The sequence below is a fragment of the Lutra lutra genome, chromosome 4 (assembly GCF_902655055.1).
Source record: "Lutra lutra chromosome 4, mLutLut1.2, whole genome shotgun sequence".
Classification (NCBI taxonomy): Eukaryota; Metazoa; Chordata; class Mammalia; order Carnivora; family Mustelidae; genus Lutra; species Lutra lutra.
Genome location: NC_062281.1, coordinates 27,778,729 through 28,355,444, shown reverse-complemented (window position 1 = coordinate 28,355,444; position 576,716 = coordinate 27,778,729). Strand labels below are relative to the sequence as shown.

Here is a 576,716-nt window from a genome sequence, read left to right as displayed (position 1 = left end):
ACATATTCACAAGTTTCTAAGATTAGCATGTGGACATCCTTGAGGGGCATTATTCTGTCAACTGCAGTAACCTTTCTTCCAGGCAAAGTGGTCATTTCGATGTCACTGACAAAGTTCTTCCCACTGGAAAGATTTTATGTTACTCTTCTGTGTTTCAGTGCCACTGCAGAGAGCAGCTGAAATGCTCGTTTCCAAATGGTGCCAACACCGCTTATAAAAGAGGGTGAATTGTTTTCCCTCCTGTGATCAGCAGTCTTTGGGAACTCTTCATTAGGCATATGCATGTATAGAAGCTGAGGTGGTGACCCAAGAATAGGTTGTGTCACGAGAGTCTGAATCTGCTCACACAACTTATTTCTTTCCGAAGTATTCTAACCTGATTATCTATCTATCCATGCATCCATGCATGCATCCATCCATCCATCTATCTGTCATCTATCCATCTATTATTTTAAAGAGGATTCATGTCACACATGATTAGTGCTATGGCTCAGTACATCATGATGACAGCCCAGGTTTTAGGTTCACTTGATGTCCCATTATCAAGCATGCCATTTTAGAGGGCCGCAGTACCAAACAATGAGTTTATTCCCAAAAGAAAATATTAATCCATACAGAATATAAATTTGCCTCAAAATTCTAAGGCTTTCTGCTGTGATTCTATAAGGTGGGTTCTCCTATGTCTCTGTATAGCATCCTTATTTATCATGGACATATTGAGACATATTGAGTTGTTATGTCCTAAGGTCTGTGTGAACTGCTATATGGGCATCATTCAGAGACTCCTTTAGTTCAGAGCCCCTCTCATTTTTAGCAGCCTGACATGTTACTCAGAAAATAGGACAAGGGGAGATGGAGAGGAGAAGGGAGATGGAGAGGAGGGAAATTGGAAGGGGAGGTGAACCATGAGAGACTATGGACTCTGAAAAACAATCTGAGGGTTTTGAAGGGGTGGAGGGTGGGAGGTTGGGGGAACCAGGTGGTGGGTATTAGAGAGGGCACGGACTGCATGGAGCACTGGGTGTGGTGCAAAAACAATGAATACTGTTACACTGAAAAGAAATTAAAAAAAAAAAAAAAATGAGTCAGAGCTGCACACCCAGCCATGACATATGTTGGATTTCAAAGAGACCCAAAACATGCACAGAGAGTTACTTGGGTGATTTTAATAGTAAGATAGACTGTATTACAAAGGAAAATTGCTCTATGGAAATAGATTGTTTTCTTTCTCTCTAATTTAAATTTGTCTTTAAAAACAACATATAAGGGGCGCCTGGGTGGCTCAGTGGGTTAAGCCTCTGCCTTCGGCTCAGGTCATGATCTCAGGGTCCTGGGATCGAGTCCTGCATCAGGCTCTCTGCTTGGCAGGGAGCCTCCTTTCTCCTCTCTCTCTCTGCCTGCCTATCTACCTACTTGTGATCTCTCTCTGTCAAATAAATAAACAAAATCTTTAAAAAATATATATAAGAAAATTTTAATTATGTTTCATTGATGTATAGATAATATATATTCTAAACCAATAAGAGCAAGTAGTGCAACATTTTCAAAAAACATTCTGTTTATAGTGCTATTCTTAAGCTCAATCCCATAGCAACATGATTAAAAAGGGCAACACTGGGTGGTACAATTATTGGCTGAGCGGAAAAGTCACAGTGGGTGTTAGAACTCACTGTATAACAAGTGTTTGAGGGCTCACTGTTAGGCACTATAACATTCAGATGTCTGAGAAAGCTTAGTACAGTGGGTTATAATAAGGATTAAATAGAAAAGCACTTGTGCATCTAACTTTAGTATTCCACAAGTACAGGCAACCCTTAGATCTTTAGATAATCTTCTTGATAATATATTCTTTGGATACAAGGAGAATTGAACAAAGCATGACTGAACATATTGGGCACAATAAGTTTGCTTCAGTTCTGAGAAAGGGGAAAATTATGTATAGCTTCTCGTAGCCATAAAACATTGGCAAGCATAGTTATTAGGCATTAGTAGATGGTGGGTCATAGCTAGGCCTGCCACATGCCTAAGGATGCATTGGAATAGTAGGCTGAGAAACAAAGAAAGAATTAATAGGTGGTCTGTAATCCATCATTTATATCTTAAGGATGTGGAGGAGAGAGGAAGAAGAAAACATAAAAGATCTAGTCTCATCAAATTTCTTGATAACAATTATGACAAAAATATAGAGTCTTTACTGATCACATGCTTTTAGCAGGATGTACCTTGTCTGTATGTAATTGCTTATGATAAAGAAACCTAAAATTTATGGATTTATGGGAGAGGACCTGCTGCAAAATTTCAATGTCGATTATGTAATTATAAGAGGTGAGAACTGAAAGTTTTTTTAATAACTGAAATAGCTTACTTTGTGTTAAGTGATGGTGTTGACCTGCATCCCTTAGCGATGTCATGTTGAAGGGTACCTACTCTATCCTAATAAGATGAAATCAATGGGACAAGTTATTCTAGCTCCTTTCATGCAGGGTTCCTCACTCCATTTCAGCTGTATTTTATAAGTTAGGGAGGCATGGGCATCTAGCTTTACATATTTATTCATATCATCTTCTTATGTATCTAAAACATGTCCTTTTAGTATGCTGGTTTAGAAGTAAATTAAAGTGGAAAAAATTAATGTATCTAAGAGGCCATTTATCAATCTTTGTACCTAGTACAGATTCAACCTGGTACAGATCTGGCTTTCTCATTTGATTGAAAAGATAACATCTCAGAAATGGGAAGGATAAGAGAGATAAAAGTGAACACCATCCTATTCCCCATACACACATACATACTCCAAGTTTACACAAGGTCTGGTGGAAGTCCTGACCCTGTGAATTCTTGATCTGTGGGGCTCATTTGTACCTATTTTTGAATATTCTAGAGAGGTGCTTGTTAAACTTTAATGTGCATGTGAATCATATTGATATCTTATTAAATATAGATTCTGTCTTATTTAGTCTGGGGCAGGGCCAGATATTGACTAACAATGCTGATTCATGGCCACACTGTGAGTACCAAAGATCTAGGACATTCTTGGGGTGGACTCTTAGAATGGAAGGTCCAATATCACTATATGAGAGTCCTAATGGTAGTGACAGCATAAGTAAATTTTGATAAGGTTTTTTGAGGATATATGGGATGTTGAAGACAAGGACCAGACAGAATTGAGGTGCGAGATAGCAAAAAAGTGGTATTCACTTCCAGTGAATACACTCTTAGAACACACTCTAAGTTCTAGCATCTGTAATTAAACTCATTAAAAATGACATTTAAGGGGCGCCTGGGTGGCTCAGTGGGTTAAGCCGCTGCCTTCGGCTCAGGTCATGATCCCAGGTCCTGGGTTCAAGCCCCACATCGGGCTTTCTGCTCAGCAGGGAGCCTGCTTCTTCCTCTCTCTCTGCCTGCCTCTCTGCCTACTTGTGATTTCTCTCTGTCAAATAAATAAATAAAATCTTAAAAAAAAATAAAATAAAAAAAATGACATTTAAATTGTATAATTCAATTGTAATTTATACCTCAAAATACATTATAATTTTTTTTAAGGAGAGGGAGAGAGAGAAAGAGAGAGAAACAGAGTCCCTGCTGAGTGGGAGCCTGATATGACATGAGGCTCGATTCCAGGACCCTGAGGTGCTGACTTGAACGGAAATCAAGAGTCAGATGCTTAACAATTGAGCCACCCAGGCACCCCAAAATACGATATAATTTTTTAAAGAAATCTACATCTCATGTGATTAAAGAAAGTGAGAAGGTCCTAGTTTAACCATGGGATAGGCTAACTCCTTGCCAACCGTAGGGGCTCCAAGCAAGCAGGCAAGCAAAAATAGAGCCTATAGCAGACCCACTGCTGTCTCCTAGGACTGGGCCACTGAAAAGCTTGCTGTTGATAGGCAAAGTCCTGAGGGGACTCGCAATATATTTACTGGTGCTGAGCAAACTTATGCTATAGACCAAGAGAAATATTTGGGCCCCCACTGTTGTGCTTGTTACTGCCAGATGGGAAATGTGTGAATAACAGCAAAGTAATGGGCTGAATAGATCACAGCCCAATGCCCCACACTACAGGGACAATTCAAGTGTATTCAGTAGCTTAGGCCTTGAGCATACTTATGGGTCATCAAGTGACATCTCTACCACATCAAGTATTCTTGAAACCCTGAAAATCCTGGACTTGTTTCTCTTAGTCTGCTGAATAGCTTTTCTGACTTTCCCAAGCGTCACAAATCTCCAGACTAAATACAAAAGGAGAGCTAGTAGTAGATGTGACAAATCTGTGCGTATTCTGGATTATGTGGCCCAGAATAGACCTCTTGAAGGATTGCCTGCAGAAGTAAATGACAGAAGATTTATGCTTCTCCATTTCTTTTTGAGGAACTCTGAAAACCTAGATTTGAAAGCTTTAGTTCTGGAATATAAATTTGTTAGAGGCTGAGTTTCAAGAGAAAACTAGTGGCTTACTTTAAGCATACTAAATACAGACCCACAAAAGTTGTTGGAAAGTACTAAGAAAGGTAGCCATTGAAATAAGTTAGATGTGACTGACAATGGAAATTATCCATAATGTCTTGTCATATTCTGATTACTGTCACTATGAGTTTGGCATAGTTCTGGGATAAAGATAAATGGCACTGAAAGCCCAAGAGGCCCTGAAACTGGGTGACGGGGAATAATTAGTAGAGGACATGGGTATTGCCAGTTTGCCACACTGTCAGGCAGAGAGAGAGGTATTTGAGAAGGATCTGGGAAATGCATCAGTAGAGAGAAGAGGCAACCAATGTAATTTATATTCTTATAATGAATCGACTATAAGAAGATATAATTTCTTTGTAACCTTCAACAGATACTTCCAAAGAGGAAACTAGATTTTGTATGTTTGTAGATACTCCAACAGTAAGCCAAGTTACGAAACTGAAGTCAGACCATATCACTTCATCATCAGAATGCAGCTTCTGTGTTACCTTCCTTGGATACAATTTATAAGCCAGAGGTTTTATCTTCAATATGTCTGAGATAACGTTAAGAATACCTCGCTTTCTTAAGTTCACCAAGGCCACTGCAAGTAGCATGTCCAATTCATGAACTTTAGAATTACCCATAAACAACAAGAGAGATATGGACATATTGAACTGGTGAACACTGATAAAAAAAAATTTGTGGACTATAAAAGCCAGGTACTTTTCTTTAGTTCCCAAGGAGAACATGGAATTTGTGTAAAGAGGACATAAAAATCTACATCTATAATATTTTAATCTTTAAGGAATTGCCAGATATAAGCCCTATCTCAGGAACAAAAACACAGTAAGGCTAAAGGTAGGAGTGTAGTGTAAGAACAACAGTGCATAGTTGGAGACATGAAATTTTCTTTTTTTTTCTTTTCTTTTTTGAAAAATTAAGACATGCTATGAGAATAGGCAAATATGGCATATACTACTCTTCAGAATGATAGAAAAAAATTGCTTATAAAGAAACAAGTATGAGAATGGCTTTTTTCACACTTTACATATCAAAACCAAAGAAATAAAGGGAAATAGGCTTTACACTACTGACAGTGTAATGATTTTTTTTCTTTGAAAGTGCTACAGTGTGAAAGTAGATGTGGCAATCTGTAAAGTGGAACATGAAGAATACCTGATGGGGCGCCTGGGTGGCTCAGTGGGTTAAACCGCTGCCTTTGGCTCAGGTCATGATCTCAGGGTCCAGGGATCAAGCCCCGCGTCGGGTGCTCTGCTCAGCAGGGAGCCTGCTTCCTCCTCTCTCTCTGCCTGCCTCTCTGCCTACTTGTGATTTCTCTCTGTCAGATAAATAAATAAAATCTTTAAAAAAAAAAAAGAAGAAGAATACCTGATTACAACTTTCTGAGTACAAGGTGATGTAATGGTTGACACTTAAGATGATAATTTTAAGACTATTCAAATATTTGTTTCTTTATTTTACAAAATATTTAGATAGAGTTATGGAAGGGAATGTATACTTTGTGAAAATATGCCTATATTCTTAATTATGCCACCAAGAATGCAATATTAGACTGTTACTCGGTACTTATTTAACAAACAAATGTGGAAGAAATAGGTAGTAAATGATGTGCTAGCTTTAGCGAAATAGTTGGTAGCAGGTAGGAGGTTAGTAATAGTGCAAGACTCCGTACTCAGCACAAGCATGGAGTCTGCTTGAGATTTCTCCCCTTCCCTCCCTACCGCCCTGCTCCTTCCCTGACTTGCGCTCTCTGTCTCTAAAATAAATAAATCTTTAAAATGTGAATTTGATACCAAGAACCATAAGACACCTGGGAATAAACCTAACCAAAGAGGTAAAGATCTGTACTCGAGGAACTACAGAACACTCATGAAAGAAACTGAAGAAAACACAAAAAAGATGGAAGACCATTCCATGCTCATGAGTCAGAAGAATAAACACTGATAAAATGTCTATACTGCCTAGAGCAATCTACACTTTCAATGCCACTCTGATCAAAATTCCACCAGCATTTTTCAAAGAGCTGGAGCAAACAATCCTAAAATTTGTAAGGAACCAGAAAACACCCCAAATTGCTAAGGAAATGCAAAAAAAAAAAAAAAAAAAAAACACTGGGGTGGGGGGCATGATGTTACCTGATTTCAAGCTTTACTACAAAGCTGTGATCACCAAGACAGCATGGTACTGGCACAAAAACAGGCACATAGATCAGTGGAACAGAGTAGAGAGCTCAGATATGGACCCTCAACTTTATGGTCAAATAATCTTCAATAAAGCAAGAAAAATTATACAGTGGAAAAAAACTAATGATGTACTGTATGGTGACTAACATAACACAATAATTTAAAAAATGCTGTAATAGCAAAAAGAAAAGAAAAGACAATTCTCTTCACACAATAGAATACTGCTGAGTGAAATAAGTCAAGCAGAGAGAGTCAATTATCATATGGTTTCACTTATTTGAGGAGCATAAAGTATAACATGGAGGACATGGGGAGATGGAGAGGAGAAGGGAGTTGGGGAAAATCAGAGAGGGAGATGAGCCATGAGAGACTGGGCATTCAGAGAAACAAACTGAGGGTTTTGGAAGGTAGGGGAATGGGAAGTTGGGTGAGCCTGGTTGGGGATATTGTGGAGGGTACATATTGCATGGAGCACTGGGTGTGGTGCATAAACAATGAATTTTGGGACACTGAAAATAAATTTAAAAAAATATATAAAAATTTACCAAAAAAGAAAGAAAGAGGGCAAACAAGCGACTAAGCCACCTGGAATCACTGCACTCCAATTTCAAGCTAGATTACAAAGCTGTTGTCATCAAAACAGTATGGTACTGGCATAAAAACAAACACACATGGAACACAACAGAAAGCTTGGAAACTGATAATCCTAGTACTTTTGGCAAAGTTTATTCATTCACATATTAAAGGTATATTTAAACTTGGCTCTGATAGAATAATTAACTCTGAATGGGAATTTATAATATTGATACCCTGTTCCAACGTTTGTTAACAATAAATGCATTTTTTACACACACACACACACACACACACACAATGTGAATTTGAGAAAAACAATGATCAACAGTATAAGATAGCCATTGCCTTATTTACTAAATTGGTCATAAACGTCCTTTATAAAAACTTTTGAGAAGTCAAGGTATATGAAAATCTAAATCATGGCTTTTTTTTCATTTCAGTAAAATATTATTTTTGTGTAATGTGGTATTATTTCAAAAGTAGACTAATATATTACATGTTCCATTCTTTATATGTTCCACACTCATTACATTTCCTATTAAGAAGGGCACTAAAGTTTTTTCTTTAACCAGAAGTATAATACATGTATGAGTTGTATTGTTTTTATAACATATGCTTAATTTACTTCTTTTCACAATTTAAGAACAACCTATGACGGTTATTTGTAAGCATGTATATGAGGCAGAAAAACATGTTTTAAAGAAAAAAAAAAATTTAAATGCCCATCCCCACCTTCCTTCTCATTTACTTATTAGATCAACAGTCTGGCAACTATACTTCTTCATATTTCTCTCTGCTCACGCACACATATATTAGCTAACGTAAGTGCATACAGAATTTATTTTTACATAAAAGATATCATACTACTTACATTAATCTGTGAGTCATTATATAATACTATATATTTACATTTTTTTTAAAGATTTATTTATTCATTTGACAGAGAGAGATCACAAGCAGGCAGAGAGACAGGCAGACAGAGAGGAGGAAGCAGGCTCGCCGCCGAGCAGAGAGCCGGATGCGGGGCTCGATCCCAGGACCCTGAGACCATGACCTGAGCCAAAGGCAGCGGCTCAACCCACTGAGCCACCCAGGCGCCCCTATATTTACATTTCTAATAACATAAATATAACAGACATATTTTCAGTGAACACACAAGTGTACTTTTACAGACAGTGAGATTTTAAAAATACGGTGATGGCTTTAGAGCAATTATTTTATATGCGTATATATCTCCTATTTCAAGCAGCTCACTCCACCTCCACCCGATCACATCAGATAAAGCACATCATTTTAACCAGTGTATATCTTCCAGTATTTTTATACATGTTCTTATAACCATATACATATTATGTCATTCTTGGAAATTAATATACACTTTTAATAAAATCAATAGTTCAAAAAGGATATCTTTGGGTCAAGAGCCTAGTAAAACAAAACCAAATGGAAGTTTTATTTATATATACTTTTTCTTGGTGTTTGATAATTCCTCAGTGGCAAGATGTACATCTATTACTTGTAAAATTGAATATGAGCAAAATAATATGCGTTCTATTTTAACAATACAGATTTGATATAAAACTTATCATAAGAAGTGATGACAATAATGCTATGTTAGAAAAAGGTTTAGACTATTTTTTTTTTTGGTAAAAGTTAGTATGTGCTCATCCAATAATTACTGATGCCTAAACTGCCCTAAGAATTGTTTGATGGATCATCCAAAGTTTGTATTATTTTCTCTTTTTTACCCTGTCAACATTGTCTTCCTGGAATTTATTATTTTTGACATGTGGCAAATAAAGTAATTCTGTTTTAGGAGAAGGAGTTGGAATCTCTACCTGACATACTCTTATACCTCAGTGTGACTGCTGTTTGTCTATATGCTTCAATGCCAACTTTGTATCTTTTTTATTGAGTAAACTGGAAGTGGGAATATACTGCACTCTGAATCTTTAAATCAATTTCCAACTTCCATTCAGTTGATACTGAATCAGTTTCCTATAGCTTATACTACAGTACACTACATAATATGGTCCCTAACTCTCTCTAGCTGTCACTTTGTGATATGAGAATGTGTGAGTGTGTGAGTGTGTTTAGGTTTGTCAACTGCTAATTCTGCAGGAATTTACAATCCATAAGAAGAGGGGCTCTATCTGCTTTTATCCCTTGCTGTGTCTCCAGTACTTAGAACACTGCCTGATGCTGAATAGATGGCCCATATATTTCTATTGAATGGATAAACTGTGTTGTTTCAAGAATCCAAAATGTTTGAAAAGACTGTAAGAACCATGGCAAGGTTGGGCTACTTGGCATAATATGCTGAAGGCAAACTGTTAGCAAGAACAATTTTGTTTGTGACGAGATCTAGCTCAAAATTACTTAATATTTCTTTAGTCTAATCTTAAATATATTGCAATAATCCTAACTTTAGGATAGTAAATGATAGCACACCTTTAACAGAAAACTGTTTTTTATTATCTACTTTGGCTTTTACTTGAGCAAAGTTTATGGAATTTGTGGGCACAAAGTATATTCATCTTACTGTCTTCTTTCCTCAAAGTCTTTGAGCATGAGAGGATGGTGCCTACTACTCAAATCCTGGAAGGAAAGGAATGGGGAAAAATAGCCAATATGTCATTCCAAGTGACTCAACATTCTTTTCAACTCAAATCCAAGCTTTTTTTTCTATGCTTATAAATTACCTAAGCTACAATACATAAGGATTTCCCTTAGCCGGTTCTATTCAGACTTCAGGATTAACTAAAGATTAAAAAACCCAGTATTGCTGTTGTGGCTCTGTCTGCATTTATATGTAAGTTTAAAACAAATTATTCTATGCTAGAGAAACCATAAATTTACTATGAAATAAAGGTGTTCTTTTTTTTTTTTTTAAGATAATGATTCTATTGATTCTATCTTAACAGGAGCTCTTTAGGTAAGTTTACAATTGCTTTATTCACTTTCACTTTCACAAGTCTCATCAGAGCCAAGTGTAAGGAAACAAAACCACTTTCAACAAACTGGTTAGATTACAATATTTTCATTATTGCCCATAAAATAGTGTAAAAGTAAAATAAACAAATGAAAGGCATTATCTTGCTTATGAAAAATTTTGACTTTGGGATGTATGTGTTTTCCTGTTAGCTAAACAGCAGTAAATGGCTCGCCCTGCTCCTGAGCCCATCAAAATGCCCACAAATGAACCTGAGTATGTTAACAAGGGGCACAATTACAATGACACTGCTCACTGGGAAAACTAATCAGACTGTGAAACCTTACAGAACGATTTCTTCCTAACAGATGACATGTTTTTAAGAAATAATTTTTAACATATGATCTTTGAAAAAGATTAAGACATTAAAGAAAATAACAAGTGGTGGAAAGAATTTAGTCACTCTGATTACTTCTTCCTCAGAGAAAATATCTCTGGAAGTCTAATTTTTACTTACCTGATTACAGTACAGAAGATGTACAGGAAGGCTTGTATTACTCAATTAGTTTATTTAATCTAATAAATTGGTTTATAGACAATCACTTTATAAAGGTAACTATAGATGGAAACATAAATGGCAGAATTTACAGCATAAAGAAATTTTAGTTATCTATAGTCCCGCCATTTAAACAAAGCACTGTGGTAGGGCATGTTCAGGTGTAGATATTTTCTGTACATCTAATGATTCGATAAAAAAGAAAATGCTGAATTAGGTAGGGTTGATGCAGTCAAAATTTTCTTATATGGCAATGGGGTGAAACCCTGAATATGGAAATGTTTACCTGCATACCCAACATTACAAGTATTTACACTATAAATAATATTCATCAAACCAGAATCAAAAGTATTGAGAAGAAAAACAGTAGCATGGAGAGGTAACTGAATGAAAGGAGGTTTAGAATTAAAATTCTAATTAAGAAAATAAGAAATATTCAAGAATGCAACACATCCATGAATCAAGAAAGAACTTCCAAAGAAAAAGTAAACACTATTAAAGAAACTTATCTATGACTGTCAGAATAAAATCCAATAGGAATTTTTGTAGAAAAAGTTAAATCTACAGTATGTGTATTAAAAAAAAAATCAAACTCTCTCTCTTCACAGATGACATGATACTTTATATGGAAAACCCAAAAGACTCCACTCCCAAACTACTAGAACTCATACAGCAATTCAGTAATGTGGCAGGATACAAAGTCAATGTACAGAAATCAGTGGCTTTCTTATACACTAACAATGAAAATACAGAAAGGGAAATTAGAGAACCAATTCCATTTACTATAGCACCAAGAACCATAAGATACCTGGGAATAAACCTAACCAAAGAGGTAAAGGATCTGTACTCAAGGAACTACAGAACACTCATTAAAGAAATTGAAGAAGACACAAAAAGATGGAAGACCATTCCATGCTCTTGGATCAGAAGAATAAACATTGTTAAAATATCTATACTGCCTAGAGCAATCTATACTTTTAATGCCATTCCGATCAAAATTCCACCGGTATTTTTCAAAGAGCTGGAGCAAATAATCCTAAAATTTGTATGGAATCAGAAGAGACCCCGAATCACTAAAGAAATGTTGAAAAACAAAAATAAAACTGGGGGCATCACGTTACCTGATTTCAAGCTTTACTACAAAGCTGTGATCACTGAGACAGCATGGTACTGGCATAAAAACAGACACATAGACCAGTGGAACAGAGTAGAGAGCCCAGATATGGACCCTCAACTCTATGGGCAAATAATCTTCGACAAAGCAGGAAAAAATATACAGTGGAAAAAAGACAGTCTCTTCCATAAATGGTTCTGGGAAAATTGGACAGCTATATGTAGAAGAATGAAACTCGACCATTCTCTTACACCGTACACAAAGATAAACTCAAAATGGATAAAAGACCTCAACGTGAGACAGGAATCCATCAGAAACTTAGAGGAGAACATAAGCAGTAACCTCTTCGATATCAGCCACAGCAACTTCTTTCAAGATATGTCTCCAAAGGCAAAGGAAACAAAGGCGAAAATGAACTTCTGGGTCTTCATCAAGATCAAAAGCTTCTGCACAGCAAAGGAAACAGTCAACAAAACAAAGAGGCAACCCACGGAATGGGAGAAGATATTTGCAAATGACAGTACAGACAAAAGGTTGATATCCAGGATCTATAAAGAACTTCTCAATCTCAACACACACAAAACAGATAATCATATCAAAAATGGGCAGAAGATATGAACAGACACTTCTCCAATGAAGACATACAAATGGCTATCAGACACATGAAAAAATGTTCATCATCACTAGCCATCAGGGAGATTCAAATTAAAACCACATTGAGATACCACCTTACACCACTTAGAATGGCCAAAATTAGCAGGACAGGAAACAACGTGTGTTGGAGAAGATGTGGAGAAAAGGGAACCCTCTTATGCTGTTGGTGAGAATGCAAGTTGGTGTAGCCACTTTGGAGAACAGTGTGGAGATTCCTCAAGAAATTAAAAATAGAGCTTCCCTATGACCCTGCAATTGCACTACTGGGTATTTACCCCAAAGATACAGATGTAGTGAAAAGAAGGGCCATATGTACCCCAATGTTTATAGCAGCAATGGCCACAGTCACCAAACTGTCGAAAGAACCAAGATGCCCTTCAACAGACGAATGGATAAGGAAGATGTGGTCCATATACACTATGGGGTATTATGCCTCCATCAGAAAGGATGAATACCCAACTTTTGTAGCAACATGGACGGGACTGGAAGAGATTATGCTGAGTGAAATAAGTCAAGCAGAGAGAGTCAATTATCATATGGTTTCACTTATTTGCGGAGCATAACAAATAACATGGAGGACATGGGGAGATGGAGAGGAGAAGGGAGTTGAGGGAAATTGGAGGGGGAGATGAACCATGAGAGACTATGGACTCTGAAAAACAACCTGAAGGTTTTGAAGGGGCAGGGGGTGGGAGGTTGGGGGAGCCAGGTGCTGTGTATTATGGAGGGCAGGAATTGCATGGAGCACTGGGTGTGGTTCAAAAACAATGAATTCTGTTATGCTAAAAAGAAATTTTAAAAAATCAAAAGTCAAAGAATATGACTAAAATAAATTGGAGAAAAATTCAAATGGTCCAAGATTCTATTGGTATGATGAAGAAAACATATGGAATTCCTCCAGTTCTTTCTCAAGTACATCTTCCCCCTCCAACTTTTTCTTCTCTGCTTTTCCATATTTATTTTCTAAGTGGTGTGCTTACTTTAGGCTTCTGTCCCTATAACCTATTATAATCTATTATACACATAACATGGACTCATATCTTATTTTTATGTTATTTTTTGTTGCCCTGGTTGATTCATTTCAACATATCTTCATTACACATAGAACAGAATCTGTGGTTTTCCAACCTTAGTTTTTGTCATCAGTGTTCAGTTCGTTTACACTCAGTTACTTTCAGTTCTTCAAACATACAAAGTCCTCTTTTACCTTGGGGTTTTAACCCCAAGGTAGAAGATAAAATGCACATATGTTTGTGTCTCCTCATACGATTGGCTCTTCATCTTTCATATCTATGTTTGAATTTTACTTCCTCAGAGATGTCTTAATAAAAGATGTTTCCTTGCCATTGTCTTTCATTGTGCTCATCCATTCTTGATGGCTATATAAAATGGTATAGTCACATTGTAAAATTCCTTGGCAGTTTCTTGTAAAATTAAAATATACTTATCTGATGACTTAGTAATTTTTCTCCTGTTCTCCTCTAATATTTAGCATGTGCAATTTCCTCAGTTTGAACCTGCATGGTCATAAGATAGGTATATATTTAACTTAATAAAAATGTCAGGGTCTGTGTCCCCAAATTGTTGAATAATCCCATAGTACACACAGCAACATAGTAAGACTTCCAGTTTCTCCATATTCTTAACTATAGTTAGCAATCAGACCTTTTAATTTTCCTCATTCAAAAGGGTGTGAAGTGATAGTTTTCAGGTACATTTCCATGTTTACTAGTAATAGTGAAACCTTTTCATATGCATATTCGCCATTTATTTTCCTTAAAGGTTATTGTCTTTGTCATTGGAATGTTCTTATTATTGTTATAGAAATTCTTATCTGGATTAAACTCCTTGCTAATACATATCATTCTAAGTTTTTTAAAAGACGTGTTTATTTATGGTAGATAGAGAGCACACAAGTGGGAGGGGCAAAGGGAGAGGGAGACAGAGACTCTCAATCAGACTCAGCACTCAGTGTAGAGCTCAATACAGAGCTCAATCTCATGATCCTGGATCATGACCTGAGCTGAAATCAACAGTTGCACACAACCAACTGAGCCATCCAGGTACTACCTCTATTCTAAATTTGATCTCAGCCTTTTAATGGAGTTTTCCTACTCTTAAATGTGTCTTTCATGAACTACATGGCTTTAATTTTATTTTATTTTTATTTTTATTTTTAAAGATTTTATTTATTTGACAGAGATCACAAGTAAGCAGAGAGGCAGGCAGAGAGAGAGGAGGAAGCAGGCTCCCTGCTGAGCAGAGAGCCCGATGCGGGGCTAGATCACAGGACCCTGGGATCATGACCTGAGCCAAAAGCAGAGGCTTTAACCCACTGAGACACCCAGGCGCCCCATGGCTTTAATTTTAATGCAGAAAATTTTATTAATTTTTAAAATCACCATTCATGTTTTTCAGTTGTTACAGAAGTCACTAACACAATATTTTAAAAAAATTATCTTAAGTTTACTTCTAGAAGTTTTGTAGGTTTAATTTTTAGGTCTAGGACTATGATCCATCACAAAATAGCTTTGTTGTACAGTATGAAATATGGTTCTAAATTCACTATTTCCTTGTACTTAATCAGTTTTTCCATCACCATTTTTTGAAAATATTTTCACCTTCCCCTTGATTTACTTCAGTGGCATGTTAAAAAATTAAATAAAAATAAAACAACTTGGTAAGTGTATATATATTTAGACTTATTCTGGTGATTTAAAAAAAATGAGTAAGCCTATACTGTACTGTGTTGATAAGTGTAGCTTTGTTGTAAAACTTGAAAAATAATTAGTTTACATTTTCTACTTTGTTCTCATTTATCAAGATGGTTCCAGCACTCCTAAGACATTTTATTTCCATAAAATCTTAGAATCAACTTGTCAGTATATATTTTAAAAACTAGCAAGGATATTGATTCAAATACATCAAGGTGACATATGTGTATGTATCCTAATTGATTCACGATCTAATCAACATCCTTGAATGCTTTTCTAATGCATAGTATATATGTACACAAAATATATGTATATATGACAGACACATATGCATATATTGCATGTTAACATTTATATATTTAAAAATCACATATAGCATGCATATGTGTATTATATATGCATATATTTTATATACCCACATATATGAAAGAGAGAGAATAAGGAATGGACACTGTGTAAAGACATATACACCACATTTTAGAAAATTATTTATAATTATTTAACTGAAGAAAAATGTGGTATTGGCACATGAACTGGTGAAATGGATGAATAGAATAAAATAGAGATCCCAGAAAGTACCAACATCAATATGGAAACTTGCATGGTATATAGTACAGATGAGATTGATACTTTTTGGGAAGTTATCAACTACTTAAGAGTTGATTGTAGAATGATAGGTAATCCATATGAAACAAGATAAAATTGGATTCTTACTTAACACAGTTGATAAAGCATCTATACAAAGACAATGTATAAATTAATTTCATATGGATTAAACAATAATTTAAAGTATAAGAATATATAGGAGAATATCTTTATAGTTTCTATGTTATAATTTCTATATACTGTAAAAAAATAAGTTAATTGTCTATTGCAATGATTGCCTGGCTTTTATTAGTTTGGTCTTTTTCCATATGATTTGAGTTGGAATTTTTTTTAAAGATCCGGATTATAGGGGCGCCTGGATGGCTCAGTGGGTTAAAGCCTCTGCCTTCTGCTCAGGTCATGATTCCAGGACCCTGGGATCAAACCCTGCATCAGGATCTCTTCTCAGCAGGGAGCCTATTTCCTCCTATCTCTCTGTCTTCCTCTCTGCTTACTTGTGATCTCTGTCTGTCAAATAAATAAATAAATAAATCCTAAAAAAAAAAAAAAGATCTGGGTTATATCCTTTGTCAGAGAGAAAAAAGACAAGACAGAGAAAAGAGGAAGAGGAAGAGCACTTAATAATGTACCAAATTCAGGATAGACTAAATCAAAAGAGAGATGATAAGAATATGAGGGATTCATAAAAGTTTTATTTGCATTCTGATATTTTATTTTTTAAATCTTTTTTTTTCTCATGACTGTTTTGAATTATTCACTTCTTATTTAGAATTAATTACTTAAATAAAACTCAATGTCAATGTTGCATTTTTCATGCTATAGTTTTAAAATTAGGCATTTGTCCAGAAGTATAGCATGATGTACTTTTCTTGCTTTGAGAATGTTCACATCACTCTTTTTGTTGTTGTTTATAAAACAGACAGTAGCAATTATTCACAGATGAATGTAATAATATTACAAGTGTAATAATAAGGCATGGACAATAACTCCCTACTAGATATTAAACACCAAGTTATGAAAACTTTCTCTATTTCTCCATTATAAACTTTTAAAACCAAAATAAATAATTGGGTCCTTCTTATATTATATCGATTTCAGAGTTATAATGTTTATAAATTGTTTTGTTTTTATTTAGAAGTGCCAAAGAGAAAATGTACAACCTATACAGAAACTTTATGATTTAAAGATATTGTTTTATACAGTAAATTTAAATTTCTTAGTCTAGAGATATTTTTTAAAGTACTGAATTTTACAACAGTCACTATCTGATGCTTTGCAAAATGGTATTAAAGCAGTAAAATTTTTATTTATAATTAGGATGCTATTTCTAAGAAAAATACAAGATAACCAAAATCCCAAAAGTCTCAGCATATTAATGCAATAATTAATAAGGGCATTTCTATATAAATATTATCATTTAGTTAAAGGCAATATTACATAAGCCAATTCATAGGGAAATGCTACAGTGTTCACATACTGCAGGCATAACTTCCATCACCAGAGCAGTGACTGGGTACTGATAGAGAAGAGCACATAATATTTCTAAGGATTATGAATAAAAATATATCTGTTAATATATCAGGCTTGAAAACCAATAACTGAAGGCCTTATAGGATATAATACTGCTGTGTGATTGAGAACAGCCTTCTGAGCCTTGTTTTTATGGATTAAGTTGTTAGGAAAAAAAAAAAACCTCTATAATAAGGTAAAAAACAATGTACTATAGTATATTGATACTGTATTTATTTGGACTTATTCAATTCCAGTAATCACAAAGGAGAATATATCCCTTATTATTTAAAAATTACACTCACATAATTAATTGTTAGGATGATTGGACTAAAGAAATATCATATCAATATGTTAATATATAAAACTGTAATATTATGATAGATGATTACCTTTTTAGAAGCTAATTTTTTTAAAAAGGTATGGTTTGGGCATTCACATTTTGATTTTATTTACTATATAACTGAAATGATGTTATTTTTACTTAGCATTGAAGAAAAAACATGATAATAGTAACAATGGTACCTCTTTTTTTTTTTTAATTTTTTTATTTTTTCAGCATAACAGTATTCATTATTTTTGCACCACACCCAGTGCTCCATGCAATCTGTGCCCTCTACAATACCCACCACCTGGTGCCCCCAACCTCCCACCCCCCACCCCTTCAAAATTCTCAGATCGTTTTTCAGAGTCCATAGTCTCTGGTACCTCTTTTATAGAAGGATAATCTCCGTGTCCAAGAATTTTAGTTAAAGAGACACAAGTAAAATTCTGGATTTTCTTCCTAGTAAAAAAAAAAAAAAAAAAAAAAAAAAAAAGAAAAAAGAAAAGAAAATATACACAAATAGAACTTTCTTCCTTTAATTTTTAGTTTCTTTATGAAAACTATGATGCTACCATAGGCTTGCCACTCAATATATTATTTTATAGTAACCAAAATACATGCATTTGACATATAACCCAACAATCAGTGTAGTTTGTTTTTGTTTTTGTTCTTCTGGAATTGATCCAAACTTTGGAGGGAGATATGTGTATATACACGTACATATATCTCTATATCTATCAATATCAGTATGTATCACTAATCAGTTTTAACAATAGTTTAAGTATTGAGTTTAAGCCTGGGTGGCTCAGTGGGTTAGGCCACACTGCCTTCGGCTCGGGTCATGATCTCAGGGTCCTGGGATTGAGTCCCGCATCGGGCTCTCTGCTCGGCAGGGAGCCTGCTTCCCTCTCTCTCTCTCTCTGCCTGCCTCTCTGTCTACTTGTGATCTCTCTCTGTCAAATAAATAAAATAAAATAAAAATCTTTAAAAAAAAAAAAAAGAATAGTTTAAGTAAGCTTCAAACTTCCAGAATAAATATTTGCTGCTGCATGGAAAAAGCCTATTTAAGAATAAAAATAATAGTAATCAATAAAAGAAAAAGAGACAGATGGCTGGTGACATTTGAACATACGAATCCTGCTATGCATGAAACCAGCTTTTCTGATTGCACTTGACACTTACAAAAACCAACATCTCCTTTTTCTCTTCAGATATCTTGGATTGTGGCCTGATACTTATGACTAAAATATTAGTGGCCAACATGAAGATGAAAGTTTTCTATATTTTACAGATGAAGCAATTATAAGACTCAGAATGGTTACATAACTTAACCAAATCAGATACATTGTAGTGAAGGTGAAACTACTGTATTCAGATGGTACATTTCTTAACATTTCTCATCTTTTATAATGTTTTAAGCTTTCATGGTACTGCACACAAAGAAAATTTTACTTTTGAAATCTTTGGTAAAATATAGGAATCTTTATCTGACATATTTAACACTCATCTTCTTGTTAAAATGCCTCAGTTCTTATTATGCCACAGAATGCTAGAGCTATAAAAAAAATAAATATAAACATTGTTTTTTTTCTCTTTGGCTAGAGTAGGAAACTCTGTATTTTCCTTCCAGGTTTTATAATTTTCAGATGAACAACACATATTCAAGATAATCCCTTTTGATACCTTTACAAATCAGGGAAGTTATGGATTTGAAAAGATGTCTCTATTCCTAGGAAATTTCCTTCCTAGGAAAAAAAAATCACAAGGAGTTTCTAACATAGTAGACAGATTAACGGATATTACCTCTAATCAAATGCTATAGTTTTGTCTACTGAGTGTTTATCTTAATGACTTTACTCATGAGAACCACAAAATACAAATCTTTAATATTATGAGTATGTACTACTCTGAAAAATATTAAAAGTTATGACCTTTTATAATCATAAATACATATGCTAAATAACACAGACTTACATATGTCTGAAAAAGATCCACATTTATAGAAATGACATTTTTTTCCATAGGCCATTCATTTTATGAAAGTGAAATTCTCATAACATTTTATATCTTTTGTGCTTTTACAAAATATATGAATGGTTCATCAAAAGGGAAATGAACGTAGGCTTAGTTAACTTCTGGGAGACTTCTTGTATCTTAACTTAATATCAAGAAATATGTTAGAAGATGTACAGGGATATTTGTATACATGGTTTTTGGACATTTCCAAGTAAGCAACTGTCTCTTTCAACCATATTTATTTTCTAGTTCTAGCAAAAAAGTCATAACTTTGTTATGGGCATATAGGATGAAAAATAATTTACATTAAAACATTAAAAAATGATTTATAATTTATTAAGAAATATGTTTCCATACACTTATAGTATAACATGTTATCTTAAAATATTAATCATTCATGATGATATTTATATAATTAAAGCCTATTTGGCCCTTGAACATGCCTTAAAATGCTGGTATGAAATTAAAAAGCTGGTCAGCTGAAACATATATATGAAAATATATAATCTACAAATATATATATACAAATAATATACATAAGATAAATATATACATAAATATATAAACATAATAAAATATAGTATATCTTTAAATTTAATATAGATACATATAATTTCATGTGACATTTATAATTCAGTTAGTATTTATGCAGTACTCTCTATGTGTCTAACACTCTTCTGGCACTGGGGATATATCAGTGACCAAAACCAAAAATCTTTTTCCATACAGTGCTTACTTTTTATAGGAAAGACAAAATAAAAGCTAAATAAGTGATATATTTGATATGACTAGTACATTAAGGAAGAAAGGCAATAAAGTGATAAACGCTAATGGGTGTGTGTGTATGTGTGTGTGTGTGTGTGCGCACGCACACGTTTGTGTGCTGGCCCCACAGGAAAGATGACATGTAACTAATATCCCGAAGGATGAAGAAATTTAGGTGAGGAGTACACCTGTCATAAAGCAAAGTGAATAAAAGGCTCTGAAGTGAGACCATGTGTGAATCAGATTAGAAAGATGAGGAAGGGGCAGAAGTTATGATCTTGTAGATCTGCTATTGTAAGAACTTCCACTTTTATTCTGAATGAGATGAGAAGGCATTGCAAATTTTGGAGAAGATTGGCATGATATATTTTTCATTTAAAAGGATCACTGTAGGGGTCCCTGGGTAGCTTAGTTGGTTAAGTGTCCAGCTCTTGATTTCGGCTCAGGTCATGATCTCAAGGTTGTGAGACTGAGCCCAGAGTCAGGCACCTGTGCAGGGTGTGGAGCCTGCTTAAGATTCTCTTCTCCCGGGGCACCTGGGTGGCTCAGTGGGTTAAGCCTCTGCCGTTGGCTCAGGTCATGATCTCAGGGTTCCGGGATCAAGCCCCGCATCGGGCTCTCTGCTCATCAGGGAGCCTGCTTCCTCCTCTCTCTCTGCCTGCCTCTCTGCCTACTTGTGATCTCTGTCAAATAAGTAAATAAAATCTTTAAAAAAAAAAAATTCTCTCTCTCCCTCTGCCCTTCCCCACCTCCTCCCTCTCTAAAAAAACAGAAAAGAAAATAGAATTGCCAGATGATCTGCAATCCCAGTATATATTAGGAGATACATATATATATATATGTCTCCAAAAAATTGATATCAAAATCTCAAAGAGATATCTGCATTCCCATGTTCATTGCAACACTATTCACAATAGCCAAAAACTAAAATATCCATCAACAGATGAATACAATATACATACAACACAATATTACTCAGCCTTAAAAAAGGAGGAAATCCTGCTATTTGCAACAACAATGAACCTGGAGTACATTATGCTAAGTGAAATAAGCTAGTCACAGAACAACAACCACTGCATGATACTTGAAAGCACACATGAGGTCTCTCATGGATTGATAGATCATTTCTTTCTGGTTCTAAACATAGGTCCTTTGACTGTGAGCAGACTGTAGCATTATAAATCAGCATTTGTTCGAGTCTGAGAAGCTATGAACATAGCAATAGGAAAGGGAGAAGGTGGCATAATCTGTCCAACAGATCACTTATTTAGGTGACTCCTGTCCATTGAAAAGGGACCAGATGCCTTTGTCCAATCTAATGGAAAATTATGCAATTGAAGAGCCATGAGAAACAAAACAAAACAAAATAAAAACATACATTTGAAATTCCTTCTGATGTTTGATGCTTTCTGTTCACTAACCCTTTTCTGTTTTTACACTGGTTCAATATTCAGGATCTAGGGACTAGCTGTATCTTGGTCTGTTATACTTTGATCAGTAGAAGAGATTTCTCTGACTTATTCCCAAACTTTACATTTTCTCTAACTACTGTGTTTTACTTTTCTTTTTTTTTTTTTTTTTTTTGAATGTGTCAGCCCTTGTTTCCTGTCTCTGTTTCCTAAACAGACATGTATTCTTTAATTTATGTTCAGAGAGCTGCCTTCCCTCTGTCTGAGAGGAGCTACTCAGTTATAGTCACATGCACTCTTCTAGTTTTACATCTAAAAGCTTTATGTGGAAATTGTCAAACATCTCCTCTTAAATCACTATTTCACAGGGCTTACCCCCCCTCAAAAAAAAGTCTATATATTGGCTTGCCTTCTATCTAGGAAGCTGTTCCTTCTTTGATTCTCTTGCCATTATTTTCAGATGCTTTCCAAACTTCTAAATTTTGCACATTTTCTTATTTCTCTCATGAAAATTTTATATACCCTGAAAGCTTTCCTTGGCATCCATCTCCAAATCTAAATTAGCACCTCTCATGTATGGTTACAATACCTACCTTGACTTCTTAGCAATTACCACAATATATTTTAATCACCTGTTTGTGTATTTATATTTTTTATTTTGCAGCAACATTGCTGAGAGCAGATTAGTTCTCTATCTCAATAGTATATTGCAACACCTACCTCAGTGCTTGAGGAGAGTAGGTGATGAAATATTTCTGAATTAATTAATGGATGTCAATTCTATGCAGATGACATCTAATGGTGCATTTACCATTAGGATTGCTCTCCTGAGTTCTATTCTCATGCTTTAAAACTGGCTTCCAGATTATGAAACTATGTTTAAGACAATCCCACTTTTTTTTTTAATCCAAACCAATTTTGTTTTTGTTCTTCATATTTGCTAAGTCTCCCAGTTTCATAATCTGGAACTGAGTATTAGATTTCCTCTCTCTCCCTCTGCCCACATGTCTCAGGGCAAATTATTCATTTTCTAGAATTCATTCCCCCCTTCTCTATGCCTGTGGTTATACAATGAGTATGATCTTTATGCCTTTATTTTATGGTCTATTGGAATAGTCTGCATTTGGGCCATTTCACTGTCAAAATCTCTTTCACATGTGCAAATCTTTCATAGGTGTCACTGTCACTTCTAAGCCACTTTCAAGGTGCACATAAGCTTCAAAAAATCTCCCTCATCCTCTTTACAGACTCTTCTCAAGCCATTCTGAGTTATATATAATGTGCTTCAATGCGGTCTCTGGGTTTTTCTCCTCCAAATCCAAAAGCAAAAAGAATTTTATATAACAGAATGGGGACCCATTCTGGTAACAGAAATGTACTGTTTGGACTTTTGTTCTCCAACTACGTATCTTTGTAGTCTTTGACAAATCACTTGTTAATGGCTTACTTCCTTTCTACAAAAATAAGATGATATTTCTATTCTTGTGTGTGCATGTGTGTCTGTGTGTGTGTGTGTGTTCATGCACACGAACATATGCTGAAAACATGATTGTATACGTGAGGCACTTAGAAAAGGGCTTATTGCATACTGACTGCTCACTCAGTAGTAGTTGCTATCAGGATGTCCATCCATGATGTGACCAAGCTAAACCACCCCCAGCCCATATATTATATTATACTATATACTATATATATATATATATATTATATTATCATATTACAATATATACTATATTATACATTCTTGCAAACAGACACAGACCATGATTAAGTCTGAACTGATTTGTACAAGTATCTAAAAATAAACACAAATGTCTTCTTAATTCTCTCTACTTCCACTTTAAAGTATAGCCCTTCCAAAAAGTTGTCTAACCTCTCTACCTGTTTCCTATTCACCTCTTCCCACTCTCTCTGAATCTACTCCCATCTGGCCTTTGCTCCCAGCACTCCCCAAACTATTCTTCTTAGGTTCTCAATGATAAGAAATAGTTTACGTATGGTCCAGTATGACTCTGGACCCAAGTATTCTTAGTTTCATAGAGAAAGCAATAGAGATTCCAAAAAAAATTAAAAGTAACTGGGTATAGTAGGTCTCCAGATCTTGAAGTAGTTGGGTGAAATCAGTCAATCAGATTCTAAATTATTTGTGCACACTCTGTGTTTCATGAAACTTCTATATTTTTTTATCAAGACTGTTAAAAACTTTGAGTTACTTAATAGCTATTCAAAATTTTATGCCCTCTTACTTTCATATCAAACTTTAACAATGATAAAATATGAATAATTTTCATTGATCATATGGTGGCATAAAGTTTTCTTTTTATACATTGTGCTCTATCAGCATTAAAGTAGGTTGTGTTTACTCAGATTGAAGGAAAATGGAGCAGTTATGTATGGAACTTGATGATTGTTGATAGCCGGAAAGAATGATCCATGTTCCACATCTCAATGTCTCCAAACTGGCACAATTATTTGCAGTATTGGTACAAATACGTAAATTTATTCTTCTATATCAGTAATAGTCCAAAGCTTTCTGTTTGTGAGAAAAAGTACTTTCCGACAAAATCAAAGTTCCTTTTTTTTTTTTTTAATACAAGGACATATTTCATTAAGTTCATTTAATGCCAAATAACTAATTTTCTCTGTATCTTTTTCTCTGAAACTTGCTGTTTGGTGCCTGGGTCTTATTTTATAAATGTGACTGAGTGACGACCTGGAGAGGTTATTTCAGTGTTAATTACAGTTCCCTTAGAAACCAGGGGCACACTCACTTTGTAGGGTCTCAGGAGGAACACCAGGTTTTGGTCAGGAAACAGAAACAGAGTGGAGGGCACCTGGGTGGCTCAGTGGGTTAAGCCGCTGCCTTAGGCTCAGGTCATGATCTCAGGGTCCTGGGATTGAGTCCCGCATCGGGTTCTCTGCTTGGCGAGAAGCCTGCTTCCCTCTCTCTCTCTCTCTCTCTCTCTCTGCCTGCCTCTCCATCTACTTGTGATCTCTCTCTGTCAAATAAATAAATAAAATTTAATAAAAAAAAAAAAAAAGAAAGAAACAGAGTGGAGCAATAGGTTAAAGCCAGAGCCTTTATTAGGGTTTACACAGGAAAGGTAAGACAGGGCAGGGTAAACAATTTAGGATTGGCTTGTTTGAATAATTTCAGCAGGCTCTATGCTTTAGGGCCCTAGTTTATTAGTACATGGCCCTGGAGTGATTAAACAGAGGAATACTGTTTTCTGGAATACACAGGATAGAAAGAAGTATGGCTCTGTTTCAGTTAGTCTGCATATCAAAGACAGGATTTGTGAGTTTCTTGCTATCTCTAAGAATTGGCTAATCGGGGCAGTCTCTCCCTAAAGTGAAAGGTGTTTTGTTTTTGTTTTTACTTTTTTTATGTCAAAACATGATAATACACAGAATTAAAAAAAAAAAAAAAGATGAATACACATGCCCACAACCAACCACAGCTGTAACAACAACACGGTTCTGTTTTTACGTACCTCAAGAGACATGTTTGGCAGTGCATACAGCAGGGTGCCCTGTGCTCCTGGAGTAAGAGATTGCCTTATTGGATTCTGGAAAAAAGAGATAAATGAAGAGTTAATAAAGGTACTTCAAAACAAACAGATTCCATTTAGGTAAGAATTCTTAGAATGGAACATTGTCCTGAGTTGATTCAGCCCTGGGGTGTTGAATGCACATAGATACAGCGCCCTTACTATAGCCGTTCCATGTAGCTCTCAGTACAACAAAGTAACCATAAGGCATCTCTGCTGTTATTTGGTAGGCTAACTGCAAAGTTCAGTAACTTGTTGAATTAAATTTCTAGGTGGAAAAAACTATGAATCAATTAACCATTTCTGTCACAAAATAAAAGGCAAAGAAGGTTACTTTCATGTAGGACATTTCTTATCGAATAGTGTAATCTCTAGCATATCTACGCTATCTTGACATTACCTTCCTGAATTATTTTTCTTCATTCAATTAATTTTCTTAATTTATTCTCATGAGTAACTACATATTTCTATGATCCTCTATTTAATATGCCTTTATGACAAGGTTACAAAGTTCCTAGGGCCATAATGTCCTTTTTACTTTTCACTGTGTAGCTCAATGTTTGTTATATTTATCTAATCCATCTATCTACCTACCTACCTACCTATTATGATCTATAATAGACTTTCTGACCTTCTTTTGTTACACTTTAGTATGCCGTATTTGAATAACCTTGGAACACACTGACGAACACAGAACTGTCATAAGCTAAATACTGACGTTTTTTCTTCTCATTCTTCTTTATGACTGATAGTAAAAATAGAAATCTTCTTGATTGTTTTTAATGTTGCCTTTCAGTGCTGATTGAAACATATATTCTCAACATCTAGACATGGCATGCTCTAGGAAAGCAAGACTTGGGAAAAAATCCAAGCAATTTCATGTCATATATACCACATGCCAATAGATGCCACCATTGCACTGTGACAACCGCCTAGGCTGTGGTAACAAAGGACAGCCTTCACTCTTCTCCATTCTCCTATTAGAGAATGCTTAAGTATGAAATCCTTAAATATAGTTTGGGAGATCTATACCACATACACTTTTTTCCTACACCCTTAAAATATGGCTGGAAAGTTAAATTTCCAAGCAAGAACATTTCTTGTTAGTGTTGAATGTATTGTTGCTACTGTTACAGCTGAATGTTACTAGATTGATAATGTTACTTACAATTATTTTAACCCTTTTATGAGTCAAATTTTGTCCATTATTGAACAAAAACTAAAAGAAGTTAAAATTAAAAAGCCCACATCATATTTATGTGTCACGCTTGTTGTTTACATATTATCTTGTTTTCTTAAAGTATTTCAAAATCATCTATGTTTTAAAACTTACCATAGAAATTTAGGAATACTGCATAAAGTAACACAACAATGTTGTCTGAAATATTTGTAAGAAAAATCCCATCAGGTCATGGAACACAGAACTCAAACATTAAATACAAGAAAGAATACACAATCATTACAAATAATTTTCTCTTTTGTGTTAGTGAATGCATCCAATTTATGTGCCATTGTACCGAAAGGTAACGTTCCTCTTTCCCTCATTTCCTTTTCTTATAATTCCTGATTAAGATTAATTTGTGATTTATAGTTCTCTTCTTTCCAAACAATTCCACTGACTGGCTTCTCATTAGTGGTTTGTGCTAGCATTAGTAAAATCCATAACCATTTCTACTGTTTTTAACTGATTCTAAAATAAGAGATTTTTCAGAATAGAGCTTATGTATATTCTCCTTGAGTGCTATATCTCAGGTTAGTTTTCCTACTGCTGAAGCTTAACAGCAACATACTTATGAGAGATTTATTTCAATAGAGTGAAGAAAAATGTATTCTCTACTCTTTACTGCTTCACTTTTTTTAGAACCCAATTCTAAAGGGTTGCTCAAATTAGTGTGCTTATGTACTATTTTACAATTTCTGTCTATATAGAAACATGAACATAATTTCCTTTAAGTACAATTTTAGGAATGGCAAGAAAAATTGAAAAGACCATCATATATAGCAATGCTATCTTTATCAACTTTTACTACATATCATGGCTCAATAAAAATTTGATGACTTTTGGACAATGTAAGATATGTTTGGTTTATTAAAAACCTTACAGAATGATGATAGAGTTACAGAATAATTCTAGTAGAGTTGTCTCTGAGTTGTGGAAATCCTAGTGAACTTTTCATCTTTTTTCTGGTAAGGATTTTATTCTCATAATATAAAAAAGGTTATATATCATTATTCTAATACTAAGCCATCTAATTCTTGTATCACTAACTAGCTTACTTGCTACTCTGTTGACTTTTCAATCCCAGTCATCTGAAATTTATTTATTATCAGATGAAGACTTTCTGAAATTTTCTACATATGTACACGAAAGAAAGGAATATTTATTTCCTTCATGAAAACTAAGTATTTTAGATATCATTTTTATAACCTTATGAAAACATAACTCATTTTTGTCTGCTTCTCTAGGAGACATATGTATGTGCTTTAAAGCTACCACATTATTTGACGCCTTTATGAACAATTACTGGAAAGAAAACATTACATGCATTACTTTCACATATAATTTATTGATAGTTCCTGAATCTTGCAGATTTTGAGAGAGAATTTTGTTTCAAAGAAACCGCAAGTTTGGCCTACATAAACTCAATTCCCCAATGCAATATTCATATCACCAATCTTGTCCCATCAGTAAACTGCCTATGAAATTTCTGTCATTTGGGCTGTGAATGACAATAGCAAATGCGACAAAAGGATGCAAAATTAATGCTGGGGCCATGAAAAACAACGAGAGAAAAATTACTCAAATAGAGTTGAATATTGGGCTGTCAAATAGGCTAAATAAGGAATTTATTCCATTACCAGGGCAAACAGACTTTATAAACCTTTCCCTTTGTTAGATAGTGGCAACTGACTGATAGGAGTTTCATTATCCATGCACTGAAGAGATGAAATACAATATTCTTCTTTCAATTCCACATTATGTAATAGGTTTATGGTGGGGAGTGGAGAAGGGAGAACAACTTTTCTTTCAGTTAATATGATACCAGCCTGTATAGAACCCTGACAAGATATAATAGAAAGGACTTTGCATCAACGCAGAGTTCCTTCACTGTCAGCCTGATGCCATAAATGATAGCGCTGTTGATTTTCTTCCTTGAAAAGGAAATCCATATTCTTTTTGCAGGAAGAACAGTGCAATGGATACACTCAAATAGGGAGTGGCAGAGGTCACCGTAACAGTGTGATTATTACTCTGTTCTGTGTCCATTCTCCTCTTTCTCTCTCTAGAGGGATCATGGCTCCTCAGCTGAAGACAGAATTTTCTAATTTCCCTTACAGCTCATTTTACCCATGTGGCTTAAGACACAATATGTCAGTACTAGCAATGTGACAAACTTCTGGGTCATTTCCTTTATTCTAGACTTTTCCTCTTAAGATTGGTATATCCTTGGAACCCACACGTTAAGGATGGCAGAATTATCCCATCAGCTGGATGCTAATGTTTTACTATTATATGAGAGATAAATAAATGTCTGTCATTGCTAACCCACTTTCTTTTAGGGTATCCTTCTTCTAATATCATGGCCTCTATATTCCCAGTAAAACAGTTATAGTGCTATTATTTTAAATGTACTATTGCTTCCTAACACCCAGCAATCACACTACTGGGTATTTACCCTAAAGATACAAATGTAGTGATCCAAAGGGGCACATGTACCTGAATGTTTATAGCAGCAGTGTCCACAATAGTCAAACTATGGAAAGAACCTAGATGTCCATCAACAGATGAATGGATAAAGAAGCTGTGGTATATATACACAATGGAATACTATGCAACTATCAAAAGAAACGAAATCTCACCATTTTGCAATCACATGGATGGAACTAGATGGTATTATACTAAATGAAATAAGTCACTCAGAGAAAGAGAATTATCATATGATCTCTCTGATATAAGGAGTCTGAGAGGCAGGGCAGGGTTCGTGGGGGTAAGGGAGGGAAAAAAATGAAACAAGATGGGACCAGGGAGGGAGACAAACTATAAGAGACTCTTAATCTCAGCAAACAAATTGAGGGTTGCTGGGGCCCAGGGGGGTAGGGATAAGGTGGCTGATTATGGACACTGGGGAGGGTGTGTGCTATGGTGAGTGCTGTGGATTGTGTAAGACTGATGATTCACAGACACCCCCCCCCGAAGCAAATAATACATTATATGTTAATTTAAAAATAGCTAATATGTTACTTAGGACTTTAATAAACCTTTACAAGTAAAACTGGTCTATACTTTTCTCTCTTTTTTAAAATATTTATTTATTTTGGAGATAGAGGGGGTGGGGGAGAGGGCACACAAACAGGGTGAGGGGCAGAAGCAGTGGGACAAACAGATTCCACACTGAGTGTACCACCTGACAAGGGGATCCATCTCACAACCCTGAGATCATGACCTGAGCTGAAATCAACAGTCAGATGCTTAATCAACTAAGGCACCCAGGCACCCCAATGTATTTTTCTCTTTTTTAAAATCTTATTATTACTTCTTCTTCTCTGTTTTCAGAATCATCATTTGGTTAGCTTAATAATGTGAATGTATATATTTTACTTAAAAAGTGAAAGCAGGGCGCCTGGGTGGCTCAGTGGGTTAAAGCCTCTGCCTTCGGCTCAGGTCATGGTCCCAGTGTCCTGGGATCGAGCCCCACATCGGGCTCTCTGCTCAGCAGGGAATCTGCTTCCTCCTCTCTCTCTCTGCCTCCTCCTGCCTCTCTGCCTACTTGTGATCTCTGTCTGTCAAACAAATAAATAAAATCTTTTAAAAAAAAGTGAAAGCAAAGTTGGTCATTTTCTGTAAGAATAGAATACATATTTTCTAAATGAATTATGCATAAGTTTCACATTATTTTTATTTCATCTGAAAATGATGTACAGTGTTGGGAATCAGATATATTTTCAATTGACAAGTCTTGTAAATGTATATTACTAATGAACTCAACCCAAGAACAGCAGAATGTGCAGACTTTCTGGAATAATGTGAAGGCTTTGATACTAGCCAAGAATTTTATTTGAAATCCTAGGAACAGTTATTTTGCTCACTTTGTATATCTGGAGACACTATAATCAGATCATTTAAAATAAGTAATCAGACTTATATGCAAATATCCAGAAAATTCTAAGCTTGCCTATATAACTTTGCTTACATTGTTAATGCTCTTGGTCCTAATTCTTTAACAGCAATTTACTTGTCACTAATTACAAAGAACACAAGAAGGCAACTAACAGATCAAATAATGCCATGTTTATTTATTTATTTATTTATTTTTTAAAGATTTTATTTACTTATTTGACACAGAGAGAGAGAGAGATCACAAGTAGGCAGAGAGGCAGGCAGAGAGAGAGGGGGAAGCAGGCTCCCCGCTGAGCAGAGAGCCCAATGCGGGACTCAATCCCAGGACCCTGGGATCACGACCTGAGCCGAAGGCAGAGGCTTTAACCCACTGAGCCACCCAGGTGCCCCTGCCATGTTTATTTTAAGACATATTTAGAATTTAATGAATCCATGATTCCTGACAGCTGTGATTTCACTTTTTCACAGATGTTACTAGTTTGGGGAAAATGAAGAATAATAAATTGGCAAATACTCTCAATTATATTAAATACTGTTATTGTTTCCATTCCAGAGACATGATTTCTATCTGCAACATTTGATTATTCAAAGAGAAATTGGCAACTTCCTTGTTAGAACTGTATCTAAACTCTTCTAGGAAAGCACATTAAACCTAGTCACTATTTGTTGCAGGAAGTAAAATTTGTTCTTCATATTGCGGAATAAGAAGAATGTTGAAAAATATATTGTTGAATAATTCATATACAGTTTTATTCAGTATAAGCCAGCCCAGAAAAAACGTCTATCCTATATCAAATCACACTCAAATAAAAAACACTGGAAAAAAAACCTATATTTTGCTCTAGAGCATCTTATATATCCACAGTATTTATAATAATATATAATTTAGAAGTAAAAATAATTTATCTAAAAACATTATTTTCTTCTAAAACTAAGGTAATTTGTAGCTTAGATGTGCTACAAATGTTATTTTCCTTTAGAACTGCCCCTAAAAAGAAACACTTATATGTAAGCTTCATAATTATATACTTACATGTTAAATTTAAGTTACAAGAATATTCACTTAACTTCTGTTTACAAATTCCTACCCACATAGTCTCAGTTTTAAGACTTGAGTGACTTTGACAATTAGAAGTAGGATAACAGCACTCCCACACTTGCTCTCTCTCTGACAAATAAAATTTTAAAAAAATTCTGAGGGGCACCTGGGTGGCTCAGTGGGTTAAAGCCTCTGCCTTCGGCTCGAGTCATGGTCCCAGGGTCCTGCGATCGAGCCCCCGCATCAGGCTCTCTGCTCAGCAGGGAGCCTGCTTCCCTTCCTCTCTCTCTGGCTGCCTCTCTACCTACCTGTGATCTCTGTCTGTCAAATAAATAAATAAAATCTTTAAAAAAAATTCTGAATAACCAAATTCTGTAAAGTATTAATAATAATTTTGAACATGCAATTCATTTACTAAAGCTAAAAAGTGTGCGCACCACATGATTTCTATACTTTGAAATACATAAATCCATGTTCTAATAGATATCATAGAAGTTAGTGATTACCTGAATGCCTATCATGCTCTAGGTACCATGACCAACACTGGAGTTAAGAAAAAATATAAGATGCTTCCTGTCATCAGTAAGCTTACTCTTAAAAAACAGCCACTGCCACAAAGTTTGTTTGCATAAAGCTCCATCTATTTTTTAAAAATTATTTATTTGAGAGACAGAGAGAGAGCAAGTGTATGAACAGGGGAAGGAAAGTGGGGGGTGGGGAGGGCCAGAGAGAGAGAATCCCAAACAGACTCCCGCTGAGCATGGAGCCTGACTTGGGACTCCATCCCTCCAGAGATCATGACCTGAGCCAACAGGAAGCGTCCATAATTTAACCTACTGAGCCACCCAGGCGCCCCCAAAACTCTATACCTTAAAAAACAGTCTCATACTTACTCTGTTTGAGTCTAAAAAACAAGTCTCCCTCCGATTAATAATAATCATCGTCATATTCAAATAGAGTCACAAAGACTCAAAACAGCAACGATAAAAGTCTAAGTTTACAATGACATATAAGAATGTATATTAAGTTGGTTATATTCCCAAATCCAGTATTATTATTACTTTATCATATTTTAGAAAAGAGAAAGCCAGGGCTCATATCCATCAAAACACTTGCCAGTGTCATATACTATAACGCAAAGAAAGAACAGAGATTCTGTTCTTCAAACTACTAATTCAGGATTATGTTTATCCTCACAGTACATACTTGTTAGGTAAATGTTATTCGTGATAATATATCTCTAACTAAATCTGTCATAGAAATTAGTGTTTTATTTCTCATAACTAAAATTAAAATGAAATCAAGTTACCTATATTATTCTCCTTCACCCCTTTCTTCAGTGCAGTTATTTTATTCATTTGCAGTAGGTTTATTTTTTTCTATTTATTTTCTATGTTGTTTGCCATCTCTCCCTTGTGGATTTTAGTTATTTATTTTTTTTTAGTATGAGAAATATTAATCATTTATGAAAACGTGTTTTATAGCAAAGTGTATACATTTATTTTTCGCCATAGCAGTATTAGAAGCAATTTATCTAATTAAATTTAAAAATGTTTAAGGTGGTTACTTGTTGCTGCCAACTTTATTTATCATCATGAAATATGATTTACTCTTTGGATGACATTTGCATCCTGACTCAATTCTCACTAAAACAAATATTCTTTACATAGTTCTGCTTCTACTTCCATAATTCTTTACATAAAAAGAAACAACTGGGGCGCCTGGGTGGCTCAGTGGGTTAAGCCGCTGCCTTCGGCTCAGGTCATGATCTCAGGGTCCTGGGATCGAGTCCCACATCGGGCTCTCTGCTCAGCAAGAAGCCTGCTTCCCTCTCTGTCTCTCTCTCTCTCTCTCTGCCTTCCTCTCCGTCTACTTGTGATTTCTCTCTGTCAAATAAATAAATTAAAAAAATCTTAAAAAAAAAAAAGAAACAACTCTCATATTTTCTCTATTCAAGGTTCCTCATAAATTTTCTCTCAATTTTGAAAACTTTTCAACCTGACTTCTGAGTATTTATTTTCACTTCTGCGTAAAAAAACAGATACAATACAACTCAGCTTGTATTATTATTTTAGGCTTAATTTTTCTCTTAATGTTTTTTAAAGTTTATATTTTCTTCTTTAATGAAATATAATTAACATATAGTTATACAGGTTTCAGTGTACAATATAATGATTCTACAATTCTATAAATTTCTCAGTGTTCATCTGTGTAAGTGTACTCTTAATCCTTTTTATCTATTTCACCCATCTCCCTCTGTCTACCTCCCCTCAGGCAACTATTAGTTTGTTGTCTATATTTAAGGGTCTGTATTTTTGTTTGTCTTTTTTTCATTGTTTGTTCATTTGTTTTGTTTCTTAAATTCCACATGTGAATGTAATTATGTAGTATTTCTGTTTCTCTGACCAACTTACTTCACTTAGCGTAATACCCTCTAGGTCCAACCATGTTGCTGCAAATGTCAAGATTTCACTCATTTTTGTGGCTGAGTAAATCTTCACTGTAATATATATACCACATCTTCTTTACCCATTCATCTACTGATGAACACTTAGGTTGCTTCCGTATCTTGGCTGTTGTAAATAATCCTGCAATAAAAAGAAGCGCATATATCTTTTTGAGTTGGTATTTTCCTTTCCTTTGGCTAAATACCCAGTAGTGGAATTGGTAGATCATGAGGTTGTTCTATTTTTTAACTTTTTGAGAAATCTCTATACTGTTTTTCAGTGGCTATACCAGTTTGCATTCCCACCAACAGTGCATGATGGTTCCTTTCTTTCATATCCTAGGCAACACCTGTTATTTCTTATACTTTTAAAAAAAAAATTGGGCACCTGGGTGGCTCAGTGGGTTAAGCCGCTGCCTTCGGCTCAGGTCATGATCTCAGGGTCCTGGGATTGAGTCCCGCATCGGGCTCTCTGCTCAGCAGGGAGCCTGCTTCCCTTCCTCTCTCTCTGCCTGCCTCTCTATTTGTGATCTCTTTGTGTCAAATAAATAAATAAAATCTTAAAAAAAAAATTTTAGCCATTCCAACAGCTGTAAGGTGATATCTCATTGTGGTTTTAAATTGCATTTAGAGTCCATGCATCTTTGAAACAATTTTCAGATGAATTGAAAGTGTTGCAAAATCAGCTGGAAGAATTCCAGTATACTTTTCTACTATATTTTTCAAAAGTTACTTAATTACAAAACAACAGTACAAATATGGAACTACAAAATTAACAATGACAGAATAGTATTATCAAATCTGTAAGATGTATTCACATTTTAACAACTTCCCTACTAATGAACACTTCTGGTCCAGCATCAAATTTAGTTGTCATATTGTTTTGGTTTCCTTTATTCTGAAACAATTTTTTAGTCTGTCTTCGTGTTTCTTGATTTTGTTATTAGCCAGTTATTCTGCTGAATTTGGATTTGTGTGATATTTTCTTGTGATTAAATGCAGATTACACAAATTTGGCTACAACGGCACAATGGTTACTTTGTATTTCCAAGGCATCACATCAGAAGGTCCATGCTATCAGATGTACCCCCTGTTAATTATATTACTTTGTAATTTGGTTATAGTATCACCGGCTTGATTTCTCCCTGAAAACTTGATACTTTATTTTAATTAAAATATATTTTGCTAAGATTTTTTGAGATTGTTTCCTATTATACTTTTCTACTCTCTTTATCATACCTAAATGAATGAAATACCATGATAGCACTTATATAAGGAATTCAAAATAAACGTAAGTATGAAATGGACCTCCATCTTTTTTTTTCTTTTTAATTTTTTTAATTGGATCCCAATCTTAAAACCACTCACAAAATTAACTCAAGATGAATTAAGGACTTAAATTCATACCTGAAACCATAAAATTCCTACAAGAAAACATAGGGAAAAATCTCCTTGATACTACTTAAGAATACTTTTTTTCTGGATAGGACACCAAAAGCACAAACAACAAAAGCAAAGATGAACAAGTGGGACTTACATTAAACTAAAAAGTTTCTGCACGGTTAAATAAATACACAGCAAAATGAAAAGTCCACCAATAGAATAGGAGAAAGTATTTGCAAAAACGTGTATCTGATAGAGGGTTAAAACCCAAAATATGTAAGAAACTCAAATAACTCAATAGTAATAATAATTATAGTAATAATAAAATCTAACAATTAAAAACAGTATCTCAATTTAAAAATGGGCAAAGGACTTGAATAGACATATCTCCAAAGAAGAGATATCACCTCACACCTGTTATTATTGCTATTATACTGAAAACCAATAAGAAGCATTAGCCAGGTTATAGAGAAAGGGAATCCTTGAACATGCCGATGGGTATAGAAATTTATGTAGACACTATGGAAACAGTGTGCAAATTCCTCAAAAAACTAAAAATAGAGCTACCATATAATCCAGAAATCTAAATCCTGGGTATATATCCAAAGGGACTGAAATCAGGATTTTAAAGAGATATCCATACTCATGATTTTCATAGTTACTGAGACATAGAAGTAACTGAAATGTCCATTAACAAATGAATAAAGAAAATGTGATGTGTATATATGAGGGAACAGATTCAACCTTCAAAGAAAAAAAAAATCCTGGCATTTGTAGCAACATGGATGACTCTAGAGGACATTATGTTGAGTGAAATAAGCCAGACACAGAAGGACAAATACATGTTAGCACTTGTATGAGGAATCTAAAATAACTGAACTCATAAAACAGACAGTAGAATAGTGTTGCCAGGGTCTGAGAGAAAGGGAAACAAGGAGGTAGTAGCCAAAGCTATAAAGTTTCAGTTATGCAAGGTGAATATATCCTAGAAATATACTGTACATCAGCGTGCTTATAGTTAAGACTACTGTATATATATTTTAAAAACTTACTGAGATGGTAAGATGGTAAGATGTTGTGTTCCTTTCACAACAAAGAAATCTATGAGTCATATATATTTGTTTTTGTCTTACATTTTTCTAACTGTATTATAAACTTCTTGAGGACAGAATCCAGATATTTATTTCATGTAATTTCTCTATTCTTCAAGTGCTCTGAAAAGTGTTCTTATGGGTTTCAATAACCATGCATGTACAGTACTTATATTTTAATGATGAAAACCTGAGCAGAAATCTAAGCCTGTGTACTCTTTTTTTTTTTTTTTTTTCCACAATAATTTAATAAACAGAGCATAGGAAGTTCGGCCTTGGAACAAACTGCTTTAGGTTCAAATCTTAACTCCAAAATACAATAGCTTTGCAACCTGGATATAGTAAAATGACATCTCTGAAGTAAACTTTCCTATCTTTTATTTATTTATTTATTTATTTATTTTATTTTTTAAAATTTTTTATTTCTTTTCAGCATAACAGTATTCATTGTTTTTGCACCACACCCAGTGCTCCATGAAATCCGTGCCCTCTCTAATACCCACCACCTGGTTTCCCCAACCTCCCACCCCCTGCCCCTTCAAAACCCTCAGGATGTTTTTCAGAGTCCATAGTCTCTCGTGGTTCACCTGCCCCTCCAATTTCCCTCAACTTCCTTCTCCTCTTCATCTCCCCATGTCCTCTGTGTTATTTGTTATGCTCCACAAATAAGTGGAACCATATGATAATTGACTCTCTCTGCTTGACTTATTTCACTCAGCATAATCTCTTCCAGTCCCGTCCATGTTGCTACAAAAGTTGGGTATTCATCCTTTCTGATGGAGGCATAATACTCCATGGTGTATATGGACCACATCTTCCTTATCCATTCGTCCGTTGAAGGGCATCTTGGTTCTTTCCACAGTTTGGTGACCATGGCCATTGCTGCTATAAACATTGGGGTACAGATGGCCCTTCTTTTCACTACATCTGTATCTTTGGGGTAAATATCCAGGATATAAAGTCAATGTACAGAAATCAGTGGCTTTCTTATACCACTAACCATGAAAATACAGAAAGGGAAATTAGAGAACCAATTCCATTTACTATAGCACCAAGAACCATAAGATACCTGGGAATAAACCTAACCAAAGAGGTAAAGGAACTGTACTCAAGGAACTACAGAACACTCATGAAAGAAATTAAAGAAGACCCATCCCATGCTCTTGGATCGGAAGAATAAAATATCGGAAGTTAAAATATCTATACTGCCTAGAGCAATCTATACTTTTAATGCCATTCCAATCAAAATTCCACCGGTATTTTTCAAAGAGCTGGAGCAAATAATCCTAAAATGTGTATGGAATCAGAAGAGACCCCGAATCGCTAAGGAAATGTTGAAAAGCGAAAATAAAACTGGGGGCATCACGTTACCTGATTTCAAGCTTTACTACAAAGCTGTGATCACCAAGACAGCATGGTACTGGCATAAAAACAGACACATAGACCAGTGGAACAGAGTAGAGAGCCCAGATATGGACCCTCAACTCTATGGGCAAATAATCTTCGACAAAGCAGGAAAAAATATACAGTGGAAAAAAGACAGTCTCTTCAATAAATGGTGCTGGGAAAACTGGACAGCTATATGTAGAAGAATGAAACTCGACCATTCTCTTACACCGTACACAAAGATAAACTCAAAATGGATAAAAGACCTCAACGTGAGACAGGAATCCGTCAGAAACCTAGAGGAGAACATAGGCAGTAACCTCTTCGATATCAGCCACAGCAACTTCTTTCAAGATATGTCTCCCAAAGGCAAAGGAAACAAAAGTGAAAATGAACTTTTGGGACTTCATCAAGATCAAAAGCTTCTGCACAGCAAAGGAAACAGTCAACAAAACAAAGAGGCAACCCACGGAATGGGAGAAGATATTTGCAAATGACAGTACAGACAAAAGGTTGATATCCAGGATCTATAAAGAACTTCTCAAACTCAACACACACAAAACAGACCATCATATAAAAAAATGATATGAACAGACACTTCTCCAATGAAGACAAACAAATGGCTATCAGACACATGAAAAAATGTTCATCATCACTAGCCACCAGGGAGATTCAAATTAAAACCACATTGAGATACCACCTTACACCAGTTAGAATGGCCAAAATTAGCAAGACAGGAAACAATGTGTGTTGGAGAGGATGTGGAGAAAGGGGAATCCTCTTACGCTGTTGGTGGGAATGCAAGTTGGTGCAGCCACTTTGGAGAACAGTGTGGAGATTCCTCAAGAAATTAAAAATAGAGCTTCCCTATGACCCTTCCTAACTTTTCAACATAGATGATGTTAACTGTTGAGAATGGAATATGATAACATAAATGTTTTAGTCAGTTTGGACATCACTATACATTGGGTGGCTTTAAACAACAGAAATTTATTTCTTGTTACGTAGGCTGGGACTCCAAGATCAGGGTGCCAGCTGGTCCAAATCTGGTGAAAAATTTCTTTGGGGTTGCAGACTACCAAGTTATTGTGTCTTTCATAGCAGAGAGGAGAAGCAACATCTTTCTCTGGTAACTTTTGTAAGGGTACTAATCTCTTCATGAGGCTATACCCTCATTACCTCATCTAACCCTATTTATCTCTTAAAGGTCCTATTTCCTAACAGCATCACATCAGGAGAGATGGAGAGGTAGTGTTTAACATACAGATTTAGGGGAAAAGCTAATATTTGGTCTTTAACATTTTGCCCATGGCCCCCCAAATTCGTGTTCTTTTCATATGTAAATTAATTACTTTCCCCAATCCCCATTCCAGCATCAACTCTAGAGTCTAAAATCCAAAGTCTCACCTAAATAGCAACTAAATCATATATGACTCAAGTTTTGATTACTCCTAAGACAAAATTCCTCTCTAGTGAACCTGGAAAACCAAAAAGTTAAATGCATCTAAAATACAATAGCAGTATATGCAAGTGATGAATTACCGAACTTTACATCTGAAACTAATGATATGTTGGCTAACTGAATTTAAAGAAATAGGGGCGCCTGGGTGGCTTAGTTGGTTAAGCATCTGCCTTTGGCTCAGGTCATGATCCTAGGGTCCTTAGATAGAGCCCCGCATTGGGTTCCCTGCTCAGCAGAGGGCCTGCTCCTCCCTCTCCCTCAGCCTGCCTCTCTGCCTACTTATGCTCTCTATCTTTCTGTAAAAAATAAATAAATAAATAAATAAATAAATAAATAAATAAATAAATAAAATCTTTTTAAAAAAATTTTAAAAAAGATGAAAAAAATAAAATACAACAGTGGGATTGGCTTAGGATAGACATGTCAGGGACTGCTACATTTGTTAACTTATTAGATGTTGCATATGAAATAAACATGTATGTGGTACACTTAAGACCATATAAAAAAGACCAGTTTTTTGTTTGTTTGTTTGTTTGTTTGTTTGTGGAAGAGGGAGGCAGTGGAGGGAAAGGCCTCTTGGCCTGGGAGGCAGGGGACTTAGGAAATTTACCTAACCTCTCTGGCCCTTTTTTTTCATGTTCATTTCAGATATCCTAGGGTTAAAACGGCTTCACAGAGTACCATGGTTCTGTGGAGGTGTCTCAGAGAAGATGAAAGTCTGTGACTTCTGAACCCCTCCCCCACTTCAATCAGACCAGAGTAGATCCACTTTGTTTTACATGTTGGCATTCTGCTTGAGATTTCACCTGATAAAAAGAATCTTCTGCTTGAGAATATTGGCTTACTGGCTCTGTATCAAGTAGTTTTCCTCTGCATTTTACCCCCCCAACCCTAGGCTTGCTAGTAATTCCACTGAACCTAAGGCAGGGCCCCAACAGTGACGGCTGCCTCAGATTCAAGTTGGTTTGGCTTTGCCAGTTCCCATCACCAGGGAAGGAACAAGTACAGTCTCTTCCAATCTGAGGCTGCTAGAACATACCCCAGGCCATGTTCTAGCTAAGACCTGGGAACCTTGAACCTTATCTCCTGGTTCTTTTTAATGCCCCTACAAGACATCCTTGCCCTCTCTTCCATCTTGTTGCTCATAAACCACTAGTATTATGGTGGTGGTCAGGACAGTTGTATGTTTGTTTATCAAAGTTTGTTGAGAAAGAGTGGGTGACTTTTGTATTAAAGTAACAGTAATAAGAAGAAATCTTTTCAAAATGCTACCTAAAGGAAGCTGAGAGCTCTTCCAGGGGTGATCAAAGGATTTTCTATTGCAAGTGGCCACCTATTAATTTGAAGAGGAACTTGAATGATATTACAATATAATACTAGAGAAAAAGGCAGTAATTTAGAAATAAAAAGAATATAGTAACCAAATGAACACTTATTTTCCCCATAAAATTGACTCCTACACTATTAAAAGTCAAGTCTTTATTAGGCTCATAAATGAGCTTTCAAAACTAGCATTGAAGAGGATTTTTAACCCTTTATACATTGCTAAATTAAAGAACTTAATTTTTCATAAAAATAACAAGGTTTTTAACTGATATTATGAAGGTTAATGCTAACCTTCCTACAGTTAACATCAGACCAAATATCCACAGTATCATTCATTTACTTGTGAATTTGTCCAGGTCTTGTGGAACGCCCACTGTGTGGAGGCACTGACTTAATCCACTGAGTTACATTAAAGAAAGGCATAGTCCATGACCCATACTTCTGAGAAAGAATCAGTACATTCCTACTTAACAAATTATCTATACAGAATATCAACTCAAAGTTACATAAATGTAACAAAACCATAGCAGTATTTTTCTTTTCTTTTTATAAATACGAATAACTGATTCTTTGCATAAGCAATAGGAGAAAAACATGTAGAAAAGTGCAATAATTTACTCTGCAATTCTTTTTTTTTTTTTTTTAATTTTTTTATTTTTTTCAGCATAACAGTATTCCATTATTTTTGCACCACACCCAGTGCTCCATGCAATCTGTGCCCTCTACAATACCCACCACCTGGTGCCCCCAACCTCCCACCCCCCACCCCTTCAAAATTCTCAGATCGTTTTTCAGAGTCCATAGTCTCTCATGGTTCACCTCCCCTTCCAATTTCCCTCAACTCCCTTCTCCTCTCCATCTCCCCTTGTCCTCCATGCTATTTGTTATGCTCCACAAATAAGTGAAACCATTTGATAATTGACTCTCTCTGCTTGACTTATTTCACTCAGCATAATCTCTTCCAGTCCCGTCCATGTTGCTACAAACTTGGGGATTCATCCTTTCTTTCTTTTTTTTTTTTTTTTTTTTTTTACAGCTTTATAAACATATATTTTTATCCCCAGGGGTACAGGTCTGCAAATCGCCAGGTTTACACACTTCACAACACTCACCATAGCACATACCCTCCCCGATATCCATAACCCCACCCCCTCTCCCAACCCCCTCCCCCCATCAACCCTCAGTTTGTTTTGTGAGATTAAGAGTCACTTATGGTTTGTCTCCCTCCCAATCCCATCTTGTTTCATTTACTCTTCTCCTACCCCCTCGACCCCCCATGTTTTTGCACAGCAAAGGAAACAGTTAAAAAAACCAAAAGACAACTGACAGAATGGGAGAAGATATTTGCAAATGACATATCAGATAAAGGGCTAGTGTCCAAAATCTATAAAGAACTTAGCAAACTCAACACCCAAAGAACAAATAATCCAATCAAGAAATGGGCAGAGGACATGAACAGACATTTCTGCAAAGAAGACATCCAGATGGCCAACAGACACATGAAAAAGTGCTCCATATCACTCGGCATCAGGGAAATACAAATCAAAACCACCATGAGATATCACCTCACACCAGTCAGAATGGCTAAAATTAACAAGTCAGGAAATGACAGATGCTGGCGAGGATGCGGAGAAAGGGGAACCCTCCTACACTGTTGGTGGGAATGCAAGCTGGTGCAACCACTCTGGAAAACAGCATGGAGGTTCCTCAAAATGTTGAAAATAGAACTACCCTATGACCCTGCAATTGCACTGCTGGGTATTTACCCTAAAGATACAAACATAGTGATCCGAAGGGGCACATGCACCCGAATGTTTATAGCAGCAATGTCTACAATAGCCAAACTATGGAAAGAACCTAGATGTCCATCTACAGACGAATGGATAAAGAAGATGTGGTATATATACACAATGGAATACTATGCAGCCATCAAAAGAAATGAAATCTTGCCATTTGCGACGACGTGGATGGAACTAGAGGGTATCATGCTTAGCGAAATAAGTCAATCGGAGAAAGACAACTATCATATGATCTCCCTGATATGAGGGAGAGGAGATACTCTGCAATTCTGTAGAGTAATTAACTAAAGCTTGAAAATTGCTGACCAAATCACTTGGTGGAAAAGCTTATTAACTTGGAAAACCTTTTTTTTTTTTTAAATTTAAAGATTTTATTTATTTATTTGACAGAGAGAGAGAGATCACAAGTAGGCAGAGAGGCAGACAGAGAGAGAGAGAGAGGGATGCAGGCCCTCTGCTGAGCAGAAAGCCCGATGCGGGACTCGATCCCAGGACCCTGGGATCATGACCTGAGCAGAAGGCAGAGGCTTAACCCACTGAGCCACCCAGGCGCCCTAACTTGGAAAACCTTTAACGATATTCTTTTTATTCTTTTCTAACATATTTTAAATTTAATTTCTTATAAATGATAGTGGTTTATCTTTGTGACCTTTTTCCTCAGTTACAGACAGAAAAGAAGGAGAAAGAGGGAGAGAGGAAGAGGAGGAAGTGGAGGAGGAAAAGGGGAAGGGGAAGAGAATAAGAGGAGGATTTGGGGGAGGAAGAGGAAGAAAAGGAGGAAGAAGAGGAGGAGGAGAAGGCAGAGACTGAGAGGCAAAAAAGAAAGAGTGTAAAGGGTTTGTTAAGGTCTCCAGTACAAAATCTGCTTATTTTTAGGTCAAAAGCCTTTTTGGTAGTTACATACATATATTACCAAGAAGGCCTTAACATTCCCCTAAGCTCCTCTAAACTTTTGACAGGTTTCTTCCTGATTATAAGCCCTGACCCCCTTTTTCTTAGGGAAAACAAAACAAACAAACAAACAAAAAACTTACTTTGTAAAACTTAAAACTGTAAACTCTTTCTCTGTCCCTTTGGGATGTAAATTTTTTCCTAGTATCTTGCCAGTTTTACAACCCAGGAATGACTTTCTCAAAGACCTGGAGCCCTCTCTTTGAAATACAATCATCAGGAAATATAGAAATATAGTCTTTGTCTGTGTGGAAGGGTAGGGGCCTAACTTTGATATGCACCAATTAGCAGACACACTTTGCCTGATCACATCGACCAATCTTCACCTTAAAGTCCTCCCACCCTCACCCCCACCCCCTGCTTTTCTACTAGCTCACATCAACGCTTTAACTCTCTTTTACCTCTCATTTCAGTGGAGGTAAAGTTAATCTTTTTTCCCTATGGCAGTAGTCGTGAAGAAAGTCTTCTTCTCCTGTTTAACTTGTCTGGTATAATTTTATTTATCTTTTTTTTTTTTTTTTACAATATCAGAAACTGAAACAAAATAAAGGTCAGTAATAGGCACTAGAAATGCCAAAAATGTTATAAATAAAATTCTATGCAACACTACTAACCTGGCCATTTCAGAATTTGAAAAATTTACAATACAATTTTGCCCCTTAGAGAAAAAAGAAGCAACACTAAATATACTATTTTTAAAATGAAAATAATTTATAATTCTATTAAGTATAAAATAATCCTTTAGCTACTCTTCCCACTCTCTTGAAATTGTGATAACAGTATGTTGAATTGTTTCAACGTTTTATGTGCATATGTACATATAAATGAATATATTTTGTTACATTTATTACTTGTTTGGAATCAAATTCTGTTTTGTTCTCTTCTTCAGTTAATGCTATACTTTGAAGTTCTACATCAGAATACAAGAGTTTGGTGTTAGAATAATGATATACAACCTTTTATATTGTATCAGATAAGATGAGATACAGAGATGATCAGATCTCGTTGATTAGATAAAAGATGAAAAATATACTAGGATCTGTACTTAGCACTCTGTAATTCTTAATGAGCCACACATATTTCTTATGTTTTCCAAGATCATCAAAATTTTATTAAGCTATGATATGTACTAAAGGCAGAAGAAGACAGCATTGTTATATGGAACATCATTCTCCGTGTTTATTACCATTCCTAAAATTATATTCAGTGAAACAGCAAAAATAGCCACCATTCCCTAGTCTGTTTTGCAGACAACCACCAGGAGCTTTCACCACTGAAGAAATCAATGGTCATGACAGCTGCAACTGAACCCTGTGGATTTCACTGGGTTTTGCTCCACAGGTATCTGCATTCACTCCAACCACCTGAGTCCCTCCCTATTTCCCTTCTAATCCCCGCTGGAGCCCTGGACATGCACCAGCAGCCAGGCCAGGCCTTGGTGGCTACATTAGGGTAGAGTGCCACACTATACCCCCAAAGTTAACCCTTACTGTTGTGTGCATTCTAGAGGCCAGCCCTTCCAGCCATGTATTTGCACACTGCTGGCCTGACACCTGTTACTGGCCTCCAGTGTCACGTGAAGACCTGTGGCAAGGTCATACAGCCATACAACCCATCAAATTGTATAGCGTGAATGAATGGATTAAAACAGAAACAAAAGAACAACAACAAAAAGTAAGACCCAACTATATTCTTCCCCTCAAGAGATATACTTTAGTTTCAAGGATACAGACCGGCTCAAAGTGAAGGGATGTGGAAGGATGTTTCATGCAAATGGAAACCAAGAGAGCAGAAATAGCTATTTTATATCAGACAAAATAGATGTTAGTTAAAAAAAACATTAGCAGGAAACAAAGGTCATTATATTATGAAAAGGGATCAATTAATCAAGAGGATATACCAATTATTACATATATATGCACTCAACATCAGAGCTTCTAAATATGTTAAGCAAATACTAACAGATATGAAAGGAGTAATAACAATACAGTAACAGTGAGAGATTTCAGTATCTCACTTTCAACAATGAATAGATCATCCAGACAATAAATAAAAAAGGAAACAGTGAATTTGAAAAATACTTTAAACCAATTAAACCTAACAGACCATTCTATCAAATAGCAGCAAAATACATATTCCTCATGGAAATTCTTCCAGGATACTTTATGAATGTATTATAATTTATCATTTAATTATGAATTATGCATATTTTCCTTCTGATATTCTAGTTTGTACCATTTCTACTTATGTGATTAGTTTTAACATGGAGCTGTTAATTGCCTTTGCCATCAAATGAAATGTAGGGCAAAAAATGACATCTTAAAAGGTACTCTCAGGTGCCTGGGTGGCTCAGTGGGTTAAGCCTCTGCCTTCGGCTCAGGTCATGATCTCAGGGTTCTGGGATCGAGTCCCGCATCGGGCTCTCTGCTTGGAAGGGAGCCTGCTTCCTCCTCTCTCTGCCTACTTGTGATCTCTCTCTCTGTTAAATAAATAAACAAATTCTTAAAAAAAAAAAGTTACTCTCAATATTTTAAGTTTCTAGTCTGCTTAAAGCAATTTATTTTGTCTGGAAGAAATGATGCTATATATACATGAAATATCATTCACTGTTTTAATACAAGTGCGAATACAACAGAAGAGTAAATTTTGGAGAGAATGATCTCTTTTGAATAGACAACTCTCCTAGATTACTCTTGTAGAGTGTAACTGAATTTTATTTAAAAATAATTATTTAAGTCTATACTATCAGTGACTTATCTTTGTAAAGAACCAAAAATAAATAAAATTCAACACATTACATGTTTAAAGTCTTATATTGTCCTTTTTGTGGTAACGATGATCACTTTTTGTAAATCACTCTTTTGATCAATATGACTCATCATGTAAAGGGAAAAGAAGGTGTATGCAGTATGTATGTGTATGTGTATGGAATAGCTTAGGAATATGATAATTATCTTAAATATATTTTACATATAGTTAATGATTATGCCTCTGAAAACACTTCAGCTACATACACTCTAATGTGAGGATATCAGAAGAAAATAAATCATGGGATGATAGAAATTTTTGGTATTTTACCTCATAAACCTATGTAGGTACACCATGGCTAATGAAAATGCATTGCGTGTTGCATTCATGTTGATAGGAGTAAGAGAAGTGTCGTATTTATGGTGGTTAGAATGCTAGATAAAAAATTAGAAGTTTGACTTTTCCGATTTTCCTTTGGTCACTGATTTCTAGTTTCATACCAGTGTAGCAGGAAAAGGTACTTGATAGGGTTTTTACTGTCTTTAATTTAAGACTTTGTGGCCTAATATGATCTATCCTGGAAAGAGAAAAATGTGTATTCTCCTTCTATTGGATGGGACATTGTGTATATACCTCTTGGGTCCTTTTGGTCCATAGTATTGTTCAAATTCTGTTTTCTTATTGATTTTCTGTCTCGATTGCTATCTGTCTGATAAGGGTTAATATCTAAAATATTATGAGTCTCCTACAACTCAGCAGCAAAAAGAAACAAAAAACCTAATAAAAAATAGGCAAAGGACTTTCATATAGATACTTTTCCAAAGAAGACAGACAAGTGGCCACCAGTTATATGAAACTGTGCTCAACATCATTAATCATACAAAAATGCAGATCAAAACCACACTGAGATATCACCTAACACTTGTTGGGATGGCTATTATAAAAAATCCAAAAGATAACAAGTATTGGCGAGTATGTGGAGAAACTGGAATCATCATACACTGTTGGTAGGAATGTAGAATGGTGCAGCCACTATGAAAAACAATATGTAGTTTCTTTAAAAAATTAAAATAGGGGGTGCCTGGGTGGCTCAGTGGGTTAAGCCGCTGCCTTCGGCTCAGGTCATGATCTCAGGGTCCTGGGATCGAGTCCCGCATCAGGCTCTCTGCTCAGCAGGGAGACTGCTTCCCTCTCTCTCTCTCTGCCTGCCTCTCCATCTACTTGTGATCTCTCTCTGTCAAATAAATAAATAAAATCTTTAAAAAAAAAATTAAAATAGAACTATCATATGATCCAGCAATCCTACTTCTGGGTTTTTATCCAAAGGAATTGAAATTAGGATCTCGAAGAGATATTGCAGTCTCATGTTCATTGAGAACATGTTTCAGTATCAAAGATTTGGGAAAAGACAAACAAACAAGTGTCCATCAATAGATGAATGGGTAGAGATATACAGAATACTATTTGGCTTTAAAAAAAAAATTAAGAAATCTGCTCTGTGGCACCTGGGTGGCTCAGTTGGTTAAGCATCCAACTCTTGGTTTCGGCTCAGATCATGATCTCAGGAGTCCTGAGACTGAGCCCCACATCTGGCTTCCCACTGAACAGGGAGTCTGCTTCCCCTCTTTCTCTCTCTCTCTGCCCTTCCCCATGCTCATGCACTATTTCTCTCTCTAAAACAAACAAACAAATCTTTAAGGGGAAAAAAAAAGAAATCCACTATTTGTGACAACACAGATGAATCTAGAGGAAATTTTTCTGTGAAATTATTCAGTCACAGAAGGATAAGGATTGTGTGATTCCACTTAAATGAGGATTTTAATACAGTCAAAGCCATAAAAAGAGAATGGAATGGTGGTTGCCAGGGACTTGGGGGAAGGGCAAATTGGAAATGTTGCTCAGTGGATATAAAGTTTCAGTTATGAGATGAATAAGTTCTAGAGATCTTCTGCACTGCTATACAACATAGTACATATGGTTAACAATATTGTATTGTGGACTTTATATTGAAAAGAAAGTTCTCGGGTTTTCTTCACACACACATACATGTACACACATACATATATACGCACACACAAAAGAATAGAGGAAATTTTTGGATGTGTTGAGTATGTTTAATAACTTGGTTATGGTGATGGTTTCATATGACATGCACATGTCCCAAATTATCAAAAAGTGTACATTAAATATGTGAATTTGGGGTATATTAATTATACCTTAATAAAGCTTGGAAAAGAATCAGAAGTTTGAATTCAATTAATATTACCACGATTTATTAGGATGCTAAAATTTCTGAGTACCTGCATTATATGTTACCCATTACTGTAACTTCAGCACAAATGTAGTTGATACTCATATTTCACAAATAAATGAATGTATAACATAATTACATAATTATAATTCTATACTATTTATATGACTTAGACCAAGGTAATTATGGTCAATCGTCTCAATTTATAAAATGAAATTAAAGTCTATTTCATGAAGTCCACACAGTATATGGTAGCACTGTAGTAGCATGGTGGTCTTTTAGTAAATTTAGCTTTAATGCAATAGATCAAACTGAACACTTAATATGTGTCAGAAACTGGTCCCTGGGTTTAGAGAGTTCCAAAAGCAGTACATAACACTGTATTTTTGTGAGACTAGATAGGAAAAAAGAGTTAAGAGGGACTGTACATAAGCACAAACTTGATTATCTACAAATAGAATGACAACATAATTTATTAGCCCAAATGGGACACTTCTAAGAATTAAGAAAGATCTCAGTTAATCATTGTGCTGGGACAACAGACTAAACCAGAAATATTCCCCAACTGCCACATATTCAATGCTACTATCTGGTATATGTTTGCTTAGAGTTATCCATGTGTTAGTCATAAAGAAAGTTAGTGTATAACTTTCAAAAGAAAACAAAGGTTCTTTTTCATATTTCTTCTAAAATTCTATATAACACAGATTTTTTCCTCTAAGATAAGGCAAAATTATTGATGTTAACCATGAATCTAGTCTGGAATAAAATAAATAATTTAAATAAATTAAAATGTTAATTAAATAGCTCAGAAATATAGAAACTGTCTATATATCCTAATTCAATATACTAGAATCAGTATATTTTTTAAAAGTAATTTCAAGAATATTTTGGAGTGCGAATAATGACTCATACTAGTTCAATTAGATTGAGAGTTAAAATATTTTAAGTTGATCTAGTGTCACTTTTCCCAGACATACATATAATTTACTAAACCATTTTGACTTTTTTTTTTTTCTTTTAAGAAAGGGAGAGAGGAGGAGGAGGAGGCAGAAGAGGGGCACAGGAAGAGGGAGAGAGAGAGAATGTCAAGCAGACTTCACACCCAGTGCAGAGCCTGACTTGAGGCTCAATCTCACAACCCTGAGATCATGACCTGAGCTGAAATCAAGAGTCAGATGCTTAACTGACTGAGCCACCCAAGTGCTCCTAGACCATCTGAATTTCTCAAGTGAAACAAAGTAACATATATAAATTGCTAAAATGTCACAATTAAAACCATTGTTTATTTTTAACCTTCTACAATGGCAAATAGTAGCCAATCTGTTTCCTTCTGCAAGTATTTCCTCTATTATTTTGTTCTTCATTCACAAATAGATCAGAAATGTTAAAAAAAAAAGTGGTATCTAGAATGCATGTATCACTTCTGGGCTCACTGTTTTCCAGTTTCTAATTATCCTTTATAATTTGTTCCTGCTTATTTTTATAGATCTCTCAATCTTCCCTCTTACTGAATATAACTAAGTAATTACAAAGCAAAGTACGGTTTTATAACAAGATAATTTAACAAAATTAGAAACATTGAAAAGTTAAACACTAAACAGGTAAAGAAAATTGCTACATTAGCATGAACAGAACAATCTTCTGTGATGACAAATCATTCACTAAGAAAAATAATCAACAGAAAAAAACGAACTGTTAGGAATAAAAACAATAAAACCTTCGAACACTTATTTTAAAACAAATTGGAATCTTTATGGACATTTTATACGTTGGCTATTACAATTTTAATTAGACAAGGATGGGTAATAAACTAACCACAATAGCCAAGTTTGTGAAGAGTAAAATCTGTCTCTAAGTATTGAATCCTCCAAGAAAAAGAAGGTAGTCTCGATATTTGTCTTCAAGACAGACTTTTGTTTTGCAATCATGCCACATGCATAACACTCCTTCACTTCTCCAGATTAACAAATTGTATTCTAGAGGGGAAAACGATGTTTATGAAGAGAGAGCTACAATGTTAAAGAAATATCATGTGGTTTAATACACAAAAGAAAAATCAATTATAACATTTTAAAATACATGGAATAAATAGAGGTTAATAATAGAGAGGTTATCTAATCATAGTTTTACAGCTATAGGAAGTCAGATAAATAAAAATAAATAAAAGTACTTATGCATAGGGAATACAACCATGGCTACATAATTTGGTATTTCCAGCTTCTAATAGTATGCCTGCATACTAAAAAGTCTTAATTCGTGTATAAGTGAATCTGCAGTGGTTTTTTAAGTGGATTTCCTTCTACTTTTTGTTTTATGGATGTATGTATCTATGTGTATATATATGTATGCAATCTCTACATCCAACATGGGTCTCAAACTCAAATACCCCAAAATCAAGAATCTCATGCTCTACCAACTGAGCTAGTAGCCAGGCACCACAATTATACATAATTTTTCATTAATAAAAATAATTAATTTGGGGGCACTCGGGTGGCTCAGTTGGTTAAACAACTGCCTTTGGCTCAGGTCATGATCCTGGAGTTCCAGGATCGAGTCCCACATCAGCCTCCCAGCTCCACCAGGAGCCTGCTTTTCCCTCTGACCTTCTCCCCTCTCATGCTCTCTCACACTGCCTATCTCAAATAAATAAATAAATAAATAAATAAATAAATAAATAAATAAATAATTTTAAAAATAATTAATTTTAATTAATTAATTCAAGTCCCTCTAAATAATTTGTCATTAGCCTAGTTTCCCGGACAGCTGACTTTAAGACAGATATTTGCATGCAGGCATTTAAATACAATGTGTGCTAGATAATAACATTTTTAAAGGAATACGGGTCGCAGAATGGAGCTGACAAGTCATGTCAATCCCATAGGGAGTTTTGAAGTTGGAATGGCCCTTCCAACATCTCCAACTAAAAAAAGGAGCTTGGCCTTTTTAGCCCAGAGTCTTCCCTGGGGAAGGATGCAAATCTCAGCAAGAGAATGCCCTTTGAGCTAGTGGAATCCCTCCTCAGAGCTGTGAATCACTGGTAAAACATACTTCTGAAAGCTGAGGGAGTGAGTTCTTTGGTCTTAAAAACAGTATCTGTATGAAACAACACTGTGTCCACAATAGGTCCCTCCTTGTGTTGCATGGATTTACTTGCTTTATACAGTAAGTTCATTTTGTCTGAGACAGAATTTTTAGAATTCTGGTCTGTTTCTTTTGCTAGGAAAATATTCAGGGAGAAAAAAGATATGAACAATTGCCACTTCTGCTTGTATTTGGTTTGAAGACCAGAAGTGACACTAACAACTTCCATCTTGATCACCCACTCTGGATTCCCCTCTGCCTCAAATGGGTCTCTTGCCTGGTGGGGTGACCCGATCTGCTGAGAAGCCTGAACTGGTTAACACAAACCTATTAAGCTATAGTAGCTGTAGTTGGTCATTTAAAGTTAAAACGGAATAGTGACCAAAGCATGCCTCAAGTGGATTTTTCAAGTGCCAATCATTTGCCACCCTGATCAATTATAAAGCAAAATGACTACTTCCCTGTGATGACCAATTACCTCTGCCAGTATGGTAGCTAACTTCTATTCTACTCTATTCTATTCTAGTCTAACCTAACCTATTCTATTCTATTTTTTGCTTGATGGGCTTTTGGCAAAAGCAACCTAGAATGATCAGGCAGCAGCTAAAACTTAACAATGCTGTGATTCTATGTTGGCTTGTATCCCATGGTGGATTATTTCCCTATGTAAAAACAAACAAACAAAACCATTGAGACTACTGTTTCAGAGACTGTTAAGTATGTATTCCATAGCTGATAATCAGAATTAATGTCGAGTGGAGTTATTCCTAATTCTTCCCCTTGGCATCCATTCCCAGACACACAACATTCTATTTTGATCTTGATCTTTGATTTGATAGAGTGATCTTGATCACTCTATCTTGATCTTTGATTTAGAGTATGTATGTATAGCATCATGGGGTGTAGTGCCTTTTCACTCCAGGGTTTCATTTTCAAGATGGTTATGAAGGTGTGATAGCAAGGAGCTGCTTCATTTTTATCAGGTCAACAGCTTTGGGAAAGTTTGTTATATGATCCACAGCCAGTGGATCCCATGATCCTGTGTTCACTGCTCCACTTCTTTGGTTATAAAGTGAGTTATTTGGTTTGATGTAACATTATGCAGCATACTATGTTAATGATACAAACAATTCATAAGCTCTTGTAGTGCTCCTAAGTGATACTGCCTAAAGCCATGTGAACAGGCAATAAAAATCTGTACCTGGGGGTGCCTGGGTGGCTCAGTGGGTTAAAGCCTCTGCCTTCGGCTCAGGTCATGGTCCCAGGGCCCCGCATCCGGCTCTCTGCTCAGCAGGGAGGCTGCTTCCTCCTTTCTCTCTGCCTGCTTCTCTGCTTACTTGTGATCTCTCTGTCAAATAAATAAAAACTTTTTTTTTTATTTTTTTATTTTTTTTAAAAGATTTTATTTATTTATTTGACAGAGAGAAATCACAAGTAGGCAGAGAGGCAGGCAGAGAGAGAGGAGGAAGCAGGCTCCCTGCTGAGCAGAAAGTCCGATGTGGGGCTTGAACCCAGGACCTGGGATCATGACCTGAGCCGAAGGCAGCGGCTTAACCCACTGAGCCACCCAGGTGCCCCATAAATAAATAAAATCTTTAAAAAAAAAATCTGTACCTGAAAAAATGTGAAATTTCAGTCAAAATGAATTGTTTCCCCATCAGAAGTTGGAAAAAAATTAAATGTAGTCAACTTACCATCAGATAGCCATTTTTTTTTTTTCCTAAAGGGAATGGTGCCATATTTGGAGATCAGTATTCTTTTTGTTGTTAGCAGGATGTATACTGAGAAAGTAAATAGAAACTCAGGCAGTGGAGGCCTACACTGTGGGCTCAATGAATAGTCTACATCCATAATATCATAGGTATTCTGTCCACAAGTCCATTTAACCATAACTGATGATTCTGATGGTAGGCTCTGGCTGACATTAACTGGCCAAATCATTGTTTATTTGTTTAGTGTGCTTTAGTTGTAGATGTTGCCTGTTAGATATTAACATGGAATACAAAGATGTTTGTATTTCAATAGATCCATTAATATGCCTCTTCCCTGCTTGTTTCCATTCTTCCAATCTTTTTTTTTTTTTTAGATTTTATTTATTTATTTGACAGACAGAGATCACAAGTAGGCAAAGAGAGGAAGAGAAGCAGGCTCCCTGCTGAGCAGAGAGCCCGATGTGGGGCTCGATCCCAGGACCCTGGGATCATGACCTGGGCCGAAGGCAGAGGCTTTAACCCATTGAGCCACCCAGGTGCCCCTCTTCCAATCTTTTTATTCCAAGTTTACTAAGTATTGTTTCTTCCTTCACGGGAATTGCAAAATATTATAATTTTTTCTTTTGGACAAAAATGCCCCTGAATGCTCTAGACCACTGATATTAGAGATCCTTGAAATTTCATGGGGTTTAACTACCATCTTCTGGAATGTATGTATCTTACCAAAGTTCTTGCTGTGTCTTCTTATTCATATGTTTAGCTTGTTGTCAGCAATATGGTACATTTATATTATGTTCTAAAGGTATACAATTATCCCTTTTAAGTTAATGTAAACTTCTCTTCCACTTGCCATATATGAAAGGAAAAGACATATTTGCCTGATTCAATTCATGAGTACATTCAGTGTACTTGAGGCCATGTTAATTTGTTCCTACAATTGATGCTAGACAGGCACAGAACAAAAATTGGAGCTAGTGCTTGATTGATACTAAGGTGATGCAGTGTTCTGTGCAGGATCTGTCTTCATTGTTTCTCACAAGAAGTCTGCTGTTATCTTTGTTCTTTTGTATGTAATATGTCTTTTTCTCTGGCTTTTAAAGAGATTTTCTCTTTATTCCTGCCTTTTAGAAATTACTTTATGGTGTGTCTTATTGTGGTTCTATTTGTAATTGTTCTGCTTGCATAGATTTACATTTTGCATTTTTTGAATTTAGTGAATTTACATTTTGTATTTTTGAATTTAGTGTTTTATTGAATTTAAAACATTTATTCTATTTTTTTTTCCATAAAATACATTTTTGATTCCTTCATTTCACTCTTTGGGCCTTCAATTACATATATATTAAACTTTCCCAAATTGTCCCAGGTTGCTGAGGCTCTGTTATCTCTTCCTTAGGTTCCTATACACACACTATTTTTGCATTTGTTTAGATTGTTTCTATTGCTAAATCTTCAAGTACAGTGATTTTTTTCTTCCACAGTGTCTAAACTGTTTTTAATGTCATTCTATACAATTTTCATTTCAGTTACTGTATTTTTCATCCCTAGTTAGTCCATTCAGTTAAGTCTACTTTTATATTTTTCATTTTCTCTTCATTATATTCATGTTTTATATTAATCCTTGAGCATATTTATTAATAATTGCTATATAATAAGTTTGCATGTACAGTGAGTTGGATTTGATGTTGGATATTATCAATATTGTGGTTTTGAAAGTCCAGGGTTTTTTTTCTTCATTTTGAGTGTGATTTGTTGTTTTGTGACTGTCCATTAACTTATTTGTGAGCTGACTAGATATTTTTTTAAGTCAATTGATGTGTTTTAACTCATGTCATGACTAGCCTATTGAATTGTTCTAGTCCAGCCTCGCTATTAAGGTATTATAACTCTTAGTTCCCATTGAAAACCTGTGCATTCCGTATGATCTCTCTACCTTATCAGGCAGTAACATGAACATCTCTTAGCCCTTGGGGAGTTCTGCGAATTGCTCATCTTACTACTTTCCAGTAGTTGTTCCTTACTTGTGGTTTTCACCTCATGTAAAGGCAGCTTAGTACTCAGAAGCAGAATTAAAGGTGGACCTCCAGAGATTTTTTTTTTTTCCCAGTGTAACTCCATCTCCTCCAAATCCATGGCTCACAAATTCCAGCAACATAATTCTTCTAGAATGTAAATTTATGTTTCCAAAACTCAGTGAGGCCATTATGCAGGTTGGCTTCTTTATTACACCATAGTTAAGAAACAGCAGCCAGTGAATATCCAAGATGACTGCAGGGCATATTTTGTCTGTTTCCCATAGCTTAGAAATCTTCATCCTAAACTGTACATTTTCCAGTCTCTGAAAGTAACAAGTTCATATTTTTTACTTAGGTTTTAGTTATTTACAGAGGTAGGGCAAGTCCAGTAGAAAGTACTCTAACATGGCCAAAAACAGAATTCATCTACTTTTAATAATCTCTTGTACACCTTTAAGATCATATTCTCTGAAGAAATAAGATTAATATCTTGGTGTGTATCTTTCCATACATTTATCTACAGATAGACATCAATTTAAGATTGTGCTCATACTATTCATATTTATTTCCAAAAAGGCATTATTTTACTTAATTATTTAAATTTTGCAATAGAAATCTTGATAATTTTTTTCTGGATTAAGATGGTATAAATGAAAAATATTATGTTGCTTCATGTTACTTTTAATTCTGTCTAGAATCTCTTCAAAATTTCTCTTCATCTCTAAATTTTAGAAATTTCACCAGCATATTATTATAATACTATAACAAATTATAATATTATAATTTGTGTAAATTGTTTCAAAATGAAAAACAATTCTCCCTTTATTAACTCCTGTTGTTGTTATTTCTCCTCTATTAATATTTATGTTATAGTTTCTATTGAATATTGGCTTTCCTGGAAATCATCTTCATGACTGTAACTCTGTATCTGTTTTCCAGATTGAAAACACAGTTTCCAAATTTTACCTTTGATTTCCAGTTTGAAAATACAATTAATAATTTCTACTGTAGTGTGTCATATTTTCTCTATTTGGTATTCCAAAATATTAACTTAGTTTTCACCTCTTTCAGAAGAGATGATTTCTTTAAATCCAAATTTGTTCAATGACTTCCTATTTTACATACCTTTTTCCCTGCAATCATTTTTCTTTCATAGACTTTTCTATGAATGCTTCCATTAAGTTCTCCTTAATAGCAGCCTACTCTAGCATTGAGATTGATCTTCCTCCTTCTTTTTATTGTATAAATCATGATATTCCAGCCACTGCATATGGGGCCTCTCAACATTGGTTTTGGTCTTCACATTAGGTAGACAGTCAAAGATAATGTATGAATATTTTCTTCAGTGGCCTGTTGTTGACTAGAGAAACAAAAAAGACTTCTATCTTTTAGGGGAGCCCATCTGTTTATATCTCTTTTTTTTTAAGTACAGTTTGTAACAGGGAACCTTCAAATAAAACGTATTCTCTTCAAGTGTTAAAGCAATTGATGTGAACATCTTAACTCTCCTATAATTACACATAGCTAAGGATTTACCAATATGTCTGCTCAGAAAATCAAGGTATTGGCTGCACTTCACCCAAGGCTCCTTCCAAGTCTTAGTAGTTTTCCCAATGCCCAAATTACTAAATACATTAAATACTTCCACCTACTAAACACCTATTTACATATACACATGTCTCACCGAGAACTCAAATTCCCAAGTATAACAAGGATCTTCTTCAAACTACAAAACTTTGTGATTGTTAATTTGTTACTCAACTGTCCTACTGGAGAGTTTGAGTGGATAAGAACACAGATGTGTTTAAGTCACTTTATTTCCAAACATTATTCATAGTTATTTAATATGAATTAGGATCACTTAATAAAATGTGAATTTGAAGGTATAACAATCGCCATATTATAATAGATTAATGGTAAAAATATCGTGTTAAGTTTTAGATATCAATCTCAAAATGGCATTCATATTCCTGTACATTTCATTTTCAGCATATATTAATTTAATTTCTCTAAATCAGTTTGAATTGCTTTATGCAACTCACCAAGGATTTATATAAGTATAAATTATACAGATGTAAAAAGTTAGGTCCTTTAGTAAAAAGTATGACTTAACCAAACAAAATTCTTGAGTATCAGTTGGGCATATTGCATTTCCGTGGGAGCACTATGGATGCTTAGTGCTTGGTTGGTAGCCTTTACATAAATAAGAGTGAAATGTAAGACAATAACAGAAGGGAAAAAAAACATTCTAAACACTTGGTAACAGAGTTTCTCTAAGGGAGGGAACTCTTTGTTTCAAGTGCTTTAGAAGCAGCTTTGGATCTGGAACAGAAACATGTATTTTTGCATATGAAACTAATAGAAATTCTAGGAGGTAGGTTAGCGTGAAGCACACTGCGTATGAAAGACTCTGAAGCAAGTTGCTTAACACTCAAAAACTGGAGGCGGTCAAAGATCTGAGGACTCAGATCTGGAGATAACAAGTACTTCAAAATTAAGTTAGTTTTGGCATTGCAATACAAAACCTGTTAAGTAAACCCTTTTCCTTATAAACTCCTTCCACTTTTCTAAACTTTAAACAAAAAGCTTCCCACGCAGCTCTGAATATTTGGAGTTGATTTGTTGAAAATACCAGGGTAGTGTTAAATATGGAATCACCACATATGAAAAAATGGAGGATGCCCGTTTTCAATTATGATAATCTATAAACAGAAATAACTCACAGTAATTAGAAACTGGTAGCAGGGGGCGCCTGGGTGGCTCAGTGGGTTAAAGCCTCTGCCTTCAGCTTGGGTCATGATCCCATGGTCCTGGGATCCAGCCCCGCATGCATCAGGCTTTCTGCTCAGCAGGGAGCCTACTTCCTCCTCTCTCTCTGCCTGCCTTTCTGCCAATTTGTGATCTCTGTCAAATAAATAAATACAAATCTTAAAAAAAAGAAAGAAAGAAAGAAAGAAACCGGTAGCAGCACATTCCCAACTGTAAGGAGTTAGGGTAGTACTTGATCTGAAACTAAATGGAGGATTTTACAAATAGAAAAATGTAGCTAGTAATTTTATAAGGGAAGGTGAACACTGGTGAAGAGCTTGAAATGCAGAAATCTACACTTGGGGAAGAAAAGAATTGGGAGATGACAAGTAACTGGAGGTTCCATAAGGTGAAAAGTGCGTGCACAAAATGGTGCTGAAACATCAAGCTCAGTAAAAGGAATTTTTGGTAAAAATATTTATAATCTAAAGGCTGAGCTTAACCTCATTTTTCTTCTCTTTTTTATTTTTATTTTTTATTTATTTATTTTTAATTAATTAATTAATTAACTTATTTATTTTCTTGAGAGAGAGAGAGAACAAACAGGGAAGAGGGTCAGAGAGAGAGGGAGAAGCAGGGTCCCTGCTGAGCAGGAAGGCCAATGTGGAGCTCAATTCCAGGATCCTGAAATCAAGCCTAAGCTGAAGGCAGCCGCCCAACCGACGGAGCCACCCAGGAGCCCCTTAACCTCATTTTTCAAAACTAATATAGCTGTATTATAAATTTTTTAAAAGATTTTATTTATTTATTTGACATGGTTGGCGGGGGGGGGGGGGGAGAACATGTGTGGGAAGAGAGGGAGACAAAAAAGGAGAATGGATGGGCTCTGATCCCAGGACCCTGGGATCATGACCTGAGACAAAAGCAGACATGTAACTGAGCCACTCAGGTGCCCCTATATTAGAAATCTCAATCATAAACCCTCAATAATATTCCATAAAGCTACAAGTAAAGATATTTTATAAGCTTGTTCTGATAATGTAGGCTCGTATCTTCACATTGGCCTAATGGAATTTTAGAAAGGATTTAAACATTACCAGTAAAGGAAATCTGAGGTCACCAAAACTTTCTAACAAATCAAAGTAAGAATGACTAGAAACAAATGTAGAGCTAGGGTCAAAGAAAAATGGAATTATAACAGTTTCTTTGTGATTGAATCATGAAATAACGTTTGTGCTTGGTTAGTGCATTCAATGGCACACTGACACTGAATGTAAAGTTTCTGGAAACTTTCCTCTTTGAACATGTCATGCTCTTTCATTGAAAGACTCCTTGAAAATTGACTACAAACTCTCTGAATCTATCCACACTTCCAAATATTATATCCAATTTATTTTCACTATGCTTATTTTTTTTAATATTATGTTATGTTAGTCACCATACAGTACATCATTAGTTTTTGATGTAGTGTTCCATGATCTATTGTTTGCATACAACACCCAGTGCTCCATGAAATACATTCCCTCCTTAATAGCCATCACTGGGCTAGCCCACTCCCCACCCTCTCCCTTCTGAAACCCTCGGTTTGTTTCCTATAGTCCATAGTCTCATGGTTTGTCTCAGTTTTGATTACCCACCTTCATTTTTCCCTTCCTTCTCCTAATGTCCTCCATGCTATTCCTTATGTTCTACAAATAAATGAAACCATAAGATAATTGTTTTTTTATGTTTGGCTTATTTCACTTAACATAATCCCCTCCAGTTCCATCTACATCAATGCAAATGGTGGATATTCATCCTTTATGATGGCAGGGTAATGTTCCATTGTATGTATGGAACACATCTTTATCCATTCATCTGTTGAAGGGCATCTCAGCTCCTTCCACAGTTTGGCTTTTGTGGACATTGCTGCTATTATCACTGGGGTGCACGTGGCCCTTCCTTTCACTACATCTATATCTCTGGGGTAAATGCCCAAGAGTGCAATTGCTGGGTCACAGAGTAGCTCTATTTTTATCTTTTTGAGAAACCTTCATACTGTTTTCCAAAGTGGCTATACCAACTTGCATTCCCACCAAGAGTGTAGGAGAGTTTCCCTTCTCCCCTTCTTCACATCCTCGCCAACATTTGTTGTTTCCTGCCTTGTCAATTTTTGCCATTCTAACTGGTGTAAGATGGTATCAATGCGGTTTTGATTTATATTTCCCCAATGGTTAATGATGTTGAACATTTTTTCATGTGTCTGTTAGCCATTTGTATGTCTTTTTGGAGAAGTGTCTATTCATGTCTTATGCCCATTTTTTGACGTGATTACCTGTTTTGTGTGTGTTGAGTTTGAGAAGTTCTTTACAGATCTTGGATACCAGCCATTTATCTGTAGTGTCATTTGCAAATATCTTCTCCCATTCCATGGGTTGCCTCTTGGTTTGTTGACTGTTTCCTTTCCTTTGCAGAAGCCTTTTATCTTGATAAAATCCCAAAAGTTCATTTTTGCTTTTGTTTCCCTTGCCATGACAGAAGTTGCTGTGGCTGACGTTGAAGAGGTTACTGCCTGTGTTCTCTAGGATTTTGATGGATTCCTGTCTCACATTGAGGTCATTCATCCATTTAGAGTTTATCTTTGTGTATGGTGTAAGAGAATGACTGAGTTTCATTCTTCTGTATATAGCTGTCCAATTTTCCCAGCACCATTTATTGAAGAGATTGTCTTTTCCACTGGATATTTTTTCCTGCTTTGTTGAAGATTAGTTGACCATAGAGTATGCTTATTTTCTTACTCATCCATTTTTGTATATTAAAAACTTAAGTTATTCCAGATATAAATTCTTGCAATTTTCTCATTTTGCATATGAAGAAATTAAAGTTTAAAATCATACTGTGTCTGGCTCATAGTGACATGGATTGTTGGTACTCAAACTCTAAGCTTCCTAACTTCCAAATTATTCACTGGATTGTTCTTATGGGAGAAATTATGATTAAGGAAAATAAATTGATGTTTTTCTCTTCAGTTGAGGGGTAAAAGGGGATGCAGGGAGATGGTGATATAGTGTCCTGTGACAAAGAAAGTCAGTTGAGTATTTAGGAGTAGCTGAAGCTATAGAGCATGTACAGTTGAATATGTTGCTTACAATGCTGTCACTGGTAATGTCAAATTGTTCTCACTGGGATGGAGCATGCATTTTATATTTAAATCTCACGTTAACTGAACTCTTCCTTTTAGAAAGACCAAGTGCATTTATGTTCTTTAACTCCATCATATGTGTGTATGTGTGTGTATAATTAAATCATGTATTCATGATTAAATTCCAAATATTGTTTCCCAAAAATCATACACCTAACAACAGTCAGGTTGGTGAGATAAGTCTGTTATTTTACTGTATGTCTCATAACATTTCTAAGTTGTCATGTTGAGTGGTGAATTTGATGAACTTGTTTGCAATTAACCAATAAACCTATTGTCAGGGACTGGATAGGCTAATAATTATATTAGAAGAGAAGATGGAGGCTTAATAGTGTGATTTTACCTCTTAAATAACTGAGCCATCAATTGTACTATGTTTGTGGGATGCTACGTTCTTTACTCCTCCTTCACCCTATCTTGGAACATTGAACTTTAACTCTTTTTTTCTTTTTTAAGATTTTATTTATTTGACAGACAGAGATCACAAGTAGGCAGAGAGGCAGGCAGAGAGAGGTGGGGGGGGAAGCAGGCTCCCTGCTCAGCAGAAACCCGATGCAGGCCTCGATCCCAGGACCCTGAGATTATGAACTGAGCCAAAGGCAGAGGCTTAACCCACTGAGCCACCCAGGCACCCCTGAACTTTAACTCTTAACTGGAGTTAAGAGCCAAACTCTAGAGACAAAATGCTTGGATATTAACTACCTGTGTGACCTTGGTCAAGTCACTTAATTTCATGTAACTAGTTTCCTCATTTGGCAAATGACCATGATACTGGTACCTATGACATAGGATTCTTAGAAGTCTTAACTGAATGAAAATCCATGCTTAGAACAGTGCCTAACACATATTAAATGCTACATAAATGGTGTTTACATTTTCATGATCTCCCTCTTATTCAATTTCTCCCTCTCCAGGTCTGTCTCTATCTTTTTATTTCATATACACATACTACAAGTAATGTTCAGTGCTGATTTTTCTGGATCCATCATTCAAAAAAGTATTTCCATATAAAAAGTTAAATGAAGTTTGTTAAGAAAACATTAAGTAAAAACTGCCTCTGATTTCAGAGCTGCACCTCATGGAATGAATTGCTTAATTATAAAATGAAGAAATAAATGTTTATTTTTGGCATATTTGCACAAAACTTTAAAGCATACACCATATCAATAGTTTCATAGATAAGCATAGCACCAAAAACCTCAGGGAATATTAGAAATGTACATAAAACTGTATTAGTAGATAAAACTCAGTACTATTTACCAAGTACCCTACAATCAACTTTAGTTTGAAATCATCTGAGTATTATGAGGAAATTTAGCAAATCTCACAGCACACAGCTACTACTGTTTAAATCCACTCACCTTCAGAGAGAGAAGCAAAAATAGTGACACTGTTCTTGTGTGATGAGGAGGAGAATAGTTTCACAAGGAATAAAAATAAAATAGATTTCTTGTTCTTTCTACTTTAGGAGAAAATGTTGGAGCACATGGGCCCATGAAGAAGGGACAGTGTATTTATCCCCGGATAAATAGCTTAAGGAATGTAGGCCAGAATCCTGACAATTTGTCAGTACTAAGTCACCCACCTGCCACATGTGGAGAAATTGTTCTTTAGAAGTTGCCATAGACAAGGAAGTTTTATTCAGAACAAATCTATGTATAGCAAACAGTTTGTCAAATTTCTTTCAGAAGTGTGAGCTCTGAACATATGGGATAGTGTCAGACATAATAGAAAATTGAAATTGGCATGTTTCTACAAAAATGCTTTTCTGTAAGAAGGTGGTGGTTGCCTATATGGATTCCTTAAAAGAATCTTAAGTATCTACCAAGAATTGCAGGGTCAGTTTCCACTACATACATGGGTATCGACACTTAAAAGTGTTTTAATTCCATGCTTTTATCCAGTATTCCTTATGTTAAAGTAGCAGAATGTCATTAAGATAAAGTTGTTGCTACACTGCCACCTTCCCAAATGGCCTAGTTTTACATTCAAGATTAGAGAGCTAATCTTACATTTTATTTTTTTTATTTATTTTTTTTTAAAGATTTTATTTATTTATTTGACAGAGAGATCACAAGCAGGCAGAGAGGCAGGCAGAGAGAGAGGAGGAAGCAGGCTCCCCGCTGAGCAGAGAGCCCGATGCGGGGCTCGATCCCAGGACTCTGAGATCATGACCTGAGCCGAAGGCAGCGGCTTAACCCACTGAGCCACCCAGGCGCCCCCTAATCTTACATTTTAAAATGTGATTATAGCATTTACTCAATAATCCAAATAATCCGTGGGTAATACATCTGTTCAGTTTTGGACATTTATTTTATTTAGTAAAGCCAATGTGTCACTTCACATCATTTTTTTTTTATAGATGGAAAAAGTAAATACTTTATATTTCAATGTAAATTAAAGACTCAAATTAGATATCATTTTTCCTGAACCTGAACCTTTTATAATACAGCCTGAATAGAATCAGTTTACTTTGTGAAGTATATTTATAGTGTTTATGGTGATCATGTTTAATGGTTTTCATATAGTGATAGAAAGGTGGTGTATAAAACAACTGAGATTAAAAGTCATAATTTGCAAACACCCGGGTGGCTCAGTCAGTTAAGTGGCTGACTCTTGATTGCAGCTCAGGTTATGATCTTAGGGTTGTGGGATCAAGCCCTGAGTCAGGCTCATGCTCAGTACAGGGTCTGCCTGAGAGTCTCTCTTTCTCTCCTTCTGTTCCTCTCCCCACTCATGCTCCAGATAAATAAATAAATAAAACCTTAAAAAAAAAAGTCAAGTAATTTGCACTTCTGTATTCAAGCACTAATTTCAATACAAATACTAATGTTAATTTTTATTATTAAATATGTCTATCCCTATGAATCTCAATTTCCACATTTATGGAATATTATTAATTGTAGTTAAAATTTTGAATATGTATTTTGTGGTAAGTATAGAGCACATAAATATGCATCCATTAACAATTCCAGGTAAATAGTTTTGATATTTTCATTTATTAAAATGAGGGATCCAGGGCACCTGGGTGGCTCAGTTGGTTAAGCATCTACCTTCAGTTCAGGTCATGATCCTGGAGTCCTGGGATTGAGCCCCTCAAGAAGCCTGCTACTCCCACTCTGCCTGCCATTCTGTCTACTTGTGCTCATTCTCTTGCTCTCTCTGTCTAACAAATAAATAAAATATTTTTAAAAAACTAGATGGATAAAGTGAAATGGGATATGGGCCTAGATATGTTAATAATTTGTCCAAATCACAGAGCTCATGGTAGAGCCAGGATAATGCACCCAGGAATTCTATTTACAGACTTTAGAAACTTGACAAATGGCATGTCCTACCTGTGGTAGATTTGTGACAGTAATAGGTCCAGGTTTTCACTCCTTCTTACATTTACACCCTTTTGGTAAGTGAGATATAATTTTCTGTACCTCAATTTGGCCATGTGATCTGCTTCCACCAATGTACATGTGGGGAGAGCAAACATGACATGTAGAGGTTTAGAAAGTAATTATATATTGAGGATTATGCTTTGCCATCTTCTAGAGAAGGTCATGTCCCCAACTAACCTATTGTCTCAAGAGAAAGATGATAGATATGGGCACAGCTCAGTTGCCCAGGTGTCCCAGGCAACTGGATGAGCTAAATCCATCAAGGTCAGCTGAACATCACCCTCCCGATACATGAACTATAATTATAAAATATTACTGCTTTGCTATTACTCTGAGTTTGGAAATAGTTTGTTAAAAATCAATAGCTACATAATACATTACCTTTCTAATTATAAAATGAGAATAACAAATGAGAATAATGATACCTATTATCCTAGTTTTTTTAGAAGGTCCTAAAATTTGGAAATACTTAGATGTGGAAAGAGGTATATTCACAAATACTCACTATTTTTACTTACTTGTCTCACATAATTTTCTAAAATGAGTTCCCATGGTCATTTCAGAGGACAAAATACAATGTTGTTTGACCCTTCTCTCCCATTTCATGTGAACATGGTTCATCAGAGATTATTTAGGGGGTATCCCTAAAAACCCAAGGGACAGATAATCGACAATTTTCCTGAAATCTTCACCCACTATAAACATCTAATCAACCATTCTCTTTAATCATCTTCCATAAGTCTCTTCCTCTCTACCCCCATTTACACTGATATTGTAAACTGTCATCATCTTTTGCCAGGAATCATATACAGCTCCTGGACCTCCACAACAGACTACCAGGAAATTGGTTTCTCTATGCTAATCCCTCTCCCCATTCATCCTCAACACTTCCACCAGAGTGACCCTTATGGCACAAAGAAACAGATATCTGACACAGATATTTTCAGTGACTATGAACGTATAAGATAAAGTCTCAGTTTCTTTCCATCACATAAAAACACTTGCGTCTTGGGATGCCTGGGTGGCTCAGTGGGTTAAGCCGCTGCCTTCCGCTCAGGTCATGATCCCAGGGTCCTGAAATCGAGTCCCGCATCGGGCTCCTTGCTCAGCAGGGAGCCTGCCTCTCTCTCTGCCTCTGCCTGCCTCTTGGCCTGCTTGTGTGCTTTCTCTCTCTCTCTTTCTGACAAATAAATGAATAAAAATCTTAAAAAAAAAAAAAAGAAAGTAAAAACACTTGTGTCTTTCTTTTTTGACTCAATTCCCAATAATTCTCCACATCACACAACAGCCGTCCTATCTCAACAAAAGCAAACAAGCAAAAACTCACAAGTTTCTGGAAAAAAATTTCTTAATTATTATATATTTCAGCATATGCTGTACTGACTTTGTATATACCAGTACTCGAGTACCAACCTGAAATTATTTTGTCTTTCTTGGCCTTCAGGAAAACTACAATTCTTTTTCATTCTCTTGTCAAGTGATTAATTATTGAGGAATCTTTCCTGACTACCCTTCTTTAGTTCACGAAACTCAGCAAATACCCTTCCTTATTATAATTATTTTTACCTTCTCTAGAATATAAGTTTCTTCAGATAATGACCATATACTTTCTTTTTATCTCAGTATATACTACTTGCTCCTAACTGATGACTCAGCAAATACTGATTAATACCTTAAATGATGATTATCTGATTCACAGGCAATATTTTCATAATCTTTTATCAACATTTTTCTTTTTATGAATAAAAGAAATAGGCCCCCATTGCTATGAATTTGATAAATTTAAAATGATTTAAATTATGCTATTTATTAAAGATTTATTTATTTATTTATTTGAGAGAGAGAGAGAAAAAAAGACAGTGAGCAGGGGGAGTGGCAAAGGGACAGGGAGAATCTCAAGCAGGCTCCCCACTGGTTGCAGAGCCCAACATGGGGCTTGATTCTAGGACCTTGGGATCATGACTTGAACCAAAATCAAGAGTCAGATCCTTAACTGACTAAGCCACCCATGTGTCCCTAAATTATACTATTTATGGAGTTGTATTAAATACTGGCCTAAGTTAAATCTCTAAGATGATTTCAAAGACTCATAAAAATAATGTAAGAGAAAATTATAATTGATAATAACTATATTGGGGATGTATAGAAAGTAAAAATGTTAAATACAGTTTTGGGATGGATTTAATTGGCATGCTTGCAATGGAATTATATATTATAAAATAATAAGCTTCATGTTAATATTATTTTGGGGAAAACATTATTTTTTCATGTATCAGATTGTCTAACGTGGTTCATAAACAACTATTTTCTCAATGCCAATACTTGTTGAGATTTATGGGACTCTTCATGGCAAATAGATTTCTAATCCATGATATAATTTGATTTAGGTAGTATGTATGCTTCCCCTGATGAGTAAAAAAGTCAAAGGCAAGTACTAATAAATATGCAAGTATCAAGTCACTCTATTACTACTGTAGACTAATTCTATTTATATTTGATTCTAATTTTGATTCTAATTTTGTAAAATCATAACTTTAGTTTCAGCCAAAGTCACATTACTAAAAATTAAGTCAAAGTAGTCATTTTATTTAATAAGCTAATGTGTCTATTTCATAAATAGTTATTGAACACAACCTCTATCCTTGTAAAGATGAAGTGGAGTCATCAGAAGTAAAATAAAAAGAGAAGCCCTGTCATGGAAAAAAACAATGTGAGGAGGGCTGATACTCAAATAAAGCAAGGTTGTAAAGGAGTGGTAGAAAATCTAAACAATAATCTACAGTTTACTACTTAGTAAACTATGAAAAATCACTTTAACAGCCAGCACAGAGAACTTGCTTTTGGTTGAGGAAATAGTTGAGGACACAAGAGATAGAAGGTGAGGTGGCTACATATTCTTTCCCCATCCTATTCTGGATGAAAACAGACAAAAAAAGGAGTAGAGAAGAAAGGCCTGACACCTTTGACAATTTTCTAATTATATAAGAAGTTGCTAAACTTAGAAGAGGGAATTTGAAATCTTAGGAATAATGAAATTAGCCAGTCTCAACATTTCAAATAAGAACAAAGACTTTGTAGTAGGTGCTGATTTTTAAACCTCATTTCTAAATATAGAAAGAGAAGAGTTGAATTTAACAGTTATACTTATTTTCTATCCCACCAAAGCAGTTGAAGTTAAAAAAAAAATAAACTTGGGCTTTTTAGCACGGGGAATCTAACTCAACTTGAGGGGTTATTTTTATATCTAGAAGACACAGCATGATTTGAATAAACACAAGGTACATAACACATTGATAACTGATGTAATTAAGATTAACATATAGAATAATCTAGCACGATGCTCACCAAGGTGTTCTAGTAACTGCTAATTTTATATTCTAATGAATATTCATTTTGTTTAGCTTTTCAAACTAAATACAAAAATACTAAGATCAGTAAAATTAATATAGCAACCTTACAAAACACTTAAATAAATTGATATCTCAATATTTTACCATCTAGCAAAATACTGCTAAGTAAATGGGTTAATAGGTATTACTGAGTGATTTTAAATGAAGCATAGTCATGTCCAAATAATTTAACACTCTATTTTATATATTAGGAAATTGTGATTGAGAGAAGTTAAGAGACTTGCTTAAGTCACACAGATAATAAGTGACAGAATATGGACCACTCTGAATCACCATGAAACACAACATCATATAATTGGACAATAAAAAGTCAGTTTGCATACAAATAATCTTAAAATATAAAAAATTAAATGCCATAAACAAAATTGTTTAAAACCTCTAAAATGTTTATAATACATATAACAGAGAATTCATTTCTGAAGTATACATGTAGATAATACTGATAAAAAAGTCAACTAAAGAAAAAGTATAAAAGATACAGAATGAATATGCAAGCTTTTTAATTTAATTATTTTTGTGTTTGTGTGTGTGTTCCAAGATTCATTGTTTATGCACCTTACCCAGTGCTCCATGCAATACATGCCCTCCTTAATACCCACCACCAGGCTCACCCAACCACCTATCCCCTCCCCTCCCAAACCCTCAGTTTGTTTCTCAGAGTCCACACTCTCCCATGGTTTGTTTCCTCCTCTGATTTCCCCCAACTCACTTCTCCTCCCCATCTTCCAATGTCCTCCGTGTTATTCCTTATGCTCCACAAGTAAGTGAAACCATAGGATAATTGACTTTTTCTGCTTGACTTATTTCACTCAGCATAATCTCCTCCAGTCCCGTCCATGTTGATACAAAAGTTGGATATTCGTCTTTTCTGATGGAGGCATAATATCATTGTATATATGGACCATATCTTCTTTATCCATTCATCTGTTGAAGGACATCTTGGTTCTTTCCACAGTTTGGAGACTGTGGCCATTGTTGCTATGAACAAACATTGGGGTACAGATGGCCCTTCTTTTCACTACATCTGTATCTTTTATCCCCAAGCTCTTTCATATCAATGTATAAATTAAACGATTATGAAATTCTAGTTTAAAACCTGTAAACCTGAATTGGTCAATAATTTAAAGTAACCAAAAATATTCACTTCTGACTCAAGAGCTATATGACTTTAAGTATTTTACATTGGTTGTAGAAAAATAGAGTATTTCAATATCACTGGAAAAACAATTTCACATGATATCAAGGACCGAACACTTAAATTCAATATGAAATAGAAATTAGCCTTCTAGGGGCACCTGGGTGGCTCAGTTGGTTAAGCAGCTGCCTTCGGCTCAGGTCATGATTCCAGGGCCACATGGGGCTCCCTGCTCAGCGGAGAGCCTGCTTCTCTCTCCCTCCACCTGCTGCTCTGCTTGCTTGCGCTCTCTCTCTCTCTGTCAAATAAATAAATAAATAAATATCTTTAAAAAAGAAATTAGCCTTCTAGGAAGGGATCTAAGGAAATAATCAGAGTTTCAGGTAAAATTTTGCATACGAACATTCTCATCACAACGTGAATTATGTAATAGCAGAAACTGATGAAAATAATAATGATAACATGAGAAGTATTCAGTAAATTTTAACATATTCATATACTCCACTATTTTAAATTTAATAAAAGCATGTTTAAGTTTCATTTGACCTAACAATTAAACTAGTTGTTTTAACTACCCAATCCTCATAGTTGTTTTAACTATGCACCCAACCTAGCCTGGGTACCTAGACAACATCCTTGTTAATCGACAATATGAACTGATTTTATTTAGTTATATATTACTCTGTCAATACATTATTTACAGGCAGATGACTATATCTGCAGTTTACATGTAATTTGTGATTCACCTGCTTTTAGTGGAACCATGTCTCTTATGGACGACGATTTAAAGGCAAGCATGTGACCTAAGCAAAAGGAAGTCTTCAAGAACAAAATTTATCAGTGGAGTTAGCAGACTGGAAGGAAGAAAAAAAACTGAGTCCTCAGAAGCTATCTTAAACTGCTAAATTGCTAATCCTATCATGTCTCAAGTTGTCTTACTTTTAAATCTCCAGTACGTGAGAAAATAAATTCTCATTTATTTTAGTTTGCACTTGAATTTAATGTTTTGTAGACTGAGTGAATCTCTTAATTAAACACCATAATAATAAACAATCTGTGGGAGAGTAAGAATGCCATCCCCATAACTAGAGAACTGAGGAATGTTGTAGAAAGAGTACAGATGAGAGATGGTAGTGGTAAATGACTACCTACCTAGATGGTAGTACTAAAAGACTACCTACCAAATGCAGACAGAGAGACTGCTTGGGGGAATAAATAAAGACCCTCAAAGGAGTATCATTAACAAATTTTCTCTTGAAGTAGAATTGACTGATACTGAAGGACTATAGAGAAGCCTTGAGAAAAAAGGAATCAAAGTATATTCTGATGAGTCAGAGCTTTCATCCTGGGCACCATGATTGTTGGGAAGTCATGTTCCAGTGCCAACATTTAGTTTACAGAGAAATATTACTATCTTTGAGTTCACATTTATTTAAATTTGACTTTTAAAGATTCTTGGAGGTCTCAATTAAAGGTCTGATTTTTTTTTTTATCCTTCCCAATAAATTTTCTATTTGCTCATATCAGAAGTCTGGGGTCACTTTAAATCAATATTAATACAGTATACTAGTTTGATCACACACATTGTGTCAGTTTAGGTCCACAACAATTCCAAACTATCCAGTTGCCTCAAATTATCAGCAGAGACTGTTTTCTCGCATTAAACAACAATGTCATAAGACGTTTCTTTGACCTTTGTCTATGCAGGGCAGGATTTAATTTATAGGATACACCTTCTTTGAGCACACAGGCCTTACTGTTTCAGACATTTATGGAGGGATGTTTTTTCACATTGCATGGGTTCAAGGCCTCCTTACTCAGTGCCATATTGCACCCCTTGCCATCCTGTCTTAAATTCCAACACCCTCAGTCTGCTTGTATTGGTAATGATCAAAGGAGAGAGCCAGATACTTTCCAAAGCTTATGTTTTTCCCTCAAAGCAAAGAAGCTACTTTACTTATTCTCGAGTTCATCTTTTCATTTTAGAATATAGAGATTTTTAATAGTTTGAATATAGAGATTTGAATGGAGATTTTGAATATTTTGAGTATTGTTATATTTGGTAATCATGCACTTAATTTAAATGATAGGAGGATTTCAGTGAGTGTAATCTGCCATAGAGAGAGAAAATTTTGTAGGAAGAACTGTCCCAGCATAATAATTTTTTATGCAATGTTAGTAGAAAAAGAGTACACATGACTGTGTGTGCGTACATGTGTGTGTGTACAATTCCATTTAGGTAAAGTACATCATGTAATTATGTGTGTTATACATGTTTGCATATATATACATGAACAATATGTACTTACGTGCATATATGAGCATACATGTAAACACAATTGACATTATGTGTATATTTCCAATAAACATAAGTATGTATGCTTGCATATGTGTATTCATATATCATATGCAGACATTTATACTTCATTGGTCTATAAATTGTGTTTGGCCATTGTGATGTGATTTTCAATTATTTTATGTTATTTCTCTGTTTGACGTCTTGAGAGCATATAAATTTAGAGCTTATTACTTTTTTTTGGTGTTCATTTTTTTGTACTCAGAAAAAAAATAGGTATTTTATTTATTTATTTATTTATTTTTTTAAAGATTTTATTTATTTATTTGAGAGAGAGACAGCGAGAGAGAGCATGAGCAAGGAGAAGGTCAAAGGGAGAAGCAGACTCCCCATGGAGCTGGGAGCCCGATGCGGGACTCAATCCTGGGACTCCAGGATCATGACCTGAGCTGAAGGCAGTCGTCTAACCAACTGAGCCACCCAGGCGTCCCAAAAAATAGGTATTTTAGAACAAGGAAATCAACTTTTCGAGTCTAATCAAATTAGAATTCATCCTTCTGACCTAACAGTTTCATAATACTCCTGTTGTTTTATGTTTAAGTCTTAATCCACTCCTATGTAATAAACTGGTTAATAAAGTAAGTCACATTTTGTCCCTCTATCTATGATTTGTTAGAACTAATAAAATGTGGATATTTAATAATGTTAGACAACATCAGCCAGACAGACACTCTCATAGCCATTTCAAAAGCACTGATTCCATGCAGAAGCCAAAGTAAATTGCTCACAGAAGTTCATATAAGAAAATTTGGAAACTAGAGATTCTATGTTAATATTGACAGAAAATGTGTAAATGAGGATATGTTTTTTAATAGTAAAACTACTTCACAGTTAATTTTTCCATGTTAAAGTTGCAAGAATTATGATATCTTATCCCAATTCAGGAACAGGACTTCTAAACTGCTGATAAGAATACACAGTCTGGGGCGCCTGGGTGGCTTACTGGGTTAAAGCCTCTGCCTTCGGCTCAGGTCATGATTCCAGAGTCCTGGGATCCAGTCCCACATCGGGCTCTCTGCTCAGCAGGGAACCTGCTTCCCTCTCTCTCTCTGCCTGCCTCTCTGCCTACTTGTGATCTGTCCCTCTGTCAAATAAATAAGTAAAATCTTTAAAAAAAAAATTCACAGTATGGTTTTTTGGTTTTGTTTTGTTTGTTTTGTTTTAAATTTACATTAGTTCTTAAAAGCTATGATCTGGATCAAACACACCGTGTGTCTTTGGTTTAGATATGATCTCTAATGTCTGATTTCGTTGATTTCAGCTAGTTTCCAAATTTTGCTAGTAAGAACCTTACCTCTATTTAACTGTACTCATGTACAGAAGGATACTGTAAATTCCTTCAGTTAAAAAATGTTCCGTTAAGTTTCTAACTAATAAATTAACCATCACAAAGGATGGTTTCCTTTCTAAAAGGAAAATTTTAGAGCAAAGGAACATAAACCAAGAAATACTGAAAATGTAGTATCTCTTAACTTGAGTGCTAAGTGTTACTCAATTCAATTCTGCTTAATTTTTAAAGCTCCCAAAAATATGACATCTATGAATCACTTGAGTCTCTCATGATGGGACTTTTTTTCAGATGTTTTCCCACTGAGATATTTATTATGATTATCTTACTAAAAATAGCATTAACAAGCCCAGTTAAATGAATACTGAATGCCTTACATTCATTCAATCCATCAATGAGAGAACTTTCACTCTGAATTATCAATGAAGAAAGAATAGTCTTTTCAAAAAATGGTTCTGGAATAATTGGACACCCATATGAAAAAATATGGTACTACACAGACTTTACTACATCAAATTAACTCACAATGGAACACGGACACAGAAATGAAAAACTATAAAATGGCCAGAATAGGAAACTATCTATGTACTTTGGTTGTGGTAATAAATTTTAAGATATAACACCAAAAGATTCATGAAAGAAAACAACTGATATGTTAGATTTCATTAAAATTTAAGTTATCCTCTGTGAGAAACACTGTTAAGAGAATGAGAAAAAAAAGTTATAAGCTGAGAGAAAATATTTGTAAAACAGTTATTTGATAAAAGACATGTATCCAAAATATAAAAAGCTCCTAGAATTCAATTATAAGACAACAAACCAATTAAAAAACCCATTAACATGTGGCCAGACATCTCAACAGAAAACATTTACATACAGGAAACAAACATATAAAGTATGCTCAACACCATTTGTCACTACAGAAATACAGGTTAAAAATAAAATGAGATATCACTACAGAATTATTTCAACAACAAAAATCTAACAAACTAATAATACTAATTGCTGGTGAGGATGAAGAGCAACGGGAACTCTCATTCATGGTGTAACCACTTGGGAAGACAGTTTGGTGCTTTCTTCCATAGCTGAACATAAACCTTACCAAAAGCTCCAGTAAGTATGTCCTTAGACATTTAGCCAATTTTTGAAACGCTATGTTCACACAAATCTACACATAAATATTTATGGTAGTTTTATTCATAATCACTCTAAACTGGAAGCAAGCAAAATATCCTTCAATAAGTGAATGCATATATAAACACTGTTATGTCCACACAAAGGGGTACTATATAAGGAGAGAAAGGTATGTGCTGTCAACCCACATAAACACATGGATGAGTCCTAAATGCATATAGGTAGGTGAAAGAAGCCTCTCCGGAAAGTTTACACAGGAAAATTGTTGGAACTCTGGAAAATAAACTATAGAAATAGATATCAATGATTATCAGAGTTCCAAAGAAGAGGGAGATTAGATAAATAAAGAACAAGAAATGTTGCAGGGTCATGAAACTACTCTGTATGATGTTGTAGTAATTGATAATGACATTATGTATTTGTCAATACTAAGAAATTTATAATACCATAGTGAATTACAACAGAAATAGTGAAACCTGGTATATGCAAATTAAAATAAATAATTTTTTTAGGACTTTGGGAGATCCTAGGATGGAATCAAAATGACAGAAAATTATACTACTGCATGACAAATGTAGGGGACAACTTCACTCAAGTGTGCATGTCTGTGTGGGAGGAGGTAATAACCTAACTAACTTTGAAGATGAGTGGCATATGAAAGAATAAAGGCAAAGGGAAATAACATAAGCGCCATACTTTCATTGATAAAGTTGTCTCTTAGTGGGTTATGAATTGTTAGTTCTGGACTCTTACATATATACTTAGAGTGAGCAATTAAGGAAATGGATAGTGGATGATAGAAACAAGGTTTCTCACATTTGGAACATGAGGTTATAGATAAGAAAAGGGAGGGGGCTAGATTGATTCAACAGGTAATGGATCTTAGATTGAATTTATATTTAGCTTAATAAGGATATAATTTCCCTGTATTTTAATTTATAGATATTCAAATACAGGTTAGTATACAAACATATATTTGCTCTGTCAGCAAAGATGGCCAAAAACAAGAACACCCCAGAAGCAAAAGGCACACCTGGTGTTCAGATCTTGGTTCTAAGTACCACATTCCCCTAAAAGCTACCAGGACAACTTGGAGAAAAGGCTGACCTTAAGACAAAGACAGGAAACACAGAGGATGAGCCTGAAGCCTTTTGTAATGTCAGAAAGCAGGAAGTGTTCAAATGAAAACACAATGATGGATATCTGTCCAAGTGACACAGGAGCCAAGTAAAGAAGTTAATGATAGCTGGGAAAAACAAAAACAGAAACAAAACCTGAAAAACAAAAAAAGTCACATGAAAATGATACATATGAAAGCTAAAAGAGCTCATGAGGAAAATTTTTTAAAAAGTCATATTCAAATAAGGTTGAGAATTCTTCATAGTATACCTCCCCCCCAAAATTCAAGAACTACATAGGCCTCTTACATATTTAAAATATGCCATAATAAATTCATTTATGTTTATCATCTGAGTTTCCTAAAATATATTTGGCCACATAATATTTTTTACATGGAATCTATTAAATCCTCATATAAACACTGGTCCTCAAAACAAGAGACAGACTGGAAAATGATGTTATAGAGGATAAAGAGTCCAGTACAAAATAGATTAAGTTCACCAAGAGTTCGATTACCAGGAATATAGATGTCAGGTTCATGAAAAGCATCCAATGACCACAGAGAAAGGTGTAGGGTAAATACAATAAGGGAAAAAAAATCATACCAAGCATATAACGAAAGAACCAAAACCAAGTAACAAACAAAAGTCATCAAGCAAAGCCCCAAAAAAACAAATAAACCCTCAAACAAAACATAAAGTAGCTGCAAAGGAACCGAACCCATAATGTATCTAGAATTTTTCTGCATACCACCAAATGCTGGGAGACAACAGTTGACCCAATTATTTAAAACCAGTGATCCAGTGTTGTGTGGTGCTCATGTGTGGCTTTCATTTCTAAGGATGAACAAATGTTCAAATTCTCATATTCCAGGCATCAGAGGGCATATATAATTTCTTCCCATATCTTTCTGGTCAGGTCCATCTCTTCTCAAGCTTACATTCTCATCTTGTTAAAATGATGCATACTAAAGAATTTTGCAGAAAAATTCTTTGAGGGAAATATATATTTTCAATAAAGCTCTATTAGGTATATATCTATAGAAGTACAATTGATGTCTGGAAATGTAATTTGTTTATTGCCACATTTTCCACATCATTAAGTTTAGTGCCAGGTAGTACTCCAGTACATATTTTTATTGTTTTCCATTCAAAAAATAATATTATCATAAGTTGGTGTTGAAAGAACGATAATAGATGAAATGTCATGAATAATCTCTTGAAATGCTTTGTATACTGTGATTTTATGCTCAACAGGCTTAATCATAGTTAAGTTAAAACAGTAAGAATTGCTTAGCAAGATTAAAAAACCACAGTATCAATCATTCTGTCTCAATTTTAGTCTTATGGACCTTATGATCATTTTAATACAATGTCTATAGATCCACATTTTTTCAGACACTGTGCATTTAAAGTATATGAGACTGTCTCTTTCTTCAAAGATGCTCTCAGAGGTGATAAACATAATAATTAAAATGTAATATATGGAATAGCATGTTACAAACACGCTCAGATTTTTATAAAGGCAGAGGAAATCACTACAGTGAAACTTCACGATAAAATGCATTCAGATGTAACACAATAACTCCTGCTTTCTGTCCTTTGCAGCAAGCTCACTCAGGCATTTCTTCTGATGACATTATGGCAGAATCTTGTGCGGCAGTTTCTATCTTATCAAATCAGGAAGTTCTATCACTGAATGTCACACTTTGGCCTGTGTCTTACATGACAAATGGGATATAACAGGCGGAAACAAGTAGAAGAATACTTAAATATGAGCAATTCAAGAAAGGCAGAAAAGATAACTGTGTTTTCATCAAAGCACATGTAGTTTTCTCTGTGCAAAGTGTAGTTTTAGTTAGGGAAAGAATAAGACATGAAGCTGAATGTAGATACGGCCATACTGTAAATGGTTTGTTCAGTTGTAAGGGGGGTTTGCTTGCCGATAGGAAGCTACTGAAATGTTTTCAATCAAAAAAAGAAAAGAGAAAGGTATGATCAAGGAAAGAGGAGGCAGTATATAACATGGAAAGACTGCAAGTAGAAAAATTTCTTCTTATACTACTGTTTTAGTCATCTAGGTAAGATAATGGACTAAAGTATCAGTGGAAATGAGTAGGAGATTAGGGTACTAAGAAACATTTCAGAAATTCAATGAAATAAAATGAAAATGATTGGAGCTGGATTAAATGTTGAATAGTGTATAGGTAAAAGTGACTTATAATATAGTAGAGAACAAAAATGAAACAACATGGGATTGGGAGGGAGAAAAACCATAAGAGACTCTTAACCTCACAGAACAAACTGAGGGTTGCTGGGGGATGGGAGGGTAGGGATAGGGTGGCTGGGTTATGGACACAGGGGAGGGTATATGCTATGGTGTGTGCTGTGAAATGTGTAAGCCTGATGATTCACAGACCTGTACCCCTGGGGCAAATAATATATCATATGTTAATAAAAATAATTTTAAAAATATGGTAGAGAACAGGACAGAAATAATTTTCTGATACATGATAATAAAATAGGGCTTTGAGAGAAATTGAGTTGCTTGTACCAAGTGGTTAGGAATATGATTTGGAACTACAAATCTACCTGTTTGAATCTCCAAGTATAAAGTGGGTAGTACAAAAAAATTCAGGAAAAATATTGTTTTCCTATGTCATTTTCCCCCTAAAATAAGTTCCTATGTATATTTTAGTAAGGTGTATTCATAATAATGAAGATATATTCAACTACTAATAATTGCTCTGCTTCCTTCATTATGATTGTGACTGAGAAGCTTAGAGTTTGCCCATGCATCTGTTTGCCAAAAGGGCCATAATGAGGTATCATGATCTCTCTGCTACAACGCAAAGTATGTTTGCTCAAGAACAGTTGTAACAATTAAGAGTACATTCCCTGGTAAGTAAGAAAAATCCAACTTTTCCCCCCAGTTTCACTGAGGTATAACTGAGATGGAAAACCCAATAATTTTATTATGGATATAGGATTTTATTTTTCTAATGTAATAAGTACATAGTACATAGTAGATAGTACTGCTTGTGTTGGTTTCATGGTTCAACATCAAAGCTGATGTATTTAATTCTTTTAGTATTTCTCACATAATTGCCAAGATGGCTTTTGCAATTCCAGAAACCCCATTCACCTTCGAGAGAGGAACAAGGAAAACCTAGGAAGGGCTACTTCAGTAACTGTTATCTCTTTTCATAAGAACATTAAAACTTCTCTAAACTACTCCTAGCCAGCTTCCAGTCACTTCTCATGGAATGATTACCATGGGAAGCAAGGAAAACAGAAAGTTAGCTTTTTGCTTTCCAGTTTGTATTGAAGGAAGCTAGACAAAGGAACTGAGAAAAGTTTTGAATAGCAAACTGAAAGTATCTTCAACAGCATGATAAAACATGAAAGTATTCTATTAGGTTTAAAATTTGTTCTCTGTAAGTTTTGGAAATATATAAAGTAGATAAATAGGATAAATACATATAAATATTAAGCATTTTATCAATCACTAATGTCACTTTTATAGTATGTCATCTTTAGTTTATTAGAAATCAGAAACAATTTACATACTTTTAAACTGTCAACCTCATCCTCCATGCTAATTTTTACTTCTCATGCATAATTTAATCTTAAATGTTAACAACACACTGTTATTTCATCTGAATGATTCCATGCTCCAGTGAAAAAGCACACCAGGCAAAGAATCAGAAAACCCGTATGTGAATTCTAGAATTTTTACTCACTGGGTATATGAACTTTAGAAAGTCAATAAAGCTCTTTGCCAACATTTTCCTCATTTATAAAAACAGGATATTAGTTGGGATGCCTGGGTGGCTCAGTCGGTTAAGCTGCTCCCTTCAGCTCAGGTTATGAAATCCAGGGTCCTGGAATCCAGTCGCAAATTGGGCTCCTTACTCAGTGGGGACCATGCTTCTCCCTCTGCCTGCTCTGCCTACCCCTCCCCCTGTTTGTGCTCTATTTCTCTTTCTCTCTGACAAATAAATAAATAAAATCTTAAAAAAAAAATAGGATGCTAGTGTCTCTGCCTACTTTAAAGAGCTGCTCTGAGAATTAAAGGAGATAATGTATGTGAAACTATTATAAGATGCAAGGTGCTATTATTAATTCATTTTTGATTTTGCTATTTTTAGAGAGATGAGGTATTTAATATTTAATATTAATAAATAATTGATTAAATAATTACATAATAAATTAATTAATTACATTAATTTTCAGGGGACATAAGTATTCTTCATAGCACTTTGAATTAAAGTAATGCATCCATCTATATTTTTAGTCAGCATTCATATGTGGGTCCTAGAAATCATGGGCAGCTAAATAGATTCAGAATGAATGTGAAATTTGTTGGTGGGATGATGGAAATAAAATCCTGAACACAGTCTAGAAACTATATTCAGAGAAATTTTGTGGCATAATTCATGTGAAATCTTGGTTTCTAAGAAAGTCTAGATTACACTGAAAAGTTAATTAGTAAAGATTCAGCTTATGGGGCACCTGGGTGTCTAAGGGGTTAAGCCTCTGTTTTTGGCTCAGGTCATGATCCCAGGGTCCTGGGATTGAGCACTACATTGGGCTCTCTGCTCAGCAGGGAGCCTGCTTCCTCCTCTCTCTCTGCCTGCCTCTCTGCCTACTTGTGATCTCTCTCTGTCAAATAAATAAACGAAATCTTAAAAAAAAAGAGATTTAGCTTAATATACATTTTGCACAAGATTGTCATTATTTTGACTTTCTCACATCGGAATCAAAATAGGTCTTTAATAACTGAGAAAGTGGTGCTGTGATTTTTAATATAGTAATTTGTTAAACCTTTGACGTTATTAGATGGTAGTATGCAGTTTTAAGCATTTTAATATACATTTAATAGAGGGTTTACTGAGTCTTTATTATTGGGTTATATAATTAGTTTGTGAATTCAGTGAGTACTACAAAGTCTGTTTATATCAAGCTCATAATAAAATTAATATGTGCCTATGAAAGCTCACAAAGAAAATCTGTCTGCTGTTCAATTACTGTGTGAGAACATTCTTTTCTCAAACCATTTAACTGATTGCAAAGTGTCCTTATACTTATCAATATATTTTTTAACAATTAAAATAACTGTATTTAACAGCTTTTATATTGAAATGGAAAACTGATAATATTACCACAGTGACAAATTATTTGAGCTTGTAATAGATGTTCTGTTTAAAAAACAGTATTGTTACTCTCTTTCATAGCAAAAACCACCATTTAAAAAAACTTGGAAAGGCATCGAGTTGGAAATCCACATCTCTCTCAATATATCTAAAACAGCCACTTTTCCTACAACAGGAAAATGGATCAATATTTCTTTGTAATACACAAGACAGGCAGTTAGCTTGCATTAGAGTATATTTTGTTAAAACCTAAACACTGTTCCTTTAAATACTAGAACCATATCCAGGTGGAGGAAAGCTCACAAAGCAGAGACACCTGCTGCTGCTACTGTTGCTGCTGCTCAAGTGTATTTGCCTGAAAGGTAAGATTACTCTATTCTTGGCCTTTTTGCTTTGTATTTTAGCCATGGGATAAACCTCTAATCCCAATTGATCCCGTTGGCAAGAGAAGATTTATAGAACAAGGAATAGGAAATGCTTGAAAATTACCTAAGAGATATAACAATGCATATGCAACAATATTTCAAGAAGAAAAAAATTTGAAAATAAAAGCTTGTATATTACAGCTTTTTGTATAAAATGCATATAACGTTTGCAGCTTTTATTACTATGACCATGACCCTCCAACTCCTCAATGTTTTTTTCATGCTAATTCCACTATACACACACAAATATACACACAGCAACAAATACTTGTATACTACCTTACTTTTGCTTTATTCTGTCTTCAGAAAATTTACACTGTTCCCTACACTCAAGGGGAGGGGGTTACATATGGTTGTAAAAACAAAGGGGCACCTTAAAAGTTGCCTTCACAGGCATTACTAATTTTATAGTAATTACTTGTAATTTACTTGTTAAGAAATTGGATGTGATATAAAGGTCTAGATAATACACACATCATAGGTAATGGAGTTTCATCATAATACCTTTTTTTTTCTTCCAAAAAAGGAAAAATAACATGAACTACTAGATTCCAATACCTACTAGAGGCTTATCTAAAATTTGCTTCAGAAACTTTGATTTTAGGGGCGCCTGGGTGGCTCAGTCGGTTAAGTGTTTGCCTTTAGCTGAGGTCATGATTCCAGGACCCTGGAATGGAGCCCCATGTCAGGTTCCCTGCTCAGGGGGATGTTAGCTTCTCTCTCTGCCCCTCTCCCTGCTCTTGCTCTCTCACATGCACTCTCTCTCTCTCAAATAAATAAGTAAAATCTTTAAAAAAAAAAAAAAAAGAAGAAGAAACTTTGATTTTAGATGTATAATGAGGAGAGTGAACTTGTTCCTCTGGGGTCTGGGGCTGCAGCTCAAAGTAATATTGGTAAGTGTAAAATATATTTGAAGTTGCATATTTTATTTTAACATTGATATAATTACCTTAAATAATATATGTGGATTTTTAATATTAAAATAATGCATTTTTCCCAAACTTTCAGTAAAAGTCAACACTGCTGGAAAAGTGGGCATGGACTCATGTATTCTAGAGACATATATTTCTAAAATGCATAAATACAGAGGAACATAGATTTTTGAGAAGCCCAGACTTTGTAAGACCCACAGAGGGGACTAGAATAAGTGGAAAGTTCATTTGAAAACTTCTTAAAAATTATACTTTTTGCAATGTTTTAAAATGTCTTAAAATATAAAGAATAACAATATTATTTTTTGAAAGTTATATATTTTTAAACTGCATGACATATGTACTTTAATAAAGTGATATAGCTCTAATGGTTCCACTCATGATATTCATGGGGTGGAGTATAGGAACTGAGTAAAATGAGCATATAATAATAGTTAGTTGGTGTAATAGCCACGTTATATACAACACTATACAATGTTAGAATAGCTATATGTAATAAGAAGCTAGTATTAGGCTAGGTATTCGTTGAATTTCTATTATTGTTTCAAATTTAGACTTCTGAGATTATGAAATTTGGGAATTCACAATTTACAATTACAATTTATTTTTTAATTTTTATTTGTTTTAGATTTTATTTATTTGAGTGAGAGAGAGAGAGCATAATCAGGGCCTGAGAAGCAGGCTTCCCACTGAGCTGGAGCTAGATCCTAGGACCCTGGGATCATGACCTGAGTCGAAGGCAGATGTTTAACCAACTGAGCCACCCAGGCACTCCAATAGGTTTTCCTCAAGATTTTTGCATTTTTATATGGGGAAAAAAGATTTTTTTTTTTACTTTATTTAAATGATCTTTTTTTGTAAGAAATAGATAATAGTTGAGAGAAGAAACAGCATTAATAAATGCCAATGAGAGATAAATTAAGGGTGCAGATGATGTGCGAAGAGATGCCTTATCTGGAAAAGAAAACACTCGGTGTCTGTCTTAGTAGTAAGGGCATGTAAAGTGAAATACCTTGTTTGTTTTCTTTTTCACCTTAGAGAAATATTTCAATATGACTGGTCATTGAACTCCTGAAATCGTCACAACTAGGTAAGACCTCTTTTTGCAGAGTCTATTATAATCTCCTTGCAAACATGGGTCTTACTAGAACATGCATCAAAACTGTCACTTCTGGTTAACCAGTTCTGATTTGTATGCTATTACTGGTACAGTAAAATCATGTGATGCTCTGTGGAATAGCAACATGTTAAAGGTCCATAGAGATTACAGTATGATAGAGTTGGAAAGTTAGCATATCCTCAGGAAAGACAGTAACTGTGCATTGCTCTACTACCCGCCCATAAATAAATGATTTTTAATTTTTTTCTTATCATGGAGATAAGTATTATCACATTTGCTGTAATGTCTGTATTATTTTACCTTTCCACCAGTGACACAGGAAAGTTCCAGCTTCTAGTCATCCTAATACATGATTTTGTCATTATTTTTAATATTAGCCATTCTAGTAGACATGTAGGTATATCTGATTGTGCTTTTACTTTGCATTTTCCTAATAAGAAATGATATTGAGCATCTTTTCATGAACTTAAATCAAAAATATTTCTGGACTCTTAATCTTCCTTTGTTTTATATACCTTTCCTAATGCCAGCACCATAATGTCTTACATATCTTTATTGGAATATTTGAAGCCAGATAGTATAAGTTCCTTTTAAGACCATTCTTGATTAATTCTAGGTTCTTTGAATTTTAAAATCAGCTTGTCAGTGTCTACAAAAAAGGCTGGCAAGATTTTCATAGTATAATTGCTTAAATCTCTACATATATTTAGGAAGAACTGGCACCTTAAAATTATTGAGACCTCCAATCCATGCACATAGTATACTCCACAAGTATCTGCATCTTCTTTAACGTCTTTCAACATTGTTTTGTTTTTTTTTTTAAGATTTTATTTATTTATTTGACAGAGAGAGATCACAAGTAGACAGAGAGGCAGGCAGAGAGAGAGAGAGAGAGGGAAGCAGGCTCCCTGCTGAGCAGAGAGCCCGATGTGGGACTCGATCCCAGGACCCTGAGATCATGACCTGAGCCGAAGGCAGCGGCTTAACCCACTGAGCCACCCAGGCGCCCTCAACATTGTGTTTTTTTTTTTTTTTTTAAAGATTTTATTTATTTATTTGACAGACAGAGATCACAGGTAGACAGAGAGGCAGGCAGAGAGAGAGAGGGAAGCAGGCTCCCCACTGAGCAGAGAGCCCGATGTAGGACTCGATCCCAGGACCCTGAGATCATGACCCGAGCCGAAGGCAGCGGCTTAACCCACTGAGCCACCCAGGCGCCCCTCAACATTGTGTTTTAATTTAAAATGTTACGTCTTCATTTTTTCAATTTATTTCAAAGTATATTTTAATTCTTGATGTTATTTCAAACTGAATTGCTTTCTTCAGTAATGGATTGTTTCTTGTAAGAATACAAAAATGTGCATACTAACAGGATATATGTAACCCTAGTCACCTTGCTAATTAGCTCTAGGATTTTGTTTTGTGAAGAAAAGAGGTTTAGTAGATCCCTTAAGATTGAATACAACTTGGATGTGTCAGCTTAAATGAAAACCATTTTATCTACTGTTTTCTTGAATCTTTTTTTTTTTAAGATTTTATTTATTTATTTGACAGGGAGAGAGATCACAAGTAGGCAAAGAAGCAGTCAGAGAGAGAGGGGGAAGCAGGCTCCCCAATGAGCAGAGAACCCCATGCGGGGTTTGATACCAGAACCCTGAGATCATGACCCAAGCCAAAGGCAGAGGCTTAACCTACTGAGCCACCCAGGTGCCCTGTTTTTCCTTCATCTTTATATACTTAGTTTATTTTCTTATCTCATTCACTGGCTAAAATATTTTGATTATTTTCATAAGAAAGACCATTGTAGTAATTTCACTGAGAACTGATGGTGGCTTGGATTGAGGTGTCACAACAAACATGGTAAAAAGACAGGATAATTTTTTTTAACATATTTTGAATGAATGACAACAGAATTGAATATGGTTAAGGAACAAAGAACAGGAAAGGTCAAAGATGTATCTGAGGTTGTGGTTCTGAGCAACTAAAGGGAGGGAGTTAACATCTACTAATCAGATTTCAAATACTGAAGAGGAACCGGTTTGGGGAGCAAAATAAAATCATGAGAGCAGTTCCTTACATGCTACATCTGAGATGCCTTTAGATATACAAGGAGAAATAACTAAAAGATTGTTGAGTATACAGAACTAGAGTTCAGCAAGAGGTCCTACCTGGAGTTACAACTTTGGTTGTGCTCTACACATGCATAGGCTTAAAGACATGAGATACTGCAGAAAAGACACTCTAGGACAGAGGCTTAGGAAACTATAATGCAGAGTTTGTGAAGATGAAGAGGAAACAGCAAAGGCAATTAAGAAGGAGCTGTCAGCATATTAGGAAGAGAATGAAGACAGTTTAGTGCAACAGAAGTCCTTGAAGATGCCAGTTGTTGCTGTTTAGTTCATGATGAAGAGAAACAGGTATTGACTAGGGATTTAGCAATGTGGGGTTCACTGCTTACATACCGTCAAGAGCTTCTTTGGGCAGATGAAGTTTTATATTCCTCTTACTTCGCTGACTATATTCCAAACATCTCCTTAGTGAATTACATATTCTTTAAAACTTACTTAGGTAAAATTATTCTATTTTTTACTAAACTCAAGAAAACATCTTTCCTTGAATTGAGTTTGTCTTCCACAGTAACTAGTACTTTATCTTATACATAATAAATGTTTGTCAAATAAACAGATAAATTGCTATTTGTCAAGACAAATTAAATCAAAGGAAATTCATAAATTAAGAAATGCCATTAATTGGATTTAACAATAATGAAAAAACATGCCATGGTGATTATATTTTGTTTGATGATTATTTTTTAATTTTCTGGAAGAGAATGTTGATTTTATAGTTCTTATTCTCCTAAAGTTTCATACTTAACATATAATAAATTTACTCAATACTAAAATAAATATACTTATTAATATCTATATCTCACTGTTAATGCCAATAGTGAAAAAATATTTGGATGTTATGGGAAACTGGATAATTAAACAGAATATACTTTTAACTCTCTAATAATAATATACCTTAATGATCAAGTTTCTAAGAACCAGAACACTTGAAAAAAGATGGTACCATAAACAATAAGTATGGCATTAGGATTTTTCTTTCTTTTATTTTATCACCAAGATTATTGGGGCATGAATTATATGCATAAAATTATGAAAGTGCTGAAAGAAAATGAGAATAAATGATGGTAATAGAAGTGTCATGCCTGGGATCTTCTCAGGGTAATTTGAGATTATATATTAAAATGAATGACTATGTGATGTATAGGACAATAAAGTAATCATCTTACTTATTTAAAGTAAGATCATATGTAAGGTATGATAAAATAGAGATGATGAATTAATGATTTTGTTGGAGACAAAATGATTTTCTGGGGAAGGCTGAAATTAACTTGCCTATAATGAGATACTCTACTGGAAATGGAAATTGGGTTTTGAAATATTTTCATCCTACCCCTGGGAACTTTTTTTTTTTTTTAATTTTTATTGTAGTGTGGACACTTATCAAAAGATTACTGTCTTAACAGATTTTGGGTTTTTTTTTAAAGATTTTATTTATTTCACAGAGATCACAAGTAGGCAGAGAGAGAGGGAGGGGGAAGCAGGCTCCTTGTTGAGCAGAGACACGATGCTGGGCTCTATCCCAGGACCCTGAGATCATGACCTGAGCGGAAGGCAGAGGCTTTAACCCACTGAGCCACCCAGGCACCCCTTAACAGAGTTTGAAGTGTTCAATATAGTATTGTTATCTGTAAGCACAGTGTTGTATAGCATAACTCTAGAATTTATTCATCTTACATAATGAAAAAAATTTTTTAAGATTTTATTTATATATTTGACAGAGAGAGAGATCACAAGTAGGCAGAGAGGCAGGCAGAGAGAGAGGGGGGAAGCAGGCTCCCCACTGAGCAGAGAGCCTGATGTGGGGCTCGATCCCAGGACCCTGGGATTATGACCTGAGCCGAAGGCAGAGATTTTAACCCATTGAGCTACTCAGGCACCCCACATAATGAAAATTTTATACCTGCTGATTAGTGACTACCATTTTTCCCTCACCCCAACTCCTGGAAACCACCACCTTACTCTCTGTTTCTATAAATGTAACTATTTTAGGTATGTCATATAAATAGAATCATATTGTTTGTACTTCTGTGACTGGCTTATCTCACTTAGAATAATGTCTTCCAAGTTCACCCATGATTTCACATATGGTGAAATTTCCTTCCTTTTTAAGACTGAATATTATCCATATATATATACACACATATATATGTGTGTGTATATATATACATTTATGTATATACATATATATGTGTATACATGAATGTGTATACACACACACACACACACACATTCATCCGTTGATGGACATTTAGGTTATTTCTACATCTTAGCTTTTGTGAACAGTGCTGCAATGAGCATGGGTATGCTAATATCTCTTTGGGATTTCATTTTTAATTCTTTTAGATAAATACTCAGAAATATATGGAGTTTTACTTAATAGAGAAAACTTTTAAATATTCTACTCTTACTGGACACTTTAGTATGTTCTGTGTCTACCAATGCACAGATATATTTAACAATACCTTCAGAAGTAAATATTATTTAAAGCTATGTTATCAATATTCAAGTAGAAATAAGTAATGCTGATAATGTTTAGAAAGTATAAACTGTAATGTGATAGCAAACATCAGAATCTAAATATAATGACTTTAATGACTTTTCTAGTCACTGAATTCATAAAAGATTAAGAATACAAATTTGAAGTGTTTGTAAATAAAGCACTTTAAACCAGTTCTTAGGCTCAAAGAGGTGGAACCAATTTGTAATATAACCATTCTCTTTTCCTTTGTGGTTCTACAAAGATTACAATTCTGTATTACTATAATGTAATTTTACATGCTTCCCCTTGATGTGCCTACATAAGAAAGCCTTAGAAATTCATTCAATAGCTTCAGTCACTTAAGCAATGTCATTGTTTCTGGTAGAAGAGACTCTTTTAAGTATCATAAAAGCTCCAGCATTCCACTTGGCAGGAATAAAAAGGGAGGTAGGGTTCCTTTGTTTCTTTCTCAAAGGTCAGCTGAGTTAAATATTTCCTTAACATTCAGCTATGGCTAATTTGCAGTCTTTTCATATTGCCAGTATTGTGCTGAATATGAAATTTTCCCTCCCCATTTTGATAATGTTTACATAAATTATGATGGGGACCTAGAATGAGTTATATAACAATCACCAACCTTCTATTATAAAGTCAATAGGCCGAAGTTGCTCTAATCTGTGCCTCCTTTCAGGTGCTGAATTTTCTCTTCCCTTTCTCAGTCTGTTTTCTCAAAATAGTAGCTTATATTGTTTGAACTTTCTCACAGGATTCTTCCTGCATTCTTTCCTTAACTCTGGAGGACTGGGAGTGCTAAAAGCCAAGGTAACAGTTATTTCCTGTTCTTGCTTTCTCCGTCTCTGCAGCCTTGACTGTAGATACCCTTTCACTCTGTCCTCAAAGTCTGTCTTTCTGTGGCTTCCAGTTCTAAACTTTACAGGCCATCCCCCTCTTTTTTGGCCATACTATTTTCACATAGTTCCCTTCCCTTCCTAAGTGTTGTTTTCCTACAAAATGCTGGCCATAGCCCTCTACTTTTATTTTTCTCTTCTAAAAAGTTAATTTCTGGGGCGCCTGGGTGGCTCAGTGGGTTAAGCCTCTGCCTTCGGCTCAGGTCATGATCTCAGAGTCCTGGGATCAAGTTCTGCATCAGGCTCTCTGCTTGGCAGGGAGCTTGCGTCTTCCTCTCTCTCTCTCTCTGCGTGCCTCTCTGCCTACTTGGGATATCTCTCTGTCAAATAAATAAATAAAATCTTTAAAAGAAAAAGTTAATTTCTTCCATAAATTTAGAAACAGGTGGGGAAAGTTGGTGACCCCGCACCTTAGCTCTGTAGTCCTATTACCTCCTCCATATTTACACATGCTGCCAGAGCCTTTAACAGTCAAGTAAACAAAACTGAACAAAACCCCACATGCACACATACTCAAATGAACACTTTTTCATGAATTGCCTAACAGAACTCATGCCATGTTCCAAAATTTATCCATGTTCAAAAATGTGAGGGATATATGTATATGTATAACACTTACTCCTCAAGGTAATCTTATTTCTTGTAAGGTTATCAAACAAGCCCTCTCTACAACTCGAGAGCCACTGATCAAGGCTAGGCAGTCTTTCAATTATATCATTTTTACCTAAGGAGTTTTTTCTAGATAATTTCTTCCATAGCAGTCTGATGCTAACACATCTTGCGTGACTTGCTAGCTACCTGACTGGGACCTACTACTTAAGCTCTCATTGGTTCTCTCTAACTATCTGTAAACTGAAGATATCAATCAATAATATGTAACTCAAATGGTTACTTTAATGAATTAATGATAATATTATGTTATTACTTAGAGTGATATAAGGTAGTAAACTCTCAAATACTATAATAATAATGTAATATTATATATTATATTATTGGATAATAGTGCATTTAACTATTTTGTCTCATTATTTGATCAATTTCTATTACATGTATATTGATACTCTCTTGTAAGATGCATAAATGTTTAGGGTTTTCTCACCTTGCTGAAAAATTAAAATTTATCATTATGTAATGCTCTTTATCTCTAGTAAGCTTCCTAATTCTAAAGTCTTCTTTTTCTATAATGAATATAGCTATTTTGGTTTTTGTCTTTTTTTTTTTTGTAAGTAATCTCTACGTCTAATGTGGGGCTTAATCTCATGACCCCAAGATCAAGAGTTGCATCCTCTTCTAACTGACCTTATATGTAACCCTTTTTATTTTGTTTTGTTTTGTTTTTGTTTAAATTCAAGTTAGTTAACATAGAGTGTATTATTAATTTCAGGGCAGTATTTACTGATTTACCAGCTGCATATAATACCAGTGCTCATTATATCAAATGCCCTCCTTAATGCCCATCGCCCAATTTCCCTATCCTCCCACCCCTTACCCCTCTAGCAAACCTCACTTTGCTCTCTATAGTTAAGAAAAACCCTCAGGTAGCATCTGGCTCAATGTTGAAAAACTGAAAGTTTCTTAAACCTAGAGGGAAGACTTTCAGTTTTTCAATATTGAGCAGGATGCTAGTTAAGGGATTTTCTTAACTTTTATCAGGCTGAGGAAATCACTTTCTATTCCAGTTTATTAGGTGTGTTTATCATGACAGTGCTGGTTTTGTCAAAGCTTTTTCTGTATTGTTTGAGATGAACATGTGGCTTTTATTACTCATTCTATTAATGCAGTGTATTATATTGATTAAAATTTGAGTATTAAGTCTCCAAATTTGTTGTTTTCTCTGTGCTTTTGTGATTTAGCAGTAGATTCTTAAATATGACACTAAAAGAACAAGAAACAATGTCCTCAAACTTTTGAAGGCTGTGGAATACAAAATGTGAACTACCCACACATAAGGTCAAGTAGGCTTAGCAGCAATCTCTTTTATAATGAAGATATTACATCTCCTTTGTCCTGAGAAAGTTTAGAGGGCACAAATAAATTGCATTAATGTGTATACCAGAGTCCACAATTCATCTACCTCAGGGACCCCAACATTTCTCAGTCTACATCTACTTACTCATTTAAAATTCCTTATGTACAACAAGAAGAGGGAAAAAAAAAATCTTGAGTTGGCTCATAGATAGATTGGTTCCATATGTTCGTACTCACAAAAACAGACTACATTCACACTATAACTACACTTAAGGGTAACGTAGAAGGAGAGTGGTGAAAGGAAAACCTCCCCCAAGCCTTTAACTAACACTTTTAGTCACTTACTTTGTATGAAGAAAGAAGTTGCTTGAAGTATAGACATACACAGACTTGAAGGGAAGTGTCAAATGATGTGGCAGGTTTGTTGGAAGCTGAAAAGACAAAGATTAAATGATGAGCAACAAGCATGTTTGGAAAAGAGGTATGCAGATGGATCTATTTAATTGGCAGAAAGCATGCACATCTTACCTCAATGCTAACAGAGAATAATAAATTCAGAACCACCACTCAACTACAAGGTAGACAGAAAGACCTTCCCTGGAGACATTAACTAGACTCTATCCTTGGGTAATCCAATAATTAAATCAAAATTCTACAAACACAGAGAACAAAGAGGTAGGGATAGAAGCTACACAGATTTCACTGCATGTTGTCCTTTTCACTAATGCTGGTTTATCTTGCCACTCTTGATTGCCAAACTGCCAGCAGTTAAACCTTCAATGTGGTGCTATTCTTTAATAAACCCAACATTCAGTTCCACAAAATTATTTTGGAATACATCCATCCTGGAGATGACAGAGGTTTATCTTTCTGGGAATTATTTTCTCTTTCAGAAATTATTTTGCCCTCTCTGTCCAGAGTACCACTGCCACCACAAGTACTGCAACCCTAACTAAGGTCTGGTTTTCTGATAAGAGATTTTACATGAGAGCCTTTCAGAACTAAGAACCAAATTTGTAGCAATGGATAAAGAACCAGAGCAACAACTATTTCTAACATGCATACATAAATACATTCTAACATACATATATACACGTTTATATATATGCATTTATACATTCTAACATACATATCTTTATATACATATATACATTCTAACATACATGTATGTAGTTAATATATAGAGATGGATAAATAGATGATATAGCTATAGATGACACAGGTAGAACTAAGATGATACAGATACAGATATAACACATCACAAGGACTATGGATGCCAAGATTCATGACAAATATTCTTCAACTGACCTTTCATAAACTTTAATCACAAATGGAAGTGATAGAATGGGTAAACACTAACTCACGAAAGAGCATATTCTGGTTTGTTAGATGCACCTGATAACTCAGGTCCTCAGTTCTGCAGAGAAGAACGATAAATAAAGCAGCAACTGTAGTAGCTCCAAACACACACACACAAAACACATACGTATTTTACTACATAATGTATAATACATATAAGAATTATAAATTATATATATTACTCATATATATGTATATATTTATTATTTTAGATATAACAAGATATATGTAGAATATGAATATCAATAGATAAGTAGGTAGAGAGAGAGATCTGAAAAAGAGTGAGTGAGAGAGATAGATATCCTACATCAATAAGCTACCAATGTGATAAAATATTGGCGTAGTCTTTTGGTATGGTGCTAGCATAATGATGATAATATGAGAATTTAGTTACTCTTTTCAAACTTATGTTATATTTACTGAAATGATGATTAATATCTGGTTCAGAGTCCCCAAAATGTAGAAGCTATAGGTCCAGAAACCAAGAAGCAAGGATAGAATTAGCACTCTTTGTATTATTTCCAACGAACACTTAGGAATTTGTGCTCTCATTTCCACAACATTGGGCTGTGATGAATAAAAAAAAAAAAAACACCTGGTTTTGGGGGGTTAAGAATGCTTCTTGTTGGGTATCAGTAATTTTTCCACTTAATCTGAAGCTATAATACCTTTTGTGGTTTCTCATGATTGTGAACTAACAAGTAAAGTTAGATGTTACTATATTGGTGCTGTTAATCGACTTTTATTACCATCATGCTGCTATACTATGATGATGGAAAGAGTATTCTGGAAGCAGGATGCAAAAGGATATCTTTTAATAATTCATCTCCAATGATAACCATGAATGGGTAGTTACTTCAAAGACAGTGTGACAAAGGTAAAGTAATTCAGTAGTTTGTCTTTTTTTTTTTTTTTAAGATTTTATTTATTTATTTCAGAGAGAGAGATCACAAGTAGGCAGAGAGGCAGGCAGAGAGAGAGAGGAAGGGAAGCAGGCTCCCTGCTGAGCAGAGAGCCCGATGCGGGGCTCGATCCCAGGACCCTTGAGACTATGACCCAAGCGGAAGGCAGAGGCTCAACCCACTGAGCCACCCAGGCGCCCCAGCAGTTTGTCTTTTTTGAGATCAAGTTTTAGAGAGTCCCATCAGGGAAGAACCATAATGCTAATAAAGGTTGAAGATCTCTAGAATGAATGATACACTAAATATCAATGTCAATATGGATAGATAGCAGAGTAAACAGCACCAGTAAAATGTAGTTTCAACTATTAAATGTCCTGTATTATGCATATTTCATAGATTGCCACCAAATACCCACATTGTAGATTTTTAATAGGATGGATTTAATGTAGTAAGTGAATATATCTGAATGACAAAAAAAAAGCTAGATAATTAATAATCTATCTCACATTTTAGAGCCCCCATTTTGGGCCAACTTGTTGCCAGAGAGGGTAGTCTGACTGACCCTTGCTTCAGCTACACATTATATTCAGCTTTCTGTAAGTAATATACATGCCACTGCCACTGTGTGACTCACAAGTATATATTTCAAGGAGCCATTTTTATCAAATCTGGAAATGCAAGGGTATTAAAACCCTGGAAACAACCACTGACCAATGGGAGATGAGAGTCAGTAGCAAATATTCTCTTCCGTGTATCCGGCAGACATTTCTGAGATACGTGTAGCATGGTCCTCAGGTAGTCTTAAGGAGCATAAATTCCGATTGCTCCTTGTGTTCACTAGATTAACAGTACAACCTACGATTTGCTTTTGCTTCAGCCATTTCACTTCCCCCAGTTTCACTATCATTTTCATTGGGATTATTGCCTGAAATAAATTATTTTAATGGAAGCCCTTCCCTTAGCTTCTGTGATTAGAAATCCATAGGTAAGAAAATCTCTAAGACCACCCTTGATATATGAAAAGCTCAACTGAGAATTAGTGATAAAGTATGTTTTAGCTATAGGTCAAAGAGATGCTATACATCAAATCATTAAGTAGAAATAGAAATGGAAGTGGGAAATCTCAGAAATAGATAACTTTCTACAAGTACAACAAAATAAAACTGTCAAAATAATCAATCACACTTTGAGTGCATTCAAGATGCAATTGGAAGAGATTTGAGGGAAAATTTTTAGCTAAACATAGCAGAGCTCTAAGATACAGGCTTTCTTCATAAGGTGCCTGGGTAGGTGGTAAGCTCTACCAAGCAATAATTCAAAGCCAAAAGCAACAAAAAGAGGATGAAGAACCCTATGATGTTAAACAAACAAATGAACAAACAGAATGAGTAAGCAATGTGAAATCAAGAGCTTTTTGTATAAAATTTTATGCACTATAAATTAGAAATTATCAGATTTTCTAACAATAAACTAAATGGTATGTATTTCTCTAGAAAGAAATGATGATTATCTGATCAATATATTTATAATATTTTTCCTGGTATGACGAGTTTATCTTCAAACTATAATTATGGGTGAAAATATATTATTTTTATCCACTCACAAGTTTTCTTTCTTTCAGAATTGTATGTATGTATATATATAATTATATATGTATTATATATATATATACACACACACAGATGCACCCACACTTATGCCTATATATAAAAAATGCTTATATATATTTAATATGTACATATACAAACTTACATAGACATATTTACATATACACATGTACATATAATGTGTACATATTGCATATATATCATTATTAATGCTTACATCTTTTCTTATAATTTGTTAAAATACTTTCTTATCTTCTCTAAGACAAAGAGTATTAGATGAATGTGTTGGCATTTAAAAATAAAAATGCAATGTATGTAGGCCCAAATTTGTCCCATAGTTTAATATGTGGTTTTAGGAGACAACTCAAACATAGAATAGTGTGTCAAGGGGCACCTGGGTGGCTCACTGGGTTAAAGCCTCTGCCTTCGGCTCAGGTCATGATCCCAGGGTCCTGGGATCGAGCCCCGCATCGGGCTCTCTGCTTGGCCAGGAGCCTGCTTCTCTTCCTCTCTCTCTGCCTGTCTCTCTGCCTACTTGTGATTTCTGTCTGTCAAATAAATTAATAAAATTAAAAAAAAATAGTGTGTCAAGTTGTGTGCAATTCCAGTTCACTGGCTACAGTGACTGTGAAGGGATTTGTCACATTCTTTAATGATAACCATGACAATGTAAGACTTTCTCCTCTCAAAATATATCCCCTTTAAATTTCTGATTTTGCTATCCTCTTTCCCAATAATGACTAGTTGACTTTTGGTTTCTTCTTCAAATCTGTTCTTGCTTTTCACTCTGGGTCTATTTTTATGTGTTGTTTTTTTACTTTCACCAAGGTCCATCTTCGGGTCCAGTGGGACACTGTTCTGCTCTGTGACACTAATATTAAGACAACGAGTATAAGGCTCTAATTTGCCAGTAGCCACTCTTGTAGACATGTAATAGTTGGAACAAAATACCTAAAAGATACATACAAAATCAGATGGAAAGGGACAATTTGAAAATAAATACAAGGAGTAATATACAGTTAAAATACATATTAAAATTTCACATTTCACTGATGTGCTCCTCATTTGGATGACACTAACTCTTCAATAAGGAATTTCAGTATCCTAAAATATCTCTCAGAGAAAACAGAAAAAAAAAAAAAATACCATGGGAGTATCCTCATCTTCCTACAAACAAGTCCTCAAACTCACAATACCTTTGTTTATCCTAAGGATAGCCCTTTTAAGACCAAACATGTACCTCAATTAACACATTGCTCTCTCCCATTCCCACTCCTAAATCCATCCTGTTTACTCCACAACTCACAGCAATTTGAATTCCCATCCAATAATCTGCCAAAGCAGCTATCCTTCAGCTTGCTAATAACCTTCTTATGGTTAAACAGAGTGGCTAATTTGACACCTATTTGTCCTCTCAGCAGCTTCTGCAAATTCTGTTACTAAAAAATGCATTTTTTTTTTTTTACCCTGGATGTAAACATACCACAATATCAGGTTTCTCTTGATTCTGTGGCAGGTTTCCTTGAATCTCCAAAAACCTACTTTTGTATCTATATGCATGGCATTTCTTTTTCCTTCCTTTTACTTTCAAAATAACTGTAATTATATTTAGGTTTATATTTTCCTTAAGGAGGATTTAGAAAGAAATGTTTTTTACAGACTGCAAATATTATTCTTTAGTATATTTAATTCATTTTCATTAAATGTAAAATCTGATATATTGGTTTAAATATTTCCTCTTACAATTATTTTTCTTTGACTTTAAATTATCCCACACTTTAGTACTAGTTTCTTTTTTAAGGTGACTATTTTTCACTATTAATTGATTAATTTTATTGGTCTGTATTCCTTCTATTAGGATTTGTACATATATTCATTTATTATTCTTCAAATGATTACTATAAACTTAAATATGCAACCTTGATTTTAAGAATCTAATATATAAATATTACTTTTACAAACTGTCCAGATAATACAAGAACATTAGATTATTTTACATACATATAACTTGTCAGATCTCATATGCTACATGAGTTTTTAGTGTTTTTTCAAAACCCTCCAGACATCGTATTTTAAATCAATCTTCATTTTGTATCTACATATTTACTTTTTTTTAAAGATTATTTATTTATTTGTCAGAGAGAGCATAAACAGGGGGAGTGACAGGCAGAGGGAGAGGGAGAAGCAGGCTCCCTGCTGAGCAAGAAGCCCGAAGACAGACTCAGTCCCAGGACCCTAGAATCATGACCTAGGCTGAAAACAGACGCTTAAATGACTGAGCCACCCAGGTGTCCCTCTACATATTTACTCTTGATGAATTTCTGAGTTTCCATCTGGATCAGTCTCTGGATAATATAGTCCCTCAAATTCTGTTTGCCACAGCATGTCTGCATTATACTTACTTCTTGAAAGATATTTTTAGTAGGCCTAGAGTTTTTATTTTGCTGTAGCATATTTATATTACCATTTTGTTTTTCCTGGTGTCTACTTTCTCTATAAAGAAGACTGCTATCAGTATCATTTCTAGTCATGCGAAGATAATATATGTATTTTTGTCCTCTGTATGGTTTTTCAATTTTTTTTTTTCATTTTTGAGTATTTTAATTTGATATACCTAGGAAGAATTTTCTTTGATTTATTTTGCTTGGGTATTTTAATGTTTCTTGGAACTGTTACTTAATTCCTTTTTTTCAGTTTGGAAAAATTGTTAGCTACCATTTCTTTCAACATTTTTTCTGCCCTTTTGTTTCTTTCTTTAACTTCTACTTATATACTTTCTATAAATTCTATTTAAATTCTACCTATTACATACTTTTAATTCTTATACTTTTCATATTGTTATGAAATGAACTGTCTCCCCAAAATTCCTATGTTGAAGCCTTAATTCTTAATATGACTCTCTTTGGAGATAGGCCCTTTAAAGAAGAAATTATAGTTAAAGGAGGTCATAAATGTGGCCCTATCCAATATGACTGCTGGCCTTATACAAAGAGGAAGAGACACCAGAAGAGAGGCTATATGAGGACACAGGGAGAAGGTGGCAATCTGCCAGGCAAGGAGAGGCCTCAGGAAAAACCAAACCAGCCACCATCTTGATCTTCAAATTCCAGGCTCCAGAACTGTGAGAAATAAATTTCTGTTGTTTAAGAAACCCAGTGTGTGGACTTTTATTGTAGCAGCCCTAGCAAAACTAATACACATTATAGCTATTTACGTACTTTTTTTTTTTTTCCATCTTGTCCCTCTCTACTCCATTTTGTTCTGCTCAAGTTTTTCTCTAGTTGTGGTAAATCTACTATAAAAATTATCCATTTGAATGGTGCCTGAGTGGCTCATATGGTTAAGCATCATCCCTCAGCTCAGGTACTAATCTCCAGGTCTTGGGATAGAGTGCCATATAGGCTCTCTGCTCATGGTGAGACTGCCTCATCCACACCCTCCCCCACCCCCCAGCCCCCCGATTGTCTCTCAAATGAATAAGTAAAATCTTTTAACAAATCATCCATTTGATTTTTACATTTTCACTTGTTTTGCTTTGTTTGGAATTTTGTTTTAAAAAATTTTATTATTTTTTTTTAGAGCAGTTTTAGGTTTTCAACATATTGAGAGAGAGGCACAGAGATTTCCAATTTACCTCCTGCTCCCACATGTACATAGCTTCCCCTTATAAAAATCACCTCACCAAAGAAGATATACAAATGGCAAAGAAGCATATGAGAGGATGCTCTACATGATATGCCATGAGGAAAATGTAAATTAAAACTTCTTTTTCATTTTTCATAATTTTAATAGAATATTCTAACTATTCTACACAAATTGAAAACCCATATTGAGTTAAGAATGTACCATAAATAAGACTGAGCAAAGACCTGGTCACAGTGTGCACAAAGTGTCCCTAGCTGCTAGAGACCACAGACACATACTCAGAAACTACACACAGCAGACAAGAATAGGCCACTTGGAACTCAAGAGCTTTTAAGACATGATGAATGGTTGGGCCAAAAAAGGGAGAACTTCTGAGAAAGCAAGACTTAATATCCACCTCACCAAATGGAAAAGTTCCATTTCCTAGCCCAAGCCCCAAACTACAGGAGACTGATTTTCTGCCTGTTGAATCTGTCCTTCTCTGAGAAAGTGTTAAAGTCTCCAACTATGGTGAATTCATCTATTTTTCCTTGCAGTTCTATCAGTGCCTCATGTAGTTTGATGCTCCATTGATGGGCACTTATATCTTAAGAAAAGATATTATGTCCCGAAGCCCTGCTCTATCCCAGGACCTTGAGATCATGACCTGAGCCGAAGGCGAAGGCTTTAACCCACTGAGCCACCCAGGTGCCCCTAGTGTTCTTGTTTTATCCCTGATTAATTTGCTTACTTTGAAGTCTGCACTTTCTGAAATTCAAATATACCTACTCCTTTTTTCCTTCTGATTGGTGTTAGCATGGTATATTTTTCTCTATCCATTTACTGTTAATCTATGTGTGCCTAGAGTGGACTGAAGTTGGGTAATTCCCTTCCCCAGATCAGGTAGTTCTAATAACTCCCCAGGTTTAGGCTCTGGTTAGCTGGTTTTCCCTGAGGGCTGGCCTTATTAAGAACAGAGGTATTCTGATGTGTTTCAAAATGGTTTCTTTTCTCCTCCCTGGCTGGAAGCCCTAAGGGCTTTCCCCACAGTGTTCACTGTGGGATGCCTAGTAGAACTCCTAAAAGTAAAGCTCACAATACTGTGGGGACTTCCCCATCCAACTGGACACCCCTGCAGCTTTAATTCCCAATGTTGTCCAAACTGAGCATTGCCATTCAAGGCACTGGTTCCTGTGGTTGTTTCTGTTGATGAGATTCTGTTCAGTTAAACTGTGACTTCTTATATTCCCCTATCTGTCTCTCCAATCTTGGGGGCAGCAGTGTGGCCTATGTCCTCCCCTCTCATATGAATCTGAGAAGAATTTGTTGATTCTTTTGGCCCATTTAACTTTTTACATGTTAGAATGGAGTGGTGACTTCCAAGCTCCTTACATGTGAACTTATAACCCAAAAAGTCCTGTTCTTTTTTATAGTTTTGCGTTTTCTTAACATTTATCTGTTTTATCAGTTGGAACATGCTAAGCATTGTTAGAGTAATATTAGTTTCTCATACTTCAGTTATCAGAAGACTCTATTTCAATTTTAGTTGTTTCTTTTTTTTCTCATATCTTAGAAAAAAACAGCTATTTTTAGTTGAGGTATGAATATTGTATAAGGAAAGTATGATGACTCTCTCAGGTCTTAACTAATAGCTTCATATGGAATGTATTTATGTCTTCTGGAGACTAAGGACTATTAGCAGATCATCTTAAGTTATTATGGGGACTGAGATAATTGAAACTTGATTTTAGTTCCTTTAGAGCTGGGCTACTATTGTTTCGTTTTACAAAGCTATAATCATTTAAAAGGAGGTAAGGGAAGGCACTAGACTAAACATACTTGGTTGATTTTGAACTCCAAGGTTTATCTCTTTCACTTCAAAAGACTCAAAAGATATTCCATGATTATCAGCCATCACTTTTAGAATTGACAAATTTCTTTTAGAGAAAATTTCCTGAAATCATGGTTTTAATTCATTCCAAAGTAAATACTTATTTCTATCCTTCATCTTGTCGTTGCTGTTCTTCAAATATCTTTTAATGATGCTTTCAATATTTTTCTTAATATTGAATCAAAAGTCATCATTGTTATCTGACAAGTTAGTCTAAGTGACCTAGGCTTTCATTCTTGGAAATGAAAGTTAATTTTATAATAGATTCAAAGTGAAAAGAAAATATTCTTTCAAGTAATATACATATTAGAAACAGGTAAAAAAGAAGAAAAAGAAAAGAAAAGAAAAAGAATTTCAGCATAATTATAGGAACCCAAGATAAGAAGACCAGCAGCTCAGAGGTAGAGTATATTCTTTAAGATTTCATTATATTACATTGTCATAAAATAAAACAATAAAATAAAATATATTTTTAGAATTATAGTAACCTATAATATAGATATAGAAGCAAGATTTAACATAGGTCTATGTGTACCCTCATTCAAGGACTTTGAATATTGGGCAACACATACATATAATGACACTATTAAAAATTTTAGGATTCAGGGAATGACTAAGGAGAAGTATTTCCTCTGACAAGGTTGTTTAGGGTTATTTCTTTCTACTTTTTGTTTAATAACTTAACAGTTTGACTACAAGTACCTTCCTAGGCACATTTGCTTACATTCTAGGGCCATAAGTCCAGAGACATCCTCCACATGTCCCCTGGAGAAAACCTGTTGACATTTCAGGGAAACAAATAATCTTTCTTTCTAAAGATCTGCAGCCCAATGAGACTGCAGAGTCTCCTAATTTTGGCATTCTTTTCTTGTGGTGCAATGCACTACTTGTTAAATATACAGCCCTCCTTATGATGCTCTGTGTGCTTTGAGTGTTTGAGTGTTGAAAACCAACACAAGGTAGTGATCTTGCTCTTCCTTTACTCTGTGAATAACAAAGTATTTTGACCCAGGGTTCTTTTATTTTTCTGTTAGCATATGTATGTGGAACTACAGCAGGCTGACTTGTTAGCTTGCAAGTAAGGTAGTTTTGCAGATACTTCACAACTTCTAACTTAGGAGCAATACTGTATAATATCACCAAATAGTAAAAATACCTGAATATCCTTCTTTCAAATAGGATTGACAACAAAAATGAAATTTAAAACAAAAAAATCATGTTTAAAGAGTTCTATATATAAAATACACAAAAGCATTCGTCATAATTCCTCACTTTGATTCTAAGACTTCCACAAGTTGGCCACAGCTTCATATCCTAGCATTATTTTCTACTTTTATTCAATATAAACCATATACTCTAATAAGAAAAAACTACCCGATGTCTCCCATACTGACTTTACAATGTTTATTTTGCTTGGTCTTTTATCAGTGTGTTTTCTTGGAAAGCCTGAACTTCTTTGTTCTCCTTAATTTAAAACTCAATTTAAAAATGAAATGGTTTGTTTTACACTGTCCTGTCAGAAATGTTTTGTGATAACAAATCTGGGTAATTTGAGTCAAAGCCCATTCATGTCCAATGCTGCTTCTACTTTACTAAATATCCAGACCATCATTTATTCATCCCTGAAAATCATAATAATAATAATACAGTTAGTTCTTTAAGAGTTCCAGGGAAAGGAAATCAAATGAGCTAACCTATACAAAGTACTCATCATGGTCCACTGCTAATGGTAATAATCATATAACATACGTAACAATCATAAGATTATATATATGTATATATGTCATAATCATAAGAGCTAATTCTGTCAAAGCATGCATGTCCCAGAACTATCTGAAGTACTTTACATGTCTTAGTTCATTTAATTGTCAACTTACAAAAATTATCTATGTTTTGGGGCGCTTGGGTGGCTCAGTGAGTTGAGCCTCTGCCTTTGGTTCAGGTCATGATCCCAGGGTCCTGGGATCGAGCCCCACATCGGGCTTTCTGCTCGGTGGGGAGTCTGTTTCCCCCCTCTATCTCTGCCTGCCTCTCTGCCTACTTCTGATCTCTGTCTGTTAAATAAATAAATAAAATCTTTTAAAAAAATTATCTATGTTTTAATTTTCACAGCTGGATATCATAGTGCCTTCTAAACTTCTCTAACATTCATTTTCTGAAATGTAGATGCCTATATATGCATATCCTACTGGGGTTTCATTTTATATAGATTACATCAATAAAGGCAGACAAATTCCTTTTAAGGATAAGGGATCTAATTTATGATGCTTTTATACTTCACAGAACTTCTTACAATGATGTACATACAACCCAGCTCAATTCATATTTGGTTACTTTTTTATCTCATTAATTTCTCTTAAGTAAAACACAATGAATGATAATCATGATTGTATTAATAAGTTAGCCTTAGACTAACAGGCTAATTATGGCCAATGAGGCAGTTTAGTTATTCCTCAAAGAATGCTCTGTGGTTTACGGTGCCCTTCACAGTTTATCCTGTGAGTCACAATCCCTCACTGGTAAAGGGATTTATTTACATTGGACACAACAATCTCAGAGCCTGCCACACTAATAGTCTCTTGCATTGCAATCTTCTCTGACATGTAGAGAGCATATCTATGACTTCTTTTCTATGTGATCTCTATTCTGTATCCAGTTGATTTGTGCAGGAATAAACATCTTTCCAGGAAATACAGTCTATACCATGGCAAATGTGCTTTGAGGTAGGTTGGCAGAAAAAATAACAGACATGTCTCTCTTTTACTAGCCAAATGTAATCATTCACAAAACACAGTTGACTTAATCTTTCTTCCTTTCCAGTGCTACAATCCAAATCTAATATTCTTTTATATATTGAATAATTAAATTATTTCAGTACCCACTATGACCAGAAGTGATCTAATTTGTGAGAGTAAATAAGCCAAGTAAAGCCCTGACTATAACTAACCACATTCTCATAAGAGAAGGAACAGAATATATAAGTAAACAATTATTAAAAATATTGGGAAAAGTACTCCACATGAAATAAACAGATTGATACATTGGACTAGTTGTGGCAGGGAGCTATATTTGCTCAGAGACTTAAAGGATGAAAATGAATTATCCTAGGGGCACTTGGGTGGGTGGCTCAGTTAGTAAAGCCTCTGCCTTGGGCTGAGGTCATGTTCCCGGGGTCTGGGATTGAGCTCTGAATTGGGCTCTCTCCTTGGTGGGGAGCCTGCTTCTCCCCCTCCCTCTGTCTGCTGTTCTCCCTGCTTGTGCACAAACACAAGCATTGTCAAATAAATAAATAAAATCTTTTAAAAAAGGAGTTATACTTGAGAAGAGCTAAGGAAAACTGTTTCCATGCAGAGGTAAATCAGGTCTGAAGACCTGCAGGTGGGAAAACACCTGAAGATGACAAGGAACAGAAAGGAGTCAAGCACAGCTTAGAGTCAGAGTGAGAGGAAGAATGTTGTATAATTAATTGCAAGAATCTTATGACAGGACTTAAGTCTTATGTAGGAGTTTATTTAAATACCTCCTCATACAAATTAGGGAACTAAATGTATAAAGCTTCCAAAAGACAATAGGAAAATTTTTCTTGTAAGCTAAAGATTTCATACTCTGCCTAAATTAGGCATTTAAAGTCTATGAAAAACAACAAAAAATATGGGACTAGCTGAAAGATTCAAACACTACCTACCCCTCAAAAACCAAAACCAAAACCAAAACAACAACCCCAAACCAAAGTATCCTCATACCAAACTCAGCTCATGGGGCACCAGATCTGCAATCCCTTATGTAAGGTCTTGTTAATTATTGTAAAATAATTTGGGTTTATTCTAAATTATGCCATTTTCTCCTTCCTGGAAGAGAGAGAGAGAGAGAGAGAGAGAGAGTGTGTGTGTGTGTGTGTGTGGGGGGGGTGATCTATGCTTCCAAATCTTTTAAAATCACCCCTTACTTTCATAAAGAATTGGCAATTTCTCAATCACATTCTGCAAAAAATTGTAAACATTATTCCAAGCCTGGCCTCTAGCCAGATGTCTACCCATGCTAGTTAGTGATTCTGGGGAAAAAACCTACTTGTTAATTACTTCACTAGCATCTAATCAGAAGAGTATCATTATCATTTTCACTTTTTTCCAAGAATGTCTGAGTATTTTTTCGTTCCCAAATTCTGGAGTATCTAGCGCTAAGCAAAGTACAAATGTCCTTCATGAAATTTAAACATAAAAGATAACACACAATAGTCAAGCACATACATGTATATATAATTATTTCCAAATATAATAGAAATCGAGGGGTGCCTGGGTGGCTCAGTCATTAGGCATCTGCCTTCATCCCGGGTCGTGATCCCAGGGTCCTGGAATCGAGCCCCGTGTTGGGCTCCCTGCTCCACGGGAAGCCAGCTTCTCCCTCTCCCACTGCCTCTGCTTGTGTTCCCTCTCTCACTGTGTCTCTCTTTGTCAAATAAATAAAATCTTTAAAAAAAATAATAGAAATCAAAATTCCAATCAAGTATTTCAAAAAAGTGACAAAGGAGCACTTTACTATCCTGATTAGATTCCATGATTTCAGCATCTAATGCACTCTCGGATTACATAGTCCCAAATCCTCAAGCAGGTTTTAGACCCACTTCATCTACCCTTTTCTATTGTATAGCCCTCATATTTTACCACTACATAATCTCTTTATATGTTTTGGCTATAATAGATTTATTTTTGGGGGGAGGAGTGAATAAATGAATAATCTCTGATTGCATCCCACTCTCACAACCCCCAAACATGCACAAAGACCCACAGACATGTAAATAGACACATGTAGAGATGTTTGTAGCTGAAATCTATTGACCCCTCACATCTCTGCTTAAATGTTATTTTCCTTTTGTAGTATTTTCTTGGCTCCCCAGATTAGGTTAAATACTCCAGTTTAAATTCATTTGCAACTGTGCTCTCCTTTATAGCATTTCTAAGAATACTAAGTAATTGAACATTTATGTAATTATATTTTAAGGAATATCTGAAACTACACTGCATGCTTTGTGAGTAAATGAAGTGTAATTCTAGCATCTAACACGGGCCATGGCAATGGCTGGAATTTCTAATGAATAAAATATTTTATAATAATCCTGCCTAAGAAGGTTGCTGATGAATCACTGTGACCAGTAAGTTTTCTCTACTAGAAATTCACTAATGTGATATAGACATGGTCAAATAGTTAGTGCCAGGAATAGAAACTCAAAGAAAATTTTGAAATAGAGCTCATAAAGGAGTAAGTACCAAATGTGTTAGAAGGTAGACCAAGACAAATAGTTTGAGTAAGCATAATCCAAAATATATACAGAAGAGAAATAATCTGTTTCTTGATCTGGGTGCTGATTCCATAGTTGTGTTCTTTTTATGAGGTTACATAGAGCTACATCCTTGTAAAATGTGAATGTATATTTAATTAGAATGTAGGTATATTTGTGGATACAAGACATAGTCGTCACTGATTTTTTGACTGGGTCACTGGAGACATGAAGATTAAGAGAATGTTGTGATTTGTCATTATGGACAGGAACAACCAATTATTTACAGGGAAGGAGGTGGCTTGTAGACTATTGCTTTCTGGATCCTAAAACATCTCTTGATCCTAAGTTATGCCCTATTCTGGGAATCTAGTCCTATAGTTTACCCTGAACTTCTGAGAATCTTGATTTTATTATGGCTCATACATGATATTATGATATCCTAATAGCATAAATTTAAAAACCTTACATAAAAATAAATACCATAAACAAATAAAACCTTAAAAATAAATAGTAAAATAAATGATAAAAATAAATTATAAGCTTACAATAACTTGTACTTTCCTTATAATTTGGGGATATGGATGTCTTTTGTCCCAAAAAAGCTGCTCTTTTAAATACTGATAACGAGTCTATCATCATTCATTTTCCTAGTCATACAAAAGTCATGAGGAATACAAATGGAAACCTGAATACATAAAATCTCTTCTTTGCAATCCAAAAAATTATCTGCAGGAAATTTTAAATCATTTTGTTAAAAATGTTCAGGACAAAGAAGTTTTCAAGGTTCCCTTTGCTTGACGTCTATTACACTTTTATTTAGAATTTTGAACTTGCTACTGAAAATCTTTTTGTATTTTGATGAGAAATTAACGGAATTTAATGGGAAAGTGAAATATAAATCTTAAGTGAGGTTAATTTTAGAAATTGTGTTTATAATAAAGTTTGAAAATTCATTTTCTTTTTTTTTTTTTTAAAGATTTTATTTATTTATTTGAGAGAGAGACAGTGAGAGAGAGCATGAGCTAGGAGAAGGTCAGAGGGAGAAGCAGACTCCCCATGGAGCTGGGAGCCTGATGTGGGACTCGATCCCGGGATTCCGGGATCATGACCTGAGCCGAAGGCAGTCGTCCAACCAACTGAGCCACCCAGGCGTCCCGAAAATTCATTTTCTTAAAATAATAGCAAACATCTTTAGAACCCTCTACTAGAACAAAAAAAACTGCTTCAAATTTTCTTTGCACATAGAAATATTTAGATTTAGCAGTCTGCTTTACATACTATTACATTCTTTTAGTCGATATTTTTATATACTTCAAGATAGTAAATCAAAATTAAAAAATAAATATCTCCTAAATGTCTTTGGCTCAATTTATTGATTTCAAATTGTAAATTCTTTAGGAATAATGGGCTAAAGATTAAGCTTAAACTGGACATGGTGAGCAGCCTGTCTTTAAGTTCAATATCAATGAGATAATACAACTTGTATTTATAGGACTTATAAAATATATTTCAAATTATTGGCAAGCTGTTATTTGGAGGCTATTTCCTTAGATCACTTCCCGATGAAGCAGAAAAAAGACAAAAGTTGACTTTCAATCATGTCAGGGAAATTTATAATACAAATATCCAGATCAAAATCTCTCTCTTTTTTCATTAGCTTTTCAAAGGTGTCTTACATCTCATATATGCTTGGTTTAATATCTTATGCTACTGATTTACTTGTCATGATAGTTTCAAAGATTGATGATCATACAAAAATATAAATAATTTAACTGTTTTCCTGTGTTTCATTTGATTTTAGCAACATTTTTTCAAAGACAGGAATAAAAAGATATCTTAAGCAAATTAGGGCTGAAATAGACTGAAAAAGCATGGAGGGCTGGGTTTCTTCATAAATAATTCATGGATGGGGGCTTACTGCACACTTTGTGGGACTTGCATGAACTTGTTCTATCTACTAGAGAAAGTTACTTCCTCAGCACAGTAAAAATAGTGAGGTTAGACTAGAGGACATAAAGGAACTTCCCAAAATAATTCTCTCACTTTCAGAAAGCTGTTTATCCGATGGAAATTTCTTAAGTAATAATCTTTTTTTCCAAATCACAATCTCATTTGGCTAAAGTTAAAACATTCGAGAAGCAAAGCCGTCAAAGAATACGTTTTTGCTGAAATTAAATGAATTACATTATCTGTCACTTAAATGAAATTCTGGGTTTACAGAAGCTAGAGTCAGGCCAAAGACTGAAAGAACCAAGAGGAGGGCATACACAGTTGATGCTGGATTAGTACCCTGCAACCAGACACAGGTAACTAGCTGATTCCGAAAGACTAGTTAGAATTCATTACATTGTTTGGGGTATATTAAAATCATAATGTCAGTCATTCATAACACAGATTTAAGATATTTATTCCACCAGAATGTCTGCTAATCAGCATAAAAAACCTGTCGTCAGTTAATCAATATCGCTAAATCAGTCCAAGATAACCAGAAAGGAGTCCTGCAAGTAACTGTGCTCAATTAAACAGGGTTAGATGTATTTGGAAAAATAAAAGATACAAAAGAAAAGGTAGGTTTTGAAACACCAGATAAGTCTACTCTTTTTAGTTTTGCTAGATTTTGTGATTCAAAACTACAAAATAACTGGTGAGATAATATAAAGATACATTCCTTAGGTCAAATAAAAATATGTCTTACACCTGACAGGCAGCCAAGACATATCTGTTGAAGGAATAAATGATGATTAAAAATATTTTGTATTTAAAATGGTCACTAGATACCAGGGTAATCTCAAAATCATCTTCCAGAGAGGTCAGGATTCCTGGGATTCTAACTGTAAGATTACAGTGACAGGAGGCAAAATTCCCATTCCCATGACAAATCAGTTTAAGATGTTCCTTCATTTCTAGTCATTTTAAGGTTATTTTTAATTTTACTAAGTTTGAGTTTCCATAAAATTTAACAACAGCATTATATATTGCCTTGAGATACTCTTAACTGAACCCAGTTCCAGCATTTTGAATGATACCTAAATTCTGTGGGACTATACCTGTTGGGTTTTTGGAGTCCTTGTTTCTTTGCTGTATCATAAAGATAAAATCATGTCTTTTGCCTCTCTCACAAAATTACTATGAGAGTCATATGATATATATGTCTGCAAGTCTATGGTAAACTGAATTTTATTATATTGGGCATTATTAAAAACACCTATAATAAGAGTCACATATATGTGCATATATATATAATATATTTGTAAAATATACAGAAAATTATACAAATTATTAAGACATATGTACTTCTACTATCTAATGTTTCAAAATGCATATACTATATATCCCTATATTTTAAATTAAAATTTATAATTAGTCAAAAATTAATTAAAAATGAAATGTATATATCTTTTATTATAAACAAGTATAATTTAGAATATTTGCTTCAACTACAGACATACAGTGGTGATATGAATGGTGGAGTTTTAAATTTGTTCTCTTTAGAATTGTTTTCTTTTTTTATACCATTGATTTTTATGATGGTAATAATGATGATAAAACTGTTTTGTAAAAGTTAGAACTAAACATGTATTTGTTAGGCTGTTATTTGATGTTATGATATATGCTAGATGAATTCTGTGTCATTTGGACAAACCAGACTCCAGAGTGCCTTGAACCTGGGGGATTTCTTAATTCTCAGGGATGTTTATAGATGTAATTAGAAACATGGCATGGGTTTCTAATTCATATAACCATGTTACACCCAGGTCACCAATGAGAAGTAGATATATGCAGATTTATCTGCAGGACTGAAGTTAATTATGGATGTCATACCTTAAGGAATTAAAAAAAAATAAGATACCAAAATAAACTTATGTAAATGAGGGAGTATTCTAGCATTTATTTTATTTATTTATTTTTTTTATTCTAGCATTTAGACAAGTGATAACTTCACAGACTAGATATTGTAAGAACAGAGGCAGGTGAACAGTAGAATAACTTGAGTGAAAGATGCCAAGAGCAGTGGATATCACTGTGTAGCATCTCTGATCATGTGTGAACTAAGTGTCCCTCCACCAGAAATTACTAAAATTAATGAATTATGTGTAAGGTAGGTTGAAGTATAAATTATTCTAGTTACATGGCAATCTGACATTTTGTAATATTATATTAATATGACAAAAGTGAACTCAACAGAAAGTGACCAGAAGTACGCAAGAGTTCTGAAATTAAATGAATTACATTAAAAATACATATGTATTTTATTTAGTAGCTTAGAAAAATTATCTATAAGATATATTCAAAACACTTAATGATCAAATAAGTGAAAAGAAATTTATATTTTAAATATTATGTAGGAATATATTTTGCCAAAATTCTTTCTCTGGAGTGTTATATAAAATGATTTCTAAGACTATAACACTGATGTTATTTTTATTTCCTTATTTAAGTATGTTTACTAGGGTTTTTTTTTTTTTTAAGATTTTATTTATTTGACAGAGATCACAAGTAGGCAGAGAGAGAGAGAGAGAGAGAGAAGCAGGCTCCCTGCTGAGCAGAGAGTCCAATGTGGGGCTCTATCCCAGGACTCTGGGATCATGACCTGAGCTGAAGGCAGAGGCTTAACCCACTGAGCCACCCAGGCGCCCTGTTTACTAGGTTTTTATTGCTATGTAGCACATTACCACAAACTTAGCATCTTAAATCAAGTTAACATTTATTATCTTACAATTTCTGTGGATCAGGAGTCTGGATATAGCCTAGCTGGGTCCTGTGCAAAGTGACAATCAATGTGTTGGCCAGAAATGAGTTTTCTCGTAGAGACTCGACCAGGGATGGCTCCTTCTTTATGTGTATTCAGGCTGTTAGCAGAATTATAGTTGTACGATGAGGTTGCTACTTCCTGCTGGCTATTGTCCAGGGCTTGCTATGAGCATCTAAATGCTTCCTTCAATTCCTCACCATGTGGTCCCCTCCAGAGGTCCTTTCATACCATGGCGGCTAATTTCTTCAAAGCCAGGGAAGGAGAAAATTTTTAGCTTGAATTTGCTAATCAAATGGAATCTTCTTGAAAAATGACATCATCATAGGAGCAATCTTCCATAACGTTTGCCATATTCTATTGGCTACAAACAAGTTCATTCCTGCACTCAAGGACGGGATTTTACAAAAGCATTAGCACCAGGAAGCAGGATCACTTAGGTGTCATTTTAGGGTTTGTCCTTCACAGTTGTGAACTCTCAGGTGATATAATTTGACCATTTTCTTATTGCATTTAGATACTTTATCATGGTCCATCTGAACTGTTGATTAAATAAATTTGCATATTTCAGTTAAAGTACAAATCCCTACACCACTCATATAGGATATATTTTCAAAACACAAATGAAGCCAGTGTTGTTCTGAAAAATTTTTAGTACAAAATTTTGACTTAAGACAACTGTTTAATAAGATGATTACATTATTCTAAAAATGTTCATGCAGAAAGCAAATACTCTTTTTACTTTGTAGGATGCTTATGCATCTCGATTTCCATCTCCTGAAAAAAGAAAAACTTTAAGTTTCTTAGTTTCGTACTATAAAAAAATGATCTTATTTTAGGTCTAGGGTAAAAAAGAAACATAAGTCTTTAAAATGGTTATCTTTGCCTCTTATTTCTAAATTGGGCTCCAAATACCATCTACTTTGTGCAAGTTAATAAGAAAGAATAACTAATATTTATTTTATATTAGTCTTACTGTATTATTCCTTTAAAGAATTTAAAAGAAAATTATAATGTTTGAAATAAGCCTCATAGTTTTAAAAAGTTCCAGGAGTATCTTTATATACACATTTTGTTGAACTATATGAAATTGCTAATTTTTGCAGTACAAAAACCATTAATTTTGTGTGGGTTAAACTAATCATATATGATGTTCATATAGTATGTATATAAATATGTGCATATATAATGTGAATGTATGTTTCTTTAAATTAGGCCAAGTGCTAAATGCCTCCAGAAAGGATATAAAATAGAAGGATAAATAGATATATATTCCTTACTACTTTGTGAAAAAATAGTGTGTGTGTGTGTGTGTGTGCGCGCGCGCGCGCGTTCCCATGCTTGTATTTGCTTTCCTTCTGTTGTTTTTTTTTTTAAGAAAAAAAAAAAGTATCCAGAAAAAGATACTTCTAAATTTCTTTATTTTAATAACATAGTTAATCTACTCTCTTTTAATTTAAATTTATCATGGTAATTAGAAGTCTTTTCAGGCTCTGGATACCCTCATTAGTGGCAATCACAGATGTGATATATTTCTAGTAGCAAAAAGAAAAATTAAATTGACTGACAAATATCATCCTAGTCACAAACACCACCTCCAATCATGCCTAACCAGGAGCAAGAGAAAGGGCAGACAGAATTAAGAAAGTGACTCAGGCTTCATGGCAGCTGTGGTCTTCTTCAAGTGCTCATGCACAAAATACAAGCACAGAAAATACCAGTGGGAGGGGATAGAAAGACTTTCTCATGAGATTCTCTCTTCATTTTACTTAGAATCTCCTCATGATATGGAGGATAGGATGAGATAGCCTCCCTCTGTTCTAGGGTCTTTGAGACTTACCCAGCCGTTAAGAATCAAAAATATATCTTTCAAAATCAAGCATTATTCTGGAAAGTTAGAAAGAATTTTGCTCATGTCAAAAACATGCCATGGATTGATTATTTAAACTCCATGGGTTTTGACTTCCTAATCATGACAATTCTTGTGTGACAGAATGAAATATGTATGCAAAACACTAGGCATAATATAAACACCCCAAAACAGAACTATCAGTAATATTAGGACTGCATTTTCTTCTTAAATTTTCATATGAGCTTATTAAAGAGTAAACCTTTCTTCTTCTTCTTCTTCTTCTTTTTTTTTTTTAAGATTTTATTTATTTCTTCCGGCAAGAGAAAGTTGAGAGTGATTATAGAGGGAGAGGGAGAAGCAGATTTGCTGCTGACTGAGAGAACAGCTCTATTTGGGGCTTGATCCCAGGGCCCTGAGAGCATGACCTGAGAGGAAGGCAGCTGCTTAACTGACTGAACCATCCAGGTGCCCCAAGAGTAAACCTTTCTTCTATAGTTCCTATTGTTCCTACTGGGTCTGAATATTCTCAGAATCATAATTCCAAAATAGGAGTCAGCTGGCTTGCAACTTTAGAATTCTATGGAAATCTTTATTGTTTGTTGTTTTTATGCATGTTTCACAGCCTCACTTCCAGTGATTCCTATATTAAAAATGAAATGGGAATTATTGTTATTAAAAATATTTCCCAGGTTATTCCGATGTGCCTTTATATTTTGAATCTACTGCTCTGACACGTACTCTGTCTTTATACCTCACATACATACTGATAAGCATGTATTTCTTATCATATTCACCAGAATGATTTCCAGTTGCTCTGTTCACTGTACATATGGTAGCAAGTAGATGTGTCCTTCTCTTTATGAACAATCATCATCCATCACTGATGCCTTTCTAAACGCTTACCCCAAATCTACTAACATCTTACTTCAGCCATAAACTTAATTATCACACATTATATCAACTGTGTCATTGCATGCTTTGGTGAATGACATGAAAAACTGGCAGAATCCTGCATCGAAGAGAAACGAATATATGAATCTAAGTAAAACTATTCCAAGTGTAAGTGTAAGTTAAATATGCATGTGAAGACAAGAAAATGAAAAAAAAAATGGGAGAACAAATTTTATAGGATTAACCCTAAAAGATTTAGCATAATCAAAAGATATGACTCCTGGGTGGCTCAGTCAGTTAAGCACCCAGCTCTTGATTTCTGCTCATGTCATTATCTCAGGGTCATGAGATTGAGCCCACATTGCCTGCACTGGGCTCTGTGCTCAGTGGGGAGTCTGCCTGAGATTCTCTCTTTCTCTTCTTTTACCCCTCCCCCTGCTCTCTCTCTCTCTCAAATAAATCAATCTTAAAAAAAAAAAAAAGACAAGACTCCTGCTATTAGGAAAAAACCAATGTAAGTATGTTTATAATCAAAGATAATTCATATTCTTTTTTTTTTAATTTTTTATAAGACTTTATTTATTTGACAGAGATTACAAGTAGGAAGAGAGGCAGGCAGAGAGAGAGAGAGGGAAGCAGGCGCCCTGCTGAGCAGAAAGCCTGATGCGAGGCTTGATCCCAGGACCCTGGGATCATGACCTGAGTCGAAGGCAAAGGCTTAACCCACTGAGCCACCCAGGCGCCCATAAAGATAATTCATATTATTTTCAAAAATAATAATAATCATCACTCTTTCAGGGCATCTCTAGAGTCTCTCATTAGCCCAGAAAGAGAATAAGCAATAATTGATACACTATTTCATTTGTCTTCACCATGTTTCTCTAAAAATGAGCTATTGGTGTCACCTATAATCGGATGCTGCCAATTTGGCAATTTCCAAGCACCACAGACTATTTAAAAACTGATCAAAATTAAAACGTTATGGCTATTTCTGATAAATGCTTACATATTTACCTTTAATCTTTTCCCTTTTCTTTTAAATAAGTGGTATATTATGTTTATTTCTTTTTTTAGATGGGTATCTGAATCTTGAAATCAGGCAAATACATAAACATTCAAACCCTGTTTCTAATTATAACACTACAGTATTCATTATATTACTTCTTTATCTTCACATGTACTCATATGCCTTATGCAATATCCATATCAAGTAAGCATTGATCTTTGACCTGTTTTTTCTTTATAATTTGGGTAAAGTTTTTCCCTCTGAAATACTAAAATAAAGTGAGAAAAAAATTAAGCCATTTAATAAAAGAAAACAAATAATTCAGAAATGTAACACAAAATACATCTTGTTAAATGACTAACCTATGAAATAGGTGATAAAAATGTAAAAATGGACAAGAAATAGTGTCTTTCCTTGAGAAAATTAAAATTTAGTAAGAGCATGAACTATTCACAAATAACAAGAATACAAGATGGAATGCATTTTGCAGAGTAGATAGAGAATGTGATTCTGGAAGGAAAGACTGGAAAGAAGAATGAAAAGCAGACCTTTGTTGAAGGTGGCTCCAAAACTTAGCTTTGAGAGAAGGGTTAGATATTTTCCAGGGGAGAGAACTTCTGGAGATGAAATTGAGTCAGATGAGGTCAGATTGGAAGCAATTACATTGATTCTTCTTCTGTAATCAATGGGAGTTCTATAAGATGTCTGAGTAGAGAAAAAACATAATCAGAACTTTGTCTTTAATATATTTACAACTCATTGCACAGATGGAAGATTAGGGAGCAGAGAGAAATTTATTTTTAAATTTACTCTTCAACTTCAGATAAGAAATGATAAAGACTTGGATCTGCACGATGGAAGTAGAAAGCATCGAAAGAGAAAGAAATGTGAAAAAGTCGAGAAGACTGGTGTTCAAGATTAAAAGAATGTAATAAGACAAGGTATAAAGATGTTTTTAAGTTTTCTAGGTCCAAATACATGGGCTTGCTGAGTGGCTGGGTTCCTAAGACATTGATGGATAGACAGAAGGGCATAGCTTAAATTGCACTTCGAGGAAAAGAAGAGGATTTAAATTTTGGATGTGCTGGATCACTAAAGCATTTAGGACATATTTATGGGTATGTTCAATACACACTGAAATATAATGGTAGGAATATTGGAAAAGAATTGGGATTATTGAGTACAATCATGAATAATTTAAGTAGTGGTTATAATGGTAAATAATTAATTGATTCTGAAGTCCCGAACTGACCTGAATTAAAGATGGAATGACAATGAAATATTAACCCATTCTTAAAGTAAAAGCCTTTGATATTAACTTGGCCCAAACTTGAGCTTATCTATTCTATATATTTAAAAATAAATGGTTCCTGGAATGGCTGGGCAATGGCTTCTGATATTAAAGGAAGCAAGTTGGTCAAAGGAATATTTATTTCATTTCCTTACTCTGGTCCATGACTACATCTAAACATACACATTCTGCAGAGATGCAGGAAGTAAAAGAAGCAATTGCGGCATGAAAGTGAGTGAGAATCACTGAGAGAAACTAAATGTGAAGGCTTTTGGAAGAAATAAGATTAAGAGCAAAAGTGGGACACAAAGATTTTGTAAGGAACCATGGATATAATTTCTCAGGTACAATAACAACACCTCTGACCTCATCTTCCCATTTCTCTCTTGCTCACTATGGTCAAGCTAGCTGTCTTCACTCTGCTTCTTAAAAGAAGCAGGAACGTTCCGCCCCAGGGTTTTTCACTGGCCTTCTCTCTCTGCCTGAACATTTTCCCCTGCAGGGATCATTCCAAGTCTTTAGCAAATGCCATCTTCTAAAGAAAGTCAGTTAATTTAAAATTGCAAAGCCAACGCCCCTAGCAATTTCTTTGCTTTTACTCTCTTTACTCTTCTCTAACATACCATAAAATTGACTTTATTTTATTTTACTTCTTACTAATTTCTTTTTTCTCTTACTAGAACAGGGGATTTATTTCACTTGATACACTTCCAAAATTTAGGACAATATGTAATACATGGCAAGAGCTCAATAAATAATTCTGAATTTATAGAATTTTTCTAAATTTGGAAATTTGAAAATTATTTGGTATTCAATGAAATGCCATTTACTACTTTGAATTAACTGGCCTAATGAAAAGCCAAAAGAAGGTGCAGCCTTGTATTCTATGTGGACATATTGCTCAGATGCCACTTATTTTAATAGGGTAATCAAACATAAATAAGGTCGTTAGTCCAGTACATGACAAGCCACCTCTTGCATCTTCTCTGAAAACGGTCTATTGGTGGTGTGAGAGTGGCCACTTGAATATATGTTGAATTTACTTGGAGCCAGGGTTCATGTTAAGCTACAAGCAAGCAAAATTCTCCAAGAGAACAAGGAGTCAGTGAATAAAGTAAGAGAAATGAAAGGAGACTTTACGGATCCCAAGAGACAGCTGGAAAAGAAAAAGCATGCATACTCTGAGAAAGGAGAAACTGAACTCAGCCACTAAAACTGACTAGGTCCTTGTCCTCTGGGGAATGGATAAATCTTGATTTGAAATCTTGGGAGATTTTCTTTTATGTTCTTACATGTTCGTCTACTCCTTTACTTGAGGCTAACTAGATGACTCGGTGCCCTTAACAATCATATTGTTTAGAACAGTATGATTCTAGAAAGAACACACACATAGAATATTAACAGTACATTTATCTTAATATTTCCCTCCAATGAAAAATGTCTGGAGAAGTTTCTCTAAGCACCACTGTGAATCTAATTTTGTCTGCACTCGAAGGTCACTTTTTTATAAATGTCTCTTCTGATCATCCTTTCTATATATGCTTCCTTTTTACTTTCTCATAATTCATGTTTTATCCATTTATATTATACACAATAGCTATTTATAAATAATTTATAAATAAAAAGTATTATTTTGAATTTTTAAAGTAATTATGACTTTTTTTCATGTGTGAACCAGTTCTCATAAAGATTGTATTCTGGTCGGGAGCATTGCATTAAGTCAGAAAAAAAAAAAGTACACAAATAAATCTTCAATTTAATGTGAAGTAATAGTAGTAGGAAAGAAACTATGTACTATAAGAAGCCAAAACCTAGTAAGGGTTTTGCTTTAGATGGTCTGGTCTCTTAGAACAGGGATTCTGTTCTCTTTTTCTCAATTATATTGTAGGGTTTTATTTACTTACTTGCTTAGTGTCTGGAAATCTACTGACATTGTATGAGCACGCGTGCGCACGCACACACACACACACACACACACACACACAGATACCTGAGTTCTACTGATAGGTGATGCTACCCTGGCTTGTGGTACCATTTCTTCGGAACTCAGATTATATGTCATATCCTTTAGAAAATGCTGTCTTGTCTAAACTGGGTTAGAATCTAACCTTATATCCCAAAACAATTCCGCTTGACTGCTGTATTAGAATTTATCACATTCTGTCATAATTGACTGTTCTCTTGTCTGGCCCATTAAATGTAAGTTCTTTCTAAGCAGAGATGATAATTATATTAGTTACCTGTGTGTGTGTGTGTGTGTATATATATATATATATATACATATGTGTATATATATATATAGCATCTGCAACAATGTCAGTATGTTCAACAAATATTTCTGCACATTTGTGGTGAGCAGTTTAAAGGTTGAGTAATTGGGCATTTTAACAATGAGGAAATCACTGTACCTATTCAAAATTAACTATATTAAGGATATATACTAGGATATATTTAAAATCACTGACACACTATCTGAGCCATGTATACTGCTACATGACTAGAGTTCTATTTTATACACAGAGCCTTTCTAGAAGGAACAGTTCCTGTATTTTAAGAAAACAAAATATCTTAAATTCTATCACCATGGGAAGTTTTCATCCTTCACCTATTTATGTAACATTGTCACTGACTTGATACTTAAGAGATATTTGCATAACTGTACCTTCACTATTTTAAAGAAAGATGTGTAATAGACTACATGTTATTTCAAAAAATGAGAGGAAACATTTTCTTCGCAATAATAAATTCAGATGTTTGATTTTTTTTTACTTGTTTGATAATAAGTCTTTTTAAATACGCTACATATTTTTAAGCCATGTAATTGATATATTTAATTGTCAGGGTTTTTACTCTTGTTTATGTTGCTACAAAATGGAAAAGGTGGCCATTTTATTTTGCTTCTTTTACACGTCAGTTTCCCCGTTGGAACACCAATATTATCAAACCTGCAATATTCCCCATAGTTTTTCTCATAACCATAACATTTATTTATAGAGATGCGGTTTATAAAATTACAGATCTTGGGCCGACTCTACTGAAACACCTTTACTAGGTTTTATAATATCTTCTTCTTAATTATTGTTTTATATATACATACATATATAGCATATGTATGTGTATAATATTTATCAGAAAATGTTTAAATATCTACCAGAAAACTGTGCCAAAAAAGCATTTGGCTTTGAAACATTAATAACATTAAAAAGAAACATTTAATATGTTTTATGTCATCCAGGCTTATCTGGTCCTAGCCTATATATGTGATCAGTGTGTTCCCACAGTTTACCTAGGTGACTATACTGCTGTTATAGTAGTTTTCTCTCCATTTTAGAAACTGCTAAACTCCTCTCCTCTTAGAGCCCTTATGGTTATCATACAGGAAGACCTGCCCTTCATGTCTTCTTATGCCTGGCTCTTTTGTCATCTTCCACATTTCTCCATGTAAGGTATAATTAGAACCTTTCCCAGAGATGCTTTTTCCAAACACCCTTGGGGCCTTGCCCTTTGGTTTTCTTCATCAAAACCCTTTATTTATTTATTTCTTGGTATTGATGGCAATTTTTACTTATTTAAAGTATTGCTTTCTTTAAGTGAGTGTTTTCTCTTTCCCTTACTGGACTGTGCTCTCAAGAAGAGCAGCATCACATGTGTCCTGGTCTCTATCACAGTCTTATCAAATAGCACATGATGTGGTACATCAGTATGCCAGTATAATAAATACTGGCTAATTTAATAATTAATGAAATGAAAACAAAATCGAATATATTGAGATTAAGCCTCTGAACGTGGTGAACTTTTGCTTCTGTATCTACAATCTCAACCTGACTGAAGTTTTAAAGATTTTATTTATTTATTTGACAGAGAGATCACAAGTAGACAGAGAGAGAGAGGGAAGCAGGCTCCGCACCAAGCAGAGCCTGATGCGGGGCTTGATCCCAGGACCCTGAGATCATGACCTGAGCCAAGGCAGAGGCTTAACTCACTGAGCCACCCAGGTGCCCCAACCTGACTTAAGTTTTAAATGGTTTTAGAAGAGTTACTCTTCTAGGTCAATGGGGAAGGAAACTCATTAGATATATTAAAATAATTATTAGGTTCACAAAGAGCACTTATCTGAACATTCCAGTTATAACTCACCATTCAGCACACATTACTTGTGAAGTCACTAGACGGTAAATACCATATTTCTGTGCTTGACCCTAATAAATAAAAAAATGAACAAGGCTTCCAGAGAAACACTGCTTTCATTTATTCAAATTGAAGGCTATCCCAGACCTGAAATATCTTAAGTGCTCAAAAGTTATGGTAATCTTATTTTAATTAGATATTTTTTAAAATACCAACAAAAAATCAAGAAAGACAATTTCTAATGGATTTCTCCCAAGTACAGCCTATTTTTTATTCCGAATCTTTCTCCATGTACACACAACTTTTTCTTCACTTTATGGGATTTTGGGCAAAAATTCTGAATTTTTTTTGCATCTAAAGATGAATTTGGCTTGCCTTTAAACATGACTGAAATAACCAAAAGTAAACAACAACAACAACAAGACCTTACTACAAAGAAGTTTCTTCATTGCATTCAGTTGACTTCTTACAGAATGGACAATTATTTCCTTAAGATAACTCATTCATTAATTTATTATTTCATTTGTTCATTCCTTATATATAATATTTTCTTAATATATTCTTTGTATCATATGCCATGTTCCGATGTTAAACATATTTTCTTTAGCGATAAGGTAGGACTGTGATGAGGAATTTAATATATTCCTTCCTTATGGACAGAGAGAGAGAGGGAATGAACTAGGGACACCTGTAACAGTTATCTAAAACTGTACTATTTTGGAGTGCTTGAAAGGAAAATTTAATAATACTGATCCTGTCTTTATTAAACTTATTGCTATTTTGCTCACCATGGGTTTTATGCATTACTTCTGTTCTTTTCTTCAAATATTTCACTAAAACATCATTATCTTGATTACTGTTACTGTGTGACTGTGTATGTATGTGTGAGTATGTGTATTCCCTTAAATTTTGTTATGCAATTACCTCACTCACCTCATTTTAGTACCCTAATGGAAGAAAAGAAGGGAGGAAGGGAGAGAGAGAGGGAGGGAAGGAGGGAAGAGGAGGAATAGAAGGAGAGAGGAGGAAAGCAAATGTTCAGATGAAATGATATAAGGATAGTGGTTGTAGTGGGTTGAATTATGGCCCCAAGAGATATGTTCACATCCCAGATGTATGAATGTATGTGATCCTATTTAGAAAAAGTCTTTGCGTATGTAATTAGTTTAATAATCATGAAATGAGACCCTCATGGATTATCCACATAGGCCCTAAATCCAACAAGTTTCCTTACACCAGACACACAGATGGTAAGCATATAGAGAAAAGAAGAGAAGGCCATCTGGAAATGGAGGTAGAGATTGGAGTTATGCAATACATGGAACCACCAGAAATGGAAGCGGTAAGGAAGGGTTCTCTAGAGCGTTTGGAGGGATTGTGAAAGTCCAGAATTGTGGGAAAATAAATTTCTCTTATTTCTAAGACACCAAGTTTGTGATAATTTTTATAGTAGCTTTAGGAAACTAAAACAGTGGTGAAAAATGTATCAAGAATTTTAAGACCATAGAGTTGGAAGTCTTCAATTGCATCGAAGAGTCACAGATGACATAGCCAATTACTGGGGTGCCTGACTGACCCAGTTAGTAGAGCATGTGACCCTTGATCATCTTGGCATCTTGGGGTTGTAAGTTTGAGACCCATGTTGGGTATAGAGATTACTTAAAAATAAAATCTAAAAAAAAAAAAAAAAAAAAAAAAAAAGAAAAGGAAAGGAAAGAAAAGAAAAGAAATACATAGCAGTTATAAAAAGGAGCTACCAAAATGTAACTTCAGGATTATTATTACTTGAACAGTTGTATGTAAAAAAAGTGGAGAGCAATAGGGAAGTGGAGGAAAATAAAATACCAAGATTTAGGGAAAAAACAATTCTGTTTAGGTTATGGTTGTGTGTGTATGCTTGTTTGTTAAAAATTAGTTTGGAGGCAGTATATTAAGAAAAATATATAATAACATATACTTCATGTTATACCAGTTTATGACATTATTTGGAATTCATCAGTCTGCTTGAAAATTTTACACCTTATATAATAACTGATGCAAATATTATATAAATGAATTTCTTTTCAATAAGAGCAGTGACTAGATACTAAGCATTCACTTTTATTTCATTACATATTAATGATATAATTAAAAACTAATGAAATTCCCAAAAGGGACCAGTTATTATTAGCATTATTCAGAATATATTCAGATGCCAAATGTTTTCTCTAAGCATTAAAACATCATAAATTAAATTATTAAGTGGCCAGTGTGTGTATATATATATTGCTATTGAGGAATTTCTTTTTTTTTTTCTTTCTTTCTTTTCTCTTTTGCTATGGAGGCATTTCTAATATGTTGTTCTTTTTTTTTTTTTTGGTATAAGTTCTGCTCTTTGATATTTTTGATAGATTGAGGACTTTTGTTTTGTTGGTTTCTTTGATTAGGTAAAGTCATAGAAGATGAAAAATGGATTAAGCATGGTGCTTGCTGAAAGCAAAATGTTCTTTTAGCTGTTCTGAAGCAAAATGAGATCTATAAATACTAGGAATCTATTGAATTTAGACCACTAGAAAATGTTTGGGTTTTGTGTAGTTATTTCTTTATTAATGGTAAAGATAATACCAAGATGACAAATCCCTTTCATTTCGAAAAAATAATCCAATTAAAACTTGAAACTCTGTAGAATTGTTCTCAAGGTAGCACTTCATTTATTTCAGACATGAGTTTCCCAGAAGGATCGAATGTTCTAAGAAAACTCAAACCCAGTGAGCATATTCCAAGAATAAGTGTTACATCTCTAGAATAATCTGCTAATGCATTTTAACTTTTTTTTTTTTTAAGATTTTATTTATTTACTTGACAGAGAGATCACAAGTAGGCAGAGAGACAGGCAGAGAGAGAGAGAGGAGGAAGCAGGCTCCCTGCTGAGCAGAGAGCCTGATGCGGGGCTCCATCCCAGGACCCTGGGATCATGACCTGAGCTGAAGACAGAGGCTTTAACCCACTGAGCCACCCAGGCGCCCCTGCATTTTAACTTTTATCTTGAAATTAATATATATCTAAATTGGACTGATTTTAAATTAGTGTGCACAAAAATATAATATATACTTTCTATCCATTTTTCTCCAGTGATTCCTTTCCCATCATATATTTTATCTATCATATTTCTGCTTTTTGTTTTTTCTACCTAGGTTACACTGAATCATGTCAGAGTCAATTATCAAAAATGAAAACTACCTAGCAAGTCTTCCCTTTAGAATTAAAAACAAACAAAAAACAAAAAAATAGTGTCAGGAAACCAAGACTTCAGGTAGCAATATTTTCCATAATTACTGAGGTGGCTTAACAGTGAACCATGTGGTTAAAAAAAAAAAAAAAAATCAATGCTTTCTTTCATAGTGTAGATGCTAGGCACATGGTACCAAGAACAGATGCAATAGTAACCTAAAAAACTGTGTTTCAAATACTAAATTGATGGGCAACTGGGTGGCTCAGTGGGTTAAGACTCTGCCTTCGGCTCAGGTCATGATCTCAGGGTCCTGGGATGGAGTCCCACATTGGGCTCTCTGCTCAGCAGGGAGCCTGCTTCCCTCTCTCTCTCTGCCTGCCTCTCTGCACACTTGTGATCTCTCTCTGTCAAATAAATAAATAAAATCTTTAAAAAAAAATACTAAATTGATGTCTAAAGCTGAGACTCCTTTAACTGTAAGCTTATGAAAACAACCATAAACAAAATAATTAAGTCTGTTTATTCTGAGCTAAATGGACACATATGATAAAATACCTTTAAAAACAAAACAAAACAAAACAAAAAAACCCACTATGAGATTAGTTTTATTATTATCCCATTTTTTTAAATGAGAAAATTGACAGCGTGGCTTAGCAGCTGCTTATTTCATATACCCAGTATGTAATTTCCAGGTTTAGGTACCAGGCAATACAACTCCAGAAACCACTATGTTGTATTCACCAATTGTGAAGTAGGAAAATATTCATTCTTCCAATTTATAAATATTTAATAAATATCTACCATTTGCTATGCATAAGTCTAGGTGATATGATATGGTACTAACAAAACAGACAAAATCCTCTGTCTTCACAAAGCTTACATTCTACTTGGGTAGAGAGAGAGAGAGATTATTTCTATAGAATTTCCCTTTTTGACCACCGAGTTATGGTAAATTAGCCAGCATCAAGAAGAATAAAAGTTTGCTCACAGAATTTTCTAGTCATTTTTGTTATCTCATTCAAACAAGTAGAGAGAACAAGAGCAAATAATTTTCATCCTCCATTCAAACAAATGGCAAAGTGGCTTTCATTATAGATGAGAAAGCTGAGAGATTAGGTTTAGAAATGCAGGCAGATTTGAATTTCATTGCTTGAAATGCCTGAAGTAGATGAAACTCTTCCATAAGAAAGAATTTTTAGAATCCTTGGTACTCCCAAAACAAAGAAGGGAGCCTTACAGTTGTACTCAAACCCTAGTAGATTTCTGGAGTAAATTCTAAAAAGTAGTGACCAAATCAGAAGCACTAATATATAACCCGAGTGGCCACACCAGTTTGCATTCCCACCAACAGTGCAAGCAGGTTCCCCTTTCTCCACAGCCTCACCAACATCTACTGTTTCTTGTGTTGTTGATTTTAACAATACTGATAGGTGTGAGATGATATGTTATTGTAGTTTTGATTTGTATTTCCCAGATGATGAGTGGCTGAGCATCTTTTGATGTGTCTGCTTGCTATTTGGAAGTCTTTGGAAAAATGTCTGTTGTTCTTTATCTATTTTGGAGGTTCCTCAGAAAGTTAAAAGTAGAACTCCCTAAGATCCAGCAATTGCACTACTAGGTATTCACCCAAAGAATATGAAAAATACTAACTCAAAGGGATACAAGGGATGTACACAACCTGATATAGCAGCATTATGAACAACAGCAAAATTACGGAAACAACCAAGTGTCCCCTAACTAATGAGTGGATAAAGAAGATGTGAGGTACACAGACATAGACACACATATATGTGGGCACATGCACACACACACACACACACACACCCGCACACACACACACACACACACAGGGGTATTACTCAGCCGTAAAAAAAATGGAATCTTGCCACTTGCAACAGCATGGATAGAGCTAGAGAGTATTATGCTAAGCAAAATAAATCCGTCAGAGAAAGACGATTACTGTATGATTTCATTCATATGTGGAATTTAAGAAACAAAACAGATGAACATAGGGGAAACAATGAGAGAGAGGCAAACAGGGAACAGACTCTTAACTATAGAGAACAAACAGGGGATTACTCTAGGGGAGGTGGGTGGGGGAGATGGCTGAAACTAATATTACACTGTATGTTAACTAACTGGCATTTAAACAAAAACTTAAACAAAATGAAGATATGTGTTTGTAAACTTATATGTCCAAGTCTGTGGAAAAAGACTTATGCTAAACTCATTAAAACTATGTTGTGTATAAAATATTTATATAGATATATACCAGGATACAATGGAGATGTAAATAAATAAAATACAGTATACATTACATTTGATAAATGTCAAGACAAAAAAGTAAAGCTTTGGGATTGTTAGAGAAGATTGCAATTTTATATAGAATGATATACTAATATTTATTGTTCTAACAAATAAACTGTAACATATGTAGCCTAAATTATATGAAAGTTTAGTTCGTTTTTTCATATACATTCCAAATCACTTTTCCATTTCCGTGGTAATCTTCCTCTAAATGACAATTTAGGAACCTTGTCTTTTTATGTCTTGAGGCCTTGATAATTTGAACACCTGCATCAATCAGAAAGGGGAAAGGGCATACATAATGTTGCCTAGAAAGTTTTTATGCCAGAGAGACTATAGTATGTAGTCTATTTGTATATCTAGGAATATGAGGAAAACTGGATATTAGTTAGAAGTATCCATAAATATTCATTAGTGAGTCATTAGTTGGAAATGTCTGAAACAGTTTCTTACATAAAAATTACTGGAAGGTGAGAAACTGAGGAGATAAGGAATTGAGATTTTCAGATATTCAGGGCAAGAACATTCAAAGCAGAGAAAATGGCCAGTCCAAAGGTCCTGAGGTAGAAATTTAATTGGCCTATTTGAAAAAGAGTATGGTGTATAACAGCAGAAGTTCAAGGGAATAACAGAGGCCAGATTTTGTAGAACACATGGGCCATATTTTCAGGGTCTCTGTTTTTCTCTTGGGTGAAACAAGGGACCACTGAATGGATATTAATAAGTGATATGATTGATTTAATTTATAACACAATCACCTTGGTGCTTATTGAGTATAAATTGAGGAAGTAAAGGCTATAAACAGATAGATTAACTCAGAATCTACTGGAGTAATACATGTTAGCATTGATGATGGCTTGACCCAGAGTGAGCAGAAGTTTGAGTGTTGAAAAACGAACATATTCTGAATATATTCTGGGGATAGAACTGGAAGTATTAGATGGCAGATTAGATGTGGCATGTGAGGCAAACAATTAAACAAGTATAATTCTGACTACTTATGCTTAAAGACCTTAAAAAAAAGAAGAGTTGCATTTACTGAATAATAGAAAGTTGCATTAGAAGCGCAGTTTTGGACATGATAAATTTTAAAACTCTGACGCTTAAGTAATATTGAAATAGATAACTGTATATGAATCTAAAGATCAGGATAGAGACTTTGGGTGTCAAGATGACGTATTTATAGCCATGAAAGAGACTGAAGTCCCCAAGAGAGTATAACGTATCATTATGTTACATAATGTAAAAAAAAAAAAACAAAAAAAAAACCAGAATCATCTGTGGGAAAAGGTTAGATATGAACATGTAGATGTTAAAAAAAATGATGTTAACTCAAAAACACTAGAAAAACACAATTTTTTCCTTCACTGTTACAAATTACATTGATTTTTATATTGTAAATTTTGCTTTAAAATACTCAGATGATATAAAATTGCAGTTATTTGTTAATGTATTCATGTTAAAAATACATTATCTGATAAAAAAGAATTATTGCAAATGAGACTTAACACTGACATTCTCATCATTAATTATAGATTATATGATTTTACTGCAGCCTCCCTCTAAGACATGAAAATACTTAAATGAAACAAACTCGACTCATGAATTCTGATGCAGGTAATTCCCTCTGACATGTTATAAATTGCGCCATGTCATATTGTAGAAATCAATTCATTATTTTACAAAGCAGGACTCCTTAACATGTTTATTTTATTTCAGTCTGACAAATGAATAACATTTAAAATTTAATATTCATTCAGGATTTTTTAATGTAATATAATATATATGAAAATGTGTTTTTCTTTTGCAACTATAATTCTTTAGACAAGGTTTTCTTTAAGTTTAAATATACGGTAAGGGCATACTATTGTTATGTTTTCCATTTTTAGTTATATTTTCTATCTTTGTGATATTTTAATTATATCAAGAATTAATATTCAGCTCAAATTATGATATTAATATAAAATTTAACAACTACTATATTTAAGAAAATATTAGTGAACATAATGTTCTTACTATTATATCCACTCTTCAGAATTAAGATGGACTCCCACCTGAAAATTTGGTTTAAACGTCAATATTGATAATCACACACACACACACACACACACACACACACACACACACACACACATCCCCCAACAGAATCTGAAAAGATTTATTAGTGACATGATGAGCAGTTTAAACTTAGGGAGAACAGTTCAGACTTCCCAAACTGCCAAAAGAAAATGGTTTGTAGGAGAGAGAGTAAGAAAAGGAAACTGGCTTTAGGTTTTACGGAGTGTGAGAATGGGACCAATGTGTAAGTTTCTGTGTCACTAAGAGCTTAAATGGTGTGAAATTCTCATGGGTGGCAAAGGAGTTGGCACTTAGTCTTTTGCATTAGACTTCTCAGAGGCAGGGCAGAGGGAAGAAAAAAAAAAAACAGATAAAGCCTAAGGGATGCCACCAGACAGTCATTTAAAAAAAAAAAAAAAAAAAGTTGAACACATTCACACTAAAAAACTAAGAACATTAAAACTGATTTTCAAATCAGAATGGTTGTATTATTATCAAAATGACACAGAATTCTAAGACTAAAATCTGTACAATAATCTTGAGCATTTCTTTAGGAAGTATTACTAATGGTAGATGGTTCCTTCAGTGAAATCCCTTTAAAAAAAAAAGGAGGGGGGGTGCACCTGATGACTCAGTGGGTTAAGCCTCAGCCTTCACCCCAGGTCTTGATCTCAGAGTCCTGGCATCGAGCCCCACATGGGGCTCTCTGCTCTGAGGGGAGCCTGGTTCCCTCTCTCTCTCTACCTGTCTCTCCACCTACTTGTGATATCTCTCTCTTTGTCAAATAAATAAATAAAATCTTAAAAAAAAGGAGAGGGGGAAATACATAATGCTAAATAATAAGACATCATTCCACATCTATCTACACTGAGATCTGGATATTGATGCAGATAATACTACTCTTTTTACTTAACTTCATAAATTCTTATTTTTTAGTCTTGTTATTTTGAACATTTTGTATTCTTTCCTAATCTTAATTCTGTGTATCTACTCTTACACACACACACGGTATTCTAATATGAATGTAATCCAATGGTAATTTTACTTTAGAGGTTAAATGTTATTGTTTACTGAGTTCTGACATCTCAGAAACTTGCACGGAAGATTGTGTAACTAAAAATCAAAAGCATAAAAGTTGGTGGCATCACAATTCCGGACTTCAAGCTCTATTACAAAGCTGTCATCATCAAGACAGTATGGTACTGGCACAAAAACCAACACATAGATCAATGGAACAGAATAGAGAGCCCAGAAATAGACCCTCAACTCTATGGGCAACTCATCTTCGACAAAGCAGGAAAGAATGTCCAACAGAAAAAAGACAGTCTCTTTAACAAATGCTGTTGGGAAAATTGGATGGTCACATGCAGAAAAATGAAGCTGGACCATTTCCTTACACCACAAACAAAAATAGACTCCAAATGGATGAAGGACCACAATGTGAGAAAGGAATTCATCAAAATCCTTGAGGAGAACACAGGTAACAACCTCTTTGACCTCAGCCACAGCAACTTCTTCCTAGGAACATCGCCAAAGGCAAGGGAAGCAAGGGCAAAAATGAACTATTAGGGCTTCATCAAGATCAGAACCTTTTGCATAGCAAAGGAAACAGTCAACAAAACCAACTGACAACTGATAGAATGGGAGAAGATATTTGCAAATGACATATCAGATAAAGGGCTAGTATCCAAAATCTAAAAAGAACAGACATTTCTGCAAAGAAGACATCAGATAGCCAAAAGACACATGAAAAAGTGCACAACATCACTCGGCATCAGGGAAATACAAATCAAAACCACAATGTGATACCACTTCCCACCAGTCAGAATGGCTAAAATTAACAAGTCAGGAAGTGACAGATGCTGGCGAGGATGTGGAGAAAGTGGAACCCTCCTACACTGTTGGTGGAAATGCAAGCTGGTGCAAGCACTCTGGAAAACATCATGGAGAATTCTCAAAAAGTTTAAAATAGAGCTACCCTATGACCCAGCAATCGCACTATTGGGTATTTACCCTAAAGATACAAATGTAGTGATCCACAGGGGCACGTGCACCCGAATGTTTATAGCAGCAATGTCCACAAAAGCCAAACTATGGAAAGAACCTAGATGTCCATCAATTGATGAATGGATAAAGAAGATGTGGTATATATATACAGTGGAATACTATGTAGCCATCAAAAGAAATGAAATCTTGCCTTTTCCAAGGACATGGATGGAACTAGAGGTATTATGCTGAGCGAAATAAGTCAATCAGAGAAAGACAATTATCACATGATCTCCCTGACATGAGGAATTTGAGAGGCAAGGGGGGGCTTGGGGGGGGGTAGGGAAGGAAAAAATGAAACAAGATGGATCGGGAGGGAGACAAACCATAGGAGATTCTTAATCTCACAAAACAAACTAAGGGTTGCTCGGGGAGGGGGTTATGGAAAGGGTGGTTGGGTTACAGACATTGGGGAGGATATGTGCTATGGTGAGTGCTGTGAAGTGTGTAAACCTAGGGATTCACAGACCTGTACCCCTGGGGCTAATAATACATTATAAGTTAATAAAAAATAAAAAATAAATCAAAGGCATATTCAAACTTAGGAGGGATAGGAATTTAGTTCTTGCTTTCATGTAGCAGAGATGTTTGAGATCATCTGTCTCCAAATACTACGGAATTGCTTTGAGAATGATACTGTGTGCATATCTACATTTGGTATCTTTGGTTGGAATTTTCACACTGGAGAAAGACTGACAAAGATATTACATGTCTACAAAACCCAACTGGTAGGGCGCCTGGGTGGCTCAGTGGGTTAAGCCGCTGCCTTCGGCTCAGGTCATGATCTCAGGGTCCTGGGATCGAGCCCCGCATCGGGCTCTCTGCTCAGCAGGGAGCCTGCTTCCTCCTCTCTCTCTGCCTGCCTCTCTGCCTGCTTGTGATCTCTCTCTGTCAAATAAATAAAATCTTAAAAAAAAAAAAAAAAAACCCAACTGGTAACTGGGTTCACTACTCTTGTATTATTGAAGTTGTGTGTTTGAATAAAACCTTTTTTCTCTATATCTCAGCCTTTCTTTGATGATTTGTTGCCAAGAGAGTGACAGTAATGCCATCAATTTGTTGTTATGATTAAAGCCCAGAGAAGGCATTCAAATGCAATTTGATATGGGCATCTTTTAAAAAATGCCTTAGTACATTTATTATAAAATATAAATCCTATATCCATTAAAAGCGATGAGGTGGGCGCCTGGGTGGCTCAGTGGGTTAAGCCGCTGCCTTCGGCTCAGGTCATGATCTCAGGGTCCTGGGATCGAGTCCCACATCGGGCTCTCTGCTCAGCAAGAAGCCTGCTTCCCTCTCTCTCTCTGCCTGCCTCTTTGCCTACTTGTGATCTCTGTCTGTCAAATAAATAAATAAAATCTTTAAAAAAAAAAAAAGTGATGAGGTAACAAGGACATCATCTAGGTGCAATATTGTTAACCAAAATTTAAGTAAAGTAGTATTTCAAAACTTAATCAAGTTACCAATCACCTTTTTCAACACTTTACACTTAGAAGCTGATAATCAAGATGTAAAGCTAAGAAAAGATGTGAATTAATCCAACCCATTTACTAACAAGGATTTCATATAATTTACATTGCTTCTAAACCTTGTGAATTACTTGGAATATCTTTTGTTTTATTTTCTCACTATATAAAGGACTTCAGTTATGTATAATAATTAAGATGCTTACTTTATTTTCCAAAATCCTGGTTTTATTAAAAATTATGTATTTAGAGAGTAATATTACCAATGCCTTCTCTTCTCCAATAATAAAATGTTTAGAGCTTGTCAGAATTTCAGAGGATAAGATGTCCATTTGACTTCGGCAATTAAGCCCAAAGGAACTCCCTTATTATTTGCTCACAGTACAGAGCTCCACAGAACATTCGATTCTAAGAAAAGTATACCTTTCCCTGCTATGCTGCTTGGAAAATAGGAACAAGGTAGAGCAGACACTTATTTCCTTAGTGTGACTTAAAAGATTCTGAAAGTTTCCACTTATTGAAAATAGCCTCTCTCCTCTTTTGACTGAGCTATAGTTATAGAACAGAAAATTCTCAACTATAGAACTAAGGATTACTTCGTTATTATATGCTGGCATGTATATGTGAATCTAAGAGTATTAATTAGTGAAATAATAATTAAAGCATGTTAATATGCTTGTAATTTAATAGTCTTCCAACTTACATTTTATTATTCATTTATTTATTTAAAAATTTTTTTTAAAGATTTTACTTATTTGAGAGAGAGACAGCATGAGGAGAGGTCAGTGGGAGAAGCAGACTCCCTGCTGAGCAGGGAGCCCGATGTGGGACTCGATCCCAGCACTCCAGAATCATGACCTGAGCTGAAGGCAGTTGCCTAACCAACTGAGCCACCCAGGCGCCCCCAGCTTACATTTTAAATAACTGATCCTATATAAGAAATTGGCAGTCACCTCCTTAACTATTCATTTCTTACAGCAGACAATCATTCAGAAAGTCATGCTTTCATAGTAATCTACGTTTTGTACTTACCCAGTTGCTATCACTTATTCCTGAAATATATTTAAAAATAATAAAATGCCTGATCATCTTTATAGACTTCCACAATTTGCCAGAGTGCCTCAAAATAATTTTAAAAATCAAAATACTTAACTATATCTGATGTGCAGTAGTTAATACTTTCTAAAAATACAGGTAGATATATATATGCACACATGAAACAAATTATATCAGTATATGAAGAATTAAAGATTTGCAATGTAGAAGAAAATTCAAAGCCTCCTTTTAAAATAGCATTATTTAAATTACAGTTCTTTGCTTGAGCAGATATTATAAGTTACTTAAAAAAATAAAAAAAATAAAACAACTGATAATGGTACAGGGCATTGTCTAAAAAGGTAAAACATTTCTACTGCTGAGATGAGGAATGTGAAGGTCAAGAAAAACTACTTTGAAATTAGGGGTGGAAGAAATAGAATTAGTCCTTCTGACACTAATCCTTTTGAAATTTCTGGGTAGAGGATTTTGAGTTAAAGATCTATAGTTGTTTCAGAATGGCTGGGAGAAAGTTTGAAACTAGTGGAGTAAACACTGGCAAGGTACTGCAGGGTCTTTAACCAACAAAGATTTTGAAACACTGCATCATATGCAACTGACACAATGAATGCTTGGCAAAGCAAATATAGTTGACAGGCAGACGTGAAGTAGTAGAAGGCAGCGGAGGGTTTTAACAGGGGTAACATATTCGCTATATAAAAAGCTGACTTTGGAAAATGAAAAGACAAAGGCAAATAAATATTAAAGTTGAGAAGATTTTATCCTAATCTAAATGAGACTAGATAATGACCATTTAGAATCAATGTAGATAAGAATCTCACTGATGTAATTCATATTTATTTGTATGGTTTTACTTTACAGCCTTTAGCAATTTTTGACAGCATTTTCCAGTTTTCATGTCTTTTTTCTCTACTTTACTAAATCACAGGTTCTTCCTATGGCTGTGCTGCATTTACATGCTTTAAACATGTAGTCTGTCCCCCAAACTCTCCATTTCACTAAAGGATGAGCAGGATATACCCCCGATCAGCTGAATGCAAGTGGAACACTGGGCAGATTGCTGTATTCAAAAACATTACCACATAAACTGAACACTGTTGTAACACAACGGGACATCTAAAAGTCACACACAAGATTAACTGGGTGTCAAACTGCAGATAGGTTACAATAACAGAGCATCAACATGTAGGTGATCTTTGAAGCTCAAGGGAGATAGAACACAAAGTCTAGGAATGAAGGTGTAGAAGCAATAGTGTCTCCATTTTCCATTAGCTCCAGTAACCCACTGGGAAAATGTGCTTTCAATTCATCAACTCCATGCTCTATTATCAGAGGATCTAGTCCCCAAAGCAGGGGGCACTCTTTCCAGAAGATAGTAAGGTTCATGTGCACTGCCACTACAACTGCGATCTGGACATTTTGAATGCCTGGCTTCCAGAGACCAGCAAGGGAGAAACAAAATTATGCTATTTTGTTTTGTTTTGTTTTGTTTTTTTTAAACACAATGGGAACACACACACAAAAAAATACTGGCAAGATCCTACTTTGAAAGCACTTGTTGTTACCTTGCCAAATTGTGAATGTCAATGAGCATGTCCAACAATCCCTTTCCCTATGAGACATTCATCACCAAGTTGTCAGACATCATAATAACAAATATTTGGGTCATAGTCCCAAATTAACAAAACCATAGAGATGAAAATGAGAGATAGGAAAACTTAGACTGGATAGCGGAGGGAAAGGAAGTGAACAGCAGTTATGACCCTGAGACACACTGCAGTGGTGGGGGTATAATTTATCCAACTAACCTCCTTCTAAATTTCACATAGAGGCCATGAAAGAACTGCTGTGCAAATATAAACGGAGAAGTGAATCTGTTATGTGCAAGAGGTGAACTATGGAAGCCACGGATGTGTGTTACTCAGCGGTCTATTTAAAAGGGAATCTGCTGTGAGAAATGTGGTTAGCTGATAGCCATATGCTGCTGCACCATTGAAATCTGCCATTAATCCTCATGCCAAGGTCACACCATTTCCAGGATGCTCCCAGCCGATGACTGAATGAGGGTACTAGAAATGGTTATTCATTCACATCATGGGATTGCTCTAATGGAAGAGATGCTTTGGAGCTCTGCAAAGGCCTTGCTAAGATTCTTTCAGAGTTGCACTGCAGTTTAAAGCTTTCTCTGCCAAATCAGTTTCCCTTATCCCTTTGCTTTTACCAGTGTCAACGTTGTATCATGATCTGAAAAGGCGGTTCTCCACTGATTCCTGCTCCCTTTCCCCTTAAACCTGAACAAGTATTTCCCTAACAAATCTCTTGTATTTCCTATTCTGTCTCAGCATCTGCTCTTTGAAGGAGCCAAACTGCTATCCAGAGATACTAAGGGTCTTTTTTTTTTTTTTTAAAGATTTTATTTATTTATTTGACAGAGAGAGATCACAAGTAGACGGAGAGGAAGGCAGAGAGAGAGAGAGAGAGAGAGAGGGAAGCAGGCTTCTTGCTGAGCAGAGAGCCCGATGTGGGACTCGATCCCAGGACCCTGAGATCATGACCCGAGCCGAAGGCAGCGGCTTAACCCACTGAGCCACCCAGGCGCCCCGAGAGATACTAAGGGTCTTGATAACATCCCTAGAATGTGAAGAATTGGCTCAGGAACTTGGGAAAATCAAGAAAATTCATTAATATTAGGGGAAGATCACAGAGACAAAAAGAGACATAGGTTTCCTTGTATATTATATTATTTCTTGATGTACCTAGTAGGACTCAGCTAACCCAACTCCTCCGTAATTTGAGGTCACAAAGTGTTAATGTATCAATAGCTTATTTATTAAAAAATAAACAAAATATCACAGGGCACCTGGGTTGCTCAGGCAGTTAAGGGTCTGCCTTAGGCTCAGATCATGATCTTACTTACCATCCTGGGATAAGGGCCCACATCCGGCTCTCTACTCACTGGTGAGTATGCTTTTCTCTCTCACTCTCCCTCTGTGCTCTCTTCCTCTCTCTCTCAAATAAATAAATAAAATCTTTAAAAAAATAGATAAAGTTCAAACATTGCATAATTTCTCAGTTTTTTTAGGGTTTTTTTTTTTATTTTTTGGCCTAGAAAAATGGGGAAATAAAGTCATATTTAATAGGGTTATAGAAAGGTATTCTGGAATATTTTAGACCATAGAGGACATCTGCTTTATATAAACAGTTTTCAGTGAAATTTATCATTGTGAATTAAATCCAATATTATTTCATCATTTTAAGGATTATTTTAGACTTTTAGTTTAGGCTGAATAATTTAGTGAGCCATTGTCCACTTCTTTAAACAGCTTATTTATAGTTTATATTTTAAAGACCCTGAATTTGTCTCACTTTGAGTATTTGGCTAAGTACTGTTGTATTCCTTTGTTTAATTTTCTACTTTAGATTTCAAACACTGGAGGATAATTATTTTATTATAAAGAGTATAAATAATATTTCTTACTAAAAATAAATAATCCCCATCTTTATAAAATCCCCACTTAATCCCCACCTTTATAAAAAATGAGACAAACCATTAGAGACTGTGGACTCTGAGAAACAATCTGAGGGTTTTGGAGGTGGGTGGGGGCTGGGAGGGCCTGGTGGTGGCTATTACGGAGGGCTCCTATTGCAAGGAGCACTGGCTGTGCTGCATAAACAATGAATCTTGGAACACTGGAAAAAAATTAAATTAAAAAAAAGTGGAATACTTTTTTAATTATTCTGCTTAGTTTCTATTGCTCAAGCCCTTAAAATTTGTCATTATCACAATCATTTTTTTGTATTCATAAAATCCAGTAAGGTCTATCAGTGATTTTCAATTATTATTTAATTGTTAAAACCAATGAATTATGAATATAAGTGGTAATCCTAAATCTTTATTTCTGCATTCTGGGACTCAATACTTGCAGACAAGCTATTCTCCAACTAATACTAATTTTAAAAAGTAATTAATATATATTTAAGGTATACATGGAAATTTTCTGATTATAATTAGGGTTATTTATATCCCCTTTACAAATTAAAGCCATGCCAATATGAAAACCCTAATAAAATTTGGTAGAGCTGGAAAAGAATGAGTTAAGGATTTGTTGAAGCCTCCAACTACACTTGTATACTTCTATATTTCTCTTTCTAGCTCATCAGATTTTGCTTCAAAAATTCTGAGTCTGTTGCTTGGTGAATATACAATCAGTATCTTACATCTTCATGGTGAATTAATTAATCATTTTATCAGAGTGCATTACCCCTTTTTGTCTCTAATTCTGAGGTTTACTTCTTTGGACAGTAACACATGTACTCTTGGATTTATTTGCTTAATATTTGTATGGAGTCTCTTTTCCCATCCTTTTGCTTTAAATATATCTTTGTTATTGAAGTTTCTTTACATAGCATGCAATCTGTTCATATTTTTTCTCTATTCTGCCAATCTCTCTTTGATTTGATATTTGGACCTTTTCTATTTAGGACAATTATTGATAGGTTGGCTCTTAAATGTGTTACTTTACTGTTTTTTTAATTATCTCTTGTTTCTTCTCATCTTTTTTCCTTGCCTTCCTGAGTTGCTAAACAGTTTTGGTGTTTTTAAATATACTCCTTTTCATGCTGTCCTTACTAGTTGCCTTCAGTATTACAATATACATATTTGATTTATTACAATCTACTGGTAAGTATACAAGCTCCATTTAAGTTTCTCTGCTGTCCTCACTCTTAAATATCATAACTTCGTCATAATCATTAAATATGATGTATAAAACCTATGAGGAAAAGGCTACTAATTGTATGTATATGTGTTTCTGCTGTTTCTGTTCTTTTTTTCTTTTGGATGCTTCAAAATTCTTTCATCAATTCCTTTCTGCTTCAATAACTTCCTTCAGCCAATCTATAAAACAAGGTGTGCTAGTGACAAATCTTTACTTAGTTTTGATTGGTCTGAGAATGTTTTTACTTACTTTGTATTCCTGAAGGATAGTTTTGATGGTTATAGAATTAATAACTGACAGCTCTATTCTTCCAACACTTGAAAATTTTGTACAGAAAATTTCTTCTGACCCCTATGGCTTTCAATGAGAAAACAGTTGTCATTAGATTCAATATTTCCATTTAGGCAATACATCACTTCTCTCACTGCACTGATTTTTTTATTTGTCCTTTATTTTAAAAAAATAAAATTAGTATGTGTCTTGGAATTCTTTGGGTATTTACTGTTTGAAATATGGTCAGCTTTTGAATCTGTAGGTTTGTGTATTTCACCAAATTTGTGAAATATTCCACTATTCCTTCTGTGAATACTCCATTAGCCCCAATTTCTTTCTCCTATTCTTCTGGGTCTTCAATGACATAAATGCTAGATCTTTTCCCATAGGTACTTGAGTGTCTGTTCATTGCTTTTGTTTGTTTGTTTGTTTTTTTCCAATCTACATTTCTTTGTTATTCAGGTTGGATAAATCTATTGATCTGTCCCTCACGTCCCTCTGGCATCATAGTCTACTATTGAGCATATCTAAAACTTATTTTTTTCTCTCATTTAATGTTTAGTTCTTTAATTTTTACTTAGTTATTTTTATATCTTTCCTAATACTTATTTTTTGTTTCAAGGTAATTGATCATAAAAACACTTACACTAAAACTGCTTTAAATTTTTTGTCAGATAAACACCTGATTCCTTTTAATTTTTATTTCAGTTCACTGTCCTTTCTTAATCAAGTTGTGATTATTTTGATTCTTGGTATAATGAAAGATTTTTTAAAATTATATACTGGGCATTCATCCACCATGTTAGGAGACTCTTGGCCCTATTTAAATATTTATTATGGTAGACACCATCCTGTTTTGATTTAGCATGCATGTTCCAGCCACCTTTTGTTCACTGTGTTTTTAAGGACAAAGTTTAGGATTTCTGTGTGTTAGTTTTGGTCTCCTTGGTTTATCTAATGTCACTGCAGCTTTCACTAGTCAGTCCCTACTGGTATTACCTTAGGGAAAAGTAGGAGGTGATCTGGGCCAGGTATCTGGGTATCTAAGAATTGAGGAGGGGAGTCTCAGAACTACAAGGATGAAGAGACTTCCAGGACTAGACAACTGTGTTGGCCAGATCTACTCTAGCTCTGCTGGGAAGAAATGCTTGCTGGAATAGGTACATACTGTGGCAGTCCATCCGGCTAGTACTTCTCTAGAGTCTATTTCAATTTTTTGTTTAATTGCCTGGAATTCCAGTTAATATTACAAAATAATTATTTTTATAACATACTAATGCAATTACCTATGACTCTCTTCTCTGCCTAGATTTTTTTTAATATTTTATTTATTTTTTTGAGAGAGAGAGAAAGAAAGAGATAAACACAAGCAGTGGGAGAGAGAGGGACAAGCAGATTCTGGGCAATGAACACAGAGCCCAGTGCAGAGCTGGATATCAGGACCCCAAGATCATGACCCTGGCCTAATCCAAGAGTCCCAAGCCCAACTGACTGAGCCACCCAGGTGCCCCCCTCTGCCTAGATTTTTTTTTTTAATTCATCACAGATTTCAGAAGTTCCAACACTGTTACTTCAATTAATTTGCTTAAACTTAAAATATTTAGCTTCATCTCGAGAATAAAGTTTTTCAAATCTATTAAAAACCTAGAACTCATTAATAGCTTTGCAGTTATTAAAAATGAAGCTCTAACTTTTTTCCTATGAACCTTACTTGTGATTGGGCACAAATGAAAGCATAAGCTTCATATAGAAAGACAAGTTTGAGATGATAACATGGTTAGATCACATAGTCATTCATTTTCCAAGAATGGTAGATAATGCAATCTAGAGGGTAGGAATTCCTTAGAGTGAGGAAGATTAAATATTGACTCTTCCATCATCTGATTGCATAGATGTTACTGATCTACACAATCTCTCTAGACCTCTTTCTTGCTGAATAGTAAATAATAATATATACTTCTAATTAAGTATATCTTAAATGGTTAAATGTAGAACACTTCTTTCATCAATTCTTAATACTATTAAGAAAAAGTCTTAACCTTAACTCCATGCTATATTTGTTCAGGTTATAACTTGCTCCATTATCAAATGATATGTGACTACATCACAATTTGAGAATAATGAACTGAGACATTGCTATTTATTTTGCCTCCTATGAATGCAAAGACATCAAATTTACAAGAGTCCTCAACTATTTGTGACTGAAGATCTACAGCAAGTTTCATAGTTTCACAAGGAACTAATATTGCTGAGAAAAGTAGTAATAGTATCTCAGATGAATGTGAACAGAAGCAAGTATTAGAGTAGTCCCATTAAATCTAACTGCTCATCCTCATAACTCATCTTTTAAACTGTCTTTTGTAAACTAAGATTTATAGCTTTACAAGTCTTCCTCTATCTAAATATTGTTCACTTACAGGGAATTAATAATTTTTAATAATTAACCTCAAAATGACTATTATATTTAGTGAGGTATCTTTAACTGATTGAAAAGAAATTAAATTGAATTAATGGTTGAAAGTTTTTCCTACTAGTTTAATGACCTTCTGCTAGGGGTTCTGGAGTTTAGTCAAATCATGTGTTAAATCAGAATACATGATCAAGATCATCCGTTCTCCTCTCAATGCTGCTAAGATTTTGTTTTTAAGACTAAAATAAATGTGAAATTTTACTTCTAATCATGTTTTTCCAGCAAAAACTGAATTCATCAAAGAAAAATTCATTCTACTATTCCAGATACTTACTGTAGAAACTCTACCTCCATATTTCTTTTCTGATTCTTAGATGAAGTCTAATTTGGCAGACCACTGGGTAAATCATTAAATGAGCTGGAAAGACACTTTTCTTTCTAAAAGGCATCATTCAAGCATATGTTTATTCATTCAGTAAAATCTTGTGTATAGCTACTTTATACTAGAGGCCTTTTTATGTGCTTGGAATTCAGAAAAACATCAAATAAAATTCCTCTCTTCATGGTATTTACTCCCTAGTGGAAGATACAGACATCAAACAGTAAATATATCTGTAAAATAGATTATATTTTTAATAAATCATTTAGTATGACAATTGAAATCTTTGAAACTTGTTAAGATTATTAACTATGCCTCAGTAAGAAGGTAACATCTGAACAAAGATTTGAAAGAGATGAGATTGTAGCTAAATGGATACCTAGGAAAAGAATCTTCTAGGCAAAGAGATATAATTAAGCAAAATCTCCAATGTTATTTGTATTTTCAAAAAATATCAGTATGACAGAACTTGAAACATAGTAAACAAAATGGTACATTAATTGTCATGGGGTTAATGGAAGGGGACTATGATGGTTAACTTTGTGTGTCAACTTCAATGGATCATAGGGTTCCCAGATTTTTGGCTAAACATTATTTCTGAGTGTGTCTGTGAGGATGCTTCCAGATGAAGTTAGCTTTTGAACTGGTGGACTTGGTAAAGAGATTTGGCCTCCTCAGTTAGGTGGGCATCATCCAATCTACTGAGGACCTAACTAGACCAAAAAACAGAGGAAGGAAGAAATCTGCCCTTCTTGCCTGATTGCTCGAGTTCGGATATCAATCTTCTCCTACCCTCATTGCTTTTGGTTCTCAGGCCTTCACCATGGACTGGAAGCTACATCAGCTAGCCTGGTTCTCAGGCTTTAAGACTCCAACAAAATTACACCACCAGCATTCTTAGGTCTCCAAGAAACAGCAGATCATGGGACTTCTCATGTTCCAAAACCGCACAAGCCAATTCTTTATAATAAACATCTCTCTCTATATATCCTATTCATTCTATTTTTCTAGAGAACAATGACTATAGAGGCATATCATTCTTCAGTCTTAAAGATGATTATGAGGACTTTACACTTTCTGTTCTTCTAAGTGAAATGGAAGACACGGGGATTTTGAGCAGGGAATAATATGACTTAAATTAAAGATAATCAACTTAGGTTTTTTGGTTGTTTATTTTTAAAGAATGGATTGTAAGGAAACAAGAAAAAGAACTAAGACCTGGTAGGAAATTATTTCAGTAAACTGCAGTAATCCAAGAGGAAGATAACCGCATATGAGATCTGTATGTTAGCAGTGGAGTAGACAAGTATGATTTTGGATATATCCCAAAGGTGTAGCCATTTGCATTTTCTGATATGTTGTAGAGTAAGTATAAGAGAAAGAGATGAGTCATTATGATACCAGGATCTTGGTTTGAGAAACTGGAGGCACAGAATTAGTCCCTTACAGAAATGGGGAAGGAACATGGAACTAAAATATTAGGAATACAGTAGCCCATCCACATATATATAACCATGCTCCTTTTTTTTTTTTTTTTAAAGATTTTATTTATTTATTTGACAGAGAGAAATCACAAGTAGGCAGAGAGGCAGGCAGAGAGAGAGGAGGAAGCAGGCTCCCTGCTGAGCAGAAAGCCCGATGTGGGGCTTGAACCCAGGACCTGGGATCATGACCTGAGCCGAAGGCAGCGGCTTAACCCACTGAGCCACCCAGGCGCCCCAACCATGCTCCTTTTTAATAGCAAATTGCATGTATACTTTTTAGGAAGGAAAAAAGATTAATGCCTAAAAATTCCTTCCTTTGTGCTGTTTTAGAAAACTACCCTCACATCTGGCTGTAATATGTTTCCATGGCTAAGGAGAAAGAATGGTAAAAATTAATTTGATTGAACTTCCCACAATTTCAGACTGGAAGAAAGTAACTCAAAACTTCAAATCACCCCCCTACTTTTATAGACAGATAACCTTATAATTCTTATAAAGTACTAGCAATGGACATAACTTTTCCATCAGGGATCCTAATATTTTATGTTAGCAATACCAGGTAAGGGGAACATTCAGAAGACTATCATCTTTACACAGGTGCCTGGAAGCAATGGGCAAGCACTAAATATTATTTGCTATTACATTTGCTCAGGTAGTACTCTCCACATGTCACAATATTACATTTATATGAAATGGTATTATAGGTATTGCTCCCTGTAATAAATTACAGAGAATGGGGGGAATCTATATAGAACTTATAAGTAACACAATTCAATTCTATGCATACTATATAATTACAATAAATGTAAGGTGTTAGAGAGCTATTAAAATAAAATTTGTATAAATGTCCAAATAAAACTTTCTCAAATTTATAATGAACATGTTTGCTGCCATTAACATAATTTTATATCACTTATTAAGCTTGAACTAGATTTACACAATTGTTTTTTCTACACTTTTTGTTAACAGTCTCTTGAATACCTTGAGAATCAGCACTGATGAGAATTTTTTTGTTTTATAATAGGTTATAAAAGGTTTAAAGCCATTTTTACAGCCATTCTAATGTGTGCAATGCAATTTATATTTAAAGACTCTTAAGTCTATTCTTTTCTTTCACTAACAAATGTAATATTGGTATTTCTTGTTATAATTATAAGGGCTATAATATGAAACATTTGAAAACAATGGTGAAGCTTTAATTTTTAGAATGCATATGTATTGGCTAGTTCATGCTGCCATTTAGATGCTGCTAATAGTACATCAGTGGCAAATGAAGAGAAATAGCCACCATGAGTGAGACAGTATCTAAAATGATGCTTGCAATGCACCTGCCAGATGTCTAGCCCAACTCCAGTGCTTCCATATTCCATATCTTAGGTAATGTACTATGCTTCTTGGGCACTTGGAATAAGAGTCCCATTGTCTACTATGGGCAGCACCACACTCTCCAGCTGGTTACTAAGACAGATGTTCAACTGGCTACATTTTGCATTTAAAACCTAAGTGGGGAGCATCAGAAGCAGTTCATCATTTTTGTTGTCTGGCTGCCTGTGGGGATTGCAGGATACGCTGTTGTCATTCAGACAACCTGCTGAGTAGCTGCACAAAATGGTAGTAGAGGCGGGAAGCAAACTATCTAGGAGTTTCGCAAGCCCTAGGCTTGTTCAGATGCCACAAAGGAAAAAAATAAACATATATATATATATATATATATATATATATATATATATATATACACACACACATATATATATGTGTGTGTGTGTCAATCTCATGGAAATGATTGATTAATCAGCAGTGTGGCACAGCACAAAGGAGATTTGAATTAGAGATTAAAGGCTTGTGCAATTCTGAAATATTCTCTTTTGTCTCCATTATATGTGCAATCTTACTGTGATTTAAAAAAAAAAATCAAATATAGTACAGGTGCAGGCCAGCTAAGGTTATTTTAAAATCTGATGTAGGCTATAACAAATATCTGAAATTCAGGCTGAGAAAAAATATATACACATTGAAGAAATTTAGTAAGCACATATTTATATATGAAAAGTGAAAGAATACTGTTAATAGAAAAAAAGAGTGGTCATCATATTTTATTAATTATTATAATATTGAAATTACTCTTAATATGTACATTTTAATAAAATTTGATGTATATACCACTATAAAGCTATCACCATCAATTAACCAAAATAAATAAAAGGAGTAACGGCAAGGATGTGGAGCAACTGGTACTCTTATACACCACACTGAAGACTTCAAAATGGCACAATCACTTTGAAAAACAATTTGGTGATTCTTAAAATATTAAACATACCACATGACCTAGCCATTCCACTCCCAAGTATTTACCCAAGATAAATGAAAGCATATGTTCATTAAACAAAAATAAACATAAAAAACCTCACAATAAATAGAAGATTTATTTGTAATAACTCAACACCAAATTGGAAACAAACCAAATATAAGTCAACAGGTAAATGGATAAATAATGGTATATTCATAAAAGGGAAAACCAGTCTGCAATAAAAAGCAGTAAACTAGTGATACATATAGCCACATGGATATACCACAAAACAAGTACGCTGAGTAATAAGCTAGATTTAAGTAAGACTACATACTGAAGGATTAGAGTTTTATAGAATTCCGGAAAATATAAACTAACCTCTAGTGACTGAAATCAGAACAGTGGTTGTCTGAGATAGGAGAACAAGACAGAAGCTGAGGAGTGAGGATATTTAAAAAGAACACAGGGAAATTCTGAGGTGATTTTATGTTAATTAGCTTGATTACAGTGATAATTTTTCTGGGTATATGACACAACTCATTAAGAAGTAAAGTTTAAATATGTGAACTGCTTCGTGTCAAGATGCCTTAACAAAGATATGAAAACATGGCTTGGAAGTAAAAAAAAAAACTTTCGGTAATGCCAAGGGATAAATGGTAATGTGATCTCCCTCCAAAATCAAATACAAAAACCACCGGGAGGGGGAAAGTTAGACATTGGACAGTGTCCAGAAAATAACAGAAGCTGGATAATTGTTTAATTTTTAAAAACAAGTACAACTACATGAGGTATTTATTGCGAATTCATGATTTACTGGCTTGAGGGAACCATTTAATCTCCAAGGAAAACAAAACAGTAGTAGTAGGAAAAGCCACAACCTTACCTACTAAGGTATCCCAGGTCAGACTGAGGGTTTGGAAAGCAGTATGAAGGGTTGGTTATGCAGAACTCCTGTCTGTGAGAGAATCCCAGAAACAGTGAAAACCAAATTAGAGTACAATCTTCCTAAAATATCTGATTGAAAGCTAAATTATGCATGCATGAGGGGCATCTCTATCTCCTTGGTTTAAAAAAAAAAAAAAAAAAAAGGAAAAGAAAAGAAAAAAAAGACAGAGACCAAAGAGAGTTTTATTCTTGAAAGTGAGAATCAGTCTGTCAGATTGTTGATTACCGTTACTGACTATATCCTCAAAGGTTCACAGCTCAGGTGGCAGAAATGTGACGCTGAATGGCTTTGGAGTAGGGAGTGCAGATTCTGGAGGAAAGAGAGCATCTGAAAATAAGGGAGCAATCTCAGAAGCAAAGAAATCACAGAGTGGGTAAGTCCCATCTCTGTCTAGATCTTCAGCTGAGCAGCAATTATTTCAAGAATAAGGAAAACATCCAACGGACAGATTTTTAAAAAAGCTGTTAGCAATAGGAAGCCATAATATTAAAGCGGAGATAACAGCAGCTACATATCACGGGGGAGATAAAGTTTGCTGTTTGAAGCCATGCTAGAAATAAAACATACTAGAAATAAAAGATAGTAATTCACAGAACATGACAGAATATAGAGTTGCTACAACACATTGTCTATAATGTTCAATTTTCCACCAAATATTGCTAGACATGCAATGACACAGAAGAGTATGACCCAAACTCCAGAAAAGATCTGTCGGGAAAATTGACTCACAGTCGATTGTTGGGCTGGATGTTGGATTAAGCAGATGATGACTTTAAAGGAACTAACTTAAATTTACACAGTAAATGAAAATAATTCAGAGACTTAAATGATAATATACTACTAGTTGTGGGGAGAATCTCAACAGCAATTTAAACACGACTTTTTAAAAGGAAATCCTAGAGCCGGGAAATTTACTAACTGAAATAAAAATGCTGTTAAAGGATTCAGCATCAGATTAGAAATAGCAAAATAATCAGTGAACTTGTACATCATTAGAAATTACAAAATCTGAAGACTAGAAAGAAAAGGGTAATACTACATACAATAAATTGCATCATGTTTCTTTCCGTTCTACTTTCTGGCAAGTCTGGGTAGAATATATATGATTTCTTCTTTAAATGAAGATTTCATCAGTGAAGCCATCTGAGTCTAACAGTTTGTATGGGTGCATGTTTGTGAGTGTGCATCTGTAAGCCCATGTATTTACGTGAAGGTTTTTTTAATTAAAATTTTTAGTATCTTACTATGTATAAAGTTATTCAGCTACCTATTTTTTTCTTGAGTAACCTTCAGTAGCTGTGTCTTTCAAGGATTTTATTCATTTCATCTAAGATAGCATTTTTATTAGCATGAAGTCACATAACATTCTCTCATAGCCTTCTTGATATCTATAGAATCCATATAGATGTTCTGCCTTTATTCCTAATATTGATAATTTCTCCCTCTTTCTCCTCTTACCACTGCAGCTGAAGATATATTCTTTATTTCTTTATGTACTTTATTATGTTCTTTATTATTCTTTATTTTTTCTTCCTTCTGCTTGCTATGGGTTTAATTTGTTTTTTGTTTTTTGTTTGAGGGGATATTACAGTTTTGATTTGAGACCATTCTTCTCTTCTATTATAAGTATAAAGATGAAAAACATCCCCTGAAACAGTGATTTATTTAATTCTACAGATTTTCATGTATTTTTAAAAATTTTTATTCAACTAAAATATTTAAACCAAATTCAATATTTCAATACACAATACATTTTGAATGCACTGCAGGTAACTTTCTAAGATAAACAGAGCATTTTATATTTTGATTAGGATTACATTGTCAAATCTTACTGAGCAATATATAATAAATATTAAATATACATTAAACTCAGTATACACTGAGCTTTTTATTGTACATAAATATTATGTTGATTACAAAAATATAAATGTATGGAATTGGTAGGGAAAGTCATGGGAATGAAGAGTTTTATCCTGCAGGATAGAGTGAAAAAAAGTAGTATTTGTGCCAGAACCCAAAGAAAGACCAACCTTTAAGTGATGTGAAAAGCAGTAACAGCGATGAAAGACACATCATAGTATTATTATGCACAAAGATCTAAGAACCAGGAGTATGTCATGGGATTCAGAGAGTGGAGGTGCCGTAATAAATGTCTCACATTTTGCAATTTGGCAGTGATGTACAACAAGAAAAGCTGATAGCTTGCTGATTACACATAGCCATGTGGAGCTGTGGCTGCTATTAACGGGAATTACTCAAAAGAAAGATCAGAGATAAATACAAGAATTGGAAAGGAGCCAGGAGAGAATACAACATATGAAACAATCTTTAGAAACACAGGCTAGAAGCAGGAGATAAAGACTACACAATGTTGAAAAGTGATGTGGGATTAAAGAAAGTCGCAGGGTAGTATAGTTAGGAATGAGGTTACTTGAATACGTACATAGGTTAAAGATAGAAAGTGAGTGGAAAAAGCAGTCCAAGTACATAGCAAATAGACAAGGCAAATGCCTGAGGAGCAGAGCCCAGGAAACAGTAATTGGAAATGTAATCCAGGGGGTAAGTGAGTAACTGCTTCAACAGTAAGGTATCCCATCCCCTAAAACTGAAAGAAATGTAGATAAAAAGAGAGACTAATGTTCTCAGTGAAGCAGGAAGAAGAATTGGAAAGGTGCTGAGGCATTAATTAGTAGTATAGAGGTATACAGAAGAGACAACTACCTGTGAACAAAAAATGTGATTTATGGGTCATGCTAAGCACCAGAAATAAGGTATCTCTCCATGATATAATGGTATCTTTCCCATGGCATAATTTTGTTTCCTCAAAGAAGATCCTAATTACATTAATAATAATCACCTATAAACTGCCTACTGTTGGCATATGCTGTTTGAAGCTCATAGATTACTGAATTGAACTCTCACAAAATTCCCATAAGGTAGGTAGTACTATTTATACTAAGACTGTACATGAAAAAAACTAAACTGTGGGGAAAAAAAGGCAAAGTTATTTGCATCAAGTCTCACTGCTGTTAAGTGACAAGGTTGGGCTTTGAACCCAGGCATTTTGACATCAGAGTCTCCACACAATCACTGAATTATATTGCTACTCTCTGAACCAAAGCAAATTTCTTTCCCTAAAAAATTTACTAAACTGAAATGTGGTATACTTTTAAAGATTCAACCTAAGATCTTATAGTTCAGACTATTTCTAATATATAAGTTTTTTGATGGTTATTTGACTTAATATCTAAGACTATATTATATTTACCCATAAAGTTGATTTGTTCAGTAACAGCTTTGAGGAAATTGAGATTTATTTATAATTATTTTATCTTAATAGGAGTGTGGTCTAGAATGACCTTTGTATACTAACACCGTGTTCTCCTATGGACTTGGTATGATAATTCTTATTAGAAACGATAAAAAAGGTACAAATAATTTAGAAAGAAGTACTACCATTTAATTAATGGAGAGATGTCATCTAAAATGCAAAAATATCATATGCCTGTTAAGTACTAATTTTGATCAAGCTAAGTCTAAATTCTGGTAATCAATAGATGAATTTTTTTTGAGGCTGACCTCTATGTTTACAAATATATAAAATGAAGACATATATTGCTTTTTCTTGTGTACGTTTTATATCTATTTCTTACTTTTACTTAATGGTTCTTTTTTATGTTTCATACCATCAAAAATAGCAACCCTGGGGAGGAATTTGTGAAACTCTGAAGGACCTGTTGAACAAATCTGCCTTATAATAGATTACTTCCCACAGAGATTGAACTTCAGAAACACAAAATGATAAAAATTTTTAAAGTTGTCACAAAAGTGAACATCTAAATAAAAAAGCTCATCCCTATCCATCAAGCCAATTTTCTTACAAAAAATAAAATACTTTGACAAATAACATGATAAAATGCCAAAGTAACAAATTGTTATTTTATTTAAAGAATAGTAATAGACCACTACAGTTAGCTTCCTTGCCCAAGATAAGAGAAGGACAGAGGATGTGTTGGTTATAACTATTTTTACCCTCTAGTTTCATTCTCCATGTCCAAATGTGCATTACTATGCCTTGTATTACATAATTTACTGATCATCACAACCAAGTGTACTACCTATTTCTTCACTATAGCCCTTTCTTTTACATGTGAACTTCCTGAATGGTCAATCTATACCTTTTTTTCATTCCTGGATACATTTTTCACTCCCCCTCCCCCAAAGAGAGAGAAATGAGTTGATCATAAAATGCACTATTTCAGAGTCACTTTCTTCTTCTGTATATCTTGGCGTCTAGGAATTCCAAGTTACCTAGAAGAAAGAGAACTAAGAAAATTGTCAAGATCTATTGATACATATTCAACCTCAGCAAGATCTGCCTTTGCTAGTGAAGCAGAGTGAATCCTTCTCAGCTCCATCCTAGCTCATTGTCAGGAAGCCCACATGGAGGGGTAGAAGAAAATATTTCGTCCTCACTCTAAGCAAATGAGTGAAGGATCCTCAATAGACTTAAATTCCTTATTCTGAACCTCAGGAGTGTGAGTGTCACAGGAATAGGGACAAATTTTTTGCTTACTTTCCAAAAGTAATCTAGAAATAAGAAGATGGCTTTAGCTGGTAGAAAAACAAACAAATCAACCCTGAGAGCTACAGCTGAAAAAACTGCAGTCGTAACTAGTGTGGGCAGGATTAAATGTTTCCAGTAAATCATATGAAGGGCCTGCTAAATGGAGCTGGTCTGGAATTCTGAGTCTCTCTTCAAGTGAGCTAGTAGGAGGTAGATGTTCTAACGAACAGAAGAAAAAGTAGAAGCCTAGAGGCCAGGTGGAAGTCAAATCAAGCAGATTGAGAGGACCTCAGCTATTGTAGGTAAATGCAGATGCAGGAATCAGGAAGGAAATTTTTATGGCATACAAAATTACCCCATAAGGAAATTACCCCCAAAACTGAACATGCTCCACATCAAAGGTAATGAAATCCAGATTTTAACTGGGTTAAACTTAAACCAAGTAAGAACTTTCTTATCTTCCCCCCGCCCCCGCCCCAAGAGTCAGATGCTTAACTGACTGAGCCACCCAGATGCCCCTTTTCTTTTATCTCTATTCCATTTCCCTTGGGTCTAGTGAAGCTCAAAGCAGTATATGCAGTAAAAAAATGGACTATACAATATAGACTAGAAAGTAAGAAAAGCAGGCTCCCCTAAATCCCTCTGTTACTAAAGATTTTCAAACACAAAGATTCCCTGTACTGTTAGAATGGAGAATCTTTAATAGAAAACACTGAGATTCTGCTATATTGATTAAGTATTTTTCTATTACCTGAAGAATAAAAAATAAAGAGTAAGAGTACCTATTCAAGATTTCATACAAGAACCAGGAAAGAATTCATTAAGAGAACAATCTATGGGAGAAGTGAAAGAATACTGGTTTTCTGCTTGCACTCAGCAAGTCCAGCTTTTTCAATGAGATAGTTATAATTCCATTAAAAATCATCAGAGTTAAGTCACTTCAAATGTCCAAACAAAAACAAAAACTCACACTTGCTTCAAACTTAGGTTTTAAGATAATTCACTCTTGGTCTATTTTCCTGGGCATGACCTGGTCACAGATTCAACTCTTCATGGGGTGACTTTTACTTCTCTTAATCTCTGAGGTTATGGGCAGTAATGCTGTCCAAATATAGATTTTACTAATATTATTTTGGCATATATCCTGCATATTATTCTGATTGGTGGGTCTTCTCCAATTCCAGTAAGCATTTTACAAACTAGCAAGCTTGCAAAGACTGTCATACAATAAAGCACGATGTAAAACAGAAATTGCTTTCCTTTTATCCCTTTCTCTTGTTTAAATTTATATAATTAATCTCCAGGGAACAAGCCTGTGTTAATCATATGGTGTCCTGCTCTCTCCTATAAATTTTCCTGTCCTCCTTTTCTAAGATAAAGATTGTATAATGGTACAGAGTTACATTCAGTCTCAGAGTTTTGTTGAGCATTAAATGAAATAACAGTATCTAAAAAGTGTAGACCACTACTTGAAAAACAATAAGCTGTCAATAAATGTGAAATATTATTACCAGTACTATTTTTATTAGTACTATTATTGTTGCCAAATTGGACATGCTCATAGATTCTTAATATTTTATCTGAACTTCATGGAATTATATCTTTAAAATCCCTTTAATGGTAGCAAATCCAGGAAGCTAATATATCTAGGACTTCTTATTGAAAAGAGAAGCAAAACAGAAATCACAATAACCATACATTTGTATTACCTTGATTTTCTTTTTTTTTTTTCTTTTCTTTTTTTTTTTTTATTTCCCCTTCCCCCCGCCCCCTTCAGAAAGCACCACCTGCCCCTCAGCTTCCCCACATCACTTCCCCCCACCCCTACCTTGATTTTCTGATGTACACAATTCTGCTTTGATTTTCCCCATAGCTGTGACACAGGGTCTCTGAAAATTAGAGATAATATATGTTAAGTACATTGCCAGGCTCATACTCTGAACTCAATAAATGGTAACTTCTCTATATTTATCATTTCTTCTAGTTCTCCTAAATAATGTTAGTATTTGTACATTCTTTTCATAAGTACCAATTTATATTCCAAATTTATGTGTTCAACCTTCCTGAATCTAACTATGACTTCATATTTGGTTCTTTAATTTTCTCTAATTATTAAGAATAGTTAATTACATGTTGCTGTTTCTCTATATGTTAATTAATTGTTACTGGAATTCCTGACTCCAGCATCTTCTTTTTTATGTTTTTGTCCCATTTACATGGTCCAAGTTCTACGTGATTTAGATATGCAGCATCAAGCCTTGCTAAATCCTGAGACAATATGAAGCAAAAGGTCCACCTTTTTAACTGCCCAACTTATGTAACTGTATATAGCTTGCCTTAATGCAAAGCAACATTTCATACTGTGTTTCTATTGGTGTACAAATATTCACACAATCTCAATAGCAAGTGCTCAAAATGTGTTTACTATGGGATCTACAACATGATTTTATTGTGTGTTATTATTAACTATTAAGTTATTATTAAACAATTCACTTCCAAATTTGCTTCCACACTCAAAGACAATTTATAGACTTAAAAAATTCTTGCCCCCCCAACTTTTGAAGTAGTCTTCATTTACTTATTTATTTGCTACCTCAAAAAAAATCCAAATTTTCTACTTTTATACTTAGTCTAGACTTTAAGACTTCCCATCTGTTATTCCACCTACCTTCAGACAGATAAAATCAAAATCAGGGGTTGCTACACACTGAAGACTTCTAGATTTGTCTTCACCCAAAGAAAATATGTAATTTTATTCCTCTTAAGCACATGGATGCTTAAACGTAAACCAGAAAGACTATAGAGAATGGAGAAATAAAAAAACTTTAACATTAACAAAATGAAAGCATTCACTGTCAGAACCTCTGTGTTAACACAAAGAAATAGAGTGCACTGGAATGATTTAAATTGAGGTAAAACAATTTTTTTTCTTTAAATCTATATTTTTAATAGCTTTGAAAAAGTTAACTAAGGAGAAAACGGCAATTTATTTTATGCTCATAGTATATGTAAAGGTAAACTACATGACAAAAATAGCACAAGAATTGAAAATAGTGTTGCAAGAAACTTAATATATAGGAAGCAGTATAATATTATTTTCCAGATAGACTGAAAAGTTATAGATTAGACCACAGAAAAGGACCAGAATAAAGAAAAATTTTTAATTCCATCTTCTCAACCTAAAGTGAATTGAGAAGGATAATTTTATAGAAATAATTCTGAAAGGAGGGTGCCTGGGTGGCTCAGTGTGTTAAACCCTCTGCCTTTGGCTCAGGGTCATGATCTCAGGGTCCTGGGATCAAGTCCCGCATCTGGCGCCCTGCTCAGCGGGGAGCCTGCTTCTTCCTCTCTCTCTCCCTGCCTGCCTGCTTGTGATCTCTCTCTGTCAAATAAATACATTAAAAAAAAAAAGAAAGAACTATGAAAGGAAAGCAGAACTCAGTGTTAAAGTATAGAATATTTTAAGTTATTATAAATATCAAATACAGGAAATTCCCAACATGTACCAAAAAATACATATGATCTCTCAAGTCCTTACCCTACTGAAATTATGAATTAAGTCAAAATATCAATAATACTATGGACCTCAAGTTACTGGAATTTTTTTCTTTCCTGCTCTTGAAAGCCTTTTTATTCAAAGTATGGTCTATTACATGATGAGCACTGAGTAATGTTGACAACTGTTGAATCACTATATTGTACACCTGAAACTAATATAACATTCATTATATGTTATTTAGACCGGAATTTTTTTTTTAAAGATTTTATTTATTTATTTGACAGAGAGAGATCACAAGTAGACGGAGAGGCAGGCAGAAAGAGAGAGAGAGAGGGAAGCAGGCACCCCGCTGAGCAGAGAGCCCGATGAGGGACTCGATCCCAGGACCCTGAGATCATGACCCGAGCCGAAGGCAGCGGCTTAATCCACTGAGCCACCCAGGTGCCCCAAGACCGGAATTTTTTTAAAGAAAAAATTAAAAACCAAAATGGGTTCTCTAATCCAGCAGCATCTGTGCCTACTAGGTTCTTCCTAGAAATGCAAGATCTCAGGACCCACTCCAGACTTATAATTTAACTGACCTCTAGTTGGTCTGTATGCAATTATGTTTAAGAAGCAAAGGTATAAAACCATAAAAGACTCTTACTCTCACAAAACAAACTGAGGGCTGCTGCAGGGGGAGAGGGTAGGGATAGGGTGGTTGGATTATGGACACTGGGGAGGGTATGTGCTATGGTGAGTGCTCTGAAATGTGTAAGCCTGATGATTCACAGACCTGCACCCCTGGGGCAAATAACACATTATATGTTAATAAAAATAATTTAAAAAAAAGAAGCAATGGTCTAATGTGTTTCTGGATATCTTAGATAATAACTCTTATGCACTGATGAATTAGTCTGTTCAGTTAGCACCACAGTTGTTTATTATTTAGTCATACCACCAAATAAATACCTGCCTGCTAAATGCATCTGTGTTGAATGCAGGTATAAAGAAATGAATGATCTAGTTGGAAACTAATACCAACAACAACAGTAAATTTGCTCTATCTCCAAAACCAGTGTCATCTTCAACAATGGAAATAAATGAACTTTCATTTTAAATCTGATAAAACAAACTTGCTTTTCCTTTCCTTTGTAGAGAAAAAACTTCGGGCATCTAGGTATGGGGGCCATCTGTGCCCACACTGCATTTTTTTTTTTTTTTTTAAGTAAGCTTAAAAAAGTATCCAACATGGGATTGAACTCACAACCCCAAGACTGAGAGCGACATCTGTGAACTGAGCCAGCTAGGTACCCTGCATAGTGCATCTTTTATGAGTTGTTAAACTAGTGCTGAGTGGTGGCAAGTGTGAGAATTCAACATATACTTCTGAAACTGGCAACCAAAGAGTTAACAGGACCAATAAATACAACTGCTCATTCTCAGAATGTAGCTTTGTTACCATGTTTTTATAGAGAACATTCTTGCCTGGCACCATGACAACAAAATGCTGATTTAGTTATTTTACAGGGACTCAAGGCTTTACCTAGAAGCTGGCCAAAACCTGTCATGACCACAGACCTTCTCTTTAACCACAACATAATGACTCCAACCCTCCCCTATTTAGTAACTTCTTTTATCTGATTTTGAGTGACAGTAGCTTGTCTTTTCTATACCCAGACCCTTTTTAATTTGCCTTGAAAAAACCTTGACTCTCATACCCTTCTGCCCTTCAGGCACGCAGATTTGAGGCTTGTCCTCCCACCTCCTTGTTTGGCTGCCAATCAAATAAACTCTTTCTTTGCTGCATACCAAATCTGTCAGTAACTAGCTTTACTCTGAGTCCAGCAAACAAATGGGTTCAGTTAGACTCCAGTATAAGGTGCTTATTTTTTATCGTACTTGTATCTCTGCCTGGCTTTCTGCTTCACAGACATTTTGTCCCTAATATTGCTTAGTAAATTTCTCCTTCAATTATCTCCTTACAACATCTCCTTATACTACCTCTGAAGAATTCTGCTTTATACTATACACTTACAACTAGTGGAACTGAGTCATAAGAAAAAATAAGCCTTGTACTGGTTATCCTGTATGACTTAGTCTCAAGATAATGGAATGTCACTAATAGTAATGGATGAGACTCTGGAAGATGACAAGCCTTATTAGGACTGTCAGGTCTATGGATCAACTACATCAGGGCCTGTATCTGCATGATTCTCTTCCCTTTTCTGAGTTTTATTATTTGCGACCTCAATATGAATCCTATACCTCTACTATAATCTGCATTCCAACAGGAAGAAAGGAGAGGAGAAAAAGGTATGACTATATTATTAAAAGGTATGACTATATTATTAAAATTATAATACATCCCAGAAATTGTATAACAGAACTCCTATCAGCCCAAATCCTGGCACTTGACCATCTCTTGCAGGAAGACAAAACAAAACCAAAAACAAACAATGGTGTTGGATACATTCTCTTTCTATAAATTACATCTTCTAGAAATTTTATCTAGTTGAACAATAAAGCACAGATTCAAGACTCATTCTGACATATAATATACCTTGTTTAATCTCTATTGATCTCCATCATCTCCTCCTTTGTTAGTAAGTAGGTTTTTTTGCATACCAAATTTTAGAATAGATGTTAATACTTTTCTGTCCACTATGCAAATATCTTTACTATGCAACTATTATAGAGCTGTAATGCCTCCTAAAGTCCAACATTCTAATATTTGCTAGTAATAAAGTCTTTATTTTCTAATTTTTCCCTCATTTTTGCATTCTGACATACATGTACATTCGATGTGAATAATATTACATAGAGAATTCTGATATGAAATGTAAATGATGCTTTTTTTTCTTTTCAACTGCCTTACTAAGTCAAAAGTATCAAACTTAATTGAAATACACTGTGTAGACTGGAAGCGGTAAGACTCTCTGCTAACTGGGGCTGCTATGTACCTTTTGGCTTCTAAAAATGCATCAGCATCCATAGCATAGAAGTCTAATTTTCTCCTGTTGTAACTCACTCTCAGAGAGAATGAACAATTGATGAAGCATACTATTCCTTTATTTTTTTTCCAGGTCAGACATCAGTGATTTACTATCCATAACCCTGATGTCTCCCTCTTTCAAAGATTATTTGTTTAATTTTGTTTTTACTACACCAGTAATATATTTTCTGAAAATAAATTGATTTTCATATTTAGAATGTGTTTCCTATAACTCGTGGTTGAAAGAAAGCATCTGTCATATTATGTCAGCTTTTCCTCTCTGATCCCCTAGGGGGATGTTCTGAATCATTAGTTTATAATCAGTTTTTGTTTTTAATTAAATATCAGCCATATGACTGAGTAAGAAAGAAATAGGATTTTGCTCTTGGTCTCCCAAATAAATAGATTTATGGAAATAATGTTAAGCAGAAAATATAATAGGCCAATGGAATAAATTTTATAAGAAAAGCATCATTTGGAGATTTTCATATATAAATTACTTTTAGGAAATGAAACAAAAGTTTGAATTATGCAATATCAAAATGAAAACATTATTGATCAAGTAAATGCCATATAGTCAGACATCAGTAAGTGTAATACATAAATTGATTTTAGTTACCAATCACCAAATTATTGCTTTATTAATTTAGTAAATCAATTATTCAATAATTCCATTAATATATCTACAAGCCTGTGAGAATTTGTTAGTGTGTATTTGTGTCTGTGCATGGTGGGGGTGCAAGGGTGTATGTGGGTGTGCTCATTAGTAATTGTAATACATTTGTATACATTGCAAAACTGCAACTGGTATCTAAACTAGCACAAATTGCACTGCACAAGTGAATACAGCACCATTGACTAATAAAACTCCCCCAAGATAAACTTTACGTAGTTCAATTTAAACATGAACACAAAAACCTAACAAGTTTTGTGCTTAATGAAAAGTAAAACATAAAAATTTATAAGAAATATTTATTACCAAATAACCGAAAGTATATTTAAGAGCATTTATTTTTAAAATACTTTTAAATTGAGGCTACCAACATATTTATTGATCTTGAAATAGAATACTATTATTGGCATATATAATAAAGAAAAACACTAAGCAATTATGAAGTTACAAAACTCAACTCTATTCAGATTCAATAACTAAAATTACATTAAGCATATATATGAATGTATTAAGCATATTATATACATTAAGTATATATACATGAATTATATTAACTTTTATACATATATAAAGAGAGAGGGAAAGAGAAATAAAAGGGAAATTGATCTCCCAATGAAGACAGCAAGAATATCCATGAAACAAATCTAAAAAATGTCTGGAAAAAAATTAAAAGTCCTAATAAATATATCTAAATTAGGAAATAGAATTTTTCAAACATCTTTTTCTTTATAAAGATCAAACTGAAAAACATGATTTTTTTTTTAAAAGATTTTATTTATTTATTTGACAGAGAGAGATCACAAGTACACAAAGAGGCAGGCGGAGAGGGAGAGAGGGAAGCAGGCTCCGTGCTGAGCAAAGAGCCCAATGCGGGACTCGATCCCAGGACCCTGAGATCATGATCTGAGCCGAAGGCAGTGGCTTAACCCACTGAGCCACCCAGGTGCCCAAAACATGATTTTTTTAAGCTAAATAGAAAAATATAAGTAGTCAAGTATACACTGTTAGGAATGAAATTATGTCCTGTAATTCCCAACAAAGATGAAATTGAATATTTACTCAAATCTATGATAATTATATTCAAAACTCAAAGAACTCTATTTTTCTCAAAAAGGAAAATAAATAAAGCTAACTCAATATGAGGCATAAAATGAAAAGACCAAGACCCTTCAAGGAAATTAAAGTTTGTTTACTTGTCTTCCCCAACTGTGTTTTTATGGAATTTGGACCTTTTATATGTTTATGTTAACATGTTTCCAAAACATGTTTGTTTACAAAATATAGTTCAATATTATAAGACCAATATGGCAGCACAAGTGCTAAACCTTTCCCTTCTCTAATTCTCATTAACATAAGAAAATATTATATAAAACTTACATTTTTACAATTTAACATTAACTACATAAACCTTTCCCAAATCTTTATGTATTTTTGTTATGTTCTGGGAGAACTCCTATGCTCTACCTTCTGCTTCAATAGTAGCTTTTCATTTGTATCCATTATATCTAGGATCTATCCTAACAAACACAGTTTCCATTTCTGTACCAGCTAAGATACTTTCAGTTTAGAGAAATAGAAATTGGCTCATTTATGTCTCCTAGCTCCCCTTTGTCACATTGTTTTGCTTTTTTGTCTGTCTTTGGTGTCTGCATGCTTTTAAGCCTGATTTTCCTCATAGTTTTAAAATGGCAGACAGTCCACTTTGAGGCTAAATACTTTCATTTCAAGTTCAGAAAGAATGAGAGATAAAAACAAATTGGCAAAACAAAAGCGAAAGAAAAGTCACCCAAATAATCCTGGAGCATGAACTATAAAGCCCCCCACTAAATCTGATTGCAAAGTGAAGACACCTTGCTAAAATATAGAATGAAATAATTAGTATAGATGAATGCAAGGCTCATCCTAGAAAAAAGAATGGGTTTGTCTTCCCCACAGTCACATGGAGAAATAGCTGAACAAATGTGTTTCTCTGTGAGAAGATAAAACAGCAAAGCAAGTATGGGTGATGATTAGGCAAGCAACACTCACATTCTTAGCTTTTTTAAAAAGGTGACTCTTCTTGTTTCTAGAATAAGATATCCCCTTATTTCCTTGGTTTTATTAATTATACTCATTTTTAAATCTTAGCATCCTATTTATTTATTTTAGATTTTATTTATTTATTTGACAAACAGAGATCACAGGTAGGTAGAGAGGCAGGCAGAGAGAGAGGAGGAAGCAGGCTTCCTGCCGATCAGAGAGCCCGATGCGGGGCTCGATCCCAGGACTCTGGGATCATGACCTGAGCAGAAGGCAGTGGCTTTAACCAACTGAGCCACCCAGGTGCCCGTTAGCATCCTATTTATTGAGATTTTTATTGTTTGTGTTGCTTTTTTGTTTTATTTTTCCTCAGAATTCTGTTGATTTGTTTCATATTGGTCTCTGATTATATAATCAATTGGCAACTACTCATCACTGCCAGTGTTTTTAAGGAAAAAAGCCAAAGACCTATGCACAAGGGGTTGTTGGATTTCAGAAATTCCATATAATAGCAGAACACCAAAGAATTCATGAAATTTCTTCTATAATAGCTCCTCAGAAGAACCATACTTTTCTAACCAAAAAAGAGATGTGGCTAAATTTAAGGAAGCACCCATTCAAAGGAATAGTAATAGAAAGCAGAATTTAAAAAGCAAAGAAAGATGGAAGTAGGAAAGTAGGTACAGAGCCAAAACAGTTTACAATCATAGAAAAGGGGATTTCAAAGTAGAAGGGGAAAAAATCAATAATGCCAAATGCTCTGTAGATTGACTTTGGAAATCATGATGTTCATTTAAAGCAGCATTTCACATGACAAAGCAGCATTTTTTTTTTTTTACTACATAACTTATTTTTTATTGAAAGTATCTTGCATTCGTGATGGATGCTTTCTAGGTTTTTCCAGACACTTTAACGTTAAAGGTTAAATTATTTTTTTTACATGCAAGTAGTGTGAAATTTCCCCCACATGGGATCACTGATTATAAAAAGATGACACACCGCATGGGTTATTTGTCTTTTTTAATCGAAAAGTTGACAGACTGGCTAGTTACATTTCCCCCCGAACCACAAATTTAGTAGTAACTCGGTTTCTAGCCAACATATTCAAAGCTGAGAATTAAAAATGCAAAAACAAGTCCTTAGATCCAATTAAGGGAGCCCTGCTACATACAGGCTAATCAATACCAGTGGTACTCCTTGACTCCAGGAAGCTGGAAGACACCCTAATAATCCCACTCAAAACATTTACCTCAAGTAGCCTTTTTCCAGTTTCCAACTCATGAATAAAGATAACACGTTGTTAATTCTATTTCAGAAAACTTTTTTTCAACTTGTTTTATTTACAATGCCAACTTTTAAAAGGTCATTAAACTAAAGTTAACTAGACAATAAACTAGGCAGAAATCGCTTTACAAAGAGAGGGAAAGCCCAAAATGCCACCTTCTACAGAGAACTCACAGTTCAGGTTTATTTAGAGCAAAGAAAAAAAACTTTTGATTGTACTAGAAGAAACTCAGCCATAAGTTTGGAATCTGTACTCAAACTACACATGCGAGGAGGACAATATTCTGCTTAAACAACTGATTTGCTGCTGCCATTTGTCTACTGTTTGTCTAAAGAGATTCCATTTGTAAAGAAGGCCAAAAAAATTTGGCCAGAGATTCCATTTGTAAAGAAGTTAAAGACAAAGTAATTACAAAGAAGTAAAAAATAGCATTTACCATCAACAAACATGAAATACCTGGCAATAAGAGAGTCTGGATGGTAGCCTGATGGGGGTAAAAAAATACTGTACTTAGAACAAGACAAAAGTCTACTGAAATGTGGTAGTTGAGAAGGAAAGAATGGAGGAGACACATGTCTAAAATATGAGTTAAGAAAGAGTAGGGTTGAGTATTTAAAGCCTCAGGAAAAGCTTTGGACAGACATTTCCCATAAAGCATGTATGTAATACATAAGAATCACTACAGTTTTGGGGTGCCTGGGTAGCTCAATGGGTTAAGCTTCTGCCCTCAGCTCAGGTCATGGTCTCAGGGTCCTGGGATCCAGCCCCTCATCGGGCTCTCTCTGCTTGACAGGGAGCCTGCTTCCCCCTCCCGCTCTGTCTGCCTCTCTGCCAACTTGTGACTTCTCTATCAAATAAATAAATAAAATCTTTTTTTAAAAATCACTACAGTTTTGGGGCGCCTGGGTGGCTCAGTGGGTTAAGCCGCTGCCTTCGGCTCAGGTCATGATCCCAGGTCCTGGGTTCGAGCCCCGCATCGGGCTTTCTGCTCAGCAGGGAGCCTGCTTCCTCCTCTCTCTCTGCCTGCCTCTCTGCTTACTTGTGATTTCTCTCTGTCAAATAAATAAATAAAATCTTTAAAAAATAAAAAATAAAAAATAAATAAATAAAAATCACTACAGTTTTATTATATACCAGGGAAACTTTTCAGAATGCAACTGGGATTCTTTATTACAATAGACATGACCCCAGATTGTCCAGGCAACCCAGGTTATATGGTCCTCTACTAATACATCACAAAAGTTTCCAGCACAGGTAGATTTAATCTATCAGTGACAGCTAATTGGTAACCTAACTTCTCTTCTATTTCTCCTTAGTGCTCCTTTTCCAGGCCTCCTTTGGAATTCTGTTGGTTTGAGATCTAGCAATGATGGATTATGAGAAATGATATGACCCCTTCCAGAATTGGCCCATAAAAATCTCCTACATGCTCTCCTCCATATTCTTTCTCATTTGGTGGTTTGAGTTTCTTTGAAAGCCTAATGTTAATATGATGGATCCATTAGAATGAATTACAATGGACTATGAATAAATGATAAGAGGCAAAATTCATGTTTGGAGCTGTGGGTTAATTAGGAAAAATCTTCTACTTGTGGAGACATTACATATTTGGAAGTTTGTTGAGCAGCTATTTTTATTATACAAATACAGAGTTCTTCTCAATATAAAACTTCAGACAGTTACTACGAGTGTATTGAAGTAAATATAGAGCAAAATCCTATTAACTATTTAGGTGACAAGGAATAATATGGAAAACACAGATTAATCTTGAAAAACGAAATGAACACCTTGCTTTGAATATAGGAGAAGCAAAGGGCAGAAGAGTACAGAGAAAGGATAACACTGGCCAAGAGCAGGACACATAATTTAAGCCAAATGATTTTCATTTATTCATCCTGCTGAGGTAGATTGAGATTAAAGTTATTACTAAAATAATCACAATTTAAAAATTTATCCTACAGGTGTGGATATTTTTATTTGATTGCATCTTGTTTCGTAAATTACTAATATCTGAAACACCAGTTCCATCTCATACTGTTGATAATTTTGGTATAACCTGGTAGAAAAAATTAAACCTAAAGTTACATCAATACTTCTGTCAGCCTGGAGGGGAACCCTGTAACAATAACTTAAACACTGCAAACACATGGTGGTGGTGGTGGTGGAGGGGCTGATAGGAAACTATACCTCAACTATACGAGGTACATATTCACCAAGTAGAGTATTATATTTCATCTTATATGTAAAAAATACCTATCCAGCCAATCTCAAAAGTCTACATACCGTATGATTCCAACTATATGATATTCTGGAAAAGGTAAAGCTGTAAAGACAGTAAAAAAAATCATTGGGACACCTGGGTGGCTCAGTTGGTTAAGCAGCTGCCTTCGGCTCAGGTCATGATCCCAGCGTCCTGGGATCGAGTCCCACATCGGGCTCCTTGCTTGGCAGCGAGCCTGCTTCTCCCTCTGCCTCTGCCTGCCACTCTGTCTGCCTGTGCTCACTCTCGCTTCTCTATGACAAATAAATAAATAAAATCTTTAAAAAAAAAAAAAATCAGTGGTTTCCAGGGGGAGGAAGGGACACAGCACAAAGATTGTTACAGCAGTTAAATTATTCTGCATGTATAATGGTGGACACAGGCCATTATAAATTTGTCAAAACCCACGGAATGAACTACACCAGGAGTGAACCATATGTAAAGTATGGACTTTGTGTGATAATGATGTGTCCATGTAAGTTAGTCACTTGTAGCAAATGTACCAGTTTTTTGGGAGGCAGAGGAAGGGATGTATATAGAAAACTGTGGGAGAGGGGTGTGGCGGGTGTACGGGGAATAGGAATTTTCTGCTCAATTTTGTTGTGAACCTAAAATTGCTCTAAAAATAGTCTATTAAAATGTTTTTTAAATGCATGGCAAATGAAAACATGACTTAAAGCACTTCAAAAAGCTGCCAACCGGACAGAATTTTAATAGAGGCTTAAAATATTCAATAGTTTACAAAACCAGTAGGTGTCTCTCATGCTCTATATATTTTTAAAATATATAATAATCTCAAAAACAAATGCATGTGTAAAAGAAAAAACAGTATAATAATTAGGAAAGTAAAAATAATGACATTTTCTTCAGTTTATTTTTGGTTAAGAGGGTAGGTTTGCACAAACAGCATACTATATTTTCAATAGAGTGGCAGCTTAGACAATCCTTGACTTGTGGAACACATTTGGAGATCTCCCATTTCACATTTGTAAGCACATCACTTCTGTTAAAATTAATGGAGCGCCATACAAATTTAGCAGCAGTTTGGAAAACATTAGAAATGACCTATGACCCATGCATATATTCCTTAAGATGCCTGTCACATTTAATCAAGGTCATCATATTTCACTGATGCGTGCCATTGTTAATTTCTTTTTTTCTACATGTCTCATTTCAATAAATCATCTGTCAAACTAAACAGACACAATTACATCCATAAAATTCACAAGCATTTATGAGGTTATGAAAAAGGGTCTATTTTCAAGTGAAGAGACATTTCTGTTTACCCATTAAGTGCCTAAATACATGGACTTGATTCCAAATTCTATCACCAGCACTCATGACAACATGCACTTAGAGACGCAGAGTGAAGGAGTTAGAGTAGACACCAAATATTTAGATAAAAATTAAAATGGAATTAAATACATGTCATTAAAGAAGCAAAGAGTGAAACATGAATGTGCAATTTTTAATATAAGGACACAAAATTAGAAAGGAAATCATTCTTTTTCCTTACCAGAGCAGCATTTTTCAGCCTTTCATAGGGGCCCATTACAAAGTTTAAATAAAAGTGATTTTCTAAATTGTAGTTATAACTCAAATGATAAAAATATTTTATTAAATCTTGGTTTAAAGAATGACAGAAAGCTTCCTACTTAATAGGCCTTGTTTTGGCCTTGTTTTCCAAAATCTAAATTTTAAAACTATTATTTATTAGAACATGAAGATAATTACAAATTGTGGGCTCAAAATTCTACCTGGCTCGATTAAATTTTTGTTGTCACATGGCTAAGGAATAAACTGTTTTTTGAGAAAGAGCACAAGCAGTGGGAGCAGGAGAGGGAGAAGCAGGCTCTCCACTGAGCAAGGGGCCTGGTGTGGGATGTGGGACTGATCCCAGGACCCTGGGATCATGAACTGAGCCAAAGACAGATGCTTAACTGACTGAGTCACCCAGGCACACCTAAAGAATAAACTATTAACACTGGTATTTCATCTTAGAGTCTCATATAAAGTAGGCAAAAGAATAAGATGTTCTTGCCCAACTTAACATCACAAGAGACTCCACAGAAAATAGGGAGAAATCTTACGTTTCATTAAGTCTTAGACATTTGGTAGCTATGTGGTACTGGTAAAGTACACTGGCTGTTCTGAAGCTTACTTTCCTCACCAGTAAAATGTAAGTGGCAGCGGTGGCAGCAAGACTGCAGAATAAGAAGCTCTGCATCTCCTTCCCCTCATGGGCACACCCACTCAACAGTGCACAGACCAGTTAGGTGTGTGAGAGATCCAGGGACTAGTGGATAAGCTCCTGCATCCTGGGTGAAAGCAAAACCAGCTACACAGAATCCTATAGGAAATTCTGTGGAGGAAAAGTCACTCCACTACTAAAGTATTTTTAGTCCTAAAGTAACTAGAAAAGGAAGAACAAAGTAAGCACGAAATTAACAGAATGAAGAAAATGAGAAAGATAACTGTAGAAACAAAGGAAATAGAGAATAAAAAAATAGAAAAATCAACAAAACTATAATTTGTTTTTATAAGATTAATAAATTAGCTAGTCTAGAAAAAAAAAGACAACTCAAATAAAATCAGAAATGAAGAGGAGACATTAAAACTGATGCCACATAAATAGAAAGGATTGTAAATGACTGCTATGAAAATTTCATCTCAACAAGTTGGATAATCTCAAGAAATGGATAAATTTCTAGAAACACACAACCTACCAATACTGATTCATAAAAAAAAATAGACAAACAAAATGTGACCAGACCAACAACTGGTAAGGAGATCTTTATTTGAAAACTATAAGAAAGGATAAAATGGACATGTCCTTACAATTGCAGGTCAACTTCTTTCCAAGCTGTACTCTGTTAAATACAAAGTATGTTGCATTTATATTATTTCCATCATTTCCAGATGTATTTCCATCTGTTCCACAAATCTACCTCAGGATAAGTATCTTTCCTTCTGGCACTGATTCCACCTGGTTTACTACCTAAAGTGAAAGGAACAATCATAATTATTTTTCTACCATTTCTCTATGACAAGTGTAGGATGCTGAAAATACTGACTTGATCTTTCGTCCTCTTTTTCATGTCAGCACAATGACCTCTCTGGAGCTTATATTCCAGGCCCTTTGTAGGTTAATGTATGCCCTGACCAAGATGTGGAAAAGCTTGTTCTGATCCTCCCTACAGTGACACACAGAAGGTGCCACTTTAAGTAACTACTCTCTGAAATCACCACAATGACTCCCTCCTTCTATAAACACTGTGGGTTGAGGTCTGGACTGGGTGGAGAAAGCTGTGTAGCACCTGAATAGTCCATCCACCAGATCTCCCTGTCAGTAATTTATCCTAAATTGAACTCTGGGTAAATGGTATGGAATGGCTTGCTTCATTTTTCTGTCTCAAAGCGCCTTCTCAGTCTGGAAGATACTTTTACTGTCCCTCCTCCACCTTCTAACAGCAAATATCACAAATAAAAATGTGTATTAAGGTGTCTTGCACTACAAAATAACTTATATAAGCTGTGGGTTATTTGATGATCTTAATTATCTTTCGCATAATTACTTATTACAATACAATAAAAATTTATCAAGCATTATTAATCTTCACACATCAGTTGTTGCCACAAGTATGATGTTTTAGGAAAATTATACCAAGAGTACATTTCCGTTACTAATGATATCAATGTGTTTTGAGAATATAAAGATATAGCGGGTTTACTCTAGAAGCAGCACTTCAAAATGTATTAAACATGGGTCTCTTTTTAGGAGTAAGCATGAATTGCTTTAATTTTAAATATTTAAGATCAGATGATAGTCAGTGGCTAGCTCTACGTCTCTTTTCTAGAGTCTAAGAATAAGAGCTATTCTCTTGAAAACTTTCTTTTAGACTAAAAGATCTCTGATTATAAAGTAAGATAGTTGCAGAATATACAAATATGTACTGCTTTCTGTAAGGGATTATTTTGGATTTTTTTATCACCTCTATTTTATGGATTCCAACTATACATTATCTTCAGTTTTATATATAAAAATAAATACTGAAGTTGTCATATTTCAAATTCATTTAGATACTTCTTATTCATTTCATTGTTCCAACTTAAATATTTGCTATTACTTTATTTTCCAAATACATCATTTCAAACAGCTATATCTAGGTGAAATTACATACTCAAGTTGTAATCTTATGATAATCATTTTAGATTTACTGTTTATTTTTGACATCATAATTGAGTGCCTTCAATCAAATTTCTATCATTATTTCTTTGTGAGTAAAATTAACTTTATATTTTTTCTCTGAAGTAGTTTGAAATTCAAGTATAACACAAGAGTCTAAACTACAAAATTTTTACATATTAGAAAAATTTAGGAAAATTATAAGTACTATAAACCTTTTAATTATTACAATAACTTACTTTAAATGATAGGTATATCTAAAACCATGTATCTTTAATGCACTATGAACCTTGTATTTTTGTAATACAAATCACTGCAATTATGGAAATGATAACGGTGTTGGAGATAGGTCTATTATTATTCTATACTACATTCTGTGTGTCATTCATAGTGTTAATCATGTTTCACTACCTGATATAATACTTAAAATAACTGAGTTAAAATAACACTTTTTATGGTAAACACACACACACGCACATGCTCTACCCTTTTAATAAGTTTCTATACAGTATAGTATTGTCAAATATAACCACAATATTATAGAGTAGATCTCTAGAATTTCTTTATCTTGCATAATTGAAATTTTATGCTCATTGAAAAGCAACTTCCCATTTCCCTCCCCTACAGCTCCTGACAACCACCACTTTACCTTCTGCTTTTATGACTGACTAGATACCTCATGTGAGTGGAATCATGCAGTGTTGTCCTTGCGTGACTGGCTTATTTCATGTAGCATAATGACCTCCAGGTTCATCCATGTTATTGCAAATGACAGGACCTCCTTCTTTTTCTAAGGCTAAATAATATTCTATTGTAAGTATATAACACATTATCGTAATCCATTCAGCCCTTGGTGAATATTTAGGTTTCTTCCACAACTGGCTATTGTGAATAATGCTGCAATGAACATGGGAGAGCAAATATCTCTTTGAGATCCCGATTTCAATTCTTTTAGATAAATATCCAGAAGTAGGAATGCTGGATCACATGGCAGTTCTAGTTTTAATTTTTTGAGGAACTTACATACTTAAAGTCCACACCATTTTACAATCCCACCAATGGTGTACAAGAGTTTCAATTTCTCCATATCCTTGCCAATAATTTTTTTAGTTTTTATTTTCTGTTGGCCAATAACACCTCCTCAGATATGTAGTTTCCAATTATTTTGTCCCATTCTTCCAGTGCCCTTTTACTCTTGTCTAAATTCAGTTGCATATTCCTGTGTGAAAATCACTGTGTTGATTTTTCTAGGTCACAGTGTAATATTCTAATATATAGATTCAGCTTATCATTTTTCTTGAATTATAAGTTAACTATATTTCTCTATTATTTTAGTTATCTTCATATATAACCATAGTTACGTTGCATCTCCTTAGCGAGTGTTATGTTAATATGTTAATTATGTTATATGATAGCAAAGCAAGCCAAGAACAGCATGACTTTTCCAAGGAGGAAATTTACTTCAAAATGGAGAGACAAATGATTTTTTCTGGATAAATTATTACCTTAATACTACAAAAACTAAAGTATTATTTTGATGTAATCCAATTCAAATATGCCAAATGGATATTTATTATTTTTAAAAATTATGAAAATATTTCTAATATTAACCTGGAAAGGAGAAAATGTAATTAAAAACATACCATAATATAAACAATAAAGAGGAGCAACAAGAAACTAGTTAAATATAAATCAAAATAATAAGGTTATAATATATCAATTGTAGTATTAATCAACACATAACATTGGCCTTTAAAAAGATTGTTATAATCTTAATAAGAATAACCATTCACCGACAGTGGTATATGTAAAATCTAAGTATTATAAAAAGGAAGGGACTGTCCAGCCATTTTTATTTAAATTTTTTAGAATTTAAATTTTTAATATTTCTTTTCTATAATTACACTGATGTTAATTAACAAAATGATAAAATGATATTAACCTAATGTTATCATCTAATTAGTTTCAGAGAGAAAAGCAGCTCAATTTCAGTTATGCTAAAAAAGTAATTGTCTTTTAGATACCATCCAGTGTTTAGATTTACACATCTTTATTACATCCAAATAAAAATTAAAGATCAACACCATGTCAAAAATGTCCATTGACTATAAACTAGAAATTTACTTGTGAAATTCAGTTTGGGTAATGACTCTGAAGGAGAATGAAGTGAGGAGGTACTCCTAGGATCTTTATCTATAATATTCCATTATATAACTCATATCCTGAATGTTATGATACAATAATTTTATCTCTTCATTTTTGGTTGATACATAGAGTTTTTGTTATTATTTGCAATTTTTATTTAAAGTGTAAATTTTTTTTCAAAATTGTAGTAGGATGAATAATTGGCCCTGCAAATGTTTCCATGTCCTAAACCCTGGAACCTGTGAGTATCTTACCTTACATGGCAAAAGTAACTTCGCAGATATGATTAAAAGATGGGGCCATTGCCCTGAATTATCTAAGTAGACTCACATAATTAAAAGGGTACATATAAGAGAAAGTCAAGAAGGTCACAGAGAAGGCAGTGTGATAACAAAAGCAGAGGGAAAGAAGACATTTGATGGAAACAGAGCTCAAAGTGAGCTAAGAAATATAGGCAGCCTCTAAAAGCTAGAAAAAAAGCAAGGAAACAGACTGGATTCTTCCTTAGAACCTCCGGAAGAAAGGTTGCTTGCCGACCCATTTAGACTTCTAACTTCCACAACTATAAATTTGTGTTGATTTAATCCAAAATGTGTTGGAATTTGCTACAGAAGCAATATATAACCAATACAAAACTGTATCTGAATATTTATAAGCAAGCATAAACATGAACACACTATAAGTAACTGTTTGCATACACATTCACAAGTATATATGCACAAAAACAATAATCAGCCTGCTTGAATGACCATGCACTTTGTCTGAGTGTGTGTATGTTTACTTTATAATTAAGAAAATGGACTACAACTTCAGGGTTTCCTTCTATATGCCATCCTAACATCTCATCTCCTAGTACCTTCAAGAAGGAAGAGGAAGGGAAAGAGGAGGAGGAAATGTGGCAAGGAGGAATGTGAAGAGGAGGCAGAAGGGTAAACAAAGCAAAATCCTTTAATCCATTATTTAACATTTAAAGACCTGTTTAATTGAAGATGTTTCAATCAGTGTACAACAGTCATAATCTATAAATAACTACTTATCAGTGTCTTCCCCGATTTTCATAGATAAGTATAAAATGAGGAAAGCATAGGGCATTCTATTTGAAATTGAGGTTAGCAATCTCATAACAGGAAAGAAAGAAGAGATTGTACATGGACAATAAAGTTGATAGACTTCATAAATTTCCCTTGGGTTGACTGTGTTTGCTTCAATTGGCCCATAACAAATACATGCTCCTGATTAAAATATTTTTTTTCATGCAGCTGCAAAGCAGTCTGCTTCATCAGAATTATGAAGATTTCTTTTTAATTCAGCTGACTTACTATGAAAGGCCATTTTCTACAGAGAACACACTAATTGAAGCATCACGACATAGTTCCTATTTAAAACCTTTCTATGTATTGGATGTGTCTATTCATATGTGGCAGTTTCTCAATAAATCTCTTTTAATTTTTAAGTAAAAGACTAACCACATAACATTTTAAATGTTTGAAGAGTTCACTTTTATTATTTTCCCTTAATTTGTATATTGGTTTTACTCACTACTGTTCTCAATAGCTCATCAAAAGATAATAGTTGTCTCCCATGACTTTGACTGAAACATTTTATAAGAACAATAATATGTTTTTGAATTAGAGAATGAATAATTATGAAGTCTTTAGTTTATAAAGAAAGAATTAAACCCATCCAATATCTGCCAGATCAAGAGAGAATTATGGGATTTCAACAATTTACACAAGCTTGGGTAAATTTAGAGGCACAAGCAGGGAACTTAAGAAACTTGGAAATAGATCATACATGGATTACTGGAAGTTCCAGCCACATTTGAATATACAAAAGAAAATTCTGAAATAAGAGGCAGAATAACCAAAAAACATATTTGAAAATGGAAGAAAATTAAGTCTCTATAGTCAAAATTAATAGAAAATATAAATCAGCTTGACGTACAGTTTCAAACTTAGGGATCATGACTTGCAGAGATGTAGAGTAATTCAATCATATAGTGGCTGTCCCTTCCCAAAAATGTTATGTACTACACTGTATAAGAAGGTTTTCTGTGACATTTTGCCAACTATTAACAGAAAAAAACAAACAAAACAAACAAAAATTAAAAATAAGAGGCTTAATCATCTTTTGAAAGTAAAGGAAGACACCCCCTTCCCCTCCTTTTTCTAAGAGTATTTACATAAGAAACTTACATAAGAAAACTTAGAATTGTAAGTAATTTCTCTTTTCCTTGAAATGCATATAAATTATTTGAAAATAAAATGAGATTTTTGTAAGTTTTGTGACCAAGAATGTCTTTCTTAAAAACCCGGGAGCTATCACTTTGAAATGTAAACATGCAGGAATACAGGACCCCTATTTTTCAATTTGGGAGGCAATTAAGCAGCTGAACTTCAATAGGTGCCTTGCTCCAGGATGCAAAACTCATATAAAGATATGAGAAGTTCGTTTTTCCTTTGGATAGACTCAATAAGCTAACTCAGGTGGTCACCCTAATTACCATGTAAATTTATGTAAACTATGTGTGACAGTGCTATCAGGTCCTCTTACCTGAGAACTACCTATTCTTCAATCATGAAACCATTTATGTAATGGGTTGCATATGCCTCCCCACATAAGGGAGGGAGATTCCTTTCTGTCTTTTCAATCTCTGTGAATTGCCTGTGATATGCATCACACATTCTAGTTTAATGCTTATTCAATAATAAAAGTATTTTCTTTTGCTACTACCTTTATGGAAAGGAAAACATCACACTAAAATAAAACTACAGACCAATTCCTTTGATAAACATAGACGCAAAACAATACCAGAGGCACAATCCATGGAAGAAAGAATTGATAAACTGAACCTCATTAAACTTAATAATTTCTTCTCTATGAAAGACACTGTTGAGAAAATGAAGACACACCACAGACTGAGAGAAACTATTACTATTACTATTCACAAAAGACACATATGGTGAAGGAATGTTATCTAAAATATAGAACGAACTCTTAAAACTCAACAATAAGAGGTACCTGAGTGGCTCAGTCAGTTTAGTGTCTGCCTTTAGCTAAGGTCATGATCCCAGGGTCGATCAAGCTCCCCATTGGGCTCCCTGCTCAGAAAGCCTACTTCTCTCTCTCTCTGCACCTTCCCCTGCTTTAGCATGCTCTCTCTGTCAAATAAATAAATAAAATCTTAAAACACACACACACACACACAAACTCAACACTAAGAAAATAAACTGATTAATAAATGGGTCAAAGACCTTAACATCCCACCCACCAAAGAAGATATACAGATGATAAATAAGCACATGAGAAGATGTTGTATTTGTCATCAGGGAAATGCAAATTAAAACAATGAGATTCTATGACACACCTTAGAATGGCCAATATCTGAAATGCTGACAACACTGAATGCTGGCAAAGATGTGGAATAAGAGGCACCCTTACTCATTGTTGGTGGAAATACAAAACGATACAGCCACTTTGGAAGGCAGTTTGATAGTTTCTTAGAAAATGAAACATACTCTTACCATATGACCTAGCAACCACATTCACTAGTACTTACCCAAAAGAGCTGAAAACTTTTGTCCACACAAGGATACGCACACTGATGTTTGTAGGAGCCTTATTCAGCTTTGGAAAGAAAGAAGCTATCAAGCATGAAAAAATATGGAGGAACATTAAATGCATATTACTAAGTGAACGAAGCCTCTCTGAAAAACCTACATATTGTATGATTCCAACTATATGACATTCTGGAAAAGGCAAGACTATGGAGACAATAAAAAAGATCCAGGGGCGCCTGGGTGGCTCAGTGGGTTAAGCCGCTGCCTTCGGCTCAGGTCATGATCCCAGGTCCTGGGTTCAAGCCCCGCATGGGGCTTTCTGCTCAGCGGGGAGCCTGCTTCCTCCTCTCTCTCTGCCTGCCTCTCTGCCTACTTGTGATTTCTCTCTGTCAAATGAATAAATAAAAATCTTTAAAAAAAAAAGATCCATGATTTCCAGAAAGATAGGAGGGAGGGAGAGACAAACGCATACAGAGTATTTTAGGATAGTAAAGATACTCTGTATAATACTATAATGGTAGGTACATGTTATTTACCTTTGTCAAAACCCAAAGAATGAAAAAAAAAAAAGAATGTACAACAGCAAGAGTGGACTGTAATGCAAAATATGGACTTTTGTTGATTATGAGGTTTCAGTGTAGGTTCATCAATCATAACAAATGTATCACTCTAATAAAGGATGTTATTAATGGGGGAGGAGGGTATATGAGATATCTCTGAACCTTCCTCTCTATTATGCTGTGAAAATAAACTAAAACTGCTTTAAAAATATTTAAATACATATATAGCATAACCATAAATCAGGAAATAATACTGATAATCAGATTACCACCTAATCTATAAACTCCATTCAAATTTTACCTCCCATCCAATAAATAACTTTATAGTAAAAGGATCCACCCAGGATCATACCTAGTATTCACTGCCATGTGTCCTTAGCCACCTTCAATCGAGAACAATTCTTCAGTCTTTTCGTATTTTTCATATATTAATATTCTGAAGACTACAGTTGTCACTTTGTTGAGTTTTTTAGTTCAGGTTTTTCTGATGTCCCTCCTTACCCTCCCTTTGCTTAGATTCTCATTATGAATTTTTGATAGGAATATCAGAGAAGTATAATTCTTTTCATTATATCTTACCAGAACAGTATTTTTCATTATATTTTATCAGGTGATACAAGATTTTGATTTCTTCCATTACTGATGATGTTCATTTTGGCCACATGGTTAAGATGGCATCTGCCAGGTTTCTCCAGAGTAAATTACCAATTTCATTTCTATTATTAATGAATGTACTGTGAGGAGATACCCTGAAACTAGACAAAGTCCTATCTCATACTTTGATCCAACAATTTTAGCAACCATTGATGATTTTTCCCTTGTCAGCTGTAACTATTTTGGTTGCCACTTGGTGGTTCTCTAATTCCACTGGTTTTTAATATTTTACTAGCTGGCATTCTACAAGAAGAATTTTTTCTTTTCCCTCATTAATCTATTCATTTATTTATATGAGTATAGACTTACGAATCTTACTTTATTCTCTAGATTATAATCTGCCATTGTTATTGCATATGTTGATACTCAAATTCTGTATTTGGTAAGTATATCCCATGCAAAGTTGCTTCTCTATTGTCCTAACATGGTTATATCATTCCTCAAGCACTTTTTACTTTCTGGACACATACACACATACATCCATATATTATTGTTTATTTATATCTTTGCTGTCTTCTTTTATAAATTTTTTATAGCCAAAACATAAGTTCTTCACAACAAAGGATGCTGCTTCTTAATATTTTGTGTTTATCACAGATAACTTCACCTAGTGGTTTGCTTGTAGAGACATTTAGCACATGGTATCTGATTTAGTGGCTTTGCTGAAGTGTTTTTTGAGGCAGAGGAGAGCAAAGATCTAGATTTACATTCATCCTATTTTTGGCCTCACTTCTGATGCTGAATCCACTAGTAGTAGTGCAGAGACCAGTGAAAAGGGAAAGGTGCAGGTGGTGACATTTAAAAATATATACCACTGTTCACCTGATTGCTTCCTCTTCTTATCTCTTAAAAAAAGAAAGGGGGTGGGAGAGAGAAAGAAGGAAGGGGGGGGATATAAATGTAGAAGTACAAACTAGTAGTTAAATACATTCTAATTTTTTTTAAGTCTATTTGCCTAAAGTTGTGTAAAATACTGTATCTTTGAGTGAGATGGAGATATCAGGAACCAGAAAGAATATAGATTCATCAGGGATTCTGAGATTCAGAAATGAAAGCTGACATGTCAGTCACAAGGAGTAGACAAAGCCTCTGACAGTATCTGAGGATTTAAGGGCCAAGTACCCTCTGTGAGGTTCATATAAAGCTGTTCAAGATGAATCTTTAACAAAGGTCTTTCTCAAAGATTATAACCAATTTCCTCTTAGACAATTTTTAAACAAGTTTCTTATTATTCCTATGTGAGAAAATACACATGATTTATATTAATTTTCCAGAAAGGCTTAGTATCACGTACCATCAGATAAATAACTAATAAATACTTCATTTTTTCAAATGTTATTCTTTTATATAAACTCAACAGTGAGCATAGTTGAGAGGATTTTCTTTTAATAAAATGAAACCAACAGTTTCACAAGCTGTGAATAACTAGGTGATTTAAAACATTCATAATGTATGACTATTTTAAAAATATGCTCTATCCTTGACTTCAATACAACTGTCTTTTCAAATTCAGACACATGTCTTTAATATAAACTGGGTATTGACAATTACATCCAAACTTCCCTGTGAATGCATGTTTCTCCAATATTTCTTTTGTTTAGAGTATGTTTAAAAATGTTAGTGTGAATTTAAAAAAATAAAAAGACAACACACACAGAGTAAAAAATATGTTGGAGGTATTATGACTATTGTTTCATAAAAAATGCTGGTACATAAAAGGTAAGTGAAACCATTCCACAGACATCATACTGTCCTGGGAAGAAAATATCTATTAGAAAACTATTGATTTTCTCTTTAAATTAAAAAAAAAAAAAACATGTTTATTCTGCTCTGTCATAATTCCTTGATTTCATTCCCAGAAAGATAGCTCCGTTTGGTACACAGATCTCTCAAGTTATAGACTGGTACAGAGTTAGGTTTCGAGACTGCAGCCAACTGAATTGGGATTTGGAGTTTAACCTTTAACACAGCAGTATTACAGGCTTCAGTACATTTTCCTCCATTAGCATATGGCAATTCTGTGATGCTGTTTTCCTCCAAAATAGTTCTTTAAGAGTTTCACTTCAAATACTCAAAAATCAGTAGAAATGAATAAGCTAGTTAGTTAATATGGTAATAACATTATAAACAAAGCAACTGAATAAGCCTGGCATACCAAATCTGTATACATGCAGGGCGTATTTACTTCGTACATGTCTTGCTGCTTCATATCTTATTTTTTTTTAATTAAACTTTGTGGTCTGTATCTTAAACTTCGATGTTTTGTATACTCCATTTTAGTTTCCAAAGATGATCCTTCTTTTTCCTATCACCATAATGCAGTTATACTAAAACACACCTTCTAGTTTTAAAAAAGTATTCTTTATTGTCAGCATCCGTACACTTTCCAAGATGGCGTTGTCTTTTTTTTTTTTTTAAGATTTTATTTATATATTTGACAGACAGAGATCACAAGTAGGCAGAGAGGCAGGCAGAAAGAGAGGGAGAAGCAGACTCCCAGCCAAGCAGAGAGCCCAATGCAGGGCTTGATCCCAGGACCCTGGGATCATGACCTGAGCCAGAGGCAGAGGCCTTAATCCACTGAGCCACCCAGGTACCTTGATAGTGTTGTCTTTTTATCACACAGTGGAAAGTAAGAATTTTCTCAGAATAAAGGTCTTCATTATACATTCCTAAGTATTAGAATATCTTTCTCTAATTGGAATATCTCTTTTGGAATACCTCTAATTATTGGAATATCTTTCCTTTATTTTGAAGAATATTTAATAATTCAGTATGTGTTTAGTCTGACCATTGTTGGAAGTCAATGCTTAAAAGGGTCAACTTCTATTGTGTAATTTTTAATTTCATTAAGTACCCCTAGCCCAATATCTACCTCCACCCAATTAGTATTAGAATTTCTTAGCTAAGAAAATTACTTTAGCTAACCAATAGTTTTGGAAGAATTCTAGTAAAGTAATATACATTAAATGGAAATATTAAGAGCATACAATATCATCCTATTGTTTTCCCTCTCAGCAAACAGATAATAATGAACTTATTCAAATTAATATGTAGCTGGTAACCCGCAAAACAAATTAAGAGTGTAAAGAATATATTGAAGCTGTATCGAAATAATAATCCAGGAAACAAACAATGTAAATATGGATGGAAAAGCTAAAGGGAAAAAGATTTTTCATTTTGCTTGGCAGTTTTGCCTTAGAATAATCCTCAATTTTTTTTTTATTACATTTTAAGTGCTTGGTTTTCAGGCTAATGCAAAGGATATGGGATACACTATTTGTTCTATACATGCACTCTTGCATTTAATGCTGCAGTGGGGTTTCCCTGGCTCTTCCCAAGATAGAACTCTGGAGGAATCCCCTAGTCTTCTGAATGGTGTGACATGTAATACATCAGTGGATCTCATGATCATGGGTCCACTCCCATTGCCACGGTGTTTCTTCCTTCTTGTATTCTTTCTACTTTAGCCTTCATTTATGAAATTATATTTAACTTTTTTCACAAAAAGTTTTATCTGAGTTTTGCCAACTTCCTTTTTATAGTAACCTTTTGACATCTCATTTCTGAAATTTTCCTAATTTTTATTTACGCTTTTTATCAGAGCTTATTCTTTTTTTAACTTCGTTTTTCTGCTTTTGAGTATGTGTTTTGTGGACACATCTTTCTGATGTACTTTCATCTTATCACCCAGGGACATCTGGAAATATCTGCAGACATTTCTGGTTATAACTGTGGGACTGCCACTAGCAATTAGTGGGTAAGACCAAAGGAGATGGCTACAAAACCTACAATGCGGGGGTGCCTGGGTGGCTCAGTGGCTTGGACCTCTGTCTTAGGTTCGGGTTGTGATCTCAGGGTCCTGGGATTGAGCCCCACATCAGGCTCTCTGCTCGGCGGGAAGCCTGCTTCCCCCCCCTCTCTGCCTACTTGTGATCTCTCTCTGTCAAATAAATAAATAAAATCTTAAAAAAAAAAAAAAAAACCTACAATGCGTAGGACAGCCTCCCACAACAAAGAATTTTAACAAAAATGTTAATAGTGTGTAGGCTAAGAAACCCCAGACCCATACTCTGAAAAAGGAATAATCAGTATAAAGGAGAAGATAGCTTTCCTTAGCTTCATGGTTCTAATGTTCCTTCTTGCAAACACAAACAATTAAAAAATGTGTCTTTATAATTTCTAAAAAGTGCCTTTTTTCCCTTTTTTAATATATACTTTCTTTTTCTTTTTTTTTAAGATTTTATTTATTTATCTGACAGAGAGAGAGATCACAAGTAGGTAGAGAGGCAGGCAGAGAGAGAGGGAGAAGCAGGCTCCCCACAGAGCAGAGAGCCTGATGTGGGCCTTGATCCCAGGACCCTGAGATCATGACCTGAGCCGAAGGCAGAGGCTCAACCCACTGAGCACCCAGGTGCCCTATACTTCCTTTTTCAATTGTCCTTAATGTTTCTCTTCTTTTCTCTGAATTCTATTCCCAGTAATTTGTTCTTAGTATAAGTATTTGTGTTGGGAATTGTAGCCTGCAAAAGCCCCTCACATTTTGGGCTGCTCTTATCAGACTGGCCTGCTGAGATTTTCATAAGCATTTATGATCCTTCACTTTGGAGGTGAGTACCTATTAGAAATCTCTGTTTTCTAGTTATCATGCCCTTCAAAAATCTCTGTCTTCATACTATTTTTTTCCTCACAATCGTTTATACATCATCGCCTTGCTGTTTGGTGTTGCTTTGTTTGTTTTTAAGATTTATTTATTTTAGAGGTAAAGAGAGAGAGAAAGGGAGGGCAGGAGCAGGAGAGGGAGAAAGAATCACGCAAACTCTGGGCTGAGTACCAGACCCAGATGAGAGGCTGGATCTCACAATCCTGAGACCAGGACTTGAGCATCTGAGCCAAAACCAAGAGCTGGATGCTCAACCAACTGTGCCACCCAGGCTCCCCTTTGCTGTTCCGTGTTTGATCTCTACTTATTCTTACTTTAATATTCTCATGTACCCATTGTCACCTAGCTTTGCTTGAATGCTATCCATGACAATTTTTAACTAGTGATTCGATTTCTGTATGAGCATCAGTTTTTCAATTTTATAAAATTCTAAATTCTAAAAATATTTAATTTTTCAATTTCTTGATACGTTTGATAATAAGAATTAGACTACTACAATTTAAGTTTTTAAGTTTATAGGCAAAATTGTGTTTCTATTTTTCTTTCAATGTCCCTTAATCTGTCCTTCATTTGTACCTATGTCTCCTTAACACTAATACATTTTACTTTTCTATATATCAAATTCAGCAGAATAATTAACATTCAAAGAAGCAAAATTTGGCTACACAATGTTTATCTTCTCTTTCTTCTATTTTCTTTTATTTGCTGTGCCGGCCTTTTCTTGTAAATTATTAGGCTGGATCTTTGGGTCATTAACTTTTAGTCCTTTGATTCTCACATACATGAGCTATGTTTAAATTTTACTTTATATGGTGCTTCGGCTGAATCCTATTAGTATGGAAAGCTTTCACTACATTTTAAATGAATTTCCAAACTAATCATTTTATTATAGTTGTAAGGTTTTAGTTTTGTATCCTTTTAATTGGTGATCAGTTTTTAATTGTTTAATATGTGATGTCCTTGAAAGAAGTTTTTAAAGTTTATTGTGTAAGTATGTAGGCATATGTCTTCAGATCAAGCTCATTAACAATATATTTTAAGAGACTCTGATCCTTATTAAATGGCATATTTAATCAATCAGTTACTCCAGAGAAATTTTTAAATCTGCACATGCAAATTCATTTGTCCATTTTTCCACTCTTCTGCAAAATACTGTCTAACATAATTTGAGATAATTTTTATTCTTTATCAAAGTTTTAAACTGAAGCATTTTTAATAAACTTTTAAATGTGGTTTCTTACTGCATTAAACTCTTTATCATTAAGCAAATACTATGCATCCCTTGTAGGCCTTTGGCCACAATACCTATTTTTTCTCACACTAATATAGCTATATTAGCTTTCTCATTATTAGTGTTTGCCTTATATCTGTTTCGGTTATTTTTCTTGTATTCTAACATTTGTACGTGGAAATTCTAATATCTGAAGTACTTGCAGACTCCATTCTCTTTGTTCCTGTTTATATCAACTTGCTTCCCCATGTTTTAAAATGTTTTATTGTAAACTCACACTCAATGTCATTGTCAGGGATCATGAGGGCTTGACTGGATCTGTTTTTTTCCAGAGAGGATCTGCTCTTGCATTATTTAGGCATCTGTGTTTATTACCAACCGGAGGCCACTTTAATTTAGTTTCTAAGCCAGACCATTCAGGTAGTTTAATATTAAACTTTACACCAGTGTGAATGCAGCATAAAAATTACAGATTTGTAGAAGAACCTTTTATTTATTTATTTATTTTCCTGTATAGACCTGAGTTTAAGAAAATCATCTTCTTTTCCTAGGATGCCAAGATTTTCCTGCCTACGCTCTCACTGATGCTCTGTTCATTCAAGTTCATACTAATGAAGGAGTCTCTACCATTAGTACATTCACCTTGTCTTGTTGTTGTTTGTTTGTTTGTTTTAAATTTAAATCCCAGTTAGTTAACATGCAGGGTAATACTGGTTTCAGGTGTACAATCTAGTGATTCAACACTTATATACAATAGCTGGTGCTCATCACAAGTAGTGCACTCCTTAATTAACATCATCTATTTAACCTAACCCCCCATCCACCTCCCCTCTGATAACAATCAGTTTACACTCTATAGTTGAATCTGTCTTTTCTCCATGAATATTAAAACATAATGCTGAGGTACTAGGTTTTGGCAAAGGATCTAATAACCATTAGGGTCTCAAAATTATGTTTCCACTTTGGAATCCTGACTCCACTTTGGTTTTAGTTTGTGATTATTTTACCTATTTTAAGTTTAGATAAAAGGAAGTGTGTTTTACTTTGCCCAGCATTTTTGATGTTCTACTGTTGGATGCTATTTCAGTTAACTTAATTTGTCCAAATTACTATAAGTGGAATTTCTTACCAGACACTTTCAGTATTATTTAGATAATTTTTGGAAATGTCTGAACTACATTTTATCTTCCTCTGGGTAAATACTGTACTGTATCCTGAATAGAACCTCATGTACTAGAATTTTCTGTATCAGGCTTGGTTGAGATGTCTCATAGTGTGTTAGGTCATTGAGCCCCTATTAGGATTCCAAGAGCTCCAGACAGAATCAAGTTTTTTTTGCTATTTCCAAACTATGCACTATACAATCCTATAGGAAATATTTTTATATGTTTTTAGGTATTCTTTGGATATATACAACCCACTGGTTCATCGCCTATCTATTATCTCCCTCATTCTATCCAAACTCACCTCAGGACTCATCTTTCTACATTTCTCTTTGTACTGTTATTGAGTTAGTACATCATCATTTTATTTTTTCTTATTTATTTTTTTAAAGGTATTATTTATTTTGACAGAGAAAGAGAGCAGGGAGAGCACAAGAGAGAGGGAAAAGCAGACTCCCTCCTGAGCAGGGAACCCTACGCGGGGCTAGATCCCAGGATCCTAAGATCAAGACCTGAGGGGAAGGCAGATGCTTAACCAACTAATCTACCCAGGTGCCCCAATACATAATCATTCTGATAACACTCTCGACCAAAGGCTTTTTTCCTAACCATATGGATGAAATTCCATCTCAGAAAAACCTAAATATCCTTATGTGGTCAGTATATTGGAGCAGCAAGCACTTATGGAAAAGTCACACCATACACAGAAGCCTACTTATGCAACTGTCCTGCAAGAATACCTTGAAATGTATAATATATTATGTTATTTAACAATTACTTCACACATTTTCTATTGTTCCTGCTTTTTCTTAAACCTTTGCAACCCCCCCAGTATACTTGAACAAACAAAAGAGAATGTCAACCACCCCTTGTATCCTAAGCTGCAAACATACAAGCATCTGCCTATGTATTATTATATTACTATCTAATTTTAATAGAGAATTGTTTGACATCCTCTTTGAGAACAAAATAACATCCTGTCCTGAGGATTCCACTCTTCTTTTACAGGAACTACCCATTTCCCTTTCCTTTTATGTATACCAAGCCACTATCTCTCATTTTGATTCCTCAAGTTATCTGTTTTTTGTTCTGCTTTTGTTTTTTTGGTCACATTTGTCCCTCTTATTAAAAATAAGAAACAATATAATACACAACAAATTCATATAACACTCCAGTTAGACTTTCTAGCCTCCTCAAAAACTACTTTAGAGTTTGCCTTTCCAATCCTTATTTCTTAATCTCCCATTCAGTATTTTGATTTGATTGCCTCATTCATCTCCCATAGGTATAGTCTGCTGTGATCACAGCAATGGCATATATATTGCTAAATCCAATTGACATTCTGACTACCAATCTCACTTGATCTCTCAGCATCATTAGGAAATCCTTGCAACGTCCTCCTTTAAACAATATATCCCATTGTCTCCTCTAATCAACTTTCTGTATTTCTTTCTTAATTCTCTTTGCCATTCTTATCTCTGTCCTTTGTGAACTCATATTCTGTTATTCACCACTAACTAATCCTCAAGTTTTGACTCCAGGGTCGCTTTACTTGCACTGTCTCATCTTAATTTAGAATATCAAAATACTTATGATTTAAATAAACATCTGTAATCAGAATTTATACCTATATCTCCACATATTTATACCTCTATCTCCAGGCCAAAATACCTAGCTATATACTTAAAATATCTTCATACATAACATAAATAAATCTTTTTCGACATAAGCAAATGAAACCTGATCTTTTCCTCTTAAACTAATCCATTTCTAGTATTCCCTAAATGAGAAAATACCAACATTATTCTAAGTATTCTTTATCTTCTCATAGATAGCTATTTCAACTATCTCCAGGTAAAGCCCTGGGGATGTAGAAATTTCAATGAAATTGGTAAGAATTTCAACAAAATGGTCACTGACAGTTATTCTGTCTATGGCCCTCTCCCACTTTTACTAGGCAAACTATTTCAAGATCATGCAATTATTAACTCCAGAATTCTTGATCAGCTAGTGGTCCAATGAATCACCAAGACTGGCAATATAATCTTTGGAAGTAAGCCAATTTTAGGAATGTTTTGCATTATTTAATAACTTTCCAAATAAATTGGGAGTCAGTTACATAAATTGTCAAAGTCATGTAGGACTTTTTGACACCTCAGCTGCCTCAATATTATTTAATAGTTCTCTGAGAAGTGCCATCTAAAGAGAAAGCAAAAAAAAGAAAAAAGTAGAGAGGATTATGATTTGAGATGATTACAAACTGAGATTGGTGAAAATGAATTAATATTATTTAAAACTGTGGTTCAAGTAATGTTCTATGAATTGTATTCTCTTTGCCTAGCTTTTTAATAATATTCCATTAAATTATATATTCAAAAAATACTGATTTTTAAGATAATAAATGTAATTGTTATCTACAAATTAAGTTTTGAGAAATTACATGGAGATCTCATATCTTTACATTCCAAAACCTAAATAACTTCACAGCTTTAAAAAAAAAAAAAAAGCCATTTGCTTTCTTATTAGTTATTAATGTGAACTGACATATTTAAACTGTGGAGCAGAAATATATACTTAACAAGAAGTGGGAAGAGAGATAGTGAACTAATTTAAAGAAGGTAGATTTCACTCTGGGTGTATCCTAGGATGAATTCAAGGTGAAGTTTAGCATTTCGAATGGATTTTAGGTATGTAGGAATCCTGTGCTGCATTTAAGTCTAGTGCTTAACAATAGATATTTGTTATATAATAGGGACTCCAAACCCAACCAACTACAAATTTTATCTGGTGTTCAAAACAAACTGTAAGGGCCTATTTAGCCAGAGCAATTCCATCCCGTTAAACAATGACTTTGTTGTTTATACAGTAAAACTTAAACTGTCCCTGCCCCCCTTCCTCCAGGGGACTTACTTAAAAACAAGTCCCGGAAACCAGTCCCAGATAACAAAGCCCAAATACAAGGGTGGGTCAGGCCAGGTGGAGGTATCCAATCAGTGGGGGCACATACTGTCTCCCTAGCTACCAAGGAGTATGGGCCACACCCTTTGGGTGACTTTTGGGTGCCAATTCTGACCAAGGTGATAGGCTAGTTCAAATATCTACTAGAGGATAAACTGTAATTCAGTTGGTCACTTATGTGTGACCTAGCAGGACTGTGTAGCTTTCTCTGTGTGTTACAATCTCATTGGCCACCTGTGCGTGGCCAGGCCCAACCACATGGCCTTTGCCCTTAAAAGATAGTATGTAAGGCAGAGAGAGGTCACCTCTTTACAAGAGATGGCCTCGGTTTGATTCTCTATGCTTGGCGCAAAATAAAGCTTTGCTTGACCTTCACTTTGTATCAGTCTCGCTCCTTTGATTATGGACCCAACAAAACTAGTCATAACCATTCTTAATTTTGCTATTTCAAATCTATTGCATCGGTTATAACTTTAACAGCAAAGTCAAATTTAAATAAGGATAGCATTCAGTCTTATCTAGTACCTGATCTGAAAGACAAAGGATCCATTATTTTAAAAATAAATTCGATATGTGCAAAGTAGGTTTCGTTTAATAATAAAAATTGCTGATTGTTCCTTCAAGATTCTGTGAATACATATATACATTTTCACATGAGATGGTCTTTTTGTTTGTATGTCAATTTAGCTAGGCTACAGATTTCCATTTATTCAAACAAACACTAATCTAGGTATTTTGTAGATGTGATTAAAGTCCATAATCAACAGACTTTAAGGGAATTATCCTAGATAATCTTGCAGGTTAACCTGCTTCAATCTATTGAAAGAGCAGAGCTGAGGCTTCTCTGAAGAAGATGCTTATGGACAACAACTTCAGCTGATGTCCAAGGGTCCGTGATGTTCTGCACTAGAAATTTCACACTTACCTAGCTGGATCCACAATTGTAAAAGTTAATCTACTGCAATAAATATCTTAATATATTCCCTACTATTTCTGATTCTCTGGCTAAACCCTGACTGATAAATATTTTGGTACCTGAAATACTTCTAGAGGAATACAATCTCAAAGACAAGTTTCCTGAATTGGCTCTGGAACAAAATTTGGTCTCTAATCTGATTAGATTTAAAGGCACTAATGACTGTATTTCTAATAATCAAGAGGGCACTGATAAGTTCTTGGTATGATGTGACCAGAGAAATATGAAAATACAGTCATTGGCTATTCCTAATCATATACTTTCGACAAGCAAGGTTCTACATGATCATGTAATTACTACCTTAAAATATTTTATTCAGACTAAGGAGTATAATAGAATTGGCTGGTTGCTTCTGTGAGGAGAAAGTGGATAACAAAAGGTTCAGGGTTCTAAATACCCAGCTCTAACTGTGCATTAATGACCTAACATCTCTATAGGCCCTGAAAGAAATCCTTATCTCCTCTAACTTTGAAAAAATTATGAAATTTCTAAAAATCAAACCCAGAAATTGAATTAACAGCCCCACTGGATAGCTTCTGTTAATCTAAAGTTATGGATTAGGAAGGAACGGGATCCTGAAAATCAGAATAGGTAGTATGGGCAGATTTTGATGAAGCTGGTGACACAGAATCCTCCAATTCTGCTCAGTCTTCTTTGTCAGAAGAAGCAGATATTCCTCCCCTGCTTCTGTGGGTTAGCCCTCTTTTGCCTGAAGAAACTATAATTGCATCTCCTGGGGTAACCTAGAAGCCACTGCTAATTCTTCTCAAAACATAGCCCTATCATGAATCTTTGCTTTTAGATGATAACTAAACTTAAATCCCAGCAGGCTCCACAGGATGTGATGCAAAGTTTGACCCATGAGAAAAGGCACTTCCCTCCCAAATAACTGGATTTTTAAACAATCTATGCAAAATAAAATCTGAGGGTATGTATGGAACCAGATCATAAAGATAATGAATCATGATAGAAAGACTATAAAGTTGGGTCAGGCTGAATCGACTGATACTGATCACTAAGGAGAGATGCTGGATTTGAGGTTTAAGTTTGAGGAAATGTTCTGAAAGGGAAAACATAGCCTATTTTAAACGAAGTTAAAATGGTAAAACTGTCTCGGTATAATGTAGATGCAGGTATCTAGGCAGTAGGGATACTGTAATGTCAGAGTGTACTTATACATATCTGCTCAACTTCCCCTGGAGGCTTCAAAGGACACATTTTCCACCTTGACTATGAGAAATGTATCTGAGAGGGAAGCCCCAGCATTCTTGAAAAGCTCTGTGATGTCTCTTGTTTGTAGGCTAGAGATTAGGGTAGAAATTACTACAATGAAACTGAAACCCCTAAAATGTAATGGTAATAACAGGAGCCTGGATAACAGTGCTCTAGTGACTGTACTTAATTGTCAAAGATAAGGTAGGTGTGGTTATGCTAATGAACTACAGAACCAAGGCCCTCATCAGAACACGGACTTGCAAAGACCTATAATGTTGGCTAGTTCAAAATGGTATACCTAGAAAATATATAAATGGACAGCTTATTAAATTCTTACTTGATCTGCATACGTGGAAGAGCTCTAGGTCTAGTAAACAGAAGTCAAACTTGAATTACCAAAAAAAGATGGTCAGAGCCCCTAAATCAATTCCAAAACTTGAGCCAACTTTCAAACTCAGAATTCCATAAATGAAGGGAGGAGTTAAGGTCACCTTAAAGAAGGACCCTGATACACTGACAGAAGTTAGCAATGTTTATGTTTCTATCAGCCTTCTCTCAATGTGTGGGGGAATCAGTGGTCATTTATCAAGGTGACTGTAAAATGGAGAAAGGGATTACTGGACACAGTGACACAATTCCCACATTGGCTGCAGGGCCTGCAGAGTGAGAGCTGCTGTGGTAGGAAAGATCAAGTGCAAGCCACTAGAATTCCCTCTATCTACAAATATGATATACTGAAAGCAATAATGCATTCATGGAGGGATATCTGCCACCATCATGCCACCATCAGAGATTAATGCCACCATCATGGACCTGAAAGATTCAAGGGGTATGATTTCCACATACTCTGATTCAAGTAATTTATGTGGTGTATTCAGGAAAAAAAAAAAACAATTTGGGGGAATGACAGTGGATTACTGTAACTATAATCAAGTGATGTCTCAAACTGCAGTTGCTGTTGCAGATGTGGTTTCATTACTTGAGCTCCAAGTACCCTATGCAGCTGTGGACCTGGAAAATCCTTCTTGCTGCAGTTCTTGGCAAAGACCACCAGAACATTTTGCTTTCGGCTGGCAAAGAGAGCGAAATATCTCAAAGATGTATTAGCTCTGCAGACTTGTGAATTTAGTTCACAGACATTTTGATCCCCTTTCCCCTCCACAAGACATCACACTGGTCCTTTATATTAATGATATTACGCTGAGGGAAGCTAGTAGTCAGGAAATGCAACAAACTAGCTTAGCCATATTGATAAGACATTTATATGCCAGTAATATGGGAAATAAATCCAACAGTTTAGGGGCTTTTCACCTCACTGAAATTTCTAGAGGTCCAGTGGTGTGGGCGTGTCAAACTCGACTTTCTAAGGTAAGGGATAAATTGTTTTATCCTGCCTCTCCCACCACCCCCGCCCCTCCAACACACACAGAGGTAAAATGGCCCTTTGGATTGTAGAGGCAACATCCTACTCATCTGGGTGTGCTACTCATTGACTGGACTGGAAGAGCAGCTAGTTTTGAGTGGAACCTGAAACAAAAGAAAGCTCTGCAACAGGTACAAGCTCACCGTTGACAGAGGTTTCCTTAAATGCCTGAAACAAAAGCAAGTGAGGTGCAGGAGGGTGGGGGGGTTGGAAGAGGAGGACTAAGAAAAAGTAAGAAAACACATACCCTCCCTGTCCTTGCAGATTGGATCTGTTAGGTTATTCTTCCGACACTTGTGCAGGCTGCTTACTTCTCCACGGTGATCAAGCACTCAGGTCCCACGAGTTGAGCACGAAGGACAGCCTGGGGTGAACGTTCTGGACTTCCGGGTCTTTCCTGAGCATGCGCCAGTTGGTGGGCATGCGCAGAGCTTTCAAATCAAGTGGTGGCGCTTTTTTCGTTGTAAGCGGGAATTTTTCCCTACCTCACTCCTCAACCAAAGACTCTCTTCTCAGCTTTTCTCTCCCCCAGACTCCCTCTTGTTTACTGTTTGCCTCAATTAGAATAGTTTGCTCCAGAGAGGGATTTTTCCCCCTCCTGGTCTTTCAACGTTTTCGAGGAACGCCCTCAGCATATCTCTGTTTCTCTGCGTGAGAGCTGAGAGATAACGAAGCCAAGTACCCTGCGTCAGTTCTTCAGGCAACCTCTAGACCTGTTCAAACAAATAGAATTTTTGGAAATCTGTTCTGTTCGGTCTGGAGCCAGTTCGCGTGCTGGGATCTGGGCTGCGGTCTTCAAGCCTCCTGGTGAGTCAGGGAGCTCGGTGGTGCAGGATAAGTAAAAATGCTGCAAAGCTCTCTTACCATTTTAAAGGTGCCTTTCCTTGATTTATCATTTGCTGGGTTTTTCTAAATCTCTCCCTGTTTTCCAGAGTTTCAACAAGTTGATCTGACCCTTTCTGCTCATTTTTTTCGCTGTTTTTGTGGTGGGATGAGCCATTTAAGCTACCTATCCTGTCGTTGCTCAAGTCATTCCTTTTTAAAAGAATTTTTGAAGTCAGGGTTCCTCGGTGACTCAGTTCCCTGAGGAGCGGACGCTTGATCTCAGTTCAGGTCCTGATCTCAAGGCAGAGAGTTTAAGCCTGGCTTTGGGTTCCACCTGTGGAGCCTACTAAAACAAAACAATACAAAACAACAACAACAAAGAAGTCAGGCAGTGTAAGTTCTGTGTCTCTCTAAGAGTGATTTGCTGTGCCTTTTCCTTTTCTGTATATATTTTAGAACAGCTTGTAACTTTTGAAAAAATAGTGCTTAGGGGCGCCTGGGTGGCTCAGTGGGTTAAGCCACTGCCTTTGGCTCAGGTCATGATCTTAGGGTCCTGGATGGAGTCCCACATCGGGCTCTCTTCTTAGCGGGGAGACTGCTTCCCTTCTTCTCTCTCTGCCTGCCTCTCTGCCTACTTGTGATCTCTCTCTGTCAAATAAATAAATAAAATATTAAAAAAAGAAAAGAAAAGAAAAAATAGTGCTTAGACTTTAATAGAAACTGCTCTAAATCTATATAGATCAGGAATTCCCAGCTTACTAATAATGAAGTTTTGAATTCATGCACTTAATACCCTTCATTAACTAGATCTTTTTAAAACTTGACTCAGGAAAGTTTTGTAGTTTGTATGTACCTTTTTGGACTTATTTTGTTCAATATGTTTCTAAGTATCTTATTCTTTTTGATGCTATGGATATAGAGTTGCTTTCTTATTTTGGATTATTTATTGCTAGAAATACATTTAATTTGTGTATATTTATCCTTCTTAGCCCTTACTGAGCTCATTAGTTTTCACAGATTTGCATGTGTGTGTGTGTAAAATTCTTAAGATTGCCTTTATACATGTTCATGTTGTGTATGAATAAAACAGTTTTAAAACCAGATATTTTTGTCTCTTTATTTTGCCCAGTTGGCTAATTGCACTGCCTGGAAGCAGTGTACCATCCTGGATAGGGAGAGAGGACATTTTTCTATATGACTGATATTAGAGAAAAAAACATTTCTTCTTTCACCATTAAATTTGATACCACTTGTAGTTTTTTATACATACCCTTTTTCGGTTGAAGAAGTTCACTTCTATTAGTTCTATGAGAGTTTGTTGAAATGTTTTCTCAGTAAAATGACATATTTTTAAAGATTTATTTATTAGAGAGAGAGAGAGTGCAGGAGCAAGAGGGAGAGAATCTTCAAGCAGACTTCCTGCTGAGCCCAGAGTCAAATCAGGGCTAGATCCAGGACCTGTGAAATCATGGCCTGAGTGAAAACCAAGAGGCAGAAGCTCATCAAACTGAAACCACCAGGTGCCCTAAAATGATGTTTTTTTAAGCCATTTCTCATATTTTCATGTGTCTGAGGATTATTTAAAAAACAAAAAAGCATTCTTTTGTTCTATCATTAGCCAAAGTTATTAACATATTTGCATTTAAGAAATGTGGATTTAAAGTTTTACTTATTTATCTACAACTTGTGCAATAGAAGTATCATTTTGACGGCCAAGAAATATCAGTAATTGTTCCTTAATTCCAAACATCATAATGAATTTTTTAAATTATTGGATTTTACTTAGTAACAATAATAATTTAAATATTAATAAGTAATTTAATAATATACCATCTACTGTGAATCTTTCACCAAGCCTTTTTTAGATCCACTAAATATTATTTTTTCAGAATGATATATTGATCTTGGCCTCTATAGAGTCTAATATGCAAATGAAAATCTTAAAAAAATAAGATACAATGTTAGATGATGTTACCTCTGGATGGGTAGACCTTTAGTATATATCAAAAAGATAGTAGAGAATACACTGAAAAGTTAACAGTAGTTATGTAATTACTGTTGGATCCAACTAATTTTGATGTGGTTAACTGTTTAGTATCATTTTACATACATTTTTCAATTCTATTTAAATATTTTAATATATTAAATAATTTATTTTTATTTCAGTGAAGACCACCACTAAACTCTTGCCCCAAAGCTGTTATTTCCTAATGAATAAAATTTTCACAAATTTTACCCGTTTTTTAAAAACTATCCCTTTCCTTTTATACATCTACATTGCTTAGATGAATATTGAGTATGAGATTTTAAAAAGGTAGAAATACTAAGTTTATCATAAGAGAGATATAAGGCATTTTACAAGTGGCGTCTAGAAGAATTTTTGGAGGTACATAAACAAGGGAAGCTTAAGAAAAGCGAAATGTGGGGCACCTGGGTGGCTCAGTCTTTAAGCATCTGCCCTGGACTCAGGTCAGGATCCCAGGATCCCAGGATGGGGAGCCCAGCATCATCCGACTCTCTGCTAAGCAGGAAGCTTGCTTCTCCCTCACTCCGCCTGTTTGTGTTTCCTCTCTCACTGTGTCTCTCTCTGTCAAATAGATAAAATCTTAAAAAAAAAAAAAAGAGGGGCACCTGGGTGGCTCAGTGGGTTAAGCCGCTGCCTTCGGCTCAGGTCATGATCCCAGGTCCTGGGTTCGAGCCCCACATCGGGCTTTCTGCTCAGCAGGGAGCCTGCTTCCTCCTCTCTCTCTGCCTGCCTCTCTGCTTACTTGTGATTTCTCTCTGTCAAATAAATAAATAAAATCTTTAAAAAAAAAAAAAAAAAAAAAAAAGTCAAACGTTTAGTTCTACCTTACCTGCCATTTTAATTGTAGTTTTAACAAGTTTCCCTAGCTCTTGAGTATCTTTTGCCATCTACATACACCTATTTTTTTTTAATCCACTTAAAAGAGAGAGTAGGGAAAAATTGTTAGTTCCTTATTTGATTTAGTGTTGGGCAGGGAAACAGACATGGCAACAATGAGTAAGAGAGAGAATTTAGTAGTAATACGATTGGAACCAGAGGGAAATATGAAATCATAAGCCATGGGTATTTGTCAGCATATTGAAAAATAGACTGACCTTCTACAAGATTGAGAAGGTATTTAAATCACCCGTGCTTTTAGCAATATAGGCAACCATCTGGAATAAAGTCGGTTTCTTCAGGTAGAAAGTTGTTTGGGCTCTGGTGTAAGAGCCCATACTGGCCGCCCACCTCTTCATATCGTGCTTGTGATTTACTCCTACTATTTTCAAAGTTTGGAATATTTTGAGTCTCTCTCTGAATTATTCACCATCTGCTAGTCTCTTTTGAGTGCAAAAGTCACCATTTGCTCTATTGTTGCTCAGAAGCCAATTTGCTGGGTATGATATTCCAAGGTTTACTATGGGGCTGCACTATTGCACATTGGAGCAGAAAAATATGTCTCTGAAGTTCAATTTATATATTTAACTAAATGCAGTTATTTTGAAAAGTACAGAATTATTACTGTTCTAAAATGGATCTACCCCAATCTAAAGAGATTTAATATATTCAGTGATGAATTCCATGCAGGGAGTATAAATTTCACATAGACTAACACTAACAGATTGCAGTGATTCTAATGAGTGAGTTTCTCTGTCTTTTAGGACCTATACAAATATGCAGCCATGATAAAGGAGAAGAATTGAAAAAAAAAAAATATGCACACTCTTCACAAGGTAATTACCCAAGGGGAGATTATATTAAAATAGATTATGTTGCTCAATTTCTAAAGTAAATTCACACATTTTTACCTTAAAAGTGACAACATATGTGGAATAATGACTAAGTATGAAATCATTATATTGGTGTTTTCAGTACAGTGAGGGGATGTTGAAGAGAAAATATCCACCTCAATAATTCAGCAAGTTTCAAAAGTATTATAGTAACCTGGAATTGGCAGTTATCATGCATAATTTTCATACACTGTTGCATAAAACTTTCTAATTCTGGGCATTAACTCAAATTCTGAGAACTTAAAATTTACTTTCTATTGAAGCCAGCCCTTCAGTTATTATATGTGTATATGTATAATATGATAATGTTATCTGAGTAACATTTGTTTGTGGTATATTGAGATGTCTAAAACATATTAAAAGGGAAACTGAACTTCTTTTCCCTAAAAGTCATAGAAAAAAATACACTCTTTTAAAGGTTGTCTGCTCTTTTCTAAACTTTTGAAACTTTTCAAAAGTACTTCAAAAAATAATGCAAACCCTCAAAAAGAAAGAAATGTTATTTTTAGTATCAGAGATATGAGGTGTCTGAACATTAAATTTTGCTGCTTGAATTTTTCTGTAAGTTGAACAGATAATTAAATTATGATTTGTTTAAAAGGATAACTGTAATTTTTAACTCTAGAGCCATATTGCCCAAATGATACAGTGTTAGAAGTTTAGTTGTCTTGGAAATATTCAATGTCTAATTTGTATAACTATGTAGATAAGAGGCTATGCATATTAAAACATTGCTAATTCTGGGACACTAAATCTTGCAGAAATGTCAGCTCTACTGTTTATGTTATCTGTTACATTGAGTGCCCTTGCTTGTTTTCCAGCTTTTTGGGTTTTATCTTTTTAGGACAAGTGTATTATATCATTTATCCAGCCCACATGTCTACAGGGATAAATATATTACAAATCCTATTACAAACTTCAGTGTTGTTGTAAATTTTTAAATGGCAATTAAAATGTTCCATTTAGACTAATAAGAGTGATGTCCTAAAATGATACAAATTGAAAAAAGGTTATACATGGCCTTACCTTATTTCTAATAACTATTTCATTTGCGGAGGGTGAATAAGGGGGAGAGATGGGTAATTTGCGGAGGGTGAATAAGGGGGAGAGATGGGTAAACCAGCATCCGTTTTATTCTTCAAAATGGAAAGAAAAACAAAATAAATTGTAAGTCTCTTTTTCAACAATTTAATTTACTTTTAAGTTAAAGAATCAAGGGCACCTGGGTGGTTCAGTTTGTTGGGCATCCAACTCTTGGTTTTGGCTCAGGTTGTGATCTCAGGGTTGTAGGATCAGGCCCTGTGTTGGGTTCCACTTAGTGTGGAGTCTACTTGAGATTCTCTTTCTCCCTTTGCCTCTGCCCCTCTGCCTGCTTGCTTGTTCTCTCTCTCTCAAAATAAATAAGTAAATAAAATCTTAAAAAAGTAAAGAAGCACACTCATACAAATACACATACACACCTTATATGCATTGGCTAATTTCCAAAGATAGCGTAAAACCTATCCATCATTCACTCCATGTGAATTCAGCACCTATCATCAAGAGTAGAAATGCTCCTCCCTTTGAGTCTGAGCTAGTGCTGGGACTGCTTTGTCAATAGAATGAGCAAAGTGAGGGTTGGGTGCTTCTGAGCTCAGACTCACTTGGAGAGATCTTGAAAGTTTAGATACAACATGGAGAGGCCACATAGAGTACAGGATCACCAGACACACAGACCTAGAGAAGTCCGGCCATTATCTGACTGTATGTATGTAAGAGACCTCAAGCTAGATCTGTAAAACAACCTACCAGCTTTGTTCTGGCCTACCAGAATCATAAGATGGTATGGGTGTTGTATCAGCTACTATTCAGCTACTACATTTTCAAGTTATTTGTTATTGGACATTACTGAAGTGGAACAGACTTTATTATGTAAAAGTGTGTTGCTTGCTGTTCCAAAAACAAAACAGAGGCTTAGAATGTGTATTCATTTTGGAACAGCATGGTGGGTAGAAGCTGGAAGTGCCTTGAGAAGACTGTTAGGCTTAAAGGAAAGGGAGGAAATTATTCTTTAAGCTGCAAAGAAAGGGACCTAAGTTATATAAAAGCAAAATAAATAACAAAATAATCAACCAAAAGGCATCACAGAAGGTTGAGAGGGGTCCTGAATAATGTGTTGATCTGGCTGGTAAGGTATCTAGGCAGAACGGTGAGTGTGTTCACTGTTTTTCTGTTTTTGTTTAGTAATAATAATAATAATAATAATAATGAAGATTATTATGAAGATGAAGTATAGGAGGATTATTATGAAGATGAAGTATAGAAGAAGCCAGATGAATACTCAATTTGGCAGGAAAACTCAGAGGAAACATAAAGAAGTAAGAATAGAAAATAGAAGTAAGCAGGAAATAGCCCCAGAATAAAGGTCAGATCTAGGCCACTGCCAGTAACTGTGACCTCAGGATAAATTTTAGATGAAGGGTTAGGGTAGACCCCTTCCTTAAACTTCAGAAAACTCTTAATTTGTTACCTCTAGACATTTTGACCTAGACAAAAAAGGCTCTAGGTTAAAAAAAGGATTTCTGGGGTACCTGGGTGGCTCAGTAGGTTAAAGCCTCTGCCTTCGGCTCAGGTCATGATCTCAGGGTCCTGGAATCGAGTCGCACGTCGTCGGGCTCCCTGCTCAGCGGGGAGCCTGCTTCCCCCTCTCTCTCTCTGCCTGCCTCTCTGCCTACTTGTGATCTCTGTCTGTCAAATAAATAAATAAAAATCTTTAAAAAAAAAAAGGATTTCTAAGAACCTAAGGACACTTAAAGTCAGCAGCCTCCAAGATAGCAAAGATTTCACTTTTGAAAGAAATGAATGATATTTTTTATCTAAAGGATTTTATTATAATCTGATAAATTAAAATTTATAAACTTTATTAAAGGAATTATGTTATATTGGACTAAAAATAACAGATACAATCTATAGTGAAGAGTCCCCTGAGCCCTCAAATCTATAAGCAGGATGCAGGCTGAAAAAGTTACTGAGCTGCAAACATGAGTCATTTTTTTATATAAAAGTGAAGTTAACAGCAAATTAAAATGTGGGAGGATGGAGCCAACATCTATAGGAAAACACTTCAGTGGAGCTGTAAGCTCTAATCAAGGAACCAGACATATACATACGTATATACGGATTTAAAATTTCTATGAGTTGCTTACTCCTCTCTTCCCACCACTTTCCCATTATCTGAATGAAAGCCAACTATAGATTCTCTGTTCCTGCTCACTACTGTATGTTGGGTAAATGGAGTGCAGAAAACTTGATCTGTCTCTCAAAGGTCCTCAGCTCAAAAATGACAACATATAAAGATCTGAGAAATCATACTGGAAGAGCCTCATCCACACCTGAACTGATTTAAGCTAGAGGATTCTAGAATTCAAGCTGATACTGTAGAAGGATGATACTTTGGGGGGTCTGGTAAGGGAATGGCTATATTTGGCACATGGAAAGAAATAAATTGTTATGGCCAGAGGGTGGATTGTCTCCAAAACTGCCCCTCACAGTATGCAAATGATACTCCATCTAGCGGTAGAACTTAGGTCTTTCCGCTTGAATTCAGTCTAGAATTGTGACTAATTAGACAAATAGAATGAAGAGGAAGTACATTCTGGAAGATCTGAGTTCTGAGTTAAGAAAAGCATTAAGGTAGCTTCCTCTTCTTTACTCTTGGAGCTGTAGACCTCATCCCGGAAATACAGGCTATCAGATAAATAGAAGTCCATGAGGAGACATCCTGGATGATAAGATGCCAACTGGAGAGAATAGCCATGTGGAGAAGTACAGGATTAGAAACAACCAGCTTCAACTTTAAGTCTAGCTATCATCTGATTGGAACCACATGAGACCTGAAGAAAAAACAGTAAAGAAACCAGCCAGCCAAGCTCCATCTAAATTGTGATTATATAATAAAATGGTCGTTGTTTTAAGCCAGATGTTGTCAGTAATTTTTGACAAAAGCTTCCAGAATATATATTTTAGGATTTGTGATCCACATAGGGTCGCTGTTCTTACAACCTTTTAAAAGTTCGAAAAGTGTACTTAGCTTACAGGTCATACAAAACCAGGCCATAGGATGTGGGCAGTACTTTAACAACACCTATTTTAAGCTATTAAGTCTTAGGCTGGTTTGTTCTGGAGCAGCATGTAACCAAAACAATTTATTATCATATTTGAATCATAAGAGGGGAATTTAACAGCATATTTAGGAATGTACAGACATATTAGAGAGAATGATAAAATTTCATTGTGTTCTTAAAACAATATAAACTTGTATTTGGAAAGTAATGTTCTTAGACCTAATTTCTCAAGCAATAATATACAAGATAAAAGTAAGTTATAAAGTAAATCAAGTAATTCACTAATTCTGGGACTATAAAGTAACATTTCAAGTTTCAGTTTAAATATATTGTAGCTGATAAGGGACACCTGGGGACTCAGGATCCTGGGATCCATCCCCCACTCAAATGGGGCTCCGTGCTCAGCAGAGAGTCTGCTTCTCCCTTGCCTCTGCCCCTTCCCCCTCCACTCCTGTATTCTCTCTATTTGAAGTAAATAAAAGAAAAAAAAAATCTTAAAAAAATTAAACAATAAATATATTGTACCTGATTAAATAGACTACAGGTCTCTGAGTTCCAGCTTGGTACCTATAAATTATAAAACAATTAATTGTTCAATATGCATGTGCTTGATTTCACCTTGCTGAAATCCATCTTGTTAGCTTACAAGAACCTTCAAACCCACACACCTACTGTTTGTATACAAAACTCGATGACTCCTCATTTGCTTTGTTATAAAACTACTTATTAAGTACCTACTGTGGATTATAGCAGTTGCTTTGTAGTTATGTGGGGGAAAATGATATGATATTTATAGTATGTATACATACACCAGAGTATGCTGTAACAAGATTTCTGTTGTTGTTGTTGCTATTGAAATATAATTGACATACAATATCCTATTAGTTTCAGGTGTCTATCACAATAATTCAATGTTTTTATATATTACAAAATAATCTACACAATAATCTAGTTTCCATCTGTCATCATACAAAGTAATTACAATATTACTGACAATTTTTTAAATTTAAAATTCAACGCTTCTTCAGAGTAGACTTTTTGCTTTCTCTTCTGCACAGGATGTCTAATTATTTTTTCATAAGTCTTTATTTTTTCTGCTTGTTCTTCCTTCCTTTCAGGAACATCCTATTTTATCTTTTGTAGAATTACTCAGTTATATTGTATAGAAAAAAGTATAGCAACATTTCTGAAAAAAAAAAAAAGATCCACTGAAAAACCTAACATTGTTCTCCCTAGTTACATATTTTATGGTGATAAAACACAAACATTTTCAAAAAGTGTTTTTAAAATTATCGTTTAAGTGATTTTAAACAATTATTCATTCTTGAAGTACAAGTGCCTTAAGAAAGATTTCATCCTGATCATTTCATATCTTTTATGTTGCTTAGCAAAAAATTTGAACATAAATAGTGCTTAATATATAGTTGTTGAAGAGTTAATTAGTGAAATCATGTTTATATATCTTAACATACATACTTTGTTCACACTTATGTATATAAAAATGAGCTTGCAATACCTAAATTATTTTCTTTGCCTATTCTAGCATTGTTTTAGCTCTTTGAATTTGAAAACCATTGTTATTATGTGAAAAAATAAGTACTTTTTAAAAATAAAACATGAATAACCAAACTTGTTTCTCCTCTTGTCAGGGGATGTTGTATATGAAATGTAGAGCAAGAATCAAAATTATAATAATTATTGTTATCATAAATCATATATATTTAAAAACTACAAGTAACACTTGTAATTTGTTTTCTCTCAAACAAAACAACTATTTTTAACCAACATGAAACAAGTTAGTATATTTAATATATTTCTAGCTTGCAAAATAAAAAGAAAAAAAAAGAAAAATGCAAACAAAATGCTTAAAGGACATCAACAAAAAATTGAAAACATAAAATATACATGGATAGTAAAATGTGAACACACAGAAAATAAAATATGAATAAGGAGTAAAAAAGCATTGAATATAGGAGAGTGTTTTCATCCATCAAATTGACATTTTTTTAATGATAATATTCAATGCTTTTGAAGGTAAGGCAATAGTCAAGACAAATTCAGTGCTGTCAGGACTTACAAAGTTAGACAAGCATTTATGAAAGTATTCATATAGCCTATGTACGTTAGTATGCCCATAGTAAGTACTCACTGAAAATCGAATTTATGAGAGAAAAATTTTTAAATATTAACCAAAATTGTATACACAAGCCAAAGCATTTATACACATGCCAAATGTTTAGAAACAACTTAAATTTCAAACCACAGTAAATTGATTAATAAATTATACCACCTGTACTACCAACAAAACCAGTTGTACCTCTCCCAAATGCTTGTTAGAATAGACAGCTACAAATTCATGTTGTCCACGTTTTAAGTAAAGCCTCATGGGGTTGTTTTTGAACTGGCAGCATTTAGGAAACATGCATGCACACCAGAAACACAGGAGTCTGGAAATGTTTATTGCCTAGTTTTTACTTTAGGAAACCCAGGCTTAGAGTGTAGAAAATGATTACATTAGAGAAATGTCCTACCATGTTGGACACAAATAATACATGTTGAATGGAAAGTGTTTATTTTCTATGTTACTTATATAAGCATAGATATTTTTTAATAAGCATGAAAAAGACAATTCTTCTATGTCTATATATATATACACACACACACATACAATTTAGAACAGTGCCTGGCAGAGAGTAGGTACCACATAAATGTTAGCTAAGTGACTGTTACAAAAATACATGATTGTTTGCAACTTTTTTTCAGGGGCAGAATTTTCATTCAAACAGACATACATGGAGCTATCATTTTGATAGCTTTATTGTCCGCTGTGTATCTTATCCAATTACCTACCCATATACACAGTTTCTTCAGTACTATTTTGTAGATGTGGAAATTACTTCCTTCCTCTGTCAACTATTTCTTTCTATGCCCTCTTCTGCTCTTCTGAAAGAGTACAGCACATGTACTCTTTGAAGGAAAAGTCATAATATTCCTGGTTTTATAATGTTTCAAAGATAAATAAGCATGAAACTTTATTTCAATCATAAATATTTAAACCATAATATAAACTGGTTTTCTGTAAGATGTACAGGTTAAGAACACTAAATAGGGAGGACTTATTTTAGCTATTTTACCGGAGGATATTGGAAAGGGACACTCAAAGGAAAAAGAAAGAAATCAGCGTAGTTATCCCATTGTTGTTATAGGCTTTGTGCATTCTGCCCATCCCCATCATTGAGAACTGATTATTATTAAAGTCTCAAGAGGGTAAAATATAAAGATTCATCCCTTCCATATTTTTGCGTCCTTTTAGATTTGATGGTCTGCTGCCCATCCTGATGTTCTAAAATCCTGCCTTGATGGAATGCCCTGACATTATATAAATTGACATTTTGTGATTCCTAGGAAAAGCTTGTTTATGTATTGATAGTTTTAGGAGTACCTAATCCCAGGGAAATTATGCTAAATCCTGCTTAGGTCTGTCTGTGGAAGATAATCTCCCTCAATATCATAAGCACTTCTGTTGAAATGTTTTGAAATGTAAAATGTTCCAGTCATATGGCCTTCTACAGACTTTGCAATTACAGACTTTGCAATATCATTTCTTGTTGATCTCTTTACATAGCCCAAATTTCAAGCTTAGTGTTTAAAACTCACTATAGTTACTGTTTATCCGTTAACTCATACCTATTACCTTCACTATTCCATTCATAGCACCTCACATTGACATAGTTAATATTTTATCTTCAACTACAAATGCTATTAGGAACCTATAACAATTAGTTTCATCACTAACATAATACTAACTTCATTGTGTTCATATGAAAACAACATATAAATTACCCAAATCTGATTCTATTTAATATTGTTATCAGTGACCTGTATAATAGAGTTAAGAGGACAGCTAGTAGTTGTATGGTTAAATACTCAGCATTTCCTTTAATAAAATTAGTTGCTTCTTCAAAAGTAGCTATTAGGCTCATGTCATTATCTTGCTTAATAAATTCTTTAAATTTTTCTGATAAGATTCTTGTTATAGCTCTTTTCTTGATGGCTTGAAATTGAGGTTATTTTAAAAACATTAATCAGTTTACTGTGTGGAAAACACTGGCAAAACATATAATCTTATTTGAACAAATTATTTTATTAGTTTCAGTATTTATGTTTGGATTTGTCAAAGTCCAGTCAGGAGATAGAAATCACACAATGATTATTTTTAATAGAGAACATTTGTTATAAAGTTTAGCTCTTTAAGAACTAAAAAGGCTTAATTGGTTATATACTACTATGTAACCAACTACTCCTTTTACTTAGCGGCTTAAGACAATCACACTTTATTTTTTCTCATGATTCTCTGGGTTGACTTGGATCATCTGGGCAGTCATTCTATTCCAAGTGGTCCAACTGGGCTATCTTATGTAGCTCCACAGAGCTAGGAGTCCAGCCGGGGCTGGAAAATCTTAATGGCTCATCTGCGAGTCTGGCATCTCAGATAGGGTAGCTGACATGTCCAAGTGTAGCTATTCTTCTCTTAAAGCAATATAGCTAGACTTCTCACCCGGTGGCACAAAACTCCAAGAATGCAAATATAAAGCAGCCAGGCCTAACTTGTGTCCCATCAATTGGTCAAAGCAAGTTGCCATGCCAATTCCAATTCAAGAGGAAGGGAAGTAAATTCCACGTAATGGAAGGAGTTGCAAAAATGTACATAGATGGGAGAATAGTTGACAAATGTTACTGAAGACAGGGCATAAAAAAAGAATACTAGGTTCATGGAAGCAGCCACTGCAAAAGGCAGCTACCCAGTTAGGGGTGGTGGAGCAGAGAAAAGACTGAATAACTAACACTTGAAAGGTTGGAGGAGAAACCAACCACAAGAGGCTAGAATTCAGACTCCAAATAAAGGCACTACTCAGCTGGTTCTCTTTTCTCAAAGCTCAGCAGAGGGACACTGTGGGAGGGCACCAGACATTTTTTATATTAGTATAGTCACTATTTAATCTCATTCAGTCTTTCATGAATGCTGGCATCTCTGGATATGTATGATGGTTGATTGTTTTAAACATATTGGGAAAAAAATGAAGGAATCATATTCTTTCTGAAACAAAATGTTCATGTTTGTCACTGAAGTGAATCTTCCATTACTGTGTCACTATAGTGAATGAAATTGGATGAGAAAGAAAAATCAACAGGAAGCAGTAAGGAGCAGGTCTCTTCTCCATCTATCTTTTTCTCTCTCTCTAACACCCCTGTTGTTGAGCCTAACAAACAGCCAGGCAGCTGAGCAAAAGTGTGGTTTGTAGACACTCTACCCTGCATGATAAAGCCCAATGTAGCCTCAGGTTCAAATCTGAGTATAATATCTACTAGTGGATATGAAAAATAAAGAATAAAAATGAACACCCCTGTACTTTAGTGGATAATTGAAGGGGAAATCTGTCATAAGTTAATTTGCGCTATGAAATTTTAAAGGTAATTTACGACAGCTTCCTCTGTTGCCTTCATAAATATCTCTAATGTTTAGTGACCCTTAACTAAAGATCATATCATAAAAGTTATATTTTCCTTTAACTAAAACATCATATTATGAAAAAAATTTTTTTTTGTATGAAAAAATAAATCATGGGATCCTCTAAGCCTTCCAAATAGTTTCTCAGGAAATTTTAAAATTAAATTCAGTGGTTATATTATTTTAATAAAACCATAGACTCCGGGGATGGCTACTTATGAAGGATGTATTTGGGTAATTTAGGGCTAATATGGATTTTGTTTTTTAATCAGTGTCACTACTTGCATTTATAACAAATATAGATAGTGTGCCAATGTAAAGATTTTAATTCTGCCATAGAATTCTAAGAAATATTTTACATATATGTACTTTAGGGCATACTTAGAAATTAGATATGTTCAGATATTTAAAACATAAGCATACATGTATGGAATTTTTGCAGTCAGTAATTTTTGATTGTGAATAGCAGTCCCAACTTCCTATTGGTCTTTAGATGACAACTGAAGCCTCACATTCATTTTGAGACAGCTCTCATGGTCAATCTTCTGTTCTCCTTTTTACTCTTCAGCTTCCTCTAAATAGTAACAAAAGGAGAGCTCCACAAACAGGTGAATCGCTTATAGAGTGTGGCCTTTGTATAGAAATCTATAGGTAGATATTTAAGATTTCAATGTTTTTAAGAAATTAAATTTATAAGAATTTGGTGTGAGTGACTTTTAAAGATAATTTTTTTACTTGAAAGTGAGAATAGGAAAATAAAAGTGCAGACTGCAAACCTAAGTCTCCCATTACGTATTATTCTTTATGTAGGCTGAACTACTTGTAGAACAGGTATGTTTTTTCTAATGGCATTCTGACTACATGGACTGCTGACCAGCATGGCTGTAATTACATAATGTCAGTATTCTATGCACTAGGCAGAGATTTTCATTTCATACATCGTTCACAAAGGGCAGCAGGATTTCCACAGTCAGGAGTTCATGTTTCAGTTGTTTTAAACTCTTAGAAGTTATTTTGAAGTTTCAAAAACCAAAGGTAGGGAATGCTGGTGTGGGTCAGTTGGTTAAGCAACTACCTTCAGCTCAGGTCATGATCCTGCATCACAGAATCAAATCCCACATCGGGCTCTGGACCCCATTAGGGAGTCTGCTTCTCCTTCTGTCCTTCTCCTTTCTCATACTCTCTCTCTCTCTCTCAAATAAATAAATAAATAAAATCTTAAAAAGAAAAAACCCAAACCCGAAGATAATATGCCCAGTTATTATGATCTGCATCTCTACAGTTTTAGACCCGAGGTAGTGCCGCCCGCTTAGGGCAAGGCACTGTGAGTTTTCTTATAAGAACCAAGTTTAGAGGTAAGAAACTACTATCCCAGTGCTTCAGTCTTTCTTGAGGAGAGGTTTCTTGTTTCATTGTTCTGTGTGAAATACTGCTCAGTAAATAATGCTTTTTACAAATGCTGTCTCTGATCTGCTGAATACATAATAGGGAAAGAGGTAAAACTTAACTTGCCTCCAAAATGCTTTCACATTGACACATTTAAAAAGGAAATCACAGTATAGACCCAGAAAAGAATTGTTCTGGTACCTTACACCAAGCATTGGGAATGCTATACTCATTTATTCAGAGAAGCCCTCTTTCTATTAGTTTTCTTTAATTTTGTGGAGCATATGGAGAACTTGTGAAATAGGCTAAATTCATATTCTCTATTCAGAAGTACTCATTGCTCTTAGGCTGCCCCTCCCTACATAATGACATTTAATTTACAAGATTATTTTCTGGTTTTGGTTATTTGTTCTCACCATCTAAAAATCCTAAAGATGGAGGTAAGGGAGTATTGCCTAGAAGTTAGCTCTCTTTTTTTATCACTCATAAAATTCAGTGTGCTTTTTTTTTTTTTTTTGAAGATTTTATTTATTTGACAGACAGAGATCACAAGTAGGCAGAAAGGCAGGCAGAGAGAGAGGAGAGGAAGGGAAGCAGGCTCCCCGCCGAGCAGAGAGCCTGATGCGGGGTGCAATCCCAGGACCCTGGGATCATGACCTGAGCTGAAGGCAGAGGCTTTAACCCACTGAGCCACCCAGGAGCCCCAATTCAGTGTGCTTTTGTGCAACATTAATAATGCATGGCTATCCACTTATGTTTGAATTATCCAAGAGACAGAAATAATTTTTATATTTAGCAGGATAGTAAGACAGTGAACAAATTTATGCTGTTTCAAAAATTCTAAATCTTAGTATGTGAACCCTATAAGATTTTTCAGAAAAAGAAAAACACCTCTCAGTGTTACTTATTATCATCTTTGTTTGTGAAAGAAAGGATAGAAAGTACAAGGCACAAAAAAGTTGGAATGGAATAAGATTAAAGATATCATACTCTAGGCTAGAATGCTAGAATGTTTGAATCCTGGCTCCCTTGCTTGTAAGCACTGTGCCCTAAGGGATATAAACTCCTTGTCTTTCTCATCTGAATGGGAGAGGCAATGATAATATCCCATAGACTTTTATAAAGCTTGATAGATTAGTATATTTAAAGTATACTGGGATATTTACAGTAATTTTGAGTAACTGGTATATATTAAGTACTCCATATTAACCTCCCAAAGACAGGAATTTGGTCAGTTTTGTTATTGCTGACTTTCTTTCTTTTTTTTTTTTTTTAAAGATTTTATTTATTTATTTGACAGAGAACGCAAGTAGGCAGAGAGGCAGGCAGAGAGAGAGAGAGAGAGAGAGAGAGAGAGAAGCAGGCTCTGCACTGAGCAGAGAGCCCGATCCGGGGCTCGATCCCAGGACCCTGGGATCATGGCCTGAGCCGAAGGCAGAGGCTTTAACCCACTGAGCCACCCAGGTGCCCCATATTGCTGATTTTCTATTACCTAAAAGAGTGTCTGGTGCATAGTTGACACTTATTTCAGTTTTTATTATTCAGATTCCAATTAATTCCTTGCTGTTCTAAAAAGTATATTATCTAGTTTCTTTTGCCTCATGGCTACTTGGTAGCTTCAACCGCAGGGAGGCATTGCTGGAAAATGAGTGAAGGGGAAAAGCCAGGCTATTCCCTTTCTGTCTCCCTCTCAAGTTGAGTTTTCTGCAGTGGGCGCATTTGCTTTGTACTACTAATTCCTTGTCTGGCTCCTTCCAGGGTGTTTATAGACAACACTAGTTTCTGAATTATAGTAACAATGCTTCATCCCTGTGTCTGTCTATCATGGATGATACCTGTCCTCCCAATTGTTGTTCTTTTATATCACTTTACTATCTCCTATTTGTCTTCTCAGCTCTTGTGTTATTATACAGTTTTCTATATAAACTTACCTCTGAATTAAATACCTAGGATGTTTCTTGTTTCCTTGTAAGACACTTACTGATATACTTGTCTATAAATAAATGTTGTTCAAATGATTTAATAAAGAAAACAGCAGTTACATATTACCACATGATACATTCTGATTCCTGAGGTTCTGGTGTGTTCACCCAGTGAGAAGGAAGTTGTACTTCCATGTGGCAATCTTTAAAAGAAAGATGTCTCAGAAACGAGGCTTTCTTCATAATCTTATAATTTTGGGAGTAAAGAAGCAGAAAGAAACGAACCTTTAGAAACTGGGAAAAAAAAAAGATATGAAGATTGATCCTTATTTCAGACTGGAGTTGTTATAGTACAAATCCCACATGTTTGTATGATACTTCCAGGCTTGTCCAGATCCATCATCTATTATGAAAAAGAAGAAGAGTGTTTTAAGAAGAGTGACCACTGTCATACCTATCACCAGCACATAGATCCAAGTAGAGGATGAATAGAGCCTGATGCTACCACAGGACATTAGGACTGTATTAAAGTTTCTTTATATTTTACTTTTGTCCAGTGTCCTAGTACTAATAGATATCCTACTGAGCAGAGTATGTCTTTTTAAAGGAAGCCTTGGTGTGAGTTAGAGAGTTTGGTTATAAGCTATTGCATATTATCCCCAAACACTTCTAAAGTCACATAAATTAAGAAACTTCCTACACATTTATAAAGAAGGCCTGAGTTTTTTTTGTTGTTGCCATGTTGTTGACTTTCAACCTTCTGTTATGCAACCTTCTTAAATGCATGAACATTATTGTCACTATCCTAGTAGCATCTTATTTCACAAAATAAACTATTAGTATTGAGTTAATGCTCAATATTTGATTGATTCATGTTATCACCTCTTCTTGAGCTGCATGACTTAGAGATAAGGTTCAGTGCACTTCTTTTAACTGAACAATAGGATAGAATTTGCTGTCGGCCAAACTCCTACTACCTTTAAGAACTCAAGGATTGTCCCTAGGCTGATTCTATTTCAGGATACTGGTATACACAAACAAATCATTTAATGGTTTTTTTTTCCAGAGCTCATTGAAATTATCTTAAATGTGGCAATAGCAGTAAAGAGTGAAAGGCAATTCGGTACAGATAAAGGGTAGTGAAACGGAAATCAGAAGAACAGAGTTTTATCTCATTATTGCCAGATACTTTGCTGTGGGGATTAACACATGCCATTTGAGAGGACTGGGCTGGATTAATACTAAAGTTCCCTTTAATTCAATGACCAGCCATCTAATGGAGCTTTTCTACTAATTTAGGCAGACCTACCTTGTCTTTTGGTTATAAATTAGACCTGGGTAAGAGAATAATCTATTCTACTAACAGAAGTAAAAAGGAAAATGGATTCTGTTGATTTTTGAACTTATATAAAAATCAATAGAAAAATCTGTGGGCTTTGAAAGACTATTAAGCAACTGAACATTTCTGCTCAAATGCAGTTTACCATTCATATAAAATTATGCTTATCTGTTATTTATACTTAAATTATAAATGGCAACACTGTTTCTCCAAAAAGATCCCTCCATCTCCTAGAAGTGAAATTAATCAGTATAGCTATTCTGGGATCCACATGTAGAAATAAAGATATAATCTTGAATTTTATCAAATACTTGCATTGACTTACAAACATAATTGTTGCAAAATAAATTAGGCCATGACTTGTTTTAGTAAATTTTTTTTAAAAATACAGTATATTTTCTGGTAATTGTCATTGTATGTTTAGTAATTTCATATATTATTATATATTTAGTAATTGTTTTTTTGCATTAAATTGTATCTAAAACTTGAACTTACAGTGTGTTCTAAATTCACTAGCTCATGAGCTTTTAGCAGGAGATACTCTGTTACTCTATTCAAATACAAGTAACATTCTTGCCCTGTTCTTCTACTTAATCCTTCATCCCCTGTCTCACTTTAGTTACTCTACTCAAGAGAAGGTAGGATCATTTACCTTTTGTAAAAAAAAAAAAAAAAAAAAAATCAGAATATACTGGACATCTTTTGTTCAGCTCATGTCTATTGGAAGATAGCTTCCCCGTCTTCCAAACACTCCTACACCATATGGAGATCGCTACCACCCCAGGATTTCTTCTGTGTGTGTCTAGTTGGATAAGCCCTTCCTAATATGGAGTTCAGTTTTCCGTCCTATTTTGATCTTCTGCAAAGCAACATTGACAATAAAACTATTATTGGCAACAAGAGCAATATCCGAATCACCATATTTTATTCCTTTACTTCCTTTATTTCCAAACTGTTAGAGAATAGAGAGCTGTTTTGAGGGTTGCTACTGCTGCAGAGGAAGAATTTTCACTATTCTCTAAGGTCCTTATAGCTGGACTAAGAATCAAATTGACGTGAGATGGATTAACAAGAGAAGATCAAATTTAATAGTTTTATGTAAGGGGAATCCTCACAGATATGGGAATTCCAAAGACAGTCACTCAGGCAACATGATGTTTATATGAGCTAAGAAGATGGGTAGGATACAAAGGGGCCAAAGACTATTAGCAGGAAGGTGAAAGGAGATATTTGGAAAACAAAGATTTTGCTATTATGTAGATATTTCCTAAGTAGAGTGAAATCTCTGTTAAGAGCTCACTTCCTGGTATGTGGAGGCAGGGGAGAAGAAGGTAGAATTTTTTTTTTTTTTCTGAATTTGCTAAGTTTGGATTGCTTTTAACTCAAAATAATGTTCATGCCAAAGTGGCCCATCTTGAGCAGTCTGCCCATGGCCCGTATAATATAAAGTCCCCAACAATTGGACACTGGTCAGAAATGGAGAAAAATAAAGCAGGGAATAGAAGTTCAAAGCCAAATAACATGTCAAAATCTTGCAGTGAGGCAGAGTACAGAGACCTTGGTCAATATGTGGACAAGATATTTTGAACTTGTAGTTTTAAAGATTTCTATGTGGCTAGACAGGTTGTTGTGATAATTAAATGACTTTAAACTGCTCTGACCTAAAGAAGAAGCCACATGTTATTTTTGACTATAGCTTATAATGGGACTATCCACTGATGAGTCACCTAAAATACAAATAGTACAGTTTAGGCCTTTGCAGAAGAAAGGTTGCATGGCCGGTCTTGACAAATGCGTAGGTAATTTCAGATTACTACAGTATCCTACAAACATATACTATTCACACAAACTTTTTTTTAAAGATTTTTCATTTATTTGATAGTGAGAAGTCATAAGTAGGCAGAAAGACAAATGACGGGGGGGGGGGGCAGGCTCCCTGCCAAGTAGAGAGCCTGATGTGGGGGCGTGGGGGAGGTGGGGGGGTGGCTCAATCTCAGGACCCTGAGACCAGGGCCTGAGCCAAAGGTAGAGGCTTTAACCCATTGAACCACCCAGGCATACCTACTAGTCACACAAACTTTAACAAATAAGCAGAGACACACAGTTTCAGAATGCAGGACTACTATTTCTACACAGGCACACATTTTTCTACTAGACATGGTTTTATTTTTAGAATAATATGGTCTTTCTAGACCTACTGAACTGCTGAGTTTTGCTTGAGAGAGTTTTGCTAGAGAGCATTACTGAGAACTTACTAGTATGACATTAGTTAGGTAACTTTAGATGTACTCCTTTAAATTTGAACAAGCATAAAAATACAAGGAAATCTTTAGAAGTACTAACCTCAGCTATGTGATCTATGCAATCAAGAGAGGGGAAAATGATTATTTATTTTCTAGGTGCTAACATTTGTACATGGACATGCAAGTTTGCCTACAAAAATATGAAATCTAAAGAGAAGAAAGGCAGTACCTGACGGAGAACAAGACAGAAGTACTGGTTCTCTGTAGATCTAATGGACTTGAGATTCAGATTTAAAATATTAGTTTTACTGAGGATTCTTCTGAATACTGTGTATTAGCTAAAGATGTATGAATACTAGCTAAAAGCCTTCCTTAGGTGGCAGGTTTCTCAGACCTGAGAGATTTAAGCATATTTTTAGCCAAGGATATAGAAAACACATAAAGCTAAACAAAGGATTATCTAGAATATTATTCATACTCTCACGTTAATTCTGAACAGAAATTATTAACTAATTGATATGCAGGTACAGTTGAAAACAAAAATCTTTTTTTTTTTAAGATTTTATTTATTTCAGAGAGAAAGAGAGTGAGAGCATGAGCAGGGGGAGGAACAGACTCCTTACTGAGCAGAGAGCCTGAAGCTGAGCTGGGAGCCCTGATGCAGGGCTTGATCCAGATCCTGGAACGTTGGGATCATGACCTGAGTCAAAGGCAGATGCTTATTGAGCCACTCATGTGCCTGGAAAACAAAAATCTTTATAGACACTTCCTCCCTTAAATATCACTGAATCTTTGCTATGGTCTTGGCCATCACTAAGAAACTGATTCTTTTTTTTTTTTTTAATTATGTCTTGTCTTGTTTTTATTTTTTATTTTTTTATATATTTTTTAACTTTTTATAAACATATAATGTATTATTAGCCCCAGGGGTACAGGTCTGTGAATCGCCAGGTTTACACACTTCACAGCACTCACCATAGCACATACCCTCCCCATTGTCCATAACTCCCTCTCCACCCTCAGTTTGTTTTGTGAGATTAAGAGTCACTTACGGTTTGTCTCCCTCCCGATCCCATCTTGTTTCATCTATTCTTTTCTGACCCTCCAAACCCCCCACATTGCATCTCCACTTATCAGGGAGATCATATGATAAGAAACTGATTCTAAAAACAGTTTTGCCTAAACTATTCCTCTAGGAGTGGGATGAACTTGTCTTTAACTTTGATGGTTTTGGGTTTGATATTTTTGCCCTTTTAAATAACAGTATGAGCTGCCTCAAGACTTGGCCTTAAGTTAATTAAACTTTTGGGTCTCTAAAAGAACCGCAATGGTTCCAGTGAAAGAAATCTCATATTCCAGCAGCTGACAGAACTTTAAAACCACTTGAGATTGAAGGACCCGTTTGGCTAAGACAAAGCACAATAAGATATGGGGACAAATTTTAATTCCTTTAATTTTTAACATATTAAGGCAGAATATTTTTATTTCAGACCTGAATTCCTATGAAATTTAACTAGTAAGAGGATTTAATCTTTGAACTTTAATATCTCCTTGGAAAGTTCATACTGCTAAGGGGCTTATATTCAAATTTATGGCATGTGTGTGATGTTGGCATTCTATTATTGAAAGCCTTTATGAATTTTATTATTAGATTTCTTAATGAAGTCATTTAGACTCATTGGATAATTTCTGATAGGCTATGTTGTAATCTAACTAAACCTAATTTGGTGTGAGGAATGGAGTAGAGAATAGATTTTCAGCCTTGGAGCAGAGTAGGTTTAGCATGAAATTTAATTAGTGTATTATTCAGATCTATTTCACAGCCCAAGATGGCAAAGCATTAGCCATTCTCCAGTGGTCTCAAAGGGGAAGGTTTGGTTTGGTAGGGGCAGTATAGGAAGGTGGGAGCAGGCTTATGCTGACAGATTGTTAGTCACCTATAACAAGATGAATAACCTCACCTTTGGTAGATCATGCTCTTAATCATTAAGCCCATTGGGTTAAGGAAAAATAGCTGGGGGAAGATCATGGGGACATTATTTATTTTCTCTTCCTGATAATTTTTTCCAAGCAGTAAAAACTCTCTTCTCATAATACTTCTTACTCCCTTTAAGGCTCCCTTTAACTAATTTCACCAAGGGAAACTTGGAAATGATTAAAAGACAATGCTTAATTAGCATTGCTATGCTCTTCTTTCACTTGGACATGAGTTTCCCCTCCCACCGACCCCCAGGCAGATACCCTCATTGAGTTATAGTGTGATTGAGTGGGTAATCTGCTTGATTCAGAGATTCAACTAGAAGTCAGATTGATTGTAACCTTAATATTAGATGTAATCATAAATAAAGTTTATGTATTTCTCTCTTTGCTTTTTCATATTTTTCCTGGTAAGCAGATAGGAATATTTACTGAATGCTACTTTAGGATATATAATACATATTTTGACATAAATTTTTTAAAAGTTTACTAATCATGGACACAACAAAAAAATTTACAATATTCTTTCACCCTGTAACAATATAAATTTAATCTGCTATGCTTTGTTATTTTGGAGCAAATATACACAAGCCACACATCTATACCTATATAGATACATATACAAATAACTTGTATATATTGAAACTCAAAAAAGAAGATGCTAAAGAAAAGATCTGTTCTTTACAGAATTGTTAGGTGTGTTTCGAATAAATTAGCCCTTATTGTTGGATTTTTTCCTTACTCAATTGTTATATCTACTGACTAAAGAAAATATGAAAGAGCAATAACATGAAAAAAAATTCAGGTCCATATTGTAAAGTGAAATAGTTTCTAATAGTAACTAAGAAAAAGTGCCCTGCAAATTGACTGCCTGAGTTTAAATCTATTTTCTGCCCTTTTTAACAACATGAACTTGGGCAATTCATTTAATGACATTTGTCTCTGTTTCTATATCTGTAAAGCAATAACAATAATATTAGTATTTACTGCATTGGATCATTTGAGACTTAAATTAGTAATTATATAAAATATGCAGAAGAGTTCTTGGCATATGGAAAATACTATAAAATTGTTGGTTATTATCACTTGCAGTGTAATGATATGTTGAGAATGTTCTCAGACAGATATTGTAGTGAAATAGAGATGGTAACCTTCAGAACTTCCAGAGATAGTTATAAAGTCAGCATAGAGGAAGTCCAAGCAAACTTTAATGTAAGAAGACAGACAAATTTAGTTGCATAAGACAAAATAAGATGCAATTCAACCTTGGATTTGTGAAATTAATGAAAATTTTAATTTTCATTCAATTAAATTCATTTAATTTGTGAGATTAATGAAAATTTTAAACATAACAACTCATTTATTATATGATTTGGAGCACTGGTTCTCTAAGTCAGGTTCCTGGCCCCAAAAAATTCACATCACCTAGAAACATTTCAAAATATAATATTTAGGCTTTACCCAGACCTGCTGAAGTAGAAACTCAGGAAATGGGGCAGAAATCTGTTTTGAACAATTCCTCACAATAATTTAGATACCTAATGAACCGCTCAGAGTTTTGAGATTTTTGTATGTAATATGAGACACTTAACAATATAGAATATACTTGAGAAGGCGCCTGGGTGGCTCAGTGGGTTAAAACCTCTGCCTTCAGCTCAAGTCATGATCCCAGGGTCCTGGGATCGCGAGCCCTGCATCGGGCTCTCTGCTCAGCAGGGAGCCTGCTTCCCTCTCTCTCTGTCTCTGCCTGCCTCTCTGCCTACTTATGACCTCTGTCTGTCAAATAAATAAATAAAAAATCTTTAAAAAAAAAAAAGAATATACTTGAGAAAGCTAATTATACAAAGTATAAATGAGTTTAATATTTCAAAAATATGAATTAAAAACATACATGGTGTTTAGACTGAACACTGATGATGTTTACCTTTTATGGAATATTGTCTCCATATGTCAAACAGTATACCTATTTCATTAATGAGAGCAATCTTGTGAGTAGGTATTAATTTTGTCTTTTTACCAAGGAGTAAACAGGTTCTTACAAGTTAAAATCATATAGCTAGAATATGGTAGAGCAAAAATTTGATTTCATAGTCTGTGAATCCAGTCTATACACTTAATGACAGTTATGATACTTTGATAAGAATGGGACTGAGTAATGATGAATGAATAATGAATAATGAATAAAGATGAAGCCGTGTTATTTCTGCATTTCCCTCTGACCATTTCCCTTTATCACTCAGGAATAATACTATCCCCACAAAATGACATTTTTTTTTAGTATTTCCAAAATTATGCCTACTGATGGCTGATCACATTGTTATTTGAGAAAGGATCATTATATTAAACAAATTTAAACTTATAATTAACAAATACACCATAAGAGTTTATTAAACAGCTATATGTAGGAATATTGATACAGACTTGCAAAAGATAATGCATACTCCAACATGTTAACAGTCTTAATGAGATAAACATGAAAATAATTTTTAAACTGCTTTATCGAGGTATGAACAACATATAAAAAGTTCTCTATTATTTAAAAAATAAAAATAGTTATTTAAATAGGTGGATATCCAAAGACAAAGTAACCAGGTGATTATTTTTGTCATTGCTTCTGTAGAGATTTATCATATCTTTTGTATATTCAATTTGACTTCAAATAATTTGTATCCAGGGGCCACTGCTGAACTGGTTAGTTAGTTAATGATCATTCTAAGTTATTTTTATTGATTTTTTTAAGTCAATAAGTTCTTGATTTTATTCTATATTTTAAAAAGACTATAGTTATATGTTGTGAAACAATCAAATAAGAAAGTGAAGGTTAACTACGCTTAAGACCTTGTTGTCTTTCCTATCCTTCCATCTTATTGCTCTGTCATTTCTGTTTCTTTGCTCTCCATTTCATTTCATGCATTTATAATGCTGTTTATATTCAGAAACTTTTTCAATCTCGATTTTATTGCTTTCAAATTGATTTATGGCATATTATAAATAATGTACTAGTTAAATTATTTCCAATAAGTAATCCTATGGAGGATGATATCAAATCTTTTCAAATTAAAAAATTGCTATAGTATAAATGTAGAATTCTATTATATCAAATGAACATTTACAGAATAATAGTTTTCCCTTTGGACATACAAGCTGATAGTCATTTACTAGGTGAAAGATTTTATGTGCCTTAAATTTTAAAATATCATGTTTGAACATGATCTAAAACACAATACTAAAGACCCGCTTCTGGAATGAAGGTGTGAAAACTCCATACACCTTCTCTCAAGAAGAACAATCATAACTGGTAAAATATTTTTTAAAGAAACACATTAACACACATTTAAAATATCTGGAGTTTGTCCTAAGGGCACACAACAACATCAAAAACAAACAAACAAAAAAAACCATTTAGTTGGGAAAACCTATTAAATTTTTAAAAACCTGCAATTTTGTGGCACTTGAGCCACAATCCACTGCCCTCCTTTTCTTCTCCCAGCACAGTACAATGGAAGATCCACTCCGGGTAGGTGTGCACCAGAAATTGGGATTTCCCCACCCCAGCTCTAATTTCTTTAGTTCTGTATTGCAGAGACTACATTCCTGGTGGGATTTTGCATGCTATATTCCTCTGCCAGATTTCCTTTTTACACCCAGTCCCCACCCTTAGCATAGAAGCTATACTCTAGGCACAACAGGGCATCCCATCGAAATCCCAGATGACTTCTTTGCTGAAATTAAAAACAAACAAACAAACAAAAAAACAAACCTGACCCCAAAATTTACATGAAAACCCAGGGACAAGCCAAGAGAGGCAAGGTGATGGAAGAGTAGCAGACTGAAATGATGTCAGGTCACCAGGAGTTTAGGTAGATATCAAACCATTCCGAACACCTACAAATGCAGCAGAAGATCAAAGAGAAGAAGAGCAGCAATTCTAGGAACAGAAAATTGACCACTTCCTGAAAGGTAGGACATGTGGAGAAGTGAATCTGAAGCGACAGGAAGATAGACCACAGGGGAAGGGGCCAGGCTCCTGGCAAGTGGTGGAGCAGCAAAGCACAAAATCAGAAGTTTCAGAAATCTGCTCTACTCAGGGATATCTCTCCAGAGGCTAAGCAGGTCAGGGGTGGATCCCTTTCAGGGACAGTGTGGTATCAGGACCCATAGGGCCAATGAAAGATTGGGGGTGTCTGAGTGTGGCAGAGCTCCCAGATATTGGAGCAGGGAAGCTGACTACAGAGACAGAGCTGAGGAGTGAGCTCTCAGCTAGGGGTTACCTTAAACCATGTTCCATGGCACAGTCAAACCACTGCTCTTTGAGCAGGGAAGCCACAAGTGGCAGATCCAAGGAGATTCACCTTCCTCCTCTGGAGGCAGGAATCTGCTGATTTTGGAGACTCCAAACACGGCTGCACGCCAGAGACAGAAATGCTTGGTCACAGGCAAGGTGAGCCCAGAGCACAGCCAGAGACCAGGGAAATGAGAGTAATTGACCCCTTTTCTCTGAGGGCGCACTGAAGAGTCAGGCCCGAGCTCTTGGCCGCTCTGTGCTGGAGATTGGGAGGCTGCCCTTTTTATTCCTGTCCTCCAGAGCTCTATGGAAAGCATTCAGGGAACAAAAACTCCCTAGAAGAAACTCGAATAGATTTCTTAGCCTGGCCCCTGGCAAGGGCGGTGCAATTCTGCCTCGGGCAAAGACATTTAAGAATCACTACAACAGGCCCCTCCCCCAGAAGATCAGCAAGAACATCCAGCCAAGACCAGGCTTACCGATCAAGGACAACAGTGCAACTCCAGAGCTGGGGGAAAACAATGCATGGAACTCATGGCTTTCTCCCCATGATCCTTTAGGCTTGCTAAGTTAAATTAAATTTTTTATTTTTCTTATGCTAATTTTTTTAACTTTTCCTCTTTCCTCTTTTAATGTTTTTAAACTAGTTTATCTTAACAGTACCTTCTGAAAAAAAAAAACCTTTTTAAACCTTAATTATTATAGTCATATTTTATCCTTCATTGTACTTAACCTTATTTTTTGTATACATAGGGGATTTTTTTTTCCTAAAAAATATTGGGACACAATTTCTTCTAATAGATCAAAATATACCCTAAATCTAGCACAGGGCTTTGTTCTAGTCTCCACCCTGAGCACATTCTCTCTCCCCTTTTATTTTTCTTCTTCTTTCTGTTTCCAACCAACTTATCAATTCCATTTTTAGAATTTTTTTAACTTTTCATCTTTACAGTCATATTCCATCCCTTCATCATGTTTACCCTTATTTTTGTATATATATGTTTTTCTTTCTTTAAAATTTTGGGAGGTAGTTTCTTCTAAGAGACCAAAATACACCCAAAAGCAAGTGGGTGGCTCTGTGCTATTGTGCTATTCACCAGTCTAATATGTATGTATGTATGCATGTGTGCCTGTGTGTGTGTATATATATGTGTGTGTGTGTGTGTACATATATATACATATGTATATATACATACATATTAGACTGGTGCTATTCACCAGTATACATACACCAGCATACATACACCATATGTATGTATGCATGTGTGTCTGTATGTGTGTGTGTGTGTGTGTATGTATATAAGAAAAGGGGTAATATATATATATTACCCTTTTTCTTCAACATATATATAATATATATTATATGTATATATATATATATATATATATATATATATTTTTTTTTTTTTTTTTTTTTTCCCCCTTTTCTTCTCACCCCCAGTTTGGGGTCTCTTCTGATTTGGTTAGTGTACATTTTTGGAGTCTTTGCCACCCTTTTAGTGAGATGGTAGAAAATGAATACTGTCATTTGTTTAAGTATAAATTAGTTGGTTAATGTAGAGAACCAAGGTATATATTTCAAGGGAAAAAAGCAACCATGCTTAAGACCCCAAACTGTATGAACAGATCACTTGAGTTAGGATATGTGCCTGACACTTTGAGGCTATGAGACTGATTGTCAGGATTCTGGGATACTACCCAAAAAATTATAGATTGGAGTTATCAAAATGCAACATTTTTTAAAAGATTTTATTCATTTAAGATTTATAAGAGAGAGTACAAGCAGGGAGAGAGGCAGAGGGACAAGCGGACTCCCTGCTGAAAGAGGAGGCCAACATGGGACTTGACCCCAGGACCCTGAGATCATGACGTGAGCTGAAGTCAGACACTTACCTGAGACACCCAGGCACTCCCAAAATGCAACATTTCTTTTAATTATCTTATTTTCTATATAACAGTTTTTCCATAGGTGTGTAAACATTTCCAGAGAGCAAAAAGTAATCCCTCCCTATTCTGCCCATCCCCCAGTCTTCTTTCTTGGTTCAGGGGGGTCAGTCACATGCTATGTGACATGCAGAAGGGGATCTAGATAGTTAATGGTTCTCATAAACCTTTCCACCAGTTTTCGTGTTATGTTATGTATGTTGTTATGTTGTGTTATTATTTTCAGTCTTCGTTTTAAGCCCCACTTATATCCCTGGCTTCTGAAGTAAATGGTGTCTCCATGTCCCAAGAACTTTTGAATTCTTGCTAAGCAAACCACTTTGCTTACTGGCTTTTACTTTCTCTTCCCTGATTATTTGAGAGATTAAGTTTCTTTTTGGAGGGGGGGGGTTTCTCAATCAGTTTTTAGTTGTCTGTCATCTTTGGTTTCCAAGTTATTTGTCCACCTATTTTTTCACTGATTTCACAATATTTTTATATTGTTCAATGTGCTATTAATTACCATTTTTAAAAGAAGTTAAAGATTGAAATATATAAATAGATGATAGTTGATAAGAAAGAGATGGACCCTCAGAAATTCCTGCTGTCATTGAGCTTATATTAAAAACAATCAACAAAGTGGTTATGTGGTAATAAGTGATACTGGCAATTTTTTAAATAAAAGGAATGAATGATAATAGGAATTGCTCAGGTTTGGAGGACAAAGAAGTCAAATATATTTTCTATGTCTCATGTTTATATTTTATAATATTAACAATGCTTAAGAACTGAATAACTTTCATTTTTGAGCTCGGTTACTTCTGTTACATTGTCTATGACAGTAAGCCATTTTTTCTAATCATTTTTAGTTGATCCATATACTTGGATATCCTAAGGGTATTCAGAAGAACAAACTTCCAGTTACATTTGTTTTCAGAGTATATGCTTACTAATTTTCTTATACCTTTTGTTTACTGTTTTTAATTTCTTTACTGGCAACTGCCCTAGTACAGGTCAACAGCTAACTGCCCGTTTAAAATAAAATACATATATAATCATGTCATTCACTGCTTAAAAAAATCACCATCTAATTCCTGAAAATTTATATAATACAGTGCATTGTTTCACCGAATATTCACTGAATATTAGTTTATTTTATTTCAAGAGTCACTAATCCCGATACACCTCTTCTGATTCATTTCTTATTATTTTGATAAGTACTATGTTACTCTTGTTAAAGAAATAGTCTTGTTCCCAAAATATGCAAGACTCTTTCTTAAACTGTACTTTGGCATATAATTCTCTCCTTATGCTCCAGAAGTGCTTTGTATTCCCCTCCCAGATGACAAAATTCTAATTATAAAAAGAATAATAACAATAATGATTCCTCTCCACTCTTTGCAAAATTCCTCTCCTCTCTGCAAAACCTTCTTTATCATCTCCAACGATAGGTTAACTCTTACTCCCTTTGTTACCATATAACGATATTAATTTACCTGCATTTTTATGACAATATTTTGGTAGTTATTTGTATAGAAGTCTGCTCACTTAATAGTTAGCTGTTGAAGACAAGCCTAGCAATAATCTTTTTTTTTCCTTTAGTGCTTAGTTAAAGAATTAACATAGTACACATAAATCTTTCATAAATTATTTTTGAATATCAGTTATAATTTTATTTATTTATTTATTTTTAAGATTTTATTTATTTGACAGAGAGAGAGAGATCACAAGTAGGCAGAGAGGCAGGCAGAGAGAGAGAGGGGAGGAAGCAGGCTCCCTGCTGAGTAGAGAGCCCGATGCGGGGCTCGATCCCAGGACCTGGGATCATGACCTGAGCTGAAGGCAGAGGCCTTAACCCACTGAGCCACCCAGGTGCCCCTCAGTTATAATTTTAAACTGAAAATACTAATATTGTGTTTTTTTTTTTATTTTGTTACTGAAATATGATGGGATAAACAGTATAGTATATTTTTTTGTCAAACACATGTTGATGGGTATGGATTAAAAAGCCTTGAATGTGGGCGTCTGGGTGACTCAGGGTTAAGCCACTGCCTTTGGCTCAGGTCATGATCCCAGAGTCCCCAGATCAAGTCCCATATTGGGCTTTCCCTGGGGTACAAGGAGCCTGCTTCTAGCTCTCCCTCTGCCTGCCACTCCCTGCTTGTGCTCGCTCTCTCTCTCTCTCTGTCAAATAAATAAATAAAATCTTAGGGAAAAAAAAAGCCTTGAATGTGTTTCACCTCAAAATTACTTTAAAAAAGTGTCTCTTTCCCCTGTTGTATTGATTACATTTAAAATGGGTTAATATCATTTTGCCATTTGCAAAGACATGGATGAGCTAAAGAGTATAATGCTAAGTGAAATAACTCAGTCAGAGAAAGACAAATACCATATGATTTCACTTATGTGGAACTTAAGAAACAAAACAATTGGGGTATTTACCCTAATAAATAAATAAATATTTTATTTATAATAAATAAATAAATAAACAAATATTTTTTTAAAAAAGGAAATAAAACAATTTATGAGCAAGGGAAAAAAAAAAGAGAGAGAAAGCAAGATAGACAAACCAAGGAACAGATTCTTGACTATAGAGAATGAACTGATGATTTTCAGAGGAGAGGTGGGTGGAGGGATGGATGAAATAGGTGATAGGGGTTAAAGAGTACAATTGTGATGAACGCCCAGTGTTGTATGGAACTGTTCAATCACTACACTATACATCTAAAACTAACATAACACTGTATGTTAACTATACTGGAATTAACATTAAAAATTTAATACAATTGTAAAGATTTTTATTTATTCATTTGACAGAGATCACAAGTAAGCAGAGAGGCAGGCAGAAAGAAAGGGGGAAGCAGGTTCCCCGCTGAGCAGAGAGCCCTGGGATCATGACCTGAGCCGAAGGCAGAGGCTTTAGCCCACTGAGCCACCCAGGTGCCCCAAAAATTTAATACAATTTTTAAAATAGGAGCTTGAAAAAAATGGTTTAATATACAAAGAAGGGCAATAATTATGAAAGAAAATAGAAATGTGTATAAAATCATAAATGGAGTTAATTCTGAATATGGTACCTGTGTAGGCTCTGCATTTTAATTCATTTCTGTGCATGCATGCACACACACATATACATACAGTGAGTCAGTCCTGATTTTGAACAGCAGTAAAATGATGAATAAAAAAAAATCTTCTATTTAATCAGTGACTACAAAATCAGCAATTAGAAATTCACTCCATAAAACATTGACAATGTAAATGATCAAATTTCCATAGGCTGAGGCAAACTATTTAATGTATGCTTGCTTATTTTGAATGTATTGACCTTCACTAAATGTGTCATGCCTGCTGAGAGGATACACTTCACATATCTCTCATTAGATAAGCAGTGTATCAAACTTTATCCGTTTTCTCTTTCATGCTTTTACCAAAATAAGTTACTTTTCACTTCAAGCCATATGAAGATTGAATCCACAGAATTTAGGGAATTAGGATGGCATCCTCTTAGAGTAAAAAGGCAAGTATGTTGCCTTGTAAGTATTTACTCCTAAGAAAATCAGGTGTAAAATGTTTGGAGTATCTTTTGAGACTATCAAATTTTAGTTTCTTTTGAAGTTTATGCAAAAAAATAATACTATATTGTAATAAAATGCAGTGACTTTGATAATCAAGAAATACATTTACTCTTTTTTGTTGTTTTTGAAATAGCATGTTGCTATAACTATCAAAGAACACCTAAGTCTGTGTTCCCCTTATCAAGCTTCTTCTTTCTCACCACACATTCAGAGTAAAAATATCCTGGCTATTGCGGAATTCTCAGATTAATGAAAATCCGCCTTTGCAACTAAACTGGTTATTCTAGTGCTACCAAGAACTGATGTGGCCTGAATATAGCAGCCAATACTAGTCATTTCTGAACATGTGATGTAAAATCAAGTAACAGACACATTTTTTTATTCTAATTTTATTCAATTATTCCTAACTCACAAAAGCTAGGCAGGGTCAGTTTTTTCACTTTGCCATATTTCTTAAAAGAAAATACTGGCCTATGCATTTCTCCTGTCCCATGTGATTTTCTTTTCTTTTTCTTTTTTATATATTCCTTGGTCTTGTTTTATTTTTTTAATATTTATTTATTTATTTATTTTCCTTTTTAGATTTAAATTCAATTAATTAACACATAATGTATTTTTGGTCTCAGGATTAGAGGTCAGTAATTCATCAGTCTTATATAATACCCACTACTCATTACAACATGTGCTCTCCCTAATGTCCATCACCCAAGTTATCCCATCATCCAACTCCTTCCCCTCCAGCAACCCTCAGTTTGTTTTCTATGATTATGAGTCTCTTATGGTTTCTTTCCCTCTCTGATTTCCTCTTTTTATTTTTTCCTCTCTTTTCCTATGTTTTGTTTCTTAAGCCCCACATATGGGTGAGATCATCTGATAATTGTCTTTCTCTGATTGACTTGTTTCACTTAGCTTCATACCCTCTAGTTCCATCCATGTCATTGCAAATTGCAAGATTTCTTTCTTTTTTTTTTCTTTCTTTCTCTCTCTCTCTCTCTTTTGATGGCTGAGTGGTATTCCATTGTGTATATATACTACAACTTCTTTATCCATTCATCTGTCGATGGACACCTGTGCTTTTTCCATAGTTTGGCTATTGGGGACTTTGCTGCTTTTGGATCACTGCATTTGTATCTTTAGGGTAAATACCCAGTAGTGCAATTGCTGGGTCATAGGGTAGCTCTATTTTCTGCCTTTTGAGGAACCTCCATACTCTTTTCCAGAGTGGTTGCACTGGTTTGCATTCCCACCAAGAATGTAAGAGGGTTACCCTTTCTCTGTATCCTTCCAACATCTGTTGCTTCCTGTGTTGTTAAATTTAGCAATTCTGACAGGTGTGAAATGGTATCTCATTGTAATTTTGATTTTTATTTCCATGAATGAGTGATGTTGAGCATCTTTTAGTGTGTCTGTTAGCCATCTGTATGTTTCTTTGGAAAAATGTCTATTCGTGTCTTCTACCTATTTCTTAACTGGATTATTTGTTTTTTGGGTGTTGAGCTTAAGTTAGTTCTTTATAAAATTTTGATACAAACCTTTTATCAGGGTTCACTTACAAATATCTCCCCCCATTCTGGAGACTGCTTTTTAGTTTTGTTGATTATTTCCTTTGCTGTACAGAAGTTTTTATCTTGATGAAGTCCCAATAGTTCATGTTTGCTTTTGTTTCCCTTGCCTTCAGGGATGTGTCTAGTAAGAAGTTGAAATGGCCAAAGTCAGAAAGGTTGCTGCAGGTGTTCTCCTCTAAGATTTTGATGGTTTCCTGTCTCACATTTAGGTCTTTCATCCATTTTGAATTTATTTTTTGTGTATGGTGTAAGAAAGTAGTCCAGTTTCATTCCTCTGCATGTTACTCTCTAGTTTTCCCACTAACATTTGTTGATGAGACATTCTTTTCCCCATTGGATATTCTTTCCTGCTTTTCAAAGATTAATTATCTATATAGTTGTGGGTTCATTTCTGGGTTTTCTGTTCTGCCGCATTCATCTATGTGTCTGTTTTGATGCCAGTATCATACTGTCTTAATGACTACAGTTTTATGGTATAGCTTGAAGTCTGGAATTGTGGTGTCTCCTGCTTTGCTTTTCTTTTTCAAGATTGCTTTGGCTATTTGGGGTCTTCGGTGGTTCTGTACAAATTTTAGGATTGTTTTCCTAGCTCTGTGAAAAATACTGGTGGTATTTATATAGGGATTACATTAAATGTGTAGATTGCTTTGGGTAGTACATTTTAACAATATTTGTTCTTCTAATCCATGATCATGGAATGTTTTTCCATTTCTTTGTGTCATCTTCAGTTCCTTTTGTAAGTGTTCTATAGTTCTCAGAGTACAGATCTTTTACCTCTTTGGTTAGGTTTATTCCTAGGTATCTTACAGTTTTAGGTGTAATTGTAAATGGGATCAATTCCTTGATTTTTCTTTCTGCTGCTTCATTATTGGTATATAGAAATGCAGCAGATTTCTGCACATTGATTTGTATGCTGTGGCTTTAAGGTTTAATTTATTTAAAACTCTGGGAAAGAGTTGAATAACTAGTTTCTTTAACCCATAATTTTTCAGAGATATTAGATAGTTGAAAACATTTTTTTCAAGGCACACTGACTATAATCTTAGTATTCCAAACTTAACATTTAAGAAAACATTGTTCTTTATGTCTATATGTCTACATATCTACAAACTCTTTCAATAGGGGCCATGTAATAAATGTTTTTGGCTTTCCAAGAAAGAAAGTCTCTATTATCTTTATCACCACTGCTCAGCTCTACCACTGTAGTGTGAAAGCAGCCTTAGACAATCAGAAACAGATGGGTATAAATAAAACTTTATTTACAAGAACCCAAGGAAAGCTGGATTTGCCTATTTGCTGTCTGATTCCTGATCTACATCACCTTTTCTTAAACTGTGATTTATAAGGCCTACAACAAAGAAGAGAGGTGTTTTGTTGTTAAGAATATGGGAGAATAAGTAAGCCAAGATTGTCTCAATTTTAATTTATAGCTGTTCAGTCTAATAGCTATGACTTTTCACAAGCCATTAGTTAAACTAAATCTACTCTAATAATTAACCTTAATATCTGCTCTTTTCTCTATAAAGTATAATGAGAATTATATCTAAGAAGCTGTTACTAAGTATATATAAAATGAAATTTATAAATTACCTAGTATCATATATAGTGCTCAGCCAACTGAGGCAGTGCTCAGTTACTGCCTTTTTAGTGTTTTACAAATACATGTAACACTTACACAGAATTAGTCTGCTTGTAAAACATAATTTAAAATTATATATTACGAATTTTTAATTTTATGTTCAGTTCTTTAAGAAGCTTTTTAAAAATTATTTTAGAAAAAGAATATCCACTTAATATTTGTCTGTTTGGAGATGATTTTTTCTTGTTCTTTATGAAGAAACTTTTTCAATAAAATCCCTCAGGTCTTACCTAGTGTTTTTTATTACTATGTCTATATGATTATTTTATTTATGTCTAATAAGAAGTGTGATTTTGAAACTGCTCAAATTCCCACTTTCATATTTGTTGCCAAAATGTAGAATTGAGTGTGTGCCCTACATAAAGCAATTACTATGATTTTCAAGTAGGCATATAAACTCAAGATAGATTTGTTTACTTCTGACCTTCCTTTATTCTTTCAATGTAGCATCCAGTTTGGCAACTTTAATCTTATTAATTTATGTGTATCTATCATTTTAAATGCTTTTTGGAATAACCCTGATTATACATTAAACACACATACAGACATACACACAAGCAACTAATATCATACACTTTAAGACAATGGTTCAAGGCACTCCTCAGTTTTGATCATGCTCTTGTGTTATTGTATAGAAAAGAAGTGTAAAAAGTAAAGACTAGGTTTTAATTAAAATAAGCTAGTAAATCACTTTAGTGTTAATGAATCTTGTATGAAAAGAATAACCCACAAAATTCCTTTTTAGTTTATATATATTGTCTCTGGTATATATACCTTGATATGTGTGGACTTGAGTTTCACTGAGACCTGTGACCATGTACCGGAGACAATATGACACTTACAGAAAATGGTGGATATAATTTAAATACTGGCTCTGGCATTTGAAAACTTCAGTTCTTTTTCCATCTACAAAATAGAGGCTGTAATGTCCTAAGTGCATGATTATGTCCAGAATTACATGAGGTAAAGCATTCTTTTTTTTTTTAGATTTTACTTATTTATTTGACAGAGAGAAATCACAAGCAGGCAGAGAGGCAGGTAGAGAGAGAGGAGGAAGCAGGCTCCCCGCTGAGCAGAAAGCCTGATGCGGGGCTTGAACCCAGGACCTGGGATCATGACCTGAGCCAAAGGCAGCGGCTTAACCCACTGAGCCACCCAGGCGCCCCGAGGTAAAGCATTCTTAAGGAGCCTAGATAATAAGTTTTCAAAGTTAGTGTTACATTGAATTAACCTGAGGAAATATAAAACCCTAATACCCAGTGAAACCTGAATCACAGTAACTGGATGGATCCAGGCATCAGCAGTTTTAATATCCTTCTAGGTGATTCTGACGTATAGACAACTTCATGAATTATAGACCTGCCAAAAGGGTTCTTGAACTTCTACTGGAAATTGATCAGCTGAGGTTCTAGCTATAATATAGACCCTGAGTAGTTCTGGGGAGGTTCCCAGATTCTGCACTTAAAAAAAAAAAAAATTAAGTAAGTAAGTAATTTTTTTTAGGGAGAGAGGAGAGGAGGAGAAGAGGGAGAGGGAGAGAGATAATTTTAAGCAGGTTCTATGCCCAGAGCAGAGCCCAACACAGGGCTCAACTCAGGACCCTGAGATCATGACCTGAGCCGAGTCAGTTGCTTAACCAACTGAGCCTCCCAGATGCCCCCAGATTCTTCATTTCTAAAAGAACTCACAGATGATCCTGTTATTTCTAGTTCATGGACAACATTTGGAGTAGCAAGGGCTCGACAGATACTGTTTTCTCCCATTGTTCACACAGAAATGTTTTGAGGCACAAGCAGAAAATTGGGAACAGATTTATTATTATTATTTTTTTTAATTCGCGGAAATGATGCAATTCCCACAGTCAGGAAATTATTTTGCAGATTAAGGTACAACTTTTATTATTATTGTTGTTGTTATGAATTAAATCATTTGAGTATTTTATCTCTGAAAAACTAATGATCACTCCTTTCTGAGGTAACACTGAAAACTAAAAAGCAAGCATTCATTTTGCTTTATTTTTTTTTATTTTTGTGGAAAACTATTAAAACTGGGAGAGTGAATAAAATTGCACTTTTACTTATAAATGGAAAGAACATAAAATTGTATAAATTCTGACTAACATTTGAACTTTTAAAATTAAATATGTCCTCATATTCTTCCATGCTACATTTTCAAATAGTATTCTATCCTACACACTCACTATAATGTGCTTAAAAACAGAATTGTATTAACATAAATATTAGGGTTTTTCCACATGGTTGCTTCTGAAGAATTGTAGCCATTACATTTTAGAACCCTTTTGTCTTCTTTCCAAATAAGCTAGTGATATTAATGAGATTTTTTTATTTTTGCCTGAAGAGTTTCTTAAAAATGTTGTTGGGCTTCAGAGAGTATCTCAAGCTATACCTATAATTTATTTCTTATACTATTGGTCTTTCAAAAGGATATGTTTTTCAGTGATTGAAAACTTATTATTGGAAAAATATAAGGAAGAAGTAAATAAAACTCCTCAAAAAATCAGATTTTTCTTTCTCTTTTTGAATGCATTCTATTTATTGTTTAAAAAGGATTTTGTTTTAGTTATTTGAGAGAGAGAGAGAGAACAGAGAGGGAAAGGGAGAAGCAGACTACCCACTGAGCAGAGACCCTGAGGTCATCACCTGGGCCAAAGGCCGACACCTAACCAACTGACCTGCCCAAGCTACCCTTGAATGCATTTTATTTTTTTTATTTTTTTTTATTTTTTTTAAAGATTTTATTTATTTATTTGACAGAGAGAAATCACAAGTAGGCAGAGAGGCAGGCAGAGAGAGAGGAGGAAGCAGGCTCCCTGCTGAGCAGAAAGCCCGATGTGGGGCTTGAACCCAGGACCTGGGATCATGACCTGAGCCGAAGGCAGCGGCTTAACCCACTGAGCCACCCAGGCGCCCCCCTTGAATGCATTTTAAAATAATTACTTAAAAAAAGATTATATTTGTCCAATACTTAATTATTTAATCATGATTTATTGTAGGGGGACAGGGACACATGGATTATTAATAACAGATAGTATAATTATAAGATATGGTTTTGTGGAGGGAGTTATAGAGCAGCGCTCACAGACAGAGGGAGCAGAGCACACAAGAGCAGGCTCCTATCATCTCACAGTGAGTTATGTCCAGTGGGCAGTCCTGGAATGAGTTCATAGCAGCTGCTCTTTCAGTAAAGGGTGTCTCTACCTAAGATCTATGTAGTGAATCAGGGAATTCCTAAAGGAAGTTTTAAGAATGATATTTGCTCCTGGTTCAGGAAAAGGCTAAGATACAAAGTAGAAACCTTTCAAGTTTAGCAGCTCATTTGAACCTCTTCCTTTGGTTGACTCATCCCGGGAGATCCAGTTCTCTGATGAATATGCTTATACTCATTCTAATGAGACATTAGCTGATTTTGTTAAAGAACCATCTAAGGAAAAGTTTTGTATGTAAAATAGTTTTAAATATATTAAAATACAAACCTAAAGCACATAATTAATTAAAAACTATATACCCTTTCTTATAGTTTACATGGAAATCTTCATACTAAACATTTACAGTATACATTTACATGCAATACTTCCAAATATATCTCAAGTTAAAAGAGAATGATTGAAATTTTGTTTGTTAAATACAAATGTTTTAGAACCATTTTCCAGTAATGACTCATGATCATTATAATTCCAGTGCTGAAACAAAATTTAAAATAAGTAATACCAGTAACCTGTGTTCTACACAAGACCATCTCTGAAATGAATTGAAAACATGCACTATTAACTTTTATTACTGATTGACTGTTAATAAATACATAAATATATATTATCAATAATAAGATAGCATTTTACAAATTAAATTACATAAAATTATAAGCACAAAAATAATTCATGTAGATATAATGAGTAAAAACAGAAATGTAAATTATTTAGTGGTAATACAAAGGAAAGAAGAAGCAATAGAAGCAACAATATAAATATGAAAACTACCTGACTAGAAATGCTTTTCTTAATTTGCTATTTATATAATTTTGTTAAATCACTTAATGACATTTGGATTCATTTCTTCATTTCTAAAACAAGAATGAAATTTCTCACACACACACACACACACACACACACACACACACACACACACATATTTGCACACAGAAAGACCTAAATTACTACTTTATGGCTGAGCCAAAATGTATAGACATCATTGCTGAAATTTTTTTATTTCATCATGAAACTTGGGAAGAAATCATGCATACACACACACTCACATACACACTTAAATATAGAGCATACCTAAACACTTCCACAGGTTATCTATTTGTGCAAGTAGTGGAAATATATATTCTCATCTTTTTGAATATGTATTTAGAGTATGATTGTACCTCCCAATTTTAAGTTAGGTCGATAATTAGAAACAATAAATTTGTACTCTAATTGTGGGAGACAAAAATCATTATTCATGATAGTTTATTCATCATAGATATATAGAAGTGTTATATACCAGTTAAACTCAAGAAAATGTTCAGGAATCCCTGGGTAAACCAAAGCTAAATGCCCTAAACAAGTGCATTTTTTCTGTAGTCAGAAATGTCCCAAAATGAATGTGAAAGTGTATTGCGTGCCAACACAAGAGACATAGGAAAAAAATGAAAACATCCCATTGAATGATTTAAATATGATTTCTTAAAAGTTGATGTTTGGAATGATCCATGAATGATGGATAGGGTATTTATAGGTGCAGTTTATGGGAAAAGAACTGTTTTTATATAGCTTTACTATGCACATTTTGTATTACTCTGTATGATTCTGCTTGAAATCAGTGAATCTTCTATAAAAAGATACTAACAAAGGATACTGCCTTAACTCTTTTCACAATCTATTCATTTTCTATGAAATAGTATCTTCTATCTAGTAGTACTTTGCTCTTGAATTTGTAAAGTTTCTCCCATTTTTGTGATTCTGATAATATTAATATTTGAAGAATTACTGCCTGGGATATGTTGATTTTTTTTTTTAATGTTCCTGTTGTTTTTGGCAACTTAGGGTCAGAATAATTTCAAAAGAAAATTGCCTTTATGGAGTATGTTCAATCTATATTTTCATTTTTTTAAAAAGATTTTATTTATTTATTGAGAGTGAGAGAGAGAGAGAGAGAGAGCATGAGTGGAGGGTGGGTGCAGGGTGGAGGGAGAGGGAGAAGCAAGCCACTGTGCAGGGAGCCTGATGTGGGGCTCAATCACAGGACCCTGGGATCATGACCTGAGCCAAAGGCAGTTGCTTAACTAACTGAGCCGCCCAAGCACCCCTCCCTATATGTTCATTTTAAAACAAAAATACAAGTTTATAATGAATTGAAATATATATTAACAATGAAAATATTCAGATAAAATATAGTCTGATAAATGATACCTTTTCTACCGCCACATAGCATATCATAGAACAAGTCTAAGAGTACTGTGTTTGTAAGCATTGGAAAAGACATCTTAATCAAATAAAATCACATATAAAACATGTTCCTAATCACAGCTCAGGGCAATAACAGTATTAACTAGCTCCTTTTCCAAGATTTAAGGAGTGTTACGCCTAATTGATTTTACATTAGCAGTGGCCTGAATCACTTTTTAAGACAGAGTTATTCCTAATTATTGGAACTATGACTTGATTTTGAATTAAAATTTAAAAGACCAAATCAAGATACATTAAAAACAGCATGCATTCTTTCAAAGATCTAAAGAAATATCTATAGCAATGTCCATAATTCTTTTTAGTATGGTTTAGCATGCCTCATGAAGTCAATATTGTTGTTGAAAAGAAAAAGGCATTTACCTCTAAATAGCTTCAGTATTTTAACCATTTAATCACTCTATTCCTAAAACTACTCTTATTACATAATTGTGAGCTGGACTAGTGTCATGTTGGTATGAATCAGTTGGTATGAATAAGTCACTTCACTAAGTGAATTACTCCTTCAGTCGCTGTGGTGCTTCTGTGTACTTTGCTGCCAACCTTTTTCTAAGTCTGGAGATGGAAAGACTACACTCAAGACACACCAAAGTAAGACATAAAACCTGGTCCCACTCTCTGCAATCCAGCATGACTATGAAAAACTATTTATAATGGTTATGTTATATCTTGGTAAGAATAGGAGCAAAATAGAATTCTCAGTAGCTAATGTTAGAAGGAAAATTAGTGCAAACAGTTGGAAAGTTTAACAGAGTTGAATATCCACATACAATATAACTCAACTATTCTTCTCTTAAGCTATATAACAAACAGAAATGCCTATATCCTTGCTCCAAATCCATGTACAAGAACACTCATACAGGCAGTATTCAGAACACTGAAAAGACTCAAGTATCTATTTGAAGATTTTTTTTTTAAAGATTTTATTTATTTATTTGACAGACAGAGATCTCAAGTAGGCAGAGAGGCAGCCAGAGAGAGAGGAGGAAGCAGGCTCCCAGCTGAGCAGAAAGTCCGATGCCGGGCTCAATTCGAGCACCTGGGATCATCGCATGAGCTGAAGGCAGAGGCTTTAACCCACTGAGCCACCCAGGCATCCTAAGACTCAAGTATTTAATAGAATAATATTAGATAGAATAGAATAGATATCAAGTATCTATTCATACAATGATACTATATGAATATGAACAAGTTATTTATGAACAAGCTACATAAAAGGATAAATTTCACAAGCATAATGCATATAAATATGATTCCATAAATATAAAAACAAAGTTGGATAAAATTAATTTATGCCCTTAAAATCATGCTTGAACTTAACTTTGGGTAGAGGGAGGAACTCTTGATTCATAGTTTGCAAATCAGGTTCTTCTAGATTTATAGTGATTTTTTGAATTGGGTAGTTGTAGATTTGTTCATTTTGTGATAATTTATTGAAATGGACACTCAGGATCTGTGTATTTATATCCAGGTGTTTCACTGCACTTGAAGAACTGACTAAAAAGATTTTTAAAAAGCTTTAAAGGGCACTTTTTTATTTGTTTAAAATGTAAAATTAATTTTTGTTCTAGGTTAGAAACGAATTTGAAGGTGGAATATATTCAAATCAGTCATGAATTAATAACCAGGAGATCAAGATTCATATTCTTGTAGTTCTATTAAGTATTTGTGTGACTTTGAGAGAGTGATTTGAATTTTATGGTTTTACTTTATCCTGTATATAACTGAAAATCTGAAAGTTTTGAGTTTAATGCTTCTACAACTGTTCAGTTTATAAATGTGCCTTTTTGTATTTGGGCTTTCTGGTAGAGATTACAACACCTGTTAACTTTTTTCTTAGAAATACAAACTACCTGGGGCACTTGGGTGGCTCAGTCAGTTAGGGGGCAGATTCTTGATTTCAGCTCAGGTGATGACCTCAGTGTCCTGAGATCAAGCACCACATCAGGCTTTGAGTCTAGCAGGGAATCTGCTAGAGATTCTCTTTCTCCCCATGCCTCTGCCCCTCCTTTGCCATGTTCTCTCTCTCTCTTTCTCAAAATAAATAAATACCAATTTTTTAATGATCTGGGCACAGTATTCCCTCGGAGGAATAAAAAGGAATGTATATTCATGTTTCAGTTGGAACAAAATTTTTGCCACATTATTTAATTCTGACTAATGAATTACAACTTGGGTGAGATCACCATTGCGATTTCAACAGAATTGATTTTATAAGGAAAGGCCTTACCCTTCTGTTCCTTCTTATGCTGTCCTCTGTTGTCATGCTTAGAGTTCAAGAAGTTGAAGGGAAACATTATTTGACATGAGGGTAGGAACTACATGTAAAGATGGTGGAATACCACAGAGATGCCTAACTCTGGGTTGCTTATTTCCAGACTTTTATGTGAGAGAAATATAAATGCAGTTTTGATTGATTCAGTGTATTAAGTGTTTTGGCTAATATACAAGTAATTTAATCTTCAATAGTGTGGACTGATGCATATAATTATAATAAACCATTTTTGGTAAAATATTATTAATTTGTAACGTTAATTATTATGGGTAAATATAATGTTAAGTGGTAAAAATCAGACATAAAACTGCATATTAATTGCTCTTTGATTTATAACTTCAAAAACTAATTCCTGTACACCTTTGTTCCTACCCTGGAAATCTATCTAAATTGTTGATAAAATGTGCTCCCGATCTCTAATCTCTGAATACAGATTTGTTTAACCTGCAAAGTTTTTTAGTTGTTATAGTACATCACTGGACTTATTTTTCAGAAGGTATATGAAGTACTTACATTATTACTTGTACCTCATTGCCAGTAGTATTTCTATTATGAACTTCTGACTGCCATTTCAAACATTAATTAGCTGTGAGATATGTTTGTTTATAACTAAAGTAATGGCTCTTATTTTATTATGTAATATCTCAGATTCTTTTTACAAGTTCACTTAATCTGTAAAAGCAGTAAGCTTCATATATCTTCACTAACTGAATTAGAAAACTGAAATTGTTAACTTTTTAAAAATAATGGCAATGGTGATAATTTCATATGAGCCTTTTCAAAACAAATGGGATACATTTTTAACTATCACAATTAGTGGTTGTTTTTATAAACATCCTCAATGTATTTAAGTCACCAAGTAAAATTCATTCTTAAAACAGTAAGATGGTGTTTCCTACATGGATATTCTCTTAAGAGTATTCTGAAATTGTTCTTTAGGTGTATATTGATTTAATGATATTTCCAGTTTTAATTTTGCTTATCTTTATATGGACAAGTTTTAGTGAAATTAAGTATAGTTTTGTATTTGGGAACACCTGGTCCAAATCTTGGTTTGCCATTAACTATAGAGATGAGTTTGGAAATGTAATTTAAAAAAATTTTTTTTCATATCTAGGGCATATTTGTTTAAAAATACAAATGTATAAGAGAACACTTTTTATGAACAAAAAATACTTCATTAAAACACAACCATAAATATGAAGAAATAATATATGCAAAGTAGTAAATTAGTTCCCTTACCTCTTGTAATGGGAAGTGATGTGAAACATATCAATAATGTATAAAATTGACCTCTAACCCCTAAGAGCTTTTGTTATAATTGTCTGAACAAAATATGACTATCGTATTAGGATCATTACTATTTTCAGCAAACAAAATATGTTTCAAAATTCATAAATTTTACCTTTAACACAACCCCTTTCATCTTGAGTTTGAATCTTGACCTCTTTCCCTAATCATTAAACATTATATGTGGCTGTATTTTCTAGGAATAGAGTAGGTCAATATGCTAGAGTTGTTCTATGATGGTCTTGAGATACACACACACACACACACATAGACACACTACATATATAAGTATCATACATAATTTATGTATATAATATATAAATTATGTCATATATACAATAAGATAAATTAATTGTAATGATTCTTAATGTCGGGTAGTAATGACTGAGTGTCATTTCGCAGTAATGAATGACTAGTATAAGAACAATGACTCCATTTTCTATCCTCTTATTAGATGTTTAAAGATAAAAATTAAAATTAGACCTGTTTCCATAATTTGGCTATGTAGATAATGCTGCTATAAACATTGGGGTACATGTATCCCTTTGAATTAATATTTTTGTATTCTTTGGGTAAATACCTAGTAGTGCAATTGCTGGGTTGTAAGGTAGTTCTATTTTTAGTTTTGAGGACCTCCATACTGTTTTCCAGAGCAGGCTGTTCCTGTTTGCTTTCCCACCAACCGTGCAAAATGGTTTCCCTTTCTCTACATCCTTGCTAGCACATGTTGTTTCTTGTGTTGTTGATTTTAGCCATTCTGACAGTTTTGATTTGTATTTCCCTGTTGTTGAGTGATATTGAGCATTTTTTCATGTGTCTGTTGGCCATCTCTATGTCTTCTTTGCAAAAAAATGTCTATGTCTTCTGCCAATTTTTTTTAAGATTTTATTTATTTATTTGACAGACAGAGATCACAAGTAGGCAGAGAGGCTGGCAGAGAGGTGGAAGCAGGCTCCCTGCAGGGCTCTATTCCAGGACCCTGGGATCATGACCTGAGCTGAAGGCAGAGGCTTAACCCACTGAGCCACCCAGGCATCCCTATGTTTGACTTTTAAATTTGTCTCTTTTTAACCTTCTACAGTTTTTAAAATATTATCATCACTTTAATGCATCTTGGGTTCTCATTTGTTTGATCTTAATTTCTAATGATGTTTTTATTTCATTTTAATTCTTTCTTTGGTTCTTACACTTCATTTCAGATTATTTCTGATTTTCACATATTGTATTTTCATGTTTTATGTAAATGTCTTAGTGTCTTTTAATCATATTTAAAAGTATGTTAAGCTTTGATATATTTAGCAAATTTTTGGTGTGAACCTACTGTCTTTAGTATTATTTATAATTCTCTTGCTTATCAAGATAATTTGAAGGTGGGTTTATACCTTTATTATTATTTTTTTAATTTTATTTATTTATTTGACAGAGAGAGAGAGATCACAGTAGGCAGAGAGGCAGGCAGGGAGAGAGGAAGGGAAGCAGGCTCCCCGCCGAGCAGAGAGCCCAATATGAGGCTTGATCCCAGGACTTTGAGATCATGACCCGAGCTGAAGGCAGAGGCTTAACCCACTGAACCACCCAGGTGCCCCAAGGCCTTTATTATTTTCTACTGATTTTGTGTGCATATGTGTGTGAGTGTGTATGTGTGTGTAATTAGTTTTTCTAATTTTTAGGCAGAGACTTGTTTCAGTCAGTAGCTTTTTATAAATTAACCAAATTCCCTATAGTGTTAAAAATTTAACTTTTTCTACTATAGCTAAGGTAGAGGAGCCTCCTTTTTAAACAGTGGAAAAACTGGGTATATATATATATATATATTGCAACTGTTTTTGGCATTGAATAGTAAATAGCACAGTGAGAAGAGTTGGAACCATAAGACCTCCACATTCACCTTAAATTTCATCCTTTGAATATACTCTTAATCAAGAAAATGGATCCCAAGCTGAACTGAGATGTAGAAATGAAGGGTCAATAGTTCTCAGAATGCTGGAATTTGTGGGGCAGACTATTTGAAAAGATAAGGCTATCTAGAGAAGGAATGACTGAGATACATAAAGGGGTTCGCCTCAAGTCATTGGCCATGCTCTTGGTTGTACTTTCATGGAGGCCTCTGTGAAACCTAGCAAAAAGTGGTTGTGATGGTATAAACAAAATATCACAGAGTATGCATTTCTGGAAAATGTTGGAGCTAAAGCCCAGTCCTTGTGGGGAGATCTCACTGATCACTTAGATTATTTAGGTTACCCTGCAAAGTCCTATTTGGGAATAAGGACAATTCTCCATTAAGATACATGAACTAGAACTAAAAGGAAGATTAAAATAGATCTATCCTTAAAAAGCACATCTGCCTGATGAATGGATAAAGATGATGTGGTATATACAGTGGAATACCATGCAGCCATCAAAAGAAATGAAATCTTGCCATTTGCAACGATGTAGATGGAACTAGAGGGTATTATGCTTAGCAAAATAAGTCAATCGGAGAAAGACAACTATCATATGATCTCCCTGATATGAGGAAATGGAGATGCAATGTGGGGGGCTTGGGGAGTAGGAAAAGAATAGATGCAACAAGATGGGATCGTGAGGGAGACAAACCATAAGAGACTCTTACTGTCACAAAACAAACTGAGGGTTGCCAGCGGTGGGGTAGGGAGAAGGTGGTGTGGTAATGGACATTGGGGAGGGTATGTGCTATGGTGAGTGCTATGAAGTGTGTAAACTTGGCAATTCACAGACCTGTACCCTGGGGCTAATAATACATTATATGTTTATAAAAAGCACATCTGCCTGACAGGTACAAGAGTATCTAACAGTAATTTGATTGCCTACCAGAAGGACAACAATTATATTTATATTTATATATTGTAACATGTTTATATTGTATGTACACATATTTATATGTTGTATTTTATATACACATTTCACTATTTATACATGTTTGTTTCTTTGCAAATCTGATTTTTAATTTTTAATTATTTTTAATTTTTTATTGCATTCTGGACTTTGTAAATGACATATTATAGAGTCAGTAATTTTATTTTCCTGTGAAATGGTTTGATTTTTGTTCAAATCCTTGATTTTTGTTCAGCAGATAGATATGTAAATGTAGATGTATATATGCATATGTGTATCTATTGCCATATACACATCTATCTTCATATACACATGTCTCCATATATTTATCTTTATATACATGTTTTTCTATATATGTGTACATATACATATATATGTATCTATCTCTATACATATATCTCTCTAGATAGAGAGATGTACATATATAGAAACAAATACAGATATAGATATATCCCAAAAAGGATAAACTGCACTTAAATAGAAACACACCAAGGGTTGACCCAAATGTTGGAATTAGTTGACAAGAACTATGTTGCTGCTATTTTAATTAAGAACATAAAGACATCATTTTATTGATTGTAGTATGAAACTGCAGGAAACAAACTGTTAAATAATAGAAATTCAATAAATAAAAATCATAATACTGTAACAAATAGTTACATATTAAGGATGAAATATACCACATTAAGAAACTAGAAATCTGTGCTAAAATTATAGAAACAGAAAGTGGAAGGAAGAAAATAGCTAAAAATGAAAGTAGAAATCAACAAAGTAGAAAATAATAAATTTAACAAGCCTACTGCTGAAAATTTTGGTAAGACATGAATCTCCAACATGACTGATCATAGTCAAACACAAAGGGGCTATAAACTACTAATGTTAGAAGTGAAGGAGGAGACACCATCAGGCATCATATAGACCTTAAATGAATAGTAAGTCAGTATGAAGAAAAATCCTTATTTTCAAAATTTAACAATTCAAATAAAATTAACAAAAATCTGAAAACAAAATTTGTCAAAGTTGACACATAAAGAATTAAAAGCTATGAAGGGCTTTATATGTATTTTTTTTCTTTTTCAAGTTTTTATTTAAACTCCAGTTAACATATAGTGTAGTATTAGTTTCAGGTGTAGAATTTAGTGATTCATCACTTATGTATAACACCCAGTGCTCATCACAGGTGCCTTATCACCCATTTAACCCATCCGCCCACCCAACATCCATCTAGGAACTCTCAGTTTCTTCTCTAGAGTTAAGAGTATGTTTTGGTTTGCTTCTCTTTTTTTTTCCCCTCTATGTTCATCTGTTTTGTTTCTTAAATTCCACAAATGAATGAAATCATATGGTATGCATCTTTCTCTGACTTATTTTGCTTGCATAATATCTCTCTAGCTCCATCTCTACATCTATTTTTTTGTTGCAATTTAATTTTTTTTCTTCCAAGAGGTCTCAAGACCCAGATGGTTTAATTGGTAAATGTTATCAAACATATAATAATGAAATCATAACAATTTTACACAAATTCTTTTAAAAAATAGAGGGTAATAGAATGCTTCCAAATTCATTTTATTTATTTAATGTAAGTAATTCATGTACATAAAAACTGAATTTTCGGGGCGCCTGGGTGACTCAGTGGGTTAAGCCGCTGCCTTCGGTTCAGGTCATGATCTCAGGGTCCTGGGATCGAGTCCCGCATCGGGCTCGCTGCTCAGCAGGAAGCCTGCTTCCCTTCCTCTCTCTCTGCCTGCCTCTCTGCCTACTTGTGATCTCTCTCTGTCAAATAAATAAATAAAATCTTTAAAACAAAAACAAACAAAAAAAACTGAATTTTCGAAGAAAATATTAGCAAATCAAATTATGAAACACAAAAAATATTTAACAAACTTTGGCATGATTTGATCCCAATTATAGAAGGTTGTTTTAATATCCCAAATCAAGCAAAGTAATATTCTATATTATCAGGAAAAAGAAGAAGAAAATCACTCCTCTCAAAATTTGCAGAGAAAGTATTAACAAAATTCAAAACCAATCTGTAATTTCAAATATCTCTCATAAAATAAGAAAAGTTAACTTTATCAAGTTATAAAGATTATTATAAACATCTATAGCTGATGTTCTTGATGATGAAATACTGAATGTTATCTCCTAATTTGGGGGCTAGGACAAGAGTATGTCATCTTAAAAAAATGTGTCATCTTAACATTTTTATTCATTATTGCACTAGAGGGCATAAATTGTGGAATAATCTAAGAAAATGAAATTAAAAGTATAATGATAAAGAAGGATAAATAAAACTATTTAACATGCAGATAATATGTCTTTTTAAAAAATTCTAAGAAACCTAGTAAGTGAATTTACCAAAGTCTAAGAATAAAATATCAATTTTGTTTCTATAAACAGCAAATCAGCAACAAAAATTGAAAAAGTGTATTTTATTATAAATGCTATTTTCAAGATAATTTTTAAAACAATTATTTTGGAATACCTTTTACTGAAGGCAGACCACTATATTGGAAACATACTTTATTGAGAAAAAAATTAAAAGGCTTTAAAAATGTAAAGACATATCATACTCATGGTTTAGGAGATTTTGTATTGTTACAATGCCAATTCTCTCTAAAATGATTGGTAGTTGCAAATTTATCCTGATCAAAATCCCAGCAGGCTTGTAGAAGTTAATAACCTGATTTCAAACTTTATATATAGATACAAAGGACTTCAAACAACCAAATCATGTTGAAAAAGATCTAAAGTTTAAAAAAAAATTACCTTTGTAACTTTTGGTAAGAAGTATTTCTTAGGGTGGTCAAAAGAGCAACCATACAGCAACAAACGTGATGCGTTTCATCAAATTTTGAAAGTTCTGCTCATCCAAAGATACCATTTAAAAAAAAAAAAAGATACCATTAAGAACATCAAAAAGCAACTTCAAACAGTAATAGACATGCTGTTTGAGGATTTCTTTAAGTTAAGCCCTTAAATGGTAGATTCCTAAATTATATTATTAGTTATCAAAATAAAATTATTCCAGCTTTAAAGGGGAAAATGCTTTGATTGGTATTCAACTGATACTATGAAAACAGTTATTTCCAAATAAGATTAATATGGATGTAATAAAGGGTTGCCTATACAAAATGTCCTTTGAATAACTTTGAGAATGGAAACCCCTGGAAGCTGAAGTCCATCTATTTTTACAATAAACTGTTGGGAATAAAGAGATACAGTTTCTTATAACATTACAGTTCATTTCAGGTTAGCCTGATTCTTTTTTCTCAATGTATGTTATTGGCAACTAAATTATGAAGCAATACGCTTCAGTCACTTTTTTTCTCTAATCAAAGAGCACTTAAAAATAATGGCAATTTATATATTCTCAGACTAGTTTTAGATTACACTAGATGTACTTTCACTATTTTCACATTATTTCTTAAAAATGTTTTAGGGGGCATCTGGGTGGCTCAGTGGGTTAAAGCCTCTGCTTTTGGCTCAGGTCATGCTCCCGGGGTCCTGGGATCGAGCCCCACATTGGGCTCTCTGCTTAGCAGGGACCCTGCTTCCACCTCTCTCTCTCTCTCTCTGCCTGCCTCTTTGCCTACTTGTGATTTCTGCCTGTCAAATAAATTAAAAAAAAAAAATGTTTTAGAGTGATCAGAGGGAATTGCTTTAACAATCTCTAAGATGAAGGAAACATATACCATCTCAAAAATCAGTTATTATTAAAGGATTTTTAATAAAAGCTGATGAAATCTTGTTTCCAACAGCAATTTTTATTATTATAATAGTTTTTAATTTATACCAGAAAATGGGTCAAATAAATGAGCTTTTTAAGACTACTGGATTAAGCATCATTGAAGTTATCATTTGCAAATTGATAGATCTTTACATTAATCAAAATAAAATGATTAGGGGCACCTGGGTGGCTCAGTGGGTTAAAGCCTCTGCTTTCGGCTCGGGTCCTGATCTCAGGGTCCTGGGATCGAGCCCTGCATTGGGCTCTATGCTCAGCAGGAAGCCTGCTTCCCCCCTCTCTCTCTCCGCCTGCCTCTCTGCCTACTTGTGATCTCTCTCTGTCTAATAAATAAATAAAATCTTTAAAAAAATTATCTCTTTTTCTTTAAAACATTGACTTAAATAGCATTAATCTAGGTCACAAACTAAACAAGCTATGACAAGAAAAATAGTCTCCATAATTCACATTTAAAGAAGAGTCTACTACTTAATGGCCATAGTTTTTTGTTTTGTTTTGTTTTGTTTTTGATAGCTTCTTTGTTACTGAGAATCTTCTTTTCAGAGATATATATAATAATAAGGCAATAAAACACATTTGGGGAACATGATTTTTCACTTTCTAAATCTTTCAGTTAATAGTTTCAATTCTCTAGGTAGCCTCTCAGCAAGAAATCAGGATTGTAAGTTAGGCACCATGAATAAATCATTGTGTAAGATTTCTCAAGCTTTGGAACCTGCAATGTGTATTGTTTATACTTTTCTCCGCTTTTCTATATTCTTGCTTGTTTTTTAGGATAAATGCGTCAACAGCAAGAGGGGGTAGGAGGTACACTACATCAGATTTTTGGTAAAATTTGGTTAAAAAAAGAAAACATATTAAATATGGACCAATTTGACCTGGCTTAAGCTAGAGATTAGTTACAAATATTTATAAAGTGACATAAAACTACAGTTTATTTATTTTTTTTTAAAGATTTTATTTATTTATTTGACAGAGAGAAATCACAAGTAGGCAGAGAGGCAGGCAGAGAGAGAGGAGGAAGCAGGCTCCCTGCTGAGCAGAAAGCCCGACGTGGGGCTCGAACCCAGGACCTGGGATCATGACCTGAGCCGAAGGCAGCGGCTTAACCCACTGAGCCACCCAGGCACCCCTAAAACTACAGTTTAAAGCAATATGGTAACATATGACATTCAGAAGTATTAGCTAAAATGTCATTTTTTTTTAAAGATTTTATTTATTTATTTGACAGAGAGAGATCACGAGTAGACAGAGAGGCAGGCAGAGAGAGAGAGGGAAGCAGGCTCCCTGCTGAGCAGAGAGCCCGATGCGGGACTCGATCCCAGGACCCTGAGATCATGACCTGAGCCGAAGGCAGCGGCTTAACCCACTGAGCCACCCAGGCGCCCCTAAAATGTCATTTCTTTAACACACTTAGCTTTGTCACAGTAAACTCTTAAAGTTGAAATCAATAAAAATGTAGCCATCTTTCTATCATTTCTACCATCACAGAAAATGCATGTGCTTCCCAGAAAAATCCTTCCATCTTATTGCCATAATCTGATTTGGTTTCTAGCATGTGACAAGAGGGACCAGGTTTAAGGGTTCCCAACGTCTACAAACATACGTCAACCTATTTTATGGAAATAACGTTCCCAAGTAAGTTTCAGGTAAAGGAGTTTCCAATTTATCCACCACTCTTCTTCCTACCCAGCCCTCTCCCTCTATGGCACATAGTATAGCCACATACTTTGAACCCAAAGAAGACTACACTAAGACACATTATAATCAAATTGTTAAAAGTAAAGGGGCGCCTGGGTGGCTCAGTGGGTTAAAGCCTCTGCCTTCGGCTCAGGTCATGATCCCAGGGTCCTGGGATCAAGCCCAGCATCAGGCTCTCTGTTCTGTGGGGAGCCTGCTTCCTCCTCTCTCTCTGCCTGCCTCTCTGCCTACTTGTGATCTCTGTCTGTCAAATTAAAAAAAAAAAAAAAAAGTAAAGGACAGTTGGTTATCATATAAGACTGATGAATCACAGACCTGTGCCCCTGAAACAAATAATACATTTTATGCTAATTAATTTAATTTAAATTAAAAATAAATAAATAATAAAATTGAAAGGGAAAAAAAGTCGACAGAGGATTTTGAAAATACCAAGATAGAAATGACTTGTGATATATAAGAATGGCTCATAAAGTTATTATTCTCAGAAGAAACCTTGCAGGTCAAGAAAGAATGGGGTGATATATTCAAAGTAATAGAACAACAACCAGATAAGAAATTTATACCAACAAAATTATCCTTTAAAAATGAAGGAAAGTGGAGCACCTGGGTGGCTTAGTCAGTTGAACATCTGCCTTCAGCTCAGGTCATAATGTCAGAGTCCTGGGATCTAGCCCTGTGTCCACTCTTCAGCGGGAGTCTGTTTCTCCCACTTCCTCTCCTCCAACTCCCTGCTTACACTTCACACTCACAAGTGTGCTCTCTCTCAAAAAAAAAAAAAAAATAGGAAAGAGAAAATCATTCTTAAACAAAACTGAGGGAGTTTATCATAAGACCTTCCTTGTAAGATATATTTGTTCTTCAAACTGAAATGAAAACATGTTAACACAAAAACGTATAACACCATTAATATAAGGATAAATATATAGACATAAACAAATTAATGTAGTGCTATCAAGGTGATGTATAAGTCACTTTATGCCCTAATATGAAGTTAATAGATAAAATTTTCTTAGCGGATGCACAATATAAAAAGAAGGAGAAAGCAGGAGAGGAGGAGAAGGACAAAAGAATTGCAAGACAAACAGAACCAATTAATAAAATGCCAATAGTCCTCATTTATAGAAATTTACTTTAATGTAAATGAATTAAACACACCAAACAAAAGGCACAGAGTGTCTGAATGGATACAAAAACAAGATATACTTTCACCAGTTCCATATGTAAGGGCTTAAAAGTCTGTACTAAGTCCTGACAACAAGTGAAACAATGGAGACAGTAAAAAGATAAGTGGTTGCTAGTGGTTGCTAGTGGTTGGTGACGCTGGGGCTAAACAGATGGGACATAGAGGACTTTAAGGCAGTAAAAGTACTCTGTTTGATACCATAATGAGGTATTTGTCTAAACACCAAGAATGTACAGCCCCAGGAATGAACTAAGATGTAAACTCTGAGTTTCTGTTACAATGATGTGTCAATGTAGGTTCATCAGTTGTGATAAATCCATCACTCTGGTGGGGAATATTGACACTGGGGAGGTTGTACATGTATGAGAACCAAAGATATATGGGAATTCTCTATATTTTCTGCTTGATTTTGCTGTGGACCTAAAACTCTAAAAATAAAAAACAAAACTAAGATCCAGCCATATTCCATCTATGACTCACTTTAGAATTAAAGACACAAATAGGCTGAGAGAGAAGGGATGTTAAGATATTTCAAAAAAGAAACCAGGAGTGCTTATGCTTATTTTTAGACAAATGGACTTTAAATCCAAATGTGGAGGCAAAAAATGCCATTATGTGGTCATAGAAGGGGTCAATTAAACTAGAAGATATAATAATGAAAAATACACACACATCAAACTTCAGAGTACATAAATTTATAAACCAAATATTGACAGAACTCAAGACAGAAATTGACAACAATACAATAATACTATGGGATTTCTATAACTCACTTAAAATAATGGATAGGGCCATCCAGAGAGAAAATCAATAGAGAAACAGCTGACTGGAATAACACCTATAGACCAAATGGCCTAATACATACAAAATTTTCTACTCAACAGCAGATATTCACAATCTTATGGCACTCATAGAATTTAAACTTAATATGGGTTAAAGACTTAAGTTTAAGATTTGGAACAGAAATAAAACAGAAAATATAGGGGGAAATCTTGACATTGGTCTTGGCAGTGATTTTTTGGGTATGACACCAAATGTACAAGCAATAAAAGCAAACAAATAATGGGGACTGCATCAAATTAAAACCTTTGTACAGCAAAAGAAACAATAAAATGAAAAGGCAACTTACTGAATGGGAGAAAATATTTGCCAACCATACATGTGATAAGGGGTTAATATTCCAAAATGTATAAGAACACATATTACTCAATAGTGTGCATAAATAATCTGATTTTTTAATGACAAAACATCTGAATAGACATTTTTCCCAAAGAATATTTGCCAACCACTCATCTGACAAAGGGTTAATATTCAAAATATGTAAGGAACTCCTAAAACTCAATAGCAAAAAAATTTAAAAGTTAAAAAAATAAAAAATAACCCAATTAAAAAATGGGCAAAGAACCAGCATGACATTTCTCAAATGAAAGAAATTGCCAACAGGCTTATGAATACTCAGCTGGTACTTTTATTTAAAAAAACAAACAAATTCAGGTGCCTGGGTGGCTTAGTCAATTAAGCTTCTGACTCTTGGATTTGACTCAGGTCATGATCTCAGGGTTGTTTGATCAGGAGCCCTGCGTTGGGCTCCCTGCTTAGTAGAGAATCTGCTTCCCCACACTTACTCCCTCTGCATCTCCCACTAAATCAATCAGTCATCTAGCTATCTACCTATCTATCTATCTGTCATCTTTAAAAAACAAACAAATCAAGAGATTGAACAAACATGCAAAATCAAGGTAGAGATTGCCTCTGGGTTACCATTAAGGTTGTCATTAGAAAGGAGTTTGTGGCACTTCCAAGAGTGCTGGCTAGGTTTTATTTCTTGACCTGGGTGGCTATTACATGACGGCTCACTTCTGCAAAATTTGTTAAAATGTGCTACTGCTACTTCATTCTCTTTATGTGTGATAATTTACAATTGAAAAGTGAATGGTTTAACTGTGGATCACTTCTTTAGGAGAAGGAGGTTCATGGGAAAGAAGAAAGAAACAAACTGGTTGCTTGCTTTTAGCAGTATGTACCCATTTGTCCAGACTTGCTAATGGTAAAAAGCCTGGAATATATGAATTTATGAAGCATGGCTTCCAGGAAAATGTCATGTAAGCCATTTAGCTCTCCAAGTATAAAATGGAGAGATATTTCATTACCTGGCTTCTGAGCCAGTATGGTCAGTGCCCACTTAACTTAGAAATTTATCTTTTAATCTGGGTCAGTGAATATCAAATGAAGAAAGAAAAGACTTAAGGAGATATGTTGATAGTCCTGGCCCCTTCTGTTTTCACCTTGTACTTATTTGAAAAGCTTGATACTGACTATAGTCTCTGATTGATGAGAGTCTGATTGGGAAATCCAGTATCAGTGCTGTTTTAATGATACAATATAAAAACAAAATATGTTTATAAAAATAATCAAAAACCACAAGTACATTTATATAATTCACAACTATAATAACATAATGTTAAAACTACTTGATAACCATGGTACTAAAATGTAAGACATTAATATATTCTTGAAACTATTTAACTAAAATATTAAAATTATTCACATTATTAACATAGTTCATAAAGTATGTCATACAAATATTTGATAAAGCAATATTTCATAAAGTTAAAGACTCATTTGAAATAAAAGTACTTCATAAAAAATTAAAAGACAATCTTTAACCCAATAAATGTTACTTATCACAACCCTACAGCAAATTTAAAGGACCAGAATGTACACATAGACACCATGTCTTCAGTATTGTTTTTCAATTCTTAGCCAACAAAATAAACAAAATAATAACCAAATAAATAAGAGAAATATATAAGAAAAGTGTAAGTATAAAAAAAGAAAATAAATATACTTTCCATATCAAACAATTCTCACTAAGAAAAAGTATCTACAGTAATAAGTCAAACGTTTGCTTTTTACAAGAACCGTTAATATAATTTCATTTCCAATATAGGTAAACAAAATTAAAACATAACAACAAATAAAACATATGAATAAAGTTAATCTAATAGAAAAAAAATTATTGTGATCAAAGTATAAAATTTATTTAAAAATGCAGAAAAACAAGTCAAAACATAGAAAAACAGACATAAAATGATGTACTCTATTCAAGAAAATAATAACTCAAAGTTAATGTAATGTGAGATTCCAATATGGCATGTTAGGGAATTTGACAAAATGTCATTGTGATTCAAATGTGATTCAGAATGTCATTGAAAGAAATAAAGAACCATTAAAATATAAGACTGTCCTATAGAAAACCAAGAAGGGTCTGCCAGATACAGACATATTACAAAAAATAAAATTAATGATGTCTTATTGGCATGGAAATGGATAAACAGATCATTGGCATAATCATAGGGAAAGCCCAGAGAAAGGCTCATTCCAATAATGACAAAGACCCAGGTTGTCAGTTTCTAAGTGGTTTTTTTTTTTTTTTAAGATTTTATTATTTATTTGACAGACAGAGATCGCAAGTAGGCAGAGAGGCAGGCAGAGAGAGAAGGAGAGGAGAAAGCAGGCCTCCCGCTCAGCAGAGAGCCCGATGTAGGGCTCGATCCCAGGACCCTGGGATCATGACCTGAGCCGAAGGCAGAGGCTTTAACCCACTGAGCCACCCAAGCGTCCCTAAGTCATCACCTCAGAATCATTTTTTTCAAAATTTCTAGTTAACCTCAAATTAATGTAATATATATGGCTTTATTTGGGGGTTTGTTTACAACTCTGTAGCCCATCCAATTTTTTTCAGTTGTTATATTTTGCTAGAATAAGATTAGTCAATTTAATTTAATCTGTGTAAAATACATAAAGATTACAGTTTAGCCTATTTTGCCAAGGACAGTAGTCCCAGACCATTATACAAATATTGTTAACTTCTAGTCAGCAACCTCATCCTTCAGTCAACATAGAATAGCTTGAATTAAGGTCCCCATAGAGTTTTTGGCTATGATTCTCAGTGAGGCATAGTGAGTATCTTAGTGTTGAATGAAACAGATATATATAATCTCTGAATTAATGCTAAGACTGTCCATTTTTTGTTCTCACTTTCTGATGAGATTCAGTAGATCAGAGGCAGATATTTTACTAGGACACTACTAATGGAATTCCTACTCTCTATTTGCTCATTCAGTAAAACATGTCCTCAGTGGAAAAAGATGTAAGCATTTATCATTCAGACAAATATGTCAATTAAACATTCAATTTGGAGGCTTTTGAGTGCCTCAGTTGGTTAATCATCTGCCTTCAGCTCAGATCATGGTCCTGGAGTCCTGGGATGGAGCCCCATGTCGGGCTCCCTGCTCAGTGGGGAGTCTCCTTCTTCCTCTCCCTCTGCCCCTCCACATGCTTGTACTCTGTCTCTGTATATATATTAAATAAATAAATAAAATCTTTTAAAAAAATACAATTTGTTTGAAAAACAAAAAGAGACCAAAGATTATAGTGGGACTCTGTATAATACACACTCTGCTTGAGAGACAAAAATAATTATATCAGGCAGTGCTTTATTTATCATAATTTGAGTTATAATGCTCAGAGGGTACAACATTATACTTCAGATCAAAAATATCTGAAGATGTATGGCTATTAATTGATCTAAAGACACAAGCATCAAAAGTATAAATAAGAAATGAAAATATGGGCGCCTGGGTGGCTCAGTGAGTTGGGCCGCTGCCTTCGGCTCAGGTCATGATCTCAGGGTCCTGGGATCGAGGCCCGCATCGGGCTCTCTGCTCAGTGGGGAGCCTGCTTCCCTCTCTCTCTCTCTCTCTCTGCCTGCCTCTCTGTCTACTTGTGATCTCTCTCTGTCAAATAAATAAATAAAATCTTAAAAAAAAAAAAAAAGAAATGAAAATATAAGGAAGTTAGGTGCATTTTCTTTCTAACAGAATCATAAAAAATGTTTTGGTTTTCTTTAGCTTGAAACAACACTTGAATGTACAACAGTAATTGATATATTTGCAAAGATTAATCTAATAGGAAGTACAATATTTTGTCATTATTCTCATTTCATATTTTTATTTAAATATTTCATATTTTGTTTGCCATTTAAAACTATTGAAAATAATGTTACATATCTTTTGATTTAAATGATTATATGGTCTTATATTTCCCATGCTCACATTCATAAACATTTTAATGCCTTTGGGCATTTCTTCTTCCATTCTTAGGTTCAGAGTTATTATATCCACATATAGTCTTCTTCTTGGTCAAAGGGGGTTTTAACTTTAACTTTAACATTCTTGGTATACTGTTATTTATCAGCCATCAGATGTTTTTGAAAATTGTATAAAAATCCATACAGATATTTAGTTTTAATGTCATATATGTAATTACAATTAACATCATGACTTTAATATGTGATTTACATAGGCAGCTGTGGTGAACACTGTAGTATATTGCTTCCATATCATCTCCTCTACCTCTTTCAAGAACAAAATACTCCTCCCCAAACTCAAGTCTGCCCAGAAAATTCAGAAGGCTAAATGAATATTATGTATAATACCTCCAACCCAGTCTTTTTTTTTTACTAGCTAAATTCCATGGTTTTTATTTTTTAATTTAATTTAATTTGATTTTTTAAAATTTTATTTTATTTCTTCAGTGTTCCAAGATTCATTATTTATGCACCACAACGAGTGCTCCATGCAATACATGCCTTCCTTAGTACCCACGACCAGGCTTTCCTAACCCCCCCCACCCTCTTTCCCCTCCAAAACCCTCAGTTTTTTTCTCAGAGTCCACAGTCTCTTATGGTTCATCTCCCCCTCCAATTTCCCTCCATTCACTTTCCCTTTCCTTCTCCTAATGTCTTCCATGTTATTCCTTATTCTCCACAAGTAAGTGAAACCATATGATAATTGACTCTGCTTGACTTATTTCACTCAGCATAATCTTCCCCAGCCCTGTCCATGTTGATACAAAAGTTGGGTATTCATTCTTTTTGATGGAGGCATAATACTCCATTGTACATATGGACCATAACTTCTTTATCAATTCAAAGGGCATCTTTGCTCTTTCCACAGTTTGGCAATTCTGGCCATTGCTGCTATGAACATTGGGGCACAGATGGCCCTTCTTTCACTACATCTGTATCTTTGGGGGTAAATACCCAGTAGTGCAATTGCAGGGTCATAGGGTAACTCTATTTTTGATTTCTTAAGGAATCTCCACAGTTTTCCAAAGTGGCTGCACCAACTTGCATTCCCACCAGCAGTGTAAAAGAGTCCCCCTTTCTCCATGTCCTCTCCAGCACATGTTGTTTACTGTCTTGTTAATTTTGGCCATTCTAACTAGTGTAAGGTGGTATGTCAATGTGGTTTTGATTTGAATCTCCCTGATGGCTAATGATGATGAACATTTTTTCATGTGTCTGTTAGCCATTTGTATGTCTTCTTTGGAGAAGTGTCTGTTCATGTCTTTTGCCCATTTTTTTATAAACATTTTTTTATTTATTTTCAGCGTAACAGTATTCGTTGTTTTTTGTACCACACCCAGTGCTCCATGCAGTTCGTGCCCTCTCTAATACCCACCACCTGGTTCCCCCAACCTCCCACCCCCCCACCTCTTCAAACCCTTCAGATTGTTTTTCAGAGTCCATAGTCTCTCATTGTTCACCTCAGTTCCCTTGTTCACATCCAATTCCCCCCAACTCCCTTCTCCTAATTGATGTGATTATCCATTTTGTGTTTGTTCAGTTTGAGGAGTTCTTTATAGATCTTGGATATCAGCCCTTTGTCTGTAGTGTCATTTGCGAATATCTTCTCCCATTACGTGGGTAGCCTCTTTGTTTTGTTGATTGTTTCCTTTGCTGTGCAGAAGCTTTCGATCTTGATGAAGTCCCAAAAGTTCATTTTTGCTTTTGTTTCCTTTGCCTTTGGAGACATATCTTGAAAGAAGTTGCTGTGGCCAATGTCAAAGAGGTTACTGCCTCTGTTCTCCTCTAGGATTTTGATAGATTCCTGCCTCACGTTGAGGTCTTTTATCCATTTTGCATTTATTTTTGTGTATGGTGTAAGAGAATGGTTGAGTTTCATTCTTCTACACATCGCTGTCCAATTTTCCCAGCACCATTTATTGAAGAGACTATCTTTTTTCCACTATATATTTTTTCCTGCTTTGTCAAAGATTATTTGACCATAGAGTTGAGGGTCCATATCTGGGCTCTCTACTCTGTTCCACGGGTCTATGTGTCTGTTTTTGTGTCAGTACCATGCTATCTTGGTAATCACAGCTTTGTAGTAAAGCTTGAAATCAGGCAACGTGATGCCCCCAGTTTCGTTTTTCTTTTTCAAAATTTCATTAGCAATTCGGGGTCTTTAATGTTAACATACCAATTTTAGGATTGTTTGTTCCAGCACTTTGAAAAATGCCAGTGGAATTTTTATCAGGATCTGCCATACCAGGCTTAATTAGTGGTGGGGGAAAAAAAATCTGTTTGTTCCAATTGGTCATTTAAGTTTAATAGTATAAGATCAATTAATGATAACAATACTTAGCAAAACCTTCGGAAGGAAAGGAGAGTGTTTTAGAAACCATTTGTTTGTGTGTCTATGTGTCTTTGTTTGCATGTATGTGTGGCAGCTTTGTTAGTTTTTATAGTCAGTACTTTTTAAATGAAAACAATTTGACCAAATAATCTGTCACAGAATTTTTGAAACCCATTAAAAACAAAGTTAATGAGGAAAAAAAAAAAATCCCCTGCCCCAAACAGACCAACCCCACTCCTACCCTAGTTTGCAGGGGTTTTTTTGTTGTTGTTTTTGTTGTTGTTGTTGTTTTTTAATTTATTTGACAGAGAGAGAGTAGGCAGAGAGTCAGGCAGAGAGAGAGAGGAGGAAAGCAGGCTTCCTGCTGAGCAGAGAGCCTGATGAGGAGCTCAATCCCAGGAGACTGGAATCATGACCTGAGCCGAAGGCAGAGGCTTTAACCTACTGAGCCACCCAGGCATCCCCCTAGTTTGCAGTTTTTTTTGTTTTTTTTTTATATTTATTTATTTGACAGAGAGATCACAAGTAGGCAGAGAGGCAGGCAGAGAGAGAGAGAGGAGGGGGAAGCAGGCTCCCTGCTGAGCAGAGAGGCTGATGCGGGGCTCGATCCCAGGACCCTGAGATCATGACCTGAGCTGAAGGCAGAGGCTTAACCCACTGAGCCACCCAGGTGCCCCCTAGTTTGCAGTTTTAATGATTCCTGTCTCCTCCCTTCTCTGGCTCACGGAGGAAGATCTCTACCACTTTCTAACTGATCTCCCTACTTTCTAACTGATCATAGCCATTTACTTATGCAGACTTAAGTGGGGCAAAGGGTATTTAGAGAAACTAGATGTCTTCCAGGGGATGTGTTGCTAAGTGTGATAGTGATGATTACTTGCCTCACTACTAGTTTCCAATCAATTAAAAAAGAAATTTAAAACTCTGTCCTACAAAGAGATCACAATTGCTTAAAATTGCTTAAAGAATTGCTTAAAATCTCTGTTTTTCCATCATTTTGTCAGTCTCTGGACTGTTTTAGGTGCTAGCTGAAACTCAAGTTTACTTGAGTCAGAAATCATATGTTCTAATCTTTTTGCTTTCTAAACTATATTCACTCTTTTTAAAAGAACTTAAAACTTTGGCTGATATAGGATATGGTGGCAGTGGTAGAGACTTAAGAAAGGGATTTTGTTTTTGTTTTTCTTCCAGTAGATGCTGTTGAGTTCAATTGATGCCTTGGAAAGGCTGAGGATGATTAATCCTCAATTAAAACCTAAGTGTGAAAGGCAGATGGCCTCATTGGCAGCATGTACAGGGACTCTTATTTCCTGCAGCTGGAACACAGAAAATACATAGGATCAGGACTAAGACTTAATTATGAAAAAAACAGAGCTCCTGAGAAGGTTGTATTCTCATTCTCAGTAATATATTACACTAAGGTCAGGGATCTTAAAGGAAGGATTGGGAATCTGAGACTTCCTATGGAGTTTTCTTTGTAAATGCACACTCAGATATCTTCAAATATCAATTCTCCTGACAGCTTTGCACTTAGAAAAGTGTCCCTTTAGGTCTTTGTGCCAAAGCATAGAGCTCACCTCTTGACTGAAGAAAACAGAGGGGTCTCTTGTAGGAAACATCCCCTCATCATCTAACTGTGAATTTCCTCCTGGCCACAAATGTAATAATTAGCTTTGCAATAGTTTCCTGTGTCTGCTGTAACAAATCACCTTAGTGCTTCAGACAACAAAAATTTATTCTTTCAAAGTCCAAAAACAGTATTACAAGCTCACCCTCATAGTGTCATCATGGATGTGTTCATTCAAGGGGATCCAGGGAAGAATCATTCCTTGCCTCTTTCAGCTTCTGGTACTATCTGCATTCCCTGGTTTGTGGTCACAATGTTGCAGGGTAGCAGGCTCCTTGTCTCAGGAGTCAAAGAGTTAACTGTTTGCAGTTACAAAAGAGTGAAGTGAAGTTAAAGTTTATTAAGTGAAGGTAAGAACAGGAAAGAAAAGGAGCTCTGCAGTGAGAGGGGTCCTGAATGGGTTGCCACTGAGGGCTTTTATGGTGGAGCTTTTATGAGAAACTGACCAGAGTGGTGTCTGGTGTCTTAAAAAAAAAAAAAAAAAAAGAAAGAAAGAAAGGAAGGGGGGCGCCTGGGTGGCTCAGTGGGTTAAGCCGCTGCCTTCGGCTCAGGTCATGATCCCAGGTCCTGGGTTCGAGCCCCACATCGGGCTTTCTGCTCGGCAGGGAGCCTGCTTCCTCCTCTCTCTCTGCCTGCCTCTCTGCTTACTTGTGATTTCTCTCTGTCAAATAAATAAATAAAAAATCTTTAAAAAAAAAAAAAGAAAGAAAGAAAGGAAGGAAGGAAGAAAGGAAGAAAAAGAAAGAAAGAAAGAAAGAAAGAAAGAAAGAAAGAAAGAAAGAAAGAAAGAAAGAAAAGCTGACCAGGGAACTTAGTAAGTTTCTTGTCAATATCATGGTAGATTTGTAATATCGTGTCTATATTTAGAACGAACATGTTGGACTTGTAACTATCATGAGCACAAACAAGGCCTTCTTCTAAATATCATGAGAACAAAGTGTTCCCTTTACTCTGGTTAATATCTCACCCATAACATTGCACCGCATCTGGGATTTCTGTGAGCCTGGTTTCATATCCCCCTCCCCCAACATGAGCCTGGTCATGTAGTCCCCTACATATCTCTCTCCTAGATCACCTGCCTTTACTCAATAACATTCCAGTTTCTGTCTCCATCTTCACCTTGCTTTTTCCTCTTTTGTGTATGTCAAGTCTACTATCTCTTTTATATGAGGGTGCCTGTGACAGTATATAGTTCCCACCCTGATAATCCAGAATAATCTTCCCATTTAAAGATCCTTACCTTAATCTCATCTCAAAGACCCTTTATTCAGGGTGCCTGGGTGGCTCAGTGGGTTAATCCTCTTCCTTCAGCTCAGGTCATGGTCTCAGGGTCCTGGGATCACACCCTGCATTGGGTTTTCTTCTCAGCGGGGAGCCTGCTTCCCCCTCTCTTTCTGCCTGCTTCTCTGCCTGCTTATGATTGCTCTCTCTCTCTGTGTCAAATAAATAAATAAATAAAATCTTTTTTAAAAAAGACCCTTTTTTCTTATAAGGTAACATTAGTTTTTAAGAATTAAGACTTGATATTTTTCGGTGGCCATTCCTTGAGTAAGTTAGCTTACTATAGGAATTAATTCATAGCACTATCTAATGTGGAAAGAACTAGAGTAAAAAAGGAACATACTCTACTGTGAATGAACTGCAGAATTTTGTCAACAAGTATGTACTAGCAGAAGATGGGGTTGTGTGTATATGGTTGGATCCTGAAGATACTGAATCAAGAAAGGTGGAATGTAAGGTTGGATTAAGGAGAATTATCTTCTACATAAAAGCCCTCTCCCATGACATAGCAAGATCCCATTGAATTACAAGTTTGACTGCTTCCTGAATACTTCAGATATTTTGTGTCCAAGCACCAGAAGCTAAGAAAAGAAGTCACTAGTGTGACAAGGGTGATTATTTCTCATCAGCTGTAAGAGGTTGGGGATGATTTTACATAATGAGGGTGTGAAGGAAAGGTCCACTCCAGCATCCTTTAGTAGTTTTCTTGCCTAATTGTAACTGTGAATGTGTATGTGCAGCATTCCTAGCCTGAGAACACTGTTGTTAACAAGAGCTTTTATCACTCAGGAATGAGGACTTAAGTACTATCATCATGTAAGTCACCAAAACCTGTAGAAATGATAATGGAAAACGAGGATTTAGAATAAATAGGAGAGGAAGATGGTGGGAACTAGCTATGGCCCTGAAAATGACTGCTGAACTGGGCCTGCATGTCACTAACCTTCTTCCAAATTTCAACTGAGGAAGTAAGGCCCGCAAGAGCCATAGAGAAGCTGCTTCCCATATATGTGGTGAAGTGATTTGTGCAGCACATGGTGCTATGAAATTGTAGAGAAGATATTTTCATGCTTCTGAATGTTCAGGGCTTTTCGAGCAAAAAATACAGGAAATCTAGATTAAAGAATTGTTGAATAGTAACCCTAAGAGTAAAATACCTCTGAGAGATTTATTGGTTTATCTCTTCTGAGCTATGTGTTCACAGTCCAACAAAGGATAAAAGCCCAAGCCATTAGTTTATATTCCAAAAGACTGTAAAATCCTGGAGACCTCTCCCAGAGAAGCTTGGAGGGTTTTCTCCCTGTCTTGGGAGAGGAAGGTGGCAGCTGTCCAGCTGTTCCTCTATAAATTCCCAAATTTATTACACCAGTGTTCCTCATCAGTGATACAATCCCCTGAATGTGCAGCAGACAACTGCCCTCATTGTATTGCCCCAGGGAAATTGGGGTAAGGAGAAATGATGATGCTGTTGCTTAATTCTGATGTTTCATCCAGAAACAGCATGCTTTATTTTAATTTATTTACTTTTAAATATTTTGTTTATTTATTTTGCGAGAGTGTGTTCACATGCGCACGAGGCAGTGGAGGGGCAGAGGAAGAAGGGGAGAAAGAGAAGTGGACTTCCTACTGAGCTGAGTGTGGGCTTGATCTCATGATCCTAAAATCATGACTTGAGCCGAAATCAGGAGTTAGACTCTTAATTGACTAAGCCACCTAGGCTTCCCCCAGATACCTACATAAAACTTAACTGGGGTAGAGTTGGCAGCCATATAGTTGTGCTGCTAAGATGTACTTGCTTTATTTAAGAAAAAAAAAAAAAAAGCTTTATTGAGGTATAGTTGATATGCTAAGAACCATGCATTTAATATTTACTACTGCATGAGTTTGGACATAGGCAAACACTGGTGATATGATTATCACAATCAAGGGAATAGATGTATCCAGTATCTCCCAAGTTTCCTTATGTCCCTCTGGGCATTGGTTTGTTTGTTTTGTAGTTTGTTTTTACTTTGAAGAGAATGTATTGTGAGTGGGGTCATTGGTAGACACTCTCTAGCTGCCACACAACTGGATACCCAGCTGTGGTCATGACAAAGCTGTATTCTTTCTGGCCTGCTTGAAGACAAGCAGTGAAGAGACTGGGGTCTACTGGGTCATTCCAGCCCAGTGTGGTGCTCCACTAATGGCATTCTCCCATCTGGGGCTTTCCACCTAATTGGTCAAGAATTTTTCAGAAAACTTCACTGAAATCTGAGAATCTTCTTTCCAATCCTCCTTTCTTCCTCTTTTCTTCTCACAGTTATAAAACCTGAATCCTGGCTTGAAGGCTCTGCTTACCTTTTCCTGCACCACACATCTCTTCATTGTCTAATTAGATTTTAGTCTTTGTTCCTCAGTAGAACTGAACTAGCATAGAAACAGTTTGCATATAGGTGGGATCCTAAACAGTACACAGTCTCCTCCATTCTGCCATAATATATTCTGTAGAATTAGGCCATTTCACATACACTGAACTACTGTATAAACAACATTCTTTTAATTCTTCCAATAAACAAGAAGTGGCCAGTAGGTTAAAAGTGTTGGGAAGGGGCGCCTGGGTGGCTCAGTGGGTTGAGGCCTCTGCCTTCGGCTCGGGTCATGGTCCCACGGTCCTGGAATTGGGTTGCAATCCAACAAATTGTGTTGCAAATCCATGCTACTTCTTGTCATATAATCCAGCAGACCCTACAGTATTAAAAGTATTAGTGCTAATGGAAGATGACCTGTGGAGTTTAGAGCAAGCCCCAATAGGAAAATCCCATGTGACAAAAACCATGCTATCTATAGAGGAAAATTATACATCTTTTGCAAAATAACTCCTTGTATGATAGTAAGTCCAGGTAGAGATGAAGTGCCTAGGCAATGAACATCAAATAAGCTGTGTTTCATCCTTTAATTAATAAGATTGGGTGGGCCACTCAACATTCCATAGCAAGGTAAATGTGGCAAATACAGTCCAAAAGCAATATTGGAGGAGGCAAATAAATTATGTGAGCAGTAGCCAGATCCTATATCTTCTACCAAATTGTACCGGTGCATCTCCCATTAGGAATATAAAACTCACCAGGCATAGCAGTGGGAACGTTAATTCATCCTACTAAATGTCAACTTGTAAGTACTCCAGGAAAAGCAGCTGACCAGAATTATGAAGAATATACTTTCCTAACATATTATATGAATAAGTGGATCCAAGGAACACAAGGGATAAGTCTATATTGGATTCTCTAGGGATTTCCTAGAATTCCCCTGCTAGTAGAATAAATTATTCATTCCCTTAGTTCTGAGAGTGTTGGGAACTGCCAATAGTCAGCTGAGTACCTCTTTAGGAATTGTTCTTCTCTGAAGAAAGCTTTCTTGTCCAAAGTCATTCCTCTTATCCAAAAAGCCATCATCCAGTGACTGGTCAGTGCAAGAGAGGTAGGCTAAGTTCCTTTACTTCAATATGGGTCAAGTCTGCAGGGCCATCCCCATCCCACATATCTGAGTTTGATGAACTGATGAACTGTTCTAACTAAATCTTTCAAATTCTTGTTCTACCACTTCTTTTTTTCATTTCTCTATAATGTACATCAAAAGAGTACTTCCCAATTAATCTCCTGGACAAAAACCCCTGTCTCAGATTCTGTTTCTCAGAAAACCTAACTTCCAACTCCACTTGTTTATACTCTGATTTTTAAGATTATAAAATTGTTGATAGTTTTATATAATCTTATATAAAAACAAAACAACAACAAAAATCAGGAAATATGAATTTTTTGCTTTTCCAAAGTAATGTGAAAGTATTGTGGGTACTCAACATGTACTTGTTTAACATTAATGAATCTCGCAGATCATTGGCTTCTTATCAAAGAAGATGAAATGTTGAGAGATTTTTCAAAATAAATGTGATACCAGATGTCCTGCTGTTCATAGATGGTGTATCCTCATTTAGTTTTTTAAAACCCAGAGGTTATTTCCAAGTGTTATTTAGACAAGTAAATCATAAATACTAGATTAGATTATTCCTGGTTCTTCCAAATTCTGTAAATTGTAATTTTACTCACTAATTCTGGTACTCAATATATGTATTTTCTTCTTTTATAATTTTGATGAGGATTAGAGTCTTTGTGATGTCCCATTTAGAATGCCCCTTATCAGTAGCCTATATGGTCTTTGTGTAACAGCTGCATAAATTTCCTATATATCTTTTTTAATTTTCTTTTTTAAGTAATCTCTATTACCCAACATGAGGCTCAAACTCATAACTCCATGATCAAGGGTCACAAACTCTATTGACTGAGCCTGCGAGGTACCCCTACATAAATTAATAATAAAATACATCCAGGGAAACATGAAAACACTCCCTCAACTTAGCAACTCAGTTACCTCAACTTAGCAACTCAGATTTATGTCACTTATTTTCTCTAACAGTCTTTCTCTTTTAATATAATCTCACCATTAAAAACAAAACTAAGACTCTTAATCTCAGGAAACAAACTGAGGCTTGCTAGGACATGTGGGAGGGGTCAGGGGAGGGATAGGGTGGCTGGGTTATGGACATTGGGGAGGCTATGTGCTATGGTGAGTGCTGTGAATTGTGTAAGACTGATGATTCACAGACCTACACCCCTGAAGCAAATAATACATTATAAGTTTATTTAAAAAAAAATAAATAAATCAGTCAGCCTAAGGAGAGAGAGAAAGAGAAAACAAAACAAAAACAAAACAACAACAACAAAAACCTTTATCTCATTCAGAATACCTGAACATTGGCATACAGCTTAGGTCCCTCTGGACAGTTTTGATATTTTAATGAACCTGGAAAAAAAGATTAAGGTTTGGGGCCCCTGGATGGCTCAGTCAGTTAAACGTCTGCCTTTGGCTCAGGTCATGATCCCAGGGTCCTGGGATCCAGCCCCACATCTGGCTCCCTGCTCAGCAGGAAGCCTGCTTCTCCCTCTCCCACTCCCCCTGCTTGTGTTCCCTCTCTCGCTGTGTCTCTCTCTGTCAAATAAATAAATAAAATCTTAAAAAAAAAGATTAAGGCTTGTTACCCTTACCTTTGGTAGCTCCCTACCATCTGCCTCAGAGTTTATAAGGCAAATATTTTTAAATTTGAAAGGAGAAGTATAAGTAAGATGGTCCTTTTGATGCAGAGAGAACTTCATTTTTAAGATATACAGCTCTTTATCTTGGCGCTATCTCTCTTGTATCCTTTCCCAGAACTTTTTACTATCGAGGTTGATAGTCTGTCAAGGCTTTTGACCTGGATATAGTGATTGCCCAGAGTTTAACTCTTTCTGCTTTTGAATCAATCTCTTTAAATTTTATTAATTCTCTACTAGAGTTTTTATGGATTTGAGGAACAGGTTTTCAAGGAAAAAAAAAAAATATGATCAGGCAATTTGTCTCTGCCCAGACTATGTAATGCATCATAAACAGAGCAAGAAATTAGCTACTCAGAATCTTTCTCATTAGTCATTTCCCAAGGAATTTCTCCCACATTAATTTTGTCTCTGCTAAAAATTATTTTAATGGATAACATGAATATCACAAAGCATATTTAAGATACCAGTTTCAAAAAGAAAATTTTTCAAGCAGTTTAGAATTTCAGCCTCTGGGCGATCTGGATGGTAGATTAGGTTTAGTATTCTCCTTTCAACATGTATTTATTTATTTATTTATTTATTTGAAAGAGAGAGAGAGACAGTGCACACATGAGCAGGAGGAGAGGCAGAAGGAGTGGGAGAGAAAGAATCCCAAGCAGACTCTGTTGAGCTAAGAGCCCAGTGGATACCCTCCAGACTCTGAGATCAAGACCTGAGCTGAAATCAAGAGTTGGATGCTTAATGGACTAAGCCACCTGGGCACCCCTCCTTTGAACATTTTTAACTTCATACTTTATCTTTTTCCATGGATACTCTATACCCCCAAATTGTGGCTATCATCATCTCCATTATCTTGGTCAGAGAGAAAAAAAGAGAGGGAGAGAGAAAGGGAGAGGAAGGGAGAGAGGGATGGAGGAGGGAAGAAAGGAAGGAAGGAGAACGAAGATACTCCAACCATATGTGAACATATTATTTTAAGCTATTGTTAGCAGGATGTTGTCACTGAGGTCCCTAATAGCTCCAGCTACAACAAGCAAATGAATACATGAAAAAATAAATAAACCACTATGTACATATATATTCAAAGTAATTCATTTAAAACATGTACAGTATGAATATTCACTCACTTAATATTATACTTGATCTTAGCCAAAAGGCCAAGAAGTGATGAGTCACTTAATATTAAAGAGAAAATAAAACACTTATAGTTATTTGGGGAAATAGAGCTGATTTACAGTTGGACTTGAGAAACTCTGTCTTTAAGTCTGGGTCAAAATAAGGACAGTGGCTGGGTGACACAGACAGTTAAACATCTGCCTTCAGCTCAAGTCATAATCCTGGTGTCCTGGGATTGAGCCCCACATAGCGCTCCTTGAACAATGAGCAGCCAGCTTCTCTCTCTTCCTCTGCAGCTTTCCCTGCTTGTGGTTGCTTTCTCTCTCTGTCAAATAAATAAAATAAAAATCTAAAACAAAAAGAAAAATAGAAAAATGAGGACAATAGATTTATCATATTCTCTTTAAGTCTAAAACTCCTTGGAGGACCCTCAGTGTCAGCATATTTAACAATGGCTTTTAATTGGTCTAACCAGCTTAATAAGCCTACCTTGTTTACATGATCTTGTACAGATCTTAATGATTGAAACCAGAAACACAGTACAATACATGAGTTCAAATAAAAGCCCATGAGGAGGGTGCACATAGTGTGTGTCATGGACCTACAGTGCTCACCTTCACTCTCTTCTGCAGCCCTAAATAATAACTATAATGAGTATGCTCTGTAAAGTCTGGTGAGTCCGTTCAAATATCTGACCTGGGGAATTCTTTGCACCATATGATTTCTCTTACTTACTCAGCTCAATAAGTTCAATATCCCTTCTATAAATTTGTACTGTTGAAAAAAATCTTTCTTTTTTCCCCTTCCCCCCTCCTTTCTTTCTTCCTTCCTCCCTTCCTCCCTCCCTTCCTTCCTTCCATTCTCCTTCCTTCCTCCCTCCCTCCCTCCCTTTCTCTCTCTCTCTCATTGGAATACAGTTTTTTACACCTATACAACTCTTCATCTGGTATACTTCTTTTGTTTTTTTGTTTTGTTTTGTTTCATTTTGTATGGCTGACATGTGTGCTGATCCTTCTGGGGACAGGCATGGTCTCAATTCAAATACCTACTCGTACTCAGAAAAGCCTGGATGGGATCAAAGCAGAAAGCTGCCTTTTCTAGAGGTCATTTTTTCCCCTCTGGTTTGTAGGCAGTTTGTCTTCACACTCTGGTCTCTGAACCCTTTCTAATTAAATGAACTGAATAAATGCTGGTTAGAGTATGGGTACATCCTCTTGGGAATGTTAATTCCCTACAATTTACCAACTATGTTTACAGACTTAAGAAAAAGGAAAGGAGTCATTGAAAGAACCTTTAGACTTCTATTATCGCTTCACCTGGTATCCTACATCAAAATTTCATTCAAATGAGAGGAAGGTTTAATTGTGACTCCCGGATTTTGGCCTTGGGTAATTGGGTGAGCACTGGTGACATTTACAGGTAGGGTAAGTATTGGTTATTTAGTTAAGTGCAGTGTTGAATGATAGAATGAAGTGTTTTAGCTGTACCATACTGTGTTTGAGTTTCCTATAAGACATTCAAATGAAAATGACAAGAGGGCAGGTGAATGTTTGATATTCCTGAGAACAGATGTTACTCAACTGGAGTTTACTAAGATACCTGTATTTATTTTGAGTTTATCAGTATTCTAAAGTTATAATGAGTTGTCAGTTTTTTTTTCAAAAGGAAAAATTTGAATGTAACCTGAAAATAAAATTATTTTGCACATCATCATTATTATTATTTTAGTTTTGCCTCAACTATCCGTCGTGTGCATAAACCCCAAGTAAAGAGCTATTCATCAAGATAAAATCAATGGTTGTCCTCCTATTTCAATCCATCATCAGTGAGGACTAGAAAGGACAATAATAATGGATATAACACAATTTGACTTGGAAGATTTTCTTGAAGAGAACAAATAAAAGCTGTTCAACATAGAGCACTGCCTACATAATTTGTCTTTGAGCTTGTTTGGTTATTTCATCAGAAAATATTCCCAGCCTTCCAATCACTTTGCATTATACTGATGATGGTTTTTCTAGCCCAGAGCTGACCAATTATTATGGGGAGGATTTACAAAATCCACAATAAAATATCAGAAGTAATATCCTGAGTGACAATTTATAATTAGGATGAATGCGGTAGTGAGGAGAGTAAGAGTAAACATAATGTCTCTTGGTTGAGACTCTTCACTGTCTTTTCATAAGATGTTTGATAAACTGGGTCACCTGGGTGGCTCAGTCACTTAAGTATCTGACTCTTGATCTCAGCCCAGGTCTTCAAACTGTGTATGCAACTCTTGGGCAAGGGTTATGGGAACACTACTCAGCCACAGAGCAAGCATATTCTCCAATGCCCTCTACAGATTTAGCCAAGTAAGAATGGAGAAGGGAAAAAAAAAAAAATCTTAGAAGACAGAGTCAAAGGTCATGGGAAAATATCATATGGGGAACCATTACCCACTGAGGAGGAGTACCTGTGGAGCAGGGGCCTTGATTATAACTACCCAGCAGGATATCAGCTTTGCTATAAACCAGTGATTTCTGTGTCTTCCACTCTTCCTCTTTCTTTTCAAATGGGAGTGTTGATTGTGGTGTATTGGGTGTTTAGAAGGTAGATAATTTGTCTCCTCATTTTATAAATATCTGGATCAAGTCTGCCCAATACAGAGGTTACATGCGGGGATCCTGGACCTGAGCTACCTCTCAGTGAAAAAGTCAGTTTTTGTTTGTTTGGGGTTCTAAACTGAACCAAATGGTTTGGGATGATAGGGTATTCATTGCTTCCATTTTAGAATAGTTCTGCTTCTCTAAGACTCTGATGACCTTGCACTTTCCGGTTCCCTTTCAGTGTGTGTTGAGGGGATAGTTATATCCAATGAATTACAAGTGCCACTTCTGAATAGCAGCATATGAGCGTGCACATGGGATCCTCTAGCGATCCCTCTTACTCTGCCAAAGAGAATGCCAGTATTTATTCGGGAGACTCCTCTTTCAGCCAGAATCCTACAGTAGCATGTGAGAGAGTTTCATGGTGATGGACATGCAGTGTGAACAATAAGAAAACCTTTGTTATCTTATGTCATTTTAATTTTAGAATTGTTACTATAGATTAGTCATTACAGCTTGAATAAAACAGAAATAAATTATTAGAGCATTTTCACATTAATTATTTCATTTGAATCTTTACAACATTATTGGTAAGTTTTTGGATTCTCTAATTGTCAATGGAAAAATAAAGAAAGCTTTAAAAATACATATTCCTTAATTTTTAACCATGTGTCTAGTTGCTTACCTTTTATTAAATGTTGTGATCAATCACCATATTTGATAGTATATTTGTATGAGTTTCGGAATGGGGAATGGGGAAGAGATGTTAGTATATTACCCAGGAGGCTAACTTAAGGATCCTTTAGAGTTGAGTGAAGATCATAGGGTATCACTTTCACAAAGAGACCTTTTTAGATTGTTACATTGTTTTGGGTCCAATCAGAAGAGGAAACTACATGGTTGTTTGAACAAAGAAAGTTTAATATAAAATGTCATTAATTACAACAAGTGATTAGAGTAAAGAGGGATTGGCAGCTAAAAAGTAAGGTGAAATCATGATGTAGATAACAGATTTAAGGAGCAGTCACTAACCTTGTGGGTTGAGAGAAACTACTCAAGGAAAAAACAGCAGAATTTGCTGGAAATATGCCTTCTGGAACTTGCCAGAAACTCACTTTGGTACTTGCTACTGGCTAAAATTGTTCACTGTGGGATTCTTCTGCCTACCGTGCACAGTAGCAGCCAGGTACTACGAAAGAACCCATAGCTGAGGGGCTGGGGGAATCTGTTGTCTACTGAATGGTGCTGGCTGACATGGACTGCATGAGCTGGACCCCAGGAGTCATTGTTCTACGATGCTGTCATGAGATATGAGGTGTCAGAGGAAGCTGCTGGTTGCCAGATTCTGCTTCTTGCTATGTGCTGGGAGATAGGCACTAGAGAAGTTGGGAGCAGGGCAGGAAACTGCAAATAAAGCCAGCACAACAGAAATAGGAAGCAAAACTCTTTCTCTGACAGTGCAAAACTCTTTCTCTGACATTTCTACTGACAAAACTTTATGCCAACGGACAGAGCAAATATTTAAAAGGACCCAGATCCATTTTCACAGAGCTATCTAAAAAGGCGAATTTGTAACTAAGGCAATAAATTTATAAGCAGCACACTCAAGAAATACCAACACTTTTTACATTTGGTATAATATCTCATATTTTTCTGGGCACTACACCCTACAAATCCATACATTTCAAGTGTGTTTGCCCTGAGTAATCTAGACAGCTCAGGTATATCCTTCTAAATGCTTTCAATAGAGGAAAATGTCTATTAATAAATGTTATCAAGAAATCCAGTTAGCACATTTGGAATAACATATGATTAGACACTTTCCCCCCAGGTGACTTCAGGGTAGGAAACCTGAATCACATACCAGCTGGTAATCCTTTAATTCTCTTTTGGTCATTGGGTAATAGTGTTGGCCATAGCATTTGAATAATGAAGAGAAAGAGCTTAGGTTTGGAATATAATCAAGGCTGTTACTACCAGAATGTAGAAACTTATGAGAAACAACTGAGAAAAGTACCTATAGGAGAGAAGCAGAATAAGTATTATTTCAGAAGATACAGAAATGATGATAGGGATGCCTGGGTGGCTCAGTTGGTTGGACGACTGCCTTCGGCTCAGGTCATGATCCTGGAGTCCCGGGATCGAGTCCCCTATCGGGCTCCCGGCTCCGCGGGAGTCTGCTTCTCTCTCTGACCTTCTCCTCGCTCATGCTCTCTCTCACTGTCTCTCTCAAATAAATAAATAAAATCTTAAAAAAAAAAAAAGAAATGTTGATGATAAAGTGTTTTAAAAAATTCTTTGAATATATTCCAGGTTTTCCAGAATCAATATTTTACACATTTATTTATATCATTACTTTAAAATGCTGTTTTCTTCTCATTTACCAAACTATAACTTGTCATTTTAACTGTATTTATAAGTTGACCAAAATGCTTACTGAAATTCAATTATTTTCCATCTTACAAATTCATATATTATATTGTGAACATGATATTTTACGCTGTCACCACTCACTATATTTTCATAACAAATAATTACAGGCAATCAATCAAAATGTCCATTGTTTGTATTACAGCATTTAAAAACCTATGAACATTAATTTCAACAATCAGAAATATTGAATGATCAGTCTCAGTACCATAAAGACACAAGACATCATGAAATAAAGTTAGCTTCATAGATTTTTGCCAATTTCTGTCACTTCTTTGCTTTTGGATATCTTCTCTGAGTAAATAATTTGAAAGGAAGGAAATTTAAAAATCTATATTGTAATGAAAAGCAGGGCATATGTGAAGTTATTTTTGTTTGTTTTTCTTTTACAAGGAATAATACTAAAGACATCATCATTTTCTTAGGGAAACTCAAGTGCAGTATAGATTTCTCTAAATAAGGAAAAGTATCTAAGTCTCACCTGTTTTCTTTGTGGGTTTTTTGTTTTGTTTTGTTTTGTTTTCCTGCTCAATGTGGTCATGGTAGAAAAGAACACTGAAAATTATTATTTCTTAGTGGTGATGCATAAGGGAAAAGACTAGGTGAGGATAAATTTCTGATTTCAGATGTTATACTATTATGTGAAATTTTTAAATGTGACTTGCATGCAAGGCTTTTTTGAAGAAATATGTGTTGGCACTCTTAAAGTCTTCATCTATTAATTTTTATGGGCATAATTTTGCATACTTCTTTGGATGTATCATTAGAAGCCACCCAGTGGAGTCTGTAACCAGCACCCAGAGGCCAACAGTCCACAGTCTTGGTCACAATTGTATGATAGTAGGGATAACAATCCAAATAAGTGTGTTTTCCTTAAATATTTGTAATAGTATTTCTTGAGTGAGGCCCATTTTAGAGTGGAAGTTTCAGAGACCATGAAAACTGTAATAATTTTGAATTGCAGAGCTGATATGTCTCATTTAGGTCAACTTCTGCCACCTAGTAAATTGCAACTTTAGTATGTTAAATGGTGCTTAGTAGCCTGACAAAGTTAATTAACTTCTAAAATATTAAACTTATTTTTACTGAGTGACTTACAGGAGGAACCTTGCTGATTATGGAGTATAGCATGAATATATTACTATTATTAATAAGACTAATTATGTGATAATTACTTCATAATTTGATATAGCTTGTGTATTCTAAAGACATAACTCACTAAATTAATTCTTCCTGAGCAGCAAGCTGCCACTTAGTACCCAGAAAGTAGTAAATTACTAATACCCGATGTCTTCAGAATTCCATATCTTGTGAGTATAAACTCTGTATCCCTAGAATATTTTTCTCATCATAGTTTTTCATTGAATTATTCCTAGCATTATAAAAGTGAAGCATATAGTTATAGCTATATATTATTATTTTCATTATAATAATATAGTATTATTTTCATTATTTCTTTTACTTTTTTTTATATCCCATGTGAAAAATTCACCTCTCTTACATTGTTCTGTATTTCATGTTGTTTTGGATAGTTGGATTTTAACCTAAGTTATTAAACACATTTAATTCTCTATCTCTGTTGGTACCAAGTATAGGAAAGATGAACAACATCTGAAGACTTGCCAGTCTTGTTTTTGTCTTCCTGTTACTTTTTTATATAATACTTTCATATAATACTTTTATATATACTTTGTTATATTTTTTACATAAATAAAATATAAAAATCAAGCACTCAAAAAATTGAACTATCCTATTGTATCTTTGCTTCCTGCTACTGTATGATTTCCTTACCTTTAAACATGTTTGTGACTCTAATAATATGTCTTAAATAGTTTAGAAATCACAATTTAACTGTCAGTAGTTCAATATCTCAGTATTGAGTAGGTCTGAACATATTCTTTATATAAGATGTTTCCAATAAGTATGTTACTCTTTGCCTTTTTTTGTGTAAAGTTCTTCTGTTTGGGACCTTAAGACCTTTGGATAGATTGTTTTCTCTCTTTTCATATTACATTTTTTTTTCATAGTGATGAATCCTGAATGGTAATAAATCTGTTTTTGGTTAGTTCATTTTATATTAAATAATAAATTTTTACAGAGTGCACACCGTACTAGGCATTTTAACAAATACAAAGAATGTCGATATAAAGTATCCCTTCTTTCAAGAAACTCACTGTCAAGCAGCAGTAGCAAATACATAAATAACTTTAGTATGATATGATGAGTAATATGACATGGACAAGGTACAAAATAGTAGAAAAAGATGTGATCAGTCTGGTGGGATATAAATTATTAAAATTGTACATGACTTTCTGAGCTTAAGGATCTTTGTCAGTGGAAGACTCTGAACTGTATTTGATAAATAGTGTACAACTTAGAATGATTTCTGACTTAGAATTACTAATGAGCCTGAATCACAATAGTATTATTACTCTATCCTTCTTTTAACAAAATACTCACCTAAACATTTTTACAAATCACTGTTGAATACAAACCTTCTTGAGCAGGATCCCTGAACTTGCTCTTATATTTAACAGTTAGTTTTAATTGTATTTCCCGTATCTAACTTATCATACTAATATTAAAGGTTATGTTCTAAAATTTGTCTATTACATCCTCAACTCTGGAATAATGACATAAATTTCAGAATATAGTGAACCATATATTTTTTCTGTTTTTGTTTGTTCATATGCAGTCCCTTCCTTTATTCTTAGAATAGTCCTTTCTACTAAATCCTACTCCTATCTTTACTCTATGTGGTTTAGAAAAACCTTTCATATTTTACTATAGTCACATCAGCTGAAGATTCTTGGTCCAAAACAGATTGTCTGGCATAAGATAAAACAAAAAGAGCACATTTTTGCAATTTTTCAAACCTAATTCATTAAAAATCTTAAGTCACAGAAATATTAAAACATATATCTTAAAATTTTGGCAACATGGTATTAAAGACAATATTCAGTGAGAAAAAAAATGAAATAGTCATTCAGAGAATTAAAGGAAAAGGTATAGAAATATCTAGAAACATTTAAGCCAATGATTATAAATATTACTGAGTACAATTGCATTCCTAAACTTTCAACTTTTTGATTTGACAGATTTCTAAGAATTTTTCTAAGTCAATTTAACTAACAAAAAAATTCACCTGCAATTCAAAAAGTGTTGAATAATGTGTAGCTATAAAACACTAAAGACATAGATTTCAAAGGGCCATGTTTTGGAGAATAGTACTGGAATCTAGTACATACCCATCCACACACAACACATCATTTTTTTTTCTCATCTTCTGAGGTAGTATTTTTTTTCCTAATAATATTTGATCATTTCAAACAAGTTATACTGAATTAAATATGATAGACTTATGACACTGAGGTTAATATAAGCACAAAATAGGGGTGCCTGGGTAGCTCAGTCAGATAAGTGTTTGCCTTCAGCTCAGGTCATGATCCCAGGGTCCTGGGATTAAGTCCCGCATCAGGCTCCCTGTTCAGTGGGGAGTCTGCTTCTTCCTCTCCCTCTGCTGCTCTTTCCTACTTGTGTTCTCTCTGTCAAATAAATAAATATAATCTTAAAAAAAAGAAAAAATATAAGCACATGTTATTTAATTCAATTCTTTAAATGATGAGAGCCAATGACATGCACATTGGCTGCAAGTTGAGATCAATGTACTAAAAGCAATTACAGAAATACAATCAAGAAACAAAGACATGTTTTTTTAATCATTATTTATATATATATTTTTTAAGATTTTATTTATTTATTTATTTATTTGATAGATCACAAGTAGGCAGAGAGGCAGGCAGAGAGAGAGGAGGAAGCAGGCCCCCTGCTGAGCAGAGAGCCCTACCTGGAGCTCAGTCCCAGGGCCCCGAGATCATGATCTGAGCTGAAGGCAGAGGCTTAACCCACTGAGCCACCCAGGTGCCCCGATATATCTATTTCTAACAAAATATCAGTTTACATTAGGGCAGAAAAAAGTTACAAAACAGTATTCCCTATTTGTTGATAAATTTAAGTACTCCCTATCCCCCATGACTAGCACTAAATAGAATAGGATGGAAATCATGACAGTAAATGTGATGTGTTTAGAGTAAGACTTTCATTTGTGTGATTTAAGTTCTTGGAGAAGTAGATGCTAAGACAGGATTAGACATGCAGGAAACTTATTGGGAGAAATACCTGTGAGGGATAGTGGATGTGGGCAGGATAGCTAGAAAAGATTTCAGACTGCAAAGCAGGCTTGACCATTGTAGGAGAAAAAAGGCAGGATAGTTAACTAGGAAGTCTCTGACTGCAGTGTGTTACAAGAAAGTTTCAGTCAGGCCAGTGGAGTCCATGACCCAAAGCCAGGCCCATCAGAAGATTCGCATGTCTTGTAGAAATGGACCTGCATTTGCATCCTTGCTACATTCAGTCACAATGGGAACAGCCCTGGGGATACCTGGCCTAGTGCAAATGCATTGCTAGATTCAGAGAGAAGCAGCTGGGACCAATAGTCAATTATATTGCATGAGCAGTATATCTGAATAGTGTGTTTTATGCCTGCTATTAACTCTAGATTTCTTATTGTCCCTCAGCAGGGTACTGGTGCAATTTAACAGAAACAAGCTAACTCCACTGTCTGTGTTGATATCGTTGCCCATTTATCTTTTGAATGATTGAATCATTCCACTTCAGTGGTCCTCTCCTCTAACAGGACTTTTTGGCATCACTTGGATTAGTTGGGGTTTTCTGAGAAGCAGACACTCAAGCTGAACTAGACTGACAAAAGATTTATTGAAGAAAATTTCTTTGACGGAAAAAAAGAGAGGTAGCCAGAGATAGTGAAGAGAACCTTCAGAGCATAGTGCATGTGTTACCTCTGTAGCAGAGTGGGAGAGAAGAAGGGCTGGGTAGAAAGGCATTCAGACTGTAGCACAGATCTTAAAAAGATTCATCCAGGCTAATGAGTCCTGGAGCCAAAGTCTCGCATCAGAGTAATCTTACATCATTTTGTATGTATGGATCTGCATTAGTCTTTCTGGCTACTCTCAGTTATTAGCTTCAGGTAGCTTTTTTGGGTGTGGCATAAGTGCTAACATGATGGTAGATTCAAAGTACAATAACAGGGACCTTTTGTTAATGTCCTTTCCCACAGCAGGAGATCTGAGTGGGTGATAATCATTGCCATCATATCATTTCTGTAGCATAACTGAATGCATGCTCCCCAAATATGAGAATAAATGAGCAGATGGTAATTATTTGAAGTATTTCAAGTTCTTGTTTGAACATTGAATTTTCTTCTTGCCCTGTCTTCCTTATGTTGAAATGATAGATAACATTAGGGCAGGAAACAATTTGATTTCTGGAGAAGGGAAAATCTAGTAGCTCTCCAGGCGAGTATAAATTTGAATTCATAGTGAATCTACCTAGCAGGTTCTGCCTCAAGACATGATCAACACAAAGGAAACCTGAGCTGCCTCACCCTGTGGTACTTGTGCGGTGTTACCAGGTGCCTAACACCACTGACCACCCTATAGTTCCTAAGACATAGTGCATTTGGAGTTAGATGTGCCCAAATACACATCAAATTTTTGTCATTTATGTCTACAGAACCTGGGGTGAAATTTATTTCACCAAATCCCAATGTAATATAAAATACTTAACATAGGGATTTTTGCGGGGGAGAGAGGGATTTTAAGGGATGAAGAACCTATGGTGTTCAGTTCATATTACTTTATTGACTGGTAGACTAGCAATGTTTTGCTGCAAACTTAGGCATTATATTGAAGCTGAGTACACTTTCACTGGCTCTTGTATTATAAGAAAAGGTGTTTTAACACAACATTATGTCTTGCATTTGACTTTATAATAGTTATGTTCCAGTAAGAGTATATTATAATGTTTTCATGCATTATATACATTACATTAATAATATAATTTATTAATTTATCATTGTATTTCAAACTTACCTATATACCATAATCATTGAGGACTATTTTTTAAATGTCCAGATTCTTGTATGCAGGCAGTCCGTGGCTTACAATGGTTCAATTTAGGATTTTTTTACTTTATGATGGTGTGAAAGCGATATGCATTCAGTAGAAACTGTACTTCAAATTTTGAATTTTGATCTTTTCTCAGGCTGGTAATATGAAATATGGTATTTTCTATTGATTCTAGACAGTGGCAGCAAGCTACAGGTCCAGTCAGTCACATGACTAGGAGGATAAACCGCCTATACCCCTATAACCATTCTGTTATACTCCATACAAACATTCTGTTTTTTATGTTCAGACAATATTCAATAAATCACATGATATATTCAATACTTTATTGTAAAATAGGTTTTGTTAGATGATGTTGTCCCACTGTAGGCTAATGCAAGTGTCCAGAGCAAGTTTAAGATCGGCCAGTCTAAGTTATGATGTTTAGCATGTTAGGTATATTAAATGCATTTTTGACTTACAGTATTTTCAATTTGTGATGGATTTATTGGCTATAACTCCATCATACATTAAAGATCTGTACTTGTTCAGATGAACTTAATCAGAACCTCATAAGACTGAGTTTTTAAGTGATACTTAGTTATCTATTTAGAGCATAGCTTTATACTATAATTTGATAATCATTCTATCATATTTAGATAAATGAACAAAAGTACAATTTTCTGATAATATTCAAAATAATAAGTAAAGTCACAACTTTAAATATCATCAAGCCTTTCATTTTCTGATCATTAGGCCCTTAAAAACAAGGAGTTACCCCTGGGTGAAAATGAGAAAGTTACGTATATTAGTTAACTAATGCTATGGAACAAATTGTCCCAAGACTTAGAGGTTTAATATAGTGTACATTTGTTATCTCACATTTTCTGAGGGTCAAGAATTTGAATGTCATTGACTCAGGGTTACTAACAAGGCTTCAGTCAAGATGTTGGTCCTGTCTACATTCATATCAAAGCTCAATTTGGGGAGGATGTGCTCCCAAGCTCATTCACTGTAGGTTGGTCTCAGATCTTCACCAGTTGTTGGCTAGAGACATCAGAACCTTGCCAGATGGGCCTCTCGATAATTCAGCACACATGTCAATTGACTTTCTGTAGAGTAAGCAAGTAAGGGAATTACAGAGGGGCCCGAGTCAGAAGCTAGAGTATATCTGTAATCTAATCTCAGAAGTGTTAATTAATTTACAACTTCATTTTATTAGAAATGAGTTGATCTGCCCAGTTTACATTCAAGAAGAGATGATTACCCAAGGTTGTGAATACCAAGAAGCAGGTATCATTGGGGACCATTTTTGAGGCTACCTACCACGGCACTAACCACTGAATTCAGTATCACTGACTTTCTCATCACTTCTATTTATGTTAATGTTATAATTCATTTACTCATTTATTCATTGATTTTATTGATTTATTGAAGTCTCTCTTTAAGACACAAGCCCATTATGAGTTTGTGCACGTCTTAGTCTGTTTAGGCTCCTATAAGATACCACACGCTGGGTAGCTTATAAACAACAAAAACGTCTTTTGTCACAGTTCTGCAGGCTGGGAAATCCAAGGTCAAGGTGTCGTCAGCAAGGTCATGTTCTGGTGAGGACTCTTCCTTGTTCATTACTGGTGCCTTCTTACTCTTTCTGCACATGGTGGAGAAGGCTAAGGTTCTGTCTGGAGCCTCTTTTTTAAGAATGCTAATCTAATTCAAGAAGACTCCACCCTCATATTCTAAATATTTCTTAAAGACTCCATCTCCTAGTATAATCAAATGGGGCATTAGGATTTCACTATATGAATTTTAGAAGGACATAAGCATTCAAGCCATAGCAATGCTCTTTAGAAAATAAGCCTATATATTTCCTATTCCTTCTGTTATTCTAGAATAACAATGGATTTATGTATCTTGAAAAATATTACATGACTATTCGGTTGATTTCTCCACAAAGTTGTCAGCCTGGTTTTATTTATCACATTGCCTGAATACATGCCTAAGTCCTGACTTTTTAGATCTGTTTTCAAGAAGCCCATGCAATTGGATGAACTACTGATGCACTTTCTAGTGCTCTCCTCTATAATCCACCTGGCAAAATTTTCAGTTTTAATATTTGCTCTAATTACCCTAAAATTCAGATGCAATTTATCATTAAATAGACATTCTGAAAATAGACATTCTGAATAATGTAATTTTCTCTAGTTTGTTTTCATTTGGCCAGATACTTTGTAACTAACTTATTTATGACTGTCCTCAAAAGTAGAAATTCAAGATATATTTATTTGCATTTATTCTACTGAATAGTCCTCTCATAATTCACAAAAACATGCAGCATGCAGTCTGAACCTTCATCCTTTGTCCTTTTCTCACTGTTCACCTTTTGGAACCCAGGTCCTATCTCAGTGCAAACTAATATGGAAAACTTCCCCAAAGCCACTATTTTACTTAACTAAATATTAAAGATTTTCTCTATATTATCCCATATACCAGCCAATATGGACCCTTTTTTTTTTTAAGATTTTATTTATTTATTTGACAGAGAGAGAGAGAGATCACAAGTAGGCAGAGAGGCAGGCAGAGAGAGAGGAGGAAGCAGGCTCCTTGCCGAGCAGAGAGCCCGATGTGGGGTTCCATCCCAGGTCCTTGGGATCATGACCTGAGCCGAAGGCAGAGGCTTTAACCCACTGAGCCACTCAGGCGCCCCAATATGGACCCTTTTCAATTGTCACATATAACTTTGAAGTAATAATTCATTCCTGACCTGAGTTGAAGTAAATTAAGTATATCAAATCAGGTACTATAGTTGCCGTAACAAAAAAAAAAACAAAACACAATTATTGAAATGTACAGTGGTTGAAACAGACATGGGAAATATTTATGTCATTTATACAAAGTCCACCATGGCCATTCACGTTTAATGGGCAGCTTATCTCCAGTGGTAATTCAGGAACACAGGATTCTTCAAATACGCAATTTTACCATTTTCCAGATTTGAATTTTAAGGTCAAATAATCATGTACAACAAACTAAGAGAAGGAGAAAGAACATGGAAGATTGTGCCTGGCAGGTGTTCATGAGCCAAGATTAAAAATGGCTCACATAACTTCTACTTACATGTTATTGACTAGATTTCTTGAAGGGAGAAATATCAAAGAATGTGCATATATTTTGAAATCACTATTATTACCTGCTGTAAGTTATATCAGATTTGTTTAAGGAAAAAATTTATGTCTAGGGCAAGATCATAATTCAATAAGAGAAAATTTAAAATGCATAGGCAATTAAGCAAATCCACATGACATGCTGAAGTTATTATTTAAAATTATGGATATATAAAATAATAAGTATTAATGTTTTCCATATGGGACAGAGGAAGGATTTTTTTTTAATGTAGCCATATGTTGCTAAACATTGAAGAATAAAATCAATCTCCATAGGTAGATTAGATGAAGGATATTTGATCACTATTGGTGATCACCAATGTAATAATTGTTTCAGGCAAAAGTCATTGATGAGGGGCGCCTGGGTGGCTCAGTGGGTTAAAGCCGCTGCCTTCGGCTCAGGTCATGATCCCAGGGTCCTGGGATCGAGCCCCGCATCGGGCTCTCTGCTCAGCAGGGAACCTGCTTCCCTTCCTCTCTCTCTGCCTGCCTCTCTGCCTACTTGTGATCTCTGTCTGTCAAATAAATAAATAAAATCTTTAAAAAAAAAAAAGTCATTGATGAATGATAAGTCCAGTTGGTGAGAGCTAAAATGACAGTATGTGGTTCTCATATTTACTCCATACAAAATACTCACTAACTTTAAAGAGAAAAACTTTATATTATAAAACCTGGCAGACTCCATTTAACCTGAGTAATCAAATTAATGTCACTAATAATTAGAAGGATAGACTTATGTGCTTCCTGATATAATATATTGAGAAGGAAAAATGACCATTATGCAAATTCCTGACCAAAATGCATTATCTGTTTCTGTTTATAAGGAAGTTGTCTCACATGTACCCACGGAATTTTAATTTATAGTGGTAGCTGAATGACAAATCAGAGAAGCCAATGCCATTGAAAGAAAACTTTTATTACTTATACTTCTGAAGGAAGGGAATGCCACACCATACAGGGCCACAAGGAGAGTCTACCGGTTAGGAGACAGAAGCAGGAGTGAGAGGACAGCCCAGGCCAAAATTATTAATAGAGTTTTCACAGGAAAAGAAAGGCAAAGCAGGGTAACAATTTTGGATTGGCTATTTTGAATAATTACAGCAAACTCTGGGAGATAAGAATGGTCTCTAGTTGCCACCACCTGGTCCTGGATGATTTAGGGAAAGGGAAATATTGGCTTTGTTTAAGAGTTTGATAAGAAAATGGCTGGTGGTGAGGCTCTGGACTGGTTAGCTTGCATGTGAAAGGCATTATCCTAGGTAGGACTTTGCCTAAGCATGTGATTATTCTAGAAGAGAGGCATGGATATGGTAGGGAGTGGGTCTTGGGTAATGTACTCTTTCATGAGAAATGAAATAAAGTATGTGTGGTTTTGTTTTTGAAATGTGTTCCAGGCTAAGGGCTTGCTGTTCCAGCTAAAGCAGATGGACTGTGAGGAAAGGATAATGATTTTTTATGTCCACTTGTCTAATGCACTAGCATGAAAGAGGAGGAAGGCCTTTCATGGTAGAGAGTTTACCAAAGATGACTTGGTCTGTTAGCTACCTCTTTGGGAGGCATTGTTTGTAAAGCTCAGAGCTCTTAAAAGAGCTAGAATTGATTATTATCAGTGGGAAAACTTGGTATGTCTTACCTGCTATGACATGAGTGCTGCAGCTGCAATGAACTCTTGCTATAATTCAAGGTGGGACAATGGAAAGTGTGGCAAGATTGGGAATGTAGAGAAAGTCACATGTGATTTATCTGTCAGGATTAACTTTAGTCATGTTCTGTAGATAACTATATGTTAATGATAAAGCCACTCTCATCATCAGGTTATCTTTTCATTTCTTTGCATATTGTATCTTATATTATCTAAAAAGGTTGTCATGCTTATTTCACAAATGAAGTAAGACAAATTTCACAGAGAGAATTCATTTTGTTTTTTTGGAAGTTTCATATGACATTAAGGGAAAATTTTTGGTTAAAATGTTATAAGGAAAAAAATGTTCTAAAAGGAACATTATAAGGAAAAAATGTTATAAGAAAAAAAGTTATAAGGAAAAAAATCTTCTAAGAAAGATCAATCTAGATCTAAATAACCCAGAAAAATTGAAAGAATGTTTAAAAATACAGTAATTGCTCATTAAGAAAATTAAGAAGCCAAGATAATCATTGTTTAATAAAAATTAAATTAAAAATGATAAAGTAGCAATAGATAATTTTGTATCAATTATAGGTAAAATCTGATAAATATTCCTGATATTTCTATACAAATATAAGATTTTAGCATGAAAACAATATTTTTATCTAAAAAGACATGGAAAAATATGCATTAAGTAAAACTTAAAATACTTTTATCAATGTAAATGATAAAATCATATCAACCTAATAAATTAGGTTCATATGAATTGAAAGATAATGTATTTGAATATATGTTTCATATAAGCATGTGATGGGAATCTTGCATATATAAAGTACACATTTATTGCTAGTTATTATAGTGAATTTTCAAAACTGGACGTATGTTGATCCACAAAGAAAACCTTGGTAAGTCAAAACGCAGAATTTGTTCAGCTAAGTTTCTCTATGAAAATGATACAAGTAAAAATTAGCAGTGAAGGGGCGCCTGGGTGGCTCAGCAGGTTAAGCCTCTGCCTTCAGCTTAGGTCATGATCCCAGGGTCCTGGAATCAGGCCCCACATCGGGCTCTCTGCTCAGTGGGGAGCCTGCTTCCCCGTCTCTGTCTGCCTGCCTCTCTGCCTGCTTGTGATCTCTGTCTATCAAATAAAGAAATAAAATCTTAAAAAAAAAAAAGAAATAAAATCTTAAAAAAAAAATTAACAGTGAAATCCAAGTTAACAAAAATAAATAAATAAATAAACACTTTCCCTTAAATATTTGGGCAAAAAAGAAATATCAATATTACATTTTAAAACTTTGATTAATTATTAAATAAAAATAACTCATTTAAATATATATGTGTGTATATATATATGTATATGTATGTACACACATGCACATATACATACACATAATAGTGATAAAACTCTACTCAGAGTAACATACATGAATTTAAATGTGATTCACAGAAACCTATAGTGATTTTTTTTTAATGTTCATAGGTTGATAGCACCTCATATACCTATTTTTAAAAATGATTCTTCTTCGGAAGACTATACAATCCTCAAAGGCTATCCACACATCCCAGGAACCCAATCCCACAATTAAAAATCAATGCCAAAAATATTCGAGGATGCAAGTTTTAACTTGCATTTCCTTGGAGTTTTAACCAAAACATTGTATTCTGTAAACACACAGGTGTTAAATAAATACTAAGTACCAATCACAGAGTACAGTGTGAGGAGAGGGGTGGGTGGAACAACAAACAAAACAAAACTAACGAAAAAAACCCCAGTGCACTTTAACATAGTGGAATAAAGAAAGGAAAACATAGTCCAGTCCGAAAAATAAGAGCCATGGGATGCGTGGGTGGCACAGTCAGTTAAGCATCTGACTCTTGATTTTAGCTCTCAGGTCACAATCTCAGGATCATTGAGATTAAGCCCAGAGTCTGGCTCCATGCTTAGGGGTGAATCTGCTTGAGATTCTCTCTCTCCCTTTTCCTCTGACTCTTCCCCCTCTTGCACGCTCTTTCTAAATAAATAAGTAAATAAATATCTTTAAAAAAATATGAGCTAACTGTGAAAGGTGTGACACATTTCATCACTTAATGTGTTATTAGTAGTACTACTACTAGTAGTAAGTAGTTAATGGAAGTAGTAGCTGTGGTAGTGATGGTAGTGGTAAAACTAGAATATTTTAAAAATGTTTTATGATATATCTGGACTTGTTGAAATTGATAGTTCTGGAACTTTACAACATGCTATCTAAGAACAAAATATGCTTAAAACTTTAAAGCAACTGCCGTGTAATTATCCGCATAAAACAACATGGCCTGTGAATTATAGGACGTGTCCAAAACCAGTTTGTATTTAACATGTACAGGTCAATGATGAACCAATATTTTCATAGTAAAGAATCATATATCTGGCATGAATTTGTGGCATAACTTGGAAAACCTCCCGGTTTATATTAGAATTGATCTATGTTAACAAATACTGTCAGTTACGTTATCTGAATGTTAAATTATCTATGTTAAATAGGTTAAAATGTTTACCTATTTTCCCTTCACATAAATTTGATACCTTTTTTCCAATTATATAGGCATCTGAGATAGACAATCATTTTTTATAAGTCTGAAATTAAAGTCAGTAATTAAAAAAAAATTTTTTTTAAGATTTTATTCATTTATTTGAGAGAGAGAGAGAGAGAGACAGAATGAGAGAGAGAGAGAGAACATGAGAGGAAAGAGATCAGAGGGAGAAGCAGACTCCCTGGCGAGCAGAGAGCCTGATGTGGGACTCGATCCCAGGACTCCAAGATCATGACCTGAGCTGAAGGCAGTCGCTCAACCAATTGAGCCACCCAGGCGTCCCACAAAGTCAGTAATTATTGAATGACATTTAGAGATGCATGACGAATGATGTTAGAGATGCATGATAAAAATTCTACATAAAGTTCTATATGACATTCAGTGAAAATTTGTTTTATAAACTTAAATACATTAGGGTGAAATCCAAGGATACAGTATATAATTTGTGCAATTTAAAAAAAAAAATCTCAACAGGAATTTTTCCCCTTTGTCCGTTAACTCGTCATAGAATCAGAAGATAACCCTTCAGTTCCCACTCTTTGTTTCATTGTCATTTGCTATCTATCCACCTTCCTGGTTTTTCCTGCAGTCTCAGGATTGTCAGAGACTGATAAATTGGTGCTTTCACTTAGAGCATCTCCCTTGCCCTCTAAATCCCCATTCCATCTACTACTATCTGTGATTCCTGACTACAAGGCTTTGTGGGATATTCTGTCAGCACTATGCAGCTAAACTGAGTGAGGAGACAGGTTTACTACTGCAATATTTGTGAACATGTAAAAAATCCATATTTTTTAGCATTTTTTCTACTTTTTTGGGGAGGTGGTACTATTCAGTTTCTTTAGCCATATTTGATTATATGGTTTTTAAATTTTAATTGATATTTTCACTGTATGATTTACTGATAGATTTTCTTTTCTCAGTAATAAAGGTCAGGAGTATATCTTAATGATTTTATATGAGTAATGACATTTTACAAGGGGTTAATTGCTAAACATGAACATATAAAAGAATTTTAATTAGCTGATTTGTTTATTTAATTGAAGAACATATGCAATGATTATTGTCCTATTAAAAATGATAAAAAGATATTTCATGAATATGACTGTTTAGAAAACTAAATAAAAATTCCAATGTATAAATATTAATTTCTCACTTTTCATGATATTGTAATAAAAGTTTGATGGATGTTGACATTTATGAACTAAATAATTTAACATAGTTGAACAAAACTGAAGTTTAATAAGAAAACCATTCTAATATATTGTTTTTAAATGTTTATTTTGTTTAATACACAATATTGTCTTATACTATAATATAAAACATCATAACTGTAACACATGGTTTGTGGCCGAGAAAGGACTAGATAATGAGTAGCCATAACTCATTCTGAGTTAAAATATCCTGACTGAAATCCCAGCTGTCTCTAAAAGATAAAGGCTTCAGTGCTTTCTTGATGAAAATTATAAAAAAAGGTACTGACTATAAAATTGTCTTTTCTTTAGGCATGTGATGTCTCTGATTATATTGTTTGCATCCTAAAACTGTTGTTCTCCTGCATTTATTTCCTATCATAGGATTTTGGATATTTGGATATTTATGCTCACTTTATGTGATTAATCTCTGTTTGTTGACTGTTCCTTTATTATTGTCTGTTATATAAACACATAGTCTTTTGCAGCCAGTCTCCAAAGAAATTTTAAAATGTTAGTTTACAGTGACTAACTAATCAATGAATGAGTATTGTTTAGTTAGTTTAAGAAGGAATTATGTTTCAGTCAACAGTCTTCTAAAAATGTGGCTGTATTCTTTATTTTCTATAAAAAGATGTTTGGTAAACTTACCTATGATTATCTTTATGATTGTTGCTTCCCTATTTTTAGTCAAAAAGAGCTTCCATGAATTTGTTAAATATCTGAGTCATCCAGTCTATTTATTTGAATGGTCATTCCAATATGTGAACTTTTTTTTTTTTTAACTACACTGAAAATACCTGAATGGATATACCATATCATTTAGTCAACAGGCAGTCCTAGCTCAGTAAAAGCTCCAGAATTATTTTCAATGAAATGCAGTTGCTATTCAGGATCTGATCTATATTACTTAGCTAGAAAATATGCTCTTTGAGAACAAGAAAACCTAATTCACATGAGCTGAAAAATTTAGGACAGTTTTAATGTAATTGAAGTTTTCTGAAATGTCTAAGATATGTATGTTTAAGATATTCATCACCCTCATATTATACATATATAGTTTTTGTAAAATATTCAGGTTCATACACAAGTATAAAATAAAGGATTGTTTTTTAAAGAGTAATTTTAACGTATTTCAGAACTGTTCAAAGTTTTTTGGAAGAAAACAGAATCAGAGTACTCTACTTTTGGAAATTGACTTATATTTTTAAAACACCACTAATTGGATTCAAATTTAATTTATGTTATGAAAATCTTGAATAGAATCTTTTCTTTAAAATTTAAAATACTTTTTAAAAACAGCAATCCTGATGAAATTTGCTTACTAGTGATTTTTTTTTCCTAACAAATATATTTGTGATTAGCTTTTCAAATAAGTGATTTTTTTTTCTTAACTGGTATAAGAAACATAATTCAAAGCAAACGACTACCATGGGCCTACTATCTAGAGAGTCTTCTGAATCATTGTTGGTCCTCAGAGCATCATTTTTGTTTTTTCATGTCTCCACTGAGTATTTTGCCATTATCAATTATAGCCTACACACCAGGATTCTTCTAACATTTCAAACCTCTGTGGTAACACAGTGAGATCACTGCCATTTGTTGCCCCCAAAACACTCAGTAATTTCTGTTATTTTATTATGCTATAAACTTCAACTGGTGTAGTTGCCCTTGTGAAAATATAATTTGTGATTCCTTCACCCTGGGTCTAAAAAAGCAATAAATTTCTAATCTGCTTTCTATGTATAAATGAGCTTTGAAGGCACAACTGAGAATTGAATTAGTTTTCTTTCTTTACTTTAAGCCACTAATATGTATTTTGAAGGGACTTTCAAACTCGGTCAAGTCGCATGTTATATCTCACAGTTTATAAGTATAGATACAAATACGCATCTAAAACCACCTACATAATAAAGTACTGAATTCTTATGAGCCTGTGTGCATCTACACACACAGGTTTCTTACCAAAAACCATTAATGTTTAAACTTTTTTGCCTATTCCCACATTGCTACTTTCAGGGTTAAAAAAAAAAAAAAAAAAGGTGGGTGGAGGACTTTTTTTTTTTTAAAGGACATATATATTAGGGAAAGTTGGATCAGTTATAGAAATCTAAGTCACATTTGCAATCCTTGTATTACAAAGATACTTTAAGACATTCCTCTTAGAAATATGTAAGTGATATTTCCAATCAACCTATATTTTTGGTGTTAAATTTATCAAATAATTATTTTCCTTTAACAAATATTTAGTTAGTTCTGTATCAAAAACAGTTAACTTTGCTGAGAGATCAATTTAAATAGCATAATTGTGTATAGTCTAACAAGAATAGCAAACCCTTGAATTAGCTCCTATTATTTTCCCAATTTGAGCTTCAGAGACATCAAATGACCAGCCTACCCTTGCACAGAGTCCATAAATGACCCACATGTTCTGTAGCACAGGCATTATCCAGAGCATGGTGGTAATCTCTGAGCTCTTCAGCTTTTGTAGGAGTTGGAACAAATTGGGTTCTATAATATCTCACTTAGGTTAGCTTTCATCTTCAGAAGTTTGGCTATGGGCTTCATATCCCTCAGATATCATTCCTGAAATTTCATGTGAGGGAGTTAGCATTCACTTGAATAATGGAATAAATGCATGCTTGTGAGGTTGCTTAGACAATCATGAAACCCTGGAACCATAAGAAGAAAGTCCAAAGGATCACTCGGTTGACCTTGCTTGTCCTTTGTAGCATTGATTAAACAGACTCGATCTGCAGCATGTTCAGTCATCCTTTTAGAGGTAAAAGAGATTACAGGAAATACTGGATCTTGAGGCTTTTATCAGGAGCAGAATTTCTCTTCAGTTATTATTCCATTGGTCAAAACAAATCATGCAGCTGAGCATGGAAGAATAATCACTCAAGAGATGAGACATGAATACTAGAATACATTTATAAAATCTGATACTACGTCTCACCTTCTGTCTTCTTTCTTTAACTTCTTAAACCAAATGCCTTCCTCATCCAGCCAAAGTTTCCACTGCAGTTTGTTAATACACGCTGACTATCCATATTTTCTCTGTTATAGCACAGACTTTCTTGCAGTTGGGTTAGATTGAAGTGATACGTGTCCAACTGAGGCAACTAAAAGCCATTTCATCTCTTCTTCCCTCTCCACTAGTTGAGTTCCACAAGTTGAGATGATAGCATCATATGAAGTGTAGATACAGTGTAGCAATCTATCACTGTATTTAAGAGCCACTCCTCTGACCTATAGTAGATTTTCTGTAAATAATAAATAAACATTTCTTGTTTTACAACAATGTAATTTCAGAATTTATTAGTTACTCTGGCTTAACCTAATTCAGTTGCCCTTCTCCATGAACTTTTATCATTTACGTTTATCTCAAAAGCCAACAAGAGGTATATATTTTACTTTGGTACTAATTGCTCTGTGTTAGGAGGATATGGATTTCTATTTCTCATTTTGATTTATTCAAGTCAAGTCCTGTGTCCTTAGAAAAATTAAAACATCATAAATATATCCTCTTTAATTTTTCATCATAAAAAATTAAAAATAAAATATGTAACTGAGTATGCATATAGTTTGTTCTAATTTGTTTAAAGTAAGTAGCATCTTGTATTTTGCATTTTACAAATGCAATTTGCAAAAATGTGTTTTGCAAAATGCAGTGCATTTTGCATTTCTCTTCTTTTGCATATTTTGCCCACATTTTTCTACAAATGCATATATACATACACACACACAATAAAAACAGTGTTTGCACATCTTTTCTTTCAGAATGTATATCTCAGTCTCTTTATATTCTTACTACCGAAGACAAAAAATCTTAGTGGTTAGTGGTTTGCAATCAACTAATGTTAGTGAACTGTTAGTGGTTTACTTAGCACATAAATTCCTTGGTTCCTTCTTCCAAACAGAATCCCTGTGTAGGCTTGAGGTAGGCTAACCATACTCCCAGATCCAGTTATGAATTCTTACTAATCCAAGTGAGTCCTGGTGCTCACCAGACCTGTACTGGTGAATGGTTTGCCAATGTGATTGCAATCTAAGTTTGCTAATGAGACATGAGGCAATATTACCTGTTAAAAAGAGTAAAATCTCTTCACTCCATTAAATAACATGGACATTTTCCCCATTGTGCATATCGTATTTGATATCTCTCACATCTGCAATCATCTTGATGCCAAATGAATGATAAAGCCAACATTTGGAAAGGGAGAAATTAGCACACTCAGAGAAAAACAGAAAAAAAGCAAGGATGATTTTAGCCAAAGATTTCTCATGTGAATTTATAAATGCTTTAATTTTTTAATTGCCTTCAGTCAGGACTATATAATGTTTGTACTGTGTGTGTTCTTAATGACACACTAGAAGTGGACATCTTTAAAATGAATAATATAAAGCAAGAGTAAATGTATTATTTTGTGAAAGAAAAGAACACTGAACTTGTATTGGGCAAGCGTGCTTTGAGAGTTGCATCATTTGACAGTGTTGGGTTAGGTGCTTCAACTCAACTAATTTTCAGCTTCTTCATTTTAAGTGAGGACAGTTATGTAGACTAAATTATAAGATTTCTTTACCAATTTAACTTTGTATAATATGAGAGAATCAGCATGCTATCATGTTTGGCACATATTTGGAACAAAATAAATTATTTAAGGTGAAAAGTTCTCTATTATTTTATTGTAATGATAATGAAATAAGTCAAACATTTATATTAAGGTCTTATTGTATGATACTAAAATAAGTCTAAATTATGTCAAATGTTTTCTTTTGGAAAAAAATGCACCACTTGTTTTAAGGTAACATTAAACATCACTAAAAAATTGGAAAAACAAATGATTTGTTAATTTTTTAAATTGCGTCACTTTACTTATTAGGAAATAATGAGTAAGTGAAAAAAGGTAAAAATTTATTAGCTTGAACAAATATATAACAAGAAATATTCTAATAATTTTGAATTGCAGGAAAGAAAATACTGTTAACAGAGGTCTAGCACTAACTATATTATTGCAATAGTATTTCCATTATTTTTGTAAGATGCAATTGTATATGTTAAACTCATAGCAAAGATCTATATTTGAATATAGCCTATCAGATATTCTAAAATAAAAGCAATTTTCAGAAGGAATGTTCAGTATATTAGCTACCCTTTTCTTCATGAACTTTTAATGAGATTTCCTTGGGAGCAAGACAGACATGTTTTCTGTTTGTGAAGATTGCCTGAGTAGGTGAATATGCACTTACCGTCACTGTGGAGGAAACTAAGATCATAGCAACTAATACCTCCTAGAATTAAGAAAAAACATATTGGGATTCTGAAACCACTTTAATCTAGATAGCCCAGTTGGGCTCTAATATCATATTCATGCCTCAGTTTATTTCTTTATAAATTAGCTAAATATTTGCCTTATAGAACGGCCAAGATTCAAAACTTTTATAAGAATTGAGTTACTGGAATAATTTAACTGTTCATCAAATATCTACTTTGCATTCTTTTCTACCTTGTTTTTGTTGTGTGTTTGTCTTCCTCACACCTTCAGTGGCATGGTAGGAAACAAATTGCATTTTCTGAAGATGAAGCTTGCCATACTCATTCTCCATAAAAATATGCTTGACTTCATATCATCATGCTCTCCTTTTGCCCATACTAGAGGCATCTTGTAAAGTTCACATCAATGACTCTCTCACAGTTGGTGCACATAAGGAATCACATGAGCAGCTTGTTAAATATTCTGATACCAAGGGAATACACTCAAGTGTTCTGATTTAATAGCTATGGATTTGTATTTTAATAAATACTCTAATAACACCAGAAAAGGAAACACTACAGCTTGTCATTAGATACAAGTCCTGAAACCTTTTCACTATAACCAAGCCATAGTTTATTGGAATAAGGAAAACATTAGAAACATAACTTGATAATATTAGAGAAGTCAAAGAGTATCTTCCTCCATGCAGGTTATGAGGATAATCATTCCATAGTAGAGGTAGCAGGTCAAGCTTGGAAATCATGGGAATCTTAGATTAGAGTTCTGTGTTGTGCAGGAAAACTGTGTCATCACTTGATTTAGGGTCCTGCACAACTAAGTATAATTCTCCGATACATATTTTATGAGAGTAATTCTACTGGTTGGCCCTGAAGATCCTGTTCTATTATGATCATGAAATATCATTTTTTTACCTTTCCCATGCTATTTAGGACTACCCCTTCATCCAAGAATGGTGTTTTCTTCTCTGTCCTGGAATTTTACTTATCCTTTAATATCCAGATAAAACATCATATCTTCTGTGACTTGCAAAGTCTTCCCAAGTAGTTTTAGTTGCTACCATATTTATATTTCTCTAACATCTCCAGAACTCTTACAAATTCTGTACTTTTTTAAATTGTATTATACACCTTGGTTCTTGACTTTGGTCTATGGGTTTTTTATTATGTAAGTACCAGCTAAAGATTAAGTGCAATAAGAGTATTAAATGCATCTTAACATATGTGTCACTCATTCTGTCATATTTACATATGACAGAATGTCATCAGCACTATAGAAAGTTAATTGTCTGTGGAAATGACCTTTCATGAGTACAAGCATATAGTTGACTCTTGAACAACTTGGAGATAGGGGCACCAACCCCTCATGCAGTTAAAAATTTGCCTATAATTTTTTTTTTTAAAGATTTTATTTATTTGACAGAGAGAGAATAGACAGAGAGGAAGGCAGAGAGAGAAGAGGAAGCAGGCTCCCTGCTGAGCAGAGAGCCTGATGTGAGGCTCGATCCCAAGACCCGAGATCATGACCTGAACCGAAGGCAGAGGCTTCTTAACCCACTGAGCCACCCAGGCGCCCCGCCTATAATTTTTGACTCCCCCAAAACTTAACTACTAATAGCTTAGTATTGATCAGAAGCCTTACCAATGACATAAACAGTTAATGCAGTTTTATTTGTTATATATATTATATACTGTATTCTTACAATAAAATAAGCTAGAGAAAAAAATGTAATTAAGGAAATCATATGGAAGAGGAAATAGATTTACAATACTCTGCAGTATTTATGGGAAAAAATCCACATATAAGTAGACCTGCACAGTTTGAACTACTGTTGTTCAGGACCAACCTGTATTAATAACAGCTTAACATCTAAAAAAACTTAATAATAATGGTTTACTAATGAATTTCTTTAGACTTGAAATGCCCCAGTTATAATTTATAAATAACAAATGTTTAGTATTTTAATTACTCTATTTAACTATATTTACATCATGATATACCCCTAGAACACACCCTTTTCCTCTAGAAAATTTTACTAATTATTTATAAAATCATGTTAATATAAAGTCTTCAAAAGTTTACAATATATAAATCTTCTTTGTTAAATTATAATTAGTTAAATAGCTAAAAGTAATTGCAATTTAAACAAAATGTGTTATTCAAAGCAAAGTATATGGGCATGATCTGTATTCATTTTAATGGTATGTTTTCTCCTCCAAGGAAATGAAGTACATTACATTAACTCAGCTTGAAATCAAATCATGGAATTAATGAGCTTAATCTTTCCTGAAATTTACTTTAAAATATAAAACAAATACAAATTATAAACTTTCATCTATAATATTTATAAAGCTATAAATAAAAGGTCTCATATATGTGATATTATTAAAGTTCCAGATTGAATTTAAAAAGCATTTGAATTTTATTTTATGGTCATTGTATACATTCTAACATCTTTTAGAAATATTCCCAGAGTAAATAATATCACTTTATTGTTTGATTTATAATTTTTTTTTAAGTAGGTTCCTTACCTAGTGTGGAGCCCAGTGTGGAGCTTGAACTCACAACTCTGAGATCAAAACCTGAGCTGAGACCAAGAATCAGACACTTAACCAACTGAGCCACCCAGGCGCCCTTTGTTTTCTAATTTGAATTAGAAATTCATTACATTAGCCAAACATAATTTGGAATTCTAATCATTTATAATTTGCAAGAACAAAAGTAGGCATTCTGAAATCTACATGTAACTTACTAGAAATAAGAACCCATTATTTAATTATTTAACTTTAAAAATTAATGATTATGTGATCCAACATATATTTATAGTCAGTAATGCAAAGTTAAGATATAAATAATAGAGCCAGTACAAAATAATGAAAAGTTTAAGGTTATTAGAAAATTATTCTCTTTAAAAGAAAACAAGTAAGGGGCACCTGGGTGGCTCAATGGGTTAAAGCCTCTGCCTTCAGCTTAGGTCATGATCCCGGGGTTCTGAGATCGAGCCCCACATCGGGCTCTCTGCTTAGCAGGGAGCCTGCTTTGGCCAATCTCTCTCTCTGCCTGCCTCTCTGCCTACTTGTGATCTCTGTGAAATAAATAAATAAAATATTAAAAACAAACAGAAAAAGAAAATGAGTAAATATTCATTTCAAAGTTTTGTATCATTTGATTATAGGTTTCCATTTAGGAAGTAGATTGCATAAAAGACTAAAAAATAGTTGGTGAATGAAAGTATTGATTCTGGTTTCCTAACAAATTAATATTTGCTCTATTTTAAGTTTGGGCTCTGCTTTGAAACTTAACATTTCAGATTTTTTTCAAAGATTTATTTATTTATTTTAGAGACAGGGAGAGTACAAGTGAGAGGAGCCAAAGGGAGAGAGAGAGAGAATCCTCAAGCAGACTTGCAGTGAGCACTGAGCCCAACATGGGGCTTGATCCTACTGACCCTAAGATCATGATCTTAGATTTCAGTTCATATGAAAGCTTGAACAGATATGTTATTTCATGTAGACATGGGGTACTTACATTAATGCTAATCAAAAAACAACTAGAATAAAATTTTCTCTGAGGATGAACACTTCAAAACCATCTTTATGGCAAGTTTTGCCCATACACTCTGACTCTGTAGGTTACTCTATGTACCTCTGTGCTTTTATAGACCACATGTCGGTGAGCATTAGAGTTCTAAAGGCTGCTGACCTGTTGATTCCTCTTGATTTTTAGTGATGTTACTTCGTGAAACATCACCACGTACAAGAGATATTGATTTCAGCTTCAGCCCATCCCCAATTTGAATAGCAACACTTTCTAGCAAAGAAAGCAAATGTAATCTAGGTCAGAGCCACAGTCTAGATTAAAATACTGATCTTTGTGGCAAACACAAATGTGAAATTCTAGGGACCATTACAGAAGAAATTAAAAGTCCAAAACAGATTTCAGAATTAATACTGAAAGAAGGCTACTGACATGCCAAACAAGGATTTTATATAAATCCACTGATAAAGCAAATGTACTCTTGTAGATTGAGGATTATCTGTAAAAAGTAATATGCATCCAGTTGAGTAGCAAACACTTGGAAGTTAAACTACTGAAAGAGAAAATACAAAAAGAAGAGTATGGTAAAGAATCAAACCAGAGGGCTTTTTTGCTAGAAATCTGGATTTTCAAAACTCCTCAGGGAAAGAACTTAAAAAAGGACAATTAGAATGTAAGTATTATTATACAACTGTTTTCCCAGCTCTTAGTTTTACCATATTTTTTTTATTTTATTTTTTAAAAATATGGACTTTTGTCTGTTTTTTTTTTTAAAGGTTTGTTTACTTATTTTAGAGAGAGAGAGAGTGTACATGTGAACAAGGGGGAGGGGCAGAAGGAGAGCGAGAGAATCACAAGCAGACTCCACACTGAACGTGTGGGACTCCATGAGTGGGAGCCCTGAGATCATGACCTGAGTTAAAATCAAGAGTTAAATGCTTAACCAAATACCCAGGCACCCGAAGATTTATAATCTTTTAATGCCCCAGATTGAAGTACTCCTTACAAATCTATTTTATTTATGTTATTACATATGTTAAAAATATTAAGCTAAAAATGGATACCTGGCTAACTCAGTTGGTATAGCATGTGACTCTTGATCTCAAGGTGGTGAGTTCAAGCCCCACACTGGTTATAGAGATTACTTAAAAATAAAACATATTTAAAAATATTAAACTAAAAAATAAAATGGTGTAATACAAGCAGATGAAGCAAAAGAGAGCATAAAGAAAACAAAGTTTAGCAAGAAACTCTGCTAATATAATACATAAATACAATTTGAAGGAAGCATCATAAATCAATGGGAAGGGGTGAAGAATATAAAAATTGGTATAAAAATAGTTTTTAAAGAAAATCTCCTATCAAATAATGTTCAAATCTGTTAAATATTTTGATATAAAACAAATCAATAAATAAAAATCAGTAGGAAATCGAAGTGAGTGTTTGGTTTTTGATATAGAATGGATTTTTAAAAATGAGCTCCTTGGTGCCATATATATATTTTTTTTATTCTATTTTTTAAAAGATTATTTATTTATTTATTTATTTGACAGGCAGAGATCACAAGTAGGCAGAGAGGCAGGCAGAGAGAGAGAGAGAGAGAGAGAGGTGGAAGCAGGCTCCCCGCTGAGCAGAGCCTGATGTGGGGCTCGATCCCAGGACCCTGGGATCATGACCTGAGCCGAAGGCAGAGGCTTTAACCCACTGAGCCACCCAGGCGCCCCTTATTCTATTATTTTATTTTTTATTGCCTTATGTCCCAGAACCAGATGAATCAAACATGTTATAGATGTTCAATGGGGATTTACTAGAGAAATAATACTAAGCAATTTGTTACTAAATTATAACTTAGTTAACTTAATTAAACTTAATATCCTACTTTGTTTTATTTTTTCTTTTGGTTTTCATTTGCTCCAGATTTACATGACTCATGGAAACAAATTAAATCCATCTTTTAAAAGATTTTATTTATTTATTAGAGAGAGAGTGTGAGAGAGAAAGAGATATCAAACGGTGGGGAGGGAGAGAGAAGTCTGCTTGAATATTCTCTTCCTTCCTCTCCTTCTGCCCCTCCCCCTGCTCACACATACACTCTCTAAAATAAATAAAGCAACCTTAAAAAAAGAGAGAGAGAGAGAAAGAAAAAGATTCATAGCAGGTTCCTAGGTGGCTCAGTTGGTTAAGCATCCGACTCTTGGTTTCAGCTCAGTTCATTACCTCAAGAGTTGGGAGATCAAGTTCCATGTAGGGCTCTGCTCTCTTCACAGAATCAGCTTAGGATTCATTCTCTTCCTCTGCCGTTCCCCCCAACCCCTTAAATATATATATATATATATATATATATATATATATATATATATATATATATATTTTTTTTTTTTTTTTTAAAGAAAACATTCATGGTATAACAGTTCTTTTAAATTTGTCTGGACTTGTTTTGTGACCTAACATGTGATCTATTCTGGATAATGTTCCATGTGCATTTGAAACAGTATTCTACTGTTTCAGGATGGAATGTTCTGAGTATTTTGTGAAATCCATGTGGTCAAGTGTATTATTCAAAGCTACTGTTTCCTTGTTCAGTTGTTTCCTTTATGTTTGTTATTAACTGTTTTATGTATCTGGGTATTCCCAAAATGGGTACATTAATATATATGATTGTATATCCACTTGCTGCACTGTCCCCTTTATTATTTTACAGTGTCCTTCTTTGTCTTCTGTTACAGCCTCAGTTTTAAAGTCTATTTTACCCAATATAAATATTAATACCTCCACTACTTTTCACTTTAATTTGCATGATAACTTGTTCTCCATCCTCTCTTTCAATCTATAGGTGTCTTTCATTCTGAAATGAGTCTCTTGTAGGCAGTATACAGATTTTTTTTTTCCCCATCCAATCTGTTACCCATGTCTTTTGGAGTGTTTAGTCCATTTAGAAAGTAACTAATGATAGATGTGTATATTACCATTCTGTCACTTCTTTAGTGGTTGTTTCTATAGATTTCTCTGATTCTTTATTCTCTTGCTCTCTTTCATGATTTGTTGTTTCTTTAGTGATATACTTGGATTCCTTTATCTTTATTCTTTGATATCTATTACCAATTTTTGATATGTGGTTATTGTTGGGTTTGTATATAACATCTTCTGCATATAGCAGTCTATATTAAGTAGATGGCTACTTAAGTTTAAATCCATGCTTGGGGCTCCTTGGTGGCTCAGTCAGTTCAGTGTCTTGATCCCAGTGTCGTGGGATCAAGCCATGAATCAGTCTCTGTACTCAGCAGGGAGTCCGCTTCTTCCTCTCGTCAGCCTCTTCCCCTGGCTTGTGCTCTCTCACACTCATTCTCTTTCTCAAATGATTAAATAAAATCTTTATAAAATATTCTTTACTCTTCTCACCCCCACATTTTAGGTATATGGTGTCATATTTTACATCTTTTTATTTTGTTATTTACTTGACTGATTTTTAAATTTTGTTAAATTTTTTAAAATTTATTTTTGAGAGATAAGAGAGAGAGCGCACCCATGGGAGTGAGCATGACTAGGGGGAGAGGCAGAGGGAGAAGCTGATTCCCCACTGAGCAAGACTCTGGGATCATGACCTGAGCCAACAGCAGCCACTTAGCCATCTGAGCCACTCAGGTGCCCTCTTGACTGATTTTTACATAAATATTTATTTTTACTGCTATTGTGTGTTTTACTTTTCTTACTCTCACTTAAGGTCTTTCCTTTCCAGTGAAAGAGTCCCCTTTAATGTTTCTTGTAGGGCTGGTTTAGTGGTCATAAACTACTCTAGTTTTTGTTTGTCTGAGAAACTATCTCTTTCTATTCTGAAGGATAGCCTTGCTGAGTAGAGTATTCTTGGCTGCAGATATTTGCCTTTCAGCATTTTGAATATATCATGCCTCTCCTTTCTGGCATGTAGAGTTTCTGCTGAAAAATCCACTGACAGCTTTAAGGGGTTTCAGTTGTAGGTAACTGTCTTCTTTTCTCTTACTGTTTTATTTTTTTTTTTAATTGCTATTTTTTGCCATTTTAATTTCTGCTTGTCTTGGTATGGACCTGCTTGGGTTAAATTTTGGGGGGGGATCTCTGTGCCTCCTGGATCTAGATATCGGTTTCCTTCCCCAGATTAGGAAAGTTTTCAGCTATTATTTCTTCAAATAAATTTTCTGTCCCCTTTTACCTCTCTTCTTCTTCTGAAATCCCTATAATGTGGATGTTATTATGCTTGATGGAGTCACTGAATTTCCTAAGACTATTCTTAATTTGCTTAATTTTCTTTCCTCTCCTTTGCTCAGCTTGGTTACCTTACATTACTCTGTATTCCAAGTCATTAATTCATTCTTCTGCTTCATCTAGCCTGCTATTTATTCCATCAAGTATATTTTTAAATTTTTCATTATTGTGTTCTTAACCTCTGTGTTAAGGGGCTCACCGATGTCCTCCAGTTTTTTCTCAGTTCTGGTGAGTACCTTTATAACCATTATTTAAATTCTGGATCATGCATATTACTTACATCTGTTTCACTTTGGTATCTCGCTGTGGTTTCTCAGCACTACAGTGGTTCCCCAAGGTGGCTTTTATTTATGGAAGGGGATGAAAGAGGGAAATGGCACAACCAAATCATTCTCTGTACCCTCTCCCCTGGTGTTTTTCCAAACTGCTGGTTCTACACTGTATCTCCTGTGGTTGTTTGTCCTGCTGGCTCTTTAAGGGTGGGGACTCTGCTATCTAATGCTCTCTGGCTCTCCCAGAGAGAGCCAAGACTGCTGATTTTTTTAAAATTCCAGGCTTTAAGCCTTGCTGGTTGTAAGAACTCACAAAATTTAGCCTCTCTCACTTTCAAAGCAAATGATTTGGAGATTTTTTTCTCCATTTGTGGGCTCTGCTTTGTGAAAGTCTATTTTTCACCCACCTCCATGCCACTGGTTCTCTCCCCATCACAGACAGGTCATAGTCCATTTCATTCTTCGACCATGTATTCACCCTTTCGCCTTCCTCATTGTGGCTTCTTCTCTACCTTTAGTTGTGGAGTTTGTTCTGCCAGTCTTCAGGTCACTTTCTGCATTATTTATGCTGATGATGTGAGTGTTATTCATTTGTATCCATGGGACAAGGTGAGCTTAGGGTCCCCTACTTAGTCATTTTCCCAGTCAAGCACCAGCACTTGTTGTTTCTTACATTTTTTATTTTTGTCATTCTGATATATAAAAAATGATATCTCAGATTTCAAGTATATCTTGAAATACTACAAAGCTATAGTAAAACAAAACAGCATGGTACTACTGTAAAAGTAGATATATAGATCAATGGAACAGAACAGAGAGCCCAGAAATAAGACCAAATTTATATGGTCAATTAATCCATGACAAAGGAGCAGGAATACACAATGAGGAATAGACATTCTTCAATAAAAGGTGCCGGGAAAATTGAACAACTACATGCAAAAGAATGAAACTGGACCACTTTCTCACACCATATCTAAAAATAAACTCAAAATGTATTAAAGGCCTAAATGTGAGAGATGAAACCATAAATCTCTAAAATAAAATTTAAGGGAATAATTTCCTTGACATTGTCTTTACCAACATTTTTCTAGATATGTCTACTCAGGCAAGTGAAACAAAAGCAAAAATAAAATATTGGGACTACACCAAAATAAAAAGTTTATGCACAGTGAATGAAACCATCAACAAAACAAGAAGACAATGTATAGAATGGGAGCAGATATTTGCAAATGACATATCTAATAAGGGGTTACTATAAAAAATATATAAAGAACATATAACTGAGTACCAAAAATAATCTAATTAAAAATAGGCAGAGTACCTGAATATTCATTTTTCTGAAGAAGACATGCATATAGCATACACATGAAAAGGTGCCCTCATGACTGTTTGTCAGGGAAATGTAAATCATAACCACAATGAGATATTACTTTACTAAAGTAATTTAACTCATAGGGATATTTTATGGTAATGATGGCTGTTTATTTTATGTCATTAAAAATTAAGTTACTTTAAGATAATATTGTCACCAGCTTGATATGGTAGCCAGTTGCTCCACATCCTACCCAAAACTTAACATGAACAACCATTTTTAATTTTAACTTTTCTTCTGATGTCTTATCGAGGGTTTGCTTTATATTTATTTAATGACTAATTATGATAAGCATGATTGTGTCCTGTGTCCCCCCTATTTTACATATAAAATCATCTTTGTCATGTGACTATTTTCTTGGTGAGGTATCTGTACACATTTTTTTTCCATTTTTAATTGGATTCTTTGTCTAATTGGAATGTTGTAGAAGGTCTAAAGTTCTTTCCCAGAATCACATTTATGAATATAGTCTACCTCTTTGTGGCTTCTCTTTTTTTTCTCTTCATAATGATTTTATTTTTTATTTTTAAAGATTTTATATTTATTTCTTTATTTATTTAGAAAGCACGAGTAATATGGACATTGGGGAGGGTATGTGCTATGGTGAGTGCTGTGAAATGTGTAAACCTGGCGATTCACAGACATGTACCCCTGGGGATAAAAATATATTATATGTTTAAAAAAATAATAATAAAATTTAAATTAAAAAAAAAAGAAAGCACGAGTAAGGGGAGGGGCAAAGGGAGAGGGAGAGTGGGAGTCTCAAGCAGCCTTATCGCTGAGCACAGAGCCTGATGTGAGGCTCAATCCCATGATCCTGAGATCATGACTTGAGCTGAAACCGAGTCAGATGCTTAACTGACTAAGCCACCAAGTATCCCTTCAGAATGGCTTTAAAAGAGAAAAAGCTTTTAACTTTCATGACATCTTATTTATCAACATTTTTATTTATATTTCATATATATTTTTACCCATTCAGAAGATCTATAATTCTAAGATCTCTAAAAATTTATTCTATTTTCTTTTAAAATTTTATTAATTATATCTCTTTCCTATAAGAGTATAATCATTTTCAAATTATTTTTATGTAGTATGAAGTAAATATCAAATGTTGTAGTTTTTCATATGACTATCCCATTTTTCTAGTTCTATTTGTCGAAACAATTACCTTTTGACACTGAATTGCCTTGACAAGTTTGTTGAAAAATTGACTATAAATGTATGTATAGGTCCATTTGTGGACTCTATTTTGTCCCATGAAGCAGTAGGTCTTTATAAATACCCAATCTACATGATCTCGGTAACTGTAACTTTAAAATAGATCTTGGATTCAGGTAGTATAAGTTCCCTAGTTTTGTCTTTCTTTTCATAATTGTTTTGACTGTTTTAGATTCATTTAAGTTCCATGTATATCTAAAAGCAGTTTGTCAATTTCAACAACAAAAAAAGCCTGCTGGGAATTTCTCTGGGACCAATTGGATTTATCAATCAATTTGGGTAGAATTGGCATCTTAATACTTCTCCCAATACATGAGTATAGTACATCTGTCCAAGTATTTAGACCCCTTCTCATTAATAGTTTGTTTTATCAGCGCACAATGTTGAAAATATTTTCAAATTTATCCTCAAATTATTTATTTGTTTTCAAAATTCCTTCACTTCTTTATTTTTACTGGAATTAACTTTTTGGTGTATACATTTCTGTGTATTTTATATTTTGATAAATGTGTATAGTAACCACTAACAGAACCAATACACAGAACACTTTTACTGACCTTCAAATTTCTCTTAAGCTAGCCTGCTTGCTTGCTTTCTTTACCTTCCTTCCTTCTTCCTTCCTTCCTTCCTTCCTTTCTATCTTTATCTTTCTTTTCTTTTTTCTTTTTTTTTTTTAAGTAAGCTCCACACACAGTGTAGAGCCCAGTGCAGGGCTTGAACTCACGGTCCTGAAATCAAGACCTGAACAGACATCAAGAGTAGGACATTTAACCAACTGAGTCACCCAGGCCCCCCTAAGCTGTCTTTTTGACATCAGCTACCTCACACAAATATACACATAATAATATAATATAATAAAATAATAGGATTTATTTCCTGTCTCTATTATTTTGTCTCCTCCAGAATCTCATGTAATTGAGTTATACAGTATGCAAGATTTTTAGTCTAGCTTCTTACATTTAGCATAATGTTTTTATATTAATTCATGTTGTTGCATATTTGTTATCCATTCATTTTTACTGTTGGATAGTATTACATCATTGCTATGTCTCATATTGGCTATCAGTTCACCATTTGGTGGTCATCTGGATGAGTTTTAATTTGAGGTAATTGTTAATAAAGGTGTGAGTGACATTTGTTTACAAGCTTTTATATATTTTTCTGACATGTTATCATTATCTAATATTTCATTAATATTTTTTTTCATTAATATTTTTCCTTACTCTTTTTCCTTGTAACTTTGTATAAATTTGATCATTATTACTTTATTTTGAATTGTGGGTGAAATTTTTTAACATGATTAAAAGGAATTTTAGTACATCAAAGTACTTTATAAAATATGCTTTCATATACATCTCCTGGAATACTTCACCATTTTGATTTTGATCTTCTCTTTCCTTTCTCCCTATTGTACGTGCCCTGTTCATTTCAGTTTCTACTCTCAGTTGTTTTTTTTTTTTTTTTTTCCTTACCTTAGTCATCCTTAGTTACTATGTTTTTTCTTTGATTTCTTTGGTTGCTAATACAATGGGAGTCTTGTATCAGTGGCCTTTCCCACATGCCCCCTTTTAGTTTTGTTTAGGTATCTTGTCACCAAGTTTTTTTTTTTTTTTTAAGTTTTTTTTGTCCTAGAGATTTTTGACTTGACTACCCTTATTGCTCTCTCTAATATTATGGTATCTTAAATAAACTATATTTTACTACTACTACTAACTTCTTCCAAGTATACATAACACTTTAAAATACATTATAGCAATTGGTTATAGTTCCAGCTATATTAAGATGGTAAAATTTATTATGCCTCAAAAAAAATTAAGTAGATATGAAGATAAAATGATTAATTCTGACAAGCTGGGTATAGTAATAATGAAGAAGAAAATTTAAAGATGCATGTGAAAAGCTTGAGTTGCATGTGAAAAGCCAGTGTTGGCTTTGTGAAATGAACATATATAAAACAATAGTGTTGTTTATTGTGTTAGTTTGTGTAAGATATATTTAAATGTATGCTTTCTAGTAAATCTATGAATTATGCATTATTGTAAGAGATTTTCTATTTCCTTTATACTTATTAAAGCTAAGATATTCAAGAATTTCAAAGAAAGATATAAACAACCAAAAAAAATAGAGATTTTTCTCTTTGGAACAGGACCATATTTCTTTATATTGAAGATGGCTTAATATACAATAAGCCAATTTTAATTAAATATTGGATTTTTTATCAGGTACTATATTATTTAAATAAGTATATTTTAATTTTTTTATTAATTCCAGCTAGAAGAAAACAAGAGTGCTAACAGATGATAAATGGTGACACCCTCAGCCTCAGATTCAGGGAAATAACAGGAAATAATAGGGAATACTAGAATGGAAGCAATGCCTTCCCCAAAAGGAACAGATAATTCTCAGCTTTGTCTGATTGTTCCTGTGCAACCGTATAGGTTTTGTGACACCAGATTCTATTTTTTCACCAGTGAAGCTATAAAATCAGAGTTTTAAATAAAAATTAAATATTGTAATTTATTATTTGAAATTTGTCAAAGGAAATGACGAAGGTTGATAGTGCGCACCTCCAAAAACATCTTTTAGCCTCGATTTGACAAATTTGAAGCATCTGTACAAACATTTTTGATCTTCTCACACTCAGAACTTTATCACTATTTACTATGTTAAAGATCACATATAAATCTTTTTCTGAATTTTTGAATTTTGTATTAAATCTTAATGATGTGGATAATGTCCATAGGCAAAAAGAGGAATTAAAAAAAAATCCACCACAATAAAACTGAGAAAATGAAGTACTACTGAGTGTAGGTTACATGTGTGTTATCTTATCAGGGCTGTTTAAGATTTTGTCAGAAAGCCTGGCCAAAATATACCTCATATTTATACCATGGATAAAAATAAACATGTATACACAATTTTAAATATAACTTTGCTATGTAATACAATATACTGTAAATGCAATGTAATGTAAATTATTTTGTTTGATGCCACCAAAGTTTTTTGAAAAATACAAGTATAAGACATTTGTATTTTGGATTATACAATCATAGATATTAAAGTATATATATGCCACAGTATTTAAAACATGTATCATTGTGTTGATAACCTTAATCTAACATAAAAACATTATACTGATGAATGAGGAATGTACAGTATTGTTAAATCATTATTTTGTACACCTGAAACTAATATAACACTGTGTATTAATTATACTTCAGTAAAAAATATTGATTAAAATAATTTAAATTGTAATAGTTCAAAGAACAACTTATTTATAAAAGGGTAAGTATATACATAAGTAATGTCAAGTTTTTTAGTCTTCTAAAGAAATAATGAGAGTAATATATTATTACATTTTGGTCTTTAACATGCAAATATTAGATTTTTCCAATTACAAAAGGGTAAAATCTCTTATAGAAACAAATTCTTATCAAAACTTTGCAGAAGAGAATATTTTTTCCCCTCTACTCACTAAAGTTTGTCATACTTTTATATTACAAAGTCTGATGAAATTTTATTGCAATGACAAATATTCATTTATTAAATAGAGGTCAAAGTTGTATAAACTCATTTTTCCAAATTACTGTTATAAGTTTGGATATTTCTTTGAATACACAGTGGAAGTGTAATGAGAATGACAACAAAAAGAATGTTAAAAATAACCATCAAAGAACCACCTAGTCATTCAATATATTTGAGAGTTGTACTCACATTGATGCTGAGTTTTGAAAAGAAATTCCCCACTCTGATTACATGAATAAAAAATAAAAATAAAATACTGAAATTAAATTTATTATGAGTCAATTAGAATATAGAACATTAAGTACTAAAATTTGAAGGTAACATAATCTCTACCTTATTTTTAAATAACTGAAGCAAAGTATATTTGTATTATATATAACATATATACATGTGTTTATGTGTGTATATGTATTATATATGTGTGTGTATTATACTGTGTGTATATATATGATATATATTACATAGGTGTGTATATATATGTGTGTGTGTATATAAATGTATATATACACAGTTTTCATTTACAGATTGGAATTCCTCATATGTATCACCAAATCATGGTTGCTATACATGGCAATGTATAGTAACTAACATAACATCCCATCTTTTCCCAACTTTATTGTTGTCAGACAGAGAAAGACAAATAGCATATGATGTCACTTATAAGTGGAATCTAAAAACATCAAATTCCTGGAAACAGAGTAGAATGGTAGTTCTAAGGGCTGAGAGATGTAGGAAATGGGAGATGTTGGTCAAAGGATACAAAATTTCAGTTATAAGAGAAATAAGTTCTGGGAATCTCATGTACACATAGATAAATATAACTATAGTATCTATATAGTATAGTACCTATATAGCATAAATACTATAGTTATAGTTATCTCTCTGTAAATATAGTTAACAATAATCCACTGTATACTTGAAAGTTGCTGAGAGTAAAGTTTTAATATTTTCACCATAATAGCAACAACAACAAAATGGTAATTATGTGAGGTGAGCCTGTAGAGCGTGCTAATATTGGTAAGCATGTAGAGCAATGGGAACTCACTTTGTTTATTACAGGGAATGAAAAATGATACAGCTACTTTGGAAGACATTTTGGTAGTTTCTTAAATATAAAATTAAATTAATTAAATATAGTTTTACCATGCAGTCTAGCAGTTTTGATTTTTGATGAGTGAAAACTTATGTCCATACAAAAACCTGCATGTGAATATTTGTGGCAGCTTTCTTCATAATTGCTAAAACTTAGAAGCCACCATGAGGTCCTTCAATGGTGAATTCATCAATAAATTGTGATACATCCAGACAATGAAATAGTATTCAGTGCAGGGGGGAAAATAAAAGTGAGATATCAAGAAATGAAAAAAAACATGAAGGAAACTTAAATGCCTATTACTAAATAATGGAAGCCAGTGTGGAAAGGGTATAATACTATATGATTCCAGCTATATCACATTCTAGAAAGGATAAACTATAGGGAGAGTTAAAATATCACTAGATATCAAGGCTTGAAAAGAAGAATGAATAGTCAAAGAATAAATAAGAATGTATAGAGCCCAGTGAATTTTTAGGGCAATAGAACTTCTCTGTATGATTGTTCCTTTAATAATAGAAAATATAGAAAAATATATATGATATATATTACATAGGTGTGTATATATGTGTGTGTGTGCGTGTATAAATGTATATATACACAGTTTTCATTTACGGATTGGAATTCTGAAAAATATCGATTACATTTATCAAAACCCATGGAATGTAAACACTAAGAAGAGTGAGCCCTTCTGTAAATACGTGTCAATGTAGGATTCATGGATTGTAACGGATGTACCACCCTGGTGAAGCTTGTTGATATTAGGGAGGATATGCATGTGTAGGTACAGAAGGTATATGGGAATTCTGTACTTTTCAATTTTGCTATGAACATAAAATCAGTCTAAAAAATAATGTCTATTTTTAAAAAATAAATGTATGTACAAGGCAGTGTTTGGTGTGACCATATTACTATATTCTTATTTCTTCTATTCCATGCTTTTTAAAAATTCCACTTCATATTTTTATCTGGATACCCTTGTATATTTGAAAATAACATGAATTCCTTGTACAGATTAGAATTTATTCAACTTTGTTGATATTTTTATTGGATTTTACTTTATGCCCTGATGTTTTCATGGAAGAATACCCCAAATATTTAGGGGAATATTGTTATTTGCAGCTTTATAAATTAAAGAAATTCCTCACTGTTTAGCACTGTCTTCAATGCCATTTCATGAAAGCTTTATAAGTTACAGAAATTCCTCACTCTTTAGCACTGTCTTCAATGCCAGTTCATGAAAGTTTTCACAGTGAATACTTGTATCTATGATATCAATTTGTTATGAAAAAGTTTTTCAAATAATCGGGATAGAGCAAGGTCAAGGAACTTTTCATTTTCTTTTACCTTACTTTCCCAAACTACCCCCACCCCATGGAAACCACAAGCAAAGAACTTTATTTTAGTCCCAAATTTAAGAGTAAGTGCAAAATACGAAGGCATTTGAGGAGGATATTTAAATTGGATCACATTTTTTTTTTTAAGATTCTATTTATTTGACAGAGATCACAAGTAGGCAGAGAGGCAGGCAGAGAGAGAGAGAGGAGGAAGCAGGCTCCCTGCTTTAGCAGAGAGCCCGATGTGGGGCTCGATCCCAGGACCCCGGGATCATGACCGCAGCCGAAGGCAGAGGCTTTAACCCACTGAGCCACCCAGGTGCCCCTGGATCACATTTTTAAATAGATGAAGTCATCTATATAATAAGGCATATTGCTGTAGGGTAAAATGCATAATGTCAAATTTCAGATTGTTCAGTATCATGGGATTTTTTTTTTAAGATTTTATTTATTTATTTGACAGAGAGAGATCACAAGTAGACGGAGAGGAAGGCAGAGAGAGAGAGAGGGAAGCAGGCTTCTTGCTGAGCAGAGAGCCCGATGTGGGACTCGATCCCAGGACCCTGAGATCATGACCTGAGCCGAAGGCAGCGGCTTAACCCACTGAGCCACCCAGGCACCCCAGTATCATGGGATTTTGATATATAGGCTTAAAATGTACAACTATTGTCAGATGGTCCTAAGCTCATAGGAAAAAAAAACAAAACAAAACAAAAACAGACATTTGATGGATGTTTTTTCAGGCCTTTTCATTTCCAAGGTAGATAATTATATGAAATTGTGATACCCGCTATGGCGCTTTAGGGATGAGATGCTTAAGCACAGCTCTAATAGTTTGAGCAGCATGTCACTATCATCCAGGAATTTGGCACAGCTTTCAGATTAAAAGTCTTCTCATTAAAATATTAACATTATGAAAGCAGACCAGCAAAGGTTGGACTTTAAACAAAGTAAATTTATTTTATTTGATGTTCTTATATGTGTTATATATATAGTTAAGTATATAATTAAGAATGTGAGCTTTGGGGGCACCTGGGTGGCTCAGTGGTTGAGTGACTAACTCTTGATTTTGGCTCAGGTCGTTATCTTAGGGTCCTGAGATCAAGCCCCACATTGGGCTCCCATGCTCAGCACAGAATCTGCTTGGGGTTCTCTCCCTCTTCCCCTCCTGCACTCTTACCCTGTAAAATACTTAAATAAAATCTTTAAAAAAAAAAAAAAGGAAAGAAAGAAAGAAAAAAAAAGAAAAAAGAATGTGAGCTTTGATGGAAAAAAAAAAGACAGTCTCTTCAACAAATAGTATTGGGAAAACTGGAGAGTCACACGCAGAAGATTGAAACTGGACCACTTTCTTACACCATGTACAAACATAAATTCGAAATGGATGAAAGACCTAAATGTTACTCCATCAAAATCATAGAGGGGAACACAGTCAGCAACCTCTTTGACGATGGCTGTAGCAACTTTTTGCTAGAGCCAAAGGCAAGGGAAATAAAAGCAAAAAAGAGTTATTGAGTCTTCATTGGGATAAAAAATCTTTTGCACAGCAAATGAAATAATCAATAAAACTTAAAGGCAACCTCTGGAAGAGGAGAAGATGTTTTCAAATGACATATCAGATAAAGGTTTAGTATCCAAAATCAATAAAGAACATACCAAACTCAACACCCAAAAAATAAACAATCCATTCAAGAAATGGACAGAAGACATGAACAGACATTTTTCCAAAGAAGGAGTACAAATGGCTAACAGACACATGAAAAAATGCTCAACATTCATTCATCGTCAGAAAAATACAAATGAAAACCACAATGAGATACCACCTACACCAGTCAGAATGGCTAAAATGAAACAACAGATGTTGGTGGGGATGCAGAGAAAGGGGAACCCTCTTACATTGTTGGTGGGAAGGCAAACTGGTGCAGCCACTCGGAAAACAGTATGGAGGATCCTCAAAAAGTTAAAAATACAACTACCCTACAACCCAGCAATTCTTCTACTAAGTATTTATCCAAAGGATACAAACACACCGATTTGAAGGGGTACCTGCACCCCAATGTTTATATCAGCGATGTCCACAATAGCTAAAATATGGAAAGAGCCCAGATGTCTATCAACAGATAAATGGATAAAGTAATATGTCCATTAACAGATAAATGGATAAAGTAATATGTATATGTAGACACACTACATTGTGTGTATGGAATATTACTTAGCCAACAAAAAGAATGAAATCTTGCCATTTGCAATGACATGGATGGAACTAGAGTGTATTATGTTAAATGAAGTAAGTCAGTCAGAGAAAGATACCACATGGTTTCACGCATATGTGGAATATAAGAAACAAAATACATGAACATGGGGGAAGGGAAGGAAAATAAAATAGGATAAAAACAGAGAGAGAGACAAATAAATGGTAAGAGATGCTCAACTTTAGGGAATAAACTGAGGAATAAACTCCTGGAGGGGAGGTGAATGGGGGAAGGGGTAAATGGGTGATGGGCATTAAGGAGGGTACTTGATGGTAATGAGCACTGGATGCTAAATGCAACTTATCAAACACTAAGCTCTCTGCTGAAACTAATATTACACTATATTGTAATTTAGACATTGAATTATAATTTATATATTGAATTTTAATTAAAAAAAAGGCAATAATGACCTTTTGTCCTGTTTGCCTATGTTCAAACCTTGGCTTTCCAACTTTCTAGCTTAGAATCCTATACTAGGGGTGCCTGGGTGGCTCAGTGGGTTAAGCCTCTGCCTTCGGCTCAGGTCATGATCTCAGGGTCCTGCGATCGAGCCCCATATCAGGCTCTCTGCTCGGCAGGGAGTGTGTCTCCCTCTCTCTCTCTGCCTGACTCTCTGCCTACTTGTGATCTCTCTCTCTGTCAAATAAACAAATAAAATCTTAAAAAAAAAGAAAAAGAATCCTATACTAGTTACTTCCATGCAACACAGCTTCCTCACCCATACCTTAGAGTTGTAAATAGTGTATTTTTCAAAGAAAGGCTTTAAAATTAAATTAGTTAAGTCCTATAAAGTTCATTGGAACAGTGTTTAGCATAATTAGTACTCAAAAATTAACTACTATTAGTAGTACTACTTCATTACTTATTGTTGAATAATTACAGTAATGTTATAATTTACCACTTACTTTGAGTTACATGTATGTATTCTCAAAAAATAAAAGATAACAAGTTTAATAGCTCTCATTTCTTTCTAAACACCTGACCATTCACAGCATTGTTATCTCCAACAAAAGCAGAAAAGAAGTTATTTTAATTATAAAATAAATACTTGAGAACTTTTTTGTATATAGATTTTATCTTTGTTATTTCATACTTATTCAATAACATTAAAAATATATTACTTAGTAACGCTTAGCAAGTTTACTAAATTGTTGATATTTTCATTACTAATGATTTTATACTACAAAATATACTTCAATATTTATAGAAGTATTTTATTAATTATTAATTCTTCCAAAATGTTAGAATTTCCTCAAATATTGGCTAAGAACAGCTTAGAAAATTTTGCTGATCAAAAGCACAATAGAAATGCTAAATGCACATTTACGTGCTTTAAATGTTTTTTTTTAACGAGGTTAGGCAAGTAAAAATGAAGAAATTATGTCATTTGACAACTTTTGAACGTATCCTATGGTGAAATATATATCATTCTTGCCCAAATGACATATTTAAGTCATATTTATCTCCCATGACTTAAAGGAGATATTCCAAATTATTGTGCTCCTCTGTAGTTGTGTTTTGCTGATGAGCTAAAAAAAAAATGATCTCAGCTCATACACCTCATGCCTACAGGGAAGCTGAGATTTATAGTTATGAATTCTAGAAAATTTTGTTTAATGGAAATGTGGATATTCAAAATAAAAGAAAATACAAGGAATTATGACTATGTAGGTAAATATAAAACATTGTTCTGTATCTTTTCAAGAATGTTAAAAGAGTGACATCTTAGATTAAAAATACACACAGTGTATTTTGTGGCTTACAACAAAATGTGGTATGAAACGTACAATAAAACAGCACATAAAGAAAAATAAATAAATAAAAGTAAAATGAAATAAAAATAAAAACACAGAATCAAGAAGAAAGGAAATGGCCATTTATAGTTGTATAAATCTTTTTAAAAATTAGGTGGAAATGTTTGAATGTAAATTGTAGTACGTTGATAATGTATAATATGCATTTTATTTAGCTTGTTAACAGCTTTATTGAAATATAATTTGCACACGATAGACCGCATGTATTTAACATGTACAAACTAATGGGTTTGGAAGCTACAATCAAGATACTGAATGTATCTACAATCTCATAGAATTCCACAGACCCTTTTGGAATTTCTCCCTACTACCCCTCATGACCCTGTCCTCAGTAAACCATAGATCTATTGTCACTACACGTTAGTTTGCATGTTTTGTAATTTTACATAAATTGAGTCATACATTATGTACTCTTTTATGTTACTGCTGTTGGTGGTTAATAGTCTGGCTCCTTATGCTTAGCAAAATTGTTTTTCAAGGTTTGTAATTCTATTGTGGATACAAATGGTCCTTTTTGTTTATTGCTGGATAATATTCCATTGCACAGATACACCAATATTTATTTATCTATTTTTCAATTGATAAACTTTTGGTTAGTTTCCAGGTTTTAGATACTACAATAAACCAGTTATAAACATTCGTGAAAAGTTTTTTTAAATGCATATGCCATCATTTCCCTTGAACAATTACTTAGCAAGAAAGTGGGTCATATGGAAGGTATGTGTTTAAGTTTTTGTGGGTTTTTTAAAGATTTTATTTATTTATTTGACAGAGAGAGATACAGTGAGAGAGGGAACACAAGCAAGGGTAGTGGGAGAGGGAGAAGCAGGCTTCCCACTTAGCAGATAGCCAATGTGAGGCTCATCCCAGGGCCCTGGGATCATGACCTGAGCCAAAGGCAGATGCTTAACAACTGAGACATGCAGGTGCCCCAACTTTTTAAGATACTGTCAGATTTCCTGAGTGTTTGTGCCATTTTTATATCCCTAATAACAGTGAATGAGAAAAGCACTCCACACCCCTGCTTAGACTTGGTGTAGTCATGGAGATTTCTGACAATGAACAAAGTATATGTCTTCATTTATTTATGTATTATTTATTCATGAGTTTACCTCAATATTTGTAGTTCCAGTTATATATTCTACTTCTTTTGTTATATTTATCTCTAAATATTGCACATTTTCTGATGCTCTGGTAAGTGATGACTTAAAATTTTAATTTCCATTTGTCCACTGCTCTTACATATAAAAGCAATTGATGTGTGTATATTGGTATTGTAGCATACGAATCTGCCTAAACTCACCTAATAGCTTTAACTAGCTTATTTGTAGATCTCATTATATCTTCTGCTAGAACAGAGTCCCCCAACAGCAGCTCTATTGGCATTTTGGACTGTATAATTATTTGTTGTGTGAGGCTGTTCTGTGCATTGCAGCATCTTTAACAGCATCCTTGGCTGCTATACACTAGATGTCAGTAGTACCCCACTAGTTTTTATAATTAAAAATCTCTCCAGGTATTGCCAAATACCTCCTGGTGCAATATCACCCCTAGTGTAAAACCACTGATATAGTTATTCATGTCAACTGTGAACAAAGACAGTTTTCTGATTCCTTCCATTGTAGATGCCTTTTTTTCTTTATTTATTTGCCATATAGCATAGCAAGAACTCCTAGTACAATATTGAATAGAAGCAGTGAAGAAGAATATAATTGTTTTGTTCTTGATCTTATGGTGGATATATTATTCTTTTGACATTTGGAATGATGTTAGCTAAAGGTTTTTGCCCTTCTTGAAGTTAAGAAATTTACCTTCTACACCTAGAGTGTTGAGTTTTCATCAGTAATGGATGTTTGGAATTGATCAAATGTTATTTGTTATTTTCTCATCATTTAAGATTATCATACTTCTTTTTCTTTTAAATCCTATTACTGTAGATTACATTGATTTTTTTCATGTAAAGCAAAGTTACATTAGTGAGATAAACTTCACTTGGTTATAATGCATTGCCCATCATATTTATAACTGAATTTGATTTGTAAAAATTTTATTTAAAATGTTTACATTTGTATCCATGGAGGATAATATTCTGTAGTTTTCTTATAATGTCTTTGATTTTGGTTAAATGTACTACTGACTTCACAGAATAGATTGGAATGTATTCCCTCCTTTTCAATTTTGGGAACACTTTCTGCTAGATTGTTTGATGTTTGGTAGGATTCCACAGTGAAGCTTGTGAACCCATACTTTGCAGAAAGACTTATAAATAAATACAAATTTAATTTGATTAATAGATATGAGGCTACACATATTATACATTTCTTCTTGAATGACTCATAATTTTGTCTCTTGGGCAATTGTCTATTCCATATTTTGTAGAATTACTGACATGTAATTCATTATTCCTTATTCTCCTATAAGCTGAATATCTGTGTCCACTCAACATTCATATACAAAAATCTAATTCCCAGTGTGATGATTTTTGGAGGTGGGTCCTTTGAGTCTTTTGGTCATGAGGACTTCTCCCTCATAAAAGATTAACACCCTTATTAAAACATATTCTGAGGGTTTCCTTGCCACTTCTACCATGTTGGGACACAGAAGGGGGAAACAAAAGGCCACCTTAAACCAAGAAGCAGCTATTACCAGACACTGAATCTGGTGTCTATAAGAACTATAAGAAATAAATTTCTGTTGTTTATAAGTAATCCAGTCCATCATATTTTGTTATAGCAGCCTGAACTAAGACATTATGCTTTTAACAACTATAGAACCATATTTTATTATAATTGGTTTTCTTTACTGTCTTTATATTTTCTATTTTAGTGATTTTTTTTTTTTAGCTTATCTTTATCACTGACTTTCCTCTACTTATTTTAGGTTACATTTACTCAACCTTTTTTTGTTTATTATGTTGTAAGTTTAAGTCATTGGTATGAAACTATTTTTCTTCTCTAGTCTTGGCATATATTACTATAAATTTATCACTACCTCATCCTAAATAGCAGTCTATAATTTTTTTTTTGTATTGGTACTTTTTATTTTCACTGAGTACAAAATTCTTTGCATTTTTAATGCCATCTTCACTTCCATTCAATAAAAACATACTCTGACTTCCTTTTTAATGCCTTCTTCAATCTATGCATTATTTAAAAATTGTTAATTTGCTTTATATTACTTGAGATTTTTCTAGAGATCTTTCTGTCATTGACTCCTAATAAAACTCTATTGTTATCAGAGAACATACTTTGTATGATTTAATTCCTTTAAATTTATTCATAGATATTTTATGGCCCAGAATATGGGCTATTTTGGTAAATCTTTGTACAGTTGAAAAAATGTATATCCTTTTGTTATGGGGTAGAGTGCTCTGTATATGTCAGTTAGGTTAGGGTGATTTATAATATTCATCTATACTTCTTATTTGTTTGTTTCTTTTTGGTATTACCAATCTATCAATTGTTAAGAAAGGAATATTAAAATTTTAACTCTACTGTGTGACTTCAGTCTTTACTTTTAACATATTTATGACTTTATATTTAATTTAGGTTCTTTTTGGTCTTGTTATTTCATCAAATCTTATAATACCTATCTTTTAAGTTAAGTTAGACCATTAACATTTATTGTGACTAGTCGTATTGGATAAATATATCTCTTGTTTTTTCTTTTCTATTCACCCCAAATGGAGATAAGGGAAAGTAGTAAACAATAGAGCAGTGACTCAAATTCATGGTGAGTGTATTCTAATACTTATGTTTTAATTTTTCTTAACATAAATGTTCAGGACTATGAAGGAGACAAATATTATTCAATCATTTATTCATTAATTCTATGGACATTTATTGCTTTTCACACATTGTCCTTTAAGGTAGCTACATGTAACAGGTAGTCGTGACACAGAATTGAAAAGTAACAAATTCCATAATAGTAGTTTCCACCCTTGATCAATTACATAAAACCATTATTGCTAGGGCTTTAACCTACCACACCACCAATGACACACTCTTTTGTCAAAGCCCCTTGCCCTCCATATCAAAGGATTTACAATTAGGATAGTTTGAATGGTACTCAACAAGGTTTTGGGTGAAGGAGAGTGCTTCACTTAATGACAAGCTGTGTGCACATAACTGTGTCTTTAAGACCCACACCCAAAATTCAAGAGAGAATGTTTATGGATCCCCATTTTCTTCAATACAAACTTCCTGAGGACTTTTGGTGGTTTCTCTCTCTCTCATTTTCTCTGTCTTAGTCTCATTTGTTAGATTTCTAACTTCTAGTAGCATTTCCCTCAGACATTCCTTTTTAATTTCCAAATACCTTTGCTATGTGTCAAAAAACTGAACAATAACTAACTTTTGTTTCTTGAATTCCCATGTTAAATCTCTCTTTCTTCCCACCAGTGTGGATGCCTCTGACTATCAGGGGAGAAGTTACTTATAAGGAAAGGAAAAAAGCACTAAAATTAACATTCAAACTACAAGAAATAGTTTTGGGATCCAGTAAATGAATGTGTAGTTGGTGATACATTTGGTTTGGATTTAGCAGGGCTTGTAGATGTAGATGTAGATGTAGATGTAAATGCATACCAGTCTCTTTAATATATACTTAAGTTATTCTTAACCATTCTTGAGTGCAGATGTCGTCTAGGAATATCCCTCATTCATTTTGTGGATACACTTCCAACCTTGAGAAAAAAAATGTGGGCTTTGGCAATGCATACTGGAAGGATGAGGTACAGTAGAGGAAAAACAAAATTTGATATGAAGACAGGCAGGAGGCAGTTGGCAGAAAAAAAATACCAATCATATTATGGAAGATTTAGTTCCCTTTGAGACCTTAGTTGAAATGGAAGTTCTCACCCATCAGGAACTGATAACTGTAGTAGGGAGAGGCCACTTTTCGGCAACAGGATTGAGCATTGAAAATTTGAACAAGGCAAAGGGGCCTGTAGTGACCACCCAGCTGAATGCAAAAAGACTCATTAAGTGACCCACCTCAAAATAGCCATAGGCCCTAATGACCAATTAAAACCAGTCATAGTTCCCAAGATTACCAAAAGGGAAAATTCCATATATCTTCATACTCACTCCACCCTCTATCTGTGGCCCCTCACCACCATCTAGTAGCAGTCTCTCCTTTGCTGTCCTGCCCATCACTCCCTTGTGGTGTATTTAATAAACTTCTATGTCTTCTGGTCTGCCTTGGGTGAGTTCTTTCACCATGTGCACCCCTGGCCCCCACCCAATTAGGATGCTTCACACTTGGTGGCCCCCCATCTGATTGGAATGCCCCACATTGTATATAAAATTATGAACACAGAATTTATTTTTCTTTTTTGATTGAAATAACCTGGAATTAAAATGATCAGAATCTGTGCATTTGTTAGGCACATAAACCAGAACTATTTTTAAATGCTCATAGCTTATGCATTGAACAATATGTAACAATAAATAAATAAATAATAAATAAATAAACAATATGTAATAATAAATAATTAATAAATAATAAAATAAATATTATAAATAAATAATAAATACTAATAAATAATAAATAAATAATTCATATAAGACTGAATTATCTTTCTACTCTTTCTTTAGAAAATTATATTACAAAATTATTGTGATATGAAAACACAATTAGAGTATCCAACAATGAAACACAGAGAAAATTTTATAGAGTAGTTCAAGCAGGTAATTAATAATAATATGTTGTTTTCTTGTATTTTCTGATGTTACAGACTTTGTAAGTCTTCAAAAATATGTAATTTGGGGGCGCCTGGGTGGCTCCGAAGGTTGGGCCTCTGCCTTCGGCTCAGGTCATGGTCTCAGGGTCCTGGGATCGAGCCCCGCATCGGGCTCTCTGCTCAGCAGGGAGCCTGCTTCCCCCTCTCTCTCTGCCTGCCTCTCTCCATACTTGTGATCTCTCTCTCTCTCTCTCTCTGTCAAATAAATAAATAAAATCTTTTAAAAAAATGTAATTTGTTGTGATTTCTCTGCACATTCTAAATTAGTATTCATTATCATATATAACATGTTTTCAGTATTTTTATATTTATATTCTTTAAAGAGTCTCACAGTACTGAATCCTGGATGATTATGCAGCTAAAGCTGACCCAGAAAAGGAAGAGTGTTAGAAAATGATAGGTGAAAGCTAGTGCACAGATTCAGTTGAACTCTTGGGCTACAGAAATGAATTTAAGTCATATTCTTAAAGTACTGAGCTTATATTGGGTGGGGAAGGAAGAAGTCATTCTGGTTCTGGTGTGAAGAATAGACGAGAGAAAGACAGCGAGCACAGAATTGGATAACGACTGAAAATGTATGTTATTATCCAGGCTTTAGATGATGGTGACCTGGTTCAGGATTTCATGATGAGATTGAGAAGGTGTAGAAAGCTTAGATAAAGGGATGAAATAAAGTGCTATAAATGAACAAGAAGGCTTTTGTTTTGTTTTTAAAGTAAATTTTCAGGACTACATAGAGCAAGTTATATAGATTCATGAGTATTTGTCTTGAGCCTCTGGGTAAATTGTTTGTCCATTTACAAATATAAGAAAGAATAAAACTTAAAAAGACATCCATGGCTTGTGTAAAGCATGTATCAGGAGAATTCATGAAAGGAAAAGAGAGGAAATGTCTGAGTGGTTCAGAGCCAGGGAAATACAGAGGTTCACAAGAAGTTGGGTGTGTTCAATAAAACCAAATTCTGCTGATATTGATGCAGGCAGAGATGTGTTCAGTGGATCTAAAAATAGTCACTTTAGCAAGAACACATTTAATAATTTGGAAAGATTAGAGATTTTTTTGCAGGATTGGAGTGGGTTGAAGAGTCAATAAGGTGTTAGGAGGTTATACTCTATAATTAATGCTATCAAAAAGTATATATTAATGGTGTTTCCCATAGGCCCTCACCTATGGCTCCAGTGAGCCCTGAAGGGTTCATACCCTGGACCAATCCATAGAAGGCTCCCTGCAGGTTGTGATGAGGAGCCAGCTCATGTGTCCTGTTTCTCACTGTACCTCCCGTTCTCCTATTTCTGACACCTCTAGGTTGGTGTGAATCAGGGGCCAAGCCAGCTCATTTGTCCTTCTCTCTATAGCCTGGGATTGTTCCCACAGGGCTTAGGATGCAAAGAAAGGCAGAAGTTTGAGTAATACACCTTGTGGTCCTGTGCCCAGGAAGAGTAAGGGCTCCTGGGTGATATAAATTTTTATCAAGTGTTTATTGATGCTGAGTAGAGAAATGAGAAAATCTGGAGGGGAATATGATGTTTCTTTTGGAGGGGAGGGGAATATGATGTTTAAAAAGAAATGGACTAGGAAGCCTGGGTGGCTCAGTCAGTTAAGTGTCTGCCTTCAGCTCAGGTCATGATCCCAGGGTCCTGGGATGGAGCCCCGTATCAGGCTCCCTGCTTTTCCCTCTCCCTCTGCCTGCCCCTCCCACTGCTTGGTTCTCCCTATCTCTTTCTATCTCTCTCTCTCTCTCTCTCTCATGTCAAATAAAAAAAAAAATTAAAAAGTGGATAAGGGAGCTATTCTGGGTTATTTAAAGAATAGAGAAATTAACATAATAAAAAAGAGAAATTCATTTATCTTGAAAATAAACAAATGGAAGTTGAAAATTTGTTGATGCAAAGGAAAGACTACCAAAAGGCTAATTGATGAATGTTTTAAGCCACCCTGAGGTAAGAATTCAAGAAGTAATTTTTTAGAAGGTACAGAAACAATAGTAGGGCAGTAAGAAATTGAAATTAGAACAGATAGAGGCCAATAAAGTTGTGTTATCAAACCAGCTAGCACAATGAGAAATAGTGTAGGACACACATTTGTTATTCCATACAAGAGACAGGAACTTGGTACAAACTTATTTGAGAGCTTCTCCCAGTCCTGAACTCCGTCTCTGACAGCATGCAGTAGCCTTCCCCAGAGAAAGCCCTCAGGCAGAGGTAGAGATAGTGGCAGCTGGAATTTGTCCTGGACACCAGAATTGTTAAGGCCTAAGGGCTGTAGATGGAGCACCTATAGCATTACCCAAGTCAAAAACTAGAGACAAGCTATAAAACTGAATATTATAAATCCAAAGTTAAAGTACACATTTCTGCTTGAGAAGGTAAATGTTACAGTTTTTATCCATCAAGTTACCACATTTGAACAATTTTTAAATAGTGCAGTGATTAAAACAAATGATGTGTCATATTTAAGTTATTCCCTTCAATTGAATATTTGGGTGGAATAGATTGCAGGGTAAAAGCAATGGTTATTCATATAAATTGAGAAATAATTTTTCATTAATTTTAGATTTAATTATGGGATGGCCTGTGCAACTTACCAAATAAGTTTTGTCATTTTCTAATACAACTACCTAGTGTTGAGCCTGCAGATGACAAAACTGGAAGAGACAGGAAACCTTCCTTTGTTACCATTTAAATTAACTTTTAAAACTTTTAGATAGAATAACTCTAATTGTTCTTGAGTCACAAATACTTAAACTGGAGAAATAATAAAAAGAAAGTATTTTATAAAGTCAAGCACTTGGGAAAGGAATACAATGATTAAATTCATAGTAAGCCTATGAATGGTTTTGCCCAGAGTAAAACGATCAACTAACTCAATTCAGGGAAATATAAAAGAGGGTGAAAAACCACCATTTTCAATATTAATCCCTTCCCCTGGAAAGGTAACAGTGCTTCTTTAAACTCTTATATCACAGTCCCAGTTGGTGGTTGATGATTCTGACAAGCTGTGATGCTATCTACTTAACAAAGCCCAGAGCTTTCAAGCTGTTATACAACAGTGATTTTCTGATATGCTTGATATGAGTATAAGGTTGTATTCTAATAATGCTATCTTGAAACTCTGACACCCCTGTAGTCTTTCTTAGAAAAGAATGTGACAGCCCCTGGGCCCACGGAGAATCACATTATTTAAAATGCTAAATATCAATGACTGCTGGAGAAAAGGAGACTATTCAGATGAGTATAGATTTCTAGGCCTCACTTCCATTCATTTTACTAAAGAGAAAAAAAAAACACTAAAAAAATACATGTGTGTGTGTGTGTGTATGACTGCTTTCCATTGGAAGCATATTTACATAAATCTTATAGTACTATTCTGATTTCCTTATGACAGGTGAACAACTTTAACATTTGATACTACAACTGTAAATATTCTACAAACATCTGAAATTTTGCAAATTCATTTTTACTGGTAGGCCATCTTTTGGATTATTTAAAATTGTCTTCATGATGCAAATATGAAGGGATGGCTGAAAGCTGTGAGCGAATGTGATACCGTTGATGATTCTGGAGCTGATCAAATAAAAAGTTACCATGAGAAGGCAGAATTGCACAGTAAGCTTTATTGGGTGACCACTTAGGAAGGATTGCCTGAGGGATTCATTCACTTCAAGAGACCTTCCAGAGGCAGCAGTGTAGGGCCATGGTCTAGAAATGGAAATGGCCAAGGGAACTCCCATGGGATAAGGAATTCGGAGAAGAGATTTATTATGTCAGGATGATGTTGCTTAGCAGCAAGGTGGGGAATATGAATCAGCAAGCTCCTAAGAGCAGCAGCAGTTTGTGGTCTTCTATAGTTACAAGTTTCGTTTTTTCATGGTTATAGTATGTTGAGTGAATTTTCATATGTTATAGAAAGCAGGTAGGATCTATATGGCTAAAACTTTGCTGATTTGAGCTGTATTTCCAGTAATTGGATGTTTAAGAATTTGAGTTCTGTGCCAGCAGTTTAAGCTAATGATCTGAGCTTGCTATGAAGTGATCAACAAAGGGGCCAATAAACACCATCTTTGGCCCATTTATATAGTAACTAAACTCCATGTTTTTTATATACAGCTTTGTGTAGGTAATCCCTTGGACATGGCTATCTGGTGTTTCCTTTATCTGTTGTGTGGTGCCCCATACATATGCTGTTCTTACTACCTCAAAAACCATGGATCCTTGGGTGGATAATACCAGGAGGGCTACTAGGAAAGCTGCTTTATGGCATTGGAGGGTTGCAGCTAGTATGGTTTTTAGGATCAAGTACTTGAGGCTTTTACTGCTCAATAAAAATATATTGGAATTTTGAGCCAAACCCAAGTACAGGAAATACTGTCCAAAGTTGGATGAAGGAAGCTTATGATAAAAGTGACTTACAGGTTCATCAGACTCCCTCTGTTGCCTGTATTCTGTGTTTTATGAAAGTAAGTTTGTATAGTTTAGTGCAGTTCTAAGTGGTGCTAATTGGAGCTCATAATATTGTCTAATAAGCTTGGGTTTTATCTCCCTTGCATTCAGACTTGGGTCAAATAAATTGGTTATGGATTCATCCTACCATTGCACTTTTATTTTTGTGAAATTAGCCTATGGATATTGTTGGATGTCAGTGGTTAATGGCATAATCTCGTTTTGGTAAATGAAGTTTATGTGGGAAATTGGCCAGGAGAATTGTACTATACCAAATGTACTAAAATTAGTTTGGCAATATCCTATATCTGTGCTTTGCAGTATAGTAGCCATTGACCACAAGTGGCTATTTAGTAATTGAAATGAGACTAGTGCCACTGAGAAACTGGATTTTTTATTCAGTATTTAACAAAAGGTTGGTGTGTAGTGACATCTCATTGTGGTTTTATTTTGCATTTCCCTAATGACTAATTATGCTGAACATCTTTTTGTGTTTATATGCTCTCTGTATATCCTCTCCATTGAGATGTGTATTAATGGCTCTTTTCATCTTCATTGAAATGTATTGGTATACAAAAATTCCAAATGTAATAATGCACATAATTTGGTGAGTTTAAACAAATGTATACACTCCTATTGCCATCACCACAATGCAGGAAAGAAATATACCTGTCACTTCCAAAAGTTTCCTTTGTGCCCCTTTGTTGATGTGATCTTTTTTCTATTTTTTTCCTTCCTTCTTTCCTTCCCTCTTTTCTTCCTTTCTTTCTCCTCCTTTCTCTTCCATTCTTTTCTATTTCTTTTGTAGTAAGAAAACTTAACATGAGATCTACCTTCTTAATATATTTTTAAATATGCAGTAATTTATTGTTAACTATAGGTACTTTGTACAGCAGATCTCTGTAACTTCCTTGTCTTATATAACTGTAACAGTATGCCCACTGAGCAACAACTGTCATATTCCCCTTTCCATATCCTCCATTAATCTTAACCACCATTTATTATATACTTCTGTACCTTTGACTAGTTAAGATGCCTATATAGTAGTGTTTGTCCTATGACTGACTTATCTTACTTAACATAATGTCATCCAGGTTCATCCATATTATCATAAACAGCAGGATTACTCTCTTTTTAAGGGCTAAATAATATTCAGTTGTATGTATATACCACATTTTCTTTATCTGTTCATCTCTTGGATATTTATTTGGTTTCCACATCTTGGATATTGTGACATTTGGTGCATTGAACATGGAAATGCAGATATCTCTTTGAAATCCTGATTTTAGTTCTTGGGATGCATAATAGTATATAGTAGTTCCAGTTTTAATTTTTTGGGGAACCTAAATATTGTTGTCCAAAAGAGCTATATCATTTTACATTCCTAGTAAAAGTATAGTATAGAAGGATTTCCATTTACCCACAAACTTGTCAAGACTTTTTTTTAATAATACCTAACCTAATAAGTATGAGATGATGTCTCATTGCAATTTAATTTGCATTTTCCTGATGATTGGCTATAATAAGAATCTTTCACATATGTGTTGGCCATTTGTATGTCTTCTTTGGAGAAATTAAAAATCTTTTGTTCACTTTGACCAGTTTGTTTTCTTATTATTGAGTTGTATGCATTCCGTATATATTTTGGAAATTAATGGCTTGTCAATTATGTGGCTTACAAATATTTTCTTCCATTCAGTTGGGAGATTGGTTGTCTTTTCACTCTGTTGTTTCTTCTGCTGTGCAGAAGTCTTTTAGTTTGATGCAGTCCAACTTGTCCAATTTTGCTTTTGTCGATTATTTTTTATGTCCTATCGAAAAAAATTGTTGCCAAAACCTGTGTCATAAAGCTTTTTTCCTATGTTTTCTTCTAGTAGATTTATGGATTCAGGTCTTATTTTTAAGTCTTTAATTCTTTGAGTTGATTTTTGTGTATGGTGTGAGACAAGGGTGCAATTTCATTCTCTGCATGTGGATATCTCTTTTTTCTCAGCACCATTTGTGGAAGAGATTATCCTTTCCCATTGCATATTATTGGTACCCTTGTTGAAGAATAGTTGACTATAAATGTGTGAATTTATTTGGAGGGGGGACTTAAAGCTTTTCCTCTAAGATCTGGTAACCACTCTCGCTTCTGCTATTTAATATAGTATTGGAAATCTTAACCAGGGCAATTAGATGAGAAGTAGAAATGAAAGACATTCAAATTAGTAAAAAAGAAGTAAAATTTTCTGTTTGCAAATGACATGATAATATATGTAAAAAACCCTGAAGACTCAACCAAAACAAAAACAAAAATAAAGCAAAACAAAGCAAGACACCATTTTAGAACAAATTCATTAAAATGAACAATGTTGGATAAAACCAAATATCCTTCTTAAAAAAAAATCCTTCTTTTTTTCTATACCATAGAGAGATCTTAGGGAGAAAACATTAAATTTTTAACCACTTAGCAATAGGTTCACTGCACATGCCATACCTATATGAAGTTAGTAAGATTTCCCTCTATTTAGTTCTTTGAGAATTTTGTTAGTTGGATTTTGTTAAATTTGTTAAATATCAATTTTAGTCAATTGATATAATCATAATTTTTCTTCTTTAGCCTTTTGTGGTTGGTTACATTGATTTTCTTTATCTTTTTATTTTAAGGTTGAGGTTGGGGGAGGGGCAGAGGGAGAGGGAGACAGCGAATCTTAAGCAGGCTCCAGGCCCATCATGAAGCCCAATGCTCCATGCCAAGCATGAAGCTCCAAGCCCAGAATGAAGTCCATCTCACAGCCTTGAGATCACCACCTGAGCTGAAATCAAGAGTTGGACACTTAACCAGCTGAGCCACCCAGGCACCCCACATTGATAAATTTTCTAATGTTGAACCAGCTTGCAATCCTGGACTAAATTCCAATTGTCATCACATATAAATTATATTTATACATTGTTGGATTTGATTTACTATTTTTAAATGAATTTTCCTATAAGTTCATTAGTAATATTCATCTGGAGTTTTCTTTTTTTGTATTGGCTTCTCTCCTTTTGGTAATAGGGTAATAACAGCCTTAGAAAATGCAGTGAGGGGGGGGCGCCTGGGTGGCTCAGTGGGTTAAGCCGCTGCCTTTGGCTCGGGTCATGATCTCAGGGTCCTGGGATTGAGGTCATGATCTCAGGGTCCTGGGATCAAGCCCTGCATCGGGCTCTCTGCCCAGCAGGGAGCCTGCTTCCTCCTCTCTCTGTCTGCCTCTCTGCCTGCTTGTGATCTCTCTCTGTCAGATAAATAAATAAAATCTTTAAAAAAAAAAAAAAAGAAAAAAGAAAATGCAGTGGGCAGTATTTCTTTTTCTTTGTTGGGATGGGGGAAATATTGCATAAATCTTATGTTAATCCTCCTTTAAATGTTTGGTAGAATTCTGCAACTAAAACTTCTGGCCTAGAAGTTTCTTTTTTGGGGATCTTCATTTCTGAGGGATAATTTTAATGGGTTATATATATATATTTTTTTTTCTTTAATGATTTTGTGTGTGTGTGAAATTGAGCTCCATGCTAGGCGTAGAACCTACTTAAGATTCTCTCTCTCTCTCTCCCCCCCAAAATAATAACAATAACAATAATAATAATAAATATGTTCATATATTTTAAGATCTCCTACCTGAAGAATACAAGGAAACTATTTTAAAAATCACTACAAATAATAAATTAATTTTGTTTAGGATGAATATCATAATCACATATGCATATATTAATGGTGTCCATGTAACCAAGTAATATGATTCCATAAGCAACAGTAGGAAGAAAAAGATAAATTACTAGAATAAAAACAATATACCTACATAGAAAAACCTAAAACACTTAGAACTGAAAAAATAATCTGGAAACAAATGGAGGAACATACTACTTTCCAGCATGTAAAATTCATTTTCTATATACTTTTTATAATGGAAGAGCATCCTCTAAAAATAATCTATGAAATTATAATTTGAATAAATTTTTTAGTAATATATTTCAAAACTTTATAAAATATTTTATAAACTTTATTTGAATGAACAAGTACAACTGAAGAGTCAAAATATTAAAAAAATGAAAAGAAACACACCCTGTCATTAAAATATATCAACAATTACATGCAGAATAGTGTTTAATTTATGCCACAACAGACAAATAAATATGAATAGTAAAATGCCAAAAACTTCAAGTGTTTATATGAATTTAGCACATGATAAAGATTCACCTAAAAATAGCTGGTTTCACATGCTGAAACATCAATTTTGGATACACTTTTTTATCCTATCTTAAAAACATAGACTTTGTCATAAAGTGTTACTACTTTTCTTTTACCCAGAGGTAACCACTTCTTAGATCTTTGTTTTATCATAGTTTTCCTTTGTTTTAGTATCCACCGTATATACAAACATTGTCCAAATGAGAATATGATGTACATTTTAAGAATTATCAATGATACAATGGAGATAAAGAATGAGGTTAGGGATGATAGTCAAGGAAGAGTGAGACCACTTAAAAGAGAATCACATCTCTTGATGTTTGAATCAAGAAAAATTTAAAGTAGCTCTAATCTCATACATACCTAAGGTTTTGTTGCTGAACTCTTTTTTTTTTTGGATTTTAAATAGTAAAACTTAACCAGGAAAATGATGAATGACAAAATATAATTGGTATTAAGAATAACGTAAAACATTATTATAAGTATTATCAATTGACAGAAAAGTGGAAACATAGTACAAACCTGTGCAATTGTATCTAGGAGATTTGAAGTTGTACAATAAAAAATATTGTGTTTTTCTAATAAACTCTTCAAGTACTTTGCAGAACTAAAAGATTATACATTCTGAATAAATGAATTCATTGTTTGGAAGAGAAGTATTTAAATGTGAAAGTCAGGGCTTTAGATCTAGCTTTCTTTTGCCTCATCTACAAGTTTGCCTTTTCTAGGCAAAGCAGTTGGTACTCTATGTCAACATAGGTATGTCTGAAATATTTACAGAGTATGAAACTGAAATATTTACAGAGTTCTGTGTTTAAGTTATAAAAAGGTGTCTGTGTAAATTCAAATTTGGCTACTAGAATGAAAAAGGAATTATACAAAGCTATTCAATAATGATGAAACAGCATAATTTCCTGTCAGGAAAACAAATTAGGTTCTATCCTAGCTGGCATTAGTAGTATACTTTACTGATGTTTTCTTATTTAAATCATTTTCTTCTTGACTATTTTGAGTCACTTAACGAGTTCCAGAATTTCATTAGTTACTAAAGCTGAACTAACAGAAAAAATTGTCATTAGTAAATATTGTTTTCAAACATCTTTAACATATTTCCTAACCTCCTAAGAATTAAAAAAAAAAAAGAAAAAAAACTATGGTTTACTTTAAAAATGAAGCTCTTTTTTTTTTTTTAAAGATTTTATTTATTTATTTGACAGAGAGAGATCACAAGCAGGCAGAGAGGCAGGCAGAGAGACAGGAGGAAGCAGGCTCCCTGCTGAGCAGAGAGCCCGATGCAGGACTCGATCCCAGGACTCCGAGATCATGACCCGAGCCGAAGGCAGCGGCCCAACCCACTGAGCCACCCAGGCGCCCCATATGTTTCTCGTTAAAGAGGATGTAATAGCTTTCATCACTAAAAAAGTACAATTCGCATTCAGGAAGAAAGAAATTGCTTCTAGCTGAGGGATTGAGTAGAACAATGGAGGATGTAACATTTGAGTTAGCACTTAGAAGTGTATGATTTTTACAGGTGGAGATATTCTAGGACACATTACTCTGAATAGGGAAAAGGGGCCAGGTGAAAATGTGATGTTAGGAATATTTATTCATTCTCTTAACTGATATTTATTGCCAGTCTACTAAATACTAGGCACTATGCAGGATGATAGGAATTAAAATGTAAGTGAGTATAATAGCAACCAAGATATTAAGTCTAAGACAGGTATTTAAGCTGAGATCTGAAAGATGAGTGTTAGTTAATAGAGGGAAAAAACATGGAAATGGGTGTCACAGTAGAAACATAAGAAGAGGATTACCATTGTGATTAGAAGAACTAAAGGAAGCCAGGATATCATGGGTCTGGAAATCAAGAAGGATGTGTTGATGGGTGACTAAAAATCTGGAAGTAGTCAAACTACACAGCATCTTGAAAGCAAGCAATGCCAGGGGCCTGATCTTTATGACAAGGGTAGTATAAAATCATTGAGGATGTCCAAAGAGCCAGGGCTTCATATGATTGCATCTCTGTCTGAAAATTTCGCTGTGAATACAATGGAAAATGAACTGGAAAAAAGAATACTCAGGACAGGCAACCAGTTAGTGACCATTATAATATTCTAGTTGTGAACAACTAGTGGAAGGCATACTTTAAAAATATAAATTTATTTTTATCGAAAAATAGTTGACATACAATGTGATATTAACTTCAGGTATACAATGTAATTGTTCAACAGTTCTATATATTATGCTATGCTCACCATAAGTAGAGTCACCATCTTGACTTCATCAAACATTATTATATCATTGACTATATTCCATATGTTGTACTTTTCATCCCCATGATTTATTTATTTTATTTTATAACTGGAAGTTTGTACCTTTTAATCCCTCTCACCTATTTCATCAATTCCTGCCCCTCTGGGAACTACTAGTTTGTTCTCTATATTTAAGAGTCTGTTTTGTTTTGTTCTGGTTGTTTGTTCATTTTTGTTTTTGTTTTTTTAAGATTCTACATACAAATGAAATTATATGGTATTTGTCTTTTCCTGTCTAAATTCTTTCACATAGCAAAATGCTCTTTAGGTACATCCATGTTGCTGGAAATGGCAAGATTTCATTCCTTTTTTATAGCTGAATAATATTCTGTTATATATATCACACATCTTCTTTATCCATTTATCTGTTGATGAACATTTCTGTTGCTCCCATAATGTGGCTATTATAAATAATGCTGTATTAAACATAGAGGTGTGTATATCTTTTCAAACTATTGTTTACATTTTTTTTGTATAAATATCCAGTCATGAAACTACTACTACTGGATTTTATAATATTTCTGTTTTTAATTCTTGGAAGAACCTCCATACTGTTTTCCACAATGGCTGCACCAATTTACATTTCTGCCAACAGTGCACAAGGGTTCTCTTCCCCTCACATCCTCAGTAACACTTATTTCTTGTCTTTTTGATTCTAGCCATTCTGACAGGTTGTATCTTATTGTGGTTTTGATGAAGTCAGTTTTAATGAAACAAATTTTATCTTGAATAAAATATAATACTCAGTTGATAATACAAACTTAAAGCCAAAATATTGTGGGAACAATAAAAACTAAAATTTTAAATATAATATGATGGTGAGAAAGCCAAAAGATACTGAACAAAGTGTAATATAAAAAAGATTCTGAGAAAAATATTTCTCTAATCTAGCTTCTTTACAAAAAAGGGATTTGCAAAGAGACCAACTAGAAAAGGAATGATAATTGCAGTGGTACAGAATCAAATAGAGCACTAGAATATAGATATAAGTTGATTGGGAGTAAAAGAAAATATAAATTAAAACAATTTAAAATTCAAAGTAGATGAAAATAGAAAAATTATTCCATAGGATAATATATACCACCTTTAAAATATTTTTAAAATTAAGACAACTTTTGCCCCATTTTATTTTATTTATTTTCAGTGTTCCAAAATTCATTGTTTATGCACCACACCCAGTGCTCCATGCAATATGTGCCCTCCATAATACCCCCCACCAAGCTCACCCAAACCCCAACACCCTTCCCCTCCATAATTCTCAGTTTATTTCTCAGAGTCCACAATCTCTCATGGTTTGTTTCCCCCTCCCAATTTCCCCCATCTCACTTCTCCTCTCCATCTCCCAAAGTCCTCCGTGTTACTTCTTGTGCTCCACAAGTAAGTGAGACCATATAATAATTGACTCTCTCTGCTTGACTTATTTCACTCAGCATAATCTCTTCCAGTCCCGTCCATGTTGATATAAAAGTTGGGTATTCATCCTTTTAAGATAACTTTCTAAAGCAGTTCACAGCAGAATTGAGAAGATACAGAGATTTCTCATGCATTCTCTGCCCCCACACATACATAGTATCTCCTGTTACACAGTATCCCTCCACCACAGCATTCATTTATTATAAGCAATGACCTTACATTGACAGATCATAATGAACTGAAGTCCATACCTTATATTACAGTTCACTCTAGTTGTTGTACAGTCTATGGGTTTGGGCAAATGGATAATGACATTTATCAATCACTATGGTATTGTGCAGATTATTTTTACAGACCTAAAAATTGTCCGTGCTCCTCCTTTTACTCTCACCCTGCCCAACCAACCCCTGTATACCATTTCTCTTTTTACTGTCCCCATAGTTTTGTTTTTTCCAAACTGACATATAATTGGAATCAACACAATATGGCCTTTTCACTTAGGGATATGCATTTAAGTTCCCTTTATTTATTTTCATGCCTTAATACTAATTTCTTTTTAGCACAGAATAATATTCCAGTGTCTGGATGTACCACAGTTTTATTTATTCATCCACCTACTGAAGGACATCTTGGTTGCCTCCAAGTTTTAACATTTATAAATAAAACTGCTCTAACATCCATGTACAGGTTTTTTTGTGTGGAAATAAGTTTTTAACTTTTTGGTAAATAACGGGGACTGTGATTTCTGGATCATATGGTAAGAGTATGTTTAATTTTGTAAGAAACTGCCAAACTCTTTTCCAAAGTGACTGTACCATTTTCATTTCCATCAGCTATGAATGAATGAGTTCTATTGCTCCACATCCTCACCACCATTTGATGTTGCCTATGTTCTGGATTTGTGCCATTTTAATAGGTGTGTAATGTTATCTTAGTCTTGTTTTATTTACATTTTCCTGATAATAAATGACACAGAGCATCTTTTCATATGCTTGTTTGCTGTCTGTGTATTTTCCTTGGTGAGGTATCTGTTAAGGTCTTCTGCCCAGTTTTAAATTGGGTTATTTGTTTTCTTATTGTTGAGTTGTAAGAATTCTTTGTATATTTTGGATAACAGATGCAAAATAGTCAACACAGTACTGAAGAAAAAGATTCAAGTGGGAAGATTGATACTAACCAATATCAAGACTTAATGATAACCTGTAGTAATCAAAACAGTGTGGTATCAGTGAAACAATAGACAAAAAGATTTGCAGATAGAAATAGATCTACATAAATAGTCAATTAATATTTAAAAAAAAGCAAAGGCAATACAGTGGAGCAAAGATGGTCTTTCAACAAATGGTGCTGGGACAACTGGACATCTACATGCAAAAAATAAAGTGGATCTAGAAGATGCCTCATACCTTTCACAAAAATCAACTTAAAATGTACCATGGACCTAAATGTAAATTGCAAAACTATAAAATTCCTAGAAGATAATATAGAAGTAAGCCTAAGTGACTCTGTGTATGGCAATGACTTTAGGTGCAACACCAAAGAAACAGGGGGAGAAATAGTTGATAAGTTGGCTTTCAGTAAAATTAAAAACCTCTGCTCTTGAGAAGGCAATATCAAGAGAATGAGGAAAAAAGCCACAAACTGGGAGAAAAAATTTACAGAACACATCTGATGAATGATTGTTATTCTCTAATATATTTTGAATGATGTCAAAGTGTCTTGCTATTCATATGATGACCTTTATTCTTCACAAAATCTTAATTTGAACTGTTTTCTAGTTTGGACAGTGTTTCATTTTTTAGCATGGGGATAGGGAGACCTTTAAACACCTATCCACACACACATACATATACTCATCAATTCTACATTTGCTATAATTACTTTTAATGTACTTGGCCAAAATATTTGAGAGTTAGTGTCTTTAAAACCTCAGTTTTTGTTAATGACAATTAATCAATTTCCATATCTAAAGTAATGAGAAAATAAAATCAGTGACAGGAAATTAAAAGCAAAATATTTTAGGGTTCTTAAATCACAAATGTATAGAATGCAAGTACTATGCCTTATATCCTCCCTCAATTTTCATATGACATAAATGCAAATAGTTTTATAAACATTTTTAGCAATGAATCACACTTAAATTATGACACAAAGGATTTATCTTAAAGCAAAGTTTATAGGATAAATTGTTAAAAATAAAAGAACTGATATAGAGTCATGAGAGTAAACAAAAACTATAGTAGAGACAATGTGGAGTGAGATTAAAACAAAAAAGACATATTGAATTGAAAGTATTTTAGGGGTTGCAAAACTCATTTATGTAGAGATTTTGTAGTGCTGTGTTCCATGTTTCATGTATGTCTGGGTAGCAATGAAGAAGACATTATGAGTTCCATATATGTACATTATGGTATGTTAGGATACTACAATGTGAGGATAGTACAGTATGGTATTTGCTGAATTTAAGATATAGTTTCCTCTGGTGTGTTTTTCATCAAGGTTGGGTTGGCCAACCTTGGAGAACATTTTTAAAGAAAATCACCAGATTGTATATGGAAATAGTGCCTACTCTCATATGAACTTTGGGATGATAGGTCCTGGTGTTGTTAGTTTAGGTGTTAAAGCAAAGTCATTTTGACTTGAATTCTTATTCTGTATCCTGGATGGCATGATGTTATTTTCCAGAAGTGAGAAAGGTGTTCAAGTTCAGTTCACTTTCAGAATGAAACAAATAATTTAGAATTTTGATGCCCCTCTCTTTTCTGTTTCCTCTTCCTTCTCAGTCCATGGTCCTGGCTTTCCTCTACACCCACCACTTTTGAGGAGCTGGTAAATGTATCAGAGAATGAATATATATTATAAATTTACTTCTTTTATCTAAGTTGAATTAATTCTCATGACAAATTTGAAGTATTTTTTTTTTTTTTTAATGCTAAGATACGGGAGGAATTGAGAAGGATAGAGGGGAAGGAGAAAGGAAATCCAACCTTATCTCAATGGGAATGTGGGGGAATGAAAAGTGATGAAAGTGACAGGGAACCCTGTTTTACCATGAGTATGTATGCTCTGGTAATATGCAAATTTGATAGTATAAAGTGAAAGAATCAAATACAGATATAAGATGTTCAATAACAGAGGCTCAGGTTAATACCAGATAATAACCAGAGGTCATATGTATTGAGGCTATTCAACAAAGGTAACAAGCTTGTCTTGATACCTAAGGAGTTCTGACCTCTTAAGTTTTATCCCTTGCATATCAGCACGAAAACATTTTGAGCCTCCCAATAAAGTACTATACTTTGTAATCTATCCAATTAAAGTCATCTGATGCAAATGCTGTTTTTGATAATCTCTTAAATTTCATCCTACTCTAAGAAAATATCATGTCTTTATTTACAAAGCAGTCAATAAAATTGGCAGAATATTTGCACATTGAAATATAGCATCTGCCTACATCCTACCAATTAAAACTTCAATGTTATACTCCCACTTTTCTTGAATTTAACATAATCATCATGCATTCTATTCTGTTTTTTTGAAACTGCATTCTTCTGGAAAATTCAACAAAGCATTATTTTATAACATCTCCCTTTTTTTCCTTTATCTAAACCACTTTATTTCACATTACAGCTCCTTAGGAGGATGATCAAGAATTAATATATGTGGGGCGCCTGGGTGGCTCAGTGGGTTAAGCCGCTGCCTTCGGCTCAGGTCATGGTCCCAGGTCCTGGGTTCGAGCCCCGAGTCGGGCTTTCTGCTCAGCAGGGAGCCTGCTTCCTCCTCTCTCTTTGCCTACCTCTCTGCCTGCTTGTGATTTCTCTCTGTCAAATAAATAAATAAAATATAAAAAAAAAGAATTAATATATGTGTGAATATTTACATATGCTTATTTACATTATACATATATTTACATTTTATATATAAATAGATAGTTAGAAATCAGGTGCAATAGTTAGAAATCAATTAATTGATTACGTGATTTGAGATTTGAGGGAATTACCTGATTTAAGAATCAGAAAGAAATCAATTAATTAATTACGTGATTTGAGATTTGAGGGAATTACCTGATTTAAGAATGACTTCTGGGCATTAGTCATTTTGGCTATTGTAAGAATATTTTATATTCTTGACAAAATTTACTGACATGAATTCTTATTCTTTCCTCAAAATTGGAATTGAATTTTTTTAAGAATTGATATCACTGCAAATTTTGAATTATGACTTTTCAAAACTATATATATATTTATAATAAAATAGTAGTTAAAATATAAAGTCATCAATGAAAAAACTTGTTATAGGAATTTTTTAATTGCTTTCTGGTTTTCAGATTTAATTTAGAGTCAGATGTTTTACAAGTGAAAGAGGTTTTAATTTACAGTTTTTGTTAGGAATTCTTTCTAGTCAGCTTCTGATTAGCATGTTTTTCTCCCTATGATTGGGTTGTATTATTTAAGAAAGGCAAGAAAGGCAGTGGGATATAATAGAATGAATATGAGATTTGTATTAAGATGCAGATTTTACTAGCTGTGACACATATGGGGTTTATAATCATAAGCAAAGCACATTTTTTTCTGAGATTTATTTAAAAGTAAATAAAAATACTGAAATATGGATTTTTAAGAAAACTGCATTAGTTAAATATACATTTGTGTATTTCCATGCATGTGCCATATGTCAGACATGTTGCTAAAGAAAAAGACAGTTGCAGAAAGAAGTAAGCATGCAGGAAGTTTATTTGGGTGTGCTTTTGGAATCATCACCTTTGAAAGGGAAAGAAAGGAAACAGGTTTGGGTAAAGGGAATAGTTAGGCCATGATGAGGTCCAGCAAAATATACATCTGTCACCACAGGAAACTTTGAAGGCAGAATGGCCCTTCATTGTTGTCTCAAATTTGGGCGGAAGGTCAGGTCTTTGTTCGCCTGCATTAACCAGTCATTAGATGCAAGGGTAGTTAGAGAAATCTTTTCAGCTGAGTTCCTAGAGTTCCTAGAGAGGTGTGACAGTGGAGGGTTATTGCCAGCAGCACTTCCAATTATTCTGAGGCAGAATAATTCCCTCAGTCTTGAAGGAGGATCTGGTTGACATATCACAAGGTAATACACTGCATATCATTCTTAAAAAAACAAATGTAGAGGAAAGTTAATATCCTCTCCCACAGCCATTCTCCACCTTTTTTTTTCCCAATAGAACCTCAATTTAGTGGAAATTACTCTAGCCGTTATTTATGTCAGGGAAGACGTTTGTATCCCCAGATCCCAGACTCAGAGAAAAAATTATGGTTAATACAAACAACTCTTTTCCACTGGGTTTCTGGGAAGGAATTAAATCCTAATGCCCTGAGACATTCATTTTGTGTAATAAAGTAACTTCTCTCCCATGCATCTGAAATGGTGCTGACCATGTACTGTCCTTGGAAAGATTGAGAATATAGTGTTTTATAGAGCTTTATGCTATCTGTAAACCTTAACCATCCATGTGGTCTCATTAGCCTTTGTATGGTGGGCCTTCTGAAATAGTTCTGTGAAAAGTGAGGGGGCATGATTCTTAGGGGACTTCTTGGAAGGCTTTTCTTGTGGTTAAAGGGCAAGTCAGGGGGCGCCTGGGTGGCTCAGTGGGTTAAAGCCTCTGCTTTTGGCTCAGGTCATGATTCCAGGGTCCTGGGATCCAGCCCTGCATCGGGCTCTCTACTCAGCAGGGAGCCTGCTTCCTCCTCTCTCTCTGCCTGCCTCTCTGACTACTTGTGATCTCTGTCAAATAAATAAATAAAATCTTAAAAAAAAAAAAAGGGCAAGTCAAGACAGGGATATTTTCATACTTATATCTTTACACTAGGATATGAAGATAAATTACCTAAATATTGTATCTCCGTGAATAAAACTGAGAAAATGCTAAGAATGACAGAGAAAAGATGTAGAATACAGGTCCTTGAGGACTGCACTTTGGAATTAAGCAAACCTGGATCCTCCCTATCAATACCCATCAGCATATGTTAAGTTATGGAGGAAAAAAGTATATTATTTAAACACATTTTAAAACCCACCCAGAGGTTAAAAACATCTTAATTGTCACAATAAGTAAGAACTTACATATTTATGACTAATCCTGAATCCTATACACTTTCCATTATATGTGTTGTCTCCTAAATGCATCTGATGCCAACATATATCTGATAGTGTTTTACAAAACAAAATATATTTTTATGAAGCAAACAGATGTGTTATTTTTGTAACAGTCTCTACTTTCATGTATCTACGGAAGCCAGATATGGTTTTTGAGGCCCTTAAACATATTCCTCCTCTATCCATGGGTCTGGGTACATTACTCAGCCATCAGAGGCCTCAGCTTAAAATACTTTTCCTGTTACTCCTAGGACTCTATTCTTTGCTACTTGGGTCCCAGCACCTATCCTACACCACACACACACTTCTTTTTTTATTTTTATTTATTTTTTTATTTTTAGCAGCAAATATCATGTGTGCTGTTCTTTTTGATGGGAATATCAACTATAGAAAGCAAGGATTTAGAAAGAGTGGATGATAGAGAAATGGGTTATTGCTGGTTGTATTTCAGATTTAACCATGTGTTAAATTGAGAACTCTGTTCACATACTACTATTATTTCAAATATAAATTAAGAAAACAAACTAGTTTTAGGCTGGAGATAAAGTGTGATAAAATTTAATGAATATTGAAGTGTTAATTCATCATTTTTGCTGAGCTCTTATGTGTCTTTGAGGCACAATGTCCTAATTCACCAAATGAAAGCTGTGGATTTCATGATTTCTAATGCTTTTCTAAATCCAAATTCTGTCAATTCTCTTTCTATTGCATGAAAATACTAATGACACAACAGTCAACTTTTTCTTATATGTGAAACCTCTTTAAAATGCTATATTTTTAATATTTGAATAGAAAAAGAAACAACAGGTTGATTTGTGAACCTTTTACACAGTATGAGCAAGAAGAACATTCTGAAATACTTTTAAGAATCACTGTAGTCAAGAAAAAAAATCCCTAGAAACTGCATCTTAAAGTGTTTTTATATTTTAATAGAGACACTTTTATAGTTGGAACCATATAGTCATGATTTTAGGAAAAAAATAAATTCAGCTCCCATATATTAGTAGCTTCATTTAAATTACATTATAAAATAAAACAAAGAATGAAAAATCTTTAATTGGAATACCAACTAAAAATTTATTTCATTTCTTGAGAAGTGAGTAGTTAAAATGTGAATGAATTCAGGGAGAAATCTAAGAGCTATTATAAATGTAGGGTCATGGGTTATATTTGATAAACTTTGCTGTTTCTTATCATTCTAGGATTAATATTATTGAGCATTGCATTGAGCCAAGAGATCCTCTGTCATATTTTCTATTACTGTTCTAACGCTATATTAATACTATATAACTCATGATTATTTTCCTTTCTTCTTGGAAATCATAAAATAGACAAATAGAGGCTGTCAAATAAAACTCTCTAAGAATTTTTCTAAGATTTCTGAGCCCAAATTTTAAAGGTAGATTTGTATATAAATTGTATATAAAGTTAGATTGTATATAACCTCAAAACAAAAAAACAAACATTTCCTTTTTTTTTTTTTTTAAAGATTTTATTTATTTGACAGAGAGAGATCACAAGTAGGCAGAGAGGCAAGCACAGAGAGAGAGAGAGAGGAGGAAGCAGGCTCCCTGCCCAGCAAAGAGCCCGATGCGGGACTCGATCCCAGGACCCCGAGATCATGACCTGAGCTGAAGGGAGAGGTTTAACCCACTGAGCCACCCAGGCAGCCCCAAAAAACAAACATTTCTAGCCAAGTTTTTATGTACTGTTTCTACTTATAGAACAGAAAGTTGGCACTTCAACCCATGTTAAACATGATAAATGTATGATTGCTTATAACTAGTGCCAATAGACCATCCACTAAGAACTGAGTCAAAATAGATTATTTAAACAAAAGGCATTTCTGCTTCTTTGAAACAAATGCATTTATGGCTGATACCTTAGGTATCTACCCCCAAAAGAAGGAACAGTTGTCATTAAAACCGTCTCATGCACATAGTTTTTAGATATCCCTCACTCCAGGGAAAATAAGAATGGACTTTGGGCCTGGAATACTTTTCTTAAAGAGGCCACATAGCCTGTGCCGGGTTTATCACCTTGTATGAGAACATCTTTCCCTGGTTTGTGATCAATGATGGTTCCTTTAGTCTGCTTAAGCATTTGTGTCAATGGCTCTCAGGCAAATCCCCAACTTTTAGCACTTCAGACTCTAACGGAGAGGAAGGTGTCCTGCTCCTTCAACAGGAAATTCGTGTACATAGGATTATTTCACTATGTTGCTGCCAGGGTCACCCACTAGTCATAAGATAACAACACAAACTGTTGGAGCTGACCTTCTCTGTATGAGTAAAAGTGTTGTCAATCCGGTGCTTGGCTGTGCTGTGTTTTCCTTGGCAACTCTTATACCAAGATGCAGTAGGCAGATGTCTTTGGGCTTCTGTTCCTAGTGGCTGGCATGATGACCTTTGCTATCTTCCATGTAACTGGAAGTCTTTCCCTGTCATTGGTGACCATCCATGGTGTTCTGCTCAGCAGCAGTCATGCTCAGACACAGCCAAAAGAAAAGAAGTAAAAATAAATATAATAATATGAAGGCAGAAAACAATGTGATAATGGGTAGTGCCATCTGTTAAGCACTGAACTTGGTTTTGGCTCAAGTCATTATCTTTGGATCATGAGATTGAACCCCATGATGGGCTCAGTGCTCAGTGTGGAGCGTCCTTAAGACTTTCTCTCCCTCTCTCTCTGCCCTTCCCCCTGACTCTCTCTCCAAAATAAATTAATTAATTAAAAAAAGAAAAGAAAAGAAAACAATGTGGTAAATATAAAAGTTGTACGATATTGTTTTTAGTGCAGACTCAGTAGTGGGGCTAAATTAGCCCTAGCCAAAAGATTATTTGCTGAAATAATATTAAAAGCAAGCCTCAAAATAATAAAATATGTCCAAGTAACTTAACCGCATACTGAATAGAGCACTTTAATATTTAAGATTTTGTACAAGAAAACCCAATCCACAAATGTAAAATTCACATGTGACATTTATTAAAAAATTGTAATGTATTTTAAAAAGCAAGAAAATATAATCTATTACCAAGAAGATTTCAGTCAATAGAAATATAGTAAAAGAATACACAAGCATTTCTGTGTTTTTCATTTCTAGCATTTCTTTTTGGTACTTTCTTAGAATTTCCATCTCTTTTCATACATTGCCATCTATTCTTACATGTGATTCACTTTCCTTTACAGCCCTTAGCATGTCAATTATAATTGTTTTAAATTGTTGGTCTGATCTTTCCAGCATCCTTACCATATTTGCATCTGGCTTTGATATTTGTTCTCTCTCCTTAAACTGTGTTTTTACCTCTTAAGTAAGTCTTGTAATTTTTTCTTTCCTTGATAGGCAGACATTAGGTAAAACCCCTGTAAAAAAGACTTTTGTGGGGCGCCTGGGTGGCTCAGTGGCTTGAGCCTCTGCCTTCGGCTCAGGTCATGGTCCCAGGGTTCTGGGATGAGCCCTGCATTGGTCTCTCTGCTCAGCGGGGAGCCTGCTTCGTCCTCTCTCTCTGCCTGCCTCTCTGCCTCCTTGTGATCTCTGTCTGTCAAATAAATAGATAAAATCTTAAAAAAAAAAAAAAAAGACTTTTGTGATGTGGTGGTAAGGTATTAGGGAAGAGCAATTTTTCTGTAGTTCTATGATTAGATTTTAGTCTTTTGAGCCTATGCCTCTGGACTATGAACTTTACTTGTGCTTCTCAGGCTCCCTTTCCTGAAGTCAGAGACAGGACTAAAGTGGGCTGGAGTTGGATTTTTCCCTTTCCCCATGTGGAAGGCTAGAGCCAGCTGAAGTTGGGTATTTCCCTTCCTCCAAATCTCTTAGGTTCTGATAAAACCCAGACAAATTCAGCTCTGCTTAGTTTCTCCTGAGGGCAGACCTTGTTAAAAAGCACAGAGATGGGGCGCCTGGGTGGCTCAGTGGGTTAAGCCTCTGCCTTTGGCTCAGGTCATGGTCTCAGGGTCCTGGGATCGAGCCCCGCATCGGGCTCTCTGCTCAGCAGGGAGCCTGCTTCCCCCCCCTCTCTGCTTGTCTCTCTGCCTACTTGTGATCTCTAGCTGTTAAATAAATAAATATTAAAAAAAAAAAGAACAGAGATGTTCTATTTAAAAAGCGGTTCCTTTTCCCTCCCCCCTGCTACAAGCATGAGGGGATTTTCCCCAGATATTTACTGCCAGGGCCTGGTAGATCTAGAGGTAAAATTGATAAAAGTGTGAAGGTCACCATATGACTGATTCCCTCTGAAGTTGTTAACTCTCAGATTTGTCCACACTGAGTCCAGCAATGTATCAACTACATTTTAGGTTTCCCTATCCCAACACTGATGTCTATAGAGGTTTCAGCTCATGGTAAATTTCAGTTATCTGTATTTGCCTGTTTGTCTCTCCATTTGGTGGGGGCAGTGGTTTACCGTGTAACCTTACCTTTCATGGATTTAAGAGTTGTTGACTTTTCAGTTTATTTCATTTTTTGTTTTGTTTCATTTTTTTAGTTGTTGTTAGGACAGAGTGGTAACTTCCAAGCTTCTTACATGCCAGATAAGAAACTACAAAATTTTATTTTGTTTAAGGAATAAATATATCCAGTAAGCCCTTACCTTGTTTTAGAAAAGCCTATAATGGAAAACTATCAGAAATCTAATACTCCTCACATTCAGTCTTCCCAACAGAGTAATTATCTTTTAATTATTTGATGTTGTGTAAATTGATTTAATTAAGATGTTTAAACATTAATTTCCTAACTTACAGATGATGGAAAAAACTACTGGCAGCCAATCTGGAAAGTTGAGACTATGGGTTCTTTGCATGACTCTCTAATGTATCCCTCCTTGCATAGACAGATATGTCTCATTAAGGCTTATTATAGTAAATGACCATTGATCTTCCTCAGTTCTATTACATTTTTATTCATTACCATCCTTCATTCTAATAGAAATGCATTAAACATGATAAATATCAGAATTTTGGGAAATTCTGTGAAAGTTGGCAAATATAGGTTTAAACTAAATAGCTGGTACCTAAATGGCAGATAAGTGAATTTCACTGGCATTGGTTATTGCAAATGGGTGAATTTCACTGGGAAGCTACAATGGCAGATGGATATTACACTATATTTTAATATAAAGTAGATAAAACATATGTAAAGTCCATGAAGGAGATACAGGGAAAGAATATTCCTGGCCTAGGAAGTTATTGAGTAGGGAAGAGTGAATTAAGAGGACACTGAATTTGGGATAAAAACACATTTACTTGAGACATCCACCCAGAATTTTCAAAGCATTGTAGAAAGTGAGAGAAAGAATCTTTCTTAATATGTAATTGAGTAGAGTTTACTGTAAGTATATTGTTAAGCAAACAACCTCCTCTGAGTGAGAAACATTTCCAAGCTCTGACAACTAACTGACAAGTGAAACAAAGTAAACAGGTCTCCAAGTGACCGACAGCAGGAAACAGATATTTGACAATATATGCAGTCAAATTACTCAATTTAACTGAGGATATGGCAGTGCCTACTCTGTTGTTTTTCTGAGATATCTAATGATAAAACATGATTGGTCACATTTCAGTCTTTCCTACATGTATTAGAAGGGAAATGTTTCTGAATAAGTACATCTTCACAGAATTCCTTAGACCTCCATAAATTCAAATGTAAAACCAAGTTTGAGAATTACTAGAAAGAGCTGAGACCTTTATTTCATGATCTAATACCTTATCATCATGATTCTGGTTTGTGGGTTGTTTTTTTGTTTGTTTGTTCTTTTCCACTTGGATTTTTTTTATTTTTGGTAAGATGAAACCTAATATTGCTTCTTGCCTGGGGTATGAACTCCTGGGGAAATATTGTGATGAGTTCATTAAAAACGGAAATTTTAGAGTTATCAATTTCTGGATTTAATCCATACTTTTTGTTTTGTTTTGTTTTCTGGTTTTGTTGTTTTGTAAGTAACCCTTCTGAAACAATGGTGCATGTGGAGATTAAAAGATGCATATGAAGGTGGAAAATAGCAGACTCCTTGAGTTATTTTAGTTACTTACTATATATAGTAGTTATTAAGATTTAGTTTGTTATGTTGGTAGCAACAGTTGAAGTTATAGGGATTGTGAGAGGGTGGGGATATAGGACTTTGATGATATTTGTGACGGGGTGTTTTGGTAGCTGTAGGCATTAGCAAGTTGAACTTTAAGTGGGGTTCAATGGACAGGAAACATAATGTGAAACATTAAACTTAAAGTTGTATTCCTTGGCCCCTATAGGTCCCTGAGATGTATTCAGGGGTCTGTAAGGCCCAAACTATTTTATAACTGTTTTTAGATAATAATACTAAGGCATTCTTTTCCTTTTTTTTTTTTTCTTCATGTGTTAATTTTTGCATGCATACAAAAGCAGTGGTCGGTAAAATTATCAACTAGTCAGTACAAATAAAAACACCTCTGCCATTGTGTAATTGTCATTATATTTTAAACTGTCACCTACTCATGGGAAACCAAAAGTTTCTCCAATAATGTTTTGATGAAGCAGTAGAATAATTAGCTTTCTAATATTTTGAACTTAATATCTTTTTAAAAATATTCTCTGTAACACATTGAGAATATAGAAAAATCTCTTCGGTGCACTGTAATAAAATGATTGTCTTGGGGAAAAAACACTTGTGTGATTGATTTGTCAGCTGACCTAGCTACTTAGTTTATGGAATGCCACTTTCACTTAAAAGAACAACTGACAGACTAATGATGGTATTCAGATTTGGGCACTGACAGAGATATTCTGAAAAACAAACAAACAAACAAATAAAACTTGAAATAAGTCTGTCACTGCAAGGGGGAAAATCTGTACTTTTGGCATCAATGACAAAATTTGAACTTTTAAGGAAAATAAGAATTTTGAATAGCACATCCAGGACCAAGAGCTGAATAGATTTTCAATACTTAAAAAACCTTTCTAGTGAGATGGGTGGTGATATTAATAAATGCAATTGTTTTAGATATTGTACCGTATGATTTGGCAATATGTGAAAGAGCTTCAATATCAGTGATTCAGTGTTTTCTAAATGACCAATTTATAATGTTACAAAATGAGCATGGGTGTGATATCCACACAAAGTACAAGATAGAGCAATGGATTTTAAAGTAACTGAATATGAAGAAATTTTAATGTGATTTCAGGATTCAACTTGCAGCTATCCTTGAAGAAACTACCTTTTTTTTTGTCTTTGAGTTTTGGTGTACTATCAAAGTAGGATAATTATAATCATTTCAAGGGAAGAATAAAATAGTCCTTATTTTTCAAACTTCCTTATCTGTGAGAAGTCATATTTTCTTACTATTCTTCCCTCAAAACAAAAATATGATGGAATATGGATGTATGTTCTGAGAATTATACTGAATTTTTTAAAAAGCCAATAACAAAAAATTTTACAGATAGTATGATTCTATTTACATAAAATTCTTAAAATGACAGTTTTAGGTTTGGGTGGCAAACCAGCTTACTGGTGCCCAGTAGCTAAGGAAGTAGTAGGATGGGGGGGAAGAAGGTGTGGTTATTAAAAAGATAGTGGGAGAGATCTCTTTGGTGATGAAAATATTGTATTTTGCATTTTGCAAATACAGATTCTGCAGTATTGTAGTTTGGCAATATCCTTCCTGGTGGTGGTATTTTATTATAGTTCTGCAATATGCTAAATTGGTGGAAATTGAGCAAAGAGTGCCTGAAAGCTCTATGTGTGTGTTTTTTTTTAAGAACTGCATGTTAATTTACACTTATCTCAAACTAAAAACTCAATAGAAGTTATGGAAAATATTCACTGCTTATATATAAAATATAGGTGGTGTTTACAACAGAAATTAGAAACAAAATCTCTAACACTTGGGAAGTAGAATAAATCATACTTATAAATTGCTCTTATTAATAGTATTTTACCTATAGGTATTTTTTAATTTAATTTTTTATTAAGTTTTTAATTTTAATTCCAATAATTAACATACAGTGTTATGTTAGTTTCAGGTGTACCATATAGTAATTCAACAATTCTACACATCATTACTCAGTGCTCATCATAAGAGTACTCAATTTCCTTTGCTCATTTCACCCAATCCCCACCCACTTTCCCTCTGATATGCTTTATGTTAGCAAGTACTCTCAATGAAGTATTGTTGTTGTTTTTCAATGAGAACATTTTTTACTTAAGTCATACTTCAAAATACATGGTTCTAAAAAATATATATATAAAACATTCTATCCAAGAAAAATAGAATACACATTTTCTTCAAGTACACACAGAAAAATCCCTGGTTAAAATCACATAAAAAAGACATAACAGGGACGCCTGGGTGGCTCAGTTGGTTAAGCAGCTGCCTTCGGCTCAGGTCATGATCCCAGTGTCCTGGGATCGAGTCCCACATCGGGCTCCTTGCTCGGCAGGGAGCCTGCTTCTCCCTCTGCCTCTGCCTGCCATTCTGTCTGCCTGCGCTCGCTCTCTCTCCCTCTCTCTCTGACAAATTAAAAAAAAAAAAAAAAAAAAAGACATAACAAATATTTCAAATTTAAGAAGACTGAAATCATACCAAGTATATTTTTCAACCAGAATGATTAAAAACTAAATATCAACAATAAAACTGCTGAAAAAATCTACAATGTAAATGTTAAATACTTAATATGTAAATAGTAAATGGTGCATTACTATACAAGCAATGGACCAAATAAGAAATGGATCAAAATGTGCCTGAAGGGGCTCCTGGGTGGCTCAGTTGATTAAGCATCCAATCCTTGGTTTCAGCTGAGGTCATGGTCTCAGGGTCTCGAGTTTCAGCTCCCATGTTGGGCTCTGTCCTCAGTGGGAAGTCTGATTGAGATTCGCTATCTCCCTCCCACTCTGCCCCTCCCTTTTCTCTAAAATAATTAAACAGAAAATCTTTAAAAAAATATATCTCGAAAGAAAAAAGGCAATATTCTAAAACCTACAGGATGCAGCAAAAGCAGATAGAGTAAAATTTATGCTATAAATTCCTGTATTAAGAAAAAAAGTTTAAATAAACAGCGTTATACCACAAGGAACTAGAAAAAGAAGAAACTTTGCTGAAATTTAGTAGATGAAGGAAATAACAAAGAAAGATCAGAAATAAATAAAATAGAGAACAAAATAAACAAAAACATAATGTTGAAGTTAATGACCAGTTTTTCCAAAATAAATAAATAAATGAATGAATGAACAAACAAAATTAGCAATGCTTTAACTACAATAACTAAGAAAAAAAAAGAGAAGCCTCAAAAATCAAAATGAGAAATGGAAAAAAAAACAATACAACAGATTACCACAGAAATACATAGTGTGATAACAGATTACTATAAACAATTATATACTAACAAATCAGATAAATTAGAAAAAAAGAAGAGATAATTCCTAAAAACACACAAGTTGTCATGATTGAATCATGAATCTTGAATCCAAGAAATAGGAAATGTTCTTGTACCAATAACAAGAATGAAAGTTGAGTCAGTAATCAAAAATCTCCCACCACAGAAAAGTCAAAGACTACATGGTTTCATTGGTAAATTCAACCAAATATTTAAAAAATAATTAATAACAATCTTTATCAAAATCTTACAAATAACTGAATAGAGAGAACACATTCAAAATCATTCTATGAGGCCAGTGTTACCTGATACCAAAACAATACAAGACAAAAAAGCAATACAAAATAAAAGCAATACAAGAACAAAAAAGTCTGGTTTGTCATCTATGTATTGCCTCTCTCACTTTCAATCTTCAGGTGTCTTTAGGTCTAAAATGAGGCAGCACATAGGTAGGTCTTTCTGACACTGTGTCTTTTGATTGGTGCATTTAGTCCATTTACTTTCCAAGTAATTACTGATATGTATTTTTTACTTGTTTTTTCATTGTTTGTGAAGATTTTCTCTGATCCTTTCTTGTCTTTGTCACTTTTGATCTCTCCTTTGCACTCAAAGGGTTTTTCCTTTAATGCTTCTTGCAGGGCTGGTTTAGTGGTCATGAACTCATTCAATTTTTGTTGGGAAACTCTTTATCTCTCCTATTCTGAATGATACTCTTGCTGGATACACTATTTTTTCTTTTTAAAGAGTTTATTTATTTATTTGACAGACAGAGATCACAAGTAGGCAGAGGCAGGCAGAGAAGGGGTGGGGAGGTGGGGAGGAAGCAGGCTGCCTGCCAAAGCAGAGAGCCCGATGTAGGACTGGATCCCAGAAACCTGGGATCATGTCCTGAGCTGCAAGCAGAGGCTTTAACCCACTGAGCCACCCAGGTGCCCCTGGATAGACTATTATTGACTGCAGATTTTTCCCATTCAGCACTTTGAAAAGATCATGCCACTCTCTCCTGGATTCCCAAGTTTCTGTTGAGAAATCTCCAGCTAGCCTTATGGGTTTTCCCTTGTAATTTAAGGACTTCCTTTATCTTGTTGCTTTTAAGATTTTTGTCTTTATCATTATGTTCTGTAAATTTCATTACAATATATCCTGGTGCTGACCTGCTTTTGTTGATTTTGATGGGAGTTTGCTGTGCCTCCTGGATCTGGATGTCTGTTACTTTCCACAGTGTAGGGAAGTTTTCTGCTATTATTTCCCCAAATACATTTTCTACCTCTTTTTCTCTTTCTTCTTTTTCTCGGAATTCTATAACACAAATGTTATTACATTTGATGGAGTCACTGAGCTCCCTAAGTCTATACTCATGTTAGATAATTCTTTCCTGCTTTTGTTCAGTTTCTTTATTTTGATTATTTTGTGTTGTAGGTCACTAATTTGTTCCTCTGCTTCTTCAAGCCTGCTGTTCATTACATCAAACTTATTTCCAGTCTCCTTTATTGCATTTCTCATCTCTGATCCTTTTAAATTCTTTTATCTCCATGGTAAGGGCCTTCCTGATGTCTTCCATTCTTTTCTCATGTCCAGTGAGTATCTTTATGATTTTTGCTTTAAATTCTCCATTATGCATGTAAATTATATCTGCTTTGCTTTGATCTCTGTGGCCTTATATTGTTTTCTCATCTGGGATAAATTTCTCTGTCTTGGCATTTTATCCAGTTTACAGTCCTCCACTATACCAGCTATCCTATCAAAGGGTGCCTTTTTTTTTTAATTCTAATGAAGTCATCATGATTATATAAGATGGTAACATATGGGAAAGCTGGGTAAAGGGAATATAGAATTTTTTTTTCATTACAGTTCTACATATTTAAAATTATTTCAAAGTGAAAATTTAAAGTCAACTAAATAAAACTAAATAATCAAAAAGTAAAAATTATAAAAAAGATGAAAATTGAATTTGGTAAAATAACAATGTTTGAAAAATAGATTAATTTAGCTGTACATAGGAGGGAGGAAAGGAAGTGTTAAGACAAAATCTAGCAATGAGAAAGTAATATATGTAAAAAAAGAAATTCTGAAAATTAAAATCACTGTGAGGTACTTTCACTCCAAAAAATAGAAATTTAAAATAAAACCACAAACTGACATACTTTATGAACATTTGTGAATTCTCCACCAACTAAAGTTACCCAGATACATGTAAAATGTTGCTTTTTTTTCTTCTAATGATGAAAAAATCTCAATATGATATATTGGATAATTTTCCAATTATGGTAATATGTAAAAGCCATAAGACCATATTGATTAAGTATTACATTTTAACTTTGATCTTGATTTTCAGAAATTACATTAAAAAGTATAACAAGATAAAGGCAAAACAAAAAAAAACCACAAAAATTATTCTAACTCATTCTAACATAACAGCTAATACATGAAATTTGGGGAAATTTATATTTAAATCAAGAATAATTCAGAGAACTTTTGATAAAGTCAAAAGCATTATTATTAATATTCAAGGAATTTTATAAATATATTTATATAATTATATAAACATGAGTAGAAAGCAATGCAATTGTAGGTTTCCATATCGAAAATAAAGAAGAATCAGCCACATTTTAAAAACATACTATATACTTGTGTTTATGGCCAGATTTATCGAAACACATCTTTAGTAATCAGAGCGCTCTTTTCCTATTTAGCTAGAAAGTCATTCAAGCATATATTGGTTGTTAGTGTTCCTTTCTTTCTCCAGTAACCACAAATTTAGGAATATGATTCATATCTATAATTCAGAATATTTTTGGAATGCCTGGGTGGCTCAGTCAATTAAGCATCTGATTCTTGGTTTGGGCTTAGGTCATGATCTCCTGGTCATGGGATAGAGCCCTGTGTCCAGCTCCCCACACAGAGTAGGGTCGGTTTCAGAGTCTCTCTCCCTTTCTTTACCCCTCTTCTTTTCCCCCCGCCCATCTATATGTGTGTGCACTCTCTCTCTCTAAGATAAATAAATACAATATTTTTAAAAAATATTTTTCCACTGTTAGTTATGATCATTCAGGAATAGGCACATAGATCAAGGTAAAATAAACAGAAAATTTCCTGGACTTCATTTGCCAGATATTTTGCCCTTTGGAATTCTCTTAGTGTAAATAAATCCAGTCCAAAGATATCTTTGAAAGGAAAAAAAAAATAAAAAGAAGAAAGGAGAGAATGGAAGAGAAGAGTTTTCAAATATAAATTGTCATCATAATAAATAGCAAAAAAAGATTTCAAATAGACAATCCTTCATTGACAGATTTACTGTTTTCTCTATAGACCTAGGTCTCTATAGACCTAGAATTGCCCTACTGGCATGTGACTTCAGATACACAGATTAATTTCTAGTACCTCTATGAAGGTAACTGAGCCAAACACTTGTTTGAAAGAGAGCTTATTGACCCCATTATATTTTTTTCCATTTTATTTTATTTTATTTCTTTTCAGTGTTCTAGCACTCATTGTTTATGCACCACACCCAGTGCTCCATGCAATACATGTCCTACATAATACCCACCACCAGGCTTACCCAAAATCCTACTCTCCTCCCCTCCTAAACTCTGAGTTTATTTCTCTTTTGGGACTTCATCAAGATCAAAAGCTTCTGCACAGCAAAGGAAACAGTCAACAAAACAGAAGCAACCCTCAGAATGGGAGAAGATATTTGCAAATGACAGTACAGACAAAGGGCTGATATCCAAGATCTATAAAGAACTCCTCAAGCTCAACACACACAAAACAGATAGTCACATCAAAAAATGGGCAGAAGACATGAACAGACACTTCTCTGAAGAAGACATAAAAATGGCTAGCAGACACATGATGAAAAAATGTTCCTCATCATTGGCCATCAGAGAGATTCAAATCAAAACCACATTGTGATATCACCTTATGCCAGTTAGAATGACCAAAATTAACAAGACAGGAAACAACAAGTCTTGGAGAGGATGTGGAGAAAGGGGTACCCTCTTACACTGTTTGTGGGAATGCAAGTTGGTGTAGCTGCTTTGGAAAACAGTGTGGAGATTCCTTAATAAGTAAAAAATAGAGCTTCCCTATGACCCTGCAATTGCACTACTGGGTATTTACCCCAAAGATACAGATGTAGTGAAAAGAAGGGCCATCTGTACCCCAGTGTTCATAGCAGCAATGGCCACAGTCGCCAAACTGTGGAAAGAACCAAGATGCCCTTCAACAGATGAATGGATAAAGAAATATGGTCCATATATACAATGGAGTATTATGCCTCCATCAGAAAAGATGAATACCCAACTTTTGTATCAACATGGATGGGACTGAAGGAGATTATGCTGAGTGAAATAAGTCAAGCAGAGAGAGTCAGGTATCATATGGTTTCACTTACTTGTGGAGCATAAGGACTAACAAGAAGCACATTGGGAGATGGAGTGGAGAGGTGAGTTGGGGAAAATTGGAGGGGGAGACATGCCCCAATATATTTTTTAAAATACTAATATCAGACACAATTTATATTTTTCTTTAGTGAATTTAAATAATTTTGAATTTAAACACATTTCAATATTCTGGTAAAACATTTTAATGAATAAGGAAATATATTCATTTGAAAAAATATGAAAATTTAACTATCAAACATCTTTTATTTAGTCTCCTAGAAATTCTTTCTAATATGGTAGTTCTTTAATGAAATTATTGAAGAATATAAAAATGTATTTCTAAGATTGAAAATGCAACCTAATATGGAAAAAGTGACTTTTAAAATAAAATCTTCTCCAAATGCCCTTCATAGGGCTGGACTGCATTTCTATTTGGCTTTTATGTCAATCTTCTCAACTTAAAGCTGTCACTATCACAGCTGCATATGTATTTTAGTGGATTTAGTAGAAAACAGCATGCAGAAAGCAGCATAAATTTAAGGGACAGGAATACTACAACTAAATGTTGAATTATGTTTAAGCCATTTCCTATATGACAGTTATGTAGCACTTTCTCCACTGTCAAAGAACTTGATGATTATTGTAAATATTTAGTTCCTTTCCATGAGGCCAAAATATTGAGTGCTCTTCATTTTAAACAGCTCTCACGGAAACTTTAATATAGAATAGATAAAAGGATGCCACAAGGTCCTCTCATGAATGTAGGAGTAGAGGAGTGTTTAATAAGATTAAACGAACATATACTGACAGAAAAATTAAACGACTTTGGTTATAGAGTTCAACAAGGAATATACATCCTTTACTATGTAAAATAATTTTAGTTGCAATAGATAAGTGAATCATTTGTGTGTATATGTATATTTTTTTCCTTGTGCATAACTATGTAAGCAGTTCTAAGCAAAAAGTGTCTTTATTGAAAAATAAATGCCTTTCACTGAGGATTCCTTTGGTAATTTGGAAAAGCATCATTTGAACTGACTTAAGGTCCATCTCAACTGGCAATTTTAAAGCATATCTTTTTCTCCCGTTACAGAATATAACTATTAAATATTTGGGGCACCTGGGTGGCTCAGTGGGTTATGATCCCAGGGTCCTGGGATTGAGCCCCGCATTGGGCTCTCTGCTCGGCAGGGAGCCTGCTTCCCTTCCTCTCTCTCTCTGCGTGCCTCTCTGCCTACTTGTGATCTCTGTCTATTAAAAAACAAACAAACAAACAAAAAAAACTTTAAATATTTGATGAATACTCCGGTCCACATTCCAGGACATGTACGCCTTAAGTCCAGTTATTTCCCAAAACTGGCCATGTCATATCACCTCTACCACTGTGATTTATGACTAAATAATATGGTATCTCTTTGAAAAACACCCCCTTTAATTTTATTAAAGAATGAAATCCCAATCTTTGTTTTATGTACAGTGGCAAATTGAGTTTAAAAACAAAATCTTTGGGTACAAATTGACCCATTAGCAAAAGAGCTAACCCAGACAGAAATACATATGCTACCCTGGATTTCCTTCTCTAGGATTCCAGTGTCCTCACAGATATGTGGGAGTCTCTTCAGATATGTGGGAGTCTGGAGAGTGTGCCCTGAAGCAGAGCCCTCACAAACAATACATCTTTGACCTCCAAATCTCATATGCACATTTGTCATAATCCCCACACCCTCAACCATCACTACTATAGTAAAATCAAAGTATCAAGCCATGCTACTTTTTTATTATTTAATACCATTATAATTAACATACAATGTTGTATTAGTTTGAGGTGTGCAACATAGTGATTCAACAATGCCATGCATTACTCATTACCACAATAAGGGTAGTTACCATTTGTCACCACACACGTTATTACAATACTATTTTTATTACAGTATTACAATATTATTAACTATATTTGTTATGTTGTACTTTTCTTCTCCATGACTTACTTATTTTATAACCAGAAGTTTGGACTTCATTTATTTTTTAAATTTTGTGTTGCGAGAAGATTACAGATGTATAAAAACCTGCATTGCCATGTATTGGGAGTCCCCTTCACTCAGCCTCCCCTAATGTTAATATCTTGCATGCCTCTAGCAGAATATAAAAATTGGCTTGGAACAACCCAAATAGCTTACTAGATTTTACAAGTTATATGTGCATTATTTGTGTGTGTGTGTGTGTGTGTGTGTGTGTGTGTGTGTGTTTGCCTGTGTCTGTGTGTTTGTGCATAGCTCTATGCAATATTATTACATGTATAACTTCATGTTAGCACTATACTCATCACAATACATTTACCACCAGATGCTACAGTTTTTAAGTAGCTAAAATATCTGAAGCACTCTGTTAAGCCTTTTTTGTGCATTACTTAATCTACAAATCACAAGAAATAAATCATATTTTTCTATTACTGATGGGGAAACATGTCTCAAGATGTTTACTTATTCAAAATCATAAAACTAGTAATAAAAGTTGAAGAAGTCAGAGCTTTTTATTAACTCCCAAACTTGTACAAAGCATTTCATAGTTCACATCCAAGCAGCAGGCACTTCTATTTCTCCAAACAGCGAATATTTTGGCAGCTGGGGGAGCAGGGAGTGAGGACAACTATAATGGAGAATGATTTTGATCCCCTTGACTCCTAATGTAAAAAACTAAATTTTCTCCTTTGCTTTTCAAACCTCTCTCATTTGAATCACCTGCAGAACCGGAGGGTGAAAAAGAGAGAAGAGGGATATGTGGTAAATGTATTATATATGTAACATATTATACATATTATGTGTGTATATATATGAATATATGCATATACAAATATGTGAATGTACCCACATACATATTCATATGCATACATGTATATGTTATGGACACTGAATGCATTCATATTATTGGTAATATTTTAAAAAATGTTTTCTCTTTAAAGTAAGAACAAGACTGAAAAGTCATCAGTCATATTTATATATTTAAGAAGAACAGAACAAACATTGACATATAGTTGGGTAAGTTAGATAACTTTTCTTGTTCTTTTTTTTTCCAGTTTATTTAAATTTTTTAAAAAATTACCTATTTCTCTGACCCCTAGCCCCACCTCTGGAAACCATCAACCATGCTGTCTGCATGTTTGAGCTTGCATATTTCATGGACTTTCTATTCTATCCCTTTGTTCTGTGTGTCTGCACTGAACATGAATATCATACTGCTTTAATTACTATCACTTTGTAATGTAGTTTGAAATCAGGCAGACTGATGCCTTCAGCTTTGTTCTTTCTCAAGATTGCATTGGTTATTTGAGGTCTTTTAAGATTTTACACAAATTTTAGAACTGACGGTTTGTTCTATTTGCCATAAAAAATGTTAGTGGAGTTTTAATAAGGATTGCATTGAAATCTGTAGACTGCTTTGCATAGTATGAACATTTCAATAATATTAACTCTTCCAACCCATGAACATAGAATATATTTCCATTTATCTGTGTCTTCTTCCATTTTTTCCCATTAATATCTTCTAGTTTTCATTATATGCAGGTGTGTCACCTCCTTGGTTAAATTTATTCCTAAGTATTTTATTGTTTTAGATGCAATTGCAGATGGGATTGTTTTCTTAATTTCTCTGACTGATAGTTTATTACTTGGGTATAGAAATGCAACAGATTTTCATGTATCAATTTTATGTCCAGCAAATTCACTGAATTCCTCTATTAGATTTTAATTATCTGAAGGAGTATTTAGGGTTTTCTATATATAATTTCATGCCATCTACAAACAGTGACAGTTTTACATACCCCCTTTCAGTTTGGTGTCTTTACTTTGTTCTAGCTTAATTACTGACTGACTGACTGACTGACATACAGAGCCCAGCCCCTTTCCTTCAAAGTGAGATAATTTTGCAATATAACGTACATTTCTTTATATTCTCTCAAATCAGGTCAAGGCTAGAAGGCACCTAAAAAGCATACTTGTGCAAAGTTTCCCTGGTTCTCTATTCTGTTTTCCCATAGACAACACTCTTAATCAATTATATGTGTTTAAATTCCTGTCTCAGATTTTGTTTCTAGTTAATTAAACTTGTGTCCCAAGGCATAAACTGTGTTCCATCCATCTTATTTATGCTCCTTCTTTTGATTTACTTTGTATTTTTCTCACTTTTTGAATTTAGAATTTCAAAACCGCAATGAGATATCACCTAATACCTGTCAGAATGGCTAGAATCTTAAAACATAACAAAAAGCGTTCGTGAGGATATAGGGGAAAAAAAAAAAAAAAACAGAATCCTCCTGCACTGTTGGGGGGAATTTAACTTGGTATAGCCACTATAAAAAACCAATTTGGACTTTCCTCAAAAAATTAAAAATCAAAATACCAGATGATCTAGGGATGCTGCTATTGAGTATTTACCCAAAGAAAACTAAAACATTAACTTGAAAAGATATATTCACCCAGATGTTTATTGTGGCATTATTTACCATAGCCAAGATGTGGAGGCAGCCCAAGTGTCCCTTGATAAATGAATGGATAAAAAAAGGAATATTACTCAGCCATGAAAAGGATGAAGTCTTGCCATTTCCAGCCACATGGGCATTATGCTAAATTAAATACATCAGGGAAAGACAAATACCATGTGCTTTCACTTTTATGTGGGATTTAAAAAACAAAATAAATTAACAAAAAGCAGAAATAGATCTGTAAATACACAGAGCAAACTGAATATGGCCAGAGAAGAGGATGGTAGGAGTATGGGCAAAATGAGTGAAGGGGAGTGGGAGATACAGTGTTCCCATTTTGGAATGAATAAGTCATGAGAATGAAAGGTACAGCATAAGAAATATAGTCAATTTTATTACAATAGCATTGCATGGTGACACATGCTAGTTACACTTGTAATCCTAGCATAACATGCAGAGTTATGAGTCACTATGTTGTATACCTGAAACTAAAGTAACATCCTGTATCAACTATACTAAAACAAAGAGGAATTTACTTTGTATTATATTGTTTCTGTTACATCCTGTACATTTTTCTCTAATTGGATATAGAATAGTTCCATGATTTTTTCCTAAATTCTGCTTTTGCTTTTTACCTCTTCAATCAAAATTATTAACTATTTTTAAATTTCCCTATGAGTTTTTATTATTAGTGTTATTATTATTATTAGTTTAATTAGTGTTATTATTATTAGTTTTATTATTTTGTGCTTATTCGTTCTTGTTATATGAGACTTATTCACTCTTTGGTTCACCACTTTGTGTGAATGTTTAATGTACACTTGAGAAAAGATGTATTTGTTAATATTGGAATGTTAACAAGTATCCATAAAATCCACTTTACAGATTATGTAATTTACATATTATATATACTTTTTATCTTATTATTAGATGTGTCATGAAATTGTATGGGTGTGTTAAATATCATCTATCATTAGTGTGTAACTGAATTTTTTTCCCTGAATCTACTTCAGTTTTTGCTCTGTAAAAGTTGTTACAGTTATATCTGGTGAATATTTAAAATTGTGTCATTAACTCTGCAAATTGTCACAATTCTGAATGCTTTATGATTTAAAACTGTGTCTTGTCTATTAGCACAAAAGCATTTCTTCTTATTTTTCCCCATTTGATTCACATATCAAGATTTATCTGATAATAGCATATTTAAAAAGGCGAAAGATTTATACGATCTGAAGAGAAACCAGAGTATGATAATAGCATATTTAAGTTACTTCATATTTATTGGTCACAACACTACAACAGTCTCATTGTTTTGTAGTATTTATTATGTGTTATACTGTATTTAATCTATTTTTCTGTCTAAATGTTCCCTTCCTTTTTTATTGTATAAATGTTACGCCTAGTGAAATTTGTATTTTTGTTGCAATAATTATCTTTTAACTAATATTATTTAGAATTTTTTTCCTTATATATATTTTTATTCTTATTTGTTTTAAATTATGTTTTTTGGTCCCACAGAGTATATACACAACAATCATTGATTAAATTTATCCTACTTTTCCATTTTTCTTTTCCCTAGCCATTACTTAGTTGCATTATTTACACGTAGTACAAAATATAGAATTTACACGTTATTTTTATACCCTTGTTCCTACCTGAATTTTTTGTCTAATTCAAATATATATGCTCACTAGTACTCATTTTTTAACCAATATTTCTAATCATCTCTTTCTTGGATGAATTTCATCCCCTAGTAGATTCCAGAGGAAAGATTTGTAAGTACCATAATTTATAGACACTTTATTTCTTACCCTAACATTGACACACAAAGAGCAGCTTGACTGGATATTAAATCTTAGGCAGATACTTTTTTTCTCCTCAAGTTTGTTGAAAAGATTCTTTTGCTTTGCTATTTATGTAGTCTCCAGAATTCCAAAGCCATCTGCTTCTCTTAGCATTGCAAGTTACCTGTTATTTTTTTCTAAAAGCCCTGGGCATTATTTATACATAGTTAAAACTTTTTTTTTTAAGATTTTATTTATTTATTTGACAGAGAGAGAGATCACGAATAGGCAGAAAGGCAGGCAGAGAGAGAGGAGGAAGCAGGCTCCCTGCTGAGCGAGAGCCAGATGCAGGGCTCAATTCCAGGAACCAGGGATCATGGACCTGAGCTGAAGGCAGAGCCTTTAACCCACTGAGCCACCCAGGTGCCCCTATTTATACATCTTTAAAGTCTAATAATTTCACTAGTATATAATTTGGAGTGACTATTCTGGTCTGGTCATTCTTTGGTCAAAATATCTGCCTTTTAAGTTTTTTTTTTTAAACAGCTTTATTGAGATATTATTGACATGTAACATATGTAAGTTGAAAGTGTAAACCATGATGATTTGATGCATGTATATATTGTGAAGTGATTGCCACTATAAAGTTGGTTAATATCTCCCTTCTTTCACATAATTATCGTGTGTGTGTGTGTGTGTGTGTGTGTGTGTGTGTGTGTGTGTGTATGGGTGTGGGTGTGTAGTGATAAGATTTATTCTCTCGGGGTACCTGGGTGGCTCAGTCAGTTAGCATCTGCCTTCAGCTCAGGTAGTGATCCCGGGTAATGGAATCAAGCCCTGTGTCAGGTTTCCTTCTCAGTGGAAAGCCTGCTACTCTCCCTCTGCCTGCCTCTCTGCCTACTTATGCTCTCTCTCTGTCAAAACAAATAAAATCTTAAAAAACAAAAAAACAAAACTATTCTCTCAACAACTTCCAAGTATATAATATAGTACTATTAATTATCACCACAATGTAAATTAAATCTCCAGAAATTATTTATCTTATAGCTCGAAGTGTGTATCCTTTGATCAATGTCACCCCATTTCCACCACTTTCTAGCCCCTGGTAACCACCCTTTTCCCTCTATTTTTATGAATTCAGCTTTTTTTAGATTGCACATAGAAGTGAGAACATATAGTATGTGTCTTTCTTCCTGAAATATTTCACTTAGCATAAAGATCTCAAGATCCATAAATGTTGGGGCACCTGGGTGTCTCAGTGGGTTAAAGCCTCTGCCTTTGGCTCACATCATGGTCCCAGGGTCGTGGGATCGAGCCCTGCATCGGGCTCTCCGCTCAGCGGGGAGCCTACTTCCTCCTCTCTCTCTGCCTGACTCTCTGCCTACTTGTGATCTCTGTCAAATAAATAAATAAATCTTTAAAAAAAAAAAAAGATCCATAAATGTTGTCACAAAAGAAAGGATTTCCCTTTTAATGTCTGAATGATATTCCAGTATATATGTACACCACCTTTTCTTTATCCATTAATCTTTATCCATACCAGGGGGTACTTGAGTTGTTTCCATCTTGGCTATTAAGAGTAATGCTGCAGTTAACATGAGGGTTCAGATATCTCTTTGAGGTAGTGATACCATTATTTATATATATATATATATCCATCCAGAAATGGAATTGCTGAGACTATATTGGCAGAGGACAGAAGCAGTAGGAGAAGGAGGGTGCATAGGCCAAAGCCTTTATTGGTGTTTCCTGGAAAAGGCACTGTAGAACAGTGTAAACACTTAATGATTGGGTAGTTTGAATACTTTCAGCAGGTTTTGGGTGATAAGGTTGATCTCTAGTTGCCTGGTACCTAGCCCTGGGAAGATTAAAGCTGAAAAATATTGCCTCCTGGGATACGCTGGTCAGGTAGAGAAGGTATGACCTTGAATTTGTTGGTTTACATATCAAAAATATATTCCATGCAGGGCCATTTGCTATCTCTAAGCTAGCCTAGGAAAAAGCAAACTCTCCTGAGCTAAGAATTATTTTTTAAGATGTCAAAACATAAATACAGAAAATTTTATACACACATATACACACAGAGAATACAGACATTACAAGAATTCTGGATGTTATTTTCAACAAGATGTGAAGCCATTTTGAATTTTTTGGGAGAGAAATTACATAATCCTCATAGTTTTTAAAGAATCAGTCAGCTGGCTGAGAATAGGATGCTAAGTGTGGAAGCAGAGACTTTTGAAAAAATTATTGCCATGATCAATGAAATGTAATAAAAGCTTAGTCAGGGGTGTTGGTAAAGGCAATAATGGTGAGAACTGGCATAATTTTTTCATGCCTTGAATGTGGTATGTGAAAGAAAAAGAGACCTAAGTGGTATCTTTAAAATTTGGCCCAAATACTTGGCAGCGTAAATTTGCCTTTTACTAAAATAGGAAAGAAAAACAAAAACTGAAAAAATAAATAGTTGAGGATGGTATGTCAAGATTTCAATAATCGGTGAGCAAGTAAGGAAGCATTTGTAATATGAGCTCAGCTTTCATCAAGAGATCATGAATGAGGATATGTGTTTGAAAAATATATGTGATAGGCATTCCAAAACAGGAGCTTGGATGAGATCACCAAAAAGCATTTTATTGAGAGGGGTGCCAGGATGGCTCAGTTAGTTAAGGATTGGACTCCTGATTTCAGCCGGGTTATAATCTCAGGGTCTTGACATCAAGCTTTGCACTCTGCACTGGGTGTGGAGCCTGCTTAAGATTCCCCCTCTTTGCCCCTTCCCATCCCGCTCCTATATGTGTGCGCATGGTCCCTTTCTCTCTAGTGGGGGGGGGGAAGACATGCACTGAGAGACATGGGTGAAAGTTTCAGGACTGATTCTTGAGCCACTCTAAAATTCCATTTTCATAAGAGGGAAGGTAGAAAAGAAAGCTAAGAAAGAACAGTCAGTAAGAGTTAAGACAAAGAAAGAAAACATTTCAAATAAAGGAAAAGATGCGTGAGAAACTATGTCGAATAGGTCAAGTGAGATAAGCCCTGGGAATAACCATTGGGTTTCCAAAATAAAGGTCATTGGTGTTTTATACAAGAGTGGTTTTCATGGACTATTACAAATAAAACTTTCCTGGAATGGGATACTAGCAAAATGGAGGAGAGGAATTAGATTGAAGTAAAATACCTAAAACATTTTAGGTATTTCTTTTGAGAAAATTTGATTTTTCAAGGATAATAAATAAATGGAGCATTAGCTAAAGGGAAATGTGGAATCAAGAGGGTTTTTGTTGTTGTTGCTGCTGCTGTTTTATTTTAGTTATGTGTTGTTTAAGAAGAATGGAACTTCATCATGTTTGTTTAATGGTGAAAATAAAGGAGAGGGAAAAATTATTCAGGAGACAGAGAATAGAAAAATGCTGGAGTGCAAATGTGGAAGGGTTGGCCTAATATAGAGAACATAATAGGAGAAAGCAGAGTGTATGAGCAGATGTGCACATAGCTGCCTTGCTGTTGGATTATGGTTTATGGAAATTATATTCTAATACTTTCTATTTTCTCAGTATATAGGAGACCAAATTATTAACAAAAATGAGGATGTTAGAGGCATTATTGTAGCTTTGAGTGGTGAAGCTATAATAATCAATAATTGTGTAAGACAGTAAGAAGTCTTATGAGATAGAAAAACCCAATAGCCATTTAAGTGTGCTGGTCCTGAATTTAAAATATGATCAATCAGCAATGGCTATTTGGTTTTCTTATAGTCACATACAACCCCTCTGGAATAAGCTCCTTATGAGGAAAAGAACAGAAAAATGAGGGTCAGAAAATAGTAGTGAGTATTAATAGATTGTAGTACCCATGGAAACTAAAATTTATTTGTGCCAATATTAGTAAGATGAAGCAGAAATTGAGTAGCTATAACTGATAGTAGAAATTATAGTTTTGATAATTTTAAAGTCAATGTGTGTGAATAAGGGAGGAATGGAGGATGATAGAATCACAGAAAAGAAGAGGCCATGTCTTGGTGAGGCCAGAATATTTTAAGTATAATGTACATACATTTTGCAGTTTCTAGATGTTTGAAAATGAGTAGCATTAGGAAAAGTGATGGCAAGACAAGAACCAAAATCTTTATGTGATTAGGAGGATAATGGGAGAAAATTTTATAACTGACTTGTAATAAGAAAGGCTAGTGGTTCAAATAGCCTAATTAATTAAGATTTTTTCCCTAAAATCTGTTGTAAATAGCAAGGGAGAATGGTCTAAAAAGAGGAGAGAAGACTTCATTAACCTGCTATCAATGACATTTGTGGTAGGATAGAGAAGAAATTTTCAAAGGAAGATTCTTAAGGACACACTGCCCTAAGAAGTAATCCACATTTCAGTAAAAGTGAGAAAATTATGACTGACTTAAATTCTTAGGGTATATTAAAAGCTATTATTAGATGGGTAGTTGGGAAGAGATAAAAATTGGTGTTGGTCTTATACTCATGTTGTCATTGTGACTTCTCAACTGTGTGTATATGTAAGAGTAGAGTCAATGTGTGTTTATGTGTATGTAGCTGTTTATGTGATTATGGACAATTAAATATTTATTGACTGAAAAGTTATAATGAAAATACTTTTAAATAAAACTTTGGGAATAGGTTATATATATATGTATGAAAAATTAGAAAAGATATCCATTTACTTTATACTTGTAGTAGAGTTAAAATTTGCAGTTACTAAAGTGTGAAAATAACATAGCTTATTTATATCCCAGAATTGACCTCTTCATTCTCTAGCATTCCCATTAACAATAATGCTGGAAGATAGTTAATTTTACCTCTTAAATATGTGTATCAATGTTCCAGTCCCAGGTGGTTTGGAATAGCTGGCTTTGGACAATTGTTCTTCCGGAGGACAATCTAAGAATTAATGTACTTGAATTTAGAGGAAGCTTCCAAAGTATGGAAAATGCAGGGCTATATTCCAGAGAGAGAAGAGAAAGAGGTGATGTTTGTAGTCACTTTTTCCCAGGGGGGCAGTTGGTCATCTAGGAGTCAAGTAGGTAGCTGAAAATGTGGATCTTACACCTGTGACAGGCTCCTGCTAGAGGAAAATTATATTGGAAAAACTTCACAGCCCTTAAGGATAAAATTAATTTTGCCTCAGTACATTTGGTGAATTCAGACTCTGCATAGATGACTAAACACCAACAGTGAGTGATGTAACTTGAATAATACTAATCATTCTAAACAAAATTAAAACCTGGAAAAATGTGAAAACATTTTTCATAGGCATGGGAGGTCAATTAAAGAAGAATGATGTGAAGGCTATGGTTCCTGAGAGAAGGAATATATATTACGGAAAATTCCACCTTCAAACCAGGTTTTTCTCTAAGGCCATTTAACAATTCACAGTCTAGACTCCAAACAAGAAGTAGACTGTACCTGGGACTAGAGTCCTAGCAGAAGGCAGGTGGAATTTACACTTCCAATTTCACGGGAACTTGAGGGACAAAATCTTACAAAGGAGAAACCACAAAAGGCCTGCCCTGCATGAAATGCTTGAAAATATGTGTTGTGGCCCTTGACATATTTAGTAGTTCCTAAGCTATAAGGGACACCAAGAAAAGAGAAAATAGTATTGGGATATCAAGGGATTTAGTAGAGAATTCAGCAACTGCATAGTATTAGGATAATAGAGTTTGGAAATCAAGGTCTGCCAAGAAGGTAGGGCCCAGTAAACACCCTAGGCTTTCAGTTGCATACAATAAAGCCCTAAAGTAGGCTAAAAGAAAATACATCACCAGAAACAGAATTTAAGATTGTTAACAAGTTTCGTCTATAATTTCACATAAAAAACCTTTAATATGACATTATTTTCTGAAGCTTTAAAAAATTTTAACAAATGTAATATATTTCATCAGTCAATCAATAATATGACAAAGGCAACAAAATGGCAGAGTAGGTAGCTCCTAACTCCTGTTCCTCCACACAAACATGAAAAAACAAGTGAAAATTATCAAAAACAACTTCGTTAGAACTCTAGAAAAAGTCAAAGCTTTGTAGCACTAAGTAAACACTGAATTTTTAAAAAGGCAATTAAAAATGCTCCTGCATGGAGCTCCTGGATGACTCGGTCTCTTTAGCCTCTGACTTGATCTCAGGTAGTGGGATTGAATCCCACCCACATCAGGCTCCATACTTAGCAGGGAGTCTTTTTGAGATTCTTTCTATTCCTTTCCTTCTGGTCCTCTCCCCCTGCTTTCTCTCAAATAAATAAATCAATCTAAAACAAACAAACTCACATGGGGAAAATAAGAAACAGGGCAAAGGACCATAGGAGAAGGGTGATAAAACAGAATGGGAAGTCCACAGAGCGGAGAAAAACCATGTAAGACTCTTAACTATAGGAAACAAACGGAGGGTTGCTGGAGGGGAAATGGATGGGGGATGGGTGATGGAGTGATGGGCATTAAGGAGGGAACATGATGTGATGGGCATTGGGTATTATATGCAAGTGATAATTTATTGAACATTCCATCTGAAACTAATGATGTACTATAAATTGGCTAATTGAATTTAAATTAAAAAAAAAAAAAACAAATAAAAATGCTCCTGCCGGGGCGCCTGGGTGGCTCAGTGGGTTAAGCCGCTGCCTTCGGCTCGGGTCATGATCTCAGGGTCCTGGGATCGAGTCCCGAGTTGGGCTCTCTGCTCAGCAGGGAGCCTGCTTCCCCCTCTCTCTCTCTCTCTGCCTGCCTCTCCATCTACTTGTGATCTCTCTCTGTCAAATAAATAAATAAAATATTTAAAAAGAAAAAAAATGCTCCTGCCATTCAAGAAAATCTCTGTTAAAATTCTATTTGAATAAATGCTAAAGGAGTAGGGACTTCAATGACCACACATAATGTAGAATACATTTTTGAAAAAGTAGTTTGGAAAAAGTAAATAAACAAATAGATGATAGCAGCCTTCAAGAACCAAGAACTAGGGTCGCCTGTGTGGCTCAGTGGGTAAGCCGCTGCCTTGGGCTCAGGTCATGATCTCAGGGTCCTGGGATTGAGTCCTGCATCGGGCTCTCTGCTCAGCGGGGAGCCTGCTTCCCTCTCTCTCTCTGCCTGCCTCTCTGTCTACTTGTGATCTCTCTCTGTCAAATAAATAAATAAAATCTTTAAAAAAAAAAAAAAAAGAACCAAGAACTACAAACCTTGGGGAAGAGGAAGAAACGCATTTCTGTAGTTACTACATTACAATATGCAAGTATTTGCTTTTCAACATAATATCACAAAGAATTTAAAGATATAAGAATGTATGCCCCATTTATAGGAAAAATATAAATGAATAAAAACTACCCACTAAGAAAAACAGGAATTATATTTACTAGACAAAGATTTAAGTTAGTTACCTTAATTATGCTCAAAGAGCTAAAGGAAACCATGGAAATCAAGGATATACTGCAAGAAAAAAAGTTAAAATATGAGAAAAGAGAACCAATTTATAAAAAGGAACCAAATAAAATGTCTAGAGTTAAAACAAATGGAAAACAAAATTCATTAGAAGCGTTCACTGATTTTCACCTCTGCTAAAGAATGGAAGAAAACACTTTCTAACACATTCTATGAGGCCAACATTGTCCTGATACCAAAGCCAGAAAAAGATATCACGTGAGAAAAATTATAAACCAATAATTATTTAGAGACCCCAAATTGCTAAAGAAATGTTGAAAAAGACAAACAAAACTGGGGGCATCACGTTGCCTGATTTCAAGCTTTACTACAAGGCTGTGATCACCAAGATAGCATGGTACTGACACAAAAACAGACACATAGGCCAGTGGAACATAGTAGAGACCCAGATATGGACCCTCAACTCTGTCGTCAAATAATCTTTGACAAAGCAGGAAAAAATATACAGTGGAAAAAAGAGAGTCTCTTCAATAAATGGTGCTGGGAAAATTGGACAGCTATGTGTAGAAGAATGACTCTCAACCATTCTCTTACACCATACATAAAAATAAATGCAAAATAGATAAAAGACTTCAACAGGAGGCAGGATCTATCAAAATCCTAGAGGAGAACATAGGCAGTAATCTCTTTGACATTGGCCACACAACTTCTTTCAAGATCTGTCTCCAAAGGCAAAGGAAACAAAAGTGAAAATGAACTTTTGGGACTTCATCAAGATGAAAAGCTTCTGCACAGAAAAGGAAACAATCAACAAAACAAAGAGGCAACCCACAGAATGGGAGAAGATATTCTCAAATGACAGTACAGACAAAGGGCTGATATCCAAGATCTATAAAGAACTCCTCAAACTCAACACACACAAAACAGATAATCATATCAAAAAATGGGTAGAAGACATGAACAGACACTTCTCTGAAGAAGACATAAAAATGGCTAACAGACACATGAAGGAAAAATATTCATCATCTTTAGCCATCAGGTAGATTCAAATCAAAAGCACATTGAGACACCCCCTTACACCAGTTAGAATGGCCAAAATCAACAAGACAGTAAACAACAAGTGTTAGAGAGGATGTCTCTTACACTGTTTGTGGGAATGCAAGTTGGTGCAGCCACTTTAGAAAACAGTGTGGAGATTCCTTAAGAAATAAAAAATAGAGCTACCCTATGACCCTGCAATTGCACTACTGGGTATTTACCCCAAAGATACAGATGTAGTGAAAAGAAGGGCCATCTGTACCACGATATTCATAGCAGCAATGGCCACAGTCACTGGACTGTTCTTTCTGTGGAAAGAACCAAGATGCGCTTCAACAGATGAGTGGTTAAAGAAATATGGTCCATATATACAATGGAGTATTATGCCTCCATCAGAAAAGATGAATACCCAACTTTTGTATCAACATGGATGGGACTAGAGGAGATTATGCTGAGTGAAATAAGTCAAATAGAGAGAGTCAGTTATCATATAGTTTCACTTACTTGTGGAGCACAAGGAATAACATGGGGACATTGGGAGATGGGAGAGGAGAAGTGAGTTGGGGGAAATTGGAAGGGGAGACAAAGCATGAGAGACTGTGGATTCTGAGAAACAAACTGAGGGTTTTGGAGGGAAGTGAGGTGTGGGGTTCGGTAAGCCTGGTGGTGGGTATTATGGAGGGTATGTATTGCATGGAGCACTGGGTGTGGTGCATAAACAATGAATTTTGGAACACTGAAAAAAATTAAATTAAATTAAAAAAAAACCGAAATACTAGCAATTAAATCCAGCAACACAGTAAAAGTGTTATATACTATAGTGAAGTGAGATTTGTCCTAGGAATGTAAAGTTGTTTAACATAAAAAATAGCTCAAAAAAACCCATAAAAATAACTCTATGTAATATATCACATTAATAGAATGAGTGGATGGGAGAGGGTGGTTGGGTTATGGACCTTGGGGAAGGAATGTGCTATAGTGAGTGCTGTGAGTTGTGTAAACCTGGCGATTCACAGACCTGTACCCCTGGGGCTAATAATACATTATGTGTTAATAAAAATAAAAAAAAATAGAATGAGTGGACAAAAAGACATGCTCATCTTAACTGACACATAAGAGGTGTTTGACAAAATGTAATACCCTTCATGATAAAAAAATCTTTGAGAATACTAAGACTAAAGGAATGTTTTTCAACATGATGAGGGACATTTATGAAAAACCAACAGCTAGCATCATAAGCAATGATGAAACAAACTCTACTCCAAGAGTAAGAAAAATGTCAGGATGTTTTTTTTCACCACTGCTATTAAGATTGAATGGCAAGTTTTACCCAGCCAATTAGACAAGAAAAAAATATACTAAATTAATGGTAAAGTGGTAAATCTATCTCTATTCCTATATAACAACATTATATATGTATATGATGTACTCTCCATGATAATCCACAAAAAGCTATTAAAGCTAATAAATGAACTAATAAAGATAAACACACAAAAGTAAGATGTTCCTGTATATCAGTAAATAACTCATAAAACTATAAACCTAAAATCTATGCTTTTTTGTATATAAACTATACCTCAATAAAATTTATTTTTTAAAAGATTTATTTGAGAGAGTATGTGGATGAGCTTGGGGGTGAGGGAAGAAGAGACAAAAGGAGAGGGAGAAAAGCTGACTCCCCTCTGAACAAGGATCTCCAGGTATGGGGCCTGGATCCCACAACCCTATGATGACATGAGCCAAAGTCAAGAGTTATATGCTCAACCAACTAAGCCAGCCAGGCTCCCCACAAGAAAATTTATTTTTAAAAATAGTTGAGAGCAGAAAACATATTTAGTCATTGGTGATGGATAAGGAGAAAATAGAAAGAATTACAAAGAGAAAAAAAGATGAAATACATGAAAACCAAGTTTATGTGACAAGTTAGAAATAGTGAAAGGATCTTAATATAGGTAATAGAGTGATGGGAGATGAAGGAATGGAATAGTAGCAAAACAATATTTCAGTAATGTCAGTCAAGGATTTTCCAGAACTGATAGGAAATATAAAATCACATATTCAAAAAGTTCTAAAAGTTGAAAGGAGGCAACATACTAGCATTGCCCCCAACATTAGAAATTATATGTATGTTTGTTGTATTTCATTATACCTTACATTAACATATTTACCTCTTCCTGAATAATGTGGAGATTTATATAAATTTATTTAAATTGTCACAACTTTTGAAATATTGTCACATATTTACAACAACAAAACATTACTATACTACTGTCATTTAATTATATGTGACATTATAGTCATTGCTTTAAAAATTAACATATTCATATGTCAACCTGAAGTTTCATTTTTCCAGTGATATTCCTTCTTCCTGGCATTTCTGTGATTCCTTCAATGACCACTGATGATCCACTAATTTTATTGTATCTCTTACTGTGAATCTGCTCAAGAAAATTTCTTCTAACTTTTGTCTACTAGGACATATTGATCATAAAGGTAATAAATGAAAAAAAAATATATGGTTTAGCCAAAAGACGTTACTATCTGAGAAAAAGGAATAAGGGAAAAATTCTATAAATAGAAAAACATAGTTAGAGATTCATCTTCCACTTAGATGTATTGATAATACATTAATATTCATGAGCCAAGTACTGTAATTTAAAATAAACAAAAGATTGTCAAATTAGAATATGTATATATGTATATATACATATATAAAATCATATAAACTATAACATAATTGCATACTAGGGTATATACATTCTGTTCATAAAAAATAAACTTTAGGGGCACCTGGGTGGCTCAGTGGGTTGAAGCCTCTGCCTTCAGCTCAGGTCATGATCCCAGGTTCTGGGATCGAGCTCCGCATCGGGCTCTCTGCTCAGCGGGGAGCTTGCTTCCTCCTCTCTCTCTCTGTCTGCCTCTCTGCCCGCTTGTGATCTCTGTATGTCAAATAAATAAGTAAAATCTTAAAAAAAAAAAAAAAAACTTTAAAAAGAGACAAAGACATTTTAGGAAAACCACTATATGCAGAAACACATCTGATTAAAAAAAAACACTGTTCATTTCATGTTATAAAAACTGAACAAATTATGAATAAATGGAAACATTCTAAATCTATTAAAGTTGTCTAAAAATATATAAAGTAATATACATTAATACAAATTCAAGCCACTGACATGGGGAAAATATTTGCATAACATTACACTGACAAAGAACTCAAAGTGCTAAAGAATTGATCAAATATATTTTACAAGGAAACCACCAAAATGATCAATAAGTATTTTTAATGCCTCAATTTCATTATCTATTAGGGAAACGCAAATCTAGAACAAAATGAAATACCACTACACTCCTACTGGAATGGATATAATTAAAACGAATGAAAGGACCAAGAAAGAATGTGCGTGAACTCAAATACACATTGTTGTTAAGATTTTTAATTAGGGTAACCTCTTTAGAAAACTTTTGCAGTATCTACTAATATTTTATTGTGTCTTCTATATACGTATATATAATCTGATTTAGCAATTTCACATCTCAGTGCATTTCTAACAGAAAGGAATTCTAATGTCCTTCCAAAAATGAATACAACAATGTTCATATCAGTTTTATTCTTAATATCCAAGACTTTAAACAAAGATTTCTAATAAGAACAGAATAGGTACATAAATTAAGAAATTATTAATCTACACAGTGGAATACTGCACTATAATGAAAATGTATAAAACACAACAAGGGGGATGAATCTCACAGATATGATACTGAGCAAAGGAAGTCATAAACAATAAAGTTTGTTTATGCTCTATTATTCTGTTGATATGGAGATCAAAATCAGGAAGAATTATTCTATGGTGATAATAGGTTAGACTAGCAGTTAATATTTTGGGATTACAGACTGGGAACTGATGCTTCAGGATTGTTGATAATGCTATATACCATAATCTGAGTAGAGACTTCATGGGAAAATACATACCTAAAAATATATTAATCAGCACACACTGTATGTGGTTGTTGTGTTGCATTTATTTCCAAAATTCTTTCTAGAGATCATAAATCAATTCTTACATATCCGTATTAGAAAGCACATGGGTCTTTGGAAAAGAAAATAAATTCTAAACAAAACAACATAGCAGAAATATTTTATATCTATTATTCATTTGAGATATAACAGCTCTATTGCTTTTTCCTCACAATAAAAATCTTCAACAGCCCCATTGTTTATCTGCACATCTGTTTCAAAATAAAAATAAGTGTATAAATAATCCACAGATGTGTAAGTGCCTTCTGGGATTTAAAACAAACAAAGGTGTTAGGGTAATAGCAGGTGTTATAGCTTCATACTGAGACATGGAAATAAATGAGTATAAACTGGAGGATTATTCTTCCCAGACACTTTTTTTGTTTGCTTTATGACAAATAAGTCCCATCTGGCCCTTAAACCTGGGACTTCAGATCTTAGAAAAGCAATAACTTTATATCAAGAACTAACAGATAATACAGTTTACTCACTAATTGTGGAAACAATTCTGATAGTATTTTGGCCAAGGATAATGAATGTAACTACCTCAGGATCCCAGGGGTTATTTGAATAGGGTCTCTGAATATTGTTGTGAATATATTGGAGGACAGTAACCCAAACCTGTTGCTAGGTTTATGTTAAAAATGATACAATGAGAAATTTTGTATCCAATTTCTTGACCCTGATTGTTGAAGTTTTCCTTCAACAATTTCCTTCAACAATCTACCAAAAGTTAGATTTTATTTTTATTTTACAGTTTTTATTTAAATAACCACAATTTCTTCTGTGTACATCATCACAAGGAAATCTGTTCACAAGCCACAATTTTAAAAACAACACTGTCAAGGACTTCTTTTTTTCTTCTTTTTTGTATTTATATCCTTGCTCATCTTTCCTTTTATAGCACAGGTATATTAGCTGGTTAGCTCATTAACTCATCTATTCATGGAGCACATACTTATGAAAACTCTTCTATGAGCCAGCTATCACATACCCCTTACTACATGTTCATGAATAAGGTTTATTAAATGAAATCAATGAAACAGTAAAAGGGAGACAAAGGATTTATGTTCTAATGGATGCCTGTACCTTAAAGAAAGGCCTCTATTCATGCCCTTTTCTCACCTTGAAAGAAGACTTCTCAATTTTTCATGTATCTCCAAAACTTCTAAAAGATTTAGGTAGAAATGTGTGTTTCTACCTAAAGAAGATATTGTATCTTCTACCTACCTACATACCTTCTATTATATCAAGAAAAGACACTTTTATTACATACTAAAATTTTAAGCCATATATAAATTTCCTATTAGTCCTCTAATTTTTCATCCCCTAAATCTCTCTCTTGCTAACACATCTCTCTCCATTTCTCATCTTCCATATCTTCATCTATTAGTTGAAGGCATTTTTCTCACCTTGTAAATGGCATTTACAAAAAAAGTCTGCGGTGGCACAACAAGGATTATCCCAGTATTGCCCCTAGTATGTTATTTTGTATATTCTTTGTAAGTAACAGAATGGAGAGTTGGGAAAGTTTTCCTTTTTCAAGAAAACAGTCTTTTGTATATACTTATGACAACTCAACAGAACTGATTTACCTTATCACATACAAGATCTTCTTGTTATCTCATTCCTCATTACTTATCTGAATGTCCAAGTATATCTATAGATGATAGATAATAACCTGATATTTTGGTTCCACTCCACAGAAAACTAGGTAAAACATACATATGCATGTACTTAATATACATATTAATGTGTGTGTATAGAGAGAAAGTATGTTTGTATATGTTTATTCATTTTCTACAGATTATAACCAAACTTCTAGCTAATAATATGTTGAAGTACTATCCATCATTCTAAATAACTGCACACACACACACACACACACACACACACAGTCACATATACACAAGTTTTTAAAAAATAATTTTTTGTTAGTATATTTCATATATTGATGTACACATAATTGCATAATATATGATAGGTCATTGTATCAGTATATTGATAGATCAAGGAAAGTAAAAGAATCAGTTTTCTTCTTCTCACCTTTATCTCTGATTCACTTCATTTCATGCAACTCCTGTTAAAGGAATATTTCTAGAACCAACATTTATATTTAGTTTCCATCTGACTGCATCATTTATCCTCTGGTAGAAAATCTCAATGTAATAAGTATTTTTTTTTTCTCTAGATATGTTGAAAAGGAATTGTTCCTATAAAAATACTAGGTAGCCAAACTTTTTCAATGTTGATTAGCTGTCGTCAAATTTTATGTGGACAGTAAATATGCAACATGTAAACAGATTGCATGAAAAGTTCTGAAAACAGAAGACTAATGTCCAGAGATCTTACCCTACCAGATAGTAGACTATATTACAAAATGCTTAAATTATATTAAAATATATTAAACTAAAGGCTGTTAATTCCAACTGGGTAACCATCTGGCAAAAACAAGAAATCTACATCTTTATGCAATGTTTTGAACACAATTCTTATCTTTTTAGTACTTTTAGTGTTTAAATATACATATGTATAACTTTATACATTTTTATATATTTATATAGTTTTATTTACATATAATATTTATTACCTTAACATTATTTCATAAATCCTAAATTAAAGATTAAACCAAAGTAGTAAATTTGACATACACACAAAGAAAAACTATATGTAAATAAAGCCAAAAGTACATGCTATATTGGGAAAAATATGGACAATGCATATAGCAAACACTTTATCTCTTTAATATAATAAACATTCTTACTACACAATAAGAATTACAAAAATACATTGGGAAAAATGAAATAAACAAAATACACAAGCTTACAGTTTACAGATATTTCTAAAATGTGTCAAAAGTGATTAAAATATCCCCAAACTTTCTTCTGATAAAGGAAATTTAAATTAGAAGAACAATTCTCTATACAGAAATTATTTACAGGATTGACAAGGCTCTATAATTTTGACACAAATGTGTTTGATGGTGTACAGAATCTGATACTGGCACATACTGTTGATGGTTGTATATTTTGATGATACACAATCCAGAAGAATTACTTACTTACTAATATTTTAAACAGAAACAAATTTTTGATCCACTGATTCTCTAGTTCTAGGAAATTAACCTACAATAAGCTAGAATGCTGAGACCTGTTACATAAACATAGTCAAGCATTTTTTTAAGACCTGAAATTTGAGGGTGTCTGGGTATCTCAGTCTGTTAAGTGTCTGCTCTCAGCTCAGGTCATGATCCCAGGGTTCTGGGATGGAGTCAACATTAGACTCCCTGCCCAGTGGGCAGTTGCTTCTCCTTCTTCCTCTGCCCCTCCCCTTCTCATTCTCTCTCTCTTTACTTCTCTCAAGTAAATAAAGTCTTTAAAAATAAGACCTGAAATTTAAAATAAAATATAATTAGTAGGGTATAGAGTAAATATGTACACATATAATGAAAACTCCACAGCTATGACAAAGAAGTGAAGATCTATGGGTGACAATATGGAAAACTTACACCTGATAATTTTTTTTTATTATTTTCAGTTAGCCAACATATAGTATATCATTAGTTTTTGATGTAGTGGTCAACGATTCATTAGTTGCATATAACAGCCAGTGCTCCATGCAATACGTGCCCTCCTTAATACCCATCACTGGGCTAACCCATCCCCCGGCCCCCTCCTTTCTGAAACCCTCAGTTTACACCTTATTTTTAATTAAATATAGTCACCTCTGAAACTTTTTATAAGTAGTCCAAGTTGATGTATAAATGTATAAATGTTATTAATGCTACTTTCATCAGGCCCTAAGATTTCAAAAAAAAAATATGAAATTTCGAAGCCAGATCACTGCAGAATGGAAAATGTCTGAGAACCCACTTCCTGAACTCACAGTTCCATTCATCACTTCAAGAATAAAAAGCCTGTAGTGAAGGGAAGGGGAAGAAATACATTGGAGACTGTTATTTCCTCATCATGTTTGCTAGGAGTCTCACATAGGGTGAAGAGTAAGTGTGCTAATTCTTCACCTCTGCTCTGATAAGAAAACTTCCAGAATCCTTTGAAATATATTCCTGTGATTGAGACACAGAGAGGATTGGTGCTGCATTAAACCTAAAAAAGTTCATCCTTGGAAACAAGATAGAAAGAAGTGCTATGGGCTTTCTTGCACTCACAGAGTTTTTCAAAGAAGGAATAATTTTAAAAAATATATATATATTTTTATTTCCCCAATTCCTTTGCTTTGGTCCATGGGCAAGATGTATACTACAAAGGAGAAAGAACTGAGATAGAGAAATATTGAATCCTGTCAAATAGTCCATCTAAGTAAAAGTAGCAGTGCTGGCAGCAAAAAAGTTGAGAGAGAATGTTGGATACTAGGATTAGTCATAAGCAACAACCAGCAATAGAGTTAAATGGGGTAAAAGTAATCTCAGTTGGAGATTCATGCCATCAGGAATCTCTAGTGGTTCCATTTAAAAACTCAATGGTAAACATCTGCCATGCCCAGGGAGTACAGTTCAGCCCACAAAGAAAGGAACATCTGCAATTAAAATCTTAGCATTCCTCTAAACCTCATATCTTAGACCTGAAAGTATAAAACGACAACAAAAACAAAAAACAAAAACTCTCAAAAGTAGGTGTCATGTGGGAATAGAGAAGAAATTGCAGGTTCTTTCCCCATACGGACTTCCAGGCTGCAGCAGGCTTACACTGGAGAAGATGATGCAGTATTGAGTCAACTTCAGACATTGATGGATATCTTGGACTGGATATTTTAATTAATTATTGAGTTTCTCTTTGCCACTCAACTTTTGTAACAGAAAGTGAAAACAGATCTGTTTCTTTAAAGCGCACATAAAATACATGAGAGTTACTTGTGTTTTCTACTAGGATTATGTAGTTATGCCAACTTAATAATGAACAATGTAAATGGCTTATTCAATGTACAGACACATAACGTATGCCTGTGTGCACTTGTATACATATTCATAATAGAATGGTAATATATGATTAAATATATTTATCTGTGAAAACTGAAGTTTAAAATAGTTGCGAAGAGGCTTATTGGCATTTTAATATTGTTTTGAGTTTAAAAATCCTATTTCTATCAACTATTCTTTCCACAAATTTCAGGAAAGAATTATTCTAAATAAAACAGAACATATTAGTGCAATAAAACTTAATAAATTAAAATAACATCCTTTATTGACAACTCCATATATTAGTATTTTAGCTATTATGCATCTCACTTGGATAATCACATTTATTTTATTTTTTATGGGATTCAAATTTCAGTGTCTATTTCTTAAATTTAATTTATTTTTTTAGTGTTCCAAGATTCATTGTTCATGTATCACACCTAATGCTCTATGCAATATATGCCCTCCTTAATACCCACCACCAGGTTCACCCATCCCCCTGCCTCCCTCCCCTCTAAAACCCTCAGTTTGTTTCTCAGAGTCCACAGTCCCTCCTGGTTCATCTCCCCCTCCAATTTCCCCCAATTTATTTTCCTTTCCTTCTTCTGATGTCCTCCATGTTATTCCTTATGTTCCACAAGTAAGTGAAACCATATGATAATTGACTTTTTCTGCTTGACATATTTCACTCAGCATAATCTCCTCCAGTCCGTTCCATGTTGACACAAAAATTGGGTATTCATCCTTTCTGATGGCTGAGTAATACTCCATTGTATAAATGGATCACATCTTCTTTATCCATTTGTGTTTGTTGACAGGCATCTTGGCTCTGTCCACAGTTTGGCAATAGTGGACATTGCTGCCATATAAGTCAAGGAGATCTTTTAACAACAACAGCAAAACACCACCCTAAAATAAATACATAACTGGGGGCATCCAGCTGCCTCGGTCGATAGTGCATGCAACTCTTAATCGTGGGGTCATGAATTCAAGTCCCAATTTGGGTATAGAGCTTACTTAATAATAATAACATAATAATAAATATATCACTATCAAGTACAAAATTAAAAAATCAAGCACAAAATCAAGTACAAAATTAAAAAAATACAAATATATTTTAAGTTTAATCCAAAGCCCATACACTTTTTATTAACACCTACTTACTTTCTAGAAAATAACATGATATTTGAAAGAATAATCTTGTACTTCTCTACAATAAGCAATTATTTAAATAAGAATTATTTCCCGGTAAATTGAACATGTCTTGTAGGAGTTAACTATAATTTATATGGATAAAATAATGGGAGACCACTGTAACTATACAAATCCACTTAAATTTTAAAATTTAGAAATGAAAGACAACATACTTACAACATTACAGCAAGAAGTTACTATCTAGTCTATTAATTTTCTTCTTCTTTAACTACTTATTTTTTCAATTTATGTTATAATCTTATAATTTTTCTGAATCTATAATTTTCTTTAAGAACTTAGATAATTGAATTATGTCCATGTATCTATCTAGTTTTTCATATTGCTATCATTAGGAAGACAAGAACTTAGTAGATTTATTCATTATGCATGTATTTAGGAGATGAAAGGAAAGAGTAAAAATCTTTACTGCTTTTAGTTACTCAATACTGTTTGAAAAGCTAAAACATTTTTTCTAAGAAAGTACATGTGTAAATCTTCAGTCCTTTGTAACAATCAACAAGATTTAAGAATATGCCTTGAAATTATCTCAAGTATATTGTTTTGTTATGATGTATCCCCAAGCATGTGCGAAGATTGATAACTGATTCTAGCACATCTTACTTTAAAACTATAATGGCTTACAAAATATTGTTTCAAAAAGATGATTGAATAACCTCTAAACATTTGAACTTAAGATTAATTATATTTTATTGCATGGTTACATTCAGTTAAAAAAAAACAATCATTAGGTATATTTTGAGTCAAATCTGCATCCAGATATAACCATAATGAGTTCAAATGTATATTCACTAAAAAGTCATAAATGAAAGATTTTTCCTAGTATGTCTTTTTAAGGTAACATTTAAAATGTTTAAAATAGGTTTGAAGTTTGAATAATATAATACTAGAAAAACAAGTAAAAAGTGGTAAGAATCTAATTGTCCATAAGCATGAAAATTTTACCTACTTCAATGGACATTATCAAATTGAGACAAGTTATATTCAGTTTAATGAATTGCTTGACGAACTATTAAATGAATTCTCCATATTTTTTAAAATTAACATTCATAGAGCCACTGGGCATTTTCTCAGTAGTAGTGTTCAATTTCAACTAAAAAGGATATTATGCTTTTTAATTTTTAGTATTCCAAGAAAAAATTCTTAAGGAAATGTTTAAAATTAAGATATAATACATTGCTAAAATTATTACATTTGAATATATAGAACCTAACATAATGATTTTTAATTTTTTAATACAGTAAGAGCAATTTAATATCTACTCTCTACAAATTTTAAGTTAAAATATTTTACAAAATTCAATGTTATTAATGATATGCAATATATTTTTCAGCAGATCACTAGAACTTATTTATCTTGCATAACTAAAACTGCATCCTTTTTTTTTTTTTTTAAAGATTTTATTTATTTATTTGACAGAGAGAAATCACAAGTAAGCAGAGAGGCAGGCAGAGAGAGAGAGGAGGAAGCAGGCTCCCTGCTGAGCAGAAAGCCCGATGTGGGGCTCGAACCCAGGACCTGGGATCATGACCTGAGCCGAAGGCAGTGGCTTAACCCACTGAGCCACCCAGGCGCCCCTAAAACTGCATCCTTGCAACAACTTTGTGTTTCACCCTCTCCCAACTCCCTGGAAACCACTACTCTACTCTGTTTCTGTAAGTTTGACTATTTTAGATACCTCGTATAAATGGTTATGATCAATTAATCTTCAACGAGTGTACTTAGAATATATAATAAGAAAAGGATATTCTCTTCAATAAATGCTATTGAGAAAACTGGATATCCACATGCAAAAGAATGAAAGTGGACCCTTATTTTACACAATAAAACAAAAATCAACTCAAAATGGGTTAAAGATTTAAATGTAAGACTTGAGACTGTATAGCCCCCTGAAGAAAATGTAAGGCAAAAGCTTCATGACATTAGACTCAGCATGCTTTCTTGGACTGACATCAAAAGCACAAGCAAGAACACCAAATTAGGCAAGTGTGATTACGTTTAACGAAGCAACTTCTGTACAGCAAAGGAAACAACCAACAGAGTGAAAAGGCAACCTACAAAATGGGAAAGAAAAATTTTTAAACCATATATCTGATAGGTAATTACTATCTAAAGCATATAAGCAACTCCTACAACTCAATAACAAAACCAAATCAAAACAAAAAGTAAAAAAAGAAAAAAAATAATAAACTTAGCAAAAATGGACAAAGATCTTGAATATGCATTTCTCCAACGAAGACATGCAAATGGTCAACATGTAAAGATAGCACATGAAAAGATGTTCATCATCACCAATCATCAGGGGAATGTAAATCAAAACTATGATGAAATATCAGTTCACATCTGTTAGGATACCCATTATGAAAAAACTAATAACAGTAGTTGTCAAGGATGTCTAAAAATTAGAACATTTAGTGACTTGTCGCTGAGTCAGTTAAGCTCAATGATTTCAACTCAGATCTTGATCCTTGGGGTCATGAGTACAAACCCTGCACTGGGCTCCATGCCCAGCCATGGAGCCTATTTAGAAGAAAAAAAAGGAAAAAAGATTAGAACCTTTAGACATTGTTAGTGGGAATCCAAAATTGTGCCACTACTATGGAAAACAATATGGAGGTTCTTAAAAATTAAAAATACACCTATCATATGATAAAACAATCACATTTCTGAATATATACCCAAAAGAAATGAAGCCAGAGATATCTGTACTCCCATATACATTGCATCCCAGGTACAATAGCCAAAAGGTGGAAACAACATAAATGTCTATCAACAGATGACTGGATAAAGAAAATGTGGCATACGCATTCAGTGGAATTCACTGTTTCAGAAGGAAATCCTGCCATATGCAGCCACATGAATGAAACTGTAGGATATTAAGCTAAATGTAATAAGTCAGTCAATAGAACCAAAATTATTTTAAATAATTACTCTTGGTAGAGATAAAGATGATATTTGATGCTTAAACTTAGAAAATAAAATCATTCAATGGTATATTAAATATTGGTAAAATACTTTATCAGAATTATATTCATTTGTATTTATTCTCTCTCTAGAGCCCCTACATTCACAAAGATAGTATGTATTAGGAACACACAAGGAGAAAATATTTACGGCTAATTTCCATAGGAATATACAGTAAAAAACTGTATTGCAAAGAATGGGAGAGGAATAAACTAAAGTCTCTTAAGAACATTTAATATCATAAAATAAACTGGTGTTTTTATTTGTCTTAATGGCAAATCAGTAAGAATATTTTTTAAAAAGCAGGATGATAACATGGTTAAAAAGTTGTTCCAAAATTCTATGGTTAAGATACTCACAAGAAAATAGTGAGACAGCTGAAGCTGTCAAATCTTTTTGTAGACATCTTTATGATACACTTCCTGATGAATAATCTAAATGCTTTTTGCTGGGAGGATAATCTCTTTGTGTAGAATGCTTTCAACAGAATAGACTTAGATGTCTGGATTTATTTAATGTAAAAAACATGGACTCTAAGAACTTATGAGGAGAATATATTTGGAAAATACTATGGAACTTGTATAAATATCTGAGTTTAAAATGGTGATTTTTCCATGATTTAATGGCTCCTGTGTAAATAAGGTGACTACGCATCTCACTTATGGATCCCATCTGTTAACCTACACCAGAGTATACTGATGGCAAAAGGACAAAAGCTGTGGTGCTGTATTGGATGTCCTGGACTTGCCTGTTTCATTTGCAATACATAAGCTTTGTTTCCTTAAAAATTTTAGTAAAGCTTGATACTGGTTAATATCATTGATGTATAGGAGGAGTCTGATGTCAATATCTGATATATTATGTAATCTCAAAGTGCTGCTGTGAGATTTTATGCCCATGAGTCATAATTGTTAACACACTTTTTAGCAAGATAGGGAACGATAAAACCCTTAGAAGGACTTCATGTCAGATGTCTGTTTAGAATGGCTAGTATTTAACTATAAAGACATAGAAACTTCCAGAAATATTAAGAGGATGAGGCATGGAGAGGGAGGGGTAAAGTTTAACATTGTTATTTGGGGGAAATAGACTTAATTTGGAGAAAGTGGCTAAATGGATAGATAAAAGGTATAAAGCTGAAAGGGATATAAGTGAATATTTTTTAAGTGAATATTTTTATTTGTATTTGTATTTCTTTACTCTTGCTAACAACTGGGTTAAAAAAGAAAGGTCAGGACCAGAGTCCATATAAAATTCAATTCTGTCAGGCTTCATCAGATCCCATAAGGTAACAACTTATAAAATATTTGTTGATTGAGTAATATGCAAGTTTATAAAGATCACATTTCAGACACAAATACTCAAAATGTACCTGTTCTGATCCTTTGAGACTTATAAGCAAGAATGTGAGGTCCACTTCAAGTTGGATGTTTAACTCATCTCTGATACTTTAAAGCTGTCACAGTAATCACTGAATGTTGCTTTGATCATGTTTAGGTTTGGGAGAGGGACAAGCCCATTGTTCTAGACAGGTTAGGTAGCTGAAACAAGAACCCCTTCCATTGACATGTATGTTGAAAATTAACATTAGTGTTTTTTCTCTGAGGTTTAATATGAAATAATTTGGTCACACTGTTTCTTGAGGAGTACCTGGGTGGCTCAGTTGGTTAAGCATCTGCCTTTGGCTCAGGTCATGAACCCAGGTCCTTGGGTCAAGCCCCATGTTGGGCTCCCTGCTATTTCTCCCTCTCCCTCTGCACTTCCCCCTGGCTTGTGCTCACTTGCTCTTTCTCTTGTTCTCTCTCTCTCTTTCTCTCTCTCTCTCACAAGTAAATAAAGAAATGCCTAAAAAAAAGAAAAAAAAAAGTTTCTCAAGGTTATAATGAAAAATTCACCAAAGAGTTTATTTCACTACCTCAGATTTTTTAATATTCTATTTTTAGAGTTTCTTTTGATATTGGAGTTAATGGAGCAAATATGACTTCCTGAGATAACCAGAAAGATATTACTACTGAACCATGATTAATAAGGCCACAACAAAAAAACCAGGTATGCTATCTTTGTGTCATAGTAGAAGAAAGATAAAATTTTAAGTAAACATTTTAAAAATATTTTAAAAAACAATAATATTTGGCACTAAAAAATTAAATGTGAATTTAATGATGAATTAAATGTTTGAAAACAGATTTCAGTTGACAGTTCTTTTTGTTAATATGTTAACTGAAACAATGTAAGATAAGTATTTGACTTGAGTAACTGCAAATAATTACATGATAAAATTACTTAAATTAAATTAGGATTTCGTTCTTTCTTTTTTAAACATATTATAGCTTTAAAAAAATTTTTTTTTACTTTATTTATTTGACAGATGGGGATCAAAAGTAGGCAGAGAGGCAGGCAGAGAGAGAGAGAAGAGGAAGCAGGCTCCCCGCTGAGCAGAGAGCCCGCTGCGGGGCTTGATCCCAAGACCCTGAGATCATGACCTGAGCTGAAGGCAGAGGCTTAACCCACTGAGCCACCCAGGCGCCCCTCTTTCTTTCTTTCTTTCTAGTTTTACGTTAAGGGAAACTCTGAAAAAGAATAATGCACAATTTTCATATGATCACAATAACATCAAAGCAATAAGAGCATATTTTATTTTATTTTATTTTTTTGACCACATGACATTTTAAAGTGGATATACATTTTGTATAATTTTTAAGCAATGTATTCTGAAAATGTTGAGGCTATATACATATCTGAGTTTAAAATGATGATGTTCCATGATTTTTTAAAAAGATTTTATTTCTAAATAATCTCAACACCCAACATGGTGCTTGAATTTACAACCCTGAGATCAAGAGTACCTTGAGATCGAGTCACATGCCCTACCATCTAAGCCAGCCAGGCATCCTGATGTTCTGTAATCTACATGGTTCTGTAAATAAGATGATAACACATCTTACTTAGATGCAATCAGTTTCCTAATTATTTGGCAGTAATGTATCTTTTGTGTAAACCAAAACATTTAAATGGCTTAAAGCCCATTTATTAAAGTCCCGCTACTGATTATCTAAACTTGATAACCAACATAAAAATGGTAAAGCAGGTAGGACCCTGAGTTTATTTGCTGAATTTTATTAGCAATAAATTATTTATTTGATGAAAATTATTATACTCTGATTCTGGTTATAAGTGAATCCCCCTGCCTTAACCACCAACCTTCCAAGCCCAAATTGGTGAAACCTGTGGATATGTTACTTTTCTTGCCCAAAGTGTCTTTAGGATGTAATTAGGGTTATAGACCTTAACATAGGAAGAGTATCCTAGATTATCTAGCTAAATCCAGTCTAATCTGGCCTGACCAATTCCAAGATTCCCATTTTTTTTTTCTTTTTCTTTTTCTTTTTAGGATTTTATTAATTTGAGAGTGCAGATGGGGGAGGGGCAGAGGGAGAAGGAAAAGCAGACTCCCCCTCATAGTTGAAGCATATAGCATGTAGCCTTTTCAGCTTGGCTTCTTTCACTTGGTCATATGTGTTCGAGGTTCCTCCACATCTTTTCATGGATTGATAGCTCATTTCTTTTCAACACTGAATATTATTATAGTCTGGATGTACCAGTTTATTTATCCATTCACTCACTGAAGGACATCTTGGTTGCCTCCAAGTTTTGACAGTTCTGAATAAAGCTAATATATCCATCCAAGTGAAAATTTTTTGTATATATATGTTCTCAACTCCTTTGTATATATATATTCTCAACTCCTTTGAAAATTTTTTGTATATATATATTCTCAACTCCAAAGAGTAGGTGTAGCCAATTCTTGCAAAACTACACCTACTCTTCCCACAGAAGATTCCCATTTCTTTCTTCATACAGAGATCACAAGTAGGCAGAGAGGCAGGTAAAGAGAGAGGGAAGGAAGCAGGCTCCCCACTGAGCAGGGAGCCTTATGCGGGGCTTGATCCCAGGACCTTGAGATCCTGACCTGAGCCGAAGGCAGAGGCTTAACCCACTGAGCCACCCAGGCGCCCCAAGATTCCCATTTCTATGCAAGATCATGCACTGATGCTTGTAACCACTATACAAATTCCATAAAACTTACATGATATGGATGCTATAGTAGTATGATAATCCAAGAGAACAACACCTTGTTGCATACTTACTTAAACATACCATATAAAGAACCAATCAACATTTGATTTATCATAAGCTCTTTGACTTCTCTGTCCAGGAAAGAACATGCTAATGGGAGAATTTGAAAGAAAGGAGACCAACATGATTTACTAAAATTGATGAGGACATAGGAATATCTGATGAAGGGAAGTACTAAAATTTGAATAAGCAACAACTAAGGCAAACAGTGAAGAGTGGATTTGAGAGACAGTTGAGGGAGTGTGAGGGATGAAAAGAAGCAAGATTTGGGAGAGTTCTTGTGTTGAAGCCATTAAATATTTAGTGATATATAATTCAACTGATCTAAAGACTTCCTTTAGCTTAGAAATATAATCTTTTTTTGACATTTTTAATGAAAACATTTAACTTTTAATTTTGCTTGGATGTATGGATCCATATTCTGTATTTGATCAGTGCTGAGATAATACATGAAACAGCTTAATTTTATCCCAGCTTCATATCAATATAAAATAGACGATATAGCCTACATCTTTCTAGGAATCAGATTCTTAAAAACACAAAAGAAAAGCTTATTCTGTCTGATTGGGCTATATTAATGTCCATATGTATCAAATGTCTTATTTTTATTTTTCTCCTCCTGAAGAATAAATTATGTAGCAGTGGTCAAAGAAATTCAATTTGAAAAGGATTAGGCAAGAGAAATATTCAAGGGGAAAGGCATTCAAGAAATCCCATTTTTATAGTTGAAAATTAATATTTAATTTTTTAAAATTCTCCATTTTTCTTAAAAAAGAATTAAATATAATTTGCCTAGAATAGTCTAAGGTTCTGGTAACATATCTATAATGGACAATTTCTAAAGTAAAATGAATGCAAAACCATCTCTAATTCGTGTTTCTGTGAACACCACCATCCAATCACTTCTAATCTCTTCTAATGTCTTTCATATAATCACTGAAAAAAATTGTTTCTATTGAATGTAACTGAATTGATATAAAGACATTCACCTTGATGTAGGAAAATGGGAAGTTGCCTTATCTGAAACACTTGGTTTATTACATAAAATGCTTCACATGCTTCTCAGCCTTTAACCAAGAATTATGAGCAGGTTGGGGAACAGATACATTGCTCTATAAATCTGGCTAGCATAGGAAAATGCCATGATCATACACTATTGGGGAATAAACAGAGGAGGACTTTTCTTAACCTCCTTGCTTGTTGCACAATTAGGGGATTCAGCACACGGACTGTGAAAAAGATATGGGTTGATCCTCCTATTTGCCCTATGCCTGCTATAGAGCTAGCCCAGTAGTCACTGTCACTGCTGTTGATGCTGTCATTATATTTTTTTCATATTTTTCTTTTAAGGATTTTATTTCATTATTTGATAGACAGAGATCACAAGTAGGCAGAGAGGCAGGCAGAGAGAGAGAGAGGGAAACAGGCTCCCTGCCAAGCAGAGAGCCCAATGCGTGGCTCAATTCCAGGATTCTGGGATCATGACCTGAGCCGAAGGCAGAGGCTTTAACCCACTGAGCCACCAGGTGCCCCGATGCTGTCATTATTAATTACTATGTGTACTACATGTTTGTTTGTGTTTTTTTCAAAAATACCACATCTAGAATATTCCTATCCCAAAGCAATCATCTCTTTAGATTAGATGATTATGTGAACTAAATATTTGTCCTTACTGTACAAAAAATGAGGCTTTCTTATTAAATATGCTGAATGTCCTTATTTAGACTTAATTAGCTCTGATGTTTCTCTAAAGGGGTATATCAATTTCAAACAATCATAAAAAACATATCTCATGTAAATTAGTCCAGATGTAAGTCATGAAGCTGGATAGAGAAAAAAGAAAGATAAGGGATAAATGATTATGTTGTTCCTAAAAGGATGGGGTAAATATTTAAACTGGTTGTATAGGACAGCAAATGATACAATGGAAATTTATGTAAGGACCATCAATATATATGCCAAGTACTTTCACATAAAATATCATTTAATTTTTATAGCAATACTATGTAGTTTTTTTTTTTCATTTCTATGTACAAGATTACTGAGTTTAAGTATATTAGGCAGCATGTCCTTGTATCTTAGTTCAGGCTGCTAAAACAAAGTGTCATAGATTGAATGGCTTATGAACAACAGAAATTTATTTATTTTAGTTCTGGAGACAGGGAGTCTGAGATAAAGGTGTCTGGATAGTTGAATTTGGGTGAGGGACCTCTTCCAGATTGCAGACTGCCAACATCTTCAATCCTGACCTGGTGGAAGGAGTGAGGGAGATTTTCAGGGTCTCATTTAAGGGGACTAATCTCTTTCACCAAAGTGTAGCCCTCATGACCTAATCACCTACCAAACCCCAAACTCCTTATACCATCACATTGGGGTTTTAAGATCTCAGCAGATGAATTTGGGGTGACATAAACATTCCAGGCTTTAGCACCAAGGTTTTAGCTAGTACATAACAACATAATAAGTTTAATTCAGTCTGTGTCTGATCTTAAATCTCATGTCCTATGTATTAATAGCATAATTTCTTATTTTTGAAAATAATCCCTGGAGAGAATAAAGCTTACAGATGGTTAGTAATGGGGATATAAAGGAAAGTACAGATTTACAGTTCATATATCAAAGTAGAGTTACATTAGTGACCAAAGAGAAATAATGGCTAAGAGGAAGGAATTGTCACTCCTAAGATTTTGATTTATTTTTATTTTTATTTTTTTAAGAGAGGGGGAGGGTGGGTGGGAACAGGCAGAGAGAGAGGGTGAAAGAGAATCCTAAGCAGTCTCCATGCCTAGCTGGGCACTCCATCTCACAAACCTGAGATCAGGACCTGAGCTGAAATCAAGAGTCTGATTCCCAACTGACTGAGCCATCCAGGTACCCTGTGATTTTGAACCTCAGTGTTTGGGAGGTTGTTGATCTAGTTAAGTAACTCTTAGAGGACTTGATATCTGAGCACACTGCTTTGAAGGAATTCAACTTCAATTGTTCTGCATAGGAGTATGTTATATTTGTTACAATTAATTAACCCATACTGATAGATGATATAAATGTTGATAGATTATCAACCAGAATCTATATTTCATTTCAGATTTCCTTAGGTTTTATCTATTTTTATTTTCTGTCCTAGGGTCTCAACTAGGAAGCCATTTTTTTTTTTTTTTTTTTTTCAGTTATCATGCTTCCATAGGTTCTTTTTGGCCATGACAGTTTCTCAGACTTACTTTGTTTTTGATGACTTAGGACCTGGTGAAAAGTTTCTTAAACATGACAATAAAGACATAATACATAAAAGAAAAAAATAAGAAATTGGATTTTATCAAAACTGAAGTTTTATGCTGTGAATTATTTTGTTAAGAGGGTGGAAGATGAGCTACAAACTTGGAGAAAATACTACCAAACCACATATCTGATAAAGGACTTACATATAGAATATATTCTCAAACTCAATAATAGAAAAAAAATTAACAACAAAATTATAGAGATAAGTGACATTTCACTGAAGAAGATACATGGATTGCAAATAAACACATGGAAAGACGTTTAATATCACTATTAGGCAATTTCAAATTAAAACCATAACAAATCAGTACACACTCATTAGAGCAGTTTTTAAAATAGTGATATAAATGTTGATGAGGATGAGAAGACACCTCTCATACATTCTGGTCAAAATGTAGAATGGTGCTACCACTTTGAAAAATAGTTTGGCAGTTTTGTGAAAAACCAAACATAGAATTGCCATACCATCCACCAAAAACATTCCTTGATATTTATCCTGAGGAAACAAAAATTCATGTCCACACATAAACCTAATTGGATTATTTAGCAGCTTTATTTGTAATAGCCAATATTTGTAAACAACCAAAATGTCCTCAACAGGTGAATAGTTAAATGTGGTATATTTGTGCAATAAAAAAGAATTGACTACTGATACACACAAAATCTCTGATAGGTGTCATTAGGAATGCTGGTGTTGGGGAGGTGGGGAGTATAAATATAAAGGGGTAGTATGAAGACAATATTGGTGATGATGTACAGTTCTATATCCTGAGTGTAGTATAGCTTTCATAGCTTTCATAAATTTACACATATGATGAAATAATATAGGATTATATAAAATGTACCCATATCAACTTCCAGGTTTTGATGTCATACTATAATTTTATAAGATTTATCTTTTGGGGGAAACTGTTTGCAGGTGAGATTTATTGATGAACCATGGCACACAAACAATTATTCAAGCCAAGATTATTGCAGCCAAACTAATATTAATTAATTAATTAATCCTGATTAAAAAATTATGAGAAAGAGCAAACAATCTTTCATTTTCCACTTAAGTGTTTTTGTTGTAGTTTTCAAAAAGCCTGGTAACTTAGGTTTTCCTCTATTTTCAGTTACTCTGGACTCAGTTACATGTTTTTATTTTTACGTTTTTTGCTTCATTTCCACTGCCATTAATACATTAATATATCAGATGAATTTCAAAATCACACTGATATTGTAAATTAAATGAAGAAAATATTAAGCAAGAAATCTGAAGACATAAAGGACTTCCACATTGTTTAATATTAAACATAATGAGGAAGAGGATTTGATTAGAGCAGCTTTGATTCCATCTCCCTACAAATTAGGCAGAGATATAAAAAGAGCAACCTCATGCCCTGTTGAGATCGAGTCTATATTCAAACATTGTTTTAAAATAAAGAGAAAAATAATATCATAAGGTGAATACTTCTACTTGATGTCAAAAGATGATCTGCAGAATTAATCCCCATTAATGTAGATTTTAAAAAAAGAATCATTTATTTTTATTTCTTTGTACTTTTCTGAACTCTGTTGTTCAAAAATTCCATCCTGGTGGAACAGTGGATATAATTGTTTTATAAAAAGATTTCAATAATAGTAGCATTGTCTAGTACTCACCAGCATGTCATTTACTATGATGATACTAAGCACTTAGAATAATGGCTCCTTTCATTTGGATAATTATTAGATCAGAATTTATAGGGTTTTACAAATATCTTCTTTTGCCATTCTATTTTAATTCCCAAATTTTGCTCCTTTTAAAGTAAATATATCATAAATTTTTTAACTTCTGCTGGGTCACTATATTGTATCTATATTTTGGAGAAACTTCTATAGCCCAACTATATTATACATTCTTTCAGAACTGAATTAAATGTTATCATGGGGGAAGACACTCATTCGTCACCAATTAAAGGATTTTAATTTTGGGGCGCCTGGGTGGCTCAGTGGGTTAAGCCTCTGCCTTTGGCTCAGGTCATGATCTCTGGGTCCTGGGATCAAGCTCCACATCGGGCTCTCTGCTCAGAAGGGAGCCTGCTTCCCCCACTCTCTCTCTCTGCCTGTCTCTCTGTCTACTTGTGATCTCTCTCTCTGTCAAATAAATAAATAAATCTTAAAAAAAAAGGATTTTAATTTTAATTTAATATCCATGTTTTTATGGTATAGGCTACCAGACAGTACTCTCTGATAGGCATTTTAACCTTGCTGTCTAACTACATATGTCCACTGAAAAATAAAAGCCAGATTAATTGGAATTTTGAAGTGGAAATGTGAACAGATGCATTGAAATAGAGAGTATAAAAATCCTTACATATGTTTGTTTATTGTTTGTTGTTTATTCTGCTTCCTTATCTTTGCCCCTCAAATCTTTATAGTGTTCTAATTAAGAGTAACCTTTCATGCTGTTACCATGAGTGACTAAATGAAAAAAAAAAAAAATTATTCCCTGATACTGGTGTTTAGAGCACAGAGATTTGCTGGCTGTTGGCTGTTACTGTTTTCCTAGCAAATAAATTCAACTTTGATGTATGTCATAGGTCCACATATTTAAAACCTCATAATTACAATCCGAGTTGTATTATAGCTCCAGCTATCTACTCTTCCCCAATTGGAATGACAAAGTAGTCTCTCAAGGCTCTTTTACTATCTACTACACGTGATAAATATTTCACTTTACTTACGGATGGCATAAAGGGCTCCCTAGGGTACTTGTTCTTTTGAAAAAGAGTTCAATATCTACTATGAAACTATACAAAATATTAGCTTATTAAAATATATCAAAGAATGCAGGGCTTCCATTTGAGTCTATAAAGAAAAAAATGTCTGTGCTGCAAGCTGACAAGATAACCCAAGTCATACTTATTCAGATAGCATTATAATATATTTTAGACTCCTTTTTTAGTAATTTTTCTTCTGATCCCCTTTCAATATTAAAGCAAATGCTATATGTATGTAACAAATAAGGTATATAATAATATAGAAAATATGGAATGTCATTCATTTTTCAGTTTTCTCACAACTATCTCATCTCCTCAAGCAAAAATTGGATTCAATTCAAAGTATATCCCATTTTTACATATTTAGTAGAATACAGATGATAGCTAAGACACTTTCTTAAACAGGAATATTTATCATTAGTTCAGCATATAACCTAGTACCATTGAAAAATGGAAAAGTAAGAAAGTAAAGACATAGACAACTTTAGCCTTGCATCTGTTGTGGGGCAGGGGGGCGGATCTTGAATAGGCAAGACTGTCCTGTTCCTCCCTCAGAATAGCAGACCTCCACTTTACTTCAGTTCAGTACTCTGACAGTGAGTAGGTTTCCCATACTTCCCACAGGGACCTAAAGCTTTTGCATCTACTCCTCGCTAAAAGGTGGTTGTTATGAATTGAACTGTGTCCCCCTAAAATTCAAATGTTGAAACTCTAACACCAAAGTGATGGTATTTGGAGATGGGACTTTTGGGAGGTAATTAATTTTTAATGAGATTGTGAGGGTGGAGTCCTCATAATGGAACCAATGCCTTTATAAAAAGGGGCACCAGAGAGCACTTCTGTCTCCTTCTGTACCCTCCACTGCCCTCTAACCCCATCTCTGTCTCTTTCTGTCTCTTTCTCATCTCTTCTCTCTCTTCTCTCCCTTCTCTTTTCTCTTCCTCATTTCCATACATATATTCCTAGGAAAGGCCATATGAGCACACCATAAGAAGGCAACTATCAGCATGCCCGAAAGAGCAGCCTCACCAGAACTCAGCCATGTTAGCAACCTCATATTAGACTTCTAGTCTCCACAACTTGAAAAACGAAATTTCTGTGGTTTGAGCTACCCAATTTATGATATGTAGTTATGGCCCAAATAGATATAGACAGCAGGGCATTTTTGTGTTGGACCTAAGTGATTCTGATCAAGGGCATGTATGCGTGGGACCTAAGTGATTCTGATCAAAAGCACACAACTGGAGGAAAAACAAAAACAAAAACAAAAACAAAACAGTAGTCTAGGTGCCGTGATCACAATAAACATTTATAACAATACATTCTTAATGTAGAATGTGGGGCATAGGACATAGGATCAAAAGAAAGAATTTACATGTATAGCAGGACACAAGGTATAAAGAACTGTAAATTTTATCTCACACCACAGGAGATCCTAATATCTGTCAGAGCCCTTAACATTATTAGGGAATGGACATCATCTAACAAAGGCATAGCAGGTTACTAGAGAATGGTTGAATGAATAGCCCACTTCATTAGGGACATAAACATGCCTTAAACTAGTTTATACTCATTCTGTCCTAGCAATGTTGTCACCCTTACTCTAAGTTTCCATACACATAAATATGCAACATTGCCATTTGTTCAGTTTCTAAGTTATGTCTGCAGGAATATATATATACATCTTTTAAAATTTTTCATGACCTGTGGGTGCCTGGGTGGCTCAGTTGGTTAAGCATCTGCCTTGGCTCAGGTCATGATCTCAGGGTCCTGGATTGAAGTTCTGCATCAGGCTTCCTGCTCAGCGGGAAGTCTGCTTCTTCTCTGCCTCTCCCTCTGATTGTGTTCTCTTTCTCTCTGTCAGATAAATAAATAAAATCTAAAAACAAAAACAAAACCTCATGATCCAATATTGTACTATCATATTTATAATGGGACATGCAATCCCTATTTCCCTTTTATGTTTAGGCCAAATAACAACCGTAGTTACACATAATCTCTCCTAACTCATTTCACAGGGATGTATTTCCCCTCTCAAATTGTGCAGTATTTATAATTATAGATTGTTTTACTTATTTGATATATTAATTTATAAAAATGCTTCTTTGTTATCTTTTAAAATGTGTTACTGGGGCTTCTGGGTGGCTTAGTCACTTAAGCGTCTGACTCTTGGTTCCTGCTCAGGTCATGATCTCAGGGTCCTGGACCTGAGATCTGCTTTCAGCTCCCAGCTTAGCAGGGGATCTCTTTGTCTCACTCTCTCTCTCTGCCCTCCTCCCACTTGCACTCTTTTTCTCTCTCTCTCAAATAAATAAATAAATAAATCTTTAAATAAAGTAAAATTTATAAACGTGTTGCTTATATAAAATATCTTTGTGCTGAAGTAGATTATATCTTGGAGAACAGAGATTATTGCTTAGGTGTCTTTGATTATCTCCAAGTTATCTTGCAAAATTTCTTAAACAGAAATATTCAATAATTACTTTTTATGAGGTTATTTATTTTTTGTTATTATTGCTGAGTTATAGTTCTCTATTCTAGCTATTAGGGAACCACAGATCTTTTTAAAGTTTTAATTCTAGTATAATTATCTTATAGTCATATTAGTATCAGGTATATAACTTAGTGATTAAATAATTCTATACATTGCTCTTTGCTCATCATGATAAGTGTACTCTTAGTACCCTTCAACTATCTCCCTGATCCTCCCCCACCAACCTCCCTTCTGGTAACCATCAGTTTGTTCCCTACAGTGAAAAGTTTGATCTTTGGTTTGTCTTATTTTTCTTTGTTTTGTCTCCTAAATTATGTACTGGAGTGAAATCATATGCTATTTTTCTTTTTCTGACTGACTTATTTCATTACACCCTCTAGATATACATATGTGCTGCAAATGGTAAGATTTCATTCTTTTTATGGCTGAATAATATTCCATTCTATAGAGATATTTAGATAGATAGAGATAATTTATATAGATAGAGATATAGAGATGTAGATAGATATAATATTCTATATATAGATATAGATATAATATTACACTCTAGATATATATAGATATGTGATATGTAGATATATATCACATCTTCTTTATCCATTCATTTATTCATAAAAATGTGGGCTGTTTCCATAATTGGGCTATAATAAATAATGCTGCCAAAAATATAGGGTGCATATATCTTTTTAAATTACTGTTTTCATGTTCTTTGCATAAAAACCCAGTAGTAGAATTATTAGATCATTGGGTAGTTCTATTTTTAATTTTTTGTGGAACCTCCACACTGTTTTCTGCAGTGACTACCCCAATTTGCATTCGCACCATCAGTGCACAAGCATTCCTTTTTCCAAACATCCTCATCAACACTTGTTTCTTCCGTTTTTTATTTTAGCCATTCTGACAGATGTGAGGTGATATCTCATTGTGGTTTCAAATTGCTTTCCCTGATGATTTGTGATGTTGAGCATATTTTGATGTGTCTGTTGACCATCTATCTGTATGTCTTCTTTGGGGAATTATCTTTTCATGACTTCTGTCTTCATGTCTTCTGCCCCCTTTTAATTGTATTATTTGGGTTTTTTGTGTTGATTCATATAAGTTCTTTATATATTTTGGTTACTAACCCTTTATCAGATATGTCATTTGTAAATATCTTCTCCCATTCTTTTAGTTTTGTTGATTGTTTCCTTTGCTTTGCATAAGATTTTCATTTTGATGTGGTCCCAATAGTTTATTTTGCTTTTGTTTCCCTTGTTTCAGGAGACATATCTAGAAAAATATTATTATGGCCAATGTTAGAGAAATTACTGCCTGTGCTTCCTTTTAGGACTTTCTGTTTTCAGGTCTTATATTTAGGTCTTCAATCCATTTTGAATTTATTTTTGTGTATGGGATATGAAAGTGATCTAGTTTTATTCTTTTGCATCTATTTTTTGGAATAGTTTGTGAAAATATGTATAAACTCTTATTTAAATGTTTGAGATTTAATGTTTGTTAGAATTCACCTGTGAAGCTGTCTCAAACTGGATTTTTGTTTCTTGGAAGTTTTTTGATTACTGATTCAATTCATTGCTGGTAATCTGTGTGTTCAAATTTTCTATTTCTTCCTGATTTCATTTGGAAGGTTATATGTTTCTACAGATTTATCCATTTCTTCTAGATTGTTCAAGTTGTTGGCATATGATTTTATAATCCTTTGTATTTCTACTGTGTCAGCTATTATTTCTTCTCCTTCCTTTCTGAATTTGTTTGAGTCCTCTATTTTTTGTTTTTTTTAGTGAGTCTGGCTAACGTTTCATCAATTTTGTTGACCTTTTCAAAGAACCAGCTCCTGGTTTCATTGCGCTGTTCTACTTTTGTTTGTTTAGTTTTTATATCATTAATTTATGCCCTAATCTTTATTAGTTCATTTATCCTACTGGTTTCCTATTTCCTTTGTTCTTATTCTAGCCCCTTTGGTATAAAGTTAGGTTGTTTTTTTGGGATTTTACTTAATTTTTATTTTTACTTATTTATTTATTTTTGCTTCTTGAAGTAGGCCTGTATTGCTGTATAATTTCCACTTAGAACTGCTCTGGCTATATCCCAAACAATTTGGATTGTTGTGTTTTCATTTTCATGTGTTTCCATGTATTTTTTAATTTCCTCTTTGATTTCTTAATTGACCAAGTCATTGTTTAGTATCATGTAATTTAACTTCCATGCATTTGTGTTCTTTCTAGATTTTTTCAGTGGTTGATTTTTAGTTTCATAGCATTGTAGTAAGAAAAAAGATGCATGGTATGACTTCTATCTTTTTGAATTTTTTGATATTTGTTTTGTGACCTCAGATGTTTATTCTGAAGAATGTTCCATGTGCTCTTGAAAAGAATAAGTAATTTGCTGTTTTTGGATGGAATGTTCCAAATATATATGCTAGATCCATCTGGTTCAGTGTGTCATTCAAAGCTATTGTCTCCTTGTTGGTTTTCTGTTTGGATAATCTATCCATTTATGTAAGTGGGGTGTTAAAGTCCTCTACTATTGTATTACTATTGATTACTTCCTTATATTTCTTATTAGCTATTTTATATATTTGGGTACTCTTATGTTGGGTGCATAAATATTTACAATTATTATATATTTTCATTGGACCATTCCCTTTATGATGATATAGTGTCCTTCTCTCTTGTTACAGTCTTTGTTTTAAAATCTCTCTTGTCTGATGTATGTATTTCTACCTTAGCTCTCTTTTTACTTTCATTTGCATAATAAATATTTCTTCATCCCTTCACTATCAATCTGAATGTCTTTTTAGGTCTGAAACGAGACTCCCATAGGCAGCATGTAGATGGGCCTTGCTTTTTTTTTTTTTTTTTAATCCATTCCATCTTTTGATTGGAGCATTTAGTATGTTTATTTTCAAACTAATTATTGGTAAATATGTATTTATTGCCATTTTGTTACTTGTTTTATTTTATGGTTGTTTTTGTAGTTCTTCTCTTTTCCTTTCTTCTCTTGCTCTCTCACAGTTTCCTGGCTTACTTTAGTGATATACTTGGATTCCTTGCTCTTTATTTTCTGCATAGCTATTGCTGGTTTTTGATTGGTGGTTACCATTAAGTTTGTACATACAATCTTATGCATATAGTTGTCTGTATTATTTGGTGGTCACTTAAATTTGAACTCATTCTTACTCCTCTCCTCACCATGTTTTAGGTAGATGGCCTCCTACTTTACATCCCTTGATTTTGTGAATCTCTTGACTGATTTTTATAGATGAACTTAATTTACTGCTTTTATGTTTCCTACTATTCTTACTTCTGCTTATGGTCTTTGCCGAAAGAGTCTTCCTTAACTTTTCTTGTAAGGCTGTAATAGTGGTGATAAATTCCTTTAACTTTTGTTTGAGAACTCTTTATCTCTGAATGATAGTCCTGCTGGATAGAGTATTCTTGGTTGCAGATTTGTTTGTTGTTGTTGTTTTTCTTTCAGCACTTTCTATATATCATCCACTTTCTTCTGGCCTGCAAAGTTTCTGCTGACAAATCAACTGATAGCTTTTGGGACTTTCTCTTGTATATAACTGTTTTCTTTTCTCTTGCTGCTTTTAAAATTCTCTTTATCACTATACTTTGCCATTTTATTTACTATGTGTCCTGGGGTGTGGACTACTTGGGTTGATTTTGTTGGTGGTCTCTGTGGTTCCTTCCCCAGATTCAGGAAGTTTTCAGCTATATTTCTTCAAATAAATTTTCTGCCCTAATTTTCTCTCCTCTTTCTAGGATCCCTATAATGCAAATGTTGTTACACTTGATGGTGTTACTGAGTTCCCTCAGTCTATTTTAATTTATTATTCCTTTTTCTCTCTCCTATTGAGCTTGATTGCTTCTATTATCTGTCCTCCAGATCCCTAATTCATTCTGCTGCTACTTCTAGTCTACCATTTATTCCGTCTAGTGAATTTCTAATTTCAGTTATTGAGTTATTCATCTCTGATTGGTTCGTGTGTGTGTGTGTGTTTTCTATCTCTTTGTTAAAGTTCTCACTGAAAATTTCACTCTTCTCAAGTCCGTTGAGTATCTTTACGATCATAACTTAAAGTATCCATTATGCATATTACTTATCTCCATTTTGTTTCACTCTCTTTCTGTGATTTTGTCCTATTCTTTCATTTGGGACATATTCTTCTGTCTCCTCATTTTGTCTGATACTCTATGTCTATTTCTGTGTGTTAGGTAAGTCAGCTATATCTTCTGCTCTTGAAAGCAGTGACCTTATGAAGAAGAGTTCCTACAGTGCCTTGCATCATAATGTCTTCTGTTCACCAGACCCTGGACATTCAGGAGTATCTCCAATGTGTGTTGTATGTGCCTACTCTTATGGCTGAGCCTCTTTGCTTTCAATCTGATCATCTGTAATGGCTCTTTTTTTGCCTCTTTTGGGCAGGGTTTTGTCCCTTTGTTGTTAGTGGGCCAGTGCCCCTCCACTGTTTTTTTAATTGCATATTTTCTGATGAGAAAACTGAAGTCATTCTTTTTAACTTTCTTTGTAAGCACTGTGACTTTTTTTATACTGATCCTTAAAAGATGTTTCTTTGGGGACGCCTGGGTGGCTCAGTTGGTTAAGCAGCTGCCTTCGGCTCAGGTCATGATTCCAGCGTCCTGGGATCGAGTCCCGCATCAGGCTCCTTGCTCAGCAGGAGCCTGCTTCTCCCTCTGCCTCTGCCTGCCATTCTGTCTGCCTGTGCTTGCTCTCTCTCCCTCTCTCTCTGACAAATAAATAAAATCTTTAAAAAAAAAAAAAAGATGTTTCTTTGTTACTATTTTTTCTTTAATTATGATGTGACTTTGTGATTTGTTTATTTTACTTAGAGTTTGTTGAGCAACCTGTTTCTGTACATTTTCTCTTCAAACTTGAAATTGCATCTATTTTTTCTTTATATATACTTATATCCCCCTGTCTTCTGGAGCTATAATAACAGATAATGTCTGCAGGCTCAATAAGGATGTGTTTAAATTATTCTTTCTTTTTTTTTCTCTTTGATTTAGTTTATCTGGGTTGTTTTGCTGTCTTCAAGTTTAATGATTTTTCCTCTCGCAACATTTAAGATATTAATTTTATTGAATATAATTTTCTTTAAAATACTTGATTTTCCATTTCTAGAAGTTCTACCTGTTTCTTCTCTCTTTATAATCATGCATTCTTTAAATTATTGAATATATTTCTAATAGTGCCTGCTAGCCACATCTTCAGTCATTTTTAAATATGTTTTGATTAACCCTTAAAGTTCTCCTGATGAGCAATCAGATTTGCCCCTTCTTTAAGAATATAGTAACATATGATTAGATGCCAGACATTGTGATTATTAAATTATTGAGGTTTGGATTTTTTTTCTTCCTTTAAAATAAGTGTCAAGTTACTTGCAAATCATATTGGTCTTTTGGAAGCTTTCTACAGGTAGTATGGACTTAACTTGGATTAATTTAGACTTATTACTAAAAATTAATCTTTCTACTTCTCCACTGGTGCATCAACTTATCAGCAAAGCCTCTTGATTGTGACTGTATGAGCTCAAATTTCTCCCATCCTATATGTGCCCTAGGAATCATTCATTACGGGCAGCTATTTTTTTTTTTTGTTTGTTTGTTTGTTTTCTGGACTAGTAGAATTTAATTTATGTGTCATTAGAATGTTATTACGTCAAAGAATCCAGAAAATATTCTGCATATTCATGCAGAATAGAATACAAATACCTCTTATTCTATGTATCTGTTGCACATCAGGGACTATGCCAACAATTTCCAGCAACTTCTGGCTTTTCAAATCTAATCTCTATATCTTTAATTGTGAGACAGCATTCTCTATATGGTCTTCTCCTTTCTGAGCACTGGATTTGGAAATGTCACCAAGCAAAAAGCTGAGGTGATACTAATATATACCTTCCTTCTTCTCCTTGTTTCAGAGATCACAAGCATTTGCTACATGTTGTCCAATAACTAAGAGCAGCTGTTAAATATATTCTGTTCAGTTTTCTAGTTTTTTATGGTACACAAGTAAGTATGGTTTTACTTATTTCATCATGACCTAAAGTAAACATCCTAATAAGTTTTTGATTTAACAACTATCTAAGGTTTTTAAAGCATGAATATTTTTAATTGAACACTTTTCTTTATTGGATTTGGCTGTCATATTGGTCCATTGTAAACTGCTTTATCATTCCTGAAGTGAAGTCACAAAACCTTTTCTTAGTAAAGTTCTCCAGGTTTTGGTTTCCCTATCTACATTCAACTTATATATAAGGTTATGATATTTAAACATAAATAACTTTAAGAATCTTGGGGGGAAATCAGGAATCATAGATTTCATGAATGTGTTAGACAAAGTATAATACTATAAAAACAATGAATTTTTATTAACACTATAGTAGTGTAATGGCTTGAATAGACAAAATTCATGTTTACCTACAACCTCAAATGTGATCTTGTTTGGAAATAAGATCTTTGCAGACTGTGATTGAATTAAGATGAGTTTATACTAAAGTGGGCTCTAAATGCAGTGACTTATGTCCTTAAAAAAAAGAGGAGGTACAAAAAGACAAAGAAAACAAAGCCATGTGCAGATGAAGATAGAGATTTTATTCCAAAGATTGCTGGGACATACCATGAGGTAGGAAGAAGCAGGAAAAGTTCTTCCCTGAATGCTTCAGAGAAAGCATAACCCTGCCAAAACCTTGGTTTTTAGACTTACAAATAAATAGAAAATATACATTTAGACTATAGGAATTAGTATTATACTAACCTTGTAGTTAAGGAAACTGAGAAAAAGAAAGTTTAAGTAATTTTTCCAAGAGTGATTATTCAGAAGATTTTACAAAGATAGATTGAAAATGCTATCCTTTCTAAAATTACCTTGATGCACAATGTTCAAGAATTAAAACTACCATTATCATCTATTATCAGAGTGAATAATTTTATACACTAAACTATAAAATTATTTCTTACATAGTCTTTCATCACTAACATGGCCTTTTTTTCTTTTAGCATGGCCAAATTTTATTTAATCTTTATTTGAAAGTCAGAGGTAGAATTATAAGTCTACATTAATAGTCATAAATAGGAAAGAGGAAAGACAGAGGGAGAAGGATTGATTTTGATTTTGATTGGTAATAAATGCTCAGTATGCTTTTGAAAATTATATGGTATGCTTTGTTCTTTAGTACTTTCTTTTTCCTTGAATGTTTGTCTTGAAAAATGTGTTCATTTTTGGTACTGCTTTTGTTATTCAGTCAAACAAGTAGAATTGCTATCCAAGATAATGATAATAGTTAACGCACCTTGAATTTGATGAAATAGTAAGGCTTCAAATTTATTATGATGGTGTTTTTTAAAAATTTATTCCAATGATTGCTCATATTTGAAATTCCAAAGCATAATGTCTACCTAGTTGAGTATAGGAATATTATATAATAGTTTAGTTGGCTAACTCATTCTTCAGTTTCTCCTCCAAAATTATAAATAATAGTCTCTCATTTATTTCTCATAGTCTGATTTAGACAAGTCCTCAGATCAATTTTTTTTTTCAATTTTACACATACAAGTTTGATATTGAACATTTAAACTTACCACTTATTCTTCTTCAGGGAAGACAAAAGTAATTAAACCTTAACAGGGAGACCACTATTGAAATAAAATATGAAATACACCTTTTATCTGAATTTTATACATGTTATAGCTTTTTTTTTTTGGTAGCTGGCTATTTATCTATCTTTAAAATAATCTCATGTAAAAATTTGTTGATTAATTTGGATGCTCAAGTTAGAAAGTTATTTATATTCCAGTAGACTCAGATGATTTTAGAGATGTACTAGCTGATTCCCTATTAAAGTGAGCTTTGCATAATTCCCACTGACTTTTCCAAAGAACAACTTTCTTTTTTCATCTTTCTGCTGCCTGTAAAAACTCTAACTGGGGTGTCAGCTTGAAGAATTTGTTCTACTGAAGGTACATAATGGGTTCATGGAGGAGAAAGTTAGAGAACTACTAAAACCAACATTTTTTCCTAATAAAATGATTTTTTATTATTCTGTTATAACTGGCAGTTTGGTGGTGTTAGGTCCGTTATCAAAGGAATGAGACTGAGACAAGGTGAAAGTTATTTAAAGTTTTATTGTATGTCAAGTATTAGAAGTCAGACTGATTGGACAGGGGAACGAGACTGAAACAAAAAGTTTTGCAAAGCTTTATTCTATGCCAAGCATTAGAAGTTAGACTGACCGAGTCAGGCACCCAGGGCCGCCTCCGAATAGAGTGACTACCCCCAGCTTACAGGCTCAAGAATCGACTGACTGACCATTCAGGGCCGCCTCTAAAGAGAGCGGCCCCTCCCCATCTTACAGGCTCAAGAATTGATTGACTGACCAGTCAGGGCTGCCTCTGAAAAGAGTGACCCCTCCCAATTTTACAGGCTACCTTTTATAGAGCAAAAGCCTGGCCATACATAGGTGGCCAATGAGATTGTAACATTGCATAGTCATGTTAGGCCACATGCAGGTGGCCAGTTGAATTACAATTTACCCTATAGTAGCTGTTTGAACTAACCTATTACTCTGGTCAGAATTGGTGCTCAAGTTTGGCGCCCAAAAGGCAAGGTTTACGTTCTTTGGTGGTTAGGGAGACAGTATGTGTGCTTTTTACTGATTGGATGTCTCCACCTGGCCTGGCTCGTCCTTGAATTCTGGGCTCTGTTATTAGGAACTGGCCGACCATATTTTACTGGTTTTCCAGACCTTCTTCTAAGTAAGTTTCTCTGGGGTGAGCAGGGTCAGTTTAAGTTTTACTGTACAAACAACAAAATGGCTTTTAACCAAGATGGAGTCACCCTGGCTAAATAGGTCCTTACAGGTGGCACTAATGATTTACTTTAGGATATATTATATTTCACCCTGATCCTGAAACCAGAAAAAGATACCACTAAAAAAGAGAACCACAGGCCAATGTCCCTAATGAACATAGACTCAAAAATCCTCAGCAAAATACAAAGAAATCCAACACAGTACAAAACATTACAATCCACACTGCACTAAAAAAATCATTTACCACATCAAAATCATCAAGTGGAATTTATTCCTGGGTTGCAAGGGTGGTTTAATATTTGCAAATCAATGAATATAGTATATAAAATTAATAAGAGAAAGGTTAAAAAACCAAGTGATCATTTTTATAGATGTAGAAAAGCCATTTGACAAAGTAAAACATCCATTCATAATAAAAACCCTCAACAAAGTGGGGTTACATAAGAAAGCCATCTCTGAAAGTCCCACAGCTAACATCATCTTTAATGGGGAAAACAGAACTTTTTCCCCCAAGGTCAGGAACAAAAACAAGGATGTCCACTCTCACCACTTTTATTCAATATAGTACTCAAAGTCTTAGCCACAACAGTCAGACAACAAAAAGTAAAAAAAGGCATCCAAACTAATAAGGAAGAAGTAAAACTTTCACTACTTGCAGATGACATGATACTATATGTAGAAAACCTGAAGGACTCCACCAAAAAACTACTAGAACTAATGAATAAATTCAATAAAGTCACAGGAAACAAAATCAATGTACAGATATCTGTTGCAATTCTATACAGTAATACTGAGATAGGTTAAAGAGAAATTAAGAAAACAATCCCGTTTATAATTGCACAAAAATTAGTAAGATATCTAGGAATAAGCCTACCCAAAGAGGTGAAAGCTCTGCACTCTGAAACCTGTAAATGTTGATTAAAGAAATTGAAGATAACACAAAGAAATGGAAAGATATTCCATGCTCATGGATTGGAAGAACAAATATTGTTAAAATATCTATTCCAAAGCAATCTACACATTTAATGCAATCTCTATCAAAATACCAACAACATTTTCACAGAACTAGAACAAACAAATCTAAAATCTGTATGGAATCACAAAAGACTCCAAATACCCAAAGCAATCTTGAAAAAGAAAAGCAAAGCTGGAAGCATTGCAATTCCAGACTTCAAGTTATATTACAAAGCTGTGGTAATCTAAACAGTATGGTACTGGTAGAAAAATAAGTACATAGGTCAGTGGAACAGACTAGAAAACCTCCAAGTATATGGTCAATTAATCTTCAACAAAGCCAGAGAGAATATCCAAAGGGAAAAAGACAGTCTCTTCAACAAATGGTGTTGAGAAAACTGGACAACAACATGCAGAAGAATGAAACTGGACCACTTTCTTACACCGTACATGAAAATAAATTCAAGATGGATGAAAGACCTAAATGTGCTGAAACCATCAAAATCCTAGAAGGGAGCATAGGCAGTAATTTCTCTAACATTGACCATAAAAACATTTTTTAAGATGTCTCATGAGCCAAGGGAAACAAAAGCAAAAATAAACTATTGGAACTACATTAATAAAAAAAAAAAAAAAAGCTTCTGCACAGCAAATGAAACAATCCACTAAACTAAAAGACAACCTATGGAATGGGAGAAGATATTTGCAAATAATGTGTCCAATAAAGGGTTAGTATCCAAAACATATAAAGAAGTTATACTTAAAACCCAAAACCAAATACTCCAATTAAAAAAGGGGTGCCTCAGTGGGTTAAGCCTCTGCCATTGGCTCAGGTCATAATCTCAGGGTCCTGGGATCGAGCCCCACATCAGGCTTTCTGCTCAGCAGAGAGCCTGCTTCCCCCCCGCCCCTGCCTGCCTCTCTGCATACTTGTGATCTCTCTCTCTGTCTAATGAATAAATAAAATCTTTTTAAAAAAGGGCAGATGATATGAACATTTTTCCCCAGAAAACATACAGATGGCCAATAGACACATGCTAAGATGTTCATCATCACTTACCATCAGATAATGCAAATCAGAGCTACAATGAGATATCACCTCACAGCTGTCAGAATGGATAAAATCAACAACACAAGAAAGAACAAGTATTGACGGTGATGTAGAGAAAAAGGAATGCTTATGACCTGTTGATGGGAATACAAACTGGTGCAGCCACTCTGGAAAACAGTAGAGAGTTTCCTAAAAAATTTAAAAATAGAACTACCTATGATCCAGCAATTGCACTACTGGGTATTTACCCAAGAATACACAAACACTAATTCAAAGGGATGCATGCACCCCTATGTTTATAGCTGCATTACTTACAATAGCCATCCTATGGCTGCAGCCCAAGTGTCCAACTGATGAATAGATAAAAAGATGTCTCTCTCTCTCTCTCTCTCTCTCTCACACACACACACACACACAGAGGAATATTATTCAGCCATAAAAAAGAATGAAATCTTGTCATTTGCAACAACATGGTTGGATCTAGAGAGTATAATGTTGAACAAAATAAATCAATCAGAGAAAGACAAATACTATATGATTTCACTCATATGTGGAATTTAAGAAACAAACTAAAGGGGGAAAAATAGAGGATATATTCTTTTTTTTTTTTGCATTTTGAGTAGGACAAAAAAGGTATTTTTAACAAAATGCATTTATAATTTTTCCAACTGGAAAATAAAAAGCTATCTATATCTTAAGATTACATGAAAATATCTTAAAACTAGTAATCATATGGTTTAGGTCTAAACAAAGGTGTTAGTGTATTGTAACCCTATATCATGTATATGTGAGTTATATTAGTTTTATAGTTAAGTATCAACATACTTTTAGAAAGTTAATTTTCACATGGTAGTACCATCTTTTCATCTCCATTAAAATTCATTTTTTACTAAAATGTGGTATAATGAATAACTTCACTATATGTTTCTATATATATTTAAGCTTATTGCATATACTATAATTAAGATAGAGTGTTCAGACATGAAAATATATCATCTTAGTCATGTATTGTCTCATTAGAAAGTCTTTTCTCAGTTGTTATATTTTTTCAATGTTATTATTATTTGCTTTTCTAATAGGCTCTAATCAAGAAGCCTAAAAAAAATATGGCTAAAAAAACCTCATAGAGGTTTCTTTCTCAAATTATAACTTTTGAAATGAGTGGTCAAAATGTAATGACTCTGCTGAACATGGTTATTCAAGGATCTTTGTTTCTTTTCTATGCTATTATTTCACCTTTTGCTGGAGCTTTGTCCATACTTACTTTTTCAATGATGGTTTCTGGAATATCCAGGATCATATCTCAAGAAAAGGAGAGACAAAATCCAAGGAGAGATTTTCTTTTAATCAAAGGAGATGAAATCGTTACACAACTCTTAGTTTAACCTCTATTTGTGTGAACTTACGCATATGGTCTGAAGTAACACTTAAAAAAAAAAAAAAGAAAGGAAAATATAGTCTATATCTATGTGGCCACAGGTATAGATTAACTCTCTTACTAGGGAAGAAAGGAAGAACAATTTTTAATCAACATTTCCACAACTAAATATGACATTTTTCAGAATTTAATCTATGCATATATAATTTTACACTGGAGAGCAAAAATTATTTTGATACACATTACATTAAATATAATTAATTTCAATTAAGTTATTGATAAACATTTTATTTTGATATTAAATCAGATAGTGCACCTTTAGAAGTTCTCTGACTATGAAGACATATGCAAGAAATTATATTTTATTTGTATATCTTTGAGCATAGAATTGAAAGGTGAAACAGGTAGATTTTTAAATTTGGGTTATATTAAGTTTAAATATATCTGGCTTATATTTGTGGGGAGGTATTTTCTGACACTTCCCCAACTGTATTGGAGTTTAATTTTTTTTTTTTTTATCACCATAAGATCCTGGGCATAAGATGATTTCCTTGTATTCCCATATCAGTAAACAGTTCTTGTTTCTGTCCCTCTCTCCCTCAGCAGGGACACTCAAGGAATAACAGTTATATCTTCTGAATAAAGTAATTTATCAGTTCCAGTTTTTATACCTTTCTTTTAAATACTAATAGTCCCCAAAGGCCCCTGTAACATAGTATAAACTCTTCCATGTCATAATTCTACCTCATAAAAGACAAGCATAGTGATCTCCTTGGTAGTGGAATTAAAATATATTATTGCTACCTTATAACTTATTATGGCTTCAAATTTCAGAAATGCGAAGAAAGAAAAGAAAGGTAATTGTTTTAAGGATGTTTGATTACTTATTTTACAGTGTCAGTACTAACAATAAAATATTGTATTTAAACACTATAATTACTTTTGTTTTCTAATTAATTTAATCTATTGCCTATCTATCACTATTAAATAATATCTATAGCCATTAAGTAATAATTTTCAGATTTTCAGAAGCAGTAATGCTTGTATTTTTATTTATCAGAAAGCTTGAGAATGCTTCAGGTTGGCAGAAATGTTTTTGTTTTTTTGGAATTTTTTTTCCCTTGCCCAATGTGGAAAGCTAAGTCCCTCAGTTGCCTTAGGTCATATATGACATCTCTGTATTAGAATGTGCATGTTGTCAATGATATCTATTTCTGAATTTCTGCACCTTTATGTATTCCAATGTCATAAAAATTGGGCAAACAACTGTAAACAATGTATGTTTCATTACAAAGTAAAATATGCACCTGGAATATAAAATTCTTGTTAACAGTATACATGTTTTTAAAAAAATCTCCTTAACCTCAAAGAGAAACAGATTTCACTGATTGTCTTTTTTGCTCTTCTAGCAGTTATTTCTATAACACTAAATTATGGGTTCATATATCTATTATGACCTAGGAATTCTAAAATTATTGAAAATATTTCCTTTTTTTAATTTAAATTCAACTAATCAACACATAGTACATCATTAGTTTCAGATGTAGTGTTCGATGATTCATTGGTTGCATGTAACACTCAGTACTCATCACTGTTTCTACACATTTATTTGATAAAGAATTTGTATGTAGATTATATAAAATATTCTTATAATTTTATAATACAGTAACAACAGAAAGATTAGGCAAATTATTTCAACAAACATTTTACAAAAGAAGATATACAAATGTCCAACAAACTAAAAAGAACATTTCTAAATTCTTAGTTATTGGGCAATACAAATTTTAGCCACAATGAGTTATTAGTACACACCCTTCAGAAAAACAAAATTTTAAAATATGATGATCTCCAGGTGCTGGTGAGGATATGGAGCAACTAGAATTTTCATATACCTCTACTAGAATAAAAATGATAATTTGAGAAAGTGTTATATTATGAATATAAGCTTTGTTACAATCCAACAATTCCATACCTAGGTATTTATACGTGAGAAATAAGGACAAACATCCAAATGAAATATTGTACAGGTATACAGAATTTGTATTCATAAAAACAAAAACTGGAAAATGTATATGTTTATTAACATAAGAGTGGGTAAAAAGTTATGACATATTTACTCATTCGAATACTATTCAGAAATAAAAAGGACCAAAGTACAAAAACCAAATAATATGGATCATTCTGAAAAATAATATTGATTAACAAAGCCAGAAACAAAAGTATACACTGTTTAATTTCTTTTATATAAAAATCTATAAAGGTATATTTATTGAAACAGGATAGAGATCATGCTTTCCTGGGCCAAGGGAATAGAGGATTCAATTGGGATAGAGAATAAAGAAAGTTTTGTGGGATTAAATCCTACAGTATTTTGTTGTGGTTTCACAGGTGTCTGAATTTGTCAAAACTCATTATTTATTGACACAACTTTAATTAGTTGCTTACATTGGCCCTTATGTCCCAAGTAGTGAACACTGATAGATTTTAAGGCAGATCATCAGTCCTTTGTGAAACAACTACTTAAATGGATATCATTACAGGTTATTCAGTCAAGAGCAGAATCATTTTTAAGAATGTGGTGGAAGAGCTGCTTTTCTAGGCAAAGGTCCTAAGCATTGTCAGAATCTGTCCATGTTCCTATTCCAATCTTCATGATCATACTCCTTTATAAACTTAGCCCTAACTTTAAAGTAATTCTAAAAAGATGTTGCAGGTTTGATAGTTCAATTTACATTGTAATTCAGCCACCCACAGGATTAGACTTTAAAACTTCAAGGCTACATGAGATAAAGATTTATTTTAGAGTAGTCCTAGAAGCTTTTAGATTTCTTATACAGACCTTGAACTAAATATGTCAAACTCTGAGCTCATCATTTACTTTCCCCAAATTCTGTAGAATGTATTATAAATAGGAGCAACCAATCAACAACTTTTACTCCTTGTTTCTAGTGTTTTAAAGCAGTGCAAACTTAGTCACCCAAAGTCTTCTTTCTATCTTTACTGGATGATAGATAATAGAAGTAACTACTTTATCAGTGCATACAATGGACTAACTGCTCCTTAGCTATTGGTTTGGAACGAGGATAATAAATAACTTAACCAGATTAGAGAAACAGTTTCTCTTAACAGACCAATTTAGGAAAATCATTCTTAGGATTCTATTCCTCTGCAAACATTTCTGGTGTCACAATTTCTGCACCAGCCAAGGGGGATGAACAGATAACATATGTATGTCCTAACAAAGAGCATGTTCTTCAGTATTATATAAAACTTTATAGATAAATCACTATGCATAATCTACTTAATATTCCAAGTTTCAGGTTTCTCATATAAACTGATATATACATGACAAATTATCTTGTAACTTTGTCCAGAGATTAAGGTTAGACTCCATAATGAATATTCACCTTGCTACCAAGATTTTTAGTCAATTTATTGATGTCAACATATTAATAGAATATCTTTCTAAGTAATATACATAATATCCTGAAATTAGTGACTTCTTTTTCATTTTGCATGATGTATAGTCTGATTTTTATAATAAAATACACCTTGAGAAAAAAGGAGTCAAAGTTTTATATTAAAAGGATGGTTAACGGGCGCCTGGGTGGCTCAGTGGGTTAAAGCCTCTGCTTTCAGCTCAGGTCATGATCCCAGGGTCCTGGGATCGAGCCCCGCATTGGGCTCTCTGCTCAGCGGGGAGCCTGCTTCTTCCTCTCTCTCTGCCTGCCTCTCTACCTACTTGTGATCTCTGTCTGTCAAATAAATAAATAAAATCTTAAAAAAATAAATAAATAAATAAAAGGATGGTTAAACTATGCATTGGATGCATAGTCTCCCTAAAATATACCTCCTGTTCTCCAGCTGAAATTCTACTATTTGTGTTAGTGTTGGAATACACATCTGAATGTAAACCATGCTCCTTTCTCTTGGGGGCATTGATATTATTATCCTTCTTGGTATTTAGTATCTCATGGATAAGCTCAGTTTGTCCTCTTTATTAGACAGAAAGTTCATGATTTTTCTTCCCTACTAGAACTTACCAGTAGAAATAACACAGAAATTATCCATCAATATATGATAAGATACATTGCAGTAATGATAGCTACAGCAACAACAACAGAAAATCCTCTGAATTTCAAAGGTATTTATTGCTCATATAAAGTTTACTGCAGCTTCTGGTTACTCTTCAGAATAGTTAGTTATCCTTCAAGTGATGGCTCCATGTACACCTCCACAATCATTGGTGCAGGGCACCTAGAGACTTGTACAAGAAATGACACATTTTCATAGAGAGGTGACAAGCATCACTTACACTCCCATTTCTTCGGCCAAAGGTGGTCAAAATGTGCACAGTTCTTAGGGCAAAATAATGCAACCTGTGGTTGTGCTGAAAGTAGAGACATGAAATTATTGGTGAACAGTACTAATGTCCACCATACTAGGAAGCACACTTTTTTGGCGAGTGTGGGGGTGCGAAATGAAGGAGCTAATGATTCAAAAAGAAAACTTCAGTAAAAACTTGGCATGTCCAGGTGATTTATGTGTTCTAAAAAGAAGAGAGTGGTTTCTTAAATAAGGCAGCTAAACTTATCTTATTCTATGAATCATTTCCACAATTTAAACAGGGAGCCCATAGTTCTTTTTGCCTAGACGAATGTGCAGGCTCTACTAACACATTCCCTGAAATGAAATCTAACATGGTGAGGGAGAGTGGAAGTGGGATAAAATATATAGTTATAATTTTGATTATGATGCATAGTGAATTTCACAAGTTTTATTTCCAGAATGATTCTATGAAGTTAAATGACCTTGGAGTAGTCTATTAAGGACAAGTACACATCTCTTATAACATTCTGCAGTTATTTAAGCCACCCTGAATTTCCCTCATGATAGGAAAATGTTATCCTCTTCCCGTTGATACCTCTTTGTTATAAGAGTTTGGGCTATTTGTCCCAAATCTCCCAGCTAACTCTGTGATAGAGATACTATCCGTGTTCAGAACATTCAAATCCAGTCGAGTCAAGTGTACCCTGATATTATCACAGTCTGTGGAAAGGCCACCTATTTAAAAATTATTCCTTAAAGCTATGCCTATATGGAGTTTCTGAATATACTTTGCAGTAGAAATAGCTATGTGAAGTACTTGAATATAAAATAAAATATCACCAAAGGTATTTTGCAGTAGAGATAGCTATGTGAAATACTTTGAATATAAAATAAAATATCACCAAATGTTATTACAAATATAACATGTTAAATCTAAATAATTATATATATATATATGTATGCACACACACACATATTCATTTGTTTACAAAATTAAATATGTGTTTATTAATTAGAAAATATTCTACCAGCGTTTGGGGATATATTGTAGAAATAGACAAAACCATGATATCACAAGTGTTTACTGGGAGCATGTTATAGCAATCTAAATACATAATAATGTATCAGGAATATAGTATTGTGATTTTTATGAATTTTAGGTGAATTCATAAAGCTACTAATAGTTGCAGAACAGTATTTATTAGGTACTAACAGAATACCTTCAAAACATAACTAAATCTTTAGCAAGTGATAAAATATAAGACATATACACCCCCGTATATGTACCTGTATACACACACACATACAAACACTGGAATATTATTCAGTATTAAAAAAATGAAATCTTAACATTTGCAGCAACACAGATGAATCTAGAGAATATAATGCTAAATGAAATAAGCCAGTCAGAGAAAGACAAATCATGCCATATGTGGAATTTAAAAAACAAAACAAATGAACAAAAGAAAATAGACAAACCAAAAAACAGATGTTTTACTATAGAGAACAAATGGATTATAGAGGGAAGGTGGGTTGGGGGATGGGTGAAATATGTGAAAGGGATTGAGAGTACACTTATCACTATGAGCACTGAGTAATCTATAGCTTTGTTGAATCACTATATTTTTACACCTGAAATTAATGTAACATTGCATGTTTACTCCACTGGAATAAAAATAAAAATAAACTATAAAAGATTGATTTAAATATCTATTTCACTGTAAGCTATAACCATTTGAGAACCTGAATGAATTCACAGTTAGAAATTAATCACCTGTTCTGCAAGAATATAGTAATATTCTTTCTCTAATTCATTTTCATCTGAGTATCATTATTTTTATTTACACCTTATCTCTTGATAGTTTCCCACTCAAAAAGAAAGGTCACTGATATACTCTTTCTGTTCTTGAGAAACCATATTTCCTTCCATTAAAATAAAAGAATTTACTTGAGAATAATAGATTTTACCACCTTTGACAAATCACTAAAATTAAAAAAAAAGAAGCTACATTTAAAATCACTCTTCCGAAAAAGAGAGTTTGAACTTGCCATGTCTAAGGCAGGCAATTAAAATTAATATTTAACATTCAGAAAGTTAAACAATCCATTCTACTTCATTTTTTCTCAGATCTAGGGTCATTGGTTTAATACAAATGGATGAGGGAATAGAAATTGTAATTCAATTATATTGTTTCTTTCTTTATAAAATAGAAAAAAATCTTGGTATATCATTAAATGATAAAATATAATAAAGTGTTTATTAATCAATGGAATGATGGATTATAAAATGGTATGTCAGCTTTTAATGAGCTTTAATTGAAAGCAGCAGCTGGACCTGCTGGTTGATCTTGATGTAGAGGAGCAGCTGGGTCTGCAGTTCCTTCAGTGACCATCAACCCACCTCTCAGAATCTGTTCTCTGGGTCGCCTGACCTCTGAAAATAAACCTTAACAAACACATATGTTTATAACTCACATTCTGCTGTAGGTGTGGTTTATTTCCTTCATGATAAAGATACCCAGTGACCCTTTTCTTCAGTCAATAAGCCACCCTCACATGACGATTTTCACAATTATTTCTATGATTTGATTTCCAGTTCTAGAATTTCATATACATGGAAAGTTATAGAATGTACTGTTCTGCATTCACTCAACATGTATGTGAGATCCATCCATGCTGTTGATGGTGTCAGTTCCATGTGTGTGCAGTTCTCACATGTAATGCTAAACTATATTACATTGTATGAATATAACGTGTATATTTTTTAATCCTTTCACCTGTTAATAGACTTGTTTATTGCTTCCAGTTTGGGGATTTTATGAATAAGCTGCTACAAAAATCCCTGTAGAATTTATTTCTATATGCTTTTATTTCTTTTGGTAAAAATGTAAAGTGAAGTTACTGAAGCAAATCCCAGGTCTTTTCCATATTGTACAAGAGATTGTTTGTCTTCCTTATATGACAGAATTCTTTGTTGACAGGATTGTTTTGTTGTGTGTGTGTGTGTGTGTGTGTGTGTGTGTGTGTGTGTTTTATACTTTATAGATGTTGTCCCATTGGCTTTCTCCCTTTTTAAGGAAAACCATTTTTTTTTTCTGTATAGTTGTTCTCTGGTATTTAATAACAATCTTTTATTTCTGACAGCTATCTAAGTTTTCATTGTCTTGATTTTTCAGCAGTTTGAGTATAATTTATCTGGATGTGATTTTCTTTGTTTTACCTTGATTGAAGTTCACTGAGCTTGGATCAGTAAGTGTGCAGTTCTCACATATTTTGGAAAATTTGAAATCATTAATTTTTTTTAACCTGCCTCATTGTCTCTCATCTTTCCCTAAACTCCAGTTGTACATATGCTGACTATTTCAAATTGCAGTACAGGAAACTGAGAGTCTATTTGTTTATTTATTTGTTTATTTATTTTTAAAGATTTTATTTATTTATTTGACAGAGAGAGATCACAAGTAGACGGAGAGGAAGGCAGAGAGAGAGAGAGAGGGAAGCAGGCTTCTTGCTGAGCAGAGAGCCTGATGTGGGACTCGATCCCAGGACCCTGAGATCATGACCTGAGCCGAAGGCAGTGGCTTAACCCACTGAGCCACCCAGGCGCCCCGAGAGTCTATTTATTTTTAAAGCTTTTTTTTTTTTCCTCTATCTTTCCTGGTTTTAAAATTTCTAGTGGTCTGTCTTGGGTTACAAGGTAACAAGACTATTACATTGGATAACAGTCATGTTTTTGTGCAATCTACAGTAGGATGTCAAGCCCATCCATTTTGATATTTTACTTCTCAGTTCTAGAATTTCCACTTCCTTCTTTTGCATTACATTCACTTCACAATTGTGATTAAATCAAACATTTATTCAGAGTATTTTCCATTGAATTTTTCAGCCTCCTTAAAATAAGTGCTTCAAATTCTCTATTTGTAAATTCCAATGTCTCACTCATGGGTTTGTTTGTTTGTTTGTTTGTTTTTAATTCACTTACTTTTCTCCTGAATATTGGTTACATTTTCCCGTTTCTTCACAAGTACAGCAAAGTCTGATTGTATACTGGATGTTGTAGATGCTTCATTTTTGAAACTGGGTTTTGCTAAGTTCTTTCAGCTTTTTAGTTATTATTCACTGGCACTGATTTCTCTGAAATATTCCACACTTTAGTACAAATCAGGATCATTTAAAGATGTGAAGGGAGTTTACACGCAGATTTTGGAGACTTTCTCTTTATCTCTTTTTTCAGAGTGTTTATCCCCTCTATTCCACCTTGTGTTAACTTTGTCCTCCAACTCTTCAAGCTGGTACACTGCAGATTCCTATTGGACTTCCAGACATCTTGCATGACTTCTCAGGGTGGCCTTCAAAGAAAAATCTGCATACATGATCATTCCCCCTATTACAACTCCACTCTTTAAGGATCATTTCTTTCCCAATTTATACCTTTTTTTTTTAATCTCAGAGTGCCTTCAGATATATAGATATACCTATATCTATATCTATATAATATATATTTTTAAATTCATATAGGATAACTGTTACCTGTAGGAAGATTAGTTAAATACTAGTTCAGTCATCATTACCAGATACTGAAATGCTCCTTCTTTATAATTAAAATATTTATAGACAAAAATAGTACTAAACAACCTAGAAAATTAGGATTTTTTAAATTAACATATAATGTATTATTAGCCCCAGGGGTACAGGTCTGTGAATCATCAGGCTTACATACTTCACAGCACTCATCATAGCACATACCCTCCCCAGTGTCCATAACCCAACCACCCTCTCCCTACTCCCCTCCCTCCAGCAACCTTCAGTTTGTTTTGTGAGATTAAGAGTCTCTTATGATTTTTCTCCCTTCTGATCCCATCTTGTTTCATTTTTTCCTTCCCTACCCACCAAACCTCCCATGTTGCCTCTTAAATTCCTCATATCAGGGAGATCATGTGGTAATTGTCTTTCTCTGATTGATTTATTTTGCTCAGCATAATACCCTCTAGTTCTATCCATGTTGTTGCAAATGGCAAGATTTCATTTCTTTTGATGGCTGCATAGTATTCCATTGTATATATACACCACATCTTCTTTATCCATTCATCTGTTGATGGACATCTAGGTTCTTTCCATAGTTTGGCTATTGTGGATATTGCTGCTTATAAACATTTGGGTGCATGTGCCCCTTTAGGGTAAACACACAGTAGTGTGATTGCTGAGTCATAGTGTAGCTCTATTTTCAACTTTTTGAGGAACCCCTGTGCTGTTTTCCAGAGTGGCTGCACTAGCTTGCATTCCCACCAACAGTGTAGGAGGGTTCCCCTTTCTCCACATCCTCGCCAGCATCTGTCATTTCCTGACTTGTTAATTTTAGCCATTCTGACTGGTGGGAAGTGGTATCTCATTGTGGTTTTGATTTGTATTTCCCTGATGCCGAGTGATGTGGAGCACTTTTTCATGTGTCTGTTGGCCATCTGGATTTCTTCTTTGCAGAAATGTCTGTTCATGTCCTCTGCCCATTTCTTTAAAATTGGGATTTTATAGAAGAATTTAATGGAAAGACATGGGGAAAAAAGCATACCCTATAGGTAATGAAAGCTTCTCATATCCCCAACTTTTAATTATTTGTTACTGTAACCAGTTGTTTATTTACTTATTAAGAAAAAGACATAGATGGAGGAAGAGAAGGGAATGTTACAAAAAGATTCTTCAGGAATACCCCTATGTTATTTAGACATGTTAGTCTATTTAATGATTTTTAATTGTGTCAGTTCCTGGAAACACAAGAAACAAGACAGAATAACTGTCTATAGGAAAAGCATTGTCTCATAGAGGAAAAAGGAATAAAATGTTGTTAGGTGCTACACACATTGATTTGCCCATATAGCATACAGTGTGGAAAACTAATGTGAATGATTCAGTCTTGTAAAGATGAATGGTTGTCACTAAGTCATCATAGATGAGTTGGTGCAGGATTTATATTACATGGTTTTATTAGGTATTTCCCTGAGATAATGTGATGGGGAAATTATAGTTTGAAAAATAAGCATGCACAAAGCTTAGAACACCCTGAAAATATACATAATATTCAGCAAACAGTAAGTAATTTCTCATTCTTAAAATATCAAGAAAGCTAGGTTGAGGAGAAGCTATAGTTATTTCTGGGAACCTGATCAGAGAGATGTCTTTGTGCCAAGCTGAACTGTTTGAACTTTATCTATTAAACAATAGTGGTCTATTTTAGAATTTCAAACAGGTAAATATTATGATCATATCTTTCCTTTAGAATGATCCATTCGGCATGGTTTAGAGGATGAACTGAAAGGTTGTGAATTTAGAGACAGAAAAGTCCGTAAGGGTGCATTTCTAACAAGCCCAACAAGAGATGGTGATGGCTTGAATGCAGGCAGTGTCAATGTGAGTGTGGAGAAGAAAGTTATTCCTGGAGTTAAGAAGACAGTAAAGAGAAGTAAAAAGATAGAATTGAGACATTAGCAATTAGATGGCCCAGGCAAGATAAAAGGGAAAATCAAAGCAAATGCCCATACAGTAGGGATTGAACAGAACATCAAAAATCCAGATATTTCTTCTCTTTCCCTTTCTCCTTCTCCTTCTCTCTCTCCTTTAAGCTACCTGAGAGAGATCTGCTAATCAATTCCATTTCTGAAGATTTCTTCCATATGGGTGTCTTATCTTTTAGATATCTTAAAATTCAAAATATCTTTAGAAGTTTTCTAAACTTAAGAGTAGAAAAAAAAACCCAAATCATATTTTCATGTAACTGTACATAAATAGGTTTGTAATGTCATCAGTAAGGAGATAACAGATACAATATTCCCCCTAATGAACAGACTAAAATTATTTAAATTTATCCATATGTCCCTCTAAATATTTCAGAAAATAGTATTTATTTTATTTCAAAAATCAAAAATTTTCAATGGGTAAGAACCTATTTTTTAAAGTCTTTATTTAAAAAAATTTGATATAAAAAGCACTTAGAACCACCTCTGGTACATCAGATGCACCAAATAGGCATTTGATAAATGATTGTTGTAATTAATGAAAATAGTTATATTTTGAAAATGTAGGTTTTTAAAGATGTAGCAAATACTCAGTAAAATACAAAATGAAACCAGTGTTTTTCCATTTACTTTTACCATTTTGAAAAAAAAAATCCTTTATAAAAATCTTTTTCAGCAAAGGTGTATTTATCAAATTCAAAGCTGTGTTCTTTTGGATTATCCGATTTTTTTCAATATCTAAGAGAAGTTTTAAAAATGCCAAAAATTGGTATAATTTTTCAATAAAAAACATATATATGTATATATCAGTATTTTTATAATGTACCCTAAATAGTTTTCTCTCAAATCTAGTAGTAATATTCAATAATTGATTTGACTCCCACATTTTATAGATGATTTTTCTTCTTAGACTTCCATAGAGATACTGACACTGAAAACAGCAATTATTTCAGAGTAGAGTTTATATTTATTCAGTAGTCATAGATATAGATTGATTTGTTCAGCTATTTGAACATCTCCATTCTGAAAAATAAATGTAATTTGCCAAGACCGTTGATTAACTAATAAGGTTCAAGGTTACATACTGCTAGCTCCCTGGAGCTCCTGATTAGAGAGCGGTGACATGGGCGGGCAAGTACATATTCCATTCACTACTCTAGAGCAGTCTAGGATAGTGATGCATGTAACATTGGTGTCAATATATTTCATTTGGACTAAGACAGCCACTTTGCAAACTCTGATTCTTAGCTTCATCTGAATAAAATGAAGCTCCCAATGCTTAGTGTATTGATAATGTTAACTTAATTGAAATTTGAAAATATGTTGTATCTTTTATCAAATCATGGCTCAAACGGGGGTATTCTTAAGCTCATAACTTAGCAATTTCTAAAATTCAGCAAATGTTTTAGAAATTTCAATAATATTTTGACCAGTGATCCATCCTACAGCTTGGATTATTTGCTAAGATATTTTATCACATATAAGATAAAAATAATAGAATTTTACTCTGTATTTTATTAATAAATTGCTTAATCTATTAATTTATATTTTTATACTAGTTGGCAAATGTTTTAATTATAAGTTTTGATGCACAAAAATTGATGCTAAATCTGCCCTTTAAAAGTAAATTTTGTTGATAACTTACTGTGATGTATTTTCAAAAAAATATTTTTCCCTACTTGCTTATCTAATCTCATAATTTGTCACAATTCACAATTCAAGAAAAGACAGATATTTTCCTTACTATCACACATAGCTCAGGCTCTGCTGCCTTTATTTCACAGCAAAAAAGAATTTCTCTCAGTATAGGTACAAACAAATTATACTATTTATATTATTAGGAAAGATATACTAAGATACAGTATAAAGATATACTATTAGGAAAGGGCACAGATAAATATTGTTAGGAATAAGAATTCAAAATAATGTTAGATATACTAGTCTGGTAATTTATGGAAATTCATCTTAACAATTACTTCATTATTTCCAATGTTTCATACAATGAAATCATGGTATAGCATGATTTCCTCAACATGATAGTGGTAGAGCCCAAGGGTAGTTATGTGATTATCATATGAATTATGATTTAATGAGAAAACTAGTGATTATTTTGGTATCCTTACAAATTAATATATCAGAAAATCATTTGTAATACTTTATAATCATTTTACACCCATTGGAAAATGTTATAACTCATAGAATTTCATGAAATGCATTATTTATCATATAAATAATTCTTAGTGTAAATTAAACATTTTAGGTACTTTCTTAGTAAAAGCCTCTCAAATTCAATTTAATATATCATTCTTTTTAAAGATAGTATGTACCAAATCATCCTTTGAATTTAGAAACATTATTCCTGGAAGAGAGTAGAATAATCTATTAGAAGGGGCACGATACTTGATAATGTTATAAACTATTGAGCTTAAGGGAAAAACAAGAATTTGCCAGCAAAGAAAGCATCAAATTTTTTAAAGTTTTCATTCATTCAAGATTAGACACTCAAACCCTATATTCCCTAGTGATATGATATGGTTCAGCATTCAAAAACTGACACAAAAGAATGTGAGGTATCTTTCTGTTATGAGTTTATCTACACTTAAATTTAACTGATTTTTTTTTAAAGTTCATTAAGTTTTATCTTACTTATTCCCTTCAATACCTCGAATGGCCTCACAGGTTAACCATGCCTTTATCTTATACAAGAGGGAATTGATTATCAAAAGGGTTGAGTATATGATTGAAGGTTACATATTGAGGGAAGCTTTAAATCCATTAGCTCTAAATTCAAGTTCAATAATATTTGTTTTAATATATACAACATTGTTTTCTCAGTGTCCCAGGAGATTTGCTCAGCTTGACAATGCTATCATTCCACAGGATGGTGTCTAACCTAGATTTGTCCTTCAATTAGTAATAAATTCATAGGCTCTATCTTATTCTACTTTCTGCAGTTCAGAGCCTGTTCATATCATGTCTTATTCACATGTATTCTCATTTCTTTTTATTTTTTTTTAAAGATCTATTTATTTATTTGTGAGAGAGAGAGAATGTGCATGGCAGAGGAGGGGCAGAGGGAAAGGGAGAGAAAGAGAACCTTCAGCAGATTCCCTGCTGAGTGCAGAGTTCATTGCAAGGCTCCATCTCATGGCCCTGAGATCATAACCTGAGCTGAAATCAAGAGTTAGACACTTAACCAACTAAGCCATCCAGGCACTCTTGCAATCTCATTTCTTTGTATTGTAAAGAGATTTAATAGACTAACTTATTACAAAATACTAAAGAGTAATAACTAAATATCACAAGTAAATACACATTTCCAGCCATACTTGTATGTCAGAGTGGTTGAAATGAATGTCTACATAATTCTAACATAATAAGCATGTTACTTCCAAATTGAGTTTTTATTTCCTTTAATAAATATGAGGGTCTCTATGTCTTATTGTGGTTTCTTTGATATTTCCTACTTCTTTGAAACTGTAACCATCACCATAAGCAGAAAATTACCCACAAATCTTGCGAATGCGTAAATCCAATACTTTGCCTATATTCCAGTGGTTTATATATTGCCTATGAGACTTTAAGACCAATTCCTAATGTCTATAGTTTCTAGAACTGTATAAGCTAATTTACACAACTTCTGCTACATGACCTCTTCTCTGTGGCCTGCCAACCAAAAAATACCCATCTGGAACCCAAATTTCTGGATCTGAGAACCAGAAGTATAAAATAAATAACAAACATTAAAATTCATCCCATACATTCCACTGTCCTGGTATTTACTAATGGAGAATTTAAAGTTTATGAAAGAAAAATGTTATAGCGTCTTGGATACTTCCGAAATATTAAGTAGACTCTTTTCTTTCAAATAATAATATATACTATTTCTTTTTAAATACTGCATGCCAACTTAAGTGACAGGCACTGTGATAAGTAATTTACATATTCAAAGATCCTTTGTGAGTCTGATCTATATAGATAAAGAAACAATAGCTTCTCCAGGTTTGATGATGGGTCCAAGGTCACACATCTTATGAGTAGCAGAAATCTGAGCCAGTCTATTTTCAAAGCCAAGAGTTTAATCACTATATATGCTGCCTCAAGGACAGTTCTGTTCTTACCACAGTCAAGACAGATCTCAAAGCCTATTTTTTTTAATATTTTATTTATTTATCAGAGAGAGAGAGAGAGGGAGAGAGAGCGAGCACAGGCAGACAGAATGGCAGGCAGAGGCAGAGGGAGAAGCAGGCTCCCTGCCAAGCAAGGAGCCCGATGTGGGACTCAATCCCAGGATGCTGGGATCATGACCTGAGCCGAAGGCAGCTGCTTAACCAACTGAGCCACCCAGGCATCCCTCTTTGTGGCAAGCAGCCCTTTCTGATTTTCCTCAAGCAATACCCCTTTGCCTAGAATCTTAATTGTTTTGTGGTGGGGTTTGCAGAGCACCAGAGAGAGTACTCATCTGAAAACATGTTCAAAGTTCTCTAAATAAAAACTCTCATTTTAGTGTAATTGTATCTTATACATCAAAACAATAGCTTTATAATAATTATCCCCCAAACAACAACCACAGTAATAATATTGCTACTAATATGTAACTTACACTATTCCATAGGTAATTTTACATGCAACACCTTGTTTAAATTATACAATTATCCCATAAGGCAAATATTGTTATTATCTCTCTAGTATAGATAAAAGATATTTTCAAAAGTTGCTATTTCAGTCAATGAAGTTCAATGACAAAAATTTCATAGTGCTTTCTGCCAAAGCAGAGAAAACTTTCCTCTTCTACAGCAACTAAGTGAACTGAGATTTCCTTAATATTCTTCATTCCCTAATTTGCATTTATCTATATTGTCAGCTGAAATGATATTGAAATTTCATAATCTCAGAGATAATATTTTTTATGTTTTTGTTTTCAAAGAATGAATGTCTTCAGTCTTCATAAATTGAGTTTCTTCTTCATTTTTTTTCTTCTTAAAATCATTGTGCAATGTAAGACATTTATTATTTGTCCAGAAGACACTCTTCCTTGTTTATTATTTTTTCTTTCTGCTCTTAGGAGTTTGGATACATACTTCTGTTCAGCAAAACAATAACTTAAGGCATTTGTGTTTATGTATATGTGTTTGTGTTTTTGTGTTTTATAATAAACCCTAAGGATTTTTAAACACTGGTGCATAAAACAATAACATGCATTTTTATTTTAAATGATTTCTATGAGAAATAATCAAGCATAAAGCCAAAGTGAATGATAACATCCAAAACACAATTGGTTTTTTCCTAAAGCTCTATGGGGGAAACATTTTGATAAAACTGTGAGAAAATGCTCACCTTGGTTATTTGTGAATTCATTTTGAAAAATCTTGAAATACACAAATATATAGAGCTTTTGTCATATAGGAAGGATGAAAACCAATATTCTCCTAATAATCAGGAAAAATATATCTTCATCCAAATCTGTGTACTATAGCCCTTTACAAATAACATGATGAAGTATTTCCAGGATATCAATATATGTGTTTTACACAATCATATATACTGGGTTCTATACTATAGAATCTTCTTAAGAATACAATAAATTATGGAGTAATTAGTCAAATAAGGACCCTACTCTTGATTTTAGCTCAAGTCCTGATTTCAGGGTCTGGGCATTGAGCTCCCCCTGTTGGGCTTTGCACTCAGCAGGTACTCTGCTTGAGATTGTCTCCCTCTCCCTCTGCCCTTTCCTCCAATCATGCTCTCTCTTTCTCTCTCTAAAATGAATAAATATTTTTTTAAAAGAATACAACAAATTATGTGATAGAATTAACCATTTTTCAGTTGTTGGTTACCTCAATAATTAATTGTCTATTACAAACCCACTTGAAGATAATTACATACATTATTGGAAGTTTAATGATTATAAGATAACAGCTTATTGGGAATATGAGATCCAGGAAATAACAATTATTTTATTCTAAATTGCTTTAAGAATGAAAGAAGAGCAAAATCTCACAAATTTTGATAATCAATTAATTGTCATGTCATAACAGAATAAAATAATGAATTGTCAAGGAAATCCAACTAAATATATGATAATGTTGGATGACAAAGACTCACTAAACCTGGAAATTTTGTTCTCATAAATTATCTGGGAAGTTAATCCAATAAACTCATTCTTGAAGACATAGTGTCACTAATCTTTATTGTATATCACTCAGGAAAGAGTCACTTAATTTGGTAAATTTATTCTAAAAATTGCATTTATACAGCTGGTTTAAAAATTGTGTATTTTACCAGATGTAACAGATTTCCATAAAATAATGGTTCCATAATTAAATTATGGAAATCATAAGTATTAAAATAGCTCAATTTGTGGGAGAAAGAGGTTAGCATTTCTCAATTCTTTTTCTCTTTCTTTTTTGAAAGATTCTATTTTATTTTATTTTTTATTTATTTGAGAGAGAGAGCATGAGAGAGGAGAAGTCAGAGGGAGACCAGGCTCCCCACTGAGCAGGGAGCCAGATGCAGGACTCTATCCCAGGACTACAGGATCATGACCTGAGCCAAAGAAAGTTGTAACCAACTGAGCCACCTAGGCACCCCTTATTTTTCTTATACCATGGAAAATATTTAAAATATTTTTTGGTATAATATTTTTTATTGAACTCTTACAGTTTATCTTATGCTTAAATAACTATTTGTCAAAATTTTGGAGCTATAGAATTAGCTTCTTCAATTTGTAGATAATAGTCTAGAACAAATCTAATAAGCAAACCTGGTTGTCTGTTGCCAACAATAGTCCAATCCAACTTTTAGAAAGAGTCTGAGTTCATTTTTCAATTCAGGTGTCTTAATATTCATAATAGGAGTAAGAAAAAAGGTAATAAAAATTAAAATTCTATGATATAATTTGCTTATCTGTACCATACTGATTTATAAAAACAAGAAAATTTATTTCTTATTCCTTAGCCTGATAAAATCCAACATACTGTCTCATTAAGATTTATTTATGAAGCAACATATGGTATGCCTTCAGTAAATTTTTCTTAGCATGTATGCTTAGCATGTGAGAATAATTAACTAAAAATCACATTTTAAAGCTCTGAGCTAACAATATCAATATACAAAACATCATAATTATACTTTTACTATATATTAAATGAAAGAAACTATTACTAAAAAATAATTAGTTGAGCAATTAGAATATAATTGTACTTTTGTAATGAAGTGGAGAATACTATACAGTTTATAAAATGAAATAAGCTGGTGATAGAATGCACTTGAATAATTGTTCTACAGGGGGGCCTGAGTGGCACAACTGGTTAAGCGTCTGACTTTTAGTTTTAGTTCACTTCATGACCTCAGGGTCATGAACTCAAGGTTGGATCTCAAGGTCATGAGATCAAGCCCCATGTCAGCTTGGAGTCTGCTAGGGAATTTCCCTCCTTCTCTCTGCCCCTCTCACAGGTTCTCTCTCTCTCTCTCTCTCTAAAATAAATAAATAAATCTTTTTAAAAAAAGGATAATTGTTCCACAGTGCAATTTTTGTATAGTACAAATATTTTTGTAGTTTTTGGCGCTGTAATACCTTTTTTTATTGAAATATAATTAACATGGGTACCAGGTTTACATCATAATGATTTGATATTTATATGTGTACTATGAAATGATTATGATCCCTATAGTAAGTCTAGTTACTATTTGTCACCATACAAAATTATCACAATATTATTGACTATATTCCCTATGCTCTATATCAAAATAGTTTTACTCCATTTTTAAATGACTTTGCATTTTATTTTACTCTGAAGAAGTAAAATTTAATATCTTATTTAAAAATATATCACTGTGGGTTTACATAAGACACATTTGCATTATAATTATAAAACATTACATTATACTATAATTTTAAATGATTCTTAAATATATTTCATGTGGAATCTATGACTCAATAAATTACCACTGAAGTTATAAAGGAATGAGAGAAAATTCTATCAGCAAAATTATCAATTTCTAGTCTGGGGAGGGAAAGAGGGAGGGAGGGGGTGACTGTTCCCCAATTTAGCAGTTCCAGCCAGAAATAACTTCTATGATCACTTAAGATTAATACACTGAATCTCATCTATTTTATTAATGATCTAGAATAGATATGTCCAATATATTTTTATGATAGCAGATATTTCATAATTTAACCACTGTCTACCTATAGCTACTGAGACTTGAAATGGGTCTAATGGGACAAACTGATCTTTTGGCCCTATGTTATATCTTAACTTACGGAGTTTTTCTCTTTCTTATACTCTACAGCTCTGCACAGACCTCTCTATCAAAATAACTAAGTCAGTCTTGTAGAACACATAAAGTACATTAGGAAGTTCAAATACCTTGAATAGGATTGTATTATAACTGCTTGGAAGCACAAGCATTCAGCATACAAAATTAGCCTTTCACTTGTGTCATTGGTGACTTTCTTCTTATGGATCATGTTATCCACCTACAAAATTGGAATTCTGTTTTTCTTTTCTTGTCTAGGACTCTATTTTCTTTTTGAGCTGTAAGATAGGCTTGAACCTCATTTGACTGCACACCTAACTTCTGGTGACTAGATTCTTCTTGCATTACATAGCCCTGACTGTGCCTCTGTATTGAATAAGGACTCTTCTAGAAAACACAATCCTACCTATAAGAAATGTTTCCAGAAATCTATTGCCTAGACTATTTTTTTTCACTTATTGCTAGATTATATCGTTCATTTCTATTGAAATTGCTACTATGTTAGATAATATATATCATAATGTTAACATTTTCATCAGAAGAACCCACCTTTAATTTTCTTAATTATTATTTACTTTTTTTAGGCAATATGATTTCCTATCCTAGCTTCTTTTTTCTTTTCACTGATCCATGTGACAAAATCTTAACATGCCTATAAGAGTCAAAGCATCAAACCACTTCCATAATATTTAATAGCTTAAGAAACTAGTTGAAATGGAGGTGGCATATTCACGTTTCCATAAAAAAAATTCAAATTTATGTGAAATAATTCAATAAAGATATTATTAATTAAAATTAAATTAATATGACCCTGCTACAAGAAAATTAAACCTTTTATCAAAACTCTCTAGGGTAAAAGGTGAAATAAAAACTAAAGTAACAGAATTCATAAAAAGCAATGAAAGGAAAAACACTATGTATTGAAATCTATGGAATAAATTTAGAACAATGGCCAGAAAAAATACAAAGTTCTAAATAATTTTATTACTAAAAAAAGAATTAATGTAAATTAAATAAATATACAGTGCAAAAAGAGTAGAAGAAGAATAACAAAGTAAGCCATGAAGAATGCAAATGAAGACAATAATAAAGGTAAAAGTAGAAAGTAGTGAGAGCATAGAGGAAAAGTAGTCACAATTAAGACAAAATTCTGGGTTGTTTTTATTTTTTTTTAGGCCATTGAGTAACAATTTTTTAAAAAATAGAATCACAAGTGTACAAAGAATAGGAATTATGAGTGGGAAATCACCATTGAAGGAGTAAATAAATAAATACACGACTTATTTGCAGACATCTATACAAATATGTGTTGAAAATCTTGAAGAAGTAGATCTTTCCTTAACAACAAAAACAGAAACAAAAACAAAAACCAACAAACGTCATTCACAACAGAAAATTTAAATAGTGCAGTTTCTACAGTTTAAATAATGAACTCACATACAAAAATCACCAGGCCTAGCTTGTTCACAGAAGACTAGACATCCTTCAAAAATGGGTGGTTCCAATACTCCACAAATTGTTTCAGAGATTGAAAATGGAAGAAAATGTTTAAATCTTCTCATAAAGCCTGCATAATGTCCTATTGCAAAGATGATATAGTTCAAAAATAGTACAAAAAGATGAATATTACTTATGAATATTAATGCAAAACATTAAATAAAATATTAGTAAACAGAATCTCATGCCCAATTCAAACAGTGATGTTTGAGTTAACAAATTCCCCTGGTAGTGTGGTTAAGAAATTTGAAACTATGTTATGTGTATTCTAGTTTGAACAAATCAGTATACTGTTAAGAATGAGTGCTAGGTTTCTCATTTATGAAGAAAGAATTTAAGATAAGGAAAGGATGACAGCCATAGTGAACCTCATGGTTCTGACTTCAAATTAGAAATATTAGAACAAATTCATGGTTTCAAGTAAATATACAAATAAGTATGGAAATGAGCATAGATAGATGTATGCATATATACATATATTTCCTATTCTTTTCACCATAAGGGCATAGAAGTCATTACACTCCAGAAGTAATAAGCTTATCTAATGCCCACATTTTAATTTCTTTTCTTTTGTTTTTTTTTGTCTTTTTTTTTCTGTTTGTTTTATTTTGTTTTGTGTTTTGAGAGAGAGCCAAACAGCAGGGGGAGGAGTAGAGAGATAAGGAGAGAAAGAATCCCAAGCAGCCCACTGTGGACTCAGGACCCTCAGATCATGACCTGAGCTAAAATCAAGAGTTGGGTGCTAAACCAACTGAACCACTCAGATGCCCCCAGATTTTAATATTCTAAATAATATTTTTAAAATAAACCCTTGAAACAATTACTGACATGCTGGAGTAAGAAAAGTACAGAGTCAGAGCATACACTGTAAGGGCAAAGAAAAAAAAAAAAATGTGTTCAAAAAATGTTGAAAGGACAAAAGAGCCAACTTGAATTAATTTCCAGTACCTAAACTTATGACTAATTCAGCAACAAAATAAATACGGATGTTAATGAATTATAACCTATAGAATAAATAAATATACCCAAATTTATATAAATATAATTAAATAATTAAGGGAAAAGAAATAGCTCTTCTTAACAGTGGAATCCTATTTAAAAACACAGAAGGAAAGATATAAATAAAAACTCACCATTAAGCACACACTGCAGTAAGAATTGTTAAAGCAATAATTATTCATGCATGCTATTGATACTGGATGAAACAGGGATGACAAATAAGATATATAGCTTCAAATTATCCTCCCACAAGATAATTATTAATTACAAAAAAAAGTAGGTTATAGTTAGGAAACCTGGCAGACAGCATCTTAACCAAGAGTTCAATATCCATCACCACTGACGAATCATGTAATCTTTCATATAATGCATTGAGTAGGTCATAACATCATTTCTCTGGTATTCTTGCCCCAAATTTAATAGCTTTAATCTTATCATTAAACATATCAGACAAACCCAAGTTGAAGGATATTCTACAGAATAATGGGCTAGTATGTTTTAAGAATAACAAGATCCTAAACAACTGCAGAACTCTCTCAGATGGGAAAGTATTAAGGAAACTTGAATATCAAAGTAGTGTGGGAACCTGTATTGGGTTCTGAACCAGGAAAAGGACACTAGACTACTGGAATTTGAACAAAGTCTTTAGAAAATTTAATAGTTTTCTATTAGTATTAATTTCCTCATTTTGGTAATGTTAAAATGGTTATGAAACATGTTACCATTTAGGGACATTGGGTGAAACATACAGAGAAATTCTGTGTATAATTTTCCTTTTTTTTACAGCCAAAAATTATCTCAAAAATAAGAGTTAAAGCAATAAAAAATATAGTTAATTCCTTTATGCTGCTTTCCCTTTTTATACTTCATCTCTTCTTTTATTATTTAACTAAGATTATTTTTTTCTTTTTTAATTAAGTTTTTAAATTTGGATTCTAGAATAGTTAATATACAGTGTTATATTAGTTTCAGGTGTACAGTATAGTGTTTCAACAATTCTATACATTCCTCAGTGCTCATCATGATAAGTATACTCTTTGAAAAGATATTTTTGATGGAAGCTAAATTAGATCTTCTAACTCATTTGAAGCAAAATTATATAAATTTGATTTATTGTTGGTACATGAGAATGTTCTTTGAAAATTTATGAATTTGAGTTTATTTAAAATGTCAAATGTACTAAATAGATATAACCAAATAATTCCACTAATGAATAGTCAGTCTGTAAACTATATTAAATCATATAAAAATAACTCTCTAAATTAGAGATAATGCAAAAATGTGATTTCCACTTTTATATACTCATTTTTCAATCAAATGTAGTGGAATGAGAAAGCTCTCATATCACCATCTACCTATTCTCTGCCTCATTTTCTCTCTAGGTAAAACTCAGAAGTATTGATTTCTCCTAGTGTTCCTTAATTTTCAACTATAATGTGTATTTTGGAGAGAAAGATAAGCCTAGGATCAGTTTAAAATCCCTAAAATATTTTTCTGTGTATTTGATTTCAAGTGCGCTTTCAGTTCTCCTTGTTTTTCCCTTTTGTAAGTATAACCATTATTCTCATAACACAGCATAGAAAACTTACAAAAATTGCTTATTTTTCCTCAATATACTAGTGACATTTACAGCTTGTGTTAACTTTCAACAATAGTAAAAATAACTAAAAAATAAGTATTTGCAGATGGGTTGCTATGTGTCAGACCATGTGATAAATACATTGTATATAGTATCTTCTTATTCCTATATAAAACCATATGAGGAATTATTGCCTAATTTGTTTAGCAAATTTGGCTTGCAAACGAATAAAACAGTCACATATACATGCACACCCACATGCACATATATGTTTTATTTTACATAAGTACATATAAATGCAATCATTTTTAGCGTTCAAAAAATAAAATATATATTTAATATATTAAAAGATATACATTTTTTAAAATTTTAAAGCTCAGTAAGAAAATATATTGAATTATATAATCCAATAAAAACAGGCAACATATTTTAACAAATGCTTTACTCTACAAATATTTAGATGGCAAATAAGCACTTGAAAGTGTTTTAATTATAAGGAAAATGCAAATTAAAACCCCAGAGAGATACCACTACACACCTATTATAATAACCAAATTAAAAAAGGCTGACTATTGATTAGGGTGTTGGAAAACTAGAACTCTCCTACACTGTTGGTAGAATGTAAAATGTACAACAACCTTGGAAAACAATATGTTAGTTTGTTAAAAATTTAAGATATACCTACCATATGATCTAGCCATTCTACTCCAAAGTATGTACTATATGTCCACACAAAGATTTATACATGAATATGCATAGTAACTTTATAAGAGCCAAAACTGAAAGTAATGTTTAAAATCCAATAGAGATGAATAGATAAACCAGTTGTCAATTGTGACATATACATATAGTGGAACTTGGTGTATTAGGAAAAATGAACACATTATTGATACATGAAATGACATAGATGAATAACTTTTATGAGTTTTAGAAGTCAGACCAACAGAAGATTATACAGTGTATGATTCCTGTCATATAAAATTCTACAAAATGCAAACTAATCTATGGTGGTCAGGACAAAGGGAGACCAATGGCTGCCTAGTACAGGGACAAAAGGGAATCAAGGAAACACTTTTATAAGTGATGGATATGTTCATTTACCTGATTATGGTAATGGTTTCATAATATATATCAAAATGTAGCAAATTATGGGGGCACCTGGGTGTCTCAGTGGGTTAAGCCTCTGCCTTTGGCTCAGGTCATGATCTCAGGGTCCTGGGATCCAGCCCTGTATCAGGATATCTGCTCAGCAGGGAGCCTGCTTCCCCCCTCTCTCTGCCTGCCTCTCTGACTACTTCTGATCTCTGTCTGTCAAATAAATAGTTTTTAAAAATGTAGCAAATTATGAACTCCAAAACTTCAGTTTATTACATGCAACCCTAATAAAGTTGTTTTAAAAATGAAGTATCACTTAAAATTTCCAACACATAATTATTATCTGCATATAATCATTTATCAATGATATATAGAGGCAAAATTATGTTTTTAAGGAAGGTGGAGGTGTGATAAATTGATAATTTAAAATGTACATAGTATCTCCTATTTTTATGGTAAAAATGGAAGTCTGTTCTTTGGCTTGTTTTTGATTTTTTGTTTGCCTGGTTTTAGATTGTTGTTTTGCATTTTTTTAGTTTCAAGTTAATAACTATTTGAAGAAAAGAGTTAATTTCTTCCATTTATCCCCTTCAAAACCATATATCTTTATGTTAGGTATTTACACTCAGTAGTCAATGATAATTTTAGATTCTCTTCTGAGAATACATTAAATTATTTGAATTATTTCATCCATCACTGAATTTTTTTTTTAAAGATTTTATTTTATTTATTTGTCAGAGAGAGAGAGGAGTGAGAGTGAGCACAAGCAGATAGAGTAGCAGGCAGAGGCAGAAGGAGAAGCAGGCTCCCTGCTGAGCAAGGAGCCCGATGTGGGACTCGATCCCAGGACGCTGAGATCATGACCTGAGCCAAAGGCAGCCGCTTAACCAGCTGAGCCACCCAGGCGTCCCTCATCACTGAATTTTTAAGGCATTTTTTATTAACCTCAATCATTCTTCATGTACACCATAATATATCTTAAGGATGCCTTTGTAAAAGTTTTCAGTTTTATTGCTCCTTTTTTTAAAAAATGAAGATATGAAATGATTTCTATTGAGGATGATTAAGTGACAGTGACGACTCTGTACATTACTTTTAAACCCAATATCATATATGGTATACAGACTAGATCAGACAAAGTATGACACTTGGAGCTAAGACAAGGATGAAAATGAAGGTTAAGGGTTACAAGAGAAATGTGCCCAGAAGACAGTGATCAAAGAGGAAACTGGGATTAGAAGTTAGAACATATTGTGGTTTGATAACAGAAGGTTCAAACTCAAGACTGTGAGGAGGTCAGGAGTCAAATAAATTAGGAGAGAGTGTGAGAGAGAGACGGAGAGACAGAGAAGCAGAGAAAATAGGGATACTTGATCAAAAGAAACACTGTAAGGTGCCATCAGGAGATAAGATCGTGGAAGCTTAGCAGTAAAGAAAAGGTGGGCAGCTCAGGAAGTAAACAAAAGTAAAATGTAAAATAAAGCTCATCCTTCTGTCAGGAGACATTTACTTGAAAGGGAAGTTGCACATTCTTTTGTGATCTAGCAAGAGCAAAGACAGGAGCCATGATAAAGAGGTGACAAATGGATTAACTTTGTTGTTTGTATCATAGAAGTGAAGTTTTCTGGCAGGTGGCCAGTATAGAGAGGCTGTAGATCCACAATCGACTTAGTGAACCATGCACAGTGAATACAGTTATTTCATTCACCCTTGGTCTAATATTTTTGTAAAGTTGAAATTATTCATACAATTCTTTCTTTCATCATTAGTAGACAGGTGTTGCAGTGTTTCTGGGGTTCAATGGGTAACATCCATTTTTTTTTTTTTAAGATTTTATTTATTTATTTGACAGAGAGAGAGCACAAGTAAGCAGAGCAGCAGGCAGATGGGGAGAGAGAAGCAGGCTCTCCGCTAAGCAGGGAGCTCGATGCGGGGCTCGATCCCAGGACCCTGGAATCATGACCTGAGCTGAAGGCAGCTGCCTAACCAACTGAGCCACCCAGGTGCCCCACATCCATTTTTCTTATGAGTCTTGAAATGTCATGCAAACAAAAGAAAATAGGCAGAGAGAAAATGCACTAGGCTGACTTGACAACTTTCCACTGGAGGGAAACTCTGTGAGACAGATATAGGGTGGGTAGCCAAATGCCTCATTAGCCATTGCATTAGGATGTATACAGAGACTTAGCAGATCCAGATATAAGCTTCTGGGAGAGAGAACCTGATCCATGAGTTTTCTGTCTTCTAAGCCTCATGCTTAAGTAGGCAAAATCCATTGCTCTTGCAAAATCAGAAGCCAGAACAAAATTTGCAGTGTGATGCAGTAAAACTTAGCATGTTTCCCTATACAACCAGCTTAGCATTACTGGTTAGAGAAGCGCTAATCTCTTTCTTAAATTCATTCTTGCCATGTAAATAACACCTCATCACAGAAGTAAGATCTATCATATCACAGTCCAGGGAATTATATGGGCAGGCACACATGGGTGTATAAAATCTGTGGGGGCATCCTTGAATTCAGCTTACCACTACTCACATTACATACTCCACAGTTGAGCATTTGTACTTTTTTGTTTTCTCTATCTTTCTGTCCAACCATATGACTTTATTCATGTTTGTACAAAAAAAGCTGAACACATTGCATGGCACAAAATAGTAGCTTAGTAAATGTGTACTTTAAAATTAATTAGCATATGCATCTACTAACAATCTGAGCCCATAGAAATAGATTTGTAGTACCATTTTATTGATATTTCTCAAATATTTTAAGATAAAAGAGAAATATAAAATAAATTTAAAATGTATCTATCATATATTATAAGGCTAAAAGATTAATTGCCTTTCTCTAAATAGAATGATTTTCATAGTTTCTTAAAATGAAGTTTTTCGGGTGCCTGGGTGGCTCAGTGGATTAAAGCCTCTGCCTTCGACTCAGGTCATGATCCCAGGGTCCTGGGATTGAGCCCCGCATCAGGCTCTCTGCTCGGCAGGGAGCCTGCTTCCTCCTCTCTCTCTCTGCCTGCCTCTCTGCCTACTTGTGATCTCTATCTGTCAAATAAAATAAATTAAAAAATCTTAAAATGAAGTTTTTCTGTTCTTTAGAAGGGATTTAATTATACCTTTCATGGCAATCACATGATAGCAAACCTGACTAGGTAATGCATCAATGGTTCAGTAAAACTGAAAAACTTTTTAAGTAACTGAGAACACTCTTTTTTATGAAAATAAGTGATTTTTATTAGTATCTGACTAAAATTGGTATAATTTTACTTCCACTTAAATGTAAATTGGAAATATACCATACCATTATTTAGTAGGCCTTCTAACTCTATAAAATGATCCACATTAGGATGAAAAAAATTGCAAGGCTTAGCTATGAGGGAACTTATTAAATATCATATTATTATTAACATCATTTTGATGACTGCCTACAATGAAATGTACCTGAGATGCAGAATAATCACCTTGACATCATCAACAGATACAATTTGCAAATTGCAGAAAAACAAAATATAGTAATAGCTAATTTTGAAACAGACCTCAATATGTTTAATAATAATACATTTATGGCTTTTAATTTTAACTTCCAGAAATTTCAGTAGTAAGAAATGAAACTAGGGAACTGAGGCAGCTATTGGATCAAAAAATGGCTTTTGTGGTTAAGTTATTGTTATTATATATGTTTTGAGATTCCAACTTCTTATATTTGGTAGCTTAAAATCTCCATAAACATCTTAATAGGTAAGAAATCAGAGGACTATTAGTATCAAAGTATTCTTAATATAAGCAGTTCATTATCTGTTTATTAACATTTCACTAATGATATGACTTGCTAATGATATGACTATTTTGGTATATTGATTATTTATTAGTATCTATAATAAAACAACATAAAATTTGACAAGAAATTATTATTAGATATTTTTCTCTACCAGGTTAATAATTAAATAGAAATGTAAGTCTGAAATCTTAGGAAGTTCTTCAAAGCAAAAACACACAAAAAAAGAAAAAAATTATTTTCATATGTCTTATAGAAATTGACAAGCCAATTCTAAGATTTATACAGCAATAGTAAAGAATTAGAATAGCAAGGCAATCTTGGAAAGGTAGAACAAAAGTAGAGAATATATCATTGTCTGACTTCAAAATAAAAGCACAAGTTAGAAGTTAAAAAGAAGCCCAAGAAATCAAGGTGTGATTTTGACATAAAATTTAACAAAGAGGTAAATAGAATATATTATACTTCCCATAAATCAACAACACCTGTATCATCACTTTTTTTTTAATAGCTGGCAAATCAATTCAATGGGAATAAGAAAGTCTTTTCAAGAAATGGTACTATGTAAGTGGATATCTATATTTTTTTAAAAAAGGAGCTTTGACTGCTACCTCATACTATAAACAGAAATCACTTAAGGTTAATCATAGAAATAAACATAAAAACTAAAGGCATAAAGAAAATATGGTGCGGCCCCTGGGTGGCTCAGTCATTATGCAGCTGCCTTCAGCTCAGATCATGATCCCAGGGTCCCAGGAACTAGCCCCACATAGGGCTTCCTGCTCGATGTGGAGCCTGCTTCTCCTTCTCCCTTTCCTACTGCTGTGTTCCCTCTTTTGGTATCTCTGTGTCAAATAAATAAAATCTAAAAGAAAAAAAAAAGGGGGGGAAATAATTTTATGACTTGTAGGTAAGCAAAGATTCTTAGAAGAACATAAAATGCAATAAAATGACAGGAAATAATGATAAATTAGACTATCAATTTGAAAACTTCTGTTCATTAAAATTAATAGTAAGAAAATGAATAGAAAACCCACAGATTAAGAAAGAATACTTATTCAACATTTTTTTCAGAATGTAGAAAGAACTTAATGGGGCCCCTGCATGGCTCAGTGGCTTAAGCCTCTGCCTTTGGCTCAGGTCATGATCTCAGGGTACTAGGATCTCTGCGCATCAGGGAGCCTACTTCCCCCTCTCTCTCTGCCTGCCTCTCTGCCTGCTTGTGATCTCTGTCTCTCTGTCAAGCAAATAAATAAAATCTTAAAAAAAAAAAAACTAATAACTCAATAATAAAGGGATCAAATAATTTGAAGAGCTACTTCTCAACAGAAGCATATGAGTAATAAACACGATTTTCAACATCATTAGACATCAGAAAAATACAAATAATATAATAAAAAGTTAAAAATTATGACTAACTAAATGATTAAAATTGAAAAGACCACAAATATCAAATGTCACCAAAGATCAAAACTTCATATATTGTTGGGGGGGGCGGCACCTGGGTACTCACTCAGTGGGTTAAGTGTCTGCCTTTAGCTCAGGTCATGATCTCGGTCCTGGGATCAAGCCCTGAGTTAGACTCCCTGATCATCAGGGACCCTCCTTTTCCCTCTGCTTCTGCTTCTGTTCTTCCCCCATCTATCTCTCTCTCTTTTTCTAATAAATAAATAAAATCTTTAAAAAATTTAAAAATAAACATCTATTGCTAGAGGGAATGAAAATAGTATAACCAAAAATAGCTCTGACTTATAAAAGTAAACATATACTTAGACTATAACCTAACCATTCTATTATTATATATTTACATAAGAGACAAGAAAATATATGTCCACAAAAAGACTTGGACAGATGTCCATGGCAGAAATTTGGACTTTTAATAGAATACTGGAGATTAGCAGTGGTATATCCATATAATGGAATATTGCTTGGCAATGAAAAGAAATGGAATACGGCTACATCCCCAAAACATGATGAATCTCAAAAACATTATGCTATGTGAAATAAACTTTATGCAAAATGTATAAACAGATTATTTATATGGTGTTTTAGAATAGACAAAGCTATTGTATATTTGAAAACTGGGAATATGGGTACTTTGTGTGGATGTGAGTGAGAATTACTGGGAAGACCCATAAGGTAACATTCTGGAGTCATGAGTATGTCAAAACTCAACAAATACGCACTTAATATTTTTGCAATTTGTTGTATATAAATTTCATGTCAAAAGGAAGACATATTGAAATATTGAGCTTTAGTAAATGTAGGCGTGTGGCAGTATTTCCAGAAATTTACTGAAACTTACTTTCAAATACATCATGTTGTAAGATGGATAATGGATGTATAGTGAGATGGTTAGTTAGAGACATGCTAACAGAATTATAAAGATAAATATCAGTGGTAGAATCAAGGTGGTATTTTTGGAGAATTCATGATAAAATTCTTTCAACTCTGCTCATATGAAAAAATGAAAAGATAAATAGTACCAACAGAAGCAAGATGGTAGCATTCTGCCTCTGCGCTAAGGTAAAAACAAGAAAACAACCAATTATACAAATCAACATAATCTGCACAGTCTATCCATCATCAGGGACTACTAATATGGAGTTTTGAGAACCCCATATCTAATACCTGAAAGGAGGACTAAGAAAATAACCTAGTTTGATTATTTAACTCAATTCATACAAATATTATTTGTTGGTTGTCTATCATGCCCCAGGCATTTTCAACACAAACAGAAAAAAAAAAAAAAAAAAAAAAACTCTTCTCTTCCAAATTCTTGTGGGAGGAGGTAGACATTAAACAGAAAAAACAAACAAAAAAAATATCATAGGTCACATTGTGACAACAATAAGAAAAATCAATAAATAAGGCAAGGAAGGGAACTAAGGTGCCCTGGAGTCCTGGGCTGGATGTGGAATTGTGCTTTATTTTATTTTATTTTTTAAAGATTTTATTTATTTTTCAAGAAGTCCTCAGTGGGGATGTTATTTGGAATAAATATTTGAAGGAGGTGAGGAAGTAAGCCATTAGCATTCTTAGGTATAAAGACTAGGAAGTGAGAAAGTCCTGAATTCAGAACATGGGAGTTTGAGCAAAGGCAAGGAGATCATGAAACTGGAGCAGAATAAGACAAATAAGGAAGAGGAGGTATAATCAGAGGTCAGAAGCCGGGACTTTAGTTTTTGTTTGGAGTGATATAAAAAGCTATTGGATGATTTTAAGTACAGATATGGTATAATCCAATTTACATTTTAACTAGATTACTCTAGTTGCTGTGTTTGGAATTCACTGAGGAAGAAAGTGTGTGGAAGAAGGAGATCATTTTAAGAGACTAATAGAATAATCTAGGCAAGAAACAATGGTATCTTCACTTGTACAAATGAATCCCCTGAAACAGAACTGATTTAATTTAAATGATTTTTTAGAATTCTGAAATAACATTTACTATGTGTGTATATGTACACATCAAAATATTCTATTTTAAGAAAAATATAAACAATAAATATTATAATTACTGGTAGAATTAAAATATAGGAGCAACCCACACTAAAAATGCAGCAATACTTTACTAAACACTTATGGGAAAATTTATATAAAGTTACTTTAAATTATGTTACTTAAAAATAATTAGTAAAAGAGCAGGGGCGCCTGGGTAGCTCAGTGGGTTAAAGCCTCTGCCTTTGGCTAGGGTCACGATCCCAGAGTCCTGGGATTGAGCCCCACATCAGGCTCTGTGCTCAGCGGGGAGCCTGCTTCCTCCTCTCTCTCTCTCTCTCTGCCTGCCTCTCTGCCTGCTTGTGATCTCTCTCTGTCAAATAAATAAATAAAATCTTAAAAAAATAATTAGTAAAAGAGCAAAGAAGAAATATTGGGAAAGAGATACCATATGAGGAGTATGATATTAAAAAGTCTATGCAAAATGTTGATAATTATCGAAGCTAAATGATGACCATTTGAGACTATTATACTATTCTTTCTACTTTTGAGTGTTGAAAATTTTTGTGTTTTTTAAATCCAAATAAATTTAAGGTATGAGTATTTAAAATTAAGCCATAAAAAATTATAAATTTAAATCAGTGAAAAACAAGGGCACCTCATTGGCTCAGTCAGTTAAGCGGGGACTCTTGATTTTGGCTCAGGTCATGATCTCAGGGTCCTGAGGTTGAGTCCTGCATCAGGCTCCGCACTGAGTGTGGTGCATGCTTGAGATCTTTCTCTCTTTCTCCTTCTGACCTTCCCCCTTCCCTGCTTGCACGTGTGCTTTCTCTATCGCTTGCTATCTCACTCACTCAGTCTCTCTCTCTAACAAAAAAACCCACATTTTAGGGGCGCCTGGGTGGCTCAGTGGGTTGGGCCGCTGCCTTCGGCTCAGGTCATGATCTCGGGGTCCTGGGATCGAGCCCCGCATCGGGCTCTCTGCTCGGCGGGGAGCCTGCTTCCTCCTCTCTCTCTGCCTGCCTCTCTGCCTACCTGTGATCTCTGTCTGTCAAATAAATAAATAAATAAATCTTAAAAAAAAATATGGATTCTTATAAAAAAAAAACCCACATTTTATAGAACAGTCAGTGTGCCTGCCTAAATTGATTAGTAGCTGCCTAGTGATAAAATGACTTCTAGCAATTGGAGAAAGAAAGTGAGATGATCAGCAAATTAAGGAAAAGAATTGAATATATTTGGTATAAATAATTAATGAAACATGTTTTTTTTCTCTTTCTGCATTGCCAACAAAGTGTTTCATAGACTACTTTAATAGAGCATAGATTGTTAGCTTATTTTAGAAAATTAACTGAATATCTAATCTCTAATAAACTGATGGATTAATAAAGATTTCAACTGCAGTATTCTTAAACAATATTTATAGTGAAAAAAAATTACTCATGATTTAGTGTGAGTGTGAGTGGCTATTTATTATTTTATGATCAGAATTTTTTTAAAGGAACAAAAACAAAATAAAGGAAAACATGTAGATTCTATTGCTTTAAACACATTAAACACCTGGCATATTGAAACTAAATCTTAATGGCCTAGGATAGAAAATAATTCCATATTAAAGACTGCAGAAGTAGAGATGCAATGCTGAAAGTTGCACTCTATGGAAAAGAGTAAAAGATGGTTTTCTAATTTATATTAACACATTTTATTTTAATAGAAAAATCTACAACACACCAAATAGAATTAGATAACTTTTATATTTTAATATTGCAGACAAAACAGCAGGAGATATCTAAATATAAATGTGCATGTAGAGAACTACTGATGAGTACAGCAATATGAGAAATGGGTAACTGCTCTATAATTTCCATATAACAACTGTAAGACTTAATTAAATGCTTACGATGTATTTTAATATAAAATAGCTCTTGCTGACAGGACAAAAATTTTAATTGTCTTGCATACACTTTGTGAACAAGGTTGAATTTTTAAAGGTTAAAGGCATATCTATTATTTAGTTCAGATTAATTTGCATGTTATACAAATATACTTATAGAAAAAATAAGGTAATCGAGATACCTTCAGTGATGTCCTTAAAAGAGGTTTGAAGTGGGCTCTACTTACTCTGAAGAAATTCTTTTTCTTTCCTAAACTTCTTAATTCTCTCCTGCCATTTTTTTTTTCCTTCTATGTGTGAGTCTGCATTTAAGAAACTTGGATTTCGGGGCACCTGAGTGGCTAGTGGGCTAAGCCTCTGCCTTCAGCTCAGGTCAAGATCTTAGGGTCCTGGGATCGAATCCCACATCGGGCTCTCTACTCTGCAGGGAGCCTGCTTCCTCCTCTCTCTCTCTCTGCTTGCCTCTCTGCCCACTTGTGATCTCTCTCTGTCAAATAAATAAAATCTTAAAAGAAAAAAAAAAAACTTGGATTTGGGGATTAAATTACCAAATAATTAAACAAGTAAAAATAAGTGATCTATTTTTTCCTTTGTTTAAATTTAAAAAAAAATTAAAGATTTTATTTATTTTTTTGACAGAGAGAGAGACACAGTGAGAGAGGAAACAGAAGCAGGGGGAGGAAGAGAGGTAGAGACAGGCTTTCCATCAAGCAGGGAGCCTGACACGGGGCTCATTCCCAGGACCCTGGGAATCAAGTTGTTAAGCATCAGGCCAAAGGCAGATGCTTAATGACTAAGCCATCCAGGCACCCCCTATTTTTTAGAGAGAAAGCATCCACACATTTGGGCAGGGGGCTGGAGGCTAGAGATAGATGTAGAATGACAGAAAGAATTTTAAGTAGGCTCCACACCCAATGCAGGGCTGCCTCACAACAGGAGATCATGACCTGAGCCAAAATCAAGAGTTGGTCACTATACTGACTGAGTCACCCAGGTCCCCCAGAAATAATCTATTTTTAAATAAAAAAATAGAATTAGAAATATAATGTTTTAACCTTTTCAATGTGTATTTAATGGCTGGGGAATAAATGTCTATTTTGTGGAAGAACAATCTCTTTTTACATAATGGTAACCTGAGAACAAACAAAAAAACAAGAAAAGAAAAAAAAAAAGGATGGAAGGAAGGGAGGGAAAAGAAGGGAGAGGGGAAACAGAAGGGAGAGGGGAAAAAGAAAGCTGTATTCAAACAACTTCAATGATCTTTGTTAGTTACATATTTCCTGAATATCTTAATCTACTCTGAAAATTGCTTACTAAGATATGCAATTTTCACTGTTTTTATTCACTATGTAACTAAAACCTCATTTTTTTTTCATATTCTCTAACACAACTTAAAGGAGAGCCTCATATTTTAGTGATTAAAAGTGTATGTTTGTTCATATTTATTTTCATTGTGTGGTTGTCTATTTAAAGACGGTTTTTCCCAGAATGAATCACCATTATTGTCAGATAAAGATAACTGTAATGGGATTGTGTTGTATGTGTGTGTTTGTGTGTGTGCACATGTATCGTTTTTACTCTACCTAAATTCTGCATTGCTTTATCTTTGAGGAAACACCAAGTCTCTACTTCAGTCCTTTGTTCTGTAGGACACATCTTATATGATAGATGTCTGACCAGTAGACTGGTCTATTCTCCTTGGCCATTGATTTGTTCAAGTATAGGCAGATAAGTTAATGTAGCTAGACGCTTCCTGAATGAATCCTCTAGAAAGAAAAGTTCTCTTTTAACACAGGCTGCTAAACTGTGAGCTGCCAGAAACTAATACATGATCAAAGAATATTTGAGAATGGACATCGCAGAGAGAAATGTAGTCAAATGATAGAAGGTGAAAGTAAAACATATAATCCATTGTAAGCTCTTACATTCAGTAAATGGGTATATGCTTCTGTGTAAATTAGATGAATTGATTTCTTCTTTTTTGTGTATAATTTGAATTAGCTTTCTCTAAAATTTAAATAAAGTGAAAATCTTCGATAATACAAATTTTATATTTGAACCTTAAATTTGTTAGTAGAATAAATAAAGTGAATTGATTTAAAAATGGCATAAGAGAATAAATTTATTTGCAAATATCTAGGAATTTTATTTATTTTTTTCATATTTTTACTTAAATTCTGGTTAGTTTACAAATAGTATAATATTGGTTTCAGGAGTAGAATTTAGTGAATCATCTCTTACATAAAACAACTAATGCTCAACACAAGAAGAGAATAAATTTTAAAAACAGCAAAACAAAAACTTAAGTAGAATATCATAATATCATAAACATTACCTTTTTTCCCATGATGGTTCTGTATGGAACATAAGAGGTAAGTTTCACATTCAGAATCAACATTATTTTGAGTTAATATAGTAAAAAATTGACAAAGTGGGAATAATATTTTCTGTTTCTACCACAATTAGGGATTACTACCCTAATCTAAGAAGAGCTTCCCACAACAGTAAAACCAATATTCCTACCCAAAATAGGAAATTCAATGAATAAACAGGTGTCACAGAAGAAAAAATATAACAAAATTGATTTATAAATTGTTTTTTCATCTAGTGTTAGCTTTTTATTATTTTTACATTAAAATTTTGATGGGCTCTACCAGTGGAAACATCTAAATCTTTTCTTTTTTTGGCAGGAAGTAAGCAGAGTGTGGTAAATTTTTTATTGTCAATTCTGTTTTTTAATAAATACAGGGCTACCTCAGTTTTCTTTTTTTCCTTCAGATAGTTTTACTTCTTTCAAGGAATTTGCTCAGATTATTTAGGTATCAAATTTATTGGAATAATCTGTTTAAAACAGACCTTTATTATAATCTTTTTATTTTTTATAATTTATTTGTTTTTAAGATTTTATTATTTATTTATTTGACAGAGAGAGAGAGAGAGAGAGCGAGCACACAAGCAGGGAGAGTGGGAGAGAGAGAAGCAGGCTCTCCACTGAGCAGGGAGCCCAATGCAGGGTTTGATCCCATGATGCCAGGATCATGACCTGAGGCAAAGGCAGACACTTAGACTGAGTCACACAGGTGCCCCATTATAATCTTTTTAATGAGAATCTTTTAATAAGAACTGCTGAGACATTTTCTTGCATTCCTGCTATAAGAAATGGATTTTAACTCATTTTTTCATGATAAGTCTGGCTAGAAGTTTACCAATTTTATTGATATTTTCAAAAACGTCTTTTGGCTTCGTTAATTTTCTGTACTGTTGTTCCTTTATTATTTCATTAATTTATACTTTTATCAGTAGTGTTTCCTTTTTCCACTTTTTAAAAATTTGCTGTTCTATTTCTAGCTTCTTAAGGTAGAAACTTAGATAAGTATTTTTTTTTTTTTTTTTTGACAGATAGAGATCACAGGTAGGCAGCAAGGCAGGCAGAGAGAGAGAGGAGGAAGCGGGCTCCCTGCCGAGCAGAGAGCCCGATGTGGGGCTCGATCCCAGGACCCTGGGATCATGACCTGAGCTGAAGGCAGAGGCTTTAACCCACTGAGCCACCCAGGCTCCCCAAAACTTAGATAAGTATTTAAACCCTCTGTCATTTTCTATATAATCATTTAAAACTAAGTATTTTCCTGTGATTGCTGCCTTAACAACATTCCACAAATTTTTATGTTTTGTTGTATTGACATCCTGTTAAAAACATTTTCTAATTTTTATTTTTAATTTTTTTCTTTGACATTTGTATCCTTTAGTGTCGTGCTATTTACTTTCTAATATTTAGAGAATTCTCACATATCATTTTTTATTGATTTCTTTTTTAAGACTCTATTTATTCATCCGAGAGAGAGAGAGAGCACAAACAGGATGGGTGGCAGTCAGGGAGAGAAACAGGCTCCCTGCTGAGCAAGGACCATGACGGGGGCTCAATCCCAGAATCCTGGGATCATGACCTGAGCTGAAGGGTCATTAACCAACTGAGCCACCCAGATGCCCCCTTATTGATTTCTCAAGCAATTCTACTGTATTTAATCACATAGTATAGATGGTTTCAGTCCTTTTAAATTTATTGAGACTCCTTTATTGTCCGATATATAGTCTATTTGGTTCAATGATCAGTGAGTACTTGGAAAGAATATGTATTTTGCTGCAGTTGGGTAGTATTCTATAAATGACAAATGGGTGAAAGTGGTTAGTGGTACTTGTTTTATCCATTTCTCAGAGAGGAGGGTTAGAGGTCCCAAATATAATTGTGGATTTATTTATTTCTTTAAGTTCTGGATGTTTTTACTTTAATTATTTGAAACATCTCTCATTTGGCACTTGCACGTTTAGGATAAGTATGTAGTCCTTCCTGATAAACTGACACTTTTTCACCATAAAATATGCCACTTTGCCTCTGGTAACATTCTTTAGCCTGAGAATTTATCTGATACTAATAAGGCCACTTCAGTTTTCTCTTCTTTTCTTTTTTACATTGTGGTGAAATATACATGAAATTCACCCTTTTAACCACTTTTAAGTATACAATTCAATAGCCTTAGTGCATTCACATTGCTGTGAAACTATCACCACTATTCATCTCCAGAGATTTTCATCATCTTAAACTCTGTAGTCACTAAATAATAACTCCCTCTCTTCCCTTCCCCATTCTACTTTCTGTTCTATATATTTGACTATTCTATGTATTTGACATGAATAAAATCATATGATATTTTTTCCTTTTGTGTCTGGCTTATTTCACTTAGCACAATGACTTCACAGTTTATCCATGTTGTAACAGGTATCTGTATTCCATTTCTTTTTAAAGCTAAATGATATTCCATTGTCCAGATATATATGACACTTTCATAGATTGATGAACACTTGGGTTGCTTATGCCTTTAAGCTATAGTAAATATTGCTGCTGTGAACAATGCTGTACAAATATTTATTTGAACCCCTGCTCAATTTTGTGGGGGTACACACCTAAAAGTGGAATTGCTGTTTCATAGAGTATTTCAATGTTAATTTTTTGAGGAACTACTGTAATGTTTTCCACAGTGGCTGCACTAGTTTGCATTCCTACCATCAATGCATAAGAGTTCAAGTTCTCCACATCCTCACCAACCCTTATTATGATCTGTGGGCTTTTTGTGGGGGTTCGGGGCAGGAGGGAAAGAATAGCTATGCTACTGGTATGAAGTGGTATCTCATTGTAGTTTTGATTTGCATTTCTCTCTATGACAGTTCTGTTGAGTATCTTTTCATTTGCTTATTAGCCATTTTGTTGAAATCTCTATTCAAGTGTTTTGTGCATTTTCGCATTGATTTTGTTGTAGTGGTGTTTGTTGAATTTAGAGGAGTCCTCTAAATATTCTGGATTTTAATCCCTTATCGAGTATTGACTTGCAAATATTTTCTTCCTTTCTCTGGTGTGCTTTTTCACTCAGCTGATCGTGTACTTTGATGCACAAAAGTTCTTAATTATGATAAAGTCCAATTTATCTAATTTTTTTTTAAAGATTTTATTTATTTATTTGACAGACAGAGATCACAAGTAGGCAGAGAGGCAGGCAGAGAGAGAGAGGTGGAGGCAGGCTTCCTGCGGAGCAGAGAGCCCGATGCGGGGCTCGATCCCAGGACACCGGGATCATGACCTGAGCTGAAGGCAGAGGCTTAACCCACTGAGCCACCCAGGTGCCCCCAATTTATCTAATTTTTACTTGCTTGTGCTCTTAAGTGTAATATCCAAGAAGTCATTGGCAAATCCAATGTTGTAAACATTTTGCTCTCTATCTTCTTCTAAATCTTTATGGTTATACCTGTTATGTTTAGATCTTTAATCTACTTTAAGTTAAATTTTATATTTTAAGTGTAGTTTTTTAAAGTAAGTGTCCAATTTCATTCTTTTTCATGTGTATATCCAGTTTCCCCAGTTTCAGTTGTTAAAAAGACTACCCTTTCCCCATTGAATGGTCTTGGCACTTAGGTGAAAATCCTTTTGAGTGAGATATTTGTGTATAAATATGTATGTATACGTGAATGTGAATGTGAGGGTGTGTGTGTATCACTCATATATATCCTTCTTTATTCTATTCTACTGGTCTATTGTCTGTCTTGGTACTACACTGTTTTGATTTACTGTTTCTTTTCATTAATATTTGTATGGTATATAATTGCTTATTTAAATTTATCATATATTCATCTTTTTACCTAAGTTCATTTCTTTTAGCATCACCGAGCTAACATAACTATAGTTAAAATCTGATTCATTCACTACTACCAATATGACCCTTTCATTTATTTGTATAACGCTGCAGTGCCAACTACCTTCATTTTCTTTCTGCCTGAGACATTTCCTTTGCTATTTCTTACAATGCAGGTTTACTGGAGATTAATTTACTTATTTTTTTATTTACCTAGAAATATCTCCAGTTTGTCTTTATGTTTGGAGTATTTTTTTTCTTTCTTTATATTTATCATGTTTATAGTTCACTAAGCTTCTAGGATGTATAAGTTTAGGTTTTTTGGCCAGACTGAAAAAAAAAAGTCATAATTTTTCTTAAAAATAGATATGTTCTTCTATTTTCTCATTTCTTTTTGGAACGCCTCTTTCACATAATTTAGACAAGTTGTCATTGTCACGACATCCTTGAGACTATGTTCATGGTTTATAGCCCATTATCTTTCTTTGCTTTTATTTGAGTGGTTTCTACTGTCCATTCCTCCTGTCTCCAGATCTTTTGTTTGTTCTTCTTCTTCTTCTTTTTTTTTATTTTATTTATTTGACAGTAAGAGGGAAAGCATAAATAGGGGGAGTGGCAGGCAGAGGGAGAGGGAGAAACATGCTCCCCGTGGAGCAGAGAGCCCAATGTGGGACTCTATCTTACAACCCTGGATCATGACCTGAGCTGAGGGCAGACACTTACCAACTGAGCCATCCAGATGCCCCATCAAATGTTTTCTTTTGTATTGTCCAATCTGTTGTTAGGCTGGCCTTTAGACATTATATTATTTGGTCTAAAATTTCAATTTTTTATTATTTAGAATTCTCTGACCTCTCCATCCATTCACATTTTTCTTTTAAATCCTTAAGCATAATTCTAATAGCTATTTTTGAATACTTGTCTGCTAATTCTAATTAATTCACTAAATTGCTAAGTGGCTAATATACTGTATAGTACCTATAAAATAATATCACTGAACATTCTTTTAGCTAGCAATAGTTTAGAATTTCATTTGATCCTTAATCTCCCACTTGAAAAAATTATTTCTCATGAGGTCAGACTAGAAAATTCACAGATACAGCTTTCAGTATTTGCTATGTATTTCTAGAAGCAAAGTTTTAACAAAGTTCTTGTCCGAATACTTAAAACAATGAGAAAGGGACATTCATGAGTATTCAAGGACAGTTTTTATGACACTTGTGTGCCTGTTTGGACAAATTCCAGCTGAGGTAGCCTTACATTTTCATAAACGACATGTTAGTGAGATTGTGGAGGAGAAGATGTGTAGTGCTGACTTACATACTGTTTACACGAAGCATTCACTACAAGAAATTGACAATTGTGAACACCAGATTTTCTTAGGTCTGTTCACAAGTGAGGGCAGTATCACAAGGTGGTTTGGTAGAAAGGAAAGTTTGTATTATTGAATCTACTGGAACGTCAATTAACCACATCAAACAACCAGTATTCTATGTAAAACAGGGCCTATGATGAAAAAATAGCATCAAGAAAGATCCCTAATGTTTCCCCACTACCTTCCATCTACTTTGCCTATCGCTCCAACAGAATTTCAGTGATACTACAGGGATTCACTCTCAGAGATGTCTAACTACAGATTACACAGTCTTCATCTGTTCCCTATGTAGCACCATCCCCAAGGCAGACAGTCCACGACATTTGATGAAATTCACTAAACAACCTAAGAATAGCTATAAATAGAGAAGTTCTTTAGAGTCATACAGGAATAGGCAAACCACCATCTTTCAGGGATAATTTTTATTGATTGTCTGCCCTGGACCAGACACTAATTATGTGTATGGGCTTCCCCAGCCTAAGAGGAAACAGAACAATGGTGTTTTACATGAGCTCACTGAATTACTTCAAAATAATTTCTACACTGTGGTATACTGTTCAAAAGAATTGTGTCCCCAGTGATGTTTGTCTCCAATTCCCACTAATACCTACTGAATTGGTAATTTGTAATAATAGGAGAAGAGTCGTCTTTCCATACCCAAACCAGTAAAAATACTTTAGGAAACTGCAAGTATGATAGACAGCTGCTCTGTAAACGGAAGTGTAATTGAGCTCAATTTAGATTTATTTTTCCAACAAGCATCATGTTTCCAGAGATCTACAGAAGCAAAAATATACAGGTTGTATATGTCTTTATAGGAATACATCCATAATCTATACCTTTGAAATACTCCAGAAAATGAATTTGGAAGGAAGGCTGTTTTTTGGTTTAGGGGAAGAGTTCTCCAGAGACAATCCAATTCCCTGGATGAATTTTGGATACAAAGAAATTCTCTGAAAATATATTCACTTTTCTGGATGAGGGCTATAAAGTCAGTATTTATTTTAAAATCCTAGCCAGTTATGTAATACTTGGATATTACTCATTCTATGTCTATCTATGGTTTTTTTGTCTCTCCCCAAGGTGATATTGTTTTGAGGCAGATATTAATTTAATCTCGAGTCTAGGTCAAACATTGTCTTTTATTGAATGACAGTGCTCACAACTCTAAGTTTTATGAAGTGTTAAACAGTTTCACAAACTCATTTGTTACATAAAGTGCGGTTCAATAGAGCATTGAAATCATGAACAATATTTTGATAAAATATTAACTAAAATCCTTTCTTATATATTCTCCATAAATAGACAAAGACATTCATTTTGAAGTTTTATCTTTGAGAAACTTGAATATATAGAAAGTTCTTACAAGTTTCTTATATTCATAATTAATGAAATATCATTGTAAGATATTACAGTACTTTTGGGGAAAGTAACATGGATAGAAGAAAATCTCATTATCAAGGAATTTTATATGCAAATTAAAATTTATTTCTTTGAACTGGATGAGATGAATCAAAAACCTGCATATAAATTTTCAGAGCTATTCAAGCATAGTCTGCAAAACAGAAAACAAGAAACTTTTAATTAAAAATTCAATAAGTGGTAGATGAAGTGCTCAAAATTATTGTTGACTGAAGTAGAAGAAAAGATAAATCAAGTGAATGATGGGAAGGAAAAGAGAATGTTAAATAAGAAAATAGAGGGGAAGGAGAAATCTTTAAACATACTTTAAAAAATATCTTTAAAGATTTTTTTTTTATTAGTTAACCTTATGTCTGCTAAGTATGTGAATCACAAGATGAGGAAGTCACACAAAAATATAAGATAGTCATAATAAAAACACTTTAAATTTCATACAATTTTTAAATTTATAAAAAGAGAGAAAGACATTTTATCCTAGGGACATTTTATCCTAGAGCAGAATAAAGAGATTGAGATGTTAGTTATTCTCTAGGGAAGAATCTGTTTTTATAAACAATTTGAAATTGCCAGTGCAGGTTGTATGACCATAAAGCATGAAGATTGCAAATAAGTAAATATGGAAGGAATTATCTCACTTAAATAGAAACCCCATTGTGTAATTTACAATAAAAATTGGGCTCTCATGCATGGTTTAGAACATGCCTAGAGCATCTGTTTTTATAATGCTTACAAAGCATTATTGTATACCTGAGTAGGGAGAGATCAGGAGCCTGTGGCTTAGTTGGCCTACACAGTCTTTTTCATGAGGGTGAACAGTATACACCAGCCAGCTGTACTCAGTTACAACCTTCCATCAAGAACTTCCCAGGCAATACTTAGCTAGTTCACCTAAATGAGACTTGGGCTCTTGTGTTTGGAAACATTGTTGCAAGTTTTGTTTTTTTTTTTCTTTTTTTCCCCCTCTTTGGTCTCTTCATGAAAAGAGGCAAAAGGTTATTTTCATCCTGGGGCATGAAGAATTCATTTACCAATAAGCTTAAGTAGAAGTGGATTTATAGATGTATTGTATTATTTAAATTAAGGTAGGTATAATAGGATCTTGGAAAGAAATAATGTCATGCTTAAGAGAGGTGATGGAGGAGTTTAAAGGAGGGAGGATTACCAGTGTGGATAGGGTGAAGGGGAACTATGAAATGATGATATGAAACTCTGGGTCTAACAGCAATGGGAAACTTTTATCACTCTTGGAACTGTAGAGGCATACAAATGGGTCCATTAGAATTAAACAAGAACTGTAGAAGAACTTCTACCTGTAGAAGATGACCACTGGATGGTATTTGTAGACTTTGAGGTACCTGCATGTGGGAAGAACAGTGACAAATAATCCAACTTATCTCCTCATCATTGTGTCTCCTGTCACCTCCTCATGCTGCATGAACCTGACTATAAGTAGAAGTCATGTGACTTCCAGATAATGTCATATGTAGAAATCAAATGCCAAGGAGGCAGAGCAGAGATCAATCCAGAGAAACAAAAGGATACTCAGAACACCTCACTCTAGCATCTCACAGCACCCACACTTAATCTTTGTAAAAATGAAAAAGTTCTTCTCCAAATCCCAAAGATAGTGTTCTATCAGATACTATTCCTTTATGCAGTGATTTCAGTTCACATATACTTCTGTTATGGGTTGAATTGTGTTCCCTCCTCTTCCCAACATATACTGACACCCTAATGCTTGGTTCCCAGTGGATGTGACTTCATTTAGAAATAAGGTTTCTAAAGATATAATCAGGTTAAGATGAGGCCAACAGATCCTTAATCTAAAATGACTCACGTCTTTATAAGAAAAGAGGAGTTTGGACACAAACACACATATAGAGAATGTCATGTGAAGACACAGCCACAGAGGAAGATAGTCATGTGAAAATGGCTGAGGAAATATATGTTAAAAAAAATTATGAAACCAGACATTCTCTCCACAAAGTTACTAAAGAAGTTATCTAATTTTTTTGTATTATTGAATGAGCATTAAATAGGAATGTGATGTACAAAACAGAAAATCTACCAGAAGATTGCAGAGACAGAAAGAAATTTCACTCTTTTATATATCCAAGCAGATATAACCATTACATACATGTTCTCAGGATAAAGTATAACTAGTCTTCAAGTAAGAGGCCTTGATAGTACCATTTGTCACACACAGTTCATACTAAGTTTACGTGGTAATTTACGTTACCTTCTGTCAACTAAATGGCTTTATCCAAAGGAAAAAACAAACTATTTTCTCTGAGGCTTACATCTCAAAGAGATGGCTTCCATCACAAAGATATGGCTTCCATTTATTTGAGATAAACATTCCTGAATCATAAAGCTGATATGAGGCCTACCTAGTCTAGTTTTTAAAAGGACCTACTTAAATTTCAAAGAGGAGAAAGTATTTACAATGATAAGTTTTCTAAATTAGATGCTCCAAGGATAATGAGGGGAAAAAAATCTCTTCCCCTATTTTCAACTGCAATTAATCCTCTAGCTTTTAATTTTTATTTGACCTTAAAGGGCAGAGGCAAACTGGAGTTATGGGGCTATCAGCCATGATCCCCCAGGTTTACCAGAAACTGCAAGAGGCAAAACAGATTTCTCCTCTAGAGCCTTTGAAGGGGGCCTGGTCCTGCCAACACACTGAATTCGGCATTCTAACCTCCAAAACTGTGAGAGAGTAAATTTATGCTATTTCAGTCATTCCATTTGTGGTACTTTGTTATGGTAACCCTCAGAAACTAACACAAATTCCATTTAAAACTTAAAATGTTGGGGCGCCTGGGTGGCTCAGTGGGTTAAGCCCCTGCCTTCGGCTCAGGTCATGATCCCAGGTCCTGGGTTCAAGCCCCACATTGGGCTTTCTGCTCAGCAGTGAGCCTGCTTCCTCCTCTCTCTCTGCCTGCCTCTCTGCCTACTTGTGATTTCTCTCTGTCAAATAAATAAATAAAATCTTAAAAAAAAAAACTTAAAATGTTAACAACCAACAGTTCCTTTACATAAGTTAGCAGAAAAATTGTGAGAATATAAGAAAGAAATTAATTATCCTAAAGTATAGCTTTTTAGTTGTATCTTCTATTTCTTGGTCACAGATTATGTTGATAATCAGTTTTATCCCTGAACTACACATTTCCTGTTCTTGGACCTTCTAGCAGCATGGTGGAACAAAGATGTTTACCAAATGGTGTGAGCCTAATTTAATACTCTCAAAATCCAACTACTTACTGGTCCTAAGTATTTTCCCACTAACCAATAATATTAGCAATGGGACTATTAACAGGATCTCCTTATTTCAAGACTTTTTTGTCCTCATTATGTAACATTTATCCAATTCCTTCTTGGATAAATCATTCTGTCCACTAGAGTCAGAGAGCCCAAGATATCCATGTAGTAAACAGCTTTTAATTCAGCTGATAGGTTATTGGATAGAAATATTCCTTGTGTACTAGGATTACTTAGGTATGTAGGTATGCACTGACCCCAGTGCCATGAAGATATGAACAAAAATTCCCTAAATGAATAGTTAGTGTATAATAATGAAAGAGGCCATTGGCATTCCATCATCTATTTCCCAGACCTATCACTTCTCACTGTGTTGGAAACAGGACCATTTCACTCTTTTCTGTAGCTATACATACAGAGACAGAGAAAATAGAAGGTCTTTGGTTTGAAGACAAAGTTTATTCTTACAGCAAAGCAGAAATGGAATAAAATTATAATGCGGATTTCTAGAGTCCCAATTCCCACAGAGTGATGTAGTGAATTACATTTGATAACTGTTCATACAGTGTCAGTATATATTACAGGATAGAAGCATGATCTGCCACAAGGCTATGAGACTGATCTCATACAGAAACTTCTGGAAAACTTGCCCACCCCTTCTCCCCGACCCTGTGCAAAGACAAAGATTATTTGGATTTTCCTGAAATAAAAGCAAATGTTTTTGGAAAGGGAGGAAGATATGCCTAATCTAACTGCCTTGAAATATAAGCAAATTGCTTCTGGGAGTGATGTCTCTGGTGGGAATTACTGTCTTTATCTTTACTTGTCCAGTAAAAGAAATAATTTTGCTCCAAAGGGATAGCTTGCCTTTTTGTTTCCAGAGCTGCATATTTCTAAAGATTCCAGATAATGCCTAGATGTGTAATGCCTCCACACATACATGGAAAATGCCTTCCAACAAATGTAATACTAATCAAATAGACTACCTAAATTTGAAGAAAATGTCAAAGTCAAGTTTGGCAATAATACAAAAAACTAGAAATATCATGTAATGTGGTTGAGTACATAGATTAGTATCACTATTTTACGAAATTGTTTAGTAGTATCTACCAAAACTGATCAGCACACTCTATCACAAAACAAAGCAATTCCACTTTTAGTAATATACTACAGATGAGCAAGATTATTCCAAAAGACATACTCAAGAATACATACATATATACATACATACATATATACATATGTTGAGTAGTGTTGCTCTAAACTGGGGAAAAAAACAGCTATCAGTCAAGAGTAGATTGAATCACTACCTCACAGTGTATTGGTAAAGATCAATAAAATAATAAAAATAAACTATTGCTACAGTTAACAACCCAGATGAATTTACAAACATAATGTTTCATGAAGTAAGTCTGTCATATATATGTTGGGTAATTTCCTCACACATGCAACTTTTTATGCAAAAATAAATTATGTTAGAAGATTAATATTTAATATTTATCTTTGATGAGATTAATTTTGGGGAAGACCACAAATGAGGCTTTTGGGATTCAGAAAATTTTTCCATCTTTGTGTTTAGAGATTCCATGGATGTGTTCACTTTGTAAAAATTCACTTACAATGCCCTTACAATGTATGTTGCTAACAATATGTTCATTACACTTCAATTCCAAAAGTTAAAAAATGATTTCATAGAATTTTAGTTGTAAAATACATAGTTTTATGATAAACTCTGATGAAATTTGATTTATGTAAACTCCAGTTTAAGCACTTAAAATATTGTAAAATACCATTCAAAATGTCTATTATGCCCATACAAATAAAGCTATATTTTTATGTGCAATCAACTATATGCTAAAAAGTTTTCATTAAAAGTGGTTTTTTTAAGCTATTCTGTTTATGGTGGCAATAAATAAATGCTTCAATATCTTAATTCAAATGTAATTCAGTTAGTATCTCTAAAGATCTATAAAACTGTTATTTATGTTGGGATTTCTTTTAGCTTTGGGCTTTAGTATAGCACTATTAAAAATGCAATTATGTCAGTTATACAAGTGTAATAATAAACAAAAATTAACTGCATGAATTTCATCTCAGCTTAAGTAGCTAAATGATCAAAACATAATTATCTTCATATTTCAAAAATAAATATTAAAAGCAAAATTTTATGAATAAGCCTCACATCCAAAAATGATGATGTTATTTTAAAGTTACACCTATGTTAAGGTGAATCTCTTGTTTTCCTTGAATTTTTACTATGACTTGTGTGACAACTCAAAAAATGAAAATAACACCTTCAGAAGTATATAATGTAGAAAATTCCTAGTTAAAAACTGAAAAAAACCTTCAAGTCTTCAAGTTATAATTAATTATTGGGAATTAGATTTCCCAAAACAATATGGAGATACATTAAACCATGAAAAATACAAATGATTATTCATTATAATAATTTTATCTTAGGCATTTTTTCCCCTTAAAATTCACCCTAAATCTAAATCCTCAATATCTCTCTACCGTATTGTTCCTGGTAGTCTCTTATTCCCATTGAAAGAAATTACTACACACTCACCTGAAAGCAAGACAAATGTATTACCAGTTGGTCAAAAATCCCAGATAAATCTTGCTGATCAAAGTCAAGGCAGAGGCTGGAATGGTTCCTTCAGAGGAAATAATCTATTTCCTTACCTTGTCCTGCATTCTTTGGCTTGTGGCCACTTTCTCCATCATCAAAGCCAGCAATGTCTGGTTGAGCTTTTTTTTTTTCCACATGACTTTATTCTGACACTCCCCTTTTTGGGCAGATCTCCCTCTGCCTCTGTTGTATAAGGACATTTCTGATTACATTAAGGCCATCTGGATAATCCAGGGTCATCTCTGTAATTCAAATCCTTAATTTAATTACAGCCACAAAGTCCTTTTTACCATGTGAGGTAATATATTCACAGGGTCTAGGGTTAACATGTGGGTATCTTTGAAGGTCTGCTTTTCAGCCTTCCACAGTTTTGTTTTTGTTTTTTTTTTTTTTTTTTTTCATTTACTTGGTCCATTTTAAATCTTAGACTCATTTCTAGAGGAGTGGAGATTAGGAAGAATAGTGATACCAAGGGAAACTAAAAGTTATAGTGCCACCATCTGGGAAGGCAGGAATATAGAGAAGAAAGGAAGGAAGGAAGGAAGGAAGGAAGAAAAAGAGAGAAAGAAAGAAAGGAAGGAAGGAAGGTAGGTAGGTAGTTACTTCCAGGAGAATGGATTAAGTACTACTTCACCTTTCTAGGAACAGAGAAAATTTTCTGATATGAAGCCAGGTTTGAAGGATACCTCAATTAGCAGCCCAGGTCCACAAAAGGAACAAAAAGTCCATGAGGCAATGCAGGTCCACAAAATATTCAAATTATGGTAACTGTTACAAATCATGTCCAAACAAATAAAAGTGTGTATGTGGGTCCAAACCAAAAAAAGTGTGTATTAAAGAAAACTAAATTGGTAGTATTTGTTGTTGGTTTTTGGACATGAAGATATGGTAAACCAAGAACCTTAAATCAATATATACTATAAAGTTTCAAATGTGGTGATAAAAAACAATTATGAATTTTGTCATGCTCAAATACTGAGAACTGTTGAACCATGGGATAAACTCATTTTCCAGATGAATTTCTTTTTAATATTGAGTTTTGAGAGTTCTTTGTATATTCTAAACACTAGTTCTTTGTTAGGTATTTGATTTGTAAGTATCTTCTCCCAGTCTATAGTTTGTCTTTTTACCCAAGTAACAAGGTCATTCACAGAGCAAAAGATTTTAGCTTTGATGAGGTCCAATTTCCAAGTTCCTTTTATGGATCTGTTTTTGGTATCAAGTCTAGGAACTTTTTGCCTCAACCTAGATTCCAGTGATTTTTTGTCTTTTTTTTTTTTTTTAATTAAGAAGTTAGTTCACATAGTCCTATTTGAAGAGACATTAAATGTTAAAATCATTTACGACTCTGTGTTTTTGAATGCTATAAACTTTAGTATGAGAAAAACTACCAATTCAATGAAGTATCTGTATTCATTTTCTGTTGTTCCTGCAACAATTTACCATAACATTGGTAGCTTAAACAAATTTAGTATCTTAAGAGTTCTGGAGAGCAGAAGTCCAAAATGGGTCTTAATTGGCTAAAATCAAGCATTGGCAGGGTAGTGTTCCTTTCTGGAAACTCTATAAGAGACAGATTTCTTGCCTACTCCATTTCTAGCTGCTGCTCATGTTCTTTAGCTCACGCCCCTTTGCAACTTTAAAGCAGACGACTGGTCAAGTATCCTTTGTATCACATCACTGTGACATTGACGCTCCTGTAATCCTCTTTCATTTATAAAAATCCTTGTGGTTATTTTAGACCTGCCCAAATAATCCAGAATATTCTCTCCATCTCTTCCAGTTCAGCTGTTTATCAACCTTAATTCCACCTGTAGCTGTTATTCCTCCTCTCCATGGAACATAGCTGTTAGGGTCCATGATCAAAGGAACGAGACTGATATAAAGCGAAAATCAAACAAAGTTTTATTTCATGCCAAGCATCAAAAATCAAACTGACCGGTCAGGGCTGTCTCTTACGAAAAGACGACGACGACGACGATTCTGACAAGGTCACTCCCAAGAAGGCCGCTCTGGACGAGGCTGCTCGGCAGATAAGGCCGCTCCCCAGTTGGAGCCACTCCCAAGAAGAGGCCACTCCCAAGAAGGCTGCTGCTGGTGAGGTTGCTCCCCAGACAGGGCCGCTCCCAAGAAGAGGCCACTCGGGATGAAGCCGCTCCCAGGACGAGGCCACTCCCAACGACGAAGAGGCAATGACGACAGCGACGATGACAAGGATGACAACACCGATGACACAGACTCTGCTCCCCATGACTCCACTCTGACAAGGCTGCCCCCCAGAGGCGGCCACCACTCCAGACGAGGCCACTCACTGATGAAGCCACTCCCCAGTCGAGGCCGCTGCTAGTGAGGTTGCTCCCTCGACAGGGCTGCTCCCTGGACAAGGCTGCTCTGGCGAGGCTGCTCCCCGGACAGGGCTGCTCCCCAGACAGGGGTTGTTCCGGCGAGGCTGCTCCCCAGACAAGGCTGCTCCGGCGAGGCCACTCTGGAGGAAGCCTCTTCCCTGATGAAGCTGCTCCCACAGGGCCACTCACCAAGGAGGCCTCTTTCCAGAAGAAGCCGCTCCCCGGAATGACACAGCTCCATCGAGGCAGCGGCTCAGGGTTCGCAGCAAGGTTGCTGGCCTCTAGGCCATTCCCCGCGGCGCTGCTGCTGAGGGTCGTGGTGTGTGGGCGGAACCGCTGGCGTCTGGACCGCTGGCGGCTCGGGGCTGCTGCCGGCGTTGCTTATAGCTCTTACAAGAGCTGTTACAGCCCCTATAGCTCTTACAAGAGCTGTTACAGCTCTTCTTCTGCTCCCACTGACTCTTCTCTCTGCTGCTCCTGCTGACTCTTCTTCTGCTGCTGCTCCCCTGACTCTTCCCCTTCTGCTTCCCCTTCTTCCTTCTTCCTCCGACCCCTCTCCTTCTTCTCCTCTCAACAGCTTCACAAACCAACCTTTATGGGGGTGATTGAGCCCCGCCCCTACACAGGCGGTCAATTGAATCCCAATTCACCCCAGTGGATATACTCGTGCCCCACCGATTGGACGTCTCCACCCAGCCTGCCCCGCCCCTACATCCGGGGTCCACAAGCCAGTTCCTCTGGGAGGGGCAGGCCCTTACAATAGCATACGTTTTCCAAGGATTAGACCATGAACGTATTTGGAGGGGGACATTCTTCTGTCTACCACATTTCCTATAAATGGTAGCAAAACTGTTGAGCAGAATATGGTGCTTGAACTAATCTCTTGACATTCTATAGCTGTAAACATCACAAAGATCTTAATGTAATCTTAATTTTCAAAGTTTTATCTGACTTCCTTTCATGCTTCTTAAAATAAGCATGAGCACATGCTAATGTTAGTTTTGGTTGCTGTAACAACATGCACTAAGAAACTTGCTAGCAGAATATCTTCAATAGGGATTAATAAAAAGGAAACCTCAGCTGTTCCTTGTTTGTCTTTCTTCGCTTGTCCCTACTACTAACTAAGGTCTGAACAAGCAGTGACAAAACAACCCAGGTGGAAAAATAACTTTCTAGGGTTAGAGCTTTTTTTCCAGGAGCTTTTAACCAGGAGTATAAAACAGTATTGAACAAAGGCCACAAAGGGTGATAAAAAAAAAAAAGAAGAAGAAGAAGAAAAGACCATGTTAAAACTATTCCTTAAAAAAAATCCTATTAACCCCAGGTGAAAATTCGCTGTAGGCCACATTGTTAAATATCCAAACTCCTGGTTGAACAGGACTGTTGACTACAACACAACCACCTTCTAATGGTCTTAGCCATGTCTAATATTACCTCGTAGGATAATAAATTTTAAAGACATCTTTTTTTCTTGGGTTAGAATGGGAATGTTTCATTCCATGCAAACCATAGTGTCTGCTTTCCTTTACATATGCTATGAATACAGGGAAATGGAAAACAGAAATGATTAATCATTTATCTTTCAAAATGTTTAGAGAGAAAATGATAAGCTTTGCCTCAGTGGGTATTTTAAATTCTGCACCAATATTTTAAATAAAAGATAAATTTTATTCCATTTCCATTTTCCTCTTAAATTTGTTTCTTTTTCCACATTAATTCCATGCCCAAATTGTAGTGCACCACATAGCCCAACACAGGGCTTGAACTCATAACCCCGTGGTCAAGACCTTTGCCAAGATTAAGACTCTGATGCTTAACCAACTGAGCCACCTAGGCATGTCCTTTTAAGTTTTAAAAGATAATAATTTTGCTTACTTAATAAACACCACTATAATTGGACTGTAAAATTTTAGCCCAATTTTAAATGTAGATTTTTAGAATAATCCCATCATTTTTGTTTTGTTGCATATATCAAAAATAAAAAATCTGTGATAAAAATTAGATTAGTTTTAAATTAAAGCTATTCTTTTGCACCTTTTCAGTTTGGCACTAAGTACACATTTCTTCAAGAAATATTTTTTTTAGCATTTACTATATTCCAGTAATTGTTTTATTTTCACAGAGTAGATATAGCAAAGACAAAATAGAAAGCCTCTCTCTTCAAGCTTACATTGTAATAGGAGAAGGAGAAAATACACAATATATATTATGTGAGATTATAAAATGAAGGAATTTAATGCATGATGAAAAGTACAGAATGAGGGATGCCTGGGTGGCTCAGTTAGTTAAGTGTCTGCCTTTGGCTCAGGTCATGATCTCAGGGTCCTGGGACTGAGTTCCACATTGGGCTCCTTGCTTAGCGGAGAGCCTGCTTCTCCCTCAGCCTGCTTCACCTGCCACTCCACTTGCTTGTGCTCTCTTTCTCTCTGACAGATGAATATAAAATTTAAGAAAAAAATACAGAGTGAAAAGAGATAGTAAAATTTTCTCAGTTGTAGTCTTTTTTAATACTTTATTGACAGACAATAGTCACACAGACATTATGCTATTTAAAATATATAAAAGTAATCTGCGTTACTCAGACAATGGAGATTCAGACTCAGACCACAAAACACAATAGATACTTATTTCAAATAGTTTGCTTGTAAGGGGCTATTATAGAAACTATATTATAACAGAAGAAGCCTAGATGTCTACAACAGATAAATGGATAAAGAGGAGGTAGGTATATACAATGGAATATTATGCAGCCATCAAAAATGAAATCTTGCCATTTGCAACTACGTGGATGGAACTAAATGGTATTATGCTAAGTGAAATAAGTCAATCAGAGAAAGAGAATTGTCATATGATCTCACTGATATGTGGAATTTGAGAAACAAGACAGAGGATCATAGGGGAAGAGAGGAAAAAAATGAAACAAGATGAAGCCAGAGAGAGAGAGACAAACCATAAGAGACTCTTAATCTCAGGAAACAAACTGAGGGTTGGCTGGAAGGGAGAGGGGTTGGAGGAATGGGGTGGCTAGGTGATTGACATTGGGCAGGGTATGTGCTATGGTGAGTGCTGTGAATTGTGTAAGACTGATGAATCACAGACCTGTACCCCTGAAACAAATACTACATTATATGTTAATAAAAAAAAAAACTATAACTAATGCATTTCAAAAAATACTGATTACTGAATAAAGCCTCAAACTGAAAGTAGTCCTTAATGAATCACAAAGTTAAAACTGTCACCTATCATGTTTAATTTTTGGGTTTTTTTGAGCAGTTTTAAATATGAAAGGTATTAATTTTCATGCATTATTAATCCATGATTTGGGGAGTTTAAGCTTTTTGTTTGTTTGTTTTTACTCATTTGAAAGAAAAACGAAAGCAAAGACATTGAACAAGAATAAAAATTCAGATAGCCACCTTTATTTTAGGTAAATTACACGTTTTTACCCAAGATTTAGTGATTTCAATGGGAGAATGAAGGTCATAAATGAAGAGGTTGTGTTAAATTTATAATTTGAAACTATTATGTCCACTCAAGAGTCTTTTTTTTTTTTCTTTCAGTGATTTCAGTTCTGGTGTGAATATGCAGAAGACAGACGATACATAAGTAGGTTTCCATCTCATCATATTATCTTTCTGCATAATTAATATAGGAGACTTTGTGATGCGCATTGAGAATACAAAAATCAGTGGGGTATTTTCATTTTATCCAAATAGCTAATAAACTACAGATGGGTTGGCAAATAGTTTTCCTTTAATTTGCTTGGTCTAATCTATTGTTAGTGGTTGCTTACAGCTCTATATGAGAAACATTACTTAAATATTATATACAGTGAAAAAGTCTCCTTTTCAAATTTGTAATATCAGCCATGGGTAAAGAATGAGTAAGTATTTATCCATTTGTTGTGTATTACATATGTTGAACCTAATCTTCCTACTACATGCAGTTATTTTTAAAAAATGGTTATGTGAATTAAAATTTTAAAATTATTAGGTGTTAACTATAGAAAGGAGAAAGGAAGAAATTGCTTTCCCTCAATCAGGATTATATTTTCTTAAATTATATTTAAGAAGAGTAGGGGAAAAAAAAGAAGAGTTAGGGAATACAGAAGAGTATATGATATGAGAGGAGAGAGACAGATTTCATTTATTAAGAACTGCCTGCAGTGGAACATGTATTCTACAGGTAATTTTATTGTTATTCTTAATAAAAATGTCCAACAAATCCCTTACAGAGTTTTACTCACACCTAAGTAAATTCTTCATAACGATTCAATTTCATCATGTAATTAGAATGGGATTTAACATTAATATCCCTAAATTATATAATTAATTACAGGCAGCTTCAATTACAATTACTAATTGATACTGAGCCTCTAGCTTAACTCCTGGAGGTAATCAATTTTACAATAGGAGTTGTGAAAAAATAGATCACATTAGCCTACTATGACAAAATTTTGTTTTACTAAACAGCTCAAGAAAACAGTACTACAAAATTTGGTAGTACAATTTCTCCCAAAGTTCTGTTATTTATCAGCTTTTTCGTGTCATCAGTACCAGCTATAGCTTGTTAGAATTTCACCTGTGGGATAAGTGAATTAATAAAAGAAGAAAGATACAGAAATAAAATAGATTTCTCAACTTCTCAAGATTTTTAAAAAATATTTATTTATTTGACAGATATCACAAGTAGTCAAAGAGGCAGGCAGAGAGAGAGGAGGATGCAGGCTCACTGCTGAGCAGAGAGCCCAATGTGGGGCTCTATCCCAGGACCCTGAGACCATGACCTGAGCAGAAGGCAGAGGCTTTAACCCACTGAGCTACCCAGGTGCCCCAACTTCTCAAGATTTCAACGAATATGGTTAATCTTAAATATGGTGAATACAGAGGATTCTTTATTCTTTTGCATCTTTTAAGCAACTAAGTTGGGGCATAAGATTTTTAATTTGGTGGCACAAAGTATTATGGGTACATTTCTTAAAATGCAGGTACCTGAATTCCACTCAGAGCATCTGATTAAGAGAACTGTGGCCCATGGATTAAAATTTTAGAAACACTGATTTTGAGAGAAAGGTAGCGGGAATTTGTGACCCTCAGGTAACTTAAAAAGCTGAACAGACAAAATTGATCTGATGTATTTTTTTCTTTTTCTTTGTGAAGCTAAAATCATCACATCAGGGAGAGGTGAAGGAGGTCCTTCTGTCTAAATGATAAATAGTTTGAATCAAAACTTGTATAAATTTGTATTAAGTCCTTTCAGTGTATCATTTTGAAATGTTCTCCTTAGTTTAACTTTTTTTCAGTAACCACTACCAATATAAATTGAATGGAGTTAGGAAAGAAAAATTCTCAAATAGGGATATATAGGAAAATCTTGGACTTCATTCAGAAATTTGAGCACTATTTCTTTATGAGTACTGGATCACTCAAGTGATGTAAAAGTGGATGTCTATTGGGCGGCAGAACTTGATCATGCCTCCAATCATATGCTCAAATAAATAGTAATGGCATGCACAAGTTTATTGAGACCACCATACTCATGACATATAGGTAAGTGTAAAACCATTGTATGTGTGAAGAACACGGAGATAAGGATCACTTTGGAGACTAGTAATTCATAAATTTGATTGCTAAAGTTGAAGCTAAGACCCCAGACTTAGTTACAATTAAAGCCCTTCTAAATTTTTGTCATCACAACTTGTTTTTATGTTATAAACCTGTGGGTATTTAATAAATACCCATTTTATCTCCATTAACTTGAAATACCCCATCTATTATTTTAAAAAAGTACACACATGCATGAGTAATACTTTATAGAAATTTTCTAAATACTTTCATGTTATCATATATGTAATATATCACAATAGTACTATGTGCGGTATATGATAATATTATATGTTATATATAATTATATGTTACTTAAATATTACAATACTGCTGTAAGTATATGTGTATTTATATGAGAGAATAACATTTCATTTAGAACTTGGTTGGATGCAAGTGATAGAAAACCTAAATCGAATTGCCTAAAACAAAATAAAGAAATTATTGACTTACATAAATGAAAATCGAAGACTATAGTTAGATTCAAACACAGCTGTATTAAATATTGAAAAAAACACAAGATTTGTATTCACTGTATCTATTGATTTGACTTTCTTTACCTGAATGTATTTATTTTGAAGACTGTGTGGAGATCTGATGGCTGTAGATACTGTTTTTAGTCTTCCAGGATCAAATCTAACAATGTCATTATCACTAACTATTCTAGCATTACCAGTGGGATCTGAATAGCTTAGCTCTTTAGCTTGTTCCATGAACCTAGCCTCAATCCTCTCCCTATAGACAGGGGAGTGTCAGTTAGGTGAACAAAACCATTAATTGCCACACCTCCTCATCCATTCATGCACTGATTGATACTTGGGTTGTTTCCATATCTTGGTTATTATAAGTAATGCTGTAATAAGCACAGGAGTGCGTGTTTCTTTTCCAACTAGCGTTTTCACTTACTTCAGGTAAATAGCTAGTAGTGGAATTATTGAATTACATGGTATTTCTATTTTTAATTTTGAGGAAACTCTATACTGTTTTCCACAGTGACTATATCAGTTTATGTTCCCCCCAATAATGAGTACATGAGAGTTCCTTTTTCTCCAAATGCTCACCAGTATGTGTTGTTTCTTGTTTTTTTTTTTTTTATTTTAGCCATTCTGACATGTGCAAGGTGATAACTCACTGTAGTTTTGATTTGCATTTCCCTGATGATGAGTAATGTTGAGCATCTTGTCATGTGTCTGTTGGCTGTCTGTATGTCTTCTTTAGAAAAATGTTTATTCAGGTCCTGTGCCCATTTTTCAATTGGGTTATTTGGGTTTTTTGGTGTTGAGTTGTATAAATTCATAATATATTTTGGATATTAGTTCCTTATCAGATATATCATTTGCACATGTCTTCTCCTATTTAATAGGTTGCCTTTTTGTTTTGTTTATGGTTTCCTTTGCTGTGTGAATCTTTTTATTTTGATGTAGTCCCAATAGTTTATTTTTTGTTTTTATTTTTCTTGCCTTTAGAGACATATCTAGAAAAATGTTTCAATGGGCAATGTCAGAGAAATTACTGCCTGTGTTCTTTTCTAGGAGTTTTATGATTTCAGTTCCCACATTCAGGTCTTTAATCTATTTTGTGTTTATTTTTGTTATAGTGTTAGAAGGCGGTCCAGTCCTTGCCATTTGCACAACATGGATGGACCTAAAGGGAATTAGGCTATGTGAAATAAGTCAGACTAAGAAAGACAAACACCATATGATTTCACTTACATGTAGAATCTAAAAAATGAAGCATATGAATAAACAAACAAAACTCAGGATCAGACCTATAAATACAGAGAACAAACTGGTGGTGGCCAGGGGGCAGGAGTGTAGGGGGATGGGCAAAAATGGGTGAAGGGCAGTGAGAGATACAGGCTTCCATTTATGGAATGAATAAGTCATAGGAAAAAATGCTGCACCATTGGGAATATGCTCAATGGTATTGTAATAGTGTTCAATGCGAACAGATGGTAACTATACTTATGGTGAGCATAGCATAACACATAGTGTGGTTGAATCACTATGTTGTACACCTGTAACTATTGTAACATTGTTGGTCGACTATACTCAAATAAAAAAAAAATTAAAAAGGTACAATCTTGGGATGCCTGGGTGGCTCAGTTGGTTAAGCAGCTGCCTTCGGCTCAGGTCATGATCCCGGCGTCCTGGGATCGAGTCCCACATCGGGCTCCTTGCTCATCAGGGAGCCTGCTTCTCCCTCTGCCTCTGCCTGCCATTCTGTCTGCCTGTGCTTGCTCTCTCTCCCTCTCTCTCTCTGACAAATAAATAAATAAAATCTTTAAAAAAAAAAAGGTACAATCTTCCAGTTATAAAATAAATGTCACAGAGATGAAAAGTACAGCATACGGAATATAGTTAGTAATATTGTAGTAACATTGCACTGTGATAGCTGGTGACTACAGTTATAGTGAGCACTGCATAATGTACAGAATTGTTGAATCAGTATGTTGTATGCCTGAAAGTGTATTTATAACACTGTATGTTAATTATACTTCTATCAAAGAAAAAAGCATTTGTTGAAAAAAAAAAAACAAACAAAACCATAAGTGCCTTTTTGAGTCAACGATAGTTCATGATTTCAAGGATGATTATTACTAGATTTGGAGCCAGTTTAACCAAATGATGATGTCTTTTAACAATATAGGAAACTTCAAAAGAGAAAAAAATGGTTTAGGAGTGTAACTATAATTTCTAATACAGCCACTTTGCACTTAAGGGGCTTGATTGTGTCAAGTGGATGTATCAAGTTGGCTAAATGGATTTAGAGTGCTGAAGAATGTATGGGCTGAAAATGTAAATTTAAAAATCATACATATAAATGTTATTTAAAGTAGGTATTCAAACTGAAGGACTCGAATAGTTAGAATAATGTTAGAGAAGGACTAGCCAAAGATGGCAAAGGAATAAAGACAGAAAAGTGTGATTCCATGGATGCTGATATTCAGTTTTTTGCTCTCCATCTAGGCACATAGTAAGAATCACTTCCTGGCCCCTTCTCTTGGGTGGTGCTGGGTCACTGGTTCCACCAATACCGTCTGTGGCCATTGTGAATGATAGCATTGAGTTGGCATATGAAACTCTTCAAGGTTCTGTCACTCTTTCACTCTTGCTTTATTCACAGCAAATAGCAACTTCATGATGGCAGCTGCTCAGTCTGGCCTCATAAGTAATTCCAAAGATCACAATTCCTCCACTAATCAGTGATTTGAACAAAGAATGAATGTGTGTGTTGATATCTATAATGGTATAACCCTACCTATTGTGAATGAAACATGTTGTACCTCAGCTATAAATAGAAACATATATTTAAAGGAGTATGTGAAGAAGTCTATAAAAGCAAATTGAAATTCAAAACATATCCTTGGGATTATTTATCAAAAGTGAAATGTTGGCAAATATACAGATACAGATCTAGATATAGATATAGATATAAATTTATAGATATGGAGTTAACCTGGGGGAGATTTGACTATTTTATATTGGTTTTTTGTTTGTTTGTTTAAATCTCTGGGAGTTTGTTAATAATTGTGGGAATTATTAGAAAAAACATATCACTAGAAGCAAGAAATCTTAACCTTACATTTGTTACTTATGTTGTGATCAACAAAGAAATTGCTTTTCACATGGATAAACATCAACTTAAATAATTATGACAAATCTTTTTACCAACCCTCTGCATTGAATAATCTGGAAGAGCACCATTCTGCAATTAGCCCAAATGGCCACTGGATGTCAGTATTATGTTATGCCTGTTGATTATTTGGTTTTGGTTAGTAATTTCATATAGATATTTCATGATTTAGAAATCCATGTTCTTAAAGAAAATCGAAATTAAGTCTAGCATATAAAAAATCATTTATTTTTAGGCACTAGCATTTAAGGTCCACTTACCTACCAGAATTGGGGTGGACTAGTGGTTTGCATATATTTTTTAAATCTCCAAAAGTGAATTTTAAATCTTTATTTTGAGAATACACAGGAAAGTTGTTTTTTGCTTTGTTTAGTATGATTCTTTTTTTTTTACATTACCATTGGAATCAGCAAGAATGTTTCCAAAATTTAAACTATGATTTCTTGTTAGTTATCTGTCATAACTACAAGTTAACATTGTACTAAAATTGGTACCTAATTGTTGAGTATACCTTAACATTTTAGAATTATTGAAAAATAATGGTTCTGGCTTAAAAATGTTTATTATTTTGTTTCATAAAAGAGCCTGTAGATTATTGTGAATTGATATCCATACGAATTTTTAATTCAATTCAATTCAATTTAATTTAATTCAATTCAATGCTGAATTGAGTCATGAAATTGATAGTGTGAAAAACAGTAGAATTAAAGAATAAAATAAAAATATTAGGCTTAACAAATTAAGCTGGAACTCTGGATTTTAGCCCATAGCTAAGTACAGCATGTCATTCTGAGTGGTAATAAAAATGTATATTCTTAGTAGATTTTTCTGAAGTTTTTTATTGAGCAATACTGAGTGGAGCAAATTACCATGTGATGATGAAATAAGCATGATATATGCTTTTCATATTACTGTCTATTGGTGCCTCAAGTTTGACGTGATTAGTTCTTAAAATTTCTTAGAGAAAATTGTGCTTATTAATTTTCTGATATACTAGTGACAAATTATTTTATCCACATATTCTCTTTCCTTAAATAGTCACTGAGAGCATTTTATTGACTTTTAACACCTACTTAAGAAAATGAATACACATATTAGCATATGTAATATACAAGGATGACACTAGTTTATTTAATAATATTAAAGAAAATCTAAACATGCAGATTCAATATAATTTTAGGCAAATTTTTAATGTGTTAACTCAGATTTGTACTTGGAATCACTCGTTGTGTATATGCTCCTCTTAAGTAATCTGAGTAATATCATTTATTAAAATGCTAATATTTTATATTTATTTAAAAATTTTTCCATATGCACATTTAAGTTGAATAATCTGATATATACATCTATTTCTCCCTTGGTGGGAAGCCACATCTTGTGGGAACTCTGTGCATGAGCATAGTCTGGGTGGGTTCATTTTATATAAACAGAACGTGGGGAGTTTGTATAAGGTATCACCTTACGTGGGAGAAAATCACACTTAGATTAACATACAATTTAATTAGATTGTATATTTCATTTTTTGCTCTAGTCAATTTTGATTGAAGCAGCATTGATGAGATAGATGCATAATAAAAAGTAAAGTAAGCACTGCTATTTGGACAACATTCATTCACTGTTCAAAACAGTGGAACATATTATCATCCCTTGATCATTACCACCCATTTTTTTAGCTAAATGCTTTAGTTATTTATAGCTTCAATCTTTAAAGCTTAAGATTTTTTAACCCCTTCTATTCTTCTTTTTATTTTATTTTATTTTTTTAATTAACATATAATGTATTATTTGCCCCAGGGGTACAGGTCTGTGAATCGTCAGAACTCCTTCTATTTTCTTTAACCAACATCAAATGGTATTATTTCCTGTGTAGGTCTGCCCAACACTACGTTAGTATAATTTGAGTTTTCAATTGCATGTTAGAGCTTTATTTATCATTATTTATCATTAAGCATCAAGAAAATGACATTCAGAGTTGTTATTTTATCAGGAGATTATTATGGGCCAAATCATTTGTTAATTACTTTGGCTATACCATCTAATGAAATCCTCATAGAAATTAAGTGAAGTAGATATTTATTTTACAGATGAAAGATTTGAGCATGGAATAGGTTAAATGGTTTCAGCAAGGACAGAAAGCTAGAATATGGAAGAGACAAATTTTGAATTTAAGTTGAAAACGAAAGAAGAAAAATTCTCTAGACATGCTGCAGTCAGAATGTTATGAGATTCTTATTCAACTCATATCCCTGGACATAAGCCCCCTGAAGCCTAAAACATAATGTAATCTTTTTAATTTGGAAATTTAAATAAGAACGTATTTTACTTAAAAGTTAATGTAGCATATCTCTGTCTGCAATGAGTTTGCCAAAGTCAAGCTTAATGACAATAGTCACCCATAAAACTGCCCTCACTTTAGATGCCAGCCCCAAATTCAGGGGTCCCAAGGGTCACCCTCACTTCAGACAAACTGTATATAAATTTGAGGGTTCCCACAATTATTCTCAGATTCCACAACTTGCTAGAAAGGTACACAGAATTCACTTTAAGTACTACTCTCACAATTGCAATCGTATCTTGGCAAAAAGATAACTATGATAACTAACCAAAAGAAGAGCCTCACAGGCAAATTCTGGAAGGGTTCTAGATGTGAAGCTTCTGTCATCTTCAGAGAACCATTCCTTTTCTTAGTGCTAATGTGTGACAGTACTTAAAGAGGATAGCCAAGCAGAGAAACTCAGCTGAGTTTCTGTGTTAAGATTTTTCACTGAGCTTCCCTATGTAGGTGGGATTGAATGAATCATTGTCCATGTGACTGACTCTCCGGCTAGAGTTAACAGCTGATACCATGTGGCTCAAAGCCTGAGCCCTCTAATCAGACAGTTGGTCTTTCTAGCACAGTTAGCACTTTCCTCAGTCATCTGGTTAGTATAAACTATCTAGGTCCCCATCATGAATCATCTCATTAGTGTATCAAGAGGCCCACTATGAATAACAAAGGAACTCATTTATCATTGGTAAATTCCCAATATTTAGAGTTACATTAGTCAGGATTCTCCAGAGAAACAGAACCAACCAGATGTCTGGCTGGCTGGCTCTCCATCTCTCTTCTTCTCTCAATTTTAAATATAAGTATAGTTTTAATACATAAAATATTAAAAATACATGTATTTGGGGCACCTGGGTGGTCCAGTGGGTTAAGCCTCTGCCTTCGGCTTAGGTCATGGTCTCAGGGTCCTGGGATAGAGCCCTGTATTGGGCTCCCTGCTCTGCAGGAAGTCTACTTCTCCCTGTCCCACTCCCTGCCTGTATTTCTGCTCTCACTATCTCTCTCTGTCAAACAAATACATAAAATCTTAAAAAAAAAAAAAAAAGTTACCTCTCTGGAACAAGAGACAAAAACCAACCAGATTTTTTTTTTATTACATGCTTCCTTTTTGACTGATAAAATCATATAGTGCCATAGTGCCCTATAGTGCACTTTTTATAATGCACCTTTTTTTTGTCTCCTGAAAATTTTAAGACCAATATTAATGAGATGATGGGTACTTTTTTTTTTGTACACGTATTCCATTCTACTTCCTGGGGCTTGGCACATTTTCAAGATAACAAAGCAGAGGAACACCTGTTAATGTGACTCAATCCAGAGCAACAGATAGAAACAGAGAAATCATTCACAGTGCTGTGAGAGCTCCGAAAAACAGCAGTTGCTCCTTCCCACCCTCAACTCCTATCCCGATGCTCAAACATGGTACTATTCTGGACAAATGATTGACAACTCCATGTGTAGGTTAAGGAGAGAAAGGCAGGACCCTGGAGCCATAAACTGGTGGGTTATAGTGAAGGTGTGGATTTAGGGAAGTAAACTGGAAAGATATAGTGCAATAGGGAGGTTTATTTCCTCAGAAGGAAGAAGATTTTGAGAGATGGTTTCAGATTCAGTGGGTAAGTATCCAAGAATCCATGGCTTCTGGGAAGCTGTGGTAATGTTAACATCTAAAGGGATCACTAGTTCCATGTCTTTAGACCTGAATGGTGTCTACTAAAAGTTTTTTGCTAATAGGTTGTGTATCTCCTCTTTTTAATGAATAATAACCTAATATGGCATTTATATATATTTGTTTATTTTGTTATTTAAGTTCTGGGAAAACTAGCCTTAGAATCAGAACTAACACTAAGTCAGTCAAAGTGATGAACTTGTCGGGCCACGTCCAGATGTTCTTTGTATGTGTAGAGAAAGACATAGGTATGTTTCTAAATTTGGTCATCTTTCTATTGCAACACATTGGGTGTGACTAGAAGTCAAGAAAAATGAGATTCAAGGCATTGGCAAAACACTTGTTATTCTTCACTCTCCTAGTTAAATAATAAACATTTCTGACATGCTTTTCTTTTATACGAGGTAGATGTCATTTATACTTTAAATAAGATAGAAGTCTGCTTATTTTTGTCATCTTAGCAAGTTTAACACATGATTTGTACAATTGCCAATGTCATTTAAGTCATAAAATAAATCAAGCAATTTAGCAATCATGTTATCAAAGTAGTCGAAGAGAAGTGGAGACTCATGATTGGGGATTAACCATGTGGAATTAGGAAGGAGGTGTTTAAACTGCTTAGTAATTCTAGATGGTCCCTGCATTTGCTAATTGTGTTTCACTATGTAAGCTTCTCTCCTCATTCTTATTTTCTAAGGGTTCAGTCACAAGCACCAGAAACAGAATTTAATCTTATTTGGCCCATGGGTGACAGAGATTAGTGGCTTAACTGGAAAACAGGTATAAGAATGGTGTGTGACATGTTTGATTTCCTACACATAGTAGCCTTGAACATCTTTATAAAATTTCTTTTGTTGTACAGCAGACCTCCTCTACCATACAGAGGCTACTGATTAAAAAAATGACATTTCCAGAACTGTTTTGCAACTCCTTTGATTCAGAACCAAATTTCACGGAGAGAAAGGGGGTACAGGATGTATTTTGTGGGCACAGTCCAAATTGCCTGGAATTAGTAACTGTACCATTTCCCTTATTGACTTTTTTTTAAAAACTGAAATATGATTCACATACAGCGTTATATAGTTTCAGGTGTGCAATATAATGATCAACAACCCTACACACTCAGTGCTCATCATGATAAATGTACTCTTAATCCCCTTTTATCTATTTCACCCATCTTCCTACCCACATCCCTTCTGGTAACCACCAGTGTGTTCTCTACATTTAAGAGTTTGTTTGTTTGTTTGTCTCTTTTTATCTCTATTTGTTCTTTTTGATTCTGAGGTTTGTGTGGTTGGGATGATGAATAGATTCTGGTAGATTGTGAAATTCAATATTCTAGAGAAACCCAAGTCACTTCTTCATTATTCTTCCCATCCTGTACCCAGATAACAGTTGAGGGATATTAGTAAGGAAAGGAGAATAAATATGTGGAGGCAATTAGCAGTCTCTTCACTAATTTATTATGTTGACTACTCACCCACACATGTACACCTGGGTGCACATGAATGGGTAGATTCATATATTGCAAGAAAGGAAACATCTCAGAATTTACATGAGCCAAATCTACACACCACAAAGAATAACACAATATCATGTAAGGTAATGAATTTTTCCTCTTTTTTAATGTAGTCTACTGTCTTAATGATCCTCTAGGGTAATAGTAATTATTTTTTGCTATGCTAAATAAGATGAAATTATCTCTGTTCACTATTTAAATGTGGAGAGTATAATGTCAATTTGTCTACCCTCCAAAAGCCAACAAATTTATGGAGCGAGTATGACATTGAGTAAGCAAATGCTAGATATAATTACAATTTTATAACTAAAATTAATTCAACACTGTTAAGGAAAGTTAGCATTATTTTTCTGTTTTTCGTCCCCCCCCCTTTTACTAAATTATCTCTAATGATGGAGTTATGATGCTTTCTAATTTTACCTACTATGCTAAAATGTCCTCAATTTCCAAAAGAGAAACAAAGATGTTTTGTATTTTTCTGTCTTTAAAAAGGTTATTGATTCAATTGTAAACAATAAAATTATGATTAGATAAGTAGAAAGTTGGGGGATAGGAGAATTCAACATGATCTCAATACATAAAATTTGGTTCTGTAAGTAAAATTGGACTTGAAAACATAGAGGAACTTAAATAAAATAAATAAATATACCAGGTCTAAATGCATACAAGATCCAAATGTTCTCAAACTATTACTAAATTACTATTTAAATGACATTGTATTAACACTCATAGGACATAGTTATGGGATTTTTTTGTTTTTTCTTTTAAAGATCTCACAGATTTAGCTTAGTATAGGAGTGGTTGAAAGAAAGTATAATAATTAAAGCAATAAATAAAAACAAAGGACCCACCATAAGATTGTACATGATTGTCTTACTGGTTTTAAAGACAAAATAAAATCTCTAGAGGAAACAAGAGCTTTTACGATTTGGCCAGTATTTTCCCACCCTTCACTCTCACCACTCTCCATGTTCTTTCTTTTATTTTTTTCTTCTTCTTTTATTTATTTATTTATTTGTTTGTTTTTATTTTGTTATGTCACCATACAGTACACCATTAGTTTTTGATCTAGTATTCCATGATTCCTATAACACCCAGTATTCCATGCAATATATGCCCTCCTTAATACCCATCACTGGACTAATCCCTTCCTTTATCCCCTTCCCTTCTAAAACCCCCAGTTTGTTTCTCAGAGTACACAGTCTCTCATGATTCTTCTGCCCCTCCAACTCCCCACCTTCATTTTTCCCTTCCTTCTCCTAATGTCCTCCATGCTACTCCTTACGATTCCACAAATAAATGGGATCATATGATAACTGACTTTCTCTGCTTGACTTATTTTACTTAGCATAATCTCCTCCAGTCCATCCATTTTGATGCAAAAGTTGGGTATTCGTCCTTTGGTGGCTGAGTAATATTCCATTGTATATATTGACCACATCTTCTTTATCCATTCATCTGTTGAAGAGCATATTGCTCTTTCCACAGTTTTGCTATTGTGGACATTGCTGCTATGAACATTGGGGCACATATGACTCTTCTTTTCACTATATCTGTATCTTTGGAGTAAATACCCAGTAGTGCAATTGCTGGATCATAAGGTAGCTCTATTTTTAATTTTCTGGGGAACCTCCACTCTCCAATGTGGTTGTACCAACTTGCATTCCCACCAGCAGTGTGAGAGAGTTCCCTCTCCACAGCCTCTCTAACATTTGTTGTTTCTTGCCTTGTCAATTTTTGCCATTTTAACTGGTATAAGGTGGCATCTCAATGTGGTTTTGATTTGAATTTCCCTGATAGCTAATGATGATGAACATTTTTTCATGTCTGTTAGTTGTTTGTATGTCTTCTTGGGAGAAGTGTCTATTCATGTCTTCTGCCCATTTTTGGACTTGATTATTTGTTTTTTGGGTGTTGAGTTTGAGAAATTCCTTATAGATCTTGGATATGTGGCTGGATACAAAATCAATGCACAGAAATCAGTCGCTTTCTTATACACTAATAATGAAACTATAGAAAGAGAAATTAGAGAATTGATTCCATTTCCAATAGCACGAAAAAACATAAGATACCTTGAAATAAACCTAACCAAGGAGGTAAAACATCTATACTCTAGGAAATACAGAACACTCATGAAAGAAATCAAAGAAGACAAAAAGATGGAAAAACATTCCATGTTTATGGATCAGAAGAAGAAACACTGTTAAAATGTTTATGCTGCCCAGAGCAATCTATACTTTCAATGCCATCCTGATCAAAATACCATCAGCATTTTTCAAAGTCCTGGAACAAACAATCCTAAAGTTTGTATGGTAACAGTAAAGATCCCAAATCATCAAGGAAATGTTGAAAAACAAAAGCAAAGCTGGGGGCATCATGTTACCTGATTTCAATCTATGTTACAAAACTGTGATCAACGAGACAGTATGGTACTGGCACAAAAAAAGACACATAGAGGGGTGCCTGGGTGGCTCAGTATGTTAAGCGTCTGCCTTCGGCTCCGGTCATGATCCCAGAGTCCTGGGATCAAGCCCCACATCGGGCTCTCTGCTCACGGGGAGCCTGCTTCCCCCTCCCTCTCTCTGCCTCTCTGCTACTTGTGATCTCTGTCTCTCTCTGTCAAATAAATAAATAAAAATCTTAAAAAAAAAAAAAGACACATAGACCAATGGAACAGAATAGAGAACCCAGCTATGGACCCTCAACTCTATGGTCAAATAATCTTGGACAAAGCAGGAAAAAATATCCAATGGGAAAAAGACAGTCTCTTCAATAAATACTGGGAAAATTGGACAGCTTTATGGAAGAATGAACTCTACCGTTCTCTTACACCATACACAAAGATAAACTCAGAATGGATGAAAGACCTCAATGTGAGACAGGAATCCAACAAAATCCTAGAGGAGAACATAGGCAGTAACCTCTTCAACATCAGCCACAGTAACTTCTTTCAAGAGACATCTCTAAAAGCATGGGAAACTAAAGAGAAAATGAACTTTTGGGACTTCATCAAGAACAAAAAGCTTTGCACAACAAAGAAAACAGTCAACAAAACAAAGAGGCAAGCCACAAAATGGGAGAAGATATTTGCAAATGACACTACAGACCTCTCTCCATGTCCTGTACACTGTCCATTCTGATCAGAATGTGAGTCCTTAAACAGATCAGAATGTTCACTAGTAGTACTTCTTGCTTATTCTGCTCAGAATAAACCCCATCCCTTTCAACCACCTGATAAACTCATTCTCTCTTTTAAGACTCAGCTGTATCTGAAAATCCTTCTGGAGTCCTTCCCAGCAAAAACTTTAGACCCTTCCTGGTGTTTAAAATTAAAAAAATTTAAAAAATTAAAAATAAAAAAAAAAAAAAAGGAAACCAGCCTTGAAAATCCCTGAGCGGACAAAACCATTTCAGTCATACAAACAAACTTAATTTAGCTTATTTTGCAGGAATAACTTGACCTGGGTCATTTCTTGCTATGCCTCTGGAAATCATAAGCAAAATCTAAACTGTTTCCAAGGTTGCTATGAGGTAATCACCAACAAATTCCCTATCATTTAAGAAAATATTATAACCAATCCCCATTAAGAAAAAAATAATCACTGCTTTTTCTCTCAATAAGCTGTTTTAAAAAATATACCCTCAGCCTCATTTCATGTTTTAGTTTGGGTGTCCCCAATTTGCAAACTGTCTGTTTTTTCTTCTTCTTTTTTGGAGGGGATGGAGGGATATCAGAGGGAGAAAGAATCTTTTTTTTTTTTTAAAGATTTTATTTATCTATTTGACAGAAATCACAAGTAGGCAGAGAGGCAGGCAGAGAGAGAGGGAAGCAGGCTCCCTGCTGAGCAGAGAGCCCGATGTGGAGCTTGATCCCAGAACCCTAGGATCATGACCTGAGTGGAAGGCAGAGGCTTTAACCCACTGAGCCACCCAGGCACCCAAGAAAGAGAGAATCTTAAGCAGGCTCCATGCTCAGCACCGAGCCCAAGGCTGATCTCTACTGCATGCCCCTGAGCTGAAATAAAGAGTTGGGCACTTAACCAACTGAGCCACCCAGGCACCCCATATAAACTATTTTTTTGATGTGTGCACCGTAAGTTGATAATAATTACTACTTTGGTGATTCATTGGTTTTGCTTTGGCTATTTTTGAACTTGTGGTGCCTGACTTGCTCACGGTCAGAAGTTAGTGGCATCTTCTTTGTTTGTCTTGCGGCTGATGATTTCTTCTGGCTGGCACATGGAATTATAATCTTTGGCTTACATTTACTGAATGTGTTAGAAAAACTAAAATACAAAGTAGTGTTTTATACTCAAATTATCTCTTCACTCATCCCCACATTCATGAAACAGGCTGACTTTCCTGCACTCAATTTTCCCTGGGGTAGGTTATGATTATCTAAAGATGAAGCTGGCTGAATGTACTTTAATTCTTGGCTTTTTGTTTTATTTTAACTTTCTAAAACCTACAACCTAAAACCTTCAGATTCTTGTAGTAGGTGAAGATAAACGGAATTGAAGATTTGAGGGGAGGGAAGTACTGATAGGAGCTTGAAAGTTATCAATATACATAGAAGAGGAAACATTCTTGGGAAGTAGCAATATTGCTGAGGGGGTAACTATGAGGTACACCAAGGAAGAGTGAATCTCAGACATATGGCCCTTGAGGTATGCCCAAGTTCACCTTGTTTCCCACATGGCCTGAAGCAGCAGAGCCCCAGGGACCTGGGAGAGCCTTGGGAACTGGCACAACTGGAAAGCATAATCTTATAATCAGTGAGACATCTTCTCTCTGTCATCTCCTTTAATCTTGTACAAAGAAATACAGAAAATGATTACGGTGAAATCTCCAGTCACCTTTGTTAGTTGAGTTAAAATTCAATTTTAGTTGAGTCATAAAAGAAAGCAAAAATATTAAGAATCATCCCATATTCAAATAATTACATTCATTTGTAGTACACTTTGGTTTAGAAATTATTCAAGACAGTTATTAATTTATTTGTCTATGTCCTTTTCTATGTTATGAAATCTTTGAGGCAGCCATCCTGTTTAGTCTTTATCTTCAATAACTATCACAATGCCTGACTCATTGGGGTGCTATAACAAATGTACAAAAATAGTGTAGAATATGTCTCATGTATGTTACATATGGATACTTCATCCTGGATCTCAAAGGTCTTATTTACTAAAGTACAAGAGAAGGTAGGGACAATTCCAGGAACTCAGAGGATGCCAAAGATTCATTCATCATTTGGCCAAAGGCTTTGGAGAAAAAATTTAAAAGCCCATTTCTGTTGCATCCATAAGCAGGAGCAAAAAGTATGAATTTGCTTATGAAGGCACATTAAGACAAATACCTATGCCTCAGTAAACATGCTGCTTTGTATACTTCTGTTACAGCTATAAAGTTGATACTTTGGCATGACTGCTGTTGAGGGGGTTGATTATGACACTAAATTAGGGAAACCAAACTGACCCAGACCTGAACTAACAAGTCAATTATAACAAGGAAAATAAATTCAAGAAACAAAAACAATGTGACAATAAAAACATCAGCAGAAACATGAGTTTCCTGAATATCCTTGAGATTATTTCCTTCACTTGAAGTGGGCAAATGAATTTTTGTGCTGAGCTACTCCTACACATCATCTGGATAGCATGGGATCTAGCCAGAAGACCCTTAGAGATAGCCCTTCTCCTGAGAGGATTGGCAGGACTTAGTTGCATGGGATCCAATTCCTATTCTGAGATTTTATCAATCTTAATGTTCTAGCTAATTATATTTTAATAAACTTTAAATAAACTTTTAAGAAAGTTAAATAAACTTTTTTAAAGGACTTTGTAAATAAAAATAGGATTATGTATCCTGTTCTTTCATTTATCTTGTGAATTATAACTTTGTAATTAACTCACATGTTCATATAATTTTTGACAGTGTACACACATACAGATGATATATATATATAAGCTATATATAATATATAAATATGTATTATAATATATATAGTATTATGTATACTATATAAAAGTATTATAGAAGGGAAGGTTATAATGCTTTATTTAAAGAAATAAGTTGTATAGTTGTGTGGTTTTGGTTTGTTTTTAGGTAGGACTCCACACCTAGCATAGAACCCAATGTGGGGCTTGAACTCATATCCCTGAGATCAAGACCTGAGCTGAGATTAAGTGTTGGGACAATTAACTGATTGAGCCACTCAGGCACCCTGTTGTATGTTTTATATGTTCTTATTGATAGACTTTTCTCTGGAAAATATATTTTCTAGAACTAAAAACCTCTTTATAAGAATTTGTTCCAGAATAGGAAGTAAATCTTTAACTTTTTCAACACCTGCAGGTTATTTTGCAAAATAAAATGATTTTAAATGGAGCTTTTCAGTCTACATGAACATTTTCAAATATATCAATGCAAAATCAGAGAATCTAATTTTTTTGTGTATTGGTAAAATGTGAGGCAGAATAGTGATTCAGGGGACAATCATAGCCAAGAAGAATATGCATTCTTACCAAAAACAATTAGAGCTCATAGTGATTCATATTTTACATACTTTAAATTCAAGTGATCTGTAAAATGCTCCTTGCCTAATTTTCATTTAAAAAAAAATTATTTTAAGTAGGCCCCATGCCTAATGTGGGGCTTGAACTTAGAATCTTGAGATCAAGAGTCACACACTCTACCAACTGAGCCAGCCAGACACCCCACTTACCTTTTTTCTTTTTCTTTTCTTTTTTTTCTTTTCTTTTCTTTTTTTTTTTTTTTTGGACTAAATTCTTCATACACACAACTAAAGAAATGTGGACTGGTTCATGTAGGTAAATTGGATGCCAGGAGAAAAACACATTATTATAATATTAATGAGCATCAGAAAGGAGGACTATTTGTGTGTGTGTGTGAGTGTGTGTGTGTGTGTGTGTGTGAACTCAGAGGAAAACATTCTCTTTGTTTTGCAAACTAGCAATCTAAGAGACAAACAAGATAACACTAGTAGAGGGTAGTATGGGTATTCAGGGTACAGACTTCATTTAGATAACAAAGAAGATTTTGCAAAATTAAATTCCCTCTGAAATGCATAAGACTTTGAGATAAAATAATGTTATATTGAATATAAAGAAGTTTGAGGTCCAGAACTCTCAACTTTTCTAAATTTTTTATAAGGACTAAACGACTAAGAATAATTATTTCCTTTATTTTTTTATTAGAGTAACTGCAAGTTCTCTTAAATTAGAACACAAAACATATAGAACAGATACTATCCTTCAGCTGAAACCATTTAACACAGTTTCAAAAAGGTATTTTGCAATCATAATATAGCAAAAAGCCCACTCTGAAAATTTAAACATCAGCATGGTGTAACCTTGCTATGAAGACAAGGGAGGTTACAAGTTTGGAGTTCTCTATTTGAAAGAATTTTCCAGGTAGGAAAACTCTATTTTCCAAGTTCTGATTGTCTTCTCTGTACTCCTGCATTCCTTGGCTTATCTTAGAGATATATTTGAAGTCCATTTTAAGAAACTCAGTAGCCATGACTCACCCCTAATCTCATGGAAATGGAGGTCAACTCCTGATCTGAAAAATGTTACTTTACAAGAAAAAGAAAAAGATTTAAATGTTACAGTAAAATCTTTCATTTATTTTTCTTGTGAAGTATGGATTTAGGGAAAAATAAATAGGCAAAAATATTATAAAAATAGAAATATTAGATTGGCTCTAAATGTCTAATTTTCATGTTTATCTGAATGTTCACCTCATTTGTGAGAATAAGCATGAGTTAAAATCATCTATTCATTTGCATTCACTAATTCCATCATCAAACACTGATAATTGCTATGTGCCTAGTACTTTGAATTAGGTATTCGTAACACAAAACTCCCTTCATAAAGAGGCTTGCAGTCTGGTCAAGGGCAATGCCTCACTGAGAACAAGCTGGATAGTACACACACTAACACATGAGTTTGTGTTTGTTCACCACATATTTTGTTAAATGAAAAGCACTGGCACAGAAAAGTAGAAGACAACTTTTAAGCTAAGAGACTCTGAAACCGTCTTTCTTCACTTGGCTACAGATTATTCAAGCTTTTTTGCTTCCTTAATTGAAAGCCTCATTGACTCTACAGGCAGAGAGCTTAGATAAATTTTGTGTTAGCCATTTTACCACTGAGCTGAACTTGCCAGTCACTCCCATTAAGCATTGGTTTCATGAAAAGAAGCTATGAAAATACTGTCTACTGGATACCATAGAAAAGGATTTTCAAACCTTCATTTCTCCAAGTCTATTGAGAACCAACATCCATGAACTATTTAATAAGTTATAAATTACTTGGGATTTGAGTAAAACCATATTAAAACTACATCAAACTTAAGATAATTTACTCAGTTAAGCTGGCCACTGACATGCTTTAGCCTTTAAATAGAAGGTGATTTTTGCATATTTAAAACTCTTGGGCATCATTAGGAGATTAAAAACCCTTCTAATAGGAATGTTCACGTTTTCCTGAATCAGCAACCTTATCATAGCATATATTTTTAAAATCGTAGTCTAGGCAACAAATAAAATGCTTCTTTCTCAACTGAATTCAGAACTAGTTAAGACACAGATACAAAATTCACCATAATGGACATTAAGATGTTCATTTTATTACTAAAGACAACAGGTAATTAATCAATCAGCTTATGTTAACATAAAGTAATAAAATACCCCTTACTTTTAGCAGCTTACAGCAACAAACATGTTTATTTCTTGACCACATGATGTTTCCATAATGACTTGACTATGGCTCTGTTCATGTCTTCTTCATTTTGGGGTCTAAGAAATAGGAGCATCCCCTATCTAAGAAATAGGAGCATCCCTTATCTACTTATCTCATGATAGAAAAAAAAAAAGCAGTGGCAGAATCATACTTCAGCTCTTAAGGACTTCGGTTGAGAAATGATTCATCTCACTTGATACATTTTACTGTTTAAAACAGAGTTCCTCTAACTCAGCATTACTAACATTTGAGATCTGGTAATTTCTTGTTTTAGAGGGCCCACCCTTGTTTAGAGGGTACGATGTCTTGTGCATTTTTGTTTAGCAGTGCCCTTGGTATTTACCCATGAGATATCAATAGCAACGCCCATGTTATAAGAAATTAAAATGTCTCTAGACATTTCTAAGTGTTTCCTGGGGACAAAATAATCTCTGGTAGAGAATTAAAGGTCTAAAGCAATTCACCTAGCAGAGCCTAGGGAATGTTAGTATGACCTTACACCAGGGAGAGGTCCAGTAGACAGGGACCTGGTAGGGAGAATTTCCAAAAGGAGAAAGCTCAATGGAAAGATAATGCATATTTTTATAATAATGTAATTCATAAGTGTACAGAGAACACACACACAGGGATAGAGAGGGAAAGAAAGAATGTAATAAATGTTAGCTCCCTGTGGGCATGATGGCTTAAAAGAGATACTGAAGTTGAGCCATTCTCCATGCAACTTCATGTACCCCAACCATTTATTAATCATCCTCAAATCACTGAAGGGAAAGTTAAGTTTTTCCACAGAAAAATATATTTTGAAAGAAGTCACAGAGTACATTAATTTAATTAATTCCAAGGCTACCTCAGACTAAGAGTTCAAACTTTTATCCATATATATAATCCAAAGTTTTACAATGAGATTAAAAGATAAAAGACAGACATCCCAAAACTTAAATGCAAACCATGGTGAGGTGTCCTCAATTTGAATTTCTACCATTAGCACTATTAGGAAGAAAGTAAGTTTGATCAAATATTAAAGTACTTAAGATAGTTAAGGTGACTTTATGTCCTTGAGGTAAGTGGAGTTCAAAGTTCTTGATGAATAAAGTCTAAAATTAAATAATTATTTCAACATAAGTTGAAAGTAAAAAGAGTCTGATTATAAAATTAATGAAATTCAAAAATGTTACTCCCCCCCCACTCACCCCCGTACTCAATCTAATGCTGAGACATGCTGGATACCTAGGTGTAATTGGGATTCCCTCAAGAATTATAACCTATATGGTATATTAGAAAAGAATCAAAGTCCCTTTAAGATCTTAGGGTTATATTCAACCCTAGGTGTTTCCTGGGTCTATCAAAAAGCCCAGCAAGTATGCAAGAAAGACATTTACTATCATTAGTTTCTTATCACAGTGATGCCATTTATTTTTTTTTCTCATCATAGCACATTCCCTCCCCAATGTCCATCAACCAGCCACCCCATCCCTTCCATTAGTTTCTATGGCAAAATTATTCCGAGAAAAATTATAGTTTAATAATCAAGGACCCAGCTTTGCCAAAGAAACTGGCAGTCTTAAAGGTATCTTAATTAAACAGATCAATGAGGAAAATCAGTTGGCTTCAGTTTACCAGGATGCCTGTTAATCTATGCTAGTTTCTTGGAGACAAGAGAGTTGGAATGTAAATTTAAATGTGAGAAAGTGCCAATGAGGGGTATAATTCTGACACATTGTTGACTACATCCAGGTGAAAATTCACCTAGGCATAGAGTCTCCATTGTATTTTTTTGAGGTATTTCTGACTCTTTAAGAAGGTTCACAGACCTGTACCCCTGGGGATAAAAATATATGTTTATAAAAAATAAAATTAAAAAAAAAAAACCCACAAAAAAAAAAAAAGAAGGTAATGCCTTTTCTTAAAATGCTTCCTCCTCAACCATCTTTGCAAATTCTTATATTATTTCTAAGTTCCACACTTTGGGGACCCAGTGACCAGTACTGCATTGAATTGAGAGGGAAGGGACACTCTAGTTTAGTATCAAACTATAGCACTCCATACTATAAAATTTGCCTACTAGGGCTGCATTGTTAAAATCAAAATACACAATTTCATTAAAGCATCCTCATGGTGCAATACAATTCCCTATAAAATCTGCATGAATTCAAGTTCCACCAAATAGTGAATAAGTTCCACTAAACCTTAAAGACATGTATCCACTCACATTGCATGTGTATTTAAATCTGTAGTAGTATTCTTTGTCTCTACCTGTAGATTTACAGACAAATACAACAGAATTGCGGATTAACACAAGAAATGATTTCCCTCATCTGTGTTGAGCCTCCATAAATGGAGGGTCACAGACTTCAAATGGGTAGACTATATATACATATATATATATATATATATTTTTTTTTAATATGCTGGCAAAGTCTAGATTTGCATACATGGCTATAGGTTTAATAATACAGTGGTTTATTTTTATTACATCTGTGAATAAGTATGCTTAGTAGACACAGAATTTACTAAAATCCAAAAGGTCTCTGTGATGGGAAACTGTCCTACTAAATCCAATCCATGGCCTAGAAAGGATGAGAATAGATTCTCTGTGTGGGTGGCAAGTATTAAGGAGTGAAGGAGGGAGGGGCTGAGCTAATCATAATCAGCTTCTTCTAATGCTCTCAGATAACCCAATCCTCTCTGATGGGATGTGCAGTTGAAAACCAGAGTCAAAAACTAAAAAATTCTCTTCCTTATATTGCTAATACTTTATTGAATGTTCTATTGAATTATTTTTTTCTATTGAATTATTTGACTAATGATTATTATTATGATAAAAACATTTAATATCATAAAGTCTGATCTCTAGACAGTAGGGAAAAGCTTTGTTAAAAAATTATGGTCGGGGGTGGGGTTATGGACATTGGGGAGGGTATGTGCTATGGTGAATGCTGTGAAGTGTGTAAACCTGGCGATTCACAGACCTGTACCCCTGGGGATAAAAATATATTATGTTTATAAAAAATAAAATAAAATAAAAAATTATGGTCACATAACATGTGTATAGAATAAGATCAAATGTAGTACTTTCTGAGTTAATTGACCTAGACATCAAAAAATGATCAGGCTTGACAAAAATAATTTCATGATGTCTATACTATTTATTGCTCTTTATATAAGAATATATTAATACTGGTTTGATAATATATTAAGGCAATAAAACAGGGATAAATTTATATGTTTTAATAACCACAACTTTTAGATTTTCCCCTTTAGTTTACTCTAACATAGATTATTCAAGTCTCAAATAGATAATATGTTTCTATCTTCTTTCTTATAATATCCAGAGATAAGGGATTCTTTTTTAAAATATATTTTTTAATAATTTTATTTATTTATTTGGCAGAGAGAGAGCGCAGAAGCAGGGAGAGCAGCAAGCAGTGGGAGAGGGAGAAGCAGAGTCTCTACTGAGCAGGGAGCCTGATGTAGAGTTTGATCCTAGGATTCTGAGATCATGACCTGAGCAGAATGCAGAGGCTTAACCCACTGAGCCACCCAGGTGCCCCAAGGGATAAGGGATTCTTTAAAAGATGCTGTTCTTCCCTTTTTTTTTTTTTTGTAAGTAAGTGGTTATTTTAGGGACTATTTACAAAGTAGACCATAGCTTTGTCTCTTTGAAGATACAGTGCTACACTGGGTGCATTAAAATATATCTCACTTTCTTATAATGATGATTTTTAGGAAGTACATTGTTATAAATGACCACTTCTTTATTCATTCAACAAGTGTTTACTTGGCACTTAATGTATGTGTGGGGCCCTTCTAGGTATGGTAGTTTCTTAGGTTTGCTGAAACACATGTTCATGAAGGAAAAGGATAAAAATGATTCAGGAAATGCAGAGATTTTAATTTTAGTGACTATGAAAAAATAATCATTTTGGCAATGAAAAGAAGTTTCTTTTTATAAGATAAAGAGTAAGTTTAATCTCAACATTCAAAGTTCAGTGTTATTGGTAAAGGAAATGTATAAAGTGAAGAAAAACTAGAAGCATGGAGAAGAGTTGGAATAGCAATACAATAGTTTCTGTAACATGTAATGATAGCCCTGATCCCAGAAGTGGGAGCTTATGGATTTATAATTTCTAACTAGAAGCCCGTGTTTGAAGGAACATAAGTCTAGGTCTTAAATTTTCTTCATAATACTATTCCCTATGTTTTAAATAAAAACACAGATACTTCTTTACATCATCCTCTATGTATGTCTATATTATATTAGTTTAAGTTGAGGTCATAAACCTGAATTTTCTAAATCAGTAACAAGTTCTGTGGCACCAGACTTGTCAAAAAAGTGAAGAATTCGAGTTTTACTTTAAAATTAAAAAAAATAGGGAATTTTTACATAATAATGTTTGATTCTCTATTATTCTCTGTTGTCCTATATGTTAATGTAAGTTTAGTTCAAGACTTTTTGTCATATTTTATATGGTTCAATCCATTCAGATACTAATTTTGATATTCACACTGTCAAATCATTGAACAATAATTTTTCATATCTGTCTTGTGGAACAAGATGTTGCTTACCTTACTGATACTGCTACTTCAAAGATTACATTAGTTCTCATATCCTTAGGGGGAAATTTTAAGAGAACATAGTCTGGGAACTAAGGGAACTTATCAATACCATATTAGACATTGTTTCCATATTTCAGTATTTAGAGGTCAGATAGATTTTTTAAAATAAACATTATATTCAAGAAAATTCATTTTATGTTGATAGTCTTATTTCCAATTTTAATTTAGAAAGACTTGTTTTACTTACATTTTAGTTTCTTTTATGCTTAAGGTCTTGGATTCCAGTGATCATAATTTTTTATATTATGCTATATGCTTTTAAGTGTGAAAATGTTTCAGAATTTTACATTATGTTCAAATTATTAGTAAACTTAAAAAAATTAAGTGTTGAGTATATTTTGTCCTTGAATGTTATATACATAAAAGAATCCATTATGAAGTATACTCCTCAAACATATTACAAACATTTTAGTGATTTACATGTGTATTTTTGTTGGATATATTTATAGGATAGGAATTTAGGGGTTATAAGTTATGCATATGTGGTAGATAAACCAAAGAATTTTCTAAAGTTGTACAAATTTAATCTCCTACTAATAGTGAATGAATGATCCAATTGTTGTACATCATTAACAAAGCTTGAAATTGCCAGCTTGTTTAATTTTAAATTATCTAATTTTAACCATTCTACTTAGTGTTTCTCAGGGCTTATTTTGTTTAATTTAATTTTGGATGTTTATTTCTGTGACTTTTAGTGCATGTAAAGCCATATAAAGCCAATACTACAACACTACATAAACTCTAAATTCTAAAAATTCATTCTGTTCTCCATCACTATAGTTTTGTCTTTCCAAGAATGCTATATAAATTGAATCTATCTAAACTTCCTCTGTAGTCAGTGCATGTGGAGGTTTTCTGCTACAGTGTTCACAAGTCTGTGGATTCTAAGCAAAAAAAAAAAATAATAATAATAATAATAAAAAAACAAAAAATGGAATTCTTATCAGACTTACACTAAAGTAACATGAATCCAAATATTACTATAACTAGTTTAAATCAAGTGAATTAATTCAGGTCTATGCTTATATTGTGACAGACTGGCAGTTTTCTTTTCTTAAAAAAGTAAAAAACACATCTAAACTGTAGCATGCATTTTTATCTCTATGCATCATCTACAACTCTTTATAAGTGACCATTTCCTTTGTGAAACATAGTTCTCAATGGGAAGTTGTGAAACATAGGGAGAGGGAGGGATAAGGAAAGAGAGAGGAAAGAAGAAGAAGAGGAGGAGGGAGGATTGGAAGGAGGAAGAAAAGAAGGAGGGGAGGGACAGAGAGAGAAGGAGAGGGAAGAAGAGAGACATTGAGTTCCTAGCTAATAAAACTAGTAAAAATAGCTCAATGGATTATAGGTGATTTTATTGAGGGGGACAAGACAACTTAGGATAGAGAATATAGAGAACAACCAATAAAAATGTAATGTTTAAAAGAAACAAGGACTGAAACAGAATAGGCAAGTAGTATACTAATTCACAAAATGAAAAAAAGGTCAAAGAATATATTGTAATCAGTTTCCAAATACTGTGTAGGAAACAAGTAGTCTCTAACACTGATTCTATCAAGGGGATAAAAGGTCAGACTGTCACAAATTATACAAGAGGGATTTTAATACATTTTCTACATCATTCATTCAGAAATCAAAGATTCCATAAGGATCAATATGTAGGTATTGAAAAAGAGTTTTAAGATGAAATAATGTATATTTATTGAACATACAAAATGTGTTTGACATATTTAGGTATGGTTTTAAGGTCTACAATGCATTCAGCCTAAGTTAACAGAGATTATCTTCATGAGTAATTATAAGAAAAGCGGTGAGGGCACCTGGACAACTCAGTCCATTATGCATCTTCCTTCAGTGCACGTCATGATCCCAGGGTCCTGAGATGAAGCCCTGAAGTGGACTCCTTGCTCAGCAGGGAGTCTGCTTCTCCCTCTCTCTTTGCCCCTCCACCTGCTTATGCATGTGTGTGTGCTCTCTCTCTCTCTCCCATATCTCAAAATAAATAAAATCTTTTAAAAAAGCAGTGAAAGAATACCCATTTACATCTTCTGCCCATTTTTAATTGGATTATTCATTTTTGGATGTTGAATTTTTAAGTTCTTTTTATATATTTTGGGTACTAACCCTTTATCCAATATGTCACTTGCAAATATCTTCTCCCACTCTAGTTTGCCTTTTAGTTTTGTCAATGCTTTCCTTCACTGTGCAGAACGTTTCTATTTTGATGTAGTCCCAGTAGTTTATTTTTGCTTTTGTTTCCCTTGCCTCAGGAGACCTATCTAGAAAGAAGTTGCTATGGCCCATGTCAAAGAAGTTACTGCCTGTGTTCTTTTTTAGGATTTTGATAGTTTCAGGTCTCACAGTTAGATCATTCATCCATTTCGAATTTATTTTTGTGTTGGAGTAAGAAAGTAATCCAATTTTATTTTTCTGCATGTTTCTGTCCAATTTTCCAAAGAGTTCGTTGAAGAGACATTCTTTTTCCCATTGGATATTCTTTCCTGCTTTGTCCCAGATTAATTGGCCATATAGTTGTGTGTTCATTTCTGTTCTTTTCTATTGATCTGTGTCTGTTTTTGTGCCAGTACCATACTGTTTTGATTACTACAGCTTTGTAATATAATTTGAAGTCTGGAACTGTGATGCCTCTGGCTTTGCTTTTCTTTTTTAAGGTTGTTTTAGATATTTGAGGTCTTTTGTGATTCCATGCAAATTTTAGAATTGTTTGTTCTAGCTCTGTGAAAAATGCTATTGGTATTTTGATAGGGATTGCATTAAATAGGTAGATTGTCTTAAGTAGTATAGACAATTTAATAATATTCGTTCTTCTAATTCGTTCTTCTAAGAATGGAGTGTCTTTCCATTTGTGTCATCTTTAATTTATTTCATCAGTGTTTTATAGTTTTCAGAGTACAGGTCTTTCACTTTCTTGTTAAGTTTATTTTTAGATATCTTATGTTTGTTGGTGTAATAGTAAATGGGATCAATTCCTTGATTTATTTTCCTGGTGCTTTATTATTGGTGTATAGAAATGCCCACAAATTTCTGTACATTGATTTTGTATCTTGTGACTTTACTGAATTTGTTTATCAGTTCTGACAGTTTTTTGGTGGAGTCTTTTGGGTTTTCTGTCTATAGTATCATGTCATCTGCAACGAGTGAAAGTTTGTCTACTTCCTTGCTGATTTGGATGCATTTTATTAGTTTTTGTTGTCTGATTGCTGAGGCTAGGACTTTAAGTACTATGTTAAATAACAGTGGTGAGAGTGGAAATCTCTGCCTTGTTCCTGACCATAGAGGAGAAGTTCTCATTTTTCCCTATTGAGGATGATGTTAGTTCTGGGTTTTTCATATATGGCCTTTATTATATTGAGGTATGTTCCCTGTAAACCTACTACCTATCATGAATGGATAGGCAGACATGAATAGACATTTTTCCAAAGAAGACATACAGATGACCAACAGACACATGAAAATATGTTCAATATCACTCATCATCAGGAAAATGCAAATAAAAACTACAATGAGATACCACCTCACACCTGTCAGAATGGCTAAAATCAACAACACAGAAAACAACAGGTGTTAACAAGGATGTGGAGAAAGGGGAACTCTCTCGCACTGTTGGTGGGAATGCAAACTGGTACAGCCACTCTAGAAAATATATGGAGGATCCTAAAAAGTTAGAAATAGCACTACCCCTACAATCCAGCAATTGCCCTATTCAGTATATGCCCAAAGACTACATAGTTTATATATATAATGGACTATTACTCAGACACAAAAAAGAATGAAATCTTGCCATTTGCAGCAACATGGATGGATCTAGAGAGTATTATGCTAAGTGAATTAGAGAAAGACATTCATACCATATGATTTCACTCAAATATGGAATTTCAGGAAAAAAAAACAAGTAAACAAAAGGAAAAGAAAGAGAGAGACAAACCAAGAAACAGACTCTTAACTATAGAGAACAAACTGATGGTTACCAGAAGGGAGCTGGTGAGGATATGGATTAAATAGGTGATGAGGATTAAGGAGCACACTTGTGATGAGCATTGGACATTGTATGGAAGTGTTGAATCACTATATTGTATACCTGAAACTAATATTACACTGTATGTTAACTAACTGGAATTTAAATAAAATCTTAAGAAAGAAAAGAACAAGCAATGAGGAATTGTGGAAAAAATCTCCTTTCTTTAAATATCAATTTGCTTCTTAACTATGTGAGTTTAAGTTGGTAGTATCTTATGTCTATTTTTCTTCATATATAAAATTATGGCAATAAAATATACTGCATTGGATTATTCTGATTTAGGATATCTGGCACATAAGGAACAGTCACATATTAGATAGTATTACTAATTAAATATTCACTTGTTTTAAGAGATGAAGAGAGAAAAAATCTTTGAATTCTTAGCATAAGCTCTAGTGTCTTTACTTTTAAAAGTAGGCACTACATGCTTCTGTGTCTGTAATCATGTTTGTTATGTGACTGAACACATTTTTTCAAAAGGCATTTTTGGTGCAGAAACCCTAGACTGAACATTCTTGTGAAAGTCTTTCTCAGGGTGGGTCTGGGCAGGAACTGTTACTTGATCAACCACAAGGAGATAAATTCTGCCCATAACCTTATTTTACAAGCAGATTGTTCCCCACTTGAGCCTTTTATAAGACTCTGGCCCACATGGATACCAGACTGTAGTCAGATGAGACCCTAAATAGGATCTAAAGTATATGTATGTGTATTTGTGATACGCATATGCCTGATCTACCAGGAAGACAAACCTAAGGAAGAGAGTAAATTCTAGCTTCAACCATCATGTTATTTCAGTACAAGGCTCTGTGAAGTTCATTCTTCCTGACCACACTCAGCTGTTTAGGAAGTCTTTCTTATGTGTATAAATCTTATGTATCTTATGTACTCCCATAGATTACTTGGCAAATAAAACTTGGTGAATAAAAGCCTCTTTTTAGATGTTGAATTCTTAAATATGTAGGTAATTGAATTATATACTCAAGAGATAAGTTTCCTAGATATAATTCAAGAAAAAATGAAGATAATTATGTAGGGTTCCTGGGTGGCTCAACCAGTTAAGCATCAGATTCTGGGTTTCCATTCAGGTCATGATCTCAGTGTCATGGGCTCGCTCCATGTCTGACTCCACTCTGGGCATGGAGCAAGCTTAAGATTCTCTCCCTCTATCTCCTTCTGCCCCTCCTCCTTAACTCGTGCATCATGCCTAACTCTCTCCCTTTGGGGGGGGAAGACAAAGAAGAAGTAGGATGATGAGGAATTATTGTTTACATCAATCAGGACATCATTTCAGTTTTTCACTATATATAACATGTGTCCTACAAGTTGAAATCTTGGTGTTCTCCTCCATCTTTCACATTCAACATCTGTCTTCTTTCAACTAATATCACAGTTACTATTGCTGCATAATGATCGCTCCAAAAGTCAGTGATGTAAAATCACAAAAACTTTATTATGCTTCATATTCTGTTGGACGGAATTCATAAAAGGCTCAGTGGTGATGGTTTATCTCTGCCCCACAATGCTCAACATCTTGTCTTTGAAGATACGAATGCCTGAAACTGGAACGATTTGGTCTAGAAGGTTTACTTCCCAGATACACTTTTCCCAGATACTTAGTCTTAGGCTGGATCAGCTGAAGGTTTAGAATAGCTGGGACTGTCAACCAAAGCATTAACAGAGACCTCTTCATGTGAGTTTGCCTCCTTCCAACATGGCATCAGAATCTGAGTGGAAATGCCATGAAACAGGATGTTGTGATAACCAGAGCTGTTCCAAGAGAGCCAGGGGTTACCACATGTGCTTTTCTGGCCCAGCTTCTGAAATCATGCTGTACTCTTTTGGCTACTCTCTTGGTTACAAGCAGTCATGAGCTCAGCAGAGATATAATAAGAAGGGATTAGACTCCAGATTTTGATGAGGAGAGGAGAGTGGATATTGGGTATATTGGGTAGGAGACACTGTGGTGGTAGCCAAATTTGGAAAACAATTTCTGCCACATTTGGTATTTTAGAGTTTTGAACAAAAAGCCAGATGATTTGGGTTGTAATATTTCTCCTAACACTTCCTAATGCAAGCAAGTCATTAGCCACCACAAACTTTAGTTTCTCATCTGTATTCTGAAAGGTTTGAATTATATAATATATATAGTTCTTTAGGGATAAAAGAAGATATGATCCACATTGTAGTCTAAAAATAATTTTCCTTTTCATTTGTAGTTCCCCCTACAAACTGCCAGGACTGCTGGTATAGTTATTAAGCCAGTGGGTAAGCACTAGTTTAATTTGATTTCCACTAGAACATAGTAAAATTAGATGAAAAGTAAATAATGGGGGATAATATGGCTACTAAGAAAATGGAATATTATGTAGATAGAGTGTTAGCTTGAAGTATAGTATAGCATCATGGAAGAAAAAATTCTTTCCTAATTCATCTATTCAACAATTTTCAGTTAACATTGTCTAATGTCTTTATTAGAATATAGTAAAATATTAATAGATATTTTATTACAAGAATATATGTTTCTTTTATTATAAGAATAAAAATTCCTTAATTTATCTTTAAAAGGGCATCATGGGAAAGAAATAGAATTTTTATTGGGTTGTTTTGTAACTTTATAGCTTGCAAAATAAAGTGAACTTACACTATTTAGATGTTTTAGTGAGATTCATATACTAGTACCCATAAATATTCACATCTGTAGTGTGATTATTTGAGTAATAAGAATTCAGTGAAAAAGCACTGGTTGAGGGGCGCCTGGGTGGCTCAGTGGGTTAAGCCGCTGCCTTCGGCTCAGGTCATGATCCCAGAGTCTTGGGATCGAGTCCCGCATCAGTCTCACTGCTCAGCAGGAAGCCTGCTTCCCTTCCTCTCTCTCTGCCTGCCTCTCTGCCTACTTGTGATCTCTCTCTGTCAAATAAATAAATAAAATCTTTAAAAAAAAAAAAAAGCACTGGTTGAATGGAGTACTCACATCACTTAAGCTTAACAAGTATTAAATGCAACAGGATGTACCTGTTAAGAGTAAACAAATTATATTTATAAAAAAATTATTAAGAAATAGCAAAAACAATACTCAAGAAGATCGCAAACTAAAATTCAAACATTTATTTTTATACTTGATAGCTATATACACAAGTTACACAGATATATACAAATTATTCAGATGTCAAGTGAATCATTTGTAAAATAAAAAAGTTATATTTGCAGATTGTGAAAGCTCCTTATATATATAAAATTCTGTGCAAAATAACATGGAAACAATAATTAAAATATCAAATAATATAGTGAAAATAACTGACCTATCTTTGTTAGATATTGAACACTTTTGGCATTATAGTTCAATAGCTGCATCTATAATCTATCTATATACCTATTCATAATCTCTTTATTCATCCTAGATTCACAAATAAAGTATCAGATTTAGCATTAGCCAACTTAACCCTTATTCTATGGGATAAATAATATATTGTCATCAAAAATATATTTACAGTCATTATTTTTTATTTGTGTTTTAAAATAATATATAATATATTTGGAGAGGTTTTGGTGGGGATTATACGTCAAATTAAACAATTAACTATTTATTCTTTGTTCTTTAAATCTTATTGGCAAAGCATCTCTTTGCTTTCTTCAATTTCCTGTTCTTACTCCTTTTCAGAAAGCCCATTTGGCAATTTATCTGAACAGGACAAAATAAAACTTTCGAGAATAAACTTAGAAACTAGCAAATCTGTGTTGCACTTAGAGATCCAAATGATTGCTTAATATAAAATTCATTAAGAATCTCAGATAATATAATGTAAGATTTTAAAATTGTCTTTTTTTTATAGTATAATTTTATTGAGAGGGAAGTATGCATAAGATTAGAATCATTAAAACTTGTCAAAATGAAAAAAACATTTAACTAATTTAACTAATAAAGTGATATAAAACCATCATTGATACTATGAAATGTGAGGGAAATATCACCAGGATGCCAGGACCTGATTCTCTGAAATGAAGAAATGCAATATTGCAAAAGACAGTTTTTTCAGGGTTGTGAAGAGGATTGTTTCTAATTTCCTAAAAGGTTGAGTGAAATTTCCACAAATTGTAATTTTTGGATTTGAGTAAGGGTGGAGAATTAGGTGCTTGTTATAATGGAAATATTTATTTGGAGAAAGATAAACACATTTAAATAAAGGTAAATCACCTTTAGATGTATTAATCATTAGTTACCCATTACCTACCAAGTCGGCTAGTAGTCAGTGAATAAATGGAACATAACATCATGATGTTTTAGTGGGAGTTAGGTTTAATATTAAATAGAGTAGTTCTGAATAAAGACTTTTAGAAGGGATAGTTAGCCATGAACATGACCAGAATTATCCAGAGAGTACGTAAATTTTGCTGCAGAGGAAATTATAATTTAGGTTGAAGATATTAAAGAGAATTGATGGGCAGGGGAAAAGATTAAGGGTTAAGTGGGTTATTAGGTAGGACACTTGTGATGAGCACTGGGTTTTGTATGTAAGTGACTGAATCTCTAAATTCTACTCCAGAGACCAGTATTTCAATGTGTGGTAACTAACTGAAATTTAAATAAAAACTTGAAACTACAAAAAAAAAATTAAAGAGAATTGAAACCTGTTCAAAAGATTTTCTTGAATTATATAATAGAGCCATTTAGATATTTTCAAATTTAAAATATGGTCTGTAATTGTAGTTTGTGGTCATGTCTGAAAGTTGTTTATTGATTCTATATGCTGTATGTGTTTTGCTTTAAAATTTTAAATACAATGTTTCAAAAGTAGAAGGGAATTTGAATGTGATTTTATAAAATCAAATGTATGAATATACAACAATAATTCTTGGGAAATGTTGCTTGGGAAAATTGTGCATTTAATTGTAGCAAGCATATCAATATGCTTACTATCTCTTGTTTTTTCAACCATTTCGGGAAACAGCAGATAAAACAATATTTTCTAAAAGTGTATTTCCTGAGGATAACCATGCTATATGACATGTATTTTTAATTATTATGCTGGAGAAGAGAACATGTCCTATGATATAAAACTCTAAAACATTTTAAGATATTATTTTTCATTCTCCTGGACTAGGAAACATTTCCTTTCATCAAATGTGTACATATCTTGAGGCATGGAAGAAGAATGCTGGGCAGGGAGATGCTATTCCTCTTTGTCCCTATATTTATCTATTTTTGGCCTCAGGCTCAAGAATAAAGCTGAATAAATTCTAGCACTTGAAAGAAATGGGAAAGCAGTTGTCTGGGAAATTTTTATTAGCATATATAATGTTAGTATATAACCTTATCATATGCATATTCACAAATATATATATAAATATTCAAAACATATTTAATTATAAGATTCACTCAGTAAAGTATGAATTATAAAAAATAGTACCTATGTATAGATTTATTCTTTTTACATGCTGATGGATGATGTATGCAATCTCTGGGATGGATACTTCTATTTGGAATCTGTGTACAATGATGTGAATTTACTTGTCTGGTTTACTGTTATATGCTTATACATTTATATCCCTATTGAGCACATTTTATGAGACAGCTAGTCTGCTCAATAAATATTTTTGAATTTAGTCTAACTGATTAATTAGGACAAAAGAACAGAACTTATGAAGCTGTCTGTAACTCTTGGCCAGATTCATCTTAAGATTCAGTCCCAAATTTTCGCTATCTTTGTTCCTATGTACATGAGAAATAAACAATGTCTTAATCAATCAATCTTGTATGTTTCCTTAAACACATACACACATACACGGGGTGGGAGGTCAGTTTCTGATGTCATGTATACATCTTATTACATTTTTCTTGGATCAGCTGGTTCTGTCTTTGTTATTTCTGCAGTGTCTGCAAAGAGCCACCCACTCTTTAGTGTATAATACGTAATGCCCAAACCCTCAGATAGACATTCAGGGCACACTTACCTGGCTTCAGTATTTCTTGAAAAATTTAGTTCACGTCCATGTGTAGATCTTATACTCCAGACACACTGAAAATTCTATTCTTCCCTGGACTTCATAAGTCTGAACTTCTGCTTAGCTATTTTCTTTCTGCCCCAAATTCTCTTCTCCAGGCATCTCTTTTCTCCATGCAAGCTCAGATCTCACGCACATCACTATCTGATATCCTACATATATCCTCCTCTTCCTCTTTCTTCTTCTTTTGGATTTCCTGGGTTTGTGTTAAAATATAAATAATAAAATTAACCATTTCAACTATTATTGGTGTATAATTAATTGACAGTAAATGCATTCCCATTGTTGCGCAACCATCATCACTATCTTCTTCATCATCCCAAACTGAAACTCTTTACCCATTAAACAAGAACTCCCCATTCTTCCTCCTTTATCCTCTGTTAACCACCATTCTATCTTACTGCCATCTGAGTATTCTTACTGAGTCTGAGTATCCTGGGACCTCATGTATGTGAAATCATATGACATTTATTATTTTTGTCTAATTTATTTCCCTTAGCATAATGTTTTCAACATACGTATATATGTTGTGGCACGTATCAGACTTTCATCCCTTTTTAAGGCTGAATAATTTTCTATTTTTTATATATGCCACATTTTGTTTGTTTATCTCTTCATCTGTTGATGAACCGTGGGGTTGTTTTCACATTTTGACTATTGCCATAATGTTGCTTTGATATACAAATATCTGTTTGTGTCCCTGCTTTCAATTCTTTTTGGAAATTAACAGAAGTAGAATTGCTGGTTCCTTTGGTAATTCTATGGTTGATTTTTTGAGGAACTCTCATGCTGTTTTCCACAATGGCTGCACCATTTCACATTGCCTCTAGCAGTGTAAGAGAGTTCTAATTTCTCAATATCCTCTCCAACCCTTGTTTTCTTCCTTCCTTCCTTCCCCTCCTTCCTCTCTCTCTCTCTTTCTTTCTTTCTCTTTCTTCCTTCCCTTCCTTCCTTCCTTCCTCTTTCTTTCTTTCTTTTACTTTCTCTCTCTCTCTCTCTTTCTTCCTTCCTCCCTCCTTCCCTTCCTCTCTCTCTCTCTCTCTCTTATGTATTACCTATCCTAATGGATATGAAATGGTAAACAAATAATATTTCTTTTTATTTTATTATTATCTGTTTATGATTTTACAAATTATTACAGTCTAGACATTATTTAGTACTTTTCTGCCTGTCTGAATCACTAAAATATTTGAGTTAGATTTTTTTCTTAGACCCACTTTTTCAGCACACTACATTTTTTTTTTAAAAGATTTAGTTATTTATTTTAGAGGGAAAGAGAGCATGAGTAGAAGGAGAGGGAAAGATACAGACTTTCCCCTGAGTGTGGAGCCCCATGTAGGGCTTGATTTCACAACTCTCAGATCACAACCTGAACCAAAATCAAGAGTCAGATGCTTAACTGACTGAGCCACTTAGGTGCCCAGCACCTCACATATTTTATAATAAGCACTTGATAAGTATTTGTTTGATATTCACACATTTCCATATATCACTGTAAATTTGTTTCATTGTCAATGTTTGAAAGTATTAGGTATTTTATTATGGTAATTGTGGCAAATTTCATTAAAATAGTATTATTTCTGTTTATTCTGATCCATCTATAGTTAATACCATGCACAATTTTCATTGTTCTAAATAGCATGTATTGATTCCAGATGGTTGTCAGTAATGGGTATAATGAAAAATATAGAGAGGGGTAATTTGGTCTTACTTCTGTGAGGTAAGTTAGGTTAGGAAAGGAAAGATTAGGAAAACTAAAAAGCAGAAAACTAAAATTAGAAAACGCAGAGCAGCAGAAGTCATGCCACATGAAGTTGATCAGGAACAGGCAACTGGCAAGTATCAAAGGACACTCTTATTAAATGGAAAGTCGATCAATAGAGATAAAAATGAACAAATAAACAGGAAATAATTTGACTAGTCTTTAAAAACCAAAGACAAAGGAATGTAAGTACAAAAATTCATTATAGATACCATATCTATATCATTTGATATAGATACCAAAAATTCATTATAGATACCATAGATATATACCAAAAGGCTTTGATAGAGGAGCAACCCTTACCTTTGATAGATAAATAAATAAGTATTCAGATCAGAGTGTGTTATTTAGGTTAACTGGGAAGCAGGTAAGTGTACACCTGCATGAAGCTGTGCAAACGCAGGGCAAGTTCTGGGACTACCCATTCAGGTTTTGGGACTATACCATTCAAATATTCTCAATATCCTACAGTGAAAAGGGAACTTCTCAAGCTATTTAAGTTCAGAAAAACAAAATAATTTTTACCAAAAAACAACATATAGTGTCAAATATTTTAATGGATAATTAATTTTTATTGAATTTAATTAGAACACTAATCAATTATAAATGCCTTTTCCAGAAAAGAAATGTCACATTTATTTATTTATTTATTTAGATTTTTATTTATTTATTTGAGAGAGAGGAGGAAAGAGAGGGAGACAGAGAGAGCACAAGAGGGCCAGGGGGAGAGGGAGAAGCAGACTCCTGCTAAGCAGGAATCTGGATGCAGGTCTCAATCCCAGGACCCAAAGGATAATGACCTGAGCTGAAGGCAGATGCCTAACCAACTGAGCCACCCAGATGCTCCCAAATGTCACTTTTGAAAGATGCAAAAATAATCTACCTTTGAAAATACCAAAGAGAGTCACATAAATTACTGGTAAACAGGCAAGTGTCGAGACTTGAAAGAAGGAAGACACCTTCACTTTTGCTACAATCAGATATGTCATTTGCAAAGTGAGATTTAACCTATGTTGAAATCTTGTTATATGCAATGTTTAAGTAAGACTGGATTCTAATGTAACACTTTTCTTCTTCAAAGCTCTCCATATGCATTTACTAGGAATCATTGAGGTTAAATTTTGTAGTATGGGTGTATTTAGCTAGGAAATAAAGCAGAATAGATAAAAATAGTTTTCTAGTGAATGTTAACCCTAGGCCAGTTTCTACATCCGCCATGATTTTTGGCTCTGTGTTAACACTTTATGGTCATTAGCTTCTTTTCTCACTTAAAATTGAATAATTTATTGCATTTTATTATAGCTTACTGATTTAAAAAATATATAGCAAATGTGCTTTTTAAAAAGTGTATTTCAAATTAATGAAAATAAAGCTACTAAATGATTTAGTATAGTTTCTATAGAATTCTAAAAGCTTATTTTCTAAGAGAGACCCAATATGCTAACTAGAGGAAAACATTTTGAGAGAATAAAATATTCCAAAGTTACATTATTTTTTATCTTCATTTTATCTTTTTTTTAATATTGTATATAACATTTCATATCCTGTACCAATGCAAAGTTTGTTTTCTGAATAAATGATGAGACCTCTAACATGATCATTCTACTATTAATTCAAAAGATAAATATTTACTTCATGGTTTAGGGTAAAAAAATAACCTCAAATCATTTAAGTAATATAATAAAGCTGTTGGCATGTATGCCTTTAATGAAGCATTATAATGTTTTATGATATTCTGAATATGTTTTGACTTTAAAAATTCAATTATTTAGAAGTTGGCAAAAAGTGGTATAACATAAATTGTTCCAAATTCCTCCCTACATATATCAATTGGTATCTTTCATTTGAATTACAAATAATTTAAAAAAAATTTTTTTTAAATTTATTTGACAGACAGAGATCACAAGTAGGCAGAGAGGCAGGCAGAGAGAGAGGGGAGGAAGCAGGCTCCCTGCTGAGCAGAGAGCCCGATGCGGGGCTTGATCCCAGTATCCTGGGATCACGACCTGAGCCGAAGGCAGAGGCTTTAACCCACTGAGCCACCCAGACGCCCCACAAATGATTTTTTTTAATATGACATATACAACCTCTCCACTAGAAATAGTGGCTTAAATAATCAGCATTTTATTCAATATACATTTGTTAGACCTACTCAGAAACTGGAGTTATTTACATAAGAAAAAAATGCTGTGGGATTTGATGTCAAGCAGTGCGTATTCTAATCCTTTTTTTAAAAAAAAAGTATAAAATAAAATTTAAGTATATTTAATTCATGGGGTATTACTTTAGATTTAAACAGAACAGTAGATCTCTGGCATTTTTCCCCCAGATTTTCCAGTGGCACTAAAATATAAATGATTATGAATTTTCTCATGTATTTCATGCAGTCTTTATTATAAAAATGTGATTCCATGTAATAGATGCAATCAATGAAGCCACATAGTTATTATGATTGACCAGGCTCACAGCCTTGCTAAGTGACTCTTGTACATGCATCGCTTTCATAAAGTCATTCCACATTCTGGTAATTTATTCTCTTTGATTGTCAGGATTTTTTTCTAACTTACAATTTTAATCAAAGAGAAGTTTTTTTCATATATTCATTTATGTATGTATATGTAAATATATATATGTATATATATATATAATCTACATATATAATTATTTTGATGGAATTGAGTTTTAGATTAAGTAATGAATTACTGAGAGTCGTGTTTTTTAAAGAACAGGAAGAAAGACCAGTCAGGTTTCATATGTGACAAAAACAGAAACATGGCCGTTATGACCACAAAAATATTTTGAAGATCACTTTATAATTTTTGTGGTCTTTCTTACACATTAGCTCAACAAATGGTGTGTGCTGGATGATTTAAAGACTTGGTTGATTGGACAAAAATGGTAGTTTGGGCTAAAATAAGAAGTGAGGTTGAAATATGTATTAGCATTTACAATACAAAAACAATGGAAACATATATAAAAAACAATGATTAAAATATATAGACACTTTTTTATGCTTCATTCAATATTATCTCAAATTCACAGATGAGAAATTGCACTTAATCATGCCTCTGGTCTAAAAAAAAAAGACAGCATACAGCATTAAATCAAGATTTCTTTTATCTCCGCACTATATTTTTTTCATTTCATCAATGCTACCCTTCTGAAAAGTCAAGGGACTGATGAAATGCTTCCATTAATAAGATTTTTTAAAGAATTTAATTATTTGTTCTAGAGAGAGAGGATGTGCACCAGTTGCAGGAGGGGTAGAGGGAGAAAAATCTTCAAGAAGACTCCCCACTAAACCCAGAGCCCCACATGGGGTTCAATCTCAAACCCATGGATCATCACCTGGGGTGAAACCAAAAGTTGGACACTTGACTGATTGAGACACCCAGGCACCCCATGTTAATAAGTTGTAAGTAATAGGTTAATGGTATACTTACTGGATCTCACAGATATCCCGTGGTATAATAGAGCAGAGTATGATCCCAGTCACTTAAATAATATAAAATAGTAAAATTGTAGATATGGAGCTCTTTAATGAAGCATTTGTAAGTTTCATGATAGTCTTACTATGATTGACTTATAAGTTCAACAACTTGGTAAATTAGTATAAAATGTTTTGTTCTATAATTTTCCTTACTTAGCATCAGTTGGCATCATACTTATTATTATTATTATTCATATGAAATAATATTGCAATCATATTGAATATTATTGAATATTATTATGATAGAAATTGAATGTTATTATGATAGAAATTTGTATGTTGGTTATAAGATGATGAAAGTGTTGATATGTTTATTACCTAAGATACTGTAGTTATGCTGAAAGAATGAGAATTATAGGACATATGGAAATTTTAAAAAGAAGAGGCAAAGGGATAGACACACTACAGAAAAAAATAACTGACTTGATGAATTGAAAATGTGTAGAAAGTAAAAGAGTTGTCAGCATATTTATAAAACAAATTTTCCAAAAATAAATAGGAAACAGTAAAAATGATGTTAATGAGAAAAGTGAGAAGCAGTGCATATTTGTGTAGAACTTAAACTTGATTTATAATAGGTTACATTTCATTTTTAAATAAATGCTGGATAATTACTTTTTATGTACTTAAGTGTATAAAATGTAAAGATTTTGAAATTTAGGTTTGGAAAGTTGTTTCCTTTCTTCAGGGAGTGAAGTGATCATGATGAAGTCTGATGAGAGAAAAGAAAGGATGATTAATATATTTCTTTTCCTTTGGTTTCCTTTAACCTGGTTGGGGAATTAAGGAGTGATTGAAGGTAAAAGAAACAAAAAAGAAAGCAAAAATATTTTCAAGTTAGAAAAAAGCCTGTCTAATTAGAAAACTATTTAGGATGAATACTAAGCCCACAGCTTTCCATTTAATTAAGAAAAAATCATCAAAATCTTCATAATCATTTATAAAATTGCATTAGTGGTCACCTTATCAAATCTGTTCTACAGCATTTAGAATTTAATTTTTTGGAACTGATGAGGGAGGTCCTAGGGATTAAAATGAGCATTTCTTTTACTTTGATCCCATTAAGAGAAAAACAGAATGAAATATTAATTGAAAATAACCTCCTTTTGGAGGAAAGTCAGAAAAAAATCATATTAAACTACTAAGAAAGGAGGCAGCTAGAGTCTTATGGATGACAATGGCCCAACAAGGAATCTAGAATTAGTCTATAGACACATTAAGAATGGGAACCATTGACTTTCTAATGTTGGTATCAGATACCTCACCTAATGCCTGAGCAAAATACAGTAGTATCTTCCATACAACATATGTACTCCAGTACACATTAACTATAATTATATTATCCAAAGCTACTTCTATTTCAACAAGCAGTGACTTTACCCCATTGATTTATTCTCAAAAGTGCAACTTAAATATATCTTTTTCATTAAAATATTGTTATTTTCAATCTCCTGAAAATCTCAGTTTAAAACTAGTTTAAGAAAAAAAAAAAAGAATAGTTTGCCTTTTATAGCTACAAAACCAAGAGATCAGCCTCCCTTTATTCTAGCTGATTATCTTTTCTTTTCTTGGCTTTTATCTCTTCTGTATTGTTTCCATTTTTAACAACTTTTTTCTCCATGTGATGTAAGTTTGGGTACCTAATCTCCGGGTTTAAATAATCTTCATATTATGGTATCTCAGAAAACAGAAAGCAACATCCTCTAATCCAGAGTCTGTTCCTATTCCTGAAAAGAACACCAATTTGGCCACCAAATTATCGAAGGATTATCCCCATATTGGCCAATATTGGTCAATTGATTATCCCAATTATCGAAAGATAATCGAAGGATTATCTTTGTTTTTCGATAGTACCATTTATCTTTGATGAAGAAATGCTGCCATTTGGCTCAAGTGAAGCATATTTCTATATAGGTCAGTGGAAACTTCGTTAACATGCACTTAATTATTATGCTCCAGATTGTCCATATATAAAATAGGTCTGTTTTTGTCTATCTAAGAGAGAATTGTAAATGTACAGATTTAATCAGAATTTAAATGATTACAACCTCTTAGAAATGCAGCTTGCATTTTCATGGTCTTTTTTTTTTTTTTTAAACATTATCATTCTTACTAATGAAACTTATTTCAGAGCAGCAAATATTTTGTTAAATATAAAGTGAGTCACTTCAAAATCTGAATAACTATATAATTATGATTGGTATGAAAAGAAAGATTAACCCGAAATCTCAGTCCTTTCAAAGTGAACTTTGAATTATCCTCCTGGCTATGGAAAGTCATGTTTGCTTTGCATTCAGATTTTGTGAATATGAACATGTTGTTACAGGATTTACAGATGACTTTATTTAACTGAATACAGAATTATTTTAGAGCTCATTGTATTGGCTTTACAACCAGATTATATTCTTGAAGTCATTTTATTAAAACTACCTACAGTTTTCTAATTAAAAAAAAAAATAATGGGTGGCCAGGGTGAAGTGTCCACCACTTTAATAGGGAAAACAAGACTATGTGATTGATAGCCCCACCAGAATCACAAGGAATCCACAGAAAATTTAAAGAAATTTCTCTAGAATTTCCACACTCACTGCACCAAGTCAGTAAATCTGATATTGTCAGATGGCAGGTTATAACAAATGGCATGAAAAATTAAAAAGAAAGATAATTTATCCAAGCTCAAATAACACACCACTCTTCAATGTAGAAGTCTTGCTTTGAACCTAGACCTATTAAATTATAAAGCTGGTATACTTGCTATACCTATGGTATCTTCATTTTTGGTTCTAAAGATTCTGACCTTTGGATTCAAAGTTTCTGATACCAATCTCACTGCTAGTTCCTTTTCCATCTTACATCTTTGACTTTGCTCTAAATGTGAAGCTTTCTTTCCCTCTCTGGGTAGATTTTTTTTTTTCTTTTATTAAAGTGGGGGCACCATATGCTAGAGATTGAAGTTTTGTGACCTTCAAAATTCGTATCTTGAAACCATATCCCCAGTGTGATGGTATTTAAATGTGGAGCCTTGGGGCGCCTGGGTGGCTCAGTGGGTTAAGCCACTGCCTTCGGCTCAGGTCATGATCCCAGGTCCTGGGTTCGAGCCCCACATCGGGCTTTCTGCTCAGCAGGGAGCCTGCTTCCTCCTCTCTCTCTGCCTGCCTCTCTGCTTACTTGTGATTTCTCTCTGTCAAATAAATAAATAAAATCTTTAAAAATAAATAAATAAAATAAATGTGGAGCCTTTGGGGAAGTGACTAGGTCAGGAGGGTATAGCCCTCATGAATGGGATTAGCGCCTTTATAAAAGAGAGCCTACAGAGTTGGCTTTCTTGCCCCTTATGTCTTATGTGAACACAGGGAGAAGACAGCCATTTATGAACCAGGAAATAGGCCCTCTACAGACATGGAATCTGCTGTTCCTGATTTTGGACATCCCAGTCTCCAGACCTGTGAGAAATAAATTTCTATTGTTTATGAGAAACTAGTTTATGGTAATTTTTTATAGTAGCCTAAGAGAAATAAGACACTATATATATTTTCCTATCAGCAATATGCAATAACTCTTTCTAATTTAAAAGCAGTGTTTCATTTTGTGTCTCCTAAATTCCCGTTTTCAGAAATATAAATGCTTCATTCTCTCTTCTCTTGTAAGTGCATGGAAGTACCAAGCCAGCTGTAAGTTCTAGCTCTACAAAATTCACCAGCTTGTTTCTGCTAAATTGTTCAGCTAGTTTCGGGAGAGAAGATAAAACTCCTCCCAAAGCCTCATATTGCATTCATTAAATGCATGAAAATTAAATGTCATAACATATCAATGCCTAATCACTACCCATCTAAATTATTTCCATCTTTCAAAACTTAGCTCAAATCCCTTGTTTAGCTACTACAAATCACATTAGAGTATCTTGTCTTCAAACTTATATGAAATTTTTAGTCAAGAATATAGTAATAAAAACAATGATATTATTGCTAACCATTGTGTAAAGAATGCTGTATGAACAATTTATGGTCATTATTATATTTAATCCCCATAATAAATTTATGGTATTAACTCTCTAAATATTCAGGTAATAGCTAAAAGGGAATTGAAGCTTGTAGAATAATTTTACATGAGGATATATCACCATGAAGTAAGATTCACACCCTTGTTTGTCTCAATCTAAAATTTAACCTCAAATACTATAGTATTGAGTTAAATACTATATTATTTTACAATATTTTATAAAACTTTATAACATTTAATTAGATATTTTATTTTACTGTTTTTCTTTGTTATATAAAATATATTTTGTTTCTCTGAAATGTTTGGAAAATCTTTGTTCACAGTAATCATGCCATAAACTGGGCATTATTTGGTTATTCCCATGTTCGCTAGAGAAGTGATAGATGTGTGTGTGTGTGTGTGTGTGTGTGTGAGTAGAATGAAAGGGGGAGATTATTATTTTTTTGGACATTTACCTCTGAAACATTTGAAAAAAAAATTTCTTTTAGCTCCAAAAACTTGACTATTGGTTCTCTAGTCATCAAAATATCATGATTATATAACAATATAGCCTTCAGTGAAGGAATTTAATTGATTAATCATAATCCAGTAGGTGGCAGTACATTATAATATTTTAAATTATCATTGCAGTGTCTCACTTTGTGTAAAATTGTACCTCACTATTTGTGCAGTTTATACATTTGAACCAAGTAACCGATCAAATTATTCAAATAATACTTTCAAAGTTATACATCTTTTAATTATCTACTGCTTAGTAACAAACTGATTTAAAACTTTTTGGTTTTAAACAATAACCACTTCCTTTGCTCACGAGACTGCTATCTGGACTGTGCTCAGCTAGGTGGTTTTTATGGTATTTCTGCTTATATCATCTATTCTCTCTGCCTGATCTGTTCAGCAAGTTAGTCTAACTTTCACATGGCAGTTAGGAATTTCAAGAGTTCAAAATGGATGCCTCTAGTTACCTTTAGGTAACTGTTATTGACACAACTTTACTTCTGTCTCATTTTGTTAATTAAAACAAGTCCTAGGTCTAGTATCTCGGTTCAAGGGTCTGATTAGTATAATAGCATGTATGATTTATTGTGAACCACCAAAGAAACTGCAAACACAATATCAACTGAAATAAAAATCAAGTATAATCTGTAACACCTGGGTGGCTCAGTTGGTCAAGCATCTGGCTTTGGCTCAGGCCATGATCCCAGGGTCCCTGAATTGAGCCCTGCATCAGACTCCCTGCATAGCAGAGATTTACTTTCCCCTCTCTATCTGCCCCTTCTCCATCTCCTCTCTCTCACTCACTCTCTCTTTCAAATAAATAAATAAAATCTTTTTTAAAAAAGGAATAAAGTATTCCTAGAAGAAATTTCTAATCATTTCCAGAATAAGGAGATAGAATTTTGGTAGTCTTAAAATCTAAATTGAGCTCCAAACTCTTTTTTTTTTTTTTTTTTTTTTTTTTTTTTTTATTTGACAGAGAGAGACACAGTGAGACAGGAAACATAAGCAGGGGGAGTGGGAGAGGGAGAGGCAGGCTTCCTGCTGAGTAGGGAGCCCAATGCAGGGCTCAATCCCAGGACCCTGGGATCATGACCTGAGCTGAAGGCAGACACTTAACGACTGAGCCACCCAGGCACCCCTAAACTGAGCTCCAAACTCTTTATCTTAAACTTCTTGCCCAATGATTCAGTAAATGTGAGTGAGAGCAATGTGATTCCAGTTCCTAAATCATTATTAATGAATGGAAATATATGTGGGGATTGCATTAGTCTCCAAATTTGCATTTGGCTCCAAATGAGCCTGAATGAGCCTGAAGACTCAGAAATAGGACTAAAGTAGACAAGATTCCTCCAGCTAATTTGAACTTTAACTTAATACTTGAAACCAGGCAACATAAGACAGTGACCACAAACTACTCTAGGGAAGCTGAGATTCAGCTCCATATTTATAGTAGCATAAGAACTGGAGGGGATAAATGGAAAAAAAGAAAATGATGCATAATTTCTAAGTAAAATTTGGTCTAATATGTGTAATGTAAACATTTTAGATGGGGTGCTGAAACTGAGTACAGAGGCAGAGAGAAAGAATTCTTTAAGTAATTATCTAAAGTTTGATAAAATATCACTGCTAGAACAAACTGAGAGTGTGAAATTCAAATTTATCTGATGTTAGTTCCAGAGTGCAAAACAGAGAGAGAGAGAGAGCGGGATGGAGGGAAGGAAGGTGTACAGGAAGAAGAGGGAGAGAGAGAGATGACTTTAATGATTCTGCAATTCAAAATTTTAAACAAGAGTAAAGTACAGAGAAGATCAAAAAGTCAAATAAAAAATACTGAAATGACTCTTTTGCAGCGAACATTAAACCCTAAGGACTAATGGATATGAAATATATTCAAGGGAGAAAGAAAGAAACATAATTATGACATCGAACAGGTTGGGTTTTCTTAAGTAAGTATATGTATGACCCCTTGAAACAACAGAATTAATGATCAAAGCATCCAAATTTGTGAAACATTTTATACACTTTGAGTATCTGAGGAAATGAAAAGGAGCAAAATATGTGTGAAAGAATATGGCAGTCATGAGAAAAAATGTACGACATTATACAATTTGAGTTTCTTTGTGGTTACACCTATCAGATAATAGTGCTTCAGAGAAATTCCATCATATGGTGTGAATTAAATAATAGATTTAACTGTGAAAACTTACAGGCCAAATTTACAGTAAGGAAAGAGTAGGATGCTAAAAAAAAAAAAAAAAAAGAAAGAAAAGAGAAAGCATGTGTTGCTCAGTTTATCATTGTTTCCATAGAGGAGTTAGAGACCTCTATTAAACTCATACAATGGATTAGTATTCAAAGGGAGAGATATATTGCCCATTTTATACAGTAAGTACAAAAGCAATCTTGTAAGTGGGAATACAGATTATTGAAGTGCTAGTTCGTATGGCTTCAAAGGTCAGCTATCTCGAGGGACAATTTAGCAAAGCCAGCTCCCAAACCCTCTAAGGTGATAATGAAGCATGCAAGAATTTCCATAAGTCTTTTTTTAGTGTGTGGTTTGGAGAGGGGACAAAGACTGGGAAACAAGTCCCACAAAAAAATGGGTTTAGATGCAACTCTCCCTACTAAAAGAAGGAGCTGGTTGGTTCTGTCTCCAGGTGGCTTGTAATCTAGGTAATCTAAGTGAGGTTTAGTCATTTTTGAACAATCCTTCTTTATTAGTAAGTCCTTAAAGAAAAACCAAATAGGCCAAATTTAATAACCAATCATGGAAGTAAATTAATCTACCTAGATCTTAAAATATTTTAATATTAATAAGTAGTGCTTCTTTAGTATTTTTGGATACTTTATTTACTAACTCTTAGATAGGTAGCAACCAAGAAATCCAGAAGTCAACACTCACTGGGCTAAGTATAAGAGAGTTGATCAGGGGCGCCTGGGTTAAAGCCTCTGCCTTCGGCTCAGGTCATGACCCCAGGGTTCTGGGATTGAGCCCCACATCAGGCTCTCTGCTCACCGGGAAGCCTGCTTCCCCCCTCTCTTTCTCTGCCTGCCTCTCTGCCTATTTGTGATCTCTGTCTGTCAAATAAATAAATAAAAAAACTTAAAAAAAAAAGAGAGAGTTGATCAGAATTGTAAGCAAAACAAAAGAAAACAGAACTGATGCTCAAGTATTTTCTTTTTTAAGTAAACTTGGGAAACTTGTCACAAAAATAAAAATGTTAAGAGATAAGAATATTTTAACAAAAATTTTATTTATTTATTTGAGAGAGAGGGAGTACAAGGAGGGGGAAGGGCAGAGGGAGAGGGAGAAGCAGACTCCCTGCTGAGTGTGGAGCCCTGCTCCATCCCAGGACACTGAGATCATGACCTGAACAAAAGTCAGATGCTTACCTGACCTAGCCACTCAAGCACCCCAAGAACTTTTTGAGTTGTAAAAATCTGGACTTTCTCTGTCATAGTTACCAAAATCACAACATCAGTTTAGGCAAAATTTCTTACTATCCCAGAAATTGTAATGGATTGAGGTATAAGAAACTCAGGTAATAAAGCTATATGTCTTTAGGTTGCCAGGGTTTGGGGGAAGGGAAAATGCAATAGGAACTAATTTCTGGATAATGAGATAATGTTCGGGAATTCAATAGTCATTATTCCATATATACCTAGATTTCATATATACCTAGATGTTGCTAAACTGTGCAATTTCTGCCATGCTATACCAGCACAATGACCATTAAATTAAGGTAATTGGATGGGTGGTCTGTTTATACAAATAAACCTGAGAGAGTCTTACAAAAGTTCCCAGATCTTAGAATGATGAATGAGTGTTTACACTTTCTCATTGACCAATTGTTAGACCAGAAGTGGAATTATCAGGTTGAAGGGGCACCCCAGAATGTACCCAGTGTTGATTCTCAACTGGCCCTTGTATTCATGGAGGGCAAAGAGAGACCAAAGAAAGAGGAAGACTATTCCAGATTGGTAGGTGCCAGGTTTAACACGCAAGGAAACTAACAAAGGAGTTTTGTCTTTGCTGCTTGCCAGAATTTTAAAAGTGTATATAGAGTGTCTGTGTCCAATCAGATATTTAATCCAGATGGTCTCAACAGCTCATTGCTCTCTCAAGGGTGTGCTCTTGGAATCAGCTCCTATTAGGAGAAGAGTGGATAGGTCATACATTCCAAGGATGGGGAGGTGCTAGAAGACCCACCAATTGCCCATGTCTAGCTCATGGATCAACTGGGAGTCACAGCCTCTCAATGACCTCCTCCAGCACCCACACAGAAAATATAATAAGATTGCATAATAAAATATAGATGCTCAGTGGATGCTCAGGTGGAGGGATGATGACAACAAAAGAGAAAAATGGACATTACAGTCAAAGCCAGCATGAATAGAAGATATTTGAGGGAAGCATGAAACTCCTTTTGCTTTGTTGCCTCAATACTAAATCTTTTTTCCCCATTGTACACCCCAAATTAGATTCAACTTGGGAACAATCTGGAATTAACTGTATCACCCTAAATTGGCAAAGATGAAGTCCCCAGAAACCAGAGAACTGGGGGCTCTCAATAGAAGGATTTGGGACCTGAATAGTAAGGGGGCTTTCAATACCATAGTCAGGAGACAATATAATGTAAAGGCAAGATGTAGAATGACAGCCCAAATAATTAATCTATATAACTATCTAAAACATATCTTAAAAAACATGTCATGTCTTAATGTTCTGGAAATGCATTAAGACATGCATGTAAAAAGGTGTACATATGTATATTAATCAGCTTTTAAAGAGAAAGTGAGGAAATGTGATTTTTAATTAAAAAACAAATCAGAATTTAAAATAAAACCAACTATTATATAAGGCTCATTATGTTAAAAATATGACAGTTAATAATTGAGAAAAAAGATGTATTTGTATGTACTAGTATTTGACATGCCCTTAATCAACTCAATTTTTAAGCAAATTAACATAGAATTAAATATGCTTTGGAAATTGGGATCCAGGTGGGAAACACAGAGAGTGGTCAACATTAAAAAAAAAAAAATCACTAATTTGGTAATAAATATGTGATGGATCTCCAATTAAGAAAATATGTTATTAAAAAAAGAAAATATGTTATATATATAACACACATATTTTATGTGTTATATATATTATGTATATGTGTGTTATATATATTTTATGTATAAATAAATATAGATAAAGTATTCAAATATTTTATCATTCAAATAAATGGAGCAATGCATCCTATGCTTGAATGAGGGAAATTATACATTCTTATGAAATCAATTCTTTTCTAATTAATTTATAAGCATAAAGCAATTATAGTCAAAGACCCAACTCTCTCTCTCTCTATATATATATATAAGATATATATATATATAATACATACAACATCAGTTTAGGCAAAATTTATATTTATATATATATATATATATATATATATATATGCACTTATTTTTGGTGCACTTATTTGTTGCTATTGGCCTAGATCATTGAAGTCAATTTTATAGCACTTAGTAAGAAACAAAGATTTTAACATTTTTCCCAGGTTTATTGAGGTATGATTGACAAGAATTATATACATTTAAAGTATATAAAGTGATATTTTTATATACACATATATTTTTATATACACATACACTGTATATGATTATCAGAGTCAAATTAATTGTCCATCACCTCACACCTTTTTCCAAGTGTGTGGTGAGAACACTTGAGGTCTGCTCTCATCAAATTTCATGTTTTTGACATAGTAATTTTGGTCTCAAAATTTTGGACCTTCAGCAACATTATAAAAATCTAATAAAATATAATATTTTGACAAAATTACTCATTAGACATATTTAGTATGTTAATTATAAAATCTCCCCTGGAAATTGGAAATATTTTTGATAAATTCATGATGGCTAAAATTAAAATGCAAATTATTTATGTATTTTATATATATGATGATTACAAACAAGATAAGTTATATATATGTCGAACATAAAATCTGCTTATGAAAATAACTCAGAATAATGACATTATTTACATTATTTCCTCTATGTTTTCCTTATTCTCTTCTTTATTCTTAAGATATGCATGTAAAAATTAGTTAAGCCTATCAAAATGAAGAATTTAACAGATAAATGTATGGTACATACATATGATATCTTAAAAAAATTTTTTCAAATAAATCTTGCATGTACCTAACACTTTTGATTTGGTTAGGTATAAAAAGGAAGATTTAACATTTCATATTTTATTTTTAAATTTAGGTAGTTATATTTTATCAAAAAAACTACTTAAGAATTAGTTAAGTTTTCAAATAATAACAAAAGATAAGAACTGAAAAATTATGTATTTTGAAATCTGTATGTCATGTTTGTTTAGGTTACCGTTTGCAGTCATCTGTGTAAAACTATATTGTTGCTGATCATTAACAGTGAGAGAGAGCCAGAAAGAGAAATATTTGATGATTAACCAGTTAATTTTAATAATGCTGATGACTACATATATTATTAATTAAAAATAGAGAAATTTAGAAATACACAATTACCATGAAACCATATTGATTAATTAAAAATTAGATATTTTGTGCATAAATGAGGAAGTACTTGTCAGTATTTAAGAAGATAAATGGCTAGATATACTGAGAGTAGTTATTTTCTAATTTTCTCAAATTTAACAAGATCATTTTTAGCATGTCTAGGCAACTAATTTACAAAACAAGGAAACTGAATAAACACCCACAAATAAGCAAGTTTTTATACCATCTCTAAAATGCAATGAGAAACAAACTGAGGGTTTTGGAGGGGAGGGGGGCTGGGGGGTTAGCTGAGCCTGGTGGTGAATATTAAGGAGGGCACGTATTGCATGGAGCAATGGGTGTGGTGCATAAACAATGAATCTTGGAACACTGAAAAAATAAAACAAAATTAAAAAAGAAAAAAGAAAAGAAAGAAAGAATGGGTGTTCTGTGTAGAAGCTGACTACTGACATTTTATACACTAAATTTCTTCCAAAGGTTGATTTTTGTGGTGGTCACAGAGGCAATGTAAAACAAAGAAAGAAATTGTCAGAATAAATAGGTAGGAGGAACTTATATGGAAATAGGAAATACTGTTACCTGGGGTAAAACTGAGCACTTTAATCCAAAATATAGATAGCACTTACGTACACCAAGAAAGGTTCTGCAGGTAATCACCTATTCCAGTTCGCTTAGCCAAGACGAATATCACTGAAGATGTTAGAAACCTAGTATGCAATTGTAGAAATGCTTGATACCTGAGTACCTGGTGTTTTTTAATTCCAAATTTTAAGTGCCTAAATGACTCCTACATTTCCAAAAGTGTGTGTGTGTGTGTGTGTGTGTGTGTGTGTGTGTGTATAGTGTATAATAATCAAATTGCTCTATAAATTTGAAAGTAACTCCCAAAATTATGTATTACATCATTCAGAATATGAAAAAAAAATTTAGAGAGTTCCCACACATACATATAACACATAAAATTATCACTTTAATTTTTTTTAAAGATATTATTTATTTATTTGACAAAGAGAGATCACAAGTAGGCAGAGAGGCAGAGAGAGAGGGAGATGCAGGCTCCCTGATGAGCACAGAGCCATATTCAGAACTCGATCCCAGGACCCTGAGATCATGACCTGAGCCAAAGGCAGAGGTGCAACCCACCGAGCCACCTAGGCGCCCCAAATTATCACTTTTAAAAGATTGATAAGAAGTAAGTGATCTTTAGATTCAAGACAGCTAAATGTAATACCATTAGACAAATGAGATAAGGCTGAGTGGAATTTAGAGGCAGGCTGAAGAAAATGGCTAGAATCGAACATGGCAGCACCCAGGGTGTACAGCAGCTGCTCTTGTGGGCTAACACAACTCTGGGGCGAGTGTGTAGCTGTCCCTCCACCCTCCCCAGTGGCCAAAGCCAAGAAGAAGCCATTAGGAAAGACCTCAAATACTGGAGTTCACGTCCATTTGCTGGCCGTTCACACAAAACCACGTATGTTCCTGCATTTGTATTTTATATTTGTCAAAAGTGCAAAAACTACAGAAGTAAAGCCAATGAATCACTAAAGTAGTAAATAGTAAAAGTTTATTGTGCACACATCAAAAAGACAGTGTGCAATTCCAGAACATTTCAATCCGAAACATGGAATGAGTCTCCAGGTGTATTGTTATAATGCGGTGTATCTCACGAGAAGGCAGTGACTGTTTACTCTTTACAGTGATTGCTTATAATATTAGAATTTTCTTAAATGATGGAGAATTGGTTAGTTGTTACCTCATATCAATTTGGGAGAACAGTTTTTAGGTTTTGCTTGTGATTTCCAGAGGCATAAGCAAGAAATGACCCAGCTTCAGTTAGTCTTGCAAAATAAGTTAAATTAAGCTTTGTATGACTTAATTGGTTTTGTCTGTTCACGGAATCTCCAAGGCTGGTCTCCATTTGTTTTTTGTTTTAATATATTGATGACACCAAGTAAGAAACATGTAAAGCTCTTGGGACTAAAAGGGAAGCAGGAAACAGAACGTATTGTTCCTTTTGAACAGGGTAGGAAATGAGCAAAGTAGTAATTTGTTTTCCAGCATTATGTATCTAAAAATTTGAGTAAAATAAAGTATAATTGAGCAAACAATAAAAACTACATCAAACTTAAAAAAAAGTATAAGTATAAATGGCTAGTAATTGTAGAAGGCAACTCTGCTAATTCCACTTTTATTCAATTTTATTATAATTCTTTGGGTTGTATTCTTTTTCCTATATATATATTGTTCTCTCCTTCCTTTACACATATGACTTACATATGTCAATTACCAAAATAAATGTCAATCATGATAGAAGTTATAAAAAATAAGTGATGACTCTATAGTTTCCAAATCTGTAAACGAATACAGCAATTTTGGTCCATATTAAGAATTAATTATTTGATTTATTTCTGGCTACCACATTTCATTACTACTTAAACTTGAACTAATCTGCATATGATTTACTTATTGTATGCATTATATTAATGACACCCAGAGGTTAGGGTAACAGCTGCTGTGTAACCTACATTGGATAGAAATGGTTGTAATCACTTGACCAGATGGATATGAATAAAAGAACAATCTGGATAATCTTGGATGTGTAAAATCCAAAAGCACTGATGAATCCCATTAGGCACTCACTCCCAAACTACACAAACTCAACATGTAAAATAAAATAGAGAAGACAAATGTTTGGATCACATAGGAAGACATCAGTAGGTGAAAATAATGAAGTCTTACCTTAGATTCGTAGTTTACTTAAGAAAAATGTTAATTTTTGAACTAAATCATCTCATTATTGTGACACATAACTGTATCTAAGGATAATAAGGAAACAGAAAAATAATTTCCCATCATTAAATGAAGTTTTATTTTATGACCTTTAGCTTTTTTATGAATTATTTTAGGTTAATTATAAGAAATATGATCTTTTGTTTTTAAAATATTTCATTTATTTATTTGAGAGAGCAAAAGTGAGTGAGGGAGAGAGAACACGAGCAGGGAGAGAGGGAGAGGGAGAAGCAGACTCCTTGCTGAGCAGGGAGCCTGACATAGGGCTCTATCCCAGGACGGTGAAATCATGATCAACCTGAGCCAAAGGCAGCTGCTTAACAGACTGAGTCACCCAGGGCTCCCAAGAAATAAGATCTTTTAAAGAGAATATGTATGATTTGATAGAAACAATGGAAATACCCGTCTTTTAGGAGCACAAATTTTACTTTGCAATGGCATCTAATCTCATTCATTGCTTACAGAAAGCACTATTACACAGATTATTAAATATATATGGAAATCTATATACCAAATCAACTAATATTTGAGCCTTACAGGCTTACTATGTAAAAAGGACAATATGAAATGTGAATAGGTCATCAACTTCTGTGAATGAATTTATAACTTTTATGGAATAATAATGGGACAAAATTTTATTAATAATTTATGGTATACTATTTCAAAATTATTAATAAATGTATCATATTTCTCCCTTTGAACTCATATTTTTATCTGGTTATAGAATTTACTATCATTTATTTTTTGTATGCTATCATTTTCTCCATCAGCAACATATTATTTTTTTTTTTTTAGTTTACAAATGTGTTCAAATCTTTCCATTATTAAAAAAAAATCTTTTGGTATTCCTTTATCTACTTGGATAACTATTTATATTTAACAAAATTCTTTAGAAAACATTACCCTGTTTAAAAAGAATAAAAGAATATTATCTTGACTTTATCATGATTCATTTCATGTATCTTTGCAATTTGAGATTCATTGTCATCATTAACAAAGACTATTTTCTCAGTGATTTTATAGTACTTTTCAATTTTATTGACTTTGATGCTTTTACCACAGGCATAGGTCACCTTTTCTTAGAAAATTGCATGGCTTCTGAATGTAAACTCCTATATTTGTCAGTACCATGTCAGATGCAAGTCATCGTAACACAATTCTAGTGAGCTTAAATATTGAGGAAAACAATTGGCTCATATAACTGAAAAGAACCTTTATGGATTCAGCCATGTTTGGATTTAGTTGGTTAAATATTTCCATCGAAGGTCTATTCCCCTCCTTCTATAGGCTCTGCCTTATATTTCATTTTCATAAAGTGTTTACCAATGCATTAGAAAATAAGACTACCAGCACCACCAAGTTTACAGCATATGACTTTGAAATCCTGGTGAAAGAGCAAACTGCTTTCCCTATGTATCTAGTAAAAGCTTTGCCAAATATATTGCATTTGGTAGGAGTAGCTTAGGTCCTATGTTTATCCTTGCAACAGTTCTGGCAAGGATTTAAATAGAATGCTGTATACTTATTGGTCAGCCCTTGACCACATATCTAATTAAAAAGCCAGTAGATCCCATCTAAACAACATGGAAAGATATTTTGGGGGAAAAAAAGATCCACTAAAAACCAAAATGTACATATAAAGACTATCTTTTCCCTTAAAGAAGATCCTTTGATTCCAAATGCCTGACAGATATTTCTACCCAAATATCCTACGAGCATCTTAAATTAGTACATCTAGAACAAGACTTAACACTTCTCCAAAGGTCTCCTTAACATTCCACATTTCTGTTAATGTTGTGTGATATGTCATCAGTCATACCACCTGCTCCTTCTCTTGCATTCTTCTTTGCCCAATCCTGAATCTTGAACATAAAAATTGTTCTCTCTCTTTTTCCCCTTTCCACAGTCAACCCATGTCTAAGTCCTGCTGGGTCCGCTCGTAGGAATCTGACATTTCTGTATTTTGCATGGCCTATGGCATTCTGGTTATGTAACAAGAAAAGGAACATAATTTTATGCCTTCCTTCTTTCTTGATTCTTCCAGCATTCAGTTCAACTAACTTCATCCAGAGCTACCTTTTTAAACACAAATTTAATCACGTTACTTCCCTACTTAAAACTTGTAAAGAACTTCCTATCACTCTTTTTCCTTACCATATCTTAAAAGTATTTGAAGTGTCTGGTTTTAATTATACAACTCCCTCTCATAACTGACCTGACAGTCCACTCTTGGGCCATGCTTAGTCTTTTATTCTCAAATGCACAATGCATTGTATTATTTCTAAGATCTCTGGGTCTCATATCCTGACATTCTTCTTGTTCCCTAAGCATTTTATGCCTCTTATATCATAACAATAAAAGCCAGTGTTTTGAGTATGATCTTTGGAGTCTCACTCTAGGTTTCAATCCCAACCTAACAATTTACAAGCTATTTAACTCGTCTCAAGTTTCAAAAAATATTTTATGGTACATGTTTCTCATTTTAAAAATATTCTTTACAAGTTTTGGAGGTTTTTTTTAGGATTAAATGAAATAATGTATATAAGGTGCTTAGGCTAGTAGTGACTGTCACATAGTAAATAATCAGAAAGTATTTACTACTCAGTATTACCCTTTTGTGAGTTCTGTGAAAATGGGATCAATGTCTGTGGCTGTTATCCCAAGACTTACCATGGGTTTGAAGTAGAATAAGAGGTCAAATCAGTTCTCATTATATATAAATTCAATGCCTTCCTTAATGGCATTGCTATCAGCTGGCTAGCCACTGAGGCTTAAAATATGTGTCCTTGATTTGTATATTTTCTTTCATGCTTCTTGCTATTCAAATAATCTACTAATTCCTCATATTTCTTCCATATATAATCACTTGAATTTCTTCCAATATCCTCATTTCTGCGAGGCCAACCCAAATTGGGTCAACGTTGACTCTCATCTGTTCTATTGTCCCTAAATGGATTCCATATAGTAGTTGGTCTCACTTCCAGTTTATTTAACAAAACAAAACAAAAAGCCAGATCTACCTTCAAGAGCAAAAGCTATTACCATGGAATTTCTGTATCTAAAATCCTCAGTGTATAAATCCCAAACCATTTATCATTCATTTAATACCATCCATAACCCAGCTTTGTTCTATTTCTCAAATACTATCTTGTATTTCTTTGAGTAATACCCAGTTCCAGATGCTCCTTTATACATGACTCAGAATTACCAGTCTTTTCTACTTCCTTTTTTCTGTCCATACAACTTTCTCAGAAAGAAATGCCTCTTTCTCTTTTTTCCACTTATTCAAATCCATTAACCATCTTACTAAAGCAAGTACAAAATCTACTTATGCCACAAAGCCTTTATCAATTTTTATCCTCACAATTTACCCAATTTATTTCTCTCATAAAGCACATAAAGTATATGAATTTAAGGTATATGTGTACATGATTTATCTTTCTTTTTTTTTAAGAAGATTTTATTTATTATTATTATTATTATTATTATTTATTTATTTGACAGAGAGAGCACAAGCAGGGAGAGCAGCAAGTAAAGGGAGAGGGAGAAGCAGGCTTCCTATTGAGCAAGGAGCCCAATGTGGGGCTCAATCCCAGGACCCAGGGATAACGAACTCAGAGGCCCGACTGACTGAGCCACCCAGGTGCCCCATGGTTTATCTTTCTGACTTGAAAACTTACTCATACTTGCGTACCCTCATTTTCTTCTCCTATGTGTCTCTTTACAGAAACTCTCCAATGCAATGCTCAAAGTATTTGTTGAGTAAATATCCAAATTGCCATTTATAAATATTATTCCTTTTTAAAAAAGATTTTATTTATTTGACAGGGAGTGAGAGAAAAAGCAAGCACAAGCAGGGGGAGCCACAGGTGGAGGGAGAGGGAGAAGCAGACAAGACTCCATCCCAGGGACCCTGGGATCATGATTTGAGCCTAAGGCAGATGCTTAACTGAGCCACCCAGGTGCCCCATTATTATTCCTCTAATAAGGAACATCATTATGAATGAGCCTGCTGCTGAGTCTACCAAAGTATATATTATTGACCATCCTGATCTATTATATTTATTTTAAAAATAATATTAGACAAAGATATTGACAGTTTTTTTTCTAAAATTCAATACCTATGTAGAAAATGAAATGTATAACTATTTTTAATGTGTTCCTTAGTCCATATTATATATTGCAGATACACACATATCATATATTAATGTGTATTATATAGTTATAGTCTTGGTGAAAGCACAGAGGTGTTATTCATAAAAGTAGCCTTAAATCCTTGCCAAATTATTAAGTAGTTACAGAATATCAGAAACTGGTTTCACCTTCTCAAAGATTTTGTTTCCTTTTATCTAATACAGGTATAATTGCATCTTTATGATCTATATTACAGTGTTTTTTACAAAAGTCAAATGAAATTTTAGAAGATCCAAAGCCAATTTTTTGCAGCAAAATCAACAATATTGAATGTGCCATTTTTAAGGCATTATAAAATCACTATATGATTTATTAAATTAATCACTTGAACAATCTATTTTACACTGTATTATCACTTCACACTGAATCCAAATATCAGTTGAAATCCATTTTATATTAAGTATGTCTGGGATTTTTTTTTTTTAAAGATTTTATTTATTTATTTGACAGACAGAGATCACAAGTAGGCAGAGAGGCAGGCAGAGAGAGAGGAAGGGAAGCAGGCTCCCTGCTGAGCAGAGAGCCCGATGCGGGGCTCGATCCCAGGACCCTGGGATCATGACCTGAGCCGAAGGCAGCGGCTTTAACCCACTGAGCCACCCAGGCGCCCCTGTCTGGGATGTTTTTATCCTAAGCTGTATTTAACAAAATTGTTAGTGCATGAATAACACAAAAATGTCAAAAAATATTAAAATATCTTTTCCAGTTTTTGTTATTGGCAAAGTATAGGAAGATCGAAAGCGCTTTTATTTTTTTTAATATTTTATTTATTTATTTGACAGACAGAGATCACAAGTAGGCAGAGAGGCAGGCAAAGAGAGAGGAGGAAGCAAGCTCCTTGCTGAGCAGAGAGCCCGATGCGGGGCTCGATCCCAGGACCCTGAGATCATGCCCCAAGCAGAAGGCAGAGACTTTAACCCACTGAGCCACCCAAGTTCCCCGGAAAGTGCTTTTATAATACTTAATGATTACTTTGGGCAAATCAAATACTGTGTCAGATTGAACTTTGAACCCATACTAACTGTGATCAACTTTTGCCTAAGAAAATTAGTGGTTCATCATGGCCTACAAGCCATTATTTCAAAGCTAAGAGTTTCCTGTAATTTTGCATATATTGTTTTTACTGAATATGTTGAAGGTCCTGAAAGACTGGAATATGCCACATATGATCATAAAAGAAATGAGAATGTAATAACCTCTAATGACAAGAAAAGCCCATTATGCCAGTTTTGCATTACCTTTTCATTCGGTTTTTAAAATTTCTTCTATTGCTTTGGCTTTTAATATGCAGTTTTATTCTTTATTCATTCTCATGCTATTCCTTTCTTTTGTTTAGTTTTATTTTTTCTCTCTCTTGACCCATTGTGTTAAACAACTCTTGCAGAAGATAATTTGTCATCACTGGCACGATGAATACAATTTTTCTTAACCCAGGCCTGGCCATGGCTTGCTATATTGCAAAGGAAACTACCTGAAAGGCTAATAAGGGGCACTATACGAGAAATGTGACAGGATTGTTATAGCTTTAATTAGATCAGTCAAAATTCTTGGCGAATACTGTTCAGAAAAGTATTCTTTAGTAGAGGAAATTATATTTCTAAGAAAAAAAATCCATTTTTCAAGAACACAATCCCATTACTGCTAAATATAAAAGCAGAGTTCAAAGAATGGAACCAATTGATTTGGAATTTCTTACCATATTTTTAAAAATTGCTAAGGCCAAGTATGCTGCATCTTTTCTCAGTTATCCATTCTAGTATATAATTATACTTGTAGAACCACCTTTTCTTCTACTTAGATAATGCATATCTATGTAATTAGGGAGGATAAAAATAGATTGAACACCTCTATTATTAAAAATCACTACATAATTCTGGTATAGGATTTTATAATTTAATGATAATTTTCATTTTAGTTATTTTAGGAAATCCTCCTAACAGGACTTAGAGTGATTTAAAAATAATGCCTGTTTCTAATTCTGTTGTAGAAGATAATGTAAAACTATTGGAACCAAACTATGGAGAGTCAAGGAACAATCTGGTTAATAGGTATTTACATAAAATTTAGTTGAAGAAGACAGGAGCACTTGGATTTAGTATCTGTATTTAGTGTTTACACACCTGTTTCTTAAAATGAAAAGTCATTGGCAAGAGCTCTGATTCAAACACCCAGGCATTTGCACCATTAATGAATTAATCTCATAACTCTTTACAAGTTTCTTTTAATAACCAAATGCCATTTTTATAAAGGCAAATATAGTCTTAATTCTCTTAGGTCATTTTATGTTACACTTATTGTTTAATGGCTTTTTTGTTAATATTCCACTTGTAGTTCATTCTTTGTGATTTGTTATTTTTTCATGTTACAATGTATTGTTTTTCTCATAAATAGAACTTGCATAATCCTCAATCATTTTAGGTGACATCTATTCATTTTATATTATAACTAATGATACAATTTGTTTAGTTTTTCCTGTTCTCCTTTGGGAAGTACAGAGAGAATATGTGGGACAAAAAAGAAATATTCAGGGGCACCTGATAGCTCGGTCGTTAAGTGTCTGCCTTCAACTCAGGTCATAATCCAGGGTCCTGGGATCCAGCCCCACATCGTACTCCCTGCTCCATGGGAGGCCTGCTTCTCTCTCTCCCACTGTCCCTCCTTGTGTTCCTGCTTTCGCTTGCTTGCCCTCTCTCTCTCTGTCAAATAAATAAAATCTTTAAAAAAAGAAATATGCAGAACTTCAGTGGTGTATGTAATAATGTTGAAATAGGGTCCTAGAAGGAGAAACAAGTCAGAATAGGGTGTTATATGATTTAACTAAAAAGTAACTAAAGCTTTCTAAATGTTATGAAAAATAGTAACTCATAAATGTAGAAAGCTCAATGAACCCCAAACAGGATAAACACAAAGTCAATATTCTGGGGCATATCATGGCCAAGTTGTTGAAAACAAATATAATGAAAAATTCTCAAAAACAGCTGGTGTAGACACATATTACCTGTTGGGGCAAGAATACAAATAACCACAGATTTCTCACCAAAACCAGTGAAAGCCAATAAAGTGGCAAAAGAATATAATGAAGATGACAAGGAGGAGAAAGAAGAGGTAAAGTTAATTATTCTGGAATACTATAACTACTGAAAACTATCCTTCAGAAATGAAAGAAAAATAAAGACATTTTCAGATATGTAGAAGTTGAGAGAATTCATCAGCAGGAGGTCTGCAATTCAAAAATGTTAAAGGAAATTCTTAAGGCTTAAATACAATGACATAAGATTGAAACTCAAATTGCAAAAAAAAAAAAAAAAAGAAAAGAGAATATGCCAAATATGTGGATAAATATTATAAATGAGTTTTTATTCAAAATAGAATTACGTTAAAGAACAATTTTATGGAAACCAAAATTTAAAACATAGTAGCATTTATAATCACTCAAAAAATTAAATACTTTGTTATACACTAAACAAAATATGTGTAAGATCTATATGCTGAAAGTAACAAAATGCCAATGAAAGAAATCAAGAAGAATGAAATACACGTAGACACATACCTTGCTTGTGGATTAGAAATCTCAATACAGTAAAAATGTCAAAACCCTCTAAGTGATCTATAAGTTGAATGCAATTTTTATAAAAATCCCATTTCCCCCCCAAAGTTTTTTCTTACATCTATAGAAATGCAGAGGATCAACAATAGCAAAGTAATTTTGAAAAAAAAATAATTATGGAAGTGGGAGGAATCACTCCATCTGAATAATTAACAGGACCTAACGGATTTACTAAATAGCTAGAGCAGTCAAAAGAGTGTGGTATTTGCAGAGGAGTAAACACATAGATCCATGGAATAGACTAGAGAACCCATAAATAGACCACAAAACTGGCCTTTGACAAAGATGCAGTAGCTATTCAAGGATAGTCTTTCAACAAATGGTGCTAGAGCACTTAGAATAGGCAACAAAATGAAACAAATATGAAGGGAAAGGTGGTAACTTGGACATTGTAAAAATTAAAAACTCCACAAAGTTCTCTGTGAAAAGGATAAAAAATAAGCTGCATAATGGAGCAAATTGTTTGTCACATAGTTGATAGACATGGATCTAGATAACATAAGAATTCTCAAAACTGAATAGTAAATAGCAAACTATTCAGTTGAAAAATGGGAAAATACATGAACAGACATTTCACCAAGGCTATATAGATGGCAAATAAGCACACTAAGGGATATTCAATATAATTACTCATAAGGAAAATGAAAGTGAAATCACAGTAAAATATCACTATACTGATCAGCACAGCTTGAATGAATGAATGAGTCAATCAATTAATAAGCAATGATGACACCAAATGCTGATGAGAGCTCAGAGAAACTGGACTACTCATGTATAATTGGCGGGGAAGTAAATGTTAGTTACTTTAGAAAAGATCAGGGAAGTTTCTTACAAAACCCAAATATGTGCTTAACATTTTACTCTCAGACATTTATCTCTCAGAAATGAAAACTTATTTTCATACAAAATCCTGTACATGAATATTATTTATTCATAATTTGAAAAACCTGGAAACAATCCAAATATCCTTTGATGGGAGAAAAATGAAATAATAGCACAATCTACTATAGAATACTATTCAGAATTAAAAAGGGACACAAGGAATATTTGTGACAACTCCGGTCTTAAGGGTATCGTGCTGAGTAGAAATGTCAATATAAAAATGCATAGTATACATGTCCATCTATATAAAATGCATGAAATGACGAATATGGAGATGGAGAACAGATTATTGGTTGACAGGTATTATGGAGTTAGGGAAAGAAAGAGTAGGTGGGGTGTTAGAGAAGTAATATTAGGGATCTTTGTAATGTAATTGTTCTGTGACTTGACTGGCAGTAGTCATACATATCAATACATGTGAGAAACTTGTCTAGAACTCAATATAAACATACATACTTCACACACTTACCTATAAGTTTGTGAAAAACTAGTAAAAATGTGTGAAAACTAGTAAAATAGTTAAAAATTCAATGGATTTTATTAATGTCAATTTCCTGGTTGTGATATAGTTGTGGGAGATGCTATCATTGGGGAAAACTAGATGAAGTGTTACTTCTTACAACCATATGTGAATCTGCAATTATCTCAAAGACCTGAAGAATATATAAATGGATTAAATACTCTAGAGGCTAAAACTGTCAGAATATTAAAAAAACAAGGCCTAACCATATGCTGTCCGCAAGGAACAAACTTTCAATAAAGTGATGCTTCGAGGAAAATATATAGTTTGCTAATGTGTAAAAAAAAGATATGCAACAGTCTTCACCAAACACTGGCTTAAAGACCAGAGATAAAGAGCAATATTACATGAAGAATATTACACAATGATTCATTAATAAAACAGGAATATAACTGTGAATATACTTAAAGAACTTCCAGATAGATGAAATCAAAACTGATAGAAATAAAGGGAAATATAAGATAAATCCAAATTATAGTTAGTAAATTTTAAAATCAACCTCATTGTCATACAGTTAGTATATAATAAGTGCACATATTTTGTGTGTACAGTTTAATGAATTTCACAAATTAATTTTGTCATATTACTATCACCCCATCAAAATATAGTATTTTGTTACCCAAGAAAATTTCTTCATGCCACTTTGTTGTAGATCTCTACATAACAACTCAGAAACCAACCAATATTCCATATTTTACTACAGATTTGTAGAGCATTCTAAAAGACATTATAGGGATAATTTAGTATTTTTTGACATTTTTATTCAGCATATTACTTTTAAGATTCATTCTTTATATTAATGAGTACAATTATCTAGCATAAATATAATAGTTTGTTTATCCTTTTACCACTTAAGTACAACTCGGATTGTTTGCAAAATATTTAGAGTAGCAAAACAATATTGAAAAAAAACCCAAAGTTGCAGAGTATACATCACCTATTTTAAACACTTAGGAGAAATTATAGTCATCAGGAAAGTGTATAGAGATTGGGATTTTAAAAGAAATAGATCAGCAAAGAGTCCAAAAATAGGTGCCGAAAAAATTCAATAAAGGAAAAAGTCTTTTCAAGAAATATTGCTGGAATAATAGCCATAACTGGAAGCAATAATTTGAAATGGATCAATTTATGATATGTAAATAAAAAAATAAAGCTTCTGTAAGAAAATAAAGGAGACTATCATCACAACTCTGACATAAGATCCTATAGAACAATTGAAACATTAGCTATAAAAGAAAAATTGATAAACCTCATGAAAAGTAGTAACATCTCATCACTTAAAAACTCTGTTAAGGAAAATTTTTGCAAACTACAGACTAAGAGAAAATATCTATGATACATATTTCTAACAAAGAGCTTGTATCTATATACATGAATCCTTACCACTCAATTAAAAAAAATACCAAGCTATTTAATAGAAAATTAAGAATATATGCACTTGAAAATACTCTTTAGAAAAAAGGATACATGAGAGACCAGTTAGCACACAAAATAATGCCCAACAATAGTCATATAGAAAATGCAATGTAAAAGCACAACAATTTACCTCCTCACATACTCTGGAATAATTTAAATAAAAAATATCAAAACCATCCAATTTTGCAAGCATGGGGAACTGCATGAACTCTGCTATATTTTTGACAGAAATGTAAAATGATGCAACTGGTTTGGAGACCTGCTTAATAGTTTCTTATAAAAGCAAAAATTCATCTACCCTTGGCCCAAGAGCTCTACTCCTAAGTACTACTAAAGAGAAATAGAAATGTGTATCAACAAAAAGCCTGTACAGAAATGTGCCATAGCAGCTTTTCATATATCAACAAAAAACTGGAAATAATCCAAATAACTTTTGATAGAGAACAGGTCCACAGGTTGTGGGAATTTTATAACATGGAATACTACTGAACAATAAAGAGAACTACTGATCCATTAAATAACATGGTTGGATCTCAAAAGCATGTGAACGGGGCTACCTGGTTGGTTCAGTCAGCGAAGTGTCTGCCTTCTGCTTAGGTCATGATCCCAGGGTTCTAAGATAGAGTCTCACATTGGGCTCCCTGCTCAACAGGGTGTCTGCTTCTCCCTCTTCCTCTACCCCTACCTCTGCTCATGCTTGCTCTCTCTGTCAAATAAATAAAATCTTAAAAAAAAAAAAGGCATGTGAATGAAAAAAGTGCAAAATAGCACATACTTTATGGTTCCATTTATATGAAGTTATCAAATGGCAAAAGAGATTACATTTATTGAGCTAATCATTAGAGGAGGCTTTAGAAAAGTAGAATGAGAGGATTTTCTACAGTGATAGAAATTTCTCTTAGTTGTGTTGGGTTGATTGGATTGCATGGGTTACATGGGTATATGCATTTCTCGAAATTCATAAAAGTATACATTTAAATTCTGTCCATTTCACTATGTTTAGTCATATTTTAAAAAGGAAAAAATAGTTGACAGAAATGATGTTACTATATAAGAGAGTGAGAGAGAGCAATTTCACTGGAATAGTGAGGCAGGCCAAAAAATGTAAATATAAAGCTTTTGAGGGTTGTTTTAAAGAAATACACATATTCTTATATTTTTACTGAAAAGCATATGCACATTCTACTTTTCATCTACCAGTTTTTATTTGGTTTTATAAATCATAGTGTATCATAACTATAGGACTTCAGAAATGCATAATTTTCTTTTGAAGGCAAAGTCTATTCCTGAAACTGGAAACAGTAAAACAAAAGTAGATATTTAGAGGTGCCTGGGTGGCTCAGTTGTTAAGCCTCTGCCATCAGCTCAGGTCATGATCGCACGGTCCTGGGATCGAGCCCTGCATAGGGCTCCCTGCTCAGTGGGAATCCTGCTTCTTCCTCTCCCACTTCCCTTGCTTGTGTTCTGTCTCTCTCTGTCTCTCTCTCTGTCAGATAAATAAGTAAAATCTTTTTAAAAAAAAGTAGGTATTTATTTCTATACCTGATTTTACTCTTTAATTTTATGTTTCCTTTTAGATTAGGTTCACTCTAAATGATGATGACTTTCTGCTTGTAAGCTGTGAGATACAATGTTTTTAATCTAGCAAATTTAAAAAAAATGAACACAAACATAATTGTTGCCAAATACATAGAAAAATGAACACTCATGGTTTGTAGATGATATAGCAATGTATAATGTGATTTGTAAATGTTCATATTCTTTGAATCAGCAATTACACAAATAAAGGGAAAATAAGCAGTTAGCAAGACTATAGTATAATTTTAATTTCTAAACAATGTACTTGTTAAAGCAATTAGTTAAAATACATGGCATTGAGTCTTTAACTGCCTTTGCATATACCTTATTTTGTTCAAGAAACATCAGATAAACTTTCCTCTTTGTTTTTACATAATTGCTTTGCATATCTGGATGTGCATTATCATTTGTCTTCATGGGTCAAGGACGTTGTACAGGGAGGGAGGAAATTCTAATAGAAAATATTGGGGTTCGGGTGCCTGGGTGGCTCAGTGGGTTAAGCTGCTGCCTTCGGCTCAGGTCATGATCTCGGGGTCCTGGGATCGAGTCCCGCATAGGGCTGTCTGCTCAGCAGGGAGCCTGCTTCCCTCTCTCTCTCTCTCTCTGCCTGCCTCTCTGTCTACTGTGATCTCTCTCTGTCAAATAAATAAATAAAAATTTAAAAAAAATATTGGAGTTCAATGAAGAATTCCATTGCTTAATACATGTTGCACAGATCTTGTCCCTGACATAAGGAAGAGCACTTTGCAAAGAATCCTAGCACTTCAGGGAGGAAAAGATGGAGACTCCAAATGGTCTCCCAATAAGAAAAATTCAGTGAGAGAGTCCAGCATGTTTCTGCCCAAGTTCTTCTCTCAGTATAGAAAATGACCCTAAGACAGAATCTATGAGGAGGACAGAATGAGTGTGGGATAAAGACCAGGTGACAACACAAGGTCCTAGAGCAGGGCACACAAACTGGCATTAACATGAACTGACGAGTGGTGAGAAATTTTCATAATACTCTGGGTGATTTAGACTTTAGTTAGTCTAGGACTGGTGTTTGGTCCTGGACTGACCCTTTCTGAACTAAATGAACAGTAGGACTTCCTGCAGTGTTCAAGGAGTGGTGCCCCAAGGAAAGAAGTGTGAGATGAACTGCTAATGAAGGGCAACTGGGAAAAAAAAAAAAAAAAAGATTAAATGTAAACAAATGTGTTAATGTCTGCATGCAGTTATATTTGTATAGTAAAATTCAAAATGACATATAAAATTGCAATAGCCAAAATTTTCCATGCTTCCTGTCGTAATGCTGTCCCATATTCCCCAGTCTTTCAAAGTGTGTTATTACATTATTTCTTCCATTAATATATTGTTTGCTTCTCATCTTCAAATAAAACTCTGCTCTTAAGCATATCTTTCCCATCCATTTGAAAGCCATTAAAAGATAGGCTTAATGCCTTTCTTGATTGTCAAAGACATTTCTAGAACATATGTTTCTGTCACAAGGTATTCCTATGTATAACCTCCTCAGTGAGTAATGACACTCATTATATAATCTGCCACACTCCTTGACACTGTGCCTTATATAGTAGCATTATGTTAATTTTGAGTTTAATTCCATATTTTTTCTATTTATTGGTATGATGATAAGCCAGACATGATCTTTAGTTGGTTAATATTTAAGGAAGTAGTGTGCTAAGCTGGGACAAAATGGGAATGGCATAAAGAGACCAACAGTATTTTCAGAAGGAGCATTTTGTTTAAATTATGCTACGATTTGCACAGCGTTGCTGCATCTCTTGAACTGACACTATCTTTTCAGGCTACTCAATACATTTTCTTAAAAAGGGTCATAGCTAATGACTGGGCATTAGGCTGGCCTGTGCTTCTGTGACTTCACAGCATTCTTTATACATAGCTATTTTTCATTGTGGAATATTGTCTTTCTTGGTGGCTTTGGAGAGCATCTTTTCCAAACCTCTGAAGTTTATTGAAGTCTATAGTACATAAGACTTCTGAAAGCAGCTAATTTACAGAATTGAACCATATACTTGTCTATGTAAAGGGAAATTTTAGCAGTGTTTTAACAAGGCATTTATTAAGAAAAACTTAAATGCAGTTCGAGTAATCAGGAAGACCAACATCATGACTGTGTTTATAACTCTACCAGTACTACAATGTGTTGTAAATATTTATATAGCCATAAAACTGGGTTAGAGACTTTACAAAATAAAAAGCAAATAAGAGGTAGGAAGTACAGGAAAAAATTAAATATTTCAATTGTTAACTTTCTTTTAGTATGGAAAACTAAAGCATTCATATAAATCTAAAACTAAAAAATATATAAATAACTATATTTTCACATTCATTTCTAAATATTTTTCTATATCCTATATATTTTTTTCATCTTGAATATGCCTTACAAATTGAGGAAATCAAAACAAAAAGTTAAACAAAATCTGTGCGTGTAGTATGTGTTTAAAATGTTTTATGTGGGGCGCCTGGGTGGCTCAGTGGGTTAAGCCGCTGCCTTCGGCTCAGGTCATGATCTCAGGGTCCTGGGATCGAGTCCCGCATCGGGCTCTTTGCTAGGCAGGGAGCCTGCTTCCCTCTCTCTCTCTCTCTGCCTGCCTCTCTGTCTACTTGTGATCTCTCTCTGTCAAATAAATAAATAAAATCTTAAAAAAAAAATGTTTTGTGTGTTAGAATGTTTTCCATCCTGTGAACAGTAACACAGTGAGCATCATAATCAGAAGGTTTAAAAACTGAAATAGAAGAAAATAAAATATGCCAATATTTTAGGTATTAAAGGTAAGGTATTAATTAAAGGTATTAAAAAATACCTTATCAAGAGGTAAGGGTGTTTGATAAAACTTTTGTATGTATGTACTGAATTAATATGTTAAAGATGTCTCTTAGGTGTTCCTCCTTTGGGGTTGATAAGCACTGAAAGTATTATTTATACACTTATATTATTCATAAATATATAGATATATTTAATTTAATTTCACCCACTATGAGTTAAGATACAAAGGAGGAGAAATTAATTACCATGTCAGATCTTGAGTAAGGTGTTTACAAGACAACTGGCAGTGTAAAAGTTGCCATCAGTTGTTAAGGAAAAATATAAATGCCCCTAGTCTAGTAATTATATTTATTCACTGCTTTCATTCCTAAATATTCACTCATCATTCTATAACCTATTTGTACTTATACAACCTTCCCTACTCATGAAGTCTTTTATGGTGTACACATGAAGTATATTCATAGACAAAAGCAAACCTTTTAAATTTTATCATGCACACCTATACTCAAATTTTCCCTTGATTAAACTAATAAACATTCAGCATAGTAAATAGAATACTTGTATAATAAATATTTTTTATGTATAAAATAAGTCAACTTAAAGTTTTCTCTGTCTACTATGAGGATACAATGATGAATAAGCTACAGTCTTGGTGCTACAGGCTTACCATGGACTGAATCACTTGTGTTTTCAGGTCCCTAAAATATAAAATATGATGAAATAAATCTGCTAATGAAAGTTCAGTCTAAATACTATGTGCATGTAGAAAATGAATCACTTAATACTGAGAATAAAAGATCCATGATCTTATTTCATTAGCTTTACTCACTAGCAAACTGAATTAAACCATTTACAGCCACCTAATGAACCTAAACAAATCAAAAACATTTCCTTGATTAAGGACTATTTAATAACTGTAATGCTATTTGGAGACCTTCATTTAGCTAATACTAATAGGGCATCATTTTAATTATGATAATAACACAAGCATGTACTAAATAAATTCAAAGAATGACTTAGTATCCAAACTATGCGAATACTTAATTCTATGTCCTTAGGCAAATAAACTTCATGTTACCCTAATTTCTTCATGTGTAAATTGGACTGTTATTAGTAATTTTTGTATTGCTTTGTATTTATGCCTTCTAAAGAACAGCTTTCATGCTTTCAACTTTTAAACTTTTAATCATATCTAATTTTTTATGATTTTTAACTTTATTTTTTGATTATTTATGATGGTTTTGCTTTAAGAATTAAAGTGAAACTTCAGATTTTCTGTTTTCCAAATGACTGCTTCAGAGTCCAAATACCTATAGAAAACCCAAAAATTTTTGAGGCAGTTCTTTGATGATACCCTGAATTTCCATATGCTTTGGAATAAAATCTTACTTCTTATGTCTACATATTCCTATCTTCATCCTTTTAACTATTAAATAATTGATAAATTAGTAACATCTCTTTATCTTTTCTATGTATTTCTGACAAATATTATATATTAATTTTTCTATATTATATGTTGGTATTGTTTGTGAAATTTACCCTAAATAGTCTCCTGGCTATAAATACTATAACTTTAAGTTTATAGAATATTTAAGGAAGAATTAACACCTGAAAAGATACTTTGTTGGACACCTGGGTGGCTCAGTTTTAAGCAACTGCCTTCAGCTCAGGTCATGAGCCTGCATTGGGCTCCCAGCTCCACAGGGAGTTGGCTTCTCCCCTCTCATGCTCTCTCTCACAAATAAAATAAATAAAAACAATAAAAAAAAAAAGATACTTTGTCTTTCTGTTCATAAAAAACAACAGAACTTTTTTTACATCCTTCCTTTTTTTTGGGTAAGATTTTATTTATTTATTTGAGTGAGAGAGAGCGAGGGAGAGAGATCACAAGCAGGGCGGGGAAGGGTAAAGAGACAATCAGACTCCCCGCTGAACTGGGAGCCTGATATAGGACTTGATCCCAGGACCTCTGGATTGTGACCTGAGCCAAAGGCAGACTCTTAACCTACTGAGCCATCCAGGCACCCTACATCCTTCCCGTTTTATATATTTCTTATTGTATACATTTGGTTTTTCCTCAGGATTTTATTATTCATGTTTCTTCCATAAATTGTGTGTTGTATTCCTTCCTAGTTACTAAATATCTTTGTTTTCATATTCGGAATTTATTTATTGTTTTTTCTTAGACTCATATCTGATTATTATTCTGGGTATTCTTGTTGTATCTTTAAATTTGCAGATACATATCAAACTATACCAAAGATCTTTTAAGAAAGAGCAACAAGTGTCTTTCCTTTTCAAACCAGCCACTGGTTTCACTCCTGCTAAAACTATGTAATGATTTTATTTCCATTTTTAGTTTTGATCATAACTTCCTTTACATCTGTAAATAAAATGTCACCACATAGTATCCACTGATTTTTCACATCTAAACTACTAGCTGAGTTTCATCACTGTTTTTCTTCTTTTTTTGGTTAACTCTGTTTTCCTAAAGAGCTATTGATATATATATATATTTTTTTTTTAATTTTTGTCCCATCAGCTATAGATAAATGGAATTTTTAGATTTTTTTTTACAATGTGACTTATTAGTCATTGCATTCTACTTCATTCCATCTCTTTTCTACTTTTCAACTCTCTACCTTTGTAAACTCTACAAATTGTCAATTAATATCAGTTAAACCATTGACTTATTTTGTCTAGAAGTGGCAGCTAAAAAATAGTGAACAATTTACATTATTCATGACTGTAAAGAGTTTTGCATAGGTAAGTTTTATGAGAAAAAGAGTACTACTCAGCAAGGAGCCAACTTGAAGACTGTTCTCCTTCTGCCCCTCCCCCCACTCTTGCAAGCACTCTTTCTCTCTAAAATAAATAAATCTTTTTTTAAAAAAAATTAATATCACTAGTAAGCTCTAATAAGATTGATTTTTGTCTTTTATTCCTTCCTTTGCTTTTCTCTTAGTATCTGATCCCAAGTCTGATAGTAATCTCTGAAATATTAAAATGTTCTCTCAACCTATCTCTTCATACCAGTTTTGAAATAGAGTCATAACCATCATCTGAAAATGATCTGGCTCAAGTTTTTTGGGGTCTTTCAGTTCATTGTACAAATATGCATACCATGTAGATTCTTTTTTTTTTTTAAAGATTTTATTTATTTATTTGACAGAGAGAAATCACAAGTAGACAGAGAGGCAGGCAGAGAGAGAGGAGGAAGCAGGCTCCCTGCTGAGCAGAAAGCCCGATGTGGGGCTCGAACCCAGGACCTGGGATCTTGACCTGAGCCGAAGGCAGCGGCTTAACCCACTGAGCCACCCAGGCGCCCCATCATACCATGTAGATTCTTAAGTATCTCAAATTGTCTTCTTATATATAATTGCTATGGATGAAATACTATTTATTTTTATATATTATAAAGATAATATAATGAAATATTTAACTTAAGTCTTTTCTAATTATTCAACTTTTATTTTTACATCATGGAATTTTCTCATAGTTTCAGATTATTTCACAGAAAATATAGGAAGATTAATATTTATATATTATCTACAGTTTCAGAAGCATCTTTCTAGTTTTATTAATCATATGTATATGCATATTTTCCTATAATCAGTTTAATGTGGGAATGGGATCCAGCATTTTGTCTTATGAAATTAGGAAAATAATCCTCCATGTGACCATTCCTACTTGCAAAGCTTTATACAAACATGTTATAGAAGTAAGTCCTAATAATACAGGATGATTATGTTCAGGATAATGAAGGATGATACAAAGGAGTATCAGTGGTGGTTAAGTGAGTTTAATGGATTAATCAACAAATGTTCAGAGTTCACTGCCATAGAGATCACACCATGAATGTGATGGTTGCCTCATAATAGGTTCTAAACTTTGGTACCATGAATCTTTAAAGATGTAGTTTTGGGGTAATGTTAAGTGAAAAGCATGTTGCATAATTCTTAAAAATTTATTTCATGACAATTTAATTTTCTGAAACTACATTGCAGTCCTTTAGAGCCCAACTGTTGTTTTATTGAAGAAAAGTGATTAACTTAGAAATGTTTTTTCCATAGCTTCAGTCTCCATATCTTCTTTGTAGTGAATATGGCATAAAAGTTGTCTTTGGAACTCTGCAGGGATTCAAATAGCCACAGCAGGAAAGATTACAAGTGCCTGGCAATATTTTCCAGTTATTTCAATGGTGAAGACCTAATTTAAAAGCAATTCCTTGTCCTGTTATTTCTCAATCTAGTTACTGTGTCTAGAGAAAAAAGCAACAGATAAATATTTATTCATTATCTAAATAAAAACATTATTCAGTATTTTGTTTTATAGTTATTTGGAAATATGAGCAATGCAATTGTTCTATAAAACTCGAAGTTTTTCACATCGAGTCAGAATAAATTACGAGTTCCTTTTTTTGGTCAGAATAATGTAGAGTACCTACAGCTATTCTGATAGCTCTGTCAATATAATATTGATCACTCTAGAAAGTGTCATAATATTATGGCCAGCTAAGAAATAAGCCATTAAACCAGTGAATAGAAAAATTATAAATATCATATTGTGACTCAATACTATATTTAAAAAAGTAAATGTACTAAAAATATAAATCAAACCAATTAAAAAAATACTTAGAATGGTTTGCATAACATAAGCATTTAAGAAATATTATATAACATAGCATATGAAATATCAGCAAAGATGATTTAAATGACAATGTATTATTTCTTTTTGCAAAAAAAAAATTATAACAAAGTAGAAAAACAAGAGTTACGATGGAAAATAAACACTTAAGATAGAGAAAAGGTTACTAACACTAACTGCTCATAACTAAATATAAATTATCCACAATTTGATAGGAAAAATTCAACCAAATTATATATATGTCAGCACCCAAATAACTGCAGAGTGTTCTATGACACTTCCTAATTAAACATCCGATCCCCAGAGATAACCATTCTTAATTTTGTCATCAAATATTATATCTGTCCATTACTGAAATTCATATAAGTAGAAACACACAATTATACACTTTTTTCACTTACTTAGTATACTGCTCTAAAATCCATCCACGTTGATGTATGTCTGTAGTTTGTTCTTTCAATTTAATGCTCTGTACTAATCTATTATATGGATATGCCATATTCTATCTATTGAGAGTCATTCAGACTATTTTGATTTTTAGGCTACTCTGAATAAAGCTGCTGTGAACATTTTTGTTTAATTTTGTAGAGGGGTGACTGGGTGGCTCAGTCAGTTAAGCATCTGCCTTTGGCTGAGGTTATAATCTTAGGGTCCTGAATCGAGCCCCACATCTGACTCTCTGCTCAGTGGGAAGCCTGCTTCTCCCTCTCCTTCTGCCTGCAGCTCCCCTTGCTTGTACTCTCTAACTCTCTAGCATAAATATTTTTTAAAAAAAATAAATTGATTTTAAATCAATTAAATTTTAAATTAATTGAATAATTTTTAAAAAACATTATTTTGTAGATACATGTAATCTGTTATCTTGAGTATACACATAGAAGTAGATTTTCTGGGTAATTGGATAGGTCTATGTTTGAACTGTTTAGAAGCTACCTAAAGATTTATGAAACGGTTGCATTACATTTTGAATTGATTTATTTTAATTAACTTATTTATTCAATATCACTTAAGTTGGTCTTTGATGGGTGTTGATGTTAATGTACTATCTTGCTAGTTTTTTTTTTTTTTGCTCAACTTGGTTTTATTTCTCTGTTCTATCATATTTTTATTCTTCCTATTTATTCTATTTCATCATTTTATAAATTAGCTCTTTATTACATTTTATATTTACAATGGGCTGATTAGCTAAATTTTTTTCTTACTACATTTTTGTGGTTAGACTGTTTATTAAAATGTTTATTTTTAATAATTAGAATTACTGTATTACTAGTTCATACTTTATTCCTCATAATACACACTTTACAAATGTAATATTGCAAGAATATAATTCTACTTTTTTGACTATCCTTTAGTATTATTACCATAGATTTTACTTTTATATACTTATAAGCCACACATTCTAATGATATAATTTTTACTTTAGATAGATATAGACATTTGTGCAAATCAAGGGGAAAACTCAGTCTTTCATGTTTAGTATATACTTATAATTGCCAGTGTTTTTCATTATTTCCTGTAAAGTCTGTTTAATATAAAGAAAAATTTTCATTTGTATTCAGTCTGAAGAATTATTCATATTCAGTTTTTATTTACCTGAAATTTGATTTATTTCATATTCACTTTTTTGCAAGATTTTGTTGGGTATAGAACCCTGGTTTGGTAACTTTCCTTTCTTCCTGACTTCCTCTCCTTCTCCTCCCTTCTCTCTCTCTTTCTCTTGTTTGTTTCTGTTTTACCATGTTGGGTCTATATGAGTTCATGGACTTCTGGTATCTATATATTGATCTTTTCATTAAAAGTGTGAAATTTTCAGGCCCCTGAGTGGCTTAGTTGGTTAAGTGTGTGCCTTAGGCTCAGGTCATGATCCCAGCAGCAGGGTCCCCGCTCTGTAGGGTGTCTGCTTCTTCCTCTGCCCCCCCCCCCGCTCATGATCTCTCTCTTTCTCCCTCAAATAAATAAAATCTTTTTTTAAAAAGTGTGAAATTTTCAGCAATTACGTCTTTAAATATTTTTCCTGCCTTTTTCTCCATTCTCTTATTCTGGGACATGAACCTGACCACTCAGTGTATTTCTACATATCATAGCGACCCCTTTCATCAATTATCACATCAGAAAGGTTTATTTGAAGTTCTCTGACTTTCTTGCCCCATCTGGATTATATTAGGGATCTGGCTTATTCGGTCTTTCTTTTAACAATGTTGAATTTTTTCCTGCAAAATTTTAATTCACAAGGAACTTTCCTTCTTTCTGTGTCTTTAGTTTTTGTTAAGGTTTATAGTAGTATTAGTCCTTGTGTGTGGTATTTCTGGTGCCTGTTTTGAGTGTCTTCGGAATTAATAAAAATTCTCACCCCTGGTTGGTCCAGAGCACTATTACACATTAAGTACCTTTTTCTACTTTCATCACTTTAGAAGTCTGACAGAATTTTATCCTGTTCATGTGCAGTTCAACTCTTAGCCAAATAAACCTTGGGAAACCTACCCTGAATATGGGGACCTTCCTGCATGCTGTTTCTTCCTCTCTGGGATTCTCCCCTGTGAGTTTCAGTTGTTTCAGCCTATCCATCTGAGTGTTGTTTCCTTCACTTGGTTCTTCATTTGGGCTCTACTTCTAAATCATACTATCAGGAAATTTTTATAGATAAAGGGCCAATGTGAATTTAGTGGCCTTCTTATCTCTTTTCTTTCAGTTACTGAGAATTTTCTTGTTTGAAGGGAACCACCTTGACCAGTCATACTTTCCCCAGTGGCACCCAATTACTTCTCTGATGGAGATACAAAGACCCTATCACTTATCCCAAGGATACAGTTATGAAATGCCTTTGTAGCATTAGAGCTTCTCACAGAAAATACTGAGCATCTCAACGCAAATTCTCCCCCTACTCATTCCTACTTCCTGTCTGCTTTCTTATAGGTGTTTTCTTCTCCCCGCCAAACACACTATTATACTTGCTACATGTTAATCTCCTGTGAAACACATCTGTGGCAAGTACTTACCTCAAAGAATTGTTGTAAAGACCAAGCAAGTACATACATTATCATAACTTATGAAATACTCTCAATCATTACTTTTTATGCTTCTTAGGTTTCCCAATTGTTACTGTATTTTTAGTAGTTGAACTTTAACTCATAGCTTTTATTTATAGAAGATATAGTTTTAAGTGTAGAGAAACTTTGGCTGTATCCTTAGGCATTTATTTGATTTAGATGCTTTACTATTTTAGATTTAAATTTTCTTTATCTGCTATTACTTAATATTTAAATTTTCTTTTTTTTTTTAAAGATTTTATTTATTTATTTGACAGAGAGAGAGAGAACACAAGTAGGCAGAGAGGCAGGCAGAGAGACAGGAGGAAGCAGGCTCCCTGCTGAGCAGAGAGCCCGATGCGGGACTCGATCCCAGGACTCTGAGATTATGACCTGAGCCGAAGGCAGCGGCTTAACCCACTGAGCCACCCAGGCGCCCCAATATTTAAATTTTCTAGCTGTATTTTCTAGTAGTATTTAAATGTTCTTTTTTTTAAGATTTAAATTTTCTGATTAAATTTTAGTACTAAAAAGACAAAACAAGTGAATAATATGGCAAAGATTATTCTCAAGAGATAAAAGTACTTTAGTTGTGCTGTGAATGAAATAAATATTGCCAATTCTTTAGTAAATTAATAATTCTATCAAGAAAAAATCAATTATTCTTTCTTCATATTAGAAATTTATACTTTTATTCTAGTGAGGTAAATGGCATTGCCATGTTTTGTAAAAATCACTCATCTGTCCTTAATTAATGCTTTTATCACACTGATACAATAGAAAGTGATCAATAAATGTGAAATTCTTTCCCCCTAACCATCAGCCATGCTATAGGACTCCACCACTGTTTCATATCCTCCTTGCTTATTATCACTAAATCTATTATTGGTAGTTATTAGAATTCCACTTAAATCTCATTTCCTCCCTGACAAACATTTTAGACTAATCCCCAATTAGGAAGATCTTTATTTTATAATTACACCAGTATTTTTCACTTCAATCCTTCCTTTCCTTTAAGTAATCTATATGAGTTTCAATTTCTTTCTCAATCAAGTGAATAATATGTCTTCATACAGTATTTTCTGTCTAAAAGCTAAAGACTCTACTTCTCCAGTAGTATGAACTCATAATGTGAATATCCCTTGGCATAATGCAGTGCTAAGGAGGTTAGGTTAAAATGTGTTTAACTCAAATTTTCTCTTGTGATTGAGTTGTAGCTTCAGAGTATTGTAGTCTGAAAATATGCAGGGAATGATCCCAATCTTTTGATACCGGTTGAGACCTGATTTAGGACCAAGAATGTGATCTATTCTGGAGAATGTTCCATGTGCACTAGAGAAGAATGTGTATTCTGTTGCTTTGGGATGGAATGTTATGAATGTATCTGTGATGTCCATCTGGTCCAGTGTGTCATTTAAGAACTTTATTTCCTTATTGATCTTTTGCTTGGACAATCTGTCCATTTCAGTGAGGGGAGTATTAAAGTCTCCTACTATTATTGTATTATTGTCGATGTGTTTCTTTGATTTTGTTATTAATTGGTTTATATAGTTGGCTGCTCCCACGTTAGGGGCATAGATATTTAAAATTGTTAGATCTTCTTGTTGGACAGACCCTTTGAGTATGATATAGTGTCCTTCCTCCTCTCTTATTATAGTCTTTAGCTTAAAATCTAATTGATCTGATATAAGGATTGCCACCCCAGCTTTCTTCTGATGTCCATTAGCATGACAAATTGTTTTCCACCCCCTCACTTTAAATCTGGAGGTGTCTTCGGGTTTAAAATGAGTTTCTTGTAGGCAGCATATTGATGGGTTTTGGTTTTTTTATCCATTCTGATACCCTGTGTCTTTTGATTGGGGCATTTAGCCCATTTACATTCAGGGTAACTATTGAGAGATATGAATTTAGTGCCATTGTATTGCTGTAAGATGATTGTTACTTTATATTGTCTCTGTTCCTTTCTGATCTACTACTTATAGGCTCCCTCTTTGCTTAGAGGACCCCTTTCAATATTTCCTGTAGAACTGGTTTGGTGTTTGCAAATTCTTTCAGTTTTTGTTTGTCCTAGAAGCTTTTTATCTCTCCTTCTATTTTCAATGATAGCCTAGCTGGATATAGTATTCTTGGCTGCATAATTTTTCTCATTTAGTGCTCTGAATATATCATGCCAGTTCTTTCTGGCCTGCCAGGTCTCTGTGGATAAGTCCGTTGCCAATCTAATATTTTTGCCATTGTATGTTACAGACTTCTTTTCCCAGGCTACTTTCAGGATTTTCTCTTTGTTGCTAAGACTTGTAAATTTTACTATTAGATGACAGGGTGTGGACCTATTCTTATTGATTTTGGGGGGTTCTCTGTGCCTCCTGGATTTTGATGCTTGTTCCCTTTGCCATATTAGGAAAATTCTCTACAATATTTCTCTCCAATATACCTTCTGCTCCCCTCTCTCATTCTTCTTCTTGTGGAATCCCAATTATTCTAATGTTGTTTCATCTTATGGTATCACTTATCTCTTGAATTCTCTCCTTATGATCCAGTAGTTGTTTGTCTCTCTTTTGCTCAGCTTCTTTATTCTCTGTCATTTGGTCTTCTATATCACTAATTCTTTCTTCTGCCTCATTTATCATAGCAGTAAGAGCCTCCATTTTTTATTGCACCTCATTAAGAGCTCTTTTTTAAATTTCAACTTGGTTAGATTTTAATTCTTTTATTTCTCTAGAAAGGGCTTTTATTTCTCCAGACAGGGTTTCTCTAATATCTTCCATGCCTTTTTTGAGCCTGGTTAGAACCCAAATACATGGAGACTAAACAGCATCCTTCTAAAGAATGAATGGGTCAACCAGGAAATTAAAGAAGAATTGAAAAAATGCATGGAAACAAATGATAATGAAAACAAGACAGTGGGACACAGCAAACAAAATCTGTGGGACACAGCAAAGGCAGTCCTGAGAGGAAAATATATAGTGATACAAGTCTTTCTTATGAAACAAGAAAGGTCTCAAATACACAACCCAACCCTACACCTAAAGGAGCTGGAGAAAGAACAACAAAGAAAGCGTAAACCCAGCAGGAGAAGAGAAATAATAAAGATCAGAGCAGAAATCAATGAAATAGAAAGCAAAAAACAATAGAACATATCAATGAAACTAGGAGCTGATTCTTTGAAAGAATTAATAAGTTTGATAAACCCCTGTCCAGACTTACCAAAAAGAAAAGAGAAAGCACCCAAATTAATAAAATCATGAATGAAAGAGGAGAGATGACAACCAACCCCAAAGAAATACAAAAAATTATAAGGCCATATTATGAGCAACTCTACGCCAGCAAATTTGACAATCTGGAAGAAATGGATGCATTCCTAGAGACATATAAACTACCACAACTGAACCAGGAAGAAATAGAAAACCTGAACAGACCCATAACCAGTAAGGAGATTGAAACAGTCATCAAAAATCTCCAAACAAACAAGAGCCCAGGGCCAGATGGCTTCCCAGGGGAATTCTACAAACATTTAAAGAAGAATTAATTCCTATTCTCCAGAAACTGTTCCAAAAAATAGAAATGGAAGGAAAACTTCCAAACTCTTTTTATGAGGCCAGCATCACCTTGGTCCCAAAACCAGACAAGGATCCCATCAAAAAAGAGAATTACAGACCAATATCCTTGATGAACACAGATGCAAAAATTCTCACCAAAATACTAGCCAATAGGATCCAACAGTACATTAAAAGGATTATTCACCACGACCAAGGGGGATTTATTCCAGAGCTGCAAGGTTGGTTGAACATCCGCAAATCAATCAATGTGATACAATATATTAATAAAAGAAAGAACAAGAACCATATGATACTCTCAATAGATGCTGAAAAAGCATTTGACAAAGTACAGCATCCCTTCCTGATCAAAACCCTTCAAAGTATAGGGATAGAGGGCACATACCTCAATATTATCAAAGCCATCTATGAAAAACCCACTGCAAAAACCATTCTCAATGGAGAAAAACTGAGAGCTTTTCTGCTAAGGTCAGAAACACGGCAGGGATGTCCATTATCACCACTGCTATTCAACATAGTACTAGAAGTCCTAGCCTCAGCAATCAGACAACAAAAAGAAATTAAAGGCATCCAAATTGGCAAAGGAGAAGTCAAATTATCACTCTTTGCAGATGATATGATACTATATGTGGAAAACCCACAAGACTCCAAATCTGCTAGAATTTGTACAGGAATTCAGTAAAGTGTCAGGATATAAAATCAATGCACAGAAATCGGTTGCATTTCTTTACACCAACAACAGGACAGAAGAAAGAGAAATTAAGGAGTCAGTCCCATTTACAATTGCACCCCAAACCGTAAGATACCTAGGAATAAACCTAACCAAAGAAGCAAAGAATCTATACTCAGAAAACTATAAAGTACTCATGAAAGAAATTGAGGAAGACACAAAGAAATGGAAAAATGTTCCATGCTCATGGATTGGAAGAATATGTGAAAATGTCTATGCTACCTAAAGCAATCTACATATTTAATGCAATCCCTAGCAAAACCCCATCCATTTTTTTCAAAGAAATGGAGCAAATAATCCTAAAATTTATATGGAATCTGAAAAGCCCTCGAATAGCCAAAGGAATATTGAAAAAGAAAGCCAAAGTTGGTGGCATCACAATTCCAGACTTCAAGCTCTATTACAAAGCTGTCATCATCAAGACTGGCACAAAAAACAGACACATAGATTGATGGAACAGAATAGAGAGCCCAGAAATAGACCCTCTACTCTGTGGTCCACTAATCTTCAACAAAGCAGGAAAGAATGTCCGATGGAAAAAAGACAGCCTCTTCAACAAATGGTGTTGGGAAAATTGGACAGCCACATGCAGAAAAATGAAGTTGGACCATTTCCTTATACCACACACGAAAATAGACTCAAAATGGGTGAAGGACCTCAATCTGAGAAAAGACTCCATCAAAATCCTTGAGGAAAACACAGGCAGCAACCTCTTCGACCTCAGCTGCAGCAACTTCTTCCTAGGAACATTGCCAAAGGCAAGGGAAGCAAGGGCAAAAATGAACTATTGGGACTTCATCAAGATCAAAAGCTTTTGCACAGCAAAGGAAACAGTTAACAAAACCAAAAGACAACTCACAGAACGGGAGAAGATATTTGCAAACAATATATCAGATAAAGGGCTAGTATCCAAAATCTATAAAGAGCTTATCAAACTCAACACCCAAAGAACAAATAATCCAATCAAGAAATGGGCAGAGGACATGAACAGACATTTCTGCAAAGAAGACATCCAGATGGCCAACAGACACATGAAAAAGTGCTCCACATCACTCGGCATCAGGGAAATACAAATCAAAACCACAATGAGATACCACCTCACACCAGTCAGAATGGCTAAAATTAACAAGTCCAGAAATGACAAATGCTGGTGAGAAAGCAGAGAAAGGGGAACACTCCTACACTGTTGGTGGGAATGCAAGCTGGTGCAACCACTCTGAAAAACAGCATGGAGGTTCCTCAAAAAGTTGAACATAGAGCTACTTTTCGACCCAACAATTGCACTACTGGGTATTTTCCCTAAAGATACAAACATAGTGATCCGAAGGGGCACGTGCACCCTAATGTTCATAGCAGCAATGTCCACAATAGCCAAACTATGGAAAGAACCTAGATGTCCATCAACAGATGAATGGATAAAGAAGCTGTGGTATACACACACACACACACACACACACACACACACACACACACACAATGGAATACTATGCATCCATCAAAAGAAATGAAATCTTGCCATTTGCAATATCGTGGATGGAACTAGAGGGTATTATGCTTAGCAAAATAAGTCAATTGGAGAAAGACAACTATCATATGATCTCCCTGATAGGAGGAAGTGGAGATGCAACGTGGAGGTTTGGGGGGTAGGAAAAGAATAAATGAAACAAGATGGGATCGGGAGGGAGACAAACAATAAGAGACTCTTAATGTCACAAAACAAACTGAGGGGGGCTATGGGGAGGGGCGTAGGGAGAGGGTGGTGGGGTTATGGACATTGGGGAGGATATGTGTTATGGTGAGTGCTGTGAAGTGTGTAAACCTGGCAATTCACAGACCTGTACCCCTGGGTCTAATAATACATTATATGTTTATAAAAAATTTTAAAAAAATTGTTTAAGCCCTAGTTAACTGCTATTTGCTAACAGTCATGGACTAAACTAGCTCAATAAACAATGGGAGCAAGTGTTTTCATTTATAAATAAGACATAGGAAAAAGGATAACTTACCCCCAAAGCCTATAATATAATGGGAAAAAATGCAAAGATTTAGAGTGCAAATTCTTAGTGCATGAGTAAGATTCTTTATAGTTTCTTGTATTTTTGAGTTTCACTCATCTCTCATGAGCACTGTGCTCATTCCTCTTAAAAATAACATTGATTGGATCAGGATTTTCTTTCTGTTTTAATATGCATACATTTTATTTAGTTGAATGGTCTTAAATATTTTAGTTAAAATCTTCGGGGACTATAAAAATACAATGACCTTTCCAGAGTTAATGGAAAATTTATGTAGATGCATTCCCTCACTTATTTTAAGGGGAAATATAAGCAAAATGAGTTTTTCATATTCATAATGTGATATTTACAAAATAATTCATTTATTTTGTTTTTAGAGGATCTTGAGAAAATCACTCAGATTCTCTAGTATCTGGAGGTAGAGAGGATCAAAAACACATCTTCAAAGTCAAACTGAGAAGTTCAGGGTCACTTCTGTATTAAAAATACTTAGTGACCTATGAGTGGGCTGGAGTTCAAGGATTATAGGAGGATTATTCTAGTAAATGTGTATGTATTTAATTGTTAGTTTGGATCTACCACCATTTTTTCTTCATATTTTTAAAAGATTTTATTTATATGAGAGAGAGAAAGACATAGAGAGTGAGCACAATAATGGGAGGGTCAGAGGGAGAAGCAGACTCCCTGCTGAGCAGAGAGCCTGATGCAGGACTCAATCCCAGGACTCCAGGATCATGACCTGAGCTGAAGGCAGTCGCTTAAGCAACTGAGCCACCCAGGCACCATTTTCCTTCATATTCTTTTTTTTTTTTTTAAGATTTTATTTATTTATGTGACAGACAGAGATTACAAGTAGGCAGAGAGGCAAGCAGAGAGAGAGGAAGGGAAGCAGGCTCCCCACTGAGCAGAGAACCCGACGCGGGGCTCGATCCAGGACCCCAAGATCATGACCTGAGCCGAAGGCAGAGGCTTTAACCCACTGAGCCACCCAGGTGCCCCTCCTTCATATTCTTGGTAAAATTAACGTGGTACCATCGTGACATAACAACAGCATTCTGCTTCCCAGGATGTTTCTTCAGAATGAGAATGTAGGTGAATATGTATTGCTGAATCAGGAAAAAAGAAAGCAATACTATATAACCTATTTTGGATAATCATTTATTGTGATAAAGCTTAAAAAATAAATTTTAATAATCTTAAGCTCACATTTAGAAAATATTCACATAAACATTTACATATACATCTACCAGTCAGATAAAAATGTAGAATATTTCCACACCAGAAAGTTATCAAACAGTAAACCCCATAATGGTTATTGTTCTTTTGACTCCCACCACAGGTTACTTTAGTCTGTTTTTGAATTTGTAATAGAAATTACAGATTACTTATTAATAAATAATAAATAATTAATAAATAATAAAAATTATTTTACTAATTCTTTCCCTAAAAGTTCTGCCTATGAGTTTATCCAAGCTGCATGTCAGGAGTTCATTCTTCTCTATTGCTCTTTAATATTCTCATATACAAATATATCACAATATATTTAACTCTTCCATATTTGATGGACAGTTGTTTCCAGTTATGACTATTACAAGTAAAACCATTATAAATATTTGTGATTTTTTTTGGTGGATAGAGGTAATAATTTCTGATTCAGAGAGGGAACTAATGATTTATTGTATTCGCATATATTTAGCTTTCATACAATGAGTCAATATTCTAAAGCAATTGTACTATTTTAGACTTTCATCAGAAACAGAAAATTCCAATTGCTACACACTATAACCAACACTTAGCTTTGAAGTTCTTCTTAATTTTAGACTTTCTGGTGTGTGTTTCCTATTAGAGTCTAATTACATTTCTCAGAAGTTTTTTTTTTTTAATTTTCTTTGTTTGTTGCTAGTATATATAATATACAACTGAGTTTTGTATATTGACTTTACTTTTAACAACCTTGCTAAATTCACTTATTTCCAATAATTTCTAAAACTTTTTGTTTTCTAGCTAAACAGTCATTACTTACAAATAATGAATATTTTCTTATTTTTATTATCTTCTATTTACTTTCTTTCTTATTATCTTCTCCAATCTTAATCCACCTATTTCTCTTTCTTGTGCTATTTTTCTTTCTTGAGTCAGACAGAATGTTAAATAAATAAATGTAGAAATAGTGAATCTTATGTTTGTTCCCCCTTTGCTGTTTCTGTTTTATTTTGTTTATAGTTTCTCAGAGCGTGTATGTGAAATTTAGGAAATTGTCGATGACACCAGAAGAATTTCAAGGCAGTGCTGCTGTGGAGCCTATCTCCATGTACTTTCTTTCTCATTGGTAACTTGCTCTTCAAATTCAGATGATTCATATTCAATAACATTATTTAGAAAAGAGTAAAAGAAAAGACAAAGAGAAGTGATGATCATGTGCTTTGTGCATGGAAACAGGCTTAGAATCATGACAGGTTTAATCCATTCCTTTGCCAATTTGTGAGATTGATATACAACTTTGTAGGAGTCAGCTATCAGGATTTAGGTGGATAGTTAATGGTTTTTTGATGAAATTGATTTATAAGAATTATTTTATAGGGGCGCCTGGGTGGCTCAGTGGGTTAAGCCGCTGCCTTCGGCTCAGGTCATGATCTCAGGGTCCTGGGATCGAGTCCCGCATCGGGCTCTCTGCTCAGCAGGGAGCCTGCTTCCCTCTCTCTCTCTCTGCCTGCTTCTCTGTCTACTTGTGATCTCTCTCTGTCAAATAAATAAATAAAAAATCTTAAAAAAAAAAGAATTATTTTATAAACTTAAGTTTGAAATTTTACATTTGGAGTATTACAGAAGTCACAGTATAATATAGTCATTATAATATAATATAGTATAATATAATATAGTATAATATAGTTAAAATAGTATAATATAGTCACCCCACCCCCCCAAAAAACCAATACATCAAAGGTTCATTGTAAATCAAACATAAAAGAAATACACATAAATCATCATAGAAAACTGTTTGCCACAATTGTGAAAAAGACAAAACTAAAACCCTCCCTATCAACTGATTAAAAAAAAAAAAAGATGACCAAAGAACATAAGTTAGAAATATGAAGCATGAAACAACTAATATATAACAACTATGTTCTGCCTTGCTAGGAATCAAAGAAAGGCAAATCAATATACATAGGTTGTAGAGATTTTTTTTTAACCTATCAAATTATGTTTAAGGATGTGTTTTAGGTATATTGAAGTCTGAGAAATATATGTAGAATATAGTACCTTCATGATTGATAAGGACATAAATTGTCATAATGTTTATTGGATTCAATTTGAAAATATGAATCAAAAGCCTAAATTTATTCATATAATATAAATTATAAATTCAGTTTCTATGACTTCATTCTAAGAAAAATATCAAAATATGGGTAAAGATTTACATAACAAGATTTCATAGTGGTTGTAATGTTCATAAATGAGAGAAGATTAAATGTGTAAACAAGAGAGGAATTGTTAACAAAATTGATACTTTCTCAAATGTCAACATTTCTATAAGGTAATGTACCTATATTATTTTTATTTGATTGGTATCACTTCTCAAATTCTATCTTGTGGTTGTATCCTTATTTACACCTGGATCTCCCCTTTTTCCAAGAGAAACTTTCATCTCCTTAAGTGTCTCTTCCTTTCCAAATACAATTCTTTGTAGAGAAATGAGAAATTTCTCAATGTGGGTCGGTAGAGTCCCAGTATATCTTGAACCGACACTAGTAGCAAATGAAGGAGGAAGAAGAAAACCTTTGTTCTGAGAGTAGATAAATTGTGTGAAGAGAGTCCATAGCTGATTGGACCATGGGCTTTACTGAGTACCAGCTACATAATGTTGAGTGCCTAAGGCAAGATGAAAATAGAGGGCTCATTGTTCAAATATCGAAACAGTAACAGGAGAATTTTAAACCAAGTACAGGGTTCTTCTGAGCACAGAGCTCTGTGCAGCTACATGGCTTTCATGTCCATGGAGATGACCCTGTTTCTCCCATTCAGAGATAGGCTCCTGACAGTGGGAAAGAATATAACCAAAATAAAGAATTGAAGAGCCTTGGTGGTTCAGAGCTCCTGACTGTGGATGGCATAACTACAGAGTCCTACCTTTACAAGTTAATTAAACAAATAATTCCTTTCTCACTAGGTAGTATAAACTGGATATTTGTTCATTGCAACCAAAATAATCTGAGTATCACTTGCTATCCTATTATGTTTGGGAAGAGGTTATGATAATCTAGGGAACTAAACTGTTCATTATTTAATCATGAGTAAAATGAAGAAGTTAATATATTCATTTAACAAATATTATTGGATGTTTTTTATGTGTCTGACTCTGTTGATATAAAAACAAACAAAATTCTAGTCTTTCATGGTCTGTTGGGAAAGTTAGGTAATATGCAGTATAAATAAGTGAGACAGTAGCATGTTAGGTGATGATAAAAACAAACAAAATCTCATCAAAGATCTGATTTTTTGGGAAAGACTCAAAAGATATGGACAAGTGAACCATGCAGATATCAGGAGAAGAGTGTTTTGGGAAGATAAGGCTGCCTGTTCACACATTCCTGAAATAGGATTATGCCCAGTATATGCAAAGAACAATAAGGAAGGTTAGTATAGGTACAGCAGGAATAGAGTGAAAGATACAGAAATAGAGATAGGCAGTGGGAAGGGTGGAGAGAGAAAAAAATATATAGTACATGAAATGATAAGTTAAGGGAATGTTAGTATTTATTTTTATTTTTTTTTAAGATTTTTTTATTTATTCATTTGACAGAGAGAAATCACAAGCAGGCAGAGAGGCAGGCAGAGAGGAGGAAGCAGGCTCCCCGCTGAGCAGAAAGCCCGATGCAGGGCTCGAACCCAGGACCTGGGATCATGACCTGAGCGGAAGGCAGGGGCCCAACCCACTGAGCCACCCAGGTGCCCCTTATTTTTATTTTTTTGTATTTTTTTTAATAAACATATAATGTATTATTAGTCCCAGGGGTACAGGTCTGTGAATTATCAAGTTTACACACTTCACAGCACTCACCATAACACATACCCTCCCCAATGTCCATAATCCCACCACCCTCTCCTGACCTCCTTCCCCCATCAACCCTCTGTTTTGTGAGATTGAGAGTCCCTTATGGTTTATCTCCCTCCCAATCCCATCTTGTTTCATTTATTCTTTTCCTACCCCCCAAACCCCCCACGTTGCATCTCCACTTCCTCCTATCAGGGAGATCATATGATAGTTGTCTTTCTCCGATTGACTTATTTCGCTAAGCATAATGTTAGTATTTTTTTTAAGGTTTTATTTATTTGACAGAGAGAGACACAGTGAGAGAAGGAACACAAGCAAGGGGAGTAGGAGAGGGAGAATCAGGCTTCCTGTGACTCGGGGCTCAATCCCAGGACCCTGGGATCATGACCTGAGTCGAAGGCAGATGAGACGCTTAACAACTGAGCCACCCAGGTGCCCGGGAATATTAATATTTTGAGGAGGGATTTTACCCATCAGTTTTTTTTTTTTAAGATTTTATTTATTTGACAGACAGAGATCACAAGTAGGCAGAGAGGCAGGCAGAGAGAGAGGAGGAAGCAGGCTCCCCGCTGAGCAGAGAGCCTGATGTGGGGCTCGATCCCAGGACCCCGGATCATGACCCGAGCCAAAGGCAGAGGCCTTAAACCACTGAGCCACCCAGGCACCCCAACCCATCAGTTTTAATAAGATCACTCTTGCTGTCATTTGAAAAAAGTAAAAGACTATAAAGATTGAGTATGGCAGATTAGCTAAACACCCACTTTAATTCAGATGAAAGAGAATTATCTTGGCTTGGATTAATGTGGTAACAGTGGATGTGGTGAATGACTAGATTCTGGACAAATTTTTTAGTTAGAGAAAGCAAAGAGGCAAAGATACCAACACAATTTTGGTCTGATGTAGTACAAACTAAAATAGAAATACATAATAAGCAGGTACTATGTACTAGGCATGATGTTAATAATTTTATATACTTTTCTCATTTTTATTCTTTTAGCTAATTCAAGAAGTATTTAATGAGTTGGTTAAGTGATGATAATAACACATACAAGCAAGGAAGCGTAAAGCAACAAGCATATTAAAGAAAACATAAGTAGTTTGATATGATTCCATTGTTGCTACAGTGCTTGAGATTGGACTTTTGAGGGAGACACTAGAGTGTGATATTATTTGCATCTTATAAAAAGGAATATAGATTTTAATTAAAGAAAATATGAAAGCAAAAAGAGAAAATGTTTTCAAAGACAGGAACTAAAATACTGAGAACTATGGAACATTAGCAAGTTACCTAAGAGTATGAACAAAATGAAACCTGTAATTCCATAGAGAGTCTAGAGATCATTTCAAACTACTTGAGTAAGATCCCAAATCTGCCTCTTTTAACTATAGGACTTTCAAAGCATATTTTTATTTAACTATGGTAAGTAGAATATATATCTTAGCCAAAATTAGAATATAAAATTTAGAGCGATGGAAGATGGAGAGAATGTATTTTATTAGCATGACAACCTATCAACGTTATTAAGTCTCAGATTGATTCAGGCTTGATTTTATAATCTAGCTTCACTTTTTTTTTAAGTTAGTGTAGCTTTGAACCAGTTATGCAAACATTTTAAGTTTCAATTTCTTCATCTCTAAAGTGAAAGCTAAAATATTACATTCTACATAGAGTTGTCTTGAAGAAATTTTGACAAAAATGTATAAAAAACACTTTGTTATCACTGATACATAAATGCTCAATAAATATTATCTATTGTATCATTAATATGACTATCATCATCAGTCACAGTCTCCAAGGCTCTGTGATCTCTCTTTTATAAATATCACTACTGATTTTGAATTCACCCTTGTAGGACATATGGCTTATCGTTATTTTACAAATGAGGAGACAGGAAAAAAAATTACAAGAGGTCTAATAATTAGAAAGTGGTGGAACCAGATTTTGAATTGATTTATAAAACCACCCTCTTTCAAAATATTTTTTGCTGTACTAGTACATATCCGAAGACTAGTTGAGACACTTCTAACTTAAAAAAAAATGTTTTAGTAGCACACCCCCACACAAGTTTGACTTAGTTCTTCAGATTTTGCCTAGTAGGTATTAATTTAGAAATATATTCACCATGTCCATAATTCACAGGGAAAAACTGAGTTAAATATTGTGTATGTAGAATTACTAATTTCTATGTTAGAATAAATCTTGTATAGATGCCTTGTAATAAATATATTTTCCTTCAGCTACAAAGAATTGTTAGGTTTATTTTTTGTTTAACATACATATGCAAATTATAATTATTTTCACATTCAAGCTGTGCATACTATATCACAATTAACCAATTTAACAAAGTTAGCTCTGTGACTCAGACTAATGCACTTTCTACTTATAATATAGCAGCAGGAATAATAATTTTGAAACCCTCATAAAATCAATGCTTTCAATAAGCATAAAACCAAAGTAAAATAAAAAAGAACTCATTAAAAAGTTCTATTTGAACAGCACAATACCATATTTTTTCCAGTAAAATATCCTTCAGGACTGAGTAATGCACTCCAAACCTGAATTTTTTAACCCACTGAGCCACCCAGGTGCCCCTAAACCTGAATTTTTTATTTTGAGAATTATGATCTAACAAGCTGCTAAATGGTGAAAATAATAGCATACTTCACAAAAACCAAGTAATGTCTTACCAAATCTTACTGCAACTTTTATTTTGAATAAAATAAATGTTTCCCAAATTTTTAAAACCTAACACAAAGCTTTAGTCAATTAAAAAATAATTTGGTCTCTTCAGAATACAGATACAATTTTTCTATTATTGTTAAACAAATATATTCTGAACGACTTTGGAAATTGTAGAACATCACATCTTCACAGATCTCATGATTTTATGTCCATAGGAAATTTTCTCACCATGTCCTATCAGTTCTTCACAGTGTTTTGCTAATGTTTTCTCTATTTCATTCCCACTGCAACCACTTAATTTACTTTAAACACAGGTTGTCTTCAGCCTCCCTCCTGTTCCTGGTCTCTTCCCTGTTCAATCCATTCCACATCACTGCCAGTGTATGCTCTACAAGGTTTTTGTCATATAGTTCCCAGCTTAAAACTTAACACTTAAAAGAAGAAGTTGGCATTTTTGAACCCAGCTTTAAGATCAAAATAATGTTCTATTGACTTTCCATCTCATGTATTATAATTTTTTTTTCTCTCTCTCTGCCCTCCCCACTGCCCATCTCTGTTTCTATCTCTATCTTTCATTGGCAACAGCTAAATTAATTGAAATCTCACAATGCTGAATGCCCCTACAAGATACTCCTATCCTTTTCCAAAGCAATAATCACAGGCTCTCTACTAGTATAACTGCTTTTGGGAACCTCTGCTGTAATCTATGCCTCCTTTCCTTCCACATAACTTATAAGAAAACTCTCAGAACTCTCAAGGCATCTCTTTCATCCAACTGTAATCCTCATGCTTTATTTATTTATTTATTTATTTATTTATTTATTTATTTATTTACATTTACTTTCCTCATAGCACTCTTTAGACCTTCTCACTTTACCCTCCAGAACTAAAGCTTCAGTCTTCAAGTCTTTATAGTCTCAAATTCTGTGAACATTCAATTCTCTTTCTTACTTGGAATGAAACGTGGCTCTACACTAAGTGTTCCTTGTAGATTTTTAAGTAATGCCATTATTTTTTCTGCCATAATATGCATACCACAGCATGGAGAAGTCAAAATAAGCTCTATGTGTTTATTGCTGCTTCCATTCTATTTTTCATTTCTCCTCCCAGGTTTTGGGATCCCATATTATCAGATCTCTCCCAATATGCCTTTTAGACTCATGTACTGTCTGTGACACACACCCATCCTTTGAACCTTGAAGATCTTTGCTTTTGGACTCTTGTTACTCTTATCCACATTGCTCTTGTCATTGTATTTTGTGATTTAATAAATATGAAGTTGATCCTTCTAGAACCCAACTTCTCATTTCCATTACCTCCTCTTATTCTATAATTTCATCTTCCACCTAATATGAGGCCCACTGCTTATTGTCAGGACCTCAAATTTATCATCACCATGAAGTTTAATGCCTCCACAATGTTAGTTTCAAACATCCCACTCTCTGACTACCATCAACATTCTTACCATCCTAACCTCAGTAAATATTGGACTTCACTGACAGTTCAATATACTTACCTAACATATTTTACCTGACCTTCAACCTGATATTTCCATATTTCCTTTTCAGGGAAGTGAAGAAAGTATATGTCTACATGTTCATGATTGATATGATAAGAAACCAAAGCAAAACAAAAACCAGTAAAATTCAGGTCCAGGGTATAGTCAATATCATATTAGTTCTCTTTATCCTCCCCCTATTCTCATCTACAGCTATGTCAGTATAATGTACATATATATCAATACATGAGTATATACTTCTTATATGTATGCATAAATATATAATTTTAGAACAAACTTCAGATACATGAACATATACTCTCAACACATAAAACTAATGAAGATTTATCACCCTTAACATGTAACTAATTTATATATGATAAAAATAACTAAATAGCAAAAGAAATCACAACAATATTTTACTTTCAAGCACCATACCAAAGTGATCAAGAACATAGGTTCAGGGATTAGACCTCAGATTCTATTGTAAATCAGTTACATGATAATGATTTAACTTAGAAAAGCTGCTTACACTTTTTTATCTTTGTTTTTAAGCTTTCTTACCCTCAAGTTTTTAAAAGAGTTTTCTTTATTTATTTGAGAGAGAGAGTGACCATGAGCAGAAGGGGAGGGACAGAGGGAGAGGGAAAAGTAGACTTCTTGCTGAGCAGGGAGCCTGATGTGGTGCTCAATCCCAGGACCCTGAGGTCATGATCTAGTCCAAAAGCAGACACTTAACTGACTGAGCCACTGAGAGGCCCCCTCAAATTCCTTTTTAAAAATTTTTTTTTTAGTCTGAATGACACACAATGTTCTCTTAGTTTTGGGTATACAACACAGTGATTCAAATTCTGTAAATGTTATGCAGTGCTCACCACCATCTGTCACCATACAGCACTATTACAATATCATTAACTATATTCCTTATGCTGTGTCCTTATTAATATTACTTATTCATTCCATAGCTGGAAATCTATATCTCCCACCCCTATATCCATTTAGCCCATCCTTCCACCCCTCTTCCCTCTGGCAGCCATCACCACTTTGTTCTCTGTATTCATAGGTCTGATTCTGCTTTTTGTTTGTTTATTCATTTTTTTTTTAGATTCCACGTTTGATTGAAATCACATGATATTTGTCTTTCTTATTCTGACTTATTTCACTTAGCATAATACTCTATCCATGTTGTTGCAAATGGCAAGACATCATCCTTTCTTATGGCTGCATAATATTCCAATGTATGTGTATCACATCTTCCTTATTCATTCATCAGGTGGTGAACACTTAGGTTGTTTCCTATCTTGACTATTGTAAATAATGTTGTAATAAACATCGAGGTATATTTAAGTTTTGAATTAGTATTTTCATTTTCTTTGGGTAAATACCCAGTAGTGGAATTATAGGATCATATGGTAATTCGGTTTTTAATTGTGTGAAGAACACTCATACTGTTTTCCATAGTAGTTATACAAATTTGCATTCTCATCAGTAGTGCACAAGCTTTCTTTTTTCTCCACATCCGCACTAACACTGGTTGTTTCTTATCTTTTTTTAGCCATTCTGCAGGTGTATGCTATCTCATTGTGATTTTCATTTGCATTTCCCTGACAATTAGTGATTCTGAGCATCACTTCAATTGTCTGTTGCCCATCTGTATGTTGTCTTTGAAGAAATGTCTATTTAGATCTTCTGCCCATTTTTAAATTTTTTTTCTAATTTATTTATTTGACAAGAAGAGAGACACAAGCAGAGGGAGTGGGAGAGGGAGAAGCAGGCTTCCCACTGAGCAGAGAGCCTGATGTGGGGCTCGATCCCAGAACCCTGGGATCATGACCTGATCTGAAGGCAGACACTTAACCGACTGAGCCACTCAGGTGCCCCTTCTGCCCATTTTTAAATTAGATTACTTGTGTTTTAGTGGGTGTTGAGTTGTATAAGTTATTTACATATTGTGAATATTAACCTCTTATCAGATTTAACATGTGCATATATCTTCTCCCAATCAGTGAGTTGTCTTTTTGTTTTGTTGGTTTCCTTTGCTGTGTAAAAGATTTTTATTTTGGTGGAGTCCCAATAATTTATTTTTGCTTCTGTTTCTCTTGCCTTGGGAAATATGTCTAGAAAAATGTCACTTTAGTTAATGTCAGAGAAATTAGTCCTTTGTACTCTTACCCTCAAATTTCCTTTTTTTTTTTCTTTTAAAGATTTTATTTATTTGTCTGAGAGAGAGAGCAACAGAGGAGAAGCAGGTTCCTTGCTGAGCAGGGAGCCCAACATAGGGCTCAATCCTAGGACCCTGGGATCATTACCTGAGCCAAAAGCAGATGTTTAAATGACTGAGCCTGGGGCGCCTGGGTGGCTCAGTGGGTTAAGCTGCTGCCTTCGGCTCAGGTCATGATCCCAGGTCCTGGGTTCGAGCCCCACATCAGGCTTTCTGCTCAGCAGGGAGCCTGCTTCCTCCTCTCTCTCTGCCTGCCTCTCTGCCTACTTGTGATTTCTCTCTGTCAAATAAATAAATAAAATCTTTAAAAAAAAAATAAATGACTGAGCCACCTGGGCACTCCTCAAGTTTCTTATGATCACAAATATACCTAGCTTCATAGAGTATTTTAAGGCACTGTATAAAATACGTAGTTCTAGGTACAGGGCAACTACTCATTAAACATGGCTTCTACCATTGATAAAATAAAAAGTAACTTTGTATAAACATCATATTGAAATAATTGTCCTTTTTTGTATTATATTTATGAATTTATTTCATATTAATTAATGATTAGCATTAACTTATTATATTATTAAATTTTATTTATCCATTATCGTGTTGATGGAACTTAAGGTAGATGGTAACCATTTCCTATGACAAGTATTGGCATACATGTCTCCTGATAGATGTGTATGAAAGATTATCAGGTGTTTATGCTTTGCAGTAAAGTTCATGAGAAATATATTTTGCATTCATTCACATTTACTTGATAGTGATAAAATAGTCTCCAGAGGTTGGTTGTGCTGAACTCTTCCACCAGCAATCCACAAATAGCTCCCTTGCTCTGCACATTCACCAGCATTTCATATTTCACATTTTAAAATGATTAACAATCATATATACATATAAATTGTTATCACATTTTGCCTTTAATTTCTAATTCTAATCTCTCATGATTGTAAGCTTTTTATAAAATATATTTAATATCACTTTATCTTCTCTTGATTGTTTATAAATTTTGCTTAATTTTCTATTATCTTCTTTATTATTTACAAAGACTGAAGCCAGTCAAGAAGAGGACTCAGATAAGTCTGACTAAGTTGTCTCAATAACTTATTTTTTGAAACAGTGGACTCTTGTGTGTCCTCTTAGACTACCTGTGTCCTCTTAGAAGTTTCATTTAGCTTTTTCATACACTCTGTCTTCTTCTGGAGGAAAAATGGTCTCACAATTTGAGTTAATACTTACAGGTTTCCCTTGTGTTCCTTATTTTGGGGTCCATAATCTTTCACAGCCTTGTAAACTCTTTTCCTTCAAATATTTGTTATTTTTTTACTGTGTTATCTTTCTGATAGTTCTCAGAAGAATAGAACTCACTTTTTCAGGGCTAAGAAATAATGAGAATAGAGAGAGGCTAAGTTAGAGCTAAGAACAAATAAGGAATAACCTAGGAAACTCCTTTCAGGAAAAAAAAAAAAAAAGGTGTTGCCAAAGAATACTTCTTAATCCTTAGAAGAAGACATAAAAACTTCCCAGCAAAATCCCCAATTACCATGGGCAATGACTATGGCATGGCATCCATGTTATTCTTTCTAAATAGAGGTAAAGGTGTGAGGTTTTTGATCTTCCACCAGTGGATATTGGCATGAATTGTATATAATTGGCTTTTAGTTCAAATTCATTACATTAGAAGTATTCATATATGGACGTAAAGTAAAGAAAACTATATGCCTCAGGTATTCTGGACTTGGAATCTGATGCCAAGATTTATGGTACTTTAGATTATCTCTTTCAGTGAGGATGTAAGTATATTTGTGTGTGTGCGTGTGTGTGTGTGTAGAATAACCAAATATTTGGTGATCAGAGAGAGGATTATAATAGTAATTAGAACTGTGTAAAAAGGGGCCCCTGGGTGGCTCAGTGGGTTAAGACTCTGTCTTTGGCTCAGGTCATGATCTCAGGGTCCTGGGATCGAGCCCAGTATTGGGCTCTCTGCTCAGGAGGGAGACTGCTTCTCCCCCTCTCTCTCTGCCTACTTGTGATCTCTGTCTGTCAAATAAATAAAATCTAAAAACAAAAACAAAACTGTGTAAAAGTGTTCCCATTTTTTTTGTTTTGTTTTGTTCTTTTGTTTTTTTTTTTTTTTTCTCTTCTAGGCTCCTGTTGGGGTTATATATCTGCATTCTTTGAGGTTTGCGCCCTAAGACTTATTTTATCCAATGAATATGAGTGAAAATTGATTGAGACCATGAATATTAGTGAAGGTGACAGATTGAAGACCTCTATAATATAAGGGAAATGTGCCCCCAAATCAGAAACAACTTTTCCCCAACTCTGGAAACTAAGCAAAAGCTTGCAACAGTCTAGGGATAGTAGGATATTGGTAAGCAGTGTGAGCTTTGTGTTGCTTTAACTTGCACTAGTCCCATTCTCCCTACTCCAGTTTATAGTACTCCTGAAAACTAACAATCACAATAAAAAACAACAGCTTGGAACCTACTAGAGTGGAACAAAATAGGAGAAAATCTCCCTTCAAAGCCACATTCCCAGCAAATGGGCATGATTTAACCTGTCTGTTATTTCCCTGGAAGACCACAATTGCAAGCCCATCTGTATTTGTCCTAATTCACCCAGGTCAAAATGTCTGTCTTTTCTTCAGAGATGTTTATTGAAATCAGTAACAGGAGTGTGTTTATCTTTGTGACTGCCTGAGCAGTGCATAACAGTTGGGGTAATGAAAGCTTAAAAAGAAAAGATGAGGAATGTGATGTTCATAGGACTTTTAAAAACTCTGACATAGGGGCGCCTGGGTGGCTCAGTTGGTTGGGCGGGTGCCTTCGGCTCGGGTCGTGGTCCCGGCGTCCTGGGATCAAGTCCCGCGTCGGGCTCCTTGCTTGGCGGGGGGCCTGCTTCTCCCTCTGCCTCTGCTTGCCATTCTGTCTGCCTGTGCTTGCTCTCTCTCCCCCTCTCTCTCTGACAAAACAAAACAAAGAAAAAAACTCTGACATATTCCTGGGATCCAAAAAGCCACACACGTGTGTGGGGTTGTGTGCTAAGGCTATATACATACTCAGGAAAGACCTGACATGGGCCAAATATCTCACATCTAGCTGATCTTGAGGCTCTGTGCAAACAGGAACTGAAAGCTAAAGCAGAGTTGTCAAGTGAGTGTTGAGTATGTTCCCCAATATGTACACAGAGGTTCTCAGCAAAGACTGGGTAACTTAATGGTACCAGTTGAATAAGGAGATATTTTCCAATCATTAGCCACTATTAAGCTAAGCAATCAGAAGCTGCACTGGTCACATATGACAAAGAATATAGTCCTTAAAGTATTAGATCAGGAGTACCACTAAACAACCACAACAATGAACACTGGAGAAAGGGATGGATCTGATTTCAAAGTAGCCACATATACTAGTGAAAGAATCTAGTCTTCAAAATGAAATTAGAAGGCATAAAAAAGAGGAAAATCATGCAGATTTCTTAACTGTTTAATCTTACTAAGTGTTTAAAGAATAATAATAGTCCTTCACACCTCTTTCAAAAAGTGGAATAGGGGGAAATAACTTCAAAATTATTTTGATGAGACCATTATTACCTTATATCAAAACCAAAACCAGTGTAGATGGAGAGTGCATGATCTTCCCCAACCCCCTATGCCATGTCACCATTATTAGTTTTGTCCTATACATCAGATACCTGGAGGGAAATACAAAAAACTGCCTCTTCTCAAACTAACCTGAAGTAAATCTGTATTGAGAGAAAGAAATAAAACTCTATTAGTGACACTAAGATTTTACTATTGCTTCATTAATAATGCTTCAAGCATTACCTTGATTATCTTGACTGAGATTATCCACTTTCTTTAGTTTCATTATTTTGCCATTAATGTTTGCTCTAATATCTCATTTTTAAAAATTGGTTTAAACTTGTTTCCAATATGTTTTTCTATGTCCTATTGAGAATGCTATCATTTCTTGAAATTTTCTTCTGGGTCCCATTGTAGATATTGATAAGAGGTGTTTTCTCCCTTTGGAATTTGTAGGTGTGATTTTCTTTCCCCATATAACCAGTATTTTGCTAGAGATGAACAGAATTCTCTCTGTTCTAAAACAACATGAAAATTCATTAACAAATATACCATCATAGTTATCTTTGAAGTAAAACAAACTAACCTGAAACTCAAGCACATGAATCAACAATTGCTTATAATATGATATAGCAATTGCAGCACAGCAGACCTTCCCAAACTGTAGTGACTAATAACCAACCATAAGTTATAAATATGTGAGTCAGTAATTTAGGCTGTTCTGGTTGAGTGGTACTTCTGGCCTCATCTGGGCTTCTCATGAGACTGAAGTTGGTTGCATACCAGATAGCGAAAGTGATGATCTTGGTTAGGATTTCTTACACTTCTAGGACCTCAGCTGGAATGAATACATTAGCCATATTCACAACCTTATGGTTTCTTGTTCTTCAGCAGGGTACTTTTGCTTGTCACATAATGTGGCAAGATTCCAAGAGAATGTATAGAAGTGGCTCAGGCTATCTAACAACAGGCATAAGTTAATACTACCACATTCTATTGCTCAAAGCAAGGGTTTAAGGAGTGGGGAATGAAAGGATTTGCAAACACATAGCACATAACAAATACATAATAGGAGATGGACTAAAATTTTTTAAAATATTCCAAATTTATCATTATAGCTTATGTACTTTTTAGTTGACTAGGTTGTCAGCTGATATAGGCTGGGCTTAGGTGATTTTGGCTCTTCTTCCTCATGGATATGAGAGTCAGCTAATAGCTCTTCCCTATTTCTCATCCTCCTTTTGAGATGGGTGAACTATTTAAAGGATATCCTTCTTTCCTTCCTCCCTTCCTTTTTCTTTCTTTTCTTTCATTTGTTATTTTATATGTCATCATTTTTTAATTAAAATATTTTATAGCAGTTTTACATTCAAAACAAAATTGAGGGGAAGGTACAGAAATTTCCTATATACCCCCTGCCACCACACATGCATAGGCTTTCCCATTATCAACATCCCCTATGAGAGTGGTATATTTGATACAACTGATAAACCTACATGGACATATCATAATCACCTAAAGTCCATAGTTTGCATTGCATTTCACTTTTAGTGTGTTACATTCTATGGATTTAGATAAATATAGCATCTCTCTGTCATTATGGTACCTTACAGAATATTCTCAGTCTTATCAAAATCCTCCGTGCTCTGTCAGTCATCCCTCCCCCAGATCAGACATATCTTTTTTTATGGTGAATCCAAAAGCACAAGTGAATATGTGCAAAATATCTAGAGGGCCTTGGTGGTGGTGAAGAACTGGAGACACTGTCTTTGACAGTGGTCCCTATGCATTAGCAACTTACAACTTTCCCATCTTCCCCTGGTCTTAGACTTATGAATCAGTATACAGTTTGAGCCTTGTTGACTCACTTGCTTCCACTCCAACACTAAAGCTGTGCTAAAGATAGTGGGATGGTATCTGATAGTCAGATACCCATTCTAGCCCCAGTTCCATTTCACAAATATGTAGAAAATAGGACTTAATTATCTGTGAATTTATCAACTGACATGTAGCTCTGATTCCCAATTAGATTCCCAGAGGAAGTTTATGCAACATGATTTCTTTTAATATAAAATGAACATTTCAGCCAATCAGGAAAAAAATAAGTACTTTAAAAATGAAATTATTGATGCTTTTGCTTAAGATGTCCATTAGATTATGGATTGATAACATAGTTTATGACAAGTTTTATAAACTTGGTCTTAGATTTTTCAGATGGAAAGCATATTTTAGTATGTTTACATTGATCATATTTGACAGCATTGGAATTTCCTTTAACCCTGCTCTGTCAGAGATGTAGAAAACTTTTTGAAAAAAATAGAAAATTTAATTTTTAAAAATTTCATTACCAAGTAGTTTAAGTATATAAAACAATATTTTTTGTTTATATAGATCTCTGTTGGGTCAGTGAAGCTGCAGAAAACCAGATATACTTGATATACTTTATTTTATCCACCATGGACCACTCAGTCTTGTTTCTAAATAGATAGAATCAAACCTATTCAATTTGTTACTCTCTCTTCAAGACTGATAATTATTTCTGTATCCCTAAACTCTTCTTTTTTTTTTTTTAAGATTTTATTTATTTATTTGACAGACAGAGATCACAAGCAGGCAGAGAGGCAGGCAGAGAGAGAGGAAGGGAAGCAGGCTCCCCGCTGAGAAGAGAGCCCGACGCGGGACTTGATCCCAGGACCCTGAGATTATGACCTGAGCCGAAGGCAGCGGCCCAACCCACTGAGCCACCCAGGCGCCCCAATATCCCTAAACTCTTCTTTTAGATTCTTCCCTTTCGAGAAAGTGATTATATCAGCTAAGATGATAACTAAAGGCTATATATACATATATAGCCATGCTTTTGTTTGTCTATTTATTTCTTCCTTCTGTTGTGTGTTTTTAAAGATGATTGGGATAAAGAATATTAGAATCAGCAATATTATGTTGGGGGATTGTAACCGCAGGGCTAAAATGTGGTTGAAACTTATGAGGTAATTTATTTTATCCTGAGTTGCTTTGTTTCTCAATGTTGCAAAAATGATATAATAGATAATACAGTAGCCAACAAGACAAGAACCCTACATCCTTCTAATAACACAGCAACTGACATGATGTGTCAACTTACACAAATAAATTAACCTTTCTCTATCCAACTTTCTTCATCTGTGAAATGGGGACTAAAACATTTGCCATCAAGGTCACCAAAAAGTTTCACAGATTAATGAGATAATATTCTCAAGATATCTTGAGATTTGAGATCCAGAGGAGGAAAAGAAAGCTAGAATAGCAAAAAAAAAAAAAAAAAAAAAGAAGAAAAAAATTAAGGGCATACTTCTCTAGCAAATTTTTTTTTACATATAACAAGAGATCTTTAATATGTTTTAAATATTTTAAATTATATATTTTATATACATATGTACTGCTTACAAGTGCTTATTCATTAATTTCAAACTAAGCAGCATAAAAATGAAAACTTGAATATAAACATAAATTATATACCAATAAAAATACACCAAGTTTTATCCAACAAAATTTTTGAAAAGTTTTGATAATTCAAGACTAATTTTAAACATCGGAGAGGGCACTCACTGTGCCTAGTATCCTGCACATAGTACAAAACCAACAAATGTCAATTCTACTTTTATCATTTTTATAAAAATTTAGCCACCCTATAACTGACTGGGTAAAAAAAAATAAGACTCATTGATCTGTTGCCTGCAAGAGATTCATTTTAAACCCAAAGACACCTCTACATTTAAAATGAGGGGGTAGAAAACAATTTACCATGCTAATGGACATCAAAAGAAAGCTGGGGTGGCAATCCTTATATCAGAAAAACTAGATTTTAAATGAAAGACTATAATAAGAAATGAGGAAGGACATTATAGCATACTCAAAGTGTCTATCCAGCAAGATCCAACCATTGTAAATATTGATGCCCCTAACATGGGAGCAGCCAATAATATAATCCAATTAATAAAATCAAAGAAACACATTGACAATAATGTAATAATAGGAGAGGACTTTAACACCCCCCCCTCATGGAAATGGACAAATCTTCTAAGCAAAAGATCAACAAAGAACTAAGGGCTTTAAATTACACACTGGACCAGATTGGACTTCACAGATATATTCAGAACATTCCATCCCAAACAACAGGATGCATGTTCTTCACTAGTGCACATGGAGCATTCTCCAAAATAGATTACATACTGGGTCACAAATCAGGTCTCAACCAGTACCAAGAGATAGGGATCATTCCCTGCATATTTTCAGACCACAATGCCTTGAAACTAGAACTCAATCACAAGAGTAAAATTGGAAAGAACTCAAATACATGAAGGCTAAAGAGCATCCTGCTAAAGAATAAATGGGTCAATCAGGATATTAAAGAATTAAAAAAAAATCATGGAAACAGGGTGCCTGGGTGGCTCAGTGGGTTAAAGCCTCTGCCTTCAGCTCAGGTCATGATCTCAGGGTTGAGATTGAGCGCCGCATTGGGCTCTTTGCTTAGCGGGAAGCTGGCTCCCCCCACCCACCTGCCTCTCTGCCTACTCGTGATCTCTGTCTGTCAAATAAATAAATAAAATCCTTAAAAAAAAATCATGGAAACAAATGAAAATGAAAACACAACTGTTCAAAATCTTTGGGATACAGCAAAGGAGATGCTAAGAGGAAAGTATATAGCAATGCATGCGTTTCTCAGGGCACCCAGGTGGCTCAGTTGGTTAAGCAACTGCCTTCAGCTCAGGTCATGATCCTGGAGTCCCAGGATGGAGTCCCACATCAGGCTCCCTGCTCAGCGGGGAGTCTGCTTCTCCCTCTGACCTCTCCCTTCTCATGATCTCTCTCTCTCAAATAAATAAATGAAATCTTAAAAAAAAAATACATGCCTTTCTCAAGAAACAAGAAAGATCTCAAATATGCAACCTAATCCTACATCTAAAGGAGCTGGAGAAAGAACAGCAAATAAAGCGTAAACCTAGCAGAAGAAAAATTATTATTTTTCATAATAATAATAATCAGAGCAGAAATCAAATGAAGTTGAAACCAAAAGAACAGTAGAACAGATCAATGGAACTAGAAGCTGGTGCTTTGAAAGAATAATATTGATAACCCTTGGCCAGACTTATCAAAAAGGAAGAGAAAGTACCCTAATAAATAAAATCATGAATGAAAGAGGAGAGATCACAACCAACACCAAAGAAATACAAACTATTTTAAGAACATACTATGAGCAACTATATGACAACAAATTAGACCATCTGGAAGAAATGCACCCATTCCTAGAGATGTATAAACGACCAAAACTTAACCTGGAGGAAATAGAAAACCTGAACAGACCTATAACCAGGAAGGAAATTATAGCAGTAATCAAAAATCTCCCAACAAACAAGATCCCAGGTCCAGATGGTTTCTCAAGGGAATTCTACCAAACACTTAAAGAAGAATTAATACCTATTCTTCTAAAACTGTTCCAAAAAATAGAAATGGAAGAAAAACTTCCAAACTCATTTTATGAGGCCAGCATTACCTTGATCCCAAAACTACACAGATACCCCACTATAAAGGAAAATTACAGACCAATATCCCTGACAAGCATGGATGCCAAAATTCTCACCAAAATATTAGCCAATAGGATCCAACAGTACATTAAAAGGATTATTCGCCAGGATCAAGTGGGACTTATTCCTGGGCTGCAAGTTTGGTTTAACATCTGCAAATCAATCAATGTGATATACTATGTTAATTAAAGAAAGAACCATATGATACTCTCAGTAGATGCAGAAAGAGCATTTGACAAAATATAGCACCCTTTCTTGCTTAAAACTCTTCACAATGTAGGGATGGAGGGTACACACCACAATATCATAAAAGCCATCTTTGAAAAACCCACAGTGAGTATCATTCTCAATGGGGAAAAACTGAGATTTTTTTTCCCCCTAAGTTCAGGAACATAGCAGAGATGTCCACTATCACCACTGCTATTCAACATAGTACTAGAAGTCCTAGCCTCAGCAATCAGACAACAAAAAGAAATAAAAATATCCAAGTTTTCAAAGAAGTCAAGCTCTCACTCTTTGAAGCTGATATGATACTTTATGTGGAAAACCCAAAAGACTCCACTCCAAAGCTGCTAGAACTCATATAAGAATTCAATAAAGTGTCATGATATAAAATCAATGCACAGAAATCAATTGCATTTTGGGGCGCCTGGGTGGCTCAGAGGGTTAAGCCTCTGCCTTCAGCTCAGGTCATGATCCCGGGGTCCATGGGATCAAGCCCCGCATCAGGCTCTCTGCTCGGCAGGGAGCCTGCTTCCTTCTCTCTCTCTGCCTGCCTCTCTGCCTGCTTGCGATCTCTGTCTGCCAAATAAATAAATAAAAAATCTAAAAAAAAAAAAAGAAATCAATTGCATTTCTATACACCAGTAACAAGACAGAAGAAAGAGAAATTAAGATGTTGATACCATTTATAATTGCACTTAAAACCGTAAGATACCTAGGAATAAATCTAACCAAAGAGGCAAAGGATTTGTACTCAGAACTATAGAAGATTCATGAAAGAAACTGAGGAAGACACAAAGAAATGGAAAAACGTTCCATGCTCATGGATTGGAAGAACAAATATTATGAAAACATCTATGCTACCTAAAGCAATCTACACATTTAGTGCAATCCCTATCAAAATACCATCAATTTTTTTCAAAGAAATGGAGCAAATAATCTTAAAATTTATATGGAACCAGAAAAGAACTCAAATAGTCAGAGGACTGTTGAAAAAAAAAAAAAAGCCAAAGTTGGTGGCATCACAATGCCAGACTTCAAGTTCTATTACAAACAAAGCTGTCATCATCCAGACATACTGGCACAAAGACAGACATATAGATCAGTGGAACAGAATAGAGAGCTCAGAAATTGACCCTCAACTCTATGGTCAACTAATCTCCAAAAAAGCAGGAAACAATGTCCAGTGGAAAAAAGACAGTCTCTTCAACAAATGGTGTTGGGGAAGTTGGACAGCCACATGCAGAAGAATAAAACTGGACCATTTCCTTATACCACACACAAAAATAGACTCAAAATGGATGAAAGACCTAAAAGTGAGGCAGGAATCCATCAAAATCCTTGAGGCGAACACAGGCAGCAACCTCTTTGACCTCAGCCACAGCAGCCTCTTCCTAGACACATTGCCAAAGGCAAGGGCAGCAAGGGCAAAAATGAACTACTGGGAATTAACTGAGGTGAAAAGCTCTTGCACAACAAAGGAAACAGTCAACAAAACCAAAAGACAACCAACAGAATGGGAGAATATATTTACAAATGACATATCAGATAAAGGGCTAGTATCCAAAATCTATAAAGAACTTATCAGAACACACAGAACAAAAAAATCAAGAAATGGACAGAAGACAAGAACAGACATTTCTGCAAAGAAAACAAGCAAAATAGTCAACAAGTGCATGAAAAAGTGCTCAACATTACTCAGCAGCAGGGAAATACAAATCAAAACCACAATGAGATACTACCTCACACCAGTCAGAATGGCTAAAATTAACAAGTCAGGAAATGACAGATGTTGGCGAGGACATGGAGAAAGGGGAACAACCTTATATTGTTGGTGGGAATACAAGCTGGTGCAGGCACTCTGGAAAATAGTATGGAGGTTCCTAAAAAAGTTGAAAAGAGAGCTACCCTATGACACAGGAATTGCACTACTGGGTATTTACCATAAAGACACAAATGTAGTGATCTAAAGGGGCACATGTACCCCAATGTTTATAGCAGCAATGTCCACAATAGCTAAACTATGGAAAGAGCCTAGATGTCCACTGAAGATGAATTGATCAAGAAGATGTGGTAAACACACACACACACACACACACACACACACACAGGAATATTATGCAACCATCAAAAATGAAATCTTGCCATTTGCCATGATGTGGATTAAACTAGAGAGTATTATGTTAAGCAAAATAATTCAGTCAGAGAAAGACAATTATATGATCTCACTGGTATGTGGAATTTGAAAAACAAGGCAGAGGATCATAGGGGGTGGGAGGGAAAAATAAAACAAGATGCAACCAGAGAGGGAGAAAAACCATAAGAGACTCTTAATCTCAGGAAACAAACTTGGGATGGCTGGAGTGGAGGGCCATGGGAGGGATGGGGTAGCTAGGTGGTAGACATTGGGGAGGGTATGTGCTATTGTGAGCATTATAAATTCTGTAAGACTGATAAATTGCAGACCTAGATCCCTGAAACAAATAATAGATTATATGCTAATAAAAAATTAGCCACCCTAAATTTCAGTATGGTGTCCTTGGAAATTTTTCAAAAATAATTCCTCTCTTTCTTTTTAATGTATACTCACCAGTTAGTTATCTCTTTCATTTTGCTTTCAGCCATTTCCTGAAATTTTTGCCAAGCACCATCTGTTAAAATCAAAAGCGCCTTAAATTTTGTGTCAGTGGAGCTGAACTCCATGGAATTAATAGACACAAATAACACTTACTTAATAATCATTATTACAATGGCCACTTTTGTGAATGGTATAATAAATTATCTCTCTTGAATAGAGCCTTACCTAAATGCCTATGAAGAAACATATCCATTTCCAGTATATATATAAAATCAATCCCTACAGTGCATTCGAAGTAGAGATTTTTTTAATTAAACTAGGCCTATACAAAAAGAAATTCTTACTTTTGGAGCTCATATATATTTTTCATAATGATAGGGCAAGCATAACATAATCACAAATTCTGATATCTGACCTCATATGCCAATTTTTCTTAAACTTGACACATTTTCTCCCAGGGTTTCTAAGTTTATGAAGGCATTTTCTCCTAAAATCAGATTAAAATCTATTCTTTTTTCTTTTTAAAGATTTTATTTATTTATTTATCAGAGAGAGAAACTGAGACAGGCAGAGGGAGAAACAGGATCTCTGTTGAGCAGGGAGCCTGATGTGAAACTTGATCCCAGGACCCTGGGGTCATGAACCAAGCCCAAGGCAGACACTTAACTGACTGAGCCACCCAGATGTCCCTAAAATCTATTTTTTTTTATGCAGTTCTTCAGTGTGTGAAGACTATTTTTAGTAATTTGGACAACTTCCTTTCCTGTTAATATATAGTTATAAAGAGAAGATAACATTTTAAAACATTTAAACCAATATTGATTCTTTTTGAAGATTAGATTATTGACCATATTAGTTCCCCTACAGTCTGTTAGTTCATAGAAAGATTCTCTCAAGAACGAAGAATCATCTGACAATTTTCTTTCTCTTCAAATCTGCTTAGCTCTTATTAATTCAATTCTTCTTCACATGTTGTTCTTAGTGAGGGATTTAGGCATTGGCGGGAATGCTGAGTGTAATAGTTTCATAATTCCTTTTAAAAAATTCTATAAAAGCATATGCTTATTTATTCATAATGTATGTTGATACAATTCCTAAATCTGACAGTCACTATTTTATTTATCCCACCCTTAGTCTAAAGGCTAAGAGTTATTTATACTGGGCCACTTCATTTTGTTACCAGTCTCATCAGCCAGATAAGTGTTTGATTTCAGGGTAATTTTATTTTTGAAAAAAAAAAATTATGACTTCCTAAAGTTGCTGGAAATATGGCAGACTAACACAGCCTCATTGCAGTGCATATGTTGAGTAGTTTGGTAGGCTCAATCACTACCTGACAAACTGTTTTGCCACTTTCTGAGGAAATGAACTGAATTCTCTGCCCCAGGAGATGTAAAATTTAGTGTATGCTATGAAACTTTAGTGGAATACTAGATTAATTAAGATCTTTAATGTTGAATATGCCACAACTCTGATCTGTTTCATAGGAAATCCAGAGGTAAATACTAAATATAGGAATAAATTAATTTCTTGTAGCATATTATAAATATAAAGATAAGAAAACATATGAGATAAATATTTTATTTTTCAAGTTTCTAATATTTGCTTTTGAAATTTGATTAAGTCAAGAAGTCCTTTTTTTGTTGATCCAAGAGAACTATATTGCTGATTTTTATTTTTTTTATCATTAGAATCTTTTATCATAAAGAGTCCTTTAACACTCAAATCATATACCTCAACCTAACTATGTATGAGACATCTCAACACTACATCAAAGTATCCCTACAATATATGGCATTTCAACATATGTATTTTATAGATTTATTACTGAGCATATATGATAGAGCATGTTCACTTCTATATTTTACATTGGTCTTGTTTCCTGGATTTAGGAAAAATTATTGATCCAATAGTATTTACTGATGCCTAGAAAGAGATAAAATACTTATTTCTTCATGATAGGATAACTTCCATGTTCATAAGTACATGTAATATTTATTAAGACTCTACCAAGAAATGAAATAGAAGTATGATTTCAAAATCACCTTACTAGTAGTTGACTGTGTGTAATTAGAAAAAAAGAAGTTTATAGTATCTGACTATAACTCAGAAGAATAAATTTGAAAATAACTTTATTAATCATCATGGAAGTGCTTTAATATTTAAAGTCTACTTATTATAACATTAATATCTGTCATTCTTAATGTGATGTAAACTCTTCTAATATGATTAAACATATCCATCATAATAACAGGAAAACAATAATAGACTAATAATAGTAGCCTCCAACACCAACAAAGGTACTAAGAAAAGTGGTAACCTGATAAGAAATTACTGATGTGATCTGATCGGATTTCTTTCTTTTTCTCTTCTTGCTTTTACAGGTTATTTTTCCTTTAATCAAGGGAATAGAATAGATGCCATGGAAAATCTCAGTTATTACTCAGAATGTAACACTGGCTTTGTGATTAAATGTTAAACCCATTTAAGCAGATAATCTTTCATAGAAATAGCCATCCTTTAATTTTTAAATTTCTCAACAGAATTCTATTCATTCCAGGTTTATGGAATATGCTTACAAATGATGAACTACTGTTCTTCCTCTTATTTATCACATTAGCTTTCTTAGTTGATAAATGGCTTAACTGTTGTAAAATTATTTATTCAAAGGATTTGGCATTGTTTATAGTGTACATAAATTAGTTTATTCATGTAAAGGTTTCAATATAAACTTAAAATTCTGGAAAGTTAAAGAAACTTAAAAATAACTTGGAAAACAACATAAGACAGGCACAGTGGGAAAACATTAACATTGAATACAAAAAGAACTAGGGAAGACCTTGGTCTCTGGTTATAATAGAAAAGGCACAAATGGACATCAATTAAAATTATGTGGGTAATATTTTTTTTTATTTGGTATGTATGTACGTCTAAGAGTGTTTAAGAACATACTTGATCAATAGCATTATCTGGTATCTAGACCCTTACATAATAACAAGAATTTAAGTCAAACTGAACTTTGGATCTAATATGTCCATTCAAATAATGGTCTGTCCTTTCTTCTATCAGTTAGTTTCATCCTTTCTCCTGCTTGCAGAGAAGTCCTATCCACAAAGTCCAATCCTTATTAGCAGAGTGCATTGCCACAATACTACACTGTGCTACCCACTTCTTGAGGCCAAATCATTAACAACAGAGTACACACTGTACAAAAATGTATATCATTACTCACACTTATATCCTTGTTTTTTCATTTTTTCTTTGTTTTAATCCCAGTATAGTTAACATACAGTATTATATTAGTTTTAGTTGTACAATATAGTAATTCAGCAATTCTTTAATTTACTCAGTGCTCATTGTGATAAGTGTAATGTTAATTCCCTTCAAATAGTTAACCCACTCTCCCACCTATCTCCTCTTGGTAACCATCAATTAATTTTCCATAAGTTCAGTCTTATGCTTTTTTTTCTTCCTTTTTTTTCTTTTTCTTTTTTTATTTGTTCATTCTTTGTTTCTTAAATTCCACAAGTGAGTAAAATACATGGTATTTCTTTCTCTGACTTATTTCACCTTGAATTATACTCTCTATATCCATTCATGTTGTTGCAAATGGGCAAGATTTCATTTTTTATATGTCTGAGTAATATTCTAGTGTGTGTGTGTGTGTGTGTGTGTGTGTGTGTGTGATATCTATCTATCTAATCACATCTTTATCCATTCATCAATTGATGGACACTTGTGCTGCTTAAACAATTTGGGTATTATAAATAGGGCTGCAATAAACATGGGGTACATATATCTTTTCAAATTATTGTTTTCATGTTCTTTGGGTAGATAAATAATAGTGGAAATACTATATTATATGATTTGCATTTCCCTGATGATTGGTGATGTTGAGCATCTTTTTGGGTCTTGGTCATTTGTATGTCTTCTTTGAAGAAGGGTCTGTTCATATCTTCCATCCATTTTTTTTTAAGATTTTATTTATTTATTTGACAGAGAGATCACAAGTAGGCAGAGAGGCAGGCAGAGAGAGAGCTAGGGGGGAAGCAGGCTCTCTGCCGAGCAGAGAGCCCAATGCGGGGCTCAATCCCAGGACCCTGGGATCATGACTTGAGCCTAAGACAGAGGCTTTAACCCACTGAGCCACCCAGGTGCCCCACTTCTGTCCATTTTTTAATTAGACTATGTTGTCTTTGGTGTTGAAGCATATAAGTTTTTGTATACTTGAATACTAACCCTTTATCAGATATGTCATTTGCAAATATCTTTGCCCATTCAGTAGGTTGTCTTTTAGTTTTGTTATTTGTTTCCTTTGTTGTGCAGAAACTTTTTATTTTGATGTAGTCCCAATAGTTTTATTTTTGTTTCCCTTGCCTCAGGGGACATATCTAGAAAAATGTTGCTTATGCAGAGAGATTACTGCCCGTGATCACTTCTAGGATTTTATTGGTTTTAGGTCTCACATTCAGGTCCTTATTCTACTTTAAGTTTATTTTTATGTATGGTATAAAAAAGTTGTCTAGTTTCATTTTTTTTGCAAATAGCTGTCCAGTTTTCTCAACCATTTGTTGAAGAGATTATCCTTTTCCCATTGCATATTCCTACCTCCTTTGTTGAAGATTAATTGATCATATAATTGTGGTTTTATTTTTGTGTTGTATACCCTTTTCCATTGGTCTATGTACCTATTTTTGTGCCAGTACCATTTTGTTTTGCTTATTACAGTTTTGTAACATAACTTGAAATATCAGATTTTGATATTTCCAGTTTTCTTCTTTCTCAAGGTTATATTGACTATTTGGGTCTTCTGTGGTTCTATACAAATTTTAAGACTATTTGTTCTAGTTTATTGAAAAATTTTGTTGAAATTTTGATAGTGATTTTATTAAAGCTGTAGATTGCTTTATGTAGTACAGACATTTTTAAAATTATAATTTGTTATGGAGATATAATTGATTATGACATTGTATTAGCTTTAGGTGTACAGATAATGACTTGATACATTTGTATCTATTTATATATTTGGTGAAATGATCACCACATTAACACCCATCACCAGACATAGTTGTAACCTTTTTTCCTTGCCATGAGAACTTTTCTTTCTTTCAAAGTAAGCTCTGTACCTGATGTGAGAGGCTGGAACCCATTACTCTGAGATCAAGTCACATGCTCTACCAACTGAGACAGCCAGGTGCCCCCTGATGAGAACGTTTAAAGATCTACTTTTTTAACACTTTAGTGAATTTTTTTTGAAAAATGAATTTTATCATTGATACTCTGGGGTTTTCAGGTATACTCTTATGTCATCTACAAAGAGAGATGATTTTATTTCTTTTCAAAAGTTTCTGCTTCCAATCAATGTCTCTTACCTATTTGCTTCTATAGACCAGCAGTACCCAGTGTTGAGGGGTAGTAGTTAGTGATTGCAGCCATCCTGGCCACCCTCACTTTTGTTCCTGGTTATAGCAGAAATGCCCCTGATATCTTCTCAACTTCTTGATTAACATTTTATTTATTTTTTATTATATAGAATTAGCCAATATTTTAACATTTCTTCCAATTTATGAGCATGGAATCTCTTTCTATTTGTTTGTGTTACCTTAATTTCTTTCAATGGTGTTTTATAGTTTTTAGAGTACAGATCTTTTAACTCCTTGGTTAATTTTATTCCTAAGTTTTTTATTTTGGGTGTGATTATAAATTGTTTTCTTAATTTCTCTCTACCTCAGTATTACTGTGTAGAAATGCAACAGATTTCTGTATATTGATTTTGTATCCTGCAAACTTAATGAATTCATTTATCACTTTCAGTAGTTTTTTGGTGGTCCTTAGGGTTTTCTATATATATTATTGTGTCCTGTAAGTAATGGAAGTTTTACATCTTCCTTATCAATTTAGGTGTCTTTTATTCCTTTTTCTTGTCTGATTGCTGTGGATAGGACTTCCAGTACTACTTTAAATAAAAGTAGTGAGGGTGGACATTCTTGAGTTTTTCCTGATTTTCAGGGAAAAGTTCTCAGTTTTTTTTTTATCATTGAATATTATGTTAGCTGTGGGTTTCTCATAGATAGCCTTTAATATGTTGATGTATGATTCCACTAAACCTACTCCATTGAGGGTTTCCTCATGGATGGGTGTTGTAGTTTATCAAATGCTTTTCTGCATCTATTGAAATGATTATATGGTTTTTATCTTTTCTTTGTTGATATAATGTATAACACTGATTGTTTTGCATATACTGAATTACCTTTGCATCTCAGGAATAAATCCCACTGGACTATCATGAATGATTTTTTTAAAGTATTTGATTTAGTTTGAGGATTTTTACATCTATGTTCATTAGAGATACTGGCCTATCATTCTCTTTTTTAGTGGGGCCTTTATCTACTTTTGGTATCAGGGTAATTCATAGAATGAATTTGGAAGTTTTTTCCCTTCTGTTCCTTGGAATAGTTTGAGAATAATAAATGAACTCTTCTTTAAATATTTGGTAGAATTTATCTGTGAAGTCATCTGGTCCTGGACTTTTTTTGTGGGGAGTTTTTTGATAACTGATTCAATTTCATTGCTAATAATCAGTATGTCCTAATTTTCTATTTCTTCCTGATTGAGTTTTGAGAGTTATATATTTCTAGAAATTTATCCTTTTCTTCTAGGCTGTCCAAGTTTTTGACATATAATTTTTCATAATCTCTTTTTTAAAAGATTTTATTTATTTATTTATTTGAGAGAGAGAGAGAGAGAGAGAGAGGGACTGCATGGATGGGTAGGAGGGGAGGAGCAGAGGGAGAGGGAGGGCAGAGGAGGGATCCCCAATGTGGGGCTTGATCCCAGGACCCTGAGATCATGACCCAAGCTGACAGCAGATGCTTAACTGACTAAGCCACCCAGGCATCCTCTTAAAATCCTTTGTATTTCTGTGGTATCAGTTGTTATTTGTCCTCTTTCACTGCTAATTTTGTTTATTTGAGATTTGATTCCCTCTTTCTCTTAATTTTTTTTTAAACCCTGAGTCTAGTTAAATGTTTATTAATTTTGTTGATCTTTTCAAAAGCCAGCTCCTGGTTTCATGGATCTCTTCTATTGGTTTTGTTTTGTTTCTACTTTTTTAATTTCTGTTGTAATCTTTATTATTTCCTTCCCCCTATTGATTTTGGCTTTTGCTTATTCTTTTTTTTATAGTTCCTTTAGGTGTAAGATTAAGTTGTTTATTTGAGATTTTCTTTTTGCTTCTTGGGCTGCATCTCAAAGATTTTGGATCTTTGTGGAGTTTTGTTGTTGTTGTTTGTTTGTTTTGGGTTTTGTTTTAATTTTCTTTTGTCTCCATGTATTTTTAAATTTCCTCTTTGATATCTTGGTTGACCAATTCATGGTTTAGCAGGATTTTATTTAGCCTACATGTATTTGTGTTCTTTCCAGATTTTTTTGTGTGTGTGTGTGGTTGATCTAACTTTATAACATTATGGTCAAAAAAGATGGATGCTATGGCTTTTTTTTAATTCATTGAGAGTTGTTTTATGGCCTGATCTGATCTGATCTGGAGACTGTTTCATGTGCACTTGAGAAGAATGTGTATTCTGTTGTTTTAGGATGGAATGTTCTAACAACTTCTGTTAGACCCATCTGGTCCAGTGTCCTATTCAAACCCACTGTTTCCATATTGATTTCTGTTTGATCTATCCATTGATATAAGTGGGGTGTTAAAGTCCCCTATTATTTTGTAACTATCAATTACTTCCTTTATGTTGTTCTTTTAGGTATTTGGGTACTCCCATGTTGGGTGCATAAATATTTACAATTGGTGCATCCTGTTGGATTGTTCCCTTTATGATTATGTAGTTACTGCTTTTTCTCTTTTTATCATCTTTGTTTTATAGTCTATTCTGTCTGGTGTAAGTATTGCTATCTTGGCTTTCTTTTCACTTCCATTTGGATGATAAATGCTTTTCCATCCCTTTGCATTAAGTCTACAGTGTCCTTAGGGCTCTAGTGACTCTCCACTAGGCAGCGCACAGCTGGGTCTTGCTTTTTCATCTGTTCCACCCCAAGTCTTTTATTGGAGTGCTTACTCCACTTCCATCAAAGAATTATTGATAGGGATGTACTCACTGCAATTTTATTACTTGTTTTATGGTTGTTTTGGAGTTCTTTTTTCCTTGCCCTATTCTCTGGTTTAGTAATTTTACTAGGATTCTTTTCTCTTTATTTTTTCCATATCTATTCTTGGTTTTTGATTGGTTACCATTAGGTTTGTAATAACATCTTATGTATACAGTTTTCTATATTAAGTTGATGGTTGCTTAAGTTTGACCCAATCTTTACTCCTCTGTCCCCCATGTTATAGGAATATGCTGTCATACTTTATTTCTTTTATTTTGTCAATCCCTTGACTGATTTTTATAGATTTAATTTTACTGCTTTTTTGCTTCCTACTTTTCTTACTCCTGCTTATGGTCATTCCTTTCCACTGAAAGTTTTCCTTTAATATTTCTTGTAGGGCTGGTTTAATGATGATAAATTCTTTTAACTTTTTTTTGTCTGGCAATATTTTTATCTCTCCTATTCTGAATGATAATCTTGCTGGCTAAAGTATTCTTGGTTGCATTTTTTTTTTCTCTTTCTTTCTTTCTTGCTTTCTTTGGCACTCTCTTCTGGCCTGCAAAGTTTCTACTAAAAAAATCTGTAGATAGCCTTATGAGGTTTTCCTTGTATGTAACTGCTTTCTTTTCTTTTGCTACTTTAAAAATTTTCTCTTTACCACTTTTATTTAATTTTTTTGCCACTTTAGGTGTTTTTGTTTGTTTGTTTGTTTGTTTTTAAAGGGGTGGAGTGCAGCATGAGAAACAGAGAGAAAATCTTAAGCAGGCTCCAAGCCCAACATGGAGGCTGATATGGGGACTCAATCTCACAACCTTGGGATTATGACCTGAGCCAAAATCAGGAGTTGGATGCTTAATTGACCAAGCCACCCAGCCATTTTAATTTACTATAACTTTTTGCCATTTGAATTACTATGTGTCTTAATGCAGACCTCCTTGGGTTGATTTTGGTGGGGGATCTCTGTGCCACCTGGATCTGGATTTCTGTTTTCTTCTCCAGATTCCAATCATACGGTGTTAGCAAGGTTTGCTGGGTCTGCTGTGTGAGGGGTCCTGGAGCTGATGATTGGAAGGCACATCCTTCAGGAGAACACATTGGTGTGGCATGCTGTCAGTAAGTTCCATAGTGAGAGGTGGTACAGTGCTGGTGCCCGCAGGTGTCCCTATATTTATGCCAGGGATCAGGAGAAGGAAGTGGTTCCTGGAGTGGTTTCCCAATGATTCCTACCCCTCCAGTATGTTCTGAGATCAGTAAATAAATTCCTTCCTGTATACCCCAGGTGATTTTCTACTTCTATGCTGTATCTCTGAGGGGCTATTTTAGTTGTGCAAAGGGGAGGGACTCAGTTAATTTTCACCCTCCTGGCTCTCCCAGAAGCCTGCTGATTTTTAATATTATAGGTGTTAAGCTTGTTGTTTGTAAGAACTTGCAAAATTTAGCCCCTCTGGTTTTCAGAGTCATGATCCTGTTTCTCTCCCTTCTTCATTCCCATAGTGTTCTTCCCTCTTGTAGACTGTCTCACCAGTTGTATAGCTCCTGACCATGACTCCATCCTTCCTACTTTATTTAATGTGTCCTCTTGTCTGCATTTTGCTGTGGAGAGATTGTTCTCTCAGTCTTTAGGTGGTTACCTGGTCATTGACACTGATGTGGCTGTTATCTAATCGTGTCTGTGGGAGGAGGTGAGCTTAGACCCCTCCTATTCCACCATCTTCTCCAGAAGTCCTCTCCTTGTTTTTCTTTTTTCACAACAAAGCAGAACTTCCTATCACATAATATCTTTAAATTCAGACCACATAAAGAATTTTTTGCTTCATGCTAAATCTCCCATTCCTGTAAACATTAAGAGAGATAGAAAACTACCTGCTCTTAAGTTTAGGGAAAATGTGCTAAACTTCCAAACTGTGCATTGTATTATATAATGTAGTTACACTATTTTTTTAAGCTATAGTGAAAATAACATTCCTATATTGATGATGTAAACTTACGTCTATAAAATAGATCCCTTAGAATTATGGTACATTTAATTATTTCAGCAATATCTCTCTAGACACCACCACCAAAAATGCAATGACAAAATAAACCTGGAACATACATTGAGGCAGTTATTTAAGGGATAAAGACTAGGATATCCACTTCTCCTTGACGTCATGATAATACTGAGCATTGAGTGTCATGGAGAGCAACATTGTATATTATAGCTTATAATATTCTGTTGAGATGGTTTGAAAAATCATCCTCTTAAAATATGATTTTCCTCATCTGTTACAAAATGGAATAATATAATTTATATCCTGTTTCTCTAGTATAGTGCTTGAAATTTTCAGTTATAGAAGGATTTTCTGATCTCATTAAACAGTTGTTAAAGAGTTACTTATTTCTATGGGTGATTTCTTACCTAAAAAAATAAAAATGCATGATTTCCCTATTCATAAGCCCAATATTATAAGAAAGATTCATTTTATTTCTCCAGTCCATTCTTTTATGTTATATGTGACAAGATAACATGGTGATTCATACTAATGATCTTATGATTTTCTATCATTAAACAGTCTAGAAATTTAGAATTATTTGTAAAAAATATTTTTAATTTATTTTATTTAAATTTAAATAGTTAACATATAGTGTATTACTAGAATTTCACATGTAGAATTCACATGTAGAACTTGATAATTCATCAGTTGTGTATAACACCCAGGGTTCATTATGTCATTTACCCTCTCTAATACTCATCACCCTTTTACCCCATTTCCTCCACCTCCCTCCAGCAACCATCCTATAGTTTCCTATAGTTAAGAGTTTCTTGTTTGTCTCCCTCTCTGATTTTGTCTTATTTTATTTTTCTTTCCTTTCCCCTATGGTCCTTTGTTTTGTGTCTTAAATTCCACATGTGAATAAAACCATATGATAATTGTCTTCCTGTGATTGACTTATTTCACTCAGCACAATACTCTCCAGTTTCATCCACTTCAATGTAAATGGTAAGATTTCATCCTTTTAATGGCTAGGTAATATTCCTCTGTGTGTGTGTGTTGGGAAATTTCTGGATCTCATGGGAAAATATGTTCATTCAAACCAGGAGTTCTTGGTTTTGACATTATTCTAATCATTTTGATTTTCTCTTTTTACATTTTATTTGTTTATTTGAGAGAGAGAGAGAGAGCATGAGCAGGGGGAGAGGCAGAGGGAGAAACAGACCCCTGCTGAACAGGGAGCCTGATGTGGGACTCGATCCCAGGACACCAGGATCATAACCTGACCTAAGGCAGTTGCTCAACAAACTGAGCCACCCAGGTGCCCCACATTTTGATTTTCTTATTCTCAGCTCCTTTGTATAAAATTAAGTTCATGTTTCTTAATACTTTGCATATAACTGTTGTAAGGCAAAAGTGACATATGGCACAGTGTTATATAAAACATATTATTTGTAGCCATATATACATAGTGGAGAAAATTATTTTAAATCCATTGAAGTAGTATCAGATAATGTATTTAAATATATAACATCATAAAATGAATTAAAATGTTGTAATTTCCCAATATCGTACTTTGTTTTAATTTTCAATTTTTATGATCTGCGATTAGATAAGCAGAAATACTTAGCCAATCTCTTGGGTAGAATTTAGTAGAGTTTTATATTTAGATATTTTTGTCCTTATTTTTTCAATACCTAAATGCCCAAATAAGAATTTGTATGGTTCTTTTATTGCATTCTTGTATTTTCCAGCAAATATGTACAACTATAAAGTCTATTTACTTTCACATTACTCTCCTAGTATCGTTTTCTGCATTAAAGACATGAATCCAGTCCTTAGTAGTATTTCTATTACCCATATTTTGTATATTATTAAAATGAACATCTGACTGTACATTGTTTCATACCTGCCTTTCTTTTTTATTACCATGAAACTTATAAATCTTCCCCTTTACCATTTTATTTCAATGCCATCCCTGTTATAGATAGCATATGTTGTTGTAGTTTTATTTAAGTGTTTGCTTCTGTAATTGATTACTTAGCAGAAAATGACATTGATCATGTTTAAAGGTAATAACATGCCTTTTAAATAAGATACACTTTATCTGCTGTAGGCATCAGTTATAAGGAAATTTACAGATAGAATGATTTATGTCACTATAAATTATCACAAAATAAACATGCATTGCAATTAGCTTTCAAATAATTCAAAGTTATTATTAGTACATAAATGTTGTCTAGTGTATCTCTTTCCAAAGTATCAGCTTGAATTTGCTTCATAATAAACCACTCTAAATCTTTTAGATTAAATTGGTAAAAATTTATTATGTTTTCTTATTCTGTAGATTCACTGGTTGATTCATCTAGGCAGGCTGGATTAGCTATAATTCTGTGGTCTAAGATACACTAATTCATATCTCAGTTCTCAATTGTGATGGCTGGGGTGGTTGGTACTACTGAGGCCTCACTCTCTACAAGATCAATCCAGACTTGTTCACATGGTAGGAAAAGAGATCCAACAATCAAGAGAGAATAAACCCAGTGCTTAAGCAGTTTTAAACTTCTGCTCATATTAACTTTTGTTTTATTGGCTAAAGCAAGCCATATGCTAAGCCCCGTGGCTTTAAGAGCATGGATATAGGGAGGTCAGTATTGCAAAAACCTAGTGTGCATAATAATAGGATAAATTAAAATCTAAACTGAAATCACTTATGTTTTATTTTTAATTTCATCACATTTTAATATCATGCTTCCTTAGCATTCATATAGCTCTCTACATTTCCCTATCAGAAAACTTCAGGCTACTCTTAGAAAAGGTCAGAAATCTATCCTAACAGTTACATAAAAAAGTGACTAACAAATATAATCACTTGTAACTTTTTGTTAAATTCCATCATGATATGGTTGCAAGGGTCCAATTCTTTTTTGGGATTAAGTTATCCATATTTTTTTCATTATCCAATTTTATTTCCATAAAGTCTTACACATTATATCACTAGCTATCAACTTACAACTTGTCCTCATCCCTCAAATTATTAATTTAAATCACATCCATACAAATAAAGAACACAAGTAAATGAATGCTGAAATTGAGGTTATGCATGCAATTATATCAATATAATTTTATGTGTTGTTCCTACTGACAATGTGTTAGGAAAGCTGAACACAAAAAATGATGATAGTTTGGGGCTCATGGGTGGTGCAGTTGGTTAAGCATCAGACTCTTGATTTTGGCTTAGGTCATGATTTCAGGGCCATCATCAGATCAATCCCAGCACTGAGCTCCATGCTCAGTGCAGAGTTTGCTTGAGATTCTCTATCTCCCTCTCTCTCTGCACCTCCCCTGGCTTTCTCTCTCTTGTTCTCTCTAATAAGTAAATAAAATTGTTCATAAAATAAATAATACTTTTATTTTATAATTATAATCATGATTATGCAATTAAAATTGTGAGAGAGCACATTAGAGAGAGATTCCAGAGGGAGAGGAAGAAGCAGAATCCCCACTGGGCAGAGCCTGGACATGGGTCTCAGTCCCAGGACCCTGAGATCAGGACCTGAGCTGAAGGCAGATCTCTAACCAACTGAGCCACCTAGGCACCCTGTAAATAAAGTCTTTAAAAAAAATGAAGACAGTTTGTAATAGCAGAGGTAGCTTAATTAGTACAATAGTAGCTATCATTATCTTCCTTCAATATTTCCTTTGGTTGTAGGTATTATTTATGAAATGGGTAATTAGTCCAAGGAAGAGTCAGATTCCTTAATTTATGAAAGTTTAGTCACCCCAACATACATGATTAAAATCCACTACAAAAATCTCATTTCATTGAAATATGAAGGTAAATGTGTAATTTATTGCTAATCCAGTAGCATATGTAGCCAGTTTTTATTTTGTACAAATTTTGAATTAATTCTATTGCTCCAATTTTAATAGAACACTTAAAAAATGTAAAACCATTATCATGGATCTACTGGAATTACACTTATGATTAATTAATGTACTGTAACATTAGAATATTGTTTTTTTGATATATTGCAATAATACAATAGTATTGCAATAGCAACCTTCTGATCTATTGCCATAATATACTATCAAAGGGATATCGAAGAATTAAAGAGAATGATGGTATTTATAAGACTTTTGAGTAAAAAATATAACTTTGTAAACTATTTGTAACAGAAAGAAATGAAAACTAAGAAAAATGCACATAAATTATGCAAAGATCCAAAAGGTATGACATAATTAATCTTAGGGAGAGAAGGTTATTTAGGGAAATATATATAAGAGAAAAAAAATAATTTTGCTCTATAGTTTTCTATTATTAAGTTTTGGCAGGAATCTATAAGCAACATGAGAAAAAACATAAAAGTGTATGTACTTATTTTGAGATTATTTTATAGATTATATGTGTATCTCTATTTACCAATCTAACACAAATGATCCAGATCTTAACATAAAAATTATGTTTATAAGAAATATGAATCTAATATTAATTCTCTTCATACATTTTTTATTCAATTATTCAGTAGTAGAGTAGCATTACAACTTAGAATTTGAAATGTATTTATTATCACATTTTTTCTATTATAATTAATGCTTATGCAGTTTCAGCTTATACCATTTTTTTAAATATACTAATTTTTCTTGGTATAATTAAAATAAAATAAACTATGACATAAGTGATCCAATAATTACTAATTATTTATTTTACAGTGAAGTATTAAAATGAGAAAATGTGAACTCTCTACTTTGATTTCAAATGTTTATATTAATAAATTATTCATAATCATGAATACATTTTGACAAAAGCTTTATAGCTCTGGGTGACAGATCTCTAAATCAATCTTGTTAACTCATCCTTGGAAGAAGGTCATTGAGATCACAATCCTTCAGTCTAGGGAAATAATACAGGCAAATTATTTGTAATCTACTGACAGTGGATTTAGAATTACAACAAGGAGTAATGTAAAATATTCAACTCATGAACTCATTAAGAATTCATTGATTCTAATGTCCTCATTCCATAGTGGATTCCCGAGTCATAGATAATTTACTTTTGTTTAATTAATGAAAATGTACCTATTGTCTGATTCTAGTAAGAGTCAGTAAAAATTTATAAAAATATTAGTGATTATATTTAGGTTAATCAATTAAAGCCATCCAACATCATGTATCTCGACAGTATAAGAAAAATATGAAGTTTTGCTTTGGTTAATGTTTATACATAGTTTTAAAATAAATCATGTAAGCTAATTATTGATTTTTAATATATTTGACAGGGAATACATCTTTTTTTTTCAAAGATTTCATTTATCTATTTGAGAGAGAATGAGAGTGTATGGGAGGGAGAGGGAGAAAAAACTGAAACAGATGCCATGCTCAGCAAGATTGATCTCACATGACTGTGAAATCATGCCTGAGCCAAAACCAAAAGTCAGATGCTTACCTGACTGAGCCACCCAGCTGCCCCAACATAGACTTGTATCTTACTACTACTCCTTATATTTATTTTAATAAACTAAATGGTATTTCGTGATATACAGTATCTGTGTCATTCAGGAAATTTAGTTGTATATATTGCTTTGATGTAATTATAATTTCTGATTTTCTCCCCAAATATTTCCTTTATTTCTAAAAAAATCTTTTTAAAAAAATCTCAGAATGTGTATATAAATTTAAAGTAGGACAACTAAATAAACATCAAGAAAAAATTTCTTAAGGAAAATTATATTTGCACCTAAAGTGAAAGGGAAAAATATATAAAATGGGGAATTTCTTCTTGTAACCTAAAGATACAGAGTTCAACAATTGTCCATGGTTCCTGAACAAAAATTCCTTGCAATCACTAACACAACAACATTTTCACAGCATAATGTGAAAACTGTTAGGAGGATTTTAAGATATTTTGAATCATAGATTTTTTTTCTTTTGTGTTCAGCATTTCTATTTATTGATTTCCTTTTAGTATTACAAGAATGTGCCTTCTTTCTTGAAACAAAACAGGATCTACAAATAAAATGAAGCAAATAAAAAAAATGATGGAATTCTTTAGTGTACTTCCTCATTGCTTTCTTATCTCTATCGTCTATTTTATTTTATTTTACTTTTTAAAATTATGTTAGTCACTGTGCAGTACATAATTGGTTTTGATGTAGTGTTCCATGATTCATTGTTTGCTTATAACATCCAGTGCTCCATGCAATACCTGCCCTTCTTAATACCCATCATTGGGCTAACCTATCCCCTCATCCCCTTCCCCTCTAAAACCCTCAGTTTGTTTCTCGGAGTCCATAGTGTCTCATGGTTAATCTCCCCCAATGATTCCTCCCCTTCATTTTTTTCCTTCTGTCTCCTAATGTCTTCCATGATATTCCTTATGTTCCACAAAGAACTGAAACCATATAATTGTCTTTCTCTGTTTGACTTATTTCACTCAGCATAATCTCCTCCAGCCCCAACCACATTGATACAAAAGTTGGGTATTCATCCTTTCTGATGGTTGAGTAATATTCCATTGTATATATGGACCACATCTTCTTTATTCATTCATCTGTTGAAGGGCATCCTGGCTTTTTCCACAGTCTGGCTATTGTGGACGTTGCTGCTATGAACATTGGGGTGCATGTGGCCCTTCTTTTCACTACCTCTGTATCTCTAGGGTAAATACCCAGTAGTGCAATTGCTAGATGATAGGGTAGCTCTATTTTTAATTTTTTGAGGAACCTCCACAGGATTTTCCAAAGTGGCTGTGCCAACTTGCATTCCCACCAACAGTGTAAGAGGTTCCTCTCTCTCCACAACCTCTCCAACGTTTGTTTCTTGCCTTGTCAATTTTTGCCATTCTAACTGGTTTAAGGAGGTATCTCAATGTGGTTTTGATTTGAATTTCTCTGATGGCTAATGATGATGAACATTTTTTCATGTGTCTGTTAACCATTTGTATGTCTTCTTTTGAGGAGTATCTATTTGTGTCTTCTGCCCATTTTTAGACTTGATTATCTGTTTTTGGGTGTTGAGTTTGTGAAGTTCTTTTTTTTTTTTTTTTAGATTTATTTATTTTTGACAGAGACACAATGAGAGAGAGAAAACAAGCAGGGGAGACAGGAGAGGGAGAAGCAGACTTCCTGCTGAGCAGGGAGTCCAATGTGGGGCTCCATCCTAGGACCCTGTGATCATGACCTGAGCTGAAGGCTGAGGCTTAATGATTGAGCCACCCAGGCGCCCCATGAATTTCATTATAGATCTTGGATATCAGCCTTTTTCTGTAGTGTCATTTGCAAATATCTTCTTCCATTCTGTGGGCTGCCTCTTTGTTTTGTTGACTGTTTCCTTTGCTGTGCAGAAGCTTTTGATCTTGATGAAATACCAAAAGTTCATTTTTGCTTTTGTTTCCCATAACTTTGGAGACATATCTTGAAAAAAGTTGCTGTGGCCTATGTCAAAGAGGTTACTGCCTCTGTTCTCTAGGATTTTGATGGATTCCTGTCTCACATTGAGGTCTTTCATCCATGTTGAGTTTTTCTTTGTGTATGGTGTAAGAGAATGGTCGAGTTTCATTCTTCTGTATATGGCTGTTTAATTTTCCCAGCACCATATATTGAAAAGACTGTCTTTTCTCCACTGGATATTTCTTCCTCTTTTGTTAAAGATTATTTGATCAAAAAGACTCCAGCCTAAAATTACTAGAGCTTATACAGCAATTCAATAATGTGGTAATATACAAAATCAATGCACAGAAATCAGTTGCTTTCTTATACACTAATAATATAACTGTAGAAAGAGAAATTAGGGGCACCTGAGTGGCTCAGTCATTGAGTATCTGCCTTTAGCTCAGGTCATGACCCCAGGGTTCTGGGGTTGAGCCCAGTATCTGGCTCTCTGCTCTATGGGGGGCCTGCTTCTCCCTCTCCAGTTCCCCCTGCTTGAGTTCCCTCTCTCATCTGTCTCTTTCTTTTAAATAAATAAATAAATAAATAAAATCTTTAAGAAAAGAAAGAGAAATTAGACAATCAATTCCATTTACATTAGAACCAAAAACTATAAGATACCTTTGAATAAACCTAATCAAAGAGGTAAAGGATCTATACTATAGAAACTACAGAACACTCATGAAAGTAATTGAAGAAGACACAAAAAGATGTAAAAACATTCCATGCTCAGGGATTAGAAGAAAAACATCATTAAAATGTCTATGCTGCCCAGAGCAATCTATACTTCCAGTGCCATCCCAATCAAAATACCAATGGCATTTTTCAAAGTGCTGGAACAAACAATCCTAAAATTTGTATGGATTTGGTAAAGACCATGAATCACCAAGGAAATGTTGGAAAAGAAAATGTTGGGGGCATCACATTGCCTGATTTCAGGCTATATTACAAAGCTGTGATCGCCAAGACAGCATGGTTCTGGCACAAAAACAGACACATAGACCAATGGAACAGAATAGAAAGCCCAGATATGGACCCTCTCCTCTATTTTAAAGTCATCTATACCTTTCTACACTTTACCATTTATTTCTCTCTCTTGTGCCTATGATCCAACTGCTTTTACAAGTCTGCAATAATCTGCCTCTTGTTAGGCACTAGGCATGGAATTTAATGCTTATTTGACCTCTCAATAACATTTGTCAAAATTCTTCTTCCATGACAAAATAAAGTTCTTGTTTTCTTCCTATACTTCTGGTTTACTTTTCTTTCTCAGACTCCTTTTTCTGTGTGTGCCCATTTAAAAAAATATATTGATATTTATTAGAACACCATCCTCAGTTTTCTTTTTAGTACATAAATGTTCACTCTTTGGCATTTCTCTCTCAAGACATTCCTATTGAAACCCATCCATCATCTATAAGAAGCCCAAGTGGAGGAGTAATCCTATAAACTTTGACAGCTGAGCTCAGGGCCTCAGCTAACATCAATTTATAATGAACTGTGTGTGAAATTTCTTGAACATCTAAGTCCTGTAGAACCTTCAGGTGAATGTACCTTTAGCTGGTATCAAATTGAAATCTAATTAAAAACACCAGGAAAGAACCAAGAAGCTAAGCCCAGTTACCCCATAGACCCCACTAAGTTTGGGGGTTGGTTTATATGCAGAGAAATTAAACCAAAATCATCACTGAGAAAATATTAGCATGATCCCATAATAATATTAAGCATAAATTTTATTGAGTATTGGAGAATTAAGGAGATCAATTATCAAAGTTGTTTACTGAATATTACTCACATAATTTAATTTTTTATTTTAGTTGAACCATCCAAATGATTCCTAATCATTGATTTCTAATAAAATAATAAAGATGTGGAATTTTTTTTCAAGCACTTGAAAGCACAGATACATTTTAAAGAATTTAATATATATTTTAGTTATAGAACTTCTGATCCTATCCTATTACTGTTACTGAATGGATAACTTTTCATAGTTTCTTTATTTCTCAGTTCAACTACAATCGTAACAGTGATTCACCTATATTCTAGACATGTAATATATATAAAAGGGACTTTTAAGTAATAGAAATGAAAGTAACTATAACAATACCAGGTATCACATATTATTTTAATTTTGAATTAACCTATATTCTATCTTCATGTATTTGGGGAAGTAGAAATTGGTAATAAAAGGCATAACATCTGGCAAACCTTCTCATATCTCTTTATAATATTATTATTGAAAATAACATTGATTAAGAATGTTAATGGCTCTATTAGAAATCTCCAGTAGTTAATTTTTGTTTTTAATCCTTAGAACTGTCTATGTAAGGTTAGAAAAAGAGTTCTACATCATCTTTTTCTAGGAGGGTAAATTAAGCAATAAAACCAAAAAAGAATTTATTTGACAGATTTATTCTTCTTTGTTCTTTTTATCTCATTTCCCCAATCACTTCATGAACTTGCATCTTGTCTCATGTAATGTGTGAATAACAATTATAGAAGCCAGCTCATAAGGTACATTTTACATTGAATGGCAGCTCAGCTTTCCTCCCAGCTTTTACGGTGTTATTCTAATGAAAGCTATTCCTGGGAACACCAGGCTTGAAAGATATTGATGTGGAAATTATATAAGTCTGGCTTCAGAGAAAAGTAGGCAATTTTATTTTATCACATTTTAAGTTGATGTTCTCAGTTGGAGAATCAAAGTGAAAGTAGTACATAATTTGTGTTACAACTGTATTTATTATTCCCCCATTTTTCTCCCAAGATACCAGTTACATTCCTTATACAAGAGTTATTTTAAAGGGAGTGAATAATTTGGAGGATATTTTCTTTAGGGTCCTTTTAATGTGGGTATGCAAGCGAACACACATACAGTCTCTTAAGTAATATGGTATCTCTTTAAAAAGTAAAATGTATCTAATAAGTGATTAAGAGTTGCTAATCTTTGAAAAAGAGTAGCCAAAAGGGATCTTTGTAGTGATAAAACTGTTCTATATTTTACTGCAGTAGTAGATACACAAACCTACATGTGGTAAAATTGTGTAAAACTAAATACACAAATAGCCACACACAAATCAGTATAAGTAAGACTAGGAAAATCTGAAGAAGATTAGTATATTATATAAACATAAACTCCTGATGTGATGTTGTATTGGAGTTTTGAAAGAAGTTGCCACTGGGGGTAATTGTGTAAGGGACAGGCACATAGGATCTATTTGCTTTATTTTGTACAATTACATGTAAATCTACAATAATCTCTATAAAATTTTTAATTAAAAATAAGTTATTACTTTCTATTTATAAATTTTCTTTAGTTTAAAGTAAAAAATGACTTATAAAGAGAAACAATTCCTAACATGCTACTGCTCAGATGCTATCATGAGAACCTACCATTTTTATATCATTGTTTTAATTTTGATGAAGTTACAATAAATCCTGGTTTAACAATGTTTCTCATGAAACCATTTTTTTCTTCTGTCATTTCACAAACATTTATAAATTGATTACTAAGTGACACACAATGTTGTAGGCTACTTAGTGCTCTATACCTTGAAAAGTAATACACATCCCATGTCATGAGGGGTTTATAATCTAGACTTAGAATGCTTAAAATAAATGTGTATGGATTAAACATGAGTGAAAGGAGATTATAACTTAACTTCAGGAAATAGAGAAAGTATTCAGATATTTATACAAAACATAAAATGCAAGGGATAAAAAAATATTTAAGTATTTGTAGGAAGGAACTGTTTAATAGTATGCCTTATTATGTCTTCTTCTATTACCAGAGATACCTAAAAATGAAAGGAGGATATTATCAGGAAAAATACCCTCTTAAACATGGTGATTTGACAAATTTAACAGGAAAAAACAATAATATTTATTAGAGGGAGAGCCCTGGGCACAGAATGCTTTTTAAGGGTACACCTACTCCTGAGGCTCCTAGGTGACTCAGTCGGCTAAGCATTCAACTTTTGATTTCAGCTCAGGTCATGGTCTTGGAGTCCTAGAATCCAGCCCAGCTTCAGGCTCTGTGCTTAGTGGGGAGTCTGCTGGAGAATTCTCTCGCTCTCCCTCTGCCCCTCTGCCTACTCATGCTCTCTCTCTCTCCAGAACAAATAAATACAATTTTTAAGGAATAAAAAAATATATTTTAAAAATTGAAAAGGGTACATGCAATCTGACTGGGGACATATTATAAATAAATCTACAATTTATATATTTAAGGAGCAGAGGTTATTGAGAAACAAATAAACTTTGTAGCTAATTGAGTATAAAAGATATTCCCTAAAAATGTTTTCTTATGTAGGTGTAGAGGTCATGTATCTTTTAGATCTTTCTATCTTAAGTCTAAATCCCAGAGCTCTTAAAACCAGAGTCAAGACATGAAACTGACAAGACACTGTATTGGTAGAAATCAGACACATGTATAAAGGGAAGATAATGCTGAGTTTCTGCTTTGGAATCTCTGGATTGTGACACTAAATTAACCTGAGAATATAATAGCAGAAATTACTTGGAAGAAGATAATGCACTCATGTGAATACAGTAAGTTTGGGGTTTCATGAGATAAGGGGTTTTATGAGATATGCTAATTTTCATTTATTCATATAACAACCTGGTTTAATGCTGTTCTCTGGATTGACACTGTATATCTACTCATTTGCATGTTTAAACCATATGTACATTATTGGTCCAGTGCAAAGTTTGTAAAATATTTTGTCTTCAACTGAAAATACTTCTATCTTCTGCCAGACTACAAGAGCTGATTATTTTTTTCTGTTATTACTTATGACATTTCTTAAGGAATTTGTTTTCTTTGTAAATTATCTTCTTTACTAGGTTTTATGCATTTTTAAGAATGCAGAATCCATGAATCTTTTTTTTTTTGGTAAAGCATTTATATGCTTTTATACTATTCATATAGTTTTCATTATGGTAAAATCACCTAAATTAAACATTTTGATCCTATCAGGGTGTACAATTCTGTCACATTTAGTATATTGTCAATGGTGTGTAATCACTAACACTTTGTAATTTCAGTACATTTTAGTATTCCCAAATATGAAACCCTATACCTATTAAGCAGTCATTCCCATCCCACCCTCCCCGCTTCTAGCATCCACTAACAACCACTAGCAACCACTAACCTATTTTCTGTTTCTATGGATTTTTATATTGTAGAAATATCATATAAAATTATTGTACAATATGTGTCCTTTCATGTCTGGCTTTTTATGTTAAGCATAATATATTCAAGGTTCATCCATATCGTATCATGTATGAGTACTTAATTTTTATTTATGGCTGAATTCAATTATATGGGTATAGCATATTTTGTTTATCCATTCATCAGTTGATAGAAACTTGAATTGGCTACAACTATAGTGATGATGAGTGTTGCTATGAACATTCATGTGCACATTTTGTTTGAGTATCTGTCTTCAGATATCTTGAGCATATATCTACAAATGGAATTGCTGGGTCGGGTTTAATTTATTATGGAACTGACAAACTGTTTTCATAGAAGGTTGAACATTTCATATTTCCTCTAGTAATGTACCAAGCATTTCAGTTTCTTCACATCTTCACCAACACTTGCATTACTTATAACCATTTTAGTAGCTGTGAAATATATCTCAATGTGATTTGATTTGCATTTTACACAGAGCCAAATTGTGTTGATTATATTTTCAGAATGGAGTCTTTTGCTCCTTTTAAAATTGGGTAGATTGCCTTTTTGTTGTTAAATTATATGAGCTGTATGTATATTCTAGGTATTAGACCCTTATCAGATATATGATTTACAAGTATTTTGTTGCATTTGTGGGATTTTTTTTTACTATAGTCATTTGACACACATATTTTTAATTTTTAGAAAATCCTGTTTATGAACTTGATGCTGTTGTATCTTTAGTATCACATGTAAGAAACCATTACTAAATCGAAGTTCATGAAGATTTACCCCTATATTTTCTCCTATTAGTTTTATACTTTTAACACTTGTATTTAGGCCCTTGATCTATTTTGAGTTAAGTTTTGTATATGGTGTGAGCTAAAGTTTAATTTCGTTTTTCTGCATACAGATATCCAGGTGTCCTAGCATCAATTTTTGAAGAGATTATTTTTTCCATCATGGAATGTGTTCATACCATTATAGAAAGCCAACAGATCATAGATCTATGGGTTTACATCTAGACTCTCAATTATATGCTATTAGTCTATTTATATGTGTAAATACTGTTGTGCTGGTACCACATTTTTTGATTACTATAGTTTTGTAATAATTTTGGAATTGGGAAGTATGAGCTTTCCAGCTTTGGGTTTTTATTTGTTTGTTTGTTTTGTTTGTTTGTTTTTTTGTTTTGTTTTGTTT

At 34.2% G+C, this 576,716-nt stretch overlaps 1 long non-coding RNA gene across 3 annotated transcripts; it reads left to right on the top strand.

Annotated features, from left to right (window-relative positions):
- Positions 1-185,757: 185,757 nt before the first annotated feature.
- Positions 185,758-477,720, top strand: LOC125099329 (uncharacterized). 3 transcript variants are annotated; one of them, XR_007127104.1, is made up of 4 exons: positions 185,758-186,109; positions 189,794-189,865; positions 446,790-446,835; positions 477,626-477,720. It is a non-coding gene; the product is annotated as an uncharacterized LOC125099329 (long non-coding RNA). The 3 variants fall into 3 exon arrangements; XR_007127105.1 differs by lacking the exon at positions 477,626-477,720 and having other exon boundaries at positions 446,790-446,986; XR_007127106.1 differs by lacking the exons at positions 446,790-446,835; positions 477,626-477,720 and adding an exon at positions 268,743-268,813.
- Positions 477,721-576,716: the final 98,996 nt, after the last annotated feature.